This window comes from Triturus cristatus, chromosome 7, assembly GCF_964204655.1.
Source record: "Triturus cristatus chromosome 7, aTriCri1.1, whole genome shotgun sequence".
Lineage (NCBI taxonomy): Eukaryota > Metazoa > Chordata > Amphibia > Caudata > Salamandridae > Triturus > Triturus cristatus.
Genome location: NC_140590.1, coordinates 241847841 through 242424556, shown reverse-complemented (window position 1 = coordinate 242424556; position 576716 = coordinate 241847841). Strand labels below are relative to the sequence as shown.

The 576716-nt window shown below is 45.6% G+C and overlaps 2 protein-coding genes and 1 non-coding gene across 8 annotated transcripts; all 3 read left to right on the top strand.

The window, feature by feature from the left end:
- The first annotated feature begins 218975 nt into the window (after positions 1–218975).
- Positions 218976–419896, top strand: ASPDH (aspartate dehydrogenase domain containing). 6 transcript variants are annotated; one of them, XM_085616120.1, is made up of 9 exons: positions 218996–219055; positions 256478–256600; positions 281518–281589; positions 350812–350956; positions 351091–351175; positions 358769–358918; positions 375013–375239; positions 383933–384090; positions 399468–400706. In XM_085616120.1, exons 3-9 carry the CDS (start codon positions 281538–281540, stop codon positions 399503–399505), a joined length of 855 nt encoding a protein of 284 aa, XP_085472246.1. In that variant the 5' UTR covers positions 218996–219055; positions 256478–256600; positions 281518–281537; the 3' UTR covers positions 399506–400706. The 6 variants fall into 6 exon arrangements, with proteins under 6 accessions (XP_085472244.1, XP_085472246.1, XP_085472247.1 ...); XM_085616121.1 differs by lacking the exon at positions 256478–256600 and having other exon boundaries at positions 219000–219055; positions 399468–406429; XM_085616122.1 differs by lacking the exons at positions 256478–256600; positions 399468–400706 and adding an exon at positions 419726–419896 and having other exon boundaries at positions 219003–219055.
- Positions 419897–425835: 5939 nt separating this feature from the next.
- LOC146809316 (uncharacterized) lies at positions 425836–538819 on the top strand. Its single transcript, XM_085614855.1, has 4 exons — positions 425836–425877; positions 444025–444114; positions 531096–531236; positions 538294–538819. The coding sequence occupies exons 1-4, from the start codon at positions 425836–425838 to the stop codon at positions 538375–538377; spliced, it is 357 nt and encodes a 118-aa protein (XP_085470981.1). The 3' UTR covers positions 538378–538819.
- Positions 439253–439392, top strand: LOC146809317 (U4 spliceosomal RNA). The gene has a single exon (XR_014967321.1). It is a non-coding gene; the product is annotated as a U4 spliceosomal RNA (small nuclear RNA).
- Positions 538820–576716: the final 37897 nt, after the last annotated feature.

Below are 576716 nucleotides of genomic sequence, written 5' to 3'. Positions count from 1 at the left end.
CCAATACCATTGTACAATAGGAATCATCAAGCCACATCCACAGCCTCAACATACACTGCATGTACGAAAGTATAGAACATGTTCTGTTCAAACTTAAGAGAGAAATGTAACCTATTGCCCTTTCTTTCCTCCTCAGGTGATGCTGGGTATGCACTCTCTCCCCAACTCCTAACACCTTACAGATGTAAAACCACTGTACCTCACTGTAGGTACAATAGGGCACACATTTGAACTTGAGCCTTCATAGAGCACAATTTTGGTCTTTTAAAGTCATGATTCAGATGTCTTGATCATACAGAAGTGCTTATGTACTCCCCTGAAGTCGTGTGCAAGATCATATTAGCCTGTTGTGTTTTGCAAAACATAGCTTTAAGTCATGTCTTTCACATACCTCGTGTACCACAGCTAGCTCTGAATCTGGGCAACAGGGCAATTGCAAATAACAGAGATCAGGGCATGCAAGTCCGCGATCAGCTGCGACCACTTTTTTCACATGAGCAACCTGTTGTTTTATGGACCAAATGTGGTTTGCAGTCTGTTGTTAATGATGAAAGTTGGATAATTGCTACTGTCTAAAAATTCCATCCTGAGACTACTTTGCAAGCCACACTAACTGTATGTAAACCACAGCTGTTGACAGGAGTCAAAAGATTGACCGTGTATCAGGTCATGTGCCGATGTCAGCAATCAGTGTCGTTGATGTCCCTAAGGAATCTATTGACTCAGAGGATTAGGGCCCACCTGCATTAAAGCAAAAACCCGTTGCAAACGGACAGATTCTCAGAATCTGCCCCTTTGCGAATGGTATTTTTGCATTTGGGATGCATCATCCCAAATGCAAAAATCGCAATTTAAGTAATCTCTAAATTGCGATTACTTAAAATAAAAATATTAGCGATTTCGCTAATAGGGGGAGCAAATTACCATGAAGTTGAACTTCATGGTAATTTGCTAAAACTTTGAAAAATGCACTAAAGAGCATTTTTCAAAGTTCCATTTCACACAAACACACATGCCCTTGGGGCATGTGTGTGTGCAAGATGTACTCATATGCAGATTTCAGGGGTGCAACAGGTTGTCCTTTTGACACCCTGGCACCCTTGAAATTGCATGAGCAATTTGCGATTCTCTAATTGAGAATCGCAAATTTTGAAAGTCTTCCCATTCATTCCTATGGGCCTCTAGGCCCATAGGAATAAATGGGGAGGTATTCCTTAATTGCGACTCGCAATTTGCGAGTCGCAATTAAGGAATGTTTCGAAATAGCTATTTTGTAAGCGATTTCTACATGCATAGCCTTTTGCTATTCCTTATTAGCGAATCCTTATTTTTCGCTAATAAGGAATCGCAAATGGCATTGTTGATGTATGTGCCAGTAGATATATATGTTCTGAGAGACTTACCCAGACCTTTTGAGAATTGGTGTCTGAATCACAAAAGGCCCTAACTATTGCATTGTTGAATTTTTGCCCCAACAGATTTGGCTCCCCCACAAATGATGGGCCCCCAGCGTGAATGATGATATTCTGGGTGAATCTGGCACTATGTGTCTGGGATACACAGCACTGTTTCCCCCTGAACTTACTGTAACACAACAGATAACTCTTGTGTTGAGCACAAAATATGGACTACATGTACCATAATGCAAAGGAGGAGCAAACTCTCCTGGTTTGTGACGTTGTGCCAGTCCCCCCCACCCTTGTACCAGCCCAAATCTCATTTGATGGTCTGTTCTAGCTTTTGTTTCATGTCTATGATTTTCTGTTACACTGTCATTTCAGGTTTCTCCGCTACAGAACAACAGGATGGCAGAGGATTTGATCTGTGATGGAGGATGACTCAGAATGAACACAAAATGGCTGTCAACAACTTCCTGTGATGTATTTCCTGTCTACCACTTCCTGTATGAAAGAATGGGTTCCAGTCCGTTTTCGCAAGTTCTGGGCCAAAGACGTGCTCTTCATCTACAGAGTGTACGCCTCGTATGCGGACCCGACACGCTGCTTACGGAACCTACGCTCTGCAAATGGAGAGTGCACATTCGGGCTGGAAGCTCAGAAAACAGACCGGAACCCATTTTTTCATACAGGATATGACATACAAGAAAGGTAGACAGGAAATACATCACAGGAAGTTGTTGACAGCCATTTTGTGTTCATTCTCAGTCATACTCTGTCACAGATCAGATCCTCTGCCATCCTGCTGCTCAGTTCAACCCAATTACCCCCAAAATGGCTGAGGGTTATGAGGAAAAAGCTCCCCCTTTCACTGAAAGGGAATTGGACGTTTTAGCAGAGGGAGTGCTTACCAAATATCCTCAGCTATATGGGGGGCCAGAGGACAAGCTGAGCAATGCAGTGCAGGACAGACTATGGACCACCATTGGGGAGCGCCGCAGTGCTCCCAAATGGTGGCCCATAGGCCACCGGAAGGCCACGGCATGCCGCAAGTGCTGGGAGGTCCTATAATGTTGGTCCCAGCACAAGACTGAGGAGCTATTGGGCCAGTCCTCCCAGCACCATGTGCCACGGCCCCGCCTATCGCCACTGTACAGGAGGGTCCTACGGGCAGCCTGGCCAACCCTCCATGCTCAGCTGGAGGAGCATGAGCAACAGAGACCTGATAATTGCATTAAATGCAATATGTGTCTGAAAGTATAATGTGAGTGAACACAGAGCTGTACCATCATGTGTCCCATGCCTCCATTTACCCATTCTGTGTCTATGCAGCAGTCATCATGAAGCAAAAGGTTCACTGTAGCACATAGAATGTACAGAACAGAGTTTATTCTGGGAGTGGTAGTTGTATTATGACAACTGGGGAATTGAGCAACACAGGTGCATTTGTACAAAAGTTTGCACTGCCAGCACCTCTAACAGTGAACCAAGGGCATCATAACTGATGTGTACATTGAATGAGGAATGGTGCAGACACTCTCTAGTGTGTGTATGAGAGGCCTGTGGGTATTGAAAGCTGTGACTTGCAATGCATTCAGTGAGTTTGTGTTTTGATTAAGACAGATCATCATGTGCCATGGAGTTAAGACAGACTTTGAGATCCTTGCCTGACTCTCAAGTGTTTCTAAATTTGCCAAGTGGGTCCACAGACACACGTCTTACCTTCAGTGGCTTGTATGTCATTTTTCAAGTCCAGGTAGCTGTAACAACTAGCCACTACTGTTCACCAGTGTATAGCACTACCTCAGTCAATACTGGATTGTCAGCTTTAGTGAGGGAATATCAAAAGGTTTGACTCACCACTTAGCAAACCTAATAGCCCAATTCCTATATGGACGAGTGACCCCCAATCTGCATTTGTGTTGTCTCATACAATGCTACACAGCAGATGACATTTGTCTGAAAGTAAAAGTGCAGAGACTCCATATCACAGGCCCACTCCGATACCATCTGGACTCTCTCTGATCTCCTTTTGTAGACGGGGTTCAAAAGCTGCCTATGTAGCAGTGACAGGACACACCGATCAAAAGAATGCCAAAGCTGAAGGTTTGTCAGTACACAAGTGTAAGCCACCAAACTTCAAGTTAGATGTCCATGTCTGAGTCAAATCAGGAGATCACAGTGAACATAATTTAAGCTCCTAAACTCCTAATCACTGACATCTGTATAGTTTGAACAGAGGAGAACAAATTCTACCCTTGGCTCATCTAGTTATGTGTCTTGTTCTGACGTGTACAGCCACTACATCATGGTTTGTCTTACATTTCAGTGGGCTCATCAGGCCAAGAGGACCAACAGCAGGACATGGATCGGAGCAGGACTTCTTTGGTGCACCAACGGTCACAACCTCTCTCAACAAGTGAGGAAGAAGAGGGCGAGGCGGGACCCTCGACATCAGGAGGCAGGAGAATTGTGTCCACCCGGACTGAGCAGGAAGACACCTCTAGTGCTATGGACTGGCTGGTGGCTGAGGAAATTGAAGGGGGGGAGAACTGGACACCTCTGGCCAGGGGAGAGGAGATCTACTCTCCCCTGGACCATACACAGCTTTCTTTTGGAGAGGTGTCCCCGGGGAAAGCCACAACACAACCTGGGCCTGCCATCAGCCCCCCTAACTCTAGAGGCCACCATTCCATCGGGACCTCGAACTGCATCCCCTGCAACTAGTCCCCCTCATGGTGGCTGCCATGAAGACACCAACATCGGCTCTAAACACGAGACACCACACCCCTCAAAAACCACCCAAACCCCTCCCTGTGTTGTAACTCCTGTGGCTGCCCCACAGGAAGTGATGTGGGCATGTGAGGGTCAGCCATACATGGCCTCTTGCATCATGCTGCAGATGTGTACAGAGCTGTGCCTGATGCGAGAGGAAAATGCACGAGCCATGGCCACCCTCACTGCCAGTGTCACTTCCTTGGGTGCAGCCATGTTGTCTGCCCTATCTCAATGTCCCTCCCACACCACCCTCAATGTCTCTCCCTGTCCGTTGCCCCACACTGTTTCCCACCGTACTCCTCATGTGTCCCAACCCTGTGTGGTGCCTGGTCCTGCACCAGCCAGCCAGGAGCCCGCTTTGGACTCACAGGATCTGGACATTATGGAAATTGAGGATGACCAGAAGGACACGACCTGTTGGACTGATATTTTTGGGGGACAATTATTTACTTTGACCCTTGTATACTGAATGGTTCCCCAGACGCTCCCTGACTTGTTATATTTATGTTGCCCCACCCCACTCCAAGTACCATTCTCCTTCTGTATTAAGAACATCAGTAGTTTTCCTTTCTCCCTTCCAAACGGACTGTTGTTGTATTTCTTCTTCCAAACTTTTTTTTGCATAAAATTATATTTTGAATCATACTTTCTCTATCTTGTTTAACTTCATTGTGAATGTCTTGTGCAAAATATGGACATATATTTTGGGACTTGTTATTTGCTCAGCACATGAGAGCATGTTGCAATGATGGGGTTACACTTTTACATGTGTCACGCACACACATTCATCCTCACATCTCTAGGCCACCACAACCGTAAACATTTGCCTATCAGAGCATAATACGCAACATAGTCTTGACTTGTGATGAGATTTACTTTTTATTTACACATATTCACACTAGACGAAATATTTGAGATGTGATCAATGGGGATCGTGCTTGCGACTTTGCAAAGTTGGAGGTGAGGATCTATGTGAGTGATTACGTCTGGGTTGTCGCTGAGGTGCAGGTTGGTGTGGTGCATCTGCCTCTACAGGGGGAAGTTCATGTGCAGGGGCTGATGGTGTCTGTACAGTTGGTATTTGTGCGTGGACAGGGAGTGGGTGTGCAGGTGGTGGTAGTGCCTGTTCAGGGGGTGGAGGTGGATGTGCAGGTGGGGGGAGTGCCTGTTCAGGGGGTGGTGGTTGATGTGCAGGTGGGGGGAGTGCCTTGATAGGGGGCAGTGGTGGATGTGTACTTTTGCTGTGGTCCATTGCAGTTTGTGCTACAGGTGTGTGATGTGCTGCAGGCAGATGTGATGGCTCCCCTCCATGCGCTGACCGTGAAGGGAGACTTTGGGTCACTTTCAGCATGCCCTCCATCATCTTCATGGCCCAGGCATGGTGTCTTGCACTCTCTTCCCTTTGGATGGATATCATGTGTTTGATATTCTTAGACATTTCTTGCCAAGCTCTATCCATACTGTCCAAAACATGGGTCAGTCTGTCCACCACCTGAGGGATTTGCCACATGTCCTGCAGGGCCTCAGACATGTCTAACAAGGTAGCACCTATGGCATGAATGTCCGGCCTCACATCTGCCTGCTGTTGGAAGAAGTCCTGCTCCCACTGGCCACCATGGCCAGGTGGAGGCCCTCTCTGCAGGGGTCGGCCATGGATGAGACAGCCAGGTCCAGTAACAGGGGGGAGGGTGGCAGGTGGAAGCCTGTGGACAGGAGAATGGTGCCCAGGGGATACCTGCACCACAACAGGGTTGGTGCTTCCCTCAGATGGTGAAGAGAATGCCTGGGATACAGTGTATAGGGAGGAGTTTGTAGGGGAAACACCACGTCTGTACTGGAGGTGAGGGCTGTGAGGGAGTGATGTCTGTGTTGGGGTGTGTGTGAGCTGTGGCTGGTTAGCTCTATGCTGAGGACAGGCAATCTTGCTCTTTGGAGGCTGAGGCACTTTGCTGGCCGGAGGGTGAGAGGCCTTCCCAAATTTGTCTGATGTGGAAAGTTTTCTGGCCATGGCATATGCATCGTCATCCTCTGTGAGAATGGACAGATAGTCTTCCTCTTTGTCAAATTCTTCGGCCTCCTCAGGTACTTCATCCTCCTCCTCTTGCACAATACTTGCGGCCGACATTACTGCTTGCAGGAGCAGTGGATTTTCGCCGCCCAACACTGGTGGAAGGTTCATCCTCCTCATCATCATAATTACCTGGAACACAGAGGTTGCAACAGGATAAGTAATTGACCTAGTATAAAATGTGGTTGGTTATACTATACTTTGCATCTACAAATGTGACCTGGTTTGTGTACCCCTACACGTGACAGCTCACACCATAGCACTGAGGTGATGAACAGAGATGCACAATGCACACACAAACTCACCAGCTCCAGCCACAGCTTTGTGTCCCCCCTGATGTCAACTGCTGAACCTGGCTCCTCATAGGTGTAGTTGACAATGTGGTCCCCGATCCAGCAGCTGGAGCGGGAAGTGACACAATACTCAATGATCTGCATTACTAATTTACAAACAGATACATGTGACTCTTATAATTATGAAATAGTATGTATGTAACTTTGTAAACACTGACTGCAGAGTCTATGCTGAAGGGGATTTGGATCTTTGTAATGGTTTTGGAATCTCTGATAGGGAAACACTTCCCACAACGCTTACCTGATATACAGGTGTGAGAGGGTTTCACTGCTGCAGCCAGGATGTCTTGCATTCTCCGGAATGGTGTTATTCACTGCTCTGGTGTCATCCTGTCAGCAGCTGTAATGAAACATACATATCCATATTTCAGTACACCAGATGGTAGCTATGAGCTAAAACATATGTGTCATTCTCAGTGACCATTGATATGATATTCCTGCCCAATGTGCAGCATGTTTACCTCAAGGACTTTACTTGTGGGCCCCTGCTCACATGCAGCAGTTGCCAGCTGTTACCTCTACACATGACTGACATCAATAAGATGACACATCAGCAGACAAACATGTATGAGAAGGTTACTGATATTTGAAGGAAGGGTATAAATAATCAGGACACCTCTGCCTTGCATTGATTACACCTTCACTGTTAAGACCATCATGCCTCATGAGTATAATGTTGTCCGTTGACAAGTTGAAAGGAATGTACATCACCAGGCTGACCAGTTACACATTTTCACATCAGATCAAAACTTGCATTGCAGAGTTCATATGTAAGATGTGCAACAGTCAGGTACATTTTGTGGCTCATTTGTGCTTTTCTACCCATGAAGTCACAAAGCTCATTTTGGACTGAGAGATCACACATTTGTTATGTCCATCCTTTGTGTATCCTCTGTTCCCATAATCCATTTACAACATCATGGTAGAACTTAGATGACAACGGATGATGTCTTGTACAGCAGATATCCTAACATCATGTATTATACACTCACTTATATAGGTGTATACAGTACAAGAGGAGGCAAACAGAATGCAACATTTGACTAGGATCCCACATTGTGGGTAAGCTGAGAGCTTTGATAGTTGCCGCCTGCACTGGATTTGGGTTGTGCTTTTCAGCCAAGCGATATGAAAATTTCATTTCCTCCAGATTCACCTTAGCAGCCCATACACCCATCACAAAATTACACAACTGGCATCAGTCCACACCAATTTCAATACGATTTGTCCATTGATATTTTGCTAGAGAGTTTTTTATATCATGGAATTACAATCCAATTGTGTCTAGTCCACTTCATATGACACAATATACTATTTTATGTCCATTCTCAACTCACTTGGAATACATTTTGTGCCATTCTTTCACTAGCCACCATGGTGTGATCTGGTATGTGTTTAAATGCCATATGTAGGCATATTGTGATGCAGGACAACAGTGATGTAGAACACACACAACATACAGCGGAGATTAAAGGCATGTTTCATGAGCATGAGCATTCAGGTACATTATTCTTGGGATTACTTACCATGGCCCCACATCTGCCCAGTATGTGGTCCCTAACCCGATGTCACAGCTAACCTTGTAGCAGATGTCAATGGGGGTACTGGAATCCGGGACGACATCATTGGACCTACAATGATAAATGTGTTTGCAGCTTAACATTTCATCTGCCACACGTGATGCACTCAATTTCAGGCACATAGGATAAGCACAAGCAGTGTGAGCCCTACCGTGGCAGAAGTGTATTGCACTAAATATCATGAGTGATCCCACATACAACTTATAATGGCCCCACTGGCTAGAAGCAGTTGTTAATATAAGAAATCTCTATGCAACATATTGGTCAATCAGAAGATAGCAGACCTTAAATTAACAATGATAAAACTAGACTCAATGTACCATTGTTAGTTATAAACAAGCTCAATTTTATTAGTACAAGATATAAAAAATATGTTTCAAAATTCTTCAATCAACTAGTAACACACATGCATGAAATGACAGGGCTTTATAGCACAATAATAGCCAAGACAATATCACATTGGGATTGATGCAACTGTAAATACTTGATCTTGTTTTTACACAATGTACACATGAATAATCACAAAAATTAATATAACATCACAGAATATAGCGACAATACACATAACAGAACATGTGACGAGCCAAGAAAAAACGGAAGGTTAATAAAATTATATGATGCTGGTTCTTCAATGCATCGATGCACGTTTCAGCAAACATGGCACCTTGATCAGGAAAATCACATTGAAGGACAATACCAGAACAAAACTAAACAAATATCTTTATGTGTGTGTATACTTTAAATAGCAGCCACTGAGGGCATCTGCCTGGTCCAGAGAGATGTGCTCTTATCAGTAGGCGATAAATCAATGGGAATGCGATCATGCAATAGAATGTCCACTCTACATAGAACAATATATTTGATGAATATGGATGAGTAGCATGCATATTAAATGCTTAAAGAAAATCATTCCTATGTCAGAGGTGGTAAGTCAATTCTTAAAGGTGTGAGACTCAGGGTCTTCAAGAGGGGGGCGTCATCATATGCAATAATCTCCAGACTTAGGCACAGAACTAACGTCTCTGTTGAACGAAGGATATTTCACAAGACTTCAATCTGCCTAGGAAGCAACATATATCAAATTTACACCACAACAATTCCTAAAGTAAGGTCCACTATTCTGTTTTGTTTATGACCTAAAAACATGCTATCCTATGTTAACAAATATAGACAACTGGACACCGGACGCATTCTTAATACTCCTGGCAATTGAATCTCACTTCTTGTTCATCATTGTTATATTTGTTAACATTGGATTTCTAGATTTTGTCACGGAAAAAAATAAACAATATAGTGGAGGCTCTTTTTGGGCTTGTTGTGGCACTTGATTCCAGGGTTGAGTTCACAGTTCTGAAACTGTTAATGGAATACATGTAATGTGCCCAAATCTTGAAGGTATAATGAGCCTAGATATCTTATTTTTCGTCTTTCGCTATTCACAAATGTAATTTGCTAAAGGTAAGTATCCTTTAAGAATTTCAATAGTTGCAAAATTAGATTTTCATCTCTGGTTCCCTTTGAGATTCGGGCCCTATATGTCCCTCTGTTGTCTGCTGACAAAGTAAGCATTTTGACCCTCTCCTGACCTGTTTGGCTAACCAGTTAGTGAGGGTGGTATGCCTGACTCTGGATAATGTAATTTCCTCCCAGCAGATGCAGGGACCACTGATCCTGTTGTTGTCTGTACTCTGACTGAATGTGTCAATAGGTGAGAAGAGAGAAAAATCACCAAATCAAAAATTTACATGTGCAACTTATCAGAAATATCCTCATAGCTTCTGCATGCCAACAGTATTGCAAAGTACCGCCACAGCTGGTGCAGGTAGGAGCATTGGGGTGTTGGGGGTGGCATTGCAGGGGAAGGTGGGAAATAGACAAAGGAATAGGGAAGATAAATGTCTTAAAATAAGGATTCTCTGACCTTGTGCTCGGTGATGCAGCAAGCACAAGGTGAGTTGTGTTTTTTGTTCATTTTCTTTTATTTTACCTATTCTGTTGTCTGTTGATTTTCTCCTGCTCCGCACCATATCCCCTGACATTCTTGACTGACCCAGCCGTGCCTGGCTAAGTGGAAGGGGCACTTTGTCAATTGCTACTTAACAGTGTCAGGTATATAATGCAGCAGTACTGGGCCCATGTTTTCAATAGTGGGAATGGGATTTGCCATTTCTAACTCAAAGCATTCTGGGACTTGTGGTGCAACGTACATAGAGAGACACATGAGCCTCTGACTGACTGTATTTTTTATATAAACTTTGGACAACTTCCTTAATCCCAATGGGGGTGCAACACAGACAGTCATTTTATATACTTGTTCTTGTCATCACATTTACCTGGTACCACATTGTGGACATCACTCACAGGCAGCCCATTGAGCATGTGGGAGTGGATTGTATGAGGAGATCCTCCTCAAGTCTGGTGAGACAGATGCGGGGTCCGGATTGTGGGCCTGGGAGTATTCTGGCCAACTCAATCCTGGCGTACTTCTCCTTCACCCACCGCTTTTTGTCATGTCACTTCTTCTTGATGTCACGGACAGTGCATACTTTCTCCCCCATTGCTGTGACTGCAGTGGCTAAATGCTGCCATAGAGCTGCTTTCTGTGTGCCATTGGTGCAGTAAGGGGGGAAACCATGTAGCTGTTTGTGGTGCATCACAATGAACTCCACGATCATGGTGGTCTCCTCATCTGTGAAGATTTTCTTCCTCCTCAGTTGGTGATACGCAGAGAAGGAAAGCAGGAACTCTCTGTGGCCAAACCTGTTCCTCGAATGTGAGCCGCTTTTATGTGGTTTGTGGTGCTGGTCCTGCAGTTGGTGTTAATTGACTTCATCTGACGCAGGCGGGAGGATGGCAAGCACTTACACAGGTATTTAGCATTGAAGACGATGATCATCCGGGCCAGTCGCGTAGTTTCTGCCCCTAGTCCGGATATTTCTGCCCAGGTGCAGGATTTCAGTCCCTGGTACAGAGTTTTTGTCCCGAGTGTGGAAATTCCAGCCCGAGTGCGGCAATTCTGGCCTGAGTGCGGACGTAAATATGCGTGTCGTAAGTGGGTTTTGTGAATACCAAAAGTCGTAAAATTAGACTTTTGGCTCAGATTTTGGAATTGGCAACTATATTCATACCTGTGATATAATATCCCACAATGTTACTGACATCATGATATGAATGCAACAATATTAGGTACTTATGGTATTTTTTCAACAATATTAAGGTAGAATACTCTTAAAAACTTGCAGATAAAGCTGTGAAAGACAAAAGCAAGAAAACAGAACCTCTGGCATTTATTTCCTGTTGGCCTTATCTGTACATTACTGATCCTGATGTCATCTTCATTGTGAGGAAAGGCCTCTTTTTGCATGTTCATCCGCACATTTTTGGACTGATGCTTTTTTAATCTGAGAGTGCACTGAGACTTGCCAACCGGACATCAGTGTGAGTGTTCTAACCCCTTACAAAGTGTATGTTGAATTGGCTACCCTTAATCGGTAAGTTTTTGCACTTACTTATAAGTCCCTAGTATATGGTACTATGGGCATTTCAGGCAGAGTGTCACCGCAATACTGCAGCACTGATTGCCACCCTGTGTGTGACAAATTACAAAATGGTTCCCAGCCTGCCACTACAGACTGAAAGGGCAGTGTTTGCACTGCCAGATCAATGTTGCCATTCAAACCAATTGCAAAGCCACCCTTTACCTTAACAATATATGTAAGTTTCCCCTAAAGAAGGCCTGAAGAGCCCTAAGGCAGGGAGCTGTACAATATTAAGTTTGATGTGTATGTTTATATATGTCCTTGAAGCACAGCCCCTCAAATTGCCATCTTCTGTGCATAAGTTAATAGCCTCATTGGTTAATACAGAGTTACAGGTTGGCACACCAGCCTGGCTAACTTCTGAATGGTTCTACCTAACTGGGTATGATAAGGTATCTAACTAATCATGTCATTAAACCTGAGCTGATGCTTAGGTTAAATGAATGTCACTATTAATTCAAGGCAAGATGGCCACCAAGTAGGAGTCTCGGTTTGGGGATTACCTATTAGGTAGTTATCCCCATATAAACCGTCCCACAGGCCTTCCATCCCGCCTGCCCTTGGACCGGGCTGCACTCCCCTACTGAAGCACTCTGTGGAAGCAGAGTCTGACTCCCAATTTACCCGTTGGGTCAACCACCGCGGCTGCCCAGATCCCAGCCGTACTGCCTGGACTCCAGCTCGAGGTAGCTCTGTATCCAGGACCAGTCTGTTGTTCTGGGACAGACTTTTATAGCAGCAAATCCTTGGTTTTTGCTGCTGCTGGCTCCTCAGTTCCTGCGCCGCCTGCTTCCAGAGACCCGAGATCTCCTGGTGCCTGTGGGTGACTTTCCAGGCAGGCGCCATTCGCAGTGAATCTCCTGCGGCCCAAATGATCTGGCGACGTGTTCCTGCTTGCGGCCGGCGATCTCCGCCCATGGGGATCTGACTCGAGTCCGCCAGCCATACCTGGTTGTTGGGTCCTTCTCCTCCGCCCCTGGAGGACCAACAGCTCGCCTGATGACAACGCAGGGGTAGGGGGTATCGGCTCCTTGTGGCTCCGATGCCATGTTCTTGCCTCCAACACTGCTGCCCTTCTGACCTGCCCGGATCCCGGTTCCCGGCAGTGATCTCCGTCCTCGTTGGAGTCCCTCCCCTCCACCCCCGTTTGATTCATGCGTGATGATTGCGAGGTATTTCACCGCCTTTGGCCAGTAATTGTCTATTGACGATCGTGGTCTGAGGGTTGCCTGCACTTATGATGACCGCGCCATAGGCAATGCGGGGCACACTGCACTGGTCTCGTGTCGTTCTGTACCTCCCACAAGGCGATATGCAGGCGATCCTGTTAGGCATTGCTTTTCAGCCTTGGTGACTGAGCTCATTTAACCGGGGCATTTACAGCTCCCATAGTTCTCGCATGCTGAACACTGCCTGACTTTAAAATGGCTCCAATATGAAGACATCATGATTGCCTTACATTGCCTGACTTTAAAATGGCGGCACTACAAAGAGATCGTGATTACTGTACCCTCTCTAGTTATATTGAGAGTGAAGATCCAGGCTTGTAATTAATTGTATTTTTGCAGCTCCTACATTTCAGGTGGAACCGCCCCACTGCACATCTGATTTCTTTACTATGGGCTGCCTGTGTCAAGCCCTCATTGGTTGCTGAAGCCCAAGGAACCGACTGCCGGACTTGATAATTGCTTTGGTCGGGCACCTACAGGAATATGCTTAGGTATAAACAATGGCCCACAACAACTGTAGAAGCCCTTGGACCCTGCTGCATGTCCTTCAAACGGCGTCTGTCAGGCACTTTTCTCACTAAGTTTGCAGTCTTGTGCCCAAGCTGTAGAACAGACCTCCTTCTACTCCCCGCTTATTTCTTCGTAGTCGGGCCTTCGATCGCCCTGTGTACCGTCCAGTGGCAGTCTATAGAGCTGAGATGAATTACGGGATCCCACGACTGCAGCGACTTAGGGGGCCGTAGTCACTAGCTTTGCACAGCAAGATCTCTGCGCCTCCCAACATGCTGCCATTCCACCCTCTCACCTTTCCGCTGTGAGACCCAGGATTGTTGTTGTCTTCTCTCACCTCCTTATTCTCTTCTCTGGGCTCCCATCCTCTCTAGGATTCTACTTCACAATGGAGATAAGTCCTGAGGCCAATGGTTCCAATGCTGAAGAAATTCAAAACTCCTTCTCAGGGTTAAACTAACAAAAAAAAGAAGTTGGCACAGAAACTGAAATATAAAAGAACATCTTTATTAAACTCAAAATGAGTGTGACTACGTCACCCAGAAGCCGCAGCAACTGAATGAGGCAGTCCAAAGAGATCAGAACACTGGGGCCTTATATATGGGAGGGTTACATACTCAGCATAAAAGAAAGGGGCAGTCCTGGCTCATGCAAGCATGCAAAATGCCAATATGGACATACAAGATCTGCCAAATATTAGCCAATAGGAAAACATTCAAAACAAGGCATCATGTAACCAGAACGTCCCCCTTGAGTCGTGTTTTTGCCCAACCCCACAAGTCAATCAATGACAGCACCTATAGGTCAATCAGTAACGGCAGGACATGTTTGTGTGCTTCAAAGGACAACTTTCAAAATAGGATAATGCGGAGAAAGAATACTGAAGGCCAACAAATAGTCGGGACAAGGATTAGTCAGTATAGGCAGGGATTTAGTCAGTCTGGCTAGTTCCTGGAATTGGCTTCAAAACAAGAAAGGGAAGGTTATTTGACACGTGGCAGTACAAAGGGCAAAAACACTCAGTTTACCAAGCTGCCTGAGTGAGGGCAACAAAATGGCGACAGAATACAGAATGGAGTTAAAACTGAATTACCCCAATGCCTTCATCATCAATTACCCAACTGACCTCTCTAAAAATGTGGCAAAATAATACAAACATCACATACTCAAAGCTAGACCTGAAATTCTATTCTCAGACCCCTACTTCTGCACCAACAAAGGTACTCTGGTTAATGATCTCATATTCTATACCAGAAAACGGGCTTGCTGGCGAGCTGTGCTCTACTCCTTGCTTCGAATACCAGGATCTAAGAAAACCCCACATAGCCTCAAACTAACAATGTCTCCCTTGTCCACCCTCAAAGCCTCCACCACTATTACCCTCTACAATAATGGTATCATCCTAATCCAAGCCTCTAATATCAACCTAGCAAAGATGGCCAATTTTTACCACACTCCTAGAAAAGCGGAATATGGCAACTCCACTGACCCCCTACTCAACCACTAATTCTCCGCTGGGCTTAACTAGTACTTACCCCTTAACAGTTGTGAGTATCCCACTCTCCCTTAACCCCACATCTCCTTTAGCTGATCCCAGAGCCGCCTTTTCTCCGGTTGAATTATGTCAACCCACTAGAACTCCCTCTCTGGTGGTTGGAGGATCTATGGGCTCAATCTCTTCAACGTCTGTCAGTCCGTCACAGGGTTTCTCTCGAGCTGAGACCTACATTCTTCTCGATTATTAGACGATGCCCCTTTGCCCATCCCTATAACTTTGCCACGTGCTGTGCCAGAATCTGGACAACGATCCTCCACACGGGCCTCAATTAGCTTACACCGATGCCCCCGTCACCACTCGTTTTTCCCTCACACCCTCCACCCCTAGACCAACATTCAGACTTGGCAATGCGCCTTGACGAGATATCTCGACAGTTACACCTTCTCACTTCTGAGCTACATGACATGAAAGCCCTCTCAAATGATCTTGTCCCCGTTATCAGTTCTCTCCTCGCCTCTACGAATTGGCACAGAACGTCCACCAGGGATAATGACCACATGGATCAGCCTCCAGCCCCCTCCATCTCGAAATCCATTCCCCTACCCAATGCCTCCACCAGCCCCAGAGGATGTGAGACACACCCGGCGTCCATTGATCTCCTGGACATTCACAACTCTTGCTCTTCTTGGTCCAAATCTAACAAGGTCCAGACGAGACAAATACATTCCATCCTTTCTAACCCGAACAGAGAACCTCCTCGCAATCCTAGATGCAGCAATTCCGACAACCTTTCCCATATGAACATCACCCAGACTCCTTCCCCCCCAATCCACCATGACTTAAATGTGTACTACTTAATTATTGATCAGCCAGTAAACACGCCTCCGATATCTTCGACCTCATCCAACACAATGATTTAGACATTATCAGCCTCACTGAAACTTGGCTAAATCCCACTCCTATCTTAGACCTCCTAGTACCTCCCACTCATGACATTAATAGGCTAGACAGAGCTTTGAAGTTGGTGGTGGCCTAGCCTGTATTCACAGGAACACACTCTCGATTTCTCACTTGGAGTCCTCTGCGCCTTCCTCCAGTGAATACCTGTGTCTCAGAATCTCTATTAAGAACCTACCGGTTTGCAAACTTCACACCTTTTATTACCCCCGGGTGACAATCTCCCCTTCATTGTGCAACTAATGGAAATCATCACTAGCAATGTCGACTCAACGGTGGCCCAAATCTTGCTTGGTGATTTCAACCTTCACTGGTCTAACCCAACGACTCCTCTGTATCTTGCCTCAAATCATTCTTAAATTATCAAGATCTGACTCAGCACTGTGACCAACCAACTCATATTAAAGGATAAACTCTAGACCTCATCATCTCTAAAGGGCAGACCATTATCCTAGATTCCATTACCCCTTGTGATTGGTCCGACCACCATAGCATCCTCTTCTACATTAACAGGGAGGTGCTGATGAGGAAGGCTAAACCATTGAAATCAATGATATGGAAAAGAGACCTCAGATCAATAAACTCTGACAAACTAGCTGCCCAATGTAAATCTGCCCTCTCTTCCCATGCTGACTTGGTCGAGGTGCATTCACTCACCGACACCTACAATTCGACAATCACCTACATCATGGATTACAATGCTCCACTCCAACATAAAAATGCCTCAACAAAAATATCCAAACCGTGGTATAATGACAACTTAAACACAGAATGCCGCAATCTTAGGGCATTTGAACATTCCTGGTGATCCAATCCCTCCTCGGACCGACTAAAACTCCTTAGAGATGTCAGGAGCCTCTACAACAAACAAATCAAGAGTGCTAAGGCTGACTACTGGATCAAGTGGCAAACTGCCCCAAAAAACTGTTCGAATTGGTCAAACAGCAATCAGTCATTGGTCCAAACCACTCTGATCCTGGTGGCAGCCCACCCTCTTGCGACAAACTTTCCGCTTTCTTCTCAGAGAAATCAAGACTCATCTCTGCTGACCTCGCCTAAAGAAGGCTCTATTGCCTTCCTCAAGTGCCGCCTCCCCCCTTGACCCCTTTGAAAAGGGCAAATCGACCACCAAGAACACCAAGAACAATGCGTCATGGGGCACCTTTACCCCATTTAGTGAAAATGACATCCACAAGATTCTTCAGAATATCAACCCTTCCAACCACTTCAGTGACCCGTTGCCCCCGGCCATCTTCAAAGAAATCAAGAATGCACTCATCCCCACCTGGACAAGGATTGTAAACACTTCTCTTTCACAACGCACGATCCCCAATTGCCTAAAAGTAGCTCGGGTATCACCTATTCTAAAAAAAACTAACGCTGACAAATCTGTATCTCAATAATTTACGTCCCATTTCAAACATCCCCACCCTAGCGAAACTTCTAGAAAAATCTGTACAATCTCAACTTCGTGCACATATAGAGAATTATCAACTCCTAGACCAGCATCAATCTGGTTTTAGGAAGGGGCACAGCACCGAATCGGCTCTCACTCACGTTATGGATGACATTTTAAAAATGCTTGACAAAAACTAATCCTGCCTCCTGATTCTCCTTGACCTTTCCTCCGCATTCGACACGGTAAATCATGACAACCTCCTATCCATCCTGCAAAACAGAATGGGTTTTGCTGATCAGGTGCTACAATGGTTCTCGCCTTTCCTACATCACAGATCACAAAGAGTCAGGGCAAACCACTCTCTCTCCCAGCCCTCTTCTGTACTCAAGGGGGGTCCCCCAAGAGTCTGCTCTATCTCCTATCTTCTTCAACTTTTTCCAGGAACCTCTCGCTAACTCATTAAACTCCATGAACATTCTCTTCTACATGTATGCAGACGACATGCAACTCTATTTGAAAATCTCATACCTGGAAAACATCATCTCTCTCAACACTACCCTAATGTCTACTCAAAACTGGTTAACGGAGAACCATCTCCTGCTTAACACTTCCAAAACAGAATTCCTGCTCATCTCCCCTCCGAACCACATCCCCAAGCTAGACCTATGGCTGAGTCACCTCAGTGCTTTCAATTGCACTCCTCTTATCATAGACTCAGCCAAATCTCTCGGAGTCACCATTTGATGGGCAAACGGTCATAACACTCCTGAGGGGTTGCCTTTTGTTCCTTTAGGATAGCTGGCGACAGGGTCAGAGAGGTAAGACCCATTCCCAAGCCAGTTTTCTTGTGGGCCCTGCAGCCCCAGGTACCCACCATTTAAGGGTTTGTAATTGAGCTCCTATAAAGGGTCCCGACATCTTGAGAGTGGACAGAATGGTGTGCTCTGAGATGCCACACATTGCTGAAAAGTCATCATCAAGGAAGGGGGGCTGGTAGCCCATTGGCTAGTGACTGAGTGGCCCGCTCAGGGCCTGTAACAGGATAAATAAGGCACCCCTCAAACACTGGACTTTAAGATCAAACTGGATTTGGAAAGAGGATGAAAGAAGGGCTGCCCTGCTGCCCTTGGAACTGGGCAAAAGATGCTGCACTGTCTGCTGGAATGCACCTGCTGCATTTTGGGCTAGTAAAGTTTGCACTGTGCCTGTGGCTCCTAGCTTGGGGAAACGTTTATTCCCTAGCCCCAGATCAAAGACATGACTCCAAGGATCAGTCTGCTGCTTCCCTGGAACCAGCTACAGGGACAAGGAGCTGAAAAAGCTAAAATCAGCAAGTTGCTAGCCACCGGGGAAGATTCGCTGTGAGCTGCCACTGGGCATCCCAAGAGACCGATCCTCAACAGCCAAAAGTTTCACCTGAGTCAGGCGGACCTGGAAGTGTGATCAAAGCCCATATTGGTTGCCCAACTAGCTCCCACGAAAGGATTTTGCTCCAATCGCTGTAGACGGCAATATATAGCCCAACCGCAGCTGCTGCTGTCGCAAAGAGGACTTCGTGGGACCCCGACCTCTATGACCAAAGTTACCCCACACCACTCATGGACCGAGGACTCACCACAAAGGCAACCCCATTGACTGCACCTCAACTGGAGCATCTTTAAGCACCTTTTCATCCTGTATCCCCAGCATCAAGATCATCTATTAAAGTCTATGGTGGTGACGCTGTAAATTTTTGAAGTGGACTGAAAAATGCTCTGGTGGCCAGGTAACTGACCCAAGCTACCCCACTGGCCCCTTAGACTTCATCCTGTTGGATTTGGTCTCCCAAGCTGGGCCAGAGTAGCCAAACTAACTTTCACAAACTTTTGAAAAGTTTACAAACTTTTTGTTGACCAATGCTTGTTTGTGGTTGAATTAAAAAGTGATACAACCTTTACAAATCTGTATCTCCAGTATCCTATGGTGGATTTTGCTCATTGCGTTTTCTAAAAATTCATTAAAAAATACTCTACTTAAAAAAATTGGTGTCCTATTTCTTTCATTTTGTGTGGCTTTCTTATTTCGTTGTGTGGTTCTGTTAAATGCTTTACACTAAATGTATGTGTTCATGCTGTTCAAAACTCATAGCTGCCCAGGGTTGAGTTCAAGGTTGTTCAAACAAGCCTAACTGGACCAAAGACAGTTTTTGCAATTGTATTCAACGGTAAGGTCCCACAGCCATATCATGTAATACATCCAAATTATCACATTCATGAATTTGAGATTCACTTTTGAAAAATTATTCTAGATGTGTTTCATTATCAACTCGCATGCAAGAAGCTATGCTAATAGTTGATCTTCTTTTCTCTTAATATTTCCGATTAGCATATCATGAAGACTTAGTTTCTACATTATATATATTAAGCCTGCTTCTGCTTTAGTTTAGGTAACAGAAGTTCCTTAGGTAAATAGAGATGGGATTAACAGTAGAATGGTTTATCGGGGGAAGGATGTGGAGAGGCTGTAACTGGCCCCTAGAAGACCAGAATACAGTCCAGGAACCGAATATGGGGGCATATTTTCAAGGGCTTTATTTCCGCTTTTTTGGCTTACAAACATGTTAGCACCCTTTTTCCCAACACCTCACTTCGCATCTCCAATGAGATGCAAAGTGGGCGTTACTGGGCGTACCCAAGATGGACTACCTTGCGAATATCGCTAATGTTTACATTGCATTATTTACAAGGCAGCCCACATAATTTTAGCACACATTAGATTTTGGTGAAAACTGCCGTTTTCGCCAAAACCTAACGTCTGCTAAAATCCTGACTTAGCCATCCCTAACATAGGGGGTGGATTATGCTGATACGACCCTGTGGGTCGTATCAGCAAGGTTATCGCCGTTTTGCAGGGAACATCGCTGGAAAACCAGCGATGTTCCCTGCAAAAGGGTGATAACCTTGCTATCTCTGGAATTTTTATCGGCCTGGAGTAACGCGTTGTTAATAACGCGGTACCAGGGCGATAAATACCAGAGATAGCCTGCGATAATGTAATTATCGCTAAGCACAGAGACTTATCTCCGTAGTTGAGGCACCTGAAGCCAGAATGACTTGGAGTGTTTGAAGCTGGAACTGGAATTCCAGAAATGTAGTAAGCTAAGCTCAGTATCTGTGGAGGAAAAGTCTAACCTGAGCTGCCCTAGCCCCTGAGGGAACCGAAGGAGAACAAAAAAAAGAAGGTGTAGGGAATGCAGACAGTGGAAACAGAGTATAGAGCTCATTAACCTCTGTGGCTAGGCAAGGTGTAAGTGACAACTCCTCTATAGAATTCATATTGGATGATGGTGGCTTTTCATCCGCTGTTGTGAAGTCCAATATTCTGCATCTCATATTTGTAGCTAAAGAAATGGTGTGTCCTGTAAGACTGCACTAAGGCTCACTGTCTGACACCATTGCCCATATCATATTCACTAACCCTAAACCCAGTCAAAGAAGTGGCAGAACCCATTAAATGTTGAATTATAGTCTGCACATTGGTCAAAAGACAAGGAGATGCAACAGAATTGTTTAATTAGCAGAGAGGGTTTAGCATATTTTAGCTGAATGGACAAAAAATCCCCATGAAGATTGCTCTATAAAAGCCACAACCACAGTGGCAAAATGTCGAATATGAACACAGAAGAAAGCTTAGAGCTGGGTTTAAGGTGTTAGCAGTAGGTTTCGGTTTATGAAAGAACATCAACATAACCAGATTGCATTTGATAAACTACTAACAAAACAGACCTGGAAACAAAACGCCTTGAGCTGTCCACCAGAATATGAACAAGCAACTCTCCATTTCTTCAATTTGCCCAGCAGCGCCAGCAGCTCAGCAGAGCTGTTGACCTATCTCTTCAGGGAGCATCTGATCAATTTATCACCACTCTCCTCCTATTACCTTGGCCAATTGAAGACCTCTCTGCTCCATACCCCAACAAAGAATGCAATCCTAAAAAAATAGAGTAATAAACAATAATTAAAGCATCATAAGTGTAAATCACAACCAAATAAAATGTTGCATGTGAATATGCTGTAGCATAATTGAAGAGAAGTTATCTGGCTGTCACAAGCAGCAAGAAAAAAGAAAGAGTATAGACGTTGCTGCTGGCAGTTGAAATCTTTTCCATTGTTCATGTTTTAATTTCTTTATTGTATTTAATTTGTCCTGGCTATTATGAAAGCAATGTGAAGTATCAATGGGCGAACCCTGTGTTCCTCGGAACCCAGGTATCATATATTACAAGAACAAAATGGTTCGGTTGGATAAACGTCACGCATATTAATTAGTTACCAAGTAAGGAATTATTCAGTCACTTACACACCATGATTCAATCAGATGAAGAAAACAGGAAAAAGAAACTGAAAAAAGTCAGAACGAAGTGAATAATATATATTGTAATCAAATGGTATCAATGAATAAAATCGTTGCTTAAGGTGCACCAAAAAGTGCTTGTGAGGGGCATCAATGAAAAAGGTGACTGTACACCTGTGCAGGGCAATTCAAATTATTTGATGAGCCTGTTTGATTTGACAAATACATAGGGGCATATTCACGAGGAACTATCGCCGAGTTAAAGGCACTTTATCGCAGCCAAAGTTTCAATAAATGTATCGCCCCATTCACAAGCTGGTGTTAACAGCCTACAGCACCAGCTTACGTACGATAGCAGCCGCAAAAAACATCGCCACGGATGACCCCCGCAACTATCGCTAATGAGATGCAGAGTAGGCGTTCTTGTGGCAAAAGCCGCAACAACACCACTCCACAACATTCACAACGACCAGACAGAACTGCGATAAGAACACGAAACAGGCGCTAAGGTGCGTTAGCAGCAGGAAAATAACACCTGTTCTGACCTGGTGCTAAGTCGGACCACAGCCTGCACCACAAACGGGAACACAGCCCACAGCCACGCCTGAAGAACAACAGATGCACCTGGGCAACTGAACATGCAGCCCGGAGGGCCGAAAGGGAAACAACACCCGCCGCAACCACCCCCAGGACCCCCACTCCCCGGCCCCCCGACCAAAGACATGCCACATCAGCTACATCCAATCACGTACAAAATTATCTGCATGATGTCGCATAATTACAACTGGTGACATGCATGTGTCATCACAAAAATGAGCATCACACATTCATTTGCGAAGCAGCAAATCAAACTTTTTTTAAATTAACACAGAAATGAAATGAAGACACATTGCGGCTCCCCTCAGGCCAATCCGTAGGTCACAGCCTGTAAGATAAAAATCATGATGCTAAGGTGTGTCCTGCGCACATCAAAGGACAGAGAGAGAGTGAAGGAGACAGAGAGGAAGTGAGGGAGAGAGAGAGAGAAGAAGAGAGTGGGAGGGAGAGAGAGGAAGGAGGAGAGAGAGAAAGAAGAAGAAGAAGAGAGGGGGAGAGAGAGAGAGATGAAGAGAGTGAGAGAGATAGTGAGAGGAAGAGAGTGGGAGAGAGAGAGAGGGAGGAAGAGAGTGAGAGAGAGAGTGAGAGTGGGAGAGAGCGAGGAAGAGGGGGAGAGAGAGAGAGAGCGCCGCCCCTGCGCACCCAGGCCACACTGGTCACCTGCTGCCACCGGTGTGTTTCCAACCACTTGCCAGCATGTTGCCCATTAGCTCACACATCTGAGACAGACCCATCATCTGAAACAGAGTCCAGATACATGTTTGGCACAGTAAACACAATCGCACAAGACAACATGGCCGACCCTCCCGCCGCCCATCGGAGCATGCCCGCCCCTACGCATCCAGGCTGCACTGCTCACCGGAGGTCCCACCATGTGCCACTGCAGGCCACAAGCCCGGGGTCTGCGGAAATGGCACACTCCACACCATGCCGCCCCGTTCCACAGGCCACCAGGTCTCACGTTTGGTGCTGGGTCTTGATTACTCAATGGCAGAGGACAGACCAGGGCACCCGGCCTCATCGCAGGCTGCACACCCGCTCAGCCCAATAGGTGCCACAAACTCTGTGATCCCGGAAGCGACGCCATGAGGCGGTAGGCCCGCGCTTCCCACTGGCTCTGGCCTACACTGCGGTCCAGCAGGGCACACAAAACTTGAACTGTCCGGACCGCCGGGACGGAGCATCAACGCAGGCTGCACACCCGCTCTGCAGCTTAAAGTGCCACTGGCTCAGTGCACCCAAAGTCACCGTCCCGTGGTGGGGTGCCTGTGCTGGCCGCAATGCTCCAGGTGCCACTAACCCAGTGCAAGCCCAGTCAACGCCACGTGGTGGCAGGCCCGTGATGGATGCAAGGCCCCGGGTGCCACTAACCCTGTGCAAGCCCAGTCAATGCCATGTGGTGGCAGGCCGGTGATGGACGCAAGGCCTCGGGTACCACTAACCCTGAGCAAGCCCAGTCAGCGCGACGTGGTGGCAGGCCCATGACGACCACAAGGCCTTGGGTGCCACTAACCTTGTGCGCAACAACTCATGGGCCCTTTATGATTGAGAACCGTGGAGCATCCGTCATCCAGTCACCACCGGCAGAGGGGAAAGTGACATTGTCGGTCCCTTATGTTGGCGCAATCACATGGCCTGTAACGCCTGTGCAGGATGGGTGTGGTGTGCGTGCAAATCTGCCCTCAGGGAGTTGCTGTGACATTCTGATAACTAGACCAGTGACCTGCACACCACCAGCGAGTACGCCTGCGACGGGTAGCAATGAGGGCCCCCCCTTGGAGCGTAAGAGGAGAGGTCTGGCCTGCCGTACGCTGGACCAGCACAGGGCTTGCATCAATGACACGTGGGATCTGGGCGTGGTTAAGTCCATGTCCGGACGTGGAAGTGACAGCTACATGTGTCCCTGTTGTAGTGTTCACAGGACCCGGTACCCGATATGCCATGTAGCACCCTCTGAATGGTATCCCACAGGATGGGCATCATTGGCACAAGGGACATCACTGTCCCTACATTCACCCACACATTTATACATGGAAGATGAACGACATGACACAGCAGTGCGTCACTGGATGTTTATTGCACATCCAGTGCAGTCCTGCAGCTGGAGCGGTACAGGGCAATGCCGAGCACACTACACATTATGGGCCCATGGAGGGCCGGCCAGAGTCCATCCGGGGATGACAAGTCCTGCGGAAGAGGAAGGGTACAGTCCGCAGTGTGGTCACCGTGTCATTGGTCATCAAACAGGATATGGCAGTCCCTGTCGCTGTCCAAGGTGAGTGCATCTGAGTGTATCGGGGGTCAGTGGTAGGTCATGGGGCCATGTGCAGCACCAAGCAGGAACAGGCCAGGTGGCAGAAATAAATACTAGTGCCTCCTGATCACAAACCCATCCACGTCCTCATCCCCGGATGTGTGCACTGCCCCACCTGTGGGTGTTGCAGTACCGGCTGGGGCACTGTGTGCCACTGACACATCAGGGGCCGGAGGAGGGTTGTCGGCCACACTGTGTGGCAGTGACACATCAGGTGCCGGAGTGGATATGCCTGCCGCACTGTGGGGCACTGACACACCAGGGGGCGGAGATGTGGGTGGTGTGGGGTCAGCAGCATTCATCAGTGCCACGCCTTGTGTCAGCAATGCCATGATGGTGGTCTGCAGGGCATGGTAGATCCCAGCTACATTTCGCTGATGTACAGCGGTGGCTGACATCCTTTCCGCCTCCATCCGCACCATGTCCTCCATGAGCCTCCGCATGAGTGCCAGCTCACCGCTGCTATCGCTGGAGCCCCTCTGAGCGGACAGGTGTTCTTCTCTCCACGTCAGGACTCCAGCCCTGTCAGTCAGGGCTTGTTGGAGGCCATAGAGCAGGCCTAGACACCCATGGATGGCATCCATTTTGGTAGCCATGAGGTCGAACCCTACCTGCACCTGTTCAGCCGTCTCTTTCTGGGCCTCCAGCACACGGCATTGGAAGGTGTTGTTCCTGGGGGTCTTGGGAGACTGGCGGGGCTGTGGGTGGTTTGAGTGGTGGGTGGGGTCTCCTCAATGCAGCTGGTCAGCCCTGATCCTGGAGGTGAGTCGCCGATGATGTCAATGATGTCTAGGAGGGCTTGGGTGTCGATGCTGGCGTTGTCCTCCTCGTCATCAGTGAAGAGTGGCTGGTACTGCTCTGCAGGGGGTGTTGACGGTGTCCCTGCAACGTGAAGGGAAGATGGTGTATTGCAATGTGTCCACATGCATGTAGCCGCATGGTACATGTTGACATTCAGACAGCATGGCATTGTACATTGTGACAGTCTGTGAATCTGGGCGATGACCCAGAGTCATTGAGGGTGTGCACTGTGCTGTGCTTGATTGTGCATGTGTGCCATCATGGCCATCTCCACCCATCCCCCCAGTACCTGATGGTCACCCACCCTGTTGCGGTTGTCAACACCAGCTCCTCCATGTCATCCAGCTCGAGCTGCGGCACTGGGCACCCACCTCCAGTCTGCATTGCTGCCTTCTGGTTAGCTGCGAATTTCTCCTTGGTCTTCCGCTTGATGTCATTCCATGGCCTCTTGACCTCGTCCATTGTCCTCTTGTGCTCTCTGGCGGCATTCATCTTGTTCACGATGTCCCGCCATATTCCAGTTTTGGTGCCCAATGACTCGTTGGAGGTGACGAACAGTTGGTGATGGTGTTCCATCACCTCTGTGACTATGATCCTGTTCACCTGTGGACTGAACTTCGTCTTCCTCTTCTTCTTGTCCTTGCCCTTCCCTAGCCCCGAGGTTCTGGGCTGGTCGTCTGGAGTGCTTGTGGGGTTGCACTTGTCCTCTGTGCCTGCTCCGGCTTGCCGCCATGGTGCTTGGGTGTTGGTCAGTTTGTGTTTGGGTGTTTTTTACTAATTTATGGAGATTTTTCCCACCAGCCAGGTGTGTGTTGCAGGCCTGGTGCTGCTTATCGCTGATTTCCTCATTGCGCTTTGGCCCATTCGCAGGTTTTTTGGTGTTGTGGCTTGTGTTTTTATCTCCATCGAGTTGGTTGAGTCATGGACATTATCCGCGGTTTCGGCAGACTATCGGGATTCTTGATTACTTTCTCTGTGATAAAAAGCACTTAGTTCTATCAGTTGAATGATCAAATTTGTTAAAATGTTTTACCAGTGGCACCCTTGTGTGTTACTTCCTCCACAGTGCTGCAGAATCCTGGCCTTCACTTTCTGACGAGTCTGTCCAAAATATGCCAGATTACATTTATTTATTTATTTATGTATTTGCATAGCGCTCTACTACCCCGAGGCGTCTAGGCGCGTATGAAGGAAGTTCACAGAGCACTGCGTGTGTGAGAACCCATGCAAGCCCAGTTTACAGGATGTAAAGCCACTTTTTCAGTCCTTTCCTAAAGGACATGAGATCGGTGGAGTTTCTTAAATGGAGAGGTAGTTTGTTCCACCATCTGTGGATGTGACATTGAAGAAGCTTTTGCCGCCCCATCTTTGGAGGTGGGAGGATGGTACCCTCACCAGTTTCAGGGAGGCCGAGCGGAGTGCGCGGACTGACGTGTACCATTGGAAGTGTTTATTTATGGAAGCGGGACCTGAGTTCTGCAGGGCTTTAAAAGCAACCCACAATGCTTTAAACCTAATTTGTTTCTCTGTCGGTAGCCAGTGCAGTGTATTGAGGGCCTGTTTGGCAGATGAATATTTGGACAAACCGAAGAGCAATCTAGCAGTGGAGTTCTGGAGAACCTGTAGTTTTGTTATTACTGATTTGTTTGCTCCAGCTAGTATTCCATAGCAATAATAGAGTTTAGACAGCACTAAGTCTGCCACCACTGTTTTCTACAATTCTGTTGGTATGAAGGGTAATATTTTCTTCAAGATTTTCAAGATGTAATAGATGGAAGAAGTGAGTTTGCTTACGTGGTGATGGAAAGAAAGGGTGGTGTCTATAATGACTCCGAGATTTTTTGCCTTAATAACTGGTGTTAGGAGGGTCCCCAGCTCTGCTGGCCACCATTCTGAGGACCAGAAGGAGATGGCTGTCCCAAAGAGGAGTAACTCGGTATTATCCGAGTTCAACTTTAGACAATTCTCGGCCATCCGTATACTGACACATCTCCTTAAAGTTCTGTGCTATCTTAGGATTGTCACTTGAGATTGATACAATGATCTGGGTGTCATCCGCATATATTATATCAAAAAAAGGGGGGAGTTCTCAGGGCTTAACAGGTCCAACGTACGTGCCCCAAATAGTATGTAACAAAAGAAGGTACGTTGTTCCTAAAATGGGTCATAGAACAGAAGGGGAATAAAGTGCTATGTACAAGGACCACTATGAATACAGGTAATCCTGCTGATGTTATACTGCGGGAAAATTGTTTCCTTTGGAACTAGGGCCCTCACACACCCAGCCAGCAGGTGTCATGCTTCATCATTGGGCCTGCTCCTCGTCGGGTCGGCGCTGCAATACCCAACGGGTACCCAATGAGGGGCTCTTTGGCGGAGATCTTTTGTTCCATGCCGTATGGTGTCGTGGGGGTGAGGGACCTATAAGGTGTAGATGTGATGTGCTAGTGAGTGCAGAGGTTAAAACAGGTCAGGAAGTCCAGGGTGAACCTTTTTTCCGCATATGACACCAATTCAAACCCATGGGATTTGATCAGACGTGCCAGAGGAGCAACATATAGATTAAAAAGGGTGGGGCTCAATGATGAGCCCTGTGGCACCCCGCAAGGAAGCTGGAAACATTTAGATTTGTAGCCGCCTATTTCAACAAATTGTTCTCGGCTTAGCAGAGAGGATCTGAGCAGCGCTAACGCTAAGTTTTCCACTCCAGCTTCCTGAAGCCGATGAATCAGAATGCCGCGGTCCACCGTTTCAAAGGCAGCCAATAGATCTAATAGCACCAGGGCTGCCGATCCTTCGTTGTCACCCGCCCATCTGACGTCCTCTGTTGCAGTGATCAGGGCCTGTTCAGTGCTGTGTCGGGTTCTACAGCCATATTGAGTGGGATCCAAAATGTGATTGTACTCAATGAAAACCATCAGTTCCTGATTCATATGTTTCTCTAATACTTTCGCTGGAAAGGGTAGCCGAGAAATGGGCGATAGTTGCCTGCTTCTGTTTTATCCAGGTCTGATTTCTTTAATAGAGGTAGTATTGATGTTTTCTTCCATATCGAGGGGAAGGTCCCTGTTTCTGTGGCCAAATTGAGGACCTCCGTGAATGGCGAAGCAATTGATTCCACTAACAGATGGGTTATTCGTGGAGGGCAGGGATCGAGGGGAGAGCCGGATTTTGTTGCTAATAGAAGCTTTGATGTTGTTCATGAGAAAGTGGTGTAAAATTAGTGAAACAGGATTCTGTAAATTTGGTTACCAAGGTAGACTGGGCTGGGGTAGAACATGTGGTGACAGATTGGATACCCTGGGGTTTGGCTGGTCTTAAGACAAAAGTGTCATAGATAGTGGAAACTTTATTGTGGAACGACGAGGCTAGTGTGTCACAGAATGTTTGGTTTATATTGCAGTTATTGGTTTCTTGTATTTGACTGAGTTTCAACACTGTTGCAAAAAGCTCCTTCGAGTTATTTTTTGCTCCTTCAAATTTTTTCAGAAAAATAGCTAATTTTAGTTTTTTTAATCAACTCTTTGTGCTGTGCCAGGATTGACTTGTATATTTCCCTTTCTTTGGGATCATAGTGTTTTTGCCAGCGTCTTTCGTGACTGCGACATAGTCTTCTTGAGATTTTTAGTTCTGCAGAGAACCAAGGTTCAGTTGGTGCTGTCCTGCTGGTTTTCCCTGTTCTAAGAGGGACAGTAGAGCTGACTGCTACTGCTATCCAGTGATGGTATTGTGATGAGGCAACATCTGGTTCTTTTGTGAAACACGGCTTGTTTTTATTCAGCTGGGTGGAAAAATCGTTACTATCTCACCTATGCCATTGATATCTTAATTCGCTGCTTACTAGGGCATGCTAGGGGACCATAGCGGAAGGTGGAATAAGAGAAAATCCATTTGAGCCATTTGAGCATATAAATGACATATCTGCTGCTGCAATTAGTCTGATTCCTAACTGTGTATTTTTTCTCATTGTCTGCTAAGTCCTTTGTGTCTATAGTCAAGTCACATTCCCTGCACCTCCTGCACTTGAAATGACCCAGTATAGGAGGCAAATTCAATTGTGCTAACAAATCATGTGGATCAGGTGTCTTCAATAGGGCACTTATGACTTGGTCTCCAACAGTTTTGCCATTATTAAAGGCAAACAAGGATGTGGCACTGGTACTGTGTTTATCACACACCAGGTCCCAATCTCTGTTGATTATGTTCTTAATGTCATTAATGCAGGTGCAGAAAGTAGTCTCACATATCATTCTCTCTGTTTTGTTATTTGTTATTTCCTTGGATTCCAACAAGGTTTCCTGTGGCCAGAACGAAGCTGCTTTAAGTTGGTGCTTCAATAAATTTGCGGGCAATCTTTTGATGAGGATGTCAGACTTACTGAAATAATACTCCCTGCTGGAACAATTCTTTCTGATCCATAAAAATCTCCTACGAGGAAGATTATCACACAAATTCCTAGGGTGGTGACTTGCATATCTCAACAATGGATTGCGTTCAGTGAGTTTGCGGAATAGTGTAGTGTAAAGTTCTTCTACTTTAATAAAATGTCAAAAAATTGATTTCTTGATTACTGATTGATATTGTGAGGTGTATATTTATTGACCTATTCTTCACCACTCAAAATATTGTTCAAGGTTACTCTCGCCCCTTGTCAAAATGTCTTCAATATTCCACTTCTATTTTCAAAGAAATGATTACTCTCTGCATAAATATGTGTGTAGTCATATTTATCCATAAAAATGGTCACCAGATCCGGAGCAAATTCCATTCCCATAACTACTCCCCTAGTTTGGTCATAGTAGTCTCCTTGAAATATAAAAAATTATTGTTCATTGCTATACTGAGTAATTCCATTACTGATTTAAGTAGGAATTTGTGTGGCTGTTCTCCATGTTAAATACCTATCTGACTACTTCTAGCGCCGCTAGCTGTGGAATGTTGGCAAAAAGAAAGTTTAAGTCCACGGTGACAACAAGTTGGTTGGATGATATGGATGGATGGTTCTCTGTTTGCCTAATTCAATCTAAACTGTAGGCGAGAGAATGTGGCAGGCCACAGAAACGATCAACACACTGGGAGCAACTCATTATTGAAGAGCAAGTTATGCATAGCTATTAATTCTTTTTACATGTTGTTATTAGGCAACTGAAAGAAATTAATTGACTTTCCTTTTTCTTATTCAGTAGCTCGAGTTAGGATGCGAAAACAAATACATTTGATGGGCAATTAAAACCATCATTCAGTGTTAATGTGAGGCCACTTGCAAGAATTTCCTTTTTAAAATCCCGGTTGAGTTCAAAGGGCCCGATTCACAGAACTAACTTAAGACAAAATCCTAAACTTACTACTTTTGGTATTCACAGAAGGCATTTAGTAGTAGTAAAGTTAGGATTTTGTCTTAAGTTTGACTTAAGACAAACTTAAGACAAACTTAAGACAGACTTAAGACAGACTTAAGACAGACTTAAGTTAGTATGATGTCTTAAGTTTGTGTTAAGTCTGTCTTAAGTCTGTCTTAAGTCTGTCTTAAGTTTGTCTTAAGTTTGTCTTAAGTCAAACTTAAGACAAAATCCTAACTTTACTACTACTAAATGACTTCTGTGAATACAAAAAGTAGTACGTTTAGGATTTTGTCTTAAGTTAGTTCGTGAATCGGCCCCTAAGACATAAAACACAATTTGGACCTTTAATCCACAAATGCTAAGTAACTACATTAAAAAAAAAAAATACCCCCTGTTTTTTTACAACACAGGGGTGACCTTTTCAAAGGAGTGAGGGGCATTCAAAGTCTTTCTTCGACTCCAGGTGAGCTGTCCCCTGAATCATACCATTATTTTTTCTCAATTTTCAATGCATGATTTCTGTCAATATACATTTTAACATACAGTTTGATCCTTTCTCAGTCCTGATGAAGACCAGTAAAGATGTGAAGAAAGCACATGCTTCCTAAGAGGGTTGAAACGTCGACGGTTTTATATTTAGCCTGGACTGCAATACTTTTTGAGCAACTAAGGACAAATGAAATCATTCCATTAGAGACTTTGTAGTTGATAAAATAGGGCAGGCTTCTAAAATATTTTGAAATGTCTTATACAGATGTAGAGTCACCTTTTTTTTCTTGATGCACTCTAGGAGCACTTTTTATAAGTGTCACTGACGGTGCACCTTAATTAATGATTTTATGAACTTAAGTCACTTGAATACAACACATATTATTCACTTAGTAGCCAAGTTGTTTGGATTTACATGATTTTATTTTCATTTTCCTTTTTTCTCTATATCATTGAATCATGGTGTAAGCAACTGGGTAACTTCTACTGTGTAACTAATTAATATATATGTTACATTTATCGTACAGAATCGTATTGTATGCGTAATGCTATGAGAGTAAAGAAAGGAAGACAATGGTAGGAGTCCCCGGTCTTCACATAAAATTCTTATCCTTGTGCAAACTGAAATTTGCACAGGAATCGGAATTCCAAATTGTGTGATTACTATCACACCTCCACTATTTTTGCATTAACACATTTTCCCATATAAAATCTGCGGAAATGTATAGAGGAAAATGCCCAAGCAAAAAGATAAACATTGTGGGATAAATCCTGATTCTGCACGGTGTGCCATTTCCCACCTTGAAAATTCGCAATAGGAGGTATTTTCCACACCCATTACGTTATTATGATCTCGCTTCCTAGTTCTGATAAAACTGAGAAGTGGAATGGGGTGCAAGCAATCTGTACCGACACGCATTTGAAAGAGCAAAGCGACACATTTGATGCTGCTTCAGGTTTAACAATCTCATTGATAGAGTTCTTTATTAGAGCAATTTTGCAGTTGAAATGGGAAGCAATCGAATCACTGAGCTCCTGAGAGGAAAGAAGCTGTTTGAAGGCCGCCAGGGTGTCAGCCAGCCATCTAACAGAATCAAAGAGATCTTCTGTGGGACACAAAGGCTTTCCAAGAATTCACACTTTGCTGTGGTTTACATTTCAGCATCTGGGGAAATATACAAGATTTTACTGCTTTATTCCTCTTACAATGCTCACAAGGTCATTTAAATCATTCAGTTATTAAGAGTGCTAAAACATCAGTGTACAAATACCATTTATGCTGGGGTTTTTTACTCGATTAATACATATGTGTTAAAGAATGGGGAATAATGTGTGTGAATGGTGCTGTGCCCTTTTTTGCATTCCTTATTCCACTTCACACTGCTATGAGTACCCACACAAACACAGGTATGAACACACACTCCTCATATCCCCAGAGCGTAATTGCTAAAGCTGGTGCAAATACCATTCCATTTTCTTTCAATTTAAGCACCTGTCTAAATGGTGTTAAGAAAATAGGGAGTTAATAATAGTAAATCTATACTTCCCTACTTTGGTATTAATACCTTAGTGAAATATCTGTAGTTGCTATGTGTTCAAGATTATATTTTTGACATCAATTTTGTGATATACAATTGTTTAACCAACATTGTAAGTATGGACAGTGTGAGCCGCTGGGCCCAAATTTACGAAAAATAACAAAATGCAGCACAGCAACGAAACTTGCTGCGCTGCATAAAAACGATGAATAGCGCTATATCTTTTAAGCTATGGAGTAGTTTTCCTCTCTACCTGTGCTGGTATACTTTAGGCAGCTACGCGCCAGTGCAAACACCTTTGTGCCATAGTGCAACAGTGTGTGAGTTCTGTAAGCAATTGTTTTTGTACTAAAATGCGGATCCTCCAGTACAAACACCCATCCGTTAACACTTAGGGGTCCATTAGGATAACGGGCGGATCGGCACCGCCCGTATGGCGGTGGCGATCCGCCCGCCAAAAACCTCTGCACGCTTAGGATTTCCCCCGCCACATTACCATGGCGGGGGGGACACCGGCAGACGGGAAGACCGTCTGACAGTTTTCCGCCAGTAGGCAATCCGCCCGATTGCCTACCGGGCGGAAAAGCATTTTATATGGTGGCGGTGTCTGGTAGACACCGCCATCCATATTATTATGCAGGTGGGGACCTGCCTTTCCGTGACAGCAACGCCGCCACGGAAAGGCAGGCAGGCAGTTTTTGCCATTGGGGGCCCATAGCGGACCCCCAGGGATCCTGGGGGGTGGGGAGTGCACATGGGGGGTACCTATGGTCCCCCCCTGCTGTTCCATGTACAACATGGCAGGCACTGCGTGGTGTCTGCCATGTTGTGCATGGAAGTGCACGACATGCCTTCTTGGCATTGTGGCGGGCAGTGCTTTCTGCTCCGCCCGCCGCAATGTTAACGATATGGGATGCGCCCGCCAGTGTGGCGGGTGCATCCTAATTGTATCTGCAGGACCGCCGCATGCATTTCGGGCGGTCCCATTTCCCAGGGCTATGGCGGGCGGACAAAGTCTGCCCGTCATGCTAATGGTGCCCTTAGTGTGTGTGCTGTACAATGCAGCAAGCATGCAAAGTAGAAAAAACACGAGGAGAGATTAAAACATTTTTCCTTGCTAAACCTGCCTGGAGGAGGCATTAGGTTTTGGCACAACACCCTGTCTATGAATGTTTGCAGTCAGAGATTTGCATCTAAACCCATGTGAGGTGGCATGGAAACACCCATGTACCACGCACGGTATGCCTCCATGATGCAAAGTAACTCAAACCAGTGCATAGATTAACTCTGTGTTACTTTTGGGAAATTATCCAATGCATATCCTGAAGTGCATTGGATAGTAATTCCCAACCTAACATTTTGCGTCATGTTCATGTTACTTTTGGGAACCCTGCACAAAGTGTTAGCAAATCTGGGTCAGTTGATTTCTGTTATCTGCAGACAACAGTGACAATGAAACAATGCATTTCTGAAATTGTATCATTTAAAAGGCTGCACAGGAATAGCCAAATAAGCTTCCAGACACATGAAATCATTTCATATCATATATTTATTAAATATTTTACCACCTTTTGATGTTCTACTCCTTTCCTATTCTATTTCTTGTCCTCACCTTTGCATTTCCTGAGCCTTTCATGTCTGCTGCACATGTTTCCTTCTTTGTTCCTCAGTACACATCGGGGAATATTCTCAAGGACTTTTCGCCGATTTATCGGGCACTTTAGTGCCGCAAATATGGCGATAGATTTACCACCCTTTTCTCAAGCGGGTGCAAACTGCCGACATCGCCAGTCTTCCAGCGATAGCTGCCACAAAAACATCGCCACAAATGACAGCGACAACTAACGCTAATGATATGCAGAGTAGGCGTTCCCATGCAAAAACACACAAAAACACCACTTCGCGATATTCTCAACGACCAGCCAGATCAGCGAAGTGATCCAAAAACAGGCGATAAGGCGCGTTAGCAGCAGGGATTTAACACCTGCCTTTTACTGGTGTTAAGCAGGACAACAACCTGGGGGCCCAGCCCAGAGACACATCTGAAGACCAACAGATGCCATGGAGCCAATGATTATGCAGCTTGGAGACCCAAAAAGGCCTCAACACCAACCGCCACCACACCCAGGACCCCTACCCCCCAGACCACCTCCCCCTGGGACCACCCCCCCCCCCCCCCGGACTACCACCTAGGCAACGCAGAACAAGATAGCGGATGTTCTTAAAATACACCAGCCTCAGAGACCCAATGCCAGAGGATTCCATTGCCCACTACAGGCTCAAAAGGACAACCATCCTCTACATCCTCACCCACATTGCCCACAGGCTGGCGGTACCAACTTAGCGGAGTGTGAATTGCCGGCCTGGTGCAACTTATCGCTGATTTTTTTATCGTGGTTGAGCACATTCCGGTAATTTTATAGCGGACATTTGACGTGTTATCGGGAAACTATCGCATGTTACCGCCGTGTTGAGAATACGATGTTAAAACAGAGTTATTTTCCTGCGTTAGACGGCGATATTAAAAATTGCGTTAATCTATTTTGGCGATGATTATCGCACGTTCTTGAGAATATCCCCCATCCTTTTCTATATCTTGGCTTTCCTCATCTATTGCCCTTTCTTTTTCCTAAACTGCTCCTCTCTTGCTTCTTGCTCTGTTGCCTCCCCTTCTTCATGTCCTTCGTTACCATTCTTTTGTCCTAGATTTCTCCTCTTGTCCTTTACCCTACTTATCTTTCACCCTTGACTTCCCTTCGTTGTTCTCTTGTCTTCCTCTCCTCATCTCCTTCACTGGTTTCCATCTTTTTTATTTTAGCTGTATTTCTTTCTCTTCTGCTCTTTTCCTTCCACACTCCATCCTTTTTCTTATTTGTCTCGCTTCTTACCTTTATACTTCTATTTTTTCTGTTCTGTGTGTCTTTTTCTCCTCGTGTTCCCCCCTTCTAATGTGAATCCTTTCCCGTGTCTCTTCCTTTTTGTTATTTTGAATTAATATAGTCCGTTCACCGAAGCGCAAAACACAATCAGTACAAAATTACTGCAACAAGAATTGGCAAATTCTGAAAATGAAATTAGCGGCTTGAGGGGATTACAGGAGATGTTCCCTAAGTAGCAGAAGAAGGGAGAGCTAGCCAGAGCTGGTGCAGACAGAGAGGGGCAAGGCATACAAATGCTTAGGAATGGAGAAGAAGAGGCACAAACATGTAAAGATAAGGGGGATAATCCACGAGGAAGCTGAAAAAAATAATATGAAAGTAAAAAAGAAAGCAGGAATGCAAAAAGACACAGTGGCAGGTTAACAAGCCCCTTGCAACACATTTGCACCACTGTTGCGTCACTCTTGTGACGCAGCGGCGGCGTAAAAAATGCGGCCAATTTACAACGTGACGCATATAGGAAGATGCGTCACGTTCTAAACCTGCGTCAGGTATAACATATGCAGGGTGGGCATTCCACTCAAAAAGCCATTTAGAACTGACACAGTGAACTCTACAAGATTTCAATGCATCACTCTACGCCTTCCCTGCGTCAAAATCCCTAATCCTGCCCAGACCTGCCGTAAGGAATGAAGCAGGGCTTTTTGAATGGGACTCACTCATCTGTTGTGGTGCATTGCTGAGTTGCATCACTTTCAAGAGCACCTCCAGCAATGCATCACTTTTGCGCCAACAGATGCATCAGAATTTCCGACGCACCTGTTAATCCTTGCGCCATGGAGCATTGTATTATAAATACAGCGCATCCATAGTGGCACAAGGACATTCGGCGCTGACGCAAGGAAACTGACGCATCTATGCAGATGCGTCAGTTCCTTATAAATCTGCCCCACAGTGTTACAAGAAACAGATTCATCGGTACAGATGCGCCAGTTTACCTGCACCTGCATGGAAAACCCTTGTGCCACCATAGATGAGGCGTACTTACAATACAAAAACAAGAGTTGATGGACAGAATGCAGAACAATGTCATACATTCACCCCAGTACAGCGATCTGAGCCTAAATCCATCGTTTTTGTGCTCACCATGCCATTCCAGTTTGAACCCAGCCATATGCAAATCAGTCTTGACCCTGTGCCTCATGGGAACAGTCCAGCCCGAACTGCCAAGCCAGGTCCTCCCTGGACTGGAACCAAGCATCCTAGGACCGGTTTCGGGGTTTCACCCCTCTTCAGCCAGGATAGCTTGATTCCAGTGGCACGGAGAGCACGGGACTCACGTCTGAGCATACCCGTCCCACTCGGGGTGTCAAATGCAAAAAACAAGAGTTGATGGACAGAATGCAGAACAATGTCATACATTCACCCAGTACAGAGATCTGGGCCTAAATCCATCGTGTTTTGCTCACCATGCCATTCCAGTTTGAACCCAGCCAGATGCAAATCAGTCTTGACCCTGTGCCTCATGGGAACAGTCTAGCCCGAACTGCCAAGCCAGGTCCTCCCTGGACTGGAATCAAGCATCCTAGGACCAGTTTCTGGCTTTCACCCCTCTTCAGCCAGGATATCTTGATTCCAGTGGCACGGAGAGCACGGGACTCACGTCTGAGCATACCCGTCCCACTTGGGGTGACAAATGCAAAAACAAGAGTCGATGGACAGAATGCAGAACAATGTCATACATTCACCCCAGTACAGAGATCTGGGCCTAAATCCATCGTTTCTTTTTGCTCACCATGCCATTTCAGTTTGTACTTACAATACGGCGCACTATGGCACAAGGACTAACAGATGCGTCAGAAATTCTGACTCATCTGTGGTGGAAAAGTCATGTATTGCTGGAGTCATGTCGCAAGCACGACACAACTCCAGCAATGCGTGTTGTGGCCTATTTCCAATACACCTTGTCACTCCTTACGCACTGCGTCACTTTTACAAGGTTTCCTGCGTGGGAATACCTACCCTGCATACATTATACCTGACGCAGGTATAATGTTACGCAGGGCTTTACAACATGACACATCTCCCTAGATGTGTCACGTTGCAAATTTGCTGCATTTTTTACGCTGCTGTTGCGTCACAAAAGTGATGCAACGGCAGCGCAAAAGTGTCGTAAGGGGCTTGTAAATCTGCCCCATGGAAGGCAAAAAGATAATCTGTGTCGAGTAGAATGGCAAGGTAAAATAGAAGTTAAAGATAAACTGAAGAGGAGCAAGGGAGTACACAGACCAGTTAAAAGAGATGAGCTACAGGTTCAAGCAAGAAACATTGAGAGTGAAAACTGGAAGTTAAGTAGTGTGGAAACTAAGGGGCAGATTTACAAGAAACTGGCGCATCTATACAGATGCGTCAGTTTCCCTGCACCTGCGTGAAAAACCCTTGCGCCACCACAGATGCTGACTCATCTGTTGGCGGAAAAGTCACGCATTGTTTGGAGCAATGCGTGTTGTGGCCTATTCCCAATACACTGCGTCACTCCTTATGCCTGCTTTCTGCAGGCGTAAGGTTTTGATGCAGTTGCGTCCTAAAAGTCACGCAGTAAAAATCTTGTAGATTTTACTGCGTTACCTTTACGAGGCTTTCCTGCGTGGGTACGCCTACCCTGCATACATTATACCTGATGCAGGTACAATGTCACGCAGGGCTTTACATTGTGATGCATCTCCCTAGATGTGTCACGTTGTAAATTTGCCGCATTTTTTATGCCGCTGTTGCGTCACAAATGTGACGCAACAGCAGCGCAAAAGTGTTGCAAGGGTCTTGTAAATCTGCCCCTAAGACTATATCTAATTTTAGGCTGCAGAGACACTATGGATAGAGAGGTTGAAGGAGGGATTGAAAATTACCCTGAGTTTCTGGCGGGGGACAAAGTAAGAAAATACTAGTGAAGGGAAGGAGTGATTACAGGGAGGCAGGAAGAGAGAGCACTAAAGAAAAGAATTTCAGTTTTAGAAGAGTATGGATTCAAGGGTTTGGCGGATCTCATGGAATTTCACTCTGCGGAATTCGGCAGAGTTACATAAAAACTGTGTGAGATTCCGCAGAACTCTGCCAATGGGCTAAATAAATTAATGTCATGCTGCTTGCGATGCACATAGAGCACTGGTAGAGCGTTTTATGCTGAAAAATCAGCTTGAACTGCAGCACGCAGCACACAAGAGTGCGCGGTCATTCAGGTTGATCATTGTCGTTCAAGTAGAAAATCGAATAGATAAGAAGCCCTCTGATCACGATCACATTCGCGACTACTTGTTTCAGAAAATCATGCCAGAAGGTTTCCTAGCTACCAGGAATCATGCTACGAGATGCCAAATTCCGCTTGCCAGCTAGTTTGCTGGAGTCTTGCATTGTTCCTGTTGTTATTGCATTGCTCGAACAGGAAAACAATTCCGTCATACAGCAAATTGAGGCATATGGTGGGAACTCTCCATTTAAAAAAAATTAAGACAATCCAATAGCACATCAACAGCACCAACCCTGCTGCTCTTCTTACACTCACCCCTTTTCGTAGAATCATGAAATGGTCATCCTTCACAGTCCTATCTTTTGCACATCTTGCTGACATACTCAACTCCCTCGAAGTCACTTTCTGTGAACAATATGTCTTACCCCGAAGATCTTATCACGGAAACTCTCTCACCCCTACTCTCCATTGTCAAGTCCTCTATCACGCAAAGCACTTTCCCTGAAGCTCTCAAAAGCGGCCAGATCCACCCACTCCTAAAAAATATCCTACCTTAGACCATGAAGTCCTCCTTCTTGCTGCCAATGGGTCAGCTCAGGCTGGCCCCCCAGTTTAGCAACTTGCTCCCCTGTATGTGCCAGGGCAGCCCCCTCAAGGTCTGATTCCTCCTGGACCGTGGGAAGACTGAGGGCTGGTTTCCCCCTACCTCTTCTCTTCAAGACAGGCTCCTGGGCCCTACTTTCAGGCTCCAGGACCTCTTCAACACCCTTACTGGCTGCCATAGACCGAGTGGTTACACACACAGACCCAACATCTCCAAATGAGGCTTCTTCTCCACCTTAGCAGAAGGGGAGCTTTCCAATTCATTGCCCAACAGACAATCCACAGGCATGGCTGGCCTCACAGCTACCTGAAGAGTACCTGAGACCCCCCCACTCAAAGGAAACCTGAGCCACCTTGCAGTGGCTCTCTGTGTTGTCAGCAGCAAAGACTGAGTAGAAGGCATTGGGGACAACCTGCTCTTGAGACACCAGGTGACACTTGACAGCTGTCACACTGGCTCCTGTGTCTCTAAGAGCCTCCACTCTATGGCCATTGATGGTCACCCACTGCCTGTATTTCTTAGTGTTATCAGTCAGCTGAGCTTGAGGGACCATCGAAAAGTCTCCTAATGAGACAAGGGACATTTCTGCAGAACCCCACCTACCTTGGGCACCTTTCTCCTCCCCTCCCAGGGCTACACTCACCATCTGACGGGGTGGTGCACGTGGTGGCGCTCTGGAATCCTTCATGGGACACTGTGCATCAAACCAACGGTGGCCCACTTGACCATACGTAAAGCACTTGTAGGGGCCCCTCTGAACGGGTTTACCTGTCGGGGCCTCTTGCTTCTTCTCAGGGGAAGGCTGGCAACCCTTCCCTTGGTTCCCTTGGGGTCCTTTCTGGGACTCCCTCTGTGTACCCTTGTCCCCCCTACTCTTCTGCTGGGGACCCTGCCCACCTTTGGCGGAATCTCCCACATGACCCTTGTGGACCCTGGTACTGACCCAGCGGTCCGCCTCCTCAGCAAGCTTCCTAGGGTTAGTTAAATTGCTATCAATAAGGTCCTGGCGTAGCTCTGGAAAACAGTTAGCAGACAAGTGCTCCCTTGCAAACAAATCATAGAGCGCTTCAAAAGTATCCACTTTGCTACCCTTCACACAACCATCCATAGCTCTGCAAAAGAAAGATACATATTCTACCCAAGTGGTTCCCTCCAGCTTCTTACAATTCCTGTATCTCTGTCTATATAGTTCTGGGGTCAAACCATACCTTGTCATCAGGGCTTACTTCATGTGGTCATAAGACATCCTATTCTCACTGGGCAGGTCTATCAAAGTATCCCGCCCCTCACTCACAAAGCGGCCCCACAACCCAGCTCCCCAATCCTTCTCGGGGACCCGGTGGGCCAACGTTGCTATCTCATAGGCTGCAAACCACTGCCCAATATCATCATGCTTGTGGAAATCTTTGATGACATCTTTGGGAATGTACACTCTGCTTTCTGAAGGCGCAGATGGTGTGCTGCCACCAGAGGGAGCGATCTCTAAGCCCTTTGCCTTGATCTCTAACTCCCTTAACATCCTCGCATGCTCCATTCTCATTCTCTCTCTCTCCAAGGACAACTTGTTATTCTCCATTTCCCTCTGACTCTCCATCTTAAGCTTAGCCATCTCCAGCTTGTGTGCCCTATTTCTCTCCATGTCTTCCAACTCTCTGGGGACAGGTCTTTGGAAGAGACACTACTGCCAGGTGGGGACGGCACCCCTTCCTGGCTGGAAACACTGGCCTATCCAGTTGCCCATCTGCATCCCCAGCTGGCTCCACCACTGACTCAGGGGCATTTCTTGCTTCTACCCAGGCCCTCAGCGCCTTTTGGTAGTCATCCTTTTTACAAATGCCTGGTGTAGCAACTTTCAATTTCTTGCAGAGATGCTTGAGCTGTTTCAAAGTGTAGGTTTCCAATCTATCTTCCTCAAAATCTAGATCCATAGATGCAACAGATGCTGGCCTACACATGGCAGTAAGAATTGGCAGTTCTCAGGAAAAAAAAAATTCTACCAAAAAAGTATGTGGTCGCGTTTGGTCTGCACTCACTAGTAGTGTACACCAATCACTGTATATGAGTCACAAATGCAGGTTCAAATCCTTACCGCTGACCACCAATGTTAGAACTGGTGGTCTCTAGTTGGCAGAGGTAGGTTCCTTTGACCAAATAGGGACCCTTGCTTCTAAGTCAGGGAAAGGGGATTACACTACTGGATAACCCCTGCTCACCCCCTTGGTAGCTTGGCATGAGCAGACAGGCTTATCTCAGAGGCAGTGTGTTAAGCATTTGTGAACACATACAGTAATTCAGTGAAAACACTACAGATGGACACCACACAGGTTTTATAAAAATAAGTATTCTTTATATAGACTTAACACAAGACCACAAATGACAAAAATCCACAATACTGTACTCAAAATTGACTTACAAATGATAGAATTAGCTTAGTTCAAGTTGATGGAAAATGCGACACAGTTCTCACAAAAGTACCTGGATGCGTAATGCAAAATAAACAAAATGCTCGCATCGTTGGAGATGTGTCGGTTCCTTGCTTCGGGGGGGACGATGCGTCGCGCCTCAGTGCTTGCGCAGAGTAGGGGATGTGTCTTGATCCTTACCGGAGAGGAGGTGATGCGTAGATTCTCGTGCTGCAGCCTGGTTGCGATGCGGCAAGATGGCACCTCGATGCAATGCGACAATCCGGTGCGATGAGATAAGATGGCGCCCTTGATGCGACGATGTTGAGACAATGCGGGCACGCCCTGGCAGCCTTGCGGCGACTCTGTAATTTGGAGCCACGACAGGCCCTGAGACACGCTTCTCAGATTATGCGACGGCGGCCTTCACGGTTGCCATTCGCTTCTCCGGTGATGCGACAGCAGACAGCTGCGACGAAGGCACGCTTCTGGGAGATGCGGCGGTGGCACTCTTCTCCAGCGATGCGATGACTACAGCTGCAGCGGCGACACTCTTCTTCTTGTTGCGCCGCGCTTCCAGCTCCCAGCGACACGCAGGCTTTTGCAGATAGAATTCCCAGCAAGGAAATTCAGAGGGCAGCTGGTAGTGAAGTCTGTTGTCCCTGAGACTTCAGCAGGAGGTAAGCACAAGTTCAAGCCCTTGGAGAAATACTCTGCAAGATGATGAAGTACACACAAAAGTTACTTCTCCACTCCTTGGCACTGAAGAAACCACTGTAGGCCAACACAACACACTGGCAGGGGGACACTCCACTCCTACAGCTTCCTTTGGTTCTTGGCAAAGGTTTCTTGTTGATGTTCCAGAAGTGATCCAAAGTCTTGGGGTCTGGGTCCCCATATTTATACTACTTTTCTCTTTGTTCTCTGAAGGCAGAGAGGCATTTGCCTAGTCCAAACCAGTTCTGGTCAGTCCTGGAGCACTTTGTTGACAAGACTCCTTCTTTCCTTTTAGAGTGCAGGGCAGAGACATCAGACGCACCACAGGAGCTGGAGCCAGCATTGTGGAGGGAAAGCACAGCCCTATTCAGGTCCCAGGTGCACCTCTTCCCACCCATCTACATGCAGATCTTCTTATTCAGGTCTGTGCTGACTCACCCTGTCTTCTGGGATCCCCCAGCCCCTGTCACTCAAACTGCAGACACACAATACACAACCTAGCAGAGGCAAGCTTGGACAGTTAAGCAAGAAAATACCTACTTTCTAAAAGTGGTATTTTCAAACACAGAATGTTAAAACCAACTTCACTAAAAGATGTATTTTATTATTCTGAGTTCAGGCATACTAAACTCGAATTTCCACCATGTTCCCTGAGTCAGTTAGGATTATAAGATGTAATAATCAAACTGCCCATTCTGGCCTATGGGGAACAGTTAGCCTTGCAATAGTGAAAACGAAAATGGCTGTAATTCACTATTAGGATATGCCACACACACCAGGGCATGTCCTACCTTATACTTACAATGCACACTGCCCTTGGGCCTACAATAGGGGTGTCTGATATGAAGAAAAGGGAAGGTTTTGGGACTGTCAAGTGGGTGCACTTGGTCAGTCAGCATGGCAGTACCAGACTGCCCATAGTCTCTGCAATGGCAGACCTGAGACACACTTTACAAGCTGCTTCTGTGGGTGGCACAACCAGTGCTGCAAGCCCACCCGCAGCATTTGATTTACAAGCCCTGGGCACACATGGTGCACTGTACTAGGGTCAATCATGGAGTCACTAATCAATGGGAGGCACTTGCACTGTGGCACTGAATGGCAGTGGAACAGTGCCCAAAGCATCTAAACCAGCAAAACATATCAAAAACAGAGGAGGCAATCAGAAAAAATGAAAGGGAGACTCACGCCAATGGTACCAGGTCTAACAGTCTGGAATCTACGGAGAGCCACCCAGCATTTCCCTAAGTCTCCCGATGAAAATGGTGCCTCACTTGTGTGGTTAGCTCTTGTGCTCGCGACAAGAAATGGCCAAAAACTTACTGTGGAGACTTCAAAATGATCGATCACAAAAAGACTTGGTTTTGCGAGGGAGTCACCTGCCTTTTTGGTCCTGGGCTCGGCAGGCATCTAGAGAAACCTACTAAATACACACATTTCTGAAAACTAGACACCCGGGGCAGTCCATAGAGGTATGGCTTCCATGTATCCTCCAATGTATTCCTACCCAGAATCCTCTGCAAACCTCAAATGTATCTGAAAAAATCTACTTTTTATCACATTTCTAAGTGAGAATGTTGTAGGATCACTGGGCTGACCTACCACCCAGCATTTCCCCAGGTCTCTCGACAAAACTGGTACCTCACTTGTGTGGGTGGGCCAAGTATCCACAGCAGGCAAGGGCCCAAAACGTATTGTGGAGACATCAACATTATCTATTACAAAATGACCTGGTTTTGCAAAGTGGGCATCTGCGTTTTTGGTCCCGGGATCGGCGGCCAGCTAGGGAAACCTACCAAACCCAGAAATTTCTGAACACCCAGGGGAGTTCAGGGAGGTATGGCTTGCATGGATCCTTCAACGTTTTCCTACCTAGAATCCCCTGCAAATCTCAAATCACATTTTCCTCACATTTCTGTCTAAGATCACCATGCCGGCACAATTGTCCTACCACTCAACGTTCCCCTCAGTCTCCTGGTTGAATGATACCTCACTTATGTGGGTGGGCCAAGGCCTGTGACTAGGAAGGGGCAAAAACATGGGTGTGAGGGGATAGCACAGCAAACTCTCAGCGCTATATATTTTTTTTAATATATATTTTGTTAATAACAAAATGTATTGGCATGCCTTCCATCAACAAAGTCTTTATCATGTTTACATCATTATTTTGGGAATTCATACATACCTTTTCAATTCTAATGCATATTACAAACATTGCTTTCCAACAAAAGAAATCCTATGCAATCATTTAAGTCAGTTGTACATGTAGCGGATAGATATACATTATGAACGTGTTCATTCTACATTCAAGGCATTTGCTTTTTCTGTGCTTCATAAGACCTGATTTCAGAGTCTATTATATCTGTTGTAGTCCCCAGCCCCGGCATGACCAGTCCGCTGTAATCCGCCCATCTCTGACAAATTTTTGAATGTTTCTGTGAGCATCCACGGGACTGGAAGACCTGAATCTCCAAACCCATGCAGAAGTCCATTCCATTCATCCATGCCCTAATAATAGGAGGTGTGTCTAGTTTCCATGTTCTGGCGATATCCCGTTTGCAATTGTAAGGCCTAACCAGAGGAGATGCTGCTTATATTTATTACCACCTTTTGTGTCTGTGATATGTAGCAATGACAACCTAGGGGATCTAGATAGTTCCCATCCAAGTACCTCGGCTAGGCATGCCAGCACCCCTGTCTAATGCTGTGCACTCCCACACCGTATGTATGAAGGATCCTTCATCACTGTGACAGTGCAAGCACACTGAAGATTCTATTAGGCCGGCTCTCCACAGTCTATAGCTTGTATAGTAAGCCCTGTGTAGGTACTTGGATTGATAAAGTCGTAATCGAGAAGATATGGCTGCTGCATGAGGGGACTCTGGGCTTCGGTCCAATCGTCTGAATCTAGAGGGCCGATGTCTGTTTGCCAAGCCTCTGTAAGTTTCTTAAGAGTAGTGGTGCTATGGGTAAAGAGAGATTGATATATTTTGGAAACCTTTGGTCACCCAAATCTCCCATTAGGAGTTTAGCATCCAATGTATTACATTTTGGAAATGATTCGACTTTATCAATGTGGGGTGTAATAACGTGCTGAAACTGAAGGTATTTATAGGACTGGGTACTATGTAGGGAGAATTTGTCTTTAAGAGCCTGGAATTATTTGAGAACAGTACCTTGAATGACATCGCCAGTGCCTAAGTAATCCCATTTGCGGAACCCCTGGAGCCCTCTCAGATGGGATAAGAACTGGTTTTGCCACAGAGGTGTTTTACAGGTGATGCGACCCCGCCACCCCATTTGGCGCAGGGATTGTCGCCTAGAAAGAATAACTACATTGGTGGCTAGTATCTACAGGCGGAGTTTTGAGTTGCTGTATAGATAGGAAATAAGAGTCGGGTCATCTAATATTCATCGTTCTGTTGCATAAGCTGGATCATGGCTAGGTCCATAACGCTAGTCATTAATCACCTGGAGATGTGAGGCTGTATAACAGGCCAGCATATCTGCGGCTGCGATACCACCACAGTACATAGATTGAAAACATGTACGGAGCGCCACTCAGGATGCACCTCCCCCCCAAAAATTGCCTCAACATGGCATTAATCTGCCTAAACCAGGAGGACTTATCGGAAATGGGTGGTTCTGTAGATGATAAAGCAACAGTGTAAGGGATATCATTTTGAAAATAGCAGATCTCCCATATAAGGATAGGGGCAACCCCGTCCAGAGTTTGATATTGGATCACAATTTTTCGGTGACGGCACTCCTGTTCCGATCCCACGAGAGCTGGGGAGACTCTGACAGGAACACACCAGATATAGTATTCCTTCCTTTGCCAATTGGAGGTTTTCGGTCCATCCGCCTTGTCCCAATGCACCCGGTAGTGGCCATGTTGTGGACTTTCCGGGGTTCAGGTATAAGCCTGACATCTCGCCAAAGATCTGCCTAATCTGCAATATTCTGGGCCCGGCATTATTTGGATCCGTGAGGAAGAAAATTATATCATCCGCTATGTAATCAGATATGTCTATTGTCCATTCAAATCCCTGGATTAGTGCGTCTTTCCGGACACATGTGGCCAGCGGCTTGATGGCCAGCGTGAATAGGAGAGGGTATAGGGGGCACCCCTGCAGCGTTCTCCATCCCACCGGATAGGGGGCTGAGGTAGAATTGGCTACTCAGAATGTTTCGATCAGATCGGTGAATAGAATTTTAATATATTTTATAAATTGTGGCCAAAGTTGTAGCGTGCTAAGAGTGTAAATAAGTATATCCAACTAATGGAGTTAAAGGCTTTATCCATATCTGCTAGCAGTAATGCTGCAGGTCTATTTAACCAGTCTATGGCTGCAATCGCATTATGTGCTCTCCGAATGTTATTTCAGGTAGAGCGGTGGGGCATAAAGCCGGCTTGGTCCAGGTGGATAAAATAGGGCATATACAGTAGCAGCCTATTCGCTAGAAGTTTGGTTAAGATTTTTGCTTTGGATTTTAGGAGAGATATTGGGCCTTCTGAGGAGTGTTGCTCGGGCGGTCTGCCTGGTTTGGGGAAAACCACTATCTTAGCATGCCACCAGTCAGCTGGGAAACGTGTCTTCTCCACTGATTCTTAGATGGCATGAAGGAGATGAGGGCCCAGGTGAGGTATAAATGCTTTGTAGAACTCACTAGGATAGCCATTAGGACAAGGGGCTTTACCCGTTCGTAGCTCGGACACAGCAGCTGTGACCTCCTCCAGTGCAATGGGTGCATCCAGGGAGTCTCGCGCTTCCCCCAGGACGGCGCAAGGTGGGATATCATCACGGAATTTCTCAATCAATGAAACATGTATCACCTCTCTAGGCTGATATACTTCACCGTAGAATTGCGCAAAGCTACTGGTGATGTCGGTTGGATCCGTAATGATCCTACCCTCTGCATCCTGAATAGGAGGAAGGGGGGTGGATGTCATTGTCTGTTTACAAAATTGGCATAATAATTTGCTGGGCTTATCACCACATTGATATATTCGGCTTTGAGATGCCAGCCAAGCTTGTTTTGCTTCTTCCATTAATGTAGTTTGGTATTGTTGTTCGGCCAGTCGTAGATTCCTACGCGCTATGGAAGATTTGCGCTCGTGGCAGCGACTTTCTACTGTCGTGATTTGCATTTCTAATTGTAGGAGCTCCTGCGTCTAGTACCGCCGCTCCGCTTCAATATAGCTTATGTACACCCCACGTATAGTGGGCTTCAGTGCCTCCCAAAGTATCACAGATGATGACACAGTATTCTTGTTAAGGGAGAAATATTTCACTGCTGCTTTATTTATATGGTCCCTGTATTTTTGATTATGTAAGTACCATGGGGAGAGCTGCCACCGGTAAGGGTGTCTATGCAAGCCGGTCGCAAGTGTTAGTGTAATTGGAGAGTGATCGGATAGGCCGCGAGGCAGGATTGTGGCTTCAATTATTCTCTGGATATGATTCCCGGGTATGAATAGATAATCTAATCGAGGAGATGTGTCGTGTACAGCTGAGTGATATATGAAGCCCTTGTCAAAGGGAAGCCTGATCCTCCATATGGCTACCCAACCCAACATATTCACAAGAGACAGTTATTTAGACTCCTTGGAATTCGCTCTGGCCCCGGGGGGCCGCCCCCTATCGGTATGAATGTGTATTATATTGTTCCAATCCCCACCATGAAATATATTTTTAGGCAATTCTGCTTTGGATAGCCACACAAGTGAGGTATTATTTTTATCGGGAGACCAAGGGGAACACTAGGTGGTGGGCCGACGCAGAAATGTAAGGCAAATATGATTTTTTTAGCCAAATTTCAGGTTTGCATGGGATTCTCGGTAGGAAAACGTTGGGGGATTCACACAAGCCAAATCTCCCTGTGCACCCCCGGGTTTCTTCCATGACCCCAATGCTACCATTAAGTGTTATAAGTACATGTCTGTTCCATTTTGATGGCTGTGTGGGATCTCAATGAAATGTTACATTGTGATTTGCGGTGGGAGTAAAACTCAGCTGTCAGTCTGTGAATCAGAACAGAACCTGCCCAAAGATGATTTGAGAATAATGACAGATTAAAATCTTTGAGACTGTAGGGTGTATGTAAACAGGTCCACAGGAACTAAACATATTTACATTTATTGTATAGTGGCACATCTATAGGTATGTTACTTTGAGCACAGTGAGCATCATCTGGCACAAATTCCGCATGTGTTCCACAGAAACAATATCTCGTACATCAAATGGCATTAACGAAAAACATCTGTAGTCAAATCATGTCGTAGAATGGTAGTTTCTGTGTTGCTAAGCAAGTCTGGGCAGGTATCAGTTGTTTATGTTCAAAATTGTGCATGACTCAGGGGCAGATGATGTGCAATATTTATACACAGGCACTGTTACCAAGCATGGAAAGGATAGGTTTTATGGACTCAGATTTGCACACTGTGAGCCTCATTTATGGGGATTTGGCATAGGGCAGCACAGCAAGTCACCTTGTTGCACTGCCCTACATCAAAGTGAAAAGGAAGGAATGCACTGTATTTATCCAATACGGTGCAATCCTGTCTTTGCCCCCTGCACTGGCGCTGTTTCAGCAGCCTCGCACCAACACAGGTACCACTTGCACCATGGTACAAGGGTGCCTGTGTTGTCAGCAGGATTGTTTTTGTGCAGGAAGGAGCATGTTCCTGAACATAACCAATCCTGGGAGGCTTATTCCCCTTTCCATGTGTGCTTCAAAGTGCAGCACACATGGAAAGAGGAAAAAAACAAGGAGAAGGGAAGTTATTTCTCCTTGTCGTGCTTCACATCGAGAGGCATACGGTTTTGGTTCATCCCCATGTATACATGGTATTGTAATCCTGGGAAAGCATCAAAACCTATGAGTGTTGTGTGGGAACACCCACCACAACGCTCATAGAACACCTCCATAACGTAGAGCAAGGCAACACAGCGATATGGGCTGCCTTACCGTACCCCATATTTATGATGCCTCTCTAAGCCATAAAAAGTGACTTTGCGTGAATTCATAAATATGATTTTGCAGTTTGCACCACCAGGGCGTCACAAAAAGTGATGCTTTAGCGGCGCAAGGGGCTCCTAAATATGGCCCTGTGTGATTATACAACATATGTTCCATCAACATGCAGCCTAATGGGTTCATAAATGCTGCTTGCTTTAGCGCTTTCCAGATAAGACATTTCACTTTTACTAACCATGAGGGTGGGCAGACATACCTGCTGTGTTACACATAATATATTTGTAGAAAACAAAACTGTTCCTGTAGCAGTGTGACAAAACTAAATTAGAAATATGTAAACACGTAAGACTGTGGCATCTGGGCTACCATCACAATCTAACCAAATTTGAATATGGTAGTTGCAGCATATATTTTTTGTGATGGACCTGTGTCATCGTAAGTAATGTCTTTGGGCCATGGCAGACAACAAATGACATGCCTACATGTGTGTCTGTTCATGGCTTTATTTTTGTATAGACATATAAACCATTGATGTGGTAGCATAACACGAGGTATGTCTGCTTTAATCCAGCCTCAGTTGTACTTTAGCCTAGTGCATGGGTCCATGCATCATATCAAAAACATTTTTTGGGCCAGATGAGTAGTCCGAAAGGCATACTCACACTACTGAGATGCCATAACAATTTATAATGTATGCATCCAAATGCAGCCTTGGGATGCTGTGTGTACATTAGCATGTTTAAGTATGACTCCTCATGATTTTCCCTACTAGTCTGAAGCAGGAGATAATTCTTACATTTCTGTACAATTGGCTGAGGGTAAATGTTAGTAATGTTCCTCACTCATGTTCTACAGGAGGTAAATGGCAACCCCCCATTTATGTATTACCTATCTGGCACAGAAAAAGTCAATGTGTGTAGCCTTGTGATAATTCAGATGAGGTATGCAAGGCCAAGCCATACTGCCTGGACTGTATCATCTTAACAACTTACACTTATGTTGATGATCAAAGATGAGCATAGTTGCATGACACACCTCTAAATCCCAAATTAAGTTATACAGGCCTGTGCCCAATTTTAGATATGGACATCATCATATGTGTGCATTTTTGTCCTGTATGATATGGTATTTCGCTCATTATGACTATTATTACATTTTGTGCACCCACCTAGATGGCAACGGACTCAGTTTTCCTGGCTCAAGTAGGGGATGCCTATGTAGTGACAGTATATTGTCCATATATCATTTAATAGTTAAGGTAATATTTAGTTATTAATAGGATAGGCTTGATGCTATTAATAACTAAATATTACCGTAACTATTAAAATATCACAATATGAAAAAACCTATAAATAATTGTCAGTAAAAATGTCTATACAAGTTGGTGTAGCTGCTCCATGGCCTCCTCCATGTAAGTCATCTTCTAACATCAGCTGGCCTGCTTCAGGCAAATACCATCAAGTTTTTGGTTCACCTTCCTCAGTTCCTATAATATCATATTGTGGAATATGGATTCCCTTCTTCTGCGCTTCCTGGCCCATGTGAGTATTTCTTGTGTGGCTGCAGGGGTATCCGGTGGTATTGGTGTTTGGGGTGTCTGTGGCTGGCACGGGCCAGATTTGTAGTGACTAGTGGCAGATGCTGTCATTGCAGGTGTGGTAGGTAGAGGGATGTTCTAGGACCCCGCTGACTTGGCACGATCATAGAGGTTATGCATCTTCCTTTATGCCTTTAAGATATTAGTTATTAGTAGGATAGGCTTGATGCTGCCAAAGCCTTTGACCGTGTGAGCTGGGTCTTTCTAGATAGGGCTCTGAAGGTTTTTGGGTTTGGTGAAGGGTTCAGAGAAGTCATTAAAAAAATATATAAGTCATCCACTTCTCAGATTTTGGTGAATGGCAGTTTATCTTCCACGGTCAGAATTGGTCAAGGAACTAGGCAGGGCTGCCCACTAGCCCCTATTTTTTAAAACTTATATATTGAACCTTTCGCACAAAGCCTACGGCAGAATATAAAGATAGCCCCTTTTGTATCGAACGGGTTTGAAAGGAAGGCAGCTCTTTATGCAGACGACCTGGTCTTATTTTCTTCAAATGTTGAGGTCACTCTCTCAGAGCTTCTGGTTGAGGCCCAGCTTTTTGGGAATTTCTCAGGATTATGAGATTAATGCAGAAAAAAACGAGATTATGGCCTGGAATATCCCCGATCACAGGAACACTTTTGCAAAACAGCTCAGATATTTCGGAGTCATAATCACTCAAAATCCTGATAATATTCCAAAAGTGAACCTAGACAGGGTTTCTAAAGAGGTGGATGTCTTATTAAAGAGATTGCAGAGTATCCCACTCTCCCATTTTGGTAAAGTTAACCTTGTTAAAATGTGCATCCTCCCTAAATATACCGACTTATTTAATAACATAATACCGCTGGAATTTGCAAGGGCAGACCTGCTCAAAATTCAGGGTAAGATCTCTTTCTTTATTTGGGCAAGTAAAGGAATTCGGCTCTCTTGGAAAAAACTTAGACGAAAACTTCTGAGTGGAGGTATGGGTCTGCCTGATTTACAATTATATTCATGGGCCTATCAACTAAAAAATTGTAGGATGCTTTTGCAAACGCCAGATGACACATTAACTGGGAGCGTGTTTAAAGCTATGCTAGTAGGTATTGCAGAATCTGAGTTTATGTACACATTTGGTTCCCTCAAATGTTTTAAGAAAGTACGGCTGAAGACTTTTCTCAAAATTTGTATTGCAATTTTGTATAATGTGGATCGGAAACAGTTAAATTACACATTTATAAATGGCGCATTCCGTGAGGATGCATTGCGCAGTCCCTTTTCTATGTTGACATACTGATGTTACGCAAGTACAAATAATGGCGGCCTCTCGGTGTGTTGACAAACACCGAGGAAGGCAGTTAGCCGAAACGCGTTTGTTTGCGTCGGAATAAATATCTCCTCCGAGCGTCTCCCGTGAGTGCTTATTTCTCTGAATGAAGAGGATTGGAGCGTTGATAATTTGTGGATTGTACCGCCACAGCAAGAGCACCCGCCCACGAGTGAATTCCCCGAAAAGGTGCAACCTGAGCGTATATATATATATATATATAAAAAACCATAGGTTTCACACATGTTATAGTTAGCTGTACATTTCACTCGTAAAAAACCAATGAAATTCCACGTTATAGTTAGATCAGGTAACTATAACTTGCGCGCCCACAATAAACTGCTGATGACGTCACATATTACATCACTCATGACATGGTCAGTGACATCACTCTTCACATCAATGATGACATCTGAAATGACACATTGTGGATTGCGGTTGCGCAAGTTATAGTTACCTGATCTAACTATAACATGGAATTTCATTGTTTTTTTACGAGTGAAATGTACAGCTAACTATAACATGTGTGAAACCTATGGTTTTTTAAGTGATTTTGCAAGGTTTTTTAAATGCCAATTCCTAACTAAAACGTTTGTGAAACCTATGGTTTTTTCTGTGAATTTGTACGTTTTTTTAAATGCTAAGTTATGTATTTATTTTTTATTTTTTTTTCTGGTTTTTCACCGTGCGCACACCCAGTCCATACCGTGCGCACCTCGCCTTTTTTTACACAGTAACAATTTTTTTTTCTCCCTTGCGGGTCCTTCAATTTATTTAATAAATGTGATTGTTATTTCTTTTTTTTTTATTATTATTTTTTTTTGCCGTGCGCGTATGGTAAACTTACCGTACGCGCACTCGGCGATTTTTTTTTAAAATTGATAAATGTATTTTTTGTACTTTTGTGTCCTTCTTTGACCCCCTTTCAAATGTTATGGGGTCTATAACTCTCTTCCTTGCCCCCTTTTCACGTTATCTCCCTTTTTTTTTCTGTGTGAAACACACAAAATGGCGGCCGACACTTCCTGATTTCGTCTGATTCGAATGTTTACAGTCATGTGACAACCAATCAGATTTGAGCTCGCGCACGGCACCGTACGCGTACGGTAAGCTTACCGTAAGCACACGGAGCGCGCTTACAGATATATATATTGCTTTAAATGCTTTTTTCTCAGGAACTACTGAACAAATTTACACCAGACCTACAAAAGGCACTTCCTTGACCTTATGGCTACCTCTCTGCCAAATTTCAAGTACTTCTGTTCAGCCGTTCGGGCTGTAGCTGTGTCTAAAGGTCCTATGGAAAAATGCATGGGGAAAACGCGTTTTGGGACCCCCCTTTTTTCTCGGCCCCCGCTTGACGAATCACCCCGAGACTTTCAGGGTAGGAGCTGAACAGAGCGCCCCATTAGTTTTGAAAATTTCGCGAGGATTCGTCAACCGGCGCCAAAGTTATTCAAAATAGAATTTTGAGATTTCCTATGGAAACACGGTCCTAACTATAACTATCTACTGGCGACCGCCAGTTGATAATATATATATATATATATATATATATATATATATATATATATATATATATATATATATATATATATGTATATATATATATATATATATATATATTATATATAACATACATTTGTTGAGTTTTTGAGGTTTACATGTGTAGTTAGTTTATATATAGGTGTAGTTTGTGGAGAAGTGTGGCTCACTGGTTAGAGCAGGCAGACCCTGAAGCAGAGGTCAGACCCGGGACCAGGGTTCAATTCCCGACGCGGCAGGGTCTTGAGCTCAAAATGTCCATGGACTCGATAATTCTCGCTTCGGTGCCTGACCTAATCATGGGTTCACACTCTGCAACTCTGGGCATTAAGCTTGCTTAATCTCCACAACGGCCCCCTGCGGCGGGATGCCTGGCTTTCACCTTGGGGATGCCCTGTAGGGGCTATCTCACAGGGAAAAGCCAGGACGGGTTCCCAAGGCAAGCGCGGAGATACCCCTTCGGGGGTCGATTCAGGCGCTATTTAAGAAACATAATAATAATAATAATAATAGTTGATGCTTGTGTTATGTCACTTTATGTGTGTTAGGGGGGTATTTAACATGTCAGGTGTTCTTAGTATCTAAGTAACTGTAGGATAAGTTAAGTTAGTGTTAGATAGTATTAAGGATAGTTTGTTTAGGATAGATAGATGCAGCTAGTTAAGGATAAGTTTAAATAACATAAGGCAGTGTGTAGGTTAAGTAGTGTTGTTTAGGAAGGTTTAGTTTTCTTACATAAATATATCTTTAGTAAAACATTTTATACTTTCACAACCCTCGTAATTATTGCAGCATTGTGAGTTTCTAATATTGACTATGTTGAGGTGAGTACAGGATGCAGCTATTGCCCTGCAGTCTTTAAAGATGTATGTTATTTTGTGGGATGCCTATGGTCAACAGGTAGTGTATTTCACATATGAGTCACTTAAGGAGTATTTGACAATCTTAGTCCATTGCAAGTGGTCGTCTCAGTGTGATTTGACATACAGCCCAACACGGACACCCACCACTGTAGCAATGTGTGTGAAAGAGATACAACATATTTAATTTGGATGTTTTTGTGACAACATATTACAGGATATAGCCTTTGCTGGGACACATATTGCTGCCTGTCATTAACACACACACACCCTTGCACCATTCTGCACGTAGGTACTTTTTGTTAGCGTGTTTCAAATCATGTATGTGGCCCTCACCTGCCTGGAGAACATCAATAATCCTTGACATTGAGTACTTGCTAAATGTGGCACTTCCTACATGTGACTTTGTGGAACTACTTGCTGAGTTAAAAAAAACATACGTCTCTCAATTCCTCTTACCATAGGGATGTCTACCTTTGTTCCTGGGTCTGTGCTGTGGCTCCTAATTAATGATATGTGTGTATATTGGACAGTTGATGCCATGTGTGGTTACACTCACACTCAATGCATGTGAGGGCTCTCTGGGGCAGAAGAACGCATTTACCCTACATATCCCAGTGTGCCTTTCAACAAAATGTATCATTTGACACATAACCCCAAATACGTATTAGCTGCATTTCATGCTTACTGACATCCAAGGTGTTGCACTGAGCTTCCACATCCTTGAATGGCATAGGTATAATGCTAAATCAGAATAAGTCTGGTCATGAGTTTCTGCATATTCTCAGTGCATGCATAAATATAGTACTTATAGGATATCTTCAATTTAAGCACTGAGGCTATCATATGTGCTTGATCACGTTGTCATGATCACTGAGCAAGATATGTGTGGATGTGTGAAACTGTGTTAGAGTCTCACAGGACCCATTATGCGCAGGTAGGTATTTTTGTGATTAGTTAGGCCTTTTCATTGTGGGACAGTCAAGTAACAGCTGCTTATTGTCACACCATGACGTTAAACGGTTGAATGAGACTTTCTACATAATGACATGGCAGTGGATGTACATAAAGCTTGAGCATTTCCAACCAGAGCAGGTGATAGTGACTTTAATGCTTTTTCTTTCAGATGCTAAGAAGTGGCTTTTGAATATACAAATCCACCATGATCTAGTTAGTTCTATTCGCAACTAACATAAAACACGCTGGTTCATGGGAGTGCATTTATTTACAGGTTTGTTCATAGGCATTTACAAATTTAGAGTTATTGCAGCAATAACCCCAACATTGTTAAAGATTAAAGGATGTCCAGGCAAAGTCCATGCGGGATACATGTTATATGACATGTCAAGGTATCGAGAATGCCAGTGAGGAAGAGGTCGAAATTGCCATTAGGGGACGTAGGCCTCATCAACAGTCCATAAAACAAACACTAAATCCCATGTGACCAAGATTTTCTTCTACTATATCTCAAAGTACATATTGGTCTCACCACAGACAAATTCAAACATTATAGCGATTAACACCTTTAACATATTTCTTTGTTTTAATATTTTTTACTTACTTTTTTCCATTGATAAATATATACTTCCATTCCTTTAATCACATATCTACATCAAATCATTGCTTTTTTCATATTAAAAACCTTTTTACATTGCTTTCATATATTCGCCATGAAAACCTTTTGTAAGGCGCATTATTACAAGAATTCCTTTACATATATGATTAATTTTACCATCCTTCAATCTACTCACTCATACATACACAAGACGCACATCCTCTCACATATCTTGCTCGTCAACAGTCAACAAATGGATCAGATAAACAGGTGGGCATACGAAAAGGAGACAGTACCGGGTGACAAAGGAGTCGGAATGATGTTAAACACAGGCCCAATGAGAAACTGGCCAAGAGTCACAGACAAATGTTGCTGGGCATTTATTAGATGGAAAGTGGTGAAGTCCATGCCTTCCTCTTCTGATGTGTGTTGTGGGTGGTGGTGTTTGTGTGGCAGCGATCTGTGACACATACACATCAGGGGCAGAAGATGTGGTGCCTATATCCCCAGCAGCATTCGTCTGTACCAGCAAGGAAAGCAGCACAGCGCTAACAAGGGCCTGATGGCTTTTCAATTAGGCAACAACGTCACTGTGGAAGGCACCCATTGTTGCAATATAGGAGCCCTGCTTGCGCTCTGCAGATTGGAGGATGGTGCAGAAGGTCCCCAATTAGGTGGTAGCCTCATTGGTGACCGATTGGCAGAGCGGTGTTGTTGCCTCTGCCTAATAACACCAGCAATGTCATCCAGGGACTGTTCCATTATTTGGAGCGAAGGGTAGGTGCCTTTGATTGCCTCAGAAGTATCATTATTGGGACTGAGGCACCTACAAACTCTCTCTAAGGTGCCTGCGATTGTCTCCATTCCTTGCCGCACCTCATCTAACAGCTGCTGCGGGACTTCTACCACTCGCCATTGAAAGACAACTTGGAGGTGCTCGGAGGTGCTCGGAGTCCAGAATTGGGCTTGGGTTGGCAGATGAGGCATGTCCTGTGGTGGGCAGTTCCTCTGGAGACTCAGCGACTCTGTCATTCCTTGCTGTGACCGGAGAAGGTGTTCCAATGGAGTCCAGGAGTTGCTGGAAGGTGTCATCGTTCATGGGGGCAGGATGTCATCGCCAACAGGTTGATCATCCAGGACAGGCTGTTGGTCAGGATGTGTTGTTTCTCCCTCTGTAATGTAACAGAAACATGTTAATGGTGATCTACGCTAGATGTTAAGATGAGTAACTTGGCTGACATACATACTTTATTATCATTCACTTTCAGCTAAATTTTGATGTGTAGGACATATTTTACTCGTACGAAATGAGGCCAAGTAGCAACGTAGTTGCCTTTCTGTTGGCCATATCTTTATATTGTTCACACAACCACTGTGTGGCGAGGATGCCTATTTGCGTCATACCACACATTAAATTCAGTTACACAGCTTGCTGGTTTGTACTGCCTGTGAGGGTAAGTTGAGGTAAGGTCCTCATCTGCCTTGGTGATTAGCTTTCATTTTCATAATGGCTATACTGATTAGAGTTTCACTTATTGACACCACTACTGTGCACATTGCACTATGTGACCAGGCTGCCTGCATTCCCTCTCGCCAATACTCAGGCCACAGCTCCTGGGAAAGTGATGTAGGTTTGGTCATGTTTTTGATTTGATCCTGCGGTCTGCCATTCCCACAGTACACCACGCCAGCCTGGTTTGTTATGCTGTCTTGCATAAATTCATGTGACAAAGTGGTCATTTTTAACATGCATCCACACAACTCTGCACAGCTGCCAACCTTGCTACACTGCAAGAATGTGAGGACATGTACTTACCATGGTGTAATTATTTGTGTATACTCATGTAATGTAATTACACACGCAGTCGTCTCCAAAGTTCATAACAGTAGGCAGTGTGTACCAACTGTGAGGGGGGAAGGCCCAGTCAAATTTTTAAAATCGCTACCACTGATACTCACTCCATTTCATCATTGTCAGAGCTGGTTATCTGCAGAGTATCACACATCTCTTAACTCAGCCCCACTCACTTGTACCTGCACATGACTCCTCTGGCAATACTCATTTTGACTCGGGATGCAACTTGCTGTCACATACTGATGGCACTCAGATCATCCATTAACTTGTATGACACCAACACCACCAATATAAGTTACCATAAACAATTGACTGACATGGCTGCCTGTAATTGAGAGCTAAGGGTCAAGCTGTACCCTACATGCTGCTGGCAATGGTATTCTGTTACATGTACCTATCCTGGTTGGGCACACATCTTCACCCTGGTCCACATTACATGTAGGATGTAGTACGCCAATGCCCTCTTCTTCAGCAGTGTGTGACTATCACTCAGGTGACCTTGCAGTACACATGTCACAACTCATTTCCTTGCTATGCAATGGCTCCCCATTCAGACACAGGGCCAGTTCAATGTGTTCAGCCACACCTACATTGCACTACACTACAAGGGGCCCACCAGGCTCGTACACGATCTATTCTGCCAATGAAAAATCATGGTCTCTGCTGTGCATCATTTGCATTCACACCCACCCCAGTATACATTTGTACGTGACAGGCGGTAGGGTGGTCTCTGACATGGCATCAGACACCTGTGTGCTCTTACCACGCACATTGGGAGAGCTGCGTGCAAAGTAGTTTCATACTAGGGTCTAAACGTGTGGTTGTTGGCAGGATGCTATTTGGTGATACTTCACATACTCTAAACCTGTAGCCTCTCCCAAATGAGGAGCTGATCCTCTGGTTACCACATTCCATTCCATTGCTGTGCGTATTTGGCTGCATGTGCCAATGCTGGACACACTGGCCTCAGGGTGTAAAGGGGCCTACATTATCAAAGTCAGGTTGGTCAGGATTCAATTGTCTATGCACAATGTGCTGCTCCAGTCCAGATTTTTTGTTTTGCATTGTGGTCTTGTAGTCCTGGTCACTCATGTTCTACACTCCACTACAAGTCCCAGAATAGAAAGGTGAACCTTAACTGGCGCTGGGCATCACAGATGGACTGCGCTTACTTGATGGATGTGGACTGGGCTGTACATCATGTAATGTAGCAGTATGAGATGTATGAATTAACAAGTGAGAGATTCCTGCCCTTTCCCTTGCACACAGCACAGTGCAGTGCAGGAATGTAGATTGCTGAGCTGCACAGCATGACATTTTTTCCCATATTGTTCCTTGTTGCCACGTATCCTGTAGAACTTCCTTGCCCTCTAACCCAGCACTGTCCTGCCTGGCAACTCCTGCCTTTAACTCTGCTTAGATGACTGACGCCATCTGCTCCTCCATGGGGCCCAGCTCCTCCTCGTCCTCAGCTCCTCCTCCTCATCCGGTACGCATGGCTGCCTTCAGGTTCTTGGCCAGTTTCTCCTTGGTCCTGCGCTTATAGTCATGCCAGTGCTTCTTGCACCCTGGCACTCTCCTTTTAGTTTGCCCTACAAAGTTTACCTTCTCCACTATAGACTGCCAAATGACTTTTTTTTTCCCTAATGCCAATTTTGAGGTGACAAAGAGTTGATATTCATGCTTTGTCACCTCTGTTATTAGAATGTGGTTCTCCTCCTCACTCAAATTACTCTTCACCTACCCCTGGGGTATTGTCTTGACATCCTGGTTGGTGTTGGGGTTGTTACCCTGACGGCTGCTGCTTTGGGATGTCTTTGAGAACTTTTTTTCCAATACATTTTTGACACATGAGGTACTTCAATCTGGTGCAAAGCTGATTTGCGGCATTTAAGCATTGCTTAGCATAAATTTGGCTGTACATGAATCACTTTTCTCTGCAGCATTCGTCCCACTGATGCGTCATTTTTTTTTACCCAGCTTGGAACTGATAGGACCGGATTCTTGTCTACCTGGTTCTCTCCAAGAATCCTCTCAGGTCGCCAGGATCTTTTTATCTGCTAAATAGTGTAGAGGGGAGAAAATCCAATTCTTAATACATAATCACCAGAATCAAATCTCATTTCAAAAGGACCACTGACTCCGAATCTAAAATTTGTAGGATTTTATTACAACCAAAAATAACTGCACATACAGACACCTTAGCACAAGGTGAAGAAGATAAATGGGCACTAGAACAAACGCAAGTCTATGTAAGAGTCTCATACGACTCAGAACAAAAAGAATAACAAGTTCCATGAGCATAAGAAAGGCAATGGTTAGTCCAATATCTACATTAGAAATCATTAGCCTAAAAGGAAAAACAGTTAGTCTATCCCTGCTCTAGCTCTAAGGTGACGTCCCTACTTAGCATTTCCCTCCCAGGCAAAAAGTAAAAAGGTGTCAGAAGTGAAGACTTCCTTAGAAGTACATTCACTTAGTCAGAGCTCATTCTAAGATGCTCCTTCTAGCTTCCCATCTAAACCTCAACTGCTCAATCCTCGGGGCACTGTCCCTAATACAAAATCCCAAAAACATAGAACACGCCCTTCGGCACACCTCTTCAGCCAGGTCTTCTCCCAGTACTTTTCCAGTGAAACTTGTACTCCATTCAACCACGGTTAGCTTGACCTTGGGTCACAGACACCTTCTCCGCCGAAAGTACCATCCGTAAATTCCAATGTACTCCCCTGTTGGCTTCTCGTACCATCCTAACTCCTAAAACAAAGACCTAGTCTCTCTAACGAGCTAAACGTCCTTGCACCTGCAACAGAAACATGGGAAAGAAAAACTTTTCACTTCTCTAAGATTTTCCATTCTCCTGAAACCCAAAGACTTTACTAAGGGAAATCATTTTCGGCCTACAACGTTAGCTAACATAAGAAATGAACAGGCCTTTCTCTTTAAACGTATATGCAATCAGGCCTTTATACTATTAAACACACTCCTAACTCACACTTTGAGCATTAGTTCATTATTCTTTTTATGCGTGAATAAGCAGACTACTCATGCAACTTCAGCATGACACGCGTTTAACCTAACACGTTGCATTACATAAAATCAAACATTATGCATTTACTAAAATACATTTGCAACGATCTACGACATTATTCTTTATGAATAATCATGGTTACATTTCTAATCACCTCTATGTTAAACGATTCTAATAATACAATTTCTATGTCACACCTAAACTAATTCGAATAATATGTGGGTGCGGACTAACAGTGAATATGATGCACCCCTACAAATTTCAGAATAACGTGGCGCTCTATCAGTTCCCCCCTTTGATGACAAATGTCATCACACCATCACACAATCAATTCCCTTGGAGAAAGAACCGACCTAAACAGTATTTGTCGCCATCCTACAGATCACACAAACCACAGCAATGATAAGGGGTTTTAGCACGAACCCAAGGAACCCCTTCCCCAAATTCACAAACCAATTTCCCACACGACCAAATCCTTTACCAATCTTTTCCCACACCCCTTCTTCGGTTAGATCCACAATCTCTTGATGAATCGTGGTAATGTTGTCTATATGTCTCCAGATACTTGCTATTGTCTGGAATATACGTACAACATTCCTGAACCTTCAGTAATTTACAAACTCTGCCCTCTTTTGCTAATAATACATCTAAAGCAAGGTGGTTCTGCAAAACCATCATCCTTATCGATAACATCTCTCCATCCACCAATATCAAAGACCTTGCCGTATTCATTGATAACTCATCAACCACAGTCGCCAGCCTTCTGATCGTCACATCATTCAAAACCACACCCAAACTTGGTATCATTGCTCCAAAGATATCACCAATCACCGTCCCTGCACTCGCAGCTCTCTTGGCTCTAGAATGGTGTCCAGTCTCCAAAACCTCCAGATCTCCTGCATGATAGATTTTTGGAAAAATAATGGCCAAATAACATGTACCATACCAATTTGCAGGCAACCTCACATAGGCATTCCTTCTACACACATAATACACAGTTGGAATCACTTACACCGAGCCTTGCAAAAAGTTCTTAGCTGAATCTTCCATAGTGAAACATGGTCACACGTACTTTGTCCTACCGAAACCTTTTCATAGAAGGTCTGAGGACGTCTCACACATAACTTCCCCTTTTGCACCTGGTCCAATGCTATGGGTCCATAACTCTCCTTAGACCTGTGTAATCTTTCCTCATCGGTCCAATCTACTGGACTATCTCCTGTATTTCGTGTTTCAGTTAATTTTCTATATCTATCTTCTACTTGACCTATAAGCTTCTTCTCTGTATCTGATAATGAACATGTCAAATTATGTCGGTGAGCATAAGCCGTATCCAGTTCCAAAGGTGGTATGAAATTCTTCCGGAGTCTGTCTTCTGATTTATATTTATTCAAATGCTTGTAAGCTGGAACCTCAGGAAGCACTGCATCGTAATTGGAAAAGAAATACTCAAACTGACCTCTTTCATAAAAGATACTAAGCAACAAACTACAAGAAATTCCATACTTTAGTGGAAGGTGATGGTATCTAATACCCTCATCTACTGAAGAAGGTATCTGCATGCACACATAACAGTCCTTCTTGCCCATCGCATCTACATACTCGTACAACAACTTCGCATACACATTAAGCTTAAAATCACTTCTAGACAGGTCTATGTGAAATCTACGACTCTCTTCGATTAGTAAAGCTCTTTTAGCTCCTATAGTGACCTCCTTTTGGCTAGAAGTGGTAGGCATCGGTGATCCCTGTACCTCCGCTTCCTGCTCATGTGAAACGATATACGAGGTATAACTATTATGGCTATAGAAACTATTACCAACCCTATGAGTGTACCTATCACTAATTTAGACCTACGGTGAGTATTTCCAGTATCTACCATCTTTGCAAAGTTCTCAAAGTTCTTGGTTTCAGGAACAATTAAGAGTCTCTTTTTCCTCCAGATATCACTTGTCAACCAGTTCAAACGATACTTCAAGAGCTGGAAATCCCCCCCCTGCACTTTCAGTTCCCTATTTACACAGTCAACAAAAAGACTTCCCTAGCCCTCTTTCGTCGTCTCGGAGGAAAGTCCCTAATTTTATTCTTCTTACACTCAGGCCTAGGTTATCTTCTCTTAGACTTTTATGTACAAGAAAGTTCACCTTCAGTCCAAAAAAAGATCAGCTCCCAAGATCTCTAAAACATGCTGCAAAAGTTCCAGACGAAGCACCACTAATTCTTGATGCGGTGGTACATAACCAAAGGTTGGAAAAACCAACGTCTCCAGGATCAGCTCACGAATCTTGCTCAGAAGTGGTGGATTCGGAATAGTGAGAGTCAGTATTCCTTCGATCTCCACCCCTGGAACCAACAGCAACACATCCACTTTCAAGTTCGGAGAATCGCTGACCAGAGTCAAAGACCTCAGTCTCCCTGAGCTCAACACTCCTGGCATCAGTAACAGCGTATGTCCACTCTGGTGAGGCGTACCTTTCACACAGCACTCTCCTCCTCCTGGACCTTCTCAAACCACCTCGAGCTTGTTCTTCGTCGCTCTGTTCAGATTCAGATGTTTCAGGAACTGGGGCAAGATCTCTTTCAGGTGCCAATCTCAAGTTCAGCCGTCTCTGACTCACGGGCCAAACCTCTTCTGCTCCTGTGGCACCTCTGCTCTCCCTTGGTGTACCCTGTGCATTACTTCCTCTTTCAACTGAATTTGACTCTACTCCACCCACAACAACACTTTCTCCGTCTGAGTCAAATTCAGGGCTTTGATTTGCACAACCCATTTCAGCTCGATCTAGTGCACAACCAACTGCATCAGCAACCCTCACAGCTTGACTTGCCCTCTCAGATGGCCTTGCCACCTCAGCTGGATTTTCATTCACAAGAGGGGCTGTATCTTCCAAGGGTGCTGGAACTCTGTGGGTATGAGAGGCATGCACCCAGTTCGGCAGTCCCCCACACTTCACTGCCATGTTCGTGACCAGTATTACCTGGTACGGGCCACACCAACGAACATCCAGGCAACTCTTCCTCATGTGCTTGCGGACAAGCACCCAGTCTCCCGGGCACAGGTCGTGGCACAGGTCACTTGCGGCTGGAACAGTTGCTGCTTGCACCTGCTGGGACACAGAACGGACTACGTCAGCCTGTCCCTTACAGTAGTCGAGAATTAAATCATCTGTGATTTTAATCAGAGCAGTTGCAGGTATCGCTGGTAATCGCATTGCCCTCCCCATCAGGATCTCGTGAGGTGACAACCCCGTTCTCCTATCAGGCACACTGCGAAGGCTCATGAGGACCAAGGGCAGTGCATCAGGCCATTTCAGGAATGTCGAAGAACACACTTTGGCGATCCGCGCTTTCAAAGTCCCATTAACTTGTTCCACAATCCCAGAAGCCTCTGGTCGAATACTGCATTGCAATGTCTGATCCGCATTCAAGGCAGCACAGAGCAATTTCATGATCTCACTGTGGAAGTGTGTCCCTCTGTCCGACTCCAAAGAGGTCGGAAATCTGAACCTAGGGATAAGTTCCCTCAACAACAACTTAGCTACAGTGAGTGTGTCGCACCAACGTGTTGGGTAAGCCTCCGCCCATCTTAAAAAGACACATACCACAACTAAGATGTACCTCAACCCATTACACTTCGGCATCTCGATAAAGTCCAACTGCATCCTATTGAAAGGCCCTCCTGACCTCCCAATGTGACTCAAAGTCACAGCAGTCTTCTTTCCTGCATTCATCTGCTGACATGTAACACACCTCTGACATACAGCTTCAGCAACCGCTCGAAACTTCGGATTGTACCATGTTTGTCTGAACACTCGCACCATTGCATCTCTACCAAGGTGTACTGCACCATGTATCAATCTTGCCATTGGGTTTAACAGATTTTTCGGTAGCACAGCTCGTCCATCACTCGAAACCCACATATCCACATCTCCCTTTTCACATCCTGCTCGCATCCAGCTATCTCGTTCTTGATCAGTGACCTCATCCTGCAATCGTTTTAGTTCCTCCCATGTATCGGCCATGGCTAACATCATGCTGAGCTTAGTTCTTTCTTGGCTTTCTCCAGTGTACCCTCCTGTAAATATACATCCTTGTTCTGCACAGAACCGGGCAACTTCATCCGCATAATTATTTCCCAGGGAAACAAAATCACTCCCTTTACTGTGTGCTGAACATTTGACAAATGCAATTTCCTTCGGACATTGTAATGCTTCCAACAATTGTCTCACATATTCCCCATTTCTAATGGGCGAACCAGAAGATGTCTTGAACCCTCTCTGTGACCATAACTGCCCGAAGTCGTGAACTACACCAAACCCGTACTGACTGTCAGTGTAAATCGTTATCCGAATCTGATAAGCAGCCAAACAGGCACGTGTCAAAGCAATGATTTCAGCTACCTGTGCGGAGTGTACTCCTTCTAAACAAGTAGCTTCAACCACTCCTGTGATGGTACATACAGCAAACGCTGCTCTTAATCGACCAACATCGTCTCTTAGACATTGTGAGAAGTTGGCCTGGCATATGCAGGTCACTAGTTATAGTGGCCACCTTGCACCAGTCCAATTCGACTCTTGGTAGATAGCTTTAAAGACAACCTTTTAAAGAAAGCTATCCTAGTGGTAGCTGTGGAGAGCAGCCTTCAGGCTAAGTCTCTGAGGAATGTAAAGCAGCTTGTTTTACCTTATAATCTCTAGAATTACCAAAAGAAAAGATACCACACAGGTATATATATCAAATATAAATGTATTTATTTCTAAATATACTCTACTAATCTCTTTATGAGATTAGAGCCAGGTACACATTCGAAAGATCAACAGTTCTCAATAAATTAAGCACAAATATGGCTGTAGCCCTAGGGGCGTACCAGACCATATACTAAAAATATGGGTTAACAAACTCGACTTGCAAAATGAAGAGGCCTAGGGCCTTGGGAATCGCTGGGGCTTCACTTCTGCAGTGTTAGCAGGTAAGTAATCAGCACACAGGAGAGCCGTGCAGTGTCTAAACACGCACGCGGGTTTTCAATGCGTTTCAAAGGCAAATGTCGCGGTTTGAATTTTACAGTTTTAGGGCACTTCGCAAAAGTCAACAAGCAAGCAACTTACAGGGTAAGTATTTCGAGAGCCAACACACACTTGGGCACCGGAGTGCACGAGTTACCTCACCCAGGGAAGCCGGGTGCATAGGTGTTCTTTGGTGTCGGGTCGCGATGCTGTTTTCAATGGAGATCCTTGAAGACTTGCTGCTTGTGACGACTGGAGAGGTGTCCGCTGGAATCCAAAGATGGATTGGAGTTTCAGAAGACCTAGAAATTGAGGGGACAGAGTTCAGAGTCACTTGCCAGTGACCGGTGGCCAGCAAGATGTATGACCATAGCTGTCGTGTCTCTTCAAGTCGATGATGGTATTTTGTCTCTTCGCTCACGAGGTCCAGGAAGGGTCGACGATAACCAGCAGCCGGATTCAGAAAGTCCCACAATGTCTGCAGCTGTCGACATTGTTGGCACCCAGATTGGAGCCAACAAGCCTTGGCAACCGCAAGTCTTGTGTAGAGTGAAGATTAGCAATGGTGCAGACCAGCAAGGTCTGATGGACTTACCCAGCAAGGGTAAGTGAGGGTAGGCCCAGAGCAACCAGTTGAGCCCTTGAAGTTGATGAGGAAGTCTTCAGGAGAGTTACTAGCCAACGGGCAAGCAACTGCAAAGACGCCTTTGCAGGAAAAGTTTAACAACAGCCCACGGTCACTCGGGATGGGGTAGGCCGCTGAATTTCGGTACTAGACCTGCTAGGGACTTGGACAACAAGTGGTCCAAAGCACAACTTCGTTGGACGTAGATTAGGGCTTGCACTCGAAATCAGTGCACGGTTCCCTGGTATTGCTGTTCCTCGTCACTCGTGGGGTCCAGATGCCACAGCTTCGCTGGGGACTCAAAATGGCCGTCGAGAGGTCAGGAAATCTGCTTCAGGGGATGCAGGGACTTCGGGCTCCGGCGGGAGTGGTAAAGTTTGCAACCGTTGTAGAAGAGTTTTGGTGCCTGCCAAACAGGGGAGTCACTCCTTGACTCCAAGGGAGATTCTTCAGTCTTCCAGAGATAGTGGAACGTCGAAGGGCCAGGATTCTTCTTAGTAGAGCGTCGTCCAGGTGTAATCTAAGTTGCATTGGCAAGCTTTGGTATCTTATAGTGAAAAGATGGGAGGGACTAGCTCTATGACCACTCCTCTAGGAGGGTCAGGGTAGTGGGTGGTCACACCCACTTCCCTTTGTCCAGTTTCGCGCCAGAGCAGGGGCAAGTAGCCCCTGAACCGGTTTGAGCTGGCATATGCACAGAGGAGCCTACTGCTCCCCCAGTGCAGGACTTCAAAGCACTCTAAGAGTGCACCCACCCAGCTCCAATACACTAAATCCTGTCTGGGAGGTGGTGACACCTCCCTGTGACAGGAAACCCTTTGTTGAGCTCCCTCCACTGCGAGTTTCGGTCAGCAGCAGGAGGGCAGCCCGGTGTCTGTGCTGGTGGCATCCATTTTGTGATGCCAGGGCTCTAGAAGATTTCTACCGTGTAGTACAGTGGGTACATGTCGTCCCCTCTAGAAGGGTGGGATCCTACTCCCACACCAGTTACTGGTGTGGGGGTAGGATTCCAAGTTGTTTGACACCAAACACGACATGTTTTGATGCAGTCATTCCAAAGTTAGCATTTACCGCGAGGTTATAATGCACTTAAGAGTATATGGTTTAACCGCATCCACAAACAGCAGCAGAGAATAGACTCTGCCAGCTGCAGAGGGGTCCTGCTCAGGCAGAAGCACCCCCTCACATAGTAAACCAAGCACCCTGCCCTTGGGATTGATAGGGCCTACCATAGGGGTGACTGATAGGTTTAAATGTGTGTGTATGGTGCGATATAGCAACCCATATCTCAGTGAGGAGTGCTAACACTACCTCACACAGGCTGCAGTAGCAGGCCTGTGGTGTCAGATTATGAATGCTTCCTAGGGGTGGCATAATACATGCTGCAACCCCTGGTAGGCCTGTGAAGTACCAATGCCCTAGGTACCTAAGGTACCATATACTAGGGGCTCATAAGGTACCACAGTATCCAATCACTAGTGCATCTAATATGCACACCAAGTTGTTTAGAGAGATCAGTTAGACTGGGGCCCTGATTGGCAGGGACCCAGCCAGACTATAGCCAGAAACCAGTGTATACATCAGAAAAAAAGTGGGGGCAACACAAGTGCAGATCCTACTCTCCTACAGACATGAACCGTCCACAAAGAAAATTTCATCGACAATGTCTGGTCTCGGTTTGGTGCATAGTTCAGTCACATCGAGACAATCATGATCCTCACAATCTTCACCATCTGCATTTGGAATAGGCATCAATGTTGCGGGATTCAAAACAGAACACCTCTTCAAAGTCACATTTTCTGCAGGAAGGATAACTTGATCATAACGTGTTAATCTGTTATTCATGAGGTGCTGTGTTTTGGTCCTCGTCATCAGCAGTTCAACAAAATGTGGCACATAAACTGTAAGTGGATGTCCCATTACAATACTCTCGCATCTTTCGATACTGACACCTGTTGCAGCAACGGATTTGAGACATCCGGGCAGCGCAGAAGCCACTGGATCTAATGTAGCTGAAAAATAGGCAACTGGTCTACGGACACCTCCATGATTCAAAACTGACAATGCACAACTTTCTCTCTCGCAACAGAACAATGTGAATGCCTTGTTGTAATCAGGCATTCCCAAAGTTGGAGCACAACACAGGGCTTCTCTCAGCCTCAAAAATGACATCAAACAGTCATTGTCCCATGGTACCGGATCACTCACATCCTTGTGCGTCAGCCGTTGCAAAGGCTTCGCTTCAAAGGAGAAGTTGGGAATCCATTGGCGACAGTAACCAACCATCCCCAAAAACATTCTGACTTCTCTCTGAGTGGTGGGCACAGGCATGTTCATAATAGCCTCAATGCGATCTGGTGACACCTTTCTCTTGCCTTTCTCAATTCTGTGACCCAAATACTGTACTTCACTCAGACAGTACTGCAATTTATTCGGGAACACCTTGTGTCCATTCTCAGCCAAATGATTCAGTGAAGCAATGGTATCAATTCTGCAAGGATCTTCTGTTTCTGAAGCAACAAGCAAATCATCAATATATTGCACCAGGACATAGTTCTGCGGCAACACAAGACCTTCAAGGTTCTTCTTCAGGATTTGATTAAAGATCGATGGACTCTCTGTATACCCCTGTGGGATACGACACCATGGTAACACACGGTTCTCCAGCCGGAAAGCAAAAAGAAATTGGCTTTCCTCATGGAGTGGGATCGAAAAGAATGCTTGCCACAGATCAATCACGGTAAACCACTCAGCTTCACATGGAATTTGAAACAGTATCACAGATGGATTTGGTACCACCGGACAACATAGAACAACTATTGCATTGACCTTTCGCAGGTCTTGTACGATCCTGAATTTGCCTCAAGACTAACCTCTGGTCTTAAACCCAACACAAACTTTGAAACAAACTGTCCCATATCTTTGGTCTCTAGGGCATCTAATCCGCTGTACTGCTTGAAGGCCTGCAAGAGTCTTTCATAATACTCATGCACTGTCTCTTTTGGTTCTTGACTGTCCGATCTATCTTAGCCCAATCAATATCCTGAGGTGAAATTTTCGACTTTAGCCATGTAATCACTTGCTCAAACTTCTTCATGACTATCGGTGACGGGCCATTCAAAACAGGATCTCTTTCGGGCTCCGAAGTTGGCCATTGAACAGCAATTTTACATGCGGACTATAAATCACCTTGAAGCACACTATCAAACAATGTATTCAAATCAATCCACAACACCTTTGAGATCTTGACAAACCAGTCAACCTGCCTATGACACTCGACGGGCTTCTCCCGCAAGCGGGGGAAGTCGTTCGCAAATGCAGCCAAATCACCCCTACTCCAAGGCACATGCACGTACCCTCCATTCTGTACCTCTCGTAAAGCGAAACTTCCTACATCTACCATCCCCCACCTGGAGGTGGCATTTCTCCTTTTAGAACTCTTCTTCTTAGACCACCTTTATTCCCATTTGTCAAGCATTATCCATGCACGCATCGCTATAATCAAATCCTTGATATGGGACCTCAATCCAATGACCCTCTTCTCTTCCAATTGCTATACTGCAACCTATGGCTTCCCTGCAATGACTTTGTTTTGGACAGATCCACATCATACCTTTTGGCCAATTCTGACAATTTCTCATGCGCAGTTCTTGCCTGTCGAGTCACATCTTTCGCTACAAAAAGTAACTCATCTTGTTCATAGATGTATATCCTTTCAAGAGGCAAATTTCCACTTATTATCTCATCTACTTCCGCTGACTACCGCTGACTGTTGTAGACTACCAACTCTCTCTTGATCTGGGTCGTAAACTGAGACAAAGGGTCCAATGGTAACCGGTACCTTTAGAGCATCCGGTAATCTCACACCTCTCCCAACCTCTGTGTTTACTACGGACTGATTTTTCGTGCCCTCAGTTCCTGTCGAGATCTTCCCTTCTACTCTCACCTCTGACTGAGTCTGTAATCCACTAGTCCCTTCCGCTTGAGCCGATTTCCCTTCATAAGAATCTGGATTGTATGGAGGTGGTCTCTCAGACAACAACCTCTCTACTAGACTGTCATCTGTATCACTGTCATCGTCATCCACACTCTTTGCCTTAGCGCTGTCTGTCTTTTCCAATAACGGGTACAACCTGTCTCCCTCTCTCGTTTCTACTCTCCACCTCTTCTCTTGCGCATCCCATCTCGCATCCTGGAATGCCTTAATTGACTTCTTCACCCTTTCTTGACTTCGATCTCTTTTCCTGTTATGCGCTGCTCTGATCCATGCATGCAACGCCTCAAACTGAGTTGATCTCGACAAAGGTCGCAACGAAGACATTACAGATTTCAACTGATACAACACCTCTAATCTAAAGATACCATATCGCGGGAAAGCCAATTCTCCCTCCCCATGAGTCATTTTATGACAATTTCAAGCCAAATTATAGTATGCAATCCCACATTCCTTGCCATAGAATGCGCCAGAGTATCCTCTGGAGGGGCTTCTTCTCCCCCTCGAGTAACCACATGCTTGTCACCTCTACATAATTCTCGGAAAATCTTAAAACATTTCATGATTAACAATTTTCCCAATCACACTCAATGTTTTCCTTCGCTTCCTGATGTCAATCCACCAATAGCAGCGCGACTCACACCAACCGACCTATTGCAGCGCGACACCTTCCGACGTCACGCTTCCTCCGGTCGCAGCAGTTCCCCTCCTTCACAATTCACGTCTCACCCTTGCATTTGTCCCATTCACACGCTGAAGTAATTATCTGTCCACGAAACGACCGGACAATCACTTCTCTGACTGACTCCGATAGTCTCTCGAAATTGTCGACCTCAACTGGCAACTGTCTGTCCGCGAAACGACCGGACAACTGATAGGTTTCAACCACTCAATGTTCCACATACAACAACCAATGACCAGCGTTGGTTACTCACGCGCTCACACATTCGCACCCCCTATCTCGGTCCGGGTAATTGATGACGTATTACGATCCCCTTTCGGTGGTCAACAAAATCTACCTTGGGTGTCTTCTACACCACAATCACTTAAGCTACTCGTCGAGCCTAAGATTTCACAGCCTGATCTCACAATCACTCAACACTCACTCCAACTCCGCAAGACATCACACATTCAAATCAACCCCCCAATCTACAAACATCTCACCCTATTCATACTCACTCCTCCACAAACTGCTGCTATCCGCCGCACCGCTACTCTCCATCAATCTCCATCAGCCGCCGTCGTCCGCCGCTCACTATCTGATGGGTCACCATCACTTGACTTCTGTGGGCCTCTAAAATCTCTTTCTTAATCTAGATCTCCCCTCACTTTCAGAGATAACCATCCTACTCTGCTACCAACTGACAAGACCGGATTCTTGCCTACCTGTTTCTCTCCAAGAATCCTCTCAGGTCGCCAGGATCTTTTTATCTGCTAAATAGTGTAGAGGGGAGAAAACCCAATTCTTAATACATAATCACCAGAATCAAATCTCATTTCAAAAGGACCACTGACTCCAAATCTAAAATTTGTAGCATTTTATTACAACCAAAAATAACTGCACATACAGACACCTTATCACAAGGTGAAGAAGATAAATGGGCACTAGAACAAATGCAAGTCTACGTAAGAGTCTCATACGACTCAGAACAAAAAGAATAACAAGTTCCAGGAGCATAAGAAATGCAATGGTTAGTCCAATATCTACATTAGGAATCATTAGCCTAAAAGGAAAAACAGTTAGTCTATCCCTACTCTAGCTCTAAGGTGACGTCCCTACTTAGCATTTCCCTCCCAGGCAAGAGAGTAAAAAGGTGTCAGAAGTGAAGACTTCCTTAGAAGTACATTCACTTAATCAGAGCTCGTTCTAAGATGATCCTTCTAGCTTCCCATCTAAACCTCAACTGCTCAACCCTCGTGGCACTGTCCCTAATACAAAATCCCAAAAATGTAGAACACACCCTTCGGCACACCTCTTCAGCCAGGTCTTCTCCCAGTACTTTTCCAGTGAAACTTGAACTCCATTCAACGACGGTTAGCTTGACCTTGGGTCCCAGGCACCTTCTCCGCCGAAAGTATCATCCGTAAATTCCAATGTACTCCCCTGTTGGCTTCTCGTACCATCCTAACTCCTAAAACAAAGACCTAGTCTCTCTAACGAGCTAAACGTCCTTGCACCTGCAACAGAAACATGGGAACGAAAAACCTTTCACTTCTCCAAGATTTTCCATTCTCCTGAAACCCAAAGCCTTTACCAAGGGAAATCATTTTCGGCCTACAACGTTAGCTAACATAAGAAATGAACAGGCCTTTCTCTTTAAACGTATATGCAATCAGGCCTTTACACTATTAAACACACTTCTAAATCACACTTTGAGCATTAGTTCATTATTCTTTTTATGCGTGAATAAGCAGACTACACGTGCAACGTCAGCATGACACGCTTTTAATCTAACACGTTGCATTACATAAAATCAAACATTATGCATTTACTAAAATACATTTGCAATGATCTACGACATTATTCTTTATGAATAATCATGGTTACATTTCTAATCACCTCTATGTTAAACGATTCTAATAATACAATTTCTATGTCACACCTAATTCGAATAATATGTGGGTGCGGACTAACATTGAATATAATGCACCCCTACAAATTTAAGAATAACGTGGCACTCTATCAGAACCTTACAATATGGTTCACCATATCATAAATACAGTGCATTCATGGCATTTGGAACTGTCGTAAAGCAGCAGAATTTTTTCTTTTCTTATGCATCGCTACCTTGCAGCAGCAGTGCGTCAATACTCAGAAATGAGCCGTTAAGTCCAAAGGTAAAACTTTTCACCGGGACGTATCTGGTGTATGTATCTGACCCGTGTTTCATCACAGTCTACCTCAAACCTTATCCTTGACCCATTTGAGTGCAACCAGATGATAATGTTTGGCACTTTATGCTTTTTTGGGTGCTATTTTAAATTTCCAGTTCTAAATAATGTATTTTGGTGTCATTTTATTTATTAAAATATTTTTTATTTTGCTAAATTAGTTTGGGATTTTACTTGTGTTGTGTTGTCACTGTGTTGTTGCTGTTTGAGTACTGCAGAAATACTTTACACATTGCCTCAACGTTATACCAGACTGCTTTTGTTCCAAGTTATCCATGGGGGAAGTGTAGGTTTATTTATTGACTTTTGTGGTTCACCCTATCAAGGATTTCTTGCAATGTTATTAGAGGCACTGTCCTAAATAAGATTAATAAATCTAGTATTTACTTAATCCAGCAGCAGCAGCAACAGGAGCAACGGATGACAGCAAATGATGAAACCACAATAAGAGTTAAGTCAATGAAAAAAGCAGAGAGTGCAGAATCTGGTTTCTTTCCAAATATTAACATCTTCTGTTGTGCAAGAGAAATCACTGCATATGCAAAGGATTCTTGGACTTGGCAGTGAACAACTTCCATCTTCTGATGGATGGTCAGCCTCCATGCTCCTTTGTGATCATCAGGCTGAAACGAAAACATAAGATATATAGAAGCAAGGCTGCAGGGGCGGCTGGTGACATTTGAAAGTGGTGAGGCGTAAAATGATTGGCATACTGCATCGTAGCGAGCGAGCGTAGCGAGCAAGCCCAAACAACCTAAGATGGGTTGGGGGAGTTCTACCACCGAGAACATTTTGAAAAAAGAGAGGAGAAATGGTGCATTTTCAAGCAAATTTGCTATGTTATGTTAGTATACGAGTGCAGTGAGACATGGTATATATTGCCTACCGTATCCTATATATGTGTGCATTGTGAAATGATAACTGTGAGTACTAACGTGTGGTGTTTTGCACTGGGAGCGGCAGTTTGCATGCAGTGATCTTAGGCATACGTTTTCATTGACATGCGGTACATGGGTTCGCTACGATCTGACCAATGGACGCCCTGAGATGTGTGCACACACCTGTGCGTGTGTGCCCCGTGACAGGGCATGTTTGTGAAGTGGGATAAGCTATTGATCGTATGTGCACTGACATCTCCTGCATGGGATGTGAGCTTGTATTGTGACCTCCGCATTCGGCGAGGTGTGGTATATCAGTGCACTGACACACGGTGCACATGTGTGTACACTGACATTTGTTGTTTCAGTGAGCTGAGATAGGGTAAGGTGTGTGGGTACCGCGAGATTTGTTCTGTGTGCACACATCAGTACCCAGATATTTGAGCGTTGAAGGGGGTCGTGCACAGAAAGAATTAGGAAGTCTGTAAGTGCTTGGGGAGCATCGGGGTGCCTGGGTGTGCACAAACAGACACAGAGGCCCGCCCCAGTACAGTAAGAAGACCTCGTGTGTACCGAGGAAAATACAGGCTATAGAAACTATAATGTCACTCACTGTCGAGGTTTAATAATGTGACCACGTGTGAGGTGAGTTTACAAGCACACTGACCCTGGGCTGTGCCTGTAGGGACATGCACCCGATGTCGAGTATATGAACCCTTAGGTAAAGTCATAGTAGGCCGTGCGCGTGGTAGATGGTCTGCCAGCTGGGGGTTGTCAATGGCGGAAACGCATGAGGCTCTGGCATTGGAAACCAAGCGGTTACCCTTTCTCTAAATGAGACAGGGGAAACCATGCATACTGCGTCACAGGGCGCACACCAGTTGTCGGCCTATGCCCAGTTAATAATACACCAATCTAAATGAACCCTATAGGTCTTGCTTAGTTCTTCAAGAACAACTTAAGAATGCCTACTTACACGGTCACCAGACTCAATTACGGAAAGCGAGAGCAACCACAAGACTGCAAAGAACTGTGCGACATTTAACGATGCCATTAAGAGCTGTTTGGCTCGACGTCGCAAGCATTCGAAGAAAGTGAAGGCACTAAACGCCTTTATAACAGGGAGGAGTGCGACGCAAAATAAGAATAATAAGAAAATTAATAAAAGGGGAAGTACAGTAAAGTAGATGGGATTTGGAAATGTGTCTTATCATAAAGTTTCTTACTTTTTTACAAGAAGAACACAAAGGTGACAAGCACAGTCTGAAGAACATCGTGGTCGTGGATGATCAGGATCTCAGTCTTCACACTGTCTCGACTCACTCACACTGACTCTCTACACGCAGACAGTCAGTACGCACTGCGGCACTAACACCAGGTCTCTGGTGTCAACTTGTCATGTGGCACTGGTGCGGTGACGTGTGCCGGCCCTGATTCATTCTGACCAATCACAGCGCGGCTGCTGTGGCAGTGCCACCCACCCACGCGCGGCACCCAATGTTAATTGCCTGCCCTCACAGGCTCAGGCTCCGCTGTCACTCTGCCAATCCAGACGCTGATTGGTCCTAGCCAATCCTGCAGCGCCAGTATTGGCTAGGGCACGGAGACTGCCTGCCCATTAGAGACCGCTGCATGGAGCAACCCTCGGCCTCTCGGGTCCCGACTCCCCCCTCGCTCTCGCCTCTCCTGGATGGTAGTACTGAGGTGGCTGGCTGTAGTGCGCATGTTTGGGCTGGTCATCAAAATGACCAGCCCAAAATCAAGCTTGCGCACTATTGCAGCTGCGCTTTAGTAAGCGCTGCTGTCAGTCTTCCTTGCAGTTGCAGCCGCAGCCTGCCCCGCCCCCCTCCCCTTTAGCGCTGATGATTATTGCAGCCTGACAGTGACGAGCGGATCGACTCGCGCAAGTAGTAACTGTTTGTTTATTTTTTGCTTGCGAGTTGCAACTGCTGCGTGCATGTGTACTTACTGGTACATGAATGGGGAAGTTGGGGCCATGTGGCCAGGTGGGGCAAGGCCCCAGCGCCCCAATGGATGCACTGCCCCTGAGCATGGGGCTAGTGAGCAATATAATCGAGCCCTTCTTCTCATTCACTATGTTCTATGGCAGTGCATTGTACTATTAGGGCTATTTGTAAAGCAAACGTTGACTATCAAAGTGGCCTTGGTGCTAATAACACGTCATTATTGTTACCCAATTCAATGGTGCACAATTTAATCACCAGAGAAGGAAAAATGGCTCACTGAACCGAGGATTTCTAACTTAGAACCCACGCAGCTCCTATTTCAGATGCATTATTGCACTCACTCACCAGGTAAGCCTATTATCAAAGTTCAATGTTTTCAACAGCTTAAAAACTGAAGAGTTTTTAGTAGGTCTAAAATCAATCAGAGGAATAAATTACCATACTCCACATTCTAAATGTAACTTTTTAAAAACTATTTTTAATGCGAACAAAATATGCTCACAATAAATGATTCACTAACACTTTACAGCACCAACAATTAGAAATACAGATGCGAAAACCAACATCACAGAACACACTACAGGTGGTACAGAGCACACATACAAGTACACAGGAACCCCTGGGTCTATAACATATGAAAGAGTGCTAAAGGGGTGTCCCTTTTAAAGGACGGTTCTTAGGTCGAGCCTGAGTCGCGCATGCGATGCTCTGCGGCATGCTGTATTGGAGTATGGAATAGAAGCCCCGCCCACACACATTTGTCATTGGCTTGTGTCATTACCCTTCATAAACTCTGGCTTCTGATTCCTTAATAGGCTTGTTAGTCCCTCCTTAGTACCACCTTGTCTTCATTTGTAACCTCCCATGAGGACTGGCCCTTTTACTTCGGTTGTTACAAGGTATGTCTTTTTTAGTCTGTAAGAACTATTTTCTTTAATGAGTTTCTCCTACTGCAGGCACAACGTGCTTTCCTGCAACATTCAAGGCTCTATGCGTGCTTTCACTTTCCGAACAGCCCGGAACAAATGCGGCCGCTTCTTTGAATGGGTCTCACCTTTACAAGTTTGAGCTATTGGCATTGTAAATGAGAATGCCTTTTATTTATGTGTTAATTATCAAAACAGACAAATAAAAGGCATTGTAATTTACAATGCCAAAAGCTTAAACTCTCGCAAATGTGAAACCTATTGCATTACAAATGTTATTTTGTTTTCTGACAGAACGCACATAGCCATGCAGCTGCAAGTCTGCCTCAGATCATGTAAGGGCTGTGCAGGGGAGATTCCTGTTGTGCGCGGCCCAGGAGCTGGCAATGTGTGGAAGGGACTATGCAGAGTTGGGTGGTGATATGGAATAGGCCTTATAATGTGGGGAGACACATGTAAGGGATAGTCACTGTGCTTTACTGTTTCACTGTAGGAACACTCCATTATTCTCCTATGGAGACAGAGACCATATGGGGTAGTTTCAGTTCCCTAGGGCCTACAAACTCCAGATGCACCAAAGTAAACGGTAAGTTGTGTAAAAAGAATTACTCTACTGAGTCCAAGGCCGTATCTGTACTGCTTATTCCTCTGACTCAGCTCAGAACCAGAGCTTGGCTGGGTGTGACCCTGCCAGGCTGGATTAATTACCTTCCTCACCAAGTGGTAACATCAGAGACCTAGCCCTTCACTGCAAGCATTCTCAAGGAAGGATGGAGTGAAGCTGCAGGGAAGCAATCAGCAGCTGCCACCCAGTGCCAGGCACCAGGCCTGCTCCGGGCCTGTGCCATGAAGGCAGCAAGGGTGTAAGGGGGATTTTCAGAGACCATGTGGCATGGGATCCCTGGAAAATACCATCTTGAAGTATCCCAGAGGCCTGTGCAAGAAGGAGGGATCAGGGGCAGAGAGGTGATGTGTCGCTGCAGTATAGGGCAGAAGCGCATTCCTACCAGCCCCCTCTAATTTCTCTTAAAAGGTCTCACACAGGAAGAGGAGCTCTCTCTGGGGTAAGGTCTTGCGGAGGAAGACTGATGCCGGAGCCTGGCGCCATGGGCATTTGTAAGGAGGAACGCCCTGACTTTCCCAGGACTCTGGACTGCGCCTTTGAGGGAGTCCAGGGCCAGTAAGAGGAAGCCTGGGCCTCTGTGCAAGGAGACAAGGAGAAGAGAGGCCCAGAAGGAGAGCCAGGTGAAAGTCTGGTGCAGGGAATCAGTGAAGACAGCTCCTTTCTGAGTTCACCCTCTTGGAGGCCAGGAGGGCAGCGGGAAGTGATCTCGGTGGCTAGGGCTGGCCACCAAGAGCGAGAAGAGGCCAAGATTGCTGAAATCAGCCCCATGAGGGCTGAGAATTATCCCCCAGAAGGTAGGTGACCTTTGACCTATAAATGGACCGACAACGAAGCGCGTGGGGCTCTGCCGCCAGTCTCTGATGTGCCCCCGGGCTGCACCAGGTCCCGGGGGTTTGCCTTTAGAAGAAGGTGATGCCGGGGAGCGCCGTCGCGCCCCCTGTGAAGATGCCTACGTGGCCCAGGCTCTCAATCCTGGGCCACCGCAAAGTAAAGTCGGGGAGCGCGGCTGCGCTCCAGTGAAATGGTCCCCAGGGGCCCAGGAGCCACACTGGACCCGATGAAAACTGAAGGGGAGGTTCCAGGGGCCTGGGACCCCATCTCCGGGCCAACCAAAGAGCAAGCCAGGGAGCACCGTTGCGCCCCTCTTGAAGATGTTTGAGGGGCCCGGGACCCAAATCCAGGCCTCGCATAAGAAGAAGTCGGGGATTGCCGTTGCGCTCCTCGTGAAGGTGGGTGGGGCCCAGGACTCAATATTGGGCCCCAGATGCTTGAGGAAGGAGGGGACAGTGCTGTCGCACTACCCCTTGTCGGGAGGAAAGAGGGGGAGTGCTGTTGCTCTCCCTCAGGCCCTGCCCGGCTGGCTGCAGAGTCCTCGTCTGCCTGCAGGAGTGGACTGACCAGAATGAAAGGCCAGCTCCTGCGGCAGCACACGAGTATGCTGGCCAGTTGGGGAGCCGCCGAAAGCAGCTGGGTGTGGGCTCCCAGAGCTGCCCTCCACCTTACTTACATGCAGGGTGCCCAGGTGGGACAAGGCCCCCCGAGGTAGTGAAGATGAGGCATGAGGCCACCAACGCAAGCAGCCTAGCTCTCCCCGGAAAAAGCGGGAGAGGCGCTTCTAGAATATGCGTGCTCCCAGAAAGAGCGCTCCATAATGCCCTGCTGGTCTTAGCCCATCTAAAAAGCAAACCTGATAGTTTTCAGCGCGTGGTGACCACAGGAAGATGGGGTCACCACCATTTATTTGCAAGGGTGCAGGGGGAGCTGCAGGAGCAACGCACACTCCCCCAGCACAAAAGTGAAAAGTTCCCATCCTTAGTTACTAGAGACTTAAAGGAAATAGCCCTTCAAGGGTTCAGCCATGTTTTAAAGCTTACCTAAGGCTGAAACTTTTCTTCTACAGTGTGGTGCTGATGTACAGGACTGCACAGAGGTGGGAAAGGCTGAACCTGGATTGTCTTCATAGAGACTTCCCCTAGAGGTGGAAAGGTGTAATTGCACAGGGGGTGCATTTACAAATGGTGTTCCTTATGGGGACTGGAAGTCACATGTAAGATGTGAAATGATAAGTAATTTGGAAATATGTTGCTAGGCATTCTTGCTAGGGCACCTGGTTGTAATTGCATAAGCATGTGATTGTATATGTGATGCCTATTAATGACTGTGATTGGCTTGCATTGTTCATTTTAACAGATAGGATAATCATTCTAAGTAATGCTTAGAAATGTATTCTTTTTTTACTACTGCATTAGTTGAACAACAAGACTGTCAGCTGCTGTGAGTTAAGTGTGTATACTGTATGGTCAGCATGAGATGCTCTCAGTCAGGGTTATTTGTCACTATGGCAGGTGTTCCCATTATAAATACTTGTTGTAATAATGGGGTATGCCATCCCTGGGGTGGTGCCAGTGGGAAGGGCCCGCGCTCCAGGTTATGGTCAACCCACTGCATTTGGGGGCAAGATGATGTTCATACATGTGAGTGGTGGTACTAGACCCCCCTGCGGGAGGGGTGGGAATGTTACGCAATGTCAAGAAGTTTTTCCAACAGCTTATGTATATTTGTAAATTGATGCATAGTATTGAGTAGTGTGTGTGTAATAAATGTACTCTTCCTTTTTATAAAGAAATGTACAGACTGGATAATCAATTATTGAGTGTTATTTCTGCGTAACTGTAAATGGTGATTACTTTCCCACTCCATCTCCCTTGAGTAAGCCTTAGACTGCTCTGCAATGCTACCCTCTGAGAGTCAAGTGCTACAATGGGGTGTTTGGCTCCCAGTTAAGGACAAATGTAGACCTATTATTTGTGCAGGCCTCAAAACTAATGCCTCGTTTTCCAACAATGTCTGCCACACAGAGCAAAGCACTGCTCGGACTGTGTTTGCCACTGACACTGTGTTTAGCTCTGCCTAACCAAAGCTATCTAAAATGAATACATAAATCTTAATAAGATTGTCAAAGCTACCATCCCTGTACATTCTCTTTCTATACCAGAAGGAGTTGGTGGAAATGCTGCCCTCACCTTAGATTAATCTATCTCCCAGACCATCAATGTTTATTATTGCTTTATTTTATCATGTCATACATACAGTTACTGTCAATTTAGATTTTCTTTGCATTCTTAATAGTTTTCTAGTAATTCTTTGGTTTTTCTAGCTTTTATATGCAAATAATTCAATATCATTGGGATCACCAGGACCTTATCGTGGGTTCTTAATTAAAGATTTAATGCATCTGAAGTGACCTAAGGTTCTAGATTATAGATAGTTGTAAAATAAAAAAAGACTGGATTGGAAGAAGGTGCCAAACAATTGCATTAGGTTATCCTGGATCCTTAACATTACATAGTGTTTTGAATTCCTTTACATCCTAGCCCACATTTAATATATGGGATAAAGTACCCCCTGACGCATATTATAAGGATATTGCAAGTCACCGAGAAGTTCTGTGACCATATAGTTGAAAGGTCAAAAGCTAAATTCCTTTATAAGGTCATGTAATTCTCAATTGACTTGCAGTATCCTTATTAAACACAGTTACACCATCGCCCTTCCCACATATGCTTGCTGTATTGCTCCACAGAGAGGATGTTTGCAGACATGTAGAGTAAAAGTAGACTCTGTAGTGCAAAATTAAGCACACTAAAAAATAGTTACATATTTTATGCAAAAGATATTAGAAACAATTTAATACATGTCAGATTCAAAACAGAAAACTCTTGCTCATCTTTTTCAGCCTGTGTGGAGAGATGCAGAGATATTCTATCTTTCCTATATTCACCTAAAGCTTGCATAAAATCAACATGTTGCCATAAATATCATCTGTGCTGATCACTGTTCATCTAGAAAAACGGAGCAGAAGAATGAAAACCTGTTCTTGTATACACTGTGTAAACTGCAGTTTCAACTACTTTATTTTCCCCTTGGCTGATGGCTGCGATAGCAGGCATTATGATATCAGAACTCAACTGTAATACGTTACTACAGTTGAGCTGCTAAATCATTTCTTTATTTCGGATTACTAGAGACATCACAAGTCTCCTGTAGTAAGGAATTTAGAGACATGCAGAAAATGCAGGCCCCCAGAAATAAAAAAAAAACAAAAAAATAAGTTTGTTGTATGCCAAGAAACATCAGAGAGAAACTTCTGTATTATGAATTTAGAACAGCAATTTAATTATGGGAGAATGCAAATTCCACTGGAAATGTCCGTCCATTGCTTATAAAACTATAGGGCATATTTACAAGCCGGCGATAGAAAATTATCGCCGCTTTTGCGGCCGTTTTCGGCCGAAGAGCGGCGATAATTTTATCGCCTAATTAGCAAAGTCACGCTAATGTGTGAAACCTTGCATTAGCGCACGAAATCTTAACGCCCATCTTTGCATCTCTAATGAGATGCAAAGTGGGCGTTCCTGACCTGACATGACAGGAGAAATGTCCAGGGGCGTAACACAGTCCCCGCATCCCCCGTGGTGCGGGGGGCACTGAGCTGCAGGGGGCCCCCTCAGCACGGTACTTAAGCTGCACGCTCTGGATTAAATCCGGAGCGGGGGCCCCTCTGTGTACATTGCAGGGGGGGCCCTTAAACTTGCGTTACGCCACTGGAAATGTCGCTAAGCGACATTTCTCCTATCATCAAGCCCCACGCTATGAAGCATAGCGGCACGAAAAGTAGCGTTAACCCCTGTTATCGCTACTTTCCTTACGCCTGCTTCAGGACTGACTTAGCCATGATATCCTATGGAAGGTGGATATCATGGCTAAGTTTGTGGGGCCCTATCAACAAGCTAACGCCACATTTCATGAGATTATCGCTGGGTTTCCGGCAATAATCTCACGTTAGGCAGTTAGCGCTAGGATTTTTATCGCTTTTGAGATAAGCGTTGCTAATAGCACGCTATCTCAGCGATAAAAATCCACGCTAGTCGGCGATAATTATCCTTGCGCTAAGTGCACTTAGCGATAATTATCGCCAGTTGTTGCTGATATGCCCCTTCGAGTTTAATTCTCAAACTGTTTAGGTGCCTATGCAATACATAGGTGTGCAAAAATTAATTTGGGTGGTAAATTCCTGGATTTCTGAAACTTATGATCACAAATTGCACTTATGGCGGTTGAAAATTTGCCAGTATACAAGATTCTTCACAATTATGAACCTACGGTTCTGGTCTTGTGAGAGGGTGTTAGAAAAGTGTTTCTCTAAAAAATCAGTTAACGCTCACAAACTTGTACATTTGGGGGTATTCACAAAAGTTTTATAGGCAACTTCTCACCTTAGAAATACATACAAATGTACCCCCTAAAAGGGTGAATGAAGAAAGGGGAAAAACGACTCTTTGTTTCACAGAGTAAGAGCTTAATGGGGGTTTCCGTGGCTATAAATCATTTGCCTGTACCTGATTCTTAAAAAAGTTTAAAACGTCCTTCCTCAGAAATTTTGATCCATAGGCCTATGACTATGTTTTGAGTAAATTTTCTCCTTTTTGGCAGGATGCAATTGTCTGAGAATTCTATGAATTACTTGTGAATTCCAAGTTATGGGCCTGATTCACAAAGGAAAACTTCCACTTTTGTAGACCTTGTCCTATCTTTTTATATGATGAGTAATCCGCCCCAAATGCAGTCTCCCCAGTCATAAACTTATTATTAACGTGTAGTTTGATGAATACCAAACAAATAGTCAACTTACACAAAAGTGTAAGTGTGAGAAGCTGGCTTGGTGTATGGTGCACACTTATGTAAGTGGGCACCAATCCAGACAACCCTTATGGAGATTTTAGGGGTCTTAGACAACCTTAGAAAGCTCTCTAAGTGGTAGCTGTTGAGAGCAGTCTTCAGGCTTAGTCCAGAAGGAGTGGAAAGCAGCTTGTTTTACCAAAGCATAATCTTATTGATATAGAATAAGTGAGAAAGAGCCACACAGTGTATTAATAAAAATATGTATTTATTATAAGACACTCACTAACACATACAGATATTTCCTAACTGGAGATATACACAATGCACACAGTACTTTTCAATAAAAACAGGTAAGTACAACAAATACACAGAGGTCACCAGGGGGAGACCAAACCATATACTAAATTAGTGGTATGTGAACCACGACTTGAGTCAAGAATGTACCCAGAAGACGTAGAAGTGCGGGGGGCCCAAGGAACCACCCAGGGTGAGTATCTAGGAACGTCATATGTGGTCGTGTGCAGTGTGGGAACATGACCGCGTTCTCAATATAAGTCAACGGGTAAGTCACAGTTGTATTTTAAAGAAGAAGGACCCTTCCCAGTGGACCCTGACGAAATCCAGTGGATGACTGAACGTTGGAGAGCCACCCCACCCATGCATACCCTAGAAACCAGGATACCTGCATGATGGAAGCCAGGTGCATAGGTGTGCAGTGGCATCAGAAACCGCCATCAAACTCAATGGAGGACTTCAGGACGATGCTACTGCTGGAGAAGGTGAAAGTGTCCGGTGGAACCCAAAGGTGGATTCAAGATAAGAAGTACCTGCAAGCACAGGGTACAGAGCCTATGCCATTCACGAGTGACCAGGAGGCACGGAAGACGAATGCCCACCGATGTCGGGTGTCGCAGGAGTGTTGATGGTGACCTTGGAGCTGCAGCTGTGAGGATCCGGCGATGCTGTGGAAGACCAGGAGCCGTTCACGAGCTGTCTCATGTCGGATGTCGAGAGTTGTGGGGTCGGTGTCTGTCGGGAACACCAACACGCCTTGGCAAGTGCAAACAAAGTGGAAAGCGAAGAAGGTGCAGTGCCAGCACCAGCAAGGTCCAGGTCACTGACCACAAGAAGGGGAGTCAGGGCAGCCCCCGAACAATCGGGGGAGCCCACAGAAATCACGGAAGACCCTCAAGAGGACCCACAGGCCGGAGACATGGAGTCACAAGAGGACCTTGAGCAGCTCACCAAAGATGCAGGTCCACGGTGCAAGTGATGCAGGGAGGAAGAAGATCTTGGTTGCAGGAGATGTTTGAGGTTGGGGCTACTTGGAACCCGAAGATCTTGGACGAAGGAAGCCAACAAGCCTTTGCAACAGCAAGTCGATGCGGTGCACCGGGGATCAGTTCCTGGGGCTCTGATGAGGTATACTGGCCTCAAACTTAGTGAGAGGACAGGGCATGACTCGAGAGATGTGAAGAAGCACTACCTGTGTTGCTGAGCCTTTTGGAGTCCATAGGAGGCCAGGGTCAGCAGACCAGTCAGCTTCGTTGTGGTGTCTGCAGATGCAGGAAAGTGACTCCTTCACTTCAAGGGAGATTCCTTCAGGTGTCTTGGATGTCAAGACACCGGCAGGTTGCTTGCTCGATCGCTGCTTTCTACTTTGACACACTATATGAAACATGCTTATTTATCTGATTTTGAGATGGAACGACGATGTTTTTATAAAAAAATAACGAGAAGAAAACGACATTATGACACCTTGAAAATAACCTTCAAAGGAGTAGCTTGTTGACAACAGACTGGTATCGACATTCATCTTGTTACACAACATTGAATTTTTGGGAAGCGGGTGCCCTCCTATGTAATCGGGGGTATTTCATATACCTCAGGGTGGATAATTATTGTTAGAATCCCCAGAGTGTAGAGAACACTGGTTTATTATCTGGCGGGTCTTGATGAAGGTGGTGCCTATTTTCTTCGTATGCCACCGAAACGCGTTGACCAAGGCCAATTAAACCCTGCTATATGCAGTGGTCTTGAAAACGGTCACAGAGACTGAAACCAACATTTTGTCTCAGTTTGTACAGATATATGTGATTGTGAATGGGATATGTATGTAGTATATGAGAATTGAATGTATGAGTTTTGACTGGTATATTTGTGTTGGTTCTCTATCTGGGGTTGAATATGTTGTTATATGAAGAAATAATTTTGTATTGTAGAGATTTTTTAGTATATTGTAAATATGTACCTTTGATATGTTCAAATGATTAAAAGAAAGGATGATAGAATAAGAATCCTGATGAAAAGCAAGAAAATAAAACAAAGTTAAACTAATAGCAAGGTATACAAGTTAATGATTTTTATTTAGGTTTGTTTTTATGAACAGCCCATGTTAGAATTCATTATTTGAATCTTAGGAAAGAGAATATAGGTCACGAGGGAGCTTGTTTATTTTGGTGTCCACAGGCCTTGTAAGGTACCTGTATGGAACACAGGCACGGACGTTGCAGCAGACAAGTAGGGTAACAAGACCAGGAGCAGCAGGAGTCTTCATAGCTGCAGTCATGATGCCTAGAGCAAAGTCCAATGAAGTCCAGAGTGCCCAGTTGGTTGAAGAAGAAGTGGTGTCTTGAAATGAATCTTGTCCCACAAAGAATCTAGGGTCCCACTTACAGGTAAGCCCTTAAGTACCCTAGGGAAATGGTTGGGATGATTCAGGGTTTTCTCCTATGCGAGGGGTTGGACAGTGGAGAGGATACTCCCATGTCCATTTGTCCAATTTTGCGCCAGAGCAAGAGCCAACGGCTTCCCGAGCTGGTTTGAACTGGGCTATGAATGGAATGTACCAAATGTGCCCCTCAAGCTGACTAAGTGGCGCTGGCAAGCGCTCCCACCCGGCCCCAATACACTAAACCCTGTCTGGGAGGTGGTCACACCTCCCTGTGACAGGATACCTATTGTTCTGCTACCCCTGCTCGAGCTTGGCTCAGCAGCAAGAGGGCAGAATCGTGTCTCTGGACGGCAGCAGCCATGTTGTGTTGTCCGGGTCTGGAAGGCTGGTACCGGGAGCACTGAGGGCCTCGCGGAGAAGCTTTACAGTGCATGGAATCATACCTCCCACACTGTTTACAGTGTGGGAGGTACGATTCCAACATGTTTGATACAAAACATGATAGGGTTTGTTACAGCCAGTTCAGAGATGGTCATCACGTAATGACGCATGGCCACTCTATGTATCGTAATGGCTGATGCACTTACAACCCGGGAGACTGGACTCCAAAGGTTGTTGGGGCACCCTCACACTTAGATCCGAGCAGCCTGCCTTCAGGACTGAAAGGTCTGCCTTAGGGGTGACTTATAGGTTTTAAGTGCAGTGACCTCAGATAGGGAAAGGTATATCTGTTGTAAGTGGTGCCAGCACCAGCTTACATGGGCTGCAATGGCAGACCTGTAGTTACAGTTTGAGTGATCCCCCATGGGTGGCATAATGCATGCTTCAGCCCATGGGGGACCTCCGGGGTACCCATGCCCTGGGTACCTAAGTACCATATACTAGGGACTTATAAGGGTACACCAGTGTCCAATCTGGGATGTACCTAAGTACTTACCATATCAATGTAGGGAGGACACACAGAGACTGGGGTCTTGATTAGCAGGATCCCAGTCAGACAAGTCAGAAACAGCATAGCACCAGGTAAAAAGTGGGGGTAACCATAAAAGCAGATCCTACTTTCCTACAGTGAGTTTACTTTTGTGAATCAGGTCCTATATTTGTAGGTACGTAATCACAAGTGTACATTCACACATACATAGATGGGACACCAAGGCACTGTTGCTCTTACTAACTACTATTAATTATTCAACAGGGAAAACATTTTCTCCGTGAATAAATCCTTTACCCTATCTATCTTAGAGGTCTTGCTGCTCATTCTCATCCCAGAAATGTATTTACTTCTTCTGTTAATAGCAGTAAATATCCAATAGTATTCTGAATGGAAATGTGTTAGTAAATATTTTTGGCATAGCTCTAATTGTGTAAGTGTGTTGATGTTCACCTACTTAGGCAAGGCATCCTCTACTTGGAAAGCTCACATCATGGGCCTTTTTAAAACATAATATTACACACAGCAACACATTACACCATGCTGGTGTAACAATACGTTTATTAGCAAATATGTTTGTGATTGTAAACACAGATTTTGTGTTTTTAGACTTGCAAAATGTATTTATGAAACTATGTTTTCCTTAAGTTAAACAAAATATTTAAGAAGGAGGCCAGTGTGAAGAAGATAAGGGTACTCATCCACATTTTATCGTGCAGATTTTCCACCTTTTAGAACACTTGCATGCCTGGCTCACAAAAGTTGTCTGAAATGCACTCCTCTGTTTCCTCCTACTTTTAGATTACATTTCACACTACCATCAACTTTACATAGGGTTTAAATATCTTTCTGCGAATCTGTTACCGTCGCAGTTTTCGAAGCGTAGTTGTGGGATTCTTTATGCATTTCATGTTACTCGAATGTGGTATGGTTTATGCTTTATGTAAAAATGCTCATCGTGTACATTTATGCACATGTTAATGTGACACAAATGGGCCTTTAAGTTTTAAGCCTTTTTTGTTTCTCAACGTGGAAATAATTTCTCTTTGTGGTTAAAACTCTATATCCCTAGTCACCAACTATGTTGGAGGTGTTGATTTCACTTTCCCACCCAAAGTAAGCATTTACTACACTAGACTAGAGTGGAATTAGGAGAATATTTAGAGTGGGAACCTGCCTACAAAATTGTGTGGATATCCACAAACATGGGAGTATGTGGGTGTTCACATGCTTTGCAGTGTATCCCACTAAGAATTAACCACTACACCTACCAATAAGTAGGTTTTCTCACACTTAAAATATCACCATAGATGTGCATTTCATACTGATATAATTGTACGTGTAAGTTAAATTAATTTATGAGCGAACATTCATTTTATGTGCACATCGACATTTGTACATGTAAATTCAACCGTTACGCACATACAGTAGAGTTATTCTGTAAAAACCACTTTGTTAATTGTGCTGTGCAGGAATACATTTTCATAAGCAATTGTAGTTCTGAAATCTATGCCTTTTATATATATGCGCCAGACTACACCACAGATTCTTTGTGAGTCCCAAGCAAGTCAGAAATCGACTCCAACCTTGCAACTAAACCCACGGAGAATAGATATTAGACTTCTGCGAATTGGGCCCACATTTTGCTGTAGCACGATGGGTTGGGTTGCTACCCCGAGCGATCGCCAGTGGTTTGACAAATTGCAAGCATTCCTCCCATCACCTTTTGTGTGTTTCATGTACTGCCCTAAGTGTTATGGCTATGCCCAAACGCGGGTCTCAAGCTCACTGTCTCACTGGACTCAAGCTAGCCTGGATGATGATTGATAAACCTCGCAAACGTCCAGGGTGCCTGTTTCCGGGCCAGGGAGGACCTGGCATGACAGTTTGGGATGGACTATTACCATGAGGAGCAGAGTCAAGACTGATTTGCATATGGCTGGGTCTAAATTGGGGTGGTGTAGTGAGCAAAAGAACGATGGGTTGGGATGCTACCCCGAGCGATCAGCAGGTGTTAGACAAATTGCAAGCATTCCTCCCATCACCTTTTGTGTGTTTCATGTACCGCCCTAAGTGTTATGGCTATGCCCAAACGCGTGTCTCAAGCTCACTGTGTCACTGGACTCAAGCTAGCCTGGATGATGATTGATAAACCCCGTAAACGTCCAGGGTGCCTGTTTCCGGGCCAGGGAGGACCTGGCATGACAGTTTGGGGTGGACTATTCCCATGAGGAGCAGGGTCAAGACTGATTTGCATATGGCTGGGTCTAAATTGGGGTGGCATAGTGAGCAAAAGAACGATGGATTGGGATGCTACCCCCAGCGATCAGCAGGTGTTAGACAAATTGCAAGCATTCCTCCCATCACCTTTTGTGTGTTTCATGCACTGCCTTACAACATGATGTTACTTAAAGATTTTAATCCAAGCAATCGAAGAAACGAGCGAGTTTCTTCAATAATAATATGACCATCAATAAATCAGAACACATACTGGATCCTTATTTCCATGTGGAAGACACTCAATAAAGTAGCAATGAAAGGATTTGTAATACTTTGGTAAATCAATGTCAGAAATGCTTATTTTAGTGTTAGAATGATCTTTTATTATTTGTCATATCATTACATTCTTTGGTGTTAACCATGACCTAGAATTCGCTCTAAATTACTATCAGGGCACATCTAGAAAGCATACAAGGCAGGTTTGCTGTCATTTCACAGTCGCTGCGGACCCACGTCAGAGCCGGCAGCATCTGTGGCGCCGCTGTCTCTCATCTGGCAGCATCTGTCATTGGAATCTGTCAGCTTCAACTCTGGTTGCCACTCCTGGCATGCTAAATGGGTGTTGAATTTTCATCTCGTCCTCGGAGCAGACAGCCTTTCATCACAGGGCGAGACGTCTGAAGTTTGCAGTTTTTGGCTCCCTCGCTCTTTTGTGTAGTTGTTTTTCTTGCCGCCAAGCATAAAAACAAACCCCGATGCCTCTTTTCAAGCTCGGTGGCTGTGCGCTGCTGGACAGGTCCAGGAGATGTCAGGCGGAGCTCCCCTGCCTGACGGGGACAGACTCTGATATTTATAGATCTACAGTGTCTGCTGCGCTGCAGGAAGAAAGAGGCTTGGAAATTGTGCAGGAAAGGCTTGGAAACGGCTAAAAGAAGGCAAGTTACAACTGGTTCTTGAGTACTCGGAAACAGACAACCAAATACAAAACACCGAGGCAAGGCCTCCTGTTATGCCAGAGATATTATAGAGACGGACATCTGCCGCCCACTCATGCAGCTCAAGGCTTACAGTAATAGGGGCAGATTTATGAGGTTTTGCCGTAGGGAAGCGCCGCAGGCCTTCCTGCTGCGCTTCCCTACGGCAAAAGAAAAGGGCAGGGATGCGCCGTATCTATAAAATGCGGCGCATTCCTGTCCTTTTCCCCTGCGCCGGCGCACAATGGGCTGCCTGCGCCAACGCAGGCACCTCTGCACCATGGTGCAAGGGTGCCTGCGTTGCGGAGATGAATATTTTTGTACAGGTAGGGAAACCTTTCTGTACAAAAATAATCACAAGAGGTTTTTCCTCTTTGTATGGGTGCTGCAGAATGCAGCACACATAGAAAAAGGAAAAACAAGGAGAAATAAAGATATTTCTCCCCGTTGCGCCTCCCTTACGCCTCCCCTGGGGAGGCGGAAGCTTTTGGCGCTGCCTCAGATTTACGATTTCTCGTAAATCTGGGGCAGTGTCAAAAGGCCATGGGTGTTGCTGGGAACGCCCCCAGCAACACCCATTGCACGCCCCTTTAACGCAGAACACTGCGTTAAAGGGACTGATATTTATGAGGCAGCATTGAGCCAAAAAAAGTGGCTCAGTGCTGCCTGATAAATATCACGCAGGCTTCTGCGCCACGGAAAGTCACAAAAAGTGACGTTCCGATGGCGCAACGGGCCTCATGAATCTGCCCCATAGTTCCACTGAAAAAGACCACCAAGGATCCGGAAGTGACGCTAACACAGGACTGAGATGATATTTTTGCCATGGTGTTATTCGATCTGTCAGCTGCATTTGATTCCATCGACCAGCAGATTGCCGCTGCCCGCGTCCCACGCAGGGGGACATCAGCAGGGCAGCTCTCTAGTGGCCACCCGTCGGAGCCTCCCCCCCATTCCCTGTTCCATCTCTCTCGAGAGAGAGGCCGCGCCTTGGGGAGGGGAGGCCCCAACGGGCATTGCTGGGGGAGGCGGGCCGCTGGGCGGGGCCAGGCCCTATTTAAGCTTCCCGCCCCCGTAGTTCGCCCTCTGCTTCCTGTGTACACTCCTGGCCGCGCGCAACTGGAATGTTATGTTTTTTTTTCTTGTGTTGCAGGCGGAGTTACAGGGCGATCTGGAGGCAGAAGGGTACAGTAAGGGTACCTCTGCGACAGTCGGTACTGTAAGGGTACCCCTGTCCGGCACAGTAAGGGTGCCCGAGCCAAGGTCCGGGAGCCGAAGGAGGTTCTGGGAAGACCGCGACGGCGCCCCGTTAGTCCTTCGGGCAGTTGGGGGGCCTGACCAACCGGGTGTGTGCCATAACACGCTCCGCCCCCGTTAAAAGGGGCGGGAGTATTAGACAGATCACGTGATCCAAAGGAGGATCTGAAAAAAATGTGCCGCACTGCCGGGCATCGACCCACTGTGCGTGCTGGCTCGCAAGGCGGGCGGAGCAGCGAGGGGCTGCTTGCCCTGGATCGCCCGTAAGATAACCCACTCTATCGTCATACTTATGTTGTATGAAATAAACCTGCAGCAGTTCTTCACCCATAATGAATGTGTCAGTGTAATCTTTGGGTGACGTCTGTGCATACGTGTTGAGTGGAGCGGATGACGGTGTGGTCACTATGTCTAAGGCAGCCCCAGATCTCCTGTTCGAGGTTCAGCACTTCATTGGATAAAATCTTATTTGTCATAAAGCTCTCAGGCTGGGCCAATCACGTTGGCTTCTGGACTAGTCCCCGGCAGAGTTCCTCTGGACTCCTCACGTCCACCTGTATTATTCCATTTTTATTCCATCCCTGGCTCATCTGCTGCCTGTGCAGGGCTGGCTCTTTCACAGGTACCCTGATGACACACAGATAATGTCTACCCTCGTGAGTGAAGAGGAAGTGTGTGCTCAGAGAGTCCCTTCAGCACTAGAGAAGGTCTGTTGGGGGGTTAATGCAAGTTGTTTTCTCAGGTCCATGCGTGATATGCTGCTCCAGTCTAAGGGGCATATTATCAAGACCGGCGATAAAATTATTGCCGCTTTAGCGGCAGAAAACTGCAGCTAAAGCGGCGATAATGGGCTTGATAATATGCTCTATGGAATTCCAATTGAAGCTCATGTTAGATGTGAAGGAGTCTAACATGGGCTTCAATTGGAATTCCATAGAGCATATTATCAAGCCCATTATCACCGCTTTAGCGGCAGTTTTCTGCCGCTATAGCGGCGATAATTTTATCGCCTGGCTTGATAATATGCCCCCAAGTTTTTTCTTGGGACTTATAGTCGTGTTTATGCCAAGATAAAACAGGACTACATGTCCCAGTATTCATAGAAAAAAAACCTGGACTGGAGCAGCATATCACACATTGACCTGGGCGACTTGGCAGCTATGTCCAGTTTGAAGCTGACTCTGTGAAAGTCTGAGACCCCTCTGACAAAGAAATCTCTCAGTGATCCGGATTCAGATCTGTGGCCCTCCTCTGTAGGACCCTCTCCGACCCCTGTTGGAGTAGTGTGGAACCGAGGGAGCAAGATTAATACAGAGCTTGCTGAGTCTTGTAAGATTGTGTCAACACCCTGTTTTTCAGAGAAAGAAAGTGCAGTCACCCTGAATTTCACACCGACAGTAAGGAGGGGGATTGCTTTTGATTGTTCCTGCTAAGATTTCTGCAGTGTCGTCTATGCGGGACTCTTGGCTGCAGCAAGAGTTTTATTTGGCTTGAGATCAAACCTTGACCAAGCTCAGGTCACTGCATTGTCTCTCTGGGGACAGGTGGATCTCTTTTAAAGCTGCTTGCCTTTTGCATCAGATTTTCCATTCCTCCCATCTCTCTTTCTTTGGAAAGATTTTCAAACCATGTACTCTTGGCGAATCTCCACTTGTTCCAAAGGTATATGGTTCAAAATTCCTTGGGCCCGATTCACAGAACTAATTTAAGACAAAATCCTAAACTTACTACCATTTTGGTATTCACAGAAGGCACTTACTCATGTTGGTATTCACAGAATGCACTTACTCATTTCGGTATTCACAGAAGTTAGGAGTCCTAACTTTAAGACTCCTAAATGCCTTCTGTGAATACCAAAAGTCTTAAAATTAGTATTTTTCTTAGTTTAGTAGTAGTAAAGTTAGGACTCCTAACTTTAGGACTCCTAAATGCTTTCTGTGAATACCGAAAGTCTTAAAATTAGGATTTTTCTCAATTTAGTAGTAGTAAAGTTAGGACTCCTAGCTTTAGGACTCCTAAATGCCTTCTGTGAATACCGAAAGTCTTAAAATTAGGATTTTTCTCAGTTTAGTAGTAGTAAAGTTAAGAGTCCTAACTTTAGGACTCCTAAACTGAGAAAAATCCTAATTTTAAGACTTTCGGTATTCACAGAAGGCATTTAGGAGTCCTAAAGTTAGGACTCCTAACTTCTGTGTATACCGAAATGAGTAAGTGCCTTCTGTGAATACCAAAATGAGTAAGTGCCTTCTGTGAATACCAAAATGGTAGTAAGTTTAGGATTTTGTCTTAAGTTAGTTCTGTGAATCGGGCCCCTTGTTTGTAGGGTTTAAAATGAAAGTCAAATTTTTTCACTTTCTACAAACAGTAACTATTCAATCTGAATTTGAATAAACTCCAGCTGCTGGTGTCGACCTTTTGTTGTTTGTTGGAAAAAAAGTAAAAAGACATGTCTGTTCAATGTATAGTGCTGTCATTCATTAGGCCATACCATTTTCCCATTTTGATAGACATATGAAAACATCTTTGAGGGTGAATCTTGTTGATTAAAAAATAACCCTTTAGAGATATGGACAGTATTGAATCGTGGATAACGAGGAAGTTTCATCAGTCGGCCAAGGATCCTCCTCCTGGCTGCCAATTACAAGGAAGGGCTGTGGGAGGATGTGGTTCACCAGTACATCTGGTACTGAATCACAAATTGGCATGTACAATCACAATACGTCCTTTTCATAACTATACTTGGTACCTAGTTGCAGACCCATTTTAATAGAGGCAAAACTGGTCAGACTCATAACATATTTATTGCAATTACAAACTCAGAATACAACTACAACCTCAAAAAAAGATAATGTACTTCTTACCCCAAATCACTTCAACATACGGTGCTCACTTTTGCTAAAACCCTTTAGATATTGTGGCAGGTATCAATTAAAAAAATTCTAGACTTGCAGTAAAATAGAATTTATCTTGCACTTTGCTCAAGAACTTGTGGCGGGTGTTATAACTTTGAAAACTCCTATCACAAGCAGGTTGTATTCGCTATTCGTTGTTTGTTTTCATGGTTATTGTTGAGTTATTCTTAAACAACGGTTCCCAGGAGCATGCCGCCAACATCTAGAACACGAGGGGCCATATCATCAAGACCGGCGATAACATTATCGCTGCGTCAGCGGCAGGAAACTGCCGCTAAAGTGGCGATAAAGGGTTTGATAATATGCCCTTGTGAATTCCCACAGAAGCCCAGGTTCTGGTGTGAACATGGGCTTCTATGGGAATTCTCTGCGGCATATTATCAAGCCCCTTATCACCGCTTTAGCGGCAGTTTCCTGCCGCTAAAGCGGCGATAATGTTATTGCCGGTCTTGATAATATGGCCCCAACAGGCATATCTACAACATACTGCGATAAACATCGCAGTGCGCTTAGCGCAAATTTGTTTAACGCCGGCTATCGCCGGATATAATCGCCGAGATAATGCGTTATTATCAATGCATATCTCAACAGTGATAAAAAATCCGGTGATAGAGGGCAAATGTGCAATTATCGCTGCAAGTCCAGTGATAATAGCACAGCGCTATGGCAAACCTTTTTGATAGGGCCGGGTGTGCTTAGCCAAAGTATCCACCTCCCATAGGACACAATGGCTAGGTAAGATTAAAAGCAGGCGCAGTGAAACCTGCAATAAGCGTGGTTAGCGCTACTTTTATTATCGCTGGGCAGGTTAGCGAGCAGATTGCTGATAGGAGAAAGGTCTGTTAGCGCCATTTCCAACGTTATTTTGGTGAGGAACCACCACTTTGCATATTATTAGAGATGCAAAGCTGGGCGTTAAGGGAAAGGGCGCAGAGGCATAGAAACACTCGCTAGCGTGTCCATGCTGATGGTGCGATACAATTATCGGCGCTTTTCGCCCGAAAACGGACGCTGAAGTGGCGATAATTGTATCGCGGCCCCTTGCTGATATGCCCCCAAGTCTTTCTAAATAATGGTTAACTTACCTCTTTGTAGGTTTCATGCTTTATAGCTTCATGAAATCTGATTTTATAATGTATGTTTGACTCACCTGCATTATCACACTTACAGCTTGTTAATGCTCCTGAATTTTATGTTCAACAATTAATGTAACAAATAGTTTTGAAGTAGAGCCGGACATTTTGAGCCAGTTTAAGATGTATTTAACCTTGATGATATTTTCCACAATATTATCTTTTAAATACTTTCCTGCAAGAATATCATAGCTAAGCTATCCACTGCATCAATAATGTGAAGATAAGTTTATATAGGTAAGTACGGATTTACTATTCTTTGGCCAATACCTATGCACCCTGGAGATATATACACCTTCAAGGTAGGCAGATGTTGGGTTATGTGAATGTAAATCTATACCTATTTAAAGGGGGTCTTTGCGTATATGTGAGATATGGCAGAGCCAAAATGCATGGCATTAGAAAACAGAAAAGATGCTGAGAGGAGTATGTAAGCGTGGATGGTATGTAAACATGACCAGCCTTTGCAGGTAAGAGCGTTGGTGCGATGTGAGGGTCGACTCAACTTACGACGACGAGGGAAAATTAAATATTTATTTAATTTTCTGTCATCTGTCGAGTCCCTTCCACTCCTGCCCCATCGCTCTAACCTGTATGTAAATAGCACAAACCTATCCATGGTGTAAGTCGATGAGTAACAGGTGGAGCTAGGTTGAGAATGGTTAAAGCTTTGTGACTTAGTGATCTTCAAAGATGTGAGTATTTGACTCTTTCCTAAATTGGAGCAGATTTAGAGCAGTTCGGATCGATAGGGGATGCCATTTCAAATCCTGGCAGCATAAATGGAAAAGGCCTGCTGTCTAGCTTTTTAATTTTTACGCTTCTTAGTCTGCAGGCTGGTGGTATAATATCTGAGAGTGTGATAAGATAAATGCAAAAAAGAACAATTGATGGACAGAATGCAGAACAATGTCATACATTATGTATTTATTTCATATTTGTAAAGCGCACTGTAACCCTATGGGCATCCTGGAGCTGCAGTAAAACCACCATGCTTCCTACCTAGCTAATTGATATGCTAAGCCTGCACTCTAGGGAAAAGCCATGTTTTAATTTTTTGCCTGAACTTCATCAGATCTTGTATCTGTCTTAGCTCAACTGGCAGACTATTCCAAAGATGTGCTGCCGCATAGCTAAAGGTTCTTCCGCCCGATTTAGCTTTCTTAATCTTGGGTATATTAACCAGCCTAGTCGAGGAGGACCGAAGGCTGTGGGTTGGATTATACCAGTTGAACTTAGATTGCATCGGTATCGGTCCCATCCCATGCAAGGCCTTGAAGACAATGCACAGAGATTTAAATTGTATCCTCTGGAATACCGGAAGCCAGTGCAGCTCCGTCAATGCCAGGGATGTGGATGACTGTCGTGGTCTGGCTAGGGCCAGTTTAGCTGCTACCGTCTGGACTCTCTGGAGTCTCCCAATCAGGTATCTAGGGGATTCCAGCAGTAGCGCATTACCATAGTCCAGGCAACTCAGAATGACGCTCCTTATTACAAGTGCACGTACCTGATATGGGAGTAGTGGGAGGATCTTCCGAAGGACCCTAATAAGCGAAAAACTACTTCCCACAATTCTGTTGACTTGACTTTCAAGGTTCAGTTTATCATTAAAACTAACCCCGAGATTGCGTACCGTCGAGACGGGTAGCAGAGGTGTCTCTATGGGAATGGGCCAGAATCCTGAGGGGAGAGAGCAGGGAACTTTCCCTGCTGCACAGCAAAGGATCTCAGTTTTTTCGCACTTAAACTGCAAGGAATTGTTTTTCAGCCAGCGCACCGTTTCTAGCATACAGGCATGAAATTTTTTCAGAGAGACCGCTTGGTCTCCCTCCAGTGATACAATGAGCTGAATATCGTCAGCATAGTTTACCAAGCTGACCCCATATGATTTAATAATCGCGATCAGGGGGCTCATGTAGGTATTAAACAATATTGGGCTGACTGCTGAGCCCTGGGGAACCCCATGCCTAATCTCCGCAAACTCCGCCCGATAGGGGTGGAGGGCCACTGCCTGACGTCTAGATGTCACATTCACCCAAGTACATAGATCTGGGCCTAAATCCATTGTTATTTTGTTCCACATGCCATTCCAGTTTGAAACCAGCCATATGCAAATCAGTCTTGACCCTGCGCCCAATGGAAACAGTCCAGCCCGAACTGCCAGGCCATGCTCTCCCTGGACTGGAAACAAGCATCCTAGGAACGGTTTTGGGGTTTCACCCATCATCAGCCAGGATAGCTTAACTCCAGTGGAATGGAGTGCACGGAACCCACATCTGGGCATACCCATCCCATGTGATAAGATAAGCAGGGGTCCTGGTCGTGATGGCTTCTGAAATAGTACCGCTGGTTTTGAAGATGGTGCGGGATGGCAGATACTAGAGTTCAATCAGGATGGGGGTGATGTCATCATATTTCTTTAGACCCTGGATGAGGTGTGTTGCAGCATTCATGATGCCCTGTTGGATGGCAATGTGGGCTCTGGGAGGCCATGGAGTAGGGCATGACCAACATTCAGATCTGAGAGCACGAGGGCTTGAACAGCAGTTCTGAAGAAGCTTTCTGTATGAAACTATTTGACTTTTTTTTAGAAGAGAGAGCTGATGCCAGGCCATCTTTGTGTTTTTTGGTAATGTGTTCCTTGAGAGTTTGGTTGATGTTCAGGATGAATCTAAGTGAAATGGTATTTGGTGAAAGTTGGAGTTTGAAGTGCACAGATGGCAAGTATGAGCGAAATAGATATCTTTAAATCTGGACTTACAAAAAGAAGCTGAAGATAGACATTTGTGAAGAGGACAGACACTTTAAACATTTCAATTAGTATATTTTCAAAATATTGAGGAATGTTGAAAACAAATACATGAAATATACTTTTCTGAGTATTTTGCTACAGGTCTAAGAAAAATGAATAAGCTTTTTTAAAAATACTGCTGTACATTTTACTCCTTTGCCTTTAAAATGTGAACATATTTTTGCACATTTTCACATTTTTGGGAGGAGTTGGACTGCCCCTAGTCATCATCTTACAAAACTCATTGGTCATAAAACCACCTCATATGTGCGCAAGGTTTTGGTCTACGGTTCCCTGCATTATAGTGATGCTCTTGACGTTTTGCTTGACCCTTCACTGGTGACAACTTCAGGAAAGAAAGAAGGAAGGGCTTCCACCAATTTCCATTTTGTCCTTTATAGGTCCTCCCCTCGATGTACTATTATGATGGGGAAGGAGTTTGGGAAGAGGTGTATTTTCTTTGGAATGGTTTTCATAGTGCAGATGCTCTATGTAGAAAACATCTTGTTCAGGGTCTTACTTTTTGGAAGTTTTGCCTCTCAGATACTGCCCTTTTCCTGGGTTGTACATCCATCCCCTCTCCTTCAGGTTCTCTGGTGCTGTACCTTTTGATGCTTTATGAACAGGAAATTAAAATGGATTCTCTCCTGCACAGGCAACCAGTACACTTCCCATTACATTGGAGACATATCACCTGTGGTAAAGTAAATAACAAAATTATTTAGTAACCTATAATGATTTTACAAGAGGGGACCAACTTTGGCAGTTGCAAAACATTAATATATGGAATAACACTGCAGCTTTGGGGAAAAGTATAGATTTTGTAATTAAGCTAGACATGTGTGAGATATACTGGGCAAGCCAAAAAAAACACAATGCTGCAAAGGGATCTTTAAATTTTGGTACCGTGGTGGAGTATCTACTATCAATCAAAAGCACAGACAAAACCCATCTCTGATCTGCAGACCATGATGAAACTTCATCATTTATGTGGTCCGATTAAGAATCTGAAATCAGGCGCAATTGGGGAGTGGCTTGATGCCTGAGGAAAATGGTGGCGCCCGAATGAGTCTCCTCGGGGCGGTGTGGTGGGTCCGCAGCAAGTTACTCCCTGAATACAGCTAATGCAGCGTTTATGGTTGCTGAGGGTGTCCAGACATCGACTATGTCTTCAGCGAGTATTTTCTCGGCTCAGGAAGCCTAATTCAAATGGAAAAATCTTCGGCTTCAGTGCGGTGCGGAATTCAGCCACCATTTTGTGTGTGGAGATTCCTGTGGAATGCAGCAGCTTCATGAAGACTTTATTGTGACGGTATGCGCTCTTTTTACCATTTGTTTTGTGAATAGTTTTCATTATACATGCGTTGCCACAAATTGTTGCTCACTTGCCTGCACAGCAGTTTTTTTCTCTCAAATGTTTCCTCTACTGAGGGAAGTTAAATTACCGACCGCCATTTTAGCTCAGTCTAAAACATCATTGTCTGGTACTCCTTTGTCTTCCCATCATGCGCTCATCTGTCAGGTGCTTCTTGGAAGCAGCAAGGTCTTCCAGTTTATTGCATTATAAGCTTTCACACTACTAATGAGAAGCTTTGAAGACCCCTTTCATGAGGAGACTGCACCAATGTGACCATTCTCCATAGCAGCGCTTCTGGATATTAGCCCTCTTCACACTGTTTCATATGGGAACATTTATCTCTGCAGAGAACTACTATTCACATGCCTTTCAGCTTGGATACGTTTTACTTTAATGTATATTGCAGGCAAGATGGCTTTCTCTATTTTTCAGTGAGCAATCTATCTCATCGATATTTGATGGCTCTGTAACATCTCACATAATCCCTAAGCTACATTGTGACTTTTTTTCCCTCCCTACTGTCTTACATGGGAAGATTGAAAAAAGTTGTCCTCCTGCTTCATGCTCCACACAGTCTTTTAACAAGAATTCCAGAATCTTCACAGAATTTTCCAAGATGGAGGACTCTCTACTGTCTGTATCAAAGGGGCCTGCTTCGTCAAACCCTACTCCTCTTCTGGTAGGGAAGGCTACTACGAAACGTTTGAAAAAGTATACGCCCTCTCCACCAAAACCTTCTTCATCGGTTTCAATGGAGCTGCTGTTGGAGGAGATACCTGCCCTTTGTCCTTTTATGGAGGAGTCAAATACCAAGTTGCCGTTCCTCGCTGATAATTGGTCTCAGATGGATGAAAGACTCACGGCGGTTGAACGTAGCATGTCTTCCTTTGGCTTTACAGATACTAAAGTCAGTGCACTTCAGTCCTAGGTTTTCATACTTCAAAAACAGGTTGAAGACCTTGAAAACCAGAACAGAAGGAATAACCTACGTATCTATGGCTTACTAGAAGAAACAGAAGGCTTTGATCCTCTCCTCTTCTTCAAATCCTTTCTTCCCATTTTACTACATATGCCAGAGGATACTGTGCTTAATATCCAACGTGCCCATAGGCTTGGCCGTCAACTATCGAACTCACGAAGACCGAGGAGCATTATACTGTATTTCCTCGAATACACAGACTTAATAAAGTTTCTTGCAGCTGTTTAGTCAACTCAACGTGTCTTATGGTCTGCCTCAACCTTTCTTCTCACAAGACTACGCCAAAGCCACAGCAAATAGACGTAAAGAGTTTCTTAACATGAGACCTGATCTACGTTCTTTAGGGGCCTGCTATGGACTTTTCCATCCTTGTCTCTTTAAAGTCACATACAAAAACCAAACGACAACATATGATGATCTAGTCAAGTTGCAGAGCTTCATAAACTCCTGCAAAACAGAAGCCATAGATTTCTCTGGAGCCTTGTTATCTCATACCATTCAATGTATACTGGAACTGTATTCCATGATTATTCAGTTTCATGTTATGTTGTGATGCATTTTTTGCATGTTCACATTTTGCTTCTTTATAACAATTTTTTCCACTTTCTCCCTTCACAGTCTTGTTGATGTTTGTATCCCGCCGTTGATCGTCACATGTGGTGCGGTCCTCCCTCGTCCTCTGTTCCGTTGATCTTGGGTGTGCCATTTGTTCCATGTGGTTTCACCACCCCCGTCATCCCTGTTTGACATCTTTAGGTATGTCTTTTTTCCCGTATTTCTACTTCTTTTTCTTCCTTGTCTTTTTTACCCCTCTCCCTTTACCTTTTTCAGGGTCTTCTATAATCCCTTTACTCAATTGCTCATTTTTTCATCTAACTCATCTTTTACTTTTGCAATTAAACCTACTTTTCTATCTTTTCCTGTATTATATGGTTAATTATTCACATAGTTGGATTTTCCTTTGGTATATCTCTTGTTGCTTTCTGGACAGTCTAGACTGGTGTCTTTTACTTATCTCTGTAATTATCTTATGTCTTTGAAATGTATTTCTTGGAACGTCAGAGGTTTGCATTCTCCTATAAAAAGGAAAAAGGGTTTTGACTCATTTGGCTAAATTGGAAACTGATATAGCATGTATACAAGAAACTCACTTAATGGCAGAGGAATCTTTAAAATTAAGGAAAGGATGGATAGGAGAGGTCTTCTACTCGCCAGGAGATGGTAAACGAAATGGAGTTTTGACCCTTTGTCGTAAATCACTTTCTGTTAAACTTCTTTCTCAATGTTCTGATATGGATGGATGTTGGTTATACACCAAATTGTTGATTGGGAATGCTTCGATTTCTTTACTCAATGTATATGCCCCCACTGCTGGAGATTCATCTTTTTGGACCTCCTTAGCTCAACAAATTGCACATTGTATTGATGATAATTTTATTTTGGGAGGAGATTGTAATCAGGTTATAGATCCATTTATTGATCGCAATTCAACAATATCTTTTGTTCCAAATAAGCCCCATAAACTTTTTGCTCAAACCATCAAACAATACAAACTTATTGATGCTTTGAGACTTTGCAATCCCACCATAAGAGACTACACTTATTATTCTCCAGCTCATCAAACTCAATCACAAATTGATTACTTCTTTATTTCTGATAATATATCCCAATCCTTAACAGCTGCGGATATCGGTTCTATTTTAATATCCAATCATGCTCATATATGCATTCAGCTTGATATTTTACAAAAACCTAAGACTCCTGGAAGATGGCATTTTAATAATGCTCTTCTCTTAGACCCATCATTTACCTCTTCCTTGGCTTCCTTTTTGAACAAATATTTTTCATTTAATTATACTGACACCCTGCCTTTTTGTGTTATTTGGGACGCTTTTAAAGCCTCATCCGGAGACTTTATTATTGGTTACGTCTCCAAAAAACATAAAATTGCAAGTGAAATAACCAATAACCTCCTCAATAAAATAAAGAAATTGGAGCATTCTTTTTATTCTTCTAAATCAAAAGATTGTTTATTTGCACTTATAAATGCTTAGCTACAGTTTAATAAGGAATCTACAGACAATGCCTCGTTATATTTATTAAAATCCAGCGCAAAATATTATGGGGGCCAAAACAAAGCTGGGAAACTATTAGCAAACTATTTGAAAGTAAAACATAACAAACTTAATATAGACTCTATCATGGATAAGCATTTCACATTGCAGTTCAAGAATCTAGAAATCTTAAATGAATTTCTCTTTTTTTATAAATCACTTTACAATTCAGAGATTCCTCCTTCAGAGCATCATATTTCTCAGTATTTTTCTACCATTCAACATTCCTCAGATGCCTGACCGGATCTTACACTCCTGGAATCCAATCTATCACAAAATGAGCTACTCACTGCCTTACAAGCTCTTAAAAAAGATAAATCCCCAGGCCCAGACTGGTTCACCCTCGAGTTTTTCCTACATTTCACACAGCTGCTACTCCCCAAATTGCACAACCTCTTAGACTCTTTTCTACACTCAGGCGGCTCCACTGGCTCTTTCTCAGAGGCATTAATTTGCCTTATTTCCAAGGATGGCAAAGACTTAAATTATTGCAAAAACTATCAACCTATTTCATTAGTTAATATTGACTATAAAAATGTTTCAAAGGCTTTGGCCATACGTCTAGATTCCCATTTATCTAAATTAGGCATGGAACAATCTGGATTTATTAAAGGCCGTCTATAATACCGTTTTTTTTTCGACATTCTGTCTAAATCCTCCCATCTTTCTCATCCCTTGGCAGCAATAGCATTAGACGCGGAAAAAGCATTTGATAGAGTTGAATGGCCCTACCTTTTTCACACTCTCAAATGGTTTGGTTTCAGCCCCAGAATCATATCTTTAACATCACTTCTTTACTCAAACCCATGAGCAGCAGTATGTGCTAACGGCGTTACATCCTCATATTCTGATCTAGGCAGAGGTGTTCGCCAAGGTTGCCCCCTATCCCCCTTTCTTTTTAGGTCTCGGCTGGCGTTGGAGCGCATGCGCTCCTCGCCTCGAGACTTATAGTAATCAACTTAGTTTGGGAGATGAGGACTCGAGGCGCACCCCTCATTTTCATTGGGTAGCGTCAGCGTTTATGTAAAACGCTCGCTTCCCATTGAAAAGGAGGGTTTTAGGTTGCCTCCCTTTGGCTTTTTTGGACAGCCCCCTTGGACGGGCTGTCCTGCTTTCCTTCTGGCATAAAAGGTTTCTTATCTTTTTGGGGCCATGTGTTTAAACACATGGCCCCATAAAGACAAGAGATCCTCTTTCACTTTGAATCAGGCACGGAGCGCAGGGGGTCACAGGGAGGACAGGCTGCTCTCGCTGCCTGAGAAACCTAAACTTCAAACCTAAATGAAAAGTTATTTCCTCCTGTTCTCGGTTAAACAAAGATTATGGAAAATGCTCCTCGGCCGCTGTTCTTTCTTCCTTCACCAAAAGGACAAGTCACAGTGAGCCTCGGTATTTATAAAGACAAACCTACAGGAGTGAAAATAAATGAAAAAGATAAATTGTAAGTTGAAAAAAAATGTAGGCCAACCCATCAGATACAATGAAAAATGTAGCTTTTTCTCTCGCTGTCATCAATGGAAAACCGAAGTGTAAACGGTAAACAGCATTCAAGAGGAATATGGACATTAATAATGCAGTAATGCCACTTGCTAGGAAAAACCAAAGGAAATGATGGACGGAGTGTTGAACATTGCAAGCACTCACCCCCAGTCAACTGATCTGGGTTTAATCAATCACCGTTCTTTAGCCCTCTCTGCCACCCCAGTTCAGACATGGCCATATGCTAGGAGTCACACTCTGCAGAGCTAATTATCTTTTCGAATTTAAGTGATAGGCATTACTAGAAAAGAAAATCAACTATTATCGAATTCTCAAAGATAAATGGGTGAGCTGGCTCTCCGAGATTCGACTCACCCTCTGCTGCACAGGCTCTCCACTCACTGAGATACGATATGTCAACTCCAATGCCCCCGAACTTCTGTGACACCCCCCTGCTCCCCCCAAGAACCTTTCTGTACAAAATAACAACAGATCGTCCTAACCGTGCTTTACCATCACTCTGCGGCATGACCAACTATTTCAGTTTTCATGTACACGAAGGCGGCCACAACGCTGTTGTACACACTGTGCGCTGCAAACTGCTGCCTCATGCTTTCTTGCAGAAGGGAAGCCTAACGCAAGCCCTGCATAGTGACCACACCGTCATCCGCTTCAATCAACACGCATGCACAGACGTCACCCAATGATTACACTGACACTTTCTTTGTGGGTGAAGAACTGCTGCAGGTTTATTTCATACAACATGAGTATGACAATAAATGGGTTATCTTACGGGCGATCCAAGGCAAGCAGCCCCTAGCTGCTCCGCCCACCTGGTGAGCCAGCACGCACGGTGGGTCGATGCCCGGCAGTGCGGCACATATTTATTTTCAGATCATCCACTGGGTCACGTGATCTGTCTCCTACTCCCGCCCCTTCTGACCGGGGCGGAGCGTGTTGTGGCACACCCCCGGTTGGTCAGGCCCCCCAACCGTCCGAAGGACTAACGGGGCGCCGTCGCGGTCTTCCCAGAACCCCCTTCGGCTCGTGGACCTTGGCTCGGGCACCCTTACTGTGCCGGACAGGGGTACCCTTACTGTACCGCCTGTCGCAGAGGTACCCTTACTGTACCCGTCTGCCTCCAGATCGCCCTGTAACTCCGCCTGCAACGCAAAAGAAAACATTAAAACATTCCAATAACGCGCTGTCTCCGTCACGCAGGGTAAGCGGAAAGGGTGGGAATACGCGTGTCCGAGTTGGAGCGGCGCGCGGGAAGCAGAGGAGGAACTGGGCAAGCTGCACGCCTAAGTAGGGGGGCTAGCCTCGCCCCCCCCGAACGGCCCGCCTCCTCCTACACACTACTGGGAGATCTCCTCCCTGGGCGTGGCCTCGCTCGCGAGGCAGAAGAAGGGGGAGGGGGAAGGCTGCGACGGGCGGCCACTAGAGAGCTGCCCTGCTGATGTCCCACTGCGTGGGACGCGGGCAGCGGCAGTCCCGCAATAGAGGGGCTGAACGCAAGCCCTGCAGACCCGCAATGGAGGGCATGCGCCCAGTCGAAATGTCAGCGACGCTGCACTGCAGCACAAATGAACACACAGACACTGGGACAAGGCGCGCACGGACAGCTCTTCACCAATACCAATACACAGAGGGGGCCGTAACGAGGACCCCTGCAGGGCATGGAGTGGGGGGGCTATTCAGCCCAAGGCCTATGAATTTCTGTAAGTTTGGGGAGTTCCCTTTGCTGTCTACCCCCTTCCCCACATTCGGAAGGGAGGTCCCTTATTTTGTGTTGCGCCACTGGACAGATCTAGTTCTCACAGGCCATGTTTGTATTCTGTGAGAGGGAACAAGCAGACAATGGGAGGGTGAACACTAGCAATGAGACAGACGCACACAGACACTCTAGCAATGAGACAGGTGCACACTTACACGGGCAGGGGGCGCTAGCTGAAATTTGGAGAATAAGTCAACGGAGACTGCTAGCGCTAGCACACTTACAGATTACACAAACAAGAGAAAAGGGAGAACACACTATTACCGAGGCACTGATTAATACACAGGCACTTGGGCAATGAATACACCAACGGGAATTCACAAACAATAGGCGAGGGAAACTTCACTAGACCCTGCACCTCGTGCTTTGGTCGCACAGTTATTTTCTGCATTACTGGTGAGCAACAGAGTAACCAGAAAATTTAAATAACCCCCACTCTGAATCAAACTTCTAATGAAACCAAACAAACAAATAAAGCAAGCCTAGCCCTCCCTATGATAGTTTCCTTCACCCTCGCATCCTCTCATCTGTCCATCCACCCATCCATCAGCCTTTCACCTTTCCATCCATGGTTTCACTATTTTAACCAGCTACTGAAATTACATCCATCCGTTCGTATATTGATCAATCATGTTACATATCCATCCATCCCTCCATCCATCTTTTTTCCGTCTATCCATCCATTGATCGATCAACCATTCACTTTGCATGTAGATCAATCATCCTTTTACACTTTCAGCCATTCATACTTTCACTCTTGTGCCCATCTTTCTATCTGCTTGTCTTTTCCTCCATCCATCCTTGGACAAACTGATCCTTTCTCTCTTCTATCCATACTTTCAACCATCCATCCTTGCTCTCATTCTTCCTTTTCGACCTCCATTCCTTTCACTTTGCTGGTTCTTTCCTTCTTTGCAACTTTTATTACTTTCACCTTCTGATTTCTCAAGTTTCTCCTGTCCAGTTTCCAGATCCGCAATTCTTTCTTTTCTCGCGTTTATTTTTCTTACTTTCCTTTCTAAAACACCATTTTCTGCTCTCTTTGTAACTTTTTTCTTTGTATAATTTATTTCCCTCTCTTTTCTTGAGCGTGTCGCTCAGCCTCCACTTTTTAGTCATGTGTGGCTTTTGTCTACAGCCCAAATAGAGGCCAATGTAAACTATTAAACTTTTAGTAGTTATCCCCAATTAAGCTGCTTAATTGGAGGGGCTTCACGACGACGCTGGGGGTGAGCACCTGCCTTTCCCAAAGTCAGCCGGGCAGCGCTGGTACCAGTGAAGGGTTCAACAAGGTCACTGTACCCGACCCTTGCCCCCTTCTCCAGCTGTGCTCAGGCCCACCACTGCAGCACCCACCACTGAACTGTGAAAAGAATGTTAATGATGTTTAGCCAGCAGAAGCCGTGATTTGTCCCTTTCGGCATACATACTTTTAAAAGCAAACGCAAGGAAAATCTGCTAAAGTATATTTTAGACTGGTCTACACGATTCCTAAACAATAATTAAATGACAAACAAACCAAAGGGTATTGTTATATGCCATGCTATATGATAATCATTCGCTTCAAGCACAGCCGGCCACAGCTGACCCGTTATCTTGTTACTCTGTCCTTTTCTCCGACGGCTGCAGGCTAGGGGCCGGTTAGCTTTTTTTGCTTTAACACTAGTAAGCGTTTGGACATCCCCGAAGCAGTGCTTTAAATGGGCGGGTACTGAGTACCGGCACTTTTAAAGAGTGACGTAATAAGTTTGATTGGAGAGTACCGCACTTCTCAGAAACAAGCAGGTACACTGGTTTCACAGTACCTGCACTTCTGTTTTTCCATTTAAAGCACAGCCCATAGGCAAATGCTCTCTACTCTCTACTACTCTCTCTACTACTCTCTACTACTCTCTCTACTACTCTCTACTACTCACTCTCTACTACTCTCTACTACTTACTATCTACTACTCACTCTCTAATACTCTCTCTCTACTACTCTCTCTCTACTACTCTCTCCTACTCTCTCTCTACTACTCTCTCTCTACTACTTTCTACTACTCTCTACTACTCGCTCCTACTCTCGCTCTACTACTCTCTCTCTACTACTACTCTCTACTACTCTCTACTGCTCACTCTCTACTACTCTCTCTCTACTATTCTCTCTCTACTACTCTCTCCTACTCTCTCTCTACTACTCTCTCTCTACTACTTTCTCTAGTACTCTCTCTACTACTTACTCCCTACTGCTCTCTCTCTACTACTCTCTACTGCTCACTCTCTACTACTCACTCTCCAATACTCTCTACTACTCTCTACTCCCTACTACTCTATTTACTACTCATTCTCTACTACTCTCTACTACACCTCTACTCTCTACTCTCTACTACTCATTCTCTATTACTCTCTACTACTTACTTTCTACTACTCTCTACTACTCTCTCTGCTACTCTCTCTCTACTACTCTCTACTACTCTCTCTCTACTACTCTCTACCTACTACCCACTCTCTACTACTCAATCTCTACTACTCTCCACTACTTTTTACTCTCTACTCTTTACTACTCACTCTCTACTCTTCTCTCTCTACTACTCTCTCTACTACTCACTCTCTACTACTCACTCTCTACTACTCTCTCCTACTCTCTCTAGTACTCTTCTACTCTCTACTACTCACTCTCTACTACTCAATCGCCAGCACTCTCTACTACTCTCTACTACTCACTCTTTACTACTCACTCTCTACTACTCACTCTCTACTACTCTCTACTACTCACTCTACTACTCTCTACTACTCTTTACTCTTTACTACTCACTCTACTACTCTCTACTACTCACTCTCTACTACTCTCTACTACTCTCTACTTTCTCTCTACCACTCTCTACTACTCACTCTCTCCTACTCTCTACTACTCACTCTCTGCTACTCTCTACTACTCTCTACTACTCTTCTACTATCTACTACTCACTCTCTACTACTCTCTATACTACTCACTCTCACATACTCTCTACTACTCTCTACTCTCTACTACTCACTCTCAAATTCTCTCTACTACTCACTCTCTACCACTCTCTACCCTCTACTCACTCTCTATTCTCTACTACTCACTCTCTACTACTCACTCTCTACTACACTCTCTCTACTATTCTCTACTACTCACTCTCTACTACTCTCGACTACTCACTCTCTACTGCTCACTCTCTATTACTCTCTACTACTCACTCTCTACTACTCTCTACTCTCTACTACTCTCTACTACTCACTCTCTACTACTCTCTACTACTCACTCGCTACTACTCACTCTACTACTCTCTACTACTCACTCTCTTCTACTCACTCTCTACTACTCTCTACTCCTCTCTCTACTACTCTCTCTCTACTACTCTCTCTCTACTACTCTCTCCTACTCTCTCTACTACTCTCTTCTGCTCTCTACTACTCCCTACTACTCACTCTCTACTACTCTCTACTACTCTTCTACTCTCTACTACTCACTCTCTACTACTCTCTACTACTCTACTACTCTTCTACTCTCTACTACTCACTCCCTACTACTCAATCTCTACTACTCTCTACTACTCTCTACTCGCTCGCTACTACTCACTCTCTACTACTCTCTACTACTCACTCTCTACTCTCTACTACTCACTCTCTACTACTCTCTACAACTCTCTACTCTCTACTACTCACTCTCTACTACACTCTCTCTACTACTCTCTACTACTCACTCTCTGCTACTCTCTACTACTCTTCTACTCTCTACTCTCTACTACTCACTTTCTACTACTCTCTACTACTCACTCTCTACTACTCACTCTCTACTACACTCTCTCTACTACTCTCTACTACTCACTCTCTGCCACTCACTACTGTCTACTACTCACTCTCTGCTACTCATTCTCTACTACTCACTCTCTACTACTCTCTACTCTCTACTTCTGCCTCTCTGCTACTCTCTACTCTCTGCTACTCACTCTCTACTACTCACTCTCTACTGCTCTCCCTCTACTACTCTCTCTCTACTTCTCACTCTCTACTACTCTCTCTCTACTACTCTCTACTACTCACTCTCTACTACTCTCTACTACTCTCTACTCTCTACTACTCACTCTCTACTACTCACTCTCTACTACTCTCTACTGATCTCTACTACTCACTCTCTACTACTCTCTACTACTCACTCCCTAATGCTCAATCTCTACTACTCTCTACTACTCTCTACTCCCTCTCTACTACTCACTCTCTACTACTTTCTACTACTCATTCTCTACTCTCTACTACTCACTCTCTACTACTCTCTACAACTCTCTACTCTCTACTTCTAATTCTCTACTACACTCTCTACTAAACTCTCTCTACTAGTCTCTACTACTCACTCTCTGCTACTCTCTACTACTGTACTACTCTCTACTCTCTACTACTCACTCTCTACTACTCTCTACTACTCACTCTCTACTACGTACTCTCTACTACACTCTCTCTACTACTCACTCTCTACTACTCTCTACTACTCACTCTACTACTCTCTACTACTCTTTACTCTTTACTACTCACTCTACTACTCTCTACTACTCACTCTCTACTACTCTCTACTACTCTCTACTTTCTCTCTACCACTCTCTACTACTCACTCTCTCCTACTCTCTACTACTCACTCTCTGCTACTCTCTACTACTCTCTACTACTCTTCTACTCTCTACTATTCACTCTCTACTACTCTCTATACTACTCACTCTCAAATACTCTCTACTACTCTCTACTCTCTACTACTCACTCTCAAATACTCTCTACTACTCACTCTCTACTACTCTCTACCCTCTACTCACTCTCTATTCTCTACTACTCACTCTCTACTACTCACTCTCTACTACACTCTCTCTACTATTCTCTACTACTCACTCTCTACTACTCTCGACTACTCACTCTCTACTGCTCACTCTCTATTACTCTCTACTACTCACTCTCTACTACTCTCTACTCTCTACTACTCTCTACGCCTCACTCTCTACTACTCTCTACTACTCACTCGCTACTACTCACTCTACTACTCTCTACTACTCACTCTCTTCTACTCACTCTCTACTACTCTCTACTCCTCTCTCTACTACTCTCTCTCTACTACTCTCTCTCTACTACTCTCTCCTACTCTCTCTACTACTCTCTTCTGCTCTCTACTACTCCCTACTACTCACTCTCTACTACTCTCTACTACTCTTCTACTCTCTACTACTCACTCTCTACTACTCTCTACTACTCTACTACTCTTCTACTCTCTACTACTCACTCCCTACTACTCAATCTCTACTACTCTCTACTACTCTCTACTCGCTCGCTACTACTCACTCTCTACTACTCTCTAATACTCACTCTCTACTCTCTACTACTCACTCTCTACTACTCTCTACAACTCTCTACTCTCTACTACTCACTCTCTACTACACTCTCTCTACTACTCTCTACTACTCACTCTCTGCTACTCTCTACTACTCTTCTACTCTCTACTCTCTACTACTCACTTTCTACTACTCTCTACCACTCACTGTCTACTACTCACTCTCTACTACACTCTCTCTACTACTCTCTACTACTCACTCTCTGCTACTCACTACTGTCTACTACTCACTCTCTGCTACTCATTCTCTACTACTCACTCTCTACTACTCTCTACTCTCTACTTCTGCCTCTCTGCTACTCTCTACTCTCTGCTACTCACTCTCTACTACTCACTCTCTACTGCTCTCCCTCTACTACTCTCTCTCTACTTCTCACTCTCTACTACTCTCTCTCTACTACTCTCTACTACTCACTCTCTACTACTCTCTACTACTCTCTACTCTCTACTACTCACTCTCTACTACTCACTCTCTACTACTCTCTACTGATCTCTACTACTCACTCTCTACTACTCTCTACTACTCACTCCCTAATGCTCAATCTCTACTACTCTCTACTACTCTCTACTCGCTCTCTACTACTCACTCTCTACTACTTTCTACTACTCATTCTCTACTCTCTACTACTCACTCTCTACTACTCTCTACAACTCTCTACTCTCAACTTCTAATTCTCTACTACACTCTCTACTAAACTCTCTCTACTAGTCTCTACTACTCACTCTCTGCTACTCTCTACTACTCACTCTCTACTACTCTCTACTACTCACTCTCTACTACGTACTCTCTACTACACTCTCTCTACTACTCACTCTCTACTACTCTCTACTACTCACTACTACTCACTCTACTACTCTCTACTACTCTTTACTCTTTACTACTCACTCTACTACTCTCTACTACTCACTCTCTACTACTCTCTCCTACTCTCTACTACTCTCTCTCTACTACTGTCTCTCTACTACTCTCTACTACTCACTCTCTGCTACTCTCTACTACTCTTCTACTCTCTACTCTCTACTACTCACTTTCTACTACTCTCTACCACTCACTGTCTACTACTCACTCTCTACTACACTCTCTCTACTACTCTCTACTACTCACTCTCTGCTACTCACTACTGTCTACTACTCACTCTCTGCTACTCATTCTCTACTACTCACTCTCTACTACTCTCTACTCTCTACTTCTGCCTCTCTGCTACTCTCTACTCTCTGCTACTCACTCTCTACTACTCACTCTCTACTGCTCTCCCTCTACTACTCTCTCTCTACTTCTCACTCTCTACTACTCTCTCTCTACTACTCTCTACTACTCACTCTCTACTACTCTCTACTACTCTCTACTCTCTACTACTCACTCTCTACTACTCACTCTCTACTACTCTCTACTGATCTCTACTACTCACTCTCTACTACTCTCTACTACTCACTCCCTAATGCTCAATCTCTACTACTCTCTACTACTCTCTACTCGCTCTCTACTACTCACTCTCTACTACTTTCTACTACTCATTCTCTACTCTCTACTACTCACTCTCTACTACTCTCTACAACTCTCTACTCTCAACTTCTAATTCTCTACTACACTCTCTACTAAACTCTCTCTACTAGTCTCTACTACTCACTCTCTGCTACTCTCTACTACTCACTCTCTACTACTCTCTACTACTCACTCTCTACTACGTACTCTCTACTACACTCTCTCTACTACTCACTCTCTACTACTCTCTACTACTCACTACTACTCACTCTACTACTCTCTACTACTCTTTACTCTTTACTACTCACTCTACTACTCTCTACTACTCACTCTCTACTACTCTCTCCTACTCTCTACTACTCTCTCTCTACTACTGTCTCTCTACTACTCTCTACTACTCACTCTCTGCTACTCTCTACTTCTCTCTACTAGTCTCTACTACTCTTCTACTCTCTACTACTCACTCTCTACTACTCACTCTCTACTACTCACTCTCCACTACTCTCTACTACTCTCTACTACTCACTCTCAAATACTCTCTACTACTCACTCTCTACTACTCTACTACTCTCTACCCTCTACTCACTCTCTATTCTCTACTACTCACTCTCTACTACTCACTCTCTACTACACTCTCTCTACTACTCTCTACTACTCTCTACTACTCACTCTCTACTACTCTCTACAACTCACTCTCTACTACTCTCTACAACTCACTCTCTACTACTCTCTACTACTCACTCTCTTCTACTCACTCTCTACTACTCTCTCCTACTCTCTCAACTACTCTCTACTACTCTCTACTCCTCCCTACTACTCACTCTCTACTACTCTACTACTCTTCTACTCTCTACTACTCACTCTCTACTACTCTCTACTACTCTACTACTCTTCTACTCTCTACTACTCACTCCCTACTACTCAATCTCTACTACTCTCTATTACTCTCTACTTGTTCGCTACTACTCACTCTCTAGTACTCTCTACTACTCACTCTCTACTCTCTACTACTCACTCTGTACTACTCTCTACAACTCTGTACTCTCTACTACTCACTCTCTACTACACTCTCTACTACACTCTTTCTACTACTCTCTACTACTCACTCTCTGCTACTCTCTACTTCTCTGCTACTCCTTACTCTCTTCTACTCACTCTCTACTACTCTCTACTACTCACTCTCTACTACTCACTCTCTACTACTCTCTACTACTCACTCTCTGCTACTCACTACTGTCTATTACTCACTCTCTACTACTTACTCTCTACTACTCACTCTCTACTACACTCTCTACAACACTCTCTCTACTACTCTCTACGACTCACTCTCTGCTACTCTCTACTACTCTGCTACTCCTTACTCTCTACTACTCACTCTCTACTACTCTCTACTACTCACTCTCTACTACTCACTCTCTACTACACTCTCTCTACTACTCTCTACCACTCACTCTCTGCTACTCACTACTGTCTATTACTCACTCTCTACTACTTACTCTCTACTACTCACTCTCTACTACTCTCTACTCCTGTCTCTCTGCTACTCTCTACTCTCTACTACTCACTCTCTACTACTCACTCTCTACTGATCTCCCTCTAGTACTCTCTCTCTACTACTCACTCTCTACTACTCTCTCTCTACTACTCTCTACTACTCACTCTCTACTACTCTCTACTCTCTACTACTCACTCTCGACTACTCACTCTCTACTACTCACTCTCTACTACTCTCTACTGCTCTCTACTACTCACTCTCTACTACTCTCTACTACTCACTCCCTACTACTCAATCTCTACTACTCTCTACTGCTCTCTACTCGCTCTTGACTACTCACTCTCTACTACTCTCTACTACTCACTCTCTACTCTCTACTACTCACTCTCTACTACTCTCTACAACTCTCTACTCTCTACTACTCACTCTCTACTACACTCTCTACTACACTCTCTCTACTACTCTCTACTACTCACTCTGCTACTCTCTACTATACTACTCTCTACTACTCACTCTCTACTACCCACTCTCTACTACTCACTCTCTACTACACTCTCTCTACTACTCTCTACTACTCACTCTCTGCTACTCACTACTCTCTACTACTCACTTTCTACTACTTACTCTCTACTACTCACTCTCTACTACTTACTCTCTACTACTCACTCTCTACTACTCTCTGTTCTCTACTACTCACTCTCTACTCTCTACTACTGTCTCTCTGCTACTCTCTACTCTCTACTACTCACTCTCTACTACTCACTCTCTACTACTCACTCTCTACTACTCTCCCTCTACTACTCTCTCTCTACTACTCACTCTCTACTACTCACTCTACTACTCTCTACTGCTCTCTACTGCTCTCTACTACTCACTCTCTACTACTCTCTACTCTCTACTACTCACTCTCTACTACTCACTCTCTACTACTCACTCTCTACTACTCTCTACTGCTCTCTACTACTCACTCTCTACTACTCTCTACTACTTAAGGGAAGTTCCTAATGTCAATGAACCCACAGTTGTAACCCCCTCCCCCACCCGTGTCCCTGCTGCCCTCCTCAATGTGTCTACAGGCATTCTATACCTAAGCGCTGCAGTAGGAATATATATTGTTACTACGCATGCGAATATATCGCATGCCATTACAACACAGTCGTTAGAATGACCGTGTTGTTACCACGTATACAATTACATCTCAAGTTATTACTACAACTTGCTGTAGGGGTGCGCTGGACTCTGGAATAGTATTATTTACTATTCCTACTCCAGTTTGTGCAACAGCCGGGAAGGTGTTGGATTCTAAATCCAACACCAGTGCGCCCCCTACAGCAAGTCGTAGTAATGACTTGCGATGTAAATGTATGCGTGGTAACAACGAGGTCGATGTAACAACCACATTGTAATGGTACCACGTTGTGAAGATAGCATTGTAAACACTGTTTCCCCTGCAGAACAGGTGGCAAAATGTCATTTAGTTCAATTCACATATATTGACTAAAACTGAACCGAGTAAATGACACCCCAAAAAAGGTTCTAACAAAAGTTTGCTGCATTTCAAGAAACGTCCGTTCAGTCCTGGTCTGAATTGCATACATTAATAACCCTGATGATCTTGTTTAGCAAACCTTGAAACAGGGTGCTTTGAGATTTCCAATAATATTTAATTAGTGACTTGACCACAGTCATAGATATAACAAGCATTGAAAATGCAATAGGTCTAGCCTTTGATTAAGTTAAATCCATTTGCTTTCCTAATGGTATTGTATAGCAAAGCAAATGGCTTTAACTTAATGAAAGGCGAGACCTATTGCATTTTCAACTTGCAGCATATGCAGATGACATATTGTTATTTATCTCACAACCCCAGTCTTCTATTCCCGCTTTTGTAAAGGAAGTCGAATCCTTTGCCTTTTTCTCTGGCTATAAACTGAACAACGACAAATGTGAGATATTACCTTTTAAAGAGGATTTTGTATCTTTGTACTTCACTCGGAGTTCTAATCAAATTAGATACTTAGGTTTATACTTTACTCCATCCACTCTTTTTGCATGAACAAGTGAATGAATGAATGAATGAAAGTGAATTTATAACAGCGCGAATTGCTGCCCTGAGGCGTCCAAGCGCTAGAGGAACCAGTTGGTAGGGTGGGTGAGGTTGCAGACCGGTAGGGAAGGAGAACTGAGTTTATTGAGGAGAATTGAACAGGTGTGTTTTTAGTTGTTTGCGGAAAGAGGCGAGGTCAGGGTTGGATCTCAAATGAGAAGGGAGGGAGTTTCAGATCTTGGCGGCGTTGAAGGCAAACATCCTTCCACCCGATCTTGTCCTTTTGATTCTAGGGACTGTTGCCATAAAAGCCTGGCTAGATCGCAGGTCTCTGCCTGGACGATACTGGCTTACTAGACTACGAGTAATTAAGGGTCCCGAGTCCCAGAAGGCCTGGTGAGCAATACACATTGCCTTAAAGGTGACTCTCTTACGCACTGGGAGCCAATGCAGGCTGGTCAGTGCCGCTCTAACTGGCAGTCTGCTTGGGATCTGTAGCAGAGTGCGGGCAGCACAGTTTTGTACCAGCTGTAGTCTCTTCAGTGTGTACTCTGGTGCACCCAAATAGAGGGCGTTGTTGGAGTCTAATCGTAACTGTATCAGGCCCTGTACGGCCATCTGCTTTGCCTCCATTGGGAGCAAAGGAAGAACTTTCTTCAGTGTCCTGAGCAATCCAAAGCAGATGGCTGAGAGCTTTGTGGCCTGGGTGTTAAGTGAAAGACTCCTGTCCAGCCATACCCCTAGGCTTTTGATGTTATCCTTCGGAGCCGGGGGGGGGGGGGGCCTAGACAGGTGGGCCATAGTGAGTTGAAGAAGGTGGGATCAGCCGGGCCCAGGAGCATAAGCTCCGTTTTGTCACCATTGAGCTTTAACGATGACAGAGTCATCCAGGCCTTCACCTCCTCCAAGCATTTTGTTAGTCCACCTGAAAGTGGCTGTTGAGCCTCCTGCGCTAATGAGACCACCAACTGGGTGTCGTCCGCATAGGATATGATCTTGACTCCATACGGACGAACTACCTCAGCCAGTGGCCTCATGTAGATATTAAAAAGCGCGGGGCTTAAAGAGGAGCCCTGGGGGACTCCACACTTCAGGGGCATGCTGGAAGACACTGTCTGTCCGTCAAACACTTGGAACGACCTGTTACTCAGAAAAGATTTTAACCAGAGCCAGGCCTTGTCCACAATGCCGACATTCGAAAGACGGTTCAGTAGAGTGTTATGACTGACCGTGTCGAACGCCGCGCTGAGATCAAGGAGGATCACTGCCACTGATCCTCCCTGGTCAAGAATTTTCCTGGACTCCTCGATGACCATTAGGAGGGCGGACTCTGTTCCGTGCTTAGGTCTGAACCCTGTCTGAGTGGTATCTAACAGCTGGTTATCTTCAAGAAAGCTAACCAGCTGGAGATTGACATACTTCTCCACGATTTTACTCACCCAGGGGAGCAGGGAAATTGGACGATAAATTGCCAAAGTCCAATGGGTCCAGGTTTGGCTTCTTTATCAGCGCTCGGACCATCGCCCGTTTCCAGGCAGGAGGGACGATGCCAGAAGCGATGGAAGCGTTCAGGAGATTTTTGATGATAGGTAGGACAGCCTGAGATGCTAGCAACATGGCTTCTGGGGGTGCCGGGTCAGTTCGGGATCCAGATTTTACTTTCCGAGCCATGGACTCTACAACTTCGAGATCCATGCAAGGAAAGTGGTCAAGCGTGGGTGGAGAGCTTAGAACAGCGTCTGTCCCCCTGGTTTTATCCTGAGCTATCAGAGGAGTGGTAGTGCAGGGGAAGGAGGCGTATATTTTATTTACTTTGGCTGAGAAAAATTCCGCCAGGTCATTACATTGGGAAACAGATTTTTACTCATATGCACTGGGGGGAGGTGGTGTTGTAAGTTTTTGCAGAGTTTGGAAGATTTCCCTAGGTTTAGATTTTGCAGCTAGGATCTTGTCAGAAAAGTATGCCGCTTGAGCAGCTTTTACTTCCTTTTTGTAGGCTTTTATTTCTTCTCGATATAGAGTTTTTTCCTCCATGGAGTAGTCTAGACGCCATTTCCTTTCAATTTTCCGGCATTGGCGCTTTTTGTCCCTGAGGGCCTCCGAGTACCAAGGTGCTGTTTTATGGGGACGTTTTACCGTTAATTTCTTAAGGGGGAGGATGGTATCGAGAGAGTGCAGGATCCAGTTCTCATAGGCCTGGTTCGCCAGACATGGATCCTCATTATTAGGGGGAAGTTCTTTCATAAGTTTATTTTTCCATTCGTCTACTGGTATCCGCGCCCAGGATCTGGCATGTCTTATCATCAGTGTTACCGGAATGGGTTTCTGTGTAAACCAAGTAAAGGGCACCAGAGAGTGGTCAGTCCATGGGAGGGGAAGCGGAGGCCCAACCACAAAATCCACACAGTTACTGAACACTGGATCTAAAAGATGTCCTTTCACATGAGTCGATGTTTTTACTCGTTGGATAAGTTGTAGCGCGGCCAGGTCATCGGCTAGTATAGTAGCCGTAGGATCCAGCGGTGAATCAAAGTGAAAATTGAAATCGCCTAACACAGTATAGTTGGCAGCCGCGCTAGTGCGTGGCGCCACAATTGCTGGTAGGAGATTATGAAATTGTTTAGGGGGGCCAGGTGGGCGATATATCAATGTGCCCGAAAAACAGTGGTTGGGAGAAAACTCCAGCGAGAAGGCTAGGCTCTCACAATCTGGGATAGTTTCCGGGATGAGTCTGCAATGATATTGTTCTTTAAATATAATTGCTAGCCCGCCCCCTCTACCCTCCGGACGGTCTTGTCGAATGATTTGAAAGCCAGAGGGGAGGGATGTTACAACGGCAGGGTCGGAGTCTAACGCCAACCATGTTTCGGTGAGAAACACTGCGTCCGGCATATGCTCTTCCAGTAGGAAGGGGATTTCCACCTTATGTTTTGGCAGGGATCTGCAGTTTAATAGGAACATACAGTATTCATGCTTCAGGGTTTTGGTCTGCCACATGTTAAGGGGGACGTTTTTGGCAAATGGCTGGAAGAGACGTTGCATCAAGGCAATGCCTTTCACAGTCCGGTCCCAAGGACCTCATGCCATGTAGAGCGTCTGCGCTGTAGGCTAAGATCTGTTTAGCCTGGGATGTAGGGGACGTGGCCCCTGGCCCGGACTCGGCGCGGACGAGCGCAGACGAGCTTGCCTTATGCGCGCCTTCGGCGCGCCTTCGTCGCGCCTGCTGCGCTCGTCCGCTGCGCTTCCTGTATAGACACATGCTTTATAGGAGGCAGGAGTAGAGGAAGGGGGGCGTGGCCTATCCCGGTGGGCGCGCCCTGTGTCCTGGTCAATGGCGGCAGGGGGACGAACAGACACTCGCCGGTGGCAGCGTTTTGATCAGCTGTCAGTGGGGGGTTCGTAGCAAGGTTTTGGTGCTCAGGGCGGTAAGTGCAACAGTTAAAAAAAACACACACGAAGCAATTACAGTTTTAAAAACGCAATTCGCGCTACTCCCGGCTCAAGCCTCAGGAGGTTCCACAATTAGTAACAGCATACAAAGAATCACCACATTGACTGCAAAATTGCATCCTTTATACTTATCTTGGTGGGGTCGATTAGACACCATAAAAATGATGATAACTCCTATAATACTTTCTTCAACTTCCAACATTCCATTGCCCATTTCCTTAAAATTGTTTAAGAAGATCAGTTCTATACTCTCCTCTTTGTTATGGAATAATAAGAAATCATGCATGTCATTGTCTAAACTAATGCGTCCTAAATCAGAACGGGGGGTCAATTTCCCCGACTTCCCTACGTACCAGAAGTCTTCCCTACTTCGTCAATCCTCGAACTGGCTTGCTGACTCCTTGGTGGATTGTCCTTTATGGGCTACACTTGAACGCTTCTTTCTAGCCCCTTTTTCATTTCAAGAGTATGTCTCCTTCTCTCGCAAGCCACAATTCCTATCCACTCCCATACCTAAATACACTTGTAAAATTCTCGAATCCAATACACCCCCAATCCCTGCTGACTTAGATTCTTTTTTCAAATCCACAATTTGGCACACCAAATTGTTATTGATACACGGAAGATCTTTTTACTGGATATCTTGGAGACAGAAAGGCCTAATCTGGGTTTATCAATTGATTGCACATAATGGAATTTTGCCCTTCTCCCAAATTTGTAGACTCTTTGACTTGCCCCTGTCCTTTCAATCCAAGTATAACACCTTTTGAAACAGGCCCTTCAAACCGCATATGCTCAATTCACATCTCCTATTGCTTCCACTTCTTCCCCAGTCAACAAGCTACACACTTTGCTTTGTACCAACCCTAAGACTTCTGTTATCTATAATTATCTATGCTCTTCAAATACCATAAGAGAAAAAACAAAAGTGGAACGTGCTTGGGAAGAAGATTTAAAAGTCCGCTGGTCGACATCCTTATGTAATAAAATTTGGACTAAAATCAGAAAATCTTCTAGGGCTGCAAACACCACGCAGACTCTCTTCTTTGTATACAACAGACTTTGATATGTCCGGTCACTCTACACAAAAGACACCCCGATACAGCTGATTCTTGTTGGACATGTTCATCCCCACTAGCAGATTTAAATCACTTGCTTTTTTTTGTCTTTGCCTGTTTGCAACTTTTGGAAAAATGTATGGTCCCAATTTAACTTAATCTTTGGTTCCATTTTCCCTTTTTCTATTACTCATGGGTTTCTGGGACGACTGAATTCCCTATTTGGACAAATTACACCTCTAACACTAAGATCATTGATTTATAGTTGGCGGTTGCCTTCCAACAAATACCTTCCAACAAATAACCAAAAATTGGAAAGATTTTACCAAACTATCTTATCAAGCATGGTGATATGCCGTTTGCCATAATCACAGACTAGATACAACCCTTGTTTACCCCATTCACATGGCTACAAAATGCTTAAATCTATGGTTACCTATCACATTGTTTATTGATGCCAGTGCTAAGCGTTCCTTTTCCCTAAGTCCTGCCCAGCAAGTAATTCTTCAACCTCCATGACCTTCCTAGTGTTATCGGCCTATTATTCAAATTTTTTCAAAGTCTTGGTGTATTTTATGTATGAAATGAATTTTCTCTCTGTATGCACCAACTTAATTTAATAATCTTTTTTACTCTTTCCTTTAAGCTATGTAATCTGGTTTTCATATCCAACTATTCGGCTCCTAAGCTTTATTGTGTTTTATGCGAATATTTATTGTCTTATTGTATTATGTATTGACACCTATATTCTTTGAAATAAACTTACTTTTGCACTGTGAAATCAGGCACAAATAAATGAATGCATTGTCAATGAGTAGAAAAGGATTACGCCCAAAAATATATTCAAAGATGGAGCCTGTCTTGAAGAAGGTGGTTTGATGACTTTTAATCCGCAGAAACATTGCATTGATATTTCCATATTTCCATATGTAAAAATGTATTGTTATGGGACTTAGAGCATTGTGTAGTTTTTGTAATGTTGGTTGCACACTGGCTTTCAGGTATCCTGGACAACACAAAACTGTTTATGTTTACAACTTAAGATGATGGATGAATGATGTGTGAATGCTGGAGGGCAAAACGAGTTTATATACACTTTTGGTTTGTAAAATAGACTTCAATTTGAGATACTGTGGATGAATAAAAACATTATTGAATCTTATAGTGCAGTGTTTCCCAAACTGTGGTCCAGGGGTCCGTGACACATTCAAAGGGGATCCGCAGGCAGCAGTTTTAAAAGCACTGCAAAGTATCTTGTATAATTAGCAGTTTTCAAACAACAATAAAAGTGTCAAGATAACAAAAGTGATTAATGTACCTGCTGGAGAGAGATGAGAGTTCTGTCCAGTGGCAGCTTTGATTTATCTAATGTAGCACACAGGGTTAATATGCCTAGTGCAAAGAATGTGTACCATGCATTTTAAAAAAACAGTAATTTATGTGCATAGGTCAGTGGTTTACTGCTTTTGTCAGGGAGTTCATTTTGTTACTGTGCAGTTCATAAGTGACAATCGTAATCTAGTACAGTAACCTATAAACTGTCATCAAAGAACTGCTTGCAAACTGCAAGGTACAAGTTAGTGACTTATGTTTTTTCCCAGAAAATAAACTTTTATTGTTAAAGTCAATGCTAACCACTGTGTTATGTTCTGAATCCTGGGTTTGTGCTTCTCCAGACCAAGCACTCTTTAAAAATGCCTACTAGTATGAATGACAAGTGAATTCTACACCTTGTAGTCCCCTTTGCTTTATGTAACATTTTCTATACACTGATTTACACGTATGATTCACTGTCTCTATATGTGTGTGATGTAACGTGCTCTGACATGAGAGATGCTATAAAAATGAAATACATGTGACAGGGACTGTGGAGAGATGAGAGGCACCGTTGGAGGGTGATAGTGGGGGAATAATTGAAGAACCCCCAAAAAGATTGTTGTATTCTGGTGCATAGTAAGGACTTCATTTACTATTCTTTAAAAGCTAATACAATTCAATATGTAATGAGAACCATTATTTCCTAAATATTTTTGGGGGGAGAGCATCCCAAAGCCCCCTTTGTAGTGGTCAGGCTCACTCACTGCACTTTGTGTGCACCATATGGGGACTGGTCTGAAAACATTTGCCTAGGCTGCTTTGGGTTTCCAGTCTGGCCCTGGCAGGATCAGGAGCCTCGTACTGCGAAATAAAACCAACCATTTAAATGTTAGTCATGGAGATACATCACCAACCTTCCAATTATTTTTTTTCATTTTATACTAATTCTTTCAATATAAAATACAACAGAAGTGGCGGAGAGTGTCGTTAGCCTCCTTGGCTTAACAACATGTTCCACCACTTCAGAAACACAGGGCTGCACCTTTATTTACAAGAATATGATGCAGCCCTGCGTTTCCCCTGCGCTGGCACTACACTAAACAGTGTAGCGCCAACGCAGGCAGGCAATGGTGTCTGCGTGCAGGGGAAGATCTTTTTATGTAAAGTAAGGTCCCTCTTCCTGCACATAAAAAATTTTGAAAATCAGTTTTGTCACTTCTGTGTGTGCTGCTTATTGCAGCAAACATGGAAGTTAAGAAATGTCATTTTTAAAAAGATTGTTTATGTGCAGGAAGGATCACTAAAGTGTAATGGTGCCAGAAATAATACACCATACACCTGAAATATATCTAAGTATTTATTATGATTACAAAAGCCCACAAACAGCTGGTAGTAAGTGGAAGTCAGTGAACAGCCAGTGGGAAGAAGAATGAACACGCCGTAACAGTGACGTGTGTTAAATACGTTGTCAGAATTCTAAATGACGTAGGATGTGTCCGCCAATTGGATTGAGCGTAATACAGTATACATCATCCAATTAGGTATACAACATCTCCCTTTCTATATAAATTTAACATTGAAATGCAAAGTACACACCAAAACATTTTGAAAACTAAATGGTACCTAGACCATCCATTACATTAACATGTACGTCAATATACAATATAATCTTTAAACAAGTTTGGAAAACGAGATACTCTTCCAGATGTGGTGCATGTGCCCTCATTTTTTTTATTAGACGAAGCCTCACTCTTTGATAAATTACTGCAACTTGTGTCATCGACATTCGGAACGCTTGCCCCGTGGATCTCAGCTTGGGTTACATTTTGACTATTGCCCTCACACACCTCTTCAGAACTATGATGTGCTAGTGGTCTAGTATTTTCACTAACTCTGAATGGACCAGACTTTTGTTCCTCATTTTTCGAATGTATAACTGATCCTAATACCTCATTATCCCTTTCACCAAAGTTATACCATATGTTGCTTTGTTCAATGTCCGCACTTACTCTACCTTCTTTAAGTATCAAGTCTTTCCGGTTGTCTTTGAGTTTAATGACGTCGGATTTATACCTCCATCCTAATTTTTGCAAACGAACTGAACTATTAGATACATCCATCACTTCTTGAGGCTCATAGTATTTAGATTCTCCTTTAAATTTTACAAAAGGTTTCTTGACTAACACCCAGTCGCCAATTAGGATGTCCTTTGTTGTTGCTCTATGAATCTTATCATGGTACTCCTTAGACTTTAATTGATGTTCCAGATTTCTTTCTTTTACTTTAAGCTGGGAATCCTGCACTTCAACCACTTTAGGACTTCTTTCACTTTGAATTGTGAACTTGGGCGAAATTGATGAGATACAATATCTACCCCTCATGAGGAAAAATGGAGAATAACCAGTTACACTGTTGGTTGTATTGTTGTACGTATTTACTCTTTCTTGAGTCAATTCTTTAATCGGAAAACCTGCTGCCTGTGCTAATTGAATGCTTTCTTTTAAGAAACGGTTTACCCTTTCCACTTGTCCATTCGATTTAGGCGAATAAAAGGGCGTTTTCTCCTCCTGGATATTTTTTTGCTTAAAAAAGTTTACCATCTTCTCTGAGACTAATTGTTTACCATTGTCCGATACTAAAATTTTTGGTAACCCTTCTACTGCAAAAAAAGACTCCAAAAATGTAATCACACAACTGGAATCAATGATTGAGACAAATTTGAAATAGATCCACTTACTGTAATAATCACTCAAAACAATCAAAAATCTGGAATCATGTTCTAAAACATTGAACGGACCTGCAAAATCAATTGCTAATTTGATCCATGGAGAATTCGGATTTTGAACTAATTGCATTTCTTGTACACGGGGCTTCCAATGTTTGGCAGATCTAAGACAAATCGCACAACTATCTACGAACATGTTAACATCAGAGTCTAAACCTGGCCACCAATAATGATGCTTTATCAATGTTTTAGTCATTGTTGATCCCAAATGGCTTTTGTGTGCAAGATCTATTAAATGTCTTCTAATTTTTGTCGGTGGAACTAATAAGTCCCCCCTTAGGATAAAACCATTATCAATACATAGTTCATCAGCAACCTGAAAATAAGTTTTGAGATCAGCAAATACATTTCTAATTGGAGGCCAATTACTCACTATATATTCCTTAACCTTAACTAGCACTGGATCAGTGTCTAACAAACTCAACCATTCTGTTTCGTCACAAACTTGATGTCAGACCACGCTCGATTCAATGCACAGGAGCAGAACGCCGCAAGTTCCCAATGCCCCTCCCAGGTTCTCCGGCACTGCACCTTATTGCACGAGTGCCAAACAAACCCAAGGGGGGAAAGGGGATTGGACAGAGAAGAGACGGCCACACTACTGCTTCTTATTTTCTTTCTTCTGACTCCTCCTTCTTATCTTCTCCTGCTAGCACAACAGCTTAAGGACTGTAATATAATAACACAATTAGTCCTACGTCTATCAGCTTCTCTTGTTATATATTCTCTTTGTCTTATTACCTACCCTGTCTTAGTGTGACCCTTGCCTCTCTTCTGTTGTTTAAGCTTTTCTTTTCTTTTCTTGCTTCTAATAGCTGCAACTGAAAAAGTCGGAGTGTTAATTCCCTGTTGTGTGTCTATCGTCTAAACTCTACCCCTTTCCTTTCACTCTACTGGTTCCTCACCTAATGAATTTACAGCTGAGCTTCTACTGGGGTTCAATGTAGGTAAGTATTCTTCTACTTGTTTTCTTCCTCGCAATGTAGTTCTCTTCAGCTCTTTTATTCTAATGAGTTTTGTCTTTGCAGAATAATTATGTGTTTGTTCTGATAATCACTTCAATTACTTCCTCTTAAACTAAGAGATGACTTTCTCTATCGTCACTTGAATTTAGCCAACAGTTTTTCCTTCTCTCAGCCTCATAGTATATTTAACTCTCGACTAACACAGGATGCTAGCACTGACTAATTGTCTGGTGAAGGTCTCACAGTGTCTCTTATACTCAGCTCCTTTGCCTAGAAATGAGCCACAAGTCTTTATGCGCGTACTCCACTGCACCTCACGGAACAGTCTTACCGCGCTCTCCAGATGATTCGAGTTTCCTCAAGAGCGACTCACGAACTCTCCTCACGACTTCTTCCACAGGATACTCTGGACGGGAAATATGCCAAAAGTGGTGCGCGTCGAAGTTTTCCCTATTACTACGCGACGCACCTCAACGAACTTCTCTCCTTCAATTCTCAGGTGAAGTGCGCCTCAGCACGGGCGCTTCACCTGGAACAATCAGATGGCAAGGGAGCGCTAGAACGCTAACTCGCTGTCCAAACGGAGGGCTCCTGGCGGCCATCTTAGAGTCGGTTTCGGTCAATCTTTTACATAGATCCATTGTCTTCTTCCTTCTTCCTTTTGTCCTGACTCTTACATGGCTCACAAACAATGTTTTTCTGAATCGTGGTTTGACAATCCTGACAGTACCCTCCCTCAAAGTGCTTCCTTTCAACTTGGGCTTTTTGGGAAATTTACTGTGAAATTCCCTAACTAACCGAGGGGCATGAATGTCTGAGGATAACACCCAAGATCTCTCCTCGGGGCCATAACCTTTCCAATCTAACAGGTAGTATAACTTCCTCTTCTTCACCTTAGAATCTACTATCCTTTGTACCTCAAACTCCTCTCCTTGCTCAGTTTGGATTGGTTTGTGGGGTCTGTTGATTCTTAAGCCACTCAAAGTCTTTTTTAATAGAGAAACATGGAACACTGGATGTATGCGCAACCCCTTGGGTAACCTTAATTGATAGTTCAAGGTACTCAATTTCTTGTCTATCTGATAGGGTCCTATGAATCTAGGTTGAAACTTCCTGACCCCCTTAAGTTTCAGATTTTTTGTATTCAGCCAAACCCTGTCGCCTTCCTGTAACTCAGGTTCCCTTCTTCTCTTTTTATCTGCATAGTGTTTGTAGTCCTCTTTTGCTTTGGTTAGATTTCTTGTGGCTAGACTATGCACTTGTGTCATGTGTTCAACCAAATCTGTGACTGCAGGAACATCTACTTCCTGAAAACTTAATGTGTGATGGGGGTGCCTCCCTGAGTTCAAATAAAAAGGGGAATAACCTGTGGACATGTTCTTAGCGTTATTATGTGCAAACTCCGCTGCCCACAGATAATCTGGCCAATCCCCCTCGTGATCTAGTAAACACAGTCTCAGATACTGCTCTAATTCTTGGTTGGCACGCTCTGTCTGACCATCAGACTCAGGATGATAACTAGTGGAATATCTAGTGTCAATGTTCAATTTTCGGGTGAAGGCCTTCCAAAAATGGGATAAAAATTGAGCACCTCGGTCAGAAATTAAAACCTTAGGAATACCATGTGCTCGGACTACATTCTGACTAAAAGTGTGTGCTAATGTTTTAGCTGTAGGTTATCCCTTTAATGGCACAAAATGTGCCATCTTGGTAAAAGCATCCACACAAACTAATATGGTGTCAAAACCCTGACTCGATGGCAAATCTACAATTAAATCTGAGGTAACTGTATGCCAAGGGTAAGGTGGTGTGGGTAAGGGTTGCAAAAACCCTTGAGGTGCTTGCCGCTCCGACTTTCCCCTAGCGCAGATCTCACATGTGGCTACGTACTGACGTACATCTTTTTTCACATCCGGCCACCAGAATCGTCTTCTCACCAGTTCTTCTGTCTTAGTCATGCCTTTATGACCTGCCAAAATACTATCATGACATTCCCTTAAGGCCTTCTGCTGCATTTCGGGTGTGGGCAAGTATAATGCCCCATCATGGTATGGTAAACCTTCTTGAATTTCTCGCCTTGCATCTTCTTCCAACCAGTCTGTAATTCCCTCCAAGGTCATTACATTCAGATTCTCCTTCCCTTGAGTCTCCTGCAAAATCGCTCCAACCAGTCTTTCAGCAGGGATGATTGCCTGATCCTTGATCTCTTCCAAGACTCCTTCGGTTCCCAATCTGGAAAGGGCATCTGCTTTACCATTCTGCAACCCCGGTCGAAAGGTTATGACGAAGTCAAAATCTGCGAAATACAATGACCATCGCAATTGCCTTGGGGTTAAAGTTCTGGCCGACTTTAAAAATTTCAAATTCTGATGATCGGTGTACACTGTGACCACATGTCTTGCACCCATCAAATAATGCCTCCACTCCTTAAAGGCATCCTTGATGGCTAACAACTCCTTTTCTGTGATGGTATAGTTTATCTCAGCTGCTGTCAATTTCCTGGAACGGAAGGCCACTGGATGCAATTGCCCCGTTGTCTTATGCCTTTGGGATAGTACTCCTCCCAATGCCAAATTTGACGCATCAGTTTCTACATAGAAAGGCTCAGAAGGATCTGGATGAAGCAAGATTGGTGCTGTTGTAAAGTCTCTCTTTAATTGCAGGAATGCTTCCTCAGACGATTCAAATTGAACCCCCTTCTTTAACAGTTTCGTAATGGGGATTAACTTCTTGGAAAAGTTTTGTATGAACCGCCTATAGAAGTTCGCGAACCCAATGAAACTTTGAATTTCTTTCACAGACTTAGGGGTTTCCCAATCGATGACGGCCTTGATCTTATGCTCATCCATGGTTATTCCACTGGGCGCAAGCACAAAACCCAGAAACTCCACTGTGGTGACATTGAAAGCGCACTTCTCTAACTTGACAAACAAGCTGTTGTCTCGCAACTTCTGTAAGATTTTCTTGACATGCACCTGATGTTCTTCTTCGGTGTCAGAATAAATTAGTATATCGTCTATATATACTATTGCACTCTGATCTATGAACTCCTTCAGTACATCATTTATGAAGTGTTGAAAGGCAGCTGGTGCGTTGCACAATCCGTAAGGCATGACTTGATATTCATATAACCCATGCTTGGTTCGGAATGCCGTCTTCCATTCGTCACCTTCACGAATTCTGACAAGGTGGTAGGCTCCTCTCAAATCTAATTTTGTGTAAATTTTTGCTTCTTTAACCTGATCCAATAACACAGATATGAGAGGTAAAGGATAACGATTTTTGATGGTTATGCGATTGATCGCCCTATAATCTATGAATGTTCTCAATTCTCCGTTCTTCCTGGGAATAAAACATAATGGAGATGAGACCGGCGATTGAGATGGTCGGATGAACCCATTCGCTAAGTATCTTTGTATGTACTTCTTCAAATGCTCATCTTCTCGCTCTGTCAATGCATAGATTCTACTGCAGGGGAGGTTGTTTCCAGGTTCCAGATCTATTTTACAATCATAGTCTCTATGCGGAGGGAGTTTTTCAGCCTCCACTTCGTTAAAAACATCCTGAAATTCGCTGTATTCTTCAGGCAGACTTACAGTACTTATCACACAAATGGTCGCCTCTTTGTTACTCAAATGATATGCCGGTGATTCCTCTTGATTTCTTTTGCAACCCTTGTGGCAATTCAACTTGCAATACTCCGAATTCAAGGCTATAGTTCGTGCCTCCCAATCGATAGTGGGATTATGCTCAGTGAGCCAAGGGAGACCAAGAATCAATTGGAACTGTGGAGCATCTATTAAATTGAACTGCAGTATTTCTAGATGTCCTTCTTCAGATTCTAGCTCTACTGGCTCCGTATGGCTCACAATGGGTCCAGATGAAAGATTGGTCCCATCGACAGCTCGTACTGCATCACTCTTTTCCTTCTTGATAGCCTTCAATCCGATTCTGTTTGCGAACTTTAGATCACAAAAGTTACCCGTGGCCCCTGAATCAATCATGACTGCGACTTGTGTTAATTTCTTTTCTCGAAATCGTAAGATCATCATTAACACCAGATGAGGCGATGCCGACTGCAGGGTATTTGCCAGGGTATGAGCTTCCGGAGTTGTCCTAGATTCTGCAACCACCAGTCCAACTCCATTTACTGGTGGTGCGAGGCGTTTTCCGCCGGCGACTGCTTGGGCTTCTTGGGACAATTACGAACGAAATGTCCCCCATTTCCGCAATATAAGCATTGTTTATTTACTCTTCTTTTCTCCTTCTCTTCCTTCGAGAGAGGACCTCGAATGGTTCCAATCTGCATAGGCTCTCCTCCCTTGAATGAGTCCAAATCCTTGTTCCCTTCCGTTCTGATTCTATCAAATCTCGGTACACTTGGACGATATTCCTTTCTTCTCTCTCCTCTCCTTTCACTTTGACGGAAGTCAATTTCCAAAACCAAATCTATTAGCGCTGAAATCTCTGTGGGTCTGTTGGGTACTTGCGCTAAAGCATCCTTTAGTTCATCTTTTAAGCCACGATAGAACACTGCAGCTCGTTTGTTCTCCGGCCATTCCGTCTCCACTATCAGCTTATTGAATTGCGCCAAGTAGGCCACCAAGTCTCGGTTTCCTTGTCTTATTTCCAAAAGTTCATTGTCGGTTGCTTGGGAGACCCTGCGTCGGTCGAATATTCGAAGGAATTCTTTCTTAAACTCTTCCAGATCATATAATATTGGGTCGTTACGAGTCACTATAGGCATTGACCAAGACGCCGCATCTCCACTTAAATACGACAAGATAAAAGCCACTCGAGACTGCGCATCAGGGAAAACTGCCGGTCGGCACATGAAGTGTAAGGTGCACTGTGTTATGAACACTTGGGCCTTCTGGGGGTCCCCTCCAAAGCGCTCTGGTGGGGCCAACGGAATTACTGGAGACAAAGAATGAATGACTTGAGTTGTTAACTTAGGGTGGGGGACTGTGGTGTCGCTAAGATTCCCTTCCTGTGGGGCTGGATAATTTAAACTAGAACTAGATACTAGACTACTCACTTTCTGAGCCAAATCAGTAGTCTCTTTTTTGAGCTCTCTATTCTCTTCCCGAACCGTTATTAACTCCCTCTGAATTCCTTCCAAAATGTCCCCTAGTTTCTTCAAGTCCAAACCTTCCGCCATTCTGCTCAGGTGCTACTTCAACCGTGGGCACTTCACTCTGTCAGACCACGCTCGATTCAATGCACAGGAGCAGAACGCCGCAAGTTCCCAATGCCCCTCCCAGGTTCTCCGGCACTGCACCTTATTGCACGAGTGCCAAACAAACCCAAGGGGGGAAAGGGGATTGGACAGAGAAGAGGCGGCCACACTGCTGCTTCTTATTTTCTTTCTTCTGACTCCTCCTTCTTATCTTCTCCTGCTAGCACGACAGCTTAAGGACTGTAATATAATAACACAATTAGTCCTACGTCTATCAGCTTCTCTTGTTATATATTCTCTTCGTCTTATTACCTACCCTGTCTTAGTGTGACCCTTGCCTCTCTTCTGTTGTTTTAGCTTTTCTTTTCTTTTCTTGCTTCTAATAGCTGCAACTGAAAAAGCCGGAGTGTTAATTCCCTGTTGTGTGTCTATCGTCTAAACTCTACCCCTTTCCTTTCACTCTTCTGGTTCCTCACCTAATGAATTTACAGCTGAGCTTCTACTGGGGTTCAATGTAGGTAAGTATTCTTCTACTTGTTTTCTTCCTCGCAATGTAGTTCTCTTCAGCTCTTTTATTCTAATGAGTTTTGTCTTTGCAGAATAATTATGTGTTTGTTCTGATAATCACTTCAATTACTTCCTCTTAAACTAGGAGATGACTTTCTCTATCGTCACTTGAATTTAGCCAACACTTTTTCCTTCTCTCAGCCTCATAGTATATTTAACTCTCGACTAACACAGGACGCTAGCACTGACTAATTGTCTGGTGAAGGTCTCACAGTGTCTCTTATACTCAGCTCCTTTGCCTAGAAATGAGCCACAAGTCTTTATGCGCGTACTCCACTGCACCTCACGGAACAGTCTTACCGCGCTCTCCAGATGATTCGAATTTCCTCAAGAGCGACTCACGAACTCTCCTCACGACTTCTTCCACAGGATACGCTGGACGGGAAATATGCCAAAAGTGGTGCGCGTCGAAGTTTTCCCTATTACTACGCGACGCACCTCAACGAACTTCTCTCCTTCAATTCTCAGGTGAAGTGCGCCTCAGCACGGGCGCTTCACCTGGAACAATCAGATGGCGAGGGAGCGCTTGAACGCTAACTCGCTGTCCAAACGGAGGGCTCCTGGCGGCCATCTTAGAGTCGATTTCGGTCAATCTTTTACATAGATCCATTGTCTTCTTCCTTCTTCCTTTTGTCCTGACTCTTACCTGGCTCACAAACAATGTTTTTCTGAATCGTGGTTTGACAATCCTGACACTTGAACTGATTGATTGAAATCACTTACACAAGACACAACCCATTCTGTGTTTTCATCGACTCTGGGTTCAGGAATATTCAAAGGTAATCGTGACAAGAAGTCAGCTCTCACATTGCATTTACCTGAAATATGTTGGATTGAAAAATTGTACTCTTGCAGTTTTGCTAATAATCTTACTAACCTTGCTGATAACTTTCCATTACCTCTGCCATAACCATCCATTAAAAATGTTAATGGTTTATGATCAGTAATTAACTCAAATAGTTTTCCCCATAAGTACATTTAGAGCTTTTCTACTGCCCATACACAAGCTAGTGCTTCTCTTTCTATTGTACTGTAATGAATTTCTGCTTCTTGCAAGCGTCTAGAAATTAAGGCATTCGTGTGTACATTACCTTTACCTTCTGCGTGAACACAGCGCCAATGCCAACTGAACTTGCGTCAACTGTAACAATGTTGATATCTTCAGGATCATATGGTTTTAATGAAGGAGCAGAGACAATGGCATTTTTTATATTAGCAAATGCGTCATCTTGAAATTTAGTCCACAAAAACTTTTCCCCTTTACGTAATAATATGCGCAAGGGTTCGACAACATTTGAGTAATTTTCAATAAAACGTGAATAGTTTTCGCTGAGATCCAAAAATGATCTTAAAGATTCTTTATCATTAGGAACAGGAGCATCTGTTATGGCTTTTACTAAATTGAGTTTAGGTTTAATTCCCTCACCACTAATAATGTGGCCTAAATACTCTATTTCAGTTTTTAAAAACTTACATTTTTCTTTAGAAACTGTCACACCCCTTTCATTTAGTCTGTGCAAAACAATGTCTAGAATTTTGTTATGCTCTTCAATGGTACTGGCATGAATAAGGATATTATCTTGGAATTTCTGTACACCATGTATACCTTTTAAAATACATTCCATAAGCTTCTGGAAAACACTTGACGATGAAGCCAAACCAAATGGAAGTCTTCTAAATCTGTATGCTCCTAATGAAGTGATAAATGTCGTATAATCTTTTGATTCTTCTGACAATTTGACCTGGTGATATGCCGATTTGAGGTCAATGAGAGAAAAATACATTGAACCATTAGTTGCTGCTAAAATCTCTTGGATTTTTGGTAAAGGATAACAATCAACTAAAATATTTGTATTCAATGATCTCAAATCGGCACATAGACGCACCTCTCCATTTAAAAAAAAAATTAAAACTATGGCAGAAACCCACTCTGCCGAATCAGTTTGTTCAATGACCACTTCATTAACTAACTTGTTAAGAACATTTTGCAGATCTGTTTTAACCGATAAAGGAATTGACCTTACCATATGTTTTATTGGAATTGCGCCACTCTTCAGTTTAATGGTGTGTTCAAACCCTTTAACGCACCCAATTCTGTCTTCAAACAAAGACACATATTTATTCAACACTGCTTCTACATTATCTACAGAAGAAACTGGATCAGAAGAAGAAATTGTGAACACCATAGAATCATCCAAAACAATAGGATCCTCGGCACCTGACTTTAAAATTATTCCCAAACGTGCCAAATCCTTCCATCCTACAATACTTCTGCCACGCTCTGCAACATAAACCTTGGTAGAGATGGATCTTCCTTTGATGGTGAAATTATCCTGAAAATAACCCAACATATTGATGTCAAAGTCCCCAAATGCCTTGGGGTTGACATCAGAAGCAAGAAGGTCTACATGCGGCCAATATTTTTCATACTTTTGGTCAGATACTATCGTAATTGGCGATCCAGAATCTGCCATAATATTCAACTCCACTATACCCATATGTGCAACGCCCAGTGGACCTTTAACAGATTCGCATTGATCACCCAAAGTTCGAACAATATTTGAACACATTTCTTCCTCGAAATCTTCTACTGTATTGACTTTAACTTCAGTATATTTTTGTGCCCTGAAATTTTTACACACACCTGCAAAATGCCCTACCTTGAAACATTTCGTGCATTTCTTTCCTTGAGCAGGACATCCTGTGTAATCTGCCTTGCGATTTCTTGAACCACACCTAAAACAGACAATCACGTTAGTTTCTGAATTATTAACCAACTTACTTCTTTTGTCATTAAAATTTACCACTTTCTTGTTTTCATGAAGATAATAAATATTAGACTTAGAATTACATTCCGTTGCCAGTTCTTTTGAACTTTCAAGAGATCTTTCGATGCCCTTAGCAATATCTATTGTTTCCTCTAACGTTGGGTTCTTGGACACTAAAAGTCTCTCCTGAATTTTCTTTTCAAAACAATAAAATACAAATTGGTCTCGAATATACATATCAACCATTTCATTAAAATCACATTTTGTTGCCAAGACTCTTAGACATGCTATGTATTCCTCTATAGTCTCGTTTTCGCATGGCAAAACGATGTCTGCCAATCATTATATTTGGTTCTTCACCAAACTGCTTCTCTAATCTTTTGATAGCTTCCTGGTATTCATCAAGTGGTATAAATTGACCAGGTTGCGCCTCATATTCGGGTAAACTGTCAAAAATCTCCTGACCTGCTGCACCTAATAATCCAAACATAATTGCTTTCTTCCTTTCTGGCTCGTATTTCTTCTCATCAATTGCGACCAAGTAGTTCTCAAATGCACGAAACCAATTTGTCCATTTCATCACTGGTTTGCCTGGATCTATTAAAAATGCAGCAGGTGCACTAATGTTCGAATTACTTGACATGTTTACCACACAGATGTTTTCAAATTTCTTGAAATATCAGTTAATATTTAAAAATATTTAAAATATAAACAGTCTTCAATTTTGAATTTATTCTCCAATTTTATAATAGTCACTTGTCAATTGAGTTTAAGGGTTAAGCAATCTTTTGACTAAATCTTGAAGAGAAAAAAAAAATTCTTAAATAACTTATGAACTGTTTTAAATATAGATTCCAATGACACACTCAATGTTAGTTGTCAAATGTAATTGCTTACATTAAATGCGAAGCGTTTTTTGACTTAAAAACAGGTATCTGAAATTTACCTTCGTATATGCTTTCCGACTTGCACCATTTCCCGATAACAATGGCTCAAACAGCAGTTTCGCTCACAAAGTAAACAAAATGGAGTCACGTAGCGCGTTACGCAAGCGCGATACGTCGCCTTACTTGAACTCGCAGCTGACGCTGACGTAGAAACTGTCAGATGTTAACGAATGAATTTGACAGTTGGACGTGACGGTTAAAGTCCGTTATGACTCCTCACTCCGATACCTCACAAATGCGCTGCCTGAACACAAATGACAAAATGCCCGAACTTTTGCACTTGTCGATTTGAAAGCAGAATAGAAATACGAAGAAACTTGCCTCTAAGAAGACTTCAGTGAACTTCAATTATGCCGACAACCTTTTCAAATCACTGCCGGTAACTAAACGCTACGAAGAAGGAGAGTAGACAAAAATTACGAACCGATCAATGTAAAACGAACAAATTACTTCGTAACTTGCCTGAAAATAATTATCTGTGGACATCCATGAATTTTCCCGGCCAGGAACGTCAGTTGATGTGGGCCTTCCACAACCTTCATCATCCCGAACTCATCACCATTTAAAGTGTAATGGTGCCAGAAATAATACACCATACACATGAAATATATCTCTAAGTATTTATTATGATTACAAAAGCCCACAAACAGCTGGTAGTAAGTGGAAGTCAGTGAACAGCCAGTGGGAAGAAGAATGAACACGCCGTAACAGTGACGTGTGTTAAATACGTATTCAGAATTCCAAATGACGTAGGATGTGTCCGCCAATTAGATTGAGCGTAATAGAGTATACATCATCCAATTAGGTATACAACAGTCACCTTCCTGAACAGAAACAATTCAAAGCGTTTTGCAAAAACGAGGAGAAATAAAGCACTTCTCCTTGTTTCGCCAAGTTAAGACCAGGTTTTCCCTGGTCTTAATTTTGGCGCTGCCTCTAATGTCAAAATCAATGGGTGTTGTGGTGGAAAGCCCACCGCAACACCCACTGCTCACCCCTTTCACACTAAGCATTGGGTGAAATTGGGTCTTATTTACAAGGCAGCGTTAAGCCACGTTAAGTGGCTTAACGCTGCCTTGTAAATAAGGCGAAGCCCCTATCGCCACGGGAACGTTGCAAAAAGTGACTTTCTCATGGTGATAGGGGCTTGTAAATATGCCCCTAAAATCCTTAGTAATTCGAGTATTTGTTTTGTGTGCACACCTGTGTTTATACTTTTCGTATTACTGTTTTAATTTTTGGAATTTACATCCTACAAATTGCTTGGGGGTCCCCGGCTTCCGGTGGTGACTCAATGGGGGTCCTCAGGAGTCAAACGTTTGAGAAGCACTGTTATAGTAAGTTATTCAGCTCAAGTAATGTTATAGATATAAACCCTTCATCGGTGCTGCATGATTTATTGTGAATTATAATAATGTTTTTGCAAATAAATAGGGGCATAGGGTTCTCTGCCCATTTGATGGAGACACCAGTGGGGGCTCAAGTCTATCTGGTGCAAACAGTACGGTCCTTCACCATCAGGAATTTTCCCGGGAACATTTCTAAGTGGTCACCCCTATTGACAACAGGCAATGCTTCCACAGTCTGGTACATAAGTCAGAGGAAAAGCATCAGTGCAATGGGGAAAAGATCTCTAGCATTACTTTCCAGATCACAATATATCAGTCAGAGATTAAACTTCTTGCTCATCAGTCAGATTTGGTGGATAACAGGAATTTGATATCCTGAATGCTAGAAGGGTAACTGTTCAAATTTGCCATATCAGTATGAATCCCAATCTATGTGGGCATGTTTGCCCAGCTATTGAGAAATTGCCATTGGATGTATTTCTTACAGGGTGTGCCGTCACTGTTCAAGTTGTATTGCATACTACAAGGACTTAGCCTACATGTTGTATTTAATATTTGAGAGGTATCAGCGGAGGGTGTTTTTTTGTTCTTCTATTTTTAATATAATTTTGTGTTGGTGATAACGCCCCCCAAAAAATGGTTTCTTTTGGAACAGGCTGAAAACTCTGCATAAAGGTCTTGCCACTAGGGGGGATATGTACATGGAAGTGGCGGAGAGAGGCATTAGCCTTCCTGGCCTGGCTTAACACCTCTCTCCACCACTTCTGAAACGCAAGGCTGCACCATATTTACAAGAATGGGGTGCGGCCTTGTGTTTCCCCCTGCCATGGTGCTAACTTTAGCAACTTACCACCAACGCAGGCACCCTTGCACCACAGTGCAAGGGTGTCTGTGTGCAGGGGAGGATTGTTTATGTGTAGGAAGGTGTCCCTTCCTGTACATAAACAATCCTAAAATGCCACTCTGTCACTGTCATGTGTGCTGCTTCATGCCCCACACATGAAAGTCAAAAAATTGAATTTTTTAAAGGATTGTTTATGTTCAGGAAGGGACACCTTCATGTAGATAAACAATCCATGGCATTTTGCTCTTTCACATGGAAAAAGCAAAAATGAGGAGAAATAATGCATATCTCCTCATTTCGCCAACTTAAGACCAGGTTTTCACTGGTCTTAATTGTGGCGCTGCCCCCTATGTACACCACCCTTGTACATAGGGTGCAGCGTCAAAATGAATGGGTGTTGCAGTGGAAAGTCCACCGCAACACCCACTGCCCACCCCTTTCAAGCTAACCAGAGCGTGAAAGGGGCCTTATTTACAAATAAAGATCACTTGTATGACCCATTGAGCACTGCAATTGAACACCCCACTCTACCTGTCAAATAATCTGGAACTTTCTGGTGGCTCCAGGTCGACAAGGACAAGGACTGCTGCTCAAGCCTAAGACATCTAGTAAGCCTAAAACCTACAATTGTACAATCTCTGGCATCGCCTCGAGAATCTGAAACTCCCTTTCAGTGGAAACAAGACTGATTCCCTCTACACTTTCCTTCAAAAGGGAAGTTAAAGCTCCACTAATGAACAACGCGTTGAACTAAATGCTGTGCTCCTCTTACCTCTAACTTACTGTATACATTTCATTTGTTGCGACCCATTGTCGCATGTCATACTGTCTTGTTTGATCTTGATGTATGTTGCCCTACTTGTCTTTCTCACCCAACCTGCCTCCTATGTCCACCTTAATTTCATCTTGCCCCTCTTGTATATTGTCCCAGTGTTACCTTGATTTTTTCTCCCCTTGCTGTTTTCCGTTGTCTACCTAAACCGTGTGTAAAGCACTCTGATACCCACCTGGGTCATGATTACACTATACAAAACGTTAAATAAATAAATAAATAGATACAAGGCAGCGTTAAGCCACGTTAAGTGGCCTAACGCTGCCTTGTAAATAAGGCAGCAGACCATCCATATCCCTTCCTTAAGACCTCGTCATCCCTAAGACCAACGATTTCTTCCACTGGAACAGACAAAATCACATTTTTAGTGCTGGAAGGCCATAACTGTGACAATTTACATGATACAATTTCCTCTATACAATTATAAAATAACATTGTCTAGCCGATTATTTACTTGTGTTGTATCATGATGTTCATCAGCAACACTATCCTTTTTCCTCTGCAGAATCTTTACAGTAGCAGGTGGCAAAATAAAAAGTCTCAAAATTAAGAAAGAGGAACCAGGAACATATACAGGTTTTTTAGGCTGTGTTCGCTCTGTGGTGCTTGGAATAATCTCTGGATCCTATTGAGGTACCAGAGGTTGATATAATGTGCATTTTTTGGGACTTTTGGTTCAGGATGGTGAGAGCTATCAAACTGGGCAGTAACAATCAGAAATCCACTGTGATCTGCAATGCAAGCAGGACACGTGTTAATTTTGAGGGTATCGATTGAAAGAGGACTTATTGAAAATAGCTTCACCCTGCAAAGGCTAATTACTCCAGGTTGAGGATATAAAAACAATGTTGCACATGTGAGTTCATTGATAAAATGTTAAGGATCTATTGTGCAAAGAGATAAAGTTTGTTGAAATTAGAACTGCCTGCCATAAATCACAAGGATTCTCAAAAAAATAGGAAAGCAATGAATGTTACTTGTAAATGTATCTAAGGGCGTGATTACAGATTGCCTGTTAAATTGCGATCCTCTCACAAATAGCTGTTTGCACAAGGATTACAATTATTAGTGGTGTGATGTTTTTGCATCAAGTAATTACCAGCTGCGAAGTTTGATTCCTTTGTTAAACTTTGATAGGTGAAACCTGCTGGAATTTAACCCCTTCATTGCTAGCCCTTTTCCCTCCCTGTGCTAAACCTTTTTTCGGCTATTTGGGGTAGTTCGCGCTTAGGCTCCTGTAACTTTTGGACCACATAAAGTATCCATGCCAAATTTGTGTCTTATCGTCCAACATCATGGGGATTCTAAAAGTATCCAGGGTTTGTGGATTGCCTTGGAAGGGACCCAGAAATGATCCTAAATACAGCTAAATGTTATTTTTTTGTGGAAAAATTGGAAAAAAGGGCTACAGTTGAAAGCGTCTGTTTTTTTTCCCCTGCAAATGGTATCAACAAAGGGGTTGTAGTGCTGAAATCACCATCTTCCCAGCTTTCAGGGACAAGCAGACTTCTGTCAGAAAACCAAAACGTTTTACACAGTTTTGTCATTTTTCTGGGACATAGCCTATTTTTGCTATTTTTTGTGCTTTCAACCTCCTTCCAGTTAATGGTAGAAATGGGTATGAAAGCAATAATGGATCCTGAAAAGCTATACATTTTATAAAAGTAGACACAATTCTGAATTTAGAAAGGGGTCATTTGTGTAGATCCTTCAAGGTTTCTTCATAGAAACTAACAGTTAAAAAAACCAACCATTTGTGTCAACGTTTTCACCTGTGACTTCTTCTAATTATGACAGATGTTTGAAAGCAATATACCGTTACATCCACTGTACCTTTCTGGTTGGGGGCATACATAGGACTTGTAGGTTCACTAAGAACACCGATGAACCCAGAGCCAATAACTGAGCAGCATCTTGCAATGGTTTGTTATTATGTACTTGGTATATAGCAATTGTTTGGGGAAAATGTATACATGAAAAAATCGATATGAAAGACACCTATGTATTTCTAAAATGGGAGAAAAATATAGAGTTTAGAAACAGTAGATATGTGCACATTTCCGAAATTAGGAATACCCATACTACCATGAGAATTATAGGTCATTTTTCAAAAGGACTTCTTTTTTACACATTGTTTTTCATTTGGAAGGCAGAAATGCATCAAAAGTCAATAGGTAATAACAGTTGCTCTACAATTCTATGTTACCCTAAGTCTCCTGATAAAAATGGTACCTCACTTGTATATGTAGGCCTAGTGCCCACGACAGGAACCGGCACAAAATGCAACGTGGACACACTTTATTTTTACAGTGAAAACTGACCCTTTTTTTGCAAAGTCCCTGTAGTTTGTGTACCCTAGCTCTGCCGACACATAGGGAAACCTAGCCAACCTATAAATTTTTGAAAACTAGACACCCGGAGAATCCAGGATGGGGTGACTTGACTGGCTGTCACCAGGTTCTGTTACCCAGAATCCCTTGCAAACCTAAACATTTAAAAAAAAAACACATTTTCCTCACATGTCTGTGGTGGAAAGTTCTGAAATCTGCGTAGATCCACAAAATTCCACCCACCCTGCGTTCCCCTAAGTCTTCCGAGAAAAATGGTACCTCACTTGTGTGGGTAGGCCTAGTGCCCGTGACAGGAAACGGCCCAAAACACACTGTGGACACACCACATTTTCTTTTTTTTTTTAATTATCTTTATTATTCAGTTCACAGCAAAACTTCATACATAAATCAATCATTTAAATCACCCAAGATATTGGACCATTACATATAATTACACCAAATATAACTCTCATTAATTCATGATAACACAAGCATGTCCGCGTATAACATCTATAACTCCATATATTGTAGCATTGGCTGCCAAATATTAAGCCCTAGTTGTTTCTTCCTCAAGGATCTTATACAATAGAGGCTATATTCTAGATTGAACACATTATGAAACTTAGAGCGCCACATTTCATATGATGGTGCATCTACTTGCAGCCACATAGAAGCAACACATAATCGAGCAACGGCCATCGCTATAAATATAAAATAGCGAAAGGGATAACATATATGGACAGGTTCGATATCTTGACCCACACCCAATAACATAACCTCTCTAGATATATGAACATCTACCCCAGTAGTTTGCGACAGAAATTCTGAAATATCAGATATATATTGTTTTAGGGCTATACAATCAAAAAATACATGTACAATATCTGCTTTATCCGCCTGACACCTGAAACATTTCCCATCGTGCATTCAACCCCACTTCATCATCTTAACAGGTGTACAGTATAAATTAAACAAAGTTTTATAATGTTGGGTGCGTAAATTTGCCGTTAACATAACTTTACTTGCCATCGCAATTGAGGATTGCACATATGAGCCAGTATTGCCAAGTCTATCCCTCCATTTCGCATCTTGCAGCTATATATCGTCGCGCTGAGTTGCCAATAGTATATCATACAAAACCCCAATTTTAGCTTTTTTTGACAATGCCTCTAATAAATCATTTGTTACTATAGGTGTGCATCTACAGTGCTTATTAATAAAATCTCGGATTTGCAGATATTTGAAGAAGTCATGTTTAGGTATTTTATATCGTTCCAACATATCGGAGAATGGGATGATTAACCCATCTCTATAAATATCCCCTAGACGTCGTATCCCCTGGCTCTGCCATATAACCATTTTAGTGTCCCAAAACACCGAAGGGAAAATTTCCATGGAGTTGAACGGTGTATAATACCCTATCCGATTTATAGGAATAATTTTCCGTATCATCTTCCGTACTTTATATGCAGCTAGTACTATTTTGAAACGAGTTCTTTTAAAATAGCTTGGTTCATAAAACTTAAGCAGGGCCTCCCTCGCCTGAGTTCCCAACAGCATCTGGTATACATCTGGAGTTTCAAAGGACCTTGCTTCGGCCCCGATCAACAAGTATTGCATATTCTGCAAAAAGCAAACTAAATAATAAAACGTAAAGTTCGGGACACCCCATCCCCCACGTGTCAGTGGAAGTGTCATATATCTTGAAGCCCGTCGACTTTTTTTCCATCCCCATATAAACCTGTCTACAATAGACTGTAGCTGCATTAATTGTACGCGTGTCAACTCTAGCATTACCGTCCTAAAATAGTACATTGCCCGGGGGAGTACACACATTTTTAAAACATTACAGCGTCCCACCATTGATAAATGAAGGCACTCTACCTTTTCCAATTGGCGTTTTGTAGCATCCAGTATACCTGCCCAATTTACTTCAACTATCTCTTGAGGTGACATTCTAATCTTTATACCCAGATATCTTACTTCCGATGTAACACGGGCATCCCCAGGGCAGAGTCCCTCAGTACATACAATCTGAGTTTTAGAAACATTTAGTTTATACCCAGCGACTTCTCCATATTGCTGAATCTCAATCTCCCTAATTGCCTGCTCCGGATCGGATGTAACTACTACTATATCATCAGCATAAACAAGAACACGTGTCTGTTGGTCCCTAACTGACATTGACTTTATACCATTAGTGGTTTCCAATATTTGCACCAGTGGATTGATATAAATAGGGAAGAGTAAAGGTGAGCAGGGGCATCCCTGCCTGGTCCCCCTGGTTATATATAGAAAAGATGACTCCTTCCCCATCGTACAAATTCTAGCCCGTGGTCGTTTATACATAGTCTGCAAAGCTAGCAAAAATTGCGGACCAAACCCCATCTTTTGCATTGTGGCCCACAAAAAGGTCCAGGATACACGATCAAATGCTTTTTCAGCATCAAGAAAGATTAACCCCATATGCTCTTGGCGTATAGTAGCATAATCTATTAACGAAATTACCTTATGTATATGATTTACCGTACTCCTACCGAGCAAAAAGCCGTGCTGATATCGAGAAACCAACAATGGTACAATTTTGGCTAGTCGCGTCGCGAGAATTTTCGAGTACACCTTGTTATCAGCGTTAATTAATGATATCGGCCTGTAAGACCCCGGATTTCTAGGAGGCTTGTCTTGTTTCTTAAATATCACTATATTGGCATCATCCCACGATGGCGGGGGATTTCCACGTTGGGCTTCTAAAAACGTAGCTAGCATATCATCCTTAATGATGGGAAAAATGATCCGATATATCTCCAGAGGAAGTTTGTCCGGTCCTGCCGCTTTCCCTGCCGCAAGCCCCGCTATCGCTATTTGTTCGGGGAGGGTCACGGGTTGGTTGGGGAGGTGGGATTTGAGGGAGGGTGCTTGGGAGGGTTAGAGGGGCACTTGAGGTGTAGAGTTCTGGGTGGGAAGGGGTTAAATGGTAACATTTCAGTTCGCAGCATGAGAAGTAGGAATTATAGAATTTATTGTTTGGAAAATTTGATGGCTATGGGGCATTTATATAGAAATGGCAGATAGGAGTCTGCGTATAGGTACATTCAATGTATGTGGGCTAAATAATGGCATTAAGAGGAAGTGTCTCGCTGCTGAGCTACGGCTGATTAATCCTGACATTCTTTGTCTGCAAGAGACACATGTCCCGTGGGATAATCGTAGGATTTTATTAGAGCTGGGATTCAACTTATTAGTAGGGGTGGGCGGAATTTGCGGAATTAACCTTCGCAAATTATCGCGAGAATGTTTAAAATTATCGCAAACAAGCAGAAATATCGCGAAGATGCGGAAGTTTTTTTCCGGCATGTTCGCGAGATTTTCTGCATGGTTGCGGGTCGCCAACTTACCCATGTGGTTGCTTGCGGGCGCGGCCATCTTGTTTTGAGTTGTTCTCGCGGTGCATGATCGCGAGAAGAAAGACGTGATCGCGCGACGCATGACGTCACTGCGGGCGCGAACTGTCGCGAGACAGCGCAAATGGCTAAAAACAATACAACATCTCATGGAGAACGCGACCGGATCAAGAAAACTTGTCGGCGAACGCAGGGATTCAGGTAAGGCGATCGCGCGCGCGCGAGAATGTATCATTTTACAGCGCGAGCAAGAAACAAATTATCGCCAAGCTGCGGAAACCGGAATTTTTGACATTTTCGCGCTCTCCGCGGAACGCAAAAATGCCAAATTATCGCAATTTCCGCGAACGGAACGAAATTTTTGCCCAGGCCTACTTATTAGCAACTTCTAAGCAATCTACTATGAATAGGGGGGTGGCGATTATGGCACGCCATGGTATAGTCTGTACGGGTAAAGAGAGGGTGGATAATGCTGGGAGGTGGGCTATTACTGAATGCATCGTGGGGGGAGTTAAGATTGTCATTTGTGTAGTATACGGATCCAACTTAGATGAGGCTGAGACCCTCGAGCTGTTAAATGTTGAGCTGTCTCTTTGGGGGACTCCAGTGATATTAGCTGGGGACTCTAATATACATGGGGATGTACAGACATGGGAACCTCATTTTATTAATTATAGAGGGCGGAAGCCAAAAGTGTTCAGGGCCTTACAACAATTGATACAAAATCATGGGCTAGTTGATGGCTGGACGGTTGGGGAACATGATGATGGGGATTTTGGGTATACTTTTTATTCATCCCCGCATAATAAGTGTGTCCGGCTAGATTATATATTTTTACCCCGCTTGTTGGCTGCTGATTCAAAGATACAGGTTTGGCCTCGGATTTCGTCAGATCATGGTCCTGTGGTTATGGATCTTGTTAGTCTTACCCTCCTAAGGGGGCAGCGATCTTTCACATTTAATAAAAAACTGTTAAGCGATGAGGAATATATCCATCATATTCAAATGTGGGCCACGGTATTCATAGAAAGTAATAAAGGGTCAGCAGCTCAACCAATGATTTGGGACTCTTTGAAAGCTGGTATAAGGGGTGAAACATTTAGTTATGGATGGGCGCAGCAGAAAAAACGGAAAGAACACATGCTGGGTCTATGTGAGGATTTAAAGAAGGCCGAATGCAAATTTACCCAAGGGGTTAGAGCAAAAGTGGATTTTAAAGAGATGCTAGCAAAGATGGGTCTATGCAGGGCTAGAATCAACGAGATATGGAGTCAAGACATTGCTGCGCAGTTTAAAACTTATAAAACTGAGAGATATGAATATGGTGAGACCACAGGGAGATGTCTAGCGCAAAGGCTGCGGGGTAGACAAACCTCACAGCGAATAGATGCACTGGAAGATGGGAAAGGGGGAGTAGTAGAGACTATAGAAGGTATATTGGAGGTACTCTATCTATATTATAAAGAATTATATACTCATGATTTGGCCATGCAGGGTACGATAGAGCAATATCTTCGCAACCTAGATCTAATTGAGATAGGGCTAGTTGATCAAGAGGAGTTAGAAGCTCCCATGTCAATGTCAGAAATACAAATAGGGACACACCACATTTTCACAGTGAAAAATTACCCTTTTTTTGCAAAGTGTCTAGCTGTAGTTTTTTAACCCTAGTTCTGTCAGAACCTAGGGCAACCTAGTAAACCTATACATTTTTTAAAACTAGACACCCAGGGAAATCCAGGACGGAATGACTTGACTGGCTCTCACCAGGTGCTGTTACCCAGAATCCTTTGCAAACCTCACAATTTGTCCCAAAAACACATTTTCCTCACATTTCTGTGGTGGAAAGTTCTGGAATCTGTGTAGATCCACAAATTTCCACCCACCCCGCGTTCCCCAAAGTCTTCCCGAGAAAAACGGTACCTTACTTGTGGGGGTAGACCTAGTGCCGGTGACAGGAAACTGCCCGAAATGCAACGTGGACACACCACATTGTCACAGTGAAAACGGACCCTTTTTTTACAAAGTGCCTAGCTGTCGTTTTTGGACCCAAGCTCTGCGAGCACCTAGGGAAACCGAGCAAACCTATACATTTTTTTAACTAGACACCCAGGGGAATCCAGGATGGGGTGACTTGACTGACTCCTGCCAGGTTCTGTAACCCAGAATCCCTTGCAAACCTAAAAATGTGTCCAAAAAACCCACATTTTCCTCACATTTCTGTGGTGGAAAGTTCGGGAATCTGAGTGGATCCACAAAATTCCACCTACCTGGCCGCCGAGGCACGGGCCAAAAACAAATGGGACCCCCCTTGCAAAACCAGGTTGATTTGTGAAAGGTAATTTTGATGTTGCCTCAATAGGTTTTGGGCCCTTGCCTGTCGCGGGTACTTGACCCACCCACACGAGTGAGGTATAATTTTTATCGGGAGACCTGGGGGAATGCTGGGTGGGAGGAAATTTGTGGATCCATGCAGATTCCAGAACTTTCCCACACAGAAATTTGAGAAAAAAGTGATTTTTTTCAGCTAAATTTGAGGTTAGCAGGGGATTCATGCGTAGGGGAATGTTGGGAGACCCACGCAAGCCATACCTCGCTGGACTCCCCCGGGTGTCTAGTTTTCAGAAATGTGTGGGTTTGGTAGGTTTCCCTAGATGACCACCGAGCCCGGGGCCAAAAACTCATGGGACCCCCCTTGGAAAACCAGGTTGGTTTGTGAGAGGTAACTTTGATATCGCCTCAATAGGTTTTGTGTCCTTCCCGGCCGCGGGTACTTGGCTCACCCACACAGTGGGTGGGAGGAAATGTGTGGATCCACGCAGATTCCACAACTTTCCCACACAGAAATTTGAGAAAAAAGTGATTTTTTTCAGCTAAATTTGAGGTTTGCAGGGGATTCATGGGTAGGGGAATGTTGGGGGACCCATGCAAGCCATACCTTGCTGGACTCCCCCGGGTGTCTAGTGTTCAGAAATGTGTGGGTTTGGTAGGTTTCCATAGATGGCCGCTGAGCCCTGGGCCAAAAACTCATGGGACCTCCCTTGCAAAACCAGGTTGGTTTGTGAGAGGTAACTTTGATGTCACCTCAATAGGTTTTGTGTTCTTCCCGGACGCAGGTACTTGGCTTACCCACACAAGTGAGGTACCATTTCTATTTGGAGACTATGAGAAATGCTGGGGTGTTGGAAATTTGTTGTTTCTTTCTGCAGCATGAAAAGTTTGGCACAAAAATGCAAGGAAAATGTGACAGTCACATTTTGAGGTTCGCAGGACATTGTGGGTAAGATAACTTGTTGGAATCCACAAGAGAGACATCACCATTTTACGAGAGTATCTACAGTTGGTTTGTTTTTCTTAGTTGAAATGTACACCTTGGCAGAGAGACAAAAATGACAAAGATTACTGCACAGCCATCTATTCCTCAAACACACATACATACTGGTTGGATTTGGCACGAGGGCAATTGATGGTTCAGTATATACATTTGTATTAACAAGGAGATTTCACAAAAATGAAATGCACTGTCAATAATTGAAAGGACAAAAAGCTGAACCAGTGACTCGCAGCTCGTGAGCTGTAAAGCCACGTCAAGGCCCCAACTGCTTTACAGGCCATTCACACACCTTTCATATGTGATACACACAAGACCATTCACACCACCAAGCACGAAACCAACACATTACAACATTCACAAAAAGGGACAAGGTATACCCTACTTGAGAAAGAAAAGACAAATATTTCTGCACAACCACCTATTCCTCAAGCACACATACATACTGGTTGGATTTGGCACAAGGGTGAGTGATGGTTCAGTATACACAGTTGTATTAACCAGAGATTTCACAAAAATGAAATGCACTGTTAATAATTGAAAGGACAAGAAACTGAACCATTGCCTCACAGCTCGTGAGCTGTAAAGCCACGACAAGGCACCAACCTCTTTACAGGCCATTCATACACCTTTCATTGTGTGACACATACAAAACCATTCACACTGCTAGCCGCGGGCCCAGCACATTACAACACTCACACCAGCAGACAGCATCATTCAAGGGCCCATCACTTTCACATGCCCACATTCCTGACACAGCAACCATACCAGCTCACGGGTTGCGTGGAGTGGCATTTGGCTAGCAGTGTGTGTAGTGACCAGCAGCTAGTCACTACTCACACACTGCCAGCCAAGCACCAGTCCACGCACACCGCAGCCAAGCGCCAGCCTACACACACCGCCATCACATTTAGGATTTTTTTATATGAAAAAGAAAACACAAACAAATTGCAAATAGTTAAAAATCTACTAACACAAAATCTGAAATTAAATACATTGCACAAATGCCAACCTTGAAACTGAACAAAAGATATAAAACAATAGAGACCAGGCAGTTCACTTTACCACGCATGGATGCTTCCAAAAATTCTTTTGCGTGTGGTACATTCTAAAACAAGCAGTTCCTCGCAACGCAACGCACTGCGCTGTCCCTGCACAAGCTTTTGACAAACTAATTATTTTGGGAAACCTTTACGATTAGAGTGGATTGTGACACAAGCAACAGTGTCCACTTTAGCCAATTCCCTGAACAACTGCACACCAGTGTAGAAGCTATCTACATATAAATGGTGACCTTTGTTAAAAAGTCCTCTACCAAGTTTCCACACAATTTTCTCAGTCACTCCAAAAGTGGACGGACAATGAGGGGGGCTTAATCCTGGACTCCTTACCGGTGTACACCCTGAAATTAGAGACATATCCAGTCCTACTGTCACACAGCATATACATCTTAATTCCATAGCGTGCCCTCTTACTATGAATGTATTGCCTAAAAACCAAGCAGCCCTTGAACAAGACCAAAGACTCATCCACTGGTATTTCTTTCCCTGGAGCGTAGATCTTAGAAAATTGATCTGCAAAGTGGTCAATGACAGGCCGAATCTTAAAAAGACTGTCACAATCAGGGTGATATCATGGCAATGCTAAACCATTATCGACAAAATGCAGCATCCGAAGCAGAAGCAAATACCTATCATGACTCATGACTGCCGGAAATATAGCTGTTGCCATCAAGGGACTAGGAGACCAATATGAAGACATTGATGGCTTCCTTAGCAAGCCCATCATAAAAGTTAAACCCAAGAACTTCTTCATCTTTTCCAGATTTGTGGGAGTCCACCGGGTAGCTCTAGAGTGAGGCTAAAGGCTGGCATTGTTGTCCTTAAAAAACTGTTCGGCATACAAATTAGTCTGCTCAACAATCTCTGCCAAAAATACATCATCCATAAACAACTGAAACAAATTTATCGGCATAAAGGTTTCAGTATTCACTCTACACCCTGGAACACCAGTAAAGTCTGGTCTGGCAATGCCAGCTGCACCATGCCTGGGGCAACCCAGAGGTCAGCACTTCCAACGGGAAGCCATGCAGCCCTAGGCTGCAGCCCAGATGCCTCTTGCCGCACTATCGGCACATCAATGTCCTCCTCTAAAACAGGCACTTCATCCACACTAAGAGTAGCTTTATCCGCACTGAGAGTAGCTTCATCATCTGGTGATACCATTTGGAGAGAAAACTCACTGCCTGAATCTTCCACTCCCTCCTCAGATGCAGAGTCAGTCTCTGATTAATGGCCAGAGGAAGACTTAAAAAGCATACCAACAATCTCCTGAGCAGTAATCTGGTGACTAGCCATTATCCTTATTAGGAAAGGAGACTGCACAAACAAATCAACAACAACCAACACTGTGCAAAATAAGTAAGTAAAAAAAAGTGTGCCTTTATCACAAAAATCTATATACTCAAAAACTATATGGTTCACTTGTAAGAGACAGCTACACTCACCAGCACCTACTCTTCAGAGAGACAGCAAAAACCAACGATATCCCACTAGAAAGAATAAAACGAAACCAATTACTCACAAGACAACAAAATACACATCGAGCACAAATGCAAAAGATTTTTGACACTCAAAAAACAGAAGCCAAACATACTGCTATTATTGCAACATTTGCAAAAACACACATTCATGCAGAGAAATGAAATTCATTTACATTGTACAAAAACAGTCTCTTACCAAACACATGCAACTACACAAACAGCAGAACCACCAGTAACAAAACCGCAACCTGGAACAGTCTAAAGAGCAAAAGCCTTGAACTAGAACAAAAAGGGAGGAATAAAGCAGTACAAATGCAATTCACAAGAAAAAAACCAATTAACATTATAACACGCTATGTCACTACCCAAATGGTCAATCTGCCAGATAGGCCTTCAAATAGGGCTGAGAAAAATGGGGTTGATCTTGCCCAAGGGATTGGGTAAGGTTGTCTGCCAGGCCAATCTGTCCCCCCCGGGTCAAGATCTTTTACCTAAGTGCAGATGTGGATGAAGATTGGAAAAGATAGAGTGGAGAGTGCAGAGTCACCTCTCCAGGTGATGGATCTGGAAAGAGTCATTATCCAACGCTCTTATTACAACTCTGTTGTGGAGCCCAGAAAATAAGTCTTTTCATGAAAGTCTCCTTCACAGTTTAGTATCCTGTGATATCTATTGCAACCAGAGAATTGGCATTTTTTGTGCACAATTATTATTGCTTCTTCCAGACTCAAGCTTTAATGCAAAGCAGTGGGAGGGCAATGTCTGAAAAACATATGAAGAAGCTGGTACGAAAATCCCTGTTCGCTCTTTTCAAGTGGAGAAGCAGTGGTCTATGCCGCTAGCTGTCTATTCAGTTGTGAAACAGACCTGGCCACACAGCACATCCATTGTTGTTGTCTACCATCCAGGGACAAGGAAAATAGATACATGGAAATCTGCATGTTATGTTGCAAAGATTTGTATAGCGATTAGTCTGTGCTTGTAGCACTGTCATCATGCCAACACACAAATTGCAGCTGTAACAGTCTTGTATGGGCAAACGTCCGTGGTCCCAATGTTGAGGGAGCGGTCATTCAGTTGGATTAGTGTGGGGAAATACCACATATCCAAGAGTTCAGAGTCAAATCTAGAAGTTGGGGCATGCTTTTTACATTGATATCCTCAGTCAAAAAGAGCCAGATCTTCTTTTACTACTTAGGAATTTTTGTAAAATTCTGTTAACCACTTTGAGCTCTTTACACCTTGTCTTCCAGGGCGCGCAAAATCACTGGAGCATCTTTTATCTCCCCTTATAACATATGATGAACATGTGGGCCTGGAGCTTCATGAAGAACTAGGGGCATATCTACAAGACGGCGATAGAAATTTATCGCCGCTTTTGCGGCCGTTTTTGGCCGAAAAGCGGCGATAATTTTATCGCTATATTAGCAAGGTCACGCTATCGCGTGAAACCTTGCCTTAGCGCCTGAATTCCTAACCCTCAACTTTGCATCTCTAATGAGATGCAAAGTGGGCGTTCCTCCCCAGGATAACGGGAGAAATGTCGCTAAGCGACATTTCTCCTATTATCAAGCCTCACGCAAAGCAGCATAGCGACAAGAAAAGTAGCGATAACCTCTGTTATTGCTACTTTCCTTACGCCTGCTTTGAAACTGACTTAGCCATGATATCCTATGAAGGTGGATATCATGGCTAAGTATGTGAGGCCCTATCAGCAAGCTATCGCCAAACTTCATGGGATTATCGCTGGGTTTCCAGCGATAATCACTCGTTTGGCAGTTAGCGCTAGGATTTTTATCGCTTATGAGAAAAGCGTTGCTAATATCACGCTATCTCAGTGATAAAAATCCACGCTAGCCGGCGATAATTATCCTAGCGCTAAGTGCGCTTAGCGTTAATTATCGCCGGTTGTTGCTGATATGCCATTGATTGACTCCATTGTATTGCAATACTGGAATAACCATAGCTTTTTAAAAGGTTGATAAACCCTTCATTAGCTCTGGTCACCAACCTGTGTCACTCATTGTTTTCTATCTAACTCTAAAGAAATGATGCTGTGAATGCCTTAGTGCCATTAACTTTAAACAAAGTTCCATTGAGCAACCCAGTGCAGTAAACAGATGAGTAAACTATGAGCATAGGAAACACCATAAAAGGACATGCAGAGCTGGTCAAAGCTGCCAGATTACTGAAAACATAGATTGTGGGTCTGTCTCTCACACCTCTTCATCCGTCACACGACTATGTGCTGCATTCCATAACACGATAACTGCATCTCAGTGGTCATCACTCATGACATGGAAACACTTCCCTCATAGGATCAAACACAAAGACAACACCTACACAGGCAGCTTGCTGTCCATGCAGACGAGCGCTTTAGTGCCCCACTTAGAGATGCAAAGCATTATATAAGAGTCTCAATAAAATACAGAGAGGGAAATGGGCGAGATGGGGACAGAGACAGGAAGTAGTAGCCAGAGATGACGCAACGACATGTAACTTTGTAGGGAGCGAGGATGCAGAGTTGGCTGGGGAGGAAGTAAATATATCAGTCAGAGAATGAGGTCGTTTGGTGTGTAATGGAGTAGTCCCTTTGCCTTGGCGTGGCATTGTGCGGGTTTTGATACTGAAAGCACAGACCATTCCCAGTCTGCCACCATACAGCAGCTGTGGAAAGGATAAATGGGGCTTACAGAGCGCTCCAACTGGAAAGAATTATTCCTAAAACAATGTAAAATCAAGACTAAAATACAGGTGGAAGAACCCCATAATGATATGTCTAGGTTATATAATTACCATGGAAAATGCTCTCCGCTACGAACAAAAAAGGAATTCACCCTAATCTGGAAAATCTATATAATTAAAGATGTATGAATGCAAATATGCCTATTCAGCACATGAATTACAGTGCTTCACTTGTGCAATGTAATGCATTCGGAGTTAAATAATTACAAGGTTAATATTATGAGGATGTAAATCTCATTTAGTAGGTTTTAGAGATGCACAGTGATTATCATCAAAGGACAGGCCCCTCCCTCTCCTGCATGTGCCTCATTACAATTGCCATGGAAAATATCAGGCACCCAGGAAAATACAGTTACAGAAAAGTATTTTTTGGCTTTTGCCCTCATTTATTGGATATTCCATGTCAGTGATAAATAATGCATTGGAAAGGTTTTTGTTATTTGTAATACTGCTGTATCCAGCTGCTTCAACACCCTCTGCAACCTCCCTAAGACTTCCAATGGATCCCCCATGAGTCAAGGAAGAAGTCACCCACGCACTCCTAACCAGCCGACTTGACTACGGAAACGCCCTCTACACCGGCATCAACATGTCTCTACTCCTCAAGCTCCAGACGAGACAGAACCCTGCCGCCAGACTCATCCTTGACATCCCCTGGCACAGACACATCACCCAACACCTATGGAATCTCCACTGGCTCCCCGTCAAGAAGAGAGTCACTTTCAAGATACTCACCCACGCCTACAAATGCCTCCACAACACCGGACCCCAATTCCTCAACGAGAGAATCTCCTTCCACGTACCCAAAAGAAACTTCCGATCCGCCAAACTCGTCCTCACCAAAACCCCACGCATCCACAGAGCCAGAACAGGTGGGAAGAGCCTTCTCCTACATCGTGGCCAAGACCTGGAACAAACTCCTGATCAACATCAGGCGCGCCCCCTCCCTGAACATCTTCAGGAAGGCTCTCAAGACCTGGCTCTTTGACTGAACGGACCTGCGGACCCCCGTCCCCAGCGCCTTGAGATCCTCACGGGTGAGTAGCATGCTTAAAATTTCCCTGATTGATTGATTGATTGACTGCACGTTATTCTACTTACCATATTGCTACTGTCAGGGCCCGCTTTAGGACGGTGTGGGCAGCGCCACTGCACCAGGCATCAATCTGGGGAGAGGTAAGGGGCACCATTGGTGCATGCCCTCTGAAAGCACACGCAATGGAATTGCCACCACACCAACCATTAACTTGAAGGCAACAAAACATAGTGATACATTCCTAGATGTCTAGAGGATATTTGGTTTTCAGAAGTTGGGCTCACTTCTCCATTCACTCCTGGCTACGAGAACAAAGGGGAGTTCAGTAACTTTGCTAGAATGCAAAAGAGTCTCTAACAACAATGGGAAAAAACTATGCAAAGACAAAGCGCAGGGTTATCAGCTCATACGTAGTCACTTGTGACTTCTTTGTAACAAGTCTCAGCAGCCTGTCTCAACCTTCTGAAGATGTGTTGTTCCCGTGCTCTATCAAGAAGTGATGACATGAGGTCTCTGCTCTGCCTGCAATTACACACTTATTAACCCAGTTATCAATGATAACTCACGTTACATGTATAGCACTCCATTTTCCTCACCTCTGATGCAGTGTGTGATCTCGGCCAGATATGGTTTTACCTGGAAAGGCTTGACTGCAAATATATTTAATAAATAATACTGTGCATGTTTTGAGGGCAGTGCTGACCGGAAATTTAGGTCGTGCAACAAGTAATTTTTAAAGTGTTTAGAATATTTGTGGTTGCATCAAATAATAGTCCGTTATTCATACTTATTTCCTAATTTTGGCAGCTTTATATGGCACAAACTTGGCCAGAGGATATTAGAGCACTGTGATGTTCCACATCGTTTTATGCTGAATGAGATTTGGGGCCTTATTACGAGCCTGGCACTCCATGGACTGCCAGAACCATGGGGGCGTGGTGGCAGTCCAGCAACCTCCGTACCAGTGAGCCAGCTGCTGTATTATAAGTTTGGCAGTCAAACCGCCATTAGACCACAGCCTTTTCTCCAGGGAACCACGTTCCCTGGTGGTGGTGTGGCGGTCAGCGGCTCGGAATATGCTGGCAGTGCTGCTGCAGCGTAGCCATGCATATTTTGAGTTTCCTGACCGCCTTTCTTAAATACTGGACGCACCGCTATGTAAACGCTGGGGGTGGGGAAACAAAGGGGGACCTGCAGGGTCCCTGTTGCCCCATGCAGGTAGGTGCATCCAGGGGGCACATGCTTGCCCCCTGTGTGCAAGCACCCCCCAGTTCCAGCACGGCATGGAACACACTGTGGCAGTCCAACCGCAGGGAAGTATTGAAGGCTCATTGAGCCTTTTTACTACACTGCCATGGAGCCGCCACACTGCCTGCCTGCCAGACAACGATTTTTATCATAATCTGGCTGGCGGGCAGCAGTCAGGTTTGGTGGTCTGCCAAACTCATGGGGGCATATCAACAACAACCGGCGATAATTATCGCTCAGCGCTCTTAGCGTGAGGATAATTATCGCCGGCTAGCGTGAATTTTTATCGCTGAGATAGCGTGCTATTAGCAACGCTTATCTCAATAGCGATAAAAATCTACACGCTAACAGGCTAACGTGAGATTATCGCTGGAAACCCAGCGATAATCACACGTTACCTTGTTGATAGGGACAGGCAAACTTAGCCATGATATCCTCCTTCCATAGGATATCATGGCTAAGTCTGAAAATTAGCAGACGTAAAAAAGCAGCGTTAACCGCGGTTAGCGCTGCTTTTTTTGTCTCTAACAGGGTTAGCGACATTCTTGATAATAGGAGAAATGTCGCTTAGCGACATTTCTCCTATTATTTTACTCTGGAACGCCCCCTTTGCATCTCATTAGAGATGCAAGGGGAAGCGTAGAGTAAAAGGGTGCTAACATGCAAATTTGCTTGTTAGCACCCTGTTGTTGATAGGGTGCTAGCTTTATCTCTGCTTTTTTGGCTTTTAAGGCCAAAAAAGCAGAGATAAAGCCCTTGTTGATATGCCCCATAATGCGGCCCTAAGTGATTTGACCAGAATAACAGGATGTTGAACGCAAGCAGGGATTTGAACCCGGTTCCCCTATTACCTATGGCAGTTGTGGCTGCAAGGCTCCATTACCTGCATGTGGCTTGGCATTACCGTTACCACAATAGTTCACTTCAAAACAATAAAAGATTATTTACTAACCGCGGCACTGCGAAGATACCCTTGAAGGAGATGAAGGGCTGCATCGTAACAACTGTAAAAGTGATAGTAACTTTTTGACTGCATTTTATGTTCTGCATACTTGGCAGAGACCTCTGCAACCAGAGTGGTGAATTCCGTAATCAGGGCAGAGACCACTGCAATCCAGGGCAGAGATCACTGCAATCCGTAATCAGGGCAGAGACCACTGCAATCCAGGGCAGAGATCACTGCAATCCGTAATCAGGGCAGAGACCACTGCAATTGGACCAAAGGCCTTCTCGTGCACAAAAGAGACCTCCACGTGGAAATGAATGCGAGAATTACATACATCTGACCCAAATGACACACACTTGACATCCATTCTCTTCTAACACAATAAATACTACCCACACCATAGGCTCTGCTTGTCTCCTCTTTGTCTTTCAGAGCCTGCCACCAACACATCTTTTTGTAATGATGCAGACCACAATTCTGATGTAGAAGGGAACTTCTCTAGTAGGAGAGAGACCCTGTAATTACATTTAGTTTAAAACACTACACACATTCCCATGTGCTGCCTCCATTGACTTTCAGTGGAACACAGCAGGCAGCCATATGGCTGGAGGTGACAGCCTCCATCAATGCACTGTGGGAAGAGGCAAGCACTGTGGGAAATATTAGAAAGAATTGTCAAGATGGGAGGAAGGAGGTGAGGGGGACGTTCTGCTAGATTCAGCTGGCACAAGCTCTTCCTGGAGGGGTACCTGGATCCTATCTCTGTCTCATACCCCTCGAGAAAGGTGTCCTTTCCATAATCACTCCCTGCTGAATGGACTGCCCCTCTTTTGGACAACACTAATGTGGTACCATGTAAGAGTATACATCCCTCTCTCTCACTAAAACAAACCAACACTCACTCATCCCTATCTGTCCTTCCTTCCCCAACATCTACCTTTTTAGGCATACCTCACACACACACACCTCAAAATATCCTGTAACACAGACCATATAAATACCTAGATATTTGATTACATTTCATTTATTTGTACTTTTTATAATCTACTCTATCTTTCTAGTAGAACGGTTGCATAAACTGGGGTAGGAGGAATTGCAAGTGAAGCACAAAAATCTCAATGCAACCCAGCCACACGCACAGGTATGCCTTTATACTACAATTTCCTCTAGAAATCTTTAGGGGACTTATTTCACTTATGGGGCATAATTACAAGGGGATTGCACCACTAGAACATCACTTTTACCGACGTTCCGGTGACGCAATGCCCTGTACCACATTTACAAAGTGGCGTTAAGCCGCTTTTTGTGGCTTGACACCACTTTGCAAATATGGTACCTTTTCATGCCGATATCTGCGTGAAAGGGGCGTGCAACGGGTGTTGCTGTGGATGTTCCACGGCAACACACATTGCTTTTTGATGCTGCCCCAGATTTACAAGGATTTGTAAATCTGAGGCAGTGGCAAAAACGAATGCCATGCAATAGCGGGTGTTAGAAAGGTGCAACATGGAGAAATACTTATATTTTTCCTTGTTTTTGCTTTTTCTATGTGGGCTGCATTCTGCGGCACACTTAGAAAGACCAAAACACCATTAATGATTATTTAGGTGCAGAGAGGTGTCCCTTCCTTCACATAAACAATCATTAAATAATGGCGTTTTGCTACTTCTCTGTGTGCTGCAGAAACCAGCACACAGAGAAGTAGCAAATCACCATTATTGATTGATTATGTGCAGGAAGGGACACCTTCTTGCACATAAAGAATCATTCCCTGCAACGCAGGCACCCTTGCACTATGGTGCAAGGGTGTCTGTGCTGGCGTTCGGTAGCTATGGTTAGCTCCATCGCTAGGGAATACTCAGGAATGCACCGTATTGTCGTAAATATGGCGCATACCTGCGTTATGGAAATAGCTGAGCACTGCGCTGCGCAATTTGCTGCAGCTCCGACCTCTGCCATCTCCTTGTAAATATGTCCCTTAGTTTGATAAACAAAACACTGTATTTTACAATGTGTATTTTAATACCTTTAATAACTGTGGTCAAATCTGACCTTGGCATTTTCCACCACTGAGGCATTGTGTCATTGTTTCATCCACCACTTGTCACAACATCTACTTCTGCTCCTAGCACCGCAACAAAACCTGGTTTGGCACCATAAAGCACACAGATGGCAGCACCTGGTAAATTAAATGTCTGGCACTTTGGGTTTTGTTCTAACCTCTTCATTTGTTAGTGACAGGGTAGCTATGTGTATATTTTCACTCATACTTATTTACACCCATGTTAGTCTGTTAGACAATTGCTGAATATGTTATATTTTGCCTGACAAAATTGCCCTTAGATTTGGCACTGTAAGGGAAGAGCTATAAGATATCTGTTGAAGCTTCTCTTAATTTATAGGAGAGGAATCTTTGTGGGTCTAAAACTTTGCATTTAAACCATCAAAATATAATTTTCATGTATGACTTAGTATTGCTTACTTGTCTATGTATGTTTCTCTGTGTTGTCAGCTACTATCATGAAATGATCCCTGATGCACTTCTTGCGAACATCAACACTTGTTACATTCAGGAATCATCCTATCAGTAGCAGCAATTCGGCCCCCTTCAAACCGGCCATCAGGCAAGTCTGAGAGCTTGCGATCTTTTATTCAGCATCTCATTTTTAGTCCTTTGAGACTATCTTTTTTTATATTGTTTATTTTATGTAAAAATATAACCTTTTTTTATTGGTGTTTATTTTGTTTCCTTCTATGGATTTATCTCTAATGCTATGCTATGTTCTGTTATAATATTTGTAAAGTGCATGGCTGTCGCGGCAATGGGACGTCCCAGCGCTAAGCCAGCAAGGAACAGTAAGCGAATGGAGGAGACTTACGATCAGCGAAGAGCAAAGTCTTCACCGCTCTTCTGAAGGCCAAGTGGTTGGAAGTGCTTCTGGTAGAGAGGGGCAGGGAGTTCCGAAGGAATGAGTGCCCACCGGCTCTGCAGACCCGGGGAATCTGGGCCAGGTGGAGATCAGCAGAGCGTAGCTAGTAGAGCGCACATGGGGGCGTAGGGAAGACACACATTGCTCAGAATCGCTGGGAAAGTGCCAATGAGAATTTTATGAGTAAAGCAAAGGGCTTTAAAGTGAATTCTCTGCTCTATGGGCAGCCAATGTAGACGGCGAAGGAGGCCAGAGACCCAACAATACCTACGGAGGACAAACAAGGTACATACAGAGGCATTCTGGGTGCGCTGGAGCCTTTTAATCACTGACCTATTGGAGCCAAGGAACAACAAGTTACAGTAGTCAAGCCTGGCCAAGACAGTGGCCTGGACAATCATCTGACGGGTGTAAGAATAAAAAAGTCCTAGAATGGGTTTCAGGCCCCGGAGCATGCCGAAGCAAGTACCTGCCACTGACTTGGCATGAGTGTCAAAGGAGAGGACGCTATCCACCCAGACGCCCAAGTTTTTGACAACAGTTTTTGGCAGTGGCGGTGCGCCGAGCCCAGGGGAACACCAGTTGTTACCCCAGAGATGGTGATGTCTGCCTAGGAGAAGGATCTCTGATTTAGTGGAATTCATTTGGAGACAGTGGGCTGACATCCTATCAGAGATGGCGGTCAGGTCCTCCTGAAATTTTGCAGAGCCCTGGCTAGGATCATTGGTAAAGGAAAGCACCAACTGCGTGTCATCAGCGTACAACATCAAGGAGATATTTCGAGCTTTGGCTAGCAGGGTCAACGGTCGGATGTAGACATTAAACAAGGAAGGACTCAAAGCTGAACCCTGGGGGACACCACAGCATAAAGGATATGTGTGGGAGTAAAAAGGGGGAGAAATGACTTGAAAGGTCCTGTTGGACAGACAGGAGGAAAATCAGTTAAGGGATTTGCCAATGATCCTTATCTCGCACATACGGCGCACCAATATATTATGGAAGACCGTATCAGAAGCTGCACTTAGGTCGAGTAAAATCAGTGCTGAGGTTCTACCCTTATCCAGGGAGGCTGGTAATTGCTCAGTGACTGCCAACAGAGCTGACTCTCCATTTTGGGAAGGATCCTCTATAGAATGAGATTCCAAGTACTGAGTCAGGATAGCACTGACACGAGATTCTGTTATTTTGGCTAAAAATGGGAGTAGGGAAATTGGGTGGAAATTCTCTGGCCTGGTGGCATCTAGTGAAGGTTTTTTCAGCAACAGAATGACTTTAGCATGTTTCCATGTTTCCAGGATTCCGTCAGTGCAATTTTAAAGTGTGCTTTCGCAGTCAGAGAGATTTTCCAGGGTGAGATTGCAGGCATAGATGGTTTTGTATATCATTGCAAAAACCCCGCCTCTCCCCACCATTCTATTCAGATTGTTTATGGCTTATCCGGAGGGGAAGGACAGGGCTGGAATTGCAACATAGTCCTGGGAGAGCCAGGTTTCCATGAGAAATAAAATATCAGGTGATTGCCCAAATAGGAGGTCAAACACCTCTACATGGTGCTCTGCCAAGGAGTGACAATTAAGGCTTTATTTTGTACTCCTTCATGCGAGGGGAGGCATGCGGGCAGGGGCTGTACCTAACAGCACACTGATTGCAGCGTGGGAGACCGGCAGATGGAGACCAGCCATGACTTCCACGAGGAGGGATGCCCGATTGCAGGGCGAGCAGATCCTCACACAAATAAACCAACTTGTGGGGTGACAACCAGGAAGAGTGCCTGGCAATGTCCAGACGCAGACAGGCGCAGACGGGCTTGCATTTGGTGCACAGGCAGAGCGCCAGCAGCACGTCCGTGCCGCAGCATGCAGGAAGTACCTATGGGGGCACAACTGGCTCCTCCCAGACTCATCTCTGATTGGCTGAAACAGGCCAATCAGAGCAAAGCACAGCTGCGGGTAAAAGCACACCAAAATTGCTAAAATTAGCGAACACAGCATCCAAAGTGAATATTAAAAGACTTATAACTAAGCAGTTCTATGCAGTTCTTATGTCATGTAGTTCAAGCAACAACTCACTCTGTCCAAGCTGTGCGTCTGCACTGCGGCGTTTATGAAGTACCTGGCGGGCACAACTGGTTCCTCCCAGGAACATGTCTGATTGGCTAAAGCAGGCCAATCATAGCGAAGCACAGCCGCGGTCATAACACCAAAATGGTTAAAATTAGCAAACACAGCGTGCACAGTGAATATTAAAAGGCATATAACTAAGCAGTTCTTTGCAGTTCTTACGACGCGTAGTTCAAGCAACAACTAACTCTCTTCAAGCAGTGCATCTGCACTGCGGCGTGCCTGATGCACCTGGTGGGCTCAACTGGCTCCTCCCAGGAATGTCTCTGATTGGCTATAACAGGCCATTCAGAGCGAAGCACAGCCGCGGTTAAAACCACATCAAACTGGCTAAAATTAGCAAACACAGCGTGCACAGTGAATATTAAAAGGCATATAACTAAGCAGTTCTAGGCAGGTCTTATGACGCGTAGTTCATGCAACAACTCACTCTCTGGCATGCATGAAGTACCTGGGGGGCACAACTGGCTCCTCCCAAGCTCTTCTCTGATTTGGCTATAACAGGCCAATCAGAGCAAAGCACAGCCACGGTTAAAACGACACCAAAATGGCTAAAATTAGCGAACACAGCGTGTACAGTGAATATTAAAAGGCATATAACTAAGCAGTTCTAGGCAGGTCTTATGGCACGTAGTTCACGCAACAACTCACTCTCTCCAAGCACTGTGCCCATGCTGCAGCGTGCATGAAGTACTTGGGGGGCACAACTGGTTCCTCCCAGGCTTGTCTCTGATTGGCTAAAACAGGCCAATCAGAACAAAGCACAGCTGTGCTTAAAACCACATCAAAATGGCTAAAATTTGAGAACACAGCGTGCACAGTGAATGCTAAAAGGCGAATAACTAAGCAGTTATATGCAGTTCTTATGTCGCATAGTTCCTCGCAACAACTCACTCTCTCCATGCAGCGCATTCGCGCTGCTGCGTGCATGAAGTAATTGGAGGGCACAACTAGCTCCTCCCAGGCTCATCTCTAATTGGGTAAAATAGGCCAATCAAAGCGGAGCACAGCCGTGGTTAAACTTAAAACCACACCAAAATGGCTAAAATTAGTGAACACAGTGTGCACAATGAATATTAAAAGGCGTATAAATAAGCAGTTCTATGAAGTTCTGATGTCGCATAGTTCCTCGCAACAACTCACTCTCTCCAAACAGCATGTCCTTGCTGCGGCGTGCATGAAGTACCTGGGGGGCCACAACTGGCTCCTCCCAGCCACGTCTCTGATTGGCTAAAACAGGTGAATCAGAGCAAAGCACAGCTGCGGTTAAAACCACACCAAAACTGCTAAAATTAGCAAAAACAGCGTGCACAGTGAATATTAAAAGGCGTATAACTAAGCAGTTCTATGCAGTTCTTATGTTGGGTAGTTGCTTGCAATTCACTCTCTCCAAGCAGAACGTCCAAGCTGCGGCGTGCATGAAGTACCTTGTGGGCACAACTGACTCCTCCCAGGCTCGTCTCTGATTGGCTAAAACAGGCCAATCAGAGCGACGCACAGCCACGGTTAAAACCACACCACAATGGCTAAAATTAGCGAACACAGAATGCACAGTGAATATTAAAAGACGTATAACTAAGCAAGTTTAGCGCTGGAAAGTAGATTGGAAGTAAAAAGATTTTGCTCCGATTTGTGTCACTTTTGTGATGCAAACATGGCGTAAAATCTTTGTAAATCTCTCCCTTAGTTTCATATGTTTCTTTTTCTACACAGGGTGCTAATGTTATTATGTTTTTTGTTGAAAATGCCCATTAAAGGTCTGTATAAAACATTAGACACAGAACTGTATTTGATGTTCTTCAACTGTTTAGAACTTCTATTTGAAGGTACTGGACAAATTATGCTGGACTGTGATACTAAACCATCTACAAACAGAGGACAGCCGGCAATTCAATCAGACATTCTAATCCTCCTCCAAGGAACTAACTCATTTATCAACACTGCTGAAGAAGAAGAGGAGGAGGAACAGTGATCCATTTGAGACAGTGGTTGCCGGTGGCCACCGGCACTTATTTTTTGGGACCAGCATTTATTTTTTCACACCAGGAACAAGAGAAAAGAACAAACAAACGGGAAAGAAGGAGGAAGAGAAAAAACAGAATAACAGTCAAAAAGGGAGAAAGCAGTATTCTCCAGGAGTGAGATAAAGGATAAAGCCTGGTAGTGGAGCAAAGAGGCACACGTTGATTTAAGACTACCAGCTTTGGTATTTGGCGAGCTGGCATTTAATTGTACCAGCAACAGGCTTCTGAGCAGAACTTCGAGCAGTAGCACTCATTCTTTTACAAATTTAGCATTGAGAGGAGTATGAGCTACTCGAGGAGGAGGAAGACCTAGACAAGGAGGAAGACATTCTTGCACGCACAAAGAACAATTACAAGAAGACCACTTCACGGCCGGGCAGCAGTTTTTCTACAAAATCACATTTAAGGATTGCTAGTCTCCAGCCTTTAGTGAAGTAGCCATGGAAGCTTATTCTGCTTGTGCAAGACTTACCTCCACACAGCTCTCAACTAGCAGGTACCTCTATACAATCTCCTGCATACTCATCCCATGAAGGTGCCTCATGGGTCTTCTCTCTTTCAAATGAGGGAGACATGCCCCCTGATGAGGAGCAGGTGTTCCCCATCCGTCATTCTCCCCTTCCCACAACCACCCTGATGGCACCACTCTATGTGATGGACAAAACACACTGGCCATGTCAGGCTGACATGCATTTGGGTGGGTTGGCATTGTCTAATCCAGCTATCTGAAAGGATCATTCACTGTGCAGGAGTATAATCATACAATGGGGGATACCCAACATGAGATAGCTATGTTTCTTGAAGGATTCCTTCAGATGATTGACAGGCAGACTCATGCCTTAAATAATGTTGCAAAATATTACCAAGAAGCACTGAAAATAGAAGAGATTGAAAGGCAACAAGCCTTGGCCATGAAGATGATAGAGGCATAAAGCAAAGCATGCCTATGTCATTCATCACAGCCAATGCATTCACAAGATTCCAGGAGGGACACACTGTCTGCCACCCATACACCTCAACCACAACCACCTGCACCACCTCCACACTCTCCACCACCTCAACCACCACTAACTCAACTTCTCACAAGCCAAGTAAACTTCCAGCCAATTTCACCATCATATTGTGCAGGCATGGTATTAGTATAAAACTCCCAAAAGAACTTGTTTTGGCACAATTTCTATGCTTTCATCTCAACCACTAAAAATAACAAGTTGCTAAGGCAGTTAAAATGGCCTGCACGAACGGCCCTTTTTACCTTTTAAATGGTTATTCAATTGTGAAAAACGGTTGCTGATGTACGCTGCTAGAGAGAATAAGTGCTGGCGTTCAGGAACAAGTGCTGATGCTGAGCATTGCCAAACACCAGTAAAAATTAAACATTGTTCTATCCCTAACTCCCTCACTGACAACCTTTTTAAAAAATAGAATACTGGCCACATTTTTCACAAAAAAGACCTGTGTCTTGCCTTCATATGTGTTAAGTGTTTGATGTTCAAGTTACTGTATAGGAAACTGTTATTAATGTTCTGTGCTTTGTTTACCTTGAAACTCTAATGATAAAAAATATAATTATGCTATTGAAAGCATCTTCAAACAACCAAACATTTTTTGAACGACATACAATGCATTGATCTGTTTTCTAAAAAAACACAAGAGAGATATTAATGTATTTGTGTGTGTGTGTGTTTTTTTAAGTGATTCGGAAAATAAAAAACTGTCCTTGGTAATAAGCAACATTAAATGAAATGGAGTCTTGTTTTTGAGGGGAAATGCAAATTATTTGAGGGTGGAGAACGTATAAGGAAATGGAAATGGAGCATGTCTTTAGACAAAATGGGGTTTATTAATTAAAAAGAAATGCACATAAAGGGTTCTAAACATTCAATTCATAAAAATAATTCTAAATTTGTGAAAAAAGTTACAATTCAGAGACCACAATTACTGCCCAAACCAATACAAATGTCATTCCCCCAAACTAGAGGTGTTGTCCAAGCCAAGTTTCTGGCATGGGGCAAAGTGCTTGCCCATCCTCTGTTTAACTCTTCACAACAGAAAGTTAAAGTCCTTCAATGAAATGAATGTTAAAGGGCTAGCCTTGGCAGGACCAGACACCCCATGGGAAGAAGGAAACACGGGTGTTGCAGATGGAACATGTATAACAGCACACTCATAGATGGCACTCCAACCTTTGTTGATGGACCTTGTTTATCGGGCGCACTCTTTCTGAGTATATGTCCTTCCGCCTTCCCGCTGATGGATAGCTGTTGTGCCCGCCTTGTATTTCACGATCTTCTTCTGTGCTCCGTGTCCTGCTGTGATGATGGATGGCAAGCCTGGTCCACTGAAAGGGAAGGTAAAAAGGAAAGAAATTTCTGATTAATTTGTTTGATACTGGATAATATATCCACAAATACATGAAAATTAAATTGTTGAGTCTTTACCAAACTTTTATCAAACATTTTTTCAAATCTGGTGTCCAATAAAGGAGAAAGGTTTTTGGAAAAAGGATTCCTTCCTTGCATAATCCTGTGATTATTTTTTAAGACTTTATGTAACATCTTCAATACTTTGCCTATTCTAGGTGTGAGTATATTGTTACTGAAGGATTATGTATTTGATTTTTGTGTAAAAATATTGGATGATATTTAACTAATTGTATGGATTTGATATTTTTATGCAAAAAAATGGAAGTTTGAAAGTAAAGTATGGGTACACAATGTCTGCATCACATAGATGGATTTTGACAACATTAAAATGTTGCATATCCCGCATGTTAAAGTTGTATGTCAACTGTATAAAATGTGAAAAGCATTTTGTCATGATAAGATGAATAGTAAATCTAACCAACATTACCTGCATGCCAGTATTTGTAAACTTTCATTCCTTTCATAACACACAAATAAAATGGGTTTGTACATCATGGAATGTTAGAACAAAGTTCAGACTGCACACACGACTAGACACCAGTCTCAAAACTCATGTGCTTTTTACTGATTATACAGACAATACACATACCTCTATGCTGCTCAACTCTTCCAGCTGAGCATAGAGGGTCGGCCAAACTGCTGTCTTCTTTACTATGGTGTCATTCAGGGGTGCTAAGAAGGTGGCTTGAAGGGCACACCATGAAGATACTGGGACCTTATACCAGTGACAAAGGTCTTCACAGTGCTGCTGGTATTCTTTCCCCTACTGTACTGTACTTCAGCCCATGCTGATATCCCTATTAATGAGCCTCTGCTGCCACGCTTAGCTGTGTCCCTGGATGTCAATAGAGCCAAGGGCAGTTTAAGAGGACCCTCCTTACAAATGATCTCTAATTCTCCCTCCGTGAATGGGGTTGACTCTCTCACTTTGTCACTCAGCCATGTTGGACATATGGATTTCTAAAGGATAAGCAGGATGGAATAAGATGCTGTTGTGCTTAAAGGATGGCAGGAATTAATACAAAATGGCTCACTAGCTTTTCCTGTGTGTAATTTCTTGTTTCTTGCATTAGGTGGGGATCTCTGTCCCGCGAGGAGGGGAGAAAATGTTTGCATTGGGGTGGAGAAGCCACATACAGGAGAGAAGCCTTTTATATCGAAAAATCCCCCCAAAATTGTAATGTATATAATTAATTGTTTTTGTTTTTTAGTAGCGAAATATTGAATTTTAGGGGACAATTAAATATTAAATGTAATTAAATATTATTGACATATACATTTATTTTTAAATAAGTAGAAGATTTGGAAGTGTTTTTATATTAAACAAAAATTGATTAAAACATTTTTTATAAATGTTAAAAATTATTAAATTTTTGCTAAATGTATTCAAAATGTATTGTTGTTCATTTCCTGTGTTTTAAAAACAAAATAATTTATGAGCATTAACTCGTTCCGTGCTCATGACGGAACCACGCCGTCATGAGCCACGGTTGCCGTGTGCTCATGACGGAGTGGTTCTGTCATGCTGCGGCCGTTGGCGGCCGCGCCGCCCACGTGGCGCTAATTCCCCGCCTGTGCGGGCGATTAGCGCCGTGGGCGGAGTCATGACGGAACCACTCCGTCATGAGCACAGCCCAACCGTGGCTCATGACGGAGTGGCTCCGTCATGAGCACCGCGCCACCGTGCTGCCCCCCCGTACCTCCCAGCGCTGCGGCGGAATTTCCGCCGCAGCAAAGGGGTTAAATATTTTTAACAATTATTTATTTGTTAATACAAATTCAAATAGTAATTGTAGAATTTAAAATATAACTATGCTTAAAAAGGTTTGTAGTTATATTAGTATTTTTTTGCATAATATTTTACTCTACTTCATACTACACAAAAAATGTGAGAATATGTAGTATTGATTGTCTTTGTAATATATTTCTTTGTAATATGCTTAATTTATAAGAGGATATTGTAATTTTAAACCATTCCGCATCCAACACCTTCTGCTCATATAGTTGGATTGTGGTGGGAATAGTAAATGTCACCTCTTTAGTGTCCTACACATTCTTCAAATTGGTTTAAATTGGAGTGGGAATAGTAAATGTCACCCCTTTAGCCTTCAACACCTTCCCAAAATTGGTTTATATCCGAAGGTCTCCTTTAGTGTCCATCACCTTCCCCAATATGGTATAGATTGGAGTGAACATAATAAATGTTACTCCTTTAGTGTCCAACACCTTCCCAATAAGGTTAATATGGGAATGGGAATAGTAAATGACACCCTTTAGTGTTGAGCACCTTCCCCAATATGGTTAGATTGGAATGGGAATAGTAAATGTCACCCCTTTAGTGTTCAACACCTTCCTCAAATTGGTTTAGACTGGAGTGGGAATAGTAAGTGTCACCCATTTAGTGTTCAACACCTTACTTGAATTGGTTTATATTGGAGTGGGAATAGTTAATGTGACAACTTTAGTATCCAACACCTTCCCCAAATTGGTTTAGATTGGAATAAGAATAGTAAATGTTACCCCTTTAATGTCTAACACCTTCTCAATATAGTTTCGATTGGAGTTGGAATAGTAAATGTCACCCCTTTCGTTTCCAACACCATTCTTAACATGGTTAGATTGAAGTGGGAATAGTAAATGTCACCTATTTAGTGTCCAACATTTTCTTTGAATTGGTTTAGATTGGACTGGGAATAGTAAATGTCACCCCTCAAATGTCCAACCGCTTCCCCAAATTGGTTTAGATTGGAGTGGGAAAATTAAATGTTACTCCTTTAGTGTCCAACACCTTCCCCAATATGGTTAGATTGGAGTGAGAATAGTAAATGCTACCCCTTTAGTGTCCAACACCTTCCCAAATATGGTTAGATTGAAGTGGGAATAGTACATGACGTTCCTTTAATGTACAACACCTTTTTTGAATTGGTTTAGATTGGAGTGCAAATAGTTAATGTAATCTCTTAAGTGTCCAATACTTTTCCCAAATTGCCCAAACATGATTTGTTTCAGATAAATTTGAGGTTTGAAGGGGATTCTGGGTAGGAAAACATTGGGGGATCCACAGAAGCCACACTTCCCTCTACACTCCTCGGGATCTAGTTTTCAGAAATTTGTGGGTTTGGTAGGTTTCCCTAGATAGCCACCGAGCCCGGGACCAAAGACACAGGTGCCTCCTTGCAAAACCAGGTTGTTTTGTGATAGATGATTTTTATGTCTCCACAATACGTTTTAGCCCCTTGCCTGTCATGGGTACTTGGAGCACACACACAAGTGAGGTACCATTTTTATCAGGAGACCTCAGGAAATGCTGGATGGTAGGAAATTTGTGTCAGCCTGGTGATCGAACAACTTTCCCACACAGAAATGTAAGAAAAATTAGATTTTGTTTCAGCCAAATTTGAGGTTTGCAGAGGATTATGGGTAGGAAAACACTGGGGAATCCACGCAGGTCACACCTCCCTGGACTCCCCCAAGTGTCTAGTTTTCAGAAATATCTGGGATTGGTAGGTTTCCCTAGATGGCCACCGAGCCTGGGATTAAAAACGCAGGTGACTCCCTCCCAAAACAAGGTCTTTTTGAAATCGATAATTTTGATGTATCCACAATACTCTTCAGGCCGTTTCCTGTCACGGGCACTAGGCCTATCCACACAAGTGAGGTGCAATTTTTATCGAGAGACTTGTGGAAATGTTGGGTGGGTGGAAGTTTGTGACTCCCTGCAGATTCCAGAACTTTCCATCACATAAAGTTAGGAACATGTGTTGTTTTATTTTTACACATTTTGGGCTTTGCAAGGGATTGTGGGTAACAGAACCTCGTGAGAGTCACGCGCGTCACTAGTGTTATTATCAATTTACTTTCTTTGCATTTCTGCATTCCAAATATAAGACAATGTGTAAAAAAGAAGTCATTTTGAAAAATGTGCTCTAATTCACATGCTTGTATGGGCATCCATAATTTCAGACAGGTGCAAATAACCACTGCTTTTAAACAAGTCACCCCATCCTGGATTTCCCTTGATGACAAGTGTGTAAAAATCTATAGATTTGCTAGGTTTCCTAAGGTACTGGATGAGCTAGGGTCCAAAATCCACAGCTAGGCACATTACGAATAAAAGGTCAGTTTTCACTGGAAAAATGTGACTTGTCCATGTTGCATTTTGGGCTGTTTCCTGTCCTGGGTAGTAGGCCTACCCACAGAAGTGAGGTACCATTTTTATCAGGAGACTTAGGGGAATGCTGGGTGGGTGGAAGTTTGTGGCTCCACAAAGATTCTAGAATTTCCATCACAGAAATGTGAGGAATTGGTTTTTTTTTTACAAAGTTTGAGGTTTCAAAGGATTCTGCATAAGAGAACTTCGTGATAGTCACACACGTCACTAGTGTTATTATCAATTCACTTTCTTTGCATTTCAGAATTCCAAATGTAAGACAATGTGTAAAAAAGAAATCATTTTGAAAAATGTCCTCTAATTCACATGCTTGTATGGGTACCCATAATTTCAGAGATGTGCAAATAACAACTGCTTCTAAACTCTATATTGTATTCCCATTTTGGAAATATATAGGTTTCCTTGGTACCTATTTTTCACTCTCTATATTTTACCAAATGAAATGCTATATACCAGGTACACAATGAAAAACCATTGCAAGACGCAGCTCAGTTATTGGCTCTGGGTACCTCAGGTTCTTGGCGAATCTACAACTCCTATATATCCCGCAACCAAAATGGTCCAGAAAATGTAACAGAACATTGCTTTAAAAAATCTGCTATGCTTAGAAGAAGTTGCAGGGGAAAAATGTTGGCACAAGTGGCTGTTTTATCCAACTCAATTTTAATATTTTTTTATTTCAATTGCTAGTTTCTATAGAAAAACCTTGATGGATCTACACAAATGACCCCTTGTTGAATTCAGAATATTGTCTACTTTTCAGAAATGTATAGTTCTCCAGGATCCATTATTGCTTTCACACCCATGGGGATTTTAGCACCACAACCCCTTTGTTGATACCTTTTTCAGAGAACAAAACAGATGCTTTCTTCTGCAGCACTTTTTTCAATTTTTTTTCTATAGAGCCATAAATTAGCTGTTTTTTGGCCGATTTCTCGGTCCACAAACCCTGGATACCTTTAGAATACCCAAAATGTTAGAAGAAAAAGACACAAATATGGCATGTATACCCTATATGGACAAAATGTTACAGGGGCCTAAGCACAAACTACCCCAAATAGCCCAAAAAAGGCTTTGCGTGGGGGGATAAGCCTGGAAGCGAAGAGGTTAAGAGCTTATAATAAGTCCTGCTTTGTTTATTTGATAGTAGGGCATATACAAAAGGGATATTTGTGTTTTGATATTCAGCAAGTATGGTGTATATCTGAATAAATGGCTTTGGACTCATTTTGAACGGGTTGTTATCAAAGGCCTGTTTTATTAACAACAACACCACTACCAATACCACCACCGCCAATACCACCAATTACCACCAATACCACCACCATCAATACAACCACCAATAACACCACCAATACCACCAACAATGCCACCAACACCACCACCACCAATACCACCACCAATACCACCACCAATTCCACCACTACCAACACCACCACCAATACCATCACCCCCAATACCACCACCAATACCACCAACACTGACACCATCAATACCACCACCACCAATAACACCGTCACCATCAATACCACCACCACCAAGACCACCACCAGCAACACCACCATCAATACCACCACCGATACCACCACCAATACCACCACTACCAATACCACCACCACCACCAATACCACCACTAATAACACCACCACTCATACCACCACCAATACCACCACCACCACTAATACCACCACCACCAATAACACCACCACCACCAATACCACCACCACAAATACCACCTCCACCAATACCACCACCAACAACAATACCACTATGACCAATACCACCACCACCAATACCACCAATACCACCACCACCACCATTACCACCACCACCAATACCACCACCACCAATACCACCACCACCAATACCACTACCACCACCAATACCACCACCACTAATACCAGCACCAATACCACCACCACTTTTACCACCACCACCACCAATACCACCACCACCAATACCACCACCAATACCACTACTACCAATACCACCACCACCAATACCACCACTATCACCACCATTACCACCACCAATACCACCACCACCATTACCACCACCACCAATACCACCACTAATACCACAACCACCAATACCACTACCATCAATACCACCACCACTACCAATATCACCACCACCATTAATACCACCAATACCACCACCAACAGTACCATGACCACCAATACTACCAATACCACCACCACCACCAATAACACCACCAATACCTCAACCAATATCTCCAATATCACCACCACCAATATCACCACCATTGCCAATACCACTGCCACCACCACCAATGCCACCACCCTTAATACCACCACACCAATACAACCAATACCACCACCACCAATACCGCCACCATCACCCGCAAAACCAGCACCAATACCACCAATATCACCACCACCACTAATACCACCACCATCACCACCAATACCACCATCAATACCACTAATACTACCACCACCAATACCACCACCACCGTTACTGATCGTGCTGCCGGTTCGTGCCGCGGGATTTCCTAGATTTTGGGATCCTGTTCCATGGGTTTGTTTACTCTTATCATTGAGTAACCCAATGAAAGTTTCTTGGACTTTTCCAATACGTACCTGTTGAGATAAATTTTCCTTTCTGGTGACCATCACCGTTATTTCGGATTATCGTACCAACAATTTGTTTAAGGAACACTTATGGGACTATTTATACTATACGGTCTCTGTTGATTGCTACAAATACTTCATTTCGCCCTGAAGAAGTTCTTGTGTTGAGAACGAAACGCGTTGGCTGTTGTTTTACCATACATTTTTATATTACAAGAATAAAATAAATATAAAGGCCTTCATTTTTTAACTTGGGCTTTGTACTGGTACACCTTCCTTTTTGTTTCCACCACCACCAATAACAATACCACCACCAATACTACCAATACCAAAACCCCCACACCAATACCACCAATACCACCACCAATACCACCACCACCACCACCAATTCAACCAATGCCACCACCACCAATAATACCACAAATACCATCACCACCACTGTGAATACCAATACTACCACCAATACCAGTACCACCACCAAAACCAATACCACCACCAATACCACCAGTGGCAACCCCACCAACACCACCCCCACCAATACCACCACCACTAATACCACCACCACCAATACCACCACCAATACCACTTTGTTAGTGTTTATAGCTTGGATCATATGTAACTCTCACTTTACACTTTGTGTTTGTGTAATTTATTACACTTATACATCTTCTTCACAGCACTATTTATCACTACTTTGAAGACGTCTCAGGCCGGTCTCTTCCTCTAATATTCACAATATAACAAGCTGTCGAGAAGGGCCTTTATTGCAATGCAATAGGTCTCACATTTGCGAGAGTTTAGTATTGTAAATGACAATGCCTTTTATTTATGTATTAAAACCCAAAACATAAATAAAAGGCATTGCCATTTACAATGCCAATGGCTCAAACTCACGTGAATGCAAGACCTATTGCACTGCAAATGCTTGTTAATTTTGTTAACAGTTACATTTTAGTTTCAATTTAAGTGTTACTTACTGGGTTAGGATGCAAATTTTAGTTCTTTAATGGTTCGTAGAATGAATCCGCCAGGGTTTCCTCGTCTTACAGCATTCGTTGTTTTTGAAGAATTTAGGTATTCTATTTAGTGTGCCTTTTCATATTTTTGATTTAATTGTTTGTTTTATTTTTTTGGTTAAAGTTGTTTCATCTTTTAATTTTATTGAGTTCTATGGTAAACGCTAATGTGAGTGTTACTATTTATGTATAATATAGACCTCCATTATTTTTGTTTATAAAAATATTTATGGATGGATACTTATTAATTTTTAAATTTGTTTTTACTTGTTGTAGGTAAAGGTTATTTTTGGGGGGGCTTTTGTTGTTTAAATATTTTAGATTTGTAATTTTTTGGGGTGAATGCTAAGTATTTTGTTGATGTTATATGTCTGAGGATAATTGTAGCTCTTCACAAATATCAATCAAATCAAATCAAATATGAAAAGTGTTTTTTTAGTGTTTTATTAATGATGATTTAGTTACTATAATAAATAATATTGCACCTTAAATTGTGTGGATTTATTTTTTGGGCATATTCTAAGTCTATTTAAAGGTAATAATATTTTTGTTTCTGATATTTTTGTTTTCACTATATGTAAAAATCTATATTTTTAACATCGATATTTGTGTTCTTTATATTTGTGGTTTTTATAGTTAAGTATACGGAGTCGATATTTTTGTTATCTATGCTTATTTTCTGATATTTTTGTGTTTTGATATTTGTTGGATTGATATTATGTCAGTGATCTGTATGTATGATCTAAGGCATAAGTGTGCTATGTGAGATCTTGTAGTTAAGTGTTGATGAAGAAAAGTGTTTGAATGTTATTGAGAATGAAGTGGCAATTTTGTTTTTAACTGGGCCATAGCATGTTTGTTTGTGCTTTCTTTATGGACAGTGTGATACCACAATTCATCAATGGCAAGAGACTGTCCAATAACACAAAATAGCAGCTCAAGAAAACATGAGTTAACTAGTCAGTTCTACACCAATATAGCCAGATCTCTCTCCAGTGCCCTTCCCTAGGAACCTGGCTGCCGGAGTAGATCAGGGTGAAGGTCTGTATGTATGCCCTTGCAACACGCAACAGATTAAAACACTTTGCAATCAATCAATCAGGGGTTTGTAAAGCACAGCTACTCACCTGTGAGGGTCTCAAGATGCTGGGGGGTGGGGCGGCTCTCTGGGGTGGTGGGTCATCTGAGTTCCTTCCTGAGCTAGGGCAGCGTGAGGCTTTGCCGGAGGCGGAGGAGGAGGCTGTTCCAGGTCTTGGCTGGGAGGTAAGAGAAGGACTTTCCACCCGTTCTGGTCTGGTAGATACATGGGACAGTGGCCAGAGAGAGGTCGGCTGATTGGAGGTTTCTCTTGGGTGCGTGGAAGGAGAGGCGGTTCTTTAGGCATGCTGGTCCGATGTTGTGGAGGGCCTTGTATGCGTACGTGAGGAGCTTAAAGTTTTTTCTTCTTTCGATGGGGAGCCAGTGGAGAGCGCTGAGGTGTTGGGTGATGTGGTTGTGACAGGCAATGTCTAAGATCAGTCTGGCTGCGGCATTCTGGATGGTCTGGAGCTTGCGGAGGAGGTTTTTTTTGCTGATTCTTGCATAAGGCGTTGCCGTAGTCCAGTCTGCTAGTGAGGAGGGTGTGCATGACCGTTTTTCTGGATTCTCAGAGGATCCATCTGAGCATTTTTCGGAGTATGCTGAGGGTGCTGCAGCAGGCCGAGGATGTGGCGCTGATCTGGCAGTTCATCGTGAGTGATGAGTCGATTATGATGCTGAGGTTTCGTGCATGGTTTGTTGGGGTGGGGGCATTTCAGAGGGCAGGGGGCCACCAGCTGTCACCACATGCTGAGGGGGTAGAGCCAAGGATGAGGACTGCTGTTCTCTCTGAGTTGTTTCAGGCAGCTCTTCTTCATCCAGCTGGCAACAGCTTTCATCCCTTCTTGGAAGTTGTGCCTGGTGATGTTGGGTTCCTTGGTGAGGGAGAGGATGAGCTGGATGTCATCGGCATAGGAGATTATGTTGAGCCCGGGGTTTCTGGTGATGGTTGCTAGGGGGGCATGTAGATGTTGAAGAGGGTGGGGCTGAGGGAGGATCCCTGGGTACTCCACGTCTGGTCTCTGTTGGTTCTGAGAGGTAGGATGGAAGTCTGACTCGCTGGGTTCTGCTTGTGAGAAATGAGCGTGTCCATTCGAGGGCCTTCCCTCAAATGCTGGCATTGTGGAGTCTGGTGGCTAGTGTGCTGTGGGAGATGGTGTCGAAGGCAGCTGATAGGTCCAGGAGGATGAGGGCTGCCATTTGGCCCTGGTCGAGGAGGGCCAGATGTCATCATTGGCGGCAATTAGGGCAGTCTCAGTTCTGTGGTTGCTGTGGAATCTAGATTAGGTGATGTCCAGGACGTTGTTGGATACGATGAAGTTTTCTAGATGGGTGTTGATGGCCTTTTGCATGACCTTCACTGCAAATGGAAGCAGTGAGATGGGCCTGAAATTCTTGAAGTCTGACGGGTCTGCAGAGGGTTTCTTCAGGAGCGGGTTGACTTCGGCATGTGTCTTGTCATCGGGGAATATGGCAGTCTTGGGGGAGCAGTTGATTGTCTGGCGTAGTTTGGGTGCAATGACAGTGGCGGCTCTGTGGAAGATGTGGGGTAGACAGGGGTCTGAGGGTGCTCCGAAGTGGATGCTCTTCATGGTCTTTAAGGTGTCTTCTGTCATGAGCGTGGCTTAGGTGAGTAGGGTCTGTTGGGTGGCGTCACTGGGGGTGGGGACTGAAGCGGTGCAGAGGTCTTGGTTGTCAAAGTTTTTGCAGAGAGTCTTAATCTTGAGGTAAAAAAAGTACTGAGTCTGTTGCTGAGGTCTTGGGAGGGTGGGACGTCTTTTGCACGCATAACTTTTAGGAAAAAAAACAGAACACCCTGTTTGGCCAAGATATCTGAATTGTGACTTAAAGATCCAAAAAGCGCATTCAATAATGGTTCCACCAATGACTGTGGCATGGTGATAGACTGTTCTACTCTTCTTTTGATGCATCTCAGTACCACATGCTAGAATCAAGACTGGTTTGACTTTGAGAGGCCTACATTGTCTGTGCTGACCCTCTGGAAGAATCCAGTGCCCAGAAAAAAGAATGCAGCCAGTATTTTGACAGAGGCAGGGACAACTTAGCAGCAAGATGTAGGTGAATCAAGGTCTTGCAACCAGTCTGCATCCAAATCAAGGATCACTTCAGGTGAGAGGGAGTATCTGGCCATTACTGATTCTCAAACAACCCAAAGAAGTTGATACTTAGGCTGTAAATCCACTCTCTCCTCTTAAAAAAGTATTTCTCAAATGAGAGGCAACACCATAAGCACATTCTACCACATAATAGAGGCAGAAAAACATTGTTTGGTGTGTAAATTCATTTTGGACAGCTTGGATGAGATTGGTTGGTGTTAAAATGTGTTTCTCATGTAAGAGGGTGTGAGAGTTCAGGCCAATCACTCCTTGGATTTCCCGATGTGTTACAAGGGTTCCAAGCCTTATTATAAAATTTAACAGGATTCGCTTAAAAAAAAATATTTTAACATTGGCTCTTACAAAAAATAATATTTATTTGTTTCCCAATATATTTCTAGGTTATTGGGTAGCTCAATTATTGTCAATGGTAGGGTATTGCAGTAGCAGTGGTTGACTATGGGTGATGTTGAACTCACTCCAAGGCTATTTTGAAGCACATTTACTTCTGTTTTGGGTCTGTTTCATTTTGAGTTACTTTAAAAATGCCATTTTTGAATATGAATGCTCTTACTCTTCTATGGGTGGGTGATTGTCCATCTCAAAAGCCCTCCTGGCCACTCTCATAACCCTTCCTTGCCCCTGCACTAACACCTTACAATTTAGGAGTAGGCATTCCCATTTTTTCCCCAGCCACTTCCCTCTGTCCCTTTCACATTTACTACAAAAACATACGCGTTTGTATGGTGAGATCTTCGCAGCCAGGATGGGAGGGAGACCTTCACGTAGAAAAGATAGGAGTGGAAAAGGGCAAGACTTTTGCAAGTCGGTTTGTGAATTGCATTTTGTAGTGAGTGAGCAGTACTATTAGGGTACTACTCAACATATTACAAAGTGCAGCCAGGAAGTAGGCCCCTATGATTCTATGGAAATTTAGGCAGGCTGTAGCTATATGGTAAATTGGCAAAGATCTTGGGCTAAACACAGTTTACAGTGAACATGTGATTTAAAATTGAGTGAAAACACTATTTGCCCTTGATTTTAAATTTAATGAGGCAGAATCATTGAAGTAAATAGCCCCTCATTCTGACGAGCGCAAACAAATCAGCCGGTAGGACCGCACAGGATATACTCTAGTTCCACTCAACTCTTAACTTGGCCCAAAAAATATTTTTTGGGTTTTAGATTCGCACCATCTAATATAAATGTGGTAGATTATAGAAATGAGGATTAAATATAATTATCAGATAACATATAATGTAGATACGATTTGCAAAATTGATTTTGGCCACTTTGCACTGAATCTCATTTATATTGTCATTAAGAAACTAAATTAGAGTTGCTACAAAAATCAGAGTTTTTTTTATCAATTGGAAATGTTTAAAAAACAAAATAGGAGAGATTCACACATGTTACTGTCTGAAAACACACCTCTTTTGAAGCGCACCTATCTTTGGGAGGGAAGTCACTACTGCACTCTATTGTTAGATGTGTAAAAGTTAATTTTTATTGGGAGCAACACCTATGTTATAAATGAGTTGCTAATATTCCTTAAAGAGCACCTTGCCAACTAATCCTTCCCACCTCCACAGCATTCCTCATGTGCTCAACTTTTGATCTTCTACAGCTTGCTTAATTGTCTATGTTGCCTGCCCCTGGGACACACCCTCCTCTTGATTATCTGTTCATCCTCTCTTTCCCTACTTCCTGTGTGTAACGTTCTCCCTCTTCTTCCACTCTACATTTTTCGAGACCTCACACTGTAGCTCTAAAAAAAACTCCCCTTAAGTGTCCTTCCATCCACTCTTCTGTCTTCTCTATCAATTCTTTCAAGTATTATCAGTTTTCCCAATAATCTCACTTTTCTTGACCACCTTTCTTCCCTTAGCCTTGTAAAAACTTGAAATTGCCCCACAAACCTCATCCTGTTCAGTGTGTATTGCTGTCGGCTGCCTTGACCCTCTACACACCCTTCTAGACAATAATTGCACCCAGTAGAACTATGCGCCTGACTCACGGTGGCGAAGGGGTGGCGGTCCACCGTTTTGACGATTACAACTTTCAAAGTCGTATAGGTGGTGGACGGCAGGTTGCGCCAGGGAACTGTTGTTCCCTGGTGGTGGCGCAGCTGCACCACAATGCAAAATGATGAGTGCGGACTTTGGCAGTCGCCCTCAGCATATTAAGGGTTCGTCCACTGCCAGCATTTCATGACGGTAGCCCCACCATGAAAAGGCTGATGGTGGAGGAACAAAGGGGGCCCTACCAGACCCCCATGTGCCACTGCCATGGGGATACATTCAGAGGAGCACAACATGTTCTCCCCTGTCTGTATGCCGAAAAAGTTCCAGCATAGCATGGACGTCCACCGCCATGGGAAAGGCAAAGGAGCGCAGGCCATATTACGAGTTGAACTCATGTAAAACGAGTGCAACCTGTAATATGGCCTGCAGTCCTTGTGCCAGTGCCGCTACGCCAAACTCGTAATCAGGCCCTTTGTTCCTTCCCATCTCACCTGCAGCAAATGCAAATTTGTCATCTTCATTTTTAACAAATCCAACCATGTGGCATGTAGCAGATCGTTCTCTGCCAGGTGCAACACTACCACATTCATCCATAGCCATTTAGCTCTCAACTCCAATATTTTCATCATCAGCTGGCCCCACCTAACCCTTACCAGCACACCACTACTTGTTCAAAATGCATTCCCAGCTATTTTCTTAAGAACTGCTTCCATATTTGATATCCGCCCTATTGCATGATTGACAGCCAATATACCTGAATTGCAACTGACTGCCCACATTCCCAAATGTCTTCCTTCATATCCTTCCTTTCCTATGCGCTTTCAAGGCAAAAGAATAACAATTAGGGCTCCCTGACTCCACTTACTCCTTGACCTCACATAACCACACATGCAATCGCTCTTCCTCCTGAAACTCTTCTGTTGCTGCACCCATTCAGTATGAATGGGTTCCAAACTTCTTCTCATTCCACCCTCTTTGTCTCAAACACTTCCTCGTTGTCCTCATCACCTATAAAATCTTCACATTGTCCTCATCTTAATGATTAATAGCAGCCATGCTGCATCCCCCTCACGATCAAGAACCTGTCTAACTTGCCTCAAATTCTGTACCGCCCCAACCGGCTTTTACTGACTTCTTCAAATCTAAGGAGGAAATTCTGAGCTTATGTACTCCCGAACTTTTGCTCAATCCAAATCTGGAACTTCAGGTTCAGGCCCCATCCAAGCTTCTGGGGGATGCCTTGGGAGTGAGCCTGATGATGCAGCTTGAAGCTCTGGAGGAAGAGGGTGTTAGCACTCCAAACAAAATGGCTCTGGATGCCATAGCGAGCGGCTCTTGTACCATATCTGTCCCCTCACCTGGCATTTTATTAACTGCACAAGAAGTTGCTTCTGGGGGGCCGGTGTACATCAAAGCTCCTGATGGTTTATTGACAGATGACATCATATCTAATAATACAGACACATTTTTTTCTCTCGCCGAGGATTCACTGTCAGGTGTCTCGGATTCTGACCATAGCGAAAGCGGTGACAGCATCTTGACCTCGGACTCTAGCACTCTCAAAGCACCAGAGACTGCCATATAGCGTCAAAAACACCGAAGGTATTATAAAGGGTCTAAGGGGCATGCCGAGATGCAAAAAAAACAGGGTAGGTGGGCCACAGGCATCAGGCTGAAGTGGGATTATTCTCACACAAGGATCACTGGCCCCACGGAATTGGCGACGGATCAGGTGGATACTCCATGGAGGAGCAACCTAAGGGATCCGCTGATGTGAACTCCGTGTTAAGTATGATTTTAGAATCAATTAAAGAACATCGTGCAGAGACCAGGGCGGATGGAAAGAAAGCAAGACAGGCTACAAAGAAGCTGGAAGGTGCAGTCCGGAAAGTTGGTAAAGCCTGCGCAGAGATTGGGGAGGGAATGAATGCCATTGAAGAGAGAACTGCAGTTGCCGAAAGGGAGCTTTCTGTTGTGAGGGAAGGAATTACATCCCATGAAGCACAGCTAAAGGATGCGATGTGTAAACTAGAAGAAATGGAGAATCACCAGAGGAGGAATAACCTCCACTTTCTCTGGATCAAGGAAGGGCTGGAACGGGAGGATATTCGCGCTTTTATATTAGGTTTACCTAAAGAAGCTTTTCCAGAGCTAACAAGTAGGGATTGGGAGCATGAAGTCCAGCGGGTACACCAGCTCCCAGCTGTCCTCCGCAAGACCTCTGGCAGATACGCTAACCAGCTGAGGGCCATTCTATATTTTCTGGGCAATTATCTGCTTAGACAGGCTATTTTTGAGAGAGCACGTCCTGAGGCCAGAAGACAGTATAAAGATTCTTCCTTTTTTGTTTGCCCCGATTTCTGCAACATTACTGTGGACCACAGATAGCGACTACGGCAACTAATCAAACCTTACCAAGATGCAGGTTTTGAGGCATACTTGCTGGCCCCGGCTAGGCTGAAGACAGTTGTTAGGGGTTCTTTTAAATTCTTTACTTCTGAAATTAAGGCGAGAGAGTATCTGGAACAAGTTCGTGGGAGATAAGAACTAGATTAGACCTTGAAGTAGCTCAACAGTCTTACGTATCAGCCTCACTAAATTTGACCCTTAAGGGCTCTTAAGGGCCGGCTGGTTGGATGGTTTGATGGTCTGAAGGGTGCACAGGGGGCTGGGGGGCCTGCGGTGATTTTTGCTACCTCCATCACTCGGACCCTCTGGGTCCAGCTGCTTTCAAAGGGAGGGTGGGTTGGGTTGGGAAGGGGTTGGGTGGAGGGAATGGGGGGGTGGGAGGATGAAAGGGGGGGCACAGGGTAGAACGGTGAAGCATAAACTGCAGCTGAAGTTTAGTTTTGGGGATTTGTGTGTTTTTTGGAGTGTACCAAAAACTAGTGATTATTCTGGAATGAAATCTGGACTACAGGGTTTGGTGGGCAATATCATGTTTGAGATAAAAGTGATATGGTCTAACAGTTTGATAAATATTTTCAATTGGTTTAATGGCTAAATTACGAATTGCCACTATTAATATCTGTGGGCTAAATGATAGTGCCAAAAGGAGAAAGGTTCAAGAAGATCTCAAAGTCCTAAAGGCCAACTTGTACTGTCTCCAGGAAACCCATATTGCATGGAGGGATTGTGATCTGCTTAAATCTTTGGGGTTGGAGGTCATAGCATATACAACACAAGATGTTAGGACTAAAGGTGTTGCTATCCTCACGAAAGGTTGCGTCATTACTCCGGGGGAAAGGGTGTTGAACAGGAGTGGTAGGTGGGTTATAATGAAATGTAAGGGTAGTGCTGTTTTTTTACATTGTGCTCAGTATGTGCACCAGTGTTAGATGACCCAGGCTAATTTCATTTTCTAGCTAATGAATTACCTTCTTGGTCGGCACCATATGTGGTTTGTGGAGATTTCAATCTTAATGGTTCAAGAGGAACCTTAGGCGATACAGGGGTATCTAGTAAAGGGTGTAAACCACACTCTATGAGGGCGTATAATATTTTTTTTTAAAGATATTGGCCTGGTAGATGTATGGGTTAAATTGAAAGCCGATGATCCTGGTTATACTTTTTATTCCGCCCCTCATGGCAAATTCGCTAGGCTTGACTATTTTTTAATTTCCCCATCTCTTCTTCAAAAGGCTAGGGTGGAGCTTTTCCCAGAGTAATGTCTGATCACAATTCAATTGTCCTGGAACTCCCACATAGTGGAATGCGAAAGGAGTATACTAGCTGGACGTTTGAGAGGGCACTTTTATCAGACAATGAATATGTTGAATATAAGAAGGGCTGGATTCGAGAGTTTTTTGACAATATTATTGGTAGCGCTCCTCCTGGAATGATGTGGGATGCTTTCAATGCAGCAGTGAGAGGCGAGTCATTGCAATGTAGCTTGAACAAACAGAAGAAAGGGGCTGCACAGATAAAAAGCTTGCCCATCTGGAAACAGAATTGATATGCAAGGTGGCTAGGGGAGAGGATCTCTCTGCAACCTTGAATTCTATTACGGTCACTAAAGCATGTCTGTCCAACATTAATGTTCAAAGGACAGCAAGGAAGTACTTGGCTAAAAGACAGGATTGCTATGAATTTAGTGAGAATGTCGGCCGATTACTGGCAGTAAGGTCTAGGCAACAGGTCGCGTTAGGTCATATTGAGCAGGTCAAGAATATGAAGGGGACTGTAGTTACAGATTCCGGGGATATCAGAGAGGCCTTTAGGAAATTCTATGAGGATTTATAAAGGGCGTCTCCATCTACTACTCCTTTAGATGATGATGAACTGGGGGAATTTATCCAGAGAGAGAAGGTCTCCCAGGAGGAGTGTCTACAATTGGGGCTGGATCGCTCACAGGAGGAGATATATTGCACACTTCAAGCCCTACCTGCAGGTAAGGCAACGGCAACCGATCGTATCCCTATAGAGTTTTATAAGGTTTTCTTTAGTGAGATTTGCCAGGCTCTGCTTGGCTTATTTAAGGAGGTCAGGGAAGGAGCTCTACCACCTGGCTATTGGGGCACAGCCAATATTGTTGTGTTCTTAAAGAGGGGCAAAGATCCTATCAGTCTGGGTTCATATAGACCCATCACACTGCTCAACAGTGATGCCAAACTATACTCAAAAATCTTTGCCACTCGGTTGAATTCTGTGATACATCAACTAGTTTCAGTTTGGCAGCATGGTCTTATACAGGGGAGGGGGACGGCAGATCACGTCAGAAGGGTAATTTCACTTTTTGATGCTACTGAAGTTCTCACAGATCCTATGGGGGTTGCCTTCTTGGATGCCGAGAAGGCGTTCGATCATGTGGCATGGAACTATTTATGGAAGGTTTTGGGGGCCAACGGCTTGGGGGATTCATTTGTGAACGCGATTATGAAGCCAGTTACTTAAAAAAAAAAAACTGGTTTAAGGTTTTAATTACTGCCTTTCATAACTGGGCTGGTGTAAGGAAAAAATTAGGGGTAGGCAGGTTTAGCAGGTATACCCCCTTGATCGGGTTTGATCAGCTCCCGATGGCCCTACAAGATGAGTGTTTGGCAAGATGGGGAAGAGGTGGCTTTTATAGGATTGGGGATCTCTTGGCTGGTGATTACATAGCTCCCTTTGATATAATTTGGGAAAGATTCAGCGTAGGCCCCCGGGATTTTTTTAAATTCTTACATTTAAGGGATTTCCTTCTTAAAAAAGCTGGCGGCACTGCAGGATTTGAGCAGGTGGGGTTAATTGAATTGTTAATTTGCAGTTTGGATTCCTCAATCTCATAACTTTATAGCTGCCTGCTGAAAGGACTACCAGATGATCTAGATAAGCACAGGCAAAGATGGCAGGATAAATTGGGGGTTTTGGACTCTTGTTTTCTTAAGTCAGTCGAATTGGGGAATTCTGTGCTGTGTTCGGCTAATCTGCAATCACAACATTTCAAGACCTTGTTTGACCTTTATATCACACCTGCGAAAATAGTGAAATGGGGAGGAGTGGAGGTAATTTACTGTTTGAGGTGTAAGGCACATGATGCAGATATAATACACATTTTCTCCACCTGTCCCTGCATCGAGCCACTGGGCTGTGAAATATCTGCTTTGTTACAGCTTGTTTTAAAAGAGAATGTTCTTCTGTCACCTCATCTTATGTTATTGGGGGTGAATATATTACTAGAGAAAAAGGGAGAAGAGCTTATTTTTATTGTGATGGCTGTTTTTAGACTCTGTGTTGCCTCTGCCTGGCTAGATCCGCAACCTCCGACTTTTCAACAGTGGAAAAGCAGATTTTTGCACATTTATAATCTAGAAAAAGCACTTTATGAGCGAAGAGGTAGAAAGGGTAGGACAAAAGGGAAAATGATCTGGGGCTCATTAACAACTTGGGTTACTCCATTCACACAGGCAAAAAGAAATGTATGGTAATAACTATCCAGTCTAAGGTCTATCTAATGAAATGCTGTAGTATCCTTTGCCTTTTATCCTTCTATTGTATATAGCTCTGTTTACTTGAACAGACAAATGTAACCGCTTTAACCCTTACATGTATTTATTGCCTGTATATAGCCCTTATTATTCCAAATTCTCTAGGTTTTGGTATATGGTTTTAGCTGATAATTGTTTTTATTAGTTATATATAGACCCATATTTATAGTATTATAAGCACCATGGGGGATATTCACAAGGAGCTATCGCCGAGTTAACGGCACTTAATTGCAGCCAAAGTTGCGATAAATCGATCACCCCATTCAAAAGCTGGTGTTAACAGCCCACAGCACCAGTTTACCCGCGATAGCAGCTGCAAAAAACATCGCCACAGAAGACCCCCGCAACTATCGCTAATGAGATATATAGTAGGCGTTACAGTGCCCAAAGCCGCGACAACACCACTCCACAACATTCACAATGACCAGCCAGAACTGTAATGAGAACACAAAACAGGCGATTAGGCGCGTCAGCAGCAGGAAAATAACACCTGCTCTGACCTAGTGCAAAGTCGGACCACAGCCTACGCCACAAAAGGGAGACCAGCCCACAGCCACATCGGAAGGGCAACAGATGCCATGGAGACACCGGTCATGCCGGCCGGACACCCAAGAGGGCCACAACACCCACCGCCACCACCCCAGGACCCCAACACCCACCCGGAACACCCCCCCTGGACCACCACACAGGCAGCGCAGACAAAGACAGTGGACCCCCAGGAAATGCACCAGCCACACAGACACAACACCTGAAAATGTCATTGCCCACTACAGGCTCAAAAGGACAACATTCCTACGCATCCTTACCAACAACACCCAACAGGCCAACAGCACAAACACAGTAGACAACCAACATCCCACCCCACACAAAGCTGCTGGCTGTGCTGCACCTGTTGGCCCCTGTACCCCCCAACCAACACCCACCACAGTCGGAGGAGTCTCACAGCCAGCCACATCCAAGTCCCTCACACCTGTCCTGGACATCACCATCAGCCTGGTACCCCAGTCCCTATACATCCAACACAATGCGCAGGATCCGCTGGAGACCAAGCAAGGACCATACGCCATAGCTGGATGCACGCACGTGTCGGGGGCAATCCACAGCACACATGTTATACCTGTGCCCCCTGCCGACACAGCACACAATCACTGCAACAGAAAGCACACGTCTCACATCAATGTGCAGGTAACAACCGAACACCGTGGAACCTCCACCAATCTCGCCTCCAAATACCCAACCACTGTGCACGATTCCTCCATCCTCTGACAGTCCATCAGCAACCAGTGTCCCCAGGATGGCACCAAGGGAAATGCACAGCCCCTTGGCAAGTTCCAAATGAACACCCCACTCACCTCAACTCCACAACCAGGCCATTCACAACTATGGCAATGCACACGTCACAAAATCAAAACCAACATGCCAAACAACATGCCCACCCACCAGACATGACAGAACAACTCACAATGGTAACCCGGGCAAGCCGTGAACATGAGCCATCAACGGCATGGCACCTCAGCCACACACTAGCCCAATGTGGGGAGAGGTGGCAACCAGGCATGTGTGAAGGAGGCAGGAGAAGCATGACTGGGAAAGCACACAATGCCAAGAGGGGCAGAGATGTGCTGGACAGACCGCAGTATGCAGAACACATCCATATCCATGCCGACATACACCTCTGGTGTATGGAGTGTAGTGGACAGTGGACGCAACCATGTCAGTGGGGGAGATCGTGCAAATGTTGCCTGTTACACCCCCCCCCCCGTAAGCGTGAGCGGAGTGGGATGGCCCGGCATACGCCAGGCAAGCGTAGGGGTGTGAATAAAGAGCACGTAGCCTTGAGCATGGTCCACTTCCGAAAAAGCCCAACGTCTCTGCCAGTGCGGCACCTCTCACCACGCCATGAGGCCGACGCCATCCTCGTGAGCAGAGTTGCCTGCGATCCTGTGCGCCTGCCGTACCCTGGCCCGCTGGACCCTGAACCTGCCAGGTCCGCAGACCATCGCTGGCCCCCCGACGCTGGCCCACATTACTCCTTCATCATTCACAAACTACACCGGCGTCCTCTTCAGCCCAGAAGTCCCATATGTGAAACTGTGTCCTGAGTCCTGAATGGCAGTGACCCCAAAGCCGGGGCAGCGGCCACACCACCAGACCTCCCAATCAGTGTGGCATAGTTCCATATGGGCATCTTGCGACACTTGGTGCCACTAACCCTGTTCAACGCCAGCCGGAGACACGTGGTGCCACTAACCCTATTCAATGCCAGCCGGTGACACGTGGTGCCACTAACCCTGTTCAATGCCAGCCAGAGACAAGTGGTGACACTAACCCTGTTCAACCCCAGCCGGCGACATGTGGATGAGGGACCAGGACTACTCTGCGGACCAGTAGGTGCCACATTCAGCACCTAGTCGCGAATCACGAATGGCAGAGTCCACACCAGTGGTCCCACGGAGAGGAGTAAGAGGAAGATGCGGCTCAGTCCGGACAAAAGCCGGGTCACAGTCACAAAGGTGATGGAACACTATCAACAACTGACCTGGTGCCATCAACCCTGTTCATCGCAAGTCCATGTCCTGTGGTGCCACTGAACCTGAACTGCGCAGGCCAGTGGGGCCATCCAACCTATGCCGGCGACACTCAGTGAATGGCCAATGCTGACCCCTGCCTCAGGCCTACAGTGCGGTCTATTAGGTCACACATGTGGAACTGTGTTTTGGGTAAAATGTGGAGGAATCCACACCATTGCACATGCCTCATTGCAGACAGCATCCCCTAACTGCCCTGGTGCCACTAACTCTGTATGCAATGAGTCATGGGCACCATCTGGTTGGACCCTGGTGGCGTCAGAGCCCATGGCCTGGTGGTTTTCTGCATCTTATTCTGGCTGGCCCGGACTTGGTGTCGGACATGTGTCTGTTCCATTCATCTCCACCATAGTGACTGTATCAGCGTGGGCCTGCCTTCTGCATCCTGCCCTGGGGGTACACCTTCCACTGTCCATAGAGACACTCCGTGACAAGGCCCCTTTTCATCCCGAGAAACTGTTTGCACCCGTGACCCTGCCCCAGTGCACCATAAGTCAGCTGCCCGTGGTGGCAGGCCCATGCAGGACGATGTGACTCCGGGCCACTAACTCTGTGCAGCACAAATCATGGGGCCTTTATGGTTGTATGGCTGTGTCCTCTACGATGTACACTGTTGTCCATTTCTGACTGCCCCAGGCAGCCTTTGCCGGCTGGTGTGCACACACCCCACACACATCCAACACAGGTGTCACTCGGTAAGTGTGCCTGATAATAAATGTAGCCGTGCGCGCCATGCCCGTAGCCATTCACACCATCTGAGCAAGTGTGTCCATGTGTTCATTATGTCAGCTTGATGGGCACGGGTCCTGCAACATCACAGTATGCTGTCTTCTGCGGACGTTGCCATGTCACCTCAGCGTTGGCAGTGACCGTTGACATGTAGCCCCGCACTTGCCCCCCTGCATGCACAGGCTACATGTGCTGGTTCGGCGGGGGGCAGAGTGTGGTCCAGACCTGGCCCGATGCAGGAAGTGCAGTAAGTGTGTCTCTGTATTGGGGTGTTGTCGCCACCAGGGCCACAGTACACGATGTTGCAATGTGGCATGTACCAGGAGGGCGGGCCCGCAGGTGCTGGGAGATGTAGGAGCGCTAGGACGCTTGGAGTCTTGGCACATGCATGCCAGTTGTGATGTGTAGCAGTCTTGCGGATGCATGAGTCTGTTGCCTGGCCTCATTCGCAGCGCAATCCCAGCCAGCCATGGGATGGACACCTGTGTCCGCCCTGTCCGGACCATTGGCCTACACCCAATTGGGCGCACACCTTCGATGGCCAACATCGCGGTGTTGTTGGCATGGCACTGGACATGCGCAGACAGGCATTAGAATGGTGTCCCTTAGGAGTGCACGTGATGCAATCGTGCAGCGCACACAAGTGTGGGTGCCCATGGCAGGGCGGAGCAGCTGTGTGGCAACGTGACACACAGTGAGTCTGCTCATGTGCATCGTACTGGGCAAATCATCCATGATTCCCAGGGTCGCAGACGTCCCACCACACCACGACCGTCCTCTGTACGTCTCCTGTATGCAAGCAGCTGGTGAAGTTACTGTAGGGATGAAAGGTCCTTTGTCTGTACTATCAGGCGGTAGCACATCTGCAGCTCCGAGCAGGAACTTGCATGTGCCCAGCACCCCCTGACAGGTACGATAGCATTTGCTTGCGACTCCCACAATACGCACTGCCCGGTGTGAGACCAACATGTACACATCCCACATGCAGTAGTCCTTGGTCGTTGTTGGCGTGCATGGTATAGCCTTCACACGTACTCCCACCCCACCCACGGCCTGCACCCGTTGCACAAAGACACTGCTTATTGCACAGAGCTGTGCCATTTCATCCACAGGGCTGTCTCAGGGCAAACCAGTGCTGCTTCAAGCAGAGCCACTGACACAAAGGCAGACCATCCCGGACACATGGTGTAGTCCAGCCACGTGGAGCTGTACCGTGCACGTCTGCTGCATGTACTGGGGGCACTGCCGTTGGCAGTGCTGTGGATCAGTTACTGAGTAAACTTCCGCCTTGCGCACGTCACCTGCATGCAGCCTGTGTTGCATTGTCGCTCGTGCATATTTGAGTGGTCCATGGATGTCTGCCTCTCCAACGTAACGGTAGCTGACCTGGATTTCAACGTGTGTGTGCGCCCCCTGTTGGACCACGACCAGGAGTATCACCAGGAGGACCGCTTATGGCATGCAAGGATGTTTGGCATGCAGGCTGGAAACTGGACCTGGGAGATTGCACAAGTCGTCGTGTGCAGTGAGCACATTGAGCCACTACCCGATTAGGCTTTGGTGCACATTGGGTCCACTGGTTGGAGTCAGCACATCTGTCCTGGTCAGCTAATGGATTACGTCGACGACATGTCAGATGTGGTGGACGACAATCGCTCATTGGAGATGTTGGCCTACGCAGCTGCACTCGCGTTCATGGACGAGTGACAAGGTACCTGCAGCCACAACTGGATGTGAGCCATTGCACTTGTCAAGACACGTGGTTGCATGTTGAGGATATGGTCACAAGTCACGAGATGACAGTGGACATGGCTGCATTGGCCAGGACTCATGTTCCAGGCGCGGACAACCAACACTGGTTGGCACTGACTTGTGTTGGTGAGGGACTCCCCTGAGGTGGACATGGGCGCTTTCTTACGTTCCTCATTCAGACATGCTGCTGCATTGGTCTGGATATTGTGGCACTTCTCTTGGCCGTACTGACTTGCACTTGTTGATAAAGTTTCTGCACTTTCACTTGTCTCCAACTGTGTTGTGTCTTGATTTGTATTCCAATGTGTGTCACGGACTCTCTGGCTCCCTGCCATCCGTGCATTGCTACCCCATCAGGACTGTGTGTTTGTACTTGTGCATTATTATGTCCCTGTTTCGTGCTTTGCCAGATGCGTATGGCCGTTTACCAGCCACAGGCGGGTGTACTTGTGCCCTGTGTTTGGTTGTGCACAAGTTGGTGTTTGTACCACAATGTGTTGGATGTTGAGGTGCTCTGCTTCCTATGTGTGTGTGCTGCATTGTGTGTGAGATGTCCCTTCAGCTCTGATTTGGCTCACCCTACTCCCTTTCAGGCGGTGTTGTGTTCACTTCTGTGCTTGTTCAGTCGTGTGACATTGCCGACTTGTGTGACTTGTGCTCCTGGTTGGTGTTGTTACTCTTGGGCATGGTTTGTCTGCAGTTGTGCTGTGCTCAGTTGTGCATGTGTGCCATTATGCCCATCCCCCCGTCCCCCAGTCCCTGCTGGTTCCTCTCCCTGTTGCTGTTGTGTCTATTGTTTGGTGCAGTTTCCGGTCCCCGAGTCCTGCCACCATTTCCAGACTGATGCGGTGGAGGCCATTTCCTCCATGTCATCCAGCTCCTGGTGTGGCGCTGGACTCCCACCTCCAGTGTGCATTGCTGCCTTCTTGCTGTTGGCGTGTTTCTGCTTGTTTGTGCCTTTCGCATCATTGCAGGAGTTCTGGTTTTCTGCCATTGTCCTCCTCCGCTCTCAGGCTGCATTCATCTTGTCCAAGTTGGCCTGCCATGTACAATGTTTTGTTGCCAATGGGTTTGGTGGGGTTGTCTGCTGGCTCGGGTTGCCTCCATTGTGGTCGGCTGTTGTTTTCTGTTTGGTCTGTCTTACTTTTTCAGGCTTTTGTTGTGCTTATTCCTGCCTGCCATGTGTTTCGCGGTCCTGGCGGTGCTTATCCCTGCTTTCCTCATCGCGGATGGGCTCATCGCAAGTTTTCTGGTGTTGTGGTTTGTGTTTTTATCTCCGTCGGGGTGGTTGTATCATGGACATTGGCTGCGTTTTCCGCGGACTTTCGCATGGCACCGCTGTGTTTTGAATTCCACGTTAAAATGGGGTTATTTTCCCTCGATGGGCTGCAATGTGTAAAGTTGCGTTAGCATTTTTTGGTGATGTTTACCACACGTTCTTGTGAATATGCCTCCATGATTTATTCCTGCAGTTGCACAGTTCTGTATGGCAAAATAAAAATATATTTAAAGAAAAAAAGAAACAGTATGTAAACAATGTGAAAAAGGGAGGATTTGAAAAACCAGCTAAATGTACTTTTTATTTTCCTGCAAAAAATTATTTGTAGAGGGAAATATTGGTCTGAAGTGTTGTGTGCAGTATAAGGAATGCAAATGAGACATACATTGTAATTTCTAGAGCAGACAAAAAGCACTAATATATATCCATGTTTTTTGCCGTGTGATTTTCAAGGTCTCACAGTGTATGCCTTGTACACAGGTCAAACAAGCATTAGCAAAGCCAAGAGTCAATGCAGTGAACCCTATTGACTTTGCCAGCAATTTTCTTTTTTCAGATACTCACCATTGATGCACATACATCCGTGGTGATAATCTTTAAATGGGCATCACCATTGGATTCAAAGATGGCATGGTGGGTGCATACGCATCTGCCATGTTTGCACACTAGCAGGCAGCCATCTTGAAATGGCTTAAACCTCTTTTTAAGATGGCTCATAGAGATCCTAGCGTGAAAAAGACACTTAATTTTTTACAGAAAAGACACTTAGGGGCATATTATCAACAAAGTGGGATAAATATCGCAGAATGCGCTTAGCGCTTTTATTTCTATCGCCGGCTATCGCTGGATTTCATCGCAGAGTTAGCGCGGTATTATCAACTCTTATCTCAAAGGCAATCAGAAATCCAGCGATAGCACCAAACGCGGGAATAGCGCAGGAAATGCTGCGATATATTTTGAGCGATAATGAAAACCTCGCTGATACACCACTGTGGCCTTAGCCTTGCAATCCACCTCCCATTATTAAGATGGCTAAGTCAACTTTATAAAGGGGGCTTAGCTCGATTATTTTCATCGCTTCGCGGGTCTGCTGTCGGCTTGATAATATCGCGAAGCCGTGTTAGCGAGTTCTCCCATGCTGTTTTACTCAGGAACGCCTACTTTGCATGTCATTAGCGATGGCATGCAGGGCGATAAAAAAACGGCAGCCATCACGCGAAAACAAGCGCTAACAAGGGTTAGCGTGAGCTTGTTAATAATGCGATGAATATCTCCCCGCTTTTTAGGCTTTTAAAGCCAAAAAAGCTGCGATATGGCCCTTGATAATATGCCCCCATATTTTTACAGAAATGAAGAGGGGCGGGGAAGGAGATAACAAGTGGGGAGGAACAGGATGGCAACGGAGGAGCAGGGATTGAGACTATATTAGAAAAAATAAGCAGAATAGAGAGGGGAAGCAATAGACAAGTTGAGGGTGGAGTGGCAAGCGAGGGGGAAGGGCAAAATGAAGGGGGAAGCAGCACCCAGTGGAAAGATAAAGAAAAGAGCTGCATTCCCATGGTGTGCTTAAAAGAAAAGAAAAAAAGTTTTTTCCCCTAATGCAAGCAACATTAGCATAGGGAGGATACAAGTCAACCAATCAGAACACTGTGAGTCTAAAATGCTTCTTGGCGAGACAAACACAAAATTAAGGAGAAGGGGCACTGAATCAAAAGGAGACAACTTCAGCGAGACAACAAAGCCATTCAATCATGAGCAAGCAAATGACCCAAACCCCATTCATGGAGCCCATCACCTGCATCTTTTCTCTCTCCGGATGTACCTACCTAATAAACCAACAGCACATGTGCACTTATTGTATGTGTGTGCTGTCCCTCTACGCATGCGAAAGACTGTGCACAATAGTTTAGGGTGAACAGGATTTACAGTTTAGAATGTGTTCCGATGACTGCCCGTTCACCATGTGCATTATCAAAATGTAGTGTATTCGTGCACAATGGAGGATATTGTTATGTTTATGCACAAATTAACATATATGAATGTGTGAGGAGCACTATTCAATTTTATTGGTTATTCACGGGAGGTGGATGTATGGCGCTATGACCCTCATTCCAAGCAAAGAGTTCAATCCTGGTTAGGACTAAAGGGGTATGCACCAAGCATTACGATTATATGGGCCTGTCAACCGTAATTGCACTTGTTTGAGTGGTGTGAACAGCAGCAACTTCTCTGTCACAGCGAAGGAGCATCATCCCCCCGCCAGCAGATGTAAAACTCGAAAAATAAAATGATAATAAAACAGGTTTGTGATCATTTTCTTTTTCTTTACAGGGCCGAGACTTGAGGGCTGGGCCATCGTGATGACAGACATGGAGGAGGAGAGGTGGGCACTCCTGTAAGTGCGCATGTGCATTTGCCCGACAGCCTTAGGATGGCCAAACCAAAATGCGAACTGAGATGTCTTCAACTCGAGCCGCGATGCTGGGTTGGAGAAAGCAGGCACAGGCTCCCAGTCTTCTGGGAGCACAAATCCCGCCTACTCAGGCCAATCCCGGTGCCCCTCTCCTGCTGGCCAATCCCGGTGCCCCTCTCCTGCTGCCAGCAGCATGAGAGCAGCGTCTGGATTGGCCATAGAGGAGTCTGGGAGCCTTTGCTGCAGTGGAGCTAGAGAAGCAGAAGAGCGGCGATACGGCGGGTAACAGGTATGTTTTTAGTTGCATTGTTATTGTGGACCACTCGTTCCCCCGCCACACCACTTTCCCCTGACACCAGCCGCTACTGGGTGTAAGCCTGTGATTACTTTCCCTGAGGCTGATTGTTGCCCTCCTCCGTTTATTTCCATGTCTTGTATGTACATTCATGACATTCACATTTTTGGGGATCTGAGGGAAATTGCAATTGTATGGGCACCTTGTATGCCATTTTAAAGCTTGCTCAGTGTGACTACTGTTTTCCCAATTTCTCTTCTTTGGCAGGTGCGTCTTGTTCCCCTTTGACCCCACTTTTCCTGTATTATTTACCCAGGGCACAGGCAGGGCTGTATAGTGCCACCCGCCTCCTCTATCCTCTAAGCTCTTTTCCTGCTACCTTCCGGTTGATGATGAACCAGGAAGTAGAACAGCACACCCGCAAAGGGGTTTGCTGCTCCACTGAAAGGAACAAGCGAGTTACACAGAAAGCCTTTCCCCGTCTTGCACGGTACACAGGCCACGTCTGCTTAATCATGGTAAAATATTAACCTTGTGTTATACAGGGACCATTAGCGCATCTCCAGTTCCACTTTACATTCACAACCAGGCGGCCGCGCGCATGTTACATAAAGTGAACATGCCCTCCAGAGCCCAGAGCGTCACGTGCCATTCAGGAAGCCGAGGCTTTCCATTCACGCTGGCACGGATGTGTTGGAGCGGGCCCGAGAGACGTATCAGGATGTTAATAGAGGTGCCCACAAAAACATGCGGAAGTCTCTCGGAAAAATGAGCCTACAAGTAAGAGACTCTACCGTCCCGACTCTTAACAGGAATGGGCCACAGACTCTCTAGGAGGCAGATTTATCAAAATTGCACCGCCACAAATTCACACAAAGTGACGCAGAGCACGCAAAGTCTTAAAATTGTATTTACTTTCAAGCACAAAACTTGTTTCGTCCAGGTAAAGTGCCCTGTGCCGAAATGTGCATGACTCAGTGCTAAATTTGTCAAATAAGGGGTCAAGGTTTTTCTTAGACTTTCGCCACGGGCGCTGCTGAATACTGGAGTTGCAGAATTCAAAGGGTGCCTGCTTTTGATTCCACCTCGTCCCTCTTTCTTCTTCCACACTACACTTCTTGTCTCTTTATCTCACTATTGCAGGGTTTTTTCATCCCTACTTCCTCCCTCTGTCATTTTTTCCCCTGTTTGTTTCTCTTCCCTCTTGTATCCCCTTTCTATGATGCTTCCTCCAAAGACATGCTGAAAAATCACTCCCGGTCCCCCAAATCAGTGTCCATGCACACCACCATCAACCACATGTACAAATTAAGCACTAGCATTGTGATACTATAAATTGTGAACACATATGACTGTTGCAGGGGAGGCCTGTTTTTCAAATTGGCTTACAGGTCTGTGTTATTGTTTCCGATACCTGTCATGGTGCTTAGTTTTTGTGTAGCGTAGCACTTAACACATTCTTGTCCTCTCTACACCTTAGGTTCTTGCAGGAAGAAAAATGCCCCTAATGGTGTTTGGTACATTCAAACTTCCCTGTCCTGGCCAGAAACTCATCTGTTGTTAGTGCAGTTTAATTGCCTATTGGGGAAAATACATGATGAGCGAATGGTGCAGATCATATATGCTGGGGGCACAATTCTGTAGTCTATAATGTAATGGTACACTCTACCGGAGACGCTTCCTCAGTAATGATCTTATGTTTCTCAATTGAAAAACAATCATAAAAAACTTTAAAAAACAGTGAGATTAACAGTAAGAGCACGTGATTGGTAATTAATGAGCATGAGGCAGTGTGACAATCAATCTAAGTAAATTTATTTGAGCAAGAGTGTGTGTAAACGTGAGTGAGAGAGGGTGACAGGTTAATGAGAGAGAATGAGAGTGAGTGAAACAGTGAGTTAGAATAAGTGAGTCGGAGTGAGACTAAGTGAGATTATGTGAGAGTGAGACTGAGAATGAGAGTGAATGAGAGTAACAGTAAGTGCAAGTGAATTGACCGAAAGTGAGAATGAATATGTGTGGGAGTGTGAGTGAAAACAAGAGTAAGTGATTGAATGTAAGTGAATATGAGTTAGTGTGTATGAATGAGAGTGAGCCACAGGAAAGTGAGAGTGAGTGTAACTGTGAGTGAGTATAAATGAGTCAGAGTGAGCGATAATACATGAGAGTAAGTGCAAGTGAGTGAGAATGAGTATGAGTGAATGAATGTAGGTGAGCATGAGTGCAAGAGACGTGCATGTGTGTGTGTGAGACAGTGTGTGTGCGCGCAAGCTTATGTATGTGTAAAATCTTCTCATGCAGTGCACTTTACAGCGCATGCACTGCTGACTGACTCAAACATGATGCATCAGGAACCTTTTCCATTCCCCATCCCCTCTGCACTGCCACATAACTGAAGGAAGCTGTGTACTGTAAAAAGGAGGCGCTTGACCAATCAATAGTTCTTTGCAATAGTTCTTTGTTTCTGTGGTTCAAGCAATACTAATCGCAAGGATAGCACAGCTGTCTGTGACTATACACAATGGAGAACTGGCCTTCACCGTTGCTACATTATAGATAAGGATCCCATTTTTGCATTTTTACTGATTTTGTACAGATCAATAGAGACAGTAAACAATCTATTTTTCTGTATGTATTTATATTTAACCCCTTCACTGCGGCGCGAATTCCGCCGCAGTGCTGGGGGGGTTTGGGGGGTTTGCGGCGCCGCTATGCTCATGACGGAACCATGCCGTCATGAGTCACGGGCGAGCTGTGCTCATGACGGCGTGGTTCCGTCATGACTCCACCCACTTGCGCTAATCGCCCGCACAGGCGGGGAATTAGCGCCGCGTGGGCGGAGCGGCTGCCAACGGCCGCAGCATGACAGAACCACTCCGTCATGAGCACACGGCGCCCGTGGCTCATGACGGAGTGGTTCCGTCAAGGGCATACAAGGGGTTAATTATGGAAAAATACAGAAAATAGGTTTTCTTTTGAGTGATCTTTGATGTTTAGGTCTCGCTGAGCCCAGCGCATGCGCTGGCTCGAAGAGACATTATGTATGTGGGCCCCAAAAAGTGCTACCAGGCAAGCCTAGAGCTACAGTGCATGTGCGCGGGCGCGCGCGCCGCACTTACTTTCACTTTCGCAGCCGCACGGCCGCTTTGATCGCGATCAAGCTAACATCTGGTGAAAAACACTCAGGAAGATTAAACCAGTTTTACAAGTGCAGGCCACAAGGGGGTTATTAATCGGGCCTCGTTACAGAAAGGCTATTTTTCTTGTATTTAATATTCGATTACCAATCACATCAGCCCTTCATGAATGTTTTTTTCTTTCCGACATGAATCCCTCCCAAATAAACTCACATGAGCTTTTGATTAGGAGAGGCCGTCTTCAGCTGCAGCGCTTTAACCGTGTACCCCTCACCCTGCTGTAGCCTCAGAATGTCTCCTCCCTACAATGCAACCATGGCCTCGGTGGGGGTTTAGTCATGTTTTCCCAGGTTAGCGTTTACATTCTCGGAAAGCAGTTGCGCATACACAATATGTTGAGCTTTGGCTGTGAACGCAGCACTTGTGTAAATCGATCCATTGCAAATTCACAAGATTTAAGAGGGGGACAGCGAGAGGAGACTACGGTGAAGTCAGTCACCCACAGGAATGACCTTGCGCCGCCGTGATTAGCCGCGAGCTCCACTCTAGCCTCAGGTGAGTGCTTCCTGAATGAGTCCCTAAAGGAAACTGGTGATCCATGCAGCACTTTTAACAACTGACCCTCACTTAAGTCAATCAAGGAAGATGGCTTCGGAAATGAATGGCTTTCCTGTAAGGAGGCGCAGTCTAAATCTTCAGCAAACTCGTTCACGTGCGGGTTCTCCAGCCAATTGGCAGTGCCCGAGCTATTTTCCTTGTCAATTTTGAATGTCTTTTAGCGGTGCTGTCCATCAGCACATCTGCTGTTCATCATGTCTGAAAGTCATTGAAAGGCCAGAATCACAGAATGTTGAGCAAAAGCTGAGTCTCTTCACCCCCAAGGTGAGTTAATTTCCCTGCTTCTCCTAACACAAAATAGCGCTATGATGTTGCCTGTGTTGGCTGCATCATAGCGCTTTTTTTAGGTCTCGCTGAGCCCAGCGCATCTCGCTGAGCCCAGCGCATGCGCTGGCTCGAAGAGACATTATGTATGTGGGCCCCAAAAAGTGCTACCAGGCAAGCCTAGAGCTACAGTGCATGTGCGCGGGCGCGCGCGCCGCACTTACTTTCACTTTCGCAGCCGCACGGCCGCTTTGATCGCGATCGCGATCACTCACTTTCGTGCGCAGACCCAGCCTCCTCTGCCGGCACACCCACAACTGGCAACATTTAGTTTTCTACAGCGCTTCGATCTAGCGCTTGAAATCACCTCACCTACCACCTGTTACTCTCGTCACTCAGCAATGTTTAGTTTCACCCACCCAGCCCAAACTAACATTGCTCCCCATCCCTTCCCATCATATCCCTTCAAAATGTTGTCCCTATCCAGCAACTGCAATATGCTGCTATGTCACTCATTTATGAAAAGGGTCATTTGCGCATATTTAACCTATTTTTTTATTCACCCCTTTCAAGATTGGCAAAGAAGCATCTTGGAACTGCAAAGAAAACATAAATGGCGGCTTTGTCATTCCTTAAGTGGTGTAGCCAGTGTGCCATGGGTCTTATTGCAAGGAAGAACCCCCCCCCCCCACCATTGCTTGAGCTGTGACCTTGGGGCCCAGTGCCACTTCACCTGCTTTAACAGTGATAGCAACAACCCTACATAACTTAAGTGCACACATGCATGTCGATGCATGAAAGCATAAACACACTCATGGTGAGTCGCTGCAGCGTCATGCCACCTATGTGTATATGTGTGATGACATGTGAGCTTACATACTGTTGGACTTTTTTTTTCACCAATGCTATTCAGCATTGGCAATAATCATTTCTCTTTTTGTTGATGCAGCATCAGTAAAAATAATTGCCAGAGCCTAAAATTCTGCATTGGCAAAGCATGCTGCCAGGGTTCTTGGCCCTCCCACATCTTACCACATCCCTCCCGGATCCCTTTGCATGCATATCAGCGCTAGAGCCTGGGTGCTCAAGATGCCACCATTGAAATGCATGGGAGAAAGCCCCGAGTGTAAGGGGAGAGCCTCCGCTGGGAGACTGAGCGCCGCGAACGGGGCTGTTTCTCCTCAAGATTGACTCCTCAGGTAACGACCCCTGAGGTTAGCCTGCAACTCAACTTTGCTGCTGCACAACAAATGCCTCAATCGCTACAAGTAGTTTTCCTAGCATATGATACTAGCTGAAGCCCGCCCTCCCTGTTTCAGTATTTTCTCATTTCTTTCTGATTCTGGGTGCTCTGTTTGCCTGCAAGTGCAGGTCTAGAAACACATCTGAAAATAGTTTCCAAAATATTCAGAATATGCGAGCAGTTTCCAAAATGTACAAGGAATTTGTAAAATCTGCACTCATTAAGAAATCAGAATTCTCTGAATATAAAACAATTTCCACGGATTTGGGCAGTGCCTACCTGTCGATGTTGGTCAATAAATGTTTTAAAACTGATGTTCAGTACTGATTGTACATGATTGTACAATCTGTTTCATTATTGTTCAATATTCGAGTACATTACTCTAAGTTAAAACTCGCTTTTGTGACTTTGGTTCAATGCTGGGTTCGATATTCGTCTTTGCCCCACCACATTTATTACTCAAGACAAGAAGGATGCATATTAAGTTGGTGCTTTGATTTATAAGCCATACCTTGAAAATCACACTGGACAGAGGCTGAAGCTAAGAGTGCCCCCCCCAAACCCCGCCTTTAAACTTCTTAGGTAGTACAAGACAGCAAAAAAAAGAGTGACAATGCATGCCCTGACAAACTAGTCTTTCACATTTTAATATAGCATTAGTATGCTATGAAGATTTTTTTTTTGACTTATGATTGTCAGAATGGCTCGGCTTGTAGTAGACAGTCGTGTTTGAATTGTACGTCCAGATTTCTCGAAATGACCCTCAACTCGGCTGCTTTTTGGAGGCAATCCTTTAAGTACGACACACGCGGCTGTATGAGCCTGTATTACGCCTTCCAGTGGGATAATGACCTAGACAGCACCCAGGAAGGAGGGGAAGTTTAATCTCTGGAGGCAGTCCTTTTATCATCCAAACAGGGGGAACTTTTCTGTGTCCTCTTTTGTTTCTCTTGATTACTTCAGGGCTTGCAATCAAATGCAGCTTAGTTGCTGCTTCTATGTATGACCAGAGCGCCATGCGCGCTTTCACTGTGGCAGTGCAATGGGTCTCACATTTGCGAGAGTTTGAGCTATTTGGCATTGTAAATGACAATGCCTTTTATTTATGTGTTGGTTTTTAAAACATAAATAATAAGTATTGTCATTTACAGTGCCAGTAGCTTAAACTCTTGCAAATGCGAGACCTATTGCATTGCAAATGCTTGTTTTTATATTATGACTGCTAGGCCAAAGGCTTGCAGACTGACACATAGGAGAATTATACAAGCATCTGCAATGCAATTGGTCTCTCATTTACACGAGTCTGTGCTAGTGGCATCGTAAATGACTATGCCTTTAATTTATGTTTTGGTTTTAAAACATAAATGAAAGGCATTGTCATTTATAATGCAAATAGCTTAAACTCTTGCAAATGTGAGACCTATTGCATTCCGAATGCTTGAAGGCATCGCTGAGTTGCCCCCTTCTATCTCCCATGACCTCCGAAGAGCTCTCCGTTTGCTACGAGTTAAATAAACAAGCCGGTGGTCACAACTGCGCATGAGAGACCCTCCCGCAGTAAGAGAAACTCATTAATGAAAATAGTGCTTACAGGCTAAAGAAGACGTACCGTGTAACAACCGAAGTAAAAGGGCCAGTCCTCATGAGAGGTTACGAATGAAGACAAGGCAGTACTAAGGAGGGACTAACAAGCCTAATAACGAATCAGAAGCCAACATTTACGAAGGACAATGACACAAGCTAATGACAAATATGGGCGGAGAGAGGGTGGAGCTTCAAGTACATACTCCAATACATCTTGGCTCGCAGAGCAGCGCATGCAATGCCCAGACTCGACCTAAAAAGGGACACGTTTCCTAATAAAGCTTTAAACATTTGCAGGTGTGCTTGTGTAATAAATGCCAATGCCATATAGTGTTTTACATGAGTAAAGCATTATATATGGCTTGTTAGAGCACTAAAACACACAAGGCATCCGATTGGAAATGTCCCTTAATCAGTTAAATAAATGCAGAAATATACTTGCTTCTGTAAAGTTTTTTCTCTGAAACACAAAATAAATTCAGATAAATAGGGCATAAATGAAATATAGATATTAACAGGTGGAAAAACATTAACTTTCAGCATGATTCAACAGTGGACAAGAGCTAGTCAGCAATTCAGCTAGTTTACATCCTCAACTTTAGCAATCAAATCCATAGGCTTCACCCAAGACAAAAAAATGAATCTTGACAGCGAACTGCCATCTGAGAAGGGCTCTTGTTTCAAACCCAAGGGACCCCAAGGAAGTAAGGGATGGGAGGCTTGTTTATAAATACACGCTTAGTCGCAGGAAGCATTTCCTTCTCACCAAGGATTGGGAATTAGCAGAATTGGGTAACTCTAGGACAATGTCAATGACATCCAACTTAAAGATACTCCTATTAATCCCATTTTACCCTATAATACTTCACTGAAACTCTTCATGCAGACTACACCTCCCAGCAGCCTCAGTCACTGGGAGGAGTCCTGCTGGCTGGTTTTCCCTCCACTGCCGGCCATTTCTCAGAGCGCCAACTCCTGCATCGTAGGACTTCACTGAAACCCTCCATGCAAACTACACCTCCCTGCAGCCTCTGCCCCTGGGAAGAGCCCTGCTGCCTGGTATTTCGATCCCTGCCGGCCAATCTTGGAGAGTCAACTCCCGCATCAGAGGATGTACTCAACCGGCACCCTGGCCAAGGGCGGGCCCGCCCATGCCCCTCTGAGCCTGGCATGGGCTGGGCTGGGCCACCCCTCTTTCAGTGTAGTTTTGATGTAAGTTTCCTCACCCTCCCCTCTTGTATGTGTCCGCGCTCAGCATATCCCCTTTTGCCTGTCTGGTACTGGTTTATTCTCAGCAGTCAGCTGTACTGTAGTCTCCCTCGGCCCCTGACAGCCTTGGCTCGCTATGCGTTGCCCTTCTCTGTCTGCCTGCTCTCCCTCCGGGCTGGCCTTGCCTGATTTTTCCCCTGTCCTCCCTCTTGCTGCACTGCCCCTCAGAACCACCTGTGCCCCCTCTGACTGACCCCATGAGCCAGTAGTCCCCCACAGTCTCACCTCCTGCCCCTCTCTCAGCCATGCCAGGTACCTCCCCAGCAGAGATTCACTGCCACTCCCTCCCTTGCCAGTGCCCCATTTTCCTCCAGCATGGGTACCACAGGGTGATCTTGCAGGGGATGCACGCACCCACTTCCAGCACCAGGACCCCAACCCCCACGAACAGCGACTGCTTCACCTTACATGAATTTCGGGCCCTGAACCCCAGACGCCAGGACAACCACAACTGCACCACCTCCCCCGCTTCCCCAGGACCACAGAAGGCCCTTTTTTCTGCTGGAACTGCCACTTCACCTGCATCACCGATGATACCACCCACGCCACATCCATCAGCGACACCACATCACACATACACACCAACAAGGCCGACGCCAAGACCTCAAGAAATATCTACTGCTTGCTGATCAGGGCACGCTCACTCGGGAAACACACCACGGAAATCTGGGACACCATCCCAAGGCACGTCCTGGATGCTGTCTTCATCACAAAGTCTTGGCTGAATCCCGCATCTGCTCCAGGCATCGCCAGAGCCACCCCTCACAGATACAAGATCGCACACCACGACCGATCCAACAGAAACAGCGGCGGCATTGTCATAATCTACAAAGAGAACCTTGAATGCACGACCACTACAGATGACTCCACCCCCTTCATGGAGCACCTCAACTTCCAACTCCGAACAAACAGCAAAACCACCATCAACAGCACCCTCACCTTCAGACCACCAGGATCCAACCCTGCATTCTGCTACACCATCCCTGACTTCATCGCCCCTGTTGCCATCAAAGGACATCTGTACATCTTTCTAGGAGACCTCAACTTCCACTTGTGAACACCGGTGACGCCAACACAGCCAACCTCCTAGAAAGTATGGGCAACCTTGGACTCTTAACAGCTGGTCAGTGACCCCACCCACACCCAGGACCCACACTCAACTCTATCTTCTCAGCCAGCAACACAGTAAAATACACCCACACTGAGAAGCTCACCAGGACCGACCACCACCGCATCCACTTCATTATCTCAGAACACCCCGCCTCCACCGCCAGTGAGACACGACACAGCTGGGAAAAGGTATCAGAGCAACAATGGATGAATGCCTTCAGCTCCGCCTACCCACAACCACTGAAGACATAGAACAAGCGGTGGACAACTTTGCGAACTGGATCACAGTGGCAAGCGGTGATGAAGTCGCACAGAAGAAACCCACCAACCGCAAGAAACAAACACGACACCCAAACTGGTTCATGGCGGAACTGAAAATCCAGAAACATGACTGTAGAAAGATGGAAAGAAGATGTCGCACCAGTAAGACCCTCGGGGTCCAAAACACTTCAAAGATGTTTTCAACCAATACCACCACCTCCTGAAGAACACCAAGAAGACTGCCCTAGCCACCTGCATCAAGGACAGCTCCAACAACAACAAGGAACTTTCCAACTTAGTAATGGAGTTCACCAACCCCTCGGCAACCGAAAACAACATCACACCCTCACAAGCTCTCTGCAACACCCTCGACGACTTTTTTCACGACAAAATCAACACCATTTACCAAGACTTCGCTCGCCAACCCCCTGCCGAGGACAGCATCAACTGCATCACACTGACTGATGCACACCGACACCAGCATTAGCTCTCCTCATGGAACATCCTCACTAAGATGGAAACAATGTCCATCATGAGATCCATCCACTCAGTAGCCCCAGCAAACTCCTGCCAATGTGATACCTTCAACGTCACCAATCAACCCGTCAGGAAAGAACTCACCAGGGTCCTCAACTCCTCACTCAACACTGCCCAAATTCCCCCAGAAATGGAAACGTTGACATGAAGCCACTGCTAAAGAAGCCATCCTCAGACCTAGGAGAATCTAAGAACTACTGACCCATCTCCCTGCTCCCTTTCCCAGCCAAGGTCAACGAGAAAACCATCAACATCCAGCTCACTAGACATCTGGAGAAGCACAACAATCTGGCTTCAGATCAAACAACAGCACCAAGACAGCCCTAGTCGCAGCCACAGATGACATCAGAATGTTATTAGACCATGGAGAAACAGCAGCCCTTATCCTCCTCGACCTCTCAACAGCTTTCAGAACCGTATCCCACCACAGACTGATCAATAGACTACACCAGATTGGAATCCAAGGAGCAGCCCTCAAGTGGATTGCATCCTACCTCACACGAAGAACACAGAAGGTCATCCCTACTCCCTCCCTACTCCTCGCTCCCTAAGAACATCACCTGTAGTGTACCTCAAGGTTCATCCCTCAGCCCAACCCTCTTCAAATACATATGACACCCCTGGCCAACATTGTCAAGAGCCATGGACTCAACATTATCTCCTACACTAATGACACCCAACTCATCCTCTCCCTGACCAACGACCCAATGACCACCAAGGACAAGTTCCAAAGATGCATGAAAGATGTGGCTGCCTGAATGAACAACTGTCTCAAACTCAACACCGACAAGACAGTAGTACTCATCTTTGGGAAAGGCAAGGATACCCTTTGGAATAATAAATGGTAGACATCTGAGCTGGGCCCTACCACCAAACCCACTGAACACGCCCATATCCTCATCATCTTCCTCGACCGCCAGCAATTCATGAAGAAGCAGGTCAGTGCCATCTCCTTCACCTGCTTCCTCACCCTCCGAATGCTGAGGAAGGTCCTCAGATGGCTCCCACCCAACACCAGGCGAACAGTCACGAAAGCTCTCTTCACCAGCACACGCGACTATGGCAGCTCTCTAATTGTAGGGAGCACCACCTAACTCATGATGACACTCCAGACTACAATCAAATTATAAATACAGTATGCAGTACCTAGTGTGAGATGACTAAGACAGATGGTTTCTAGGTAAGATATATGCTCCTATATGACACTGGCACTCACACACCCAAATGGGTGTCATGCTTCATCATTGGGCTAGCTCCTCGTCAGTCGGGCGCTGCAATGCTCGTCGGGCACAGGATCACAGGATCTTTCTATGTGTGCTGCAGAATTCAGCATGCATAGAAAGGGCAAAAAATGAGAAGAAATATAAATATTACTCCTCGTTGCGCCTCCTTATGCTTCCACTGGGGAGGCATAGGATACTGACACATTCCCAGATTACAAAATGTTATAGATCTAGGAATACAGCAGAACCCATGGGTGTTGCATGGGAACACCCACAGCAACACCCATGGCATGCCCCTTTCAAGCAAAGTGCTGCGTGAATAGAAGCCGTATTTCCAAAGCCACAAAAAGCCATGCAGGGTGGCTTTATGTGGCCTTGTGAAAATGAAGCACGACACTGCGTCACCGGTGCGTCAAACAAAGTGACACATTCGTGGCGGAAGGGGCTTGTAAATATGCCCCTATTTTTTTATCTTGTCCTGGGAAAAAACAGGTGGGAACGATCCCGCTTGGTCTGATTCAGGGCAGGTGCTGTGTTGAGCCTCCTGTGCTTCCAAGGGTACTATATATATCAATGGGGATCCTGTATTTCTGATTGCCCCTGTGCTGGGACCTCTGCACAATCACTGATGCACTTTTTATTCTTTCGTCTTATAGGTACTATTTTACACTGTTCCTTAAACCGATTTTAAAAGGTTTATGATTTATGAGGAGTGCTACAGCAGCTTGGCAGCCCTGATGTTTGTTTTAGTGTCTGCTTCTTTTACAAATCAGATGTAGGAAAGTCATGGATGGGCTGTAAGTTACTGCTTTGATGAGGAGCATTACGTTTTAGAAAATGACATGAATTTTAACTGTTTATTGTCTTAATACTGTGCACATTTTTTCCTTTGTTTTTTTAATCTGTTGTGTTGGTTTTCAGGTCTCGCCTAGGCAGCTCATGTGCTTTCTCTTCGAGACATGCGGTATCCAGGCTACGGGCATAAAGCTCCGCCCACTTTCCGCCCATCTTTTTAATTTACTCCTGTCCCTGTCCTTTGTAAATGGTGGCATTTCATTTGTCAATAGGCTTAGTAGTCCCTTCTTAGTACCGCCTTGTCTCATCTTTTAACCTCCCATAAGGACACCCCCTGTTACATATGTTGTTACTGCCTGGGTTCCTCAATGCACTATTTTCTTAAAAGGCTTCAGGCAGGACACACGCTTCGTCCTAAGGTAAACTTACAGTGGTTACTTCACTCACTAGAATATCTCACATGTATATAAGACCGTCTATAAATTTCCCTTCATCAGCTCCACACAGAGTACAACCTAATCCGAAATTAATGTAATCATTCTTTTGTCACATTTCAAAACTACTAATTGTATATATGGACATAGCTATTTGAATGTACTCGTAGTACTGTCTTGCATGCAATGCATTATAGGTAGGGTGGATTTACCATATCTTATGCAGGGTGCAGTACCATATGTGACCAAAAGAGGTCCTCTTTTGGCCACATATGGTACTGCATCCTCCAACATGGCTAGATAAACAAGCATTTGCAATGCATTAGGTCTCGCATTTACGCGAGTTTGAGCTATTGACATTGCAAAAAACAATGCCTATTGGCATTGTCATTTACAATGCCAATAGCTTTAACTTGTGTAACTGCGAGACCTATTGCATTGCAAATGCTTGTTACTATTGCGTGTGTTCTCACAGTCAAGTGGCGTGGCGACAGCTGTTTGTGTTCTTGTTACCATTTGTGTCTGTTGTAGTGTTACCATTTGTGTCTGTCGTAGCTATGATGTTATTTTTTTTGTAACTTGCGCCATTAGCGGCACCAGCGCTTATCTTTTAGCCATGTTAAACTAAAGCGTGAGTGCCGCAATTGTTGTCTTTCTATTTCTTTACTTTTGCAGCAATCGCGGCACCAAGCTTTACTTTAACATGGTTAAAGGTAAAGCTTGGGTGCCACGATTGCTGCAAAGTAAAGAAATAAAAAAAAAGAGTGGGCCGCATTTTTTTTTATTTGTTTGTGACGTAGGAAGGTCTACTGCTAGCTCGGGCACAGCGCTGACAGGCTTCCCTGCAAGCCGCCGGTTAACAGTTCACCTATGGTGGCTCTGTGGGTCCATGTTGGCCAAATGTTGGTTGGGAGTTGGATTATGCCGGCTGGAGGGGGTAGTAAAACTGCGTGTATGCGTGTGGGAGAACGGAAGGGGAGGACACAGCAATGAAGGCTGGTCTCACAGTGGATCGCGGGCGGGTCGTTGCTTCCTTTGACTGTCCAGTGCATTGTGATTGATACAAGCTGCAGCCCCAGAGGAGGAAAGAAAGTGGGGGCGGGTGGTAAGGAAGGAAAGACAACACACTGGCTCCGGCAGCCTCTGCAATGCCGCCACATCACTTGGCGGAGCTGCTCGCCCACCTCACGGCTCTGATAAAAGTACATGAATATAGCGCAGTGAAGGCAGACTCTGAACGCTAGATGGTGAAGCACTCTGCAGACACTCGGGAGGCAGTGGAAGGGGAGGGGGCACTCATATGTCCGTGTGGCTTCCCCTGCAAACCTCTTCACACATAATGTAAACGTTCAACTTTTTTAGCGTTTAATACAGCTTACGCAGGTTTACTAAGCACTCCCAGTGCTGGTAGATACTAGTACTATGACTCACATCACAGGCCCGCCAGCACATGCCACTGCTGTCCCTGAGTATACAGCAATGTGTGCCATAGGCTAACACCTCCAGAGCGGCTGCAGGGATTACACTTGGTATGTATTCGCTGGGTAGATAAGCAGCTTAAGTATTTCCATTATAAGTTAACATTTGGCAGATTGGCATGTTTGTTATGACTAGCGGCACAAAGGTTGGTTGGGAGTTGGATTATGCCGGCTGGAGGGGGTACTAAAGCTGTGTGTTTGTGTGGGGGAGAATGGGAGGGGAGGGCACACAACAATAAAGGCTGGTCTCGCGGTGGATCGCGGGCAGGTCGTTGCTTCCTTTTACTGTGTCTGGCGCATTGTGATTGATACAAGCTGCAGCCCCAGAGGAGGAAAGAAAGTGGGGGCGGGTGGGAAAGAAGGAAAGACAAGCATTAACAAGCATTGAAAGCGTGCGTCATCGCGATCGCTCTGAAAGCGAAAGTGATCGCGATAACGCACACGAGTTTTCAAAGTGCTGCTGGCGGACGGCTGCGCGCGTGCACGATCGCGTGAACGCAAGCGTTAGGCCAGCTAGCAGCACTTTGAAAATCCCACATACAAAATGTCTCTTCGAGCCAGCGCAAGCGCTGGGGCTCAGCGAGACCTAAAAACATTGCCATTTATAATGCCAATAACTCCAACTTTGTAGACATGCAGTGCTTATGGTGCTGGGCTCATTGGGGACCTCTAGGAGCAGCTTGCAGAATTGCACCTAGACATGCAGTGCTGATGCCTTGCTCACTATGGAGCTCTAGGAGCAGTTTGCGGTACTGCACCTAGATATGCAGTGCTGGTACCTTGCTCACTAGGGACCTCTAGGAGCAGTGTGCGGTACTACACCTAGACATGTAGTGCTGGTGCCTTGCTCACTAGGGACCTCTAGGATCAGCTTATGGTACTGCACCGAGACATGCAGTGCTGGTGCCTTGCTCACTAGGGACCTCTAGGAGCCGCTGGCGGTACTGCACTGAGACATACTCACATAAGCTCACTACTCAAGCATTTGCAATGCACTAGGTCTCTCATTACTGAAAGTATAAGCTATTGGTGTTGCATTATTATTTGCAACTCCAATACCTGAAACTATAAGTAATGCATGACCTATTGCATTGCAAATGCTTGTTATCTTTTATGGTGGTTCCAACCTAATCAAGATTGATTGATTGATTGAATCTAGATACCCACATTAAACATCTAGTAAACTTGAACTAGTTTTACCTGCATCTCCTTCCTATACATAGATCCATGCTTGTAACCACGTTTTCTTTCATATATGCACTTGCACATTACTCAATCATGTATCCAACACCCAACTGTTCATTATGCTCTTCCATCCATGCACTCACTCGCCCATTTCTCGAAATCATCTCTCACCACCCACTGACTTATTCTTACATTCACCCATACTGTTAGACCTGGCATCCTTGGCGTGGTTTTCCCTGACGTTTTGCCTCTACCTCCTGTATTTTTGACACTGTGCTGGATTTCGTTTTTGCTGGTTTAGATGCTTTGGGCACTTTGCCACTGCTGATCAGTGCCAAAGTGCAAGTGCTCCCTGGTTACATTGTGATTGGTTATCCATGATTGGCATATTTATTTTACCAGTAGGTCCCTAGTAAAGTGCACTGAGTTTGCCAGGGCTGGTGATTCAAATGATACTAGTGGGCCTGCAGCACTGGTTGTGTCACCCACAGGAGTAGCCCTAAGATGGTGTCTCTCAGGCCTGCCACCGCAGTGTCTGTGCGCAGATTGGTAACTGCCACGTTGTCCTGGCCAGTGTACACATTTGCCAGGCCTGACCCTTCCCTTTTCTTACACATTACACACCCCTATGGCAGGCCCAAGGTACCCCCCTGGACAGGTTGCAGTGTATGTGAAAGGTGGGACATGTACTAGGGTGGGTAACATTTCCTGATAGTGAAATACTGCCAATTTTGTTTTTCACTATTGAAAGGCTAGCTTGCCCATAAGACAGAATAGGGAATGCTGTGTAACATGTTTACCTGCATATCTTCCCATAGGAGCAAGATAGAAGTTTGGAATCTGGTATCCCTGACGCTTCCTGCCGGGGTGGAGGCCCTCACCCGGCTGCTTCTGACCGGCACTGTAGGCCAGAGTGAGAGAACCCAGTGTTTTAAAGGTGATGAACTAGGGGTGCAGGAGGAGACACGGCAATACCGTCCAAGGGCGCAGGAGGAGTCGAGGCAATGCCGTTCTGACCTGTGAGCCCCTAGGGAACACATGGAGCATGGCTTTAGGAGCCATAGAAACGTGTCTCCTGCTCGATGACTAGTGCCAGATAGGAAACGAGGAGATGGGGACTAGTGCCTAGATCTGTTCACTTTTGAATCCTGGAACCTCGTTTCAAATCCGAGCCTTGGCACCTGACATAACATTGTGTTATTCTGAACAAATTACTTCATCTCACAGTTCTCCAAAAACCCTGAACTGTAATGCAATGGTGCAGTTACCACTGACTGTGTACCATCTTGATCTCCCACCACCATGCGTGATGTACAGTACTCTGCTGTGCCCCAGCTCGGTTCTCTCTTCACACATACCATATATGCGCATTCCTTAATATCGGACCTTCCTGCAAAAATCGACAATTAAACTTTGCTAGAGGGGCTGTGCTACGGGCAAGAATGTAATTATTTACCTTTATTTTCGTTGTGCCAGCGGTTGTTCGCACCTATGATCTTGTTTTCTTTGATCTAGTGTTGAAAGATGTGCTGCTTACTGATATGGCAAAGAGTGGTCTTGAATGGTGAACTTAATGGTGCTTTAGTGAGTATGTTGTGGTATTAGCTTCTGTAGTAGAGAGAGTTGTGATGGAGTGGCAGGCAGGTATATTTTGTGCTGTGTGGCGTAACACATTGTGTTGGATGAACGCATACTGACATTTTTAAGTTAAACTCCCTGGAGCTGGGGGGGGCACTAGGTGGCGCCGTGCAAGATGGCCGCACATATGTGAGGCTCCTGCCGTCCGGCGCACAGATCCGACAATTATCCTGCCCACGGCGATCTTAGTGACCTGCCTGCGATGGGCTGCATGCCCTGACGCTGTCCACATACCCGGCGGCCACTTTCAGCGGCCTGGAGGGCTCCGATCGCCGAGGAGGAGCGGTAACTGCGGAGCGGCTGAGGTGGCAAAGTTGCGGTGGAAGAGTGGTCCGTCTGCTGATCTACGAGAACCCGCGGCTTCCCACGAGGTGCGCGGGCCGCTAGGCCGAAGAGTGCCGCGCTGGTGATTCCCAGTCGGGGAAGGCTGGTGGGCGTGACCTGGGGGGCCCAGGACGCCAGCAGGCGCTGCCGGAAGGTGGGAGGCAGTGGTGCCCGCAGTCCACGCTGTGCTGGGCGAACATCACCGGAGGTCGGGTGAGTGCGGCCGCTGCTGTTGCGCAAAGGAGGACCCGAGGGTGCTGACGGCGAGATTTGGGGGCCAGCCGCCGCATCGGAGCGAGGCCCTACGGAGGACGCTGCCTGCCTTGAGGCGTGCTCGGCGAGACTTGCCCGCTAGTCCCCCCCGTTTGCTGTGGGCCTGGTACGAGAGCTGCGCAGAGCCCCTGTGTGAGTACAGCGCGAGAGGGGGTGTGCCGCGACCCGCCCAGACGCCTCTTTCCATGTGCCCTACTCCATAGCCGCATGGGTGGTTGCGCTGGGGCGCATGATCGGCCGCACTGGGCATGAGAGACCGCGCTCCAGGCGGAGAGGCACACGTGGCGAGGAACATCTCTTGGGGGACAGGGAGTGACCATTTTTGAGACCACCGGGCAGTGGGCAAGTGGAGAGCTGCAAATACGTTGCCACCCATCGCATGTCGTGCGACGCTTTGCATCCGAGACCGTGTAGGGCCAGGAGACCCTGAACGCGACCCCCCCCCTGCGTCTCATTTGGCCCCGAGAACGAGGGGACTGTGCACCGGTGCAAAGAGCACGCGGCTAGATTTGAGTGGGGGGGCGGATCCGTGCCTTGGATGGTCCGGGGCGGTGGAGAGCAGTGATTGAGGCCGCAGTTGGCAATTGCTCGCGCGGCGCTCTTTATTATCCCCCTGACTGCGCCTGGCAATGGGGAAGGCCGATGCTCGGCAGTCCCGCCTCACCTTCGAGGCGAAGAAGACGGGCCGCGCCCCTCCGGACGCGAGTGTGGGGATGGCCGAGCCGGATCCAGCGGCTGGGCCTGCGGAGAGTGCGGGGGAGCTGACATCGCTTCTCCGGGAGGTCAGGCAGGGTTTTGCCACCATGGGGGAAAAAATGGATGGCATGTCTACCCGGATGGACGCCATTGTGCAAAAGCTGGACAAACATGAAGATCGCATCCGCGAGGCGGAACGACGTATTTCGGATACAGAGGATACCACCACTTGGGTCTCAGTACAGGTTGCGCAAATGGACAAGCTTCTAAAAATAATTGCAGCCAAGAATGAAGACTTGGAAGCGAGGAGTCGACGCAATAACATCCGCGTTCTTGGGCTACCAGAGACCACAAACACAGGCCGCCTAGAGGACGATGTGGAGAGGATGTTGATTGCAACCGTCGGGAAGGAGCAGCTCTCTTCCCAGTTCATCGTGGAGCGGGCTCATCGGTCCCATGGCCCCCGCCCTCCCTGCCGGGGAGTACGCCTCGCCCCATTATCGCCAGACTCCTTAATTACAGAGATCGTGACACAATACTTCGAGTGGCGAGAAGTAATCAGCAGCTCCATTATGAGGGGGTCGCCTTCTCTATCTATCCAGACTTCACGGCCGCGGTACAGGAGGACAGACGCAAATTCATGGCGGTGAAAAATAAGCTACGTCAGGCACAGGTGGACTATGCTTTGCTGTACCCGGCGTGCCTCCGGGTCACCCATCAGGGCAAACAGAGTTTCTTCACTAACCCACAGCAAGTGGAAGACTTCCTCAAGCATCTTAAACGTTCCGGGGGCTGCTCTGATTCACCGCCCGCCTCGGGCAGACCTGCCTCCCAAGACTGATATATATCGCTGCCAGTGGTGCTCTAACCGAGAGACAGTGGGCAGAGTGGCTGGGAGGGAGTGGCGGATTGCTGTTGGGCTTTATAAGGCATGTCTTGACTATTCTGCTGATATGAAGGGCTTGGAAAGGCCCGCGCCAGTGGGCATGACACTTGGAACTGCACTGGGCACCCTCTCCTGACCCGCATAGGGCTCGCCCCTCTATTCATCTGCGGGTTCAGGGGAAGGGGATACCCGGTCCGCCACCTAGAGTTTGCACCCCAGCGGGTAGCACCCATTGATTCACTTAAGTATGGGTAAACCTAACAATCTTGTTGTTTTCGTTGTTTTGTGGGTGGGGGGAGGGACTTGGGTTTCTGGCAAGTTGGGGCTGCTTCAGTGGGAGGTGGGAGGGACGTTCACGGGGGTTCAGTATGCAGGCAGCAATTGTGGAGTGACAGCGGAGGTGTACAGGGACTCAATGTGCAGGACTGGTATGTGTTTTTGTGACGCTGATGGCTCGGGAGGGTGACGATGTGATTAACATAATGACGTGGAATGTGCGGGGTTTGGGGGACCGGAGGAAGCGCAGGAAGATTTTGGCATACCTAGATAGACAGCGGATCCATGTGGCGCTGTTGCAGGAGACCCATCTAGACCCAGGGGCGGTCAGCACGTTCGCATGCAAATGGGCAGAGCATCGTCTGTTTTCCTCCTACTCCTCCTATGCCCGCGGGGTGGCGATCCTTTTTAAGAAACAGCTGCGCTATGAGCTAGCAGGCATGATCTCAGACCCGCAGGGCCGCTATGTGATTACCTGGGGTAGGTTGGGGGAGGATTCTATCACAGTAGCTAATTGTTATGGTCCGAATACTGATAGCCCAGACTTTTTCCATGATGTGTGGGGCAAGATAATGACGATTGGTTCTGCGCACATAATATGGGGGGGAGATTTCAATGTTGCCCTCAGACCGGCTCAGGACCGCTCACACCCCATGCTGCATCACTACACTAAATCCAGGGAGGCGCTGTCCGGCATACTTGAAGAGGAGGGGTTGATTGATGGCTGGCAACATTCACATCCCTTGGGGAGCGAGGGCTCGCATTTCACATCCCACTTGGGCAGCTGGGCGAGAATGGATTATTGTCTGTTGTCCCGAGGACTGGCTTCGGGTATCCGAGAAACCTCGCACTTGGCTAGAACATACTCGGACCATTGTCCTGTAAAGCTGTCGCTTGCTTTGCCGGGGTATGCTGCTCCTAGACCACGCTGGCGATTGCAGCCCACCACGCTGCTAGATGCCGTGTTTCAGATGGAGCTCGAGGAGGAGATACGAGATTTCTTCGCGAGGAATAAGGGTTCGGTCAGCAGTGTAGAGGTGATATGGGAGGCCTTTAAGGTGACGATGCGCGGCTATTGCCTCTCTAAAAGCTGTGGAGTGCTTAAGGATATACAGCGCACTCTCAGTCGCCTGGAGCAAGAACTGAAGGAGTTGGAGGGCCTGATGGGTCGGGGACAGGCGGGGGCAGCGCACAGTGCAATCCGGGAAACGCTAACTAAATACGAGGCTGAAGCGCAGCGCGAGCTGAAGTTCCGTGGGAAATATTGGGTGGCCCGCAGATACGGCGAGGGAGAGCGTCCTGGGAGAGCTCTCGCGGAAGCGACGCGCCCCCCTCGTTTTGGCACCCACATGTTAGAAGTACATAGCTCGGATGGCGCGGTTCACAGATATTCACACGCCATACTCGATACATTTGTAGACCACTATCGCGCACTCTATACGACTCAAAGGTCGGGGACACTCGAGATGGATGACTTCTTGGGAGATATAGCTTTGGGATGGTTGGGAGATGCACAGCGGGAGTTTTTGTGTCACCCGTTTGAGCTCGATGAGGTGCGAGAGGCGATCATGCAGTTACAAAATGGGAAGGCGCCGGGTTCAGATGGGCTACCGGCAGAGTTCTATAAGAGTTACATTGATGTGATGGCACCAGTCCTTCGGGAGGTGTATACGGAATCCCTGGAGGTAGGTGTGCTGCCGCCGTCGATGAGGGAGGCAGTGGTCACCTCGTTACTAAAGCCTGGAAAGGCCCCAGACTCCTGCGACTCTTATCGGCCGCTCTCGCTAATTAATTGTGACGCCAAAATACTGGCTAAGGTGCTGGCGAATCGCCTTGCGTTATTGATGGACAAGCTTGTCCTGCCGGACCAAGCGGGGTTCGTGCCCGGGAGGTCAACCTCCCATAACCTCCGGACGCTCTTTTCCCTGGTGCAGATGGTAGATCAGGAATTCCCGCTTGCCGCTGTGTTCCTTGATGCTACAAAGGCATTTGACTCAGTGGAGTGGGACTATTTATTCGGTGTCCTTCGACGGATGGGTTTCCCTCAGCTGTATCTCTCCTGGCTGCATTTGCTGTATAATCAGCCGACGGCCCGAGTACTCATCAATGGGCATCTTTCCCCACAGATGCCGATTTCGAGGGGTACCCGACAGGGATGCCCACTGTCACCCCTGCTATTTGCACTTGCTGTGGAACCGCTGGCTGCCAGACTCCGACAGGTGCACAATGACAAGGCGTTCCGCTGCAGCCTGCGGCAAATACTGATCTCGCTCTACGCGGATGATATAACATTATATGTCAGGGACCCGCAAGGCAATATTAACCCCATATTGCGGGAGTTCATCCGATTTGGGCAGCTCTCCGGAGTGGGTATTAACTGGGGAAAGTCTATGGTGTTCCCGCTCACTGCGGCGGTGACTCCCTTCCCACTTGACTTCCCGCTAGAGTGGTGCCTGGAGGATTTCCGGTACCTGGGGATTCAAGTGGCCCGCGGCAGGGACGAGATTATTAGGGCAAATTACGGCACGGCTGTGGAACGGCTCAAGGCCAATGTCACGAGGTGGATTGAGGCTGCCATTATCGATGGCGGGCCGCGTGTCGCTCATTAAGATGAAGGTACTCCCGCAGTTTCTGTACCTTTTCCTCAACATTCCCTATCACCCTGGACGAGTTTTTTTCGCCACGCTGCGTTCGGAGCTTATACGACTGGTGTGGGGCGGCAAGCAGCCACGTCTGAAATGGTCTATCCTCACCAGGATGATGCTCAGGGAGGGTTCGATGTTCCGGACCTCGAATTGTATTATTTATGTGCTCAGGCACATTATGCTTACTATTGGATGCGCCCCCCCGCGGTATATGCTGCAGGTAGCAGTAGAGACCTGGCTGGCCGACCCCATCCCCCTCAATGACCTCATACACGGTTATAAGGACGCGCCGGTTGTGGCATCCACCACGATCACTAGTACGGTGGAGGCGTGGGGACGCCTGGCGGCCCTCATGGGAGCCTCGTTCCTGTACTCCCCCAGATTACCACTCACATATCATCCGTGTCTGACATTACTACAGGAGAAGGGGTTTCAGGATCTCTGCACCAGAGCGAGGGTCGCGACTTGGGGAGACCTCTTCCGAGGAGGGACGTTTCGCACCGCTGAACACTTTTTGCAGGGCACGGCAAGCACACCGCTCGATGTGTTCCTCTACTTGCGGTTGCGACAGGGTATGCGGTCGTTGCTTCCCTCTTTTCCCTGTGAGCCAGAGTGTTTCGCGCCGTTGCATCTGCTTTTGGGCGCGGTGGACGGGGGGCACTTGGTGTCCAGATTATATGCCTCCGTGCGTGAGGGAGACCCGGGAGAGGACAGCTCGTCCCGGAGCCGATGGGAGGGGGAGCTGGGGAGCGACCTCACGGATGAGCAATGGCGATACTGCTGTCGCCAGACGGCGCAAATATCGGCTAGCAGCAGGTTCCGGGTCATACATTTTAAATTCCTGCACCAGATATACTATACACCGGTCAGGAAGCTATGCTTTGGGCTGGCTGACAATGATCGCTGTGGGAGATGTGGCCAGTCGGGGGCGGGCTTTCTGCATCTTGCCTGGAACTGCGCTGCGGTGCGAGGCTATTGGGAGCAGGTGTTCACGGCGCTTGGGAACATGATTGGGATTCAGCTAGACGGAGACCCGCTGCTTGCGCTCTTGGGGCATACGGCTCATATTCCCCCGACCCATAAAAAATATGTTGCCATTGCAATGCTCCTGGCGAAGCGGAGGGTGGCCTGCAGATGGGGTAGGGGACAGGCCCCGAAATTCAAGGAGTGGCTGGTGGACATGACATTTTGTCAAAATCAGAGCACCACTTACGCTGAGCTATTGCCACAAGCCTCACGGCCCAGGGATGTGTGGGGACCGTTGGTGGGATACCCCCTGATGCATGATCCCATAGGGGATGCCCCTGTGCTGAGAGCGGCTGGACATGCCAATGAGGGATGATTGGTGCAGCTGCCTCTGCCCGCAGAGTGGCTGAGCACTCTTGTCTGGGTAGAGTTTGAACGGGCTCCATGGAGGTTCGGGAGGGAACGGGGATTTGTACATGGAGGGGTCTTGCATGCACTGCGCGGATGGGATTTATGTTTTTTTTTTTCTACTGGGTCTATTTACTCATCTGTCTGCCTCCTTCTTACTGTTGCTCCTGCCTGAATTATTGCATGGGTCCTGCAAGGGCACAGGTTAAGCTCATTACATGTTTGGATTTTGGACTGTGTACCTCCTATAGTCATTGATCCCTTGAACTTGCTGGTACTGTAACTTGGTCTGTTAAATAACTGTTCAAAACTACAAATAAAGTTTAAAAAAGAAAAAAAAAAAAAAAAAACCTCCCTGGAGCTACACTGGCCTTTGAGCATTAACCGGGAGTTGTGTACGGGTATATTCTTCTTTATAGTCTTGCTTCCCACTCACACACCTTCTGGTGCCAGCAGATAGAGCAATCCCTTCTGAATTGTTTGCTTGGTATCCTTCTGGTCTGTGGTCCCAGCGACTGAACACCCGGGGGTGACATCCACAAGGCTGTCACCATGAGTCAGTCACAGATCTTTGTGTGTCATGTTCAAGACTCGCCGTGGTGTCGGCTGAAGGACACCTGATGCTCCCTTGCCTCGCCGCTGCATTTGCCCTTCGTTGAGCAGAGACAATTGTAGGAGTAAAGCATGTGAATAGAGGAGTCTAAGTGATTCTGCGGGCATGACCTCTGTGGATGTCCTCTTATAGCCTTTGGCTGCTCTTCCCCTGGTCCTGCAGGGTGGCTAAGGCCTCCCGTTGAAGGTTTGGAACGAGTTAGTTTGTTACCACTTTTGAATTTATAATCCGAAATGGGGTGCCTCTTTTAGATCTGGACTTAGATTGCTGTCAAAGGGACTCATTGCCTACAATATGTATAGAGTGTGGAGAGGATGTGGGGTAACAGTCAGAGCTGCCGACTTTGGAACAAGGGAACCAAGTTTAAGTCTCAGTGTCTGCTTAACATCTTCTGATTATAGGCAAAACACTTAATTTCACAGTGCCTAAAGAAGCAAAAATGAATGTGTTCTTCTGCAATGTAACTAACTGGTGCTCATGTAAAGCGCTCCAATATCTTTGTCACGTTCCTTCTATATGAAACTGCCAAAAAAAGGGCTTTGGGTCTACCTGTTTTAATGTTGTCTTTCTTCGACCAGCCTCTCTCAGCCATTGGCTTGAAACTTTGACAATTACACCGTGGCACAGCCTAGTTGAGTGCAATGCAATAAGTCTCGCATTTACGCGAGTTTGAGCTATTGACATTGCAATAACACAATGCCTTTTATTTTTGTTTTCGTTTTTAAAACATAAATCAAATCAAAGGCATTGTCATTTACAATGCCAATATCTTAAACTCACGTAAATGCAAGACCTATTGCATTGCAAATGCTCTATTTTTTTTTTATTTTTTTTTTCAGTTTTTATATAGGGCGAATTTGACTGGAAGGTATCAGAGCGCTTTACAAGAGCACCAGTTGCATTACAGACGGACAAATTCATTTTAGGCACGGGGTGCTTAAGTGATTTGCCCGGAGTCCCAGGATGCTTGAGCCTCCCGCCAGACTCTAACCTAAGTCGGTTGCTCTTTCCCCAGCAGAGAAGCTGCTGTTCTCCTGGAAGCTATATAATTATTAACTACTGACTCCAAAGGCCGCCCAGCTCCTCCCACAGTGCTTTGCAGGTCAGTGGAGTGCACTGCCAGAACCGGCAGCACCCTGAAGTTCACGCTGCTTCTAAAGGTACGTGTACCATACACTTTGTGCCTTAAAATCCGCAGTGGCAAATATAGGGCGACCCCATACATCGCATGGGGAGATTCGAGCAAGAAACCACTGCGTCTTCGCATACGAAGAAGAGAGCTTTCGAAAGAGCAGTGGGGAGTATTGCACGTTCCCTTGACTTGCATCAGAGGGATATTTTAAAGGTGCCATCTAGAGAACGAAACCTAAGCAGACATCAAACAAAGCACGTTCTAGAAGGTTTTGCGCGGATTGGTGAAAATAATAGTTTTTTCTCTTTACTGCATGGCCCCTTTAAGAAGCAGAATGTTAAAGTAGCTAAAGGTACTGGGGCTGTTCAGGAGGCAGCGCGGCAGCATCCTTTATCTGCACCAGAAACTACAGCAGCCCCCACCCTGCTGAACATGGTACCCAAAGGTAATTGTCTTTTGGCATGTACAGCTTATCCCAGTAGTTGCCCCCTCACCTTCTTGAACACGAGGGGGCAGATTTATGTTAACTGGCGCATCCCTGCATATCAGCAGGGATGCGCCAATTATTATGCACCACAGCTGCGCCACCATGGATGCGCCGCATTTATAATGCGGCGCACCATGGGGCAAAAACGGCACAGATGCGTGACGCATCTGGGCCGTAAAAGTGGCGCATTGCTGGAGTTGCGTCGCAAGCGCGACGCAGCTCCAGCAATGTTCAGGGGGGCCCTATCTGTACAATGCTGCGTCAATCCTCAGCAGGCGCAGGGTTTTGACCCAGCATGGGCCTAAAAGTGACTTGTAGATTTCACTCAGCCACTTTTAGGAGGCGTTCCTGCCCCGGAACGCCCCCACCTGCCCTGGAACGCCTACATGTGGCGCAGGGCTTTACAACGTGACGCATCTCCCAGATGCGTCACGTTGTAAATACCCCGCACCATGGCGCAGGATTTGCGCCGCTGCTGCGTCACAAAAGTGACGCAACGGTGGCGCAAAAGTGGCGCAAGTGCAACATAAATCTGCCCCTACGTGCTTTAATATGAGGCAGATAGGAGTGTGGGGCACTAGAGGGAAACCACTATATTTTAATGTAACTCCCTTTTATATAGTGCCTCACAATGCTTACAAGATGACAAAAAAAATTGCTGCAGTTTTATATAGGGCGAACGAGACCCTAACGTATGAGAGCCCTTTACATGAGCACCATTTGCGTTACAGACGAAACTGTAGGCAGGGGGAGATTAAGTGATTTGCCCAGAATCACAGGATGTTTGCCTCCCGCCAGACTCGAACCTGGTTCCCCAGCTTCAAAGTCGGCCGTTCTAACCATTAAGCCACATCCTCTGTTGAAGGGCATTATAGGACGGTTACTGTGCTACACTGGTGGGGTGGGGGGACTTGATTCTAATAATGTTGAATGGCAGTGCATCCTATATGGGACGCATGTTTGGGGTTGTGTTTGAGTGACAAGAATGGTTCTCTTATTTTTTCTGAGTTACTGTGCCTAGGCACCTGATAGGTGAAGAGAAGTAAGACAGAATATATGTACTTTAATTTCTTGTTGATGAGGTCTCTAGCATCTGACAAAGAGTGAGAGAAGCAAGCAGTGGGTACATTGCAGATGCTCTATTTGTTCCCCTCGGATGATGTGGGTGACATGAAAACATGCCCTGGACACAGGCAGCCATTTTAAAGAATCTGGGCATATCCATGAGTGATGAGGAGTAATCCACAGGCACGCACAGAAGAAAAGCATTTGTCAAGATTGGGGTTATTTATTTTTTGAGTTATCCCTTCCAACTCATTAAACCCACTCTGATAAGGTCAAATGGCTGTTCTGAGAGCATCCCTGTCCAACCACTAGTAGCTGTAGACAGAGTAGCAGACAGTCCCTAGAGAAGTGTGTGCTAAGTCCCTAGAGAAGTGGGTGCTAAGTTCAAGCAGTACCAACAGCTATAAAGTAAAGAGCATAATGCCATAACATTCCCAACCAATGCAGAATAATAGGGACAAATGTAATGAGCAAATAATCAAATAGACACCAAGTTCACTGAAGTAATTCAAGGGGAACCAGAAATGTTTTTTTTTTTTTGTTTCATGGTGAAAACACCTTGAACAAGTCAATCTCTTTGGAAAGACAAAAGTTAGGGGTGGAAAGAGAGCTAGGTGTAACTTCAGGCCAATGATGGAGTAGAACATTCAGTGGTCCTTTAGTACTTGAGTGCTTGTTTGAGACCTCTCCTCTCAGCAAGAGCTGGGAGTCAGATGCCAGGATTCTTCTTCCAGAAGGGCTGCCTTCTTCGGATGGAGTCTTCTCAGGTCTAGGAATGTTCTGAGGAAGCGATGGTGGAGGTATCAGATTTATGCTGTGCACTAGCCAGGGACTGGAGGAATTCTACCACACAATCCTAAAAAAATTCTTACAGCCCCCCACCTCTTTTTATAGCACTTCCTTTTTGCTTTAATGTGCAAGTTCTGTTTCAAAATGGAGGGACCCAAATGCCACTAGGCATGCCTGTCATTAGATTCTTGGCCTCTCCTCTACCAGACAAGGTCAAAACTGGTTATCCTCCTATTGTGGTTGCAGCCTGATTAGGAGGCTCCTGTAGATAAATAGAAGAAGCACTCTTCCAGCCAAAGATGTGTATTTAAGCTATGCAGTTGTGATGATTGGCAGAAGACGTATTAAGTCAGTTCTGGCTCAGCAGCTAAAAGTACAATTTTAAAAAGATAAGTTTCTTCCTGTGTTATCAAAAATATGACTTCACAATTAAGTCAGATTTTAAAAGTCAAGCAGTGAATAACTTTGAAACATTTTTCTAACCCTTTCTCAAGCAGTGGTGAAAAAGAAACACTGTATTACCACCTAGGCCTAAAAGTTCTAGCCTAGGCTACATAGCAAAATAGTTTGGGGGTTTTATCTCACTGTGCAGGCACATTAATACCAATATGTAGTGTGCTCTGTTTTTATATATTAGCAACAAAGCTCCCTAGGCTTACAAGGCACACTTTAGGGATTGTTAGACCTGGCACCTTGGCGTGGGTCTCCCTTCCATTTTTTGCTGTTGCCTCATGTATTTTTGTTAGTTTTATATGCTTTGGGCGCTGTGCCACTGCTGTCCAGTGCCACAGTGCAAGGGCTCCCTATGGTAAATTGATGTATGGATTAGTGATTCCATGATTGGTTGGTTTGGTTTACTTGACAGACCCTAGTACAGTGCACTGAGTGTGCCCAGGGCTGGTAAACCAAATGTTGCTGGTGGGCGCCTGCAAACACTTTTCTTGTTGCTCCTGATTTATTCTTACTTGCAGCCTGATTAAAACCACCAACTGCTACGTCACTTCACAGCACCCTGCGCTTTGTTATTCATTACGAACCGCCGCCGCCTGTTCCTCGGCAATCACTAACGCCCAGGTCCCGCGCGCCTCCTTCCCCTCCTCGACCAAGTCGGAATTCATTTGTATTTCCAGTACAATACACAGCGACCGCTATATTGATTTCTACTTGTCGCTTCGATTACTTCACTTTGCATTACCAGCACTACTTAAGAAATTTGTAACCAACGTCCTGATGATGACCACAACTTAGACTGGTCGAAACGCTGTCGACTTAACAGCGTTATCTGTGGGCTCTACGGGATCATTTGCAACTAACATTGAAAATGAATTTACATTTATCCCAATTGTATATAGTTTTGACCCCTTGTAATTATTTGTGTCTCACTGTTCCTCGCCGTTCCACGCTGTCCATATCACTTGTGTCACTGCGCCGTTCACTTTCACTAGCACGTCCAGTGCATATTTGGTTGTTTTGGTTACCTCAATCCAATTGTAATGTAGTGCTGTTTAACTACCTGCAAATAACAACCCGCTTTTTCTAAATCTTATGGTCTACCTCCTTTTGTTTTTCCCCCCCCTCGCAAGAATGAAGCACTTCCTTGAACGGTCTTTTTAAATGATTACTGGTTGAGACATTGTTGTTTTGATATGCTGGTGGGCTTGCAGCACTGGTTGTGCCACCCACAGAAGCAGCCTGTAAAAGTGTGTCTCAGGTCTGCCATTGCAGAGCCTGTGTGCAGTCTGGTACTGCCATGCTGATCGGGCAAGTGCACCCACTTGCCAGTCCCTAAACCTTCCCTTTTCTGCATATTAGTCACCCCTATGGTAGGCCCAAGGGCAGGGTGCATTGTAAGTATAAGGTAGGACATGCCCTGGTGTGTGTGGCATGTCCTAATAGTGAATTACAGCCATTTTCGTTTTTCACTATTGCAAGGCTACCTTTTCCCCATAGGCCAGAATGGGCAGTTTGATTATTACATCTTATAATCCTAACTGACTCAGGGAACTAGGTAGAAATTCGAGTTTAGTATGCCTGAACTCAGAATGATAAAATACATCTTTTAGTGAAGTTGGTTTTAACATTCTGTGTTTGAAAATACCACTTTTAGAAAGTAGGTATTTTCTTGTCTAACCAGCCAAGCCTGCCTCTGCTAGGTTGTGTATTCCTTGTCTGGGGTTTGAGCGACAGGGGCTGGGGGATTCCAGGAGACAGGGTGAGTCAGCACAGGACTGAATAGAGAGATGTGCATGTAGATGGGTGGGAGGAGTTGCACCTGGGACCTGAATAGGGCTGTGCCTTCCCTCCACAATGCTGGCTCCACCTCCTGTGGTGCGCCTGCACTGTGAAAGGAAAGAAGGAGTCTTGTCAACAAAGTGCTCCAGGATTGACCAGAACTGGTTTGGACTAGGCAAAGGCCTCTCTGCCTTCAGAGAACAAAGAGAAACTGTGTATAAAAAGGGGGACCCAGACCCCAGAATTTTAGATCACTTTGGGAAACAAGAAGAAACCTTTGCTGAGGAGAGGAACCAGAGACAATGAGGAGAGACTATCCCTAAGCTTGAGGGATTGGCCTGCAGTGGTTGCCTGACTGCCAAAGAGAGGAGAAAGCAACTTTGTGTGTACATTTTTCAACTTGTGAAGGATCTCCAAGAGCTTGAGAAAGAGCTTGCCTCCTGCTGAAGTCTCAGGGACAACAGGCTTCAACCACCAGCTCCCCAAGAGTTCTGTGGAAGGGCCTGCAGTTGTGTTGGGCTTTCTGTGGAACTGTGTGTCATAAGGAGCTGGAAGCGCGACTCAAGAAGAAGAAGCGTGTCGCCACCGCAGCCGCTGTCATCGCATCACTGAAGAAGGGTGTCGCCACTGCAGCTGTCGCGTTGCATCGCAGAAGCGTCTCGCATCACCGAACAAGCGTGTCGCCGTCACAGATGCTGTCGTCACATCACTGAAGAAAGGTATCGCCGCTGCAGCTGTCGCATCGCATCCCAAAAGCGTCTAGCATCACCGGAGAAGCGTGTCGCCGCCGCAGCCGCTGTCATCGCATCACTGAAGAACGGTGTCGCCACTGCAGCTGTCGCATCGTAGAAGCGTCTCGCATCACCGGAGAAGAGTGTCGCTGCAGCCTCTGTCGTCGCATCACTAAAGAGGGTGTCGCCGCTGAAGCTGTTGCATCGCATCACCGAAGAGTCCCGCATCACCGGAGAAGCGTGTCGCTTTGCCTGTCGTGGCTCAGAAGAATCGTTGAGTCTCCACACGGCCGTCGGGCTTGCACGCATCGTTTCGCATCAAGAAGATGCCATCTTTGTTTCATTGCACCGGATCTTCATCGCATCACGGCGTTGCGTGCCGCACTGCCACGAAAGCGCAGTAAGATACCGACGCATCACCGTTCCTGCGTGTAAGGAACCGACGCATCACCTTCTCTGCAACACTTTCGTTGTATAGTGTTACGCATCCAAAGGTACATTGAACTCAAAGTGTCGCATTTTAACACCTAAAGAGAACTAAGCTAATTCTACCATTTTAAGTACAGTATTGTGGATTTATGTTGTTTATGGTCTTGTGTTAAAACTATATAAAGAATACTTATTTTTATGCTACAACTTGTGTGGTGTCCATCTGTAGTGTTGTCACTGGGTTACTGTATGTGTTTACAAATGCTTTACACACTGCCTCTGAGATAAGCCTGTTTGCCCGTGTCAAGCTACCAAGGGGGTGAGCAGGGGTTATTTTAGGAATGTACCCCCTTACCCTGACTAGACGCAAGGGCCCCTATCTGGTCAAAGGAACCTACCTCGTTTTATATGTTTATTGAAATGTCTATTTGTACCAGCTTGTATGTCTGAGCATTATTTTATTTAAGAATATTTTATGCTGATGATTAAAGTTGTTTTTTGTATAAGGGCCTTATTTTCTATTTTATACAATTTTTTGGGTTTTTCACTATTTCTAGGAACACGGTATAATTTGTATGGTTATGTGTTGATCATATATATTTTTTATATGTTGATTATTTTATATACACTGTGAACCATTGTTAGGATACATTATTGATTGCCCCTGGTTCAGGTGGTTAGGGCTGCCCTTGTGGTAGTTAATTCGAAATCTATTTCTGTCATATATGTGGGTGATGTATATACACACTGCAGCCCACATATGATATTTCACTTTTCATGCCACAAGTACACCTCAGGCACCATTTACGCTGGAGTTAAATGTAGGGTGACAAATTTTCAGAACGAAAATCCGGGATGGGCACAGACACAGAAATATACCTAAATGTCCGATCTACCTTCCCTCCCTTTCTGTGAAGAGCTCTAGGGTCAGGCAGCTGGTGAGCCTGGCCTACACTATTCGGCTCTGCAGCCCCGATACATGCTTCAATAAATCCTGAAATCCTACTGTGCTGCTTGAAAGTGACAAGGCAGCACTGCAGGCAGTCTGAAGTAGCAAATTTCTGTCCCCGGTTTTAAAGTGAGGGCAAGTTGAAATGTGATAAATGTGATTAATGTGCAGGTTCACCTGACCCTCTCGTAAATACCAGAACATGTATTTGTTTTAGAAGAAAGCATCGGGACACCAGGACAGTCTTTTGAAAACTGGGGGTGTCCGGGCACATCTGGGACGTCTGGTCACCCTACTTACATGGAAGGTATATAGTTCCTCACAGGGAATTTCATTGTACAGCACAATTTTCTACTGTTTAGCAGTGATAATAAGCACAGATTCATGATGCCAGCAAAAATAGGGTGTAGAAGAAGGGGAACAGTATAGGGAGACCATACAGAAAAGACAGAGTTGCCCCACAGGCCTCCTCCAACCGAGAGCTAGGGTAGACTAAACAGTTCCTTGATGAATTTCCCTGCTCAGGTGATAGAACAAGGGCAATGTGCCACCTCAACTATTACACATCTGTTCTATTCACTTCCAGCCTGATATCCTGCAGAATATAAACCTCTTTTTTTCCAGTTTTCTATAGCTCAATCTACATCCGAAAGTATTAGAGGGCTTTACACTAGCACCAGTTGGGTTACAGAAAGACACATCCTTTTTTTTTGGTTAGGCACGGGGAGATTAAGTGATTTGCGCAGAATCACAGGATGTTGAGCGCCCCTGCTGGGACTCAAACCCGGTTCCCCAGCTTTGGTCAGTTGGGCACTGTGGGAGTCAGGAGGCCTTCTGGTGTTTGTATTTCTGTAACAGATAAACAGGAGGCCAACCAACTGACCCTTAGAGAACAGTTCTAGACTCTGGGTGCCAGCAGGATTTAGCGGTCCTTGAGTCCTTGTGTGAGTCCTCCTTTGTCCAGCAGTAGCTTGAAGTCAGGAGTCAGAAGTCAGGATTTTTCATCAAGCAATGCCACCTCCTTCAGAAGGAGTCTTCCCAGGTCCTTTGCAATAGCCAGTGACTGGAGGAATTATATTGCACAAACACACCACTTTTCTTACAGCCCCCACCTCTTTATGCAGCACTTCCTTTTTGCCTTACTGTAAAATTACCCAGGTCCTTCTTTTTCAAGATGGTGGGATCCAGCTGCCACTAGGCAATCCTGTCTTTAGCTACTTGGCCACTCCCTTACCTGCCAAGGTCAAACGTGGTTGACCTTCTGACTGTGGCTGCAGCCTAATTTTCCAGGAGGGTCACAGGAATGAATTGAAGAATCCTTTCTTGGCATCTCCAATTCAAGAGGTAGTGCTTCAGCTGCTCTTTGTTCTACCAACTGCCACTATCCACTTCCAGATAGTTGATCTCCACTAAGTGGTCAGCAGTTAAAATCCATTGGGCTTTCCGTGGCCCAGAGACAGGGCATTGTCTTCTGACCTAAAACTGTTACCTGCACTAGCCAAAGAGATGTTTTCCAGCTTTGGAAGAGTAATGCGTTTCAGAACTAGTTTTCCCACCTATTGTAACTGGGAATTAGCCGCCTAAGAGTGTTCTGGGAATAAATAAGAGAAGCACTCCCTGACATCTCCAAGACAAAGGAGGTAGTGCTAAGTAGGCCTGGGCGGTAAATTCCGTTCCGCTCGCGGAATTTGCGGAATTTGAGTAATTTCGCGTTCCACGGAGAACGCGAAATTGCCCAAAATTCTGCTTTCTGCAACTTCGCAAAATTTTTTGCTTGTTCGCGTTCTCAAAATGCGTGTTCGCGAGATATTTCTCCCCGAGCACGCAAACAGCGATTGTGAACAGGTAAAAAGCTTTGCGAACAAGCAATTCCGCGTGTTCTTCGTGTTCGCAGGGATTTTTTACCGTTTCGCGGAGATTTGCGTAACGCGATTATGCAAATTCCGCCCACCCCTAGTGCTAAGGCTGCTCTTTGTTCTGCTAACTGTTTCTCTCCACTCACAGATGCCTAATCCCTTCTATTGCTCAGCAGTTAACACCAACAGGCCTTTCTTGGGCCCAGAGGCAAGCTATTGTTCTCTGAGGCGGAGGTGTGAAATCTCCCAGTCAAGAATATGCATTCCAGCTTTGGAGTTATGATGAGTGGCAGAACTGGGTTAAGCCAGTTCTGGCTGAAACAGCCTAAACTAAAGTTTTCCTAAGTTAGATTTCTGCTTAAGGTTTCAAAACTATGACTCACCCATTATGTCTGATCCTAAAAACTAAGCATGAAATAACTTTGAAGCATTTTTCTAGCTCTTTCCCAAGCAATGGTGAAAAGTAAAGGTTTAAATCCCACCTAAACCTACAAAGTCTAGCATTGTCAATATAGCAAAGTAACTTTTTGGTTTTGTCTCACTGTGCTGGCACACTAACCCCAATACTTAGTGTGCCCTATTTACATATATAAAAACACCCTGCCCTGTCAGCTTACAAGGCACACTGACTTATGTGTATATAAAAATAGGTGTATTCTACATGGCAAAGGCAGTTTTCCCTGCCATGTGTCATTTCAGTGCATTTAAACTGAAGTCTAGCCTGAGCACAATAGTGTGCCTGGCAGAAATGTATTTGCATCATATATATGGGTGGTGTAAAGATTCACTGCAGCCTATATATAACATTTAACTTTCCATGCCATAGGCACAATTAAGGCACCATTTACATGCAACATATAGGGAAGTTTTATAGACTAAATAGGGCGTTCCAATGCACAACTGATGACTTAGATGGGAAGCACAGCTACTTTACTACTGTTTAGCAGTGGAGTTCTAAAGCAAACAAAAATAGTGTCTGGAACAAGGCAAAATATAGTGGGTTGACTATATAAAAAAGGCATTTTTGCTACAGCAGCCATAGAAAATGCTGCAAGAGAGGAGTGACACATAGGAGTTCAGTGGTAGTAGAAAGTCAAGGGCAAACTCTGTAAGGCCCAACGAGGAGTAAATAGAAAGTGATCCATGGGCAGCCATTGTGAATGATGTAAAGACTCTGTCTTCACAGGAGAAACAATGCCACAGACAATGCTCTTTAAATTCTACATCACAGTGAGCAAAAAAGCTTTCATGACAAGGCCACCTTGCAAGGCCTGGAGCAAGAAGAAGCGTACTGGTCCATGGCATACAGTCCAGTACTCCCTTCCCAGACCTGTCACCATTAACTCACACATCTCCACCCCAGGCACCCCACTCTAATGAACTCAGACACTCTAGTCGCTCACTATGTCCCATGGTGTAGTTTTGTGCACTTTGTATCTCTTGTTTTCCCACTACTACAGTCATGTTAAGAAGCCGTTCCAAAGACAACATCTGATGTGGGGTAAGGCCTGGGTTGAAAACATTATGAAGAGAGAACATGAGCAGAAAATTGTAGTCTGGAGAGTGCACACAATGGCAGTTGTTCAGACAATAACAGACGTGTTTAACATACCTGAGCTTTATCCCATCCACTCAAGCCCTCTCTAGTCCAACCTTAGCTGTGCATGCCTTTGGACATCCATTGACTAAGAAAGGGCATGGGTGGGGCCTGGCTCTTGTTCCTTAGGTAAGCACTGGGGATATGGGCCAAACAGAGCTTGAAAGTGTGTTTTGTAGTGTTCCCTTACTAGGTGAGATTGAGGTCATGGCTATTGTTAGATATGGGGGTCTCTAGTTGGTAGTTGCGGGCACCCTGTCCAAGTAGGAACCATTCCTTCTAGTCAGGATCAGGGAGTTGCACACCCAAGCTAACCCCTACTCACCCCTTGGTTGCTTGGTACACGCAGTCAGGCCTATCTCAGAGGCAATGTGTAAAGCATTTGTACAAAACACACACAGTAACACAGTGAAGACACTACAAATTGACACCACACCAATTTAGAAAAAACAAAGTATCTTTATCTTAACCAAACAAGACCAAAACTACAAAACTCCAACATACACAACTCAAAATATGACTTTTTCAAGGTTTCAAGCAATTCTGTCCATAGGAAACTATAGATGCATGGTTTTTACACAAAGTACATCAAATGATTCACAATCCACAAGGCAAAACAGCCTCAGAGGAGAGAAGTGTTGAAAAGCACAGGGATGAGTTGGTTCCTAGGTCTTTGGGGAGGCAATGCAACAGTTCTGCTACACACAGGAGAAGTGATGCGTTGAATCCAGACTGTAGGGGGAAGCGATGTGACGAATTTCAAGGCAACTCCGGTCTGTGAATGATGCATCGGCGATGCGTGGCGCTCAGGTGCGATGCATGAAAATCTAGACGCCCTGGTGGGCGATGCAAAGGCAGCAAACAGGCGCTGCATCGGTTTCTTCAGCCGTGGTCCAACGATTCATCGGTTCTTTTAGCTGCACAGCAGAGCCTGCGTTGGAGTCAGTGCAGTGGTCTTGGACTACGGAGACTGGTGCACTGAACTCAACGTGCAGCAGTTCTTTGGGCCGCTGATATGTGATGCGTTGATTTCTTTGGCCGTGTGGGGCTGCACATTGGAGTATTCTCTTGCACGACAGTGCTGTGTTTCAAAAATAGAGCCGCAAGAAGGGCACATTTTTCTTCAGTTCTTTGTAAGTCTTTGCAGCAGAAACATCCTCCAAGGGCCCAGAACTGGATTTGGCAACACAAGGCAGGTCAGGTCTCACAGCAGTGGAGTTCAAGGATGCTGCAGGTGAAGTCTTTGTGTCCCTGCGACTTAACAGGAGGCAAGTTCTACTTCAAGCCCTTGGAGAATCTTCTTAAGCAGGATAAAAGCAGGCAAACGTCCAGTCCTTTCCACTGCCCAAAGACAGAAGCAGCAACTGCAGGCCAGCCCAGCAAAGCAACACAGAACAAAGGGGCAGAACTCCAGCTCTTCTTCTTGGCAGGTTCCTTCTTAGTCCAGAAGTAAAATGAAATTCTTGGGGGTTTAGATATATATATATATTTTGTATCCTCATTTAGCAATTTTTTTGAATTGGAGGTATCAGGGGTCCTTTGTCTCATCTGTTCCGAATCTAGGGATTTCTCCTGGGTAGACGGAGAATTTCTTCTTTCCCTTTTTTTTGGGGCCCCTTTTTGTCCATTTCTAGTGCAATTCGGATCTGGGGGATCTGGTAGTCACTCTGACTACTCCTTCAAGTTCCCACTTGAAAGCCTTATTGCATTGCCTAGTCATTGGACACTACAGCTTAAATGCTTTAATTAGTTTACTTGGTTATATTCTTCCCAAATGTTCCAGAACTTGTGTCTTTTACCTGTAAGTTTGTTTATTCTATGTATTGAGGCCAGCCATTCACTATGTGTCTAGTTTGTTTATTCTATGTATTGAGGCCAGCCATTCACTATGTGTTGGAAGAGTATTTTTACCCACTTAATACATATCTCCCTTCTAGCTAAGAGTATCAACATAAAAAGTATACTTTCTTGATCTTTACTCAACTTTGAGTCATCTGGGTTTACTTGACTTATCACAAAAATAACGAGATCAATACTCACCTCGACCCTTTGTCCCAACAGCTCGGCTATGGTCTTACCCGCCTCACTGCAAATGTCCTCGAGTTAGGGGCACTGCCTGAACATGTGGAGGTCATCTGTGGCTATTTACCCGCATTTAGGGCAGCTCCTCTCTTTTTGGGCATTGATCTTAGATAATTTCTTTGGCGTCCAATATGCTCTGTGGGTGGTATATAAATGATTTTTCCTCAGAGGTGCAGATTTCACACAATTTTCCAACAAGTAGCCATAGATACTTGCCATTTGTAGTGGATATCCAGCTCCGGCAGTTCTTTTCCCCTGATCTCACTTGGAACTTCATAGTCTTCTTCCCCTTCTTGAATTAAGGTCCAGTACCAATACGCTATTTCTTGTTTAATAGTTGTTTTTCCTTGCATCATTTCCTCTATGTTCCCCTCTCCAGCCTGAATATCCTTTTAGCTCTTGGCCTAGCTGGTGAGCTGATAGTACTTAAATCTTGATATTTTACCCTTTGTTCTTTCCTTTAGGACTTCCCATTCCACTATAGAGTTGTGTTCCAATAGCTGGCCCCATTCTGTGATGTTATTTTCTCTCAAAGGAATTGCTAGTTTATCTCTGAGGCATTCAGGTGTACCTGGGGAATCCTACATTGGGCCATACTTGCTGTAATATGGAACTTTTAGTGTTTTTTTCATCTGATACCACAGTTTTGCGGCCGATTTGAGCGTCTTTAGCTTTACTTTCTTAAAGTACTTACGGTGTCCAAACTTGTGTAGGTTAGTGGCTTTCTTCGTTGCTTACTAGGGCATGCAGGTATAGGGGGTATTGGTTGAAGTTGCTCAGTAGCTTTCTGATATTTTTTAATTGGAAGGCTCTACAATACTCCAAGATGTCTGGGCTTGCGATGCCCCCTTGCACCTTGTTCCTCCTTATTTTCTTCCAGGCGATTCTTGCCCCTTTAGCAGCCCAGATGAAACTACTTAATTCTCCTTGCAGTTTTTTATCTGATCTGTCTTAAATTCCAGGGTTAATTGTGCTAAATAGGAATGTGAACTTTGGTAGTATCACCATTTTAATTATGTTGGATCCACCCATGAAGGTTAAAGGTAGGCCCCCCCATACTTTTAGTAGCTTTCTTACTTTTTTATGTACCCTGTTAAAGTTTATGCTTGCAATGTCGTCTATATTTGTTGTAAAGTTTATCCCGAGGTATCTTATATTCTCTTTCACCATTGGATTATGTGAGTTATGATTCCATTCAAGAATTTCAGATTTTTGTTGGTTTACCAGGTATACAGAGACTTTCCCATACTTTTACAGAATCTCTACAATCTTGGGAAGAGAGGCAGTTAGATTGCTAGTGAACACCATCAGGACGTCTGCAAATAGTGCTACCTTCTTCTCCCAGTCCTGGTAGTTAAATTGTATTATACCCTTTTCCTTTCTTAGCAGACATGCTAGTGGCTCGATATAGAGATTAAAAAGTAGAGGGGATAGGGGGCATCCCTGCCTTGTTCCTCTCCTTATTATTATTTTAGCAGTCAGGGTATCATTCGCTAGCACCTTTGCTGTTGGTTCTTTATATATCTGCTTTATTGCAATCTGGAAGGTGTCTCAGAGATTGAACTTATTCATAGTTGTGTTTATAAAGGGCCAGCTAACCCTATCAAACGCTTTCGCGGCGTCAATGGTTATAATCAATAGGGGAACTGGATTGCTATATCTATAGCGCTGATGAGCTCAGGCGTTAGTCCCTGTATTTGTCTTCCTTTTATAAATCCTTTTTGGTTAGGATGGCCTCCAGAGCCTGCTACTTTTGCTAATCTTTTCGCCAGAATTCGCATGTAGATTTTATAGTCCTCATTTAAAAGTGAAATCTGTCTATATGACTCACATTTTGTGGAGTCTTTCCCTGGTTTTAATATGATGTTTATAATCGCGTCATTCCAGGAAGTGTGGAGGACTCCTTTCCTTAACAACACTTCATTTAGAAGTTCCGTAAGGTGTGTGGCCAGGACTTCTCTTAGATGTATGTAAAACTCATTAGGGAGTGCATCGGAGCTGGCCGCTTTGCCTTACTTTAAGCTCTTCATAACTTCTACCACTTCTTCCCATGTGATTTCCTTGTTAAGATCTCTTCTTTGGTCTTGGGATGTGGAAGGTATTTCAATTTTGTCTAATACTGCGTTTATCTTTTCTACTGTGGTTATGTTTTCTTCTGAATATAGGCTATGGAAGAATTTTACAAACTCTCTTCTTATCTCGGTGTCCTCTTGACTATATTGTTGATTTTCTTTTTGTATTTTATTTACACTGTTACGATTTAGATCTGTTTTTATTTTCCAGGCTTAAAAATGTCCGCATCCTTCGCCATATTCATGGTGTGCTAGCTTACTGAAGGACTGGGCTATTCTAAGGCCCAGTGGTGCCAGGGGACAACACCTGAAACCTTCGTGGGTTACCTGTTCCGGCGTACAAAACACAGAGACACGGGACACTTCCGGCGGCGTCAAAGATCAGCGTTTATTACTGCAGGGATACAGAAGTCGCAAGAAGTACACAACGTGTAGGTTCTGGGAGACTGCTTCAAATTTCACAAGTGGATCGCTCCTTTTATACACATTTTCGTCATTGCACAACATGACGAACAAAGGTTACAACTCCGTTCCCACAATAAACTTCAAGAGGGTCGCATTCATGTTTCAGAAACCCGGAAGATAATTACAGCAGCATTGCCGGTTCCCAACTGTAAAAGCACACTATCCCCACATTAATCACATTCCATTCTGGCTGTAAACGAATTAGGAGAAAGGACAGGAACAGATGCAAAGGAAAAACAAGGATGCACAACAGATTGGAAAAGAGTGTAAAGAGCAATATCGGAAACTCGATTGCAGGATCAAAGGACTCGTGCCTAATGCATGCATGACTGAAACAATACACTGGCACGGCAAGATGACCCTCGAGCGGAGCCATCTGCCTTTGCCGTGTCATCCCCCTCATCATAAAGACACCTTCAAAGGAACACGTGTCCTCCATGAAAGCTCGGGAATCCCAGGGTCACGAAGCGGACAACGTCCGTTCGCTGGCTACTTGAGGGCAAGAAACAAAATGGATGCCGTATCTAAGATGGAACCCGAGGGTTCAGATGGACATACCCAGAAATGAGATGAACCGTGCATAGTAGCGTAGCGAAAACGCGTACACCCACTAAACTCGTCATTTGCGGTTCATAGATACCAAACTCGTCCATATTCGAACACACCCAAAAAGTGCCATTATGATTCTCACGGAACCTCAGACGCTCCTTTTGCCCTCATGTAGGCAAGCACTAGTCGAGATCAGAATCGATTTCGATATTCATCAAATCGTTCAGTTGTTGCTGGAACATCATTCTGTCCATCAATGTCTCCTTGGTAACAGATGGCCGTCTTATACACGTTGTGGCACAAAGACCACATAAGGCAGGACCACACTGCACACAAAGACAACACGTGAACAAAAACGTTACAACAACCCCTACGATCCTCAGAATCTTCCAACCCCAAGTTGATATCAGGCCCCAAAACCATCCTAGAAGTGTCCAACCACCTTCGTCCACGTGTATGGACTCTGAGATCTTATGTAACTTCGAGATGGCTTGGTAAACAGTTGCAGCGTTGTCAGGGATGAAAATGCAACAACTCGAATGGATCACTTTGCACACACCACCTCTATCTGCTAGAACAACATCTAGAACCATACGGTTCTGCAACGTCATAAGTCTATCCGCCTGAAGTTCTGCTGTTAGATTACCAAGAGCACTCGCAGTTATGTTAGCAGTCGACTCCACCACACGGGTCAACTGTCTCAGGTTCCTACTATTAACCATAGGTCCCCAAAACGGCAAGAAACCCTTAAAGAAGTCTCCTGCTTCTTGAGCGGCAGTGTCTTCTTTACTAATAACGCCTCTCACAACTCTAGTCTTGTGATAGTCTGAGGCAACTGTGAAAGTCGGTGGCAAAAGATTTGCAATATAACAGGTATCCGAAAAGTCACGGGGCAACCATGTATATGCACGCTCATAACATACGAAATAGGTACCCTTGGCAGTCAAGAAAACAGGGGAAGAGAGCGTTGGTAAAACATACGTATCAGTACAAGCACTCTCCCCAAGTTGTGCTCTCGGATTTCGACCAAGACCTTTCAAGCAGAAGTTACCGAGGTGGGGTACGATCCATATTGGAGACGAGCTCTTAAGCTGTCTATCACCCACTGACATACTATACTCAGCCTTACTCAGATCTTTATAGGCTTGCACCTCTTCCTCCGGAATAAGCGATGCATCAAAAATATCTCTATCTAAATCAGCAATCGCTATCGCCAAAGGCTTGTGGTACGGACCAGGACCAAAGTTTGCAGAACGTGGCTCTCGACTGGGGTAGGAATCTAGTGCACTACGGAACATAGTTTGGAATGCTCGAGCTGACCCTTGGCAGCTATAAGGGAGAACCAAATACGGAAAACCCCGATCCATGGTATGTGGCATTAACCCGCACACCCAACAATTGGTAGTATTCATCACCAACTGATGCTGATGTAGGAGTTGAACGAAGGAATTATTCATAAATTCCGCACGCCTAACCTGTTCATGTTGGGGCAGAGGATGAAAGGAATGTGGAGAAACAGTGGGGACAGCACTTAGTTTAGGAGAAACAGTAGGTGAAATGGAAGGCAATAACGATTGTATTCCAAAATACACTCCACCCACCAACAGCATAGATACAGTCAGAAACAGCAGGAATACCTGAAACAAAAAACATTTAGTTCGTATAATCTTATGCAATTTTGATCTTTGCGCCGACATCCTTTCTTCTTCCAACAGCTTAGAGAATGCCATCCTCTAAAAACCGTCCGTGACGTCCTTGACGCACTTCGTTCTGAGTAGCGATTATCAATTCCCAGGAGTTCCCAGGAGTCGACAAAAGTAACCAACCTAGTGTCAGGAACCTGCTAAACAGAAAGGAGTACCCGCACGGCCCTACGGTTAACCCGGATGATAGGTTTACCTAAACAAACACTCAACTTAATAAAAATCTCTCAGCTGTGAAGAGTACACATAAAAAGGAACTCAAAAATCAGAAAAGGATGTAATTGTTCATAATGTTCGTGGCAACAGTAAAGGAAAAGATGAGGAAAAATGTATTAGTCTTTGTTACGTGGGCGAAGAAAATATCGATTTCTTCCAGATCGAGTCTGCTCCTCAAATAATTGTTCAACCGGTGTAACAGTGTTCAGTCGATCAGACGACAATGCAGACCTTGAGTTCTCCAAAACTGATGACTCAACAGATGTGTCTGACCGCGATGAATTGTCTATTACAGGTTGAGCATCACTGAACGGCACAAAGCATAGTGGGGTCTCAGTTTCCGTTGCCGCAATACCAGTTCTCACCCAACTGTCTACTGGTAAAGGGATCGGGACTGTCTTGGTATGAGTGGCGTGAACCCAGTTCTTTCTGCCTTCCAACCGAACTGCAGTCCTTGTCGCCAGCAGCACTTGGTAGGGTCCCACGAATCTCGGCTCCAGGTTACGCTTTCTGCCGAAATTACAGGTAACAACCCAGTCACCCGGTTGAAGCCGATGTCCAGGACCCTCTGTCTGTCCTGGTAAAGCTTTAAAGACCTGTTGATGAATTAACCTTAGTTTAGCAGTCAGATCATGAAGATAGTCAATTAGCATTGGATACTCAAGACTGTCAAAGGCCTTAGGCCTCGGCACTCCCCAAATGTTCGCAGGGCGGCCGAACACAATCTCATATGGGCTGAGCCCTACTCGAGAGTGCACAGTCGCTCTGGTCGATAAGAGAGCCAGAGGCAAGGCATCGGGCCATGACAAACCAGTCGTAGCTTGTATCTTCGCAAGTTTCAGCTTCAGAGTACCATTGTACCCCTCAACCAAACCTGCTGCCTGGGGATGATTGGCGCTATGGAATTTCTGTCGAATTCCAAGGCCCTTACACACACTCTGCATCACACTTCCCACAAACTCGCTTCCATTATCTGACCACACAATCCGTGGCATTCCATACCGAGGAAAGTATTCTTTCAATAGGACTTTCGCTGTGGACAGGGCAGTATTGTCCTTAAGAGGATAGGCCTCGATCCATCTGGAGAACGCACAAACCACAACCAAAACGTACTTCAGATTATTGCATCTCTCCATATGGATGAAGTCCAGTTGGATAACCTCAAAGGGACAGGCAGGAGGAGCAAAATGACCAGGTGGAGTGGGGGTTCCCTTGCCAGGATTATGCATCAAACACACCATACAACTCTTAACCACCCTCTCAGCACATTTAGCAATACCATCGTTCTTCCATACAGGGGACAATAACTTACATATACCTTTCGCACTAATGTGTGACAAACCATGAGCCATAGTCACAACAGCTAGCACATATGCATCCGGTAACATCCACCTCTGATATTCTGACAAGTCAACCCAACATCCATGCGTGTCTAACTTCCCCGTGCTTTCTTTCCACTTAATCTTTTCAGTTTCAGTGGCCTCATTCTGAATTGCTTTCACGCTCTCAACAGTGTCTTCACACATACCAGTCTCCGTCGGCCACCTCACTGAACTCGTAACATACATTCGGGTTGCAAGGTTCTTAGCCGTTTCTTTAGCAATCTCATCCGCAAATGCATTACCACGACCAACGTCATCCGTAACCTTTCGATGCGCACTACATTTAATGATCGCCACTTGTTTAGGCAATGTAAGTGCATCCAAAAGATCGTTCACGAGCTGTCCGTGTTGGATCTTCCCACCATGCGATGTCATAAATCCTCTTTCTCTCCACAGTCGACCAAAACTATGTGCAACACCAAATGCATGCTGACTGTCGGTAAACACATTCACTCGCTTTCCCTTAGATAACACACACGCTCTTGTCAACGCAATCAATTCTGCCGCTTGTGCTGAATTTTGGCTCAATCTCGCAGTTTCCACAACCGTGTTCAATGTCACTACAGCATACGCAGTCGTCACATCACCATTCGGCAACTTAAAACATGAACCATCAACATACAAAGTGCCATCGGGATCTGCCAATGGAGTGTTTTTCAGGTCCACACGACCCTTAGTTTCTTCCTCAGTTCGTAAATAACAATCATGTGGTGGTACATCATCTGATTCCATATTAGTCGGCAACAATGTCGCCGGATTCAGCACATTACAACGCTTGATCTGTATATGACTTGCCAAAAGTGTCAACTCATAACCGGACAACCTTGCACTCGTCAGATGTTGAGTCTTTGTCCGATTCAGAAGAGTGTCAACTGCATGCGGAACCATCACTATGAGCATATTATCCATGACCAGACCTGCGGATTGTCGAATAGACACCGCAGCTGCCGCTGTCGCTCTCAAGCAACTTGGCAACGCTCTAGCTACCGGGTCTAAGGTCGAGGAAAAATATGCACATGGACGCTGCTTACCACCAAATTGTTGCGTCAAAACACTCAACGCACAACCTTCTCTCTCGTGAACGTATAATGTAAACGGCTTACTGTAATCAGGAGTACCTAACACAGGAGCCGAACACAACGCATCACGCAGTTCAGAAAAACTTTTCTGACATTCTTCCGTCCATGGCAAGGGAGTCGAAACATCCTTGCACGTGAGAGCTATCAATGGCTTCGCTAACAGTGAAAAGTTCGGAATCCACTGCCTGCAGTATGACGTGATACCTAGAAAGGCACGCACATCTCTCTGAGTTGTTGGCACAGTCATTCGAGCAATTGCTGCGATTCTTTCAGGGGTCAACCTTCTTCCCGCCTTTAACAATAAGTGACCTAGATAGGTTACTTCTTGACAACAATATTGTAATTTAGAAGGCGACACCTTGTGATGTAGGTCACATAGATGCTGTAACAGTGATACTGTAGCAGTTCTGCAAATCTGTTCAGTGTCAGCAGCTACTAACAGATCATCAACGTACTGAATCAAAGCCGCACCAGCCGGTAACACAAACGCATCAAGTTGACTCTTAAGAGCTTGGCTGTAGATCGATGGACTCTCACAGTAGCCCTGAGGTGCGTGTTTGAACCTGAAGCTGCGACCACCTAATGAGAAACCAAATAGATCTCTGCTTTCTTCAGCAATTGGAATGCTAAAGAAGGCATTCTTCAGATCAATTACCGAAAACCATGATGCAGAAGCTGGAATCAGAGTCAGTAAAGCCGTAATGTCAGGCACCACAGGAAACTGTGGAATAACAATTTTATTCACCTCCCGTAAATCAATAACAAAACGATACACAGGAGGCTTGGATGGATCAGTTCGTTTCAAAATAGGTAACACAGGACTATTACACACGTTACCCCGAGTTTCTTCAATAACATCTCTATCGATCAAATCATAAATGATCGCTAATAATGCTCGTTCTCCATCAAGAGAGATACGATACTGGGGAATGCGTGGCAGTCGCACGTTGGATTTCAATTGCACAACATAAGGTGGTATATCCAGCAGGCGCACATCATTGGGACCTGTTGCCCACAAAGACTCAGGAAGAGAACTCAATTCCGGTGGGAGCTTATCAGTCGACAAGTACATAGGAGAGATCACTCTCTGACCCAACGTAAGCTCCACTCCCGCAGGAGAACAGTACAAAGTCGCATATAACCGCTTCAACAAATCCAGGCCCAAAAGATTCTCACCACAACCAGTAGTCAAAATCAAAGGAGCATCTAACTCACAAGACCCAATTGTAAGAGGCAAAGGGCTAGAAACTGGATTGCTAACGGGGGCGCCAGAGAATCCAACGGAAACATTCGTTAAGCCAGACAAAGGCGCGCCAGGGAGTTTCGAATGCATGATGGAACTTTTAGCTGCACTAGTGTCCAACAGAAAAGGCTCAATTACGCCCGATGTGGCAACTGCGACATAAGGCCCTCTCTGATCAACCGGGACTGATACTACTCCCCTTCTTTGTCCAAGGCTGTCCTAGTAATTACCGTCAGCATCAACATCATGCTCGACATAATAGTCGTCCACATGATACTGTGCAGATCTACCAGACATCGGATCGCGCCGATCAAAACAATTTTGCGAGTCTGATGAAGTGGCAAAACGCTCAGTCTGATTCTGAGTAACACCACGACCTCTACCACGTGATGCCTGTTGAGGACCACTACGACCTCCTCGAGCCGAAACACCATTGTTTCGGTCGCGCAAAACTGGACAATTAAACTTCAGATGGCCCTCACCCCTAAAATATGCGCATTGATTATACCCCAACGCAGAGCGAGGTGTAGAAGAGTTAGTACGCAACTGCGATCTCGAAAACTGCGATTGTAATCGATTTGGCTGTTGTGAGTCATTTTGATTCGAGCGTGGAGGATACGCTTGCTGCAACAAGACCTTAGTTTTAAGATCCTTCGTTTTATTATCTGCGCGCTCGCTTTCTTCCTTCTCTCTATTTTCATAGTACTGGGCCGTGGCTAATATCTGGGCAGTGGTAGAAACGGCCCACGAACTTTCGGAATTCTTCAACTTGTTGCTTAGTTCAGGCAACAAATTCGACACAAATTTATCAACAAACAATCGCTGACCTCCTTCAGAGCTCATATCCTGACCACTATGATCGATAAATGCCTCCTCAAATCTCGTAAAGAAATCGGAGACACTCTCGTCCTTCTTTTGTTTGCACGCAGACAATTTGTTCCAATTAACACGTATTGCTGGCATAAGTGTCTTCATAAGAGTAATTATCCTCTGGGGCAGATTCTCAATGATCTGTTCAGGTTTAGCCCCACCAATTTGCCGTCCGTCAGCCGCCGCAAGAGCAGCCCAATCACCGCCTAACTCAGCTACGTGATTCTCTTGACGGATTTTCGCCCAAATCGGTTGAGGCACTACATTACCAAACAACATGTCAATATCGGCAAGGTTCATAATAGTAGCATCCACTTATTGGGACAACTCCTTGTAATAACCTGCAGGATTCTCGCGGGGATCAGGCAAAGTCTGCTTTACCTGCAAAACTTCCGATCGCTTCCACGGGAGGTGTATCCAAACCCTCTGAAAGTGTGGCAGAACAACAGGATTAGCAGCAGGATCACCTGGCATCCACACTGGGGGAACTTCCCGCATAGGATACTGACCATGTTGAGCCAACCGCTCCTCAGTGTCGTCCCTAAACAATGAGCGAGGTTGCACTGTAGATCGAAAATATAACAAACGCTCTAGAGCACGTCGAACATTATCACCCACAATCATACCAGTCGAAAACTGATTCCGAAGCTCAGTCATCTTGGGCGGTACATTGTCAACCTCCTCATTATCCCACTCTTCTCTCAAGAATTTACACATTTCCTCGAACACAAATCTTTGTGTGGGCTCATTGAACTGGGAAAATGTCTCAAAAACTATACGCGAAGTGTACTTCGCAGGATGCCTAATCCATTTACGCGCCATTTTCACCAACGACTCACGTTCTCTACCATCAGGAATTTGACTGCGCCTCTGAGCGATATCAGAAAGATCAGACCAGAGTATTGGTCCGAAAAGTGGAGAATAGAGATTAGCGACAGCATTAAATATACGGCTACGAACAGAAGGAGAAGAAGAAGGAAGCACAGGAGTAACGAAATTTGGAGTAAACGTAGAAGTAGTAGCGGTAGTCGGGATAACGGGAGTAGTAGCAAGATGGGGCTGATGAGATACTGACAAAGGAGCAGTAGGAAAAAGAGCGGGCAAAGGAGGATGAACAATTTGTGGCACAAGGGGATTCGGAAGAACAGGAGGAGCGACGGGCTGACCAGCAGCCGCCAGAACAACAGGTTGAGGAACAGGAGGAATCACAGGACCCACAGTATCTGGTGCATAAGGAGGTGGTGATTTCAATAGATAAGACAATATGGGATCTTCTATCGCGTCCTCTCCCGTCTTATCAGAACTAGGCGGTAAAACCGGATAACATTTATCCACCGCCATATGATGCAGTCTAGCCGAAACTTCCTGCTCCTTCTCGTCTTTGTCTCGCTGATACTGTTCTGCATTTTGCATCACCGTTATAACACCTTCTCTCTTATTTTTCTTCAGTTGTTTGATTTCTTTCTGCTTGGCCTCTTTACGCCATAACCGAAAGGAATCAAACATGGCCGGCCTAACCTTCCTTTTAAACAATTTAGCTTCAAGATTATCCAATATTGTAGTTTCGAAACTACCATGTGATGGCCAACTAAGAACACCATCATTTTTAGTATAACAAATCCAATAGTCATTGTATACAATAGGACCTACTCCATGGCGACTATAGAGCTCATAAATTGGAGTTCCAACTGGAGGTATCGGACATGAATCCTCCAATCGGGAATCCGTGCTGCAACATTTAAGGAAACCAAACAAAGTACTACGGGCAGGCATCGTGCACACTAACCGAGTTTACAAACTTCAAGGGCTATCGAAGTACGATGTCCTCGCAAAAAAAATGCAAGACCCTCGGTTTTTGGCAATTGCAATCGTCAAATAAAACCCAACAACTAAGAACCAACAACTAAGAACCACAAATGCAATGGAACCATGCAAACAACCAAGTTTAACCAAGAACTCTGGGAGCGACCCACAAATACTTAACTGAAAGGGCAATGGCGTCACCAGGAAGGCCCATCTATCGTCTCGCCGTACAAAGGACTACGCCAGGCGCCAAAACAGGTCGACAGTCAGGGCATCAGTCCGTCGCAGCCGTCAGGAGGCGGGAATCTTCGCGGGAAAAGTCTTCGGGCTCTTATTTCGACAACTGGATCGATGAAGCGGGGTGCACCTTCCCTCGAAGATTTCACACGAAGTTCCTCACGATCGTCGGGCTTTGGACCGGTACCGCTGATGTCGCCCCACGTTGGGCGCCAACTGAAGGACTGGGCTATTCTAAGGCCCAGCGGTGCCAGGGGACAACACCTGAAACCTTCGTGGGTTACCTGTTCCGGCGTACAAAACACAGAGACACAGGACACTTCCGGCGGCGTCAAAGATCAGCGTTTATTACTGCAGGGATACAGAAGTCGCAAGAAGTACACAACGTGTAGGTTCTGGGAGACTGCTTCAAATTGCACAAGTGGATCGCTCCTTTTATACACATTTTCGTCATTGCACAACATGACGAACAAAGGTTACAACTCAGTTCCCACAATAAACTTCAAAAGGGTCGCATTCATGTTTCAGAAACCCGGAACATAATTACAGCAGCATTGCCGGTTCCCAACTGTAAAAGCACACTATCCCCACATTAAGCACATTCCATTCTGGCTGTAAACGAATTAGGAGAAAGGACAGGAACAGATGCAAAGGAAAAACAAGGATGCACAACAGATTGGAAAAGAGTGTAAAGAGCAATATCGGAAACTCGATTGCAGGATCAAAGGACTCGTGCCTAATGCATGCATGACTGAAACAATACACTGGCACGGCAAGATGACCCTCGAGCGGAGCCATCTGCCTTTGCCGTGTCATCCCCCTCATCATAAAGACACCTTCAAAGGAACACGTGTCCTCCATGAAAGCTCGGGAATCCCAGGGTCACGAAGCGGACAACGTCCGTTCGCTGGCTACTTGAGGGCAAGAAACAAAATGGATGCCGTATCTAAGATGGAACCCGAGGGTTCAGATGGACATACCCAGAAATGAGATGAACCGTGCATAGTAGCGTAGCGAAAACGCGTACACCCACTAAACTCGTCATTTGCGGTTCATAGATACCAAACTCGTCCATATTCGAACACACCCAAAAAGTGCCATTACGATTCTCATGGAACCTCATTACTAGCTACCCAACTTTTCCTGACATTTTTTTTAGGCAGTCTGCCAACTCCTCTTTCGTCAATTTTATCTTCTCAACAACACTGGTTATCTCCTGCTCCGCTATATTCTTGCCTAGTTCTACATCGAGAGTTGCTATTTATTCTTCCAGCCTTTTTATAGTGTTCCTCTTCTTTTGGTTTTTATATGCTACAGTGCTAATTATTCTTCCTCTAATATAAGCCTTATAGGCATCCCAAGTAATTTGTTTCGTGGTCCCTTCTTTATTTACATGGAAGAATATCTCTGTGTCTTTCGCTAGTGTTTCCACCTGTGGTGTTTCAAGAAATATAGTTCTGTCTACTGTCCATCTTGAGTTATTTGGGGCTTTCTTTAGGGTAAGGCGCAGAACTACTGATGAGTGGTCTGATAAATGGGCAGGCATGTGTTCCACTTTCTGGGTATTATTTAGAAGATTTCTATGTATTAGAAAGTAGTCAATCAGCAGCAGCGCGATCGCATCACCATACTGCGACGTGTGGGTGAGAGCAGCTACGGCATGCTGGAGGAATAGGAGGGCTGCTACGAGGGTGCCATTCAGAGGTAAAACGTCGGCGGCAGTAGAAGGAAGAGGAGCCCCATGCGAAAATCGCCACGCTGAGGTAGGGAAAGAGGAGAGTGCGGCTGGGGAAGTGGAGAAACCACAAGGAGAGCAAGAAAGGGTGAGTGAGAGGGAGTGTGAGAGAGGGGGCTGTCAAGCAGTGAGAGGTGGACGGTGGACAAAGACTGTACATAACCCAGGGAGCCCAAATTATTTATTTAACATCAGAAGTTTGCCTAAGAAATTCAAGGAGACAGATTGCGAGGTAGACTGTGAGAGCGAGAGCATAAACACACCAGAAGCCAATAGTCTCCCTACCTTAACAACGCAGGGCACAGGACAAATAGAGGAGAGGGTGGGGGGGGGGGTACTGCTTAAGGAGTAGGCAGCAACTAGCGATAGAGGTGCAAATCACCAAAAAGGAGAAAAGGAATATTGCTTATATAGTCCCTAAAAGTACAAAGAAAATAAAAAAAACACTGTTACAGCAAAGGCACAACCCCCTTTCCTGAGCAAGCTAAGCTAAAAGCACCAAGATTAAGCAGTAAACAAAGGATAACACCCTCCCAGAGGTCCTTCTTTAAAGCCCAAGAAAAGCAAACAGAAAGCATTGTAGAACCCAAAGACATGAAAGGCCAAAAAGAAACCATCGGAGGAGAAACAAATAAAGCAAAAATGGATGGCAACAGATACAAGGTACTGATGGCAGCTGACCAAACAGAACAAGTCACTGAACCTGACAGAGAACAGCAGGCAGCAACAGAGGCCGGAGTACAGTCCATAGATGAACCTGATAACCAGCAGAGTCTGGCACATCTAAACAATACCGAAACAATGATGGAGACAATGAGGAAGGAGATGAGGGCTAACTTCGCTACCTCAGAAAAAAATCAGGCAAAAATCCAGAAAGCATGCGAAATGCTTGAGCAGAACATCAACGTGCTTGTAGACAGGGTCACCACGGTAGAACTGGAGGTAGAGGCATTGAATAAAAAGGTGGGACAAACCAAAAAGAGAGGGCCCGATTCACAGAACTAACTTAAGACAAAATCCTAAACTTACTACCATTTTCGTATTCACAGAAGGCACTTACTCATTTTGGCATTCACAGAAGACACTTACTCACTTCGGTATTCACAGAAGTTAGGAGTCCTAACTTTAGGACTCCTAAATGCCTTCTGTGAATACCGAAAGTCTTAAAATTAGGATTTTTCTCAGTTTAGGAGTCCTAAAGTTAGGAGTCCTAACTTTACTACTACTAAATTGAGAAAAATCCTAATTTTAAGACTTTCGGTATTCACAGAAGGCATTTAGGAGTCCTAAAGTTAGGAGTCCTAACTATACTACTACCAAACTGAGAAAAATACTAATTTTAAGACTTTCGGTATTCACAGAAGGCATTTAGGAGTCCTAAAGTTAGGACTCCTAACTTCTGTGAATACCGAAATGAGTAAGTGCCTTCTGTGAATACCATAATGGTTGTACGTTTAGGATTTTGTCTTAAGTTAGTTCTGTGAATCGGGCCCAGATTGTCCTACTAAGAACTAAAGACAACGAGATCAGGGACAAAATGAAGTCACTGGAAAATTATTCCAGGAGGAATAATCTTAGAATTCTTAATGTCTCAGAAGGTCTCGAAGGGGAGGATATCAAAAACTTCACGATCAAGCTACTGGAGGAAATAATCCCCTGGACGAAGACAGCTGAACTCGCAGACAACATTCAAAGAATACACCGGGATCCCTTTGGGAAGGAGAAAACAAGAAGAAAATCCAAAGAAAATCCTGGTGAATTTTAAAACATACACATTGAAAGAAAGAATTCTGAGTGATGGTCTGACAGTAGATTCTTTCTCAAAGAGCGATTGGTCTTGTAGAATTAGATCAGACATCTCAAAAACAATCCAGGACCATCAGTGGGAGTTAGGCCAACTCGTACAACAGCTGAAAACATTAGGGGCAACAGTGCAAACGCGCTTTCCTGCCTCCCTCAGGATAATGTGGGACAATAAGATGCATAATATTCGAGACCCCAAGTAAGTCGAGAGCTTCATAGAACGCATCAAGGCTCAACAGAATGGACACTCGTAGCCAAGATTGCTTGTAATAAAAAGCAAGAGTATAAAGCAATGAAGAGGGTAAGGAGCTCAAAAAGGGCAGATTGATGCCAAAAGGAAGGAAAGAGGAGTCTTCTCCAGGGAGGGAGGGAAGACAAGAGATTCACAAAAAAAAAATCAAGGATAAAAACAAAAACAAAAAAAGCGCACAGGGTGGGGAGCATAATGGGGGAAAAAAGTCCTAATAGGCAATACAAAGGAGGATGGGGCCCGGGGAGAATATGTAGAAGACAAAAGATACACGTCAACTCCAACCAAACTAAACTAAAAAAAAAAGCAACAACAAATGACAGTAAACATTATGTCACGGAATGTGAATGGCCTTAGGATAGGGAGAAGGAGGGCAAAAAAACATGGAATACTTGAAAGAAACGGAATGTGAAATAATTATACTACAAGAGACCCACCTAGTGAAAGAAGAGTGGGCAAAGATCCTAAAAAATCAGAAATGGGTCGGCGATTACGCCTGTACGAATCAGGAGTGTAATGTAAAGGGTGTAGCAATTCTGACAAAAAAATCACCGAAGGCAAGGATTGAAGCTGCGGAGGTAGACAGTAAAGGAAGATGGGTAATAGCAAAAATTAAAATACAAAACAACCCTTACACAATATTGGGATATTATGGTCTCAATATGGATGAACCTGAACCTCTTCAAAAAGTGTACTCTCAACTTGTATCGCCAACATCGCCAATAATAATGGGGGGTGATGAACCTGAACCTCTTCAAAAAGTGTGCTCTCAACTTGTATCGCCAACATCGCCAATAATAATGGGGGGTGACTTTAATATAATACTAGACCTCAAAAAAGATAGATTTCCAACAAAGAACTGCCCCAACCTACCAAGAATGAGAGAGTGGGTAAGTCTATGTATTAAAGACCTAGGCCTGATTGATATATGGAGAGACAAATGAGAAAAAACACACAGATTCACCCTGCAGAATAAAAGATTGGGTCACTCGTCCAGGTTTGACTACTTTCTAATAGATAGAAATCTTCTAAATAATACCTAGAAAGTGGAACACAGGCCAGCCCATTTATTAGAACTACTACTTATACCCCCTTTGTCCTTTGAAGTCATTTAATGAAAAGTCTCTCTTGCTCAGCAGAACCAGTCCTGTCCACCCTGGCCCAGCCACACTACAAGGAGCGGAGACAGCATTGTGGAAGACAGCCACAGCCTATTCAGGTGTTAGTGACAACTCCTCCCACCACTCTAACCCAGTAAGACTCATCACCATATACAGGACACACCTCAACTCCCTTTGTGTGAGCATCTGAAGTGAATGTACAAACAATCTCCTGTCAGTCTAAATCAGAGGTTGATTCCATGGGCAGGCAGAGGCACAGGATGGTTAAACAAGAAAATGCCCACTTTCTAAAAGTGGCATTTTCAAACTCATAATTTAAAAACCAACTTCCCTAACAGATGTAATTTTAAATTCTGAGTTCAGGGAACCTAAACTCCAAATCTCTGTCAGTTGTCAATTGAAAGTTACACTTGTAAGATGTTACAAGGCAGCTCCAATGATAACCTATGGGAGAGATAGCCTTTGCTATAGTGGAAAATGAAATGCTCAGTATTTATCTATCAGGACATGTAAAACACACCACTATATGTCCTACCTTTCATATACATTGCTCCCTGCCCCTGGGGGTACCTTTTACCCACCTTAGGGTGCCTTACATGAAGTAGAAGGGACGGTTAGGGCCCAACAAGTGGGTGCACTTGCGAGGTCGACATGGCAGTTAAATAACTGCATGCACAGATACTGCAGTGGGAGGTCTGAGACACATTTCAAAAGGCTACTGGTGTTGGTGAACAATCAGTGCTGCAGGCTCTTTGTAGCATTTGATTTACAGGCCCTGGGGACACACAGTGCAGTTTACTAGGGACTTACCAGTAAATCAAATAGGCCAATCAGGGACAACCAGTCATAATCACAATTTGCACAGGGAGCACTTGCACGTTGGCACTGATCATCAGTGGCAACGTGCCCAGAGTATCTAAACCAGCTAAAATGAAATCCAGCACACAGTCAAAAAACACAGGAGATAGAGGCACACAGACAGTGGAAACCTCGCCGAGGATTCCAGGACAAATAGCTATTCTCGCCTTTTCTCCACATCCCATGGTGCATCGGGGGCTAGCATAGACTGAATGTGATCTCTATTTATTTCTCACTCTAGTTTGTCTTGATATGCCTGTGCTAGTGTGATCCTCTCCTTCCATCCTTCCAAAGAATTCTAACGGGTTTACGTAGCACAAGTATCTGTGTTTTGGACAATTTTTACACATCCGTCAGCTTCTGTCTCACCTAAAGACATTTTTTTGCTGCTCTCGTATCGAAGACCTGTTGTGGACAATACGAATAGTTGCAGTGGACATTGGGTCAGCCCATATAGCTTGACGTTGGATGGCTCTTTTGTCCATCTCATTTGTTTGCATCTTATTCAATAGCTTTCCTTTTTCTACTTGTATGTGTCCCTCCCATGGAGCATAGCCTCTTTACTATTCTTTTGATAAGATGACTTGTGTACATTCATGGATCCACATCAGGGAGCTACATTTTACTTTTTTCTTTTGGCACTCAATGGAAGTGCAGGGGTTTTCTTGTTCTCTCCACATTGTGCTACTTCCGCGTCACATCCTGCCCCTTCTGTGTTCTCTGTCTCTCTCTCCCCGGCTCATCCGTTGCGTCCCTTACCCCTTCCCACCCTTCTCATATTTTTGTCATTTTTTTTTACTTTAAACTCCACCCCCATCTCATCCATCGATCCCACCCACTGCTCGCCTGCATCTACTTTCCTCCACCCCGACCTGCTTTACGTTTGCTTCCTCCTTCTTGTGTCTTTAGCACACATTTTATATTTTTTAATTTGTCGCTTTTAGATGAGTAGCCACCGTCTTAGAATAGTAAATTAAAACAAAAAAACATGCCCACTGTGTGGCGATGCATGCGGGCACGTGTGTTGATGCTGTGGCTGTAATACTGTCTTGACTGATATGTGGTCATGTGCGATGAAGCAAGCACATGTACAACACCATTTTCCACTTCCAATACTGTTCAGCATCGGCTTTAACCACTTCTTTTTACTTGTTAATGCTGAATACCATCAGCAAAAAGCTTTGAGAAAGACAGTGTTTACACGTTGGCAAAGCAAAAAGGCCAGAAGTATTGGCGTTGCCAATGCTTGTTTACAGAGCGCTTAAAGCTGTGGGCCACCATTGGGGGTGGCGCTTGGATGTGGACAGAGATGGAAAACAGTACGTGCCCCTTCGTTTATTCATTTCCACTCACCGGCGCACGGGGAACCCACGCTCCTGCAGTAGGGCCATGTTTGTACATAGCAGCTCAGCAGGCACACCGAAGAGATGCACAGGAAATAAGGAAGACTGTGCCTACTACTCCGACTACTGATGGGCTGGTTCAATCACTTGCAGGCCTCTGCCGTTGTGCGCATGCGTGGGTTTCTCTGTGGCGCAAGAGTGATGCTCCCGACCCTTCCCCGCATAGGAGGTCTGCCCTACAACCACTCGTGCAGAGGAGAGCTGGCATCCTCTGATAGTTTCCCAGGCGCCCTGATGTCATTATGCGCCCCGGGGTGTTTTTCTAGATTTTTCCACCACTCACTTCATTATATACGTGATGAGAACCGTTTTTTTAAAATGTATTTGCAAATAAAACTTTGGTTCGGCTGATTCGAATTGTATAAAGAAATTATGGAATACTTGTTGTCAGGATTTTATTGTAGCCTGTAATAAGATTATGTCTGTTCTATTATCACTTAGTCTATACAGAATAAGTCTGCACAGAAAGAAGTCTGTGTAATCACATTATGTTTGAAAATGAGTCCCAAGTGAACATCTGTTCTCAGTTGCTCGGTTTATACTCAAGGACACGAGGACATACTGGGTTGCTCTTGTTTCTTCTGTAACTATTATATCTGGGGGCATGAAACAGAGTCAAATGGACTGGATCCCCCTCTTTCCCAGCAGTGCGGCAGAAGATGCAGACAGAGGTCAAGGAAGTCAGCGAGCAGCAACTTATTGCCCCTCACCAGCTCTCTTACACTGAGAGAGGGCTGAGCAAGGGACATTGACCTCAGTTGAGCGTGGCAGGCCAGCCTCACATGCACACGAAGATCTCAGGCAGAAGCAATCACCTCAGATTGCATCGAGGCGACTTCACTTAAGGGTACATATCTCGCAGTAAGTATGCAGACTAGGCTGCAGCAAACTGCAGTCACCTTCTACTGCACAAGTGAAATACTGCACGCTGCGAGAGGCAACCACCTTCGGTTGCACAGGAGAATTTAACGAACTGCAACAAGCTCAAGCTATAGAGAGAGGTGTAACAGGAGCACATACCTTGCACTGTGCGCCATGCATAGAACAGGCAGCAACCCCTGCCACTCACTGCATATGGAAAGTTCAACAAGAGGAATCAAGCTGATGCTACTTAGAAACAGTTTAGTAACAGTCAATGCCCTTATATTGAGCTGGGCTCATCACCAGCAGGTAATCACCCCAAGGTGCCTGAGAACCTGCTGCACAGATAGACCACGCAAGGGGTGATGCTGACCTCACATAGCACAGGGAGAGAGCAGCAACGCAGCCTCTTCCGAGACCCAGAGGGAAGTACCCTACTGTACCATTAGACAGTCACCATACACTGCACATGCGGGAGTGCAGCAAGAAGCAGTCGCCCTACACTGCACATTGGAGAGTGCAGAAAAAGACAAGCATCAAGCACTCTATACCGAAAAGGCAGAGAATGCAATCAAAAGCATTCACCCGCCACCACATAGGTGGAGAATGCATCAAGAGCCAATTGCTATGCACTGCACAGTGCTGAAAGAGGCGGTGGCCCCACCCTGCACAGTGGAGATTACAGCAAGAAACAAACACAGCTGAATGCACAATGTACATTGCAGCAAAAGGGAATCGCCCTTTATTGCAAAAATGGGGAATGCAATCATAGGCAACTATCCTACACTACACATATGGAGAGTGCAGCAAGAGGCAGTCACCCTACAGTGCACAGTGTAGAGTGTGTTAGAGGTAATTTCTATCCACTGTACAATTAGGGAGTGTAGTAAGAGGCAATTACAGTGAATGGCACAGGTGGGTAAAAAAAACAAGGGTCATTTGCCTTACACTACACTGCATATAGTTAAAAGTAATCACATTATGCTGCACAATCGGGGAAGTCTGCAAAAGGCAACCACCCTACACAGCACACTGACAATGTGACAAGACGAGGCCACCGTACACTACACAGGTGGGGAACGACAATTTCCCTAAATCATGAAAATGAGGCGTGCAGTCTAAAGCAATTTTCCTATATGGCACATGAGGGGATGCAGACAGAGGCAATCTCCTTCCACTGCAGGAAGAGAATGAAGACAGCAATAGTGCTAAAACGTCAGTGTTAAATAATTCAAGTGACAGTAAGAACAGCAGAGGGATGCAGCATTATCTAGGTTAAGGAAAGAGCAGGGAACTTTTATCAAAAGTGTTTCCACAGAAAAGGCAGGAGCACTTCGAGTAAAACTATGCAAAGTTGGTTGGCCATGTCGGTCAGAATTTTCGGGGTTGGGGGGCCTGTTGCCTGCTAGTGGTAATATGGCACACTATTGAGATGGTAATATCAGCTTGAAGATATATTGTGACTTTAATATTGACTTCCAAAATATTACCAAGGGAAATATTGCTTGCCTATTACAAGAAACAGAGTTTGAGTCTTTCTCCTTTTCCTTTAATTTTCTTTTTTGATCATTCAATGCCTCAAAAATGATTTGATTCTACAAATAAACACCACTAGCCGAAACGTGTTCCTCGAAAAATTGTGTCACTTCTTCAGGTCTGTCGTCACAAAACAAATCCACACATATTTTATTCCTTTTGAAAGGCTTTTAAAAAAATACCTTTCTGTACAATTGACTATATATTTACATTGTTTACAATTCTTTTTCGATTGTCTAACCCATAGATACGAACAGTTTCCGAGGGGCTGCAAAGTATGGTCTGTGGGGAGCCCGAGGGCCACAATGATGCTTGCAGGACGGGAGTGGAGCTTTGTGGGTCCTTAAATGTTGTAGGATAGTTTATTAGATTAATTTCCTTTGCCTCAGTTAGCTTGTAAATAAAAGCTTCCCCATGTATTTAACATCTTTCTGAATGTTAGTGCTCTCTGAAGTAAACAGCAGCCCAGTGCTGTTGCTAACTCGGGGGCCGCATGTGAAGGTCAGGAGGGTTGCAGGCGGCTCCAGGCCATACTTTGAGTATCACTGTTCTAAGCAATACATTCTCCTTATTAGAAGACTGGAATGTTGATGCTCCATTGAGACAATGGAGTGCTCTGGGCTTCTATTGGCTGCTAGAAGCCTGGAAAGCAACATTCCAATGTTTTTTTTTATTTCACAGCGTTTGCTGTGAACAAAGTCCTCCCAAAGTCAGAGGGAATTTAAAACCCCTCGGGCTCTGAAAGGCCTTTGTTTTTACTAATTAGAACATTATGTCTTCTAGAGGTGTAATGTGATAATGGCCTTAGAATGCTCCGTAGCGGCCTCTAAATCCCGCTCCCTTGTTAAACGCTGGAGCGGGCCTTTAATGGCCAGTAGAGCTCACTACGTCGGGCTCTAATGCCATATTAAAACTGACAGCCATGAGCCTATATTATTGAGCCTACATTATTGTCATGATATAACTGAAGGTCTATATTTTCAGATAATATTGTGGTAAAATACTTTTAGGTCGCACAGGAGCTCCTCCAGAGCAAGTTCCCTGAAAAGAGTACAGGTTACGCAAAACAAAAACAGCGATGTGTATTGCAACTCACACTGGCTATAAAGAGACTTATTGTGATTGCAGAATGCAGAGTGTTCACAGTTGTCATGACCAGCTTAGGATGTGGTCTCCTGGGGGAAAGAGAACATTGTAAGGTGGAGCCCGTTAGTGGAGCTTGAGGCATGTAGAAGCAACTGTGTACTGGGCCAGGATCATGAATAGAGCTACATCTAACAGCAATGCTGCGTTGGACTGATCTTTATACTTTTTGGCGACAAGTTGAAGACGACCCTGGCTGGGAAGAAAGAACCTTCAAGTGCGGGTATGGTGTGCCTCTTCTGACCGCATTCAAGCACTTCTCCGATAATACGCGGCTGGAAGCCTGCGTGCATTCGGCAGAACAAACGCTACAGAGGAGCATTTATCTTTACATAACGAGGTCCTATACCTTTGCCATCCTTTGGATAATTTTTGTAATTATCATTGGAGCCTGTAACGAGTTTGGCACAAGGGTTCTGCATGAGACTGCCTCCTTTCTTTCTGCTCATCACACACTGCATGCGCAACTAAGCAAGTCCAAATTCCTCTGGAATTATGTTTGTGCCGACATCACGTTACCTGGTGTATGGCGGCCATCATTTGGGGAAACTTCAGGAGGCTGTACACTGGATCCCTGCTCAAGTCTCAATGACTTTCAAGTTCAGGCACCTTTAGTAAGCCTGTTGCTTCAGCGACAGGCACACTTTAATTAATTTGTTGACTGTTTGTTCTCGGCACATCGAGACTTCAAACAAGGCGGCAGACACGCGCCAGGCAAATTGCACTTTCAAGTCATTCAGGTACTGTTTTACGTTGGGGGTATACTTCCTTGTTCCCTCTATAAGGAAATACTTTTTGAAGCTATATTTTTTTCCTTCAGTCTTCAAGTTTATTTAACACAGTTCTGGCTCCTGGTAATGTGTGGAATGTATCGCCTTCACAATCATTTTTGGCAAATAAGGGCAAACCTTTGCTTAATTGGAATAAGTGGAAGGAACATTTTGAGAATCATATTCCTTCGTTTGATGATGATGAAGACTTAACATCGGAGAAAAAGAGAAAAATGTTACTACATTGCCTAGGAGTTGGTGGTCTTGATTTAAACTTGTACTTTAATCCCACAGTTTGTGTACATAAGTTGACAGATACAAGTTTTTTCACAGGAAGCAAAGTAAAGATGAGCTTGTAGAAGACTATGTTGCAGTGCTTAAACATTTAGCGTTGACATGTAGGTTAGCAAACCTACATGATGAGTTCATGCGTGATCAAATTGTAATGTGTGTTGCAAACACTAATATTCATGATAAATTATGGACTATGGGTGAATATACATTGCAAGAAGTAATAGATGTTGTTAAAAAGCTGAGTTAACAGGCAGATGCACTAGAGTGGTTATACCTGATAGGGGTGATAAGACAGTTGTGAAGAAGGATAGCAACATATTTGCAAAAATGTACACGAAACATAAGGCAAAATATAAGAATAAACCTGTTAGAAGGAAACAGGTTACAGAGAAAACTATTCCAGATCAGTCTGAGCAATCTCTAAATGTTAGAGATGTGGTAGTTTGTGGCATTTGGCTAATGATAAGAAGTGTCCTGCTAGAAACCAAAGGTGTCCAGGGTACGGGGTAGTCGTACATTTCATAAAAGAATGCATAAAGCATAAAGTGAAGGGTTTGAACCTTCTTACACATGATTCATCCACTAGTACCGACGACTGATAATGATGCAGTTGCGTTTTGAGTGTAGGTGAAGATGGTGTATCAAGTGAAACCAACCATCTAAGGAAGAAAACAAAATGTGAAATCAGTATAAGTGGGGTGGTTGTCACTGAAACAGCAGACTCTGGCTCACCTTATACGATATTTAATAGGAAAGTATGACAGGAGATATTTGTACCTGTTCTAGGGAACAAGTCAGAGCCCATGAATACTTGTCCTAAAACCTTCACTGGGGAGGACATCAAAATGTTAGGTGTGAAGGCAATTACATTCAATTTCAAAGATAGAGTGGCAGAAGGTACACTTTTTTGTCTCTAAAGCTGGTCCATCTGTTTAGGGCTGATGGGATCAAGGAGAATTAGGTATTGTACTTGATCTCAGCCCAGAGCCTGTTCTGGTGGTACAGCCTATAGATGAACTTGAGCAGAACGTGTTGAAAGAGTATCCTGAAGTCTTTTCCGGTGCTATTGGAGAACGTAAGGGATTTCAACACAAGATTCAGCTCAAATGCAATGCCAGTCCAAATGTGCATAAGGTGAGAAACATGCCTTGACGTATAAGAGAGGAAGTTAGGTGTGAGCTAGAAAAGTTGTGTGCAGAATTGAGAGAGTAGAGGCCTCAGAGTGGATTTCTCCATTGCTTTTTGCCCGCAAGGCGAATTGCAAGCTTAGGTTATGTGTAGACATGAGAGATTTAAATAAGAACATCATTGTTGACAAATTTCCATTGCCAAAGATAAGAGAAATGCTTTCAGTCACCAAAGGAGTAATATGGTTCACCACAATGAATGAATGAATTTATTTGTAAAGCGCTACGTTCACTCCAAGGAGCATCTTGGCGCTAACAGACCATGAGCAGAAAACAGAACAGTAACGGAAGAGATAAGGAGGCAGATAGACTGTGAGTCCCTATTGATTATTCTGATAACAGGGAGAACACAGTACTATCAGTAACAGAAAAAATCCACGTTTTTAATAGCTTTCTAAAAAGGCATTCTGATTGGGCCAGTCTCAACTGGAGCGGCAAGCTGTTCCAGGCTTTAGTACCCAGAACCGCTATGGTTTTTCCCCCTTTTGTTTTCTGTCGATAACTGGGGACTGTCAGATAATGTCCTGAGGATGATCGGAGAGAACGCTGTGTGGTATAAGGCCGAATTCTAGTCCTAAGATATGTTGGCCCTGATGCTTTAGTAGCTTTATAGATGATGGTTAGAATTTTGAACAAAATTCTTTTATGTATAGGCAGCCAGTGTAGATGTTGAAGTGCTGTTGAAGAGGAGGCCTCACAGCTGCCTATCACCAAGTGCCTTTACATAGGAACAGCAGGAGCCTTACTACTTTCATAACTTCTTTCGGCTGTTTCAGGTATGTCAGAGTTCCATTTGGACTTCTTTCTGCTGTTGCAATGTTTCAGCGCATTATGTTTGAATTATTTAAGGATGTAAGTAATGTCATGTTTTTCCAAGATGATATTTTAATTATGGGGAAGATCAAAATTGAACATGACAAAACTGTCATGAATGTAATAGACATTTTCAGCTGTAAAGGTTTAACTGCTGAGTTTAAAAAATGTAAATTTGCAAAACAAAGCATGAAATATTTAAGCCATGAAGTGTTTATTGAAGGTATAATAACATAAAGAGAGCTGCTAGAGGCGATAGTTAAATCTCCGCCCCCCAGCTGCAAAGATGATGTTAGAGCCTTCTTAGGGCTAGTGGAATTTTATTCAAAGTTCATAGAAAATCTTTCTAACAAAACATACAGCATCAGACAACTCCTCAAGAACAAACTTGAGTGGTCAAAAGACTGCCAGCAGGAGTTTGAGTTGGGGGAACAAGAAATCTGTACCATCATTCCCTTGCAGGGGTTTGATCCTACTTTGAAATCTATGGTCACCACCAATGCAAGCTCTAAAGGCATTGGGGCCATCTTATCACAGATTAATGAGGAGGGTTAAAGAGTATGTTGTGGCTTTCGGTTCTCGCTCGCTCACCCGCACTGGAGAAAAGTACTCTGTAATTGAGCGAGAAGCATTAGCTTGTGTATGGGAGTTAGAACATAATAGAGTCTTCATTTGGGGTAGCCATGTAGTTCCAAGAAGTGATCATAAGCCACTTACTAAAGTTCTCTCAACCAAGGGTTTATACTCTGCTTCTCCCCGGTTGACAAGATTATCAATAAAGTTACTAGATTTTGATTACATTGTACAATATATGCCGGGAATGAGAAATAAAGTAGCAGATTTATTTAAGAAGATTATCTTTAAGAAGATTGGAGGATATGGGGGGTTACATTGAGCAATATAGTGTAGCCAACATTGGTGATGAAATGAGTGTGATCACAATGGAAGACTGGAGCAAAGCTTATGAGGAGGATAACATATTAACCGAAGTTCAGAGTAAGATTTTAAAAGGGTGGCCTGGAAAGGGTATTATCACAAAGAAATTGAAGGTATAGTGGGAAGTGAGACAAGAATTACCAGTGGATGATGATAACATTTTGAGGAGTAGTAGAATTATTCCTCCGTGCCGGAGGATTATAGACTTGTGATATGAAGGACACCTAGGTATAGCAAAAACAAAGAACCGGATTAAGGAATATTAGAGGTAGCCGGGTATGAGTGTGTGTGTTGAAAGGATGGTGACAGATTGCATAGCTTGTCTGCATGCTGACAAAAGTCAAGTTACCCTCAGACCACCTTTATGCCCTGTAAGTGTTCCAGGGATGCCTTGGAAAAAAACTTGTGTCAATATGACATGTCCAATCTTAGATGGTACAGTCCAGAAGTATCTGATAGTCGCCCTCGACCATCTCTCAAAATGGCCGGAGGTGGAAGTAGTTGAATGCATTGATACCAATTCCTTCATAAATTGTTCCAGGGGGTCGGCTTACTAAAGTCGATTATTACCGATAATGGTGTTCAATTCACTGCAGAAGATTTTAAGAATTTTTGAATACACAATGGCATAAAACATAATACTACTTCGTTTTAGCATCCGGACAGGAACGGCGCAGTGGAGAGATTTAATAGTGTGATCAAAGGAGCGATCCAGTTAGCAAAAACAACAGTTTAGAGTGGGAGATTAAATTGTTCCGGACCATTTGGGCATTCAAAATTGCACCTTGCTCGATGACAGGGCATAGTCCTTTTGAATTAATGCATGGTAGAACTGCATTCTCCACGGAAAATATTGGTTGGATGCCTAATACTAAAAGAGTGGTCTGGGACCCTTTGGTCATAAAAGCTAGGATCGATAAAGCTAAACAGGTGTACAAAGAATACTAAGACACCAAACAAAGATGTAAAATACCCAACCCACGGGTGGGTGACTGTATTAAAGTTAAAAAGAAACTGGTGTACAAAGGAGAGGACAGAGAAGGTTTTCTAAACCTCATGTGGCAGAGAAAATATTTAGCAATTCTGTTTTGTTGAGCAATGGTAAAGTTCACCATATGAGTTCCTTTACAGTGTGCAATAAAAATACGAAGCAGGTGTGCGATCATGGGGAAAAAACTTTAGACTTGTCGTTTGATGAAGAAGGAGGTTCAAATTTGGTTCCCGGGTTTGGGATTCCTGCTCAAAGTTCTACACCTGATTCTCCACTGGTAGAAAGGAACGTCTCGAGTGGACATGAAACAGAACGGTTTGGAAGAGTTGTAAAGGAACTCTTCAAACTGAGGGATTAAATATGTGAATAAGTCCTTGCTTAACACATGGTTACTTATACTTGTGCACAGGTAATTCAAATACATCTAAAGCTTGTACAATGTTATATGTTACTAGAACTAACTAAGGAAATATGTAATGTTAGACTTATTCTTATGTGATGTAGTTTAAATAAGGGTTTTTTTGTTTACTTTTGTTTTCAAAGGGGAAGATGTTATGACTGCAGAATTCAGAGTGTTCATGGTTGTCATGACAAGCTTAGAATGTGGTCTCTTGGGGGGAAGAGAACATTGTAAGGTGGAGACCGTTAGTGGAGCATGAGACGTGTAGAACCAACTGTGCACTGGGCCAATATCATTAATAAAGCTAAATCTAAAAGCAACGCTACGTTGGACAGATCTTTACAAGACTCCTCTCCATATGCCCCGCGAAACCATTGGGGTTCAATCCCTTTTACCTCTTTCTGGTATTTTACCCTTTTTAGGTCGAGTCTAGCGCAGCACACATGTGCTGCTCTGCGAGGCTTCTTGTAACTACTCTGTGTGGGTCTGACTCTTCCCACACATTGTACTGACTTTTGCGTGTGTCTCTTTATAATTGTAGCCTGCAAATGGCCTTTTGCCGTGGGAGCGAGCAGCGGCGCACAGGCTGGCAGCTGCAGTGCCTTCTTGTCTCTGTGTGCCCACCCCCACCACTCCTCTTTGTGTCCCTGTTTCCCTCCTCCCTCTGTCTCCCACTGTACTCGTTTCCAAGCGGTAGGTTGTACAGGCGGGTTCTAAATGCACTGGGCACAGGCGAGATGAGGTTAGTTAATGATTGCTGCAGTGTCATCTGCCATCCAGGAGTCTCGCCGTGTTTTGAAACTTGATTCTGAAGCCACGTTCTGATCAGATCACTCTGGTCCGAACCCAGAGGATCTGAGAACGAAGCTGGCAGGACTGCGCTGGTGTGTCAAATCCATCCACAAAACAGAGGGAGCACTCGCTGCAGACACAAGAACCCCATAGCCTACAGCTTTTTATTTTTTTTCCTCATTCGCCTCCAACCCCAGACAACTAGGAAATCAGAGGGTCTCTGTCTAACCCAGAGTAGAAGCATCTCAGGTCAGTGCAGATTTCTTTTGGCCGGTACTTGGTTATTCAGCTTGCATCGGGTCGCTTTGAATTAGGTTTTACACCCTGGGTCAGGGTACTATCCTCTGTGAGCCTGACTAAGTCTGGTTATTCAGCTTGTGTGTACCATGCTCCTATTGGGTCTGGTTATGGAGCTTGTGCAGACAAGTAAGGCTGTGTGTTTACGGCCTTGCTTTTTGTGAACCAGGTTGTGTGTCAATATCCTGGAAAGCGGATGCTCTGCCCTGGTAGTATTGCCAGAGGCATATTTCTTTAAATGAGCGGTAGAGGTGCTTGGTGCCACAGTCATGCACTGTAATGGGACAACATTGAATTAGTCAAGTGTTACATGCGGAACGTGTTACGTTCCCAAGCTGGGAATGAAGGCACAGAATATCTCTCGCCTGACTCTGGGAGTCGTAGATATATTATTTCTGATCTGCACCATCACCGGGTCATGTGAAATCCACTGCAGCCATGGCTGTGCATTAAGGATCAGTCTAACAAAGATTTTAGAACCCTTGTGGGGATATCATTACCGCTCTCATACTGCCTTGGTTAAAATACAACAGTATATACATGTGCTTATTTATAGTGAGCCCCTGTTATTTTCAAGTGTGTTCAGCCAATAGGACTTAGCAACTGGTGACCTAGAAAATAATACCAACTGGTGACCTGGCAGTATATCCATCTTCCTTACCAATCCATGGTCTGGAACACAGAGTTGTGCCCTGTTCTATATAATCATGAGTCCATTAAGTTATGTGGTCAGTGTCCCATGCCAAAGTTGTTTTAGTCAGTGTTATGGCACTGCATGAAGGATATAGGGATGGTTGGCTGGGAATTGCCTTTTTAACACTTTCCTTACTTGCCTACCTTTAGTGGTGCAAAACGCACTGGTACCAGCATGCTCCACAGAAGATGAACACACTTTAAGTTGCAGCCCATTTGCTGTTTCTTACACAAGCTCACCCGCACTATTTTCATGCACAAAAACAATTCACTCTTCCTTTCACATCCAGTGTGTATTAATAGTATAGCTCTTCAATCTCTGGCAGCTCAGCACCCAGGATAATACGCTGCATGTCTAAACACTTATAAGGTCCAAAAGACGAGACCTATTGGCTATGCCAATGCTTGTTTATTTGGGAAGCACGTGATATTGGTGGGAGTTTTATGTTGATGTCATGATTATTGATGGATCTTCCTGAAAAAGATTTGAACCTTACTAGGAGTAAGAGCAATGTGTTGCTGGATATTGATTTGAAGTGGTCCAGTGTGGTGGATAAAGATGGAAGATCCGGGTCCAGTATTCAGGTGGTGGCCCATTCACTTGAAGAAAAGACAGATTTAGAGTGTGACTGGTGACCAGAGCATTCTCCAATGGTGGCCCTAGAAACAAATCCACAAAATAGGGACAGATGTCCCTCCACCTTTTGCCCCATGTGGACTAATAGATGTTGGTCTTCAACCCTGACAGTGCTCTGAAGGCTGCTAAACAGGTTCCAGTGCCAGTGTTCTTTCCTTAAAACTCATATATGTGTATCTACAATTCCATTTGTAAGAGACTTTACTCCCTTATAAGTCCCTAGAATATGGTACCAGTGCTCCCAGGGCATAGGCGGTAAAGGGGTCCTCAGGGCTGAAGCACAGTGTTGTGCCTCCCTGATTGACCCAGGTAAACTATTGTCAGCAGACCTGCCATTGCAGACTGCAGGAGCAGTGCAAACTGCTCAAACTCTACTGTGCCCTCACCATGTATGGCACAGTCAAATGCACCTTTTTTATAATACGTCAGGCCCCCCCTAGAGAAGGCCTCCTGTATGCAGGAGACAGGGTGCAGTATATTTAGAGTGCAGATGTGTAATTGCAAGCTTATATGTCTCTATAATGTCTTTACCAATAAAGTACACTATAAGTGATAGGCGGTCCATAGGATTCCATGGGATTTGCATCCGACTAACTCCCTTATGATACGACATAAATATGGCCTGTTTGGTGTCGATCAAAATGCCTTCTCTGCCCTGACATAAATCTAGTGTCAAGGGAAGGCTGGCATGCACCTAGGTATTACCAAGAGTTTGCCCGCCTGATTGCCCCAGCTTCACTGTCCTCTGGCTGACCCGTCTGCGCTTTTCCACTCCTGGTACCTCCAAGAGAGGATTCTGACCTCCTGCCAAGCAGTGTGATCACTCCCAGGGCTCAGGAACAAAGGCTGACCAGGAAGGAGGTCACACCTCCCTCCTCCACAGCAGGCTAGTGAAGTTAAACATCAGAGCGGTGAGCTTCAAAGGCTGCACCGCTTCTGATATGCATCTGGGCTGTCACTTCAGTTGAATAAACTTTATTCAACAGTAAAAAAACATCCATAAATGTATAAGTTATTAAAAGTAGTAAAACAGAGCATAAAACATTTCATCAAACCATCATAATACACTCAAAGTAGAATTGTGCATCCAGTATGGTACAAAACCAAGTTATTTCTAGAACATGATGCTTCTTCTCCAATTCATAGCTTTCTGGATAAAAGGAAACACCATTAAACACACTTAAAACCTTACATCCGATACATCCGATACATTAGATTCATGATCAGAAGGATATCTAATACATAGCACTTTTCCTCCAATTCATGGCTTTCAAAATAAAAAGAGCAACATTAAAACATACCTGATGGTCATTCAGTGTAAGCAAGAACTTGAGGGCTTCTTTATGATTTCTAATATTCTGTGCAACAAACAATGGTTTCAGATAATAGCGCCTAATCTGGGAATACAATTTGCAAATCAGCATAAAGTGCAATGTGCTTTGTTTACTAATACCATCACATGGACAAGGGGTCCTGTAAGAGAGGCATGACCTCACAATAAGGCAAGCAACCAAGTGGTGCACTATTTCAAGTCTTAGCCTGGATAGGACAAAATGGTACTGAGTTTTGGTAACAAGAGTTAGGTAATTTTGGAAGCCTTTCTCTAGATCAGTTCATGTAAAGTGCTACTTCCACCTTCAGCTTCTCAATACCCACCAGATGTTCAGCTTGTTTAGACAAGGCATTATCCACTCCATTAATTAAAAGGGAAAAAAGCAGAGGGGCCACAACACAGCCCTGTCTGATTCCTTGCCCTGCTTTGAAAGGAGAGCATTCTCCCTGTCGGCTATATCGAACTGTGCTTGATAGAATTTTGTACATACATGCCAGGAAATTTATAATGGCCCTAGGGGCACCCAGGGTGAGCAATGTTGGCCACAAAAAAGCATGGTCAACAAGATCGAAAGTGCTTCTTAGATCAGTGAAACAAAGATATAAGGTGCTCTAATTTGGCCTAAGTGTACTTACCAATCAGGTGATCTAAGTGAGCGCACTGCTCGATAGTACCAATACCCTTTCTAAAACCAAACTGGGTGGTAGATAAAATGGAGGTTTTCTGCACCCCCTCTTCCATTCTCATAAGAAAGATCCAACTCATGACTTTGATTGAGGAATCTAAAAGAGATATTGGGCGATAGTTTTTAGGATATGAGTGATCGCCCTACTTGTAGCTGCGGATAACTATTGAAGTAGCCCATGAGGAAGAAATCGTACTAACTGCTGCATTGAACACCCTTACTAGAATGGGTCCCCATAATTCTATTCCTGCTTTTAAGGCATCCATAGTTGCCCCATCGGGCCCCGGAGCCCTACCCCTGGCACTATCATGCAGAGCTCGAATAACTTCATCCAGATTAATGTCTAGTGGGAGGTGGTCCCAGGTGCTCCTCTCCATCCATCCTAAAAGATCACTAATCTCGCTGCTTTGTGCAGAAATTACAAAAAATGTGCCGTCCATACTTTGCAGGAAACATAAGAGTTAACTCTTGCATATCATCATTTTTTAAATGGCCGTATCCCAAAAGAGCTTGTGATCTTTACAGTCTGCTGCTAGGTATAATTTAGACCACAGCTCTTCATATAACAATTTCTTTCCTGCTGCAAGGGCCCATCTGTATTCAAGGCGAAGAGATTTTATTAGATTATAATCCTGTAGGCATCAATGTAGTGGCACTTTCAGGTACTGAAAGGCCTGGGTGCATGAATGGTCAAACCATCCCCTATTCCAAAGCTCAAGGAGAGGTAGAATTCTGAGTCAAAGTGAACTAATAGAACAGGTAATATAATTATAGCTAGAAAACAACCTATCAGGGGACACTGCTTCCTTTAGGCAATACCTAATATCGGTATAGTTCCTGGCTACTAGTTTTCAGAGAATGTTATCTGGCTTAATTTCTGTCCAGTTAACTTGCATCCTCTTGGGCCTAATAGGGATGATATAGTTGTCTATAGGGGAGGCTACACATTTCTCACCCTAAAAGAAAAAAGGCAATATAATTATGTCTTGATCACTCCCGACCGACTGGATAATCCTTGGTGTACCACACAAGCGACTAACGGGGGAAGATATCAACACATGGTCAATAACTGATGTAGAATTTCTACCAGGTAATACTTGGTGAAAATGCATCCCTGTCAAAGAAATATATTCAAATAGAAGCCTCAAACAGGGATGTGTCAAGTTCCTCCTTTATGTAACCTGTACATTTCTGATAATACCAACGTTTTAGCCAACTTCAGAGCCGGTCCATCCAAGACTAAACTAAAATCTAAGGCAAATACTCTAATGTTTGCCCTGTTGAACATCCTGAGTGGTCTATCAGTGAAACACCTAGTACATATTATCAGTGCAAGGTTTATGCCACTATTAACCTGTGGCTGTGAGGTACTCTCAGAATTTGTGATTAACTGGCCATAATTCAATGCTACCTGTTGAAGCAGCTTTTCGCCCACCTCTTTTCCACCTCAGTGGCCTATATTTGACTGAAATTTAATTTGATTAAACAGCCAACCGTGCAAGCATTGCGTATACTAGGGGACGTATTTACAATGTAATGGTGGGGCAGCATGGCGCCGCAAGCACTTTTGCTGCACTGAGCTGCGTCAATTAAAAAAACGCAGGGATGTGCAGTATTTACAACAATAAGGCACACCCCTGTGCCCTCCCCTGCACTGGTGCACAAACAACAGCCATGCGCCAATGCAGGCTCCCTTGTACCGTGCAAGGGTGCCTGCGTTGCACGGATGATTGAGTTTGTGCAATCTTCCTGCACAAAAACAATCATTGATGGTGTTTTGCTCCTTTTGTCTGCTGCAGAATGCAGCACAAATAGAAAGAGCAAAAAACGAGGAGAAATACAAGTATTTCTCCTTGTTGCACAACTTCAGGTGTTAGTTTTTGGCGCTGCCTCAGATTTACTCTAAGAAGGTAGGATCCTTCTAGCATGGTTACCCCACCTTTGCCTGGTTTCAGTGTGTTTTTTGGCTTACTCTGCTGGGATGCTGCTAATCAGGACCCCAGCAACTGTGCTCTTTACCCTAAATTGACATTGTAAGTACTTAGGTACCTTCACAGTTGGCTACTGGTGTACCCTTTTAAGTCCCTAGTATATGGTACTAAGGTACCCAGGGCATAGGTAGATCAGGGGTCTCCCATGGGCTGCAGCATGTATTATGCCACCCATCGGAGTCCACTTAAACTGTGACTACAGGCCTGCCATTGCAGCCTGTGTAGGTTGGTGCTTGCACCTCTCACTGCACCGCACTTTAAACCTATAAGTCACCCCTATGGCAGGCTCTTCAGTCCTGAGGGCAGGTTGCTTGGTTACAAGTGTGAGTGTGCTCCTGCATGACCAGGACACCTCTACAAACACCAGAGTTGATTCTCCAGGCTTTGTTAAGTGTGGTTGTGAGACCTGTCAGCCTAGGTTGGTCTTCCCCTACATTTTTTTTCCCTTTTTGCCTTGCCATTGACCGCCATTTTTGCTGGACATAGAACTCTGGGCGCCTTACCGCTGCTAAACAGTGCTGAGGTGCAGGTGCTCTCTCCTAACAACATGGTTGTCACAGGCCCCTGCTACTGCGGTGAGGCCACTGTCCTCTCTGCGCACTAATAGTTGGGATAAGGCTGGGACTTAATGCTACTGTGACCTTGACCATCCCGCCTCTTGTCACCATAGACAGACACCACAGAGTCCCCAGATTCCTCTAGAACCTTCCAACCCCCCCCAGGTTGCTGCCAAAACTTGCCGCCCTTTTTGAAGGGTCACCTGACCTAGGGGTATAAAAGAAGAGGAGGGAACCTGATAAGGAAGTTACACTTCTGGACCTGGGGACCCTCCTCTGGAGTGAAGGCTGCTGAGCTAGGGGGATTGCTACACTACTGAGGCTGACTGGTCCTAGGAGCTGCTGCCCCAAGTTAGATGAGTTACCCTGCCTGCCTGCTGACCTTGCCCTGCGAGGGGGGAACCAGGAATACCATCCCCAGGGTGTTTCCCCCAACCAGGCTAACTGACTGCCTGACCATGGGACTCTTAACACCATGAATGAACTGACACTACAAATCTAGGTAACTGACCTGGAGCCCGCTGCGGAGCCGTGGCTGTGTAGCGCCGTGGGGGTGAAGTGCTGCGTCTGGGTTGCGCTGGGTGCCTGACCCCTGAAATCCATTATCAGTGCTGTGCCTGGGTGGCGCTGTGTGCCTGAGCCTTGGACTGCTGCCACGCGCTGTGTCAGTGAAGTGCCGCCGTATCAAAATCACCGCCGCAGCCCCAGTGAAGAAAGAGGAGAAGTGCGTGTCACCGCGAATTCAACGCCGCCATCCGGTGCCTGCCTCGGTGCTGACAAATCCCTGAGGAGCGCTGGTCAGAAGAGCGCTGTGGGCCCAAGATCACCGCCGCCGGCCCGGGAGCTGTGAGGAGAGCTGCGCGGGCTCCCCGTGACGTCAGGGGAGCCGCGCTGGGATTGGTGCTCCTGGGAAGCGTCCCTTGGCAACCAGGTCTCCAGTGAGGCACGTCCCCGCTTACATCAGCCTCCCGCGGGAAGGGTGCACCGAGACCTCGGAGGCCGAGCCGGAGTTGGCCGCAGGGCGGGGGCGGCCGCCTTCGCCCAGAAGAGAGAGACCGGAGGAGCTCCGGCCCACCCAGCGCCAGGTAACATCCCAGGCGGGAGGCTTTCCCTCATTAGAGGCGGGGCTGCCAAGGACTGAGTCGTGAGAGAAGTGGCAACCTCGTGACCGCCCAATTGCCGAGTGAGATCTGGACCAAACAACGTGGACCGTAGTTAACTCCCTGCATTCTGAAGCTGACGTTGTGTGCCCCAGACCTTCACCTTCAAGGGGCTCAGTCCAAGTCACATGGGGGCCTGAGAACCTCGTCAACCTAGCCTCCAGCGCCAAGACGCCCTCGGGCAATCGTTGCGCTTTATAAATTGAAAAATCAAATCAATCAGATGCGGGTAACAACCGTCTGGGACATGCCCCCTCCTGCTGAAATGCCTCCCTTGAACCTGTAGAGAATATATATCTGCAATAGGATTGCTACCTGTAAGGAGTAGATATCTGCAATAGGTTTGTTGCCTGAATTGAATATATATCTGCATAAGCATTGTTGTCTGTATTGACCTGAAGATACAAAAACCGTTTACTCTGCATACTGCGGGACCTTTGCATTTTCAACCCTGACAAGAAATAGATAAAGAAACGTTTTCTCCTAAAAGAAACTGGAGTGGTGTCTCTTTATTGTGTGTGCTTTACTTTGTCAGTGTGGGGGTCTGCTGCACAACTACTTCACACATAGCCTCGGGCGTGGCTAAGTGACTCGCGCCAAGCTACCGTGTCAGAGTCAGTGGTCCCTAGGACCTCGGTTCTAACAGTGGTCAGCTATTTTTGGACATATAGTGGACATCAGTCATTACGAGATGTCTAACTATACAGTGGCTGCACCAAACCCGGTCATGTTTGGTATCAAACATGTTGAAATCATGCCCCAACATCGATTCTAGTGTTGGAAGTATGATTCCATGTACTGGGGAGGCTCCTTAGGAGACCCCCCTGTTCTCCAGGTAACAGCCTTGCAGGGTCTGCCAGCAAGCTAGTGCAGCTGCAGACCACAGACCCGATTCTACCCTCATGCTGCTGAGCCAAGCTCAAGCAGTGGAAGGTAGAACAATAGGTTTCTTGTCACTGGGAGGTGTGGCCACCTCCCTGACAAGACTTAGTGTATTGGGCACTTGGTGGGGGCACTTGCCAGCGAGACCAGACTACTTTGAAGGGTACATTTGGTGCCTTCCTTGCATACTCTAGTTTGAACAAGTAAAGGGAGCCCTTGTCTGCTGCTCTGGCGCAAAAGTGGATCAAGGACATGGGAGTATCCTCCCCTCTGTCCAGCCCCTCCTCTGGGAGGGACCCCCAAGTCGTCCTAACCCTTTGCTTAGGGTAAACAACCGCAATGGAGCGCACAACGCTAGCTGCTCCTCCGGGTCGCCCCATGGGAAGCTGGTGCATGAAGTTCTTAAGTGGTTCACCCCAGTGGGTGTAAGTAAGTACTTGTTGATGATCTCTAGACCCGATACATGTCCCGGGTTTTAAAATATCGCCCGAGACATGGCTCGGGTTTCGGGATAACTTCCCTCCTCAGTAGAGAAAATAGTTAGGGGTGGAAGAGAGGGCCGCCAAGCAACCGTCAAGGGCCTCAGTGCCCGCACAGGCACGCAGGTGCGTCGTCCACGAGCTCGTCAGCTCAAAGCTCGAGGGAGCCATTTTTATAAACAACCGCAATGGAGCGCACACCGCTAGCTCCTCCTCCGGGTCGCCCCATGAGAAGCTGGTGCATGAAGTTCTTAAGTGGTTCACCCCAGTGGGTGCAAGTAAGTACTTGTTGATGATCTCTAGACCCTTTGCTTAGGGTACTTAAGGGCTTACCAATGGGTGGGTCCTTAGATTCGTCATGGGACAAGACTCAACTCTGAAGCTATGTTGCTCTTCAATCATCTAGACACTTGGACTTCGTTGGACTTCAACGGGAACCGAGACCGCACCAAGGAAGATTCCTGCTGCGCCTGGTCTCAATGTTCTTCAAGTTTTCTTCATCGTCTGTGTCTGTACTTCATCCAGGCTCTTCAACAGACCTGTGGGCATCAAGGACACCGGAAGAAATCTCCCTTGTAGTGAAGCAGTGATTCCCCTGCATCTGCTGGCACCACAACAAAGCTGACTTGTCTGCTGCTACTATCGTTTTCAGGACTTCCCGAGGCTCAGCAACACAGGTTGTGGTTCTGCAATTCCCTGGAAGCCTAACCTGTCCTCTCCGCAATTTTGAGGCCAGTATCCCTCGTCTGAACTGCTAGAACCAAACCCCTTTGCACCGTGTTGACTTACCCTTGCCACGGCTTGCTGTCTCTGCACTCCAGAGATCTTCGGGCTATAACAAGGTCAAGCCTCCAGCACCTTTTCCTTCCAAGATCAGCATCCTCACTGCATCCTCTGCACCATGGGCCTCCATCTTTGGTTAGCTGCTCGAAGTCCTCCTGCGACTCCTCTGCCTTCGGCCTGTGGGTCCTCCTGAGGGTCTTCTCTTGCTTCAGTGGGCTACCCTGCTTGCTCGGGCCTGCTCTGACTCTCCTGCTGTTAGGGAGTCCCTTGGACCCTACTGGTACCAACGTTGCTCCTTTTTCATCGTCCACATCAACTGTGGCTACCAAGGATGGTTGGTGCTCCTGCCGGCCACCGGCAACGTAGACACCAACATCCGACGTTGGGCAACTCTTGCATGGCTCCTGGTCTTTCTCAGCGGCACCTGGCCCTCATAGCTGCAGCGTCAATGTCACCATGGACTCTTCAGAACCTCCCGGCATTGGTGGGCATTGTGTCTATGTGCCCCCTGGTCACCATCGAGTGGCATAGACTCTGTCCCCTCTGCTTGCAGGTTCTTCACTTCCAGAATCCACTCTTGAATTTCACTAGAAACCTTCACAGTCTTTCCAGAGGCATCTTCTTCGAAGTTGTTCATTGTTGTCTACTGCAGGGCCCGACGACACTTCACCCGTGTTCACCCAGCTTCCCTGGTGTAGGTAACCTGCTTCCCGGAGCATCCACGGGAGGGGTGGCTTTCCAAAGAGGGTTTCTACCGGGGCCTCTGTGAAGGGTCCTTCTTCTTCAAAACTGCAACTGTGACTTTTCCTTTGACATCCATTGGGTAAGCAGTTGTTTTTTCCATTATGTACACAACCTCCGTGGGGTTCCTGGGTACTTATCATGGGTGGTTTCTTGTGTGCATGGCTCCTCTGGGTCTTCCGGTCCAAGTCCCTCCCTCCGTTGCAGTTTGCATTCCACTTTCTTAGTATATGGTTTGGTCTCCCACTGTATTTTTGTGCTAAATTTCTGATTGCTTTCTAAGTATTCTTGTGTATTGTGTTGATAACTCCGGGTAGGAGATATACCAATGTGATAGTGATATTGTGTTATATTGTGTTATAATAAATAGTCTTATTTTTGCTAAACACTTTGATTTCTATTCATCTAACTTGCACTACAGAATAAAATGGTAAAACAAGCTGCTTAACACTTCTTCAAGACAAGCCTGAAGGCTGCTCGCCACACCTACCACTTTAAGAACTTTCTATGGTTATCAAAGACACTAAAATCAATGCCTGGGTTTTTCTCAAGTGAGCTCCCCATTTAGTGGGTGTTTCTTGGGCCATTTGGGCTTTTTTCTCTTCCCAGCATAGGCAGTTCAATGAGCCGGGTTCTGATGATCGAAATTCATGACACAGCTTCACAAAGGAATTCATACTTTGGAATTTCAGGTTTTGAAGGCCAAATTCCAGCCGTACCTCTGCGGGGGATGCTTCTAAGTTTCAGGCAAAGATATGTAAATGTAAATTACTTTTGTAGATAGAAATTAGGAAGGGGTTAGAAAGAATCCAAAGGCAACATACTACTCTCTCTAGTTCACTTGATTTATCTTTTACAAGTGGGAATCTTCCCTCCCTCTGTCTCATTTCGAGGTAATATTAAACAGGTAAAAAAAAGCATGTTGCTTTCTGTGCATTTGGTACCAGAACATGCCAGACACTAAATCACTATTACACTTTAGTAGAATCTTATATTCAAGGACAACTTCACCCTTAAACTGGGGAGTACTTCTCATTGAATTTTAAAAAGGACTATACTGGAGTGATTGGGAGACCCATTGCTCCCCAGTGGTCGAATTGTTGGGAGTCCTGGAAGGTGTAAGTGACACCATTGGGTATCAGACTCTTCTGAGGATTGGGGTGGCTTTGGCGAAGAGAGACATTGCTAAATGGTGGCAATGGCTTCTTGGCGGCAGGCGGTGGACCGGGGCTGCGGCACCATGCAGGAGAGAGTGGTCTACATATACCGGGGTTGCCCCAAGAAGCATGAGAAACTTTTAAGGAAATGGTTGACATATATTGGGATGCCTTAACATGAAACGTTTTATATTGTGCAACATGTGGTTCCATTATCTGTTATGGCCGGTGGCGATGTAATGCGGTGGTTAAGTGCTCAAAAACCAATAACATTAAAAAAAAAAATTTAAAGGGCTATAACTACATTTTGATTTGCCCTGTTTGACATTGGGGCACTTAAACATAAATGGAAAACCACTTCACATACAGGCCACAGAGGCTCTTCCAGCATGCATCTGAAACTCTGGCCCATAGTCTATGCTGCTTTCGCAGCCTGCATAGAAAGGAAGGGGGGATTAGAACCTGTGCCAAGACGGTGAAAAATGCTTCAGCACTGAAGACATGCAGCCAGCCAATGGGTTCATAAAGTTTAAAAAAAATAGTCTCTGCAAAATTAAAAGTTTGCCTTGGCGCGAAGAGTATAATCGCATCATACTCTGAAGGCTAAGTCTGCATGAATGTCCACTAAAGCGATAAGTCAGGCTGAGACGTTGTGATTGAAATGCATCGGGAGAATTCAGTATCCAATTTGAGATTATATGTCTGAAATCATAGCCTTCACTCTTATTCGGATGTAATATATTGCCTCTAATGTGTTCGTTCTGAGTGTTTTACCAATGATTTTATGGATTTACATATTTTGAAAGTCATGCGTGTGCATTAACATGTTTTTGTAATGGCTTTTATTAACAATGTAATACAGTATTATTATTATTACTATTCATAATATAATTATGATGACTATTACTATTAATATTGTTATTATCATTAATTATAATAATACAGTAATCGTAAATTCTAAAATGCGTTTTTCTATTGTAATACGTTGTTGCTACAGAGTATGTTTAGGAAAGTACAGTGCAATGTGGGACGATGTGAGTTTCTGGGAGAGGCTTTTGCCTTTACAGTGTTTGTTTTCTCGCCCTGGGCAGGATTCATAGGTAGATGCTTGCTTCAAGAGTGGGCCTGCAGGAGGGAGCCTGCCAGGTGTGCTCATGAATGCTCTGAGAGCAGCACCGGCTTTGTGGAAGCATTTCCAGCACTGACTTTTTCATTTGTTTAGAGAATTTAAATAGCCTGCAAATCACCTAGACATTGTGAATTATGGGAAATCATTCACAGTTAATAGCTTTTTTCTCTAAAATAGGAATTTAAAAACTACTGAAAAACATATGTTGCCCCACTGCCACATTCAGGTTTTTTTAGGGCCCTGTAGCTGCACTTTGCACTTAGCTGCATCTTCTTTGTGGAATAAAATAGGGCCGTTTTTTATTTAATTTACTGATCCAAAATAGGCATGTACAATATTTGAATGGCATATTTAAAACAAAATGGCCACTGCATCAAGACAAATGCATGTGCATGACTTGTGACACATGCACATGCATACGTCATAAAGGTGGGTCACTGTAGCATGATGACACCATGTGCATATGCATCACCATACATGCGCACATACACTACATTGTGCTTTTATTTTGCCAGTGTGTTCAGCACCCGCAATAATAATTTTTTCCAGCAATTGAGCAGTATAAGCAGAAAGTATGGGCAAAGGCTTCAGGTTTGTATGACAAAGCAAAAAGGTGAAATCTATAGGCTTTGCCAATGCTTGTTTAAAGTTTGCTTCAAAGTTTTCTTTCTTGTGTTCTGTAAGCATTTATTTTAACTCTTGTTTTTCTTTTTTATCCCAACATAGTCCCTATTTCTTTATTTTTTATTTTATCCCAACATAGTCCCCAAGAAGGAGCTGCGCACATTAGGCTGGTGCTTTTGGTAATCATCTCAGGTCTCATGGGCTCTTCAAACCTCCAAATTGCTATCACATTAAAAACTATTTCTAACCAATTGAGTCCAGACAGCCTATTGTAGCATTATATTTCATTGACAATGGTAATTAGAGACCGTCTACCCTTGTTATAGGTCCAAGTCACAGGCCAGTGCCTACACCGAAAGAAAGGACTTTAATCGACGAGTATATCTCAGGTAGAATGGGTAAAGCTCTTAGTACATTCCACTTATTGAGGTTAGCTTTATATACATTAAGCAGGGAGTAAGCAGGGAGAACGAGAAGGTCAAACGTTGGAATGTTTGAAAACAAGGTCTATTCTAATAGTTTGTGCCCTCTGTCATTCTGTTGTCCTCCATGGAGCAGGGGCAGCTGGTGGATTTTGAAAGTGGTGGGGCGAAAAATAGTATCGAAGTATACCAAGCGAGCGAGCGAAGCGAGCGAGGCTGAACTGCAAAAGCAGGGTGCGGAGAGGGTTTTACCCCCGCAAGAAAACCTTTAAAAAAATGGGTTCCAAGGGTGGCTTTTGCACCACATATTTACTGCAAATTGTTGCAAACACGGGGTCCAAATATAGCATTTTAACCCCTTCGCTGCTGCGGACATTCCGCTGCAGCGCTGGGGGGGGGGCAGGGGGGCAGCGCGGTGGGCCTGTGCTCATGACGGAGCCGCTCCGTCATGAGCCACAGTTGAGCTGTGCTCATGACGGAACGGTTCCGTCATGACTCCGCCCATTTGCGTTGTCCCCTCGCACAGGCGGGGAAACAGCGCCGCGCAGGCGGAGCGGCCGCCAACAGGATTGTCATGACGGAACCGTTCCGTCATGAGCACACGCCAACCGTGGCTCATGACGGAACGGTTCCGTCATGAGCAGGGAAGGGGTTAAAGCACAAGTGAGAAGAAAACATTAGAAATATATCAAAAATGTGCCCAATCCTCTAACTTGTGTGCTTGCAAAATTACCCCCAAGCCAATTACACACGACCTTGGAACCCCGGGCTAAAACCGTCTGCCGCTGATTCTTCACAGTGTTTTTGTTGTCTTTTGTGTGTTGACAGTGCCTCTATTGCTGCAAATAAGGGATAATTCACAATTTTTTTCTGTAGCTTAAATTTTCATAAATATTATTTCAGTGAAACACTTTTGCTTGCTATTATGTACCACACACATTTCATAGTAGTCTACAGGGATGCTCCTGTTCTCTATAAACTTGGTTAAGGTAGTCCTTCACTGTATGCGTTGATTTCGTTCAGGCAAAAAGCTTAGATATTGCATACATACTGCAGATGTGGGCAGAGAGCACATTAAGCTGTTATTGCATGCAAGAGAGCAGTTTAAAGGCAGAGATTTTATTTTATTATCAGAAGTGGTGGTGTGAAACGGTATTGACCCTGGAATTAGCAAGGCCACCTAGGTCTCGGCCTGGGCCATTTATTGGCTGAGCCTGACAGATTGTCAGATTATAGCTCCAAATGGGGGTAGCAGGTCTTGGATATCCAGAGCAGGAGTGGTCATTTGGCATGTGTTCTACTCTTCCCTTCCCCAACCTCAACGTTTCCTACAAACCCTGCAGACCAATCTGGGTGCAGTCTGAACTCAGGAGGTCTTTGAATCCAGGGCCTCACTTTTAAGAACCGTCTCATTTATACAATGTGTGAGCTCGGGGCTGTTAGCAAATCCCTGCCAAGTCACACATTAGAAGGGGGTAGTTCTTATTTCACATCCACCCTTCTAAAAAGCAATTGCCTCTTTAGAATTCAAACAAACTCCCAAGATTCCCCATACAATACCCACGTCCTCAGCTTCAAAAGGAAATAACATGAGGTGTTTACATTTATAGTGGGATGAACACGACTACAAGTACCAGGATGCATAGAGAAAAAATGGATGACCCACTCACACAATGACACGACACCAGAGAGCTCCACAGATATTCAGTATCCTACTAAAATAGTTTATCCTATCTCCAGTACTTTAATAGGATCGTCCAATTTCTGCTGAATAGAGTCAGCAGGGCGACATTTATGCAGCACTCTCAAATTTCCATGGTCCATAGTGAGGAACTCACCTGGGAATTCTGACACTTATATTCCTATCGATCCTAGTATGCATTTAGCTTTCCAAGCCCCAGAATGGAAACTAATCTTGACGGGATGAGCTACTCAGGAAAGCACCCGGGAAGCTTGAGAGCTTCTGTTAGGTGGAGTTGCACGAGTTCAGTTGACTGACAGCACCAGAGCACTCCACTTACCTCTGCTTCCGTCACGCGAGCAGCAGCAACAGGGGGCAAGCAGGAGTAGAATAGAGTCGGGAGGCAGTCGGCGCACGAGAGGTATTTTTTTTCTCGGAAAACACGCACTCCTTCGAATTTCTCCTCAGTTCTCAGCTCCATAAAGGTATCCAGGAAGCTGCTTAGGGCTGTGTTAACAACACCTCAAGTTCAGGAAACCTAAGGTTTCGTGGCAGATTCGGACACTGCATCGTCAGACTGCAAAAACAAAGGAGCGGCCACTGATTGATTTGTAAAAATATAGGTGCCAGGGCCCTCGTCAGGAGGACACTGTAGCATTGTCCCTGCTAGCGCTACCAGTGACAGTATCAACACGACTACTAACCATCACACTCTTACAAGTGTGACAGTTGATACTATTCCAGGCCCCCAAAGCTATAAGAATGGCTTGGGTGGCAGGACTGGCAGCTATTAATCATTGTTAATGTATATTGAATGAATAAACAGCTTTTGTTGTGCTCATACCTAAATTTGGCAGACAATGCCAACATGTGGCAGACTGAGATAAGCACCGGTGCTGACAATTAAGTGCCGGTGCCGAGCACCGGAAACTGCTGGCTCAAATTAAGCACTGGGAGCGGCGAGATCATGTTGGGCCCAGGATGGTCAGCCCTCAGTGTTCACTCCACCGATGCAGAGAGGCCTTTGGGTGTTGTAAGGAGCTAGTTTAGAACAGTTAGAGCACTGTGATGTCATGCTAGTTGGTGCGACAAGAAGCTGGAGTATATTATTGTTTTATACACCCCAGCTTGCTCCTGCATAAAGCCGCCTTTTGACAATAAAAAAAACCCAAATGTGTGGTGATTTTCCTCCCAACCTATGCTTCAACGCCACAAGCAGCAAGTGCAGCCGAATGCGCCAAAAGCCCAAACAACACACTGTTGTGCAAACATTGGTCAAAAGTCATGCAAATGGCAAAAGGCTGCACTTGAACAGCACTTCGCATGAAAACATAGACGTGTTCGACACAATTTCATGCAACCATCATAGTGCAAACACTACTCAGATGGTACTGGGATTGTCCACATCTGATGTAGGAAAACTTAACACACTACAATAAGTGAGACACATTGCAATACGTGAGACACATATATAATTACCAGCCTTCCAAACAGTGTGCAGACTGAATCAGCTCCAGGCAGCGTCAACCCCCATCATACGTAAAGAACGCTAAACACATGGTCTAGACTCCCGACTAATCTCACATTTCACTCAGACAGAAACAAAGCCAACAGGCACACACACCCAGCAGGCTGAAATTAGTAAATGCCTTCCAAGACATGGCGCCTCCTGGTGGTCTATTAACGTCCTCATGGAGTTCTCGACCCGACAAACTGCCCGCACCTTCCACGGACTGCTTGAGTGCCATAATTACTACAAACAAGAGACATCTAGACTGCAGGTGTCAAAAAACATAAACAGCAGTTGTGCGCTATGCAAACACTGGTAACAGAGCATAAAAGACGTACCTATTCTAATATGTCCATATAGAACTGGTGTACTTTGTCTTTCTGTGGGCCATCAGACGGGTCCCTGTCGCCGAGAAATACAATAGCAGAAAAGAGGCAGCTGACATAAATTAAGGATGTATATAAATACATTCACCGCAGGATGAAAGACAGGCCAGAAATTAATTGTCAAGGGTAAACCTGCAGCAGCTTGTGTACAATAAATGTGGCTTGCCGACCAGGGCACTGCAAAAATACATTCCATCTTGCTGCTTAATTTCCAGAAGAAGGAATTGTGTGTGGGGAAAGGATGTTTGGTACTAGGGGAAGAACTAGGCAGTATGCTGGCTTTCTCCCTTCTTGACGCCCCACACAAAGAACCATTGCAGAAAGGATTGCCCAAACACGTGTACACTACACATAGTCTCACACACGCCCCCTCTCTGCCCCGTTGAGGTAAACTTATGCCAAAAACAGGTACACTCTAACCTGGAAGATGACAGGGCGCCTGTACACTGTAAGTCTGACCCTACTATGCACTTATGCCACTGCCACTTTGATCACACCGCACTCAACACGCCAACCATACCGCACTCACGGGCAGACACCTCAGCCAGATGTGACATGTTAGGGATCAGAGGAGAGGCCGCGGGGTGCAGGCTTCGGCTGACGCAGAGAGGCCAAGTGCGGCATGGACAAAACTGTCTGTTTTCTGTGGAACTGGCCAGCTGAATACAATGATGTCAAAGCATGCAAAGGCCTCTTAGGGCATGAACCACTGGCAGCGGCTTCCCCTAGGTATCAAAGATACAGATGGAGGCTAGATGCAAGGTGTAAGGCGCCGCTGCGAGCCTGTCGCTTTGTATTTCTCATCCCTGGGAGAGGAAACCCGCCTCGTGTGGTCTGTCAGCAGCACCCTTCAGGGCGGGGCTGTGTCTGTGGTGCTGGGAGGGCTCCTGGAAGGGTGGCTGCAGGCGTGGGGCGAGGCTGACCCTTTCCAGAAGTGCATCCTCTGTGCTGCCTTCGTAGGGTGAGCTCCTAAAGATGGCAGCCTCTCCCAACACTTGGGTTCGATGCAGTGCAGTGAAGAAAGACTTTCAAAACTTCTCTTGACCCTCACTTCAAGTTCACTTCCTCTTTTGCATGAAACCTCCCTGGTGAAGTATGAAACCCAGGCTGTCAGGGATCAGAGGAGAGGCCGCGATGTGCAGGCTTGGACGACTGACGCAGAGAGGCCACAGGCCAGGTGCTGCATGTTAGTGGTTAGACGAGAGGCCACGGGGGTGGAGGCTTAAAAAATAGTCAAACTAAACACAGCTACCTTAATCCTACGAGCTCGATGTTCTCTCGCGCCGGGCTGCGAATCCGAGTCGTGACTGCCGAGTGCAGAAAACAGAGTGGCAATGACGCAGGCAGGCACATCTCAAACAAACTGGAAAATGCTGGATTGACCACCTCCCCCAGAACCCAGCACACCAATCACTTCAGTAAACAACAACTGTTACTTTGTCTCCACGAGGAAGAAGCAGAGGCCACTGCCTCACCCCACTACTTTCCCGAAGCCAGACTGGCCTCAGTGGCCTGCCCCCAGCCATTGGAATTAATGGGGAGCTTCTGACTCCTCCCTCGGCTTTACGAATAACGCCCAAATTAAAAGCTGTATTCTGGCAGTGATACACAGATCCTGCCCACCTGTGTGGCTTCACGGCTCTGCTTTCTGGCTCCAGGTCGAAGAAATCTTCGCCCAGCCAAAAGCATGCGCAGCAGAGCCAAGAGCCATCATCCCCCCACCCCCTCAAAGAAAACCCCGGATTTGCCCATGTTTGTTCACCGAGCAGCCAGCACAATGTATTGCTAGCTGCTCTGTGTTCCAGCTCAAATTGTTTTAATCCCCTAAGGGTGGCAGGGCGGCGCCCATCTCGCCCATGAACGCCAGCCGACCCTGCCATGGAGTAATGCTCCTCAAAAGTAAATTTCTATGAAATTGAAAAAGTATCTTTAACCATACCATGTGCCACAATCTGCCTGCCTCGTACACAAAGCAATACACTTTTATGGGCAACTTTTCTTTGCCTCGGTTCCATAAGAAAACATTGCTTCCAAGTCATGAAATGTAGAAGAAATTGTTTCAAGTACCACCTTATTTCCAGTGCTTTCTTATGTGCATCATATTTACTTTTAAAAGACCAAGCTTCCTAAACCTTAGTTTAGAAGAACGAGTTGATAAAGATTTAATTTCCCAAAAAACGAAAGTACTCAGAAATAATAAATGTCTGAATTTAACTTATTTAAATATAGTGGGCATGAATTCTACAGCAGTTGACCATTCAGCTCAACCTAGCGTTACTAAATTTGTCAGGATTTCCCTTCAGTTTAAACTCTGTCTGCTTTTGTTTTTAGGTAGTACTAAGTGGAATGAGGTTTTAGGACAATAAAACGTACACAGTTCTTTTTGAGTATCTACTGTGAATGTAGTCAGGTACAGTCACAAATGAAATATTGCAATTCATTGAAATAACCGCAGAGCATGATGCTGTGAGAAGATGCAACTGGCTGACCAAGCCATCTGATGCTCATACCAATATCTTTAGGTCTCGCCTACGCAGCGCGCATGTGCTTCATAGGAAAAAGACCTGTAGCAATCGCTACGGTTTTTGTCCCAAAAACGTGCACGCGTTGCATTGCCTTCAATGGCAACGCGTGCACGTTTGGCGATTCCCTTGCGGGAGTGAGCTTGACACCATATGTTTGTAATGAACTTGCAAACACATGGTGCCCGTGGCTCGCTCTCGCAAGGGAAAACACTTTCACTTTTGCCAACACTTTTTTAGGCGCGCGCGCTTGTTTTTTATTTCCTTGGAATTAGCTGCATTCCAGAATGGCCCGGCATGAAAAGAACAGCTAGCAGATGCGGAGGAAATAGGAACAAGGAAGCAGAATCTACACCACTAGGAAATATAGGCAGGCCTCGCAGCACAGTAACAAACCTTCACTGGACGGCGGATCCAGGCAGCAGAGAGTTGGTAAATTCTGATTACGTTGCTGAAATTGCATCGAAGCGCAAGTCTACATTTTTCATACAGCGTTCTTTCTTTAGTTTCCATAATACAGCAGCAAAATAAACGTTAGACCGATTTAGGATCCCCACACTCCGCCAACGGAAATGTAGGGCATGCGACCGGAACATGGTGAAAATGATTAGCACTAACACCCCCCTGCAGTGCTTCCCCATCTGTGCGTCACTGCACCATAGTGCGCTGTCAAAACCAGCAAGAGGTGGCATGCGCAAAGCACACAGTTTGGGAACCACTGCAAGCTAAATTTATAAAGAGTATCTTGTTGAATGTGTGAATGATTGAAAATATATACAGGTAAGACGATAAGTGATTCATTTTCACTACTGATAACATGGTGGCTTAGCATGCCTGCTGCAAAGCAGTGTTTGACCTGGTCCAAGAGGGAACTTTAGGCTTTTATGCTGCCGATATAAATATTGTAAAATTATCGCTGCGCTTGCATATGCTTTTGTTTAAGCACTACACAAAACAGTGATTCATATTAGCTATGTGCCCACCAGGTTAGGGCAGAGAAAACTTTTCTCTTTCTTTATATCACCAGGTGGCACATCTGTTTACAGTGCATGATATTGCTGGCAGGCAGCTCTGAACCAATGCTGGAATCAAACCCGCTTGGCACGTGTTAGCAGGAATGAGCATCCAGTTTTGCACTGTGGGTATAAAATTAAAAGGCACTGCTTTATATTAAGTACCTTTAGACAACTTAATCAGAAGCTCATCTTTTAGAATGGTGGCAGAGCCCACCGCTCATACAAAAATACAGTTCTCATTTTAATGCTAACAAATAAATAAATGCACAGCCGCCAAGGACCTCCTGGGGAGCTGGAGATGCAGATGTCTATCTGTATATCGCTAAACAGTGGCGTTAAGCCTGTTCCAGGTGTTCTCAAGTTGGCCTGTTTGTAAGACAAAGGAAATGACTATGAAGAGTGAATCAGTCTAGAATCCACAAAAATTCAACTATACACACTTCCGTTTCACATCATTCCACTCCATGCCATATCATTACAAACCATTCAAAGCATTGATCAAGCATTGGCATAGCCAATAGGTCGCGCCTTTGGGACCTTATAAGTGTTTAGCCATGCAACATTTGATGTTGTTGCACCAAGGATATTGTGCTGGATAACTAAACACCTATAAGATCCCAAAGGCGAGACCTACTGGCTATGCCAATGCTTGTTTTATGTGTGTAAGAGGTTCACTTAGTATTTCTGGATTTAATTGGTTGTAATAGCTAGTATACTTTTGAAAGTAGTTTTAAAATGCATAGTTTTGCTTCTTAGAAAGCTTATGGAGAAGTAGAACTACATGAACATTTGTGAAGGAATTGGGTCAGTGGGCTGCACAATATTAAAAGTGCACCTTTTTTGACTATCGCAAATTGAAAAGTTGTAACTCTTGATAGAAACGCTACTGGGCATTTGCATTTTGAGTGGGGGAGTTGACCACTCTCCTTGATCACTTCAAGCCAAAACGCTGATGATAGTGTTGGCACTCGTTCATTCGCAAATCTCATGATTGTCCAAATCCAAAGGTGCATGATTGAAAAAAAGAACGTACCAGATATTCAATTGAACCAAATCTTTTTGATCTGCTTCAACAGGTCAGGGATCGGTGTATGCAATGTCGGGCCAAAAGAAGGTCCGGGTTGGAATCGCTGGATATGGACATCTGGGTAAGTTGTGTTAGTTAAATGTGCTGTTCTCCTAACAGATTCCTTCCTGTGATAAAGCACATAAAACATGACTTTCCTATCTCGGAGAACTGTAATTGGAGATTGTGTCTAGGAGTCCATACATGGAGGGACCTCGCTTCTTAAAGACCTGCCCATAGGGTCATTCGGTAGTATAGCTGTGTTCTGCGACGCCTGTATCAGAATCTTGCAAACATGGGCTTCTTTCCATGCAGTTACTCTTCAATGATCCTCACTTAGAAGATCGGACTTTCATTTGACCATCAGTTTAGAAAACGATAGCATTTCTGCCTTAACCCTCTCGACTATTTATCCAATTAAAAGCTTTTATTTTCAAAAGTTATGTTTCATCAGGAATCCAACTTTGGAGGACCTTCACTGTATACATATGAGAGCAACTTTATGTCCCTCTATTAGGGGTAGTGTTTAATTGATGCTGGCAGTAGCAGGTAGTCAGCACTAAGACTCATTTTAACCTAGACCTTGACTGATACCAAGAAAAAGAAAGGAGCAAGAATGAGGCTAAGAATGATCAGAAAAGTGACAAAGAGAAAGCAGGGATTAAAAAGAACTTTCCACACTCACATAAAGAGGAAGGAAGTTTAGAGTGGTGGAAGATAAATGCATGGTGTGAATTCAAGACTAAGCAGCCTGAGTATTCAGCAACCCTGGCAGTCATCAGTGCCGGGAGTTGGCTCCTAAGGAAACTTGATCACTCCTGCAACTATCTTTTGTTTACAAACGAAGCACTGCTTAGAATCCTGCATAGTTAGACCTTCGGCTGATAACCACACATAGATGGACTTCTTACCATGTACCCTTTCAGTGTTAATGCCCAATAAACAAAGGTTGTCTGGTTTCAGCATACTCCACACAGAGTCTTTTTACCTAAGAATCAAAGCAGCAACATTGCATGCTGTTTTATATACTATTCTATTTTTTTCTATTTTCTATACCTTGACTTAGTCCTGGCTTTTCCACTGCAGAACTTCACATCCTAATACCTATTGACTCATAGCTTAATAGAAAAAGAACCAATACAGTTCCCAAAATATGGATTGGGTTGCCCACAGGATGTACCTGACTTACTGGAGGAGCCAGGTGAACAGAAGCCACTTGGAGCTTTCGAAAGTCCTTCTGAAATAGAATTTCTGCTTTTGAATCTTGGAAACATGGTCTTCCAGTTTCAGAGGATCCAGTGGTTCAGTCTTACACATTCAACCAGGGGCTTCTTAGCTAATGATCCTAAAAGTATGGACTTATTTCCAAAGCACTTTACAAGCAGGATTTGTTTTGCTCATAGCCCCTTACACAGGGTTCCCCAGGATAGATACACGGTGAAAGCTTGTAAGTTAATCGACAAAAGACCTCATTCACACTTTTTGCTAACTTCACAGTGGTATTACACATACACATGGTTCTCCTGGATAGGAGCACAGTAGAATTTTGTAAAGTAATTGACAAAAGACCCCTTTTTACACTTTTTGGTAACTTCACCATGATATTCGTGTACACAGGGTTTTCCCGATAAGAGCACAGTAGAAGCTTGTAAGGTAATTGACAAAATACCCTGTTTACACTTTTGTGTAAATTCATAGTGGTGTTACACATACACAGGGTTCGCCTGGATAAGAAGCACAGTGAAATGCTTGTAAGTTAATTGACAAAAGACCCTTGTATTCAATTTTTGGTAACTTCACAGTGGTATTACACATACACAGGACTCCCCTGAATAGGAACACAGTGGAAGCTTTTAAGTTAATTGACAAAATACCCCTGTTTACACTTTTTTTAATAACTTCAAAGTGGTATTACACATACACAGGGTATTCTTAGATTGGAGCACAGTGAAAGTATGTAAGTTAATTGACAAAAGAGCCCTGTTTACACTTTTTGGTGACTTCACAGTAATACCACGAATGTGTAAGTACGTTACTGCGCCTGGTAATTATGCTATTAATGCAACTATAGCATTAGAAGAAGAATGTCTAAGTACTTGACTGATAATCCTAGCATCTTATATTGGGTTGGCTTCAAAGCCAGAACAAGTGGAAGGTGTCACACAGCATCTAGCCATTTGGAACTTCTGCCTGTAAGATTATCCCTGTAGGTAATCCTAGAGACTTCTCTCTGTAGGATTACCAGATAACCCCACTGCCTGGTGTCACCATATTCCATTACTTAGGACACTTGGAAGAAAAAATAAATAAATAAAAACCCATAGCTGTCAGTTCTGTATAGTTCATTCAATAGACTTGTGAAAAGGCTAAAACTCAAAGAGTGCTCTTTTAGATGAGCATTGTGTAATTAATACTAGAGTACTTATAAGTGATACACAACTCTTAGTATGGAGCCAGAAATGCCTCTGAAGCTGGTTGGATGGGCTGAGAAATGATCTATCCACATGGCCCTACAAAATCTGCACCCCTGGAGCGGCACTTGCAACAGGCACACAAGTGGTTTGCTGCGGCAGACTACTAGTGCTCCTGGGTGCCATGCAAACTCTGAAGCATTGGAATAGTGAAGTAATAAGAATGAAGAAATGTCTTGCGAGGTTAGTTCTTCTAAGAGTTTATTTCAGTAACACAGGTTACAAACACCTTGCTCCACAGTCCCCCAGCAACTACCAACGTCCCCCATCAGATTGAATCTCCTAACATCCATCCCAAGATTATACTAATTCTCTGAACAAAATGTTAACCCATTGAAGTTCCAAGTAACTCATATGCCAATGCATATACAAGACATCTCCCCTCTTTTTTTTTACACAACGTATACCAAAAACGGAATAGAAGAAAAAACAAATATATGTAAATCAAATAATATACAGTGAAAATCCATAAGAACATACTAATAAACATTTCACAACAGAGAGATGAATCAACAGTTTCCAAAACTATTGCTAAACGCAATATAAGGAATTGAATTGCATTACCTTATATACTCTTGAAATTTTCAGACCCTTTTCTGTTTCTTACACTTTTACACCACAGAGTCTTAAGACAAATATGTATCTGAATCACAACATTCACCAGTCACATTCCAGAACCATAGAATTCCCAACTCCCTCACCCAGGGCATTACTCCCAAGATCCAAAAACACATTGTTTTCACAACTGTCTGGTACCAGTATTTCATCACTCTCTGACTTCCCTTTTGAACACAGAAATTCTCCTACGGTTCCAAATTCTTCCCCCTTCCGCACGCACAGCTTTTCTGACAACCTCAATCACTTTCACTGGATTTGACCACTTTGCTAACCCCTTATCCACCAATTTAGGAATCTTAATTCTCACTAAATCCCCAATTTTTAAACCATAACATGCTGAACCACTTCTCTTAGAATAGTGAATCTTCATCCTTTGGTGCGCCTCCAATCTCTCTTCTATCTTCCCAAAATCAACTGTAACAGCATAACTATTTTTTCCCCTATGTCACCATGGACTAAACTTAATTCCAGGTTTTTACCTCTCAACACTTGCAAATGGAGACATACCAGTAACTGAATTCAAATAAGTTCTATATTACAACAATGCAGCCTGTAATGCCTTCCTTCAAGGTAATCCACTTTTAGTGGCTAGCTGATTAGACTCTTTGACCACTCTATTAAATCTTTCTACTTGACCATTAGCCTGGGGATGATAATTGAAAACTCTTGTGCACCACCCCACACCTGGCCAAAAAACTCTCAAAGTCTTTACTTGTGAACTGGGACCCCTTGCCGATACCAATTCTTCAGGCAATCCTTCTCTGCAAAAATGTTTATTCAGAAACTCAATAAATCCAACTTGAATCCACTTTCTCTCACAGCCTTACCTCCAGCCATTTTGAGAAATAATCTATCAACAGAACAGCGAAAGCATAATTTTTAGGCAGCACTGCAAACAGACAAAAAATATTGATTCCCAACTTCCTCCATTGATCTTTAGCACACTCGACTGGTTCCATTTCAACAACACATGAAATAACCGACTTATCACTACAAAAGCACTCCCTCACCCAACCATCAATCATGCCATCAATCCTTGAGCACCAATAAAATTCACAAACTCTTCATTTGATAGCAGACATACCAGGATGTCCTTCATGAGCCAATGAAAATATTTTCCTCCAAAAATTCTGAGGAGAAACTATCTTATCACCCCTCACCGCAATCCCATTACAAATCATCAACTATTTTCTTACTTTATAAAACAAAGCTAAATCCTTGCGTAACTTCCGTTGTTCAGGCCATCCATTTTTTAAAAATCTTTGAACCGAATTCAAATCTTAATCACTCTACAATGATTCCTTATATTCTTCTCCTGAAATCACCCTCTGCACACCCAAACTTTCACACCCTTCTCACATCATCTACAGTGTAAGCTACATGACATCTTTTCAGCAAATCATCAATTAAACATTGAAAATGGGACATGCAATCTGTGTGGACATTATCATATCATGGCATATACTGCACAATGCACTTATATTCTTGCAATTTGGCTGCCAAACAAGCCAAGCCAACCACGCTGTCAGAGTCCTGCCACCACTTGCAGATAGCATACTCACCAGGGGCTTATGGACAGTCCTTAAATTAAATTGTGTTCCCCACAAGAATTGTCTAAAATGTTGTACAGCCCAGGTATATGCTAAAGCTTTTCTTCAAACACAGCGTAAGTTTTTTCAGGAGGCCTTAGTTATGTAATGCATATGATAAGACCCATTCTTTGCCCTTATTTCTTTGCATCAAAACCGCAACTAATCCCATGCTACTCGCATCCACAGTCACCACACATTCTTTCCCAGCATTATACGGTCTCAAACAGGATGCTCCCATGATTTCTTCCTTTAATAACTTAAACTCTCTGTTAACTTTCTTCCCATCTAAATTTCACATTTTTCCATAACAAACACCTTAAGGGATCAACTTTTGTAGCATAATCCGGTACAAATGTGGCAGAAAACTCTATTATACCCAGAAACGATAATAATTGGTCCTTGGAGATAGGTGCTGCAGCATGTACAATAGCTTCCACATTGTTCCGTTTTGGTTTTATACCACTTTGTGAAATTTCATGGTGTAAATATTCAACTTTTTCCTTACAAAAATTTCATTTAGAAACTTGTACAGTCAAACATCAGTTGGAGCTTTTCATTACCACATATACATTTTTATCATGTTCTTCAAAGGTCTTTCCCAACACCATAATATCATCCTCAAATGCTCCAGCACCTTTAACACCCTCAAGAGTTTGTTTCATTTATCGTTGAACAGCCAATGCAATACTAGCAAAACCAGGCTTTCACAATTACGCACACAGGATTCTGGCAGCCCATGAACTTCCAGACTTGTGATCGGGCCCTAACCCTTTGATAGAGATCACTACTGGAGACACCCATGGTGATGATTCAATTGCTTCAAATAATACTTTTGTTTTAATACAAAACGTCCAACATTATTTTCAATTTCTCTCGATAGACCAAAGGCCCCTTTCTTACCATATGCCTGACTGGAACTGCTCCATCCTTGAGAAATATTTTGTGTTTATATCCCCCTCCCAACAAATTTTGCTACCTTTCCCCAAAAAATATCAGGGTGTAATGACTTTACCTCGGTTACAAAATGTGAGCCATGCATATCCAACATCAGTACATACACAGTGGGAGATGCATTCAGGTCAACCTTCATACCCAATTCCTGCTAATGTGGCCCACTCAAGAAGGAATCCTCCTTTTTTGTCAAATACATTTTTGCTCTCGTTCTTCTCCTATTAACCTCCAAATCAGCCAGAAAGTATCCTTCCAGCTCAGTTTCATTTCCCAAGTAACCACATGGTTGAACATCAGGAGCCAACAATTGTATTCCTCCCCATAACTCGCAAAACACAGATGTTCTAATAGTTGTATAATATGCGCATGAATCTACCATCACAGAAATTTCCTTTCCATCGCATTTAGGAAACCCTGTACATTTTTGTCAGTCACATAAATAATTGAATTAATATTTCCTACTTCTTCCCCACATTCCTCACTAGTTATACAACAGACTTTATTTATCAAACGGGCTTTGCACACCCTGCCAAAGTGTCTCTTTTTTGGTTTTTTTACAATTCAAGCATATTTTATCCACTGAGGGACAACCTTTGAAGTTTCCTACATGATATGAACTTCTACATCTGAAACACACTGGACTTGTCTTCCCCTCAAATGCTCTATTGTCAGAATGCTTCCTATGTTTGACATTGGAATTGCTCATCATAACATTAACCTCATTGCTCACGTCATTTGGATTAATAGAATGCCCTCTAATTTCCCTTACAAATTTCTCACAATACTCTATACCTATAGCAATAGCAATGATGGCATTTAAAGTTGTTTCAGCACTCACCCATACTCTTTCTTGAATCTTCTTGCTTTTTGTTTTCATCATAATTCGGTCCCGTAGAACTGGTCAAAACTATTAGTTTCAAACTCACAAAATGTGGTTCATTCACGTAAAGCTTAAACATAATCCTCAATGGATTCATCATCCTTTTGAGCATGTGAATTAAACTTGAATCTTTCCATCACCGTACTTATTTTGCTTTCCAAATCTAATGCTCATTTTCTTTATTGCCTGCTCAAAAACATCCAAATCATCCATGACTTCCAAAAGAGGTAGATTGTTGAACTCCTTTAATCCCATATCCCTAAAGCATGGTTTAAGCAATGCCAACTTCCTCTGCGCTGAGCATTCCTTCTCTTCCAAAACATCCACATAATCTGAAAAAACAGGATACCAAAGCTCCCATTTCATTGGAGGTTCACCTTCTGTTTGTAGAAAGGCAGGAGGAGCTGTAATATTGAGAATATTGAAAAGAAAGTGATAAATATAAAATGTTAATTCCACTTGGGCGAGGAGAAAAATATTTCAAATTAGATTATTTTCATCTGAAAAAGCCAAAACAATCTCTTCAACATACCCTAGTTCCAATATAATCCATGTTTGCTGATACTAAATTCCCCAATCCAAGATGACTGCCATTGATAGGGAAACATTTAGACAGAAGAGAGTGAACAGCTGGGCTGGCTGGTTACTAGATTCCCAAACCAAAATGGCCACCAATTATGGCTGCATTTCAAATGGCGTAAAATGGCCACCAGGTCTCAAAACCAGCCCAATTTGAAATGGCCACTCTCAATTGGTATTCTTCCCCAAGAATTAATATAGTGACATTACCAGGTAACACTGATCGGCAATCTAAGATGGGCACACCCACATTGGTATGCTTGCCAAAGAGTTAAAATAGCCGCTCACACACAAATGCATGCATCGCAAGTCACATGTATACCACGTACCTCACCACACAGTGGGCCGTGTCAGTTAACAATGCCTATCATGCATCACTTGTAGAACACGTAATAGTCAAAGCAGTGAGTCGCACCAGGTTGGTTCTCTTATAAACACATTGCTTCATCAATTCCTCACCTTAAAGGAATACGGCCACACGCTGACGCCAATGGGAAAGCACTGGCCAGGAGAAGAAGGTGAACACTGCCAGGTTCACTCCACAGCTCATCGCCAAATGTGAAGTAATAAGCACGGAAAACCGTGTAGCGAGGTAGGCTCTTCCAAGATTTTATTTCAGTTACAACCTCCGTACTCCACAGTCCCGGAGCAACTGTCAATGTCCCCCCAAGATTCTAACTCCCACATTCCTTCCCTAGATTCCACTAAGTCTCCCAAAAGAACGTAACCCCATTGAAGTTCCAATGAATGCATATACCAATACTTATACAACAGATAGTGATTTTCTCTTTGGAACTCTCTTAAAACTTACTTATTTTAGCTAATATATGTGGATCATTGGAATGTACAGTGGAATTCATAAATTGGCTTCATAACTTTGAGTAATATCCTTTGGGGAACCCCCTCCAAACCCTCTTAGAAAAGGTGAAACTCTCTCACTAGCCCCCTCCCAGTGCAATATGTGGCTGAAATGGAAACAACTTCCAGGGCTGCTTTCAGCCATCTACCCAGTCATCTGGCAATCCGACGCCTCAGAGCACTGTGAATAGAGACACCTTGTCTCAGAGCATGAGCTGCACAGTAAATATTTCATACTTGGCAACCCTGCTTGAGCCATCAAATCCAACAAACGTGGAAAGAGCACTGGCAGAGCCTTGCCACTCTCTTCAAATGTTACAAGTTGTACGCGCCCGAGGGGCTTAAGCCCCAGCAATAATTCATGCTCAGGGGCTCCAGGGGCAGGCCCAGAATAACAAAGTGTCAGATGCCCTTTCACTTTGTTAATCCTTGCCTGAGTAGTTCGAGGTTGAAGGAGGAGGTGCTACATGAGGAGGTGGCGGGAGAAACAAAGAAGAAAGCCTTAAGGAAGCCATTTTATCTGGAGTGTGAAGATTTTAGATGGATGAGTACACATGCCTGCAACATAAAGGCAGATCTCACTCTCTTCAGAGTCTCAGTACAAAAGCATTGACCCTTTAACGAATATGCTAAAACGAATTACGTAATGAAAAGGCCCCTTTAAAGATACCATGCAAGCTTCTGCATCTGTTCAATTATTCTTTTCACATGTTTGTGTTTGCTAATGTTTATTTTATTGACTAATTTTGTATACCTTTTAAGCAGTCCATATGCCACTTCACAGCACTAATAAAAACATAACATGATCACAAACCTGCCATATCCCTGAACAGAAAACTGCACTTAAATCATATTTTCAATGATGCATCACAAATAAATACTTTTAATATGACATCACTGATATTATCTTGAAAAGTTCCAAATACGTTAGGATAAGATTATGAAAATGCATATCTCTAAAGCAATCTTTCCATTACTTCCTGTGACGTCGCTTCCTCTGGACAAGACATAGGGCCAGATGTACGAAGCATTCTACTGGTTGCAATCAGCCCATGGGGCCGTTTGCGACCGGAAAAATGCATTTTGCCATGTACAGAAGGCAAAATGTGATTCTATAACTTGTTGACGAATCGCATTTTGCTTTTGCGATTCGGTATTAGGAATCGGTGGGCCCGATTCACAGAACAAACTTAAGACTAAATCCTAAACTTAGTACCATTCTGGTATTCACAGAATGCACTTAGTACTTCTGGTATTCACAGAATGAACTTACTACTTTTGCTATTCACAGAATGAACTTAGTACTTTTGCTATTCACAGAATGGATTTACGACTCCTAAACTTACGTCCGCACTCGGGCCGGAAATTCCGGCCCGGAGGCGGAGCTTCCGGCCCGGAGGTGGGGATTCCGGCCGATTTAGCTATGGCTGAAATCTCCACCTCCGGGCCGGAAGCTCCGCCTCCGGCCCGGAAGCCCCGCCTCCGGCCCGGAAGCCCCGCCTCCGGGCCGGAAGCTCCGCCTCCGGGCCGGAATTTCCGGCCCGAGTGCGGACGTAAGTTTAGGAGTCGTAAATCCATTCTGTGAATAGCAAAAGTACTAAGTTCATTCTGTGAATAGCAAAAGTAGTAAGTTCATTCTGTGAATACCAGAAGTACTAGGTGCATTCTGTGAATACCAGAATGGTACTAAGTTTAGGATTTAGTCTTAAGTTTGTTCTGTGAATCGGGCCCGGTGTGTTTAGGGCGTCCCTACCTAATACCGAATAGCACTGGTATGTATGAATGTTTTGCGACCAGAAATGTGGTTGCAAAACATTCGCAATTACCACCAACTTAAAGATGGTGGCAACCCATTCGCAAATAGGAAGGGTTTCTCAAAGGAACCCTCTCCCCTTTGTGAATGTGAGCGCCAACATTTCTTAAGAGCGGGCAGTGGTCCCAGGGACCACTACCTGCTCTTAATAAATGAAAAGGTAGCTTTTCATTTTTGTTTGCAAATGGGTGGATAGTTCTAGGATTCAAGCCAAAGAGTTCCAGACCCATAGTTGTGATTGGCAGGTACCTCACGAATGGCTACACCCAAGAGCCATTGGTTATAGAGGATTCATTAAAGTCTAGAGGGAGATCTGTGCCTGTTGATCAATGACGGTAACATAGATAATAATTTCCAATATTCTTTTTGTTCTTTTTAAGCAAAATGTTCCGTTGTAATTATTCGTTCCAACAGTACAATCACACAGAGAACAGCCGACACGTGTTTTGCCCAATTGGCCATCAGGCCGTGGGCTTTTTCAAGGCTGATACCTACAATAGACCACATTGCTTTTGTGTGGGACAGAGGCATGACCAAGATAACAATAGTTCATAAGCAAATAAAAGTGAAGCAATGTAAGAGAGAACTGCTGTCAGCAGGACCGTGCAACATATGGTGCTAAGGCTAAAAATGAGCTAATAGTAGGGCCTATCGCAGGTCCTGCACGTCAAAAAACAGCCTGCTAGTGAAAAATCGCATGCTTGTGGTCTGCTATGGTTGATGTAGCATATTGGATAGAAATGAAGAAACCTCATAAGGCAACGTTCAAGGCCCATTTGAAAGAAGAGTATAATCAAAGTTTTAAATATACTTCGAAAAGGCTAAACACGTGTCGGCAGTTCTCTGTGTGATTGTACTGTTGGAACAAATAATTGAAACAGCACATTTTGCTTAAAAAGAACAAAAAGAACGTTGGACCTCAGGAATTATTATCTACGTTACTGTTATTGATCAACAGGCACAGACCTCCCTCTAGACTTTAATCAATCAGCTTTTCATTAGTTTTTTCAAAATGCATCCGGTTTTCCCTTTAGAAAAACGAGCTGCATTACAAAAAAAAATATATTGCTATATTTAAAAAGCAATCACAGACATGGTGGTCTGCTGACCCCTTCAGGACACCATCCCTGTGATTGTAGCCATTCAGAGTGTGTCGCAAATTGCAGCCTGCCTCATGAATATTGATGAGCCAGCTCCATTTGCGAGCCACTGCGAATTGATAACAGTGTCATACACATTGTTGTATATCACAGTTTGTGATTTCCTAATAGTGAATCATGAAAATTCGGTATAAGGAGATCGCAAACACGGTATTTTGTACATCTGGCCCATAAGTGTGCCTGGCCTAGCCTGTTTGCCCCCAGGTTTGTTTTGTAGGACTTGTTCTCCGCTTCCCGGGTAAAAAGGATGGACTGAGCCTGGGAAGATGGTGCTATACAAAATGTATAAAACATGAGTGATTTATGCAGGTTTCAAGGGTTGGAGCGCGCAGTCATTCCCGGGTATTTTTTGGAGTGTTGGATATATTTCACAGGCCGAACATTTCATTTTAAACTCCAGCCTACCCTCCCCCAATTATTTGGTAAACCGGTCTACCAATGTCTTAATCGCATTTTAACAGTTGAAGAATTGGTATTTTTATTTGTAGAAAAAGTCCAGCTAGACCTGGAGTAAGGGAGGGGGCCACACAGTGCTTTAAATGGACCGGCACTCACTTGTAGTAAGTACAGGAATGTATTTGTTTTCTCCCCTTGAGTACTTGAACTTCTCCTTGGCACAGGAGGGTACAGCCGGGCATGCTCGGGAGTATTGGTTCATCTAATGCAAGTGCTGCTGAGCTGAGCTTCTGGGTTACCTATCTTTGAGTTTATACCAGCAATATCTTGGAATATTGCTGGTATAAACTCAAAGATAGGTAACCCAGAGTGGTCCAAGTTTATATCAGAATATGATGTTGTATTGTTCCAGGAGACCTGGTCGCTTGTGTCTACATTGTTCCCAGGGTTCTCGGTCTATAATGTAGCAGCAACTAAGGGGAACAGGGGTAGACCTTATGGTGGCCTCTCCATATGGGTCGCAACTTATCTAGATTGCACTATTTCTGAATTGGATTTCTTTTCATTGGATCTTCAAGGTCTGGTCCTTTTTTTTAAACCTAATTTTAAATTAATTCTTATTAACGTTTACTCACGTCCAACAAGCCTATCTCAAGATTCTCCGATTTTTGATTTACTATCTACTTGTATATCAGATTTACCTAAACATGATAGATTAATAATTGCGGGTGATTTTAATTGTCAATATGAACCGCTTGTTGATCTCCCATATATACTAGATAACGAGGAAGATAACTGTAATCTAATACCAGACCCCCAAATCCAGAAGGTAAAGGCATGGACTCCATTAGTTATGCAAATTAATGCATTTGTCCTTATGCATTCATTGAGGGCCTGTAATGGCCGTTTAAAATCAGACCAGCCAGGGAAACCTACCTTTAAAAGGGATAATTATTCTTCCCTAATAGATTACATTCTGGTGGAGGTATCTTCTTGGAACAGCATTGTTGATTTTTCTGTCATCTCTCGATTTGACAGCGACCACGATGCGTTGTTGCTTGAGCTATTAATCCCTGTCCCTCAAGTATCTTCTACTACTGGCCCTACGGCTAACCAGAATCTTCTTCTGGATAATAATAAAAGAAGAATTAGATGGGACTCAGTTAAACGCACTCCGGATAAATTGCTAGAACTTTATGGGTTGATCCTCCCAGCGCTTCTTGAAACTGAAAGGTTATTCACTCCACTTCCAAGCGTTTGGGATCTACAAGCGGTAGAATCAACTTATCTGCACCTCACTTTGGCTCTTAAAACCTTTTTTAATCCTTTCACAAGTAAATCCAGGCCAAAACATGTTTCTAATTCCTGGTATACTAAAGCATGTAGGCAGGCTAAAACTGCTCTTATTAATGCAATTAAAACAAACAACAAGGCTATATTGAAGTCCTCTAGGAAGTTTTATAATGAGACTATTAAAAAGGCAAAAAAAACATGGGAATTTGAAAAATGGGAGGCCCTCAAGACTACTCTTTCCAATAAGGATATGAGGGGATTTTGGAAAATTATCTCCAATACAGGTAATGAGGACGAACGATCCCCGATTCTCCCGAATATTGCAGCATCTGCTTGGGAAGCTCATTTTAAGTCTTTGTACTCTATTGGAGATGACCTGATTGCTGTGGAGGGCCCCCTCCCGTTAGCCCAATTTGAACCTTTTAATGAAATAACGGCCTCAGAAGTGGAGGGTGCCATCAAAACTCTTTCCACGTCCAAAGCACCTGGCCTTGATAAAATCCCTGGGGACCTATATAAAGAAGAACCCTCAATTTGGGTTCCATATTTATGGACCCTATTTAACGCCATTATGAAAGGTATGAGTATCCCAGACACATGGTTAGGAGCCGAAATATTTCCCATATTCAAAAAAGGATCACCATTGCTTCCTGTAAATTATAGGCCAATTAGCCTAATAGATGTAGCACAAAAGTTGTTTGCTAGAATACTACTCAATCGTCTGCATTTTTGGATAGAAGACATGAACATCTTGAGTGACTTACAGGCAGGATTTAGGAAAAGGATGTCAACAGTTGATCAACTTCTAAGGCTGCAATTATTATTCTGGAAGACAGTATCAGTGGAGGGTGGCAGCCTCTATCTGATATTTGTCGACCTGAAAGCAGCATTCGATATGGTTCCAAGGGCTAAGCTCTGGGCTGTATTACATGAGATGGGAGTCCCCTTGGACCTATTAGCCATGATCATTAGACTGCACACTGGTAACTATGCGCAGGTCAGATATGGCAAGGCAGGCCAACTAACCGCGCGCTTTCCAGTCAACAGAGGAGTCAGGCAGGGATGCGTACTAGCCCCTACCCTGTTCTGTCTTTATGTTAATGCTCTGATAACCCATATCAACAAGACGGACCGTGGTGACTCCCCCAGACTCAATGGTAGAAAGGTCCCAGTCATGCTTTTTGCAGATGACACCCTTCTGCTATCTAAGTCCCCGATGGGCGTCCAACGTGTTTTAGATAGTTTTTTAGCATTTTGTATCGACCACGAGCTCGAAATAAATATTTCGAAAACTAAATACATGGTTTTTAATCCAGCTAATACAACTCGACCTAATCCCACACTCAATGGAATAACTTTAGAAAAGGTCTCATTATTTGAATACCTAGGAATTACACTCTCAGAGTCTTTCTCCTGGGCTCCCCAACTAGACAAAGCAGCTATGCGGCTTGCCCAATTATCTGGTGCGATATTAAGAAATTCTAAATATACCACATATAGGGCTCCTGGCCCTGCCGCAGAAATTTACAAAGTGCAAGCAAGAAATGCAGCTCTATATGGGGCAGAGCTGTGGGGCCATTCCCAGCTGAAAAGTCTGTCTCTAATAGAGAATAAGTTCATGAGACTTTTATTGGGCCTACCGCAAAGCACTCCTTTAATCCCATTACGTCTTGATCTGGCAATACGACCCATAGATGAAGAAGCAGGCCTACGTCCCTTAACATATTGGCGAAGACTTTGGCTCACAGATGAGATAGGATCTTATTGTCGTGACCTTAGCTCAATAATTGCACTTAGCACTTCTAAGAAGTTTCCCTGGCTTGTTTACATCAAGGAAATGTGCTTCAGGATTGGTTTGCCTGAACTTTGGACTAATCCCGGGGCATTTTCTTTGATGCTTCCTCGCGCAAAACTGGTCCAGGCATATAGGCAGTATAGGCTAAGTGTATTACAACGAAATGAAACTCTTGGTAGTCTTTCAAGACAGTTTTTATTAAATAAAGACCAGTATATCTTTGAGCCATCCCTGAATGAATTGCACCCACCTCTGGCAAGGAAACTTTACATTCAATTTAGGTTGGGCACCTTACCACTTAGGGACTTTACTAAAAATTGGTCCAAACGAATAGAAACAATTTGCCCAGCCTGTGGAAGGTCGACCGAGACACTAATCCACGTATTGTTTCTCTGCGTTGCATATAGAGCTCCCAGGAAATATTGGCTCATCCCTCTATGTAGGAGTTTAGGATTTACAAGATGTACTGAAGCCTATCGCATTTTAGCCACTGATACAAGTACTGTTGTAGTGTTTGCTGTTTCACGTTTTTTACATGCAATGTGGATTAAGCGTCTTAGTTTTAAATAATCTTATGCTGCTATGTATATTTTGCCCCGGTCTATTTTAAAACCATTTTTTAATGTTTTTATCTGCCTCTAAATGTGTTTCTTAAAATGTATTTTATGCAACTTTTATGATCTTCTGATCGAAATAAAGTTTACAAATGGCAATGGCTTAAAAAGAACAAAAAGAACGTTGGACCTCAGGAATTATTATCTACGTTACTGTTATTGATCAACAGGCACAGACCTCCCTCTAGACTTTAATCAATCAGCTTTTCATTAGTTTTTTCGAAATGCATCCGGTTTTCCCTTTAGAAAAACGAGCTGCATTACAAAAAAAAAATATTGCTATATTTAAAAAGCAATCACAGACATGGTGGTCTGCTGACCCCTTCAGGACACCATCCCTGTGATTGTAGCCATTCAGAGTGTGTCGCAAATTGCAGCCTGCCTCATGAATATTGATGAGCCAGCTCCATTTGCGAGCCACTGCGAATTGATAACAGTGTCAAACACACTGTTGTATATCACAGTTTGTGATTTCCTAATAGTGAATCATGAAAATTCGGTATAAGGAGATCGCAAACACGGTATTTTGTACATCTGGCCCATAAGTGTGCCTGGCCTAGCCTGTTTGCCCCCAGGTTTGTTTTGTAGGACTTGTTCTCTGCTTCCCGGGTTAAAAGGATGGACTGAGCCTGGGAAGATGGTGCTATACAAAATGTATAAAACATGAGTGATTTATGCAGGTTTCAAGGGTTGGAGCGCGCAGTCATTCCCGGGTATTTTTTGGAGTGTTGGATATATTTCACAGGCCGAACATTTCATTTTAAACTCCAGCCTACCCTCCCCCAATTATTTGGTAAACCGGTCTACCAATGTCTTAATCGCATTTTAACAGTTGAAGAATTGGTATTTTTATTTGTAGAAAAAGTCCAGCTAGACCTGGAGTAAGGGAGGGGGCCACACAGTGCTTTAAATGGACCGGCACTCACTTGTAGTAAGTACAGGAATGTATTTGTTTTCTCCCCTTGAGTACTTGAACTTCTCCTTGGCACAGGAGGGTACAGCCGGGCATGCTCGGGAGTATTGGTTCGTCTAATGCAAGTGCTGCTGAGCTGAGCTTTGACAGAGGAGCATGTTCCGCGGGACACTTTGTCCCTGAAGCCTTTTGCTCTTCTGCTGTGAATGGTGTGCAATATCTCAATGCTGGGAAGGAAGGGAGCCCCCCGCGCCGCGGGAGAAGCGGGGGCCTATGTTACGCCCCTGAATGGGAAACAGTTCTAATTAGATCACGCGCAGTCAATCAAAGCACACGCTTGGCATTGGGCGGCAATGTCTCGCGATACGTAGGAAATTGGAAAAAAAAATACCGTAATGGTTGCCATGCTGATTCAGGAGGTAGTGAGGCAGCAATAGTGTTGAGGCACAGCAGATATGAGTGTTGCCACTGGTACATACGCATGTAAAAACGGCATTGTATGTTGCCAGTGTGCCTGTTATATCTGAGTGTGCATGGATGTGGGAATGTGTTTATGTGTCCCACCCTACTGCCACAGACCCCTAAGCACTACAAGAGCTGGGGGAACAGGGTGGAGGTGAAACCCTGGCCCACTTTTTATGTTAAGATTCATGTCTAGCATGTCACTTCCTGTGTTACTCTGTGATGGTAATAGCCAACCCTGTGGCAAGAACATCTAAAGGGTGACTGTGCCTGCTGCCGAACTCTGCATTTAGCATCTTGGTTACACTCCTGAGAGGGTATCTTTGGCCTTTTATCTTTCTGAATCTGATCAAATCATCACCATTGCTTGTATTAGGCTGTAATTATGTAATGCTCATTAAACAAGCATTTGCAATGCATTAGGTCTCGCATTTGTGAAAGCTAGAGCTCTTGGTGTTGAAAATGACAATGTTTTTTACAGAAAATGGGAAATAGGTTATGAGGGATGGGAGACCAGAGTAATATGCTCGCTGGAAAGAAAAAGTATCAACATCCTGGAAATAGCAAGGAAATTCCTCCTGTAGTGGAGTGAGGGGCAAAAGATTAACTCCACCACTTGATCCCTCTATTTGTGGACTATAAGCCAGTGGAAAAGAATTATAGATAGTCTGAACTTTTCCTGCAAAAAAGTCCGCGATTTGGTCACACCGCAGTTGTGCATTGTCTGTATTGGTAACAACAGTAGGTGGGGTGAGAAGGGTGTTTGCAATTTTAAATACCTCCCGCGGGGTATTTGCAGAAAGAATCTTTCCCTGATAATAGAGAGCTTGGGCAGTTTTAATTTCCTTTTTATATATTTTAATAGCTTCGCGATATTTAAGTTTACTCGTTATTGAAAAGTCCTTCCTCCAAAGTCTCTCATGTTTTTTACAGATTTGTTTAAGATGACGAAGATTGTGGGAATACCATAAGTTTTGTTTTGTTCCCACTTTTTCTGATATTTTGACTTTAGGAAGAACATAATTAAGTGCCCGCTCGATCCACCTATTAAAATTTTCATTAGCCACAATGGGATTGAGATGAGATATAGGAATAGTATCATTCAATTTACTGATAAAATTGTGTAATAGAAGTTTTGACCATTGACGGGTAATTTTTATAGTTCTAGTGGTTCGGGTGTTTGCCTTAAATAATCTAAAACTGAAAGGAAGTAAGAAATGATCGGACCAAGGAATAGGGACCGCGTCTTCTACTAAAAGCAGGTCTATGTTAGTAAATATAGTTTCAAGCGTATGACCTTTGACATGAGTTGGGCTATTCCCTTTCAATAAAAGTTGAAACATGGCCAATTCTTTGACTAATTCTTGGGTGGAAGCTAAGGAGTAATCATCAAAATGTTAATTAAAATCACCCAAAATTGTGAAATTGGGGGTTGAGGCGGCAAGATTTGCCGCCATCTCCGGAAGATCCTTCTTAAAGCATCCAAGAGGGCCAGGCGGACGGTATACAAGAAGCCCTGAAAAAGTGAATGTGGATGCTAAATCAATCACAAAGGAAAGACTTTCGCAATCAGGGAGTAGGTTAGCGGTAAATCTACAGACCAAATTAGTTTTATATATTATGGCTAAGCCTCCGCCTCGCCCTGAATGGTGATCAAGCCTTTGGATAGCATAGTTTAAGGGGAGAGCTTGAACAACATCAAAATCCATGTCGCCACTTAACCAAGTTTTGGTTAGAAATAAAACATCCGGACTCCTCTCTTCGAGGAGCAGATGGATCTCAATCGAATGTTTGGGCAAGGAACGGCACTTAAGTAGCAGCATGGTAATCTTTTTGTCCCTGAGCATAACCCGTGGGGTAAAAGAAGAGTCTTGAAAGGGAAATTTGCACTGAGGACATTGATAGCTAATATCTGGCAGTAAAGCGTGGGCCCATTTACTAAGTACTAGGGGTGGTCGGAATTTGCGAAATCCACTTTCGCAAATTATCGCGAAAATGTTATAAATTATTGCAAACACGCGGAAATATCGCGAAGATGCGGAAGTTTTTTTCCCACATGTTCGCGAGATTTTCTGCATGGTTGCGGCTCGCCATCTTACCCATGTATTTGCTCGCGGGCGTGGCCATCTTGTTTTCAGTTGTCTCGCGGTGCATGATCGCGAGAAGAAAGACGTGATCGCGCGACGCATGACGTCACTGCGGGCGCGAACTGTCGCGAGACAGCGCAAATGGCTGAAAACAATACAACATCTCATGGAGAAAACTTGTCGGCGAACGCAGGGATTCAGGTAAGGCGGTCACGCGCGCGCGCGCGAGAATGTATTATTTTACAGCGCGAGCAAGAAACAAATTATCGCCAAGCTGCGGAATGCGGAAATTTTGACATTTTCGCGCTTTCCGCGGAACGCGAAAATGTCAAATTATCGCAATTTCTGCGAACGGAACGAAATTTTAGCCAAGGCCTACTGAGTACCTCTTTCCGCATTGGGGTGAAGCTGTACTGCATTAAAAGTGATTCTTTGTTTGTCATCATCTGCATAATTTCCTGCCCCTGGCCCCGGCCGGACGCGGACAGGCGCAGACGGGCTTGCCTTAGGAAAGTCCAATCCTGGATGTGAAACCAAAAGCAATAGTCCCGCTGTACTGGGGGCATGAGGCAGGCGACAGCCATTTCTAAGCAGCTTCGGGGAGAGCAGGAGAAGTTACCTGGCTCAGGTTTAATGACGAAAAAAATAATACTGGTCTTCAAAGCAATATTATCTAATAATCCAGACATTAGTAACACGTTTTAAATGAACTTGTGTGGTGTAGCGGTCTAACTGCTAACCACCACGTCACGGGAAGAGCATGACGGGAAGTGCGGCGGCCATTAGCCGGGAGTACAGCTCTGGTGCGAGCAACCGGCCCCGCACTCTCCCTCCATAAAATAAAGTAACGTGAGCCTCCCGACCGTCTCCAGCCTCTTCTTTTGCGGGGCGGAACGCACTTCTACAACTCGAAGTTCCGATGAAGGTGGCCGACAAATTGGCGACGAGGTGGAGCGCGCCACGCTCCTACACGGCGATCGATCCCCACCCTCAACGGCACTTTGGGAAGCAGTCGTGCTCCGACGCGACATTCCACTCTTGGAGGGAGAGGACGCAGCGGGACGCCTGGTAGGCTGAGGCGCTTCCCGCCTTTGATGTTTGCAGAGTGCTCGGAGCAGAAACAGCTGAAGGGGTAGTTTTCCATGGGTGCCCCACACTGGGAAGGTACAGCCTACAGAATCCCCACAGTAAGTGCCTGCAAGGGGCCACGTGCCTGCTTTATAAAACGTACTGGCTCCAAAGCCTCCAATCAAAGCTGGTAACCATGCAGCACCAACAGCCCTATTCTCATACCAACGCAGCGGAGTTTCTCTCAATCACCACAGGGGTGCACAGGCTCCCGAACCCCACAGCCTCCCGGTGGAGGATCCAGAGCAACCTGGTGAAGCTCTCAAGCCGACCAAGCCCCGAACCTAGACGGCCCAGCGGAAGGTTTCTGCAAGCCCTTCCCCCTTGCGCAGTGCCACTTCTGCACACCAATACCACCTGCCTGCTACACCTGTGTCCTTCTCCAGCACTCCCTGCTGTCCCCAGGCCAGCCCTTCCCCACAATGAGTGCACAGACCTACTCCCTCACCAACCCTATTCCATTCCAGCCGAAGCCAGGTGAAGCGCCTCGAAAATGGACAGATTGGAAGGGGTACTTTTTGAATTATCTATCAGCCCTAGAAGATGAAGGAGAAGAACAGTTGTCCAGTAAACGTTGGAAGAAAATCCTGTTGCACAACCTGGGACCAGAGGGATTGAAAGTATATGAAAACATGGTCAAAAAGACTAGGGCTCCCAATGACGACGACGTCTTTCAGCATGCGTTGGAAGACTTAGACAGCCACTACCTGCCGGTCGTAGGTACCGGCATGGACCGTTATAATTTCTTCCAAAGGAAACAAACTGACACTGAGTCTGTGGAGGACTTTGTAGCTGAGTTGAAAAGACTAGCAGTGACTTACAAATTTGGCACCCTTCACGATGAGCTGGTGCGGGGTCAGATTTAAATGCAGACAGTACATACTAGCATCCAAGAGAAATTGTGGGTTAGTGGGGATGCCCCCCTCAACGAGATTATAGCCATTGTGAAAAAGGCAGAACTGTCCAAAAGGTGCGCGGCCGCAGCCAAAAGAGAATGTGAGACCAACCCCACCGTATGCAGAGGGAGTGATCCTAAAGCACCTAACGACCGACCTCCATCCACAGCTGGGACATGAACTAACAGGAAGCTGGCACCGATATCTACGGTTAACAACAAGTCACCTAGCGACCACAAAGGAAGTTGCTACAGGTGCGGGAGCCATTCACACATGGCTAATGATAGACGCTGTCCAGCCTTCCGAGTTAAATGTTCAGTTTGTGGGGTTATGGGTCCTTTTGGCAAAGTATGTAGAAGGAAACCCAGCAACACAGCTGTTAAATGTGGCATGTATGATTCAGACACAGAGGGGGTGGAGGGAGCTGCAGATGATGACAGTGTCTTATGCATCAATGACCAAATCCTAGATATTGATTGTAACAGCAACAGGAAACCATCATGTTTGTTAACCATTGGGGAGTCCAAGTTTCCATGGTAGCTGACTCAGGGTCCCCATATGCCATTATTCAAAATTACATTTAGGAAAGGGACTTTGTTCACACTTTAGGTACTCACCTACACCCCACTGACATCCACCCAGTCACCTTTACTGGTGAAGAAAATCCCCATGGTAGGGATTCCGCCCACTTCGCTTTGAATCCAAACAGAGGACTTCCATGGGAAAACTGTACGTAGCAGAAAAAGAGCCCCCCGTATTAGGGTGGGCAGACCAAGGGGCGTTAGGGATTCAACTCAACCCCGGTGGGGAAACACAAGTGCTCATGACAGACAGTCCGCCAGCACCAGAAACTATAAAACTCAAAGACGACTTTGCCTTAGTTTTCGGGGGTGTTAGAAATGGGGGCCTCTAGTTTGCAATGGCTGGCGCCAATGTCCAAATAGGGACCCTTCTTCCTAAGTCAGGGCAAGTGGGCTACCCCCTTTGACAATCCCTGCTCAACCCTGTGGTAACGTAGCACGAGCAGTTAGGCCTATCTCAGAGGCAGTGTGTGAAGCATTTATGACCATGCACAACAAGGCAGTAACGACACCACAAAAGGACACAACTCAAGTAGGTATAGAAAAATATTATCTTTATCTAAGGTTTAACACAAGACTCTCAAAGCGTTTTAATAAGCCACAATGCGTGTAAATCAGTATGGACTTAAAAATGCAATAACGTATTCACCAGAACGTGGCACTGACTGAGTTCAAGGCCTGGGTCTACGCGACCCGTTGCGCATTAGATACCTGCCGTTGGACGGGGACACAGCACGCAGCTTCTCGAAGAAGCAGAGACGGTGACAGGCGGACTCCCAGTGACCACAACTCTTGACTGCAGTGGTCCGCAACGTGCACTCACAATGATTCGGACACTCTGGGACAGGCGGGCTCTCAGCGGCAGCAGCACGCGGCTGCAGCGGCCCAGGCTTGTGGTGGCGATGACTCTTGTCGTGCAGCTCCATGGTGGGCTCACAGCAGCAGCAGCTCTCACTTAGGTGAGGCGGCCCACAGGATGACTCATGATAATGCTAAGTTGGCAAAGGTGCGGGCACTCAGTGGCAACAGCTCTCTCTTAGCTGTGGCGGCCCACAGGACAAATCAGGATGATGCAAAGTTGGCAAAGGTGCTGGCACTCAGCGGCAGCAGCTCTCTCTTAGCTGCGGCGGCCCACAGGACAAATCACGATGATGCAAAGGTGCGGGCACTCAGAGGCAGCAGCTCTTTCTTAGCTGCGGCGGCCCACACAGAGTTAACAAGGGTTACCAGTCCGCGTTCCTAACAGTAGAACTAGAGGCTCCGGATTACTCGATGGAGGCCTCACTTGCAAGTAGAATCCCTCACACAGGAATTCAGACGGCTGACGGGGTGAAGTCTAATGTCCCTGAGACTTCAGCAGGAGGCGCTCTCAATTCAGGCCCTCGGGTAGTTTCTTCAGCAAGCTTGATGAAAGTTTCCAAGTCCTTTCCTCTGTTCACTCGGACAGAGTTTTGTCTTGACATCCAGAAGGAACACACCTGAAAAAGGTTTCAGCGCAGCGTTTTATACCTAAAAAGTCTTTGTTCTCTAAAGTCACAAATCACTGAATCCAGCCAGAACCAGTTTGGTGGGGTCGGGGAGCACTTGGTTTACGAGGCGACATCCTGACCTTTGAGAATCAGGGGGTCTGCTCTCAGACGCCCAGTTGGAGGTGGAGCCATCATTCACCTTGCCAGGCACGGCCCTGCTCAGATCAAAGAGTCACCCCTCCCCATGCTCTGAATGTCGATCTCTCTCTCCAGCCAGGTCTGACCCAGCTGGCCCTGCTGCTCCAAAACCAGATGGCCAATACACATACTAGCAAAGCCTACAGGAAAGCTTAGGCAAGAAAATACCTAATTTCTAGAAGAGGCATTTTCGAACACGGGATATGCAAATGAACCTTACTAAAAGATGTATCCCAATGGCCTGCGGTTAAACATATCAAATTCGAATTTCCTATCAGGTTCCTGGGGGCAGGTAGGATTATGGAATGTAATATTCAGCCTGCCCATTCTGGCCTATGAGAACGGATAGCCACGCAATGGTAAACAGTGAAATGGAGGGTAACTCGCTATTAGAACATGCTACACAGACATACTTTAAAAGCTGCTTCGGTGGGTAGCGCAAATCCGCGCGGCAGGCCCACCAGCAGTATTTGGTCTACCAGCCCTGGGCAAACACAGTGCACTTATACTAGGGACTGACAGGTAAACCAAACGAGCCAATTATGGTTATCCCAATTCATACAGTCATCTTTACACAGGGAGCATTCGCGCTGTGGCACTGATTAGCCAACATAAAAGATAGGAAGCGAAAAGAGGAAGGGAGAACCACGCCAATGATGCCAGGTGTAACAGGCTGCACCATAGGCAAACTCTCAAAATTCACACACAGAATTTGCCTAAAGGAAGGTGCCACACCGGTCTGCCACAAAGTCAGAAATATCCCGTTCAATTGCAGAGATGCAGTGCAGATGGAATTAAAGCGCCTGGAAGACAATGGCGTGATTGAACCCATTGAAAGCGCTGAATGGCTGGGGCCCTTGGTGGTGGTACGCAAACCTAATGGGAAGGTGCGCCTTTGCATAGATCTCAGGGAACTAAACAAGAACATCATTGTTGACAAGTTTCTGCTACCAAAAATCAGCAAAATGTTAGCCCAGACCAAAGGGATCAAATGGTTCTCCACCATTGACCTCAAAGCACCGTATCACCAAATAGCACTTCACTCCTCCTGCAGGAAATTGACATCCTTTATCGTGCCTTTCGGATGTTACAGATTTAGGCGCATGCCCTTTGGCCTGGCGTCCGCGGTGGCGGTTTTTCAGAAACGTATGCACAAACCCCTCAAAGACATCAGTGGTGTCCTATACTTCCAGGACGACATACTGATCATGGGGAGAACCAAACAGGATCATGACACCAAACTGAATGCCGTGCTACAGACCGTGTTCACCAACGGCCTCACCGCGGAATGGGAGAAATGCAAGTTTGGCCTACGCTCCGTCACATACTTGGTGCATGAAATAAGCGAAAGCGGAATTACCCCAAAGAAGGCTATTGTCGATGCAATTATGTCTGCACCCACTCCACGAACCAAAGAGGAAGTTCGCTCATTCCTAGGACTGGCCGAATTCTATAGCAAGTTTGTCCGAAACTTCGCCACCAAAACGTACCACTTACGTCAACTCTTGAAAGAGAAGAATGCTTTCAGCTGGTCAGATGACTCCAATGCTGAATTTGAAAGAATCAAGACAGACATCTGCAAAGCCATTCCACTACACGGATTCGACGGTTCTGCCGCCTCCATCTTGACCACGGATGCCAGCGACAAAGGCTTGGGGGTGGTCCTGTTGCAGATGTCCACGGATGGCACGGAAACCACCATGAGTTTTGCCTCCCGTTCCCTCGCCCCCAACGAGGAAAAGTTCAGTGTCTAAGAGAAGAAGATGCTGGCTGCCGTTTGGGCCATGGAAAAGTTTCGCCAATATCTCTGGGGCTCCCTGTTCATCCTCACATCTAGCGGGCATGCCAGTGCCACGCTATGCATCGCCAAGATGACTCTCAGATTGTGGACTTTGTATAATATGCCACCTACTTACCAGGGATGCAAAACAAAGTGGTGGATTACCTAATTCGATCAGCTGCAAAAGCGGAGGCGCTGACCCACACAGAATGGGACGAATATACCATAGCATTCACGACGGACCAGGAGGAGGTCATCAGTGCACAAGAATGGAAGGCGGCATATGACGCAGATCCCCAAGTGATGAGCGTAAAGACATATGTTACACAGGGTTGACCAGAGAAAAGACACATCAGCAGCGATCTCAGGAAATACTGGGAAGTGCGAGATTAACTCTCCCTTAGTGATGATGCCACCTTCTTACTACGAGGGACCAAAGTAATCCCTCCCCAACTGTTACTAGATTGCCTCCTCAATATCCTCCATGAAGGGCACTTATGAATTGTAAAATTGAAGAGATGAATCAAACAATCATTCTGGTGGCCCGCAATCGACACCCAAGTGGAAAGGTACGTGAGGGCATGTGAGCAGTGCGGGAATGCGGAAAATTACAGACCTTGCTCCGACCACCTCTGGGAAAGTTCCCCACGCTCCATCCTGGATTCTTGGGGGGTGCCCAAGTATACCATCGTTCTCATTAAGCGATACTCCAAGTGACCAGAAGTAGAGATATGCGAAAAAGTGGATACAGACAACGTCATCGCATTCCTCACCACCACATTCTTACGAGAAGGGATCCCGAAAAGTGTCACATGCAACAATGGGCTGCAATTCACGTCCGATAAGTGGAAGGCTTTCACAAAAAGAAACGGAATTGCAACCAGACACATCCCAGTCTACCACCCCGCAGGAAACAGCCTAGCGGAACGATTTAACCAAGTAATCATGGGGTCCGTGCAAGCAGCCATCAGTGTGGGAAAAAATTGGGAGACAGAAATCAAGCATAACGTTTGGGCCTATCGCATTACACCCACCATGACTGTCTACAGCCCATTCAAGATCCCCCGAGGCCGGGAACCATTCACACGGGATAACTCTGTGTGGATGAACCTCACGTTGCAAAGCAAACGGTCCCCAGCAATGGTCAGGAGCAACTTGGAGAAGGCTCAGAAGATCTACACGGAAAATTACAACAGGAAACATGGAGTCCGCACTGTCTCATTGGAAAAAGGGGACTGGGTCAGGGTGAAGCTTAGCCAATTACGCGGGAAAGGAGACAGCAAGTTAAGCGAGCCCTTACAGGTCAGAGAAACATACGCGTGCTTCGCCCTGCTAAGCAATGGCAAGATATGGTCATGCAGTAGGATGGCAAAATGCAACAAAGTGATCAATTGGAACAAAGCCAAACCATCGACGCGCACCGGACAAGCAGAGGGGCAACTGAACGATGATGAAGACAGACCAAGTACAAGCACACCTAGCAATGACACAATAAAAGACAGCAGCAGTGCGGTGGGCCACGCAGAGGGGCAGAGTAATTCAGAAGCCACATAAGGCAGCACGTCCCACGAGAGCCATGACACCTGTGACTCAGATACCACTCAAGGCACTCCCAGTACGCACAACAGGGCCAGGGAGGAAAGTACTGGGGAACCCAGAACACACACAAGTGAGGCACAGAGGACACAAGTACCTCTCACATGCACCCGCACAGGCAGAGCGATAGTGTTACCTATGAGATACAGAGATTTCGATATGTAAACCTTTTCCACCTTGCTATGTTTTATCCCTCCTTGTTCCCCCTCGCCCTTCTCCCCACCCCCTGCCCCCTAAACATAATGTAACATGTTACGTTATCTTATGCCCCATGGGGCACCGTCAGTGTCTGGAATGTGAACATGTATTGTTAGTATTCCTGTTGGTGTTGTTGTAGGGGGGAGATATGTGGTGTAGCGGTCTAGCTGCTAACCACCACGTCACGGGCAGAGCATGACGGGAAGTGCGGCGGCCATTAGCCGGGAGTACAGCTCTGATGCGAGCAACCGGCCCCGCACTCTCCCTCCATAAAATAAAGTAACGTGAGCCTCCTGACTATCTCCAGCCTCTTCTTTTGCAGGGCGGAAGGCACTTCTACAACTCGGAGTTCCGATGAAGGTGGCAGACAGGTTAACGGAGTTTAGCGTGCTGTGCCAAAGAAAAGAATGGCGCGGCTCCCTAAACTTAATTTTTCCAATACTGTAAGTTTTACGTAAGCAGCGTAGCACGCCGCGCTGCATGTAATATTCAATAAACAAGCCATGGCGTGGCAAAAATCACCTTTATTGGCAGCGGCTTCCAACCAATTCCCCTGGTGCTGCACTCCTGACCACCCTACAAGTGGCATAGTTTTCAAACTGTGCGGTAAAGTGAGGCAGGTTAATTAATGGGCAAGGGGGTGTCACAATGTCGGGATCACCATTTCGAAGCTTCAACATGAACAGGTTTGTTTTGTTGAAGTAGTACCTAAATCCACTAAGAAACATGTACAGCGTAAGGAAACTGTACTCGGCCGGTGCTCCCGATTGAAACAAGCATTTGCAATGCAATCGGTCTCGCCTTTGACACCTTATAAGTATTTAGCGGTAGAGCACATTATCAAACATTATTGCACCATAGCCTCAGTCACACCTATATTCAGCACAATGACAAGCCCAGCTGATGGTTATCACCACAGCACAGGGAAGACCTATCAATTTCTGGTGATTATTATGTATATATTTTTTAATGTGCCAATATCAAAAAGAGGGTGAGAAATTTTGCAGGCTAGTTCACTTCCCCTACAAAATCAATATATCAACAAGAACTGGCCTTCACATGTAAAGTGCACACTCAAGAACCATCAAGAATTAACCCTCTAACATGTGTGGTTTTCATGCCCAGCACCACACTGGAGTTGCACCACTGTTCAGCATGGGTGCACTTTCACCATAGAACATTAGCAATTGCAAAACAACTTCCGGTGTATGCAGAAATATTAAAGACATGCCATGCTTTCGACATCTGTGTTGAAGTAAACTGATTCCATGCATTTTTTATGCAGTAACCACACCATTTACCATAATGTATTGATAGTCCAATAAACATGAAGTATGCGGGCACGACAATTCCAATGTTCTCACATTTTTTCTCTCTCATTTTAGGTTTTCATTCCATAGTCAGAAGAATTGTGTTAAAAGTGATTGGAAGCACATGAACATATAAGACAAATATTTCATACATAATATTTTTAGATTAAGCATATTACAATAATTATTATAGGAGACAGTGCCCGTCTGAGGTTTTGTACAGGTGAGTAAGAAGCTTATTGCGTCATTATGAGGACCGCACCTAAGTATTTCATACCAATGCCACAGTAAATACCTCTCCTCCCTATAGTAGATAGGAGAGGCCTCCCAGGGATCCTGTTCCTGCCGTATAAATTAGGAAGCCATATTGGGCCCACAGTGCACTTACGGGCAGGGCCACTCGGAGTCCTCCTTTTGTTGCTTTTGGGGCTTTAATGTATCGTCCCCCCGGACCCAAAGGCGACTTTTCAGATAAATTACTGGAACTGTTAGCTCCTCATGCTTTGGCATCAGACAATTTTCTTTTGATTGGGGACTTTAACTGTCATGTTGATATACTGTCTGACTCTGATGCAGAGAGGCGGATTTCCAATATGAGTATCCTAGGTTTCACCCAACTGGTGTACGGACCCACACACACTGCTGGTCATACTCTTGACCTTCTCTTTAATAATCGGCCTGAGATAACTGCACTACCTCCTGTTCCACTACTATGGACCGATCACTATCTTTTAAAATTTTTCATTCCAAATATGCTAATAAAAAAGCCCCTGAAAAGCGATTCCTTTCTATGAAGACCTTGGCGCAAAGTTACTTTGCCTCTTTTTTTAGAACATTTCCCCTGTGACCTAATTAGCCCTGACCTAGATGTAAATCAGACACTACACATTTTTGAAGAGGCAGTTTCAACTGTACTGGATATAATTGTTCCTCCGGTACAGGTAAAGACTAAAATAAGAACTGCTCCGTGGTATACTGACCAACTCAGAGTTACAAAGACCATTTGTCGTAAAGCAGAACGAAAATGGCGTAAGAGTAAACGTTTTGATGACTGTGCTATTTATAAAGAAGCTCACCACCGCTATATGACGGAAATCAAAGTGGCAAAAAAATTGTTCCTAACCGACCGGATAAATAAGGCAGGCAATTCCATTAAGGAGCTCTACCAGGTCCTGAAGGAATTTACAACCCCTAGAAACCAGTCGTCTGCACCTGTCTCGCAACATTGGGTGGACTCCCTTTCCAACTTCTTCGAAGAAAAGATTTTAACAATTCACCGATCTTTGACTTTTTATGATAATTGCCCCCTCTCATCTTTTCGATGAATTTACTAATGTTGATTCTAAATTAGTTCTCAGGGACTTGCAAAAGATAAAGTCAGGTTCTCCCAGTGATTTGATCTCCCCGAAGATATTTTTAATAATTGCTCCCGCACTGGTAGACATTGTTACAGATCTCTTTAATAAATCACTTGCAGAAGCTGTTTTTCCTTCAAGCTGGAAGACTGCCCTTGTGAAGCCCATTTTGAAAAAGCCTATGGCTGATCCTAAACTTCTCTCCAATTACTGTCCAATTTCTTTACTCCCCTATCTTGGGAAAGTATTGGAATCCCTTGTTAATCAGCAACGTGTTGTCTATCTGGAGATAAGAAAAACAAAGAGGGGGAGTAGAGAGGTACCACTCAGCCTGAGTGGTGGAGGTGGATACGTCCTCCCAAGGTTCAATCAATAAACATAGTGATCCACCCACAAATGTATATGTTTGTCAAAATTTCCCCAGATAAAGTGTAGATCCCCACAATGGTGGAAAGTACACACTAGTTGTTAAAATACCCCTCACACACCAAAAGGGCCCTTGGTGTCATGCTTCATCATAGGGGTCTTCCCGCCCCTCTACGGGACGGAGCGTGCTACGACCTACGTGTACGTGGGAGCACTGTTATTGTGAGACAACTATGTGTTTTGTAGGGTGTGAGAGGAAGGGTCGGGGGTGAATGGAAAAAGTGAGATAAAAAATACCTGGCTCGTCGGTCTAAAAGACTTTAATATACCTATGAGCTGGTATTAATAAAAAGTGGGGGGAGGAGGTATATATGCCTCAATGAGCTGTGCCTCCTATGTCTGCCGACATGTTTCGAAGCTCCCCAAGCTTCTTCTTCAGGACCATTTAGGATCCCTCCCTAAACTCACAGTGCTGTGTAATAACGTGAAAAAATTGTCGTGTGAAAAGAAAAAAATATCTAATAAATAATGTATATGCCTCAATGGGTCTTCACGGCCAATATACCTGGAAAGAAACACATAAAAGGGGAAAGAATAAAGACATTTGTCCTCTGCTTAGATGTATATTCCATCGTGAGCATTTCAGTGACCTGAAAAAAAGTGATAAAATAATCTACTTTTATCATTAATCAGCTTGCGTGACGTGTCTCGGTGCGTCGTGGGGCAAGCAGTAGTACATTGACAACCGACATACACAACAAAAACACACATGAAACATAAAGCACACACTCTAAAAAATCTAGAACAATACACCAATTCTAGTCCAATATCTCTATGATGGCTATTAGTTCATGGTAGGACAAAGGAGGTAGACATACTTGATTCCTGTAATGTCTACAGCGTCATGAGCCTGATGCACGGGTCGTAGGAGTGCCTGATAGGCTATCTGAGAAAATACATTGAATAAAGTACATGCCTCTGAAGTAGATCGAAAGTGGTAAGCCAAAGTTCCCCTGGTTACGAGGTTTTCTATCTCGGCTGTGCCGTACTTACAACTCCCGGGTTCACTGCCCTCCTCAATACGACCTCACCGTGTGGCTCCGTAGGACAAATGAGTCAGTGGTGAAGGTCCGTTTAAATACCGTAATGAACCGGTAAGGTTAATTGATATTGGCGCGAAAGCAAAATTAGTGGAGCTTGCAGGCAGGGTTACGCTAATTCTGCCGGGATGACCCGGAACCGGAAGTGTCCGGCTTCGCGTGTGGAAAGTAAATAAATAAAGTAAACATACGGAAGCAGCCCATTATGGGAGGGTGCCGTAGTCATATATATGACGGATCAGAAAATGGAAGGGAAATAAAGGTTTGTTGTCACCCCAATGGCTGAAAGCATGCACGACAGAGCCGGGAATCCTGAAACAGAGCAAATATAAGAAACTGAAGAAGGATACAGCACGCTTCAGCCATGAACATGTGTATCCTTACACGCGTGATGACTACGTTGCAAAAAATCAGGACTATAATTCTGACGGTGATACCTCCGATACCGGCTCTGATAATTCTAACTCGAGCAGGGGAAGTGGTAGACGTTACAACAGGGGAAGGGATAACCAAAACCAGCGACCTTTTTACCCAAGAGGGAGAGGTTGGAATGGCTATCAGGGACCACCTCAGTATCCCCCCTTTATGTACGGACCTCAACCGATGATGGGGGGACCTTTCCCCCATTGGATACCACCCCCGCAGGAATATGATTATAACTATCAACCTCCACCGCCTTTTTTAGGGGCACGTCAAGGACCACGAAGAGGCCGGAACAGAAGAACCTACAACGTCCATTGGTCCACACCAGAAGTCGAAACCCCTCGAGTATCAACCAGGAGCATGACCAGCAGCACGCCATCACTACCATCGACCAGCCGGAAGTGAGCTTAGTGGTGAATTTGACCAACCTGACATTAACATCAACCCAGAAAAAGGTCCTTGAAAAGGGACTGGGATTTGTGCCCACAAATCGGTTTGATAAATTCAAAGCCTGCTCGGAAATGACCGAATTCATTCGGAAATTGAAATTGAAGGCATTCTTCAAAGACCAACCCATGGAGATGGATGGTAATGACACAGGATTACGTAACAAATCCACCTTCGTTCCTCCTGACTCTTCACTCCCAGTTGAACTCCTGGCCTTTGAGAAGGCAGTGATGGGAGAAATCCAGGGCTTTACAACTAATAACTATACAACCTTCCAGAATACATCAAAGGAAGAGAAAGAGGCAATACATCAACTGTCTATGAATCAAGATATCGTAATTAAACCTGCGGACAAGGGAGGAGCCATTGTACTTCAGTCAGCAGAGAATTACGACAATGAATGCAGAAAACTTCTAGAAGACCATAGGTACTATGGCATCCTGCATGATGACCCCACAGAATCCATCAGGGTTAAAATTACATCTATGGTGGAAGAGGCAGTGACCCACAACTGGGTATCTAAAAAAGAGGCGGAATTCCTGATCAACAAATGCCCGAGGATCCCCTATTTCTATACTATACCAAAGATTCACAAAAATCTTGATCACCCCCCAGGACGACCTATAGTTTCTGGAATCAATTCTCTCTTGGAACCTCTCTCAAAGTTTGCGGACGCATTCCTCCGTCCTTTGGTGCAGGCGTCTAGTACCTACTTGCGTGACACCAAGGCAGTGTTACAACTACTGAAGGATATCGAGTTCGACCCCACCAAGAATCTCCTCATGGGACTTGATGTGGAAAGTTTGTACACAAGCCTCCCTCACGATGAGACCATGGCCATCATCGAAGAAGTCCTTTTCACTATGAGTTGGGACTACCAGACACCTTGTAGTGTAGTGTTGGAATGTATCTCACTGGCACTCACCCAAAAATTTTTATGTACGCCAACACTTTCTATGAACAACGACACGGTACCAGCATGGGAAGCACATTTGCTCCAAGTCTGGCAGGCCTCTATGTCCACCACCTGGAAGCAAACAAGATTCTGAATAACATCAACCCTTTCCTGCACCACATCAAGGTCTGGAAGAGATACATCGATGATGTTCTGGTAATATGGGAAGGTGACAATGTCTCAGCCGAATCTTTCTTAGTATGGCTCAACCAACAGAATACTTTTCTCAAGTTCACACACACAATATCTGATGAGAACTTGGTGTTTCTAGATTTGAACATCTACCCGGAAGATGGTACACTAAAGACAACTACACACTTTAAAGTAACGTCCAAAAACTGTCTTCTATTATTTAACAGCTTTCATCCCGACATCTGAGGGAGAATCTACCTTACGGACAATTCCTCCGCTTGCGGAGGAACTGTACCGAACTACGAGATTTCAAGCAACAGGCCACTGATTTACGTAGTAAGTTAATACAACGCAACTACCCTGGAAAAATAGTTGACAAAGCATTGAAGAGGGCAAAAAACAACAATAGGGAAGCCCTTTTGGAAGACAGGGTGGGAACAACAACTGAAGAAAGGCCCATATGTGTTACCACGTACAACACTCACTCCAACCAGATCACAAAAGTAGAGAATAAACACTGGCGCCTCCTGAATAGTTGCGATCTCAACATCGCGAAACCAATGTTCGCGCACAGGAGGGGTAAAAACTTGAGAGATATGCTCGTCTGGACAAGACCAAGGCGAATACAGAGGACCGTATCTGAATGCACACTACCCCCTGTACAGGGACATTACCCATGTGGTAATTGTAGTACATGCCATCTTACAAACAAGAGTACACATATCAAGTTCAGGAATGGTAGCGAGTGGGACGAGAGGAGTTTCACCAATTGCAACAGCAAAAATGTAGTATACCTAATCACCTGCCCCTGTGGGTTAGAATATGTAGGTATGACTACTAGACCGGTAAAAATACGCATTGGGGAACATAGAAGTAACATCAGATGTGGGAGAAGCACAACAAAGATGTCCAACCACTACCTAACTACAACACACGGAGTGGAAGACCTAAAATGGACAGTCATAGAGCGACTGGAAGGAGAAAACGGCCTCTTCGAGAAGGAACAACGTTGGGTGTTCCGCTTGGGAACACACATCCTGGGACTTAACGATGAGATCCCATGGAACCAATTCCATAGATGAACAACAGAAATTTATGTGTAAACCTGCCATCTATGTTGCATATAAGGCCGACCTCCTGTGTAAACTATGAGGACATCAGTTCATATGCCCACATCCACACTCCCTGAAGTGAACGCTCCACAGAACTAACCTTGGGTATGTATATATCAATGACTTCCCTACGCAAGTAATAACTTTCCTGCGCAGTTTGGGAACAAAGACAATTGTGATTTAATAGAATTGTGAGCATCTGTTAACTTCCTATCTTGATAGTCTGAGCTTTTGTACGACTAGTTCCTTAGCGCAAATGATCCTAAACTATTTCCCTCTATAGTAACCTCGGGAATACATGCACCTTAATCCTGTTACTTTCGTCTGGCGCAACCTTGAATACCAGCAAACCCCCCTCTTATGGAGCAAGCTATCCTCTTTTATTTCCCTGAAAATAACAAAAAGAAAACATCCAGAAAAAATATATTTTTATTTTTTTCTTTTGATTCCATTCACGAATCTGGTAATTTGTGTTGCAAGGCTCTAGCGTTTTGACTCCACCTCCCTCTTCCCCCTATGGGCTGAACCACGTATTTTCCAAATTCATGTTTAGCGCTGCGTACCAGACCTGTTATAGATCCTCCTGAGTGTGGTGTCTTTCACTTTACTCGCCGATCGCACATCGACAAAACCAGAGGATTCCCGGCTCTGTCGTGCATGCTTTCAGCCATTGGGGTGACAACAAACCTTTATTTCCCTTCCATTTTCTGATCCGTCATATATATGACTACGGCACCCTCCCGTAATGGGCTGTTTCCGTATGTTTACTTTATTTATTTACTTTCCACACGCGAAGCCGGACACTTCCGGTTCCGGGTCATCCCGGCAGAATTAGCGTAACCCTGCCTGCAAGCTCCACTAATTTTGCTTTCGCGCCAATATCAATTAACCTTACCGGTTCATTACGGTATTTAAACGGACCTTCACCACTGACTCATTTGTCCTACGGAGCCACACGGTGAGGTCGTATTGAGGAGGGCAGTGAACCCGGGAGTTGTAAGTACGGCACAGCCGAGATAGAAAACCTCGTAACCAGGGGAACTTTGGCTTACCACTTTCGATCTACTTCAGAGGCATGTACTTTATTCAATTTCTTTTCTCAGATAGTCTATCAAGCACTCCTACGACCCGTGCATATCAGGCTCATGACGCTGTAGACATTACAGGAATCAAGTGTGTCTACCTCCTTTGTCCTACCACGAACTAATAGCCATCATAGAGATATTGGACTAGAATTGGTGTATTGTTCTAGATTTTTTAGAGTGTGTGCTTTATGTTTCATGTGTGTTTTTGTTGTGTATGTCGGTTGTCAATGTACTACTGCTTGCCCCACGACGCACCGAGACACGTCACGCAAGCTGATTAATGATAAAAGTAGATTATTTTATCACTTTTTTTCAGGTCACTGAAATGCTCACGATGGAATATACATCTAAGCAGAGGACAAATGTCTTTATTCTTTCCCCTTTTATGTGTTTCTTTCCAGGTATATTGGCCGTGAAGACCCATTGAGGCATATACATTATTTATTAGATATTTTTTTCTTTTCACACGACAATTTTTTCACGTTATTACACAGCACTGTGAGTTTAGGGAGGGATCCTAAATGGTCCTGAAGAAGAAGCTTGGGGAGCTTCGAAACATGTCGGCAGACATAGGAGGCACAGCTCATTGAGGCATATATACCTCCTCCCCCCACTTTTTATTAATACCAGCTCATAGGTATATTAAAGTCTTTTAGACCGACGAGCCAGGTATTTTTTATCTCACTTTTTCCATTCACCCCCGACCCTTCCTCTTACACCCTACAAAACACATAGTTGTCTCACAATAACGGTGCTCCCACGTACACGTAGGTCGTAGCATGCCCCGTCCCGTAGAGGGGCGGGAAGACCCCTATGATGAAGCATGACACCAAGGGCCCTTTTGGTGTGTGAGGGGTATTTTAACAACTAGTGTGTACTTTCCACCATTGTGGGGATCTAAACTTTATCTGGGGAAATTTTGACAAACATATACATTGGTGGGTGGATCACTATGTTTATTGATGGTCTATCTGGAGAGTCACAATCTACTGGACCCTTCACAGTCTGGTTTCAGAGCCGCTCACAGCACTGAAACGGCATTGGTCGAGGTCACTGACAACATCAGACGGGCTCTGGACAGGCACCAATCAGTTATTCTCGTACTCCTCGACCTGTCGGCTGCATTTGACACCATCTCTCACAGCATTTTAGAACATCGGCTGTGGGAGATTGGTGTCAGTGGTAAGGCCCTGAAATGGTTTAGAAGTTATCTTTCTGACCGTAAAACCATTGTCCAGATGAGATCCAGTATCTCCTCCACAAGACCTGCTACGATGGGAGTACCACAAGGCTCCATCTTGAGTCCTACCCTTTTTAACCTGTACATGACCCCATTGGCCCCAGTGATTAGAGCCTACAGATTTGATGTCATATCGTATGCTGATGACACTCAGATCATAGTCACACTGGGTCCTGACCCGAATGAAACCATGGTGTGTTTTAAAAACGGTATGTCCCACGTCAACAGGTGGATGAAAAGTAACCATCTTCAACTGAACGGTACCAAATCTGAGATCATGCTTTTTGGGAAAGCGCATGAATATTGGTCGCCTGACTGGTGGTCTTCCGACCTCGGCACCTGTCCTGTCCCCAAAGATGTGGTTCGTAATCTGGGCTTTCACATGGACAATCAACTGTCCATGAGGGCCCAGGTTAATCATATCATCAGTTCATGCTTCGGAATAATGCGCACGCTGAGGAAAGTTTTTAAATGGACCCCCTTGGAAGCAAGGAAACCTTTGATCCAGGGTCTTATTACCAACCGAATGGACTATGGTAACGCTCTTCTGCAGTCCATTAATGAGACCTTTCTAAATAAATTGCAGACTCTACAAAATATTGCGGCTAAATTGATCTTGAATCTGCCTTATCGAACGTCTTCTGCCCCATGTCTCAGAGTCCTACACTGGCTCCCAGTGAGAACGCATATTCTCTTTAAGGTCTTATGCCTTACGCATGAGTATCTCTATGGGAAAAGTCCACAATACTGGTCCAAAACACTTTGCTGGTACAAGCCCCAGAAGGCACTTAGGTCCAGTACTAAGTCTCTTCTTACTCCCTTTAGAATATACACAACTAGACAAGGCGGTAGATCTTTTTCGTATCTAGCCCCGGCTTCCTGGAATAAACTGCCTGTAGACCTACGATCCATCCCCATCCACAGTTATTCTCGTAATAAGCTGAAAACATGGCTTTTTGATCAGTAACTCTCATCTGTCTCCCCGCAACAGAGCCGCTGCAAGCGCCTTGAGACTCTCCGGAGTGATATGCTTTGCGCTATAAAAATGCCTCTGACTTGACTTGACTTGACTTGTTGCCTTTTTCTATGGTGAATCCCTCTCTAACACTAACCCTTAAACAACATGTCACTGATCTGTGTACATTATATTTCTTGCTCTTGAGTTTTTGCACTAACGCTTCCGATGGTGTTAAAGGCATTTGTGCAGCAAACAACTCCATTGGGAGCAGAAAAGGCAATACTGCCCTAGGGTCACAGGATCAACGCAATGGCGCCAGCAGCATAATTTACCTTCAATGAAAACCTGTGTGGTCTTGTCTACTGCCGGTGAAATGTTAATGTACACATCCAGCACTTCGCTCCAATGTGGCTGAGAAGTAGCCCACATTGTTAAAAATCCACTAACTGCTCTACAGGAAAGTGGGTGCGTGATTCAAAAAGCTGGCAAGGGACAGCCAAGTGCACAATATCCAGGACTTACTCTGCTAAACAATGCCTGCAGCAGAACACAATAACGCCGACACATCTATTTAAAAATCACGAGGCAGAAAAAAAAAACACAGGCGAGACCACCTTATGCTAGCTCCCCCCCTGGCCTCTTTCACAACACAGGGATACACGAACCTCCAGCTCGTGATGGTTTTGCCTTCTGCAAAGAATGGACATTCGCAGTGAATAATGTAAAACTTTCTGCACAATGACCATAAGAAATTAAATATGTAGAACTGCTGTGCTTTGATTCACAATCGAGGCGTGCCGGGTGACGTCTATGGACCTGAGTCACCCAATCTTATTTGGATACTGTTTTCGAGTTGTTTTCTTTAAAGTAAGAGCTGAGCCACATTTCCCTGGGCAAGGGTTGAATTCACCATCTTCCCGACTCTTCCCCAGGGTTTCTCTAGTTTTTCACCCTGAAGAATAGAGTGAAACACACACTGCCCGCCTCTAGCATTTATTTTACAAGTTATCATGCTTCGGACTCACAGGGATGGCAGGGGCTAAGGGGTGGCATTATCGGCTTCTCGATCTCCTTCAGAAACCGAATGAACCAGCCACAACCAAGGCGGTAAGAGGAGACAGGTATTCTCAAAGACTGAGTTTTGAACTTCCCTGGCCCAGGATTTTTACAAGCCACTCCTTTCTTGAGTACCAACTATAAACCCTAACAGAAATCCTTTATATTCATAACAAAAACTGGTTATATTGTGCTCTCTTCATCACCCAGTACCCTAAACAGATGGCACATTTTGCCTCACTGTGCCATGTTCTGCCTTCTATATTCTATGTACAGTTTTATATCGGCGCACACCATCCGAGGGTACTGAAGAGCTTTACATGTGCACCAGTTGTAAATGTAAATGTTGTATTACACAGGAGCACATTCAGTTTTTTGCAGGCACAGAGTGATTACATGATTTGCCCAGTATCACAGGATGTTTAGGCGACAGCGTGACTCAAACCTAGCTAGTTCCATAGTGGGCAGCTCTGGCCGTTACGCCTCATCCGTTTCTGCACAGGATGTCTGAGAAATGGGACTCTTAAAAAATAGGAAAGCAATACATCAATGCGGCCCTAAACATTGTTTTTTACAGACAGAATGTACATAGTTATAAAAAGCTCTTCAGCAAACGCACCCACCCACTCTGTGAGTGTTTTTTCCCTGCATTGCTCATGAGGAGTATAACTTGCCTCGCTATACTCGGCTTGCATTTACGTGCTTGGGGGTCTCTTTCCTCGATTGGCTTTGCTGCTCTCAGACATGCTTCCTCGTCCTGCTGTCTTTTGCGGCTGACCCTCAACTCCCCTCACTACACTGAGCTCGGCTACGATTCTGGTGGTATTTCCTGTTGGGGTGAAGGAACTGCTTCCTTGCACTGGACAGGCGGGTCGCTTCTGCTGCCTTGGACAGTAGCACAATGGCACACTCTCCCTACCCCCCACACATTTCCTGAACACTGTATGTCTCGACAGAAGCGTCCCATCTGCTCGACACTCAATTACGTTCCTCATAGTGATTCAATTTGAAGCAGAAAGTATACGCTTTACTTTTCTGTGCAGATCTGCTCTAAATGCTCTGCTTCCACCACATTAGGAGCCGTAACTGTGTGAGTGAAGCTTTTTTTCAGGTGCTTGAGCAATCGGAGACGGCAAGCAGAAGTGAAAGTGCAACCTTGTATCTGTAAGCCTCGCAGTCCGGCAGCTAGTGCAATAAAACCTTACCACGAAGACAGGGAGTGCCTGCCTCGATGTCTGCTCGCCAGAGACAGGGGCGCAATTTAGGGTAAAGCAGCAGGCATTTAACGCATTTACAACGCATTTACGTTTCCAAAATAAACAACCGAACGTGAAAGTTCTGCTCGCTGCTTGAACCGGTCATGCGAGCACTACGGTAGACGCAAGTGGGTACAGAGGCATGCCGGGATTTGAAGGTATGCCGGGATATCAAATCCGCCTCCTACGTCACAGAAAGGACTTTATAAGCAAGCATTGAAAATGCAATAAGACTAGCATTTACGCGAGACCTATTGCATTAGAATCAGAAATGAGGTTGGGAAGAAGGCACGAAGAGGAGTGGGGGGGGCTGGTGTGGTCTGAGAAGTCACGGACTGTGGGAGGAGAGGGGAAGGCAGGGGAAGAAAAATACTGTTGGAAGTAAAGGGGCTGGTAGCCGTGGAAGAATACAAATGATGAATGAGGAGGGACTAACAAGCCTCAAACCAATCGGAAGGCAGCATTTAAGACAAAAGCCAATGGGCAGCCAGTGGGTGGAGCTTCCATGAAGCTTCCACACTACAGTATATACTGCATGCCTCGCAAAGCGATGGCAGCGATTTCGCGCTGCAACGCAGAGCGAGACCTAAAAAGGGAAGTGATGTATCGGGAGCACCAGCCACTGCAGAAACACCAAAGAAGACAGACGGCAGGAGTGAGCCAATTATAAACAGCAGGTGGGGATTGCCACAGGTCACCACAGGTTTTGCAGACAGCGCATGCGCGCTGATGCTCGACCTAAAAAGTGTAAAACACAGCACAAAGTAAGTAGGTTTTACTCCCAGAGCAGTGGCACTGGTGCACTACAGAAGGGTGTAACAGCAGGCTGATATATGACACAGACAATGGGCTCTTAATAATGTATTGAGTGTGCTCGCTCGCAACTTCAACCTCGGGCATAAAAGGGAGCTGCCATACTGGCAGATTACCACATTTGACACACATATTGGTGTAGAGACAGTCGGGATAAGAATTTGGATCCCCTGGTTGTACAAATGACAGTTTATCCACTAGACAAAACTCAACTACAATGCAACATCTTCAACATTATGTTGTGCTAAAAGATGTATGGTGTTCTTTCAGTAAATATGGCTTCTTTGCAAGAAAACGGTGAGGGAAATTGTGCTATTTATCTCAAAGAACACTCGCCGCTGATGCACACCAAGAACATGCTGATTTTATAAACGCCTGCTTGGCGGCCACGCCCACCGACAGCCCTCTCGGCACATTCTACTCATTTGGCAAGTACCTGCACTTCTTTTCTCCCCATCTAAAGCACTGGGGCACAGAGAGGTTCTGTACAGAACCACGGAATCGAGACTGCATTCCAGGCAGAGACATTTTAATGAATGGCTGTAGGTGGTAATTACCCTAGCGTCTCCATTTCACAAGGGGCATAGGTCAAGTGCTGATCGACTAGATTTCGTTTGTTTACATACACTCCGTATTTGCGCAGTCAATTGACTTTCAATAGAAAAAGTAACCTGCGGCGCTTACCAATGGGACGTTGCTGCCACCTAGTGACAGAATGTAGAATTGTCTGTGTGCCGGACAGTGCACGCCACTCTCTGCCCAACACCTACGACAGTCATGTGACGGCCATGACTCATCTGATCTTTGCGCTTGTTATCGCACTCCTGCTGCTTCTGCAGCCATTACCCACAGAGGATGATGTCTGCAGACAGGCCAAGTCGCGCAACAATGGCAGCGCCGGCAGTCTCCAGGGTCTATTTAAGGAAACGCATTACAAGTCAAAGGCTCGAGCGACTGAACAGTGCTTGTGAAGCACGTGCTGAAAGGTGTTTTGTTCGCAGCAGACTATGCGTTGCAGACATTGAAAGGGCGGCGGTTGTAGCCTCTCCCGGCAATTGGTTTCTTCTGCAAAGTTGGCCAAGTGGAACATTTTGCCTGTCCTTTCTCGTCATATAATGGGAATGACAGGTGCCCAGTAATAAAGATAATTATAGCAGCTTGCCCTGGAAAGAATCTGTGCAGTCCAGGCATGTAATTGTCCAGCATCCACCCAGCTGCTTCCCGTCCTCTCCCGTGCAGAAGGGTGGTGTGGTGGGGGGTGGGGTGGGGTGGCACTCTACTGCCACAAAGTACATCGGTTGAGAAGTGAGGACATCATGATTTAACTCGTGCCTTAATGAGGGAAAGTAGATTTTTTGAAGACACATAGGTAAGCATTATGCTTTTCTTGCATAGTTTAATTAGGCAGCCGCAGTCAAGTAAAAGAGAAATTCCTATAGGGCCTAGAACCAAACTGGCAAATGGGGAAGAAAACAGACTTCTCCAGTCTGAAACAAGAGGTACATATAATATTCTTAACTGATAGCATTCCGCCCATTTTATTGTGTGAAAAAGCAAAATTACGTACTATGGAATACTGGATAATTAAGAAAAGCAATGGTTATAACCAACAATGGGGCATATTATCAAGGACGGCGTTAAAATTATCGCCGGTGTAGCGGCAGAAAACTGCTGCTAAAGCGGCGATAATGGGCTTGATAATATGCTCTATGGAATTCCAATAGAAGCCCAGGTTCATACCAGAACATGGGCTTCTATTGGAATTCACAAGGGCATATTATCAAGCCCATTATCACCGCTTTAGCGGCAGTTTTCTGCCGCTACACCGGCGATAATTTTTAACACCGTCCTTGATAATATGCCCCAATAAGCGAAGGTGTTCTTGAGAAAATTCTGCCAAATGTCCACTGCTGGTAGCTGCGGCAGACATGGGGGCATATCAACAAGGGCTTTATCTCTCCTTTTTTGGCTTTAAAAGCCAAAAAAGGAGAGATAAAACTAGCGCCCTATCAACAAAAGGGTGCTAACATGCAAATTTGCATGTTAGCACCCTTTTACTCTACGCTTCCCCTTGCATCTCTAATGAGATGCAAAGGGGGCGTTCCAGAGTAAAATAATAGGAGAAATGTCGCTAAGCGACATTTCTCCTATTATCAAGAATGTCGCTAACCCTGTTAGAGACAAAAAAAGCAGCGCTAACCGCGGTTAACGCTGCTTTTTTACGTCTGGTATTTTTCTGACTTAGCCATGATATCCTATGGAAGGAGGATATCATGGCTAAGTTTGCCTGTCCCTATCAACAAGGTAACGTGAGATTATCGCTGGCTTTCCAGCGATAATCTCACGTTAGCCTGTTAGCGTGAGGATTTTTATCGCTAATGAGTTAAGCGTTGCTAATAGCACGCTATCTCAGCGATAAAAATTCACGCTAGCAGGCGATAATTATCCTAGCGCTAAGTGCGCTTAGAGATCATTATCGCCGGTTGTTGTTGATATGCCCCAAAGTAACTTTTGGAGTTCAAGGAATTTCGGTAGTTGAAATGTGAATTCATGAGTCATAAGAAGATGCCCAATGTTTCCTACAAGATCGGAGGGTTTTGGTTGACGATCACTGAATAAATGGGAGAGAAAAGAGACAATAGACATCAAAAGGTGGGATATTAACAGGGGTGGGTGGATTGTCACGTTCTGCCAGAGTTTTGGCCAGTCCACGCTATTCTTCAGCGCAAGTTCTGGCCAAATTCTCAATCGATGAGTGACGGAATTGTTCCACAAGCATCCAGAAAATGCGAGCTGGCAAGCGCGAGTGAGACTTGGCCTCCCCTAGCCCAATTTTCTAACGAGGGCAGTCAACAGCATACAAGGTGGTTGCGGTCAGAGGGCCGCCATTAAAGTAGATTTGCTGCTGCTTGAGCAGATTTTCTACTCGAGTGACAGCAAAATAAACTCGAATGACTGCGCGCTCTTGCACAGCGCATGGTGCACTTCGCACAGATTTCCAGTGCTGCTCGCACTACCAGCGCTAAACTGCAGTGCAAGCTGAATATTTTCCTCCCATTGGTGGAATTCCACTGAATCTCGCTGAGTTTTTCCGTAACTCCGTGGAACTCTGCGAGTTCCACCCACCCCTAGATATTATTCGCCTCCGTGTATTTAAACTAAATTGAAATTATGCTTAAGACAGTAGGAAAATATGCATTTTATGTCACTTTATGTCAAGATTAGAGGCTCAAATTATGGTTTTTAAGACATATTCATAATCAATGAGGCAGCCATGGCATCATTTCTAAATAAAAGGTGTGAAAAGTATTATCATTCGACCAGTCTGCTGATCTGAAAATATCAAACAATCTTCATCCCGCCCAAATGTTTGAAAACTCTTGCTCCCCTTGAATAGTAGGGACCAAATATTGACATGTCAGTACTCTCCAAGGACATTACCCATTTTACCCATTGTGCCTCAGTAGGGAAAGAAACTGGTTTGTAGGGTTTCCTGAAAGACATAAGAAGTGTCCAGAAGAACGATGTTCTCAGATGATCAGTTTTTTGTTATGTTTTCAGACAGGGCCCCACACACAAATTTGGTTGGGTTGGGAAAAAGGAGTTAAAAACTGCTATCATATTTATTTTTGTTCTTCTAAATAAATTCCTTTAGGTGTAAACTGGCTTACTGAGCTATCCAGCACCTAACAACAGACAACCGTTTAATGGATAGTAAACCAAATAACATGAATAATGTTACTTGGGGGTGTGGCCAAGATGGCACTGGGTGCAGATGCATAGTGAGGAGCTCCGCACTCAAACCCAACAAAATTTGTCCTAATTCTGTCTCTTCCCTCATCTGATAGTGGCAGTCTACTGAGGGCTGCGCTGGGATACCTGCCCAGCATGAGTCGAGAACACTTGCCGGCCCGGTGGCTCAGATAAGAAGCTTTTGTTTCTGACCGGCCACTGGGGTCTGTGCATCGTGGCAGGCTGAGACTGATGCTGCGTCCCCTCCCTTGTGTCCTGATGTTGCTGGAAGTGGCTCTTGATCACAGGAGTAGCGGAGCGGACGATCCAGCGGAGGGCTCTGCAACACCGTGGGGTGTGCCAGGTGCTCCGCGACTGACTGTAGGAGGTTACCAGGTGAGTCCTCCCTGGCCTGGAAAGCTGAGTATTGTGGCCGGAGGCAACATGGGCCTGTGTGTCTGAGCCTGAGGTCCTGCGTAACCTTTGCCCATCAGAGATGACTCTGACTTGGGAGGCCATTTTGGATCTGGCCATGTGGGCCCTTAGAGGAAAGGTGAGTGCAAGGACGCTTCTATCGCCCTTCCTTTTTTGCAGATCTTGTCATCACATCCAGGGGTTCAAGAATCTGACTGTGGAGGTGGAGCAGGTGGCTCTAGGGTGGATTTTGCAAGCCTTTTAGAACACTCGTGAACACTCCCCTTGGCACCTTATGGTGAGCCTTGTACTACTGGTGGCTAGTGGGCCTGGGGTCATTGGACTTTGGAGGTGCAGAGAGGTCGCTTGTAGACCGCGAATTCCCAGGAGACCCCAGTGGGAGATGATGGTGAAACCAAAGACTGTTGGTCAGTGAGGAGTAACCCCGGGTCCTGCAGTGTCGCTGTCCACCAGTACACCAGAGAACACATTGCAAGAACATTCTGATACATTTGATGAATTGCTGCAGGCTGTACTGGACGCTACAACTTCACGCTACAACTTCTCTGGGGCCCAGATAGACAAATTGGTGGTGGTGGTGGGTCTCCTTCAGGATGAACGACAGAAGCTCAGGGATTGCATGGACACAAAGGAATTGGCGCTGGCAGTGGTCCAGTACTCTCTCTCAGAGCATCAGATCCAGGAAGAGGTCCACCAACTCAAGCTGAAAGCCAATGATGCAAAGGACCATAATCAACGTAACAACATTTGGTGGTGGGCCTGCAAACACAGGTCAAGGGCTCCAGCATGGAGCTGTATTTGGAACACTTGTGGGAGACTACAGTTCTAGGCGGTAAGACATCTACCTTTTTTTGGTAAAGAGGGTCCACAGGGTTCCCGGTCATCGGCCTCCTCCAGGAGCCTTCCCCGCTCATTGGTGGCACACATGTTCAACTACAGGGACAGGGATAATATCCTGCAAACAGCGCAAACTAAGGGTCTCTGGCAAGTTTAGAACTGCAAAGTGAGAGTGTTCCCCGACTTCAGTGCGGACATGGAAAGGAAGCAGGATTTGCTCATGGAGATCAAATGCCAACTACGAAAACTGAACATCAAATATGCTTTGTTATTCCCAGCGTGCCTTCGCATACAGGACAGTGAGAAATCATTCTTTTTTCAGAGACTGCAGGAAGCGTGGGATTGGTTGGAGTCTAGGAGAATAGCGCAGCCACCGTGGGTGGCGGGTAACAAGGGTGGCTGTCTTCCTGTGAGGGCTAGCCATGACACCGACAGGAGAACCAGCCACAAACCATAGTGCATGAGTGGTGGTGGAGCTAGAGAGGGATTTCGTCTAAGTCAGAAAACTGGGACTCGAGACAGGGGCTGGGACACTATCGATGATCAGGTCGAGTCCATGAGGATGGGACCTGATGTCACTCCAATGACAGATGACCAGGCAACCTGATGGAGCTCGTGAGTCCAGCAGTGTATCAGGATGACCTAGAGGGTTCAGGCTGTTGCCTCTTGTGCTAGGGTCTTCTTATTTTGATGCTGCCATTTGGAGTTGGGGGGACATTTGGAGACTTGGGGGAAGTCCAGGTGGCAAAATGGAAGGGATTAGTACCACATCACCCCATGATCCAAGGGGAATGGTTAGTTTGCATATGTTCCACGTGCAGCTTGTTTAGCTCAGACTGTTCTGTAGCTTATAGCCTGGGGATCGGTGTTTGTGGGATTGATGTATGTTTGTAGAACTGAAGCAAGTAATGGAATGCAAAATTGTAGGATTTGCGGGGGCAGAGTGGGCAATGATATTGGGACCCCGCTGGTTTGGGGGTATCATGCAGTGAAAGGCTGAATGACAGAATTCTCTTGCTGATGTGGCACGTCTGCGGCATGGCCACACATGTGAAACGTTACTAAATACACACGTACCTTAAACGCAGGCATATATATTTTGCATGCCTGCTGGAGACCCAGTTGGTGGATGGGGAAATCAGAAATTGCTGAACCAATGGAGAGGCAATGTTTACGGCACCCCTTAATCGAGCTATGCTAGAGTGGTATTGATTTGGGTAGATCATGGTATACCGTTCACCGCACGGCATTCCAGGATAGGCCCCGAGGGTCGGTAAGTGGTACTTTAAGGTGACCTAGACAGAGCTCCTCTGGCACTGGTGGCACTGTATGCTCCGAATACCAACCAGTCCCCTTTCTATGAGCCATTTACCCCAACTCTTTTGACCATGCTGCAGCTTCCAAACATTTGATGCAGGGACTATAACTGTATCCAAGATGTGCAGCTAGATAGATCGCACCCTCCGGTTTTGGGTACTCAGGCTTTGGCTAACACTTGAATGCTACAGCAGTGGACTGTTCATGTGCAGGTCACAGAATTGTGGGGGGTGCTGCACCTAAAAAGAAGGAAAAGTTCACATTATTCGAGAATGCTCTCTCTGCACACCAGAATAGATATGGCCTTTGTGACAGCAGTGGCATGTGCAAAGCTTGCAGGGGCATAATATGTGGTACGTACATTTTCAGATCATAACCCATTGTTGATTACCTTGAACTGGGGAAAACTGTGTCCCAGAATTCTGTCATGGCTCCTGCTGATGGCAGTGCTCCAGGATCCAATATTTTGTGACTGAATAGGGTTGGCCATACAACAATACTTCACTGATAATGAGGGCACAGCCTATGCTCCCAGGGTGGAATGGGACACGTTTAAAGTGGTTATCCGTGTCTTGGAGGTAGTGGGCTCTAAGAAGGTACTCCACAGAGAGCTCATGCACATTGAGTACAGCCTCAGGGACCTGGAAGGCTGTGTGGTATGGACGAGGGAGTGCAGACGACTCTGAGGGTGTTGCAGAAGGAGCATAGTGGGTTCCTTCTTGGCTCTACAGTTTGGACTGGAGAGAATATATATTGCAAGCCAGCACACAATGTGCAATAATGCGAGCACTATGCACACATGGCTACTCAAGTCAGAGACGCCAAGGACTCTGATCAATGCCATATGTGCACCACTGGCGTGACGAGAATTGAGGGGGCCTCCCTGCACGGTACGAAGAGGGGCCCCCTCCAGGCTCAATCAGGAGCTCTCTGGCCAGAGTGCAGTGCTGAGGGGGCCCCCTGGAGCTTGGGGGGCTGCGGGGGGGGCATGTGTTACGCCCCTGATGTGCACCTGACAGGACACTAGTGAACACACAACAAAGTATTAACGTGGTGTTCCACTCTTACTATAGTCAATTGTATAAGGCCCTGCCAGAGTTCCCATGAGACAACTTGGCACAGTACCTGGCTCGGTGGCCCTGCTGACCCTAACTGAGACCCAAAGGCAGGTGCTGGAGAGCTCAGTGTCGATCCAAGAGATCAGGGCGGCCATTAAGCAAATGGCACATGGTAGGTGTCCGAGGACTGATGGCTTACTCGTGGAGTTCTATGGCACATTCACAGTAGTGCTGGGTCAGCGCTTACCCCATCTGTACCATGGGATAGAGAGGGGACTCCTACTATCCTCCATGAGGGAGACAATAATAGTGGCTCTCCCCAAATGAGGGAGAGACTCCCTAAGGCCACTGTCCCTATTAATTGTAGACAACAGGGTGTTGGGAAAAATACTGGTGTCCCAGTTGCTTCCTATAGTGCAAAAAATAATACACCCTTACCAGAATTGATTTATTCTGAGCAGGAGCACATTCCTTAACCTTTGACGGCTGTTTCACATTATGGACTGGGCCAAGTGCGGTTCCACCGAGTGTTGGGTGGCATCGCCTGACACTGAAAAAGCATGTGTTACTTTGAGTTGGCCCTACCTCTTCACAGTACTTAGGCTGTGAGAGGGGCGGGAATTCCAAAGGTGGGTTTCTCACCTATTCAAGGATCAATTGGCTAGGGTGCGCACAGGAATGGATATCTCAGACCCCATAGCTATACACAGGGGTTAAATGCAGGGCTTTCCACTCGCCCCATAATATTTGCTCTGGCCAGGGATACACTGGCATGCCTTTTGCACTCCAAAGACCAAGAGTGGAGAATGTTCTTCAGTGGCAGATACATAGTGTCTCCCTCTATGCTGATGATGCATTGATTTATCTATGGGCTTATAGCAATAATGCACCTTTGCTGGATGAGCACCTTGATGAGTTTGGAGCCATGTCGGGTCTCAGGGTGAATTGAGACAAATTGCGCATGTTCCCCTTGTTCACCTTTCTGTTTCTCTCCACTGGAGCCCAGACACGTTCAAATATTTGGGTGGTGCAGTTTACCACAGTGACCTTATAGATGGCAATCTCAGGAGGGTTGTTGTGAAGGTGCAACACTAATTGCTGTCCGGACCCAATTGCCATTGTCTCCGATGGGGAGAATAGCAATTTCCAAGATGCTATTTCTCCTCAGTTCTTATATCTTTTATAAGCACTGCCAGTGAGATTGCCCAGCACCTTTTTTGGGAAACTACACTCACTATTAGCGTCATTAATCTAGGGAGGTGATAGACACAGAGTGGCCCTGTTAAAGTTATATGCTCCTCTGGATGGTAGGGGACTGAGAGCCTCCCACTATCTACTCTACTATGCGTGAGCCCAGTTACAATGGGTTGCAAGTTGTCTGGTGGAGTTTGGGGTGCCGAAGCCTGAGGACGTGCTGGGGGAGCTGGGAGAGTTTGGTATCCTAGACTACCTAATGGGTACGGCCTTGGTTTCAAAAATGGACCATAAGTTATCAAAAGTGGCTGGGATGGGGGGGGGTGTGGCTATGCGGCGCAGCGTGATGGCCGCCGTTTAGTGTAGCTCCGGTGAACCCAACCTAACCCGCATATCCGTCGGACTAATCCGCTACATCTGAAGAGGGAACTGTAAACCGGAAGCTACTTGGTTCATCATTCACGAGAAACGGAGTCCGTATCACCTTCCAGGACCGAGAATTGCGACCGACGAGTTGGGGTCTGCAGGGAAGTGAGAGCCGGGGTCTTGAGTGAGGGCGAGAGTCAATTGCGTGCTGACGCAGGTGGCTGGATCTGGTGCCCGGCTCCGGACGCGTAACCCGATCTCCACATTGCTGCTTCCCTGCTACTGAGCGCGACCAGGCTGCCAGCTCGGGGGTACCAGAGGGAAGGCTGCGACGCTGGAGCCTCGATGCAGGGCGGACCGACCAGAGGTGCCTAAGCTCACAGAGTGAGTGCCCGGATCGTGCGTTTGGAGGGGGGATGCGCCTGGAGGCCGGTGCCGACTTGAACAATGGTGAGTGGGCTTCCCCCTTCCCCCATCGGCGCCATTGTGCGGCCTGAACTGTCTTCTCCTCCGCATTACCTGTTTTGCTCCCCATGGAGTCTTGAACGTTGCGATGCCACCACATCACCTCAATAACACCTCATAGTGTGTAGAACGGAGATCCAGTGACAAGAGCGGCAGTGGTGAACCGGGGGGCGGAGGCCCCAGAAGACAAGCCATAAACTGCCCTACGACTGTTGAAGCGAGGCACATATCTACCTGCCCGAGAGCCTTTTGAGGAGCCGGTCGGACTGAGGGACCTGAGGGGTGGGTGCGCACTTACTGTTTCTGGTCTTCCTCCGGTGGTGGGTGTGTGGTACATCTGGACCTTGCCCCCTCACCTTGGAAGCCCCTGAGGACAGCATCACAGTGCCGCTCCATCCTTGCACCTCTCGAGACATTTATGTGAAGCGCAGCCAACTAGCGGACAAAAGTAACATGGCGTCAGCACGGGGCCTCAAGTCCACTCAAACGAATAAACTCGACAAATACGCCTTCACCAGAGAGAGTGCGCAGGACCATTCCCCCAAACATAAGGCAGCTGGTGATCAGTGGAACCCGCACAAGGCCCCTACGCTAAAGGATGTCATGGCGACGATTGCAGATATTAAATCCTCCCTGGAACACAAAATGGACACTATCACTCTTGAAGTCAACCTCATTCGAGCAGATCTTAATAAGAATACAGAAAAATTAAAGCAGGTGGAGCTTAAGACCAACAGCCTGGTGGAGGACACATCCCAATTACAATCTGACATAGGGGCACTGCACGCCTTCAAGAAAATCGCTGAGGCAAAAATGGATGATTACGAAGGACGTCTACGCCGGAACAACGTTTAAATTTTGGGTCTTCCGGAAGTGGCAGAAGGGGAGTCAGTGGACCTATTTGTGGAGGAACTCATTCTTCAGCACCTCAAGCCCAAAGGCCTTGGGAACCTCTTCATGGTGGAGTGGGCCCATAGGGTCCCGGGGGGTCGTCCAAAGCCGGGGGCCCCCCCACGTCCGATCCTGGCCAGGATCCTCAACTATCGGGACCGCGACGCCATACTTCAGCGAGCCAGAACGGAGGCCCAACTGTGCTTAAAAAATGCAGACATTACCTTTTTCCTCGACTTCACTCAGATGGTTCAGAAACAACAACGCTTCTTTCTAGGTGTCAAGAAACAGCTCCGAGATAAAGGCCTCAAATATGCAATGCTTTTCCCGGCTAGACTTCGAGTGGAGGCAGACGGAAGGGCCTGGTTCTTTGATCTTCCTGAGGTAGCTGCTCACTGGCTGGAGTCCCGTAAGGCGTGAGTTTGGCGGTGATGGGGCTAGGAGATCTGGCTCCGGTACACTGAATACAAGCTGGATTGGTTTAAATGGCTGGGTACCCCACAAAATGACTGGTGGTCCGTGATACAACCTTATAGAACTGATTGGGTTTTTTCTGACAACGGTAGAAAGGTGGGATGCTGACCGAACTTTCGTAACTCTAAGTGACAGACGGTTTCCTTTCAGAGCCTAGTGGAATGATTGGGGGGGGGTTGGGGGAACCGGGGGCTTTGCGCTCCCCAATTTACTTCTTTTAGCACTAGATGTTGGGCGACAGGCACTCTGCCAATTTGTTATGGGCAGTTACAGGTCCAGAGGGCAGGGCAGCAGGGTGGGGGGTCGTTGGTGGGGGGGGGGTTGATTTGATTTTTATTGTTATATTTTTCATCGACGAAAATGCAACAGGCGCAACGAGCGATCGAAAGGCTTTCAACATTGTCAATGCATACGCAGTGGGATAAAAGTGTTAACATTTTGAGCTGGAATGTTATTGGGCTTGGTGGCAGTTAAACGAAGTATCGTCCTCCAATATGTCAGGAAACAGGCACCTGATGTTGTACTTCTCCAAGAGACACACTTGATGGGCCACTCCTGTAGAGCGTTGAGCAGGGGTGGGTATAAACTCATTGCACACGCAGGAGCCACGACTGGTTCCAGAGGGGTGGGCATTATGGTAAAAAACACTTTCCCCCTTAGCGTGGATTCCACTTGGACTGACGACAGGGGTCGGTAAGTAGGCATCACTGGGTCCTGGGAGGGGGGCGTCCTTACGCTATTATCTGTGTATATTCCACCGGGCCTCCAGACCACCACATATCAAGATCTCCGCACCACTCTTCTCTCTCTGCCAGTGGGATTGTTAGTGCTGAGAGGTGATTTTATCTCTATGGGCTCGGGCAGAGGCGTAGCTAGAGCTTGTGGCGCCCGGGGCTCTCCCTCAGATTGCCGCCCCTGGAGAGGGGGATGAGGGATGCTGGGGAAAAAGGACCGAGAGACACATAGTATCGCCGCTAATAGTTACCTCGATCATGCAAGTTGCATGCACATACATGACACGGTCCAAGGCTACACAGTTAAATACACCGGTGACCGGCAGTACAAAGGAGAACACACAGACTGCCACCGTGCAGGATTTCAGGAAGGGCCTAAAAACATGGTTATTCGATTAATGTCCCTAATCAGCAGCACCGCCCCCACCCTCCAGCGCCTAGATACCCTCACAGGTGATAAGTAGCGCTATGCAAATCCTGTTTGCTTGATTGGTTGACACCCGATTTCCACACATCGTTTATGCGCTACATTCGTTTTATCTGTAAAATTGTGTATGTCTTTGCAAGTTAAGTGGCCACTTCAATGGAGATTGTGCTGTCAATAAATGACACTGCGCGAACACACCATGCTTTAATGATATATGTTCAACATTGTGAGTTCAGTGATGAAGCACTGATGGCAGCGACGCCACTCTGAAAATTGTTCGAGCACCACTAGGTGCTCCCAATCCTGTTTCTCTTGGTTATTACCTTCTCTGACTCAACGAAATTCTAGTCCCCCTCCCATATGAATGTGTCACAAGCCCTCTGGACATTATCAAGGCAGGTATTGGCCTGATAATGTGGTAACCAGATATTTTACTCATTTGAATTTTTAAAGAAGGGCACATGTTGTGTGTGTTTTTAGTGTCTCACCAGAGTGACCAAAAAAGAAGCCTGCTGTGGTAGGCCCTTTATAGTTTTCAGAGCTTGATACAGTCTCTGACAATTCTATGTTTATTTGTAAATTGCTGGTCTTTGTGCTAAGGCTGGGTGTTAAGCAGTCTGGATTCCTCCTTGCACAATCGTTGGCTCAATGACTTTAACTGTAACTCTAAACCTAGAACACAAACCCTAACCACAAACCTGCGGTAAGACCCAATCGAAACACTTGTGTTCCTCCAAACCTTAAAACTAACCCGCAATCTAAGAATAATCATACATGTATCTCTAAACCTATTGTTAATCCAAGCGATGCTAATAATTCCAGTCCTTGTTCCACCCCGTCCCATTCATATAACCATCACCCTCATCCTAGTTGTAATCTAATTCTTTCTAACACTAATATTGACTGTCACTCCAACTCAAACACTAATACCAGCTTTAAGGCAACCCCTATCTCGTGCCCTAACTCGAGAATAGCAGATCTTGGTTCAGTGCAAGATTTGTGCATGATGTGGTGCCTTATGTTAAAAACAAGATCTGCAAACCTTAGTCCATTCTCTAGATGTCACCAGGTAGGTATGTGAAACTGCCCTACTCACTGGCCTATCGAGCCTGGCTTCACCAACATTAATATTAATCTCAGCAGCAAGGCTTACTGCAAACATGGAAAGGGGAGACCACAGCTCAACAGTTAGAGAATGTCTGAGCTCGCTCCCAGTAGAGAAACACTGCATACTCAGGATGGTGCGCATAACCTTCAAAGCCCTTCACCAACCTACCTAGCATCAGCAATTACACGTCACTGGGCAAAACAGAAACCCCAGAAACAAAGAAGCACTGATACTTGTAGCTCTGAAATTCAACATAAAAAATCGTATGACCTTATTTAGAGATTGGTGAATGGAATACTCTGCCACACAGTGGCACATATCATGTGTTCTGTATACAAAGGCTATAGGCTACAATGCACCTGTAATACATTTGTGTCTGAGTATCCCATCGGCCAAACTCCAAAGTAGGCCCTTACTCCATCTCAATAACAGCACCCAGAATATGGATTTTTTATTTATCCAATAAAACTCCATATTCATGCCTCATAACACCTAACACTAACACTTAGTTTGTGACATTTAATTGCAGGTCTCTCCAGCACCTGCACCGCCACATGCAGTGTCATTCTTAAATCAAATATTGTAGCGTGAAGAACAAACTGACTACTTAACGTTCACTATAAGGCAACACGTCTTTGCTAACATGGATTTATATGACTTGGATCCATTTCTCAAAATATGTATCTACAAATTGCAAAATGCTCCGACGTCATCCTGAACATTTATTTGTAAATATGTATGTTTATTATTTGGAATCATTTCTCAAATTTTTTTGTAAAAATAAAAAACTGTAGAGTACTTTAACGTCGTCTGCGTGTGGTATAAAATTTCAAATAAAGAAATAAAAACGTAGAAATTACCAGCATTCGCAGGGTTCTATACTTTATGGAATGCTCTCCGACACCACACTGTACAACCGGCGGCCATGTCTACGTTTCTACAGGGCAATGCCTGCAATGTTCAGCTCATGGTTTGTGCACGTGAAGGGACACAGCTGGCACCGGAAGTACAGCTAAGAGCAGCAGGCCGGACATAAAGGAAGCATAGCTGCCAAGGTTTCAGATTGCTAAGTGTGACATTTTTATAATGTCAGCATAATTATCAGAAATTACAACCATTTGAGCAACGACAAACTGTAAGAAGATTTTAAAACGGCTGCAAAGCACTGGAAATGGAAGGGTACACGCGTAGCTTAGAGGTCACAACCCCTCTGCAGACTGTAATTTATCTCAAAAGGACACACTGAGCAATTTGATAAAAATCAATTCGCTGATAACAGCAGGGTGTGCGTCGCCGCCCGTTATTTATTAACAATCTGAAGCTACGTTGCATTGCTAGTCTAAGCAATTAACATTGAGACACGATTAAGCATGGGGGTGCATGCAAGCCTCAGGAGAAAAGTTTGATTAAAGTACACATAGCCTAGGGGTCAAAACTCGGCTGTAGGCAGTTTATTTCAAATACATATACTTTTTGAGAGAGTAAGCATTAAAAAGCCCGCACTATCTAAGAGTACTTGCACCAGTGCGTGTTATGCAGCAGGCTGTAAAAGTAGTCTAAAAAATACATATGGCACTGCACAGAAGTGTTTGCTTTAAAACATACCGGCACTCGTACTGACTCCTGAAGATGAATGACTTCTTGTGGCAGCTGTGCATCGGATCCCACGCGCAGGTGCTGACATGAGAAGCTTAGACAGCTCCTACACTTCTGCACAGGTTCGCCGGCGACTCAGAAGGCCTGCCTCACTCGAGTAAGCCACAGGTAGGCCTGAGGTCATGGGTCGAGTCGCCAGGCGGGATCTCATCATGCTGCTTTGAGCCGCTCTCAGTGGCCTTGCCCAGCACTTAGCAGGCTGTTGACCAACTTAATTTAGCCGCGGCCGGCGTTGCCTGGGCCCGCCTGTCCTGGATGGCATGCGTCGGTGGTGGGAATCAATCCATTCCTCAAGATCCCCACCGGGACAGGGTCGAGTAGCTCGAAGCTGGCTCCCAGGCTATCGCGCAGTTCAGAATTATGGCGTCACCTATAAGTGCAGCACAAACCTTTGATAAATGCCGCCCGCTCGATGTGCACCGCAGGCAGCAGCTGAGCTCAACATGACTGCGGGACCTGTGACTCGTCCCCGCCTTAGCCCGTGTCTGTGCACTGGAGGTTGGCATTGCCCAGGAGAGACTAGTGACCCGGTCGCGACGCGAGCGCGCACGCACCACACCACCACCACTATGCGGTGCGTGCAGCGTGCGTGCGCTAGTGCAGGCAGTAGTTGCAAGCAGGTCACGTGAGCTTGCTTGCACTTCAAACAGGGCCGCGAGGCACTGGCGGCCCATTGCGGCGGCCTTTATAATTTATTTGGGGACTGGGGACACTGACTGACAAAGTGTCAGACAGTGAGTGTCCCCAAATAAATTATAAAGGCCGCCGCAGCGGGCCGCCAGTGCTGAGCGGCCGCCGCATCCAAAACAGTGCCGCCTGGGGCAGTCCGCCCTCCTCGCCCCCCCCTAGCTACACCACTGATCGCGCTAAGTATTCGCATAATCCTGTGACTAAAAAGTCTACAGGTAACTGCAGGAAGTGACATCCTCCAACTGGATTGTGTCCGGCATAGGAGGAAGTTATTTTCCGTATTGCAAAATGCTTTGAGGCTTTTTTACTAAGATGGGCGCTTTTGTGTCCTCAATGAAGAAAACGCACCGCGAGTGCTAGAATTTCTCACCACTAAGTTTATCAATACGAGGTGTACGTGGGAGACTATATTGCCAGTCATACCCTTACAGGGAAGAGGTGTGGCGCAGCCGCCAGGGCGACTGACGGTGGACGCTGGGGATCATGGTTCAATCCCCGGCTCCGGCGGCAGGGGTCTGCCCAGCACCATGTGACTCTGGGCAATATCTCGCTTAATCTTCCCGACGGCCCCCAGCGCCTTGACACCTTCGGGTAATTGTTTGCGCTTTACAAATACTGGACATTAGCATAGTCATTACCGGAAAGTAATCCGGACATTCCGTCCAGCTGTTCCTACTTTGTTCCTTTCCATTGCTTTGAATTATTTGTGTGCCCCCCATGAGCGCCACACCAGTAGTCGCGAACTGCGTTCTGGCAGCTGGAATTAGCTGTGCCACCGGCAATACCGTAATGCATGTTGTATTACAAGAAGAGGGGTTTGCTTATATGATTTTAAGTCATTACTTTAATAGTAGACTGAATGGGGCTCTGTGGAAGTTTTCATTTTGCCAAGTTAAGGAGTGGTACTCAAGTGTCATGAGCCTAAATCACACTCCAAAATACACGCAGGCCGCCATGTTGAAAAAGCAGGACAGACATATGATATTGTTTTATATGATACTTGATTTGGTAGTACAAACATGTACCATGGAGCATGTGTATTGAAAAGGATCTCTCCTCAAACGTGTAACTCCCCTGATCTCACCAGAAAGTAGGTGTTCAGGGTCACCTTTCATACAATGGACAATCAATTCAATTTAAATGTAAGATTATTTGTTTAAACAAATGGCGATTTGGAACCGTCTGTTATAGTAATACATAAATTAAATCAATAGCAGGAAAGAAAAAATGGTTGAATTCAACTTCACCACCGGGATGATCACAACCAGTAAACCTAGCTGTGCAACCTGGAAAATCATGACCAGAAACAAGATTTTGACTGATCTGAGTTTCAGCATGACAGAGCAGAGGTAAAACATACAGAGGTACCCCAGGAGCATGGAGAATCAGTTTCATGCAGAGGGAATAAGTATATGGAAGGAGCTATACAGGTTAAACCTATGCAGTAGCCACACTACTTTGTGGTCTATCAGCAAGAGCCTAATAAATGGCTCCATAAATGGCCTGATAACAGACACTTGAAAGCTAGGAACTGATGTAGTGTAATCTCGCAAGGAACCTCACAGGTGATCTGTAGCAGTGATGTATATCTTTCAGTTTATATGAATGTATCAAACAGTAAAAGCCTTATTTTTAGTGCTACGAAGGGGTATGTCGAATGTAGCTTTTGTACCTGATAACATCTGATATTTCTGGGTTTGAAATTTATGGGGTGGTATAAATTCAAACTATTCCAAATGTTTACACCCTGATGGGGAATACAATGAGAATGGTGGTGCTCGCTGCACCAAAGCTGCTGTCCATTTTTCCCTCTGTTAAATTCCAGCGGGTTTGACCTGTCAAAATGTATGCGTGGATGTGGACTTGATCAAGTCTGCACATCGTGAAACTCAGACCTCTGCACAATCTGCTCTGACAGTTTAGGCTTGTAGGATGCCAAAAGGCATTGTTATATTGTAACTACATGAGCAGTCCGGCAGTTATGTATATTTAAAAACTAGCCCTTTCTTTACCACCTTCCATTTCCTGAAGAAGGATTGCGCCTCAGTCGTGAAGTGACATTTTCATCTGAATTGTATTTGGCTATTCCTTATTTTTCAGAGGTTTCGAAACTCCATTACTTTGAGCATTTAGTTCAGGCAAGGAGCTTTAGTCCTGAGTTTAAGGTAACTTAACAAGTGCTGTGACTGCGCCTTGGGCCGATGCAGGAGGTATGCAGCTTGCCAACATGTGAACTATGGCAACCTACTCTGGACCAAACTCTTTACCTCTCATCGGTTACTCTTATATGAAGATCCGTTTGCTACTTTTTGTTCGGGAATTCTTCCGGTCATTTTGCTTTCATTATGCTCTTTCTGTCTATTTTAATGATTGCTTCACAGATTGCCTTGCTTTCATCAGTGTCTATGGAGGGTGGAGGCACACCCATAGTAAGAGCTGTGACTAGAAGGAGCAGGGCTTGGAGGAATGCACTTTTAGGGATTTCAACTGCGCACACTGTCTTAGAAAGCACTTCTCAATGTCTACCGCATCATACCACCATGATGTCCCAAGCCAGTGTTTTACAATATTTGTTTGGACCGGTCACTCCCTCCCGCCCTTTATGGTGCTGGGGGGCGGGGGCAGTGAGGGGTTGCACAATATCATGGCTTGATGAACGCAACACAGTGACACAGCTGTGACACATAGGGTAACAATATAAAGTCCCTCTGAAATCCCCAAAAGCCGCCCGCCTCCAAGCTGTGAAAGCCTACCTGAACATTTCCCATTGTTCCCGGCGTGCACATTATCCTGTGACGCAGGTCAGGCCAGCATGCTTAGCATGTTTTTGTGCCGTCGTAATAGCTTTGGGTGCGCAGGCAGCATTTTCATTTACAATTTGGCTCCAGTTGCACAGAGGGCACCATCATCTGAATGACTGTCCACCTCGCGACGCTCGCGCGCGCGCACGCACCACACCACCACCACTATGCGGTGCGTGCAGCGTGCGTGCGTGCGCTAGTGCAGGCAGTAGTTGAAATCAGGTCACGTGAGCTTCAAACAGTGCCGCGCGGCCGCCGCCTCCAAAACCGTGCCGCCTGGGGCGGTCCGCCCCCCTCGCCCCCCCCTAGCTACGCCACTGGGCTCGGGTGCATTGGATCTTCACCCCCCTCGCGAATTGGGGCCCTCTTCACGTTGGCTGCCTGACTTCCTCGAGGCTATGGGACTGGAAGATAGTTGGCACACATGCAACCCCGAGAAAAAACAATACACTTTCCACTCCAGTGCTCACCACAGCCTTTCTCGACTTGACTACACATTGGTGCCCAGCTCCCAGATCTCACATGTCCATGAGATCCGACACTTAGCCTGGGGCATATCCGACCACTTCCCACTATGGGTACACATACTCCTGGACTATGCACGGGTGGGCAGGATGGCCCTGATCAACCCCTGGTTCCTTCGTCTCCCCAAAATTCATAAGGGTCTTCTAACTAATATAGACAATTATTTCAGTGAAAATGAGGGTTCTTTGCCCTCCGCCCAGACGCTCTTGGAAGCCTTTAAAACGGTGATTAGGGGGGAGACCTTGTCCCTAATATCAGGTCACAAGAAAGAACGGCAAAAGGTGGTGTCCGACATAGAAGATGACATTTATAGATTGGAGAGGGAGTTGGAGGGGCGAAATACCCCCGAAACACTCCACCTGTTGCGACTTAAACAGGACGACTACAAGGCTCTAGTGACAGACGCAGCTCAAACACTGGAGAGAGAAAAGTTGGGGAGACTCTACGACCTTGGCGATAAAGCTGGGAAACTAATAGCCTTGCTTGATAAGCGGGAGTGGGCAAGTAGACTGGTCCCGGCCCTCCATGACGCAACCAATACCAGCATAGTGAACCCCCAAGAAATCGCAAATCGATTCGCTACTCACTTCGAGGCAGTGTATAAATCGGCGGCACCTTATACTGAAGACGACTCCGCAGAATTGTTGAGGGATATCACTTTACACACACTTTCCCCGTCTGACAGGCACTTCATGGACGGTCTCTGTCCACAGACGAAATAGCACAAGCAATAAGATTGCTACGCTCAGGCAAGGCCTCTGGGCCTAATTGGATCCCCATACAACTGTACAAACTTAACCCTGATAGACTTGCAGCCCACCTTAAAGCTATGTTCGAAGAGAGCAGGGAGGGGGGGAACTACCACTGGATCAACGTATTGCTAATATCATTGTTATTCACAAAGAAGGCAAACCCAGGACAGACTGTGCCTCATATAGGCCTATTTCTCTTCTTAATGCCGAGCCTAAAATTCTTGCAAAGGTCCTCGCTAACGGTTTAATTAAAATCATTCCAGACCTCGTACACCCCGATCATTCAGGTTTTATCTCTCATCGTAACACGGCGTTGAACTTGCGTCGCGTCCATAGAGTTCTTGGTAAAGCGGACACTATACGTGAACCTGCGGTTCTAGTATCCTTGGACGCCACAACGGCGTTTGATATGGTCGAATGGCCCTATCTTTTCGCAGTGCTCCGGAAACTAGGGTTTGGCTCCGAGTTCATTCTTTTATACGCAGCTCCGTTGGCACGGGTGGTGGTCAACAATAAACAATCAGATACTTTTGCTTTGAGCCGAGGCACCCGCCAGCGATGTCCACTTTCCCTTCTCCTTTTCGCATTGGCACTTGAACCGTTGGCAGCCTGGGTCCGGCAAGACCCAGTGATTCGTAGATTCCGGTGGTCCCCGGATTGGGAGGACCGCATTTCACTTTATGCCGACGACGTTCTTCTCTACCTGACCGACCCCTGAAAATCTTTGATTGCCTTAATCGATATACTGGCGGTATAAGGGAGATATTTGGGGTTCAAGATTAACTGTACCCTCTTTATGGGGGGTTACCAGCCCTACCCCGTAATTGTCCAACAAAGTCAGTTCCTCAGGTTTTAAATATCTAGGGATATTCATATCCCTGGACTCCACACTCCCCTACAATAATAATCTTCTTCCCCCTTGCAGCGCTTAAAACGTGACATAGCCAGCTGGAGAACCCTTCCTCTATCCCTCAGGGGTGGGCGACCCTTTTTAAAACGATGTCCCTCCCCCGCTCCCTCTATGCCCTACAAAACTCACTCGATGCCGTCCCGCCGACCTATTTCAAAGAAATTGAGCAACTTCAGAGGGAGTTGCTGTGGAACGGTACAACGCGAATAGCACTAAAAAACTCACCCTGAAGTGGTATGACGGAGGCATCGCTCTACCTGACATTAAAGTATATTGTTGGGCTGCCCATATGGCCGCCATTAATCACAGTACTTATGGGGCCCCTGGGGACCCGGGCTATCGAATGGACAGGTGGCTTCTCCCGGGTGGGAATTATAATAGATCACTATACTCGAAACCCGCAAGGCCTCCGCTGTCGGGCCCTACCGGGCACTCAGTGGCGGTTTGGCATGCTGCCAACAGGCCCCTGGGATGGGAGGGTAGACTGACGTTGGCCACCCCCATCTGGGACTCTGCGTGGCTGGGAAATCTGTGGACGACAAAGGGATTCGATAAGTGGGATATGATTGGCATCTCTCGCATCCAAGACCTCTGGGAAAGAGGCGACATTAAAACATTTGCTGCCCTCCAGGGTCAACATGAGTTAGCCGACACTGAGCATTTTCGCTACCGACAAGTGCGGCATGCCATACGCTCGGTCTTCCCCAAGGGTTCCTCGCCTCCCGTCTCCTCCCCACTGGAAAGTAGGCTATTAGATGGACATCTTCCAGAGAAGACTATCTTGCTGATCTATAACAAACTAATTTATAATATGGAAGACCCTCTTACACCGTTACGGCAAAAGTGGATGGCGGACGGTATTGAGATAGATGACGAGGACTGGCAGGTAGCTGTGTCGTCTCCCAGGGTGGTGGCGATACCAGCAAGACTGCGACTAGTACAACTTAAGATCTTGCATAGAATTTATATGACAGGGCCCAAATTGGTGCAAATGGGAAGGGCTACCACCGGAGACTGTCGTAGGCACTGTGGCCAATTGGGGACTTTCCTACATATCATCTGGGAATGCACACACATTCAGTGCTACTGGAGGAAGATACACGATGTGGTAGATGGGATGGGAGTGCCTCTGCATCCGGAGGCGCGGAGATGTTTACTGAACATATGGGAACCAACAGATCTCAATACACACCAAACACAATGGGTCACACTGGGATTCATGGTGGCAAAGAGGAACATTGCCCAAGCCTGGGGGGCCTCGGCTCCGCCTGCTCTGGAAGCATGGAAAGCGGATATGGACTGGTGCATGTTCCGTGAAAAAACTGTATTCGTCGCTCGGGGCTGCCCCAAAAAGTGGTCCAAGTTGTGGGGACCCTGGAACTCATATAGAGGGGACATTTGTACTCCACCACAGCAACTTGCCCGAGATGAACGGCTCTCTCCTTGATTTGTCCTTACTATGTACACTGTGGGTAATCAATGTCAGAAACGGCCGTGCCTGAGCAGAAATTGTATTGATGCAATGTATATTTGTAAGTCGATGACTGTTAATAAAAAGATTTATTAAAAAAAAAGTGGCTGGCATGTGCTGGGAAAATATATCCTTACATGGAGGGGTCAGCCGCCATATTTGCTGGACCTACTTATATGGTCCCTACCCCAAACCCGGTGATTCAAGACCTAGCATCCGACAGATGTGTGAGTGGCTGTATGGGTAAATGAGTGGCTGTGTGAGTGGCTGTGTGAGTGAGCGAGTGGCTGTGTATCAGTAGTTGTATGGGTCTGTGAATGGGTATGTGAGTATGCCATAGTTCATGTAAAAAAAGCTGAGAGAGGTGGCTCAAGGGAGAACATTTTTTGGCTGGACGTTTCCTGGCGCCAAGAGGGTTAAGCCTGGATGAAGAGCTACATGTTCCTTTGTATTTAGGTCCCCTTCTTTAATCTGCTGGATTGTTTCAACACCTGGCCAAATGTTGAGCCAGGCCAATTTGTTCCATACTTTGCCTTTAAACGTGTAATCGGATGTGTTTTAAAAAAACACTCATGGCAGCAATAAGCAGCAACAGGCTGACTTCTTGCTGTCGGTGGCATTATGTACAAGTTTTATTATTTATTTATTATTTTTTCCTCATTGCCGGGATAATTTACAGTTGTATTCACAAGACAATAATATTTGTTTGCTCTGTATTTGATAATTGTTAACAAATTTGAATGATCAATTGAGGGTAATTCAACAAGACTGAGAATGCACACAATTGTTAGTGTAGGGTTTATGTACAACAGACGCTGTAAATTTCATGTATCAAATATGTTGTGGTGCACACAACAAAACCAGGCATTGCAGCATTCAAAGTGTTTAGTTTGCTCTGGGTACGCACTTAAATTATGGAGAGGACAACAAAACGTGTACTGTTTAAACTTTTGAATACGAATGACCCGCTGCACGCACACGCGAAAATTAGACACAAAAATTGTGAGGAAAACGCTGAAAGAGCAATGTGTGTGTGGGCAAACCATTGTCATCAATGCCTTTCGATCACGCAATTAACTACACGGGCACTCGAGCCATTTGTATGTATGCACAACACGGATACATCTCAACATTGAGGATTTGTACCTCACAAACTACACATACCAGAATGCACTCTGATGAGCCAGGTCCTTACGGCATTCAAAGAATTGAGTTTGTTCCGGGGACGCAGCTATGCAAACATGCATGTGTTTGGTCTAATTGGACACTAGAGCCAGGCACTAGTTTAATTTCCGCATACATGTTGCCCGCTGCATGCACACACCAAAACTGTGAGGAAAAATACTGAAGGAGCAATGTGTGTGGGGGCAAACAATTGTCATTAATGATTTGCAAACATATAATTAATTACATGGGGACTTTAGCCATGAACATGCAACACAAGAGGGATGTATCGTAGCAATTGGGATTTGTAGCTCAGAAACTACACATACCAGAATGCACTCTTGTGAGGTATAGAGGTTAATGTTGGCTTTGAACACAACCGCGGGCCCAACAGAATACATAGTTACTGTCAATATTAGCTTGCGCTGAATACATTGTATCATTGAACAATGCAACAGCTGTTAACGTTTTTTACACTCATTACTTGCATGGCATGTACGAATTGGTTGTAGAAATGGAAAATACACGTGCTGCTATTAAAAGTGTTGTAGGATAAAGATACAGTAGCCCATGATCAAGGTCCTGGTGACTGAAACGTGTTAAAGGTGTTTCAGTTGTGCCGATGCGGTCCGTTATACTTGCCAAGGCTTTGGACGTCTCTCTCTCTCTCTCTCTCTCTCTCTTCTCTTCTCTTCTCTTCTCTTCTCTTCTCTTCTCTTCTCTTCTCTTCTCTTCTCTTCTCTTCTCTTCTCTTCTCTTCTCTTCTCTTCTCTTCTCTTCTCTTCTCTTCTCTTCTCTTCTCTTCTCTTCTCTTCTCTTCTCTCTCGCTCTTCTTTTCTCTCTCTCTCTCTCTCTCTTCTTCTTTCTCTCTCCCTCTCTCCCTCTCTTCTTCTCTCTCTCTCTCTCTCTCTCCCTTCTTCTCTCTTTCTCCCTCTCTTCTTCTCTCTCGCTCTCGCTCTATCTCTCGCTCTTTCTCTCTCTCTCCTGCTCTTTCTCTCTCTCTCTCTCTCTCTCTCTCTCTCTCTCTCTCTCTCTCTCTCTCTCTCCTCTCTCTCTCTCTATATATATATATATATACTCACTGAAAAAAACATAGGTTTCAGGGGTGTTATAGTTAGCTGGACATTTCCCTCGTACAAAACCCTAGAAATTCCCGGTTATAGTTAGTTCAGCTAACTATAACTCGCGCCCCCGCAATGCACTGCTGATGACGTCACATATTACATCACTCATGACATGGTCAGTAACATCACTGATGACATCACTGATGCCATCTCAAATGACATCACTGATGACATCACTGATGACATCATCCAGTGTCTGTGTGTTTCTATAAACTTTAAATATGTTTATTATATATAGGGAAAGGCATATTGAATAATGAGTGTGTATAAGTGTGTGAATGGATGATTTTGTAGGTGCGTGACTGACTCTATAAGTGAGCTATTAAATGTATCTTACTAAATGCATGAGTTAATTACTAAACTGTGTGAATGACTGTATGCGTCTGTCTGTTGGTGTGTAACCGGATGCATGGTTTTGTGAATAGGTACATGAATGTCTATATAAGTTATTGATTGGTTGTCTGAGTGTCTGGCTATCTGTATGGGTACCTGAGTGTTTGTGTGGGTGGGATGTGTGTTGACTCTGTGCATATATGTGTCAGTGGGTGGTTCACTGGGTGCATGGTTTCAACACTAGGTCTGTAATGGACTGTATGGGTGGGTGAATATCTGTATGGTTGTGTTAGTGTGTGAATATATATTTCATTAGTACATGTGTAATTTACCACATATGTGAACGGCAGTATATATGTATGTTGGAGTACAGAAGTTACTATGACTGAGAATGTATGCTAGTGTGAGTGGCTGTATGGATGAGTGTGTGCTTGTATCTTTGATTGTATAAGACCATAAGAATGTGCTAGTATTTGTATGAGTAATTGACCTTGTGTGTGTATAACTGTATAGGTGAGTAAATGTCAGTGTGATTAATTACTTGCATGACTGAGTATGTGTGCGAGTAACTCTGTGGATGAGTAGTGGTGTGGGAGTGTCTATATAGGTGTATGAGTGCATATGATAGTCCTGTACTGAGTGACCATAGGTATGAGTGACTGTATGGGTGAGTGAGTGGATGGGTGTTTAGATGTAAGACTCTGTGATGGGGTATGTACTTATTGGTGTAGGAGTGTCTATGGTTTTGAGAGTGGCAGTATGTAATTTAGAGTGGGTGTATCAAAGGTTATATTAGGGTGTGACAAGAAGCATCAAATGATCACATGATTGACGTCATCACTGATGTCATCTGAGATGTCATCAGTGATGTCATCAGTGATGTCACTGACCATGTCATGAGTGATGTAATATGTGACGTCATCAGCAGTGCATTGCGGGGGCGCGAGTTATAGTTAGCTGAACTAACTATAACAGGGGAATTTCTAGGGTTTTGTACGAGGGAAATGTCCAGCTAACTATAACGCCCCTGAAACCTATGGTTTTGTTCAGTTAATTTCTAAGGTTTTTTAAATGCTAATTCCTAACTATAACATACCTGAAACCTATGGTTTCTTTAAGTGAATTTCAAAGGTTTTTTAAATGCAAATTCTTATCTGTAACTTATCTCTAAAGCTATGATGTTTAATGATTTTCAGCGTATCAACTCCTTGAATTATGTATTTCATATTGTTTTTCAACCATTTTTATAAGTTTTTTTTCAATTAATTTTTTCAAAAATTAAAAAATATTATATGTTTTTGATGTTCTTTTTAAAAACAAATTGTAAATTTTTTAAAACTATTTTTTATATATTTTTAAACTATATTTTTAATACTTTGGTATTTTTTTTAAACTATTTTTTCCTTGGAGTCGCGCACCCAACGCGTTAGGAACCGCGCACCCTCCACGAGAGAAATCGTGCACCCAAGGCGTTAGGATGCGCGACTCCTAATTTTACCATAAAAAAAAAATAGCCCATATCACTAATTTTTATTATCCCCGGGGACCCCATCCCCCGGGGCTTATGAAAACACATTGGGGACCATGGGGGGAGCCCCAACGCACCCACAGTCGCAGCCGGCTCCCCGCCTCCTTCGGGAGCCAGCATTGCTTTTCCTTATGGGGAGCTGCTGACATGCAGCTCCCCGTGTGGAAAAGCAATATGGTTTTGATTTTGAAAGAGAGAGCAGGTTTTCCTGCTCTCTCTTTCAAAATCCAAACGAAGTTTGCTATGGGAGGGCAGGAGACTCCCGCCCTCTCATAGCAAACAACACTGTCCTGGTGGTAGGCACCCCAGGACACTGTAGGAGCCGGCCCTGGGGGGTGGTGGTCCCCAGGGCCCTCGAAGGCTCAAGGAGGGGGGCCACAAAGCCCCCCTCCCTCAATAAATAAAGCCACGGGGGGTGGTGGTCCCCGGGGCTTGGGGGGGCCATTCAGCCCCCCATCCTATTTATTTTCTAGCTCCGGGGGGTAGCGGTCCCCGGGGCTGGGGGGCCCCCCTGGACACCGCTTTTAATTTTTTACGCATTTTCCCTCCGGGATTTGGCACCCCGGGGGCTAATTATTAAGGAAGCGCGAAAGCCCGCTCTTCGGTTTGTTTTTTTTACAGCCGGATCAGCGCACCCTGCGCGCATTTTGCTGTTTAAAAAAAAAAGGGGCCCTGGGAGTCCTTCTGGGACCCCCTAAGCAACACTAGAGGGTCAGAGTATTTCTACCCTGCCCCCTTTACATCTTTCACACACTTATTTCCCTTACTTCTTCAGCCTCGCTTCTACCGAGGCACAAAATGGCTGCCAACAGTTCCTGGTTTCGAATGTTGACAGACACTTGACAGCCAATTAGCATTCAGCGCGTGATCTGGAGGGTGCGTGCATGATGCGCAGAGGGTGCGCTCAGGGTGCGCATAGGGTGCGCGGATCCTCCGAGGCCATAGATATATATGTACTTTTAACTCAGGAACTACTGAACGGATTTACACCATTTAAGCAAAAGGCACGAGTCTGAACTGAGGACTACCTTTTTGCCAAATTTGGTGTAATTCCGTTCAGCAGTTCGGGCTGTAGCTGCGTCAAAAGGTCCTATGGGAAATTGCATGGGGAAAACGCGTTTTGGGACCCCCTTTTTTCTCGGCCCCCTCTTGACGAATCACCCCGAAACATTCAGGATAGGAGCGGACCGGAGCTGGCCAAAAGTTTGGAAAATTTCGCAAAGATTCATCAACCGGCACCAGACTTATTGGGAATTGAATGTTGCGGATTTCCCATGGAAAATAGGTCCTAACTATAACTACCTACTGGCGACCGCCAGTAGGTAATATATACACATATATATATATTTCACATTTTAATTAAAACTATTTTTATAATTATTGTAATTTTAAATTACATTTCATATATTTGTTAATTTTTACTTTTAAATAATTGTTACTATGTTTAATGTAATGTTTCTTTAAAAATTCTTAAATGATTGTTTTCATATTTTTAGAGAAACAAATATATACCTATATATAGGGAAATGGTATGAACAAAGATGGTCTCTCTGAATAATAATCGAGTGACACCTCTGACACACAGGTGACAGGGAGCACTGTGGGGGAAAGCCTTGCCGCACCTATCCACTCTGAGTGAGAGACATGGAAATGACCCTGATGGGAGTCATTCACTGATCGTGCAACTGTATTAAACCTGGAAAAAAGCACAATAATTAATTGAACATTATAATGACCAAAAGAACAATACAGTTAATAATGGCAACATGAATACAAAACCTCTCTTGACTGTGACAGCAAGGAAAGGGGAATTCTTGCTCTCAGTCAAGAGTACTGTATGTATGTCTTGTTTCTTATTGTTGAACTACTTTAACTTTCCCATTGGCCAGTTTGGTTCTATGCCCTTCAGAGGTTATGTAGTTTTTTTCTTGACTGCTGTCGTTTGATTACATCGAGAATAGAAAGCATAATATTAGCCTCTGCTCTTTAAATACAATTATGCATTACAAATGCAGTTAGGCTGTGTCCAAAGGCAAAACATGATTGTTTGGGCCCTGTCTAGACTATATGTGCAGCTCCACTGATGCCAGACACAAGGCAACATGTGAAATGCCACACATGCCAAACTACAGGACCACAGCAAATCTACTCATTTATTGCGTTTGTAGGATTACACCTGATCAGTTGGCCTTTTTATGGCATTAATGCTTCATTGAGTGTCATTTGTTCTGCATATCTAATTATTCATCAGACTTTTGTGAGTAAAAATAGTTATGAGTTCCTAGTCTTGGGCCTTCATTGAGAGGTCAGTACATGCATGGTAATACATTGAATGAATAATTGTATTACTTCAAATAGTATTTGAGGTACTACTATCAGGAGAGCTTTAAATGGAGAATAATGTGGTGCTTGTTTTTAGGTCCTGACACAATGTCAGTTAATCTTGCAAAACTTCACAAATTTTTCATTATGCTTGTTACTCTAAATTCTCAAAATTACATCATTATGCCACGGTGCGTAATTATGTCTGTGGAAGTATGGGAACAACCAGAATACGAGCGACAGTTGTTCATGGCACTTTTTTATTTTTGCAATATTTATTTAGCGTAAAATGTGTTGTTGCATCCAAAATAGATATGAGAATACATTTCATGCTAATATATAGCACTAAATGTTGGTTTTGCATTGTATCCACAATATGTGCATAACAATGCATACTAGGGGTTGGGCATTTGTCACTTATGAGCGAACATTGCACTACAAATATCCTTGTGGATTACAGGTGCATACCACTTTTACGTGGGCTTCATATTGAGTATAGCCTGAGGAACTCCACTAACCCAGATGCTAACTGCCCCTTGATGGCCTCAAATATCGATTCCAACTGCTCCTAAAATGCTGTGTATGTGTGATTGCATAATACTCATGGTTATGCGCAGTGACATCGCTGCACCTTGTTCGAAATATCTTTCAACCATATGTCCCTCACCCAACATTTTGGTCATACTACATCCAACAATCATCCAGCACATTGGAGCAATTTCTGGCCTGGTTTGGGGTATGCAATGCTATATTAATGTTGCAAAACAATACAATTAATTTAAATGGAAACATGAAGTAAAATGTGTGGTACTCTGTGTAATACCTAATTAATATGATTTTCTCAGTGTACCTGAGAGTTCTGTTTTTACGGTATGAGGGGTTAGGGCTGCAAGCTTTCGGCCCCCCATTGTCTGACCATGAGTCCACTGAATGGTATGAGTTTGTGACTAGACACTGAGAAAAGGATCTGTGACTTGTCACCCCCAATGGTCATGGAATGGCTTCCTCCGTAAGACCTTGCTCTTAATGAAGCCTATTATTTTTTCTTCTTTAGGTCAGTATCTGGTGGACAGACTATTGAACGAGGGCTCCCAGAGTCACCTTGAACTGGTGTTTGTTTGGAATCGGGATCTTAAGAAAATGGATGCGAAGGTTCCCGCCCAGCTACAGCTCCATGACCTTAGTGAATTCAAAGAAAGGTAAGTTAACACATGTCTAGGATACAACATAGGGCTTGGAGTTTTGGGTCAGGCATCTTTGGTCCTACATGTCTGACTCTCAAACTCTACGTCTTCTATTTCTGCCTTGTTTTTGATTGGTTTCTCCATTTCAGAGAGGCAGACCTCATTGTGGAGGTGGCCCATCCATGCATCACAAGAGACTATGGCGAGAGATTCCTTTCCACGTCTCATTTTATGGTATGTTATTAGTTCTTTTTCTCATCTTTTATTCTTCATTTTCCTTTCTCTTATTTGCACTGTCTCCTCATACTTCTCGAACTCTCTCTCGCTCGGACTCACAACTGAGCAGTAATATGCTGAATACAAGTAAAGAGAGCATTACCTTCCTTGCATGCCTTTCACATACCGTGCTCCCTATGTATTTTTAGCTTCACGGATTGAGCAAAGCCTCCCCTTACACACATTTCACCCAAAAAATAAAAATGTCTGTCATTTGCCCTTCTTTTCCACATATCATGATGAGTTGGCACCTGGACACCTAGTCTGCCACTTGCCTGTGGACTCCAGCTCCTGCTTGTGTCAGACTGATCCAGTGACACCTCTGCTGGCAGGGTTTTCCTGCTGGGGTTATCCCACCCTGGTTTTCCCACTCACCCTTCTTCCCACCAACAGAAGCCCAGCCCACCCGAGGGCCTATGTAATGCAGGCAGCAGCACGACAGCGCAGCGGGTGCACTGCTGGTGTGCCAAAGGCAAGCCCTTCTGCGTCCATTCGTGCCTGTACTGTGCCCAGCACCTGTACCTCTGGCACTCCCACCCCTGAAGATACACCATCATTGAGCTCTACAACCTCGACCCCAAATACCCAAATAAACACTGCCACTGCATGAACCACACTCCACGGTAGAACCTTTCACCTGCACCCATTGCCATTGCCACTTACCCTGCCACAGCACACACATCAGCACATCGACCGGCCCCACCGTGAATGGTTACACCACTGACACCACCTGATCAAAAACACCAACTCGAATGTGCCGTTCTCAACACATGCTCACTATGCAAGCATTCTACCAAATTATTGGACCTCTTCGTCACCCTCTCACCCCACATCATCTTTCTCACCTGGTTCAACCCCATGTCTGCCCCAGATATTGCCACAGTGATACCCAATGGATATAAAATCACTCACCAGGACCAGACCGACAAGCCGGGAGGAGGAACAGCCATCATCCACAAAGAGACCATACATGGCACTACCACCACCGACAACACCACCAACCACATGGAACATCTCAAGTTCAAGCTTCACATGGACGACAAGGCAACCATCAAAGGCACCCTTGCACATCAACCCCCAGGCCAGCGTTCCAGCTTCTGCAACAACATTACAGACTTAATTGTGCCCCTAGCCTTAGACTCCAAGGACTACATCTTCCTCAGAAACCTAAGTTTCCACATCAGTGACCCCAACAACAACAACACCACACACCTCCTCAGCAGTATGAGCAGGCTCTGATTGACCCTGATCGTCCATGACCCTACACACACAGCTGGACCCCTTTTTCACCTCCAGCAACCACATCAAATACAGTCATGTTACAGAACTCACATGGACCGATCATTCCATTGTCCACTTCAGCATCTCTAGCCCCTGCACTGCCACCCCCAAGACAAACAGCACCCCCCATTGGAGATGGAACAGAATCTAAGAAACAGCTGGACAGACCCTCAACACCTCCAACCCCGGTACTGCCACCAACCTAGAAAAGGGAGTGAAGAACTTCAATGCCTGGATCATCAATTGCGCTGAAAGGGTCATCCCCATCAAGAGCAACATCCAGAGAAAACCCCCTAAAAAGGCCTGCTGGTACATCCAAGAACAGTGAAACAAGACAGCAAACAGCCTGGAGAGGAGATAGACCACCAGCAAGGACACATCCGACAGGACAGCCTTCAAGACCTCCCTCAACCTCTACCACCACCTGCTGAGGGCAACAAAGAAGACAGCCTTAGCCACACACTTCAAAACCAGCTACAACACGAAGGAACATTTCAACATCGTTAAGGAATTCTCCAACCCAGCTGCCAGCGAAAGCAACATCACACCCTCTCCGGAGCTGTGCAACAACCTAGTCGACTTCTTCCATGAGAAGATTACAACCATATACAGAAAATTCGAACCTCAAACCACATCTGCGGACTTCCTTGGCAGATTTGCCACCACCACAATTGACACAAACCACAGATTGATCACCTGGAGCTTCCTCTCCACCCAAGACACCACCTCCACCATAAAAACCATCCACTTGGTAGCTCCCACAGACCAATACCCTCACCACATCTTCAACCTTGGATAACAAAGTATCAGCCAGGAACTCACTACCCTGCTCAACACCTCTATCACCACCTCAAAATTTCCCGATTCCTGGAAACATGACAAAGTGAGCACTACTCAAAAAATCCTCTGCCTACGCCAGTGAACTCAAAAATTACTGGACAATCTCCCTGCTTCCATTACCAGTGAAGATACTGGAAAAGATCATAAACAAGCAATCCATGACACACCTGGAGCCGAACCAGCTACTGGATGCCTCCAAATCCGGATTCCTCAGATATCACAGCACAAAACAGCCTTGATCGCAACCCCTGACGACAACTAAACCCTCCTCAACTGAGAAGAAACAGCAGCTCTGATCCTCCCTGGTCTCTCGGCAGTCTTTTCCACCATATCCCACCTCTTGTTGATTGAAATGCTCCACCACATCGGCATCCAAGGTAATGCACTCAGATGGAGCACATCCTTCCTTTCACCTCAAAACCCAAGAAGATCACCTGTGGTATCCCCAGGGCCCAACCTTCAGCCCTATGCTCTTCAATGTATAAATGACCCCGCGGGTCCAGATCCAACTGTCTAAGCATAATTTCCTCTAACAGTCTAGCATTTGAAAGGCAAAGATTAAAAGCCTTAGATTGCTCTCCAAAGGTAGCCCTCTCTATCCAGAACTCCAAAAGGTTAATTACTTTGAATCTTTACGAGAGACACTCAAGACACTCTAATTCTTGGTGTATGTCTAAGGGTTACATTGACTCATCCTGTCAGGGCTCCTAAATATTGGATTTTTTGAGGGATGGATTTCTAAGGGAGTTATATGATTCCACTTTGCACAACCAGTGGGAAGTGATTAAAGCCATTAGGGTTCTGACATAGATACCCTTGAAATGCAGGTTTCTAGACTGAGAAGACTCTTCATACAAAGGCTCGGGTTCATACTTATGTCCCTTCTTTGGATCCACCCTTAGTGCTTTTGGTGCTCCAGTATCCTCCTTTTGAACCGTTAGACTCAGCATCTTTAAAGTTCCTGACCCTTAAGGTTTTTTTTTCTTGTTGCCGTCTCCTCTGACATAGCATGGGTGAAATTTGGCCCTCCTGGCTATCAAGCCCTTTTTGAGGTTTTTTAATGTCAAAATGGTTCTCAGACCTGACCCATCAGTTTTCTCCAAAGTCACATCGTCTTTTCCTTTATCCCAGAATTTAGTGTTGCCTATATTTTTTCCTTTTCCTTCTAATGAGCAGACATCTATTTGGCACTGGTTGGATGCTCATAGAGCCCTTTATATCTCTATATATATATATATATATATATCTATATATATCTACAGAGAACGGCCTCAGTTCATGCAGTAGATTCCACCTTTGTGACGTTTAGACTAGCAAACCATCCTTCGACTGCTGGATCATAATGACTATTTTTTTGGTGTTAGACCTGGCACCTTGGCGTGAGTTTCCCTTCCACTTTTTGCTGATGTGCCTCATGTGTTTTGTTGGTGTTAGCTGCTCAGGGCACTGTGCCACTGCTAATCAGTGCCACAGTGCAAGTGCTCCCTATGAAAAGTGTATACATTGATTGGTGTCCATGTTTGGCTTATTTGGTTTACTATCAGCCCCTAGTAAAGTGCACCAGGAGTGCCAGGGCTTGTAAATACAAATGCTGCTGGTGGGCTTGCAGCACTGGTTGTGCCACCCACAGAAGCGGCCTAGTAAAATGTGTCTAAGGTCTGCCATTGCAGAACCTGCGTGCAGTCTGGTACTGTCATGCTGACTGCGCAAGTGCACCTACTTGCCAGTCCCTACACCTTCCCTTAACTACATATTAGTCACCCCTATGGTAGGCCCAAGGGCCGGGTGCATTTTAGGCATAAGGAAGGACCTGCCCTGATGTGTTTGGCATGTCCTAATAGTGAATTACAGCCATTTTCGTTTTTCACTATTGAAAGGCTACCTGCTCTCCATAAGCCAGAATGGGCTGCTGGAATTATTTCTCTCTATAATCCCAGCGGACTCAGAGAGCATGGTAGAAGTCAAGTTTAGTATGCCTGAACTCAGAATAATAAAATACTTCTTTTAGTAAAGTTTATTTTAATATCCTGTGTTTGTAAATACTACTTTTAGAAAGTTAGTATTTACTTGCTTAGCCATTTCAGTCCGCCTCTGCTTTGTGTGTGTGTGTGCTGCCTAGTTTCAGTGAGGGGCAGGGCTGGAGAATTCCAGGAGACAGTCTGGCTGCCAGGTGGTGGGTAGAGAGATTACACCAGGATGGGTGGGAGGAGTACACCTTGACTCTGAATAGACCTGTGCTCTGCCACCACAATGCTGGCTCCGCCTCCTGTGGAGCGGTTGATGTCTCTGCCCTGTGCACTGAAAGGAAAGAGCAGAGTCACCACCACAAAGTGCTCCAAAACTGGACTGAGCCAGACACAGGCCCCCTGGCGACAAAGAACAAAAGAAACTGTGTATAAAAGAAGGAGCCCTGCTCCTAAGAAATCAGATCCTGTTTACGCCAAGAAGAACCTCTGCCCGAAGAGAAGGACCTGGGAAAGCTGCATGGAGGAATACTGTCTCTAAGCCTGAGAGACTGGCTTGTGGTGGGTGCCTTGCTGCAAGAAGGAGAGGAAAAGACTAAGAAAGACTTTTGAATCAACTTGTGCTTTTCGAACAATCTCCAAGGGCTTGCTGGTGAACTTGCCCCCTGAACTGCGCCCCAGGAACAGTGGGCGCTACCCCTCCCTGGAAGAAAGGAAGCTGCTGGTGGTGAATTACGAATGCTGACCCCAGAGAACCTGTGTGCCCCCATCTCGCCGAGCAACGTGACCTCTGCCCGACTGTGCTGCTGTGAGCACCGTGACGGCCTGCCCATCCTGGCCTGAACAAAGTAAACTGCTGCCCCCTCGAGCCGGAGCTCGCACCGTAAGGAAAGACTGTCGGAGGATCGACGACACTCAAGTTCGTCACTTCTGGTTGATGCCGACAGCGCTGCGCCGCTGAAATCACCCCCGAGCCGCCCCTCCTTCCTCCCACCTTGAGGCGAGCTGTGGAAGTCCCGAGGCGCCCCCCCAAGCACCGTGGTCCTCTGCAAGCGAAGACTGCAACGCGACGTGGGACGCCCCTCCTGTGACTGCCGAGGCTGCCGCGAACTCTCCCTCAAGATCTAAGGTACTGTGCGCCTCGAACTCCCCGGTACAACGCGTACCTTCAACTGTGCGGCCCGGACTAGCTTTCCCGTACGCTGACCCCCGCGGGAAGCGTGAGTTATTGCAAGGGAAGCGCCCCTGAGTGTACCGCGCGTACGGACATCTGTATGACACGGTCCCTTGTCTGTATGGCCCGTACGGCCTTGTCCGCCTACGCCTACTCCCGCCGGAAGCGTGAGCTATCGCAGGGAAGTGTCCCGAGGAGTGTACGGCCCGTACGAAGAGTGGTACAACACATACCAAGTCCCGTACGGACGGCGCTTCGCCGCGCACAGGCCCCAAGAAGGTGTATATTACCCCCAAAGTGTGCCTTGTGAAGAACTGTGCAAAAACCAAAGGAAATGATGGACGGAGTGTTGAACATTGCAAGCACTCACCCCCAGTCAACTGATCTCGGTTTAATCCATCACCGTTCTTTAGCCCACTCTGCCACCCCAGTATCAGACATGGCCATATGCAAATCAGTCTGACCCTGTGCCTCATGGGAACAGTCCAGCCCGAACTGCCAAGCCATGTCTTCCCTGGACCGGAAACAAGCTTCCTAGGACCGGTTTCTGGCATTTCAGCCGTCTTCAGCCAGGCTTGCTTGAATCCAGTGGCAAAGTGAGCAAGGGACTCACGTCTGAGCATACCCTGCCAACTTATGGCGAACATAGCAAAAACCAAAGGAAATGATGGACCGAGTGTTGAACATTGCAAGCACTCACCCCCAGTCAACTGATCTGGGTTTAATCCATCACCGTTCTTTAGCCCACTCTGCCACACCAGTTCAGACATGGCCATATGCAAATCAGTCTGCCCTGTGTCTCATGGGAACAGTCCAGCACGAACTGCCAAGCCAGTTCGGCCTTTGGTTTTTGCTTTGTGAAGAACTGTGGCCTCTGAAAGCATACCAAGTAACTGGAATCATATCTAAAGCATAAAAGACTGTATTTGAAAGCCGACCTGAAGAGTTTATATAAAGAATTATATTTTTACAAGTACAGTCTGGTGTCTCTGTGTGGTGGGGTGGTGATTATTGTGGGACACCCTAAATGCTTAGCCTATTGTACTCTGGAGTTTAGCCTGACTGCTCGCGCCACACTACCTAAAGGGTGAGCAGGGGTTATTCACTAAGGGTAATCCTTTGCCCTGACTTACAGCAAATTGTCCCTGCTTGTCGCAAGTGCATACCTGCGCCAACCAGAGACCCTGGATTCTAACATTTGGCATATCAGAAGGCTAATGTTCCTATCCCTTCCTTCATCCAGGGTCGTGCCCCCAGGAGCATGCCCTCTTTATGGGCAGCACTGAAAGGGCTTCCTTAAAGTATATCTGTGCTTCAGCAACTTCATTTTCATTTCACACTAAAAATTAAGAATGAGGGAAGTGGTGTCTTCTTCTTTTGGTTCTGCAGTTCTCTCCACAGCGCAAAAATGTTGTAGTCACAGTTAATACATTTGTGAATGTCTGAAATTTGCGTATTGATAATTTTTTATATGGATTGGTTATACTCTGTGACGAGGAAGACAGGTGAGGGAAATAATGCGTTGATTACCCACCAATAATCTTCATAATGTTCCTCATCACAGTCTTACTTCCCTCCCTCCGCTCCCTTGGGGGTCTGTTGGAGGGTGGTGAAAAATCATCAGTGGTTTTTAAAATGTGCTTCTTTGTTTTATAAGCACTTTGTCAAGACCCCCCCCTGTATCAGTCATAGGATCTTGACATATGGTAAAGAGGGGCCAATGACACAAGTTTTTACATATGGGTGAGATATGTCAAGCAAAGCAGTTGTCCAATCCGTGAGGCCCGCTTTGAGGAAGACTATGACTTGAAGTAATGAAGATTACTGGTAAGTATTCCGAGCAGTACTTCATGTCTAGTCCCAGAGGTGTTACATATGCATGTTCAAAACATATTACTTTGATAGACAGTGGTCTAATAGCACACAGCATTCTTAGGATGAGACACAGCGGACAGCGCAGGTCCATAGGCAGCACAGCCACCAAAGTCCCGCCAGCAGTGCGATAGAGACAAGCCCCTCACCTAACACAGTCATTGCACATAAAGCACTTCAACACACAACACAGTGATTAGAAGCTGTTATATGGACCCATCCCATAGTTTTTCCTCATGGAGTAGAATTAGACAGAATAGTGGTGCACACCGCCCAACCACAGCCTGCATTGTCCTGCAGACCAGCACAGCTCACACCACAGTCCAGGTTAGTGGTTATTGGTTATACAATTTCTGAATTCAATTTCTTATTAAAAAAAGGGTTATGGTCTTGTTTTGCTCCTCTAACCTCTCCTCTTAGGTTGGATCCCCCACGGCCTTGGCTGACCCAGCTATAGAGCAGTCTCTGCGGAAGGCAGTCGCATTGCACCAGAATACACTGTACATCCCTCGTGGGGCCTTGTGGGGTGGAGAAGATATTCAAAAGATGGCCGACAGGGGAACTTTAAAGGTGAGAGAACCTAACGCGCTTGACTGAACGTACGGTGCATGTATGTGCTAGATTTGCCTATAAAACTCTAACCTCTTTGTTCAGTTATCATTTTATATTTTCCAAGATGGTGTTATCCATCCATTGGCGCTTTAGAAATCCGTGCGCTGTAAATCTATCAGGAAAGGAGAGGAGGTCAGTAAATGAGTTTGCTGATTTACGTAGTATGATGCTAAATAAATGTAAATGATTCTTCATCCCTAGAAGATCTTTGACCTGGATATATCTCCAATGTCTTTAAAAAACGGCCAAAAGGTATCTTTACTCTGGAGCATAATTCATTATTCCCTAGCTCAGCAATATTCTCTAAAATGACCAAAATACAATGGTCCACTTTTTGTGATACCTGTACTTCATGAAATATTATTAGGAAATAATCATGTAAGGATTGCTAGCCTAATCCAACGCAGAGTTGATATAGGGCCTTATTATGACTTTGGCAGTTTCATAGTGGGCTGCCACGACACCGCCCTGCTCCGAGACTGCCCAAGCCATAAATGGACTAACAAATCCATGCTGTGCAGGAACTAAGGGTGTGTGGAGACAGGGGGGCACAATGTGTGCCCCACTGCATGCACCCCGTGGTGCAGAGGCACAAGGTTTCCTTGCCACCACTGCCATGAAAAGGGTGGCGGTGAGGAAACTCGTAATATGCTTGGCAGGGCTGCAGAGGCCCGCCAAGCATATTGCAGCCTCAAGACAGCCGCAAACTGCCAGAGTTGCGGTGGTGCTAATGCCGTCTTACTGCCCAAGTTGTAATGGGCGGTTAGACTCCCGGTGGGGTGCTGCCCACATCACCACCGTGGCTACGGCTGTCCTCTGTATTCATAATAAGGCCCATTGGCTTCTGCCCCAATGTCAAGGAGTGTCTGGACTCTATCACTTACTTTTCTCGTGAGAGATGGAAGAAGATACTTGTAGACCCCGCAAACACGTTGGGGGTTCTTTGGAGCATGGCAGACAGGGTACTCTGCCACAAACATGGCGCAGTATCCTGTCTGCCAAACTGAGGGTCCTCCCATACTGTATAGAGACGCATAAACTGTTACGCTTCTACTGACAGAGGCCCTTCTGGGTTTGCCATTGCAAACCTTAGAGCGACAACTGCATAGACATGGGGCCAACAGTGTAAGTACCTCAGACCATTCACCCTATTTAATGATGACGTTCTGATGTACTCTTAACCTGTTAGGGACCATCAGGAAAAGCCTGATAGTCCCAGACAGAAAAAAAAATTAATACACACCTGTGAGGAAACTCCCAAGGGTTTTGCTTTTCAAAGAACAAACACTCCCTTTGAAAGTTTGTTTTCGATAAGCAAAAAAGGCTGGCTGAGCCATGGCTGCAACTCCTCTGAAGGCTTAGATATCTCCGCCGGAAGGCAGAGATCTCTAAATATGGCGGGCGGTAATCTGTGAAGGTGGTGTAAACTATGACCGTCATCCTCTGGTGGATGGTCGGATGCCACCATAAATCTAAATACCGTCCTGGTCCTCATAGATAAAAAGTGCTTGAGTATTACCCTTATGTGTGTGTTTTTTAGGTCTGTCCTAGAGACAGCTTTAGCTATTTGACAGCTTCATACTTTCAAAAAAATTAATTATACTAAAAATACATGCATATATTGATACATACGGGGCTGGTGGTTAGTCCTTTTTATCCAATGATTTATCCATGTCATTCAAATTTTACATGACATAGACCAGCGTTTCCCAAACTGTGGTCCGTGGACCCCTAGGGGTCCGTGAGACATTCCCAGGGGGTCCGCAGGACTCGAGTACCTGCTGTCATATTGAAAAACGAAATGCCCATGCGTCCTCACAGCACACAAGAGCTGTGAATGTTGGTACAGGGGCAGCGAGACCACAACAATACAATCTGGCCAATCACCATTCAGCTTTAGGAGCAAGCTGAAGGGTGATTGGCCTTATTTTATTATTTGCTTCTGCCCGTCCTCCTATGTTGCGCACCCACAGTGCGTGTGTTTCCCCTTGAGTTTGCGGCCAGCGCTGGGGCATTTTGCTACCATGTGTGCCCTGTTGCCCTGAAAGCAGAGTACAGCTGTGCCTCTTGTATCGAGGCTGAAGAGCATTTGAGCACCTCGAACCGGCAGGAGGGCTCTTCTCCCTCTGGAACTGCATGTGAGTGTTTTACAAGTGTACCTGCGCATTTACAGTAAAAGCGCGCGTATGCTTTAAAAACGTCTTTCCTTTTTATGTCAGCCTCATGTAACATAGTTGCTTATATGAGCCGGCACTTACCACAAAGTGCTGTCGAGAGGCGACATTACCTGTTACATAAAGCCCCTCGATAATCCGACATCCGTTCAGAAACAAAATGACGAGCTGGATTTGAACCTCTGACCTCTGGAATGCCTGGGATGCATTAGTCTGGCTCAGTCGACTAATCTTCTTTAACCAGATACAAAACGGCAGGGAACCATTTAAAAAAGATTGAGGCGCCTGCTCCCTGATTTTGCGCTATATAAATAGTGCATACATCACCTCCAAGTGGCTAACATTTGGGCCTGAACCTTCCGAAACATTGCTAGACAGCTAGAGCAGTGGTTTCCAAACTTTTGACTCCTGAGGACCCCCACTGAATCACTACTGGAAGCCGGAGACCCCCAAGCAATTTGTACAATTTAAATTTCTTTTTAAAAATGCCTTTTGAAGCAGATGCAATTTCAGGAGGGAGGCAGCCTAAATTGGCATGGACTTGTATGCATACAGCAGTGTATTATTTAGTGGTACAAGGCTCCTGCTCTCAGCCATAGCAGCACCTCTACATTCTCATTCCAGAGCCTCGGAGTGGTGACCCTTCCTTACAGAAACAGGTTGAATGATTGTGAATTATTAGCATGTTTACCTATTCACAGTTTAAGAAGGTCTAAAATATTATATAATTATGAAACATTTTATAATAAAGACATGTCCCAAGGGCAACGAATATTGTGAAAATTCTAACAAGATAGTGCCCAAAGTGATGAGTCCAGTGTACAGAGCAAATTCAAGGTCTATATTAGGAGTTTAGGAGATCATCATGGAAGTGCAAGAAATGGCAGGATGGTATCTGCACAGGAGGCATATTGTTTCAGCGAGATCATGGAACAATGCTATGCCAATTACCATAAACCTCTGTTAGACATAATCTTTATTCACAGACAGCAGAACAACATTTTAGCACCAAGGGGTGAGCAGTGCAGTTTAGGCATATTTCAGAGAGGCCTCGCATGGCAGCTGACATGACCCTCTCCTGTTAGGATGCTCACTGCCCCCCTCCCTTGCCAACAACAAACCGCAAAGGCTACACAGAATAAGAGCTTGATATGTCTGAGTATGAAAGCTTGACAGCACACATAATTCACCCAAGGGCTTGTGGAAAGTGAGCAATTAGACAGCAGCGTGAAAATCCTACTGCTGATCCTGGCTGCATCTATTTTTACCTGCCTGCCAAGTAACAGTAACCTATACACGTGTGCCTTTCAACTGATTCACTTCTGTTGGCGGAAGCTTGCACTGCATGTGTGCCCGTGCGGAGGAAGCTTGCTCTACTGCTGCCTGTGATTTATTATATAAAAAGAACAATTGATGGACAGAAGGCAGAACAATGTCATACATTCACCCCAGTACAGAGATCTGGGCCAAAATCAATGTGATTTATTATCTGTTCTGTGTGTGAGTGAAAGTAGTGTTTGGGGAGCTTGTGGTGCCCACAATCTTAACTGCTGTTTGCTTTGTCAGTGCTTCTCAAACATGACATAAATGAGGGAAGAGGCAGAGCTTCCTCGCATGAGGTTGGCGTTTGTAAATCTCTGAAAATTTTTCACTGGGATCCACAGAAATAACATTTATTTTTTAACGATTGTCTATAGACATATGCTGCTAACGCGCACCAAATATGTATTTCAATTCACTCACTAAACGTACTTGGTGTGAGATCTGAACAATTCACAGGAAGCTGGCTTTCTCTGCCCTATTATTGGTAATGTCCCGTGTAAATGTATATGTGCTGCCAGACAGGATAGATTTAGACTAGAAGCATACATGCCAACATTTTTAGAAGAAGAAAATGGAAGATTTCACAGAAATAATCGGGAGAGTGTATCACCTCCGTTGACTTTTATTCAAGCAGAGGCAATTTCAGGAGGGAGACAGTCAACAGAAAGCCATTTGTCTTTTTCTGGTCTATTGTATGTAGCAGCCCACTGTGGACGATTATCCTGGAGCCCAGGAGTTCCGCACCTGACTTCAGGACTGTGGCACATGATCAGGATATTGTCTTGTGATTACACTGGTTTGATTGGACGGCCAATGTTGGTATGATCCTGGGGGCACAGGGGCGCTGTTTAGTTTTTCCTAGGGACGTGGTGAAATGCAGAAGCTGTTTTTTTTTCTGCTTTACAATACAATATATCCGTTGTGGGAGTGTTTTACTTCCCGTGGAATGCCGCTGAAATCGTTTGACTTTACCGTGCCCTTCCTAATGCCTTTGCCCCACCCCTTTTGAGAACCCCTAGCATGCATTACTATGGCGGTGCCATCGCAGAGTTTAATACTGGGATCGTTATACACAGCGCATAATTACAGGCCTCCGCCTCAAGCAGCATTCCATGTTATTGCGTTGTGCCAAACGATGCAATTTCCAAATGACATTCACTCTAGATATTAGCAGGCTTAGTAGTGATTCGGATTTTTGTGGTGTTATAAAACTCTTGCATTGTGGGAAGTTTACTTGTTCCTGGACCTGGCCTGGCAGTTTGGGCTGGACTGTTCCATGGGGAACACGGTCAAGACTGATTTGCATATGGCTGGGTCTAAACTGGAATGACATGGGGAGCAAAAACATGATGGAGTTAGACCCAGATCTCTCTACTGGGGTGAATGTATGACATTGTCCTGCATTCTGTCCATCAATTGTTTTTGTTTCCATGTGTCACCCCGAGCGGGACGGGTATGCCCATACGTGGGTCCCGTGCTCTCCATGCCACTGGAGACAAGCTAGCCTGGCTGATGAGGGGGTGATACCCCAAAACTGGTCCTAGGATGCTTGTTTCCAGTCCAGGGAGGACCTGCCCTGGCAGTTCGGGCTGGACTGTTCCCATGGGGAACAGGGCCAAGCCTGATTTGCATATGGCATGGGGAGCAAAAAAAGATGGATTGAGGCCCAAGTCTCTGTACTGGGGCGAATGTATGACATTGTGCTGCATTCTGCCCATCAATTGTTCTTTTCGTACTTTATAAAAGTGGCATTTTAAAAAAACTATTTAAAAAGTAGCTTTACTAAAAGATGTGTTATTAAATTCTGAGCTCAGATAGCCTAAACTCCATTCCTCTATCTTGTCACAATGGAAAGTCTATGGGACAAACAGCCTTTCAGCAGTGAAAAATGAAAGAGACACTATTTCACTATCAAGACATGTAAAACACATGAGTACATGTCATAGCTTTCACATACACTGCACCCTGCCCCTCGGGTTTCTTGGGCCTACCTTAGGGATGCCTTACATGTAAGAAAAGGGAAGGTTAGGGTCTGACAGGCTAAGACTGCACGCATAGACACTGCAGTGGCATATCTGAGACACATTTGCAGGGCTACTCATGTGGGTGGCACAATCAGTGCTGCAGGTCACCTAGTAGCATTTGATTTCCAGGCCCTAGAAACACTCAGTTCACTTTACTAGGAACTTACCAGTAAATCAAATATGCCAATCATGGATAACCAATCATAATCACAATTTACACATGGAACACTTGCACTTTGACACTAATCTGCAGTGGCAAAGTACCCAAAGCATGTAAGCCAGCAAAAATGAAATCCAGCACACAGTCAAAAAGGCAGGAGGTAGAGGCAAAAAGTCAGGGGAAACCACGCCAAGGATGCCAAGTCTAACACATAACAAAGTCACGATTGCCCCAAGTCTCTCTCTCTCTCTCTATGTCCAGACAGCCAGATGCCATGGTTTGAACAAAATCATTTGACTTAGGGCACTATGACAAGGCTGCCATGTATGTCAGAGTGAGCGTGATCTTTGAGAACACATGAACATGTATGCGTATGAATGGGATATATGTGCACGGGCGAATGAGAGACTGTGTCATATGTACTTATGACATAGGACACACCTTTCACCGTATGTGACACTGTTACTTGTATAACACGAATGAGGGAAATTTAAAGTGCAGATAAATGTTCTGCAAAAATATAGAATATTTTTTTTGCACATTTCTGCAACTTAAAATAATGTCTGTATGTTTCACTTATAAATATGGGATGGTATCAAGAAAATTACACATAAGAGTAAACTTTGTTTATGTGGAGTCCATAAAACTCATCATTTAAATTTTCTTCAATTTCCAAGTGTCGTATTTACAAGCACAAATCAGCTTGCTCCCAGTGGAATGTAGACAGGGTGTCATATTTATAACATAAAAATACCTTTGTTTAAATGGAAGGAATTTTAAGTGAATAAACATACTTCATAAAACATTAAGAGGTATTTGGCCTAAGTGAAGGTGGAGAATGAGATTAATACTTAATGATTTATAGAAAACATTTTCTTCACTTTAAATTTCTCCATTTGAAAAAAAGACTATTTTTCAGTTATAAATATGGCACAGTGTCTACTGGCCACTGGGAGCTAAAGGCCTGCTGCTTGTTAGACACTTTAAAAAGGGAGAACATGAAAATGAAGAACTAATCATTGAGGTAACTTTTCATTTTAATTTTCTGTCATTCAGAAACATCATTTGTTCTTGCCTCCAATATTGAGTTGAGAAGGAATTTTATTTGAGACTTAAATACTCCCATGCTTCAGTTCTTCACCTCTGTCACCCAGCCTGGCCCATAAATCTGACTGAGAAATGCTCAATATTAGGCCCTGCTATCTGCAGCCTAATGATAATGTAAAGTAAACACAGCCTACCGTTAATGTTAAAAGAAAAATGTGACCCGTGATTATTTAAAAATTAACTCAAAGGCTGCAAGCTACTTTGAAGGTGTCTGGGAGATACTGGTAGCTTACGATTGACTGGTTTGAGACACCAGCACTAAATGATGACTAAGCTTTTGGCCAGTAAGGGGGAGTGGCCCTCCCCTCATTGTTAGAAGTGAGGGTGGAACAATGTTTGCCACATTTGTTTTGTTTAATTTATTTGAGGTTCTAGTGGAAATGGTTCACCTGAAAAGCAGGTGCCAGTATTATACTTTTATTAGTGCTTTGTGGCTCTAATCAGTATATGTAATCATTTATTTTGCCAAATAGCCTGCATAAATGCATGCCTGGATACATGCATACCTGGATATGGCTGGCACGGGTGCAGCCTTGACACCTGGCATGACGCTCACTAAAGCAGACCTAATGGGCAGCCAGACAGTCCTAAAATTGGAGCTCAGAGGCGAGCTGAGAAAGTACCTCTCTGCAGGTTTGACTAAACGTCATTCAGGCTTAACCATGAGGCTTACAGACTTGCACACAGCTGTATATGCGGTGGTCCAAAGTTCCCTGAACACTGAAAAGCAAGTGGAGGCCCTTCCGACTGCTCAGCATGACATGATAGCCTGATGCGAAGCATTAGAGGAAAAGCTCACACATGCATTTGCCTGCAAAAACCACTAAAGAAGGAAGCACTTATGGCTCAGAGAACTTAGTGCAGCGGTAATTGACCCCAATCTGGAGGCCTGTGTTATTGGCATGTTCCCATCCTTGTTGGGTGACAACCACTCAGAAGTCTAAGTGGGCAGAGCCCACCATGTGGAACCCAAAAAGCAGTCCCAGTAGCAGAGTCCTAGAGATTTCTTGATCAAGTTCCACTACTTTTCTGGGAAAGAGGAAATCCTGTGCCTTGCCAGAAGAGTGAGAGTGGTCAGCTTTCAGGACTTTTGTTGCACAGTAAATAAAGATGTCTCTCAACTCACTGTACAGATACCAGCTGCGTTTCTCCCAGGTACACGTAAGCTTTGGGATGATGGCGTTCAATATAGGTGGATGTGTTCATTCGGCCTCTCCTTTGAATGCAGAGACCAGTGTCACACGTTCACAGGTGTGTGGAGGGCCTAGGCCTTGGTGGGTCTCCTGTTTGACAGTCTATTGGGACCCCTGGGGTCAGATGCTGTGGACCTAAGACGCTCCCAGAACTCAGAGCATTCTTGGTGGCGTCCGCCAATCAGAACCGGAGCACTGGTCCAGGGTCTGGGTGCTGCCAACAGCTTATCTGATTAAAAAAATCATTTGTTATATTCTGAGTTGAACAAGTGGTCGTACCGGGTAAACTCGCACATGGCCCTTGGGATAAAGAATAGGTCATGTACTGTTATGGCCTGACGCCCTGGTAAATCAGGAGATGGGCAGATCTCTTGCATCTGTCTTTACAGTGACAGCCTTGTGTGGGCCCTTGGGGCCTCGCTGGGGTCTGAAATTTTACTCGGTGGACCAGGATAAATGTCACTACTAAAAGCACCTGGGAGCAGCGGGTGCTGCATTGGGGGGCTGGAGGCACATGCGGCCATCCAGTTGCAGGGCCACACACTGACCATGGAAGCTAACTAGCTGAGATACGGATGGGTCCTAGCAGGAGCGGGGGGAGGACCAGATACTCTCCTGGGGTAATAGATGCCTAGCTGACCAGTGCTAGTCTTGGGGGTGTCATCCCACTCAGTGGAGGGGACCTCCCTGCCCTAGATAACAGGTTTCTGAAGGCACACTGTGCCCTTATCTGTCAACTGTTGGAGAGGGCATGTCTCCTTCTCCTGGTTTTGACTATGTTTTGTTATATTGATGATCAGTTTAACTCATTTTTATCTTTTTGGTTTTGGGTATTTAGAGGGGCGGGTCTCTTCCAGTATAGACTACATAGCAATGTTTGCTTCATATCAGGTAGCCTTAGCCTACACAGCGTAGTTTTATTCCCAAAACTATGATCAAAGTGATCTTGCTAAATGTGTGGGATCGCACTCCCCTACTAAGCGGGGGACCATCTAGTGCACCCTTCAAAACCATTACCCAGATGTTATATGCCTCAGAGGTGATAAGGGAGGATTTAGGCACTCTGCATACCCCGAGGCCTATCACTCCTTGGCATCGACTAAACAGAGGGGTGGAAGACTAAGAAGCAATTTACCCCTAGTGGTCTCGCAGATCAAGGCAAACAGAGAGGGAAGATCCCTAGCACTGGTGGGCACCCTAGGCAATACCTCATCACTGTAGTGACTGTAACACAGCTCAGGATTCCTTGATCCTAACATTCCTGGAGGGTCTTGCGGGGTGGACCAAAGGGGAGATTATACTCACTAAAGACTTTAACATGGCATGGGAGCCCCATAAAGACAGTGGGAGGCTATGGGGCACAAATGGGAGCCTTTCCAAATTGCCTTTAAAAAATTGGAAAATCTTGGCCTTCGAGATGTCTGGTGGGAGGATGGACTTTAAGTTTACCTTTTACTCTCATGTCCATCTGACATACTTCCGTATTAACTAAATACTCCTAAGTAACTCACTTATTGGGCTACTCTGTTCGGTGTAGAAAGGACATATTGCTGTCTCATATCACATGCCCACCCTAGTTGACTTGGGAATGGCACGAGCTGCAGCTCCCCAGACATTTGTGACTTCACCCCTCCCTCCTGAAAGAGATCCCACTGTTCAGCCGGAAATTGCCACTTGCATTGATGAGTTTGTTTTAGCTTAATGATGGAGGGAAAGTTGCTATACCAGGGAGTCTGGGACGCTTTCAAAGCAGTCATATGGGGCTCCTTTATGGTGGCGGCAGCTGAATCACTGACTCCGCAAACTTGAGGTCCAACAGCTGGAGGTAGAGATCCAGAAATTGAAGGCGTAATATCTCAGATGCCCTCGCGTCATACCACTGATGCTCTCATTGCAGCTCGAGGTTAGTTATGTATGTACTATGTGAACAGAGTCAAGCTGTCACTGCAATACCTTAGAAAACACTTGTACATTTGTAGCAGCAAAGTGGGTATGCACCTAGCAATGAATTTTATGGGGCAAGAAGGAAAAGAAGTACACAAGGGACATTCTTGATAGTGCAGGGACCCTCCTCGTGGCTGACACCAAGAAGGTGGATGAAATCCACTGATTCTATCAGGCTGTTTATAGTAGTGCCCCCTCCTCCACTGATGAAGGGGAGACCCTCCTCGAGCAGTCCTCTGCCGCAGTCTACAGGGACCCAGAGGGAAGCCCAAGAGATCCCTAATAGTGCAGAAGTGGTCCGTCTAGCCATTAAATCTTTCAAATCTAATAAAGCAACAGATCCAGATGGTCTCACAGACCAGGTTTTTAAAAATGTACTCACCCAGACTGATTCCTAAACTCCCTATTTAACCACTGTGCAGAGCACCGGGCGACCATGCAGTCCATATGGTATGTAGTGGCGATGGTTATAGTGTAACCGGGAAAAGATCCATCTCACTGTGCGTCATATCACCCTATAGCCCTCCTGAACATGGATGCCACACTTTTCTCAAAGATGTTAGCCACATGCCGCAGTGATGTGCTGCCCAGCCTGATATACCCGGCCAGAGTGGGTTCTTATAGGGCCAGCAAATGCATTACAATCCTAGATCAGCTAATCACCTAATGAAGAAGATCTCCCTCAAGCAAGTTCCTGTGTTTTTTCTGTTATTTGTGGCTGAGAAACCTTTGACATGCTTCAACTAACTTTGAAAAATGGGTATGGGCCCCAATTTTGTGAGAATGATCTTTGCAAATTATGCCAAGCCCATGGCCAGGATCACTCTCAATGGACACCATTAATCACCCTTTGCATTCTCCAGGGGCACACGGTCGGGCTGTCCTCTCTCACCTCTATTATTTACCTTTTCATTGAGCCTACCTGATATGGCAGACTCAAGAGGTGACTGGAATACGGTTCGGTCCTCAAGAATTTATAATCTTGCTCCACACTGACAACATCCTCCTGACACTATGCTCTTCAAAGACCTCGCTACCGGCAGTCATAACTTTACTTCAGGCGTTTGAGAAAGCTTCCGGCTATAAGACCAATATGGAGAAGTAGGAGATACTTACACCAACTCTTGACAAGGAAGAACAAGTGGAGGTGATGCCACAACTTCCCTTTCACTGGGGCAAGTCCTCCATTAAATACCTAGGCATACACTTAACAAAGTCTGTGAGAGACCTTTTTGGAGCCAACTACACCCATTTGATAGCAGCTATAGAGTTGGACTTGCGGTCTTGGGGGAAGCTGATGCTTTCCTTGCTGGATCGGATTATTGTGGTAAAGATTAATATTCTTCCGCCTACTATATCTTATAATCTGGTTTGACCCTGTGTACTTTCATACTGTCCAGTGCCACCTATGTCATTCATCTGAAAGGGCAAAACCCCCAGGCTCCCACAAAACTTCATGATACTGCCAAGAGACGCAGGGGGCCTTGGAGCCCTGAGCATACTGCATTATTATGCTGCAGCCAAACTGCTTACCATGGTAAAGTGGTCCATGTTGAACTTGGAAAATAACTAGCATGGAATGTAGCATGCAATACTGTGGAGACCATTCTAGGACTTAGTCTAGTTGAATAGACTCATATTAGTACTCCAGAAGCCATAAACCTCAAAACCTGGGATGTGTATGCAGAAATGAGTGGACATGTCTTTCATAAGTTGTGGGTGGGAGGCAGCCTGAGGATTTGGGATATGTATGATACTGTTGTTCCAAAATCTTTCTTCCAGTGTAGAACTGAGTTTGCCCTCCCAGAGTCTTAGAGACTCCTATACACTCAGATTTGACATTGGATAAAACATCCTGTTTTTCCCGCAGGAGATACCTAAACTAAACCAACGCTCGAGTCAGTCCTTTCAAACCTCATAGGCACCCGAGGCACAATCTCTGCTCTGTGTTATATAAACTCCTCCTAGGGCAGGATAGGCCACAATCATGGAAACATAACCGGGGGTTAGAACAATCCTTAGGCATACAGAACACAGCTAAACACTGGGATAGATTAAGCAGGGACACATACAAATCTTCTACGTCTACCCTGGGGAGATAAATTCACTTCAAGGTCTGCTATGAATGGCACTACATCCCCCACAGGCTACACCGTATGTACCATAATGCTTCCCTTCTTTGTTGGAGAGGCTCTGGTGCCCCCGGGGATGTGCTTCATATCTGGGGAGCGTGCCTGGTGGCCCACTCCTTCTGGGAAGAGGTCTCTAGATTTGTACAAAAAGTAATGACATACCCACTCTCCTCCACCTTGATACTCCTAGACCTCAAGCCCACAATGTGGATGGTAATGACGAGCCACTAATGGCACCTAAGCCTCCAGTGCCTGAGAGCTGTGAAACCGGCAACAGCTTTTAACTGGAGGAAGGTGGAGTGCCCTCTGTACAACCTGACTATGGACTCTGTTGGCATGGAACACCTGATGAGTAACGTGAATGGCACCTACTTAATGTTCAAACTCAAATGGAAAACACTCTATAAACAACATAAAAGCAACCTCCCTAATTTGATTTTACAAGCACGCTGGAGGGTCCTGGGTCTTTTTTCAGTAAAAATGCAAGGACAGTTCAAGTCTCGGGTACATTATGTCTGGACCTCTACTGTAATAGACTTGAACTGCATTTTGGAAATTGATTATTGTCGAGGGGTCGGGAGGTTCTACTCTGAAAGTTAGGGTGCAGAGGGGTATCAATGTATTTTTCATTGGCATGCTTTGTACTCAAGTATGATGCACTCTGTAACAAATATTTGCCTCATGTTGGTCCCTGTTAAAAATGGGGTTCTCTAGTTGGCAAGGGTTTGCACCTTTGTCCAAGTAGGGACCCTTCCTTCTAGTCAGGATAAGGGAGTTACACTCCTAAAATAACCCCTGCTCACCCCCTTGGTAGCTTGGCATGAGCAGTCAGGCTTATCTTAGAGGCAGTGTGTAAGGCATTTGCACATAACCAACAGTAACACATGTAAGCACTACAAAAGGACATCACACCAGTTTAGACAAGTCCAAAAACGATAAAAATCCACACTACAGTAATTATAAATCTTCAGTTATCAAAATAACTTGAAATAAAGTTCTTCTATGTCGATAGCTCCGTCCGGGGCTGTTACGGTGTCATGAACAACAAATTCCAAACAGTTCCTGCTGACCGCAGTGTCGCGGGCCAGCTACGGTGTCGGGAAGACCCGCAAAACCAGTACCTTTAGAAATGCAGGGAGTCAGTGACCTCTTGTTGAGCTCCAAAAGCACGGCGTCCACAGGCGTCAGTTCAGGAGGTCGGTGCAGGAGTCGTCGGACCCTTGAAGTCACACACGTTGCAGATCGAACTCCTCAAAGTTGAAGTCGGGAGCACCGGCGTCGGCAGGTGTCGGGTGCTGCTGTGCGAAGGGCAGCGGTGCGGCGTGCCATGCCATCAGGTCGTGGTTCAGGCATCGACTCAGTGACGGTTGTCCAACGGCATCAGTGAGACCAGGGCTGCAGTGCGAAGTGATGCGGTGCTCTTCGCGGTGCTGGCAGGTCACGTGCAAGCAGCGTTGTCGTCGTTGCTGAAGCGCTGTCATTGGCTGACGAACTGGAGTCGATGGCGCGGGCAGGCCAAGGCTGCAACGCAGGATAAGGACTGTGCATTGTGTAATTTACGAGCGGTGCCCTCGAACCACGGTGCAAGCAGCGGCGTTGATGTCGGCGTGGAGCTGCTTTATCGGGGATACGAGGGCGGCGATGTGAAGAGAGGTGGTGCGGAGTGCGGCACCCACAGGTCGCTATGCAAGCAGTCACTCGATGGCGGCATAAGCAGGCGTCGGTGCGATGTTGCGGCGCTGCCCTCTGTGGTGCCTCCAGGACACGGAGTCGGCAGCTGAGTCGTAGATGGCGTTGAGTTGCTTTTTCATCTGTTGCAGCACAAAACACACAGTCCCTAATGCTGCGGGCAGAAAAACTTAGAGTCTTTGCTGTTCCTGAGACTTCTTTAACAGGGGGCCAGCTCTACCTTAATCACTTGGAAAAACTCACAAAAAGAGATTGCAGAAAGTTCAAGTCCAGTTCTTTCACTGCCCAAGACAGAAGCAGCCACTGCAGGCCAACACAGCAAAGCACACAGCAAAATGGTAGTACCTCCTCACAACTTCTCCAGCTCTTCTTCCTGGCAGTCTTCTTGGTCCAAAAGAGTTCTAAAGTTTAGGGGTTTGGGCCCCAATATTTATACTCCAAATTCCTTTATCCTCTCAGGCAGAGAGTGTCTGTGCTTAGTCCATACCAGTTTGGTCCTCTCTGGCCCAGCTTCCCACCAGGAGGTGGAGACAGCATTGTCCAAGGTAGACAGGGCCTATCCAGGTGCAAGGGAAATCTCCTCCTACCACTCTAAATCCAGATTGGGCCTATGCAGGTGCTAGTGACAACTCCTTACACTACTCTGAATGCAGCCCAGGACCATTCAGCCCAGCCCTGACTCATCCAGACTCTCTGGAGCCACTGCACATCCCCAGCCCCTCTCACTCCAAAGCCAGACAGTCAATACACATCCTAGCAGAGGCACACAGGATGGCTAAGCAAGAAAATACCTACTTTCTAAAAGTGGTATTTTAAAACACAGAATGTAAAAATCACCTTTACTAAAAGATGCATCTTTAGATTCTGAGTTCAGGCATGCAAAACGTTATTTTCCTATCTGGTCCCAATGGGTAGTTATATTGATAAGATGTTAAAAATTAACTCCCATGCTTTCCTATGGGACAGATAGCCTTTCCATAGTCAAAAACAAAATAGGCAGTATTACACTATCAAGACATGCCACACTCATCAGGGCATGTCCTACAGTTCACAATCACTGCACCCTGCCCAAAGGGGTACCTTGGGCCTACCTTAGGGGTGACTCACATATAAGAAAAGGGAAGGTTAGGGCCTGGCAAGTGGGTGTACTTGCCAAGTCAACATGGCAGTTACAAACTGCGCGCCGACTCTGCAGTGGCAGGTATGAGTTACCTTTTCAGTGCTACTCCTATGGGTTGTACAATCAGTGCTGCAGGCCCACTAGAAGAATTGATTTACAAGCCCTGGCACACTCAGTGCACGTTACTAGGGGCTTACCTGTAAATCAAATATACCAATCATGGAAACATCAATCCATAACACAATTTACCCAGAGAGCATAACCACTTTAGCACTGATCAGCAGTGATAAAGTGCCCAGAGTCCTAAAACCTCCTAAGACAGGTCAGGAAAAAATAGGAGGAAGAAGCAAAAAGTTTGTGGTTAACCCTGCAAAAAGGGCCATCTCCAACAGTCCCCATCCTGATATACAGAAGGGATACCTTTGCTGACATCTTGATATTCTACCAAAGTTAATAAAAAAGATTTCAACGTAAACATAAACTTAGAAATATTCATGTCTCCCCCAGTCCTGACCACAATGCCACTACTGAAGTCTTTTGCAAGTCAATTGTCATGCCTACACCATATATGGCCTAGAGTCTTAATAAAGATGGAGTAAAATTATAGTCTGTTAAACGTAAGAGGTTTCTGTACAGCGCAACATACTCTCATTTGACATAATGAAGAAAAAGTAGACTTAGGGAATTGAAATATTTGCCTAGGATCACATAATTTGTTCAAGCAGATAAGCTGGGATTGACCCTCAAATGTTCTCTCTCCACCCTGTGCAATTCAGGAAGTAGATGGGTATCTCTTTCTCTCGTTCATTTTACATCACAATTGACAGCTTTGTCGTTAATTCTTGGTGCATGTATTTAGAACGTGGGGCGAGTGTGAGGGGGCGAACGCCACAAGTAAGCTCAGCTCCTCTTGGGCTTGTGTGTGTGTCCAAGAGGAACTTGAGATGAGTCAGAGCCAGGCATAATGCTTGAGATTTCAGTAGCTCATCCACCTCTAGGACACGGTTTGTGATTGCCGAGTGACCTACGAAGATGGAGGGAGGAGAAGGCAGGGTTGAGGGCAGGGATCAGATTGGTCTCCTTATTTTTCCTTCCCTTCTCACTGTTTGAAGTTTGGGGATGGGTACAATGCTGCTGATGTTGCCTGGTGTCTTTTCTTCACTACTCCCAATCTGATTGGCTCTAGGGTCTGAAGGTCACCATGACGAAGCACCCCAGCAGTTTTAAACTGGAGGGCCGGCTGCGGGACCTTAACCAGGAAGTCAAGAGCAAGCGGACAGTTCTCTATGAAGGACCGGTGCGTGACCTCTGCCCCCTGGCTCCCAACAACGTGAACACAATGGCAGCAGCATGCATGGCGGCTCATAACCTGGGTTTTGATGGCGTGCTTGGAGCCTTGGTGGCCGATCCAAGGTGAGGAGCACCATGTTCTTTCCTGTTGTTTGGTACAACTTCTATTTCACTCTGGGTGTTAGAATGAAGGATTCGTCCATTTCATACAGGCTCTCTTCTAGGGGTGGGCGGAATTTGCGTAGTCGCGCTACACAAAGCTCCGCAAAAAGGTAAAAAATCTCCGCGAGCATTCAAAAATTCCGCGAACACGCGGAATTGCTTGTTTGCGATGCCTTCTTCCTGTTCGCGAACGCTGTTTGCCTGCTCGGGGGAGAATATCTCACGGACACGCATTTTGAAAGCGCAAACAGGCAAAAAATTACACAAAGCCGCGGATCGCAGAATTTTTGGCAATTTCGCGTTCTCTGCAGAACGCGAAATTACCCAAATTCCCCAAATTCCGCGAGCGTAACAGAATTTACCGCCCAGGTCTACTCTCTTCTCTGCACTTCTTCACTTTTTTGGCGGAATATCTTCACTGCAGGGGGTGTATCTCCGGGCTAGCAGCACCCGAGTGACCTTTTCAGCAGCAAAACGTGTCAGCTACTGATCACAATCAGTCACGCGCACTTAACCACAGATCACAAATGTTCACAGAAATGCTGACATACACAAACCCCACAACAGCTTTTATACACTGAAGCTCGAACCAGAGAGTGCCTGACATGGGTTCAATGGCACGGCAACAGCATTTTACTTCACTTTCAAATGATGAAGTGAATATTTGATCTAGGGGTTACAATCAGGTTCGTAAACCTCTGTGTAGGAGGGCTGCTTGTTGACGTGTGATGACATGGAGGGCTTCTTGTTTCATAGCTAGCCCGTTTTCATGGCTCATACTTGTAAAATTATTGATTAATTCACCAGACCAGCCCCTTCTCTCTGCCATCTTGGACAGCGGTCCATTAAGTTTTTGTGAGTGGGCACACCCTTTCAAGGCGCTTGGAAAACACATGTCCAGACTGCAGCTCAGGGCACTAATAAAAAAGTTCAGATTTCAATTTCCATCTTTTTTTCATCCTTCTTTTCCCCAATTTATTTTTTCTTTCTACGTTCACAATTCACATCATTGCACTCGATTTTTGTTATTCTTTCTTCATTTTCCTGAAATCCTCTCTCATTTTTATCCCACTTTCTTTATTTCATTACTTCATTTATTTATTTGTGCCCCTCACTTTGTTTTTTCTTTTTCTCTGTCCCATCGTCTTTATATCTCAAGCATTGTTTCCAAACGTTCTCTTTTACCTTGCTAAATCTATTTGTCATCCTTTTTATGGATTCATTTAATTATTTTTGTTTTTGTTTCATTTGTTTGTTTTTTCTTTACATTTTTGTCTTCAATGCATTACATTGTATGTCCTTTCCCCATATTTCCTTGTACATCTTGACTCCTTTTGTATAATTTTTCCTTTACTTCTCCTGGTTTCTTACTCTCCATCTGATTTTATTTATCCTCTCTTTTATTTCTTGTTTGCTTTCTTTTCTTTTCTCTGACTTTCTAGGTCTATTTTCCTGTTTTAGGTCTTATTTTCGTCAATCCTAATGACACCTTTGCTGCCATTTTTTTAAATATCTGTCCTTTTCTCCATTTTTGTTCTAGTCTTACGTTCTTTCTTTCATCAAAAATTCCTACTTTGTCTGTTTCCTTTGTTCCACATTGTTTTCTTTATATCTCTCTTTACTTCTTTCCACCATCCATTCCCTCTTCTTCTGCCATTATTTCATTTGTCATTCCATCTCTTGTTACTTCTTTCTATCCGTGGTTTCATCCCTTTAATTCTTCCTTCTCTCTTTCATTATTTGCATTCTTTTTCCCATCATGCCATCTGAGTTCTGTATTCCTTTTACAGCCCTCTTCCCTTTTTCGTTGCATCTTTCCTTTTTCTCTTCATTCTCAACTTTTTCTGTTTATCCACTTTCCTGTTCTTCTTGCCTTCTTTCCATGCATTTATTATGTTTCCTTTTCACCCATCTTTTATTCCCTTCTTCAATGTTTTCCTCCCTTTTTCCTGTATGTCTATCCTTCTTCCCTTCCTTCTACTTTTTTCCTTCTTCCATCTGTCTTTTCTTCATCACTTACTTCTTTCTTCTCTTCATTCCGTTGGTTTCTTTGTCTCTCCTTTAGATGTATTTTCCTTAATTAAATTATGGATTCCCTTCTTTAATTCTTCCCCTTTTTCCTTTCTTTATTCTCTTCCTTCCTTTCATTTTCTGCTGTCCCTTACTATTTTTCTGCTTCTCCTTCCCACTTTCCATCCTGTCCTTACATCTTAGGGACCTCACCTTCTTTACAAGGCAGTGTTAATCCACTACACGTGGTATAACGCTGTCTTGTCAATAAGGCACCCTTTCACACTGTATTTAGCATGAAAGGGGGTCAATGGGTATTGTTGTGGGCATTCCACCACAACACCCATTGATTTTGATGCTGCCCCTATTTACAAGGGCAGCGTAAATAGGAGGCAGCACCAAAATTAAGACCAGGGGAAACCTGATCTTAAACAGGCAAAATGAGGAGAAATTCTTTATTTCTCCTAGTTTTTGCTGTTTCCATGTGTGCTGCCATGTGCAGCACACATAGAAACAGCAAAACCTATGGTTGTTTATGTGCAGGAATGTCCCCGTTCCTGCACCTAAACAATCATTTAAAACAAATGCAGTTTTGCAACTTCTATGTGTGCTGCATTCAGCAGCACACATAGAAGTTAAAAACTGCATTTAAAGATTGCTTATGTGCAGGAAGGGGTGCCTTGAGGAAGAGGTGTGGCGCAGCGGCCAGGGCGGCTGACTCCGAAGCACAGGGCTCACGGTTCGATCCCCGGCGCCCGTGGCAGGTTAGCCCAGCACCATGTGACTTCGGGCAATAGCTCGCTTAATCTTCCCGACGGCCCCCAGCGCCTCGATACCCTTAGGGTAATCATTTGTGCTTTACAAATACTGGTATCATTCCTGCACATAAACAATCTTCCCCCCAACGCAGATGCCCTTGCACTATAGTGCAATGGCGCCTGTGTTGGCTCAACGCAGCTGAACTCAGCGCCAGCGCTAGGGGAAACACAGGGGTGCACAGCATTCTTGTGAACACGGCACATCCCTGAGCTTTCAGAATGGAGAAGCGTGGCATTAGCAATATTTGCGTAACGTCACGCTTCTCCATTGTTTGGTAAATATGCCCCTGAGTTTGTTTGAAGGACCCCAAATCTCTGCTCCATAGCATCACACACCTCTGGATTTTGCCTCTGTAACTGATTTGAGGCTCCTTTGGACTGCAATGCCCTGTCATTCTATGAACTGCACTTTTCCCTTTGCAGCACCCATGGCCATGGGTAGGACGTATTTGAGATGGCTTTTCCGAGAAAGGGAGTCTTTCATTCTCACCCCAGTGGTAGTTGTTTTCAGTATCTGACTTCCCAGTACTGGTGGACTGCAATGTGCTTCCTTTGTTTCTGCCCCCAGAGAATCACTTGGGTGTGGTTGGCTGCCTCCAAACGTGTGAGTGTAGCACAGCACCTGAACGGCAGGGTGACCTGTACTGCCAATACATCTGGATATAAAATGGAGCTGGAGATCCAGGAATATGTCAACTTTAATGTCTTGCAATCTATGTGCACCAACATATAGGACGGACTGGACACATGTAATGACATTACATTGCTGTTCCCCAACGGAGTTATGGATGTGATCTAGCACTGTGGAAGACAGCTGTTGTTTTCTGTGGTTTCACTGAGAGCCACTATTGTGAACACCAGATTGCAAGTCTGTTTTTTTATTACAATGACATAGCAACAGTGGAAAAAAAAGTTTCCCACTGTTGCTGCATCTTAAAGGAATGAGGCTGCTCTGGCAGAGCTTTCAGACAGCCTGCCAGCATGGCACTGGCTCTTTCCTCTGATGAGAGAAGAGAGAACACCTTTGCGATGAGGGACATGTGGTGGGGGTGGATGGCTGGCAGCAGGTACTAGGGACAGGGAGTAGAGGCAATGTTTCTATGACTCCCCATCATTCCCCTGCCCATGTGTAGCATTTGAACACTGGGGAAGCTTAATTTGGTGGCCATACATAACACAATTATAGATGGTTAGCTGGTTAGAAAGTGAGTAACAGGGATAATACTTACCTTGGGACTCTGAATAATATCACAGACATTAATCAAATCCGTTTACATCAATCTCTGAAATGGAACATGAAGAATATATATGGACAACCATTGGATAGTTTCGAGTTATATAAGTTACCCAAGAATAGGGGTATAGTTTGTTTGGTTTATGCTCAATTTTTTGTTGTGTATACACAAGATATGGGATTAGTAAGAATAAACATTAATAGCTCTATATGTAGTATTAAAAAAAAGAATTGTATTAAGCCAAGAAAGAACCAAGACACAGTGATATAGAACGAATATAATGGTGGAGAAAATGCATAAAGATGGAAGACAGAGAGATAATGAGGTAATGATAGATAAACAATGATAAAAGTCGGGTATCAAGGATGTACATGGAGTATTGTGTTCATAAAGAGTATGTATTGTTGGAAGATTTTTGGATAAATGCTAATAAAACATATTTAAAAAACACATCCATTTACATCACTCAGAACACCTCGGTGGAAAACATTCCTGTTATTGACTGTTACCCATCTATAATTCTATATGTTGATGTCAGCCGAGGAGAAGCAGCGGAATGCTACCAGAAGAAATGGTCCAGGCTCACTCCCAGCGGATGTGATTGAGTACTTTTTGCCTAGACAGAGATTAGTCTGTCTCTGCCCAATCCAACCAAGACACACAGCAACGTTTTAGACATTGCTTGTCTGCTGCTCTCTGCGCTTCCCAATTAGAGAGTCTTCTGTGTGACCTTCATCCCAGCTGAAGTCACAGTTGCTGAAGGAAGAGCTCAAGAAACCTCTTAGGTGTTCCACCGTGGGTATTGTAATATGGCGGATTGCACCTATGGCTATGTGGGCCACTCCAGGAGTTGTCTTCCAGCGGAGGGAGACCTACCAGGATTAGCCATCAATGTCACTATGCAAACATCATTCCATGAGACCTGAATCACACCAATGGCAAAAACTGACATGGCTGAGATACTTTGGCTTGGCCTCTGCTGATGGTTGTGTAGTATGCATGTAAATCGCTCTTCACATGCCTGTGGACATCTTCTGAGACAAGGACCTCCTTGGTGGCAACCGCAAGAGAGACGGCATGATCACACCAAGTTTTATCAAGTTACCATCTGGTACCAAAATTGTGGCAGGTGGCAGACTTTGATTTTGCTCTCTATGCCACAATAAAGATTGTTTCTTGATTGCATCTATCTGCCCATGTGCAAGACCAGCAAAACTAAAATTGTTGTGTTCTGATCCTCTTTGCACACATACCCCACTCAGAGCTGTTTGAACAAATCTGTGATATTGCCCAAGGGTCTAGGCTGTGAGCAGGTACAATTAAGCCTCTTAAGGAGTAGGCCAGGCAAAAGGACATTCATTAGAGCGTAATCCCGCATAATACATGAAATTTTGCACTATCCTGTTTACGCAAAATGCTAGAGAATATGCCATTATGCCACTTTGCGTTATTGATATTTCATTCTAATACAAATTCGATTGTGGGTCCACGGGAACAATTTGAACGAACACAACTCACACGGATCTTGCGCGCATCATTGCACTATTTTACACTATCTTTTAGTACAAAAGCATTCTCATGTCTAAAATGGATGCATTTCACGTTAAAATATATGTGCAAAATGCTGGACTGGCATTCACGTAATTTTTTTAAGCACTTCACTTATTTCAGCAAACAAGTATGTGAATTTTGCCCAGGCCCATTAAAAGTACAAATATTCCTACACTATTTGGCTATCATGTTGCTTACTAACTGTTCTGTTTTACTCTACTATTGATGAAAAAAAAACACTTCTAAGGAGACGATTCTGGCTTACTGATCAACTTATTGTACGATAACCATGTGTTAGCTGTATTTGGATTTCTAACCATACATTGCTGTCCGAAGGGATGTCTTGACTGCCTGACCTCACCCCCTGAGACACAAACCCCAAATACGGAGTTCTTCACATTTCAGGAAGTGTGCAGTGCTTTCCAGACCCCCAATTTCTGTCATAAGGTTTGTCCAGTTCCTCTGCCAAAAGATCAGGAGATCTGGCTTGACAGGTGAGGGCATCTGTCCTAGACCAGTACCTGTGGTGGGATAACCTTTGTCCTGTGTTTTAACCTTTCTGCTTCCCACACTTTATTGTGAGGACGTGAGGACGTATGCCCTGGCATTGGCTTGGCAGACTGAATCCCTCCTTCTGTCAAGGTTAGACTACAGCAATGGGCTCTATCTGGGAGCCCCCAGTTCGGTGATCAATAAACTACAGATGGCCCAGAACTGTTCAGCCAGATTGTTGACGGGAACTCCCAAATTCCAGTCCTCAAAACCAGCCCCTCGCCTACTTCACTGGCTCCCAGTGAAAGAACGAGTTATGTTTAAGGCTCTCTACATAGTTCACAGGTCCCTGCAGGGGATTGGCCCTCCTCTTTTCTCGGCGATAATTCAGCCCTACAAAGCTAGGAGGGGACTTCGCTCAAATGATCTCCACCTTGTCAACATCCCCGAAATCAAACGAGCAAAAAGTGGCGGTCGACTCTTCTCTCTTAATGCCGGCAGGCTCTGGAACGCTCTGCCCCTCTACCTCAGGAAAGAGACTGGTCATCTTGCCTTCCGGAAACAACTCAAAACCCTCCTTTTTCCCTGAACCCTGATGCGCCATCGGATTACGAGTGTTCGCCTAGCGCTGGGAGGCCTTCTGGCAGCCATGCGCTTTACAAATGTCCTTTCATTCCATTTAATTTCATGATGAGGGAATCAATGAAGTGTCTGTCCCTGGTAGCAACAGCCTATGCCCTGGGTCCACCCTTGGGGAGATTGTTTCTGTCTTCTGTCCCTGCTTCTGGATTTAGGGCCTGTGCCGAGGACAGTCATTGTGAGGATATGACCTCTGTAATGGGCATGCACCTGTGAGTTGAAGACCTCTGTCCTGAACCAGTATTTGTAGTGTGAGAGTTTCTGTTTTTGATCCTTGAGAAATGAGTGACTGTTCTGGACTTCCCCATGCGCGGTGAGGTCCTCTGTCCTTGGTTTGTTCATGGGTTGTGAGGGCCTCTGTCCCGGGGCTGCTCATGGGTTGTGAGGGCCTCTATCCTTGGTCTGTTCATGGGCTGTGAGGGCCTCTTTTCCTGGGGCTGTTCATGGGTTGTGAGGGCCTCTGTCCTGGGGCTGCTCATTGGGTTGTGAGGGCCTCTATCCTTGGTCTGTTCATGGGTTATGAGGGCCTCTGTCCTAGGGCTGTTCATGGGTTGTGAGGGCCTCTGTCCCGGGGCTGTTCATGGGTTGTGGGTGCCTCTATCCTTGGTCTGTTCATGGGTTGTGATGGCCTCTGTCCTTGGACTGTTCATGGGTTGTGAGGGCCTCTGTCCTGGGGCTGTTCATGGGTTGTGAGGGCCTCTATCCTTGGTCTGTTCATGGGTTGTGAGGGCCTCTGTCCTGGAGCTTTTCATGGGTTGTGAGGGCCTCTGTCCCGGGGCTGTTCATGGGTTGTGAGGGCCACTGTCCTTGGTCTGTTCATGGGTTGTGAGGGCCTCTGTCCTGGGGCTGTTCATGGGTTGTGAGGGCCTCTATCCTTGGTTTGTTCATGGGTTGTGAGGGCCTCTGTCCCAAGGCTGTTCATGGGTTGTGAGGGCCTCTATCCTTGGTCTGTTCATGGGTTGTGAGGGCCTCTGTCCTGGAGCTGTTCATGGGTTGTCTGGGCCTCTGTCCCGGGGCTGTTCATGGGTTGTGAGGGCCTCTGTCCTGGAGCTGTTCATGGGTTGTGAGGGTGTCTGTCACGGGGCTGTTAATGGGTTATGAGGGCCTCGATCCTTGGTCGGTTCATGGGTTGTGAGGGTCTCTGTCCTGGGGCTGTTCATGGGTTGTGAGGGCCTCTGTCCAGGGGCTGTTCATGGGTTGTGAGGGCCTCTATCCTTGGTCTGTTCATGGGTTGTGAGGGCCTCTGTCCTTGGTCTGTTCATGGGTTGTGAGGGCCTCTGTCCTTGGTCTGTTCATGGGTTGTGAGGACCTCTGTCCCGGGGCTGTTCATGGGTTGTGAGGGCCTCTGTCCTTGGTCTGTTCATGGGTTGTGAGGGCCTCTGTCCTTGGTCTGTTCATGGGTTGTGAGGACCTCTGTCCCGGGGCTGTTCATGGGTTGTGAGGGCCTCTGTCCCGGGGCTGTTCATGGGTTGTGAGGGCCTCTATCCTTGGTCTGTTCATGGGTTGTGAGGGCCTCTGTCCTGGTGCTCTTCATGTGCAGTGTGGGCCTCTGTCTTTGATCAGCCCATGAGAGAGTAGTGGCTCTGTCATGGACCTGTCCTTGTGCAGCAACTACTTCTGAATCGGTGTTCTGTCCTGGAACTGTCCTTGTGGATAGGCTACTCTTTTCCTGGATCTCCAGGTGAGTGGAAAGCCTTTGTGCCAAGACTGTATGTCTCCCTATCCTCTCTCTTATTCAAGAGGTTAATCTCACTTAGACGCTCTGCAGGCCCTTGTTGGCCAAGCTATGAGACTTTAACAATGTTTGTTCTTTACAAAACCCTCTACAAAGTTATACTGAAATAAAGGCACTGACACTACACGAATAATGAAGCAGAATGTCTCTGACATAAGCCCTGCTCTCTTTCAGCCTCCCGGACTGGCATGTGGTGGACATTGAGGTTGTGGGGCCTGTGGACACAAAGAGTGGGCATACATTAATTGTGAATACCAGCCGGAGGAATCCTGCCATGCCAAGCGCTGTGACTGGCACCGCCACCTTCTCGTCCTTCTGGAGCAGCCTCCTGGGTAATGGCGTGTGGCCTGCTTCTCCCAACCAAGGCCATGACACCACAGTCACGTGCAACCCATTGCTGATGGCTTCCCTCACACATACACACACATTCTCAACACATGCACAAATGCCCACTATCACACAGTCACAAACATACAGGTAACAACCCACACACAACGCCCAAACACCAACAGTCATAGTAACATACATTCACACCACACACATAATGCACACACAAGGATCTGCAGTCACATTCACACAGTCACAAACATACATGTAACAACCCACGCACAACCTTCAAATACCACCAGTCCTAGTCACATACATTTACACCACACACACACAAGTACCCACAGTCACAAAGTCGGACGCACAAACATAACCATATACACAAGCACCCACGCACACCCACAGTCACATTCAAACACATTCATGGCACACAGGCAAACATCAAGCCACAATCGCAGTATCTCATACACACATGCAACGGATATACAAGTGCTCACAGTCACAGTAGAACCATAGACACAATCACACACACGTGCACAATCACATGCATATTTCTAAAGTAGTCAAAAAACATCCAATTGCTGTGGGTGCCATACATGCCTTAGGGAGTCATTATATATCTGTCTGTCTGTCTGTCTGTCTTTCTGTCTGTCTGTCTGTCTATCTTTCCGTGACTCCTATTTCTACAAACGTTTGACAATTAAGAGTGCATCTAAATACACTGGTTCACACCTCCAGTTGGTACATCTAGGTAAGGTATGTTGCTTCTTCTTTTGGTTCCAAGAATGTTTCAACTACCGAAAGAAACTACACAAGATACATTTTTGTAGGGATTTTGCATATACATTATTTCTGATTGTGTCACACACTGGGCATTACCCATTCCTCAGAGTGTCACACAAAAGAAATTGTGAAGGGCGACACTTTCTCTGAATTTCTGAGGGAGACATGCAGAGATACAGCCATGCCATTCCTGAAGAATTTTCTCCCCCCAAAAATGTCTTGACTTTGTTTATGGGAATGTGACATTGGGGATAAATCTCCCCCTACCGTAAGTGCTAAGTATATTGCAAGGCATGCATTAGTTTCATAACCATATAGAGGAACAAGGGCAAAGGCAGAGTTCCTGTATAAGGTATACAGGGCCAGACTGCCCGTTGCGGGCACGGGGCATTTCCCCAGTGAGCTGCCAGGGTGAGGGCCCGTTTTGGTCCCCTGGTGGGGCGTTTTTGTTACTGGGGGCCGGTTTTGCAATATCTGGTCCCTGTAACAAAAGTGGCAGCGGTGAGACGGGAGTGGGGCTTCCAAGGACAACAGAGCTGTTTCCGAGGGCCTAGTCTGGCCATGAAGGTATGGAATTCTGAGGTGACTTGCAATATCTTTATCATGTACGACAGGGGGTTACTTTGACCCCTATGTTTGAAGTTGGTGTGAAATGTGAGAGGGAGTTGGCACCTCTCCAATACTTCTCTGCCACCCCCGATATATATAAGTTCAGATGAGGGGAAGCTGGTACAACTCTGCTTTCAGGCTTTTCTTGCTGTGCACAGTGTTTGTTTATTCCCTCAGGTTTGGTCCAAGGCATTCCACATCCTAGTGCCCTGGACTCCCAGAGTGACTCTGTTCTGGATTTTTTCTCCTCAGTACCACATAAGATGTGCAGTTAAATAAACAGGTTGGTGCAAATCTTTAGCTGACCACTGGCGTAGCAAGGGCACAATGGACCATAATGCATTTGGGTGAATTGTGTGCTCTCTCTCCATTTTCTGTTGGCCCTAGTGCAAGCAAGCAATTTGATCCCCCATCCCCTAGTTTTCTTGCAGAAAACAGCCTGTAACTGTGGTGAAATGCTTCCCTCGTATCCTGTGCTTAATTTGTAAAATAAACAAGTGCCAGGGCTCTCGTCAGGAAGTCACTGCAGCTTGCATCACACATTGCCCCGTCTGCACTGCCAATGATAGTAACAACACTACTACTATCACACTCTTACAAGTGGGACAATTTGGACTAATCCAGGCCCTCAAAGCTATAAGCATGGATTGGGTGGCAGGTAATAGTCATTAGGTCTCGCCTAGCGGTGCAGCGCGAATGCGCTGCCGCGCTTTGCGAGGCATGCAGTATATACTGTAGTGTGGAAGCTGCGTGGAAGCTCCACCCACTCTCTGCCCATTGGCTTTTGTCTTAAATGCTGCCTTCCGATTGGTTTGAGGCGTGTTAGTCCCTCCTCATTCATCATTTTTATCCTTCCACGGCTATTGGCCCCTTTACTGCTAGCACTATTTTCTTTTAGGCCTCGTCTAGCATTGCAGCGCGCATGCGCTGCATGCGCTGCCATCGCTTTGCAAAGCATACAGTATATACTGTGGTGTGGAAGCTTCGTGGAAGCTCCTCCCACTCTCTGCCCATTGGCTTTTGTCTTAAATGCTGCCTTCCAATTGGTTTGAGGCTTTTAATACATAAAAGTCACCCCTCAGGTAGGCACTAAACAGCCCACAAGGCAGGGTGCATTGTAATTAAAAAGTAGGCCATGTGTTTTTGAATTTTACATGGCATGGTAGTGAAAAACCCCATGATTTGTTTTTAGGTCACGCCTAGCGTTGCAGCGCGAATGCGCTGTCATCGCTTTGCGAGGCATGCAGTATATACTGTAGTGTGGAAGCTTCGTAGAAGCTCCATCCACTCTCTGCCCATTGGCTTCACGCTGCCATCGCTTTGTGAGGCATGCAGTATATACTGTAGTGTGGAAGCTTCGTGGAAGCTCCACCCACTCTCTGCCTATTGGCTTTTGTCTTAAATGCTGCCTTCCGATTGGTTTGAGGCTTGTTAGTCCCTCCTCATTCATCATTTGTATCCTTCCACGGGTATTGGCCCCTTTACTCCTAGCACTATTTTCTTTTAGGCCTCGTCTAGCATTGCAGGGCGCATGCGCTGCATGCGCTGCCATCGCTTTGCAAAGCATGCAGTATATACTGTGGTGTGGAAGCTTCGTGGAAGCTCCTCCCACTCTCTGCCCATTGGCTTTTGTCTTAAATGCTGCCTTCCGATTGGTTTGAGGCTTTTTAGTCCCTCCTCATTCTTCATCTGTATCCTTCCATGGCTATTGGCCCCTTTACTCCTAACACTGTTTTCTTCCCTGTCTCCCCGCCCCATGGCCCCCTCCCTCAGTCTGTGACTTTTCAACCTCCCCTGCCCCTGCCCCTCCCCCCACTCTCGTTCGTGTTTTCTTGCCTGCCGGCACTTCCGTTTTCATCTTTGTTATTGCCACCTTTAAATATGCGCGTTCAAGATGCGTGCTGTACAAAAACTTCTCTTGCTTAATGAACTAGATTTTAATGTTACTCTAAATATAATAAGACTCTAGGCAACATTCGGGGTATGCATGGCAACTGACGCCTCTTAGCTCACAAATGGCATTGTTGTCGGGCAGGAGGAGCGGCAGTGTTTTAACTCATGCTTAAAACAAGCACTTTTAATAACTTCCTCTCAATTCAGTGCTATAATCTTGTGTACTGAAGTGACGCGCTAAAGAAAAGAACTTTTTTAAAATTTTGAAGAGACTTTATCGCAAATTTACATCATGTTTACTGTATGATTAACATGCCGATCATTTTCACGTCTCGCCCACTGGCTTGTATACGCTTGGCTCTTCTCCGGCTGGCTCTACCTGCTAATTAATATATTGGCTTGCGCACCTCTAACAAAGAGAGATGAATGGATACATGACAGTGAGCCCAGTAGATGGTAGAAAAGTAGACTGGTGCAGACAAACAGACATAGTCAGTCTCCATTGCCTCACGTCAGAATCATCACTTTCAATAACCTGGAAATCTGCCGGCAACTCCCGCGTGCCCCAAACTCATCCCCCTCACCTATTCTTAGCAGGAGCGGCAGATTCTGAGCTGTGCCCTGCTAGTGCAGAGGAGCACGGCAGAGTCTGTAGAAGCGCTAGGATCCCTAGCCTCTCCGGGCGGGCACCTAAGCCTTCCGGGTGCCTTCACACTCAGGATAAATGAATACATTTTGTTCTGTGCTTTAGTCGCCCCTCTGTGAGCACTGTCTGGTAGATGAACCTCTGTGTTAATAAAGACATTCAAAGAGGTGATTGGGTACAAACAAACAATAGCCACAATACCATACGTTTTGAACGTGTAGTTAAATAACTGCTCATCGAGTACCTCATTGGCTGATCATTCCAGGGCACTACCAAAACTACATTTGGACACATTTGCTCAACTGTAAAATACTCCCTTCTATGGATCATTTAACAACTCAGGGCTTTGGGGTTAGGTAACCTACTTTGGATGTTGTGTAAAAGAGTAAATACAAAAATTAATGCAATGAAACTAAGCAACCAGTACGGTCCAAAACACTGTGAAAACTGACACGCATTCTGGCATTTTGTTTAGATAATGTCGATTTCCTAATAGATGCGAGCAAAGTACTCCTAATATCTTAATGAAATCTGCACTCTTTTAACTAATAGCACCGGGCGACCTTTGACAACTAGGCAATGAATACATTTTCATGTACCCCCAAAGCCCCCCAGCACCCGCCCCATTGGCAAACTTCATTGCCTCCCAGTGTTTTGGCGATAACCAAGACGCAGGATAGTGAGTCAAATAGTCCAGAAAATGAAAGAGAAGCCGGGATTCAGATTCACATGCTCTGATCCCAATCGCGTTGTTTAGTCTGTAAGCACTACTTTTATTAATGAGTTTCGCATTATTAAAGCATCACGGTGTGCATGTATGGCGACACTTCACCCATGAGGTACGTACCATGCAATTGTTGACACAATCCACACTGCATCTTTTTCAATATATTTATTACGAAGTGCAGGACCTTTCCAAGGGATTTTGACACTACATACATTCACTCCAAAAATAAAACGTGTAGGTAAAAAAGAAATTGCCATTTACAACGTCAATAGCTCTAACTCACAAATGCGAGACCTATTTGCATTGCAAATGCTTGTTTTTAATTTGTAATGAATTAATAATTGACTGTTGTTGTGGTCATCTCAGACAGCGCCACCTAATGGCACACTGCCACGAGTGCCGGTGTTCACTATTAAGTGCTGGTGCCCAGCACCGGAAACCCCCTGTTCAAATTAAGCACTGCTCAGATCGTAGGCCCTAGTGCTACTGTATAATCTGCACTAGTGAAAACTGCGCACCTGGAGTTGATCGAATGAGCCTGTGCTTAATTAGTTAAAAATTGAATGCCAGGGCCCTCATCAGGAGGTCACTGCAGCCTGCATCACTCATTGCCCCTGCTGGCGCTATCAATGGCAGTAGCAAACCAGCTACTAATCATCAAACACTACAAGTCTGAAAATTCATATTATTCCAGGCCCCCAAAACTATAAGATTAGCATGGGCGTCAGGTATTAGCCTTTTTTAACATATATTTAATTAATAAATAACTGTTGTTGTGCTTACTCTAAATCAGAAAAATAGCCCACCATGTGGCAGACTGTCACAAGTGCCAGTTCTGCCAATTAAGTGTTGGTGCTGAGCACCAGAAACCACTGGCTCAAATTAAGCACTGGACTGAGCTGAAGTGAGTGGCACTTGTCAGATGTAAGTGTACTTAAACAAGGATAATGTTTAGAATTACTTGCTTAGCTATTGGAGAAAAATACATGATCCACATTCCTTAGGATTTCAAACAGACCCAGTTTCTGAAAGTGTGTTATACAAACCACATTCCCGAGTGTTTGAAGCAGCAGTTATGTGTTTCGCTCAACATCTTCCTAGGGCACCCACCTTATCTTATTCATCTTGGTCATACACAACATCCTGGGGCACCGCTCACAGTCGATGGTGGAAGTAGATGCACATTTGGACTGATGGGTAGTTTCTCTCTTTTGATAGTGATAGAACATCTAGGGGATGGATCCTCATGAACACATCTCTCACTTTCTCTCCCTTGCCCATTGACTCATGCCTGTCTCAGGATGCATATAATAATTATTATTATTATTCTTAAAGTAAATTTATATTGCGCACAGCTACCCTTGGCAAGGTTTCCCGGCGCATCTTTGTCCACAGCTGTAGACTAAGTAACCTGAACTAATTACTGGGGGAAGAGCCTAGTTTTAAGATCTCGGCGAAACTTGAGATAAGAGGATTCATGTTTCATGAAATTAGAGAGAGAGTTCCAAAGTTTGGGTCCAAGACAGGCAAAAGATCGCCCACCCATTCTGGTCAGTTTGAATCTAGGAAGTACTAGATTACCTATGGTGGAAGAACGTAAGGCTCGGGAGGGGACATAAGGACGAATCAGTTCCTGCAAATATGCAGGGGAAGAACCTTGCTTAATTTTGAAAATGAGACACAACGTCTTAAACTTGATACAGCTTTCAATAGAAGTTTTCCTAGGAACGTGGCAGAGAAGGCGAGCTGCAGAATTTTGAACCACCTGGAGCTTGTTCAAAAGTTCCTTACTGCCTCCCAAATAAAGTACATTGCCGTAATCCAGGCGAGAGATAACAAGTGCCTGGACCACAGTTTTTTGTGTGGAGACAGGAAGCATCCAGATGATCTTCCGCAGCCATCTAAGAATGGTAAAACAGATGGCAGCGGTGCTAACCGCCTGTTGACGCATAGACAGTTCATTGTCAATGACAAACCCAAGGTTGCGGACCTGGGCAACAGGCTTGGGGAACGGATGTTTGCCCAAGATGATGACCTCAGTTTTGTCACTGTTTAATTTAAAAAATTGGCACTCATCCACTCTGATACTTGACGTAAACCACTTTGCAAAGAAGATACGGGCGCTTCTTTAGTAGAAGATAGAGAAAAAATAATTTGCGTATCATCGGCGTAGGAGTAAAGGGAGAGGCCCGCGTCCTCTACGATGGTCGCAAGGGGTCTCACAAAGATGTTGAAGAGCAGTGGGCTCAAAGTGGACCCCTGGGGAACTCTATACGCAGATGATCGAATAGTGGATGAGGAGTCAGAGGAGAAAACCTGGAAAGTACGATTACTGAGAAAGGAGGTCAGCCACAATAGGGCAGAACCTTCAACTCCTGCCGACTGGAGAGATTTTAACAAGATGGGATGAGACACAGTATCAAATGCCTCACTCAGATCTAATAAAATGAGTGCCACAGTCTCACCTCGGTCAAGACAGGAGCTCAGTTTCTCAGTTACCCCCAGTAAGGTGGTCTCTGTTGAAAAATGGGTCCTAAATCCTGATTGAGACGGGTGTAAAAAGCCAGAGTTTTCTATGTAAGTTGTGAGCTGAAAATTTACATGTCTCTCTAAAATCTTAGAAAGCACGGGTAAAAGTGAGATTGGACGGAAATTAGACAGGAAGGATGGATCAGCGTTGGGCTTTTTTAAAAGAGGGGCCACCATCGCATGCTTCCAATCTAAAGGAACAAAGGACTCCCGTAAAGAGGAATTTAGGAGCGCCTTAAAAATTCCCAGAACAACAGGAGATAATTGTTTTAAGATATTAACTGGTAACGGGTCAAGGGGAGAACCCGATTTTACCCTAGCTAAACAATCAAAGAAGGATCCATCTTCAAGGAGGGGCCAGTTTGAGATTTTGAATGTCGAGGGGGGAGGGCTCGTACAAATGGTTCTTGATCAAAGCCTATCAGAGTTAGCGGGAGCAGAAGTAGTTAATTTACTGTATATAGTCTCCACCTTGGTGATAAAGATATTGGCAATATTATTACATTTGGTGGCGTCAAGGGCAGGGAGTGAAGGAAGGGTGTTAGCGCCTGACAGCTTCTTAACCATTGAAAATAGTGCTTGGGGACGATTCAATGAATTATTAATAGTATTGGAGACAAAGATGACTCTTGCAGCTTTACAGGCAGAGTGATAGGTATGAAGAGCAGCTTTATAGTCGGATTTGCAGCTGGGAGCGTATAATTTATGCCATTTTCTTTCCAAATGCTTACATTTGGATTTCATAATCTTCAGGTCATTATTAAACCAGGGGGCAGGGGGATGATGGGAGAAACTAGGTTTCGGTATCAAAGGCAAACAAAGATTAATAGATGTGGATAGCCAATTGGATACCGCCACATTTAAAGATCGAAGAGGGAGGTTCAAATCTGGAGGAATCGCCACTAGAAGGCTATTTAATGAGCCTAGATTTAATTTGTGCCATGGTCTTCTACTCCCAGAATTGCATGAAATCTTCTGAGAGGGTAAGTTGGAAGTAAATAGCAAAATGGTCTGACCAACCTAAAGGAAAAGCAGGTAGACTACAATCCAGAGAAAGGTTGGACAGAATAGGATCCAGTAAATGCCCCACCTGGTGTGTGGGCCCTTTATTTCGTAGTATCAGATTAAGAGCTTCAAGATCAGCCAAGAGAGTAGTGCTCTCAGAATTCTGGGGATCTTCTAGTTGGAGATTCAGGTCACCCAGAATAGTGAAATTGGCAGCTTGTAAGATAAAAGGGGCAATTAGGTCAGGAATAGAAGATAACCATTTCTTAGAATTACCAGGGGGACGGTAAATGAGCATGCCGGATAAGGTCATTCGGGGAGAAATGGCAAGTTTAAACAAAGCAGCTTCACAGTCGGAAAGGATTGAGGTTCCAGCTTACAAGAGTACTTCGATTTAAAGATTATCACTATCCCACCTCCCCTCGCGGTGCCTCTATCACTTCTGGTAATAACATAGCCAGGGGGAAGGGCGGGTGTGAGGGCATGAAACAAGTGCAACAATCACTAAAACGTTTTTAAAATATCCTCAATAGCGATTAGCGATCAGCAAGTAGCGAGTCAGTTAATTATCGTCTTTTGCCCTCTCCTGTCACATATGCGTTCCTTGAAGACATAGGCACAATCCTTAATGCTACTCCTTCTCTGTTATGGTCCTCAGTGGCATCAACTTGAAATAAACAAGCATTGGCACAGGCAGTAGGTCGAATCATTTAGGTTGTGATGGTTGTGCATTGGTTGGAAAAAAGGCAGATGCAATGCAGATTACAAGAGATACCAAATTCACTGCCTGAGAGCAGAAGGAACTATAGTAGCTTGGCTCTTATATGGCTTTATTTTTTTATTCCTTGCTCCCTCTGCTACTCCCATGCATTCTACTTCCGTACTGCTTGCTGATAGTTTAGAATAATTTAAATATATATGGATAAAGTTCTCCATGCCATACACTTTAAGGATATTGCAAGTTACAGAGGAATTATATGACCATATAGAGGAATGAGGAGGAAGGCCAAGTCCCTTTATAAGATGATGGAACTTCCAGGTGACTTGCAAAATCCTTTTAACGTAAAGCAGAGGATATTTTATTCCTTATAATAATGGCCACACCATCAATCATCCCACAAACCATTGAAATACTTGGTATCTTGCCTTTTGATACAGTAGAGATTGTATGTTTGCAGACATGAATAATAACAGTAGAATCTACAGTACGAAGTTAAACATAAAAAAGCTAGTATTTTGTTGCAAAAAAATATTAGTATTAGTTTCATGTGAGTCATATTAAGTAGCTCCTATTTTGTAGAAACATTTAGAAGTTCTATTCTTCCTGCAATGACTTATAATGTGTAAAAAATTAAACGTTTCATTATCTCCTTAGTGTTGTTCATTTTAGAAAAACAGATAAGAATATCTAGAAGCCATCTAAAAGTTTTATTTAAACTGCAGCTGCACTTATGCTCTGTGACCTATCTTTTACTCTGTCGTCTGGCTCAGCATGAGGCATTGTGGGGTCACAACTCAATTGTAATAATTTATTACTGTTGAATAACTACACAATGTATTTGTTATAGGTGACTAGAGATGTCACAGCTTAACTGCAATAAGGAAATTGTGGACAATTTTTTATACAGGGATTGCAGGGTCCCATTTATTATATGAAGGGTGGTTGCTTACTCAGAGGTGACAAAGATTGAGAATTGAAGACGATGGCGTGTGAATGTTTTATTTGCTTGAGGCATTCTACATTGTAATTCTATCAATCCAGATAATCACTCCATCCGTCTTCTCACCTCTGCTGGTACCTGTAGTGCTGCTTGTTTTCTTATGGATAATGGGCCATATTTACAATGAAAGTGACTCAGTGCGTACCGAGAGCCGTATGGCTGGGCCACACTGAGTCACTTTCAAAGCAAAGGGATGCAACATATTTACAACAATATGCCACTTCCCTGTGCTTTCCCCAGCGCTGGCGCACAATCGGCTGCCACGCGTCGGCACAGGCACCCTTGCACCATGGTGTAGCATTCTGACTCATTTCCAGGTTTATGATTTCTCGTGAATTTGGGTATGGATCAGAATACATGGGTGTTGCATGGGAACAACCACGGCAACACTCAAGTCACACCCCTTACACGCAAAGTGATGCATGTGAAGGGGCGATATTTACAAGCAGACATAAAACCACAAAGGGTGGCTCTACGTGTCCTTGTAAATATTGGGAAGCAGGTTGTGCCACTGTTGTGTCACGCAGCTTGACGTACTAGCAGTGCAAGGGGCTTGTAAATAAGCCCCTTTGTTTCCAATTACAGGCACATGAATAACAAAAATTATTCTGAAAGCAAACAACACTTAATTTAAGCAGCCCATGCTGCTAAAGGATTAATACAGGGCCCATGGAGGTTTTGCACTAATGGAGAAGTCGAGTGCTCTGTGTTTTGCAGTTGGCATTAAAGTAATGTCCACACCTTAATTAAGTGCAAAATTGAAAGTCACATTAACCAAGGATGCATTATTTGTGGAAAGGACAGCAAAGTGCTGGCCTCAGAAAAGCAGAGCTTGTCTTCTATGTGTTTCCCTGCCAAATAGAATATTGGCAACTAAATTGTAATAAGTCTAAGAAGGAACAGGAAATTGTATTTCTCTGAGAGGAGAGTATTTCTCTGAGAAGAAAGGCACATTTACTATTTTTTCATGCCAGCCAACTTAGGTTGCTGATCCATGTTATCTGAAAAGGGAGAGCAGGGCAGCATCATATCTACAAAGGTATGGTACTGTTGCTGTCTTTTCAAGCACTGTCTGGCTAGCACCACACATACACACACCTTTGCACCATAGTACAAAGGTAACTGCTTGAGTCTACCATATGTTTGGAGTGGAAGGGTACGTTCCCAATAGTATCCTTTGACCTACTTTTAAACTTTGCCCACTTTATGTGTAAACTGTACAGTATGGCACAGATGCTAAATAAGAAAAGAAAGCTTTTCTCCTTCTTTGTACCTATTTCAAAGATTTGTAATAGTTTTATGCAAGGCCCTGTCTACATATTTTAGTAGATAGGGCTTTTCGTCAAAAACCATGGATGGTTGCACGGGAACCCCCAAGAAGCATCCATCGAATGACCTTTGAAGCAGTTCATTTCAAAAGTAGTAAATTGTACCACTTGGTAGTACTTTCAGTCAGCTATCCAGCATTGGAAAGTAAACTCCAAATCTATACTTTGCACTGGTTTGCATCACTTTTGGTGACTTAGCACCAGCAAAAACTATTCATTAATCGGGCCCTGTGTTTTGGAATGGCAACCCAGAGGACTCCTGACTTTCCCAGGTTGTCGTGCTGACAAACTGCAAATCTCTCTAAACATAATAAGAAGTATGTTAATTTATACAAACGCCTTAGCACTTCACTCATATGATTCTTTCCAAACCACTTATTGTCTGTGAGGACATATCTGAAGTGTCTTCCCAGAGTATGCTGTGTGTAAGTACAGCACGGGTTGAAACTCTGGAGCACACACTAATCAAAGGAAAAAAATATTCTGTGAAAAAGCAACTATATTAGGACAAAGGTACACAGATGGAATTTGAAATCTCTGAGATAACTACAGTACTAATATTTCATGTGTGGCAAAGTTCGACTCCCTTGCCAGTCAATCCTGTCTCCTGTCATTGTCCATGCAGATGTAAAAGGGCTAAATGCCATTAACCATAGTTCCTGGTGCTGCAAACACCCTATGGTTATCCCAAATGCGGACAGTGTCAAGGAAGCCATTGACTGAAGTGTGATGAACCATCCCTGATCTGTGTGCTTTGGGCTGTTCCAAAATGTTCTTGGCACTTCAAACATGTAAAATGCAAAAAGAACAATTGATGGACAGAATGCAAAACAATGTCATACATTAACCCAAATACAGAGATCTGGGCCTAAATCCATCGTTTTTATGCTCCCCAAGCCATTCCAGTTTGAACCCAGCCATATGCAAATCAGTCTTGATCCTGTGCCCAATGGGAACAGTCCTGCCCAAACTGCCAGGCCAGGTCTTCCCTGGACTGGAAACGAGCATCCTAGGACCGGTTTCGGGGTTTCACCCCTGATCAGCCGGGATAGCTTGACTCCAGTGGCTTGGAAAGCACGGGACCCACGCCTGGGCATACCAGTCCCACTCGGGGTATCAAATGCAAAAAGAACAATTGATGGACAGAATGCAAAACAATGTCATACATTTGCCCCAGTACAGAGATTTAGGCCTAAATCCATAATTTTTGAGGCACAGTGTCTAGACTGATTTGCATATGGCTGAATCTGAACTTGGGTGGCGAAGTGAGCTAAAGAACGATGATGGCTTCAAACCAGATATGTGACTGGAGGTGAGTGTCTGAAAATTTTCAGCACTCCATCCATCATCTCTTTGTGTTTGCTTTGTTCGCCCTAAGTTGACAGGGTATGCCCCAATGTGGGTCCCTTGCTCACTTTGCCGCTAGATTCAAGCTAGCCTGGCTGATGAGGGGTGTTACCCCGAAACCGGTCCCAGGATGTTTTTTTCTGGTTCAGGGAAGACGTGGCTTGGCAGTTCGGGCTGGACTGTTTCCATGAGGCACATGGTCAAGACTGATTTGCATATAGCTGGGTCTGAACTGGGGTGGCGAAGAGAGCTAAAGAAGGATGATGGATTCAACCTAGATCTGTGACTGGGGGTGAGTCTCTGAAAAGTTTCAGCGCTCGTCCATCATCTCCTTGTGTTTACTTCAAACATGTAAGTCTGATGGGGAATGACTGAAAACCCATCTCTGTTTAATATTATTATTAATTATTATTATAACATTCTAAAGATGCGTGGCGACTCCTAAAGTTGTCTCTAGTCCAGCTCAAAGAGGCATTGGCAAAGAAAATAGCTATTGTGTGGCCTTCAGCCTTATGGTTTTGTCAATGACTGCTTTGTTTTGTCACTAGTCAAAAGCAAAATATATTTTTGATCTCAAAACTCATACACTGCAATAGTAGCCCACGGCTCTTAAGGAATTACTCTGTGTGCTGATATGCTCCTTGTGATATGACAGAATGCCATTACACTCACAGTGAGGTTAAGTAATGGCTTAAGGGGACTGACCCATTGCCCAATGTTGTATTCTGCTCTAGGCTAATAAAAATGTGAATGACAATAGCAGGCCACCAACCACTGGATGTAGAGGTCTGGCTGTGGGCCTATAAATTTAGGTATATTGTGCATATAATTGTAGTAAAATAAAAAGATCTTGGCTAATTCCAGACATAAAATTGTAAAGAGGCAACCTTTCAACCTGCCCTCATCTGCCACATGCTCTCCAGCAAACACTCGCTACACACTCATTAAAACATTAGATCTTAGGCAACTTTCCACTTCAGTAGCCCATGTCCCTTTCATCCCACCACCTCAAGGCTCTTCCGTCAAATCTGCTTCAGAAGGACACTGCCTGCTGGCTCAAACCCAGACTTCCAAAATCAAATTCATAAGAATTCCAATCAGAAGCTAAGCAAATCATCTGAGCCTTCAAGATGTAAAAGTGCATCCACCAGTGCAAACTCTACATGTCCTGCACCTTGACACAAGTCAAGAGATCCTCATTTCAGGAAACACCAATTCTAATCCATCCAAATCAACAAACTAACTTAACACCCACTTCTTCTTTCAAGAAGTGAGCAGTTTGCCACTGGTGCTGATGAATGATGGGGCAGCAGAACACAAACGGCCTGACTTATCATTGTATTGCTTTGCCCTTGCATCATGTATGGTGTTGCTGGGGCAATGCAATACATAATTCAGATTTACCAAGCAATGCGAGGCCACTTTGCATGGCCTGGCATTGCTTGGTTAATCTGGAGTAACATAAGGCAACATAAGTCACTTCCTTGTGTAACTGTGCCCTGAGAAGGCGTTTCATGAGTGGAGCGTGGGTGTTCCCACGCATCCAACTAAGGATTTTGATGCATTCCCAGATTTACCAAGACTGGTAAACCTGGGAATGCATTAAAATGCTAAGCCTTCTCAGGGAAGGTACATTATTCAGCACACTTAGAAAGAGGAAGAAGTCACTAAGAATTATTGTTGTGCAGGAAGGTGTCCCTTCCTGTTCAAAATAATCCTGCCTGCAATGCAGGCACCCATTTGCCTGTGTAGGGGCTATGCAGCAGATTGTGCACCAGTGCAGGCAGAGAGCAGGAATTTATTAACAAATAGGGCACATTCCTACCCTATCCCTTTCATGCAGCGCAGCAAGCTGTCTTGCTGTGTTGTGTCGCACAAAATGTTGATAAGTTTGGCCCCAGGTCTACCCAGTCTTGGTTCCACCTCATGCCTATTCCTTTGACCTCCTCACACTTCCTGTCTAATTATTTCACTGTTGCAGTTGTTTTGAATTCTTCTGTGCTTTCTCCCTTCATCACTATTTTACTCTCTTTCCCTTCTCCTTCTTTCTCCCATTTCTGCCTTTCTGTCTCCTGATCTGAGTCAAAGTCTGATAATGAAAATTAAGATGTGGTCCTGAAACATGAGGGCCCAGGCCCACCTCTTGCAACCACCTTCACAGTTTAGGCTCCAATTGTACATGATGGCAGCAACCAGACTGTTTAGCTATGCTCTGAGCTAATCCTCCACTCTTCCCCTGTGTCAGTATCTGAAAGTGAGTCTGTGGCATGGTAGGGAAGAGCAAAGGGGATTTGGAAGGACTGAACATGCTCTTTCAATGTCAGCTGATGCACACCCTGCTAGAGTATAGAAATGTGACTCAAAGTGTTACACATACGCACACTGCAAACATGAAAATGTCGCATGGAAGCAGACTAGAAATGACTTCAAAGGTTTGTAAATAGAAAGCACGTGGCTGGAAATACTGTGTCTGGAGATAGGGCCAGGGGATCTCCCTAACAATGGCATCTTTATATGAGGGATTTGGTAGCCAGTGACATTCAAGGACAAAGCCTGTCCCACAAGAGTCCAAAACTAGCTGTACACATGTAACATGCAATAGTCTAAACTGTGATTGCAGGATGTGATGGACATTTATAGTCCCTAATGTACACCATGATTAGTGCACACACAGTGGGAACACTGTGAATTGTACATCACCGTAGACGGTGAGCAATAATCTCTGATGCAGGTCCTGGTGCACCTCTAATGTACCCTGATATTCCTGATGGCCTGTTTCTTTTGCTCCCTACAGCCTGCACGGGCCACGGAGGTTGTGTTCACCTATGCTGATGTTCTGGGAGCTTCCTCATGGTGAAAAACTAGGATATGGGGTGCTGGAGCCATCAGTGGAGGACAAAAGGGTGCCAAGCGCTTCAGCCACCAGAAGCCCTGATGGGAGTGTTCGCACGTGTCTATGCATAATATGGCATATGTCCAGCATCTTGCGATGCACCTACAAACTACAGATTTAAAGAGCCCCTCACCTGCACCCCCTCATCCCCACCCCGTTCACTCTCACTCACACATGGCAGTGTTCCTCCGTTCCTCAAGCTACATGTGTTTAGTAAAAGAGCTATAGTAAACGTTCTATGGGTAAGTGATGCACTGTGCAGTCTAATTATAACAGGCCTCAGCTGGGCACAAACCAGGGGTAGATACAGGTGAATGAAGTCCCCCCACTATTTGTAGAGACTGGACAACCATTCACCTTAGCCGAAGCCCTATGGACGCTTGGAGGTGTTCCCTGTGCCACTTTCTGCCCCAGTTTTTGGATGCTTACTTTTTACAAACACTGCCACATCCCACACACTTGTAATGTGGTATCAGTATGTTTTTAACCCTTGATCCTGCTGGCATAATTCTATTTCTGAGAAAGTCCTAAGAGGGGGGGGGGGTTCTTTTAGGCTTTTACCTGCAAGAATACAGGCTCACCATTGACCCTTCCATTGCTAAAAGATGTGATAAGATGAACATTTTAGACTTTGAAACTGATTAAGGACCATCATCAAACAGTGAGGATTTGGGTCTTTTATATGGTGCTACTCTGCATCCTTAGAGTGTAATACACTTTCCAAAACTGTCTTCGGTCCAGTCAGGCTAGTTTGTAAACCTTAAGCTCAGCCCTGGGTAGCTATGACTTCGAGCAGCAAGGCTTAAACAAAGTAATAGGGAAGCCACTCAACACAAAAGAAATCCAACACTAATGTATAAAAGTAGATCACATTTTAATTAATTTTTAGAGTCCAATATCAGCTAAGTCCAGCAGAGGGTTCCGGAGAAACAGATTTTTTAATACAACTTAAATCTCAGTGTGAGGATCTTGGCTTAATATACGATATGGCTGTGGGGCCTTCTCGTGGGATGCACTCGCAAAGCCCTTTATTGAGTTCAGTGAGGCTCATTTGAACAACTCTAAGCTCAACCCTGGGTAGCTATGTCTTTACAGCAGCAAGGCTTGAACAAAGGAACTTAGTTTAAAGTATTTAACAGTAACAAACAACAAAATAAGAAAGCCACAAAACACGAAAGGAACACAATCCCAATTTTCTAACAATAGATTGTATTTTGATGAATTTTAGAGAGCATTATGAGCACAATTGCCTGGAGGGTTCTGGAGATATGATTTTTCAAATATTTTATCACTTTGAATTTTAACTGCAAACAAGCATTGATCAACAAAAGGTTTCCAAACTTTTTAAAAGTTTGTAAAAGTTATGTTTGACTATTCTGGCTCGGCTTGGGCAACCAAATCTGACAGGATTTAGGCATAGAGGGCCAGTGGGGTACATTTGTACAGTTACCTGGCCACTAGAGCATTTGTCAGTCCAGTTCCAGCCTTTACAGCACAACCACCATAGTCACTAATGGAGTGGTCCTGATGCTAGGGAAGGAGGATGAAAAGATACTTAAGGATACGGTTGACAGGGTTGCCTTTGTGGTAGTTTCCCGGTCTACTGGTGATATGGGCCAACTTTACCCACAAAGGTTGGGGACCCAAAAATTCCTCTTTACGGTGGTAGAAGGACAGCAGTGGCTGAGCTTCTGGCCTCCAGATACAACGGTTGGTGCAAAATCCTTTAGTGGGGGCTAGTGTCCCTCTGGAGTGACCAATCCAGACTTTTACGACACTCCTGGGTCCAGCAGACTTCGGTGCAACTTTTGGTCATTAAAGATTGGCCTCTCTCGAGGTTCCCAGCAGCAGCTAGCAGCAAATTTTCTCCAGTGTCTAGCACTTTGCTGGTGTGAACTATTTCAGCTGTTTTGTTCCTGGAGCTGGTTCCACGCAATAAGCAGAGTGATCATTTGAGTCACTGTTCTGGTCTGGGACTGAGAATCAACTCTTCTTTGAGCTAGGAGCCAAAGGCACAATCCATACTTTGCAAGCCCAGAGTGCAGCAGATGAAGTTCAGCAGACGATGCTACCTCTCTTTGTACGATTCCACAGGCAGCAGCGTAGTTCTTCTTTGGTCCTCTTTCCAAATCCGGCATGATCTAAGGTTCATGGTGCTATATTTATCTTGGGACATTGCCCGAAAAGGACAATGCAGTCACTAGTCAATGGGCTAGCATGTCCCCTCCTGCTTGGTGATGAATGTCCAGCAATGTGTGACATCTGGCGTTCTCAGAGTGCACTATCCCAGCTACTCTCAAGATGTCTGGACATTCCATCAACTGTTAGGAGCTTGGTAGCCCACCTCAGAGTTGTGACTACTTGAGGGCCACACGCCCACTGGAAAACCGGTTTGGGAATGGATTTTCCCTCTCTGGCCCTGTATCCAGCTTGCCTACATGAACATAGGCCAACCCCATGGAGTGTAAGCAACATTTGCCCATCAAAGGCAGCTGGCTTCCCCTCTGAAGCTTGCCTTTTGGGCTGACACCCTGAGTGGCTTCCTGTGAGGGGGTGTGACACCTCTCCATGCAGCAGGCTGATATTGTTGCATAGCCTGGCAGTCTTTCACACTACTTCCCAGGTGGTCAGAGTGCTGCCTGTGGGCTAGTGCCCATGTGAGGCTACTGGACCAGCTAGGACACTAAGTGTCAATTTTCGATTCAGAAGTTTTCCAGGCTGGGGTGCCAGCCTGTAACCGTGCATCAGCCAAAGGGGCAACTAACTTTGTCCCATCAAAAGAGCAATCTGAAAGCTTTTGCTGAAGGGACATATAAAAACATATATGTCCCACTTAATAATATACAGCTCCCTGCCTTAGGGCTCTATAGGCCTTCTTTAGGGGGGACCTACAAATATCATTATGGGAAGTGGTGGCTTTGCCATTAATAGTAATTGCAAAGTCGAACTCACAGTGTGACAACTAACCTTCCAGTCTGGAGTGGCAGGCTTGGAGTCATTTTGTACTTTGTCACACACAGGGTGGCACAAACAGTACTGCAGCCCTGGTTGGACACTCTGCCTTACATGCCCTTGGTACCCTGGGTGCCATGTACTAGGGACTTCTAAATAGGTCAGTCCTTTCCAATTGGGGATAGCCGATTCGACCTGCACTTTACCATGGGTAAGAACACTGGCACTGAGGTCTGATTAGCACGTCTCAGTGCACTGTAAGAGTCGAAAAACCAGCAGCTAGTAGTTCAAATGGGGGCAAAAAGTGGGAGGAAACCTGCAAAAAAAACTGTTCCTTATAGTTTAACCACAAACAGTCTTTGGCAACTGTAAAGTTTGTAAACATTTGGAACGTTTGTAAGAGTTGAGTTTGACTAGTCCGGCCTGACTTGGGTGACCAAATCCAACAGTGAGAAAGTCTGGGAGGCCAATAAGGAGTATCTGGACAGTTACCTGGCAACCAAAGTGTTTTCCAGTCCAGTTTCAAACTTTACAGCACGACCACCATAAACTTCAATGGAGTGGTCCTGATGCTACGGACGCAGGACATGATAGACGCTCACGGATGCTCTGGGTGCTGTACATTTGACGGAACTGCCTTTGTGGTTACTCCTCTGTCTACTGGTCAGGTGGGGTGACTTTGGCCACAGAGGTCACTATCCCTTGAAGTCCACTTCAAAATAGTGGAAGTCAGCTGGACTCAGATGACACCCCTGGGTCGGCTCACTCAGGTGCAACTTGTGGCCATTGAGGATCAGTCTCTTTGGGCCCCCCGCGGCAGTCAGTAGGGATTCTGTTGGAAGGACTACTGACTTGCCAAGTTGGGCTACTCCAGCGTTGTTGGTTTCAGGGGGTCAGCCTACTGACCCTTGGAGTCACTTATTTGGTGTAGGTGTGAGGAGCAACTTTTCCCCAAGCCAGGAGCTACAGGTACAGTCCTATCTTTGCCACCCAAGGTGTGGCAGATTCAGTGCAGCAGATGGTGCTGCTTCTCTTGCCAAGTCCAGGGGTCAGCAGGGCAGTCCTTATTTAGTCCTTTCTCCAGTTCCTGCGTGAATGGAGGTTCAGGGTGCCAGTGGTGCAATATTTATTCTCAGAAAGTGCTCCGGATGATGCAGTCACTAGCCAATGGCCTACCAGGTTCCCTCCTTCTTGGTTATGACTTTCCAGATACATGTGGCATCTAGCAATCCCAGGGTGCACTGTTTTGCCCACTCTCAAAATTACTGAAACCTTCCTAGGATGTTAGGAGCTTGGTAGCCCACCCTAGAGGTGTGGCTACCTGTGGGCTACACGTCAATGGGAAAACCGGTTTGGGCAGTGGTCTACCCTCTCTGTTCCCACCACCAGTCCATCTATCTGAACAAAGGGGAGCCTCTTGATAACCATTTAACTACCGAAAGTAATCTTGCCTTTTGGGGCAACACCCTGAGTGGCTTCCTGCGACAGGGAGGTAACACCTCACCCTGTTGTAGGTTGCGATTGTTCCTAAGCCTTAGAGTCATTCACAGTAATCCCCAAGAGGGCAGAAAGCAGTCTAGTCGCCAGTGACCATGTGAGGCCACTGGACAAACTGGGTCACAGAGTGGCAACTTTCTAAAAGTTGCATTTCTTTAATAATGGCATTAAATTCAACCTGGGCAACAAGTCGGGTTTAGTGTCATGACTAAATTGATACCTACAACACCCATCTAAGTAATCCCATTCAGAAGTTTCTGGGCTTAGTAGTCAACCGGTAACCCTATGCTAGCCAATGGGGCTACAAACTCTCCCAGAGCAAAACAATGATTAGGAACCTTTGCTGTCAGGACATATATATAAAATACATGTCCTACTTCATAATAGGCATCTCCCTGCCTTACAGCTCAATAGGCCTTCCTTAGGAGAGACTTACATACTGTCAGACTGTAAGCAGATTACCACTAACCTTCAAGCCGGATACAGCGGGAGCGATGAAAGATGACAGGGAACCCTGCCCCCACTGCGGAGCAGCCCGGGAGTATATATATAGTACCCTCGCCGGACAACTCCCCATCAGGGGAAAGGGAAAAAAGGGACAAAAGAAACAAGAAAGGCAAAGCAGCAAATCACTCTCAGTGGACAGGTAACAGACTTCTGTCAGGCTCTGGATCTCCAACTGTATAAACCCTGTGTTCCCTGCAGTGAGAAATAAGCAGAACACACCCTATGAACCACCAGCATTCAGGAAGGATGGGGTATAAGGGTACTGACAACAAACACACAATCACAATGCCGGATGCAGGGTTCTCTTAGTCCAGGGTTTTATCTAACCACCTCATGAAGCGTGTCACCCCTCTCATGGCATGCGAGCTAAACTCCTTCTGAAACACATTAAGAAAAAGTACTTAGCTCTGATGGACTGTGGTTCGCTAGAGCAGGAACAACAAGGATAGAGATCCGCTTACGTGTAGAAATAGACAGGAACCCAGTAGTGTTAGAGACAGCGGTCTCGCCCAATAGCGATTCCCATTGGAGATGTTGGCCTGTTACTGTGGCGAGTGAAAGTACTTATAAATCAAAAACGAGCCTTACAAACGGCTCTTGGAGTCCCCTCCTGGGGGTTTGGCGAGCAAACAACAAAAACGGGATCCGAGCCTTTCAAACGGCTCGCCGAGGAACACCCTGTAGAATCAGGATGCAAATATACAAGGTTGCGTGCCAATGCGCGGGGGGGTCGAAATCAGCAAGCACCATAGAGTAAGTACTGAGGTAGACCTCCGGCAGCAACGTAGTTGGAGTCGCGAGGACCAGATCCCCGTAACGGTTTCCGGACGCGCGGCTCAGCGCGTGTGTGAAGTGCTCCGGTTCCGATCTCAGAGGGCTGCTCCGGGGTGTAGTCGGTCTCAGCAGGGAGCTAGCGGGACAAGTTGAGCTTGAAACGAGGACGGCAGGTCAAACGTAGTTGCAAAAGTAACGGGATTGACAACCTCCGAGCAGTCCCAGGGCGGAGCTTATGAAGGAAGTCCGAGAGAAGGCAGGTGACGCCCCTCACAGGATTCTGGGAGATGTAGTCCCTCACACCAATGCCCCGGCATTCACTCGCACACGCTCACCTCAAGTGTGGTTCCCGCCACTAACTACGCCGGGACGTGACACATACATTGTTAAGGAAAATGGGGTCTTTGCCATTGGTTTGAAAGTTACCGCAGGGTGACACAATCAGTGCTGCAGCCCTGGGTGGACACTCTGCCTTACGTGCCCTGGGTGCACTGGGTACCATATACGAGGGACAGATTGGCCATACCATTCATCAGGCGTTTCCCTGGAAGGCTGCAAGGGTGGGGGCCAGTTTTATTACTGGGTGACGGTTTTGTAGTAGTGCTGCAGTTTCAACCCCTACGGCCAGCCAGTGCTTCACACTTGCACCTCCGCCCCAAAAACTCCTCTTGTAGTGGTCAGGCTTGCTCACTATGCAGTGTGTGAGGGCCTGTCCGACAAAAGTGCGAGGGCTGCTTTGGGTTCCCAGTCGGGCCCCGACTAGGGACTTAAGAGTAAGTCAGTCTCTGCCAGTGGGGGGTAGCCAATTCGACATACACTTTGTAAGGGGTTAGAACACTAGCACCGAGGTCTGGTTGGCAGACCTCAGTACTCTCTGAGTCGAAAAACCAGCAGAAGTAGTTAAAATATGTGGAGATGAACATGCAAAAAGATGCATTTCCTTACAGCAGACAGCTGTTAACTCTTTAAAAAAATGCACCCTGCACCTTTTAGTCTGTGAAAACACGTTTTAAATGCATTCATAAAATACCATGCCTATATATGAATAGTATTACTTTATAGTAATTTCTGAGCGCTATAACTCATTTCTATCTTCAAAACATCAATGTGATTTCAATAAATGAAAAAACCTTTAAGATTTCTGGGTCTCTACATTTATTGTTTATTTTTTGGAAAGTAAATTCAAAACGGCTGATAATCCATACACCAGATCACCAGATCATGCACCAGGTCACATTTTCTGATGTACCATAAATAATACTTTTGACATCTAAAGAGGTCTCTGATATCAACTTTATGAATTCTACATATAAATGAAAACTTCAAATCAGCCTAGCTTCTTAATCGGTATCTGCATTACTAAAACTATATTTCATTACGCAGGAGGAATATACACTTTTCAATTATCCAATGTTATGCAAATAGTTTAAAGGCTTATGAATCCATGTATTGTATTGTCTCATTGTCAAAAACACTAACTGCTTTATATTCACATACAACAAGCATGTTTGGTTTAGAAACGAATGTACACATTGTATACATGTTTACAATCATATATCACGTATGTGTATAGTACATAACAGATATAGTAAACACTATTTCAGCTTGGACTGTAATAGCTGGTTCTCTTTTAAGTGAGGGATAGAAGTGCTGTGCTAACGTTTCCTGTAATGCGACGCCACATGACAGAGTGCCTTTGCTAATTAGGGCCCCGCCCCTATTGTTTATGATCTGCCTCGAGGCCCTCAACCCTATCACAAGGTCACCAAGGCGGTGTACACATGCAGCAGATCCGTTGCAGATTTTCTTGTTGATTCATACTTTGTGTGTTTTATCGGTAGTTCCACATTTCAGCCACACGAGGGCGCCCTGAGGCAATAGTTATATTACACTGCTGATCACAAAGTCCCAACAGTTGCTTGCTGCTCTTGGTGCAGTCCCCCTTGCGGGATAGAGAAGAAGCAACAAACTTTAGCGTCCAACCTCGCAAGGCATGGTGGGAGTGACCACACACGCTCAGCCAACTGGGTAACCCGCATGGTATGAGCTGACGTTTCACTAATGCAAATATCTTGCAACAACAGACAGTTGACCATTTGATCGTCTCCGGCGGTCAGAGAGACTGCCTGGATAACGGAAAACCGGTCTTTTTGTTACTAACTTTTGAAACCGGGGTTAGGAGCTGACTGGGTCTGTCCCCGTCTCATAGATATGTAAATCAATGTGGCTCTTATAATCGTATTTTAGGGGGTTACTGCATAGGTTACATGAAGATACAAATGAAATATATTTATCAAAACAGTATAACCTGAGGTTCTCTTTTTCCTAATTTGATCACTTAATTAAAATCGGTTTCCCTACTTCTTATGTTCAGTGCACTCTATGGGGCAGATTTACAAGGACTGGCGCATCCCTGCATATCAGCAGGGATGCGCCAGGTAAGATGCGTCACGCGTTTACCCTTGTGCCACCACAGATGCGCCGCATTTACAATGCGTTACAACAAACAATTGATGGACGGAATGCTGACAATGCAGACATTCTCCCCCAGTCAAGAGATCTGGGTTAAATCCATCGTTCTTTTGCCCACTACACCACCCCAGTTTAGACATGGCCATATGCAAATCAGTCTTGACACTGTGCCTCATGGGAACAGTCCAGGCCGAACTGCCAAGCCATGTCTTCCCTGGACCGGAATCAAGCATCCTAGGACCGGTTTCTGGCTATCAGCCGTCATCAGCCAGGATAGCTTGACTCCAGTGGCGTTGTTTTTGCATTTGTCACCCCGAGTGGGAAGGGTATGCCCAGACGTGGGTCCCTTGCTCTCCATGCCACTGGAAATCAAGCAAGCCTGGCTGAAGACGGCTGAAATGCCAGAAACCGGTCCTAGGATGCTTGTTTCCAGTCCAGGGAGGACCTGGCTTTGCAGTTCGGGCTGGAATTTTCCCATGAGGCACAGGGTCAAGACTGATTTGCATATGGCTGGGTTCAAACTGGAACGGCATGTTGAGCAAAAAAACGATGGATTTAGGCCCAGATCTCTGTACTGGGGTGAATGTATGACATTGTTCTGCATTCTGTCCATCAATTGTTGTTTTTGCATTTGTCACCCCGAGTGGGAAGGGTATGCCCAGACGTGGGTCCCTTGCTCTCCATGCCACTGGAAATCAAGCAAGCCTGGCTGAAGACGGCTGAAATGCCAGAAACCTGTCCTAGGATGCTTGTTTCCAGTCCAGGGAGGACCTGGCTTTGCAGTTCGGGCTGGACTGTTCCCATGAGGCACAGGGTCAAGACTGATTTGCGTATGGCTGGGTTCAAACTGGAACGGCATGTTGAGCAAAAAAACGATGGATTTAGGCCCAGATCTCTGTACTGGGGTGAATGTATGACATTGTTCTGCATTCTGTCCATCAATTGTTGTTTTTGCATTGGTCCCCCCGAGTGGGAAGGGTATGCCCAGACGTGGGTCCCTTGCTCTCCATGCCACTGGAAATCAAGCAAGCCTGGCTGAAGACGGCTGAAATGCCAGAAACCGGTCCTAGGATGCTTGTTTCCAGTCCAGGGAGGACCTGGCTTTGCAGTTCGGGCTGGACTGTTCCCATGAGGCACAGGGTCAAGACTGATTTGCATATGGCTGGGTTCAAACTGGAACGGCATGTTGAGCAAAAAAACGATGGATTTAGGCCCAGATCTCTGTACTGGGGTGAATGTATGACATTGTTCTGCATTCTGTCCATCAATTGTTGTTTTTGCATTTACAATGCGGCGCATCGTGGCGCAAGGATAAACAGATGCGTCACGCATCTGATGACTAAGGACGGCGCACTGCAGGAGTCGTGTCGCAAGAGCGACGCAACTCCAGCAATGCCTAGGGGCTTCCCATATCTAACATGCTGCGTCACACCTTACGCCTGCTTCAAGCAGGCGCAGGGTTTTGACCCAGCGGCGTCGGAAAAGTGACTCAGTGAAATCTTGTAGATTTCACTGCGTCACTTTTCAGAGGCTTTTTCTGATGGAATGCCCATCCTCCATACATTAAACCTGACACAGGTTTAATGTGGCACAGGGCTTTACAACGTGACGCATCTCCCTAGATGCGTCACATTGTAAACAAGGCGCAACATGGCGCATGATTTACGCCGCTGCTGCGTCACAGAAGTGACGCAACGGCCGCGTAATGTGTCGCAAGGGGCTTGTAAATCTGCCCCTATGTATTTAACTTTTTTATGGAACAAATGTACAACTGATGTTGCAAGTAAGTAGCCAGAAAATTAAAACACCAGCCAATTTCAACCACATCGCACCACAGAGGTGTGCAAAACATGCCACCTTTTTAAGGATAGTCCTCTTGAATGTTTTCCCCAATTCTTCCTTACTTCTCTTTTCTCCCTTCTGCAGTGTTTAATTTGTAAAATATTAAGTGCCAGGGCTCTGACCAGGAGGCCACTGCAGCTTGCACCAAACATCGCCCATTGTCATTGCTGCCAAAACAACTACTAACTATCTCTCTCGCATGTAAATGCGACAGTTCAGATTATTCCAGGTCCCCAACGCTAAAGGAATGGCTGGGGAGGCAGGTATTAGCATTATTTTAATGTATAATGTATTTCTAAACAACCGGGGTTCTGCTCATCTCTAAATTAGATGAGCAGCGCCACCATGTGGTAGACTGTCAACACCATAGTTAGAACAGTTAGGTGTGGTTGCCGAGCACCGGAAAACAATTAAGTGCCAGTGCTGAGCACCGAAAGCACCGGCTCAAATTAGGCACTGCCCTTCTGTCTTTCTTTTCTTCTCTCTTTCTTACTTTCGTACTCTTATTTCATTTGCCTCTAGCTTATTTTATTTCTTTGATCATTTTATCTTATCTTTTAACCATGTTTGTTGGTTCATTGCCACCCTGTTTTTAAGGTCTCATTTGCAGGCAGCGGGCATGTGCTGTCACTTGTGGCGATCTATTATTATTATTTTTTAAACTCCAAAAATGGGATTTTAGCCTGGCTATTACTTACCATTGCTTGGCTTCATCGTCACTCTCACTTTCTTGGTTATCATCGGTCAGCGCAAACAGACTTCACTTCCTCTTTGTGTGTTTGTCTCTTCGATGGAGCATTGACCAATCAAATGATTGACTACCAGATTATTGTGCACCTTGGATTCGCAGCACTCACCTGCTTTGCTCACTTATGTATTTAATGCTCTGCTCCATGTACCGTGTCCATCCTATCCTAATTGTAATGTACTCCTACCTTGCTCGTTTTATCTATTCTCTAGTTATGCTTGTCCTTCTCACCTCCTTACCCCACCTATCCTAACTGTAAAGCGCTCAGATACCCACCTGGGTCATGTTCGTGCTATATAAAACTTTCTAGATAAATTACCAAAAAAAACCCATACTGATTAATGTCTTTATTGGTGTCCTTCTGCAGCTTGCGCTTAGATGGAGGTACTTTTTGTTGCTTTTCTGTCTTACTTCCTCCTTTGTTGCTTGTTGCCTTTGATACTCTCGCTCCCTCCCTTCATCGTTAATGCTGCCTTCGTTTCGGCCCCTCCCACTAAGTTGCTTGTTACAAATTGGCTTCAGTGGAACTTTTGAATTTTCATCCTTTCACAGGCAGCCAGAGTCTTGCAGTATTTTGTGCAGGATGCTATAAGCCTGCCCATCTCTCCTTATTGCTGTGGTCTTCAGGAACACTGTCAAACATACAAGCTTTTTAAGCCAAAGCTGATTGTAGCTTCCAAAAATAAGCAGGCCATTGTCTGCGTGCTGCAGAGAAGAAAGTAAATCACTTGGTCCGGAAGGGATAGCTGGTGACTTCTAGAGTCCAACTGAGCTCACACTTCGTAATTAATACCTGTAATTAATGCCTGCTCCAGAAAACTGTGGATGTCACTTTTTCCTGTGTTAATCACTTAGGGGCATATCAGCAAGGGATTTAGCTCAGTTTTTCTGGCTTTAAAAGCCAGAAAAGCGGATATAAAACCTTCGTCCTATCAGCAAGAGGGTGCTAACATGCATATTCGCATGTTAGCACCCTTTTTCCCTACGCCGACCTTTGCATCGCTAATGAGATGCAAAGTGGGCGTTCCTCCCCAGAATAATGGGAGAAATGTCGCTAAGCGACATTTCTCCTATTATCAAGCCTCACCCTAACCTGTAGAGCGATAAGAAAAGTAGTGATAACCACGGTTAGCGCTACTTTCCCTACGCCTGCTTTTAAACTGACTTAGCCATGATATCCTATTGAAGGAGGATATCATTGCTAAGTATGTGTAGCCCTATCAGCAACGTAGCGCCAAATGTTTTGCGATTATCGCTGGAATCCCAGTGATAATTGCACATTTGGCAGCTAACTCGGTTGTTTTTATCGCTCTGGAGATAAGCGTTGCTGATAGCGCGCTATCGCCGCAATAAAACCAAGCGATAGCCGGCGATAACTATCCTAGCGTTAAGTGCGCTTAGCGATAATTATCGCCGGTTGTTGCTGATATGCCCCTTAGCTTGTACTAATCCGAGATGTTGGTTGGCTTCACAAAACAGATCATTGTGATAAGATAGATAGCTCAGTGAGTTTTACACCTCTTTTAAAGTGACGCTTACACTCTGCAAGTTAGAGACTTCACTTCCGGCATTACTGATTCTGCATTTACACCCCCAGAGTCAATTATTTGAGTACGATTCAGTCTCAGAAAAGTTATAAAAAAAATTATTGGGTAACCTCTTTCATTTAGCAAATTAAGGCTTTTTTGTGTCCATTTGTTTCATGCTTGTTGTACTTGGCCCTTTTTGCAGGGTCATTCCAGAACTTTTTGCCTTCCTCCTATATTTTTTCTGACCTATTGTTGGCTGTTTTATGACTCTGGGCACTTTACCACTGCCGATCAGTGCTAAAGTGCATATGCTCTCCCTAATGTAAATTATAGTATGAATTAGTGATTCCATGATTGGTTGGTTTGGTTTATCTGTCAGACCCTAGTACAGTGCAACAGGAGTGCCCAGGGCTTGTAAATCCAAATGCTGCTGGTGGGCTTGCAGCACTGGTTGTGCCACCCACAGAAGCAGCCTGTAAAAGTGTGTCTAAGGCCTGCCATTGCAGAGCCTGCGTGCAGTCTGGTACTGTCATGCTGGCTGGGCAAGTGCACCCACTTGCCAGTCCCTAAACCTTCCCGTTTCTTCATAGCAGAAACCCCTATGGTAGGCCCAAGGGCAGGGTGCATTGTAAGTATAAGGTAGGACATGCCCTGGTGTGTGTGGCATGTCCTTATGGTGAATTACAGCCATTTTCGTTTTTCACTATTGCAAGGCTACCTGTTCTCCATAGGCCAGAATGGGCAGTTTGGTTATCACATCTTATAATCCTAACTGACTCAGGGAACATGGTAGAAATTCGAATTTAGTATGCCTGAACTCAGAATGATAAAATACATCTTTTAGTGAAGTTGGTTTGAACATTCTGTGTTTGAAAATACCACTTTTAGAAAGTAGGTATTTTCTTGTCTAACCATTCAAACCTGCCTCTGCTAGGTTGTGTATTTCTTGTCTGGAGTTTGAGTGACAGGGCTGGGGGATTCCAGGAGACAGCGTGAGTCCGCCCAGTGGTAAATAGAGAGATCTGCACCTAGATGGGTGGGAGGAGTTGCACCTGGGACCTGAATAGGACAGTGCCTGCCCCCCCCCCCCCCCCAGTGCTGGCTCCACCCCCTGTGGTGCGTGTGATGTCTCTGCCCTGCACTGTGAAAGGAGAGAAGGAATCATGTCAACAAAGTGCTCCAGGGCTGTGCTTTCCCTCCACAATGCTGGCTCCACCTCCTGTGGGGCGTCTGATGTATCTGCCCTGCACTCTGAAAGAAAAGAAGGAGTCAGGTAAACAAAGTGCTCCAGGACTGACCAGAACCGGTTTGAACAAGGCAAAGGCCCCTCTGACCTCAGAGGACAAAGGATTTTGGGGTATAAGTATTGGGACCCTGATACCAAGAATTTAGATCACTTTGGGAAAACAAGAAGAACCTCTGGTGAGGGAGGAACCGGAAGAAGCTGAGTAGGAAGCTATCCCTGAAACTGGGGAGAGGAGAAAGGAACTTTGTGTGTACTTTTGCTCAACTTGTGAAGGATCTCCAAGGGCTTGGAAAAGAGCTTGCCTCCTGCTGAAGTCTTAGGAACAACAGACTTCACCCCCCAGCTCCCCAGAGTTCTTTGGAAGTGCCTGCTGCTGTTGTTGGGCCTTCTGAGGGACTGCGTGTCGCAAGGAGCTGGAAGCGCGACCCAAGAAGGAGAAGCGTGCCGCCGTCGGAGCTGTTGTCGTCGCATCTCGTAAAGTGTGTCGCCGCTGCAGCATCGCATCGAGCGGAAGCGTCTCGCATCATCCAGGAAGTGTCCCGCAACGCCGAAGAAGCGTGTCGCCATCGCAGCCATTGTAGCTGACGCATTGCACCGCATCAAGAGAAGAGTCTCGCATCGAGGAAGAAGCGTGTCGCCATCGCAACCATTGTAGTTGTCGCATTGCACCGCATCAAGAAAAGCGCCTCGCATCCACAGAGAAGCGTTCCACCGTCGGAGCTGCTGTCGTCGCATCGTGTAAAGGGGTGTCGCCACTGCAACATCGCATCGAGCGGAAGCGTCTCGCAAACGTTGGAGAAGAGTGTCGCTGCCAAGGCCACTGTCGTCGCATCGCGTAATGGGGGACGCCGCTGCAGCTGAAGCATCGAGTCGAGTCTTCTCGCAACATGGGAGAAGCGTGCCACATCTGGAAGATCTTCACGTCTTTATTTCTTTGCACCAAAAACTTCATCGCATCAACATCGTTGCATCACTTTCGTTGCCCTGCGTGTCGCATCTAAAAGGTACATTGACTTAAAGTGTCGCATTTAAGAACTTAAGAGAACTAAGCGAAATTCTACCATCTAAAGTAACTATTGTGTATTTTTGTCGTTTAATGGTCTTGTGGTAAATCTATATAAAGAATACTTATTTTTTATATAAAACCTGTGTGGTATCCATTTGTAGTGTTGTCACTTGGTTACTGTATGTGTTGAAATATGCTTTACACACTGCCTCTGAGATAAGCCTGTCTGCTCGTGCCAAGCTACCAAGGGGGTGAGCAGGGGTTATTTTAGGAGTGTACCCTTTACCCTGACTGGAGGAGGAGGTCCCTATTTGTCACAAGTGCATGCCTGTGCCAACTAGAGACCCCCAAGTCTAACATTGGTGGTCAGGGGTGAGGATTCTGGACTTGCATTTGTGACTCATGTACAGTGATTGGTGAACACTACTTAGTCAGTGCAGACCATAACGCAACCAATACTTGTTGGTAGATTTCTTTTTGGGACTTTCTATTTTTGAGTACTGCCAAGTTTAACCACCATGGAGAAAACAGCATCCATAGCATCAGTTGATTATGATTGTGAAGAGGAGAAACTGGGATGCTACAATTTAAGGCAGCTGGGGGGGCCATTGGGCCCAGGAGGGAGAAAAACCCCTTGCCCTGCTGGTAGCTGTATTTCTGGTAAAAGTCTATCTCCAGAGGAGTTGGCAGATACAAAAGAGTGTATGATGCACGAAATGGAGCTGACCAAGCTCAAGTTAAAAGGGCAGTTAGAATTGGAATGGCAAGTTAGAAAGTTAGCCCTAGAGGAAAAGAAAATGGAAATGGAGCATGAGTTGATTATGAGGCAGCTTGACTTAGAGCTCGAGAGGCTTGAGGCCATGAGTGTCTCAGCCCAGCAGCAAGAAATGTGTGTAGCTCAGAGATTGAAGTTTGCTGAGTGGGAGGAGGAATCCAGCTCAGATGGTGGCAGCAATATAGAATTTTCTAGTGCCGAAAGAGTAGTACACACACCCAGAGATGTGGCACCTGACTTGAAGGAGGGGGTTAATTTACACCAGGAGGTTCAAGGATATGAGGTAGCTCCAGTGGTGCGCAGTGTTCTTGAGGTGAATTGGGAAACTGGCACAGGGATTCATAGTCCTAGTGGTGGGAGGGATTCCCCCATGGTTGAGATCCTGGTGTGTGAGTGCGAAGACCACCCAGAAGAGTGTGGGTTGAGTGACAGAGACAGTCAGATGCTGCCTTGCCAATCTCAAAAGAGTGGTGTGGAGTACGTGTGCGAGGCACTGGATGGAGAGGTGAAGGATAGTTTGCTTAACCCTGCTAGGGGACTGTGTAATCCAATTGTGGGGGAGCATATTGTAAGTCCCTGTTTTCCAGAGCTATGCCAACACCTGTTTTCCAGAGCTATGCCAACACCTGTGGGAGAGTGAGTTCTCTGACCGCAGGGAGCTCACATTGGAGGCAGACCTTTTGGTGGAGTCCAGAGGGTCTAGAAAGGCATTGGGGAGTGATCCCAAGATGAGTGGTTCAGGTATCTTCAAAACCAGTTTGGTGGAAGTGGCTCAGAGTAGCCCAACTAGTTCCTGTAGTATTGAGAGGGGTGTAGGGCCTCACGTCCTGTCTTTAAGGGGAAGGAGTGAGAATGGGTTATGTCCCGGTAGTGCCCAACATCAGTCTCAGAGCCTGGATGGTTCTTTAAGGGAACACCAGGTGGGGAGCCTAGTCTGTCCTGAGGGGCTACCCGTTGTGCGGGATCTCCTAGTGTCTGGTGAACGGGGAGTGTCTGTAAGCAGGCCTCCCTCGGTTCTGGTGTCTGGCAGTACCGCTCCAGTTGGGAGGGTGCAGAAGTCCAGACTGAGGGGTGAGAGGGGGAAAGAGTCCCCAGTGGAAGAACCAGTGGGTCAGGGGCCAGCCAGAAGGGCTGCGTCACCAGTGAATGACCATGGTGACACCACTTCTGTCCTGGGGGATCTTCGCGCACTGTGAGATGGACAGGGATCGGGAGATCTGCGCCAGGCAGACTGTCACACGACACATGAGTTATGTGTCACCTTCTGGGAGGCATTTGTGCTCCCCGGGAAGTCCTGGTGCGCCAGGCGAGCGTTCGACGGCAGGGGTTGGTCCCAGGGTTGGGAAGCCAGGTTCAGGTGTTGTCTGACCTGGAGGGTGGGACAACTGTAATCAGTGTCCTGACCCATGTTGCTCCTAGGGGTACCAGTCCAGTTGGGTGTGTGTGCTGTACTCTGGAAGGGGGTGCAGAGGGAGGGAGTCCTTGCCTCTGACCCCAGTGCAGCCTGAGGGTTTAGACCCTAGTTTGAGAAGCCAGATTCAGGTGTTGTCTGACCTGGAGGGAGGGACATCTGTAATCAGTGTCCCTACCAGTCTGTCTTCTTGGTGTACCACTCTAGGTGGGAGGGTACAGCCATCTGGAAGGGGGTGCAGAGGGAGGGAGTCCTCGCCTCTGACCCGAGCTCAACTGAAGGGTTTAGACCCTAGGTTGGAGGGCCAGGTTCAAGGTGTCCCCCCTGACCTGGACGCCAAGTTGCAGGATAGAACCCCTGAACTGGTGGGCGAATTGCGCAGGACACCTGCCACAGGTGTCCTGGCAATTCTGGAAGGGGGTACCACTCAACACTCCAAGTGGGAGGGTACAGAGCCCCAAGGAGGAGGACCGGGTGTGGGAGAGGCCACTCCAGTCTTTGGTCCAGCTGCCAGGTACAGGCCTGGGGCTGGTGGGTCAGTGCCAGGATGTCATACCTGACCTGACAGGAGGGAGAATGGACAAAGGGTGCCAAGCACCTGGGGCTACTGCCCCCGCTCTCTGGCGCCACAGAGGTTTGAGAGCCCCGAGAGGCATAAGGCCTGGGTTTCATCCCTGACTACTGTCAGTGGCCACTGTGGCATTTTGCTGTCTGGCTGTTGGGACACACCTGTGAGCCAGTTAAGGTTAGGTGTTACACAGGTGGTGTCCACAGGTGAGGAGAAGGGTTCCCCATGGATTGTCTTGGTGGGCCCTGAGAGTATGGACAGAGGGATTCCAATAGGTTCACATTGGCATAGAACTGGAGTCTACCCCTGCAGTTGCGTGCCAGGTCCTTGTTCTATCGCCCAAAGCAGGGAAGCCCATCAAAGTAGTGATTGGTCTACCCTGCGTTTTGGCTGGAAGGGGGTTGTGTTGGACTTGGCCCTTTTTACAGGGTTATCCCAGAACTTTTTGTCTTCCTCCTATATTTTTTCTGACCTGTTGTTGGCTGTTTTATGACTCTGGGCACTTTACCACTGCTGATCAGTGCTAAAGTGCATATGCTCTCCCTACTATAAATTATAGTACGAATTAGTGATTCCATGATTGGTTGGTTTGGTTTCCCTGTCAGACCCTAGTACAGTGCACCAGGAGTGCCCAGGGCTTGTAAATCCAAATGCTGCTGGTGGGCTTGCAGCACTGGTTGTGCCTCCCGCAGAAGCAGCCTGTAAAAGTGTGTCTAAGGCCTGCCATTGCAGAGCCTGCGTGCAGTCTGGTACTGTCATGCTGACTGGGCAAGTGCACCCACTTGCCAGTCCCTAAACCTTCCCTTTTCTTTATATCAGACGCCCCTATGGTAGGCCCAAGGGCAGGGTGTATTGTAAGTATAAGGTAGGACATGCCCTGGTGTGTGTGGCATGTCCTTATAGTGAATTACAGCCATTTTCGTTTTACACTATTGCAAGGCTACCTGTTCTCCATAGGCCAGAATGGGCAGTTTGGTTATCACATCTTATAATCCTAACTGACTCAGGGAACATGGTAGAAATTAGAATTTAGTATGCCTGAACTCAGAATGATAAAATACATCTTTTAGTGAAGTTGGTTTTAACATTCTGTGTTTGAAAATATCACTTTTCGAAAGTAGGTATTTTCTTGTCTAACCATTCAAACCTGCCTCTGCTAGGTTGTGTATTCCTTGTCTGGAGTTTGAGTGACAGGGCTGGGGGATTCCAGGAGACAGGGTGAGTCCGCCCAGTGGTGAATAGAGAGATCTGCATCTAGATGGGAGGGAGGAGTTGCACCTGGGACCTGAATAGGACAGTGCCTGCCCCCCACAGTGCTGGCTCCACCCCCTGTGGTGCGTCTGATGTCTCTGCCCTGCACTGTGAAAGGAGAGAAGGAATCATGTCAAAAAAGTGCTCCAGGGCTGTGCTTTCCCTCCACAATGCTGGCTCCTGCTGAAGTCTCAGGAACAACAGACTTCACCCCCAAGCTCCCCATAGTTCTTTGGAAGTGCCTGCTGCTGTTGTTGGGCCTTCGGAGGGACTGCATGTCGCAAGGAGCTGGAAGCGCAACTCAAGAAGGAGAAGTGTGCCGCTGTCGGAGCTGTTGTCGTCGCATCTCGTAAAGTGTGTCGCCGCTGCAGCATCGCATCGAGCGGAAGCGTCTCGCATCATCCAGGAAGCGTCCCGCAACGCCGAAGGAGCGTGTCGCCATCGCAGCCATCGTAGCTGACACATTGCACCGCATCAAGAGAAGAGTCTTGCATCGAGGAAGAAGCGTGTTGCCATCGCAGCCATCGTAGTTGTCGCATTGCACCACATCAAGAAAAGCGCCTCGCATCCACGGAGAAGCGTGCCGCCGTCGGAGCTGCTGTCGTCGCATCGTGTAAAGGGGTGTCGCCGCTGCAACATCGCATCGAGCGGAAGCGTCTCGCAAACGTTGGAGAAGAGTGTCGCTGCCAAGGCCGCTGTCGTCACATCGCATAAACGGTGACGCCGCTGCAGCTGAAACATCGAGTCGAGTCTTCTCGCAACATCGGAGAAGCATGCCGCATCTGGAAGATCTTCACGTCTTTATTTCTTTGCACTAAAAACTTCATTGCATCAACATCGTTGCAACACTTTCGTTGCCCTGCGTTTCGCATCTAAAAGGTACATTGACTTAAAGTGTCGCATTTAAGAACTTAAGAGAACTAAGCAAAATTATACCATCTAAAGTAACAGTATTGTGTATTTTTGTCGTTTAAGGCTCTTGTGGTAAATCTATATAAAGAATACTTATTTTTGATATAAAACCTGTGTGGTGTCCATTTGTAGTGTTGCCACTTGGTTACTGTATGTGTTCACAAATGCTTTACACACTGCCTCAGATAAGCCTGTCTGCTCATGCCAAGCTACCAAGGGGGTGAGCAGTGGTTATTTTAGGAGTGTACCCCCTTAACCTGACTGGAGGAGGAGGTCCCTATTTGTCACAATTGCATACCTGTGCCAACCAGAGACCCCCAAGTCATATAATGCTGCTTTCCTCTTGTAATTCAGATTTCCTTAATGCAACACCAGCACTGCAGATCATTCATGTTATGTTACATAAGTAGCATTTGTTTAGTTCACACTCTAACGCTAGCACAGACTTATAGGGCCAATGGTTTCCCACAGGTTTCTGGTGGCCTAGATGTATGCTTGTGTATACATACTGTCACATGGCCCATGGGAACATTGTTGTTTTCTCTAAGTTAGCATGAGCATGCTGCAGCTTGCCTGCTGCTTTGCGCACGTTACTACACAACTTCATTATTGCAATATTTTCTATGGCTGTTTTACATGATAACTCATCATTGTGTTCACTCTCTGCAGGTTCCTGGGATTTTGACTGAATATTGTGAGCAAGATCGAACAACAATGCCCCTTGTTATTTTGTTCTGGCCAGGCCTTAGCCCTTAGACAAAACATGCTGATGCAACTTTTGTTTGGACAACATACTTTGGTCTTATTATGATAAACAAATAGGTAGCACACACTTGGAGAAGGACCTTTCCAGGGAGAAGTGCGAGACAGCACCTATGATATAGATTTACCCTCTATAGTCTAAGGTATGGGGTCTGCTGACCCAGTCCAGAGATCTTCCAATATATAATAATACTGCTTTGTAGCAAGGGGAGGGAGGTTAGATTCTACTGTTTTCCATTATGACATCTCCCTTCATGATTTATGGTCTAGCTGCTATGCTGACTGTATTTGTACTATGCATTTTCCTGTTTGTTGTGGCAGGTATACTGCATGTAAGGGCACATTTGTTAAAATAAATATTTTAAACTGTTCAGTGTCTCTGTCAGATCTTATTGTGGACAAATACAAGAGTGAGAGTGAAAGGCTATGTCTTGTTACTGCGATTCCTGAGAGATCTGTGAGTGTTGTGTTCTGGGGTGTCTAATCATTTGTTTCTCTGTGAGTGAGTAGGAGAGCAAGGGAGACACTATAGCTAGTTGGTGCTAAGCTTGTGGGTACCAAGGTTGTAGGATGACTCAGTCCCTATACATCAAGGTCCTATAATCGTGGAGATAGTTCTGTGTTTGTGTAGAATCCCTGCAACATGGCGCCGCCAATGTTTGGTCTGGTACTTATTTATGAGACAAATGAGTAGCGCTTGTGCTTGTCCACAATTCCCTCTTATCGGTATGTGAAGATATCCGTGATGGGGGGGCTTAGCCTCCTGTATTTGTAGGGTACCCCTATTTCTATAGGTTTTTCAAGCTTGAATTTTAAAAGGTTTTTTGATCCTGTTTTGCGCTGCCGTTTTGTTAGTTGCTTTCTTCTTAAACATGGCACAAGCTGTCACTATTGCGGCACATATCCGTGCAGCGTTACAGCACACTTAACTCAACACGGAGTCCCCAATGCAGGGGCTACTATTATTTTTGTAGTCGAGATGGACCCTGCTTATCGCTTCGAGGTATTCTATTCTTGGGTTACGTTTTCCGCGGTGGACGGGAATGATAATTTGTTTCATGAATATACAAGAGCGGCTCCTCCGGCGGCTTATCGTACTTATGCATTGATTGAAGTTCTGCTGATGTTCTGGGAGCATACTATTTGGTTTAATGGGGCCTTTCCTCACCCTGTCTCTATTGTTCGTATGGGCCCATTGTCTATCAATGGGGCCACCTGGCCGGTTTTGCCTGGTTTTACGCCACATCCCAACTATCTCACTGTCACTGTCGCAGAGCTACATCTGTTATATACGCAGTTGTTTCATATTCACAGAAGTGTCATACAGTTTATGTCACATGCACTTCAGGCAGCTCCAGCTAGAGCTGTTCCTCCACTACCGGGGCACGGCGGTGGACTGGTGATTAGTCCCGTCATGATTAACTCGGTGATGGGCAAACGTCCTCAAAATCATAATGACTTTCCGTTTTGACTTGCACAAAAATTTGAGCAGCTTGAGGCAGTTTTCCCCGTACGTCTCCTGTTGAGAAACACAGGATCCTTACAATGAGTTTGCTGAGTGGTCTGGTTCCCTCTTTAGCTGACTGCATCACCTTAGGGACGCTGTTTGCTTCAGTGTATACATTGTGCTTTGGCACCCCCTCCATGAGTGTTCTAATGAACGTTCTGAAGAAGGTACAGGATGAGCACGGGGCTGGTCCAGCCCTGGATCTGGGGATGAAATTAGTGGGTATTTTTCCTGTTGTCTCCGATATGTTTTTGACCAACATTAAAACTGAATTGGTTTGCTTACAAGTACGTCAGCGCCTACCAGCAGTGGCGGAAGTGGATCGGCAGCGACACATCCCAATTATTATTGTGGATGTGTATACATCTTTAGGTCTTAAAAACTTGGGGATTATTGTGGATGTGTATACATCTTTAGGTCGCAATAGCTTGAGGATTCAATAATATGCAATACATGCGTAATCACGGTATGTATATTAATTATAATTTAGAATAGAAGGTAAATTATATTTTTTAATTACTATATTTTAAATAAATACACAACAAACAACGTATAAACGTTAATTTACTAATTTAACAATCTAATTACACATACAACTTTAACAAGCATCCTAACTGAAAGTTTAAAAAGCAATATGACGCATCAAGAGTTGACTGCATCATATGTGTCATAGTGCATAAACATATATGTGTGTGTTTATACATATATTCACTGAAAAAACCATAGGTTTCAGGGGCGTTATAGTTATCTGAACATTTCCCTCGTACAAAACCCTCGAAATTCCCCTGTTATAGTTAGTTCAGCTAACTATAACTCACGCCCCCGCAATGCACTGCTGATGATGTCACATATTACATCATTCATGACATGGTCAGTGACATCACTGATTACATCACTGATGACATCTCAAATGACATCACTGATGACATCACTGATGACATCATCCAGTGAGTATGTGTTTCTGTACAGTTTTAATATGTTTAATATATATAGGGAAAGGCCTGTTGAAAAATGAGTGGGTGTACAAGTGTGTGAATGGATGATTTTCTAGGTGCGTAACTGACTCCATAAGTGAGTCATTAAATGTATCTTACTGCAGACTAGTGACTAAACTGTGTGAATGTCTGTATGTGTCTGTGTGTTGGTGTATAAGTGGCTGCACGGTTTTGTGAATCGCTGTATGGGTTATTGATTGGTTGTCTGAGTATCTGTATGGGTGCCCGAGTTTGTGTGGGTAGGGTGTGTGTGACTCTGTGCATAGATGTGTGAGTGGGTGATTATATGGGTGCATGGTTTTAAGAGTGCAATTGTGATGGACTATATGGTTGGGTGAGTGTATGTATGGGTGTGTTAGTGATTGAATGTATATCTCAGTTGTACATGTGTCAGTAACTACATATGTGAAACGCAGTGTGTTGGACCTCGAGTCCTAGGGTAGCTTGGCTCAGGTAGAAAGGCTTTACTCCAGAGTTACATGTCGTGCTTGCATCACACTCACTTCACACTCCAGCGTTCCACCACTAAAAATGACGCTACACCAAATAATTAGAAAAGGTAGAAAAGTTTTATCTTTCCTTATCGAATGAAATCAATCAATTTTTATCCAATGCATATCAGGTTCCAAACATATCATTGTGTCCAAATTAGCAGTACTATTCTACTTCAGACTGGCAGGAAATTAAGCGCGCCACTTGGTGAACCAATCCAGCACAGTAAACTCAATAGCGCATTGAATCAAATCACCAAACGTAGCGCTTCACATAACATTTACATTGCACTGAAAATCAGGTGATTACATTAAGCGCTGCACGTAGCATACACGATGCACTTCAAATCAGGTCATCCTATTTAAACACTATACTTCAGAACTCACAATGCGCTTGAAATCAGGTTGTTACATTAATCACTATACTTTAGAACTCACAATGCGCTTGAGATCAGGTTTTTACATTAAGCGCTATACTTAGTACTCACAAGGTGCTTGAAATCAGGTTGTTACATTAAGCACTATACTTTAGAACTCACAATGTGCTTGAGATCAGGTTTTTACATTAAGCACTATACAAGGCACTTAAATTCTGTAATACTTTGATGAATAAAATATAATCTTATATATGCTCACGACGCCTGGCTGGTCTTCGCAGCATATAACATGGCTTTCCCGTGAAGCAGGAAAACTGGTCTATCAGGACATCAACTGACATTCATTTAACAACCTCCTGTATACCCCCAAAATGCCCGGCTTACTATATGAGTACCACGTCTTCCTCAGGGGGAGCTTTGAGGGTCAGGAGCTGAGTTCTCCTCTCTGCAGAGCAGTGGGGGCTCTCCGTACTCAAGGTGAGACCCCCCCAGGGGAGGGGCGAGTCCAGGACCTCTTGCGGGATTTTTCAGCCGGTTGAGGACTCGCTCCTCAGAGCTCCACACACCGGCAGGCCCCAACCTCTGACGGTGTCCTGGGGGTGGCAACGCCTACATGGAGTCGTCCTCGGGACACAACACCCTCCAAGGCCAGGCATACACTCGGACTCAGTGACTGCCGGGAGGCGCGCCCGCGGCCGCCAGAATCAGCCCGGCCTGCGGGGGCACGGCCTCCTCACACAATCGACAACGGCGGGGGCGGCGCTCCTCAGTCCGCCCCCGGCACATGATACGAGGAGTGTGGCTTCAAGGCCTGACGCGGCCTTCTTTTCCTTGGGCGTGGCCTCCTCACACAGTCGGGCAACGGCGGGGGCGGCACTCCACAGCCCGCCCCCCTGCATGTGATCTGAGTGATGCGGGCTTCCCTTCCCCTGCGGTGGCTTTCTCACACTTCTGGGCTGTGCCGCGCGATCGTATCCAAGCACAATAGGGCCCCGGTCTTCCTCACGGGCCCCCAGGAGACAGTAGGAGCGAACTTCTAACCCCTGGGCTGCGGCGGTGAGTGTTTCTTGATGGGGTCTCAGTACAGGGGTAGCCAAAATTAAGGGGGGGGGTGATCTGCACTCAGGGCAGTCGAATCGGTCAGCCAATTTCCTGGATCTAAGGCGAAGATCCTCTTCCCGTTCAGTCAAGAGTAGTGGTCAGTCACTGAATCTGGATTATTCCAGATTCCAGGCAACAGCAGGGAGGTGGAGGATGTGGCCAAAGATGGTGACTCTTCTCCCTGTGTCCCTTCAGGGGTCCCGACTAAACAAGAGCGCATAGGGTTAATGTGACCCCAGAGTCAGTGGTTGTGGGCAGGGTCAGGTCAAGAGGTCGAGGGTGGTATCAGCCGAGGGGGAAGAAAAAGCAGTCCCGAAGAACTGTCAATTTCCCTCTCTAGCGCATCCACCTCCCCACTCAGGTGCCTTTCTCCTGTCTACCTCACAGCCCACCTTCTTCTACAAAATGGCCAACGCACCTCACCTCTATTTATAGCCTGGGCCCTGACTAGCCAGAGTGGTCCAGAAGGTTCTGGAACCCCTCATGACAGTCTATGACCCAGGCTCTGAGGCGACAGTTCAGTCCACCATTTTGTGGAGGAGCTCTCTCCCTCCCTCCATTTTAGAGAAGCACTTTGCGCCTCACCCTCAATTAGTGAAAATGGGGCACCCAGAGCCTCTACGTCAACACCGAAAAAAAACTAATGGACAGAAAAATTAGAGGGCAAAAGGGAAAAGAAAAAAAATGAGGAGGGAATAGCCAGAGGCTGGCAGGTCTAACACGCGTCCCCCCCAGCTGAAAGTGGGGAGAGCTACCCAATCCTTTGGGAGTTCTCTTCACTAAGGCGGAAATACCTGGAGAGACCGTCAGCATTGGCGTGGTCCACTCCTGGGCAATGTTCCACCCTAAAGTCCATTCCCTGTAGGGAGATGGACCACCTCAATAACTTCGGATTCTCGCCCCTCATTTGCATCAGCCATCTGAGGGGCCGGTGGTCGGTCTGTACCAGGAAGTGCGAGCCAAACAGGTATGGCCGCAACTTCTTCAGGGCCCACACCACTGCAAAAGCCTCCCTCTCAATCGCACTCCACCTCTGTTCCCGGGGGAGTAGTCTTCTGGACAGGAAAAACACAGGTTGGTCAAGACCCTCTTCATTGAGCTGCGACAGCACTGCCCCGATGCCATGCTCCGACGCATCCGTCTGGACGATGAATTCCTTGGAGAAGTCAGGGGCCCTGAGGACATGTGCCGCACACATTGCTTGTTTCAAGGTGTCAAAGGCTCGTTGACACACCTCGGTCCAGATTACCCGTCGAGGGTGCTTTTTAGATGTGAGCTCAGTCAAGAGAGCCACAATAGTACCATACCCCTTGACGAAGCGTCGATAGTAACCGGTGAGGCCCAGAAAGGCTCGGACCTCCGTCTGAGTCTTGGGGGGTTCCCAGGCCATGATAGTTTCAATCTTGGCCTGGAGGGGTTGCACCTTGCCCCGACCCACCAAGTGACCGAGGTACACTACCGACCCCTGCCCGATCTGGCACTTGCTGGCCTTGATCGTCAGACCCGCCTGCTGCAGGGCCTGAAGGACAGCCTGAAGGTGACACAAATGGTCCTGCCAGCTGCTGCCGAAGGCGGCGATGTCATCCAGGTAAGCAGCCAAGAAAGCCTCCATCCCGGAGAGGACCTGGTTCACCAGCCGCTGAAAAGTGGCAGGGGCGTTCTTGAGCCCAAAGGGCATCACGCAGAACTGGTAGTGACCCTCAGGTGTGGAGAAGGCTGACCTTTCCTTTGCTCCATCTGTCAGGGAGATCTGCCAGTACCCAGATGTAAGGTCAAAGGTACTCAGATATTGGGCAGCTCCCAACCGGTCAATGAGCTCATCCGCCCTCGGGATAGGATGAGCATCGGTCTTTGTCACAGAGTTCAGTCCCCTGTAATCCACACAGAACCGGAGTTCTGGGGTAGTGCCCGGCGGGGCAGCTTTGGGTACCAGTACCACCGGACTGGACCAGGGACTGCTTGAAGGTTCAATCACTCCCAGCTTCAGCATCTTGGTGACTTCACAATGGATGCTAGCCTTCACCTTATCCGACAAGCGGTAGGGCTTGGACTTCACAGGTGGGCTGTCCCCTGTGTCCACATCATGGGTACACAGATGAGTCCTTCCCGGGATAAGTGAGAACAGTGAAGCGTACTGCTCCAAAACCTGGCGGCAGTCTCTCCGCTGTTCGGGAGTTAGAGATGGTGAGAGGATCACTCCCTCTACCGACCCATCCTTCTCCTTGGACGCAAAAAGATCAGGGAGAGGTTCACTTTCCTCTTCCTCTGACCCATAAGTCACCATCATCAAAGTGACCTCTGATCTCTCTTGGTGGGGCTTGAGGCGGTTGACATGGAGCACCCGATGGGGCTGCCTAGGGGTCTTAAGGTCAACCACATAGGTGACCTTGCCCTTCTTCTCAATCACCTCAAAGGGGCCTGACCAGCTATCCTGGAGGGTGCTAAGCTCTCCAGGTTCCATAACCCACACCTTCTGGCCAGGCTCCAGCTCCACTGGGTGAGCATTTCGGTCATACCATTCCTTCATGACCGTCTGGCTGGCTTCTAGGTTTTCGGAGGCTTGTTTCCCCAACCTAGCCATTTGGCTATGAAAGGCCAGCATTTAGCTCACCACATTCGGGGGAAGTTTTCTGGGAGTCTTTTCCCATCCATCCTTCACCAGGCTGAGGGGTCCACGAACAGGTTGTCCATACAACAGCTCGAAGGGGCTGAAGCCCACTCCCGTCTGTGGTACTTCCCTGTAGGAAAACAGTAAACAAGGTAGGAGGACGTCCCATTTCCTCCGCAGGCTCTCGGGCAGACTCCTGATCATGCCCTTCAAGGTTTTGTTAAACCTCTCCACCAGACCATTGGTCTGGGGGTGATAAGGGGTGGAGAACCGATAAGTGACTCCACACTCCTTCCACATAGCCCGCATGTATGCCGACATGAAGTTGGTACCTCTGTCCGACACAACTTCCTTGGGGAACCCCATCCGGGTGAAAATTCCCATCAGGGCCCGTGCCACCGCAGGTGCAGTAATGGTCCTCAGAGGGATAGCCTCGGGGTACCGGGTGGCATGATCCACTAGAACCAGGATAAACCTGTGACCGGCAGTCGTTGGTGGATCCAATGGCCCAACAATGTCGATGCCCACCCTTTCAAAGGGGGTGCCAACGACAGGCAGTGGTTTCAGGGGAGCCTTCAGCTTCACCCCTGTTTTCCCACTAGCTTGGCAGGTAACACACGTCCTACAAAAAGTGTCGGACGTAATCCTCATCTGAGGCCAGTAGAAATGAGGGACAAGCCGAGCAAAGGTCTTGTCCTTTCCCAGGTGTCCTGCCAAGGGTATCTCATGATCCAATTCCAAAAGGAAGGCTCTGTAACGTTGGGGAACCACCAAGGCCCGGGATGATCCATGCACCGGAGCCTTGGGTTCGCTATAGAGGAGACCAGCTTCCCAATATATGTGGAAGTTCCCCGAATCGTTACCTGCTGCTTGGGCTTCGGCCTGCCGCCGTAAGCCCTCAAGGGTGGGGCACTGCTTTTGGGCCTGACAAAACTCCTCCCTGGTAGGTCCTCCCTCCACCTGCCATTCTGCAGGGGTAGGTAAGCCCTCCAGGGAAGTCACATCCCCCTCTGTGGACTCCGGGACCACCTCAGTTGCCCCATCCACCTTCTGAGGTGCAGATGCCGGGGCAGGCTTCTCCTGTCCCCGTTTACCCTTTCTGGCAGCTGGTTTTGCCTTTGTCCCAGGCTCCAACCTCTGTGAACTCCCCCTCTGGGCAGTCACGGACCGCGTGTTGGCACAAGTCCACTCAGGTGACCCCAACATCTCCATATGAGCCTTGCACTCGACCTCCTTCCATGCCGTGTGTTCCAGGTCATTTCCCAACAGACAGTCGACCGGCATGGCAGGGCTGACCGCAACTCGTAGAGGACCCGCAACCCCTCCCCACTCAAAGGGAATCTGGGCCACCGGATAGTGACCCTCTCGGTTGTCAGCCATCACAACCGGGTGGACTACGTTGGGAACCACCTGCTCTGGGGACACCAGCTGACTCCTTACCATAGTCATGCTGGCTCCTGTGTCCCTCAGAGCCTCCACCCTCTGGGCATTGATGGTGACCCATTGCCTATACTTGGTAGTATTCGAGGGCACATGGGTCTTAGGAACCATCTCACAATCTCCCAGGGACACTAATGTTAGCCCTGCCCACTCACCTCCCTTATCTAGGGGCAACTCCTCCCCGAGCACTACACTCGCCACCCCAGGGGTCTTTCCTCCAGTGGGAGGGTGTGGTCTCTTGGGACACTTGGTATCCCCCTTGTAGTGCCCAATCTCGCCACACTCATAACAACGGACAACCCTAGGCTGCTGACCACGGTCAGGATAAGGGGGTTTGTGGGGGCCAACCTTAGGAGGGAATCCTGATCCCTTTCCCTGCGAACTCTTTTGGGGGCCTTTAGGGAACTCCTTCTCCTTACCCCCCCTCTTTCTTCTGGGGGGCACCCTGACCAGTCCCTTGGAAATTCCCCCCAGTCCCTTTTGAGGACACCCGGGTACTATCCCAGATGTCCGCCTCCTCTGCAAGCTTCCTAGGATTAGTTAGCTTGCTGTCCACCAGGTGTTGACGCAGCTCCGGAAAACTTTTCTCGAGGAGGTGCTCCCTCAAAAACAGGTTATACAACCCCTCGTAGTCTTTTACCTCACTGTCCTGCACCCAGCCCTCCAAAGCTTTTTTTGCGTAGTCAAAGAAGTCCACCCAATTCTGTGTGGCCAACTTTTGGCTACCCAGGAATCTCTGCCTGTACTTCTCAGGGGTCAGCCCAAATTTCCTAATCAAGGCGACCTTCATGGTGGGGTAATTGGTCTGCTCCCGTTGTTCTAGGGCTAAAAGGGCATCCCTCCCCACCGGAGGCATGTACCTGTACAGACCACCCCCCCACTGAGCTTCTGGGATCCCATGGGCTCGTAAGGAGACCTCATAGGCAGCCAACCACTTGGCGATGTCATCCCCAACACCGTAGCTGGCAACTACGTCCTTTGGTAAATAGGGTCTGGGCTCCCTGGTGATCTCTTTCTGTACGCTGCCACCAACAGGACTACTGGGGGTTCCGAACTGAAGGGCCTTGAGATCCAATTCCTTCAAATGGAGCTCATGAAGGAACCTCCGCTCTTCCCTCTCTTTCTCCAAGCGGCCTAATTCCATCCTGAATTGCCTCTCCTCCCTCCTGTCGGCTAAATCAGCCGGTGACAGGCTTCCCCCAAAGCTTCTACCGGCCCTTGAAGGTGCCCTGGGTCCTACATCCATATTGCCGCTCTCAGGGGGAAAAAGTGATTCTGTCCCTTCCGTGGTGTCCGGCTCTGGTCGCTCCTCCTCCCGTTCCCCACTATGGTGGGCCATAACCCAGGCCCTCAAGCTAGTCTGGAGTTCCACTTTCTTTGCTCCCTGCTTGAAAAATACTCCTTTCTCCTGGCAAAATTCCTTTAGCTGGGTTTCCAGCCTACCCAGCTCAAACTCCATCCTGCCAGGTGGGGCCCTAAACAATGCGGAACAGGACTCAGAGGATAAGATGAACATTAACAAGAACCCACCACAGGTCAGAAATAATTTCAAAAATTTCCAATCAGGGAGACAACCTGGAGAAAACTCCAATAAAAACAAAAATTAGGTGTAGGGTGCGTAGCGCATGCTAAACTGCTAATGAGTGGATGCAAACACCAGCTCAGGATCCCACCGCTGAACACCAACTTGTTGGACCTAGAGTCCTAGGGTAGCTTGGCTCAGGTAGAAAGGCTTTACTCCAGAGTTACATGTCGTGCTTGCATCACACTCACTTCACACTCCAGCGTTCCACCACTAAAAATGACGCTACACCAAATAATTAGAAAAGGTAGAAAAGTTTTATCTTTCCTTATCGAATGAAGTCAATCAATTTTTATCCAATGCATATCAGGTTCAAAACATATCATTGTGTCCAAATTAGCAGTACCATTCTACTTCAGACTGGCAGGAAATTAAGCGCGCCACTTGGTGAACCAATCCAGCACAGTAAACTCAATAGCGCATTGAATCAAGTCACCAAACGTAGCGCTCCACATAACATTTACATTGCACTGAAAATCAGGTGATTACATTAAGCGCTGCACGTAGCATACACGATACGCTTCAAATCAGATCATCCTATTTAAACACTATACTTCAGAACTCACAATGCACTTGAAATCAGGTTGTTACATTAATCACTATACATTAGAACTCACAATGCGCTTGAGATCAGGTTTTTACATTAAGCGCTATACTTAGAACTCACAAGGTGCTTGAAATCAGGTTGTTACATTAAGCACTATACTTTAGAACTCACAATGTGCTTGAGATCAGGTTTTTACATTAAGCACTATACAAGGCACTTCAATTCTGTAATACTTTGATGCATAAAATAGAATCTTATATATGCTCACGACGACTGGCTGGTCTTCGCAGCATATAACATGGCTTTCCCGTGAAGCAGGAAAACTGGTCTATCAGGACATCAACTGACATTCATTTAACAACCTTCTGTATACCCCCAAAATGCCCGGCTTACTATATGAGTACCACGTCTTCCTCAGGGGGAGCTTTGAGGGTCAGGAGCCAAGTTCTTCTCTCTGCATAGCAGTGGGGGCTCTCCGTACTCAAGGTGAGACCCCCCCAGGGGAGGGGCGAGTCCAGGGCATCTTGCGGGATTTTTCAGCCGGTTGAGGACTCGCTCCTCATAGCTCCACACACCGGCAGGCCCCACTCTCTGACGGTGTCCTGGGGGTAACAACGCCTACATGGAGTCGTCCTCGGGACACAACACCCTCCAAGGCCAGGCACTAATACACTCGGACTCAGTGACTGCCAGGAGGCGCGCCCGCAGCCGCCAGAAGCAGCGCGGCCTGCGGGGGCGCGGCCTCCTCACACAATTGACAATGGCGGGGGCGGTGCTCCTCACACAATCGACAACGGCGGGGGCGGCGCTCCTCAGTCCACCCCCGGCACGTGATACGAGGAGTGTGGCTTCAAGGCCTGACGCGGCCTTCTTTTCCTGGGGCGCGGCCTCCTCACACAGTCGGGCAACGGCGGGGGCGGCGCTCCACAGCCCGCCCCCCTGCATGTGATCTGAGTGATGCGGGCTTCCCTTCCCCTGCGGTGGCTTTCTCACACTTCTGGGCTGTGCCGCGTGATCGTATCCAAGCACAATGGGGCCCCGGTCTTTCTCACGGGCCCCCAGGTGACAGTAGGAGCGAACTTCTAACCCCTGGGCTGCGGCGGGGCGTGTTTCTTGATGGTGTCTCAGTACAGGGGTGGCCAAAATTAAGGGGGGGGGGGTGATCTGCACTCAGAGCAGTCGAATCGGTCAGCCAATTTCCTGGATCTATGGCGAAGATCCTCTTCCCGTTCAGTCAAGAGTAGTGGTCAGTCACTGAATCTGGATTATTCCAGATTCCAGGCAACAGCAGGGAGGTGGAAGATGTGGCCAAAGATGGTGACTCTTCACCCTGTCTCCCTTCAGGGGTCCTGACTAAACAAGAGCGCATAGGGTTAATGTGACCCCAGAGTCAGTGGTTGTGGGCAGGGTCAGGTCAAGAGGTCGAGGGTGGTATCAGCCGAGGGGGAAGAAAAAGCAGACCCGAAGATCTGTCAATTTCCCTCTCTAGCGCATCCACCTCCCCACTCAGGTGCCTTTCTCCTGTCTACCTCACAGCCCACCTTCTTCTACAAAATGGCCGACGCACCTCACCTCTATTTATAGCCTGGGCCCTGACTAGCCAGAGTGGTCCAGAAGGTGCTGGAACCCCTCATGACAGTCTATGGCCCAGGCTCTGAGGCGACAGTTCAGTCCACCATTTTGTGGAGGAGCTCTCTCCCTCCCTCCATTTTAGAGAAGCACCTTGCGCCTCACCCTCAATTAGTGGAAATGGGGCACCCAGAGCCTCTACGTCAACACCGAAAAAAAACTAATGGACAGAAAAATAAGAGGGCAAAAGGGAAAAGAAAAAAAATGAGGAGGGAATAGCCAGAGGCTGGCAGGTCTAACACAGTGTATATGTGTGTAAGAGTATATAACTATCTATATGTGAGAGTGTGTGATTGCGGGAGTGGCTGTATGGATGAGTGTTTGCTTGTATTAGAAATTGTATGAGAGCGTCAGAATTTGTTAGTATTTTTATGAGTAAGTGAACTTGAGTGTGTTTAACTATATAGGTGAGTAAATTGGACTGTGTTTAATTATTTGCATGACTGACTAGGTGTGTCAGTACCTCAATGGATGGTTGGCGGTGTGTGAGTGTCTATATAGGTGTATAAATGCATATGATAGTCTTGTACGGAGTGACTGTAAGTACGAGTGACTGTACAGGTCAGTGAGTGGAGATGTATGTAGACCTAAGAGTCAATGAGTGGGTATGTAGTTATTGGTATTGGAGTATCTATTGTTTTCAAAATGGCCGTCTGAAATTTTGAGTCGGTGTATCAAAGGTTATATTAGGGTGTGAGAAGATGCACTAATTTATCACATTGATGACGTCATCAGTGATGTCATCAGTGATGTCATTTGAGATGTCATCAGTGATGTCATCAGTGATCTCACTGACCATGTCATGAGTGATGTAATATGTGACGTCATCAGCAGTGCATTGCAGGGGCGCGAGTTATAGTTAGCTGAACTAACTATAACAGGGGAATTTCTCGGGTTTTGTACGAGGGAAATGTCCAGCTAACTATAACGCCCCTGAAATCTATGTTTTTTTCAGTGAATTTCTAAGGTTTTTTAAATGCCAATTCCTAACTATAACGCCCCTGAAACCTTTGGTTTTTTCAGTGAATTTCAAAGGTTTTTTAAATGTCAATTCCTAACTATAACGTGCATGAAACCTATAGTTTTTTCTGTGAATTTCAAAGGTTTTTTAAATGCTAATTCCTATCTATAACTTATCTCTAAAGATATCATGTTTAATGATTTTCATTGGATTTCAAGATTTTTCAAATTCAGTGTGTCAATTTCATTAATTATGTTTTTTTTAATTATTTTTTATCACCATCTTTTAAACTTATTTTTCAATTAATTCTTTTAAAAATTAAAAAATATTATTTGTTTTTATTGGGTTTTTCATACATTTTATTATATTTTAATTTTTTTTTAACTAAATGTTTAAAACTTTATTTTATAAATTTATTTCCATGTTTTTGGATCCGCGCACCCTATGCGCACCGTTCTCGATCCCTACGCGTTAGCATCCGTGCATGGAATGCGTTGGGCACGTGTTTAGTGCGCGATCGCAATGCGACCGGTACGCGACTCCCAGCCTATACACGACACGTTCGATGTACATAATGCGACGTTTACGCACTTCCGCGATGCGTCATCTGCGTCTATGACACGGTAGGTGCGATGATTACGCAAAATATTTAACATTTAAAAAAACATATATATGTATTTCATGTGAATATTAATTGAAGACAAACTCTAAACTTGTCTTAAAAGTAATATATTTTTACATGTAATCCTATATTTTTTTTTAATTCAATTTCGCGGATGCGCGCTGGGTGCGTGATGCGTAAGTGCAGGGTGCGCGGATCCCATGTGACCTGCAAATAAAGAGATTTGATTGGTTCATTACACTTCCTGTTCTAACTATTGAAAGACCCCACCCAATTCAATCATTCTTCTTTCACCTTCTTTGGAGGAGCATCTCTTTGCAGAGAAAAAGGTTTTTTAGACTAAGTTTACACTTAGCTCTAACTTTTTTCAACTAAAAATGGCTTCAGGGCAGCAGGCATCCCCTGACTCTCCTCATTCATCTGAGGATGAATTTTTGGAAGAGGCACCACACCCACAACGTTTTTCTTCAGTGGTGTGGAAATGTTTTTTTACCGAGGGGCAAACGAAGACCAATGCCACCTTGGTCACGTGCAAGATTTGCAAAAGAGTGCTGTCGCGAGGGGATCCTAACAAGAAATACTCGTGCGGCACAGCAAGTATGATGAAGCACCTAAGGACCCTTCATCCGAAAAATCTTGCACGAGAAGAGTGCAAACGGATGAGAAACACTCCTGCTCCTGCGCCTTTCTGAGTTTCTTTTCTTTTTCTTTTTTTTTCTGGCATGATTTTGAGCAAAATAACGATGGATTTAGGCCCAGATCCCTGTACTGGGGTGAATGTGTGACATTGTTCTGCATTCTGTCCATCAATAGTTCTTTTTGCATTTGTCACCCTGATGCATTTTTCTCCTTCAATGTATGCTGAACATTTCAGCATGCATTGAAGATATACAAATGTGGAGAAATGAAAACAATTCTCCTTGTTGTGCTTTCCTACACCAATTTTAGAATGGTGCAGCATTCACACACATATCGAGATTTATGATTTCTGATAAATCTAGACATGTGTCTTGTTCTATTTTGTATTCAGTGCAATCATACACAACAACACTTATAGAACACCCTTTCAACGCAAAGTTGTGTGCATAATGAAGTTGTATTTACATGGAGTATAAAAAGTGCACAGAGTGCCTTTTCCTCTCTTTGTAAATATGAAAGAGTGTCTTGCGAAATAACTATGTTACAAAAAGTGACATATTTCCAGTTTTAAAATTCCTTGTGAATGATAGAAGGTAAGCACAGAGTTTTGTCTGCAAAGATGTTCAAAGAAGAATGATTGAAATGATTGCGGTCCTTCAATAGGTACAATGGGAAATATTATGAACCCCTCAAATCTCTTTTTTTGCAGGTCACATGATATCTGATTATGGTCAGATTTCAAAACTACATAGGTATAAACAGAGTGTTTTTAGAAACGTGTTTCAACCTAGTAGCTTCTTGCAGACCTCCTCATTCTGCATATTGAGACTTAGTTAAACTTACCTTCATAATAATAGGAATAAAAAATTGTATACATTTTTTTCAGATTGTCATTGCAATCTAAATTCATATAAAATTGCTTATTTTAAAATTTGGATCTGTGAAAGAAAAGAAAAAAAAATTATAACATGTAATAATACATTTTTTACAACACAGCATAATTTCCACAAAGTAATTTGTTTGCCTTTTTTGCTGTTCTCAGAATATATTGAATTTCACTAGAAATAGTTATTTCAATTGTACTCATCACTTAACAGCGGGCAAAAAAAAAACAATCAGAAAGATTGTTAAAAAAAAACAACATGCTGTTCTCAGTAAAATACCACAAGCTACAAATCACACATATATAAAATTCTTATGGCTAACAACATTTTATAAGTTTAACTTACAAAAACTGTAAATGTTGCCGCTTTAAAATATTCACCGAATCTAAAGATGAATTTTTGGAGGAGGCACCACGCCCACAACGTTTTTCTTCAGTGGTGGGGAAATTTTGTACTTTTCCCTAGGGGCAAACAAAGACCAATGCCACCTTGGTCACGTGCAAGATTTGCAAAAGAGTGCTGTCGTGAGGGGATCCTAACAAGAAATACTCGTGCGGCATGGCAAGTATGATGAAGCACCTAAGGACCCTTCATCCGAACAATCTTGCACGAGAAGAGTGCATACGGATGAAAAACACTCCTGCTCCTGCGCCTTTCTGAGTTTCTTTTCTTTTTCTTTTTTTTTCTGGCATGATTTTGAGCAAAATAACGATGGATTTAGGCCCAGATCTCTGTACTGGGGTGAATATATGACATTTTTCTGCATTCTGTCTATCAATAGTTCTTTTTGCATTTGTCACCCCGAGTGGGACGGGTATGCTCAGACGTGAGTCCCGTGCTCTCCATGCCACTGGAATCAAGCTATCCTGGCTGAAGAGGGGTGAAACCCCGAAACCGGTCCTTGGATGCTTGTTTCCAGTCCAGGGAGGACCTGGCCTGGCAGTTCGGGCTGGACTGTTCCCATTGGGCACAGGGTCAAGACTGATTTGCTTATGGCTGGGTCCAAACTGGAATGGCATGGTGAGCAAAAAAACGATGGATTTAGGCCCAGATCTCTGTACTGTGGTGAATATATGACATTGTTCTGCATTCTGTCTATCAATAGTTCTTTTTGCATTTGTCACCCCGAGTTGGACGGGTGCTCAGCCGTGAGTCCCGTGCTCCCCATGCCACTGGAATCAAGCTATCCTGGCTGAAGAGGGGTGAAACCCCGAAACCGGTCCTAGGATGCTTGTTTCGAGTCCAGGGAGGACCTGGCCTGGCAGTTCGGGCTGGACTGTTCCCATTGGGTACAGGGTTAAGACTGATTTGCTAATTGCTGGGTCCAAACTGGAACAGCATGGTGAGCAAAAAAACTATGGATTTAGGCCCTGATCTCACTGGGGTGAATATATGACATTGTTTTGCATTCTGTCCATCAATAGTTCTTTTTGCATACATGCCCTAAGGGCATGTATGTGTGCCACATGGCATTTTGAAAACAGCAAAAAAATGCTGTTTTAAAGGAAATCGCAAAATACCACCAACTTGAAGTTGGTGGTAATTTATGATTCCTTAAGGCAATATCGCAATTTGCGATGCCTACTAGCATAGCATTTAGGGAATCACATATTACGATTCTCTAAATACTTGCGCAAAATAAGTAATTGCAATTTTTGCGAGTCCTTATGTTGCGAGTGGGTATTTGCCTACCTACATTGCACACAGCCAAATTGCGATCGCAAACGCTGAAATTCTGCAAATTTCATCGTTTGCGATCGCAATTTGGCTTCCTACATCTGGCTCTATGTCCTTTCTTATGATTCTCCACACGCAATCTATTGTTTTATTGTATTCTACAATGGCTGCACCTTTTCATGCCACACGTCGGCACTTGCGGCCACATTTGCCGATCACTTGGCACACCTGTACCTTATGATTATATGTACCTAGGGTACTCATATGGTTAATTCCAGCCCTTTTTTTATAGTTCTTTCTTCAGCATGCCTCACGCCTGTCTACTATGATGTTGCAATATAGACACACCTTTTGGAACATCAGCATGCTGCATAATAGTCACAGCCGTATACCTGCTATCTGCCATATGAGCACAAAGTGCCGGAATAGCATGCATTTCCACCCGGCTAAGACGAAATGATCGGCTCACTGTTGTGCCGATTTACCTGAGACCGCATAGAGGCACTAATGACCGTGCAAAGATTGCATTTTATGTTGCATTTCTTCATTGTGTGTCTTGTCTTGTCTTTTTATTCCCTCACAGGTTTTCTAAGTGGGTCCGTAAGTATACCGAGACCACCTAACACTACAACACACCTTAGCGTGTGTGTTGGAAATTCACTTTCATGTTGCATCATTTTGCCACTCATTCACTTTTCACCTGGTCCTGATGTAAGCCCACTCATTAGGTCTCGCTGAGCCAAAGGCTCGAAGAGACATTTTGTATGTGGGAATTTCAAAGTGCTGCTGGCTGGCCTAACGCTTGCGTTCACGCGATCGTGCACGCGCGCAGCCGGCCGCCAGCAGCACTTTGAAAACTCGTGCGTCATCGCGATCACTTTCGCTTTCAGAGCGATCGCGATCACGATGACGCACGCACACACACAACTCCCGCTTCTCCCCCTCCCCCACCACATATTGCGTCTCCAGCCGCTCGCGCGCGGCCAACGCTTGTTTTAACATTACTGTGGCCAATGCTTGTTTATTTTATCTTTGCGCGCGCACACAACTCCCGGTCGCGGCCGCACAGAACATCTCATCCCCTTCCATTATGCTTGCATAGCCTGTTAACCATATTCGCCCGCGAGCAGTAAACAGCTTGTTCTTATTGGCTGTCATTACAGTGGTCTTAGGGGTGAGGGTGAATCTTGAGTCTGTCACGTGGTTCCTTCCTTGTGCTGATGCCAGGCCCTGTCATGGCCCCATGTCATGAGTTTCCTTGGGATTCTGTGATTCCACTCAGACCAGGGACAGACTGATAACATCGAACTTCCGGCACTGACTCGCACATCTTACTTCGTAATTTCAGATATTTCTGCCTGGTTATACAAATTGCAACATACGATCATGCCCGCCTCCCTTGGCGTGTACCTACCCACTCCCACGCATCTTTGATTGTAAAAGCGATTCTGGGAGGAGATGAAAAATTGCATCTTTGAAATAAGTATAACATTTATCAGCAAGAACACCGACCTCAACTCATACATTGTAGACATGATGATGGACACTTTTCATGCCTAGCGTTTATGTGACAGTCAGAGAAACTGTGTAGCACTTCAATGCTGACAAAGTTGTGAATGTTTGCAAACAGTGAATGGCCACATACATGTGGGCAAAATGTGGTACTTTTTACTGCACGCATAATACATGGGTATTCACGCCTCCCTCTGCCCTGACTTCGTTGGCCGGGAGCGAGCCTTCTCCGTGTGGACAAAAACCTCTCCTGTCCTGAGGGAGCAATACCATCTCTCTCTCTCTCTCTCTCTCTCTCTCTCTCAGACTGTTTCACTCTCTCTCTCAGAGACTCTTTCACTCTCTCACTGTCTCTCTCTCTCTTGAAGAGACTCGCTTTCTCTCTCTCAGAGACTCTTTCTCTCTTTCTCTCTCTCTCTCAGAGACTCTTTCACTCTCTCACTCTGACTCTCTCTCTCTCTCAGAGACTCTTTCACTCTCTCACTCTGACTCTCTCTCTCTCTGAGACTCTCTCTCTTCCTCTCTCTCTCTCTCATCTCTCTCCCTCTCTCTCTCTCTCTTTCTCTCTCATCTCTCATCTCTCTCTCTCTCTGAGTCCTTCTATTGCTGCGAGGAATTTTTGCTGCAGCGGTGACCGGGCCCTTTGAATGGAAATGCTAATTAGCATAAAGTACCCCCAGAGTCCTTTGCGCACCATACATCGTGTTTATGAGGCTGACAAGTAACAGAGTACAGTTGACAGTATTGCACCTGGTAAGTTATTGTTATCTGTCTCTGACTGTTGGATGAATGCGACTTTTGCTCGCTGTAGGTGTCTTAAGTACCATCTCCGGTGCGTACCTCGAATGACTTACCTGTCTTTAGCTTTGCGCAGTGGCAGTAGCGTAGCCAATGAGGTCTAACCGAGGCGCGAATATTGCTTATTGAAAACTTTACCCAATACCCCGTTATGGCGACTTGAAATATAGTTAACATTGCAATTTTTGACAGTCTCCGTGGAGACTGATTTTACTGTCAAAGAAAGAAAACTGACGAATTGTATAAAACGTTCAATCCGCACTGGATCTGAATTTGGTGTTTTAACCACATTAGGTTATTATTGCCTTAATTTGTTATTAGTATTCATGAGAGGTTCCTAAAACTCATTATTTTGTGAAATAACCGAGAGAGTTATGTGTTTTTGTCTGCATGTGTATTTAAAAATCCCAAATATAATCCGACACACACTTTGCCATACCTAACTTAAAGCACCGGTACCCAACTAATTACTACAAAGACATTTATTGGGGGGGGGGGGAGTTGTAACACCCCAAACACCTCCCTGAAGCTACACCCCTGACTAAATGTGCCAATAAGAGCAGTGTGGGCACAATAGCGTGAGATCCCCTGAAACAACAGTGCCCTCTGTACAGACTACATAAGAAATTGATAGGTTTGTTGGCTGTGTTGTGAGGGCACAGAGGTATTCTTTGGGGCGGAGCTAGCAATAATCCAGCAGGTGCAGTGGCACCGGGGCCAACTGCATCATAATTAAGACCTCTACCCACCCAGAGGTCGGGTACCCATTTTAATGGTTATGTTTAGAATCCTTTGCTATCAGTAAATGTCACCCACTGATCAAATCTAATGTAGTAAATTAAAAAAATGGTATTGATGAAGTCAACCTTATTATATTATGTTATTTTATTCAAAACTACAGATTGAAATCGAAATAATAACGGACTCCAATCTAACAAAATAAAGACAATTGAAATACACCACCACTATAACTTTTTAAATGTCATAGTTTTAAAGAATTACTAGCACACACAACTCCCGCTTCTCCCCCTCCCCCACCACATATTGCGTCTCCAGCCGCTCGCTCGAGGCCAACGCTTGTTTTAACATTACTGCGGCCAATGCTTGTTTATTTTATCTTTGCGCGCGCACACAACTCCCGGTCGCGGCCGCACAGAACATCTCATCCCCTTCCATTATGCTTGCATAGCCTGTTAACCATATTCACCCGCGAGCAGTAAACAGCTTGTTAGGCCTTGACTACAGGCAACGTGTATACGCTGTAGTTATGGCAACAAACTCTAAAAAGGTGCTTTTAGGCCATTATTCATTGGCAACCATATCACTCTTCTTTGCTGCCTTCTAATTTGGCAGAATATGTGCGGCGTCACATCCTTTTGTTTGAGAGTGCATGGGAGTGCAACACCAATATAAGAGTAATAACCGAAGTCGTACAGGAAATAAATAATGACTTAGAGCGCATTGCCGCCATTAATAAAAAACATATGACAATTGTATGTGGTTGGGGTGACTTTAATAAACCTCAGTGTAAACCCTAGTCAGGTAAAATGTGTGGAACGACATACACAGAGGACTCAGAGCAGCCCCATTTTATACAAAGTATATGCGGCGATAAGATAAACAAATTGCTACTTAAATTTGATTTGTCATTTGCAAATGAAATCTCTATACCCTATGCGTATCGTAAGAAAACTTGAAATGGGACAACCAATAAAAGCATTATTGACCATGTTTTACTGTCAAATAACTCAGCCGGTTTTATTTTCAACTTCTGTACACCTTCGATTTTATTAAGCGATCACTTCCCACTGAGCCTGCAATTATCGACTTGTACCTTTTTGAAACAGGGCACGATAAAGTTATTTCACAGGCAGAGGGGATCGAATTAGCACGGCGCAATGGATACACTCTGCGTTGGACACACATTAACCCAAAAGATCTTTTTAAACATGTTTTAACGAAAATACACCCCCAAATGAAATCATTGCGGCCTTTCTGGCCATCTCACAGGGCGGAAAGGAGACACTCTTTGTCACCAGAGAGAATACAAACAAGCATTTTCAATGCAATAGGTCTTGCATTTACGTGAGTTTTGGCTATTGGCATTGTAAATGACAATGACTTTATTTATGTTTTGGTTTTTAAAATGTAAATAAAACTCATTGTCATTTACAATGCCAATAGCTTAAGCTCGCGTAAATGCGCGACCAATTGCATTGCAAATGCTTGTTTTTTCCTTGGGATGAAACATGTAGAACATTTTTTAACTAGGAGAAAACCTCTTCATTAGTTGCGCTTTCTGGTTTTAACTATATCCTGGGCCGCCAACAATAAACACATTTGGTAAGGATTCCCAGAGATATTTTTAATCTGCACTACACTACTTCACACAATTACACTACACCAGCTCTGCTGTAATCAGGAGTTGTAGCACAACCAGGGGGCATTCAGCCGCCCGGTTGGGTTCCAAATGATGAAGCATGACACCAACCAGGTTGGTGTGTGAGGGGTCTTTTAAGAAAACCTAATGGTTCCTTGGCACTACCTATCACATCAGTGAGTCTAGATAAACTTCTTTTCAGTGGGTCCGTCCACATTGTTTGCTTATACCTGAATTGGGGATAGGGACGTACCCCTTAAATTCCTCGCTCTCTCCTTGGTTTACACACATTTTATTATCGCAAACTGTTTAGAGAAAAAAAGTAAACATTATCCCTGTGGCGTTTTTTAGGTTGAGCCTGGGCAGTGCATGCACTGCTCTGAGAGGCATGCTGTATTCAAGTATAGACTTGAAGTTCCACTCACTCTCCGCCCATTATATTCATTGGCTTGTGGCATTGTCCTTCGTAAACGCTGGCCCCTGATTCGTTATTAGGCTTGTTAGTCCCTCCTTAGTACCACCTTGTCTTCATTTGTAAACTCCCAAGGGGACTGGCCCTTTTACTTCTGTTAAACAGTATGTCTTATTTAATCTGTAAGCGCTATGGGGCATATTATCAAGAAACTGCGTTAAAATTATCGCCGCTTTGGCGGCAGAAAACTGCTGCTAAAGCGGCGATAATGGGCTTGATAATATGCCACAGAGGATTCCCATAGAAGCCCATGTTCTGGTGTCCACATGGGCTTCTATGGGAATTCTCTGCGGCATATTATCAAGTCCATTATCTCCGCTTTAGCGGCAGTTTTCTGCAGCTAAAGCGGCGATAATTTTAACGCCCTGCTTAATAATATGCCCCCAATTTCTTTATTGAGTTTCTCCTACTGCAGGCACAACATGCTTTCCTTCAACAACAGCTGCTCTCTGTTCCTTGGCTACAGCTCCACTCCTTCACCCCTCACTGCCCCAACCACCTCTCCGAAGACTTTTAATTTCTCTTCCCCCACTTGTTTTTTTAAAATGTGCATTAGTAGATAGATTACCCCTTCGATGCTCATGACGGAATGGTTCCGTCATGAGCATCGGCGCCCCTGTGCTCATGACGGAACCATTCCGTCATGAGCATCAAAGGGCTTAATCTATATACTAATGCACATTTTAAAAAAACAAGTGGGGGAAGAGAAATTAAAAGTCCTCGGAGAGTGTCCCTGTTGCATTTTGCGCCGTTTCCTGTCATGGGCACTAGGCCTACCCACACAAGTGAGGTGCCCGCAGAGCTAGGGTTAAAAAAACGACAGCTATGTATATGACGTGAGAGGACTCAGCTCATCATGGGTGACACACAGCGTATGAGTGGATGTGAGTGGGGTTGAGCTCAGTTGCCCCATGTACAGGGTATAGGTTCTCATGCAGTGTATGTTTGTTGTGGTCCATATAAACTGTATATGAATGAGACAATGAAGACAGCGAACTGTGCAGCGTATAGTCCATGGTGAGTGCGTGCCTCCTGTCTCAAGTTTATCGTATGAATCTTCCAGTGAGCTGTGCATATCATGTTGGGGTAGCTCCTCTGGTACCATGTGAGGTGCACGAATGGCCTGCTTGTGCCTGCTGTGCAGTGTGTGAAAAGACTTGAGGGAAGTGAGCTCCTACTGACCCACGTGCAGTGAATGAATGTCCAGTGAGGACAGTCAGCTGCCCGTGTTCTCTGTGTGCTCTCTCTGTCCTATGTACAGTGTATGAATAGTCCAGTGATTGCAGTGAATGGCTTGCATCCCCTGTGAGCTCCAAATGCCCTGCGTGCAGTGCCTGAATGGTTTTGCGAGCAGTAAGCGTGCCCTGCCTCCTGTGCAGTGTATGGATTGCAGTGAGTGGGCTCCTCAGTCCTTCGTGAAGTGATTGAATGGTCCAGGGAGGGCAGTAACCTCCTTGTGCCTCCTGTGCAGTGTATGTCTGGAGGGGGGTGAGCTCCTCCTGTTCCTCGGGCAGTAGGGAAGATCCGGGGAGGCAGTTGGATGCCTCTGCCAAGTATGTATAGCTCATGGCGAGTGAGTGCCTGAGTGGCGGCTCCCCCATTGGGGCATTGCCTCACTGCTTTCTCGCAGTGCGAGAAGGCAGAAATATCAACGGTATAAACTACCATTTATGTTTCTGCCTTCTCGCATTGCGAGAAAGCAGAAGTGCCTCTGTGCCTGGTTTGGGGCGGGGGGTAGGCGGTCCTGCTTGAGGGCTGGGGGAGTGGCTTACCCACTGTTGTGGGTACTGACTGTTTGGTCGGCTCAAGGCCAACCAAACAGTCAGTATCCACAACAGTGGGTAAGCCACTCCTCCCTGCCCTCGAGCAGGACCGCCCACTCTCTGTCTTTCTCTATGCAGAGAAAATGTCCCGGATGGGGCGCTAGCCTGGTGCGCCTACCAGCATCGTGATTGGCTTCCCTTGCGTTGCGTGGTGATGGAAGCTGCCTGCTGGCTGCTTCCTGCAGCAGAAACACGCGGACCCACCAGTACAGGCCGGAGCGGAGGCAGTGTGGTATCCCGGCGGCACTCAGGTACGTTTACTTTTATTTTAATTTTATTTATTTCCCCCGTGAACACCCCTCCCTTGAGCATGCCGGCCACCACTGACGAGGTGCGGTGAATATCCTATAAAGAACTGATGTGTTTTCCCGATGTCTGGGGTGATCTGTATGTAATACATTACAGCCCTCCTGACTTCTAGCATGTGTAAGGCACTTTGTGCTGCATTAGATTTGTTGGGGGGAAAAAAGCTATAAGTTTGACTGTCTCGTTCATGTGGAAGGGTGAAAGGACCTTCATCAAGAATTTCAGGCATGCCCTCAATACTATGGCTATTTAAGTGATTTGAAATTAATGTGTGTGTAATGAAACACAGCTGGGGCTCTTGTAAATCGCGTGTTGTTGCTTCGGATTTAGTTTGCGCATCATAAAAAAGGATGTGGTTAGTTTATTTCTGTTCTTGGTTTGCTTGTCTGTCGAAAGACTCTTCCTGCGCATTAGGCCAATTGCCACTGCCACAGCATTGCACTGATTGCAGAGTCTCAGTCGTGGGGGTGAAAGGCCCGCGGCGTGTAGAAACAGCTAGATGGCAGTGTTCCTGCTGAACGGCCCTGCTGCATGAGCCCAGCCTGCCTCAGATCACAGGCAGTGTCAGCGCACACTGCACACGAGGAGGAAGCGAGTTGGGGTCGGGGAAGTCAGAGGGGGTTTGTTTATGAACTTGTAACCTCTCACTCTAGGATGTCCGGGCCTGGCCTCAGGGCAGAGGCACTCGGGGACAGAATGTTCCAGGCAGGCCACTGTCACGCTATTATTAGGTGTTTAAACTATGTCTGGCCTGCGGGGTTTACTTTACAATACTTAACATGTTGATTGCGGAGCACATGTGGGTCAGGCAATCCGTGCCATTAACCAGGCCAAACAATGGCCCTTATATGGCAACACGATACCACCCATGGCTAGAAAAGAAACGGAAAGAATGTCTAGAAACCACTCTAATGTACCTGAAACACTCGAGGTTAAGCCAAACTAAAATATACCAATGAGTTGGCATGTCACTAACTGAGTTTCTGCTGCCTCACTTCAGTTATGTGCGTTGGGGGTTGAGCAGAACAATGCATTTGACTCACTCTCTAGTTGCATTTTTCACTGTCATATCACGATATGTTAACAATGCTATTAAATGTCCTGAGCCCAGTGTTTATGGCCTGACACGTGTCCGGTTGTTTGGCGAAAACACCCCTTTCAGCTCCTCCCAAATGCACACAAAACATTCAAGGAATTTGTCAGGGGATGAACTTTGTGCTCCTACTGGCAAATCACAATAACTCGCCTTTCCTCTGTAGAGTTCATTTTTATCAATAAAGAAATCCGAGGTGCTCAGCATTGTTATCTCAAGGTTTGTTATGAAGTTCTGTGGTTATATTGAATAGGCAGCTACTTATGTATAACATCTCTTTATTTATGTCATAAAACACTTGAATTATTGCTTTATTAACTTTCTTGTTTTCTTAAATATGCTTGAAAATGCACAATTTGCCCAATATTTTTTCAACATCTTCTCGGGGGGGGGGGGGGGGAGAACCCCTCTTATGACAGTCAGGCTGACGTGCACTCCACTGACCCCAAACTTTTATGCCCCACTACTTTTAAATGTCACCAGCCTAATGTACAGTGCATGAATGGTCCAGTGATGTAAATGAGCTATACATGACCCCTGTGCAGAGTATGACTGAAGGTGAGGGAGTTCCTCCAGTAAGTACCACGTGCAGTATGGATGGTCCACAGAGGGTGTGAGATGCTTCTGCCGGTTCTACAGTGTTTGTATGGCTCACGGTGAGTGAGTGTGTCCTGCCTGTCTCGCGCACAGCGCATGAACGGTTCAGTGAGGGCATGGGGAGTGAGCTTCTCTATCTAGTCCGACATGCAGGGCAGGATAGGTCCGGTGAGGGCAGTGAGCTGCACGTGCCCATTTGTAGTTCATGGCTCATGATGAGTGAGTTCCTCAAGTCCCACGTGCAGTGCAAGAATGGCCGTGTGAGCAGCTCGTGCCCCGTGTGCACTGAAAACCTTTCAGTTATATTCAGCCGTCAGCCGCGCGCCTGGGGTGTAGCTTGCATGACCTTGAGATGAAGGCGCTTTGTTCTGCAGACGCCGCTCCGATCCTTTCAGGACCTTCTCTTTGTCCCCAGACCGGGATTGCTTTGGACTTTCGCGTTTCCAATTATAGGGCAGCAGATAGCGCGCTGTAATCTCCGCAGCTGCTGGTTCTAATCGCGGTCTGGAATGTCCGTTAGCTGTTAGTGTCTGACGTCACTTCAGTCTTGATAAAGAGCTGTCACCCCAGCCTGTGCCCCAGAGCAGTGGGCCACGTAGGCACGCCGCCTGAGCACGCAGGCAGACGGAGAAGAGTGAGGGTGGGCACTCTAGAGTTGTTTGTTTTGAGCCTTTAAAGGCTTTTTGTTGACGGGCAAGCGTGCTTTCGTTCAGGCGGCAGAAACTTTCCCGACACTTGATCTGTTTTGCTACGTACAGAGAACTCATCTGACGTGCTCTGTCTGGCACCCGAGAGAGGGAAGAACTCATGTAGGAATGGCCTGGAAGATTCCAGAAGGCGGTAGTAGAGGCAGCTGTCTGCACAGAGCGCGTGCTCAAAAAGTCTGCAGGCCTGGAGATCAGAGCCTTTAGATAAGGGTTTGAAGAGCTTCCAGCTTTTGGGAAGAGGGGGGAAGCAGAATTTGAAGACTGCAGCATGCTCCTGGTCACGTGTAACAGCAGGAATGTCTCAGCTGAAATACAGGTCCACTTTACAGCTTTCATGTTTTAAAAAGAACGTTGGCATCTTTTTACTTTGCAAAGCGTTTTAAAAATACGGTCAATAAACCCAGAATCCTAATTCAGTCTTCAGGATATCCATGCTGGTCATTTGTGCATCAGCAACTACTAAACTGTGCTGACGTCACACCTCTACCCCGGCCTGGAAGTAGCCTCTATCAATGGTATTAATCATTAAAAAAACAAAAAGGGAGATCCCACTGGGCTGCACGCCCTTGTGAAACGTTATGGTGAAAAATGCTTTTTTTCCAGTTCAGATTTACCTTGGGTGTGCCCGGGCCACATGGTCCACCCTCTAGAATTGGGCCTGGTCCCTTCTAGAGGGTGTAACTGATTCTCGGACGCCCAAGATCTGGGTGCACAGGAGAAAAGGCAAAGTCCAATCTACCAGCAGCGTCCTGGTTGTTTCTCTTTAGTTGGGGGCAGCACACCGAGCTCCGGGGCCCCTGTGGACCCGCTGGCTCCCTGAAGCGGCCCCATGGGCGGCGCAGGAGCCAGCAATGTTTTGCCTTTTTTTTCTTATTTAAATGGTTGGGTACCTTGGAGCCCACAAGGCGTGAGAATGAAGAGTTGGAGGGACTCAGACTTTGTGACTCCCTGTTGCCATTGCTTGGGTGATCTGCTGTGTCGTATTGTCCTAATTACCTCAGTAGAATTAGGACCTCGCCGGTACAGGCCCCGGCCTGTTGGGAGTGGTCCTACTGCCCTAATTGTCCTATTGTCCTAATTACCTCAAGGTAATTAGGACCTCACCACTACTGGCTTGGGCCTGCTGTGGGCACGCTGTCCCAATGTAGGGCTGTGTAAAATTCATGTAATTTACTGTTGCATATTTATACAAAGTGTTAAGAAAATTACACAAAAATAGGAATAAATATGCGAAAATTAAATATGGCATTTAGCAAATATTGCAGCACAAAACGCATCCTGACTTCCAGTTTGGACTCGATGATGCTTTTGTGCTAAAAATGAAGCACAAAAAACACAAGTACAACGAATGACAGCCGCTCGCATAAAGGTAATTCACATTGTTTCTACGCTGTAATTTTACAACGTATTTACAAAACAAAGCATTACGACGTAATTTTGAATATTTGAAAAATTCCCCAAATTATGCAAATCATTCCTATTATTTACTCTAGGATACATGGCAATGACAGAGCTTGGCAAAGTTTAAGTGGTCATTGCTAAATTCCAGTGTTAAATTGGTATTAATGAAGTTAAACTTTTCCCCAAACAGTTTTAATGTATCTTTGATAAAACAGTAAATATTCTCCGAAACGCAATCTTAGGTCCTCTCAAATGAACCTTCTCACGGTCCCAAGCTTCAAATTAAAGAGACTCTGAGGGCTTTGCTTCTCAGTTCAAGGTCCCCAGGTCTGGGGACTCATTGCCCACTGCAATTCGTCTAACAGGCAACTATACAAGCTTTAGAAGAATGCTAAAAACTTGGCTCTTCTCTCAGGCATATAGTAGCTAAATAATCAATCTGATGACGGCTTTTGGTTGTAACCTATAACATATAACATAACATGAACTGTCACTGGCCGTGATGGAGTAAGGACTCGTAGAAAAGAGACTTGCTCCGAAGCAATCCTCTCATTTAACTCCATAACATTGTATTAATTATGTATTGTGTAAAACGAATACGCACCACATCAAAATAAGGGCTACAGAAGCTTGCCTATGTGTTTACTAACGTAAGTAACTCGAGCAAAGTTCTAAAATGGCTGCTAAGGGGAAACCTTTATTGTGCATGCGTCAACTGCATCTACGCAGTATGACGAGCTGTCGCTTTGAGGGAAATTCTTGCGCATGAGCAGAAAATACTAAAATGGCGCTTGAAGGTTCACATGCCTGGCATCTGCTTTGCGGAAACTAAACCAAGCTATTTTACTAATGCTAATGTGGGGAAAGCATTAATAAGTAAATGGGATTAGAGTAGAGATGGGTGGTATACAGTGAAACCATTTATTCTTGAAAATAATATCTGTCTTTCTTATTAGTGCGCATTTGGGCCTCTCGTATGAGTCCAGAGTTTGTTAGACATGTGACCTCCGCGCATGCCTGGTGAAATTGAGCCGGAAGAGTGACAATATTCTTGAATGCAATCCAAGGATACAAAAGTTACATACCCTGGGAACAAGCACGGAAGACCTCTGGATGAATGGATGTTCACGACAAAATAAAACAAATGTTTCTAATAAGATGTGAATACGGTGGGAATAAAGTTTTGGAATAAAAATTAAGGGGTTGGATTTATGACCAATGGAGTGATAGCCTAAGATGACATATAAGCATGGTGTGATGATCTTCCACCATTGCCTGTCCAATCAGAGTTAGTATTTTTACAATATTGAAACATTAATGGGTGGTACATGAATATAGAAAGGTATAATTGAGGTAGATTTAGTTACTTAGTGAGATGGAGATTTGCTGAATGTTGCAGAGCTCGGGATGTATCGGAGTAATGAGAGATGCTGATGAAGAATCGAATGCAGAACCATCAATCTTAGATAAATTAATTCAGAAGAAGATCGCGGAAGAATCTCGAGGAGGGAGAGAGTGTCAGAGAGGGGTGCTACGCATGCGTCGGCGCTAGAGAGGTCATCTATCCTGTCCTGAATCCTATCCTGAATCCTTCGTCGCCCGATTTTTCACGGGGGCCCTTACCAGCCCTTTGGCCAGGGCGCTGGTTTTCCACCATCCTAGGTAATTATTATTTTCTGTGATTGTGCAGATGTCCTTTTCTCTCTGTCCTCTCCTTTCTGAGCATAAGTCATTGCAGGGTACAAAGTATGTGTTTGATGATTGATTAATTGAATTTTCCTTCCTATGAGTGACGGAAACTGTACTGTACTTTGAGGTGGCTCACATGCAATTAAATTAGATACAAATTTTAAATTCTTTCCCGAGTCTGTGGTTATTTTTCATTGTAATAAGAGAAGTTAATAATGTCATTTCACCATCAACTAGTTCAACTAATGGTCCATCCACCAGAGGAAAGAACTTTTTGATCAATGAAAAGGTTAGTTAGGAATGAAAGGAAACTAATCTTGAAGTCAGAAACATAAACTTTGACTCCAGCGGTTCTACTGGACTGTGTGTATGTGTGTTTATGGGCCCACGTGAGTATATGGTATTGGAGTATATGCTGCTGGTACGCCGCTGGATCAGTTTTATGGTAGCAGAGCTATGGTTATTATTGACTAGTTTGGCGATAAGTATTGATTATTGATGTTTTACAAAAAGAGTTAGCGTTGTTGTATGTTGTTGGGAAAATTCCCGGGGAATGAATAGCGGATGGTGATAGAAGCCATACTGCAGTGAGGTTACTCGTCTGTTGGAATAGCACTGAGCTACGCAGGGCTGACAGTGTTAAAATTAGGGACTTTTTCGTGTAAAAGTGCGTGTGAGTGAAAGCATAAGGTTTGCTTGTGAAACTTTGGTCTTATATCACCTAGTAAGGGTAACACTGAAGTAGTAACAGGTACTCTTGAGCTTGAATGAAGGGTAAACAGAGGTTTTTACTCGCAGTAGAAGAGGAGCAATTCTGAGACTCCAGGAATAAGTCGGAAATCTATCCTTTGTTTAGCGGAACAGGCAGTGTAGCGAATGTTTTTATGTTGTTAATAACTAATTTTTTTTTTTTTTAAAGTAAAGAAAAGAAGTTATCGTATTACCTTGTGAAGGAAGGGTCAGTTGCCAGAGTTGCACTGACGTCACAGAGAGCCGCGCTGGGATAGGTTGAAACAGCGGGCGTGTGACTGACGCGAATTGTAAAGGAGGGGGCAGTAATAAGGAGCAGAACTGACTACATTGAAAAGGCCGCGCTGGTATTGGTCAGACCACGAGCGTGAGCTGGAATCTGATTGGGTGATTAAATAGAAGCATTTTTAGGATTGATCGACGAAAATTTGTATGTTTGATTCACATTTGCCTTTTGAAGTGAGTCGCCCCGACAGAAAAGCTTGAGGGTTTGCGGATTATTGTTTTCTACATCGAGTATCTAGAATGTATGGTGAAAGGAGAAAAATGTCATTTATACAAAAAATTAAGAATTTGGGTTGACTAGAGAGGGAATTCCTATTCCGCCACCAACAAAGCCTGCTTCATTTATGATGATGGAGAGAGGATATCATACGTGTGTATGGATGGAGAATTGGATAGAATACACAAAGAGTGATGGTGTTGTAGCTTTTCCTGAACATGGTACATTTAATGGGAGAATTCTTCAGAACTTGAGAATGCGGATGAATGATTTAGATCCAAGACCTAGGCTAACGCAGTATGAGGCTTTAGAAGAATGGGAGACTGAGGCATATGAACGAGAGAAAAACAGGAGTGGAAGATATATGGGACATTTTTCCCGATATTTACGTGAGTCACATGAGGGTCAAATGAAGCAATGTAGCAGAGCAATGGTATTGGAAGGTTTATATCCAGTGTTGATGGCTGTGAAACAGTCAGGGGGCAAGTGTAAGCAGAAAACAAAACACATGAGAGTGACAGGTTATGGTGAATCAGATGATTACATTTTGGAGGACATTTTAACTAAAAACCCTCCACCGTATCAGGAAGGACCCAGTAGAGTCACCCCGAGTGCACCAGTCATGGGAATGCCTTTGATTCCGCACATTTTACATGATGCATCAGTTAGTAGGGTACTTCAAGATAAAGAAAAAGAAGCGTTAAATAAAAACAGAGAGGAATTATTACAGAAAATAAGCCAACTAAATTTAAACCCTGAATCATTGACAATACCCATAACTATAGGTCCCGTTGTTCCTTTGTATGGAAACAAAGTAAATTGTCCAAAACCACAAGCTGTAACAACTCTTTTGAATAATCCTAGAAAAGAAATTGTAATAACTGACGACCAAGCCAGTGAGTGCGATTCAGTGATTTCATTAATGGATCTACTGATAAGACAATCAGTAAGTGAAACCCCAAAAAGAGTTACACCCAGCAATTCAAAAGAAGGAAGGTCTGTGGTATCCATTGGAGCCAGGAGTTCAACAGCAGTAACTCCAGAAGATCTGGAAGGATGGGCACAGTGTATAGAAAAACAAAGCTCACCACCAAAAATTTGGGATATTTACAAATTAAAAGTAGAATTGGAAGAGATGGTAGCTGGAAATGTGAGAATAGAAAGATTGAACACTTACAATGAGGAAGAGTTGTTGTTTATATGTAGGAGTATAACAAGAAATGTGAAAGCATTTCATGAGAAACTGACAGAATTCGCTTCAGAAATGGGAATAGATATAGGGAGATCAAAAGTGCTGCAGAAACCATATTGAGTGGAGTTTACTGATAAAGATTTAGAAAAATGAATGTGTCCGGTAGAAAGCTACAGGTAAAGGAGTTGATGAATATTTTGCAAAAGAGGGGAGACCTTGACAAGTGGAGGACAAGGTGAACAAGGAAGAAGGAGGAAGCACAGGCGAAGGAAGAGTCCTCTACATATTTATTAAAAGAATCAGGAAAGGTAGTAAGAATGTGTCCCATGAGAGAGGTACCTGGAGGTGGATGTGTTCATGTCCCATGGTGTCGACAAGATATTTTGTCATTTACAAACGATTTCCCTAGATTGAGAGAGAAACCAGTTGAATGGTACAAACAGCTTGATAGGTTTGTGAAAGTTTTGTAAGTCTTGTTGAAAGATCTGGATGGTCTGTTCGATATAGTGGTACCTGCTGATTTATGGACGGAATGTAGGATTACAGTTGATTGGCCGAATGAGGAGTTTCCAAGAGATTCGAAAACAGTAGCACCCTCAGATGATGTGATGAAGAAATATCACCAAGTAATTACCTTCTTGAAAGGGAAAATCCCTCCCAAAGAAACATATTGGGTAAAGATAGATAGATGCACCCAAGAACTGAATGAGTCTGTTCATGCGTACTATGAACAACAGCCACAGGTATTTAAGGAGTATAGTGGCTTTGAGAACATTGGAGACAAGGATATGGGACATTTTGTTTATCGGTTTGTGTATGGTTTGAAACCAGAGATTAGTCAGTTGATTCAACAGCACATGTTATGTTGGCAGGGAAAATCCTTTGATGATATTCTAAAGTACTCAAAGTATTGTGGGGATGATATTGAGGCGAGACATAGAAAGTTAAAAAGGAAAATTATGTGGACACAAGTGAAATTGGTTGAACAACAGGAATTTAAGTTAAATAATCAGACTGATAGTCAGATGAAAGAACAGAATCAAAATGATCAAGTGGCAAATGGTGGTAAATCAAGAGGACGAATGAATAGAGAGGATGCAAAGAAGAAGTTTCCTTGTCATGGGTGCGGAAAGCTTGGACATTGGAAAAATGAGTGTAAGAATATTCAGAATAATAATGGGCCAAACCAAAATTTAAATCCACAGACACAGAATGAGGTGCTTATGAATCAGCCGCAGCAGGTAATTAATCAGCAGTGTCAGGTGCCACCTGCTCCTATGCCAAATTTTGTGAACCAGCAAAAGTACAGTGCGGACACCGGATTTCAGGGAGGAAGTGGTAAGAAAAATTCTGTGATTTCACGATACCTTTTACAGAGTTATGATGATGAAGTTAGTCAAATGTAAGGACGGTAACCAATATAAAGGGGGACCCCTGAGAAAAATTACTAGGCAGATGGTGCAGCGGAAAAATTAGAAAACATACTACAAGGAAAAAACCACCTGCCTATGCTCTAAGATAAATATGGGCCCAGATAGGGTCAGAACGATATGGACAAAACACCACCGGGGCTGACACTCAGACAAGATCAAAACATGATTACAAAAGAAAAATTGATTGCTGGGGGTCGCGTAACTAGTAACTGTAGTGACGGTGCCTGAGGGGGGGAGAAAGAGGAGTGCGTACTTGGCGCATCCTTGCCGGTAGATCAGTCATGTCCATTTATTGATGGGAAAGTAGAAGGCAATGATTTCACTTTTCTGTTGGATTCTGGTGCTACCCGTTCTACTGCGAGAACAGCAGACATCCCAGACCTCCCCTCTCGGGAGAAGCAATCCAACTTGTTGGAGTCTGAAATCAACAGATTAGAACCTCAATAACAGAACCAATGGAAGTGCACATCGAAAATTTTAAAGACATGCATAGTTTCGGGGTTTGCGATTCTAGTCCAGTAAATCTATTAGGAAGAGATCTGTTGTGCAAAACGAATTGCACAATTTATTGCACACCGGATGGTGTTGCTTTACAAACCCCTGATGAAGATATTGTATATAAGATAATGCTTGCTAAACAAGGCACAGCAATAGATTAAATGTATTCCTTAATGACAAAAGATGACTTACCAGAAGAACTGAAAGCAACGGTGAATCCAGATGTATGGGATTTCACTGGAAAATAAATGGGGCTAATGGTGAATGTAGACCCAGTGAAAGTAACTGTGAGAGAAGGTGCAGTTTATCCCAACACCAGACAATACAAAATGAGTCCAGAAGTGAAAGTCAGAGTGGCTTCAGAAATTGACTGGATGATTAAACAGGGCATTTTAAAAGAAATAATGAGTAGTCCTCGCAATTCGCCTATAATAGGACTTAAAAAGCCTAGTGGAAAATACAGGATAGTGCAGGATTTAAGAAAAATTAATAAAATTGTAGTACCATGGCCTGTGGTGCTAAATCCAGCAGTGATTCTTTATCAGATACCCTGGACTGCAGGCTTGATTTGTGTCAAGCCTTTTTGTCTATTCCTTTGCATTCAGACAGCCAGTATTTTTTTTCTTGAAATCGTATCTTGGCATGGAATCAAGTTCCTCAAGGTATACAGAAAGTCCTTCACTTTTTAATCAAATACTGAAAAAGTGTCTAGAGAAGTTAGTTATGCCCAGAAATTCAGTTCTAGCTCAATATATCGATGGCTTACTTGTAGCATCAAAATCCAGAGAAGACTGTGTTGCTGATTCAATTGCGTTTGCTAAATCATTTAGCTGATGAAGGACACAAAGGGGCAGATTTACAAGCCCCCTGCGCCACCACTATGTCACTTTTCATGACGTATTGGTGGTGCAGGGGGCTCTTCCATATTTACAAGGAGAGGAAAAGCCAACCTGCGTGACTTTTCCTCTCCTCGTAAATATGGCCCCTTCACACGCAGCACTGTGCGTTAAAGGGGCGTTCCATGGGTGTTGCTGTGGGTGTTCCCACGCAACACCCATGGAACAACACACATCTCCAGATTTACAAGAAATCGTAAATCTGGAGATGCCTGTGATGCTACGCCACCCTAGAGGTGGCGTAGCGAGGCGCAAAGAGGAGAAATGTTTTCATTTCCCCTAGTTTTTTCCACTTTCAATGCGTGCTGCATTCTACAGCATGCATTGAAAGAGGAAAAAGCCTCTTGTGATTGTTTTTGTGCAGGAAGGTGTCCCTTCCTGCACAAAAACAATCTACCCACGACACAGGCATCCTTGCACCATGGTGCAAGGGTGCCTGCGCTGGCGCATGGCTGCAGTTTGTGCGCCGCGCAGGGGAAGCACAGAGATGCAACATATTCTTGTAAATATGTTGCATCTCTGTGCTTTCCAAACTAACGCAGCACGGTGCTGCTAAATGACTTGCTGCACCGTTCTGCGTTACTTTGTTGTAAATCTGCCCCAAAGTGTCTCCAGAGAAATTGCAATTTTGTAAAACAGGAGAAAAATACCTGGGTCACAAAATAGAAAGAGGAGTGAGAAAACTGACCCCTGAGAGAATTAAAATAATCAAGCAAATGCAGTTACCATAGACACAAAGAGAGATAAGAATGTTTCTCGGAGTGGTTGGGTACTGTCATCAGTGGATTGTAGGATTTTCTTTGTTAGCAAAACCATTGATTAAGATGACACAAAAGAGAGTGAAGGATCCAATTGTCTGGAATGATGAAAGTGTGGAAGCATTTGTGAAATTGAAAAATTGCCTGTGCAAGCCCCCTGCGTTAGGTATGCCTGATTATACAAAAGAATTTGCAATGTTTTGTTGTGAGAGAGAGAGTTGTGCGCTTTCAGTTTTAACCCAGAGACATGGATAAAGCCGACGTCCAGTAGCATATTTCTCTGCTACTTTGGATCCTGCAGCTTCAGCTTTACCTGGCTGCTTAAAAGTAGTATCTGCTACTTGCATGAGTCTGGAGCAAAGTGAGTCAATTGTGATGGGACATCCAGTAAAGGTTTATGCTCCACATTCAGTTGAGATTCTCTTAACAAGAACTCGAACACAGCACCTTACCCCTAGTCGGATGACTAAGTATGAAAGAGTAATTCTTGGAGCAGAAAATGTGACAGTAATTAGGTGTACAATGGTAAACCCTGCTACACTATTGCCAGATCCACGTTTAGAAGAAGTTAAAGATGAAGTGGATCATGAATGCTTGGATGTGACTGCGATGTGTACTAAGCCCAGCCCTGATATACAGGAAGAGCCCCTGAAAGAGCCAGATCACAAACTATTTGTCGATGCCTCTTGTTTAAGGATTGAGGGAGGAGGACTGGGTGCACCTTATGCTGTCAGTAAAATATCTGGGGTAATTGAAGCACCTGTTTACCAGGAGTCAAGTCTGCACAAGTAGCCGAACTGGTGGCCTTAATAAAGGCATGCAAAATTGGGAAAAATTGGAAGATAACCGTATTAACAGACAGTCAATATGGTTACGGGGTTGTGCATGACTTTGGCCAGCTCTGGATGCAGAGGGGATTTCTCACTTCTTCAGGATCTCCACTACAAAATGGGAAATCTGTGAAAGAATTGTTGGAAGCGATACAATTGCCAAAAGAAATAGCAGTGGTCAAGTGTGCTGCTCACCAGTCAGGAAATGACTATTTGACAGCCGGTAACCGATATGCTGACCAGATTGCTCAATATTGTGCAAGAAATATTGTGGCATTGAATAAGAAAATTGAAACAAGTGGAATCAGCTGCCAACTTATGTTATTCTCAGCTTTCGAAACATGGGATGAGGTGAGACAGTTGCAGGATGAGGTATAGGTAAGCGAAAATCGGATAAAATCAGGTTGTGAAAGGAGGGCAGAAGATGACGTGTGGGTGTACCCTGATGGCAGACTAGTCATGCCAGACTGTTTGTTCTCTCAAATGGCAATAATGTATCATGGGGAAACTCATGTAAGCAGGGATGCTATGATCAGACTATTTAGACAAGATTGGTATAATCCAAGGTTCAGGGTAGTCGCAGAGAGTCTTTGCCAGAGATGCTTAATTTGTCAGCAAATAAATTCAGGCAGAAGACAGTAGTCAGTTGGTGAAAAATTGGAAAGGCAGAAGGGCCATTGATAAGATTACAGTTTTGATTTTATAGAGTTACCACCAAGCAATGGAATGAAGTACATCCTTGTCATAGTGTGTTTGTTTTCACGATGGGTGGAGGCATATCCCATTAGGAGAAATTACAGTCTGATAGTTGCTAAATTGCTGTTGAGGGAATTAATTCCTCGTTTTGGTTTTCCAGTAACTTTGGAATCAGATAGAGGACCTCATTTTAATAATGTAATAATTCGATTAATCTGTGAAGCATTCAAAATAGAACAAAAACTGCACTGTGCATACCGTCCAGAGGCTTCTGGAGTGGTAGAACAATTGAACGGCACAATTAAGTCAAGACTGGCGAAGGTGTGTGCATCCACATCACTGAGTTGGCCAGACGCATTGCCTCTTGTATTGATGGGACTCCGAAGTATTCCTGACAGAAAAACAGGATTGAGTCCCCATGAGATACTCATGGTAAGGGAAATGAGACAAGCATTTGTACCAGGACATAAATTGCTGAATATATCTGCTGATCTGGTATTGGATTATTGCAAAGCAATGGCTGACCTAGTGCGTTCTGTCTCTCACCAGGTTGGAGAAGACGCAGTTGCCAGGCAGCCAGCACAGGCGCATGATTTGAATCCAGAAGACTGGGTGGTAGCGAAGAAGCACACCAGAAAGTCGTGCCTAGCACCCAGGTGGGATGTTCCACAGCAAGTCATACTGGTCACTACTACAGCAGTGAAGTGTGCAGGTTTGCCCAATTGGATCCATGCGAGTCACACAAAAAGGGTTCCAGGCCCCACTGTGAAAGACCACAACTGTCTGAAACAGTTGAGACTGCTAAAGGTTGTGCAATCAAAGAATCTAGAGGGACAGATTCTGAAGTGACTGACAAAGAACAACCAAGCACATGTCAGGAGGGCTGGATACCAGTGGTTGACATACCTGAGGTGGTTATTCAAACAAGAAGCAGAACCAGATTAGAAAGACAAGAAACTAGTGAGGACCAGATAGGTGTAGAAGAACACGCTCAGGAAGAAGTGAATAAAGTTACTCGAGACCCTGAGAAGGACCAGATAGGGAAAGAAGAACATACTCAGGCAGGCATATCAACCAAAAGACCTGAGCAGGGACAGACAGGTATAGAAGAACGAGTTCAGGCAGCAGAAAAACAAATTGTAGTAAGACCTGAACAGGACCAGTTAGGAGAAGAAGAACAAGTTCGGGAAGAAGAAGATCAATTTGAAATAAGACTCAAACAGGATCAGATATAGGAAGAAGAACAAGTTCAGGCAGATGAAGCCACGATAACAAGACCTGAACAAGAACAGTTAGAGAATAACTCCGAAGAAGAGGAAGAACGGATTGTGCCACAACATAACGAAAATAAAAGAACTTTTGAGAGAGGCAAAGAAGGTGAAAGTGCAGTGCAAGTTAAAAGGTTCAGAAAAGGTGATAACTGGCCAGGTGGAGTTAAAAGATTAAAATAACAATTGAGAAAAACAAGTGAAAAACCTGAGCAAGTAAATGCAGTCACTAGTCAAACTCAGTCTACGCAGTCAATTGTGAAAAATATTCGAAGAAGCCCAAGATTGAGAATCTTGAACAATAAGTTCAAGGGTCCTGAGTGGACCTATGTAATATTGAAAGAGTTTGAAAATTTGAGCTGAATGAAGAGACAGACGAGGAAGAAATAAATGCTGAACAGATTGATGAAGGGAAAGTGTTTCAGTATGTAGATACAATTGAGATTAGTGACTGTTATGTTTGTATGAAATTACCAGCTTCAGTGTCACATACCATCATTTACCTTCAACATATGACATTTCATGTAGTGTACGGACAAGTCTATTCTATAGAACAGGAAAACTTCAGTATTATTATTCAAATTTAGATGTAGTATTTTCAGAAATTCCTATTTTTCTTAACAATGAAGTCAATAGATATAGTAAAGGCACACAAAATAATTTAACATGCTCATTACGTGAAGAAGAGAAAGTGTTTTTGAATTTAGTTGAAGAAAGGATGCAGGATTTTCAAAGAATAGCTGCTGAACAGAAAACCAATATTCCACCGTGGGTTGAGAAAGAGGGAATTTATACAGCTGGCAAAGCTAATGCTACGATGTCCCTAGACATTTTGAAGACAGGGAAAACATGCCTCCATAGATTAAAAACAGAACATAATAACGTATTTATTGGTTCAAGTGAATGTTAACATAACTTCCTGATTCTGGGAGGTTGGGGCCTAAAAGGGGAACTGATCCAGTATTTCCTGGGGTTTACTATGTGTGTGGAAATAATGCTTACTATAAGCAGGCTGCACGGTGGTACGGGAGTTGCTACTTTGGGATTATATTTCCAAAAATATACCACGTAAAAAGAATCACTGTAAGCAATGAAAATACTAATGAACTAACCCGAAGAAAGAGAGCTAGTTTTTCGGAAATAATAGGTGACATTTTTGGTGCATTAATGCCTTCAGTGGGAGTCATTCTAAATTCACATACAATCTGTCAATTGTCTACTGATACTGCTGGAGGTTTCTTGATGATTAATACAGAAATGGTTGAAATTAGGTCTACATTTTTCAAAATCAACTTGCACTTGATATATTATTGGCAAAAGAAGGCGGAGTCTGTAAAATGTTGGAAGTGCAATATTGTTGCACTTACATACCCTATAAAAGCAAAGAAATCAGAGGATACATTAAGCATATTACAAAACTTCAAGAATAATTGAAACCACTGGAGGTTGACAGTGTATGGAAGAGACTAACAAAGAGTATTGCTTCAATAGGGACATGGTTTACTAATCTTAGGAAAGGTATTATAGGGCAAGTAGTTTTTCCATTAGCTTGTATAACAATAATAGTTTTAACAATAATGATATGGTGTAAATGTTGCAGAAACAAAGGGAAAGGAAGAAAATATGAAGTGAATGGAAAGGGAAAGAAAATAAAATATGAAGAGATTCAGCTAGAGGAGATGAAAGGGAAGTTATACAAAAGAATGAAAGATTTGAAAAACAGAGATGAGGACAAGAATGAAAAGGGTGGAAAAGAAATTGAGATATGCTAAATTTGGCATCTGATTGGGATGGGCAATTTTGTGATGGCTCAAAATGCCATCAGAGAGGGGATTGATGGAGCAAGGACTCGTAGAAAAGAGACTTGCTCGGAAGCAATCCTCTCATTTAACTCCCTAACATTGTATTAATTATGTATTGTGTGAAACCAATATGCACCACATCAAAATAAGGGTCAGAGAAGCTTGCCTATGTGTTTACTAACATAAGTAACTCAAGCGAAGTTCTAAAATGGCTGCTAACGGGAAATCTTTATTGCGCATGCGTCAACTGCATCTACGCAGTATGACGAGCTTTCGCTTGGAGGGAAATTCTTGCGCATGAGAAGAAAATACTAAAATAACGGTTTGAAGGTTCACATGGCTGGCATTTGCTTTGCGGAAACTTAACCAAGCTATTTTACTAATGTTAATGCGGGGAAAGCATTAATAAGTACATGGGACTAGAGTAGAGATGGGTGGTATACAGTAAAGCCATTTATTCTTGAAAATAATATTGGTCCTACTGACTTTCTTATTAGTGCGCATTTGGGCCTCTCGTATGACTCCAGAGTTTGTTAGACATGTGACCTCCGTGCATGCCTAGTGAGATTGAGCCGGAAGAGTGACAATACTCCTGAATGCAATCCAAGGACACAAAAGTTACATACCCTGGGAACAAGCACTGAAGACCTCTGGATGAATGGATGTTCACGACAAAATAAAACAAATGTTTCTACTGAAATGTGAATCCGGGTGGGAATAAAGTTTTAGAATAAAAATTAAGGGGTTGGATTCATGAACAATGGAGTAATAGACTAAGATGACATATACGCATAGTGTGATGATCTTCCCTCTTGCCTGTCCAATCGGAGTTAGTATTTTTACAATATTGAAACATTAATGGGTGGTACATGAATATAGAAAGGTATAATTGAGGTAGCTTTAGTTAGGTGGGGGCATATTAACAACGGCCAGCGATAATTATCGCTGGCTGTGCTTAGCGATAATTATATTATCGCAGGCTATCTCTGGTATTTATCGCCCTGATAGCGCGTTATTAACAACTCGCTACTCCAGGGCGATAACAATTCCAGAGATAGCGAGGTTATCGCCCTTTTGCAGGGAACATCACTGGTTTTCCAGCGATGTTCCCTGCAAAAGGGTGATACCTTGCTGATACGACCCACAGGGTCGTATCAGCATTATACACCCCCTATGTTGGGGATGGCTAAGTCAGGATTTTAGCAAATGGAAGGTTTTGGCAAAAACGGACGTTTTCGCCAAAATCTAATGTGTGCTAAAATCATGTGGGCTGCCTTGTAAATATCGCGATGTAAACATCAGCGATATTTGCAAGGTAGTCCATCTTTGGTACGCCCAGTGATGCCCACTTTGCATCTCATTAGAGATGCAAAGTGAGGCATTGGGAAAAGGGGTGCTAACATGCGATTATGCATGTTAGCACCCTCTTGTAAATAGGGCGCTGGTTTTATCTCTGCTTTTTTTGGCTTTGTAATCTGATTTGCTGAATGTTACAGAGCTCAGGATGCTGTCGTAGTAACGAGAGATGCTGATGAAGAATCGAATGCAGAACCATCAATCTTTGATAAATTAATTTAGAAGAAGATCACGGAAAAATCTCGAGGAGGAAGAGAGAATCAGAGAGGGGTGCTACGCATGCGTCGGTGCTAGAGAGGTCATCTATCCTGCTCTGAATCCTGTCCTGAAGCCTTTGTCACCCAATTTTTCATGGGGGACCCGTACCAGCCCTTTGGCCAGGGGGTTGGTTTTCACACCATCCTAGGTAATTATTATTTCACGTGATTGTGCATATGTCCTTTTCTCTCTGTCCTCTCCTACTGAGCATAAGTCATTGCAGGGTACTAAGTATGTGTTTGATGATTGATTAATTGAATTTTCCTTCCAATGAGTGACAGAGACTGTACTGTACTTTGAGGTGGTCCACATGCAATTAATTTAAATAAAAATTTAAAATTCTTTTCGAGTCTGTGGTTATTTTTCATTGTAATAAGAGAAGTTATTAATGTAATTTCACCATCAACTAGTTCACCTAATGGTCCAATGACCAAAGGAAAGAACTTTTTGATCAGTGAAAAGGTTAGTTAGGAATGAAAGGAAACTAATCTTGAAGTCAGAAACATAAACTTTGACTCCAGCGGTTCTACTGGACTGTGCGTATGTGTGTTTATGGGCCCAGGTGAGTATATGGTATTGGAGTATCTGTTGCTGGTACGCCGCTGGATCTGCCGTGCCGTATTTTTGTCTTTGTGCAGCATACGTTAGCAAACTTGTCTGATAAGTCATTGTGACACAATTGCAACACCTAACTAATATTTTAAAGTCCTTTTCATTCTTCTTCCCACCCCCCACACTTCTTTCTCCCTCCCATCCAGGCCCCTAGGAGACACATCACTGCTTTTGATGAAGGAACCCACAGCCATGCTAACTCCCATGACATCGACTCCACAAACCCCAAAATATAAGGAAATCTACAGTAAGAGGAGGCATATGGTTACTTTAAAGAGGGGGCATTGAGGGTGCCATGAGCCCTCATGCAAGCAAGAAAAAATGCATCCGGCCTCACCCCGCCGCAGAGTGGATGTAAAATACAGGCACCTACTGCACTATCCATGCCCATGCTCCTCAAATTAGATTTTGGTCTCCCTCCCTGCAAGAATTTTACTTCTTAACTGCCCCTCCTTCATTGCTTAAACAATTAGCTCCAAAGTAACATTGCAATTTAATAATTAATAAACAAATTCATTACTTTTTAAATAACGTAAACGTATTCTCTTTAACAATCTTGAGTCTCGCGTGCTTTTGTAAATAAACAATGACCCCTTTTGCCTATATTTTGGATTACATTTGCTAAAGTTTACTCATCTAGATAAAGCTGCATGTGACAAATTAGACCGAAAAAAAAAATGACAACGTTTCCCGTGGTATGAACTTCCCGTGGTGGGCTCAACTCAAGTGAAGCTCGCTCAGAAGGAAACTGCCAGAGGAGGTTTTACAAAACTGGGTAATATTTTTATGGGAAACGGCAATCTCACTGGGTCTCATAATTCATGAAAATAAATGTAAACATTTTCAGGCCTCCTTTTTCCCCCCGAATCCTGAACCTGTGATCCCCTCAGTTTAATATTTGAGTGCCTGCTCCTCATTATTAGCCTACAGTGACAGTCCTTCAGCAGAAGGCCCAGTGCAGTTACTTTCTCTTGATTGCCAGTGACTCTCTCAACCATCTCCCATATGATGGGAGAATTAAAGGGATTGTCTGCTGAGAAATTTTACTAGTTTGTCTAAGGATACTAGTGGCAGTGAGTTCAGAAGGAGCTATCCTTGCAAAACGAATGCATTTAAGTTACCATTCTGGGTCAGTAAAGCCTGTGAGGTACCAGAACTCTTGAGGAACTCAGATGATGATAAGATGAAAAGAAGGTGAAGTAAAGAAGTACTTAATAAAATTAATATTTAAAAAACACAAACTGTTAGTGCACTGAGAGTCAAGACAATTATCATTTAAACCCTGTTCGCGGTCTAGAATATTATAGAGCAACATTATAGTCTTTTAAATGAAGCACAAAAGGTTTTCATACAACTGGTATTTTGAACTCACATTTGAAAGTGCCTTACACACAATAATGAAGGATAAAGAGTTTTGGTGAAATAAAATATTTGCCTAAGATTACACAATTTAAGAGATGAAGCCGCGATTTATCCAGGTTTTTTGGGCTTCACTTTGTACACATCAGCCAGGAAATTAGTATCTTATTGACTCCTTATGTTAAGGCTTTGTTTTTGCCTCTTTGTGCATTTGCTTTTCCAGTTTTTATATAGCGTGAACTTGACCCAAAGGCCACATTGAAGAGCTTTACATCACCACTGTTGGAAATTGGTCTTTCTGCTGGGTCATCCCCAAACTTTTTTGCCTTCCATTTCCTATTTTTGCTGAATTCGTTCTTGTTGCCTTTAGGACTATGAGAACCTTACCACTGCTAACCAGTGCTAAAGTTCATTTACTCTCTTCTCTAAATATGGTAATATTGGCTCAAACCGAATTGGCATATTCATTTTACTTATAACTCCCTAATACAGTGCACCACATGTGCTTAAGGCTACAACTATTGGGCCTGCAGCACAGATTGTGCCACCCACTCAAGTAGCCCTTTAATCATGTCTCAGGCAAGCCATTGCACAGCCCTTGTGTTCAGTTCAAACTGCCATTTCGGCCTGGCAAAATAACCCTTCTGCCAGGCCTCACCCTTCTCTTTTTATACATATAAGCAACCCCTCAGGCAGGCCTTGGACAACTCAGAGGGCAGAGAGCATTGTATTTAAAAGGCAGGACATGTACTTTTGAGTTTTACATGTCATGGTACTGACAAAAATCTCAAATTCATTTGTCACCACTGCAAGGCCTATCTCTCCCATGGGATAGCATTGGGATTTCCTCATTACACATTTTATAAGTGTAATTTTTAATTGGGAAGTGTCGGAACCGCCACTTTCTGGTTGGCTGAAAGGTTGCCCGCAGCCAGGCAGAACCTACCGCTCATGTCTAGGGCAGGTGATTACACTCGCTGTATAACCTGTGCTCACCCTTGGATATCTTTGCACTGAGCAGTCAGGCTTAATTCATAGGCAATGTGTAAAGCCAAGGCACAGCAGGCACTTGCAATGAAAACACGGAGCATCACAAAAGAGACTTCACACAGGATGTATCTAAAACGTATGCATTCAACACACATATTCGATCATTATAACATGAACATCCAGTACTTTTGGACATAAAACACATTTGCAAATATTACTAGCAATACTAGGCCTACACATATTATTGCAACATCAATAGTATGCACATTGAAGATAATTCCTAATCTACCCTCCTGCCCCCATAGAGAAAGAGAGCACTCTTATGTGGTGTGACATGCTGTCCACCCCAGGCACCCTAGCAATCCTGATAATACAATCCCATACAGTTATAGGGTACATCCCATGTCACAATGATATCAAAGATATAGACATGCATGTAAATAGAACACTGTTTAGCAGCACCGCGAGCCGAAGCCATGTGGGTAAAACCAATGTGAAATGTATAGTGCTTTTTCATAATAAGCATTTGTAGGAAGCGGGCACTGTATATACTATACCAAAGTGAGGTATAGTGTGCACAGAGTCCAGTGAAGCCCCAAAGGTAGGCCGAGGTAAAGTTAGATAGAACCTTATTCTCTATTTGTGGTAGTGTGGTCGAGCAGTAAGGCAGTATCAGAGGACAGTGTTAAGCATTTGTTGTACCCACTCAATCAGCAATTTCACACAAATTGGTTTTGTATAAAAAAATATTCTTTTAGTTATTTTATTTTCTAGACCCAAGCAAGCCTGACACAGGTAAGTTGACAAATACCTTGCAGTAAATATAGAGTTTGAAATGCAATTGTAAATGTACTTTGAAATGGTTACAGTTTGAATTGCTGGTAATGCAATACTGTGAAATGCTGTCCATATACGTTGTATCGATTTTGCACTGAAAATTATAGGTCAGTTACTTTTACGTTACTTTTGAGATTACTTTTTAGATTACTTTTTAGATTACTTTTTCTACTCAGTGTGATATGCCTAGATATCACACTGGTACATTTCCTAGAGAAAAGGTAAGTAAAATCAGTTTTGCACAATTGTTATTTTTCTGGTTTCCATATAAATCAACTCCACACTTAGAAATGTTTTCAGAGAAAAACAGTCAATGGATTCCTATGGAGAGAAATAAAGTTAACGGTTACCAGGTAAGTAATCGGTCTTTGGAGTTGAGCTTCTGGGGTTAGAACAAGGGTTCCCTCAGGGTCAAGGATGCACTCTTTTTACACCCTCAGCAGCATTAGGGCAGCCGGGTGCAGAGAGCTGAGGCCCAATGTTATCCAATGTATAATAGGGGGCCTCCGGTTGGTGGCTGCTGGCAAGCAGGCCACGGGGTTGTGGGAGTAAAGCTCCTGGACTTTAGCTCAGGGCAAATGGGGAAACAAATTAGCACAAAAGGTGCACCCTTAGCAGCACTAGGGTGGCCGGGTGCAGGGTGCTGTTTCTACGTCAGGCGCCCTGTGGGTTTCAATGGAGAACCTCTGGTTTGCCAAAGCACTGCAGGCAGGCAGAGGAAGGTCTTCTGGGTGCGACCACCACTTCGACAGGTAAGTTGGGAAGTTAGGGGTTAGTTAGGCACTGTTGGTTTGGGCACAAAAGGGCGTGGGGCGTCGGGTGCAGGGGTCGAATCTTCTTACCAGCTCCTGGTCCTGGTTAGGGGGGTCTCCTGGATTTAGGCTGCAGGCGTGGGCTGGAGGCTTCAGGCAGGTCAGGGGTCACTGGATCTCAGGTCAGGATCGCCAGGGTGACCTCCTCGTGGTGTTTGCCCACTCGAGCTCGGGCCTTAGGCAACGGGTGTAGAGTGGGGCGGATTTGCGGTGTCCGGCCGGAGCCAGAGGTTGCAGGTGAACAAATCCGGTGTTCACGGGAGACAAAGTCTTTGTGCTTGAAGGCAGGCAGGTCCTACAGGGTTTTCGAGATTGCTGACTTCAGGACTCACCGGGATTTGGCAGGAGCAGGTTCGAGTTGGAGATAGGCCGGTAGGGTTTGGGCCAAGTTAGTACGCGTCTTCCTCTTGTTGGCTTCGGCACTGCTGTTCGGTCCTATTTCTTCTTTTCTTTTGGCAGGTTCTTGTCTTAGGAAGCAAGGTTTAGGGGTGCCCCTAAATTCTAGATTTGGGGTGTTACAGGTAGGTAAAAGGCAGGGACCAATAGGTCCCTTCCCTGGGGTGGGTACATCCCTATTATGCCACCCTCCAGTGGGAGGGGACACGAGCCTGTCCCTGGTTGGCTGAGTCCCCCCATCTTCAAGATGGAGTGGACTGAGAGTTGTGCTTCACCTCACCTCCCCCACCTGAGGGGTGGAGTTGGCAGAGGTGGGCACACCTCTCTTTCTCGCTTGTTTTTCACACCGGTTCTCCCCCACAAAGTGGGGGTCAGAACTAGTGGGGACCAGTTGCTGAGAGCAGCAAGTGGCCTGAGGAAGCTCACAAAGGCGGAAAGCTTTTGAAGCGTCCCCTTCGTGAACCCTGCCCATCCTGGGGAGGAGGCTTGGCACCTCGTCCTAGGATATGCATTGTTTCAGGCCCCAGAGAGCAGCAGGCTCTCGACCCAGAGGTCCAGAAATATGTTTGGTGGTGGCAGCTGAAAGCAGCCGCTCAGCCTGGACACTAGAGGTGGGTTCGTTTTCAGGGGGCATCTCTAAGATGCCATCTGTGTGCATTTTTCATTAAATCCCACACTGGCATCAGTGTGGGTTTAATCTGCTGAGAAGTTTAATGCCAAACGTCTCAGTTTTCAGTGTAGCCATTAAGGTGCTGTGGAGTTCATAATGACAAACTCCCTGCACCATATACTCTTAATGGCAGCACTGCACTTACAATGTCTAAGAATGGACTTAGACACTGTAGGGGTACAGGGCTCATGCACCTGTACCCTCACCACTGGTAAAGTGCACCCAGCTAGAGGGGTGACTGATCTATGCCAGGACAGTGGTTGGTAGGCTTGGCACACATAGATGGGTGCCATGTTGACTCTTCACTTTGTTCTGCACCAAAACACGCAGCCTGCATGGGCAGTGTGTGTGTGTAAGGGTACAGGGCCTCTAAGGGTGGCACAATAAGTGCTGCAACCCTTAGAGGCCTTCTCAGGTCACAGTGCACTGGGTACCTGTGGCACCAATACCAGAGGCTGACCTGTGGTCAGAGATGCCAATTGGTTTTAGGCTTCGATGCAGTTTTAGGGAAAGAACATAGGCCATGGGTACCTGATTAGCAGGAGCCCAGGGCACACTCAGTCAAAGCACATCAGCGATTCAACAAAAAGTGGGGGCAACCATGCAGAAAGAGGGCACTTTCTCACAGCATTGAAACAAAGATACAGTACAGCATAATATTGATTGTGGTTGATGGTGATATCAGGTCCATATACATGCATAAGTCATCAAAACAACCATTAATTACAACAATCCTAGCAGCGGGGGATAAAGAAGTGCAAATACAACCCTGTCACGTCGGTGCCTACCCAATGAACGCTTGTGCTCACAGGAGATCTTTGATGCCCCTGAGATCTCTGGGAGAGCAGGAGGCCTGCCGACAGGCCCTTAGCAAGCACACCTCAGGGCGCCACACATAAGCAGGTCTTTCAGCCCAGGCCAGCCACTATTCAGAAAGGACACACAATCTCCTTCTGTGGCAGTAATCCTCCATGTGCAGAACAGAATCCTCTGGCAGTGTGCACCACGCAGTCCGGCTTCTCCCGTCATACATCCCCAGAAGTGTATCTCAAAACAAGCATATCTTCTTCCTGCCTGAAGGATGGCACCAGTAGTTATACTGTCATGTTTCTTTAAAGTAAGGGGTGGTTTAAGGGGTTTCCCCTTGAACCACAAATGTCTCCCTTAAACTGGAGTCCTATCTGCCATGGGCCATGGAATGTAGATCTTAATCTTTATAGGTGCCATGATCTGGCTCCTAGAGGCCAAATGTCAAAACCTCTTCCTCCTACCTATTACATTCAACCCTCAAATCATAGAGGTCTGTCGTTCCAATTGTATGCCCATGGTTTATGGCTGTGGCTGGGGAATGCACATATGTGCTGCCCCAGCACCTGTTGTCCACTGGAGTGAGGCACCATGGCACACAAGACCTTTAAAGCATAGAAATACCCATATTCTCTAAATTACATTTCTAAGCGAGTTATGCCAAAATGACCTTTACCACTGGAAAAGGTTTGGCATCGCAAATCCATTGATAGGAGACATCATGAGGCTGCTCGACTGCAATTCACTATTGCAGCTCAGAGTAATGCCACCCACTTCCCCATGTTAACTTATGTGAAGATCAAGCCTCATAAGTAATGAAAACACACACAGGTATTCCTCACTACCTGGGCAAATGTGCACTAGTGTGCACACTGACTTGCAATGGCAGGTTGGACACATAGTCCCCAGCACCAGGTGTGCAAGTGTGCCTAACCGAGTCTGAAATGCCAAACTGGACATGGATTTAACTAACACTGGTGTCACACGCAATCATGGGCATCATAGGTGCAAGTGTGATCACACAGCAGCCGGCAATGTTAGTCCACACAGGAGTTTAATCATGATAGATGTCATTGTCCACACACCGGTCTGCGATAGCAGGCTGGACCAAGTCTCCTAGGCCATAGCGCATTAGGTGCAAGTCTGTGCACACAACCCTATCCGGGCCACCTGGGCATGGGTTGACCTCTTATGGGTATGACAGGCCACACACAGTCTGTGACAGCGGACTCAGGCACCTTGCCAGTAACACCATTGATGGAAGCGTGCAAACACAGGCCTGCTAACAAAATCCTGCAACAGCAGGCCTGAACCGGGTGTTACAACACCTGGGATGCAGGTATGCACTCACCTGCCCATGATGGCAGGCCAGGCACCTATGCAAAATGTCATAGGTGCCAGGGCACATCCTCAAACCTGCAACGGCAAGCTGGACATGTATTCAAAACAGCATAAGGACCAGGGCACACATCCAGTCCTGTAATGGCAGGCAGGGTGCATAGCTAACACTCCTCAGGGACAAGTGTGCACTCCCATACCGGCTTTGGCATACTGGCAAATGTTTCATAACACAGTGTCAGCACCTCTTCCTAGCCTGTGTGCAAGTACTTCTCCATTGCCTCAACAGTGGGTATGAGCTCAGAGCCCTGAGGCCACACAGGAGAATCAGCAACACGCCAGGAGTATCCTAGGGGAAGAGTCGAACTCCAAGGCAGGGGAAGCCCCACGTTGGAGGTTCCTTAGTACCTGGGCAGGGAAAATTCATATGTACCCGCCTTTCCCTTAGTTTACCACCCCCACATCCTTCAGGTCTTTACTGGGTGAGGTGTCCTCATGGTATGAAGCATCGGTGATGCCATACTAGGCAGGGGAGCAATGATGCCCCATAGGCCTGCGATGACAGGCCCTATACATGGTTGGCAGACTATCTGGTGGGTAGCATACTCAGTGCTACCTCCCACTACTAAACATGGACATACCCACCCCTGGGATGTGGTATACTTGTTTACGGGACACACGGAGGTACAACACCTGATCCTGTCGTGTATGCCACCCACCCTGCCTAATGCAGGCGAATCAGAAGTGCACGTCTTCAACCTGCAGTACAGTGGGAAGGTGCCCAGTTTCTCAAGGTCCTGTGGAGAGAGTCGGCAAAGACTAGGAGGAAAAAGCAAAACATTTTGGGGTAAATTCCCCTAAGAAGGACCATGTCCAACAGGAAGAAATACACCCTTCAAGTGTGGTGTCCCTTCAATCACAATTTAAAGTCCAAACCTATGGGGATGTCAGATTTTAAACTGCAATTCTGAAAGTTGGCATTTTATTGCTCTATCCATTTGGTGCCTTTGGGTGTGTATTGCTCCTAGACAGCCACATACAAAGGGAGCTAAGGTGTGTCTCAATGTGCCATCTCTGGCAGGATGGGAGGGAGTAGCTGGGCAAAGCCTCACACCTGAATAGGCTGTGTCTTGTCCACACACAAAGGGCTGTATACCCTCTGTAATGAGTCAGGACAGGAAGGGAGGACATCTGGGAGGACATTTGTGCACTTCAAAGGCAGGTCTTTGAAGTCTCCTCCCACTTCAAAGGCACCACTGGGTATATGTACTGGATCTCAGACACCACCACTTCAGTACACTTCTGGACCTGTCGATACTCTGCTAGGAAGGAGTGCTTTGCTGCTGAAGGACTGCCACTCTGCTGAACTGCACTCTGCTGGACTCCTGCTTTGTTTTGCTGATCAGCTGCTCTTGCGTGTGGGAGAAGGACTGAACCTGCATCTCTTGTCCCCAGAACCAGCTAGCCCTTGGAGAGTGACCCCAAGGGCTAGCTGACCGGCCTGCTGATTTGAAGCCTCAGTGACATAACTGGCTTCCAACCCCAGCACCTGGACTCTCCCATCTGTGAGTCCAAGCTATGCCACCCCAGTCCTGGACCCTTGGAAGCGGGCTTAAAGTGCTTGCCAGAGGAACTGACCCATCTTCTCTACTGAGTAACACTTCCCCGAACAGAACCGATGCATCTCCTCGGCTGAGCGACGCATTTGTTAACAGAACCGATGTATCACCGCTGCAGCATGGATTGGACCCGTCGCAAAAGGTTCACATTACCGCCACATCCTGGCACCACTGCATTGCCTTTGGAACTGCCGCTGCATGACGCCTTCCCAACGCAACCTCCTTGCATCCCTCGTCAATGGCAGCCTTGATGACGAAACTCTACATTGCAGTTTCACTTCTCACTGGAACCAGCGCATCGCCTCAGCTGCTCCTCGCAAATCGGACTTTGCATCGCAAGCCCCGTCAACAGGATCCTCGACTTTGACGCATCAGGACCTCACACTGAAGCCTTGCCGCATCTTGGAACCGACGCATTGCCTCGATTGTATGACACATCTTTGACGCAGATCCAAGCAACGCTCTGCAAGGATTTAAAGTACTCTGTTCAGCGGGCCTAAATGGTTCCCTCTAGCCGTCCTGCAATCCATCCCGGTTAGTCTGAGCTTGTGAATTTGTCGCACTTCAGTGCAACCAGATATCATCAATAGCACTTTGAGCTTTTTGGCGCTATTTTTCATTATAAACGTCTACTAATTGGATTTTTGTTGTTTTGGTCTTGTTTTATTTATTTAAGTCAGATCTATTCTTCTAACTTGGCGTGGAATCATTTTGTGTGGTGTTTTCACTGTTTTATTGTTTGAAGTGTTGGGCAAATCCTTTGCACACTGCCTGTAAAGTTAAGCATGACAGCTTTGTAGCCCGGGTTATGGTGCTTGTAATAATGAGTTGGTTGTTATAAATAAATTGGAGAAATATATAAATGTGATGAAGTTTGTAATTACGTTTGTTGCCCTTGCACATCCTGTTCCTTTCTTTTTTAAATCTATCAACATTAGAAATAAAAGACATACACACAATTCAAAATAGTACATTGAAGGAAACAACATATATACCTCATAAAACAGTATGTCAGACCAAGGATTCAAACTGTGGTCTAGATGCATTCCATCCAATGCCACTGCCATTATGCTAACTGTTGTCTCCCACAGAATTAGTTTACTGTTGGATATAACAATATATCTCTACACATGTAGTGTTGTCAAGCCCAAGTGGGCTTAGCATGAAATTATCATCAAAATTAAATTCCATGGACATATATGTCCAATGCTGGATGCAGCAACATATTATGAAAAAACATGCAAACAAATATATATGAAAAAACATATAAATATGACAAAATGTATATGTGACAATGCAGCACAATCTCCTACAGCAGGCCTGAATGAGTAATCTACCAGAAAGGAAAGTTCACAAAATCAAACTTCAATTGTTACATAGCCCAAGAGGGTTCATTTCTGTTAAGTCATGGGAGTAACTATCCATAATGTGCTGCATCTGAAAATAAAAATAAAATTATGAAAGCTGAAGCCCTGCCTGTTAAACACTATACAAATATCATATTAATGTGCATTCCCAGTAGCCAACATTCTAATTCATTTCAAAAGTGTCATCATTTCATCAGTATTTAAACCTTTCTTTCCACTGGTACCCAAATCAATAATGTATTGGGACTCAGGTTGTCTTAATTTAAGCTCACTATTCCCCCCCTCTAGGATCATTCATCACTGTATTGATGCCCAAAAAACTTAGGCCCCGATTTTGAGTTTGGCAATCCGACCGCCGGACAGCCTCTGCGATGGTCGGGAGAATGCCGCCAAGCTGGCAGCGTTTCAACTCCCAAATTATGACCACACCGCCGGTCTGGAGGTGTTGTCTCAGAGGTGCAATAGTGGCAACATGCTTTGGCTTATTGGGGGCCTGAAACAATTGCTGCCACTGCGGCAGCACCGCTTACATGTCGGTGCACTGTGTACCATGCACCATGTCATGCATGGCACACAGTGCACGCACAATAGTGTATGTAGAGGGTGGCACAACATGTGCCCCATGCACTCATCCAATGGGCAATAAACGCCCTGTTTGGGACCCTTTCCCTGCCTTTCCATGGACCTTTTCATGGCAGGGTCCCCACCATGAAAAGTTCATCATCAAGGCAGGTCGTGATTAGCAGGATCCTGGCGGTGGGGGCCGTCTTGTGTCAGGCTGGGGGCGGTCCAAAATCGAAATCCGACAGCCGGACCGTCGAGGTTGCAATGGTTGGACTGCCACCGCAGGTACAGCGGTCTTGGAACCGCTGTACTCGAGCCCTTAATTCTTCACAATTTGGCATCAGGGACCTTTTGAAAATGTGTAGCCAATGGATAAGTTCTGTCATTGTGCTGTATAGCTCTTCTATGTTCTAAAATTCTTTTCATAACCGGAAAACAGTACTTCCTCCATACCACTTTTTACAAGGAGATTCTAGAAAATATACTTCATATGAGAGTGTACAAGTGATGAATTTATCTATCTGTCTCATCTGATTGATATCTGGGTCTGTATATTGATCCCTATCCTCTCCATTTCAACAACCATTACAAGATTTGCATTTTCCAAAGCTCTGTAAACTGGAAATAGATGTAGATAACTCTCTCTCTCTCTCCCTCTCTCTCTCTCTCTCTCTCTCTCTCTCTAGAGAGAGAGAGAGAGAGAGGGGGGGGGAGAGAGAGAGAGAGAGAGAGAGAGTTCCCTACCAAGGTTCCCTATATGTTACAGTTCATAAAGGCCCAATGACATCTGATAGCTTATCATCTGAACAGAGCAACCTCCAATACCTCCTTAGGATATTTGTAACACTAGGTGTCTGTGAACTATATTTGGTATTTAGTCTAACCAAAGTGAATCCTTAGATCTAGCTCCAGGCATCAACAATTCCTCTCTTCGAATATGGGTGATTTCCCTTTTTGCCTCCATCAAAACCTGTTCTGGATAGCCGCTATGTCTAAATCTCATAGGAGCTGCCTCCTATTCATGCTCAAAATCTGTATTTAAACTGCAATTATAGTGAATCCTAACCAGCTCACCATAAGGGATACTCAATTTTGCACTCCAAGGGTGTCAACTTTTGGTATACAACAAACTATTCCCACCTATCATATTCCGAAATGGCTTTGTTAAGACACCATTCTAAACTTTTACAGTAACATCTAAAAAAGTTATGCAATGCCTGCCTAGTTAAAATTGCAACTTCAAATTTAAATCATTCCTATTAAGCTTGTGTTTAAACTCTTTTGCTTTGTTTACATTGCCATTCCAGATTAAGAAGATGTCGGAAATACACCTAAAAAGACTGTGCTAATCCTTTGCTTATAAACTCCTCTAGAAAAACAGACATTTGTGGTGAGCAGATTTAGTGTATAGTTGGTGTTGTAGGGTGTGCCATATAAATGAGCTGCTCTCTGCCTAAACTTGGGAACTACACAGAGTTCTTTGGTTCCTGTTTTGCACAGTTTATGTGAACTCTCAGCCTGAAAGGGTACTGTCTTGACCTATTCTTGGTGCTCCCTTGCGTCTGGACACAGCTATATTTCTCTGATGAGCTCTAAGTAGAGAAAAACACACGTCAGGGGTTGCTTTTATCTATTCAAGGTTGACTTTTATGGCATTTTACCAATTTATCACTGAATTACTTTGTCTGGAGTGGTAACAGGCTTTGTCATTTTTCAGCTTGACGTGGATGCCACCATGCTAATTCTATGCTTAAACACTTTGCTGTAAATATGGCAAAAGACTAAGGGCCCGATTCACAGAACTAACTTAAGACAAAATCCTAAACTTACTACCATTTTGGTATTCACAGAAGGCACTTACTCATTTTGGTATTCACAGAAGGAACTTACTCATTTCGGTATTCACAGAAGTTAGGACTCCTAACTTTAGGACTCCTAAATGCCTTCTGTGAATACTGAAAGCCTTAAAATTAGGATTTTTCTCAGTTTAGTGGTAGTAAAGTTAGGAGTCCTAACTTTAGGACTCCTAAACAGAGAAAAATCCTAATTTTAAGACTTTCGGTATTCACAGAAGGCATTTAGCAGTCCTAAAGTTAGGACTCCTAACTTCTGCGAATACCGAAGTGAGTAAGTGTCTTCTGTGAATACCAAAATGAGTAAGTGCCTTCTGTGAATACCGAAATGGTAGTAAGTTTAGGATTTTGTCTTAAGTTAGTTCTGTGAATCGGGCCCTATGCCCCTATCTAGCTTTGCATGGATGACCCTGTGCTAATCCTATGCTTTAAAACTCTGCTAGTAAAACAGACATTTGAGGTGAGACGATTTTTAGGGTGGTAAGTGTAATAGGGTACGCCATATGTAGGAGCTGCTCTCTGCCTAAACTATGGAGCTACTCAGAATTCCTTGCTTCTAGTTTTGCATAATTACCTGGCACTCAGAGGCTGAAAGGGTATTGTCTTGACTTCCCTGATGAGCTCTAACTAGAGTGAAATATGTGTCAGGGGTTGCTTTTATGCATTCAAGACTGGCTTGGAAGGTATTTTACCAATCCAGTGCTGTACTACTGCAGATGGAGCGGTAAGTCTTCTGTCATTTTTCAGCTCTGTGTGGATGGCACTGTGCTAATCCTATGTGTTAAAAATGGGTTACAGGTTGACTGGGGTGTGAGTCCTGGTCAAGCAATTATTACAATCCTAGTCAGAGTAAGGCGTAAGTGTGAGGATCTGGGTGCCTTATATGACATGTCTGAGTAGCCTTATCACTGAATACACTTGCAAAACCTTTATTGGGTGCAGTCAGGCTTATTTGTGAACCTTAAGCAGAACACTGGGTAGCTGTGGCTTCAAGAAACAAGGCATGGACAAAGAAACTTAGTGTAAAGCATTTAACAATCATCAATCAATCACATAATTTGTAAAGCGCACTACATACCCGCGAGGGTTACAAGGCGCTGGGGGGGGGGGGGGGGGGGTGCTGCTATTGGTCGAAGAGCCAGGTCTTGAGTTGTCTCCTGAAGGTCAGCAGGTCTTCGGTTTGTCGCAGGTAGAGGGGGAGGGTGTTCCAGGTCCTGGCGGCGCGATGGGAGAAGGATCTGCCTCCAGAAGTAGTTCTCAGGATGCGTGGGACCGTGGTCAGCGGAGCGGACTTTCCTGTTGGGTACGTAGAAGGAGAGTCGACTGTTGAGATAGGCTGGGCCGGTTTTGTGGAGTGCCTTGTGTGCGTGGATCAGGAGCTTGAAGGAGATTCTTTTGTCGACGGGGAGCCAGTGCAGGTTCCTCAGGTGGGGGGTGATGTGGTCACGGCGTGGGACGTCGAGGATCAGGCGTGCAGAGGCGTTCTGGATTCTCTGTAGTCTGTTGATGAGCTTGAACGAGGCTCCGGCGTAGAGGGCATTTCCGTAGTCGAGTCCGCTGCTGACTAGGGCCTGGGGGACTGTTTTCCTCGTGTTTGTCGGGATCCATCTGTAGATCTTGCGGAGCATGCGAAGGGTGTTGAAACAGGTGGAGGAGACTGCGTTGACTTGTTTGGTCATGGAGAGTTTAGAGTGGAGGATGACTCCCAGGTTGCGTGCGTGGTCAGTGGGGGCTGGGGTGGACCCCAGTGACGTGGGCCACCAAGAGTCGTCGCATGCGGAGGGGTTGGACCCGAGGAAGAGGATTTCCATCTTGTCTGTGTTCAGTTTGAGGCGGCTGTCCTCCATCCAGTCTGCGATGGCCATCATTTCCTGGTGGAGGTTGGATTTGGCAGTGAGGGGGTCCTTGGTGAGGGAGAGGATCAGCTGAGCGTCGCCGGCGTAGGAGATTATGTTGAGGTTGTTCTGTCGGGCGATGCGTGCTAGTGGTGCCATGTAGACGTTGAATAGCGTCGGGCTGAGGGAAGATCCTTGAGGGACGCCGCAGATGATCTCGGAGGCCTCGGATTGGAATGGGGGGAGGCGGACTCTCTGAGTTCTGCCGGAGAGGAAGGAGGTGGTCCAGTCCAGGGCCTTGTCTCGGATCCCTGCATTGTAGAGGCACATGTGTAGTGTGTCGTGGCAGACGGTGACGAAGGCGGCGGAGAAGTCCAGGAGGATGAGGGCCGCTGTCTCGCCATTGTCTAGTAGGATCCTGATATTGTCTGTGGCGGCGATTAGGGCGGTCTCGGTGTTGTGGTTGCTGCGGAATCCTGATTGGGAGAGGTCCAGGATGTTGTTGTCTTCGAGGTGACGGATGGACTGGGTGTTTACTATCTTCTCGGTGACCTTTGCTGGGAACGGAAGCAGGGAGATGGGTCGGAAGTTCTTTAGGTCGCTCGGATCCGCCTTGGGTTTCTTCAGTAGGGCGTTGATCTCTGCATGCTTCCAGTTCTCAGGGAAGGTAGCGGTCTCGAAGGAGAAGTTGATGATTTTGTGCAGGTGGGGTGCGATGGAATTGCTGGCTTTGTTGAAGATGTGGTGCGGGAGAGGGTCGGAGTGGATTGTTCCCATGGTCTTGATTGTGTCCTCGATGCTCACGTTGGCCCAGGCTGTCAGGGTGTCGTGGGCGGAGGGGTACGGTGGGTGCGGTGCGGTCGGCAGGGGTCGTCCGGGGTCTGAAGCTGTTATGGATGTCAGTGATATTCTGGTGAAAGAAGGTGGCATGTGAGTCGCACAGGGCTTGTGATGGTGGGATGTCGTTGGCGTTGGAGCTGGGGTTGGAGAGCTCCTTCACGATGGTGAACAGCTCCTTGCTGTTGTGTGCGTTGTTGTCAAGTCGGTCTGTGAAGGAGGTCCTTTTGGCGGTCCTGATGAGGTGGTGGTGGTTGGATATGGCGTCTTTGTGGGCAGCGCGGCTGTCTGGTGTCTTGTCGCTGTGCCATATGTTCTCCAGTTTCCGGCAGTTGGGTTTTGAGTCGAGGAGTTCCGGGGTGAACCAGCTGACTCTTCTGCTGGTGTCTCTGGGATTTTTCAGCGGGCGACGGTGTTGGCGCAGTCGTTCATCCAGCGTTCGAGGGTGAGTGCACCCTCATCGGGGTTGGTGGGGGTCGTCAGAGGGTTGAGTGCGAGGCTTGTCTGTAGTTGTTCTTGGGTGATTTTGCCCCAGCAGCGGCGGGGGGTCTGTGGTGTGTGGTGGTGTGAGAAGTTGGCCTGGCATATGCTGTCCACTAATTATAGGGGACACCTTGCACTAGCCCAATTCGACTCTTAAGGTGATAGGTTAAAAGACAACCTTTAAAGAAAGCTATCCTAGTGGTAGCTGTAGAGAGCAGCCTTCAGGCTAAGTCTTGAAGGAGTGTTAAGCTTATTGTTTTACCATGGATAACCTCTTGAATGACCAAATGAAAGAGTAGTCCACACAGGTATATATTCAAAATATATGTATTTATTCTAAGAACAAATCCCACTAGTCTCTTGTGAGGCTGGAGGTAAAGATACAGTTCAATAAAGCATTTAAACAACAATATACAGCACTGGAATCACAGGGCCCCAGGGGGGGACCAAACCATATATTAAAAAAGTGGTATAAGAACCACGACAGTTCTGCAGACAGTGCCTAGGGCACTTAGGGTCGCTGGCTCCTTACGAAACAACCCAAGGTAGTGAGGAAGGGGACCCACGGTGAGGAAAATAAAATATCATGAGGCCTATGTGTCCCTGTGTGTTCCCCCACACTCATGTGCACATACATGTCACCTACGTATTTCCCCTCCATGGCCTGTCTATCATGATGCTCATGCTACATGTTTTCCCGCATTTCCATTATTGTGGCCCAGCCAGAGCCGAAAAGAGGCTTCAGGCCTCAGAACGCTCTGAAAGCTGTAGCTGCGTATCCTTGGCCTCGCACACTTGGGCCTCAGCCAAAGGGGCCCTGTCCGAGACAGTATTGAGCACGGTTATCTGCTTACTCCTACCGAAACCACATTCCTGCCTGGAGAAGGAGGGATAAACATGACCCATCTGCAAAGGAGAAAACCTAGCCTTTCTGTCTCTTTTTGTGTGATTACAAAGCTCACGTCAGTGAAAAGCCCATAGCCCCCGTGCAAGACTTCAGCAGTAAATGAAGAAATAAATGCCACATTAGCCCTTGGTGATGGGCAACCTATGTCACGAATCAGTCCCTGCTCCAAACTTTAGATATCAGATAATACGAGATGTGCTGGTCACCCTGACACTGAAGGCCTCACTTCTAGACTACAGACTCCCCGGTTGCATAGCAACCCTTTTACACGTCAGTTACACGTCATGCTCGAGTTGAGCACAAGTAAGGCAAAGTTCCAGTAAAGTTCCAGCTGATCACGCAACCCCCTCCAGGCATCCACCCACCTATGACACTTACCTATTATCATCAAGTGGACGCCCACCTTCACGCCTACTTACACGCCCACATGCTCTTATCTCATTCTCTCTTGCTCCGCCTGAAGCGCTCTTGCTTACGTATATTATTACAAACATATATATACTGTACTCTGTGAATAAAGTTTGAGAATACCTTTTTGAGAACCCTGGTCCTGATCCCTTGTGGTGATGGAGCTATTCTCCCTATAACTCGAGTTATTTGAATAAAGCCCTTTTGAACCTGATACCACGGACTCAGCCTTTTGCTTCATGTGTAATTGTATTGATGTCTAGAAATTCTGAAACTCGTGATAATTTATTTACGACATAATGGCGCCCGAATAGGGACGAATCTCCTTCCCCATGCGCCGGAGATGAAGGTCCAGTTTTGCCCCCTTCCACAGCCGTGACGGACTTCGAGTGTACACGACGCGGGTTTTCCCGCCAACTCCCTCAGGCCAACGAAGGAGACGGACTGCGACCAGGCATCCATACGAGGCGGTGAGGATTGCGGATCGTCCCGACCCAGAGCCCACCTGCGAGAGAGCTGTGTCCGAGGTTTCAAGAGATCCACCTAAGATACGCCATTCCCTGCGCAGCGTCAAGTGTCCGAGGCCTTCAAGTTCAAGTACAAGTTCTGCTTCCCGGTGAGTTTCTCATGGGGGTTGCAATCATGACGGGTTCATTTAATGAACACGGTAAAGACGTGTCTCACTTCTGAGACCGGTATGTTCAAGAGCATGCATTCAAGAATTAATGTTTCAAGATTTAGAGGCCAAGTTTTCAGGTGCACCGATATAGCTGTATGAATGTTATCGTCTTAAGTTAGGTTCAGTTAGGTTTGAATGTGTCAGGTTTGTGTGTAAGTTCGTTGCATTGTGATTTTTGGTTTTTTTTGTGTTCATTGTGATTTTTGTTTTCGGTTACATTCCAACATGCCGTTATTTTCGAAACTGCGTAAGATAGGTACCAGGAAAGGTGTACTAGAGGAACCAGTTAACATTCTGCCTAGAGACACACCTGGAGATTTCATGTACTGTAGCATGGTTTAGATGCCGTGTTGTTTTTAGAACTTTGGGTGGATTACACGAAGGATTTAGAGACAAAGTATAAATGGCCCATTACGGGAACATGGGATGCGGAATGCATCATGAAGGTAGAGGAAGAGATACGGTAGAGAAAATCTAGACCTGCTCAGAAGGATGCCATTGAGTTATGGCGCAAGGAATCTCATAGAAGAACAGAGAAAGAGTTCCACAAAGCAGAGAGAAGTAGACAGGAGTCCGAAAAAGCAAAAGAAGAAAAATTACATGAAGAAGGGGAGCGGGTAAAAAGAGAGCAGGCTGAAAGAGAAAGTAATACTGCCGTTGCTGGTATTTATCCCGTCCTTTCAGAGGAACTAGCAAAAGTGGCCCCAGTAGAAAAATTAGTTAGAGTGCCACCGCCAGTACCCCGAAAAATAAAACAAACAGCATCCGACACGTTCATTAACAACTACCTAGAGGAACCCCCACCATCATACGTGGACGGAATTTTCCCTGCACCCCCAACGCAAGAACAACTCCAGGAGCTCGAGGACGGCGGGGAGGGAGGATCCGGGGCAACATCAGGAGGGGGGCCGACAGTAAAAGTAGCAATCTCCGAATGTATATATGACCCAGATCCAGGAAAGGGCAGAATGCTCGTGTTTTCATTACGGCTTAGACGAGCAGTCGCAGATTTGGAAAAATTACCAGATATGGATAAACATCTAAAGAAAATTTACACATTCATAAGAACAGGGGAAGGTCCTGAGTGTATAGCAGAAGCCGTACAAAATAGAAAGGTAATTATTAAGAACTATATCCTTCGCTTCCTAATTAATTGTCTGATCAGAGAAAAAGACGAAGGTGATGGTGATGTAGACCGTTGTTATACTGGTTGGAGTGATCGCATAGATGCCGGTCAGCATGATAAATCAGGCCAAACAGACAACATGTTGACCAAAATCCGGAAGGCAATAATAGCATCACATGAAGGAAGCCCGGACGAAACAGCTGAGTTATCATCTGATGACGAAGCAGGGGACAAAGACAGAATACATTATGTGGGCCGTGCCCGGCGATTCGAAAGGCCCAAGGGCCTCAATCACCGTAAACAGGGAACTGCCATAAAGGAAAGATATTCCCTAGAAAGTTTGTTCCAGATCACCGAAAAAGCGGTGAATAAATGGCTGGGTAACGATCAGCCCCTCACCCCGACCGAAAATGAATTAGCACGATCAGCCACCCTGTGGATATCCCAATATGATACATATAATAATGATATCGTAGCCCAAACGTTCTTGAGCCTCCCACCAAACGAACAGCGCATAGCTGGTGTTTACATGGTCCAAAATTTGATCACGCTATATGAGAGTCAATATTCTGGTCCTGGTCTGTTGTATAAGTTGCTGGACGACATAATACTAGACAGGTGGATGAACATGGGTACTGAACTGATTAATGTCATTCTGGATCAGCGACACAAGTATATAGTATACGTGACTAGATCCCTGCTTCCCGCTCCACCTCAGGTTAAGGAACAGTCGTACGACAAGCTGAACCCCCTATGAGAGGTTCATCCTGTAAAGGATGCAAACAATGACCTGCAACGGGTGTATGTCTACACCCCCTTGTCAAAATTAGAGATACTGGAAATGAAGATAAATGTTACCATCCCATGATAAAGACCCGGGGGGTTTTCACCGAGAACTAAAGGACATTCTTCGCTTAGGAGAATATACATATGCTGACATTCTAAAGTTATTAAAAGTACTATTGCCCGCTGGTATTTACGAGAAATTGAAAGGACAGGACTGGGAGGTGGGAGACAAAAGACTCAGTTGGGATATACTGGAAAGAGAGGAGGTAGGAAGAGGCCCGGGGGTTGGTCTGGGTCCTCGAGCTAAAGACCTACCTGAACTCCTTGTACAAGTTTTGCCCAGATTACTAATCACCAAGAAGGAAGACTGGGATGCTATTTCGGCCTGTAAACAGAAACCAGACGAAGACACTAGCGATTTTTACTCTAGGTTCGAGAAATGTTTCACTATTAATAGTGGTCTTAAGCTCGGTAGTGATTCATATCCCCATCTTTTCGTGAGCAAACTAGTAGAAAATTCCCTACCAGAAGTGAAGTATAGGGTACTAAAGGTTGAGAGTACTTGGCAAGCAAACAGCCCTTCACAAATGTTACAGATGTTACAATACCACCAGAACAGAATTAGAGAGGAACACGAACAGGATAAGAGACGCATGAGAGACACAAAGATGAAGATGCTGGTGGCCCAATCAACACCGGCAAACACAAACACGAACAAGAATAGCACGAAACAAAATACTGGGACCTGTAATTATTGCAAGAAGCCAGGTCACTTCGTAAATGAATGTGCGGTCCTGAAAAACAATATAGTGATAGGTAAAACAAAGCCACGATCTTATCCTCCCAAAGAAAATAACACACATCAGACATCAGACACCTTTCCACCACCGCCGCCGCCTGTCCATGCACCTTTACCAGCCCACGCCACAGCACAAATGTATGAGCACGCTCAGACTAACTATCCAGAATATCAAGCATATTCGTGAAAAAGCCCAGAGAGGGAAATCGACTTGCCCCTTATTCCAGTTCCTGTGGACCAAGCGGGTCCCTATGTGCATGCACGTTTACTAGGACAGAATAAAAAGTTTTTGATTGACACCGGGGCAAGTAGAACTACCATCAGTCATTCTGAGGTTCCAGGGGCACCCCTCTCGGGCTCAAAGAGTATATCCCTGGGCTTTTCAGGAAGGCCTATTATCAATGAGGTTTCAGAACCAGTCTCTTTAGGAGTCGGTCCACTAATACATACAACAGACTTACTGCTTACTAAATCATGTCCAGAAAACTTACTTGGCATAAAAACATTAAAGGAACTGGGAGCAGTTATCTGTTGCTCGCCAGAAGGAGTGCGACTGTATTTACGTGATTTCAAGGGACATTTTGTTATGAAAGATGTTGACATCCGGCTTCAAAATGTACCGCAGCACCTATGGGCACAAGGCCCGACTGACGTAGGTTTCATGAACATTACACCATACCAGGTCACCCTCAAGGAAGGAGTGGTGCTGCCACGAATTCGACAATATAAAATTCCACCTGAAGCTGAAGTAGGGTTGCTGAAAATTATCGATGAACTCATTGCACAAGGGGTGGTGAAAGAGACAGAGTCAAACATATGCAATTCACCTGTTCTTCCTATTCTTAAAAGAACTGATCCCAATGCATCACCTATCTATAGATTAGTTGTGGACCTGCGAGAATTAAACAAATGTGTGGCGCCACAGTACCCTGTGGTCCCGGACATTTCTTCATTATTGACTGCCATTGATGCGAAGGCTACGTTCTTTACAGTTATTGATCTAAAAAACGCCTTTTTCAGTATCCCAATACATCCGGACAGCCAATATCTTTTCGGTTTCAGTTTAAAAGGCCGCAGCTTCAGATTCACAAGAGCACCACAGGGCTTCACGGAAAGTCCTAGCATCTACAGTCAGGTGCTCAAAAGACAACTGGACAGTATTCATATGCCTACCACTACAGCGCTGATACAGTATGTAGATGACATTCTCATTACTGCACGATCGGAAACTGACTGTGAAAATGCATCACTCACTGTTTTACATTTCCTGGCTGACAAGGGGCACAAGGTGTCCCCTTCGAAGTTACAATTCTGTGAACAGCAAGTGGCGTACCTTGGGCACTTGCTATCCAAGGAGGGCAGGCGACTGACACCAGAACGTATTCAATTGATTTCTGGCCTTTCACAGCCCAAGACACAAAAGGAGGTACATGCATTCATTGGTCTCACTTCATATTGCAGGCAGTGGATTCCCCAGTATGCTCACATAGCCAAGCCCCTAATACAGTTGACGACACAGGAGGTAGCTTCTACTAAAGTCCTCCCTTGGACACAAGAACACACTGTGGCATTTGAAGAATTAAAAAGAGCTTTATGTCAAGCACCAGTTTTAGCAATCCCTGATTACAACAAATCTTTTATGCTTTTTGTGACAGAGCGAGATGGAACAGCACTATCTGTCCTAACACAAGATCATGCAGGAAAACACAAGCCCTGCGCTTATTTTTCTAGTACATTGGACCCAGTAGCACAGGCTTTGCCTGCGTGCCTAAAATCTGTTGCAGCAACAGCCTTAGCCATAAGACAATTGTTATCTTATTTTAAAATCAAAATGTTGGGAAAAAAAAACAGCAGTCCGTTTGTACTCTGCACACGTAGGTATAACGATGAGCGGTGCGTCTCAAACTCGTCGCCAATTGAAGTGACCACAGTCCAGATATGTAGAGGAAGAAGTCAGGTTTATTACCGCTCATCACAACAGCTTCCAGGGAATAAACAGCATATTCAAGTGTAGACATTCCATCACCCAGGAGATGACAGAACGCACAGAAAGTGATTACATCACACCTTAGATATTACACAAAGTGACTCGATAGTGCTGGGCCACCCCCTGACAGTACAAGTACCGCACGCAGTAGAGGTTCTCTTGAACCGAACACAAACACAACACCTGACTGTAGCGAGACTGACAGGTTATGAGCTGACGCTATTTCAACCACACATAGAGATCAGACGATGCAACATATTGAATCCTGCTACTCTTTTGCCCTCCAGTACAGAAAACGTTTCCCCACATGACTGTGTTGAAGTAATACATACCGTGACTAAACCAAGACAAGACTTGACAGATGTAGCACTCCCAGACCCTGACCTAACACTCTATGTTGACGGCTCGTGCATGAGGACGGGGGCGGGAGAATTAGTGGCAGCATATGCAGTGACCACTGCTACTGAAATCATAGAGACTAAAAGAATAGACATACTGTCAGCACAAGCAGCAGAGCTCATCGCTCTGACTCAAGCGTGCATAAGAGCTAAGCACCTGAGAGTAAATATTTACACTGATTCACAATACGCATATGGGGTAGTGCATGACTTCGGCGTCCTATGGAGGGAAAGAGGTTTCTTGACTTCTCACGGGGCCAAGATACAGCATGGCCCCCTTATTCATGCCCTTCTGGAAGCGATACATTTACCAACAGCCATAGCTATCCTGAAATGCAAAGCACATACTAAAGCCACAGATACCATTTCTCAAGGCAATGATCTGGCAGACCGAACAGCTAAACAGACAGCTCAGACCCCACTAGACATGACGAAATCACAGGTACCATTAAGGTCCAAAGCCATGACAGTTAGGGATCCTTCCAAGGATGTACAAGACATACAGACACATGCTACTCTAGACGAATTAAAGAAATGGTCAGAACAAGGAGGGGTACTGACTGATCAGGGTTGGATGACTAAGGGCAAAGAAACATGGTTTCTTCCTGATTCAATGGTACAAGTGATCATAAATACCGCACATAGTCCTGCACACTTAGGAGAGAGAGCAATGATAGACAGCTTACAGAATATATGGTTCAACAAGCACCTGCGTGCAGCAGCGAAACAAAAAGTCAGAACATGTATGATCTGTTGCCAATTCAATCCAGGTAAAGGCATTCCGATGGAACAAGGTGGTTTCCATCCACCTGACCATCCTTTTGAAGTCCTTCAAATGGATTATATCCAAATGGACAGATGCAGAGGTTACAAATATGTCCTAGTAGTAGTATGTTCCCTATCAAGATGGACAGAGGCCTATCCAGTCCCTGATTATACTGCTGTAACTACCGCCAGACAACTGGTGCGAGAGTTTTTCCCACGTTATGGATTACCGCGTGTCGTATATTCCGACAACGGTCAGCCTTTCTCTTCTGAACTCATGAAACAAGTGTCCCTTCTGTTAGGGTATACCTGGAAGTTCCATTGTGTACGACATCCTGAGGCAGCAGGCCTTGTAGAAAGACATAATCAGACCTTAAAAATAAAACTAGCAAAGATTTGCGCAGACAAAGGTGTAGATTGGATGGTAGCCCTGCCGGTTGCCCTCTTTTACATGCGAATGGTAGCCCATTCTAGAACAGGCTTATCTCCCTATGAAGTGGTCTTTGGTAGACCACCGAATATGTGGGGCACTCCAATGCCTAAAAAGATCACTGATGTTGATAGTAACATGCTGACAGATTACCTGGCTTCCTTGATGTCTGCACTACTCTCTTGTCGTTCGCAGGTTGCTGCCGCCTTCCCTGACAACACCCAGGTCAAGGAACATTCCCTCGCTCCTGGGGACTTTGTTCTCATAAGGAACTTTGACAGAACGAGCCCTCTTGAGCCAAGGTGGAAGACGCCTAAACTAATATTATTAACTACGAGGACCGCTGTTAAAGTCGAAGGACGAAAAGGATGGGTTCATCTACATCATTGTAAACGCTACTTTGGGAATAACGATTCGTTTAAAAGAGACATAAAGACTTCAGACTTTGAGCCCCCTTTATTAGAGGAGACTCCCCAGCAGAATTACAAAACCAAACTTAGATCTAACAAGTCAGAACCCGTTTGATCAATTAAGTCCACTAGGTGGTGAAGCGGTTGAACATGTATTCTGGCTCGCATAAGATCTTGGATACCGGAGATGAGAAAAAGAGCAAGATGAAAACCAAATACTGTAAAATATTACGTGGTAGATGTATAGTGACTGATATTTTTATTTCTTCTGTGCATCACTATGATATGTATCAGCTTAATACTACATGCTATTTTTCCTCCTATTGCCTCACTCTTACACTCTACCAATGATACCATAAAGCACACATTTAGTGATCTGCCATCCCATGAGCTATCGTATCGACTTGCCTTACGCAACAATACTTTTATCCAGATGCTGCACCATTCACATCAGACTAGCAATGCTACAGACTGCTGGGTCTGTGGCCGACTTCCCCCGTATCAGAAGGTGAAGGGAGTGTTGCCTCTTTTCCCTTTTCCATTCTCCCATAATGGTTCTTGCGGAGCATGGTTTGCCTTAATGACATCCATCAACGGTGATGCCAAAGAATGTCAAGATAAGGAATGTAGGGGCGACTGGGTATGGGGTAACTTGAACAAAGTCATGAATAAAGCATGTTTCCCAGATGAAGAAGGTCTTCCCCAAAGGAAAGGTACCGATCTAGAAAATGAAGAGTATCTGCAAGGAAATGCGACCCTTGACTTTATAGTGTTGAATGTCAAGCCCCTACACAATTTAGGTCCATCCTCAATCACAGTCCTGCCAGTAAAAGGGAACTTGTGTGTCAGAAAAGAAGGCTCTATACAGTTGGGGCACAGCGAGTGTAACACTATACTAGTGTTCAAAGACAAAGGAAAGTCTTACTTCAGAGCATCACGACACACCTACTTTATTTGTGGCCAGACAGCCTATGTACAACTGCCCTTAGACTGGGGTGGGACGTGCTATATATCATTTCTCCTACCACCCGTTTTCTTGGCCCCATCGAACTATCATCAAAATCTTCAACTAGCACTTATCAGGCACAGACGAGGGCTCGATGCCTCTGGCATTGACCAGACTGAAACAGCTTGGGAGCAATATACAGATTTCAACAAAGGATTCTTTTTCTTCATAGGTCCCGTCCAGAATAGTAAACTTATCCGCAGACTAACAAGGATTCTAGAAACAGTTGCTAATGAGACTGCATCAGCCCTGGGGAACTTGACCCAGGAACAGTCTGCTATGAGAATGGTCGTTCTTCAGAATCGTCTTGTTCTTGACGTCATCCTAGCGGATAGGGGCGGGGCCTGTAGGGTCATCGGTTCCAGCTGCTGCGTTTTCATACCTAATAACGCACCGTCTGTATACAAAGCAATAACAAGACTCCACAAGATTGCCCAAAGCATACACCAAGACCCAGGCACGTGGACTTGGTCCAGTTGGCTCTGGGAAATAATATCAGCATGGGGATGGAAAGTGTTGACGTCTGTGGACTAATACTACTGATGATATTCAGTTGTTGCCTATGTCTGCAGTGTGGCCCGGCCATTTGCGGCCTGTGTGCTACTGCATGTGTCCCACATCCCCATTTACAAAGCATTGAAAATGGAAAAATAATGCTGCAAGAACAGATTGACTGTCTAATGAGAATAGATATGACGTAAGGGTCCACTAGGGGACAAGGAGGGAATGAGGAAAATAAAATATCATGAGGCCTATGTGTCCCCGTGTGTTCCCCCACACTCATGTGCACATACATGTCACCTACGTATTTCCCCTCCATGGCCTGTCTATCATGATGCTCATGCTACATGTTTTCCCGCATTTCCATTATTGTGGCCCAGCCAGAGCCGAAAAGAGGCTTCAGGCCTCAGAACGCTATGAAAGCTGTAGCTGCGTATCCTTGGCCTCGCACACTTGGGCCTCAGCCAAAGGGGCCCTGTCCGAGACAGTATTGAGCACGGTTTTCTGCTTACTCCTACCGAAACCACATTCCTGCCTGGAGAAGGAGGGATAAACATGACCCATCTGCAAAGGAGAAAACCTAGGCTTTCTGTCTCTTTTTGTGTGATTACAAAGCTCACGTCAGTGAAAAGCCCATAGCTCCCGTGCAAGACTTCAGCAGTAAATGAAGAAATAAATGCCACATTAGCCCTTGGTGATGGGCAACCTATGTCACGAATCAGTCCCTGCTCCAAACTTTAGATATCAGATAATACGAGATGTGCTGGTCACCCTGACACTGAAGGCCTCACTTCTAGACTACAGACTCCCCGGTTGCATAGCAACCCTTTTACACGTCAGTTACACGTCATGCTCGAGTTGAGCACAAGTAAGGCAAAGTTCCAGTAAAGTTCCAGCTGATCACGCAACCCCCTCCAGGCATCCACCCACCTATGACACTTACCTATTATCATCAAGTGGACGCCCACCTTCACGCCTACTTACACGCCCACATGCTCTTATCTCATTCTCTCTTGCTCCGCCTGAAGCGCTCTTGCTTACGTATATTATTACAAACATATATATACTGTACTCTGTGAATAAAGTTTGAGAATACCTTTTTGAGAACCCTGGTCCTGATCCCTTGTGGTGATGGAGCTATTCTCCCTATAACTCGAGTTATTTGAATAAAGCCCTTTTGAACCTGATACCACGGACTCAGCCTTTTGCTTCATGTATAATTGTAATGATATCTAGAAATTCTGAAACTCGTAATAATTTATTTACGACAACGGGAGCAACTAGGGGAACCCTTTAAAGTAAAGATTGACCTCCGCTAGGGCCCACCAGTCGAGAGACAAGGGACCATGGGAGGCGGCAATTTGGAGTGCGTAAAGATGAGCCCACGGGTCGCCGGAGTGGGCTGGAGCATTGTCCTTTGGCACAAGTAATGCTGAGAGGTTGGCTCAATGATGGGCCAAGGCACAACTTCCCCACTGGTCGGGTCGTGTGCTGTGTAAGAGGAGGCTGGTGTCCTGGGGTATTGGGGATCTCGGCACCCACGGGGTCCACGGTGCTGAGCTTTGCTGTGCACACTCACTGGCCTCTGGGATGCTTGGAAACACACCTCAGGGTAGGTAGAAGTCTTCGATGTCCGTAGGAGCAGCGGAGTTCCAACCGGGTCACTTGCAGTGTTTCAGGTGCCTGCCAAGCAGGGGGGTAACTCCTTTACCCCAAGGGAGATTTCTTCATTCAGCTGTGCGGCAGCTCGTTGAAGGTTCAAGTCTTTGAAGTCCAAGATTAATCTGAGGCTCTGGGGACCCTGCACCCACCTTTATCCAGAGATTAGGGGCGTGTCTGAATCAGAGCCCACCAATGAGAGTTCAGGCGGGAAAGGGTGGCTACACCCTCTCCCCTTTGTGTGTTTTTCCACCTGGGCAGGGGACAGGATGCCCCTGAACCGGTTTGAGGCGATGTATGCAGAAGTAGGCACTGGAGAAGCCTACGTGCACGTTTGAAAGACATCCTATGGTGCACCCACCCAGTTCCAATCCACATAGTCTGTCTGGGGAGGTGGGAACACCTCCCTGCAACAAGATCCCTATTGTCCAGCTGCCGTGGCTGGAGTTCTGCCCAGCAACAGGCAGCCAGAGTCGTGTGGGTGGCGGGTAGCATCCATTTTGTACTACGTGTGCACTTTTAAATTGGTGTCTAAAATCTGCCACTTTTACCATATCACCCCTCTAGCAGGGGGGAATCATGCCCTCACTCCCATGGCTGGATTGGGGGTATGATTCCACGATGTTTGACACCAAACATGACATGGTTCTGTGCAGCCACTCTCAAGTTATCACGCTATCGTGATTACTTATAATGCGGTTAAGAGTATATGGTATGGCTGCACTACAAACAACCCAGCAATAGTTTTAACGAAGGTTGCAGAGAGGCCCTACTCAGGTAGGGATTCCTACTCACACATATCTCAGCACCCTGCCTTGTAGGATTAGCAAGGCCTGTCTTAGGGGTGACCTATGAGGATATATGTGTTGTATTTATACAGGATACCTATATCCCGGTAAGGGGTGCAAGCGCCACCTTACCCAGACTACAGTAGTGGTCTGGTGGTGTCAGTTTGTATGGCTGTCCCAGGGGTGGCACAATAAGTGCTGCAGCCCTTGATAGGCCTCTGAGGGACCCATGCCCTGGGCACCTAGGGTACCATCTTCAAGGGGCTGATAGGGTGTCCTCAGTATCCAATTGGTATGTACCTAGGGTACTCACATCAGTTGAGAGAGGAAGCAGATAGGCTGGGGTCCTGGATAGCAGGGCCAAAGTCTGGCTAGAGTCAGAAAACAGTCAAAACATCAGGAAAAAGTTGGGGGCAACTATGCAGTCGATGCCACTCTCCTACATAACCCACCCCCAAAACGCAGGGACATTAAACTAACCTTGACCAGTTGAGTCTTCATGTTCTAAGTGGAAATATCTGGAGAGGCCATCTGCATTGGCATGGTTGCTCCCAGGTCTCTGTTCCACTGTATAGTCCATCCCCTGTGGGGAAATGGACCACCTGAGTAGTTTGGGGTTTTCACCCTTCATCTGTTTAGCCATAGGAGGGGCTTGTGGTCGGTTTGAACAATGAAGTGAGTGCCAAACAAGTATGGCCTCAGCTTCTTCAAAGCCCAGACCACAGCAAAGGCCTCCCTCTCCATGGCTGACCAACGTTTCTCTCTGGGGGTAAACCTTCTCCTAATAAAAGCTACTGGTTGATCTTGGCCCTCTTCATTCAATTGTGATAATACAGCACCTACCCCCACCTCAGATGCATCGGTTTGAACTATGAATTCTTTGGAGTAGTTGGGGCTTTGGAGCACTGGAGCAGAGCACATGGCCTGCTTTCCGTCATCAAAAGCTTTCTGACAGCTGACAGTCCACTGAACCTTTTGGGGCATCCTCTTAGAAGCTAAGTCATTTAAGGGGGTCACAATGGATCCATATCCCTTTACAAATCTTCTGTAGTAACCAGTCAGGCCTAAGAAAGCTCGGACCTGAGTCTGGGTGGTTGGAGCAACCCAGTCCATGATGGTCTGGATTTTGCTCTGTAGTGGTTGAACCTGGCCTCCACCTACAAGGTGGCCCACGTACACAACCTGACTCTGCCCTATCGGGCGTTTGGTAGCCTTGATAGTGAGTCCTGCTTTTTGCAGGGCTTCCAAAACTTTCCTTAGGTGGATCAGGTGATCCTCCCAGGTGGAGCTGAAGACAGCAATATCATCTAGATATGCTGCACTAAAGTCATCCAGGCCTGTGAGGACTTGGTTCCCCAACCTTTGAAAAGTGGCAGGTGCATGTTTCAAACCAAAGGGCATTACAATAAATTGATAGTGCCCACCAGGGGTTGAAAATGCTGTTTTGGCTTTTGAAGATTCAGCTAACCTTATCTGCCAGTAGCCAGCTGTCAGATCAAATGTGCTCAGATATTTGGCTGAGGCCAACTTATCTATGAGCTCATCTGCTCTGGGAATGGGATGTGCATCAGTCCTAGTAACTGCATTGAGTCCCCTGTAGTCTACACAGAACCTTATCTCTTTCTTGCCACCCTGGGTGTGAGGTTCGGGTACCAGGACTACTGGGCTAGCCCAAGGGCTCAATAACTCCCAATTCCAACATCTTCTGGACATCTGTCCTTATGCAGTCCCTGACATGGTCAGGTTGCCTGTAGATCTTATTCTTCACAGGCAGACTGTCCCCACTGTCCACTTCATGAGTGCACCAGGTGGTCTGACTTGGAGTCAGTGAAAACATATGTCTGAATGACTGGAGAACTTGTCTGCAGTCAGACTGTTGCTGGGCAGTGAGGCTGCCTGCCAAGGCTACACAATCTACTGACCCATCATCAGGGTTGTGAGAGAGCAGGTCTGGGAGAGGGTCACCCTCCTCCTCCTATCCCTCATCAGTTGCCATGAGCAAGCCCATGTCAGCCCTGTCCACATATGGTTTCAGTCTGTTTACATGAAGTACCCTGTGGCAAGGTCCACCAAGTAGGTGACCTCTCCCTTCTGTTCCAATATGGTATGGGGTCCACTCCATTTATCTTGGAGGGCTGCTGGGGCCACTGGCTCCAACACCCATACCTTCTGTCCTGGCTGGTGCACCACCAGTACAGCCTTTTGGTCATGCCAGGCTTTTTGCAATTCCTGACTCGCCTCAAGGTTTTTGGTCGCCTTCTTCATGTACTCAGCCATCCGGGAGCGGAGACCAAGTACATAGTCCACAATATCCTGTTTAGGGGGTTTGAGAGGTAACTCCCATCCCTCCTTCACTAGACAGAGTGGCCCTCTGACAGGGTGGCCAAACAAAAGTTCAAAAGGGCTGTAACCAACCCCCTTCTGTGGCACCTCCCTGTATGCAAAGAGAAGGCAGGGCAGAAGAACATCCCATTTTTCACCTGAGCTTGTCTGAAAGTCCTTTGATCATACCCTTTAGGGTCTTGTTAAATCTTTCAACAAGCCAATTGCATTAAGGATGATAAGGGGTGGTGAACCTGTAGTTAACACCACACTCCTTCCACATTGCCTTGAGGTAACTACTCATAAAGTGTGTACCTCTGTCAGATAATACCTCCTTAGGGAACCCCACCCTGGAAAAGATTCCCAGGAGGGCTCTTGCCACCACAGGTGCTGTGATGGTTCTAAGGGGAATAGCTTCTGGGTACCTGGTGGCATGATCCACTACCACCAGTATGAACCTGTGCCCAGATGCTGTTGGTGGGTCAAGGGGACCAACAATGTCAATCCCTACCCGTTCAAAGGGAACCCCCACCACAGGTAGTGGTATCAGGGGGGCATTTGTGGACTTACCTGCCTTGCCACTGGCCTTGCAGGTAATGCAAGAACTACAAAAACTCTTATAGTCCTCACTCATTTGAGGCCAATGAAAGTGAGGGACAATTCTGTCCCAAGTCTTATTTTGGCTTAGGTGTCCTGCTAAGGGAATATCATGGGATAGTGTGAGTAGGAAGCCCCTAAACCTCTGAGGTATGACCAACCACCTGGCTGTACCAGGCTTGGGGTCTCGACCCTCAGAGTAAAGGAGTCCATCATCCCAATATATCATATGGGTTTCACCAGCATTCCCAGCAGCCTCAGCAGCAGCCTGCTGTCTGAGGGGTTCAAGAGTGGGGCAGCTCTGCTGCTCCAGGCTCAAGTCTGCCCTAGAAGGTCCCCCTGTCCCCAAGAACTCAACCTGATCAGGTTCAAGTTCATCTGAGACAGTTCCTTCTTCAGGTGTCAGATCCTCTTCTGCTACAAGGGTCTCTTCAGACTGACACTGGGGGGAAGGCACTGCCTTACCCCTGCTACTCCTCCTCTTGGAAGGTCCTTGGTCCATTTTTCCAGGATCCAAGGCCTGTTCAGTTTCTGTCAGCTTAGCTTTTGACCTTGTCAGTGCAAACACTTCTGCAGGGATACCCAGCATTGCTGCATGGATAGTCAGCTCCACCTCAGCCCATGCTGAGGTCTCCAAATCAATTCCTAGCAAACATTCTACTGGTAGGTCTGCACTCACCACAAACTTCTTTAGGCCAGTTACCCCTTCCCAAGAGAAGTTAACAACTGCCAGAGTATGGTTAGTACTGGCATTGCTCGCATTGGTCACTTGGTAAGTTTCCCCAAGTATGATTTGGCTAGGATCCACAAGGTCCTTAGTCACCATGGTGACACTAACTCCTGTGTCCCTGTATGCTAGAGACTCCCTTCCATTTATCCTAGGCTGTTGTTTGCATTTGCCCAGACCACTGGGACTCACAAATAGGGACAGGTCCCCATCACAAACTAGCACAGCCTGAGTAGGTGTTGTGACTAGGCCAGAGTCCTCTCCAGATCCCAGGGTCAACCCTACTATACCCTTGTTCTGTGTACCACCACCTATAGCTGGACTAGTGGGGACAGGTGCCTTAGGGGCAGGTGTAGTGGTACTGGTGGAGTCTTTGGCCTTGTTACAGTCTGAAGTCCAATGGGTTTTCTGCTTACAGTTTTTACACCATGGCTTCCTTGGCTGTTTAGCTTTGTTAGATTGGGAATTTTGAGATGCTGCTTTTTGGGGGCCTGATGAAGGCTGCTGGTCTTTTCCCTTTTCCCCACCCTTCTCAGAGTTTTTGGCATCTTCCTTTTTAGTTGCACCCCCCAAGGGTTGGACGTTTTGCTTGATCCTGGTTCTGTCCCATTTGTCTGCCTTCTTTCCCAATTCTTGGGGAGAGGTCAGATCTGAGTCCATCAGGTGCTGATGCAATAGTTGATTCTGATAGTTATTAAGAATCTGCTCCCTCATGATGAGATTGTACAATCCTTGATAATCATTTACTTTACTGCCATTTAACCAACCTTCCAGAGCCTTGGTAGCACAATCTACAAAGTCTACCCAATCTTGATTTTGTGCTTTCTGGGTATGAACTTTAACCTGTATTGATCAGTTGTGAGAAGTTGGCCTGGTATATGATGTTCACTAGTTAAAGTGACCACCTTGTACCATGCCAAGCAACCCTTATGGTGTGGTTGTAAGTCAACTTTTTCGGACCAGCTGCCCTAGTGGTAGCGTAGGCTAAGCAGTCTTTGAGGCTAAACTCGTGAAACGTGTTAAGCAGGCTGTTTTACCAAATGTAACCCCCTTTTATACCAATGAAAGGACACCACACAGATATATATTGAAAATATATATGTATTTATTTCTCAAAGTAACCCCTAGACTCTTTATGAGCACAGGAGCACAAATCGTTAAACAAGAATACAGTAGAATACACAGAAGTTGCACTTTATATGGATAGGCCCTGGTGGCCGCTCAAACCATATACTAAAATAGTGGTATAAGTATCACGAACAGAAAAGCGAAAAGGCCTAGGGCCTCTAGAATCGCTGGGCCTACAAGGAGCTAACTTTAGTTAGTGACCAGGAGGTCCACGGGTTGCGTGTGCAGAGCAAATAGTCACACGCGAGCTCCCATAGGTTTTCAATGGGTGCGTAAAAAGTACAAAGTTACTGCAAAGAGGATCTTCCGGATGGACTAGGAACTCAAGATTTGAAACACAGGCACTAGAGATGTAATACTACACTTGGGCACAGGAGTGCCAGCTTTACCTCACCCACAGGAAGCGGGTGCATAGGCCTCGAAGTGCGTCGGGTTTCTTCTATCTGTTCCGTGGAGCCTGAAGACAAAGATGCTGCAGGCGGTCGGTCCGGGAGAGATGCGGTGGATCCAAGGGTGGATCGGAGTTGTTGAAGACCTGTAAGCAGAGGGGACAGTGTTCACAGTCACTAGCCAGTGACCCGCGTGGCACCAGGTGGGTACCAGGCGATGTCGGGTGCAAACAGGAAGAAAGGTGTAGCTTGTCTCTGCAGCCACGTGGTCCCTGAAGGTCGACGACGTCCAGGAGTCGGTTCACGAGCTGTCCCACGCAGGCTCTCGCTGTCGGCGGTGTCGGCGACTTGATCGCAGCAAACAAGCCTTGGCAAAAGCAATTGTTGTGGAAAGTGAAATAAGCTGATGGTTCTGACCAGCAAGGTCAGAGGGACTGCTCCTTTGGAGGGGAGCAAGGGCCAGTCTAGAGCAACCAGACCAGCGGTGTATTTATTGAGGTTCATCGCCAAGATGGCCACTAGCCAGCGGGCCAGCAACCGGTTAGGCGCGTCGAGTGGCAAAATGCAGAAGGGCCCCACGCAGATCGTGGAGAAACTGGAGGGCTCACCTTTAGTGCAGATGCTGCTCGAGGGTTGGGCTTCTCAGATCCCAAAGCACAACTTGGAGGGAGTCTCGGTTGTTGCACTTGCAGCTTGTCATGGTCGTTTCAAGATGGCTGGCTCCACGTGTCTCGTTGCCTCCACGGGTCTCCTCTTTTCAGGGACTGTGGATCGGGCGGTGAGAGGTCTGGAGGTCCAGGTCTTGTCAGTCTCTGGGCTCGGGCTCCGGCGGGAGGCGGCGGCAAAGCAGATGTTGATTCGCTGGATGGTGCTTGCGTTAGCAAGGTGGTCACTCCCTGACCACAGGGGAGATTGGCTTCAGTCCTCTGTGCGGCAGAGCGTCGAAGTTCCCGTCTTCTTCTTGGTTTCAAGTTGATTCCAGGATGTCTGAAGTCTTAGGACACAGCTCCTACCTTTTTTCGGATTCTAGGGGCCGGACTACCTGCTAGGTCCCTCCCTATGGGTGGGACCAGGAAGGGGGGTGGTTACACCCCCAATCCTTTGTCCAGCTCGCCCCAGGTCCAGGGCTGGTGTGCCCCAGGACCGGTTTGAACTGGCATATGCACCGAGGCTCCTTGTGAGCCTTAGGCATGTCTCATTCTATTCAAGCCCTACCTGACCAATACACAAAATCCTGTCTGGGGTGGTGCACGCACCTCCCCTGGCAGGAAACCCTTTGTCCACACCTCCCAAGCTGGAAGGACTCCCAGCAGCAGGAGGGCAGACTTGTGTCTGTGGTGGCAGCATCCATTTTGTGGAGCTGAGGCTATGTCTGATTTTACCCGGGTTTCAGGTACTGTACATGTCGTGTCCCTCTAGAAGGGTGGAATGCTAACCCCGTCACCAGAATTGGCGAGGGGTTAGTATTCCAATTCGTATGACACCTTACTCGACATGTTTTGATAAAGCCAATCCAAAGTTAGCATTTAACCGCGAGGTTCATAATGCACTTAAGAGTATATGGTATGACGATATCTGGAAACAGTAGAAGGAAGTTGTTCCGACCACTGCAGACAGGCTCAGCTCATGCCAGAGCACCATCTCACATGGAACCAAGCACTCTGCCTTCAGGATTGTCAAGGCCTGCCATAGGAGTGACTTATAGGTTAACATGTGTCCCATTTAAGGTTAGGTATAGGTATACTACACCTAAGTAAGAGGTGGTTACACCAACTTACCCCAGCTGAGTGATCAGCCAGTTGTGTCAAATTTGTTAGGCCAAGCCTGGGGTGGCATAATACATGCTTCAGCCCCTGGCAGGCCTTAGATACACCAATGCCCTGGGTACCTAGTGTACACTGGTACAGGGGCTCACAGGGTGATCCACTTCCAATTGGTTATGCACCTATGGTGCATAGTGTAAATTTAGTAGAGAGAACAGCAGGCTGGGGGTCTGATTGGCAGGCCCACAGCCTCAATATGTCAAAAACCAGTGAAGCAAAAAGCAAACATTTGGGGTGACCATAGGATAGCAGACCCTACTCTCCTGCACAACCCCCCCCCCCAAACGCAGGGACATTAAACTAGCCTTGACCAGTCTCGTCTTCATGTCCTAAGTGGAAGTACCTGGAGAGACCATCTGCATTCCCATGGTCAGTACCTGGCCGGTGCTCCACTGTAAAGTCCATCCCCTGTAGGGAAATGGACCACCTAAGCAGTTTGGGGTTTTCACCCTTCATCTGATTTAGCCACAAGAGGGGCTTATGGTCGGTCTGAATCTTGAAGTGAGTGCCAAACAAGTATGGCCTCAGCTTCTTCAGGGCCCACACCACAGCAAAGGCCTCCCTCTCAATAGCTGACCAATTCTTCTCTCTGGGGGTCAACCTTCTGCTAATAAAAGCAATGGGTTGGTCTTGACCATCTACATTAAGTTGTGACAGCACAGCTCCCACACCCAACTCAGAAGCATCTGTTTGGACAATAAACTCTTTGGAGTAGTCAGGACTTTTCAGGATAGGTGCAGAGCACATGGCCTCCTTCAGGTCATCAAATGCCTTTTGACAGCTTACTGTCCACTGAACCTTTTTGGGCATCTTCTTGGATGTCAGATCATTAAGAGGAGTCACAATGGACCCATAGTTCTTAACAAACTTCCTGTAGTACCCAGTCAAGCCCAAGAAAGCTCGAACTTGAGTCTGGGTGGTTGGAGGAGACCAGTCCTTGATGGATTGTATCTTACTCTCCAGTGGTTGAACTTGGCCTCCACCTACAAGGTGGCCCAAGTACACAACCTTACTCTGCCCTATCTGGCACTTAGTAGCCTTGATAGTGAGGCCTGCCCTTTGCAGAGCCTCAAGAGCCTTCTTCAGGTGGATCAGGTGATCCTCCCAGGTGGAGCTAAAGACAGCAATGTCATCAAGATATGCTGCACACAAGTCATCCAACCCAGTAAGGACTTGATTCACCAACCTTTGGAAGGTGGCAGGTGCATTCTTCAGACCAAAGGGCATCACCACAAATTGGTAGTGCCCACCTGGGGTTGAGAATGCTGTTTTGGCCTTAGACTCCTCAGCTAATCTGATTTGCCAATAGCCAGCTGTCAAGTCAAATGTGCTCAAAAACTTAGCAGAAGCTAGTTTGTCTATGAGCTCATCTGCCCTTGGAATAGGGTGTGCATCTGTCCTGGTGACAGCATTGAGACCCCTGTAGTCCACACAGAACCTCATTTCTCTCTTGCCATCTTTGGTGTGAGGTTTGAGGACCAGAACCACTGGGCTAGCCCAGGGGCTCTCTGAGGGTTCAATGACACCTAATTCCAGCATTTGATGTACCTCAGCCTTTATACAGTCCCTGACGTGGTCAGGTTGTCTGTAGAGCTTGTTCTTCACAGGCAGACTGTCACCAGTGTCCACCACATGGGTACACCAGTCAGTTTGGCTAGGTATTAGGGAAAACAGATGTTGAAATGATTGTAGAACTTGTCTACATTCAGTCTGCTGATGGGCAGTGAGGTTGCCTCCAAGGGTCACTCCTTCAACTGAGCCATCTTCAGGGTTCTGAGACAACAGGTCTGGGAGAGGGTCACTCTCTTCCTCCTGTCCCTCATCTGTAGCCATGAGCAAGCCCATGTCTGCCCTGTCAACATATGCTTTTAACCTGTTAACATGGAGTACCCTGTGGGGGCTCCTGGGAGTTCCTAGGTCCACCAAGTAGGTAACCTCTCCCTTCTTTTCCAGGATTGTATGGGGTCCAGACCATTTGTCTTGGAGTGCTGCTGGGGCCACTGACTCCAACACCCATACCTTCTGTCCTGGCTGAAACTCAACCAAGACAGCCTTTTGGTCATGCCAAGCTTTCTGTAAGGCCTGGCTTGCCTCAAGGTTTTTGGATGCCTTCTCCATATACTCAGCCATCCTGGAGCGGAGACCAAGTACATAGTCCACTATGTCTTGTTTAGGCTTTTTGAGAGGTAACTCCCATCCTTCCTTCACTAAACACAGTGGGCCTCTTACAGGGTGCCCAAACGACAATTCAAAGGGGCTGTAGCCAACTCCTTTTTGTGGGACCTCTCTGTAAGCAAACAGAAGGCAGGGTAGAAGGATGTCCCATCTTCGCTTGAGCTTTTCAGGTAATCCTTTGATCATACCCTTTAGGGTCTTGTTGAATCTCTCAACAAGCCCATTGCATTGTGGGTGATAAGGAGTGGTGAACTTGTAGTTGACACCACATTCCTTCCACATAGCTGTCAAGTATCCTGACATGAAGTTGGTACCTCTGTCAGATACTACCTCCTTAGGAAACCCCACTCTGGAGAATACTCCCAGCAGGGCCCTGGCCACAACAGGAGCTGTAGTGGTCCTAAGGGGAATTGCCTCTGGATACCTGGTGGCATGATCCACTACCACCAGTATAAATCTGTGCCCAGATGCAGTGGGAGGATCCATGGGACCCACTATATCTATTCCCACTCTTTCAAAGGGGACCCCCACCACAGGTAGTGGTATTAGGGGGGCCTTTGTTGTGCCACCTGATTTGCCACTGGCTTGGCAGGTCGCACAGGAGCGACAAAACTCCTTTGTATCTTCATTCATATGAGGCCAGTGAAAGTGAGGGACAAGCCTGTCCCAAGTCTTGTTCTGGCCTAAGTGTCCTGCTAAAGGAATATCATGGGCCAAGGTAAGAAGGAAGCCCCTAAATTGCAGAGGTATAACCAACCTCCTGGTGGCACCAGGCTTGGGGTCTCTAGCCTCTGAATAAAGGAGCCCATCATCCCAATACACTTTTTGGGTACCTTGAGCATTCCCAGCAGCCTCAGCAGCAGCCAGCTGTCTGAGGGGTTCAAGAGAGGGACAGGATAACTGAGCCTGCCTCAAGCAGCCCTTGAAGGTCCCCCTGTCCCCAGAAACTCAACCTGATCAGGTTCAAGCTCTTCAGGGACAGTTCCTTCAGGGTTCTCTAGATCAGCTTCCTGGGAAGGTTGATCATCACTCTGAGGCAGGGGGGAAGGCACAGCCTTGACCCTCCTGTTCTTCTTCGTGGTAGGTGCTTGGTCCATTGTTCCAGGATCCAAGACCTGAGGTTCAGTAAGGCACTTTTTGGCCTGTGACCTGGTCACAGCAAGGACATGTGGTGATATACCTAACATCTCTGCATGTGTCCTGTACTCCACTTCTGACCATAGAGAACTCTCTAGGTCATTGCCCAACAAACATTCTACTGGGAGGTCTGCACTAACCACAACCCTTTTGAGGCCAGTTACCCCTCCCCATGAGAAGTTAACAACTGCCACACTATGTGAAGTAGTGGCATTGCTGGCATTGGTCACCAGGTAATTCTCACCTGGTATGTACTGTCCAGGGTCCACAAAGCCTGGTGTCACCATAGTGACACTGGCACATGTGTCCCTGTAGGCTTGAGCCATTTTTTTATTAATTAAAGGAGTCTGTCTGTACTTGCCCAGGTTACTGGGGCTCACAGTCAGGGGCAAATCAATGTCCCCATCACAGATCAAGACTGCCTGTGTAAGGGTTCTGTCTAAGTCAGAATCTCCTTCAGTTCCCATAGTGATTCCCACTACACCCTTTGTCTGGGGACCAACACTGCTAACAGTAGTACTGGGAGCAGGTGCCTTAGGGGCAACAGTGTTGGGGGCTCCACCCTTCTTACAATCACTAGTCCAGTGAGTTGTATTCTTGCAATGATTGCACCAGGGTTTCTTTTGACCTTCTTTGTTCTTTCTCTTGGATTGTTGTTGGGACCCACCCTCCTTAGCAGTAGTTTGGGGCCCTGTTGAAGACTTCTGGTCTTTAGATTTCTGATCTCCACCCTTCTGGTCTGTTTTCTTCTGATCACCCCCTTAGCCCTGGTTCTGGTTCTTTTGCTTAACCCTGGTTCTGACCCATTTGTCTGCCTTCTTTCCCAATTCCTGGGGAGAGGTCAGATCAGAGTCAACCAAGTGTTGATGCAGTTGCTGGTTTTGACAGTTATTTAAAATCTTTTCTCTCATCATCAAATTGTATAATCCTGTATAATCAGATACCTTACTTCCCAGCAACCAACCCTCCAAAGCCTTAGTGGCACATTCAATGTATTCAGACCAGTCCTGAGTCTGTGTCTTCTGGGTGTCTCTGAACATTAACCTGTACTGTTCAGTGGTTAAGCCTAACCCATCAACTAGGACACTCTTCAGGACTCTGTAATTTCTGACATCCTCTTCTCTAACAGTGAGGAGTCTATCTCTGCCTCTTCCTTCAAAGGAGAGCCAGAGGATTGCTGCCCACTGGTCTTCAGGAACCTGCTGCACTTTGCAGGCTCTCTCAAGAGCAGTCATCCATTTGTGGATGTCATCCCCACTTTTGTAGGGGGGCACAACCTTAGACAGGTTCCTATTATCAAAGACCCTATCTTTGTCCTTAGGGACAATGCTGCCACCAGTGGGTATAGACCCACTCTCTCTAGGTTGCCTAGCCTTGTTCAGTTTCTCTTCCATCAGGGCTACCTCTCGCTCCTGCTTCCTGATCCTCAGCTGGGCTTCCTGCATTCTGGCCTCATGTTCCCTCCTCTGAGGGGTGGTCATCCTTCTCCTGGAGTGACCTTGAGAGCCTCTAGAGGTATGAGAAGCATTAGAGTCACCTGAGCGATTCCTTTGCCTCCCAAGCCCCTGGTTAAGTCCACTGGGGAGATCCAATGGGATGATCCCACTGTCAGTCCCCAATAGCCTTAGTTTAGCTGGGCCAAGTATAACACTTGGCACTGGGCTAGTTCTCCCTTCATCATCACTACTTTCTGTATCAGCACCTTTATCACTCTCATCCTCTGTGGTATTATTGCCATCTAAGGGGTGACTATTGGAACTGGGTACCTCTGTAGCATCTTCAGAAGGGGGGCCTCCTGTTCCAGTCCCTAAGGGGCCTAACTGGGAAGCTTTCTTGAGCTCTCTCTGATTTTCATCATTTTGCAAGAGTTCTCTGAGCTCAGCAGAGGTAGGGTTCTTGGGCTGTTTAAGGCCTCTAAGAGTTGCCAAATGCCTGAGCTCATTCTGGTTAAGGGTAGCAAAGATGGATGGTGCCCTCTGGGGGTCACTCTCAACAGAGATAGGTACATTGGACCCCTCTGCCCCAGCCATTGCTCTTAAGTGTGGGTGGATGTGTTGCAATCTACCTACACTTGGGTTTACCTACTAAACCTATCTAGTAGTTGTAGTCAGGGTGTGCTACTCCCTTTGCTCTACAACAACTAAGTTCAGTAGAACTTAAGTATATATATTCTTGTTTTATATGTACCTAAAGGTACCTGTATGATCTTTCAATTGGTAACAAAGAGATTACAGAGGTAAAACACAGCAAGCTCAAATCCAACCGCTGCTCACCAATGTGAGAAGTTGGCCTGGTATATGATGTTCACTAGTTAAAGTGACCACCTTGTACCATGCCAAGCAACCCTTATGGTGTGGTTGTAAGTCAACCTTTTCGGACCAGCTGCCCTAGTGGTAGCGTAGGCTAAGCAGTCTTTGAGGCTAAACTCGTGAAACGTGTTAAGCAGGCTGTTTTACCAAATGTAACCCCCTTTTATACCAATGAAAGGACACCACACAGATATATATTGAAAATATATATGTATTTATTTCTCAAAGTAACCCCTAGACTCTTTATGAGCACAGGAGCACAAATCGTTAAACAAGAATACAGTAGAATACACAGAAGTTGCACTTTATATGGATAGGCCCTGGTGGCCGCTCAAACCATATACTAAAATAGTGGTATAAGTATCACGAACAGAAAAGGGAAAAGGCCTAGGGCCTCTAGAATCGCTGGGCCTACAAGGAGCTAACTTTAGTTAGTGACCAGGAGGTCCACGGGTTGCGTGTGCAGAGCAAATAGTCACACGCGAGCTCCCATAGGTTTTCAATGGGTGCGTAAAAAGTACAAAGTTACTGCAAAGAGGATCTTCCGGATGGACTAGGAACTCAAGATTTGAAACACAGGCACTAGAGATGTAATACTACACTTGGGCACAGGAGTGCCAGCTTTACCTCACCCACAGGAAGCGGGTGCATAGGCCTCGAAGTGCGTCGGGTTTCTTCTATCTGTTCCGTGGAGCCTGAAGACAAAGATGCTGCAGGCGGTCGGTCCGGGAGAGATGCGGTGGATCCAAGGGTGGATCAGAGTTGTTGAAGACCTGTAAGCAGAGGGGACAGTGTTCACAGTCACTAGCCAGTGACCCGCGTGGCACCAGGTGGGTACCAGGCGATGTCGGGTGCAAACAGGAAGAAAGGTGTAGCTTGTCTCTGCAGCCACGTGGTCCCTGAAGGTCGACGACGTCCAGGAGTCGGTTCACGAGCTGTCCCACGCAGGCTCTCGCTGTCGGCGGTGTCGGCGACTTGATCGCAGCAAACAAGCCTTGGCAAAAGCAATTGTTGTGGAAAGTGAAATAAGCTGATGGTTCTGACCAGCAAGGTCAGAGGGACTGCTCCTTTGGAGGGGAGCAAGGGCCAGTCTGGAGCAACCAGACCAGTGGTGTATTTCTTGAGGTTCGTCGCCAAGATGGCCACTAGCCAGCGGGCCAGCAACCGGTTAGGCGCGTCGAGTGGCAAAATGCAGAAGGGCCCCACGCAGATCGTAGAGATGCTGGAGGGCTCACCTTTAGTGCAGATGCTGCTCGAGGGTTGGGCTTCTCAGATCCCAAAGCACAACTTGGAGGGAGCCTCGGTTGTTGCACTTGCAGCTTGTCATGGTCGTTTCAAGATGGCTGGCTCCACGTGTCTCGTTGCCTCCACGGGTCTCCTCTTTTCAGGGACTGTGGATCGGGCGGTGAGAGGTCTGGAGGTCCAGGTCTTGTCAGTCTCTGGGCTCGGGCTCCGGCGGGAGGCGGCGGCAAAGCAGATGTTGATTCGCTGGATGGTGCTTGCGTTAGCAAGGTGGTCACTCCCTGACCACAGGGGAGATTGGCTTCAGTCCTCTGTGCGGCAGAGCGTCGAAGTTCCCGTCTTCTTCTTGGTTTCAAGTTGATTCCAGGATGTCTGAAGTCTTAGGACACAGCTCCTACCTTTATTCGGATTCTAGGGGCCGGACTACCTGCTAGGTCCCTCCCTATGGGTGGGACCAGGAAGGGGGGTGGTTACACCCCCAATCCTTTGTCAAGCTCGCCCCAGGTCCAGGGCTGGTGTGCCCCAGGACCGGTTTGAACTGGCATATGCACCGAGGCTCCTTGTGAGCCTTAGGCATGTCTCATTCCATTCAAGCCCTACCTGACCAATACACAAAATCCTGTCTGGGGTGGTGCACGCACCTCCCCTGGCAGGAAACCCTTTGTCCACACCTCCCAAGCTGGAAGGACTCCCAGCAGCAGGAGGGCAGACTTGTGTCTGTGGTGGCAGCATCCATTTTGTGGAGCTGAGGCTATGTCTGATTTTACCCGGGTTTCAGGTACTGTACATGTCGTGTCCCTCTAGAAGGGTGGAATGCTAACCCCATCGCAAGAATTGGCGAGGGGTTAGTATTCCAATTCGTATGACACCTTACTCGACATGTTTTGATAAAGCCAAACCAAAGTTAGCATTTAACCGCGAGGTTCATAATGCACTTAAGAGTATATGGTATGACGATATCTGGAAACAGTAGAAGGAAGTTGTTCCGACCACTGCAGACAGGCTCAGCTCATGCCAGAGCACCATCTCACATGGAACCAAGCACTCTGCCTTCAGGATTGTCAAGGCCTGCCATAGGAGTGACTTATAGGTTAACATGTGTCCCATTTAAGGTTAGGTATAGGTATACTACACCTAAGTAAGAGGTGGTTACACCAACTTACCCCAGCTGAGTGATCAGCCAGTTGTGTCAAATTTGTTAGGCCAAGCCTGGGGTGGCATAATACATGCTTCAGCCCCTGGCAGGCCTTAGATACATCAATGCCCTGGGTACCTAGTGTACACTGGTACAGGGGCTCACAGGGTGATCCACTTCCAATTGGTTATGCACCTATGGTGCATAGTGTAAATTTAGTAGAGAGAACAGCAGGCTGGGGGTCTGATTGGCAGGCCCACAGCCTCAATATGTCAAAAACCAGTGAAGCAAAAAGCAAAAATTTGGGGTGACCATAGGATAGCAGACCCTACTCTCCTGCACAACCCCCCCCCCAAACGCAGGGACATTAAACTAGCCTTGACCAGTCTCGTCTTCATGTCCTAAGTGGAAGTACCTGGAGAGACCATCTGCATTCCCATGGTCAGTACCTGGCCGGTGCTCCACTGTAAAGTCCATCCCCTGTAGGGAAATGGACCACCTAAGCAGTTTGGGGTTTTCACCCTTCATCTGATTTAGCCACAAGAGGGGCTTATGGTCGGTCTGAATCTTGAAGTGAGTGCCAAACAAGTATGGCCTCAGCTTCTTCAGGGCCCACACCACAGCAAAGGCCTCCCTCTCAATAGCTGACCAATTCTTCTCTCTGGGGGTCAACCTTCTGCTAATAAAAGCAATGGATTGGTCTTGACCATCTACATTAAGTTGTGACAGCACAGCTCCCACACCCAACTCAGAAGCATCTGTTTGGACAATAAACTCTTTGGAGTAGTCAGGACTTTTCAGGATAGGTGCAGAGCACATGGCCTCCTTCAGGTCATCAAATGCCTTTTGACAGCTTACTGTCCACTGAACCTTTTTGGGCATCTTCTTGGATGTCAGATCATTAAGAGGAGTCACAATGGACCCATAGTTCTTAACAAACTTCCTGTAGTACCCAGTCAAGCCCAAGAAAGCTCGAACTTGAGTCTGGGTGGTTGGAGGAGACCAGTCCTTGATGGATTGTATCTTACTCTCCAGTGGTTGAACTTGGCCTCCACCTACAAGGTGGCCCAAGTACACAACCTTACTCTGCCCTATCTGGCACTTAGTAGCCTTGATAGTGAGGCCTGCCCTTTGCAGAGCCTCAAGAGCCTTCTTCAGGTGGATCAGGTGATCCTCCCAGGTGGAGCTAAAGACAGCAATGTCATCAAGATATGCTGCACAAAAGTCATCCAACCCAGTAAGGACTTGATTCACCAACCTTTGGAAGGTGGCAGGTGCATTCTTCAGACCAAAGGGCATCACCACAAATTGGTAGTGCCCACCTGGGGTTGAGAATGCTGTTTTGGCCTTAGACTCCTCAGCTAATCTGATTTGCCAATAGCCAGCTGTCAAGTCAAATGTGCTCAAAAACTTAGCAGAAGCTAGTTTGTCTATGAGCTCATCTGCCCTTGGAATAGGGTGTGCATCTGTCCTGGTGACAGCATTGAGACCCCTGTAGTCCACACAGAACCTCATTTCTCTCTTGCCATCTTTGGTGTGAGGTTTGAGGACCAGAACCACTGGGCTAGCCCAGGGGCTCTCTGAGGGTTCAATGACACCTAATTCCAGCATTTGATGTACCTCAGCCTTTATACAGTCCCTGACGTGGTCAGGTTGTCTGTAGAGCTTGTTCTTCACAGGCAGACTGTCACCAGTGTCCACCACATGGGTACACCAGTCAGTTTGGCTAGGTATTAGGGAAAACAGATGTTGAAATGATTGTAGAACTTGTCTACATTCAGTCTGCTGATGGGCAGTGAGGTTGCCTCCAAGGGTCACTCCTTCAACTGAGCCATCTTCAGGGTTCTGAGACAACAGGTCTGGGAGAGGGTCACTCTCTTCCTCCTGTCCCTCATCTGTAGCCATGAGCAAGCCCATGTCTGCACTGTCAACATATGCTTTTAACCTGTTAACATGGAGTACCCTGTGGGGACTCCTGGGAGTTCCTAGGTCCACCAAGTAGGTGACCTCTCCCTTCTTTTCCAGGATTGTATGGGGTCCAGACCATTTGTCTTGGAGTGCTGCTGGGGCCACTGGCTCCAACACCCATACCTTCTGTCCTGGCTGATACTCAACCAAGACAGCCTTTTGGTCATGCCAAGCTTTCTGTAAGGCCTGGCTTGCCTCAAGGTTTTTGGATGCCTTCTCCATATACTCAGCCATCCTGGAGCGGAGACCAAGTACATAGTCCACTATGTCTTGCTTAGGCTTTTTGAGAGGTAACTCCCATCCTTCCTTCACCAAACACAGTGGGCCTCTTACAGGGTGCCCAAACAACAATTCAAAGGGGCTGTAGCCAACTCCTTTTTGTGGGACCTCTCTGTAAGCAAACAGAAGGCAGGGTAGAAGGATGTCCCATCTTCGCTTGAGCTTTTCAGGTAATCCTTTGATCATACCCTTTAGGGTCTTGTTGAATCTCTCAACAAGCCCATTGCATTGTGGGTGATAAGGAGTGGTGAACTTGTAGTTGACACCACATTCCTTCCACATAGCTGTCAAGTATCCTGACATGAAGTTGGTACCTCTGTCAGATACTACCTCCTTAGGAAACCCCACTCTGGAGAATACTCCCAGCAGGGCCCTGGCCACAACAGGAGCTGTAGTTGTCCTAAGGGGAATTGCCTCTGGATACCTGGTGGCATGATCCACTACCACCAGTATAAATCTGTGCCCAGATGCAGTGGGAGGATCCATGGGACCCACTATATCTATTCCCACTCTTTCAAAGGGGACCCCCACCACAGGTAGTGGTATTAGGGGGGCCTTTGTTGTGCCACCTGATTTGCCACTGGCTTGGCAGGTCGCACAGGAGCGACAACACTCCTTTGTATCTTCATTCATATGAGGCCAGTGAAAGTGAGGGACAAGCCTGTCCCAAGTCTTGTTCTGGCCTAAGTGTCCTGCTAAAGGAATATCATGGGCCAAGGTAAGAAGGAAGCCCCTAAATTGCAGAGGTATAACCAACCTCCTGGTGGCACCAGGCTTGGGGTCTCTAGCCTCTGAATAAAGGAGCCCATCATCCCAATACACTTTATGGGTACCTTGAGCATTCCCAGCAGCCTCAGCAGCAGCCAGCTGTCTGAGGGGTTCAAGAGAGGGACAGGATAACTGAGCCTGCCTCAAGTCAGCCCTTGAAGGTCCCCCTGTCCCCAGAAACTCAACCTGATCAGGTTCAAGCTCTTCAGGGACAGTTCCTTCAGGGTTCTCTAGATCAGCTTCCTGGGAAGGTTGATCATCACTCTGAGGCAGGGGGGAAGGCACAGCCTTGACCCTCCTGTTCTTCTTCTTGGTAGGTGCTTGGTCCATTGTTCCAGGATCCAAGACCTGAGGTTCAGTAAGGCACTTTTTGGCCTGTGACCTGGTCACAGCAAGGACATGTGGTGATATACCTAACATCTCTGCATGTGTCCTGTACTCCACTTCTGACCATAGAGAACTCTCTAGGTCATTGTCCAACAAACATTCTACTGGGAGGTCTGCACTAACCACAACCCTTTTGAGGCCAGTTACCCCTCCCCATGAGAAGTTAACAACTGCCACACTATGTGAAGTAGTGGCATTGCTGGCATTGGTCACCAGGTAATTCTCACCTGGTATGTACTGTCCAGGGTCCACAAAGCCTGGTGTCACCATAGTGACACTGGCACATGTGTCCCTGTAGGCTTGAGCCATTTTTTCATTAATTAAAGGAGTCTGTCTGTACTTGCCCAGGTTACTGGGGCTCACAGTCAGGGACAAATCAATGTCCCCATCACAGATCAAGACTGCCTGTGTAAGGGTTCTGTCTAAGTCCGAATCTCCTTCAGTTCCCATAGTGATTCCCACTACACCCTTTGTCTGGGGACCAACACTGCTAACAGTAGTACTGGGAGCAGGTGCCTTAGGGGCAACAGTGTTGGGGGCTCCACCCTTCTTACAATCACTAGTCCAGTGAGTTGTATTCTTGCAATGATTGCACCAGGGTTTCTTTTGACCTTCTTTGTTCTTTCTCTTGGATTGTTGTTGGGACCCACCCTCCTTAGCAGTAGTTTGGGGCCCTGTTGAAGACTTCTGGTCTTTAGATTTCTGATCTCCACCCTTCTGGTCTGTTTTCTTCTGATCACCCCCTTAGCCCTGGTTCTGGTTCTTTTGCTTAACCCTGGTTCTGACCCATTTGTCTGCCTTCTTTCCCAATTCTTGGGGAGAGGTCAGATCAGAGTCAACCAAGTGTTGATGCAGTTGCTGGTTTTGACAGTTATTTAAAATCTGTTCTCTCATCATCAAATTGTACAATCCTGTATAATCAGATACCTTACTTCCCAGCAACCAACCCTCCAAAGCCTTAGTGGCACATTCAATGTATTCAGACCAGTCCTGAGTCTGTGTCTTCTGGGTGTCTCTGAACATTAACCTGTACTGTTCAGTGGTTAAGCCTAACCCATCAACTAGGACACTCTTCAGGACTCTGTAATTTCTGACATCCTCTTCTCTAACAGTGAGGAGTCTATCTCTGCCTCTTCCTTCAAAGGAGAGCCAGAGGATTGCTGCCCACTGGTCTTCAGGAACCTGCTGCACTTTGCAGGCTCTCTCAAGAGCAGTCATCCATTTGTGGATGTCATCCCCACTTTTGTAGGGGGGCACAACCTTAGACAGGTTCCTATTATCAAAGACCCTATCTTTGTCCTTAGGGACAATGCTGCCACCAGTGGGTATAGACCCACTCTCTCTAGGTTGCCTAGCCTTGTTCAGTTTCTCTTCCATCAGGGCTACCTCTAGCTCCTGCTTCCTGATTCTCAGCTGGGCTTCCTGCATTCTGGCCTCATGTTCCCTCCTCTGAGGGGTGGTCATCCTTCTCCTGGAGTGACCTTGAGAGCCTCTAGAGGTATGAGAAGCATTAGAGTCACCTGAGCGATTCCTTTGCCTCCCAAGCCCCTGGTTAAGTCCACTGGGGAGATCCAATGGGATGATCCCACTGTCAGTCCCCAATAGCCTTAGTTTAGCTGGGCCAAGTATAACACTTGGCACTGGGCTAGTTCTCCCTTCATCATCACTACTTTCTGTATCAGCACCTTTATCACTCTCATCCTCTGTGGTATTATTGCCATCTAAGGGGTGACTATTGGAACTGGGCACCTCTGTAGCATCTTCAGAAGGGGGGCCTCCTGTTCCAGTCCCTAAGGGGCCTAACTGGGAAGCTTTCTTGAGCTCTCTCTGATTTTCATCATTTTGCAAGAGTTCTCTGAGCTCAGCAGAGGTAGGGTTCTTGGGCTGTTTAAGGCCTCTAAGAGTTGCCAAATGCCTGGGCTCATTCTGGTTAAGGGTAGCAAAGATGGATGGTGCCCTCTGGGGGTCACTCTCAACAGAGATAGGTACATTGGACCCCTCTGCCCCAGCCATTGCTCTTAAGTGTGGGTGGATGTGTTGCAATCTACCTACACTTGGGTTTACCTACTAAACCTATCTAGTAGCTGTAGTCAGGGTTTGCTACTCCCTTTGCTCTACAACAACTAAGTTCAGTAGAACTTAAGTATATCTATTCTTGTTTTATATGTACCTAAAGGTACCTGTATGATCTTTCAATTGGTAACAAAGAGATTACAGAGGTAAAACACAGCAAGCTCAAATCCAACCGCTGCTCACCAATGTGAGAAGTTGGCCTGGTATATGATGTTCACTAGTTAAAGTGACCACCTTGTACCATGCCAAGCAACCCTTATGGTGTGGTTGTAAGTCAACCTTTTCGGACCAGCTGCCCTAGTGGTAGCGTAGGCTAAGCAGTCTTTGAGGCTAAACTCGTAAAACGTGTTAAGCAGGCTGTTTTACCAAATGTAACCCCCTTTTATACCAATGAAAGGACACCACACAGATATATATTGAAAATATATATGTATTTATTTCTCAAAGTAACCCCTAGACTCTTTATGAGCACAGGAGCACAAATCGTTAAACAAGAATACAGTAGAATACACAGAAGTTGCACTTTATATGGATAGGCCCTGGTGGCCGCTCAAACCATATACTAAAATAGTGGTATAAGTATCACGAACAGAAAAGGGAAAAGGCCTAGGGCCTCTAGAATCGCTGGGCCTACAAGGAGCTAACTTTAGTTAGTGACCAGGAGGTCCACGGGTTGCGTGTGCAGAGCAAATAGTCACACGCGAGCTCCCATAGGTTTTCAATGGGTGCGTAAAAAGTACAAAGTTACTGCAAAGAGGATCTTCCGGATGGACTAGGAACTCAAGATTTGAAACACAGGCACTAGAGATGTAATACTACACTTGGGCACAGGAGTGCCAGCTTTACCTCACCCACAGGAAGCGGGTGCATAGGCCTCGAAGTGCGTCGGGTTTCTTCTATCTGTTCCGTGGAGCCTGAAGACAAAGATGCTGCAGGCGGTCGGTCCGGGAGAGATGCGGTGGATCCAAGGGTGGATCGGAGTTGTTGAAGACCTGTAAGCAGAGGGGACAGTGTTCACAGTCACTAGCCAGTGACCCGCGTGGCACCAGGTGGGTACCAGGCGATGTCGGGTGCAAACAGGAAGAAAGGTGTAGCTTGTCTCTGCAGCCACGTGGTCCCTGAAGGTCAACGACGTCCAGGAGTCGGTTCACGAGCTGTCCCACGCAGGCTCTCGCTGTCGGCGGTGTCGGCGACTTGATCGAAGCAAACAAGCCTTGGCAAAAGCAATTGTTGTGGAAAGTGAAATAAGCTGATGGTTCTGACCAGCAAGGTCAGAGGGACTGCTCCTTTGGAGGGGAGCAAGGGCCAGTCTGGAGCAACCAGACCAGTGGTGTATTTCTTGAGGTTCGTCGCCAAGATGGCCACTAGCCAGCGGGCCAGCAACCGGTTAGGCGCGTCGAGTGGCAAAATGCAGAAGGGCCCCACGCAGATCGTGGAGATGCTGGAGGGCTCACCTTTAGTGCAGATGCTGCTCGATGGTTGGGCTTCTCAGATCCCAAAGCACAACTTGGAGGGAGCCTCGGTTGTTGCACTTGCAGCTTGTCGTGGTCGTTTCAAGATGGCTGGCTCCACGTGTCTCGTTGCCTCCACGGGTCTCCTCTTTTCAGGGACTGTGGATCGGGCGGTGAGAGGTCTGGATGTCCAGGTCTTGTCAGTCTCTGGGCTCGGGCTCCGGCGGGAGGCGGCGGCAAAGCAGACGTTGATTCGCTGGATGGTGCTTGCGTTAGCAAGGTGGTCACTCCCTGACCACAGGGGAGATTGGCTTCAGTCCTCTGTGCGGCAGAGCGTCGAAGTTCCCGTCTTCTTCTTGGTTTCAAGTTGATTCCAGGATGTCTGAAGTCTTAGGACACAGCTCCTACCTTTATTCGGATTCTAGGGGCCGGACTACCTGCTAGGTCCCTCCCTATGGGTGGGACCAGGAAGGGGGGTGGTTACACCCCCAATCCTTTGTCCAGCTCGCCCCAGGTCCAGGGCTGGTGTGCCCCAGGACCGGTTTGAACTGGCATATGCACCGAGGCTCCTTGTGAGCCTTAGGCATGTCTCATTCTATTCAAGCCCTACCTGACCAATACACAAAATCCTGTCTGGGGTGGTGCACGCACCTCCCCTGGCAGGAAACTCTTTGTCCACACCTCCCAAGCTGGAAGGACTCCCAGCAGCAGGAGGGCAGACTTGTGTCTGTGGTGGCAGCATCCATTTTGTGGAGCTGAGGCTATGTCTGATTTTACCCGGGTTTCAGGTACTGTACATGTCGTGTCCCTCTAGAAGGGTGGAATGCTAACCCCGTCGCCAGAATTGGCGAGGGGTTAGTATTCCAATTCGTATGACACCTTACTCGACATGTTTTGATAAAGCCAAACCAAAGATAGCATTTAACCGCGAGGTTCATAATGCACTTAAGAGTATATGGTATGACGATATCTGGAAACAGTAGAAGGAAGTTGTTCCGACCACTGCAGACAGGCTCAGCTCATGCCAGAGCACCATCTCACATGGAACCAAGCACTCTGCCTTCAGGATTGTCAAGGCCTGCCATAGGAGTGACTTATAGGTTAACATGTGTCCCATTTAAGGTTAGGTATAGGTATACTACACCTAACCTAAGTAAGAGGTGGTTACACCAACTTACCCCAGCTGAGTGATCAGCCAGTTGTGTCAAATTTGTTAGGCCAAGCCTGGGGTGGCATAATACATGCTTCAGCCCCTGGCAGGCCTTAGATATACCAATGCCCTGGGTACCTAGTGTACACTGGTACAGGGGCTCACAGGGTGATCCACTTCCAATTGGTTATGCACCTATGGTGCATAGTGTAAATTTAGTAGAGAGAACAGCAGGCTGGGGGTCTGATTGGCAGGCCCACAGCCTCAATATGTCAAAAACCAGTGAAGCAAAAAGCAAAAATTTGGGGTGACCATAGGATAGCAGACCCTACTCTCCTACATCAGTGGTTAGACCAAACCCATCTATCAAAGCACTTTTCAAGATATAATAATCATCTGCATCCTCTTCCCTAACAGAGAGGAGCTTGTCTCTTCCTTTGTCAGCAAAGGAGAGCCATAAGATTGCTGCCCACTGATCTACTGGGACCCTTTGAACTTTACAGGCCCTTTCAAGTGCAGTGATCCATTTATGGATGTCATCCCCTGTCTGATATGGGGCACAATCTTATGCAGGTTCCTATGGTCAGTAGCTTTCTCTCTAACTCTAGAAGTATTATTACTGCCACCAGGGGTCTCTAGACCCCACTTTCTTGAAGCTTTCTGAAGCTCCAGGGACTCCCTGTCTAATGCTAACTGTTCTCTCCTGAGCTGAAGCTTAGCTTGCTCAAACTGGATCAGTCTGCATTTCCTCTCTTGGGAGGAGTCTCTTCTCTGAGAAGAGGCAGAGGTCCTTTTGGATCTCCCAGAATGGGCAGACTCCTCTGAGGGGGATCTGTTCCTTCTGTTTGGATCCACCACTCTCCCATTAGGGATGGAGAGGGTACCCCTTGGGCCCCCACCTCCATGTATAGAGTGGTCTGTTTCTTCCAGGTCAAGTTCATTATCCTCTTCCTGGTCCTCATCAGAGTCCACCACCTGGGTGTCCTCTTCTGTGGGATGCCCACCCAACCTGTCTACCCCATCAGACACTAGAGTCTACTTGAAGTCTGCCATGAGCAGAATTTCTCTGAGACGTTGTGTGTTGGCACCTTTGGTTGTCTTCAAATGTCTAGCAGTGCACATCTCCCTAAGCTCAGCAAAAGTGAGATTGTCATACCTGTCGACTGGGACCTTTGAAGGTCCTTCCAGGGCATCATGGGCTCCTGATCCTGAAGACATTTCTAGTGTAGTGGATTGTTGCATCTACCTACACTAGGTGTGGCCTACTGAACCCTTTCTTGAGTTGTAGTCAAGGTGTGCTAAGCCCTCTACACACAACACCTAAGTTCAGTAGAACTTATTGTATTCTAAGCTGAATTTTATATTTACCTTTAGTACCAAAGTGGCTTTCACTTTAGAAATTCAATTTGTTATCTGGTAAAACAATGGCAAGCTTGGATCCAACCGCTGCACACCAATGTGAGAAGTTGGCCTGGCATATGCTGTCCACTGATTATAGGGGACACCTTGCACCAGCCCAGTTCGACTCTTAAGGTGATAGGTTAAAAGACAACTTTTAAAGAAAGCTATCCTAGTGGTAGCTGTGGAGAGCAGCCTTCAGGCTAAGTCTTGAAGGAGTGTTAAGCTTATTGTTTTACCATGGATAACCTCTTGAATGACCAAATGAAAGAGTAGTCCACACAGGTATATATTCAAAATATATGTATTTATTCTAAGAACAAATCCCACTAGTCTCTTGTGAGGCTGGAGGTAAAGATACAGTTCAATAAAGCATTTAAACAACAATAAATAGCACTGGAATCATAGGGCCCCAGGGGGGGACCAAACCATATAATAAAAAAGTGGTATAAGAACCACGACAGCTCTGCAGACAGTGCCTAGGGCACTTAGGGTCGCTGGCCCCTTACGAAACCACCCAAGGCAGTGAGGAAGGAGACCCACGGGAGACGGTGCAGTGTTTAAACTACAGTCGGGATCTCTATTAAACCCTATGGGAAATGTTGCGATTGGAAATTACAAGAATCTGGACACTTCTAACAGGAGTTCAAGTTCAGGAGCTTAGAGTTAAGCTTTTGGAGGGCCCACACCCACGACAATACTGAGGTAGAACTGTTACCTGCCCCAGGGAAGCCGGGTGCATAGGTCGTTTTCGATGTCGGGTCGCGATCTCGTTTTCAATGGAAAAAGGTGAAGAACTGCTGCTGGCGAGAAGCGTCGTCGATGTCGTGCAGATTGAAGATGTAGATCTTGAAGGAAAGGACCTGAAAGCAGAGGGGACAGAGTCTGGGTCACTAGCCAGTGATCAGGGAGCTCAGGAGAAAGAGCCCTTCAATGTCGGGTGCTTCCAGGTTGAAGATGGGTAGCTTGGATCAGCAGCCACGGGGTCCAGGAGGCTTCAAGGAAGTCCAGCTTCTGGAGGGTGACTGTGCCATGAAGGATGAAGGCCGCTGAGGTGTTAGTGTCCGGATTGGATCCACTAAGCCTTGGCAACCGCAACCCACGCAAGGATCATAAAACAGCTACGGTGCAGACCCACGAGGTCTGAGTGAGGTCTCCAGCAAGGAGACAGTAGAGCAGGCCTGGAGCAACCAGGGGAGCCCTTTAAAGTAAAGATTGACCTCCGCTAGGGCCCACCAGTCGAGAGACAAGGGACCGCGGGAGGCGGCAATTTGGAGTGCGTAAAGATGAGCCCACGGGTCGCCAGAGCGGGCTGGAGCGTCGTCCTTTGGCACAAGTAATGCTGAGAGGTTGGCTCAATGATGGGACAAAGCACAACTTCCCCACTGGTCGGGGTTGTGTGCTGTGCAAGAGGTGGCCAGTGTCCTGGGGTATTGGGGATCTCGGCACCCACGGGGTCCACGGTGCTGAGCTTTGCTGTGCACACTCACCGGCATCTGGGATGCTTGGAAACCCACCTCAGGGTAGGTAGAAGTCTTTGATGTCCGTAGGAGCAGCGGAGTTCCAACCGGGTCACTTGCAGTGTTTCAGGTGCCTGCCAAGCAGGGGGGTAACTCCTTTACCACAAGGGGTGCGGCAGCTCGTCGAAGGTTCAAGTCTTTGAAGTCCAAGATTAACCTGAGGCTCTGGGGACCCTGCACCCACCTTTATCCAGAGATTAGGGGAGTGTTTGAATCAGAGCCCACCAATGAGAGTTCAGGCGGGAAAGGGTGGCTACACCCTCTCCCCTTTGTGTGTTTTCCTGCCTGGGCAGGGGACAGGATGCCCCTGAACCGGTTTGAGGTGGTGTATGCAGAAGTAGGCACTGGAGAAGCCTACGTGCAAGTTTGAAAGACATCCTATGGTGCACCCACCCAGTTCCAATCCACATAGTCTGTCTGGGGAGGTGGGAACACCTCCCTGCAACAAGATCCCTATTGTCCAGCTGCCGTGGCTGGAGTTCTGCCCAGCAACAGGCAGCCAGAGTTGTGTGGGTGGTGGGTAGCATCCATTTTGTACTACGTGTGCACTTTAAAATTGGTGTCTAAAATTTGCTGCTTTTACCATATCACCCCTCTAGCAGGGGGGAATCATGCCCTCACTCCCATGGCTGGATTGGGGGTATGATTCCACGACACCAAACATGACATGGTTCTGTGCAGCCACTCTCAAGTTATCACGCTATCGCGATTACTTATAATGCGGTTAAGAGTATATGGTATGGCTGCACTACAAACAACCCAGCAATAGTTTTAACGAAGGTTGCAGAGGGGCCCTACTCAGGTAGGGGTTCCCCCTCACACATATCTCAGCACCCTGCCTTGTAGGATTAGCAAGGCCTGCCTTAGGGGTGACCAATGAGGATATATGTGTTGTATTTAAGTGGGATACAGGATACCTATATCCCGGTAAGGGGTGCAAGCACCACCTAACCCAGACTTCAGTAGTGGTCTGGTGGTGTCAGTTTGTATGGCTGTCCCAGGGGTTGCACAATAAGTGCTGCAGCCCCTGGTAGGACTCTGAGGGACCCATGCCCTGGGTACCTAGGGTACCATCTACAAGGGGCTGATAGGGTGTCCTCAGTATCCAATTGGTATGTACCTAGGATACTCACATCAGTTTAGAGAGGAAGCAGATAGGCTGGGGTCATGGATAGCAGGGCCACAGCCTGGCTAGAGTCAGAAAACAGTCAAAACATCAGCAAAAAGTTGGGGGCAACTATGCAGTCGATGCCACTCTCCTACAGGTAGTGTGTGAGGGGTTTTCGGAAGGAGAAGTGGATGCAGCAGTGGTCTGTCCAGGTGAGTTCAGAGGCGTGGCTGAAGGTGACGTGTGGGCTTGAGGAGAAGATGGCATGTAGCTTGTGGCCGGCGATGTGGGTCGGTGTCGTGACGAGCTGTTTCAGTCCGAGGTTGGTGAGGTTGTCGATCAGGGTGGAGGAGTTGCTGTCATTGTTGTTCTCCAGGTGATAGTTCAGTTCTCCGAGGACGATGTAGTCGGTGGAGGTCAGCGCGTGCGTGCTGATGAGGTCGGCGATGGAGTCGGAGAATTGAGGCCAGGGTCCTGGCGGTCTGTAGACAAGGGTGCCTCTTAGGTTGGTCTTGGGGTCCATGTGGATCTGAAAGTGCATGTGTTCGGCGGTGCTGAGGGTGTCGTTGGTGTTTGTTGAGACCCTGATGGTGTTTTTGTGGATGATGGCGATTCCTCCTCCGGCCCTGTTGGTGCGGTCTCTGCGCGTGATCTTGTACCCGTCTGGGATGGCTATGGCGATGTCTGGCAAGGATGTTTCGTTCATCCAGGTCTCTGTTAGGAAGGCGACGTCCGGTGATGCGGTGTCGAGTAGGTCCCAGAGTTCAACGGCGTGTTTGTGTGTGGAGCGGGTGTTGATCAGGAAGCATCTAAGCTGGTTGGGTTCCGTCGTGGCAGGCGTCTTGGCGCTTTCGCGACAGGAGAAGCTGCAATTCCAGCAGGTGAAGGGGCCGTGGGTGCGCCTCGGGGGGGGGGCCTTGCAGCAGGTGTGGGTCCTTCCTGGGTTGAGAGCGACGAGGGTGTTGGCGTTGTAGCGGAGGAGGACTTCGTGGCTGCTGCGGGGGCTAGGGGTTCTGGCGCTGGGCGCGGTCCAGGCGCGGACGGGCGCAGACGGGCTTGCCTCAGGCACGCCTTCGGCGCACCAGCGTCGCGGCCGCACAGTGGCTGCCATATATGGGGAGGTGGGGAGGGAGGAGCAGCTGGGAGGCGAGGGACGGGTGGAGCGAATGGGCGCAGAGGGGCGGGGCCACAGGGGAGGCAGCGGCAGGGACGGGGGACAGGAGACCGGCATGGGGCACAGAAAAGAGCACAAGGGGTAAAAAATCAAAGGGCACAGAAGGCACAAAGGTCAGCACAGGGGTACAATATGAACAGAGGCACAGAAGTTGGCGAGGGGTACAGAATAAAAGGGGGCACAGAAGCAAAGCGGCGAGTGGGGGGCAGGGGGCACAGACAGTTAGAGGCACAAAGCGGGTACAAACCTAAGGCCACCACTGGCCACCAGGGATGAGGCGCAGGTGGAAACCTGTGGGTGGAGGAGGGCCTAGATATCACCGGCGGCAGCAGGGACAGTGGGGGATCAGGCGGAGCTGCGGCAGGGGGGGGAGTGACCTACCAGGAAGGTCAAGGGTTGCTCCTTACCGCTAACAGTACCACACAACAAAATAAGAAAGCCACACAACATGGAGGAAACAGGACATTAAATTATAAAACTAGATTTTGTTTTTATGAATTTTTAGAGATCTTGATGAGCACAATCGACTGGAGGGTTCTGGAGATACAGATTTTTAAAGGTTTTTTTACGTTTTACTTCAACGGCAAACAAGCATTGGCCAACAAAAGAATTTGTAAGTTTTTCAAAAGTTTCTGAAAGTTAATTTGGCTATGCCAGCCTGACCTGAGTGACCAAATCCGACAAGATGAAGGTCTGGGGGGCCCATGGGGTAGGTTTCGACAATTGCCAGAGCATTTTACAGTCCATTTCCAAATTTTACAGAACGACCCCTATAGACTTTAATGGAGAGGTCCTGATGCGGTTATACAGGATGAAAAGATGCTCAAAGATGCTCCAGTTGCAGTGAGATTGACGGGGTGCCTTTGTGGTGATTCCTTGGTCAACGAGTCATGTGGAGCTACTTTGGCCACAGAGGTCTGGGTCCAACCAAGTCCTTCTTGCCACAGCAGAAGGACAACTGCATCTAGGCTTTCGGTCGCAATGGCCAGTGGTTGGAGCAAAATTCTTTTGTTGGGGTGAGTGTCCCTCTTGGGTGACCAATCTACTCCTATGCCTGGCTGACTCGTGTGCAACCTTTGGCCATCGAGGGACGGAAGCTTGCAGAAAATCTTTCCGGTTGGCTAGCAACTTGCCATTTGGGCTCTTCAGCTCTTTTGTCCCTGGAGCTAGTTCCAGGGGATCAGAAGACTGATTCTTTGAGTCACTTCTTTAGTTTGGGGCTGGGGATTAACTTTTTCCCAAGCTAGGAGCCACAGGCACCGTCCAAACATCACCAGCCCGAAGAACAGCAGGTGCAGTCCAGCAGATGGAGAAGCCTCTCTTTGCACAGTTGCAAGGGCAGCAGGGTATTCCTTCTTCGATCCTCTTTCCCATGCCAGCATGATCTAAAGGTCCAGGATGCCAGGGGTGCCCTATTTATCCTGTTGAAGTGCACAGAGGGGAACACATGGTCACTAGCCAACAGGCTACCAGGTCCCATTCCTCTTAGTGATGTGTGACATCTGAAAGTCCCAGAGTGCACCATTCTGGCCACTCTCAAGGTACTGAGACCTTCCCATGGATTTTAGGAGCTCAGTAGCCCACCTTAGAAGTGTGGCTGCCTGAGGGCTATATTCCCACGGGAAAACCAGTTTAGGGATGGGTTTTCTCTCTCTCTCGCCTGGCCTCCAGCTAGTGTACAGGAACAAAAAGCAGCCCTCAGGAGTGTTATCACCGTTAGCTCATCAAAGGCAGCTTACCCTTTGAAGCTCACCTTTTGGGCTGACACTCCGAGTGGCATCGTGAAAAAGGGCCATAACACCCCATCCTGTGGCAGGCTGTGTTTGATCCTAAGCCTAGGAGTCATTCACACCACTCCCCGGGTGAACAGAAAGCTGTCTGTGGGTCACAGCCCGTGTGAGGCTCCTGGATCACTGGGGCACAGAGTGGCAACCTTCTAAAAGTTGCCCTACATTAACAGTGACATTAAATTTGACCTGGGCATCAGGTCAGGTCTAATACCACAATTAATTTGATACCTTACAGTACCCAGTTAGGTAGTCCCACCCGTTAGGAAGTGAGCTAGGCTGGGGTGCCACCCTGTAACCCTACATTAGCCAATGGGGCAACTAACCTTTACACTGCAAAACAACAATTTGAGGGGTTTTGCTGCAGGGGCATATATAAGCATACATGTCCCACTTTATAATAAACAGCTCCCTTCCTTAGAGCTCTCTAGACTTTCCTTAGGGACATATATTGTTAAGGAAAGTCGTGGCTTTGTGTGACAATTACCCTTCCAGTCTGCAGCGGCAGGCTGGGAGTCATTTTTTAATTTATCACACACACAGGGTGGCACAAACAGTGCTGCCACCTTGGATGGACACTCCTTCTTACATGCTCTTGGTAGCCAGGGTACCATATACTAGGGACTTATAAATAAGTCAGTACTTGCCAATTGGGGGTAATCAATATGATGTACACTTTATAAGGGGTTAGAACACTAGCACTGAGGTCTTGTTAGCAGGCCTCAGTGCACTCTCAGAGTCGGAAAACCAGCAGCTAGTAGTCCAAATGAGGGCCAAAAGTAGGGGAGGAGGGCTGCAAAAAGCCTGTTTCCTTACAAACCCAGGAAACATTGACTTGGCAGATGTAGGAGAAGTAACCAGAGTTATTCTGGCTGGATTAGTTGAAGATTCTCCACCCACAGCTTGCAGTACTGAGCTGCTTTCCTGCTGCAAAAAGTCTGTGACTCAAAAGGTTTCCAGGTATGGTGGTGGATCGGAGGGAGGGAAGTGGATAGGTAAAGGTGTGTGAGCCAATTAAGGCTCAAATCAGAGGCCTGAATCTGGCTCCGTTTGAGGTCCTCTTAGGCCCTTTAAGCCATGCTTTAAAGTGCCTACTGTCTGCAAAATGCTCTAAAATCATGTGCGAGGAATTAAAGATAAATTAGTAACATATCAAGTAGAGAGAAAGAGATACCCTTCTCATAGCTCTGAATTGCTTAATGTGAAATAAGAACAGTGCGATCAAACCTGGCTTGACCAAATTATGTGATCCTAGCTAAATAATTATTTTATTTCTCTGTGCCTCCTTTTGTATTCATAATCACGTATGAGAGCACCTTGTAATAAAAGAGTTCAGGATGTGTGCTGTACAAAAATCTACCTTGTGTCTGAGTTAATTCAATAATGTTGCTCCATATTTAATAACCTAGGGTGCATACTTACATTTGACTTGGTTCTTTTTTCATTAATGGCACTGTCATCAGAGCAGGGGACAAGAATGCTTCTAAGTTCATGTTTAAAAGCTATTGCATCTAATAAACGCCACTCAAGACAGTGATATAATCTGATGAACCAAGGCGAAATGCTTCAGAATTTTTAAAGAAAGACTTTAAGATAATTTTCACATAATTTCTGTTGCACAATTTACATGCCAAACATTTGCCTCATGCACAGGTTTTTAGAGTCAAGCCAGAACCTTGGCTCAGTTCTCTGTTTATTTATATGCTCACCCACCTCTGTGGCAGTTGGGTTGCGAGGCTGGGGCTTTTGGGACAGTACAAAATGAGAGTGAAGGCTGGGGCACAGAAACTATGTGGAGTTAGAGGGGTTATAACTCAGCGGTGTGTTAATAGTGGAAAATACGATATCAATGTGCACATCACAATATATGTACGTATAATAACAAACTTGCATCACAGTTGTTGAAATCATCCGATATGACCTCTCCCTCATCCCAGAGTCAGAAGTATGTGGTCAGGCAGGAACTGTGACCTAGGCCTGAAGCAAGTGATGGAAGGATCACAGGTGGTGTGACATGTAACCCTTAGGAAAACGTGGAAACAGGAAAACTCAGATAGATCCCACAGATAGGCAGCAACATCACAATTGTGTTAGCAGATTGGACCCAACAAAACATGTTTGGCCTTAGGGGTGCACATTTCTAAAACAGCATAATGTCAGATGCCACACTTAGGAACACCCAGCCAATCAGAACACAGCATGCACACTACATGCAGTGATCATGCACTCTCCCATGCTGGACACATACCCACTGGTCACACATTGCGTCCACTCAAGGTTAAGACCCACCTGCACTTCTTATTAAAGAACCAGATTTTTGGCCCTGTAACTAGACCCAGATTTCTGTCTCCAAAGGAATGTACAAATTACTTTATGACACTTCATGTAATGTATAAAATGACGTCCGAAACCAATGTGCTTTGAGACAGTGTTCAGACCCAGGCTCTGTTGCCTGCTCTCTCGGCAGAATTGTTTAATTATTCCACCTTTTCCTATTTTGCCAAATGCCTCCTGTTAGAAATGGGATTTCTGGTTGGCTAGGGCTTGCGCCAAAGCCAGGCAGAAACCACCACTCTAGTCAGGGCTGGGGAGTTACACGCCAAAGATAACCCCTACTCACCCCCTTGGTAGCTTGGCACGAGCAGTCAGGCTTATCCCGGAGGCGATGTGTAAAGCGTTTGCGCGCGCACCCAGCAACAACACCCAAGGCCCACCACAAAAGAAACTCCACACAAGGTATTATATAAAAATAGCCTTTGTATTACCACAACACATTAGATAAAAACACACACTCTACAATGTGCCAACAGGCACGGGCAGAATTTACAAGGGATTATATGTACAGGAGACAGGGCCACATGGACCACTGTCAGAAATTAGCACTTTGTAGAAATTAGCACTTAGAACATGGGAATAATACTTTAGAACATAGCACATACAATCACTGTAGTACTAAATAACACATGTAGCACATGACCAGTAACTACTGGTAACAGGTAGGTACCACCTACGCAACCCTAACCCCCTTAGGAAACTATCGCGCAGGGAACCAGGACCTCACTAGCACCACCTGTACTAGGAGACAAACAACCACCTAAGTATCACAATACCTGTAGGGGTCTAAGCACATTACACATGATGCATCACAACACATTCAGAGGTGCAGGTTAGGGACAATAGCGCAAAACTCACATTAGCCACCACCTGTGGCAGTCCCTAGGCCAACTGGCCTTGTCGGGGCTAGGACGCCCTGTGTCCAGCAGAGTCAGGACGCGCCTGCGCAGGCTGCGCAAACCAGGGCGCTCAAGGCACAACCTACATGTGGCAGCTGCCCACTAAGTGCTGGGCAGCTGGGAAAGGGAGCGTGGGCACCACTGTGCCTTTAAAACCAATCTGTCGCACTTGGAGCCTCTCTGGGCTCTAAAACAATAATGCCGTTGTTGGAGTCCCGCTCGGGGGACTCAAAATCGCCAGAAGAAATGCCCCCTGGGAGCCTTCTAGGCTGCTACAGAATGCGCCTTTTTGGAGCCTCGTGGGCTCTGAGAACAAGAATGCCCCAGAGTTGCTGCTCCCTTTGTCAGAGGGAGGGTGGCCTCGTTGGAGCGGCCCACTGCCAAGCCGGGCCGCTCTGGAATGAATGCAGGTGCCCCTCTCCGTTGGAGCGCCACTAGCGCTCTCGTCAGTGCTGCCCCCATCAGAGCGGTCCGCTACTGCGGCGCCGCTGTGGGGGACAGGGCAGAGACTACAGCCACACGGAGTCCCGCTTACCTGGGACTCCCGCGTGGTCTCTGCTCAGTCCTTCTCCCGGGCACTTCACCACAAGGAACCCCGGAGCCCCTCTCACCGTATGTGGGCAGGACTCCTCCGGTCACCTTCCTCATGGGCTTGGATGCGGAGCCTACGGGCTCCGTGCACGAAGGCGGCACGTCCCAGTGCGGGGTGGGCTCCCGCCTGGGTGGGGGTGCAGTACTTCTCCTCAGGGCCCCGGGGCGCAGGGTAGGCTCCTGCCTGCTCCAGGGCTTACAATCCAGCGCGAGTCCTCGGTGGGAGGCGGGGTAGGCTCCCGCCCTCCTACTTCCGGTCCTGGTTGTCCCGGAGGCCCGGCCTCGGTCTGCCTGACTTCCTGGAGGTCCCGGCTCCGGGCTGCAGCGGTGATTTGCAGTCAAATGCCGGGTCGGCACCCGCTCTTTTCAAAGGCAATCAATCGAGGTGGGCACTCGATATAGAAATAATTAAATAAGCGGGGTAGGCACCCGCGAGCGAGCGCCAAAATGCGGGGTGGGCACCCGCTGTAGATCTCGGTAACCAGAGGGGGAATCCCTACGCCGGGGATTCCCTCTTTTAGGAGGAGCAGTTCGGTGCTGCAGAGGCGTCGCAGAAGCGCTCTCTAAGCGCTGGGGTCCAAATAAAGCGCTCCTAGCGCTATAAGGCAAAGAAAAACGCTCCCAGGCGCTTAGGGATAAATACAAGGTCCAGCAAAGTTTTAGGAAGGTAGGCAGGGGGGCAAGGCTGGGCCAGGGGCCTGCTCACGGGGCCCTCCAGGCAGGAAGGCAGTCCTCAGTGGTGGTTCCTCCTGGCCTCCAGCAGCAGCAGCCCCCCTCAGATAGGATCCTGGAAGAGAACAACATCAGTGGGGACACAGCCCCATTTTTATACACCTTTCCCCTTTGTTTCAAGGTGCAGGGAGGGGGCGAACCAGTTGCAACTGGTTCCTGAGCACTTTGTTTTGCTCAGCCCCTCTCCCAATTCAGAGAGCAGGCCAGGGTCATCAGTCGCACCACAGGGGGCGGAGCCAGCATTGTGTGGGGAAAGCCCAGCCCTATTCAGGTCCTAGGTGTACTCCTCCCACCCATCTAGCTGCTGATCTCCCTATTCACCACTGGGCGACTCCTCCTGACTGGGGATTCCCTAGCCCGTCACATGACCTCAGTCAGCCAATCATGCGACAGGCAGTCTCTACACATTTATGCCAGCATCCAGAACTGGCACTTCCATACTAGCTACATGCACGCCGCACACATCATCGCGCAGCATTTCATCACATGAATCTGTACATACCAGACACGACCCTGCACACCCCACGCATCAGGAACTACCAAGGACACATACATTCCCCATGCATTCCTATGGGAGGGAGGCCTATCTCACCACATGCACTCAGAGTGCGTGCTGGAGCAGGGTTTTCTGTCAAAATCCGAACATCAGCTTATATTTTTATGTCATAATTAAAATTACTAATAATTAATTTACTAGATTTTAAATTTGTTGAAGTTTCTGATTAATCAACCTTACTAATGAAAGAATTACACGTGGGGATGCATTTGTGTTGCTTTATTAATACGTGAACTAAGTTGGGGAGCAAACTAATTAGATGTGCATGGTTAAATGTGCTATTTGTTATCTGTCTAAGCGCGAATGTTTTGAAATAATACGCTTTTAATGCTTCTTTATGTTGCAGTTGGCTAGATAATTACATACACATAAGGGTATTAGTGGGAATTAACACTGTATAATCATTACGATGAAGTAACGTTGTTTGTGTTTCTTTAAATTAAGATGGTCCGTTTTGGCCTAGACAAAGATGGCCGATATTTACAGCCTGCGTTCGAGTTGCTGAATTATGAAGAGAGGCCTCGCTGAATATGGTTGAAAACCACCTGACTTTGGCCTCTGTCTGTATTAAAAGTTTCCGTGAGGACAGCAGCTCCGGGCTTGATGCCAGTTGCCCTTTGAAGAGAATAAGGCCACAATGAACTTTGATAAACTTGCGGTGGCTTCACTATGATTCCGAGGAAGAGCATTCATGAATGTTGCATTTTTTAGTTTGAGCTTCCTTCTTCCGTGTTTTTTATTTTTGTGATTTTTGAGAGCGGAGGTTTTTCTAAATGTTGCAAGTCAACATCCTTTCCTGCTCGCTCTGCCCAACGGCTCAACGGACGTTTGGAGCTTGTTTGTAACTTTTAATTTGTTAGTTTCCCTATAAATATTACTAGACTAGAGAGGGTCTGTAGCGATTAAGCCCACTTCTTCCCGAACCTATGCTCGAGAGGATCGACGCTGAATGAGAGGACGGCGACTCGGGAGACCTTACTGAGAGACCTGTCCTGACCCAAATATGTCATTTAGCTAGAATAGGTAACTATGAGAATAATGATCTTGCAATTGATTGACTTTCATTTGAACTAATTTAGATAAATAACCTATTGTTTGAATTGCAGGGTGATTATTTCTTTGTCATTTATTGAGTTTCCAAATGTATTCCTATTGTTTAAAATCATGACTCAAGACTGATCATTAGGTCACATTGACCTCAGTATAGATGCAGATTGTTTAGGATTTCTCTCGTATATTCAGTGTGGATAGAGTATTAGAATGAATGTCGGTGTGATGGGCCCTAGTGTGTGATGAGTGTATGTGCGCATGACTGTGGAATTACTCTGTCCATGGAAGTAGGGAGAATTATAAGCTCCGATCTGCAGCAGTTTCCTGGTAGCAGTATGATGGTTTGATTATGGTCTTGATCTGATAGATTGCTTGTACATAGGCTTTTGGATTCATTGGTTTATTGATTAATGTTGATATATGTATTAACACTAAATGTTGAAGTCGTCGTATTGAGTTATATGTAGTCTGTACGGCTTCTGGAACGTAGGAAGCTGGTGACAATTTCGTAGTAGGGCAGAGGGAAGTGTGTGCTGCTCTCGGGAAAGACGGAATTGTTGGAATTACCTGTACGTATGCAGGAAAAACGTGTGACAATTGAAGTTGCGCGTCGCATTGTCTGAGTTCGGAATCAGTGACATCGTCGTGTGTTACTACTAGAGATATATTTCCAGTATAAAAGGGGTGCGTATGGTTGCGAAGGTTATCTGTGAAGTTCTGGTTTTAGGTACCAGGGATCCTTTTTGGGATTGCCGTTATCGCTTATCACTGGAAAGGTAATAGGTTTTCTCTGAGCTCGTTTGAAGGACTGGGCAGAGGTAAGCACTGCTTGGTTAACGTATGTTATAATTCTGTAGCAGGACAGACTGTTCGCTGTTCTCGGGAAAGGCAGGATTCTGTGTGGATGTACTACATTTTCTGGTGTGAAAGTGCATGAATGTATGAGCATTCAGTTGATTGTGAAACTCTTAGGAGCGTTCCAAGAGAAAACAGTTGATGGATGCATGTTAGAAAGGCAGAGTAGAGGGATGTGCTACTGTGTCAACGAAAGTAATAATTCCGTAGGGGAGCAGAGGTAAGCGCTGTTCTAGAAAGAAGCGGGAATTTTTTTGTGAGAAAGACATTTCTTTACTATTCTGTGGTTAGCGAAGCAGACAATGGAGATGTTTATATGCTGTAACTAATAGATTTTGTAGAATCTGAAACGAAGTCTACTGAGAAGACTTTGTAAAGGAGGGGTAGACGAGTGATAGGAGACAGGAGTAGAAGCTGCAGCCAGCGACTACTGATGTCAGAAAGACCGCGCTGTGATTGAGCAGTGGGTTAGAACAGTGCTTGCGCTGTGATTCATGCGTTGGTGTGAGCCGCGCAGGGATTGGAAGGAGTACAGAGTGACGTAGACGCTCCAGGATTGGTGCGTTAGTGTGAGTCGCGCTGTTATTGGACAAAAGATCGTACAGTTGCGGAAGGGACTAGAGGGTTGTGGTAAACGCGAAAATGTATTACCAAACAGAAGAGAAAAAGAAGAAATCCTTGTTCAGTAAAATTAAAAAGTGGTTCGACAAGGATAAGAATGTAATAACTAGAGAGGGTGAGTTATTACCTCCGACAAGAACCCCTGCATCCTTCATGGTTGCGAAATATGGGTATCATACCTGTATTTAGTTAGACAATTGGGCTAAGTACACTAGAGAAGATGGTGTTTTAGCATTCCCGGAACATGGTTCATTTAATTTGTCCGTGTTGAGAAATTTACGGGAGAAGATGATGTGTCTAGAGCCTAGACCAAGGCCGACACAGTTTGAGGCATTGGTGGAATGGGAAGATGAAGTGCATGAGCGAGAAAAGCAGAGGTGTGGAGGCAACTATAGGTATATTTTTGGGAGGAAATATGATCGTGAAACTCATCATGATCGAATGAGAAGATGGAGAGATGCTAGTATGTCAGAGGGATTATATCCTATGAGAGCTGTTGAAGAGACGGAAGAGAGGAAAGGTGTAGAAAAGGTACCTGATGCAGAATTGAGAAGGTATGGGGCTAATGATTATGAGGATGAGGTTTTGGATGACATGCTCTATAAGAGACCACCTCCATATAGACCGGAACCAGAAATGAGAACACCAGTTGCTACTCCAATAAGAGATACTTTGAAGATCATTAAAACAGAGGTTGCAACCCCTGATCTGAAAAGTGGTAGCTCTTTCACGGAAAGGGAGAGAGAGAGAGAGCGAGAAAGAGAGAGTGCAATCGGGAGTGAGAAAACAAGAGAATTAGCAAGACTGACATCTGAGTTGACTGAGAAAATTAGAGAGCGAACAAAGAATCTAGAAGCTGTGACAGTGCCTGTAACCATAGGTCCGGTAGTGCCTATTTTCGAAAAACAAAAAATGGGTGAAAATGGTTTGACGGTTCCTTTCGTAGGAAATGGTTTGATTAATTATTCGGGAGAATCTGGAATGAGGATGGAAGAAAATCATTTAAGACAGCTGAGACATGACACATGTGGTGGAGAGTCAAATGTACGGCCTAATTCAGGATTGAATACTGGTTGTTTGGGAGGATCGATTTTGGAACCACAGAGGGTTACAGAACAAGCGAGTACAGTGAAAAGGTCTACAGAAATAACGGCTGAGGATTTGAATGATTGGTTGAAAGTTCTCCAAAAGAAAAATAAAGATTCACAGGCAATTGATGTAGCCAGGTTGCGTATAGAACTGGAGGAACTTATAGCCGGGACAATTCCTACAGAGATGTTGAAAAATCATCATGATGGAGAGTTGTTATTCATGTGCAAGAGTATCACCTGGAGGGCTAAGAGTACACATGACAGGTTAAAAGGAATAGCGAGTGAACTGGGAGTTGATATGGATAAGGCGAAAGCTTTGCAGAAACCTTACAGGGTGGACTTTTCCGACAAAGACATTGAGAATCTAAATGGTGTTGGCAGAACAGGGCAGATTAAGGAAATGATTTCCTTATTGCGAAAATGGGGTGATGTGGAAAAATGGAAGGATAGGTGGTACAAGAAAAGGGAAGATTCAGTGGACAGGACTTATTCAGCATTTCCCATGAGAGAAAAGGAAAAAACAGTGGATGCCTATCCTCTGAGAGAGATTCCTGGAGGAGGATATGTACATGTTCCATGGACTAGACAGGATATTTTGTCATTTACGAATGATTTCCCTCGACTGAGAGAAAAGCCCGTCGAGTGGTATAGGCAGGTAGATAGGTTTGTGAAATTGTCAAAAGTGCTGTGGATTGACCTGAATAGTCTGTTCGATATAATTGTTCCAGCAGATTTGTGGGCAGAGTGTAAAATAGTTATAGATTGGCCTACTAAAGAATACTCAAGGGATCAAAGAACAGGAGCTCCAGACCCGGAGGTAATGAGAAAATATGATCAGGTCATAGTTTTCCTGAAGAATAAGGTACCCCCTAAAGAGACAGATTGGGTTAAAATAGATCGAACACATCAGGAGGCAAAAGAATCAGTTCATGCCTTTTATGAAAGGTTAATACTGGCATTTAAACAGTTCAGTGGAGATGAACATCTGGGTGATAAGGATTTGAGTCATTTTGTATACAGATTTGTATATGGCTTGAGACCTGAGATCAGTGAAATGATACGTGAGCATACAGTTGACTGGCAGAGTAAGAAGATTGATGAAATCTTGAGACATGCGAAGTACTTTAGTGATGAGATTGAGGCAAAACAAAGAAAGCTGAAAGAGAAAGCAATGTGGGCACAGGTCAAGGTTGCAGAAAGACAAGAAGCACAGCTGGTGGAACAAGCAAATAATCCAGGAAATAGGCCCAGGCATAGTACAGGAAAAGGAAAGGGGAATCTAGAAGAGGCCAAAAAGAAGTTCTCATGTCACAACTGTGGACAATTGGGGCACTGGAGATCCGAGTGTACGAATCCACCATTAGTGAGTAATGAGAATAAATCTTTGAATCAACAGGTGCAGAACGAGGGGTGTAATCATCAGCAGCAACAGCAGAAGGTTGTCAGACAGCAGAGTCAAGAGCCAAAGCCGCCTTTGCCGCAGAATAGAGGGTCCCAGAAATATAACCAAGACTCAGGATTCTACAATGATGAGCAGGTAAACAAACCGAGACGTACTAACCCAGTACAGCAATACTGGTTAAAGAATGAGGGGAGTGAGTCTGAAGGGGACTACTGACGGTGCCGAAGAGAGGAGGAAGAGTGCATACTTGGTGCAACTCTAGAAATAGACCAGGCAGGACAATTTGTGGATGGGAAAATAAATGGGGAGAGTGTTACTTTCTTAGTAGACACAGGAGCGACGAGATCAACTGTCAGGTCAGCAGATATAAGAAATCTTCCTCTCTCGGATGAAGCAATCCAAGTGGTTGGTGTAGCTAATACACAGATTAAAACTCGTCTTACTGAACCAGTAAGGGTAAGAATAGGGAAATTTTCAGATATGCACAGATTTGTGGTCTGTGACACTAGTCCAGTGAACTTGTTAGGTAGGGACTTGTTATGTAAAATGAATTGCACAATTTTTTGTACTCCGGATGGAATAGCTTTTGAGACACCAGATGAGGATGTCTTGTACCGGATGACTCTAGATAATAGAGAAAGTGAGATTGTTGGGACATATGCTGTATTTAATCCAGATGATTTGCCTCAAGAGTTGAGACACACAGTAAAAACAGCAGTTTGGGATTTTACTGGAGAAGATGTGGTATTAATGAATAATGTAGATCCAGTGAAGATTGCAGTGAAAGAGGGAATCACTTATCCTAATATCCCACAGTACAGATTGACACCAGAAATAATTGAGGGAATAACTCCTATAATTGACAAGATGATTCAACAAGGTGTTTTGAGAGAGTTACTAAGTAGCCCATGTAATTCACCAATAATGGGGCTGAAGAAACCAAATGGTAAGTTCAGGATCGTACAAGATTTGAGAAAGATTAACAAAATTGTGGTAGCATGTTGTCCTATTGTGCCAAATCCATCAGTGATTTTGTATCAGATTTCTCATGATGCTGAATGGTACACGGTGATTGATTTGTGTCATGCTTTCTTTTCAATTCCATTGCATCATGATAGCCAGCCGATTTTTGCATTTCGGTTTGGACAGCGTATTTTGGCATGGTGCCGTATCCCACAGGGGTATACAGAGAGTCCTTCAATATTCAATCAGTTGTTGAAAAAGTCTTTGGAGAGTTTGATCATGCCTGAGAGCTCAGTACTAGTACAGTATATTGATGACTTACTTGTGGCATCAAAGACACGTGAAGCTTGTGAAGTAGATACCATAGCTTTACTGAATCATCTGGCTGATGGAGGGTTAAAGGTATCTCCAGCCAAATTGCAATTTTGCAAGAAAGAAGTGCATTATCTTAGACACAATATTGAAAAGGGTTTGAGAAAAGTGACCAATGACAGGATCAAGATTATCAGAGGAATGAGAGCCCCAATGACCCAGAGAGAAGTAAGAATGTTTCTGGGAATGGTGGGTTATTGTCGTCAGTGGATAAGTAATTTCTCCCTGATAGCAAAACCATTGATTAAATTGACTAAAAGTGAGGCGAGAGACCCATTAGAATTGAATGCGGAACAAATGGCAGCATTTGTAGAATTAAAAAGCAGAATGTGTGAAGCTCCTGCTTTGGGAATGCCAGACTATGAGAAGGAGTTTGAATTATACTGTAGTGAGAGAAATGGATGTGCACTATCAGTGTTAATCCAGAAACATGGACAACTGAGAAGACCAATTGCGTACTTCTCATCAACACTTGACCCAGTAGCTGTGGGTTTGCCAGGTTGCCTGAAAGCAGTAGCTGCTACATGCAGAAGTTTGGAACAGAGTGAGGGTATAATAATGGGATATCCTGTAAGGGTATTCGTACCTCATGATGTGGCAATTCTTTTGACCAGAAGCAGAACTCAATATATGTCACATAGTCGGCTGACTAAATATGAGAAAATAATTCTAGGAGCATCAAATGTGACACTTGAGAGATGTGTGAATGTGAATCCAGTGACACTGTTGCCAGATGCAGAAAATGTGAGTGTGGGAGATGATGTTGATCATGATTGTTTGGATGTGCTTGATTACTGTACAAAACCGAGACCAGACATAAGAGATCTGCCATTGCCTGAGAGTGATCATGTGTTGTTTGTGGATGGATCATGTCTGAGGACTGATGATGGTGTGCTAAGTGCAGCATATGCGGTGTGCAAAGTTTCAGAAGTTATGGAAGCTTCGTCTTTGAAAGGAGTAAGGTCTGTCAAGTGGCTGAATTGGTGGCATTGACGAAAGCTTGCAAGATTGGGAAAAATTTGAGAGTGACTGTAATGACTGATAGTCAATACGGATTTGGAGTTGTTCACGACTTTGGCCAACTTTGGCTACAAAGAGGTTTCCTGACCTCGAGTGTAACTCCTATAAAGAATGCTGAAGTGATTGGAAAGTTGCTTGAGGCGATACAGCTGCCTAAAGAACCAGCAGTTGTAAAATGTGCTGCTCATGGACAAGGAGACGATTTTGTTACCCTTGGTAATCGTTTTGCAAATGACATAGCACAGTATTGTGCAAAGAATGATAATTCAATTAACCGGGGAAGAGAAAGGGAAATGTCTTTTTGCTCAGTGATGTTTACTAACGTCCTGGAAACATGGGATGAGGTGAAACAGTTGCAGGATGAAGCAGGAGATGAGGAGATGAGGGATTGGATCAAAGCAGGTTGTGCTCCAAGAGAGAAAGATCATGTTTGGATCTATAGAGATGGAAGACCAGTTATGCCTAATTCCATGCTGTCAACAATGGCAAGAATGTATCATGGCCAGGGACATCTGGGGAGGGACGCTATGATTAGGTCCTTTAAACAAACCTGGTACAATGCAAAGTTCAGGCTGATTGCAGAGAGCATCTGTCAGAGATGTTTGATTTGTCAGCGATTCAATACTGGAAAGAAAACAGTGGTGAGCCTAGGAACAATAGGCAGAGAAGGAGGTCCTTTTACCAGAATGCAAATTGATTTAATTGAAATGCCTCAAGTCAATAGGTTGAGGTATGTTTTAGTGGTGGTCTGTTTGTTTTCAAGATGGGTGGAAGCCTATCCGACTAGGAGAAATGATGGAATAACAGTGGCAAAGTTGCTGTTAAGAGAGCTGATTTCTAGGTACGGGGTCCCAGTGACAATTGAGTCAGACAGAGGGGGACAGTTCTACAATGAGCTCATGGGTTTGATTTGAGAAGCATTGAGCATACAGCAGAAGCTACATTGTGCATACAGGCCAGAGGCTTCTGGTGTTGTTGAGCAGATGAACGGCACAATCAAAAACAGGATTGGTAAGATGTGTTTAGCCACTGGAATGAAATGGCCTGATGTCTTGCCTCTAGTGTTAATGACTATTAGATCTACTCCAGACAGAACTACGGGGTCGAGTCCACATGAAATTTTGATGGGACGTGCAATGAGACATGCATTCGTGCCCGTCAACAAGCTGATGACTATAACTGATGACATGATTTTGGATTACTGTAAAGGCCTGGCTGACGCAGTTCATTCTGTGTTTCACCAGGTTGGAGAAGACGCCACCACACTTGAAAAGAAGCAAGCCCATGATCTGAGTCCAGGGGACTGGGTGAGAATAAAAGTGCACAGAAGAAGAAATTGCTTGGTTCCAAGGTGGGGAAGGCCAAGACAAGTCATTTTGACTACTACGACTGCTGTGAAGTGTGCTGGAGTGAAGAACTGGGTTCATGCAAGTCATACTCTGAGAGTTCCAAATCCAAAAGATGGGACTGGGAAAGAGTATTTTGAAGAGTCAGATTCCAGTGACGATGAAGACACTGAAACAGTGAGAAGAAAAAAGAATCCTGAAAGGGGGGAAGGAGAGTCAGAAAGAGAGTCAGGTGATTCTTTTTTCTTACCAGAAGAAGTTTCAAGAGCTTCAAGAGGAACATTGCGAACCTCAGAAGAAAGATCAGATTCTGGAAAGGTGCCTGAAGTTTCAACGAGCAGTGGAGAAAATAAAAGGGAAAAAAGAAAAGAAAAGAGCAGTTCCACAGAGACTATTCCTGAGTCAAATGAAGAGGATGAGAGAGATCCACCTGAGATTACTTCTGATGAAGTAGGGTTAGAACAAGATAGAGAGGGACAGATTGCGGAAGACCCCCGAGGAGGTGTAGGGAAAATTCCTGATAAGCTAGGTGAAGGGACAAGTAGACAGCAAGAAGATTGCGTGTCGGAGACCCGAGGAGGGACAGTAGTAGGGAAATCTCAATCGGTGGAGGAAAAGTCTGTGGAAAAAGAGAAATTCGTTGATGCAAATGAGACAGAATCTGATGAGAGTGAGAATGAGAAACCAGAGGGTCGAGTTCTGAGAAAGAGAACTTGGATTGGAGAGAGAAACAATAAAGAAGCGAAGCAGAAAAGAAATGTGAGAGGAGACCTTTGGCCTAACAAGATAAAGAGGCTGAGGTATCGACTGACACGAGTGAATTCATCAAAAGCTGAACAGGTGAACGAAGTGTCGAGTCAAAATCAAGCGAAAGAAGAAGAACAAAAGAAATCGAAAGAACCAGAGGAGATCAAGAGAATCAGAAAGCCCAACCAGAAGTATAGGTCACCAGAATGGACGTATGTGGCACTGCCTGAAGAAGGAGAAGAAGAGGCAGAGAGTCAAGAAAGTCCAGAGGGGTCCTTACGGAGAGTGGTTGAGGAGGAGAAAAACGTTGGAATCCTTAAAGTTATCTTGACTGACATTGGAGAAGAGTCAGATGCTCAGGATATTGAAGATTTGATACAATTTGATGTTGCTGAAGAAGAAGTGAAAAGTGATGAAAACCCAAATTGAGTGAACTAAAAGAGTCACTTGGAGGAGAGTGAAGAAGAGTTCTGAAAACTAACAGACTGTAAAATCTAGTGTTCCAGTGTCTGGTAGTGGAGTAGTAGAGGCTAAGTCAAAAGACACGGTCAAAATAATAAGATGGCTAACACAGAAAATAATCAAAGTAGATGTACCTTCTTGAAAAGATGGTGTAGAATGTGCTGCTGTTGTACAGGATTATTAATACTATTATGGAGTGTACTTGCTTTATTAGTTACCTTTAGGGTTACAATAGACACTTTAGGAATACACACTGAGAATATGACTAATGTAGGGAGTAGTTCACAAAGAGTAGTGCCAACTAGAATTAGTAATACATATATACACAAAGATAGGTCGATTAATGATTTTTCTAGCAATGTTTTTTCAAAGTTGTTGTACGAATACGTGAAGACAATGGAAGTAAGGGATTGCTACGTCTGTATGCAATTGCCTGCATCCGTTTCGGAGGGAGTTACTTATCACCATCTTCCAGCTACGTATGGGATTTCATGTAGTGTGTTGATTAGTATTTTTTATTTACTAGGGAAAATAGATTATGAGATGTCTAATAAAAATAACATTTTTGGGCAATTACCTATGAATAAGAAATTAAATCCTGCTAAAGAAGCTAATGTTTTAGGTGAGATTTTTATTGAAACAGAAGAATTAACAATAGATTACATTTTTAAAAACAATTTAACTTGTAGTTTGAAGGAAGAAGAAAAGGCTTTCCTGGCCATGGTAGAGAAAAGGAGAGTGAGCATGCATGAAAAGGCAGGAGGATACAAAATGAGTGAGACAATGTGGGCCATTGAGATGGGAAAAGAGTTGAGGAATGGGGCCAGTCCAACTTTGGCTTTAGATGCACCACAAAAGGGTAAACTATGCATTACCAGAAGGAAATCCCAATATGATACATATTTTGTTGGGGCTAGTGAGTGCCATGATACATATTTTATTGCAACGGGATGGGGATTTAAAGGAGGAGAAGATCCGGTTTTCCCGGGAGTGTATTATATTTGTGGGAACAGGGCTTATTACAGGTTGCCTGACCATTGGTATGGCACATGTTATGTTGGCCTGGTCTTTCCAAAGATTTTCCATATAGATAGAATAGAAGATGCAGAAGAGATTAATCTACTATCTCGCTTTAAAAGAGAAACTTGGTCAGAAATTGTAGGAGATATTTTTGGAGCTTTGATACCAGCAGTGGGAATTTCGTTAAATGCATATGGAATTCGGAAACTGTCAACAGTGGTGGATCGCTTATCGACAAGCACCGCTGGAGGGTTTCTTTTGGTAAATACGGAGATGGTTGCCTTACGTGCCATGTCTATGCAAAATCGACTTGCCCTTGATATTCTATTGGCCAAAGAGGGTGGAGTCTGTGGAATGCTGAAAGTTCAACATTGTTGCACTTACATTCCTGACGAAAGCAAAGATCTAAAGGTCTATATCAAAAATATTACTGATTTGCATGAAGAATTAGTACCACTGGAAGCTGAAAGTATCTGGACTAAGTTAGCTAATAAGATAGTTGCTGTTAAGGAATTTATAGCTAAAATAGGTAGTACCATATTTGGTAAGATATTGTTTCCTTTGACATGTGTAATTGTTGCTTTACTATTACTTAAATTTTTGTGTTTGTGTTGTAAAAACAGGGGAGGGAAAAAGAAGATAATGAGAGAAAATATTGAAAAGAAACAAAAGAGGTCAAAGAGAGACCCACAAGAAATAGAATTAGAAGAATTTAGGGAGAGTGTGTATTTGGAATCGAAGAGGGATGACGAAAGAGAATCTGGTGTGTAGTGTTTTGAAAAAGACATTTCAATTTCTCCTAAGAAATGGGGACTACATTTTTTTTTTTTGGGTTGGTTTTTGTGGTGATAATATATCACCAAAGGGGGGATTGCTGGAGCAGGGTTTTCTGTCAAAATCCGAACATCAGCTTATATTTTTATATGTCATAATTAAAATTACTAATAATTAATTTACTAGATTTTAAATTTGTTGAAGTTTATGATTAATCAACCTTACTAATGAAAGAATTACACGTGGGGATGCATTTGTGTTGCTTTATTAATACGTGAACTAAGTTGGGGAGCAAACTAATTAGATGTGCATGGTTAAATGTGCTATTTGTTATCTGTCTCAGCGCGAATGTTTTGAAATAATACGCTTTTAATGCTTCTTTATGTTGCAGTTGGCTAGATAATTACATAACATAAGGGTATTAGTGGGAATTAACACTGTATAATCATTACGATGAAGTAACGTTGTTTGTGTTTCTTTAAATTAAGATGGTCCGTTTTGGCCTAGACAAAGATGGCCGATATTTACAGCCTGCGTTTGAGTTGCTGAATTATGAAGAGAGGCCTCGCTGAATATGGTTGAAAACCACCTGACTTTGGCCTCTGTCTGTATTAAAAGTTTCCGTGAGGACAGCAGCTCCGGGCTTGATGCCAGTTTCCCTTGGAAGAGAATAAGGCCACAATGAACTTTGATAAACTTGCGGTGGCTTCACTATGATTCCGAGGAAGAGCATTCATGAATGTTGCATTTTTTAGTTTGAGCTTCCTTCTTCCGTGTTTTTTATTTTTGTGATTTTTGAGAGCGGAGGTTTTTCTAAATGTTGCAAGTCAACATCCTTTCCTGCTCGCTCTGCCCAACGGCTCAACGGACGTTTGGAGCTTGTTTGTAACTTTTAATTTGTTAGTTTCCCTATAAATATTACTAGACTAGAGAGGGTCTTTAGCGATTAAGCCCACTTCTTCCCGAACCTATGTTCGAGAGGATCGACGCTGAATGAGAGGACGGCGACTCGGGAGACCTTACTGAGAGACCTGTCCTGACCCAAATATGTCATTTAGCTAGAATAGGTAACTATGAGAATAATGATCTTGCAATTGATTGACTTTCATTTGAACTAATTTAGATAAATAACCTATTGTTTGAATTGCAGTGTCGGGTGATTATTTCTTTGTCATTTATTGAGTTTCCAAATGTATTCCTATTGTTTAAAATCATGACTCAAGACTGATCATTAGGTCACATTGACCTCAGTATAGATGCAGATTGTTTAGGATTTCTCTCGTATATTCAGTGTGGATAGAGTATTAGAATGAATGTCGGTGTGATGGGCCCTGGTGTGTGATGAGTGTATGTGCGCATGACTGTGGAATTACTCTGTCCATGGAAGTAGGGAGAATTATAAGCTCCGATCTGCAGCATGCGCATGCACTTTACTCTGGGACACAGGGAAAGTGCGCAGAAACCAAAAATCACTATCACCAAGTCACCAATAAAAGCAAAAAGTTTAGGGGTGAACCTGCCAGAAGGGCCAAGTCCAACACAACCCCCTTGCAGCTAAAACACAGGGCAGACCAATCACCACCGTGATGGACTTCCCTGCTTGGGGCGATAGAACACGGACGCGGGCCCGCTACTGCAGGGACACCCTCCTGTTTTGCGCCACGGTGAACCCATGGGATTCCTTCTAAAACCACTGTCCGGACCAACTGGGCTACCCCACTGGTACTCCCAAGCTGTCCGCGGCCAAGACCAGGCCCTAGGCCTCCCAGGTGCCACCGGTCTTTGCCTAATCACAGAGTGGGGGGTAGTAACCCCTGGCACATAGCGGCCATTCTCCACTCTTCCTGTCTGCAAGACAGGACTAGACTGCCACTGGTTCTCCAGCCTAGGGTCTACACCCTCAGGCGGACCAGGAGTCTCAGGGAAGGCTCTCCTCCCCCTACCTCTTCTCCTAGGGTTCCTCCTCCTCTGGTGAGGGGTACACCTAGAACGCCATTCAACCCAGGGTTTAACCCCTCAGGTTGCACCGGGGTCAGAGGTGGGCTCTCCCACCCTCTGCACCCCCTTCCAGAGCCCTGCTCCCTACCAACTGGGGCGGTACCTCTGGAAGAAGAACTGGTCAGGACACTGGTTACAGTCGTCCTACCCTTCAGGTCAGGCTGATCCTGAACCTGGCCTCCCAACCTCCGGTCTAGAACCTTTGGTGGAATAATCGCCTGGCACTCCAGGACTTCTGGGGATTTACACTCCATCCCCCTGAGGCTAACAAACGACACATAAGTCGGGTGACTGTCTGTCTGGCGCGGATCTCCCGTCCCCTGTCCACCTGACAGTGCGCAGAGATCCCCCGGAACGGAAGTGGTGTCACCATGGTCACTACACGGGATCCTAGCCCAACTGGGTAGTCCCTGACCCACTGGCTCTTCCACTGTGTAACTCATCCTCCAATCACTCCTCACGCTGGACTCCTGTACCCTCCCTACCGGAGCTGTACTGCCAGACGCTAGAACCACAGGAGCCCTGTTTATAGGCGCTCCAGGTCCTCTACTCACTAGGAGATCTTCCTCAAATGGACTAACAGGACAGCCTAGGTCCCCAACTTGGTGTTCCCTCATGAAACCATCCATGTCCTGAGGCAGGGTTTCGGGCGTCTGGGGACCCTTTGTCACCCCCTCACTCCTGCTCCACTGAGCCAGGCAGTGAGCCCCTACACCCTCCTCGCTATCCTGGGACCTAGCTGGGCTACACTGAGACTCTTCCACCACGCTGGGCTGGAAGATACCTGACCCACTACTTTTGGAGTCACTCCCTAATGACTCTAGAGAACCTCTAGCACTTTCCCAATGGTCTGCTTTTTCTGCAAGATCCCAAGGATCACAGTCCTCCAACCCCAACAGGTGCTGGCGCAACTCTGGCCTACAACCACTATTGAGCATTTGCTCTACGAGAAGCATATTGAGCAGTTCACCAAAGCCATATTCCGGGTCAAGCTTTACCCAATTGACCAGTGCATCATTACATTCATCCGCAAACTCCTTCCAAGACTGGTGAGACAGTTTCCTACTGACCCTGAATTTCAACCTATCCTCCTCTTCTTGGGAAACAGGTACCATACTCTGGGAACTGGGAATGGGACATCCTGCACTGGACTTTATATCGCTGCCACCACTGGACTCTACCCTCCCTGGGGAATCCAGACAACTACAACTGCGCTCAGGGGACAACCTACCCTCCAGAGCTAGTTTCTCTCTGGCAAAGGCCCTCTCAGCCTCCGCCATCTGCTTCTGAGCTAAGACCCTCTCGGTCTCCAGCTTGGCATGCTCTATCCTGAGCTTCTCCATCGCCAGCTGATGCTCCCTCTCTTCCCTCCTATCTATCCACTCCTCTGGGGACAGGGAAAGGGATGAGGCGCTGCCTCCTATGCTGGACCCAGCAAGGGACTCCCTACCTATGGGGTCTTCACTCCCTACTGGCGTCCAGGTATTGTGATCTTCTTCCTCCTCTTCTGAATCTTCAGGGCTCCCCACAGACCCACCACCTTCCAGGTGTGAGGCCCGGGCCCTTTCCCTACTGCGCTCAAGATCACTTTGGTCCTTAACCCACTGGATCATGTGGTCCCTAAGTTCATACAGAGTGTCTGACTCTCTCACCCCTATGTCTCTCTCTCTACAGAACCTTTCCAAATCCTGCATACTTTACCAAACTAGCTCACGGAGATCAAAAGCAGGCTCCATTCTGGCGGACGTTCTGGTGAAAAGATTACACAGGGAACCTAGGGGTCTGAGCTTAACAGGCACACACAATTCACAAAGGATTCAGCAAGCTCTCTATCCCAGAGAACTCACACTCACTTGCCTAGTGCCACACACCACTCATCCACACACAACCTGCCCCTCGGACTGGTAAGGCAGTTTCTACCACCCCTGACTCCTCAACCTGACCACACGTGACACAGGTACCAAACTCTGGGCGCAGGGCGGGGGACAAATGTACTGGACACTATTATGCTGCCACCACTGGATCCCACCCTTACTGGTGAATCCAGAAACACATTTCCACAGAAATGACAAAAACAAACTTAGCACAATAATCCCTATACCATGTGATTATCTAAATGCAGAGTTTTGTGGTGCAGCCAGTTGCTGCTGCGGTACCGCGCAAACGCAAGTCCTATCCCACCGCTGCCACCAATATTAGAAATGGGATTTCTGGTTGGCTAGGGCTTGCGCCAAAGCCAGGCAGAAACCACCACTCTAGTCAGGGCTGGGGAGTTACACGCCAAAGATAACCCCTACTCACCCCCTTGGTAGCTTGGCACGAGCAGTCAGGCTTATCCCGGAGGCGTTGTGTAAAGCGTTTGCACGCGCACCCAGCAACAACACCCAAGGCCCACCACAAAAGAAACTCCACACAAGGTATTATATAAAAATAGCCTTTGTATTACCAAAACACATTAGATAAAAACACACACTCTACAATGTGCCAACAGGCACGGGCAGAATTTACAAGGGATGATATGTACAGGGGACAGGGCCACATGGACCACTGTCAGGAATTAGCACTTTGTAGAAATTAGCACTTAGAACATAGGAATAATACTTTAGAACATAGCACATACAATCACTGTAGTACTAAATAACACATGTAGCACACGACCAGTAACTACTGGTAACAGGTCGGTACCACCTACGCAACCCTAACCACCTTAGGAAAATATCGCGCAGGGAACCAGGACCTCACTAGCACCACCTGTACTAGGAGACAAACAACCACCTAAGTATCACAATACCTGTAGGGGTCTAAGCACATTACACATGATGCATCACAACACATTCAGAGGTGCAGGTTAGGGACAATAGCACAAAACTTTCATTAGCCACCACCTGTGGCAGTCCCTAGGCCAACTGGCCTTGTCGGGGCTAGGACGCCCTTTGTCCAGCAGAGTCAGGGCGCGCCGGCGCAGGCTGCGCAAACCAGGGCGCACAAGGCACAACCTACACGTGGCAGCTGCCCACTAAGTGCTGGGCAGCTGGGAAAGGGAGCGTGGGCACCACTGTGCCTTTAAAACCAATCTGTCGCACTTGGAGCCTCTCTGGGCTCTAAAACAATAATGCCGTCGTTGGAGTCCCGCTCGGGGGACTCGAAATCGCCAGAAGAAATGCCCCCTGGGAGCCTTCTAGGCTCCTACAGAATGCGCCTTTTTGGAGCCTCGTGGGCTCTGAGAACAAGAATGCCCCGGAGTTGCTGCTCCCTTTGTCAGAGGGAGGGGGGCGTCGTTGGAGCGGCCCACTGCCAAGCGGGGCCGCTCTGGAATGAATGCAGGTTCCCCTCTCCGTTGGAGTGCCACTAGCGCTCTCGTCAGTACTGCCCCCGTCAGAGCGGCCCGCTACTGCGGGGCCGCTGTGGGGGACAGGGCAGAGACTACAGCCACACAGAGTCCCGCTTACCTGGGACTCCCGCGTGGTCTCTGCTCAGTCCTGCTCCCGGGTACTTCACCACAAGGAACCCCGGAGCCCCTCTCACCGTATGTGGGCAGGACTCCTCCGGTCACCTTCCTCATGGGCTTGGATGCGGAGCCTACGGGCTCCGTGCACGAAGGCGGCACGTCCCAGTGCAGGGTGGGCTCCCGCCTGGGTGGGGGCGCAGTACTTCTCCTCAGGGCCCTGGGGCCCAGGGTAGGCTCCTGCCTGCTCCGGGGCTTACAATCCAGCGCGAGTCCTCGATGGGAGGCGGGGTAGGCTCCCGCCCTCCTACTTCCGGTCCTGGTTGTCCCGGAGGCCCGCCCTCGGCCTGCCTGACTTCCTGGAGGTCCCGGCTCCGGGCTGCAGCGGTGATTTGCGGTCAAATGCCGGGTGGGCACCGGCTCTTTTCAAAGGCAATCAATCGAGGTGGGCACTCGATATAGAAATAATTAAATAAGCGGGGTGGGCACCCGCGAGCGAGCGCCAAAATGCGGGGTGGGCACCCGCTGTAGATCTTGGTAACCAGAGGGGGAATCCCTACGCCGGTGATTCCCTCTTTTAGGAGGAGCAGTTCGGTGCTGCAGAGGCGTCACAGAAGCGCTCTCTAAGCGCTGGGGTCCAAATAAAGCGCTCCTAGCGCTATAAGGCAAAGAAAAGCGCTCCCAGGCGCTTAGGGATAAAAACAAGGTCCAGCAAAGTTTTAGGAAGGTAGGGAGGGGGGCAAGGCTGGGCCACGGGCCAGCTCACGGGGCCCTCCAGGCAGGAAGGCAGTCCTCAGTGGCGGTTCCTCCTCGCCTCCAGCAGCAGCAGCCCCCCTCAGATAGGATCCTGGAAGAGAACAACATCAGTGGGGACACAGCCCCATTTTTATACACCTTTCCCCTTTATTTCAAGGTGCAGGGAAGGGGCGAACCAGTTACAACTGGTTCCTGAGCACTTTGTTTTGCTCAGCTCCTCTCCCTATTCAGAGAGCAGGCCAGGGTCATCAGTCGCACCACAGGGGGTGGAGCCAGCATTGTGTGGGGAAAGCCCAGCCCTATTCAGGTCCTAGGTGTACTCCTCCCACCCATCTAGCTGCTGATCTCCCTATTCACCACTGGGCGACTCCTCCTGACTGGGGATTCCCTAGCCCGTCACATGACCTCAGTCAGCCAATCACGCGACAGGCAGTCTCTACACATTTATGCCAGCATCCAGAAGTGGCACTTCCATACTAGCTACATGCACGCCGCACACATCATCGCGCAGCATTTCATCACACGAATCTGTACATACCAGACTCGACCCTGCACACCCCACGCATCAGGAACTACCAGGGACACATACATTCCCCATGCATTCCTATGGGAGGGCAGACCTATCTCACCACATGCACTCAGAGTGCGCACGCACTTTACTCTGGGACACAGGGAAAGTGCGCAGAAACCAAAAATCACTATCACCAAGTCACCATTAAAAGCAAAAAGTTTAGGGGTGAACCAGCCAGAAGGGCCAAGTCCAACACCTCCTGTCTTTTAATTTTTTTTAGAATAATTAATATTCGGACAACATCTTGGTGGGCTAGCCATGAGAGGTTGTTTTTTTTAGTCCGACTGCACCCGAAGGAACAGGAGCCAGCCCGGAGGCTGACTTAGTATATGGTGCACACTTATTCATGTGGTGCACCTTGCACCATTCCAGGCAACCCTTATGGTGGCTTTAGTGGTCTTTGATAACCATAGAAATCTCTCAAAGCGGTAGCTGTGGAGAGCAGCCTTCAGGCTTATCTTGAAGGAGTGTTAAGCAGCGTGTTTTACCAGTTAATTCTGTAGTGAAGGTTAGATGAAAAGAAATCACACAGTATTCAGCAAAATAAGTCTGTTTATTACAGCACAATATTACTATCATACACAACACACAAAAATTCTTCAAAAGCAAATAGGTAAGTAGCACAAAATACAGTGGTCTCCAGGGGGGGAGACAAAACCATATACTAACAAAATGGAACGCAAACTGCGAAGGAGAACAGGACTTGTACCAGAAGACCCAGAGGACCAAGGGAGACAAGGAACCACCCAAGCTAAATACATAGGAACCCCAAGGAGGTTGTGAAGTGTGGAAATACAGCTGCATGCCCAATGGAAGCCAATGGAGAATTCAACGTTGCAGTTTTAAAGAAGAAGAACCCTCTCCAGAGGACAATTAAGAAGCCCCCTGGAAGACAGAAGGTTGGAGAGCCACCCCTCCTGTGGATGCCCCAGGAACCAGGTTAGCAGCACCTGGGAAACTGGGTGCATAGGGGTAAATTAATGTTGCAAACTGCCATAAACAACAATGGAAGGCTTTGAAGAAGATGCCTCTGGAGAAGATGGCGTAGTAGTCTGGTGGAATCCAAGGGTGGATTCTGGAAGTGAAGAACGTACAAGCAGAGTGGACATAGTCTATGCCACTCAGAGGTGACCAGGAGGCACGGAGACATAATGCCCACCAATGTCGGGAGGTTCTGAAGAGTTGATGGTGAACTTTTAGCTGCAGCTGTGAGTACCAGGCGACAAAGAGGAAGACCAGGAGCCATGCACGAGCTGTCCCACATCAGACATCAGTGACTAGGTAGTCAGTGTCCAGCAGAAGCACCAGCAAGCCGTGGTAGCCGTAACTGACACGGAAGACGCAAAAGGAGCAACATTGAGACCAGCAAGGTCCAAGTGACTCACCAACAGCAGGAGAGTCAGACCAGGCCCATGCAACCAGGGGAGCCCACTGAAGCAGTAGAAGACCCTCAGGAGGACCCACAGGCTGAAGGCACAGGAGTTGCAAGAGGACCTCAAACAGCTCATCAAAGATGTGTTATGTGCCCATGTAGCGAAGCAGCACATTTTCTTACATTGTCCTCTTTTGCACAATAAGATTACTGCTGTGACCTTTTGCACATATTCACATGCATGAAAATGTTGGATTAGTGTAGGAAAGTGCCAATTTTTTCATGGTTACCTCCCACTTTTTGTCTGACATCTGATGCAACCTGACTTTATGTGCCAATCTGGTTCCCAGGGTCTGTGTTCTTTTCCAAGACTGTACCCTGGTATCCACAATTCACACATCCCTAGCCACGGGTAAGCCTCTTGTAAAAGGTACCATGGGCACAAAGGGCACTGTGACCAGGGAAGGCTTCTAAGGGCTGTAGCACCTATTGTTCCACTCTTAGAGGACCTGCACCTTAACACTCACCCACTGCCACTGCAGTCTGCATGTTTTGGCGCAGAGAAAAGTGAAGCGTCAAAGTAGCATAAATTCCTGTATGCCATGCCTGCAATCCACTGCCTGAGGCCTCAGTAAGTCACCTGTCTAGCAGAGTGCACTCCCTAAGGAGAGGGTACAGAGGCCTGAACCCTGTACCCCTACAGTGTCTAGGTCCACTCTTAGACATTGTAAGTTTAGTAAAGCCATAAAGAGCATATGGTCTGGGAGTTGGTCATTACAAACTCCACAGCTCCATAATGTCTTTACTAAAAACTGGGAAGTTTGGTAGCAAACTTCTCAGCACACTAAACCCACACTGTTGCCAGTGGGGGAGTTAATGTAAAATGCACTCAGAGGGCATCTTAGAGATGCCCCCTGAAAGTCGACCAGACTTGGTGTAGTTCCTGAATGGATGCCCGCTATTTGCTACCATCAGACAGATTTCTGGACCCCTGGGTAGAGAGCAACCTCTCTCTGGGCTCCAGAAGAAAAGCCAATCCTGCGCAGTGGTGTCATGCCTCCTCCCCCAGGATGGGCTGGGTCCATCAAAGGGAAGCTTCAAAGGCCTGCCACCTTTGGAAGCTGACCCTGCCTTTTGCTACTCCCAGCAACTAGCTCCCAACCGGTTCTGGCCCTTACTTTGGGCAGGAGAATCAGCAGGAAAACCAAGCCAGGAAGAGATGTTTGCCCACCCCACCCCTCAGGTGGGGGAGGTGAGATAAAGCACACATTTCAGTTCCCTCCATCTTGAAGATGAGGTGACTCAGCCAATTAGGAAGAGGCTCTTGCCCCTTCCCACTGGACGGTGGCATCATAGGGGGTGTGCTTACCCCAGGGAAGGGACCCATTGGTCCTGACCTCCACACTCTTTTAATGCCCCTAAATTTATTTAGTATATATTGGCAACCCTGAACCCGGATCTCATCAGATTCGAGGAAGAAAGAAGAAGACACCAACTGCTTTGGCCCTAGCCCTACCGGCCTGTCTCCACTTCGACATGCCAATAGAGAAGAAACCGGCATGGCCAGCAGCTGCCCAGAGCCCGCAGGACCTGATCTGCATTCACCTTACAAACTCTGTCTCCCAGGAGCACCAGATTTGCTCAGGCCAAAGTCTCCAAGACCATAACCTGAAACCCCACGGTACCGCGGTCCTGCACCACTCTGCAACCTGCTGCCATAGCCTGAGCCCGAGTAGCCCAACACACTAAGGAGGTTTTTACAGCAATCCTGACCTAGGATCTGGTGACCCCCGACTTCCCATGAGCTATGATATGACACCTGCAGCCTCAATCTGAAGGATCCCCCGTCCACAACCGCCGGTGGTTAGAAGACCATGACAGTGACCAAAGCGGTCTGAAGAATCCATTGCCAAAAGACATCCCCTGGCCTTGGATGACCCCACCGACAGTGTCCAAGCATCTCCCAATATACCAGCTTACCTCTCCAGTGGTCGCCTACAGAAAGTCTCCCTGCCCAAGCCTGCAACCTTTTTTCCGAACCCAAGATCTTCATTGGTATTCGTTTGGTCCCCAATGTCACCTTGGCACTCTGCACCCAGCCCCCCCCTGTGTCGCTGGTGGTGCAACTCCTCTGCTGATTGTTGGCCCTTACAGTGCTGATCTTAACTAGGGGTGGGCGGAATTGGCGGAAGGCACTTCCGCCAATTCTCGCGAGAATGCCCGCAATTTTCGCGATCACGCGATATTTCCGTGATCGCGGAAATTGGTGCTTCCGGCCTGCCGCTGCCGTTACAGTGACCATGTGTGTCTGTAACGTTGACACGGCGCCGACGTTCCTGGGGTCCCTCGAGTCAGCTGTCCATCAGTGGGGGAAAGGGCGGAAGACGTTGCCCACCGCTGGTGTGTGGGGCGGGGCTTCCATGCAGTTCACATGCCTTCTGTTTATGGGCCAGAGACCGAGCAGAGCAGCAGATGAGGAGACTGAACCTCCTGGAGACTACGCGGGGATTGCGCTCGAGTCGGAATCACGGATCGGGTAAGTGACGACGACCTGGGGGAAAAGCACACCTGCCCAGCCTCGACCTAGCTCCCTAATGTTTTGTGCTGATAAAGCGTTACTGAATTTGAGCTTCCACTCGGGCCCCTGCTTTATTTATATCTGTAAGTGCTTCCTGTTGTGGTTGGCCAGGCAACAATTTCCGTTCCCTCCCGGAAATTGCGACAATTCGGCATTTCCGCGTTCCGGTCGGAACGCGGAAATGACGAATTGTCGCAATTTCCGGGAGCGGAACGGAAATTGTCGCCCACCCCTAATCTTAACCCAGGAGCTTTTCTCCCATTACTGAGTAGCCTGCTCGTAAGCAGTCCCTTTGGCCAACATTGGCCCCTGCATTCTGCACCCAGCTGCCCTAGTGCCGCTAGTGCTGCAACTCAAGTGCCCATCTAGACCTTGGGGAACCTTCTGACCCTTAGCCCTATGAACTCATGAAGGGCACCTTGATTGAGGGATTTTGACTCACTACTGAGGAGTATAGAATTAAGTTCAGGGGGGCTCAGAAATCTTAGAGCATGTCCTGGGTGGAATTTGTAGACTACTCAGTAAAGACACTAGGTGGCTGGTTGACTGGAAGTAAAGTGCAAGATTATGATGGTCTTTAAAGTTTGTTTATGAAAGAACACATTTACAAGTAATTGCATCAATGAAAAGTTGCATCAGCATCTGGTAGACCTAGGTCCAATTTCTCCCTGAGAATTGGGAAAGAAGGCGGACCACTGGGTCAAGACAAGGGTAACCAAGACAACTACTGGGGTGACCAAAAGAAAGGGGTCACAATGCCTCCCGAGGGGGGAAAGGGTGTGAAACCCAAACATAAAACACAAGTCTTCTAAAGGCCCCCAAAATCCTGGTCAGGGTGTTGGCCCAAGAACTCTTCCCACTCCACTAGTGCGTACAAGGGAAAACATTTGATCCTGCAAAGGCCTGGTATTTCCAATGTATCAAGAAGGGATACCGAACTGGAGATAGTGCCTGTCCCAACAAACCAGCTCCTAGTCCTTCACTAGTACCTACTGGTATGGCAAATCTCCAGATGGGATCAACAATGTGCCCAGAGCAAATCAGAGTTCACACTGAGGCAGTTTTAGTATCTGAAGGGGAGGGAAGGTTAGCCACTTTGGCTGTCTGCCCCCCTAATTTAAAGAAGTACCTACAGTACCCCATAGTGAATGGGACTAAGATAGAAGCCCTGAGGGATACAGGGGCCAGTGTCACTATGGTGAGAGATACACTGGTTTACCCAGAGCAATACCTAACTGGAAAAACCTATCCAGTTACCAATGCGGACAGTATCACCCGCAACCATGTCATGTCTATTGTGATATTAGACTGAGGGGGGTTTGGGGGTTGCTGGCCTGAAACAGGTAGTGGTCTCTCCAAAGCTCAAAACTGCCTGTCTGCTTGGAAATGATCTGGTGACCTCGGCATGACTAAGGTAGAAAGACAGACACATGCAGCCATGCTGTAAATTCCTGAGATAATGTGTGTGAAAACAAGAGCACAGTGCCTAGCACAGGGTGAGAAAGGAAGACTGGAGGCTGAAATTATGGTCCAACCTCCCAAGGGTGAAGGTAGGAAGACTGGTAAAACAGCTTCCATACAGCAAAACGATTAAGGACCCCTCTTCTCAAGGAGAGGACTTGTCAGCCCTAGAGGGAACTGAGCCCAAGTTGCTTGAACCTTACAAGGTAAAGCTCTTGGGGCCAGGGGGATCCTGAATGGAACAGCTGTGCTTTGGGCAGTAGGTCTGTCCCACTCTTGAAGGCCTGAGGCAGCAAGATGATGCACAGGGGCAGGGAGATGTCAGTGGCTCCCACAAAGTCTTTTTGGAGGAGGAACTCCTGTACACTAAGGCCAGAGAACACAAATCTCGCGCCACTAGGAAAGTGGTAGTGCCTCAGCCTTATAGGAAGTTCCTACTCATTTTAGCACGTGTCATCCCCCTAGCTGGGCATCTGGTCTAGACCAAAACATGGGAAAGATTGGTCACCTACTTTTATTGCCCCCAGATGTCCCAAAAAAATGTAAGCTTCTATGTCACCTGTCAAGCCAGTGGCCCCCTTTGAGAGGGTATGAATAGATATGGTGTGTCCACTTAAACCTCCCATAGCCTCAGGAAAACAAATTTTCGCTAGGAGTAGTGGATCGTGCTACAAGGTATCCTGAAGCCATAACCCTTTGGACTACTACAGCCCCGGTGGTAGCCTAGGCCCTCATTGGTGTCTTCACCAGGGTAGGGTTTCCTAAGGAGGTAGTATCAGATTGAGTTCCCAACTTCATGTTTATATACTTAAAACCCATGTGGGACGAGGAGTGTGGAGTGATCTACAAGTTCACAACATCTTACCACCCACAAACCAATGGCCTTGTTGAAAGATTTAACAAGACATTGAAAGGCATGATAATGGGACTCCCTGAGAAACTGAAAAGGAGATGGGATGTTCTATTACAATGCCTGCTTTTTGCCTACAGAAAGGTGCCTCAGAAGGGAGTAGGGTTTTCACCCTTTGTACTTTTGTTTGGCCACCCTGTTAGGGAACCACTCTCACTTGTGAGGGAAGGATGGGAGAGACCCCATCACGTACCAAACCAAGATGGGATGGACTATGTACTAGGCCTTTGTTCCAAGATGGCAAAGTACATGCAGAAGGTCCCCCAAAAGGTGTGATACATGTTAAGCGCCTCAAACTCTATCGTGACAGGGCTGATGTAACCGTGGTGATGAGGATCAGGAGACAGAGAGTGAACATCTCCCTGACCTCCTCTCTTACATCCCCTAAGATGGGTCAGTGGATTGAGGTGTCTACTCAGACACCCTCTCTGCCCAACAGCAAGCTGATTGCAGGTTCTGCAACAGTATGTATTGCTCTTTTCCGTTACCTCTGGTCAGGCACCCTGGTGTACCCATGGGGTAGATACTGGAGACAGCTTGCCTGACAAAAAATAATCTATCGCCAGTCTGACCAAGTCAGGGAAAGCATCAGGGCTGAAGTCAGCAAGATGCAAGAGTTGGTGGTCATTGAGCATTCTGAGAGTCCCTGGGCCAGCCCGGTGGTCCTAGTCCCCAAACTTCATCCAAAGGGTGGAAAGAGAGAAATTAGGTTTTGTGTGGACTACAGAGGCCTCAATGCTGTCACCAAGACAGATGAATACCCCATTCCCAGTGCTGGTGAATTGCTATACAAATTAGGGGCTGCCAAACATCTAAGTACCTATGACTTAACTGCAAGGTACTGGCAGATTGGCATGGTTCCTTGATTAAAAGAAAAGACAGCATTCTCCACACCTGATGGGCACTCCCAGTTTACTGTGATGCCCTTTGGTCTAAAGAATTCCCCTGGCACCTTCCAAAGGTTGGTGAATCAAGTCATTACTGGGTTGGAAGGCTTTAATGCCGCTTATCTTGATGCTGTTGCTGTGTTTAGCTCTTCCCGGCAGGATCACCTAGTCCACCTGTGTAAGATTTGACAGGCCCTATAAGCTGCAGGCCTAAATTCAAGCCATCCAAGTGCCAGATAGGGCAGGAAACTGTTGTGTACTTGGGCCACCTTGTGGGTGGAGGCCGCGTCCAACCCCTTCAACCCAAAATCCAGACTATTCTAGATTGGGAAACTACAACAACTCAGACCCAAGTCAGGGCATTCCTTGGCTTGACTGGGTACATTTTGACTCCCCTCACAGAACTCACCTACAACAAGATGCCCAAGAAAGTGAACTGGACAGTTGGCTGCCATAAGGCTATTGACACCCTCAAAGAGGCAATGTGCTCAGCACCTATTCTCAAGGCTCCAGTTTACTCCAAGCAGTTCATAGTGCAGACTGATGCATCTGAGCTGGAAATAGGAGTGGTCCTATCCCAGACAAATGAGAATGGACAAGATCAACCTGTTGCTTTCATAAGTAGAAGGCTACTCCTCAGGGAGCAGCGTAAGAGTGCCATTTAGAGTGACGCCTCAGCTGTGGTTTGGTCCCTTAATACACTCAGACCATACCTGTTTGGTACTCACTTCCAGTTCAAACTGACCACGGACCTCTCAGATGGCTAATGGAGATGAAAAGAGAAACCCCAAAACTTTTTAGGTGGTCCATATCCCTACAGGGAATGGACTTTACAGAGGAACATAGACCTAGGACTGCCAATGCCTTTCCCTATTTTTCCACTTAGACAATGAAGACTCTCTTGGGAAAGGTTAGTCTCATCCTCTTTCATTTGAGGAGGGGTTGTGTAGGGAACTGCCCCTTTTTGCATGGTTACCCCCTAATATTTGCCTGACATCTGATGCAACCTGATTTGATGTGTCCTGGGTGCCTGCCAATCAGGTTCCCAGGGCCTGTGTTCTTTCCCAAGATTGTACCCTTGTATCCACAATTGGCACATCCATGGCCACAGGTAAGTCCCTTGTAAAAGGTACCATGAGTACCAATGGCACTATGACCAGGAAAGACCTCTAAGGGCTGCAGCACCTATTGTGCCACCCTTAAAGGCCCTGCACCTGCCACCCATACACTGCCACTGCAGGCTGTGTGTTTTGGTGCAGAGAAAAGTGAAGAGTCTACATGGCACACATCCCTGCGCGCCATGCCTGCAAACCACTGCCTGAAGCCTAGGTAAATCACCCCTCAAGCAGGGTGCACTAGCCCAATAGTAAGGGTACAGAGACATGAGACATGAGCCCTGTACCCCTACAGTGTCTAAGTCCACTCTTAGACATTGTAAGTGTAGTAAAGCCATAGTATATGGTCTGGTAGTTGATAATTACAAACTCCACAGCTCCATAATGGCTTTATTAAAAACTGGGACGCTTGGTAGCAAACTTCTCAGCACATTTAACCTAAACTGATGCCAGTGGGGGATTTAATGTAAAATACCTTCATAGGGCAGCTTAGAGATGCCCCTAAAAATTGACCAGCCCTGGTCTGGTTCCTGAATGGTTGTTGGCCATTTGCCACCACCAGACAGGTTTCTGGACCCCGGGGAGAGAGCCTCTGCTCTCTGGGTCCAGAAACAAAGCCCATTCTGGGAAGAGGTGTCATGCCTCCTCCCCCGGGATGGGCTGCGTCCACGAAAGGGGATCATTCAATGGCCTACCACCTTTAGAAGCTGTCCTTGCCTTTCGCTGCCCCCAGAAACTGGCTCCCACCAGTTCTGGCCCTCACTTTGGGTGGGAGAATCAGTGGGAAAACCAAGCAAGGAAGAGAGGTGTGCCCACCTTTGCCAACCCTACCCGCCAGGTGGGGGAGGCGAGGTGAAGCATACATCTCAGTCCCCTCCATCTTGAAGATAAGGGGACTCAGCCAATTAGGAAGATGCTCATGCCCCCTCCCACTGGAGGGTCGCATCATAGGAGGTGTACCCACCCCAAGGAAGTGACCCATTGGTCCGAACCTGCACACCCCCTTACCGCCCCTAAAGTTAGTATTTAGGGGAACCCTGAACTTGGTCTCTTCAGATTTGAGGAAGAAAGAAACACCGAATAGCCGTGCTGACCCAGGAAGAAGAGGACACCAACTGCTTTGGCCCCAGCTCTACCGGCCTGTCCCGACTTCCACCTACAGTGAAGAAACAGTCGTGTCCAGTAGCCTGCAGTCCCATAGATCCCGTAGGATCTGCCCAGCAATCACCTTACGAACTCTGTCTCCCATGAGCACTCAATTTGCTCAAGCCAAAGACTCCAAGACTGGAACCCAGAACCTGACCATCCCACGGTCTTGCACCACTCTGCAACCGGCTGCCACGGCCCTAGCCAGAGTGGCCCAACACACCAAGGATGTCTCCCTCATGATCTTGACCTAGGATCTAGAGACCCCGACCTCCCAGAAGCTTAGAGACGACACCTGCAGCCTCAACTGGTAGGAAACCTCCAACCATGACCGCCATCGGTGAGAAGACCACGACAATGACTGAAGCGGTCCGAAGAATCGGACGGCGACCGTAGGTGGTCAGAAGAATCCATCGCCTAAAGACATCCCCAGCCTTGGGTGATCCCACTGACGGTGTCCAAGCATCCCGCAAGATCCCATCATACCTCTCCAGCCAGGGGTCACCTACAGGAAGTCTCACTGTCTGAGCCTGCAGTCTCCTTTCTGAACCCAAGATCTTAATTGGTACCCGTTGGGTCCCCATCGTCACCTTGGCAATCTGCACTCAGCCACCACTGTGTCGCTGGTGATGCAACTCATGTGCTGATTGTTGGCCCCTGCAGTGCTGATCTTAACCTCAGGTGCTGTGCTTCCACATTTGAGAGGCCTGCGCATAAGCAGTCCCTAACCAAAGGTCCCCTTAGCCCCTGTGGCTAACATCGGGCTGCTGCATTCTGCTCCCGGGTGCCCCAGTGCAGCTGGTGGTGCAACTTAAGTCCCCATCTAGACCTTGAGGAACCTTTGTCCTAACCCCCAAAACGCACCCTCGTAAGGCTTGTACTTGCCTGTTAAGCCACTAATACTTTTTTCCCATAGATACCTATGTAAAGAGATTTTGGACCTAAAAATGTCTGTGTTGAACTGTGTTGCATGAAGAAAAGAGAATTCTATTGCAAAGTATAAAAAGTCGTACTTACCTTGTATTCAGAGATCCTAAGGAGTGGTATGTAGACATACCACCCCAGTACTCAAAGCAATCCAAAAGTAATCCAAGAGTAATCAAAAGTAATTGCTGTGTAAATTTAAACCATTTCCAAAGCATATACAAGCCTGTAACAATGGCAATTTCAAATACAAGTGCATTCCCTTGAACAGTCTTGCATTTGAAGATATATGTTACTTACCTGTGCCAAGTCCTGCTTGGTTCTAAAATATAACATAAGTATACCTCTTTTTATACTTACCTAATTGGTCTAGATTCTATCTCTGAGTGTGTGTAATCAGTCCTTGATTGAGTAAATACAATAAATGCTTAACACGCCCTCTGGATAAGCCTAACTGCTCTCCCCCACTACCACAAAGAGAGCTGTTAGTACTTACCTAATTTAGCCTCTGTTATACCTCTGGGATCTACCTGGACTCTGTGCACACTATACATTTCTTTGGTATAGTATATACAGAGCCAGCTTCTTACAATTATTTTCTCTGAAACTTTTTCTGTTTACACACCTGGCTTCGCATAACATTATCAGGATGCCTCGCACACCACGTAAAAGGCCTATACGCACCAATGTACAAATGTGGTCCTATCTTCATCCACTGGGCGACTGGGCTATCTATATAGCCATAACTAATCTATACATACATCGCAAGGATGCTTTTTATCATAAATAATCAGCACCTCATAGGATTAGCAGAGGAGGCACTTCAGTTCACATTGAGTGTCCCTGCCTGCTGAGACTCACCAAGCAGCGGTCTGACATCTCCCTGAGGGGTGTCCAGTTCATGACTAAGACAGGGTCCTACATTCTCTCCCGCCGGGTAATGGGGTTGGATCGTAATTTGGGAGGATTCTTGGCTTTACACCTACACACCTCTAGGCACACACAAAGTAGGGTTTGCATAGTAGGAGTACGCTTGATTACTATCTTGTACTATATTCCTGCATATATACACTATTTTAGCACCATGGTAGAACTGTATCTACTATTTACTCTTTTGGTGCACGGAATCCCTTTCATCTCTTTTTATTGATTATTGCAGCACATACATGTTACACAAGAATAACATTGGTTCAATAAATAAATTGAAAATGCCCCAGTGCGTATTCTCTGTATATTTCTCTGAGAAGAAGTAAGCACGAGTGACTGTGCAAGAGGTTCTGATCTGTTACCCCGATCCTTGAGAGGTCAGGGTTGTCAGGTACAGTGGTTGCCAGAAACCATTCACTCCCTGGTGGGGTTAGAGGGGGCTTATGGTGGCACTGTAAGCTACCTGGTCTCCAGGGCAACATATCCTGTGGGGGTGCCCGGACACAGTCTAAGGACCTCATCCAAAGTTTATGTTGTCCAACAAATGCGCAGATCCTACGGATTAGTGGGAACTACACAACAGATGAAGGCCTACGGTGCAGAGGATGCTGTGAGGATGGTGATCTTGGAGGTTAGAGATGCTGGGGGCTGGAGCTTGTTGTAGCCTGAAGATCTCTGGAGTGGAGAGCCAACAAACCTTGGCAACGGCAAGTTGATGCGTTGCATAGGGGTTTGGTCCCAGCGGTTCCGACGAGAGATACTGGCCTCAAAGTTTCAGAAAGGACATGTCAGGCATCGAGGGAGTTGCAGAATCACCACCTGTGTTTTTGGGCCTCTGGAAGTCCGTAGGATGACAGGAGCAGCAGACCGGTCAGCTTGGTTGCGGTGCCTGCAAATGCAGGAGAGTGACTCCTTCGCTCTAAGGGAGATTTATTTGGGTGTCCTTGATGCCCACAGTTCTGGTTAAGAACCTGGCAGAAGCACAGACATAGATGATGAAAAAGACTTTAAGAAACAGCAATCCCAGGAGCAGCAGGAGTCTTCTTTAGTGCAGTCTCGGTTCCAATCAAAGTCCAACGAAGTCCAAGTGTCTAGGTTGAATAGTGATGTAGTTTCAGGGTTGATGTTGATGATGAATCCAAGGACCCACCCACAGGTAAGCCCTTAACCCCTTCCATGCTCATGACGGAACGGTTCCGTCATGAGCATCGGTTGAGCTGTGCTCATGACGGAACCGTTCCGTCATGGCCCCGCCCGCGCTCGAACCCTTCAGCACCGCGGAGGAATCCGCGCAGCGCTGAAGGGGTTAAGGACCCTAAGGAAAGGGTTGTAATAACTTGGGAGTCCCTCCCAGAGGATGGGCTGGACAGAGGGGAGGTTACTCCCATGTCCTTGGTCCAGTTTTGCGAAAGAGCAGGAGCCAAGGGCTTCTTGGGATGGCTTAAACTGGAGTATGCAGAAGGGCACCTAATGTGCCCTTCAAAGAAACCTGACATATTGCCCATTTTATGTGTTGGAGCTGAGTAGTCACAGGGCAACCTCGGTGGCGATCCCGTGGAGTTCACCTTTTTTCAATAGTCAGCTCGCGAGGAACGGTGAGGATTGTTTAGTCTTTAGGACCAGTGGACATGACACAGATGGTAAGCTTGTCTCTGGGTGTGATACAGAGCCCGCTTGGATTGCTGGGCATGACACAGATTGTACGGTTGTGTGTGGGTGTGATACAGGGACTGCCTGGACCGCTGGGCGTGACACAGATGGTACTCAGGCTCTGGGTGTGATATAGAGCCATCATCTCAATCTTAATGTTTTGGTCTGAAGAAGTTTTCCTAGTGCTATCGGTTTCTTAACACTGGTATTATCTGAAAGAAGTGAGAGGTGTTATTCTCTTGGACCTCTGGGCGTGACACAGATGGTACGCTAAGCCCCTAGATGTGAAACAAGGTGCAATTCAGACATTAGGACCTTGGAGATTAAGGTGTAGCTAGTGCTTGGCCAAATAGGGCATGTAGTTGTCAAGTTATTCTTTCTTTTCTACATAAATTGTTACTATCTTTGTCCCAGAGCCAATATTGACAGATTATCGGGCTCACTTAGTCCCATGTTCCACGCAGAGACTCCCCTCGTCATCGGGCAGCATGCACTAGGAGCAGCCTAAGGGTTTTTTGACAAAGTCATAATTCTTTCTTTCTATCACTTTTTTTCTTTTTTACTTCTATTAAGGTTTACGATTTATGCATTATTTTATGTTGTGGTACCGATAATTTATTGCAACTGTATTCTATATTGAAGGTTATATCCAGTTAACGATTCTATGTGCATATGAAAAAGTAATTTGTTTACATTTTACTGTTCCGCTGCTAAAAAACGAATCAAAATGTTTTGTATTAACCATTGCACTTTCGTACAGGTTATTTTTCCTATGTGGTGTTTTATGTACTAGGTTTGTTTGATGAATGTTTGTCCTAAGCTGAGCTCATAGTAAAGTAATTATTGCTGCAGTAACTCTGTGTACATAGCCTTTCCCCACGAACAGAGTAGGATTTTAGCTTATTTTAAAAACTTGAGAAGTCTAAAAGTGCACTAAATCCCCTAAAAAGGTTTCTAACCGATCATGGAGTCACCTTTAAATCACACGCACACTAGATTCCCCACCAGGCTAAAAAGCTATATAAATTGAGCCATGAATGGCATGCACGCACTAAGGCACATGCCTTACCATGGACCGAGGGGGGAACTTTCGATACCAACATAATTGAACATATGAGGATGCGCATTCAGACCAAATACGCAGGACAGAAAAAAAGACGAAAAGAGAGGCCCTGTTAGGACTGTGGGCCATCTTCGAGGTGGCCCTGACTTGCGATTATGTCCCTGAATCCGGAAGCAAGACGTCTGCAACTCACCCACCATACACCAGCACATAGATGCTCTTTCTGATGCCGGCGATCTAAGTCGTTCCTGCACTGGGTTACACCAATCCACTGGGCAGCGAACCACTAGATCTAGGGCTGGGATGTTGCCAGATAAGCAAATCCAGGCGATTCTAGCCTCATTCCAGTTCATGCTAGAATTTCCTGAAGTTTGACCACCCCATCCAAGTACGCGAGCCATCAAAGCCCAGCGGCATGGGGATCATACACTCCAACCCATCCAGTAAAACACTCTCAAGTGACTGGGGGTTCATAGCAGTTCTGGATAGTGGCAAAACCAGTGGAGGGTGGCAGGAAGAAAGGTCCCAGGATTCTGGGGTCCGACATCGATAGGGTAGCCGTAGTGTACACTCCCCCAGGGTATTCTCAGGCAGAGGAAAAAACTGCAGGAAGTGCGCTGTAGAACAAGATCCTACCAAGGAGAACCGAGCGCAGCAATGAGCGAAAGAAGCAGCCTAGGTGGGAGCTGGAGGAAAGGCACGGTTTGAGAATGTGGAAGGAAAGAGCTCTTGACTGGGCGATGCAAATGGAGAACAGAACTGCTCACCCTTTCCCGGAGGAGAGGGGAGCTAGGCCCTTGAGCCCAAGATTGAAACAGAAGGTAGGCCTCTATCCAGGACATAAACCTCACCAGATCGTCAGCAGGAGAGGGACCTACCAAGAAATAAGAGATCAGGGTAGCCTAGCCCAAACTCAATTAAGACATAGGAGAAGCAGAATGGTACCTCTGCACATGCATAAGGAGAGCAGTGATGAGGACGTCTGCAGCTAACCCCGAATGTGGCAGTCAAACAAGCTTAGCTCTAGAGAGATAGCATTAAGAGAAGAAGGTGAGGTCTTTGTGTGACCATTCTACCATCTACTAGCCCGCTGGACCAAAAGGGAGGGCCAGTATGATAGACCCTGGCCAGAAGAGCGATCCTTTGAACCAGATGACATGGCCATCCATAGCTATCTTGGAAGACTGCACCATGAAAACTGTAGGAGATCCCACATGGAACTTCACCAACATGTAGCAATGACTGAGAAGATGGGAGCGCTAAGTTGGAGAAAAGCCAGCGCAACTGCTCCAAGTCAAAATATGCTCATTGTTACAAAAAAGCACACAAAAGACAATCTATGTGCCATGGGCTTAAATGGACAGGTAAAGGGCTCAGTACCAAACTGCCCTCATTGATGGATCGCTTGGGAAAATGGAACTCATGTTTTGAGAAAAACACTGCAGTAATAAACCTAGCAATAAGCGAAGTTAAGAGTCTGCTCAGCAGCCTCATCATAGAGCAGACTAACACAGTGTTTTCCTGAGCCCATATCCCAGCAGTCATGCTGACCAACACCAAACATGACGGGCCACATTTAATTTGTTCAGACACCAGATGTGGGCGGCAGAAGGGAAATGTTCCCTGACCGCCCAAATGTTGGGGTTTTGATGCCAGAGAGCATGAAGCCTGGGAAAGCTGTGACCGACTTTCTAGACAGAATGAGGGAATGATGGGGGACAGGAGACAGGACAGCCATGGACCAACACAGGCCCCCAGGTTGCATTCTTCTACAACATCCTCAAAAAGGGACTGCCCACCCAAATACAGAGTGGTCTAAATAGCTTAGTAGGATTAGACACCAAATCTTGATCGGAGATACAGGCCCATGTACTACGTTACTACATAAAGAAGCAGGAAAAGGACAGGGAAAAGCAAGAGCAAGCCTAAGGGGACACCGCCGAGCTGGTCTAACATACATTTTAAAATAGACCGGCCTTTAGGGGGGGTCACGTTGGCCGCAAGTGTGCAAACAGCACCAGTCTTAAAGGGAGCACATCCTCAAAACCCCACAGGGTTTCCACCCAGTCCTGACAGCAAAGATCAGGGAGGCTGGCCATAGCCAGACCCCATAGAGTGCTACTACTGTCACCGAAAGGGACACACGACCGACCGACCGACTGATACCACCTGAAAGCTTATCATGAGCAAAGATCAATAAGCCTTGGCCAGGCCCAACATATTCTCCATCTACAAAACCAAGCCCAGATCAACCTGAGAGCACAGCACATTCAGTCACAAGAAAATCAGTCAACAAATACACTACTGCAACAAGGACCAGGTGGTTGGCCAAACACATGGCTATAGCAGCAGGCAGGAAAACGAGCCTTTCAGGGACCGGGGCCATGGCAGAGAAGGGTGACAGTCTGAGGAAGCAATGCCTTTACGCAATCACCCAACCCAAATGCGCAGTAAGCCTAAAGAAAATGCCAATACGACACATCCACTTCATGATCACTTACAAAAACTCACCCCAACAATAAAGACTAGGGCCAAAACAATTGGAAACGGAACTCAAGCCTTTACTTGAGCTCTGGAAAGACTTCAGGCTGCCATATGAAACGCCAACTGGGAATCCACCCCAGAGTTTGCCATTCGGGTGTCTGCGGGGGCCTAGACCCCACTCTGCTGCTGGTCCCCTGGGCGGGGTTGAATGGCTAAGCGTCAGGGGAGGGCAGTCGGATGATGGGGCAGGATGCTCTCCAGACCGGTACATAAAAATAAAAACCCAGGTCCTCTCAACCAAGTCCAATTGGTATGGGTTCCTATCACTAGATAGGAAGGATCCCATTTAGGCCTCCAGTTAGTGGAGGTCCCCTTTTAGTCTCAAAACAAGGTGACATTCCAAGTGCTGGAAACCAGGTTATTTGCACATGTGGAATGTCAAGGTGCCCCATAGAATTCAGTAGTCCACGCAAGAATAAGAAACAATTTGTCACCAAGTCAGTAGGGAAATACACCAGGGCAATCATCTGTCCCAGTTCATTACACACAGCACAACAAGTTCTAGCCACACACCTGGCTCCCACCGTAAGCAAGATTTCTTGCCGCCTCCTCTCCCTCAATGCTTCCAAACATCCATAGTTTGCTCATCGGACCATTTACCTCTAAAACAGTAAGAGTAAAGTTAAGAAGTCCCTGATCTCCGCGGAGGGTGGTAGACCCAAAGCATCCTGGATCTGAAGAAGAGAGGGGCAACAGGAGGGAAAGTGGTTCTGTAGAAGATCATCAAAGCCCTCCAACAAGGTGCATGGATACGCTCACCAGCGCACCCAACTTGTCAAAGCAAATAACAGAGGACCTCACTAACATCATCCAAGGGGGCAATATGCCCGATCCCAGTCATTGCCACATCTGAACCACATGGGGGTCACAGGGCGCCTTCTCAACCCCCACCGGTATGCCACAATAAAACCAACACTACCTGAGACCTTAGGAAGCAGCCCAAAAACAAAGAAAGGGCAGAGTAAACTCCATTAGGGACAACCGCTCTACACACCATGTGCAGGGACTAGTGGGGCATACACCTACCCTCAGGCAATGTTGCAACTACCCACAATCCCCAACATTGTGACATTACCCTTCTGTTCTCCGTACATGTGTAGATCAAAAGGTACCATCTGCATCAACACACACACACCACACGTATTAGGGAAAATACAGTATTAGAGGGCCGACAATGCCCATAAACTGATAGTTAGGTAAAAGGAGTCATCCATACATTCTATGAAGATCACCCCGCTAAAACACTCACCTCTATTACGGCAGGGGAGGAGGATTAAATGACCACAAAAATAAAACTCAGGTCATGATCCAAACTCACCGATTCCTAAAATGACACCCAAAACTGGGGTCTCCCATGGCATATCTCGCCGAAGATTGCACAAAATGGATGCACAGAAGTGCCCCAAAAAGGACAGGCACAGGAATTTTTGAGACTGAATGATGAAAAATGATTTCTCTAGAACAACCTTAAACCCACAGCTCTTATCCAACAGTTCTGCAACCGAGCCCCGAGTGCACCACCTTTACAGAGGCCCAAACCTCGATGAGGCCCAAGTGTCTAGTCAAAGACCGCAGGCTATTTCTAGAGATTTTTTTTTACAACAGGCTGGTTACACTGTGCCAAGTAAAGACACCCTCAGATGGCAGAAAGCTGCAGAGGACCTCTCTAGACATCATCCTAAGACCTGCAATATTCCAAACGTTTTATATTATTGCACCTTTGTACATCATCTGCTTAGGATGGGTGTGGCCGCATCCATTTATAGCAAGAAATCTGCCTACTTTTGTGGAACCTACCTCGACATAGCTACAGTGCTTGCGCAAGTACCTCTCCCATCTCACATCCACCTACACTGAACCATACACTAGTATTCCACATGTACTACACAGCGCACTCTTGCACAACACATGGTACCAGCACATGATCACTGTGGGTGCCCAGACATTGGCTAGGTCATGCTATGCCTGCTCGCTGATACCCCACGCCGTGGGCACGGACAGACTATACTTAGCCAAAAAAAAACCTCAAATCAGCATAATGTCACATCCACCTGTACCTATGTAGAATTGGGGTCAAGATACAACCTAGTAGAGAAGAACCTCGGCCACGGCCCTAGCCAGAGTGGCCCAACACACCAAGGATGTCTCCCTCATGATCTTGACCTAGGATCTAGAGACGCCGACCTCCCATAAGCTTAGAGATGACACCTGCAGCCTCAACTGGTAGGAAACCTCCAACCATGACCGCCGGCGGTGAGAAGACCACGACAATGACCGAAGCGGTCCGAAGAATCGGACAGCGACCGTAGATGGTCAGAAGAATCCATCGCTTAAAGACATCCCCCAGCCTTGGGTGATCCCACTGACGGTGTCCAAGCATCCCGCAAGATCCCATCATACCTCTCCAGCCAGGGGTCACCTTCAGGAAGTCTCACTGTCTGAGCCTGCAGTCTCCTTTCTGAACCCAAGATCGTAATTGGTACCCGTTGGGCCCCTGTCGTCGCCTTGGCAATCTGCACCCAGATACCACTGTGTCGCTGGTGATGCAACTCATGTGCTGATTATTGGCCCCTGCAGTGCTGATCTTAACCTCAGGTGCTGTGCTTCCACATTTGAGAGGCCTGCGCATAAGCAGTCCCTAACCAAAGGTCCCCTTAGCCCCTGTGGCTAACATCGGGCTGCTGCATTCTGCTCCCGGGTGCCCCAGTGCAGCTGGTGGTGCAACTTAAGTCCCTATCTAGACCTTGAGGAACCTTTGTCCTAACCCCCAAAACGCACCCTCGTAAGGCTTGTACTTGCCTGTTAAGCCACTAATACTTTCTCCCATAGATACCTATGTAAAGAGATTTTGGACCTAAAAATGTCTGTGTTGAACTGTGTTGCATGAAGAAAAGAGAATTCTATTGCAAAGTATAAAAAGTCGTACTTACCTTGTATTCAGAGCTCCTAAGGAGTGGTATGTAGACATACCACCCCAGTACTCAAAGTAATCCAAAAGTAATCCAAGAGTAATGAAAAGTAATTGCTGTGTAAATTTAAACCATTTCCAAAGCATATACAAATTTCAAATACAAGTGCATTTCCTTGAACAGTCTTGCATTTGAAGATATATGTTACCTACCCGTGCCAAGTCCTGCTTGGTTCTAAAATATAACATAAGTATACCTCTTTTTATACTTACCTAATTGGTCTAGATTCTCTCTCTGAGTGTGTGTAATCAGTCCTTGATTGAGTAAATACAATAAATGCTTAACACGCCCTCTGGATAAGCCTAACTGCTCTCCCCCACTACCACAAAGAGAGCTGTTAGTACTTACCTAATTTAGCCTCTGTTATACCTCTGGGAACTCCCTGGACTCTGTGCACACTATACATTTCTTTGGTATAGTATTTACAGAGCCAGCTTCTTACAATTATTTTCTCTGAAACTTTTTCTGTTTACACATCTGGCTTCGCATAACATTATCAGGATGCCTCGCACACCACGTAAAAGGCCTATACGCACCAATGTACAAATGTAGTGCTATCTTCATCCACTGGGCGACTGGGCTATCTATATAGCCATAACTAATCTATACATACATCGCAAGGATGCTTTTTATCATAAATAATCAGCACCTCATAGGATTAGCAGAGGAGGCACTTCAGCTCACACTGAGCGTCCCTGCATGCTGAGACTCACCAAGCAGCGGTCTGACATCTCCCTGAGGGGTGTCCAGTACATGACTAAGACAGGGTCCTACATTCTCTCCCGCCGGGTAATGGGGTTGGATCGTCCTTTGGGAGGATTCTTGGCTTTACACCTACACACCTCTAGGCACACACAAAGTAGAGTTTGCATAGTAGGAGTACGCTTGATTACTATCTTGTACTATATTCCTGCATATATACACTATTTTAGCACCATGGTAGAACTGTATCTACTATTTACTCTTTTGGTGCTCGGAATCACTTTCATCTCTTTCTATTGATTATTGCAGCACATACATGTTACACAAGAATGACATTGGTTCAATAAATACATTGAAAATGCCCTAGTGCGTATTCTCTGTATATTTCTCTGAGAAGAAGTAAGCACGAGTGACTGTGCAAGAGGTTCTGATCTGTTACCCCGATCCTTGAGAGGTCAGGGTTGTCAGGTACAGTGGTTGCCAGAAACCATTCACTCCCTGGTGGGGTTAGAGGGGGCTTATGGTGGCACTGTAAGCTACCTGGTCTCCAGGGCAACATATCCTGTGGGGGTGCCCGGACTCAGTCTAAGGACCTCATCCAAAGTTTATGTTGTCCAACAAATGCGCAGATCCTACGGATTAGTGGGAACTACACAACAGATGAAGGCCCACGGTGCAGAGGATGCTGTGAGGATGGTGATCTTGGAGGTTAGAGATGCTGGGGGCTGGAGCTTGTTGTAGCCTGAAGATCTCTGGAGTGGAGAGCCAACAAACCTTGGCAACGGCAAGTTGATGCGTTGCATAGGGGTTTGGTCCCAGCAGTTCCGACGAGAGATACTGGCCTCAAAGTTTCAGAAAGGACATGTCAGGCATCGAGGGAGTTGCAGAATCACCACCTGTGTTTTTGGGCCTCTGGAAGTCCGTAGGATGACAGGAGCAGCAGACCGGTCAGCTTGGTTGCGGTGCCTGCAAATGCAGGAGAGTGACTCCTTCACTCTAAGGGAGATTTATTTGGGTGTCCTTGATGCCCACAGTTCTGGTTAAGAACCAGGCAGAAGCACAGACATAGGTGATGAAAAAGACTTTAAGAAACAGCAATACCAGGAGCAGCAGGAGTCTTCTTTAGTGCAGTCTCGGTTCCAATCAAAGTCCAACGAAGTCCAAGTGTCTAGGTTGAATAGTGATGTAGTTTCAGGGTTGAGTCTTGTCCCATGATGAATCCAAGGACCCACCCACAGGTAAGCCCTTAAGGACCCTAAGGAAAGGGTTGTAATAACTTGGGAGTCCCTCCCAGAGGAGGGGCTGGACAGAGGGGAGGATACTCCCATGTCCTTGGTCCAGTTTTGCAAAAGAGCAGGAGCCAAGGGCTCCTTGGGATGGCTTAAACTGGAGTATGTAGAAGGGCACCTAATGTGCCCTTCAAAGAAACCTGACATATTGCCCATTTTATGTGTCGGAGCTGAGTAGTCACAGGGCAACCTCGGTGGCGATCCCATGGAGTTCACCTTTTTTCAATAGTCAGCTCGCGAGGAACGGTGAGGATTGTTTAGTCTTTTGGACCAGTGGACATGACACAGATGGTAAACTTGTCTCTGGGTGTGATACAGAGCCCGCTTGGATTGCTGGGCATGAAACAGATTGTACGGTTGTGTGTGGGTGTGATACAGGGACTGCCTGGACCGCTGGGCGTGACACAGATGGTACTCAAGCTCAGGTTGTGATATAGAGCCATCATCTCATTCTTAATGTTTTGGTCTGAAGAAGTTTACCTAGTGCTATCGGTTTCTTAACACTGGTATTATCTGAAAGAAGTGAGAGGTGTTATTCACTTGGACCTCTGGGCGTGACACAGATGGTACGCTAAGCCCCTAGATGTGAAACAGGGTGCAATTCAGACATTAGGACCTTGGAGATTAAGGTGTAGCTAGTGCTTGGCCAAATAGGGCATGTAGTTGTCAAGTTATTCTTTCTTTTCTACATAAATTGTTACTATCTTTGTCCCAGAGCCAATATTGTCAGACTATCGGGCTCACTTAGTCCCATGTTCCACGCAGAAACTCCACTCGTCATCGGGCAGCATGCACTAGGAGCAGCCTAAGGGTTTTTTGACAAAGTCATAATTTTTTCTTTCTGTCACTTTTTTTCTTTTTTACTTCTATTAAGGTTTACCATTTATGCATTATTTTATGTTGTGGTACTGATAATTTATTGCAACTGTATTCTATATTGAATGTTATATCCAGTTAACGATTCTATGTGCATATGAAAAAGTAATTTGTTTACATTTTACTGTTCCGCTGCTAAAAAACTAATCAAAATGTTTTGTATTAACCATTGCACTTTCGTACAGGTTATTTTTCCTATGTGTTGTTTTATGTACTAGGTTTGTTTGATGAATGTTTGTACTAAGCTGAGCTCATAGTAAAGTATTTATTGCTGCCGTAACTCTGTGTACATAGCCTTTCCCCACGAACAGAGTAGGATTTTAGCTTATTTTAAAAACTTGAGAAGTCTAAAAGTGCACTAAATCCCCTAAAAAGGTTTCTATCCGATCATGGAGTCACCTTTAAATCACACGCACACTAGATCCCCCACCAGGCTAAAAAGCTATATAAATTGAGCCATGAATGGCATGGACGCACTAAGGCACATGCCTTACCATGGACCGAGGGGGGAACTTTCGATACCAACATAATTGAACATATGAGGATGCGCATTCAGACCAAATACGCAGGACAGAAAAAAAAGACGAAAAGAGAGGCCCTGTTAGGACTGTGGGCCATCTTCGAGGTGGCCCTGACTTGCGATTATGTCCCTGAATCCGGAAGCAAGACGTCTGCAACTCGACCACCATACACCAGCACAGAGATGCTCTCTCTGATGCCGGCGATCTAAGTCGTTCCTGCACTGGGTTACACCAATCCACTGGGCACCGAACCACTAGATCTAGGGCTGGGATGTTGCCAGATAAGCAAATCCAAGCGATTCTAGCCTCATTACAGTTCATGCTAGAATTTCCTGAAGTTTGACCACCACATCCACATACGCAACCCATCGTGGCCCAGTGGCATGGGGATCATACACTCCAACCCATCCAGTAAAACAGTCTCAGGTGACTTGGGCTTCATAGCAGTTCTGGATAGTGGCAAAACCAGTGGAGGGTGGCAGGAAGAAAGGTCCCAGGATTCTGGGGTCCGACATCAATAGGGTAGCCGTAGTATACACTCCCCCAGGGTATTCTCAGGCAGAGGAAAAAACTGCAGGAAGTGCGCTGTAGAACAAGATCCTACCAAGGAGAACCGAGCGCAGCAATGAGCGAAAGAGGCAGCCTAGGTGGGAGCTGGAGGAAAGGCACGGTTTGAGAATGTGGAAGGAAAGAGCTCTTGACTGGGCGATGCAAATGGAGAACAGAACTGCTCACCCTTTCCCGGAGGAGAGGGGAGCTAGGCCCTTGAGCCCAAGATTGAAACAGAAGGTAGGCCTCTATCCAGGACATAAACCTCACCAGATCGTCAGCAGGAGAGGGACCTACCAAGAAATAAGAGATCAGGGTAGCCTAGCCCAAACTCAATTAAGACATAGGAGAAGCAGAATGGTACCTCTGCACATGCATAAGGAGAGCAGTGATGAGGACGTCTGCAGCTAACCCCGAGTGTGGCAGTCAAACAAGCTTAGCTCTAGAGAGATAGCATTAAGAGAAGAAGGTGAGGTCTTTGTGTGACCATTCTACCATCTACTAGCCCGCTGGACCAAAAGGGAGGGCCAGTATGATAGACCCTGGCCAGAAGAGCGATCCTTTGAACCAGATGACATGGCCATCCATAGCTATCTTGGAAGACTGCACCATGAAAACTGTAGGTGATCCCACATGGAACTTCACCAACATGTAGCAATGACTGAGAAGATGGGAGCGCTAAGTTGGAGAAAAGCCAGCGCAACTGCTCCAAGTCAAAATATGCTCATTGTTACAAAAAGGCACACAAAAGACAATCTATGTGCCATGGGCTTAGATGGACAGGTAAAGGGCTCAGTACCAAACTGCCCTCATTGATGGATCGCTTGGGAAAATGGAACTCATGTTTTGGGAAAAACACTGCAGTAATAAAGCTAGCAATAAGCGAAGTTAAGAGTCTGCTCAGCAGCCTCATCGGAGAGCAGACTAACACAGTGTTTTCCTGAGCCCATATCCCAGCAGTCATGCTGACCAACAGCAAACATGACGGGCCACATTTAATTTGTTCAGACACCAGATGTGGGCGGCACGAGGGAAATGTTCCCTGACCGCCCAAATGTTGGGGTTTTGATGCCAGAGAGCATGAAGCCTGGGAAAGCTGTGACCGACTTTCTAGACAGAATGAGGGAACGATGGGGGACAGGAGACAGGACAGCCATGGACCAACACAGGCCCCCAGGTTGCATTCTTCTACAACATCCTCAAAAAGGGACTGCCCACCCAAATACAGAGTGGTCTAAATAACTTAGTAGGATTAGACACCAAATCTTGATGGGAGATACAGGCCCATGTACTACGTTACTACATAAAGAAGCAGGGAAAAGCAAAAGCAAGCCTAAAGAGACACCGCCGAGCTGGTCTAATATATATTTTAAAATAGACCGCCCTTTAGGGGGGTCACGTTGGCCGCAAGTGTGTAAACAGCACCAGTCTTAAAGGGAGCACATCCTCAAAACCCCACAGGGTTTCCACCCAGTCCTGACAGAAAAGATCAGGGAGGCTGGCCATAGCCAGACCCCATAGAGTGCTACTACTGTGCCCAAAAGGGTCACAAGACCGACCGACCGATACCACCTGAAAGCTTATCATGAGCAAAGATCAATAAGCCTTGGCCAGGCCCAACATATTCCCCATCTACAAAACCAAGCCCAGATCAACCCGAGAGCACAGCACATTCAGTCACAAGAAAATCAGTCAACAAATACACTACTGCAACAAGGACCAGGTGGTTGGCCAAACACATGGCAATAGCAGCAGGCAGGAAACTGAGCCTTTTCAGAGACCGGGGCCATGGCAGAGAAGGGTGACAGTCTGAGGAAGCAATGCCTTTACGCAATCACCAAACCCAAATGCGCAGTAAGCCTAAAGAAAACACCAATACGACACATCCACTTCATAATCACTTACAAAAACTCACCCCAACAATAAAGACTAGGGCCAAAACAATTGGAAGCAGAACTCAAGCCTTTACTTGAGCTCTGGAAAGACTTCAGGCTGCCATATGATACGCCGACTGGGAATCCACCCCAGAGTTTGCCATTCGGGTGTCTGCGGGGGCCTAGACTCCACTCTGCTGCTGGTCCCCTGGGTGGGGTTGAATGGCTACGTCCCAGGGAAGGGCAGTCGGATGAGGGGGCAGGATGCTCCCCAGACCGGTACATAAAAACAAAAACCCAGGTCCTCTCAACCAAGTCCAATTGGTATGGGTTCCTATCACTAGATAGGAAGGATCCCATGTAGGCCTCCAGTTAGTGGAGGTCCCATTTTAGTCTCCAAATAAGGTGCCATTCCAAGTGCTGGAAGCCAGGTTATTTGCATATGTGGAATGTCAAGGTGCCCCTTAGAATTCAGTAGTCCACGCATGAATAAGCAACAATTTGTTACCAAGTCAGTAGGGAAATACACCAGGGCAATCATCTGTCCCAGTTCATTACACACAGCACAACAAGTTCTAGCCACACACCTGGCTCCCGCTGTAAGCAAATTTCTTGCCGCCTCCTCTCCCTCAATGCTTCCAAACATCCATAGTTTGCTCATCGGAAAAACAGTAAGAGTAAAGTTAAGAAGTCCCTGATCTCCGCGGAGGGTGGTAGACCCAAAGCATCCTGGATCTGAAGAAGAGAGGGGCAACAGGAGGGAAAGTGGTTCTGTAGATGATCATCACAGCCCTCACACAAGGTGCATGGATATGCTCACCACCGCACCCAACTTGTCAAAGCAAATAACAGAGGGCCTCACTAACATCATCCAAGGCGGCAATATGCCCGATCCCAGTCATTGCCACATCTGAACCACATGGGGGTCACAGGGCACCTTCTCAACCCCCACCGGTATGCCACAACGAAACCAACACTACCTGAGACCTTAGGAAGCAGCCCAAAAACAAAGCTTCCTGAAAAAGGGCAGAGTAAACTCCATTAGGGACAACCGCTCTACACACCATGTGCAGGGACTAGAGGGGCATACACCTACCCTCAGGCAATGATGCAATTACCCACAATCCCCAACATTGTGACACTACCCTTCTGTTCTCCGTACATGTGTAGATCAAAAAGGTACCATCTGCATCAACACACACACACCACACATATTAGGGAAAATATAGTATTAGAGGGCCGACAATGCCCATAAACTGATAGTTAGGTAAAAGGAGTCATCCATACATCCTATGAAGATCACCCCGCTAAAACACTCACCTCTATCACGGCAAGGGGGGAGGATTAAATGACCACAAAAATAAAACTCAGGTCATGTCCCGAACTCACCGATTCCTAAAATGACACCCAAAACTGGAGTCCCCCATGGCGTATCTCGCCGAAGATTGCACAAAATGGATGCACAGAAGTGCCCCAAAAAGGACAGGCGCAGGAATTTTTGAGACTGAATGATGATAAATGATTTCTCTAGGACAACCTTAAACCCACAGCTCTTATCTAACAGTTCTGCAACTGAGCCCCGAGTGCACCACCTTTACAGAGGCCCAAACCTCGATGAGGCCCAAGTGTCTAGTCAAAGACCGCAGGCTATTTTTTTTAAAAATATATTTTTATTAGAAACATTGGGCATCACCAATTCGCATGATCTATACAAAAGTTAGCCTCTAGCAGCTCCAGTACTTTTTAAACTTGTTAAATCAATACTTGTACATGACTTCAAGAACCATCACAGCAACATTATAACATACCAGCCCCGTTACCTTCCATCCACCACCCTTAATCAGACATTTGAACAGCTTCCGATCTTGGTGGTTCAAAAATATACCCCCTGAATTTATTCCAATCTCCCCAGACTTTTGCCCATTTTTGGGGACATCCCCGATGCACATATACCGCCCTTTCCGCAACCATGGCTTCATCCATGTCCCTACACCATTCCTGCAGTGTAGGAGACTCGCCCGACCCCCACCTCCTTGCAATATTCCTTTTAGCAACCATGATTCCCAGAGTTACTCAGTCCTGCGCTGGGTGGGTTAGGTCAGTCGGCTCCCACATGTTTAATAAGCATCGTTTCGGTTCTGGAAGCAGTGATTCTTCCACAGTTGGAGACATAGTCCTCATTATCTTGACCCAATATGCCCTAATCTTCGGACATTCCCATATCCTATGATAGAAAGTACCCTCTTCCCCACAATCCCGCAGACAAAATTGGTGTGCAGCCATCCCTATTTTAAAGAGGGTCACTCTGGTGTAATACGTACGATGAAGTACTTTCAGTTGTATCAACCGCAGGCGCGCCGGTATTGCAACCTCCCGAGGAGACGACAGTGCCTCCTGCCACTCTTCATCATCCGACCACAGGCTATTTTTAGAGATTATTTTTACAACAGGCTGGTTACACTGTGCCAAGTAAAGACACTCTCAGATGGCAGAAAGCTGCAGAGAACCTCTCGAGACATCATCCGAAGACCTGCAATATTCCAAACGTTTTATATTATTGCACCTTTGTACATCATCTGCTTAGGATGGGTATGGCCGCATCCATTCATAGCAAGAAATCTGCCTAGTCATGTGGAACCTACCTCGACATAGCTACAGTGCTTGCGCAAGTACCTCTCCCACCTCACATCCACTTACACTGAACCATACACTAGTATTCCACATGTACAACACAGCGCACTCTTGCACAACACATGGTACCAGCACATGATCGCTGTGGGTGCCCAGACATTGGCTAGGTCATTCTATGCCTGCTCGCTGATACCCCACGCCGTGGGCACTGACAGACTATACTTAGCCCAAAAAATAGCCCTCAAAACAGCATAATGTCTCATCCACCTGTACCTATGTAGAATTAGGGTCAAGATACAACCCAGTAGAGAAGAACCTCATTGAGTAGTGATAAACATCAACTGGTATGAAACCAACCCCACAGCACTACATCTTTTTTCTGAGCCAAACGACATTTAAACTTAGCTAGACAGGATGCGAAGGTGAGGCTCTATAGAGGAGGAGGACGGTGTTTGGCCCTAAGATTTTCCAGAGAAGAGTTTCTTGGAAGTAGCAAGGCCACCATGCCAGTGCACAAACATATCTGCTCCTGCCTCCATCTGTGGTCCCAGGGTGGCCCTTAGTGTATCTAGGGCAGTATTCTTCAATATTAAATTGAACCCAGACATGGAGTTCCAGTGCAGGGCCATTCATCTAGATGATACGAAGGGAAGGGTTGAATGCCAGCACAGACACTCATGTCAGGAAATCTGAGACAATGAGATAGATAGGTACATGAAGCTAGAAGAGAAGGGGCAACCCATAATTGTAGGGAAACTTACACTGTATTCCCTGTGTTTCAGAGAAAAAGGAATGATACCACTTGGCACGAATGAGAATTGAGAAGCAATACTGTAAATACCAGATATGCAATGGTACACCTCCATTTTGATGGATACCTACTCGCAATGTGGGGAATTTGCCTACACCCAGCTCATCCCCAGATTGTGGGGCCGCTACGACAAAATCCTAAACTTACTACTTTTGGTATTCACAGAAGGCATTTAGTAGTAGTAAAGTTAGGATTTTGTCTTGAGTTAGGATTTTGTCTTAAGACCAAAACTTAAGACAAACTTCAGTTTAACTTAAATTTAACTTAAATCAAAATCCTAATTTAAGACAAAATCCTAATTTAAGACAAAATCCTAACTTTACTACTACTAAATGCCTTCTGTGAATACAAAAAGTAGTAAGTTTAGGATTTTGTCTCAGATTAGTTCTGTGAATCGGCCCGCAGTGCTCAAGTTAGGTAAAGTGCAAGTAACTAGGGAATTAGTAATAGACCCAACAGAATTACAGCATACCTTGAATAATCTGGCTGCCATGATGTTATAGGGTAAATTATGTCGTTGAAAATTCAACTATAGGGGCAAATGTTGATATTGGAAAATGCAATATCAATGCTTGTCACTATATATGTACGTATTATAATAAACTTGCATCATTGTAGTTGAAAGTACCCAATATGACCACCCCCTCAATCCTGAGTCAGAAATACATGGTCAGGCAGGCCCTGTGACCTAGGCCTGAAGCAACTGATGGACAGATCATAGGTGGGGTGACACATAACCCTTAGACAAACGCGCGAACAGAAAACCCAGATCAAGACAGCAACACCACAATGGTCTTAGATTTTCCCCAATAAAACACGTTTGGCCGGGGGAGCATGCATCCCCAAAGCACCATAAAGTCAGATGACACACTAAGTAAGAAAGACTCAACCAATCAGAACACAGCATGCACACTACATGCAGTAATCACGTACCCCCATGGCGGACATCTGGACACATGTATACATAGAGAAAGAAAGCAGCCGGGTCAAAGGAGACTGCACCACCAGAATCAGTCACTAGCAATATGCGATATTGCCCACCTCAAACGTTCTGCTGCTTGTAGAACGTGAATAAATAATTAGAAATGGATTGAATGAGAGGCAATATAATAACACAGATGAGTCAGGTACAACACAGAACAGATCACATAAAGATGTTTTATATCTTCCGTCTTTTATTATTCTTGTTGTGCTTCATAAAAACAGCCATCCAACGCGTTTCGCCCAAACATGGGCTTCTTCAGGGCAAATTTGTTATGAGTGTAGGATATATCTTTTGACGAAATGATCAGCAAGCAAAAGGACATCAGATCTGTCAAACTAAAATATGATGAAAATGAGGCTCAATGAACCAAGAGTAATCGATCAATGTCTGTGTGAAGTCTGATTGAATGATGGTATTAGCCACATCCAAAATAGGCTATCCGGCGCCGTCTCCGTAAGCGGCGTCCCGTACCAAGACTGGTGAGCAGCGAAAAGCATGTTGCCTGACTTCAGAACTTTGCACATTTATTAACCATGCATGTAACACATACAAAAATGTATTTGTCTCATGGCGCTTTACAGTGTTTAATTTGTAAAAAAAAAATATTAATAGTAAAATAAATACATTTATAAGTGCTAGGACCCTTTCCAGGAGGCCAGTGCTGCTAGCACCACCCATTGCCCCTGCCAGCGCCGCCAATGACAGAATCAACACAACTCACAACGACTAACCTTCACACTCTACGAGTGTGACAATTTAGATGTTTCCAGTTCCCCAAAGCTACAAGAATGGCTTGGGTAGCAGGTATTAGTCATTTATATTGAATTAATTAGCAACTGTTTAGGTGTTAATCTCCAATTTAGACAAACACCGCCACCATGTGGTAGACAGGCATAAGTGCCAGTGTTCACATTTAAGTGATGGTGCCAGCAGCGGAAACCAATTGCTCAAATTAAGCACTGGCTCTTTAACAAAATGAATTGTTCTTTTTAAATTTCTAAATATTTTAATCGATGATAAAGATGGAAGACATCATGTTGCTGAAGCACGTGCCACGCTGTCTTCAGGATTTAGCAATGGCGGCATCGACAACTCTTTGTGGCAGGTGTGTTTAGATGGACTCTGGGGCGGGCTTCTTCATTGTCTGTCACAGCAGAATGTGGTGCACACCTTGAATGTTTATCATTAGAAACAGGAGAGGGGGCACATACACCCAGCTCCTTTTCAATACCAGAGTCACTTATCTGGTGATGCCTTTGAAGGGATCGGTGCAGTGCTTAATTTGAGCTGATACGGCCCACTGGTACTCCTTTTTGGAGACCAGCACTTATTTTCTTCACCAGATATTCACCAAGAGCAAACAAGGGTAAACACACACAAACGTGAAAGGAGGCAGAAGACGAAGATGAAAAACATTTTAAAAAAGGGAAAAAAGGAAGGACCAGCGAAAGTTAGATAGAGATGCAAGCAGTGTCTGGCAGTGGCTTAAAGATGCCGGAGGCGAATTCAAGACTGCGCAGCCCTGGTTTTCGGCACGCCAACATTTGATAGCACCAGCCATGGGTATCTATTCTGAGCAGACCCTGGAGCACCTCCACTCAGTCTTTTACAAGTTAAGCAGTGCATGGGTGTATGCACAGTTCATTGCAGTTCTCCGGGAGTGTTGGTTAAAATGGCGAATACTCAGGACACCACTGCTGAGACTACGGTAGAATGCATCGAATTTTTTGTTTGCCATTCTGACTAAAAACTGAGGGGAAATGTTTCTTGTGCAGGGGACTGTGGCAAGAAAATTCCTCTTGCATGCGACGCCATTGCCTGATGCTCTTCAGATGCATGTTTTTAACAACACACCAAATATGGCGACACTTCTGGCGACACTTCTGGCTACACCTACATTGTTTCAAACAGCCCGTCAGATTAAAAGCTGACCTGAAGCAATTTGTGACTTTGCCCAGAGATAACAGATACTCTCCTCTGGCATGAATGCAAGATAGCATGCCTGTATGTGCTGCGTGGGAACATGTGTTCAGTTCTTTCCTCTTAGGGTGCCTGCTTCCTGACAAACTGCTGACACCCCTGCTTCCTAAAGAGCCAGCCTTATGCTTAGCCCTACAGATACTGCGAAGCATGAATATCCGAGGGTGCATTGATGTCATTTCTGCATTTTGCAATCAAGCTATGAATCTTTAAGAAGGTAAGCATGCACTAGCTTTCATTAGTCTGAGCAGCAGGCTCTTTGCATCTCTGTTGAAGCTGGGTTTCAATAAAGCTTGCTTTCCTTTTAATTATTGTAGGGATTTGATATTGCGCTCACCTCTATATAAGGGCCATCATAACAGTCTAAAGAGAAGAAT

Bases quoted from the DNA above. Each gene is read 5' to 3' on its own strand.
- ASPDH (XM_085616118.1), top strand. From the start codon at position 281,538: ATGTCGGGCCAAAAGAAGGTCCGGGTTGGAATCGCTGGATATGGACAT. The intron at 281,590-350,811 runs GTAAGTTGTGTT...TTTCTTCTTTAG, and splicing joins CGCTGGATATGGACATCTGG to GTCAGTATCTGGTGGACAGA. The intron at 358,919-375,012 runs GTGAGAGAACCT...GATTGGCTCTAG, and splicing joins CCGACAGGGGAACTTTAAAG to GGTCTGAAGGTCACCATGAC.
- LOC146809316 (XM_085614855.1), top strand. From the start codon at position 425,836: ATGGTCCTGCCAGCTGCTGCCGAAGGCGGCGATGTCATCCAG. The intron at 425,878-444,024 runs GTAAGCAGCCAA...TGGTGATGGAAG, and splicing joins AAGGCGGCGATGTCATCCAG to CTGCCTGCTGGCTGCTTCCT. The intron at 444,115-531,095 runs GTACGTTTACTT...TTGAATCAACAG, and splicing joins GGTATCCCGGCGGCACTCAG to GTGCAGAACGAGGGGTGTAA.